The sequence below is a fragment of the Lissotriton vulgaris genome, chromosome 7 (assembly GCF_964263255.1).
Source record: "Lissotriton vulgaris chromosome 7, aLisVul1.2, whole genome shotgun sequence".
Lineage (NCBI taxonomy): Eukaryota > Metazoa > Chordata > Amphibia > Caudata > Salamandridae > Lissotriton > Lissotriton vulgaris.
In genome coordinates, this window is record NC_141695.1 from 133,271,623 (window position 1) to 133,848,338 (window position 576,716).

A 576,716-nucleotide genomic window follows, 5' to 3' on the forward strand; every position below is an offset into this window, starting at 1 on the left:
AATGATGACCTTACACCCCATCTGAGAAGCCTACACTGGCTCCTCGTCAAATGTAAAATGTAAATGTATTTGAGCTTATATAGCGCACAGCTACCCGCAGTGGGTGTCCCGGCGCTTGCTTAGGGAACCCGTCCTGGTATGCCCCTGTGAGATAACCCCGGCAGGGTATCCACAAGGTGAAAGCCAGGCATCCCGCCGCGAGGGGCCGTTGTGGAGATTAAGCAAGCTATTGCCCAGAGTCGCAGAGTGTGAGCCCGTGAGTCGAGAAGGCACTGGAGCGAGAATTATCGAGTCCATGGAATTTTTAGCCCAAGACCCGCCGAGGCGGGGAATTGAACCCTGGTCCAGGGCCGATCTCAGCTCCGGGTCTGCCGCCTCTAACCCCTGAGCCACACTTCTCCACAAGAGGATCACCTTCAAACTCCTCATTGACGCACACAAAGCGCTACACAACACCGGACCTACATACCTCAACGACCGACTCAGCTTCCACACCCCCACCCGTAGCCTCCGCTCTGCCAGCCTCGCCCTCGCCTCAGTTCCTCATATCTGGAAAACCACCGGCGGCGGCAGATACTTCTCCTACCTCGCCGCCAAAACATGGAACGCTCTCCCTACCAGCCTACGACAGACCCAGGACAGACTGGCCTTCAGAAGACTTCTCAAGACCTGGCTCTTCGATCAGTAGCAGCCCCCCCCCACCCCACCAGCGCCTTGAGACCCTCACGGGTATGTAGCGCACTTTAGAAATGCAGTGATTGATTGATTAAAGTGCACCAGGATACCACAATCTCTGTGGGGCCCCCTCACTGTTTCCCTCACTATCACCAATCAAAAGTGCCTCTCATCTCTCCATAGCCCCTCTGTCACATGTATTTCATTTGTTTTATGGCGCTTCTCATACACACATACAGAGACAATGAATAATACATGTGCACATTAGTGTATAGTAAATGTTATAAGACAAATGGAAACACAAGGTGTAGGATTCACATGTCATCCACACTTGTAGGCAGTTTTTAAGAGTACTTCGTCTGGAGAAGAACAAACCCAGGATTCAGAACGTAACACAGTGGTTAGCGATGACTTTACTAATAAGGATTTATTTCTAGCCAAACAAACCCTTTTTAGCAACATTATGATTATGAAAGACTCGGAGAAAATATAACTTTCTAACCTGCACCATGTAGTTTGCCTGTAGCTTTTTGATGACACTTCACAGTCAAGAAGGTTGTGGTATCGTATGACTGCAGGGACAATAGTGTGAGTGCTGTCTGTGCACGAAGATTGGTGCATGAATGAAGGTTGATAAGTGTCTGAGTCCAGGGTGAAAGTGCCTCAGTGCATGGTGATTAATGTGAGAGTGTACAGGGTGAGAGATGTTACACTGTACAAGGAACAAGGTTTGCTAGTATTGGGTGAGCAGTATCTCAATAATATACGTGCAGTGTGAGCGGTTTAAGTTCAGGGATAAAAGGGTGGGTGGTGGGTGGAGGGTGCAAAGAATGTAAGTGCTGGGCGAGAGGTATGCCAATGGTGTGTGAGTGCAGTGTCAGCACTGTGTGAGTGATGGATGAGCAGTATCTGAATGTTAGCACTATGTCAAGGTGACTGTGCAGAGTAAATGGTGGGTGAGTGTGCACAGTGAGCGGTGTCTGAGAGTCGGTGAAAGGTATGCAAGGGTTGTGCAAAGTGAAACAGTGCACTGCAGGGAAGAGAGGCACAGAAAAGACAAATGTTAATGTTAATGTTAATGTTATGGTGATTTGTATAGCGCACGGCTGCCCCAGCCAAGGGGCGTCCCGGCGCTGCGAACAGACAGTTTACAGAGAAGTAGAGGCGCAGAAAATGAACCGTTATTGAAAGAGATGAGTTTTGACAGCCTTTCTGAAGGCTAGGAGATCCTGTATCCCACGGATAGCTTCAGGCAGACTATTCCATAACTTGGCAGCCAGGAAGCTGAAGGATCGGCCACCCACTCTGGCCAGTCTGGTGTGGGGGATGATCGCAAGATGCTGCCCCTAACAAGTACAGAAGTGTGGGGAGGTATAATAATGTATAACTGATTGCCCGGGGGCTGAAGTATTGCAATGAGAAAGGGTGCAATAGAGGGGCGGAGGAGGTGATTTCCAGGTTTAGCAGTGGAATGTGTAAAAGAGAATGGAGTAGGAGCAGGCAAATGTGGCAGCAGGGGGCGAGGAGGGCACAAAATGATAAATATTTAGTGAGAGAAAAAAAAGCAGTAAGGGTGAAAGTGCAATTACTAGTGTGAATAGGCTATAGTTGTGGATACAGTAGATGGGGTGTTTGCACAGAAAAGTGCTGGGTGGACGAAGAAATGAGCCCTATTGAGATGAGGTGGTGCGGTGAAGAAGGTGCCAGCAGTGGCGTAGCCTGCCCTCTGGCCGCCTGTGGCGGTCCCTATGTTTGCCACCCCCAGGTGGGCGAGTGAAGAGCAGGGGGAGAGGGGCAGGCTGCTGCTGACTTTTCTATGTTTGCCTCTGGCATTGAAGAGCAGGGGAGGGAGGGGGTAGTACAGGAAGGGTAGGCAGCAGCAGGCAGGGTTCATGGGCAGTATCCAGGGTGTCAGGTTCAGGCTTGGAGCCGGGCAGACGAGCAGCTGCTGGCCGAGAGGCTCTGAACTTAAGCCGTCAGCCCCAGCCAGGGCTCTGCAGGGATGCCAGCCAGAACTGTGCCACCCTGATATATATGAGAATTCTGGGGAATGATGCTAAAACCAATAACTAGATTTGAGAAATCAGCAAACACATCAAGTTGACACCAGTGTGTTTGTGAGAAAGAAATATAGAACCCACAATTAGATTCGAGAATTAGCAAGTACATCAAGTTGACACTAGTGTGATATAAAATCAGAGAAGTGCAAATCAGAAAATGTGAAAACCACCATAGTCATATGACTAATCTGTGCAGAATTTAACAAACAAAACCAAAACATAATTCAAAGGCATTGTCATTTGCAATGCCAATAGCTCAAACTCGTTTAAATGCGAGACCCGTTGCATTGCAAATGCTTGTTAAATACAGTCACCTAATTTCATGACAGCCCGAAGGCTACGGGATGGGTGACACTGATGTGTCACCAACACCTGTGGGTGCAGAGCAGCTCTTGTACTGCTCAATACTGGTTCTGCGACTGAATTCTAGAAACACAGATCAGATATTTTACAGAATTCAGAAGATACGTGTTAATCAGCAGGACACTTCTAATTAAAAAAAAATCCGAAAGCCACACTCAATTAGTAAAACCACGATTACGGAGGGGTACAACAAGCATAGGGAGGGTGCACCCATCTACTTCTGAAGTGGCACTGCCGCCGCTCACGGGTGCAGTCTCAAAGTTAGTGCCTGGCACAGATAACACCTTCACCGCCTCGTCACACTTCACTGCGCACACTGCAGTCCCTAGGAGAGGAGAGACATGGTCTCCGTTAAACAGAGTCCCCTACAGCACTGTGAGCAGAAAAGTTTAAATCCACGTTAGCCATCAAGTAAGCACAGCTGACCTGAGCCGCCGTTCTAGGATCACAGCTCCCAGCAGTCCTGTGCACTTATACTCAAAGTTCGACCTCACTTATATATATATATATACAAACACTGCTGTGGGAAAAGGTGGGTCCCGTCGCAGGAAAGGTAATAAAAAAAATCAAAATACTACTGACGTCTGGGTAGGGGGTAGCCTGAAATAAGCAGTGCTGGGCATAATGTTAATACAAGAAGTTCACTCACAAGCCCATGAACCGCTAGGAAATACTGTGGCAGTGTTTCAATATTTTAGAAAATATCTCCCATAATGAAGTGCTAAAAGCTGTCTGACCTGCAAAACTGCAGAGGATTTGGGATTTGGGTGCCAGATCTGTTGTGACATCACAGCCTCTCTGCTCTCGAGGTGTGTATGGGACAGTAGGGACCGGTAGAGAACTGGAAAGACATAGCAGCCCCTGCATAAGGGACATGGATGCGGCACACCATCTATCCCTGAAGGAAAGGGATAGGTTGGTCAGGAAAGTGTAGCACTATCTTCTCATCCGTAGTGCACATTGGCGTATGCCGCCCAGTGCCAATGTGAAAACCTATGCTGCATAGTGAAAGGAAAGGCCATGGGCGATTTGTTCCTGAAAAATCTGAATGAGACAAAGAGCCCAGAAAGAGCAAGACTGCAACTCTTCAGACTTGAAAACCAGGAGCTGTTGGAAGAGACAGGCAGAGCAGAGTTGGAGCGGCCTTGAACCAGACACAAATTGTTTGCGACAGGCAGCCTTTCCTCCTGCACGTGGGCTTGCTACCCATCAACGTGTGCCATTGTTGCCAGACAAAACAGAAACAAGCATTGGCCGCGAAAGTGAAAGCGATCACCCAGGAGTGGTGCGTGCGCGAACATTTGACTCATGCTTGTGCTTGTGGCGCGCCCCCGCGAGTTGTATGCCACCACAAGCACGAGTATGTGCTTTGAAAAAGAGCTGCACGACGGCTAAAGGTCTCCTACGCAGTGAGATCTTAAAAGCGCACACATGAATGCATTTCAAATATCTACAGCGTGCAACATAATGTGCGAAAGACTAAAAGATGGAGTAACAACAGTGTGGGAATTTTAGACTGAGTACCCTATGTTCATTGTATCTTCAGTCCTGTGAGACTACGTGTGCAATTATAGTGCAGAGTGAACCACGTCAGTGTGGCATGTAATGTAATGTAATGTAATGATGTCTTGTAAAGCGCCTGAATCACCCCACATGGGGTATCTCCGCGCTGTAGACCGCTGGGGAACCCGTCCTGGCTTTCCCTGTGAGATGGTCCCTACTGGGTGTCTCCAAGGTGAAACCAGGCATCAAGTTCAAGTTCAAGTTCGAAAATTTGTATAGCGCACTACTCACCCAGAGGGTCTCAAGGCGCTTGGGGGAGGGGGGTACTTTACTTATCGAATATCCAAGTTTTTAGTTGCTTTCTGAAGGAGAGGTGGTTCTGTGTAAGGCGGAGGTGGGTGGGGAGGGAATTCCAGGTCTTGGCCGCTAAGTAGGAGAAGGATCTTCCCCCCATGGTGGATCTATTGATATGCGGAATTGCGGCGAGGGCTTGGTTGGAAGACCGTAGTTGGCGGGTGGGGGTGGAGAAGGACAGTCGCGTGTTGAGGCATTCGGGTCCTAGGTTGTAGAGGGCTTTGTGTGCGTGGGTGAGGAGACGGAACGTTATTCTCTTGTTGACGGGGAGCCAGTGGAGGTCTTTCAGGTGACCGGAAATGTGAGCTTGACGGGGGATGTCCAGTATGAGTCTGGCTGAGGCGTTTTGGATGCGTTGGAGTTTTTTCTGTAGTTTGGCTGTGGTTTTGGTGTAAAGGGTGTTTCCGTAATCCAGTCGGCTTGTGACCAGTGCGTGGGTGACCGTCTTTCCTGTTTCGGTGGGGATCCAGCGGAGGATTTTTTTGAGCATGCGTAGGATGTTGAAGCATGATGATGAGACGGCGTTGACTTGTCTGGTCATCGAGAGGGAGGAGTCCAGGATAAAGCCCAGGTTACGTGTGTGGTCCGTAGGTATGGGTGCGGTTCCCAGGTCCGGTGGCCACCATGAGTCGTCCCAGGCAGCGGGGGATGAACCTAAGATGAGGACTTCCGTTTTGTCCGAGTTCAGTTTTAAATGGCTGTTCTTCATCCACTCGCCTACTTCTTTCATTCCTTCGTGTAAGTTGGTTTTGGCGGTGTTTGGGTCTTTGGTTAGGGAGAGGATCAGCTGGGTGTCGTCTGCGTAAGAGATGATGTTGAGGTTGTGTTGGCTTGCGATGGATGCAAGGGGACTCATGTATATGTTGAAGAGGGTGGGACTGAGTGATGATCCTTGTGGTACGCCGCAGATGACTTCGGTGGCCTCTGATCTAAAAGGGGGGAGGCGGACTCTCTGGGTTCTTCCGGCGAGGAACGAGATGATCCAGTCCAATGCTTTTCCTTGTATTCCGACATTGCTAAGGCGTTGTATGAGGGTGCTATGACAGACTGTGTCGAAGGCTGCGGAGAGGTCAAGTAGGATGAGGGCAGCTGTTTCTCTGTTGTCCAGTAGAGTTCGAATGTCGTCTGTTGCTGTGATGAGGGCGGTTTCGGTGCTGCGTTTGGCTCGGAAGCCAGACTGTGAGGGGTCGAGGGATTTGTTGGATTTGAGGAAGGCGGCGAGCTGACTGTTGGCGGCTTTCTCAATGACTTTGGCAGGGAATGGAAGAAGCGAAATGGGACGGTAGTTCTTAAGTTCAGTGGGGTCTGCTGTGGGTTTCTTTAGAAGGGCGCTGAGTTTGGCATGTTTCCAGCTTTCCGGGAAGGTAGCGGAGTTGAAGGAGCAGTTGATGACGTCACGGAGATGGGGTGCGATAATGGAGTCTGCTTTGTTGAAAATGTGGTGGGGGCATGGCTCGGTTGGCGATCCCGAGTGGATGGAGTTCATCAGGCGGATGGTGTCTTCAGTGGTGATTGGGTTCCAGTCGCAAAGGATATTAGAGCGAGGTTTTGGTTCGGAGGTGGGTGGAGTGGACTGGTCTTCGGACTGGTTTCCAAAGCTGTTATGTATGTCGGCGATTTTGTTGTGGAAGAATGAGGCTAGGGAGTCGCAGAGGTCTTGGGAGGGAGTGATGTCGTTGGTGCCGGCGGTGGGGTTGATAAATTCTTTGACGATGTTGAATATTTCTTTGCTGTTTTGGGCGTTGTTGTCAAGGCGATCCTTGAATGCTGATTTCTTGGTGGATCGGATCAGTTGGTGGTGTTTGCAGGTGGCGTTCTTGAAGGTGGTAAGGTTGTCAGTGGTTGGGTTTTTTCTCCAGGCTTTCTCGAGGGTAGGACAGAACTTCTTGGATTTCTTAAGGTCATCGTTAAACCAGGGGGCCTTTTTGCTACCTTGCTTGATTTGATGGTTTTTCAAGGGTGCTAGTTCGTCGGCGCTGTGGGTGATCCATTGTGTGAGGTTGGTGGCTGCTTTGTTTGGGTCGGATGATTTGGCGGGGGGTTTTGGTGAAGCGATGTGAAGAGCTAGTCGGTGGTAATTTTGTTCCGGTTTCTTCGGGAAATAGGTTGTGGGGGGTTGTGGGTCGTGGTCTTTTTGTAGTTGAAATGAACTCAGCTGTGGTCAGTCCAGTGGAGAGCTGTGGTGTGATTGAAGGAGATGTGCTTGCTGGAGGTGAAGATTGGGTCGAACGTGTGTCCGGCATAGTGGGTGGGGTATTGACAAGTTGTTCAAGTCCGAGGTTGCCCAGGTTGTCCAGAAGGGTGGTAGTGTTGCTGTTGTTTTTCTTTTCCAGGAGGAAGTTGAGGTCTCCCAGTGGAATGTAGTCCTCGGAGTGGAGGGCGTGTGGGCTGATGAAGTCGGTGATGTCTTCGTTGAATTGTGTGCGGGGTCCTGGTGGTCTGTAGATGAGGGTGCCTCTGAGTGCGGTCTTGGGGTCTGTGTGGATCTGGAAGTGAAGGTGTTCGACGGTTGCGAGGTAATCGTCGTAACTGGTCGTGATGTGGATGGTGTTCTTATGGACGATGGCGATGCCTCCTCCTGTTTGATTGGTGCGGTCCTTTCGGATGATCTTGTAGCCGTCCGGGATGGCTATGGCGATGTCGGGCGCTGATGAGGCGTTCATCCAGGTTTCTGTAAGGAAGGCGACATCCGGCGATGTAGTGTCGAGTAGGTTCCAGAGTTCAATGGCGTGTCTGTGGACCGAGTGGGTGTTGAGCAGGGTGCACTTTAGGTGGTTAGTGTCGGAGCACTGTTTGGAGTTTGTGGATTTGGTGTGGGTCCTGATGCAGTCGAACTTGCAGGAGTGGCAGGTGAAGGGTCCATGGGTGTGTCCTGGGGCGGCTTGGCAGCAGTTGGGTGGGCGGCCGGGGTTAAGGGCTGAGAGGGTTGCGGCGTTGTACGTTATGCGGGCAGAGTGGAATTTGCGGGGGCCAGGGGGTCTGGCGCTGGGCGCGGTCCAGGCACAGACGGGCGTAGACGGGCTTACCTTTGGCGCACCTTCGGCGCGCATGGGGCGCGACCGCTGCGCGTGGACGCTGCGCGCAGATGCATCTGTCATAAGTGGATAGTGGAGGGGGGGGGCGAGGGAGGGGCAGCTGGGAGGCGGGAGCGGGGTGGAGAGCCGGGCTGGGAGGCACAACAACAACAACAAAATGGCAGCAAGCCAAAAAGCCAAGCAGGACGAGATTGGGGCACAAGCTTATTAATGGCAATGAAATGGGCAGTGGCACCGGCACAATCAGACCCAAATAAGTTAATCAGGCAAAGGCAGCAATGTACAATAGTATCTTAATTAATGCGCTGTTAACAGTATAGCGCTACGAAATAAATCGAATCAGGCACAAATTATTTCTGGACCAATCCGAGCAATGCGCTATTGATTTTAAAGGTCAAAGAGCTGTCTATCACAATGGTGCTACAATACCAGTATCTCAGCAGGGAGCAGCGTGGGGAGCGAATCAGGCACAAATTATTCCTGGAGCAATGCGAGCAATGCGCTATTGATTTTACAGGTCAAAGAGCTGTCTATCACAATGGCGCTACGATACCAGTATCTCAGCAGGGAGCAGCGTGGGGAGCGACCGCTTATGAGGAACTCAGGACGGTCACATCGCTTACTCTGGAGGGTAGAGGCTAAACTTTCAGTGGGAGGGAGGAGCAGCTGGGAGGCGTGAGCGGGGTGGAGAGCCGGGCTGGCAGGCACAACAACAACAACAAAATGGCAGCAAGCCAAAAAGCCAAGCAGGACGAGATTGGGGCACAAGCTTATTAATGGCAATGAAATGGGCAGTGGCACCGGCACAATCAGACACAAATAAGTTAATCTGGCAAAGGCAGCAATGTACAATAGTATCTTAATTAATGCGCTGTTAACAGTATAGCGCTACAAAATAAATTGAATCAGGCACAAATTATTTCTGGACCAATGCGAGCAATGCGCTATTGATTTTAAAGGTCAAAGAGCTGTCTATCACAATGGCGCTACGATACCAGTATCTCAGCAGGGAGCAGCATGGGGAGCGAATCAGGCACAAATTATTTCTGGAGCAATGCGAGCAATGCGCTATTGATTTTACAGGTCAAAGAGCTGTCTATCACAATGGCGCTACAATACCAGTATCTCAGCAGGGAGCAGCGTGGGGAGCGACCGCTTCTGAGGAACTCAGGGCGGTCACAGCGCTTACTCTGGAGGGTAGAGGCTAAACTTTCAGTGGGAGGGAGGAGCAGCTGGGAGGCAGGAGCAGGGTGGAGAGCCGGGCTGGGAGGCACAACAACAACAAAATGGCAGCAAGCCAAAAAGCCAAGCAGGACGAGATTGGGGCACAAGCTTATTAATGGCAATGAAATGGGCAGTGGCACCGGCACAATCAGACACAAATAAGTTAATCAGGCAAAGGCAGCAATGTACTATAGTATCTTAATTAATGCACTGTTAACAGTATAGCGCTACGAAATAAATCGAATCAGGCACAAATTATTTCTGGACCAATGCGAGCAATGCGCTATTGATTTTAAAGGTCAAAGAGCTGTCTATCACAATGGCGCTACGATACCAGTATCTCAGCAGGGAGCAGCATGGGGAGCGAATCAGGCACAAATTATTTCTGGAGCAGTGCGAGCAATGCGCTATTGATTTTACAGGTCAAAGAGCTGTCTATCACAATGGCGCTACAATACCAGTATCTCAGCAGGGAGCAGCGTGGGGAGCGACCGCTTCTGAGGAACTCAGCGTATGTGGGCGGCCATTGTGGAGATGACGCAAGCTAATGACCAGAGTTGCCGAGTGTGATCCCTGGTTAGAGTAGGCACCGAGGCGAGAATTATCGAGTCCGCTGACCCTGGTCCACGACCCTGCCGCGTCGGAAATCGAACCCTGGTCCCGGGCTGTCCTCTGCTTCCGGGTCTGCAGCCGCTAACCAGTGAGCCACACCACTCCTCTCAGCATGTACTCAGTAGTATTCTACAAGCCCCAACGTACAACAGAATGGATTTTAGAAACTACCATTCTGACAGAATTTACATGTTATAACTACTATATGTAGGAAAATAGGAACTGCTTTTAAAGTCACCCCCACTTTTTGCTGGTGTCATTATGTTTTCTTACTAATCTGACTGGGATCCTGCTAACCAGAATCCCAGTCTCTGTGTTTCTTCCCTAAAGTGATTATATGGTAGTAGAACAATCGCACTCCTAGTTGAAATGGAGGGTGGGAAATTGCTTGAGAGGTCTGTAGGTGCTATTTGGTGATCCTTTCGGGGCTGAAGGATCAGTCAGTACGTTATGTAGTGCTATCCCAAACGTGGGTAGCGTCACCAAATGCACTCAATGAAAAAAAGTTCCAAAATGTTGTTATGAGTTTGTGACAATAAAGATTTATTGAAGAAAGTTTTTCCACAATGTCGAATAGGATGTGTCGAGTAGGTCGCGTGTAGTCTGCTCGCAAAGGGTTTCACGAGGTTCTGCTGTGGGTAGCATTGTGGAACTCCGCGTGATATACGCTGTTAAGGACACTGTTATTCTGACATGTGCGACTTTTCAGCTTACACATAGCTGGCCCCAAACACATTTAATCCCCTGATGAAGGGCCTAGGGCCCGAAATGCATTGGGCAATTGAAAATGAATTATGATTTTTGAAACCTGACAAATAAAATGATGTGAATACAACATCAAAAACAAAAAAACTTTCTTCAATAAATCTTTATTGTCACAAACTCATAACAAAATTTTGGAACTTTTTTTCATTGAGTGCATTTGGTGACGCTACCCACGTTTGGGATAGCGCTACATAACGTCTTCTCTAAAGTGGACATGGTGAGTACTTAGGTGCACTCCAGATTGGCTACTGATGTACTACTGTAAGTCCCTAGTATATGACACTAAGGTACCCATTTTTAGAGCTAGAGCTAACAAAGGTCCTAAGCTTTAGGTAGATATGACATATAAGGATAAGCACAGACTTAAGATGAAGACTATGTATCTTTTCCTCCAACGTCCAGCCGGACAAGGGCATTTTTATTTCAAAGATTTGGTGAATATATACAAGATTTGGGAAGTGGAACAAGCCATAATTAACTGAGCACAAGCCTGTACCGAGTCAGAGGAAAAAAGGAGAGACAATACATGGGGGGAAGAAAATAGAGTAGCAGGCAAACAAGGTGGAGAAAAACAGTGGCTTATAGTGCAATGAAATATTACATAAGCTCAAAACCGACAGTAACTGCAACACGTATTACAAGATTGAAAAGGAAGCAGAACTGCACAAAATGTCGTTTGACAGTTTGTGCAGTTCTGCTTCCCTTTTCAAGGGCTTATGTAATATTTCATTGCACTATAAGCCACCGTTTTTCTCCACCTTGTTTGCCTGCTACTCTATTTGTTTCCCCCCATGTATTGTCTCTCCTTTTTTCCTCTGACTCGGTACAGGCTTGTGCCCAGTTAATTGTGGCTTGTTCCACTTCCCAAATCTTGTATATATTCACCAAATCTTTGAAATAAAAATCCCCTTGTCCGGCTGGACGTTGGAGGAAAAGATACATAGTCTTCATCTTAAGTCTGTGCTTATCATTATATGTCATATCTACCTAAAGCTTAGGACCTTTGTTAGCTCTAAAACATACAAATTATCCGAGGTCCCTCGCTACCTTTACGGGTCCCCTTGTTTTGTATACTAATACTAAGGTACCCAGGGCATAGGTACACCAGGAGACTTCCATGGACTAAAGCATGTATTATGCCACCCATGAGAGACCACTCAAATTGTAACTACAGGCCTGCCATTGCAGCCTGTGTAAGCTGGTGCTAGCACCACTTACAATAGATATAAGTTTTCTTATAGCTGATGTCACTGCACTTAAAACCTATGTCACCCCTAAAGCAGATCTTTCAATACTGAAGGCAGGGTGATTGGTTCTAATTGTGATGGTGCCCCTGCATAAACAGGACACCCCTACAGCCTTGTGAGTCCATTGTACCGGGTTGTAAGTGCATCAGCCATTAAGATACATATAGTGGCCATGCGTCATTACACAATGGCTATCTGCAAAGTGGCTTAACGAATCCTGTCATGTTTGATATCAAACATGTTGGAAACATGCTCCCACACCATAAAAGGTGTGGGAGATATGATTCCATGCACTGTAAAGCTCCACCTGGAGGCCCTCAGTGCTCCTGTTACCAGTCTTCTAGACCCTGGACGGCAAACTATGGCTGCTGCCGACCAGAGACAAAATTCTGTTCTCCTCCGGCTCAGCCAAGCTCGAGCAGGGGAAGGCAGAACAATAGGTTTCCTGTCACAGGAAGGTGTGACCACCTCCAAGACATGACTTAGTGTATATTAGTAACTCACCGCAAAGAAACAGGAAGGAAAACAAGCAGGGAAGCAAATAACGCCAAGGCTTTGCAGAGAGCGGGGCTCAGGGTTGAATGCAAGGCTTTCAAGCCTCATTTAATAATATATGAAAGGAAAACCCCCAGTTCTGGCATGTACGCTTAAAATGCGTGCTGCCAGGGTGAGAATAATCATGTAAACGTGATGTACCAGGAAGAATAGGTACACAAGCACAGCACAAGCGCTGTGCAGGCAAAACATTTCTGTGAAGGCAAAACATGAAAAAAGTGCCCCAGAAGAAATGGAGCTTTCAAAGAAGACAAGGACTACCCTACTGTTCCCTGCCAGTTAACATACTATATATAAAAAAACAATAGTGCCTCTGGAAATAAGAAAATAATCCTAGTATTTATAATAATGATGCTAATTCAGCACAGTAGCAATAATATAGGAGAAGATGTACTAATTAAAATAAAACACTTAGAGAGCCCAGTAGGTAAAATGCATTGTAATTTATATTGAAAAGTCCCAAAAATGTGTACTGTGTCCCAAGTGAAAAGTGGAACCTATATACAAAATTGACAGGTTGTGACACACATGAAGGTTTAAAAAAACACAGGAGAGCAAAAAGCTACAATCTAATGAATTTGCAATAATAATTCACTGTCTCCTGTAAAAATGACAGAGGCTGAAAACAATGGTTCGCTATGCAGGTGTGTCGAAGACACTTCAACCTCTTAAGAAATATGAGGTCTAATCAGGACCTATAAATTGTGAGACACCTGAAATCGTGGAGAAGGGGGATCAGTGACCTAGATAAAAACAAGAGTGTGAGATCAGGAGAATGTGGGAAAACTACCCCTGTGATATTAATAAAATTGCATAGCAAACACTCCCAGATTCCAAATCCCCTATAAAAAATGTGGTAATGTGGCTGGGTAGAGCCCTCACGATGGATCAACAAGCAAAAAAATTGGCTGGGATCAGTTTCAGTCTACTTAGAATGATAAGGAAGATATTAGCACTGATGCCAAAGCATCTAAGAAAAACTGTGATTCAAGTTCTCATAGTTTCCTGTTTGGATTACAGTAATTCTCTCTATGTGGTCTTACCAAAGTATGTAATAAAAAGACTTCAGTATTTGCAAAATGCAGCAGCAAGGCTCCTTCTCAAGGTCCCAAGTTATGTCCCAGTAAGAGAGTATTTGAAACAGCTCCACTGGCTGCTGGTTCAAGCAAGGATCAATTTCAAATCCCTTTGCATTACACATAAGGCCAAAAAGAATAAAGGTCCAGCTAAGCTCAGAGGCCTGGAATCTTCTTATGCCCCAGCCAGGATCCTAAGTTCATCTCAACAACACCATCTTAGCACTAGTACAGTCATCCCCCATTAACCCATTAACATGCACAGTTATCCAGGTCAGCACTCATCAGCGTGGGGAAGTCCTTGGGTTGCCATGTGCTTAACAAAATCCTAAACATTAACATAAAGGATCTGTTAGACCTGGCATCATTGGCGTGAATCTCCCTTCCATTTTTACTGATTGCCTCCTCTGTTTTTGATATGTTTTGCTGGTTAGTACAGTGCACCATGTGTCCCCAGGGCTTGTTAATCAAATGCTGCTGGTGCGCTTTCAGGACGGGTTGTGCCACCCACAGAAGCAGCTTGTAAAGTGTGTCTCAGGCTTTCCATTACAAGGCCTGTGTGCAGTCTGTGACTGCCATGTGGACTTGGCCAGTGCACCCATTTGCCAGTCCCTAAACCTTCCCTTTGATTCATATCAGACACCCCTATGGTAGGTCCAAGGGCAGGGTGCATTGTAAGTATAAGGTTAGGAAATGCCCTGTTGTGTGTAGCATGTCCTAATAGTGAATTACAGCCATTTTCCCTTTTCACTATTGCAAGACTACCTGTTTGCATAGGCCAGAATGGGCTGATAGATTATTACATCTTATAATCCTAACTGACTCAGGGAACATTGTAGAAATTCAAATTTAGTATGCCTGAACTCAGAATGATAAAATACATATTTTAGTAAAGTTGATTTTAACATTCCGTGTTTGAAAATACCACTTTTAGAAAGTAGGTATTTTCTTGTCTAACTATCCAGGCCTGCCTCTGCTAGGTTGTGTATTCCTTGTCTGGAGTTTGAGTGACAGGGTGGGGGATTCCAGGAGACAGAATGAGTCAGCCCAGTGGTGAATAGGGAGACCTGCATCTAGATGGGAGGGAGGAGTAGCACCTGGGACCTGAATAGGGCTGGGCCTTCCCTCCACAATGCTGGCTCCACCCCCTGGGGCGCAGCTGATTTCTCTTCCCTGCACTGTGAAAGAAGAGAAGGAATCATATCAACAAAGTGCTCCAGGGATGTGTTTTCCCTCCACAATGCTGGCTCCACTTCCTGTAGGGCATCTGATGTTTCTGCCCTGCACTGTGAAAGGAAAGAAGGAGTCATGTAAACAGAGTGCTCCAGAACTGGTTTGGACTGGGCAAAGGCCCCACTGCCTTCAGAGAACAAAGATAAAAGTAGTATAAATCTTGGGACCCAGACCCAAGGGGCCCGATTCACAGAACTAACTTAAGAAAAAATCCTACACTTACTACTTTTGGTATTCACAGAAGTTAGGATTTTTTCTTGTTTGTCTTAAGACAGACTTAAGACAAACGTAATACAGACTTAAGACAAAATCCTAACTTAAGTCTGTCTTAAGTCTGTCTTAAGACAAAATTAAGACAAAATCCAAACTTCTGTGAATACCAAAAGTAGTAAGTTTAGGATTTTGTCTTAACTTAGTTCTGTGAATCAGGCCCAAGGACTTTAGATCACTTCTGGGAACAAGCCAAACCTTTTGCCAAGGAGAAGAACCAAGGAAGCTGCAGGAGTTTGTACTTCCCCTCTGCCAGTGCGCTGTTTGCAGGGTAGGCCTGCAGTGGTTTATTCATTGTAATGGAAAGGAGAAGGAACTTTTGAAGAACTTTCATCATATTGCAGAATATTTCTCCAAGGGCTTGAAATTGTGCTTGCCTCCTGCTGAAGTCTCAGGGACAAAAGACTTCACTTTTAGATCCCCTCTGAATTTCCTTGCTGGGAATTCCAACTGCAGATGCCTGCCTGTTGCTGGAAGCAGGAAGTGTGACGCAACAAGAAGAAATGTGACGCCGCCGCAGCTGTAGTCGTCGCATCGCCAGACAAGCGTGCCGCCACTGTATCTCCCTTGAAGCGTGTCTTTACCGAAGCTGTCTGCTGTCGCATCACCGGAGAAGCGTGATGCCATTGAGAGGGTCGCCATTGCAATGCCGGAGATGCGTGTCGCAGGGTCTGTCGCGACTCCAAAGTACAGAGTCGTCGCAAGGCTGCCAGGGCTTGAACGCATTGTTGTTGCATCATTACATCAAGGGCGTCATCTTCTCGCATCGCACCAGGATTGTCGCATCACATCAAGGCGCCAGCTTGTGCTTTGCAAGCGGGCCACAGGCCGAGAACCTACGCATCATCCCGCACCTGTAAGGATCACAACGCATCCCCTACTCTGCGCAAGCATTGAGGCGCAACGCATCATCTCCCCCAGGGCACGGACCCAACGCATCTCCCTTTGCAAGCCTTTTGTTTATTTTGCGTTACGCATCCACGTACTTTTGTGAGAACTGTGTCGCATTTATCACCAACTTGAACTAAGCAACTTTTACCATCTTTTAAGCACTGACTATGGATATAAAAAGCACTGACTATGGATAAAACAAACGGTTACTCTGTGAAATGGTCAAGTGTTGACCCATCAGTTACCTCAAGTGAGGTCATAGCTAAGGCTCTCCCCTGGATTTCCACCTGTCTCGAAGAAGACTCCTCCCATGAGTAAATTATTACTAGCTTCGGAGAAATCCTCAATACCATCCAGAAGGTATTAACCCGAAAGCTCAATCCAGGTAATCACTCTGAGCCTCGATGGTTCAACACGGCTTGTCGGAAAGCCCTAACCGCTTTAAAAAAAGAGCTACACAACCCAAATAGAGATAAAGATACTGTAGCTAAATTAAGAACAGAATACAAGCAGGCCCAAACGAGTTGCAAAAAAGATCATAAAAATAAACTGTGGGCCCAATTACATGAGAGCTGCCAGAGTAAGGACAGCATTCAGTTCTGGCAGATTGTTAAATCCCCATTCCTGCTGGAGGCTAGCTCACACCAACACCTGGATGTGGCCGTGACTGCCGACGAGTGGGTGTCTCACTTTTCCAAGATCTTTAGTGATCAACCCCCGGAACACTCTGCACAATCCACCTCAATAACCGACTCCTCAACAAATAGGGTTTATCCAATTGATCTTCATTTTACCCTAGGAGAGGTTATAAGTGCACTTTCTTCCTCTAAAACAGGTAAAGCGCCGGGCCCGGATGGTGCACCGCTCGACATATTTATATGTAACTTGGAACTATGGTCCCCAGTCATCACGCAGCTGATGGCCGCAGTCTTAAACATCGGCCTTCTGGATTCTTGGTCTTCCTCGATACTCCTTCCAATATTTAAGAAGGGTGAAAGAAACAACCCCGCCTGCTACAGACCCATTTCCCTCCTGGACTCATTGGGTAAGGTCGCGGGTCGCCTAATTCTGGAACGTTTACAGGATTGGGCGGCAGAAAAGAACATCATTACTGACCTCCAATATGGATTCCGGGAGGGACTGGGTACTGTCGAACAGGCTCTGAATCTCACCCTTCTTATTGGGAAATATGTGGGAGTAAAACGGGGCAACCTATTCATGGTCTACGTCGACCTTAGTGCGGCGTTTGACTGCGTAATTCACGTCAAGCTGTGGTCCATTCTGGAGGAGTTGGGTGTTGATCCTCCCCTCATCAAATTTTTGCGCGAGCTTTATACAGATGCCTCGGCTCGCGTAAGATATGGTAGGGGTGGAGAGTTAACATCCTCCTTTCCAGTAACTCGTGGAGTACGGCAGGGTTGTGTCCTGGCTCCCTTCCTGTTTAACTTATACACTAACGGTTTGGAAGAAGCCATGCTAGAAGGGAGTCAGGATCTACCGACCATTAATCATCGCCCTATTCCAGCGTTACTTTACGCTGACGATTCTGTACTTTTTGCTAGGACCCTAGTACAGCTCCAGAAACAGCTGGACAAATATTGTACCTACATGTTTTCGCTTGGGCTAAAGGTGAACAAGACCAAGACCTTTGTCATGCACTCCGGGCCCAAGGTAAAAAGTTCCAAACATCTCCGTATCGAGCTCACCAAACTGGAACGTGTGAGGGAATACCCCTATTTGGGTATCTTAATAGACGACCACCTGACATGGAAAAGGGCATTGGTAACCAGAAAATTACTCTTTCAACTAGCTACCTCTGCCCTTGTTTCATTTTCCAGAAAATTGGGTAAACCAACTCCATCAGCGCTCCTTAAGATCTTCCAAGCCAAATGTCAGAGTATCGCCACATATGGAGCTGGGGTATGGGGTTATGCTAATGTTATGGAACTGCAAAAAGTCCAAAATATTTTTACCAAATATCTGCTGGCCCTCCCACAGAGTGCCCCCACCTATGGATGTCACATCGAGCTCGGGATTGACTATTTGGTTGATTACATCAAATGCCAACCTGTACTCCTGTGGCACCGTGTTTGGTCCAAACCACAATGTCATCTTACACGTGCCCTGATCTCTGAATGTTTAGAGATGTCAGCCTGGAAAAACATCCCGTGGCTGGCGTACGTGGTTAATTTCCTGAAAGACCTGGATCTCACTGAGTATATAATCGAGCCATCTTCTATCAGTGGGATAAGCAGAAAATCCTTGAAAAACCTATGTCTCAGTCATTTAAGGGAATTGCGCTTGTCTGGTGAAGTTTCCAAGCAATCTAATGTACATATTCTGATGGTTCAAGTGTCACCAGGCATACAGCCATACCTTACATATTACATAACTAATCACGAAAGGTATTTATTAACCAGGTTTCGATTTAATTTGTTTTTTCGTTTGGTTTCTTTCCCAAAAATGTCAACTTGGACTCATGATCTGGGGAAATGTCCTTGTGATAAAGTATCCTCGCAATCAACCATGCATACAGTATTGTTTTGCCACTATTACACTGAAATACGTAGGCGCTGGGTTTTACCAGTGCTGCGCCAGATGGGGTTGAGGACCTGTCGCCCGGCGTTTTTAGCGCTACAACAGCTTGATACTCAATATGTGGCAAAAAGCTTAGCTATGTTTTTGAAATTAAGCCTATCAACTCGCAAAGCTATAGAACTGATCCCTACTTGAACATTTGTATATCTGTATTTATCAAGTTCTGCGAACCCCAATGTATTTCTTTCTCATTTATTCATTTATTTTAATTTGATCAGTAATAATGTGTTGTAATAACAATAATGCGCCTTATTCATGATGATGTGTTTTAAACAATTTGTGTACTTTTTATGATTATCAAAATGACTAATCGAATAAAAGACTTTTTGATTTGATTACCATCTTTTAAGTCAATCTTAAGTACAGTATTGTGGATTTTTGTCGTTTGTGGTCTTTTGTTAAGTCTATATAAAGAATATATATTTTTTATAAATCTTGTGTTGTGTCCATCTGTAGTGTTTTCACTGTATTACTGTGTATATTCACAAATGCTTCACACACTGCCTCTGAGATAAGCCTGTCTGCTGGTGCCAAGCTACCAAGGGGGTGAGCAGGGGTTACCCCGTAGTGTAATCCCCTTATCCTGACTTAGAAGCAAGGGTCCCTATTTGGACAAAGGTGTAAACTATTGCCAACTTGAGACCCCCAGATCTAACAAATTCTAACTCACAAAGGTAATCTGAGCCAAAAGTCTAACTTTACGACTTTTTTTTTAAAGTTTAGAAAGCTTTATTGAAACATGCAAAAGAGCACGTACAGAATTATAATAATAGTTATAATAAACAGATACAGAGGATGATAAAACATATACATGAGAAACAAAGGTTGAAAGCTTGATATATCATTCATTATCAAGAACAAATACCAATGTTAAGAGCAGAAATAGACAGAAGTGTACCATAATAAATGAGCATTTTTACTTAATTTTAAAAAAAAGATTAGAGAGGGAATGAAAGAAAAGAGAAGAAGGAAGAAAGAAGAGAGAAAAAGAAAGCAGAGAAAGGAAGAAAGGAAGACAAAGGAAGAAGGAAGAGAAAGAGAATCAACAACCATATCAAATATTCTAATAAAACTTTCCATCAACAAACAATATAAAATCGCAATAACAGTTTATTGTCAATAAAATATGATCAGTTGTAAAGGAATAAATGCAGTACTCATGGCGGTTGAAAAACGTATGTAGTATTTTTGGTACGTAATGCTGAGGAGGATAGGTACTTGGTAAGGGGAGACCAAAAGGATTTTTTTCGAATAAGTTGCTGCAAGGTGGTTACAGAGGCTCTATTGAGCCTGTGGTTATGGCATAAAAGATTCCACCAAGCTGAAAAAGAGACCTTGGACGCATCTTTCCAATTGGATGTAATTACTTGAATAGCAATTGCAATGGGCAAATCAACAAATGAGCCCAATTTGCGAGCACCCAGCCAATGTATGGAATTACTGCCCAGAAGTATTGAGTAGATATCAAAAGAGAAATTAGTAGAGCAAATGGAGGCAATTGATTTACATACTTTTGTCCAGAAAAAAGTAGTAGGGCAAAGAAAAAAGGAATGTATATATGCACCAGGGGTATTCTTACAGAACCAGCAGTTAGGAGATAAGTAAGAACTGAATTTGGAAACAGCTAATGGGGTTAAAAATAGTCTCTGATAAAAAATAATAGAGTTTGAGTGGTGCTAGCATTGCATGAAGTGTGGTGGATCTGAGCCCAAATGGAATTCCATGTGTGTAAGATGGTATTCACCTGTTACAACGCATTTTTTACAACGCACTACCACTACAACGCAGGCATTACAACGCATACCATTACAACGCATAGCGCTGGGGGGCGCTCTAGGATAAGAGGTAAGTTTAATTTACTATCCAACACCTTCCCTAGGGTCCACGGGGACTGGAGTTAGAATAGTAAATTATACTTACCACTATCCAGCACCCCAAAGCGCTATGCGTTGTAGTGGTATGCGTTGTGAATACCGCGTTGTAATGGTATGCGGAGTAAAAGTATGCGTTGTAACGTCATACATCCGTATAGATAGAGTATGTTGTAAATCCGTTTCCCATAAAATTTCCATTTTACTTTTGGGACGGGTAGGTAGAGAGAAATGAAGATATTTATGAATGTGAGAAGCCCGGACAGAAGGGGAAGTAGGTAATGGTTCTAATGGAGGGTCATATGAAGAGGAGGAAGACTCAGAAATAAGAGAGAACTGTTGAGTTAAGATCAATCTTAAAGATTCAAACCTAAGGTGAGAGGCAACTAGCGGACCAAACTTAGGTTGAATTTCCTGGAGGGACAAAAAACGCATATTCTGCATAAGATATTTAACGTGAATAATCGCTATGGCAATCCAAACCCTCCAGAAAATGGTACGATTAGAGATTTTAATGGATGTATTGTGTCCGAGAGAGTAATCCAGGAAAGTCTGTGAAGGTGAATGCAATTTTGAAAAAAACGGATATAGGGTTGATACAAGTTGTGAAATGGTAGAGGATTTAAACGAGTGAGAATAATGAGTAAAACTAGCTAGGGTGGAAAAGATAAGTGGGTGAAAAAGGGATTCCTCCAATTTATACCAAACGGATAAAGGTGGGTCATCCAAGGAAGAAAGATAAGGTAAAACTTGACGGATTAAAAAGGAGGAACGGTATTGACGAAAATTAGGAAACTTAACCCCACCCCTATCTTTAGGGGCAGACAAAGCAGACAAAGAGATACGAGCTTTCCGGTTATTAAAAAAAAAATGACTCAAGATGCCATTGAGAGTTTTAAAGAAAGTCGTACTGGTAACATGGACAAAAAAAAATTAATTACTGGAAGCATCATCATCTTAGACATATCTAGTCTACCCCACCTAGACAAAAATAAAGGAGACCATTTCTCTGCCATGCCAGATATCTTTAATAGAACATCCTCCAAATTGAGTTGAACTGTTTTGGCAACTGAAGAAGAATACTTTATCCCCAGACAAGTAATGCAATTGGTATTCCATTTGAAATCTGTCCCTTCGAACATACTTCTTAGACAGTGTTTATTTAATGGAAGGATTTCAGATTTAGAGAAGTTTAATTTATATCCAGACAGGGCAGCATAAGAAGATAAAAGTTCAATAAAAGTGGGTAAAGAGGTGGAAGGGTCAAAAAGATAGCAAAATATCATCTGCGTAACCAGTGATCTTGACTTCAATAGATTTATGTGTAAAGCCCCGAAAAACACAGAAGAATGTCTTAGGGAGTGAAGAAATGTTTCAAAATAAAAAGCAAACGTGATAAAGGACATCCCTGATGAGTGCCACGGTGAAGAGTAAAATAGGGAGATTGAAAACCATTAACAAAAACCGATGTAGTAGGAGAAGAATATAACAACCCGATAAGAGATAATATAACAGGGCCAAAGCCATGCTACTGAAGTGCACGCATCATGAAAAGCCAGTGAATATGGTCAAAGGAGAATAACTTTTAGAAGCAAGATGTATAATATTTAAAAAGGTTCTAGAATTATCCACAATCATTCTACCCTTGACAAACCCTGTTTGTTCATAATCAATCAATTCAGGAATAACTTTATTAATACTAAGATGGAGAACCTTAGCAAAGATCTTAAAGTCTAGATTAATTAAAGAAACAGGGCAATAGTTAGCGCAAGAAGAGGGATCCTTGACCTTCTTGGGAATCAAACAAATCATAGCTTCCAGAAAGGAACCACATGCTTCTCTGTGAGAAATAAAATGTTGGAATACAGATAACAGCTGAGGAAGAAGAGTCTGGGAGAAACATGAGTAAAACTCAGCTGTGAAATCATCTGGACCAGGGGATCTATCTTTTGGTAATTGAGCGAGGGCTGAATTAAGTTCAGACAGCGATAGGTCATTCTCTAATAACGAGCAATCAAGGAAGGAAGAGTGGCGAGGAAGTAACACTTCAAAAAAAGAGTCCAATGCAAAACCAGAGGTTAAAGATTCTGGGGTGTATAGTGTCTTATAAAAATCTTTAAAACAACTAAGTATTTCTTCATCCCTGAAATGATCAACACCACTATCATCAGTCATTTTAACTATTTTAGATCCTTGGGATTTTACTTTCAAGTAGTTTGCAAGTAATTTACCAGCTGTATTGCGGCCAACATAAAATTGAGAGTTAACTTTAAGTAGGGCCCCAGAAGCCTCCTCAGGTGATTTTCTATTAAACAAAGTTTAGCTTGAATTAACGTCTGAACTGTATCTTCATTAGGTGCTTAATGTAGGCTAATAAGGAGGTGGAGTCCTTCATACCTTGTTTCTTTTTGTGTTTGAAAAGCTTTATTAGAATAATAAAAATATAACAATTGACAAAAGGAAAGGTACAAGATAAATGGAGAAGTACAAAGCTTAAAATCCCTAATGTCAAAATGAATAATAACAAAGGCATTTTATTAATTTTAAGGGGAAAGGATAGGGGGGAGAAAAAGAGAAAAGAGGGGAAAAGCAAAGAGAAAGAAAAGGAAAGATGAAAGAGAAGATGAAATAGGTACAATGCAATCAATAAAGGCAATTTGCAGAAGACTGAGTATTGAGTATTATTACAAGGAATTATGGAAGAAGTAAAAATAGGCAATAAACCATATCAAGAAAAGTAAAAGAGAAGTAAAAGAATAAGATATAAACACAGAAAAGACCTTGTTTCTTTTTAACCGCAACATAATCAATAATGAATCCTCTGTCTGTCGCCTTGAAGGCGTTCCAGATAGTGTGGAAATGGATATCGGGGTTAGCGTTCCTAAGGAAGAAATGTGTTAAAAATTCTTTAAAACATTCCAGAAAATTAGGATTCTTAAGTAAGTAATTATTAAAACGCCATCTGCGCGGCTTGGATGGCTCAGAAAGGAGATCTAAATTAATCTACACCGGACATGGTCGGAAATTAGAATAGACCCAATATCATATTGATTAAGTTAGGAAGGAGATGTGGACTCAAAACAATGTAGTCTATTCTAGATTTAGAGTGTTGAGTAGGAGAATAAAAAGTGTATTCTAGTGTGTCCGGATGAAATACCCACCAAGCATCCACCAAACCCTGCAAGCAAATTGCACTCGTGAAAGTTTTTTGCATTATGTTGGGAATGTATCAAGTATTGGACTTTCTATCCGTGAAAGGGTCCATGGCTTGATTGCAGTCACCACCCACCTGTATATTAGCGTCAGGACATGAATGAAGGGTATGTGACATGTTCAGCCAAAATTGTGAATTGACACCAGTAGGACCATATATGTTAAGAAGGGAGATAGGAGAACCATTTATAATTTGAATTTGAATTTGAATTTGAATTTAAAAACATTTGTACAGCGCTCGCATACCCAGTGGTTTCATGGCGCTAGTGGTGATCAGTGGACGACAGCAACTAGGAGGTTAAGTCAGGTAGGCTTGTGCGAAGAGGAAGGTTTTCAGATTTTTCCGGAACAAAAGGTAAGAAGGTGAGGTGCGTAGGGTGACCGGGAGGGAATTCCAAAAAGTTGGAGCCAGGACAGCGAATCTCGCTCCGCCTGCCCTCTGCTTTTTAAAGAGGGGGATGGTAAGAAGGGCCAAATGGGCCAGGCGAAGTTCTCTGCCTGGACTGTATGGTTTAATGAGAGAGCAGATAAACTCGGGAGCAGTGCCCGATCTGGCCTGATACGTGAGGCAGCCGAGTTTAAACAGGGCACGATCTCTCACAGGGAGCCAGTGCAATGTTTTGAGTAATGGAGTGACCCGATGATATCTGGGTAGGCCATGGATCAGGCGGGCCGCCTGGTTCTGCACCAGTTGTAGTCGATGGATCATGTATGCAGGGCCTCCATTATAGACTATGTTTCCATAGTCTATACGGGACAGTACCATGGCCAACATAATAATTTTTAAAGCTGAGGGGGAAAAGAAACGAGAAACTTTCCTAATTACCCTAAGGGAAAAAAAACATGAGGAAACCACGGTACTGACTTGTGGGTGAACAGTGAGTTGGGGATTAAGAAGGATTCCCAGAGTTTTTACTTTGGACATGGGAAGTGGAGGGGCACCAAGGGAGGGGGGCTAGAAGGAAGGGGACCAAGGACTGCAGCCACCTCCGGACAGGACCAGCTCGGTCTTGTCCGGATTAAGTTTGAGGTGGCTGCAGTTCATCCAATCTTGAATGAGGGCCATGATTGTTTGGACGTTCAGGGCAGATGGGGGTGAGTGAGACAGATTGAAGATTAGCTGGAGGTCATCCGCGTAATTGAACACGGTGACCTCCAGTTGCTGTAACATAAAAATAAGGGGAAAAATATAAAGGTTGAACAAAAGAGGGGAAAGTGATGAACCCTGAGGGACCCCGCATTCTACCTTGCGGGAGGCCGCCGCAAAGCCAGCCAAACGGACTGCTTGAGTTCTCCCAGCAAGAAAGGACTCCAGCCAGGAAAAGGCTAAGCCTTCTATGCCTGCCGCCCTGACACGGTTGAGGAGGATGGTATGGTCCACCGTGTCAAAAGCGGCGGATAGATCTAGGAGAATCAAGGCTTGCGGAAGGTTGATGTCGATACCTTCACGCAGCTTGTCCATGACTGAGATGACCACTTTTTCTGTAGAATGCAGGGGACGGAAACCAGCTTGGCAGGGGGAGAGGCAGTGATTAGCCTCAATGTGAGTGCTCAAAGTGGAAGTGATGTGAGTTTCAAGAACTTTTGCAAGGTAAGGGAGGAGTGAAATGGGGCGATAATTAGAGGGGGAGGAGGGATCGGCGTCCAATTTTTTTAAGATTGGGATGACAACCGCCGATTTGTGTGGACTGGGAACATGACCATGGGCGAGTGAGTCGTTAAGAAGGGTCAAAGGGAGAGTAGGGCAGGCTGAGTAAACTTCCCTGAGGGTACAAGCAGGAGCAAAGTCCAGGGGAGAGCCTGATTTGACCCGATGAAGCAGAGGGAGGAGGGTGTCAGTGGTTAGAAGTGGGAAGTTAGTCAGTTTAACGGTAGTGGGGGAAGGAGAAGGGTCAACAAAGGTGGAAGAGGGCAGAGGGATGTTGAGTTTAATTTTAGCAACTTTATCTATGAAAAACTCGTTAAGCGAGTCGCAGAGGGATTGGGACGGGGGGATGGTGGCCGTGGCTCTGGTGGATGAGGCAAGCTCATGGACGGTGGAGAAGATTTCCTTCGCCTGTGACTATAACTTGACTATGACTATAACTTGTGCAGCTGCCAGTTTCAGCTTTTCCCCCCTTACTTCTCATGGGGTCATTGTGATTTGTTCCTATATAGATGTACTAGACAAACCCTATGCCAAATTGGGCTGACTTTCTTTTCCATTCCTCCCTCCACATGTACAGTGCCCGGCTGGGTCCTATGTGAGTAACACCCCTTCCCTTTTTTCACTTTATCACTTTCTGGAGGTGCTTGTTTGTGTCACTCTGACCTGCTATCCTTTGCTTCAGGCACAAGTCATCCGTCTCTCCTACACTGTGGGCTAGAACACACAAGGTCCTCTCTTACATTCTCTTTTCCATTTTTCATAGATGTCCCTACAATCATAGGTCCCGAAGAGACCCCTCATTCAAATAGGGGTCGAAACACCGTCGACACAAGCAAAGCAAACCATTTTGGCCAGCTCCTAATATTTAATAAGGATGCTGTTGTAATCAGTTAATTTTCCATAAATGGTCAACTTTTAAACATGTTGGAAACCGATTGTACATGTCAGTATTTTGTTATCACTGTCTGTTTATGTTCCATGTTCACTGGGGGCACTTAATCAAATTTTTTTGAATGTCCTGTAAAAGTGTATTTAAACCTATACAAATATTTATCATTGAATATTGAATTGTGTATAGTCTTTTCTCCTTTGGACACCGTTGCAAACTATCGACATTGTGATTGTGCATGCAGGTACTACATCCTTTGTTGACATTTTCTCCACAGGAACCGTTGTTTCTGTTAATAAACAATATTGAGAGTAATCAGAAGCCGTCCTAAACATATGTACTGGGAACTGGTCATTATGAGTTAACCAGCTACATAATGGCTTCACTAAAAACAAGCATTGGCAAATGCATTAGGTTTCGCCTATGTGATTAATAATATAATTTTTGGTTGCAAATTTTAGCATTGTGAGCAGTTGTATAATATAAGTTATTGAAACTTCATGAAAGTGATAGGACTTGTTTATTGAAAAATGTAATATATTCAGTAACAGCATTTTTCACACATTATCGATGTGTTGAGCGCTGTGGCTGCCATATCCATCTCAGTGCTAAGGCCATAGGATTTTTTGAGAATGTAATGCCCTTCCGCTTTGGGATTCCAATCTACTGTGTGGCCACCCATGCCCAAAGACAGCAAGCACAGCACCAGAATCAGAAGACATATTTCGAACTGTGCCCACACTGCACAGTGCCAGCAACAATTAGGTTGGCAGAGATTCACAACTTTTGTGGAACGGAACCATAATTCACCGGAAATCTGAAACTGTAAGACTAAAAGACTAGAATTCTTGGTAGAACATTCACACTCACACATGCAGGCCAGACACGGTACTTAACCCTTATGCTAAAATGGCAAAGTGGAAGCAGGGAAGAAAACATGGAGCGAAAGACTGACAGAAAAATCAAGGGAATGTAAGAAAGAAAGTGAGACAGAAAAGAGAAGATGCAGATCGAGCAAGAGAGGGGAAACAAGTTTAGGATTCATAACTTATAGCAATGGATATTACCATGGGAAACCATGCTCTGGGTCTATTAGTAGTGTTACGAGCATCAAATATTGCAGCATAGTCAGCCAAGGTTATGTTACAGTTTACAGACACCCTGGGGAAGTAGGGCGAACACCGAAACCTTCTGTATGGAGAACTAAACAGCTCCAGACATACGGCAATTGAACTTGGAGATTTCAGGGTTCTCTTTTTGAAAGCACAGGATTGATTTCACAGCTCAAATTGGGCTGAGCAAAAACATCCAAGACATAAAAAGAATGCTATCTGGGTATTAATTAAACATGTGTTATTTACTGTTGCAATGCCCACATTTCAAGAGTTTGGACTGTTGTTTATCAAAGGACCCCTTTCTCTCGGTAGCTGCTTTACTCAAGGACAGATTGGGACAGAAAATAGGGCCTTGCACCTTAGTAAAAGAGGGCCGTATTAGTGAATCAGATCGCTAATATGTGACCCATATTTGCAACCCAAGGTAGTTTTGAACTTATACAGAAAAGCTTTTCAAGGTGTAGAAGGGTGCATGCATTTACTCTTGCTACATGCGATTATCGTGGTAGTATCAAGGAAAGCATTTGATAATAGGCCACCGAGCTATAAACAGGCCCACATCAGAGGTGGGTGAGTCAGTGAAAGCTCGAACCAGATGCCTGGCTCTGGCTCAGGTCGAAGTCCTCTTGGCCCCTAGAGCCCAAACGAGCCTGGCCGTTTCCCACTCAAGAAGTCCATAACTTTTGCACTCGCCCTGCCATTTGCTTGCAAACCGTGCTACTGTCCCTCTTCAGGTTTCTGGACAGGCATACAATACACTTGCCACTCACCATCAGCTGAGGCAATACACTACATCAGCGACGGCTCGTGGAGGGAGTTACGGTGGGGCAGGAGGGTGGGGAGGGGGAGGGGCAGGGTGGAGGTTGCTAAAAACCGGCATATGGATAATTGCAGGTAAGTAAACAATTTAATTAATAAAACGAATTTCGTAGCTCGCACTGCATTGCATTTTGCGATGCAAGGCGCACTACGAAATTCGTTTTATTAATTAAATTGTTTACTTACCTGCAATTATCCATATGCCGGTTTTTAGCAACCTCCACCCTGCCCCTCCCCCTCCCCACCCTCCTGCCCCACCGTAACTCCCTCCACGAGCCGTCGCTGCACTACATAGAGATTGAACTGTGTGTTGATGACTTAACTGTATATTTCAGGGTGACACGTAACCCTCTCTCCCGCACCTGCTTTGCAACTTGCACTCCGTCTGTTCACACGTAGGCCTGAAAGATGCCACTCTGCCTGCATGGGCTAATGGAGAGTGGAGCAGGGAAGGAAGGGGTGCTACATCTCAGAAGCACTCACAAGAACAGGAGTGCACAGGGATTCACTGATGAGAGGCACCAGTGACAACAACCTCAGCTCATTAGACACACGCGGAGTCTATCCCAGAATCAGGAGAAAAGAGTAAGTATGGGCGAAATTTGCGAATTCGCGCTCCGCAAATTCACGCGAAATCGAATTCGCAATCCGCAAAATTCGCGAATTTGTGCGAATTTGCGGATTTTTGTTTTTTTGCGTGTTTGCTGGGTTTTTTGCGTGTTCGCTGGGCTTTTTGCGTGTTCGCGGGCCGCTTGCATGGCGAAGTTACCCATGCGGTCGTGTATGGGCACAGCACCCTCTGGTTCACCACTGCCACCCTCTGGTTCATCACTGCCACCCTCTGGTTCAGCACTGCCACCCTCTGGTTCACCCCTACCACACTCTGGTTCACCCCTGCCACCCTCTGGTTCAGCACTGCCACTCTCTAGTTCACCCCTGCCACCTTCTGGTTCAGCACTATCACCCTCTGGTTCCCCACTGCCACCCTCTGGTTCACCACTGCCACCCTCTGGTTCATCACAGCACCTCTGGATCACCACTGCCATCCTCTGGTTACCCACTGTCACCCTCTGGTTCAGCACTGCCACCCTCTGGTTCACGACTGCCACCCTCTGGTTTATCACAGCACCCTCAGGTTCACCCCTGCCACCCTCTGGTACTGCACTGTCACCCTCTGGTTCACCACTGCCACCCTCTGGTTCATCACAGCACCTCTGGTTCACCCCTGCCATCCTCTGGTACAGCACTGTCACTCTCTGGTTCATCACAGCACCCTCTGGTTCACCACTGCCACCCTCTGGTTCATCACAGCACCTCTGGTTCACCACTGCTACCCTCTGGTTAACCACTGTAACCCTCTGGTTCAGCACTGCCACCCTCTGGTTCACCACTGCAACCCTCTAGTTCACCACTGCCACCCTCTGATTCATCACAGCACCCTCTGGTTCACCCCTGCCACACTCTGGTACAGCACTGTCACCCTCTGGTTCACCACTGCCACCCTCTGGTTCACCACTGCCACCCTCTGGTTCATCACAACACCTCTGGTTCACCACTGCCACCCTCTGGTTAACCACTGTCACCCTCTGGTTTAGCACTGCCACCCTCAATCAATCAATCACTGACATTTATAGAGCGCGCTACATACCCGTAGGGTCTCAAGGTGCTGGTGGGGGGGGGGGGTGCCGCTACTGCTCGAACAGCCAGGTCTTCAGCTTCTTCCTGAAGGAGAGGTGGTCTTGGGTCAGGCGCAGGTCGGTCGGGAGGGAGTTCCAGGTCTTGGCGGCCAGGTAGGAGAAGGACCTTCCTCCTGTAGTCGCTCTTCGGATGCGGGGGACGGCGGCGAGAGCGTGGTTGGCTGATCGGAGGTGGCGTTTGGGAGCGTGGAAGTTGATCCGGCTGTTGAGGTAGCGCGGGCCTTGGTCGTGTAGGGCTTTGTGTGCGTGGGTGAGGAGGCGGAAGGTGATTCTTTTGTTGACGGGGAGCCAGTGAAGGTCTCTCAGATGTCGGGTGATGTGGCTGGTTCGTGGGATGTCGAGGATGAGTCTGGCTGAGGCATTCTGGATCCGCTGGAGTCTCTTCTGGAGCTTGGCGGTGGTACCGGTGTAGAGGGCGTTGCCGTAGTCCAGTCGGCTGGTGACGAGGGCCTGGGTGACGGTCTTCCTGGTCTCGGTGGGGATCCACCGGAAGATCTTCCGTAGCATGCGTAGGATGTTGAAGCACGCCGAGGAGACGTTGTTGACCTGCCTGGTCATGGAGAGGGAGGAGTCCAGGATGAAGCCCAGGTTGCGTGCATGGTCTGTCGGTTTGGGTGCGGTGCCCAGGGCGGGAGGCCACCAGGAGTCGTCCCAGGCGGAGGGGGAGGAGCCCAGGATGAGGACCTCCGTCTTGTCCGAGTTCAGTTTCAGGCGGCTGGTCGTCATCCACTCGGCTACCTCTTTCATCCCTTCGTGCAGGTTGGCTCTGGCGGAGGCGGGGTCGTTGGTCAGGGAGAGGATCAGCTGGGTGTCGTCGGCGTAGGAGATTATGCTGAGGTTGTGTTTGCGTACGATGGCCGCGAGGGGGCTCATGTAGACGTTGAAGAGGGTGGGGCTCAGAGATGATCCTTGAGGGACGCCGCAGATGACTTCGGAGGCTTCTGACTTGTACGGTGGTAGGCGGACTCTCTGTGTTCTTCCGTCGAGGAAGGAGATGATCCATTCCAGCGCCTTGTCCTGGATTCCGATGTTGCTGAGGCGCTGTACTAGGGTGCGGTGGCAGACCGTGTCGAATGCCGCGGAGAGGTCTAGGAGGATGAGGGCCGCTGTTTCTCCATTGTCCATCAGGGCTCGGATGTCATTGGTGGCGGCGATGAGGGCGGTCTCGGTGCTGTGATTGGCTCGGAAGCCGGACTGTGAGGGGTCGAGGGATCCGTTCGTCTCGAGGAAGGTAGCCATCTGCTTGTTGACGGTCTTCTCGATGACTTTGGCTGGAAACGGGAGGAGCGAGATGGGGCGGTAGTTCTTGAGTTCGGTAGGGTCCGCTGTTGGTTTCTTGAGTAGAGCGCTGAGTTCGGCGTGTTTCCAGCTCTCAGGGAAGGTGGCGGTGTCGAAGGATGTGTTAATGATGTCTCGCAGGTGGGGAGCGATGACAGCGTCGGCCTTGTTGAAGACGTGGTGAGGGCAGGGGTCGGTCGGTGATCCGGAGTGGATGGAGTTCATCGTGCGGATGGTGTCTTCGGTGCTGATCGGGGTCCAGGCGTGGAGGGTGGTGGTGGGGGGTGATTGTTCGGTCATGGTGTGCGTTGGTTGGTTGTTGAAGCTGTTGTGTATGTCCGCGATCTTGTTGTGGAAGTATGAGGCGAGTGAGTTGCAGAGGTCTTGCGATGGGGTGATGTCGTTGTTTCCTGCGCTGGGGTTGGAAAGCTCTTTCACGATGTTGAAGAGTTCCTTGCAGTTGTGTGCGTTGTTGTCCAGCCGTTCCTTGAATGCTGTTTTCTTGGTGGCGCGGATCAGCTGGTGGTGCTTCCGGGTGGCAAGCTTGAAGGAGGTCCTGTTGTCCGGTGTGGGTTCCCTTCTCCAGACTTTCTCGAGGGCTCGGCAGTTCTTCTTGGAGCTCTTGAGTTCGTCGGTGAACCATGGGGCTTTCTTGCTGCCGGGTCTGCTGGGCGGGGTCCTCAGCGGGGCGAGCTCATCCGCGCAGCTTCTGATCCACTTCGTGAGGTTGTCGGCGGCCTGGCTGGGGTCCTCTGAGCTGGCCGGAGGGTGCTGGCTCAGGGAGGTGGCGAGCTGGTCTGCTGTGACCTTGTTCCAGCTTCTGCGGGCGGTCTGTTGCTGGTGGTGGTGGGTCGTCGTACTCTTGAAGGTGAAGTGGACGCAGCTGTGGTCCGTCCATTGAAGCTCTGTGGCGTGGCTGAAGTCGATGTCTGTGCTGGAAGAGAAGACTGCGTCGAGTGTGTGTCCGGCGAGGTGGGTGGGGGTGCTCACCAGCTGCTTGAGTCCAAGGTTGGCGAGGTTGTCGAGCAGGGTGCTGGTGTTGCGGTCGTTGTTGTTCTCCAGGTGGAAGTTGAGGTCCCCCAGGAGGATGTAGTCAGAGGAGGGGAGGGCAAGCGGGCTGACGAAGTCGGCGATGTCCTCGCTGAATTGTGTGCGTGGTCCAGGGGGTCGGTAGATCAGGGTGCCTCAGAGGGTGGTGTTTGGGTTGGTGTGGATCTGGAAATGCAGGTGTTCGGCGGTGGTCAGGGTGTTGTCGGTGCTGGTCGTGAGACGGATGGTGTTCCTGTGGATGATGGCGATGCCTCCTCCCACCTGGTTGGCGTTGCGGTCCCTCCGGACGATCTTGTAGCCCTCTGGTTCACCACTGCGACTCTCTGGTTCACCACTGCCACCCTCTGGTTCACCCATGTTACCCTCTGGTTAACCACTGTCACCCTCTGTTTTAGCACTGCCACCCTCTGGTTCACCACTGCGACTCTCTGGTTCACCACTGCCACCCTCTGGTTCACCCATGCCAGCCTCTGGTTCACCCCTGCCACCATCTGGTTCATCACTGCCACCCTCTGGTTCACCCCTGCCACCCTCTGGTTAAGCACTGCCACCCTCTGGTTCAGCACTGTCACCCTCTGGTTCACCCCTGCCACCCTCTGGTTCATCACTGTCACCCTCTGGTTCATCACTGCCACCCTCTGGTTCACCACTTCCACCCTCTAACAAGACCTTTTGTGATGCAGCGGCAGCACAAAAGATGCGCCATGGTGCTTGGTATTAACAACTTGAGGCATCTGAGAGATGCGTCACGTTGTAAAGCCCTGCGCCATCAGGAGGCGTTCCGGCGCAGGGGAGGACGTTCCTGCGCCGGAACGCCTCCTAAAAGTGGCTGATTGAAATCTACAAGAATTCACTCAGTCACTTTTAGGCCAATGCTGCGTCAAAACCCTGTGCCTGCTTGAAGCAGGCGCAAGGCTTGATGCAGCATTGTGGAGATAGGGCCCCCCAGAGTATTGCTGGGGCTGCGTCGCAAGCTCGACGCAGCTCCAGCAATGCACTGCTTTTACGGCACAGATGCGTGACGCATCTGTGCCGTTTTTGCCACATGGTGCGCTGCATTGTAATTGCAGCGCACCATGGGTGGCGGAGCTGCGGCGCACAATAACCGGCGCATCCCTGGGGATGTGCCAGTTATTGTAAATCTGCCCCTATACATTTAGCCAATGAGGGAGGACTTGCTGATTAGACAGTAGAAAGTACTTCAGTTGAGTAGAGGTATTGCACAAAAAGGTGGCATCTTCGTGGACAAACACGCAGGGCGGGATTCATTCTGCCCCCTGTTAGACTCATTTTTTGTGCCCTTCTGCCCTCTGTTAGACTCATTTTTCCCTTGTTTTTCTACCCTTCTGCCCACTGTTAGACCCGTTTTTTGTGCCCTTCTGCCCTCTGTTAGACTCATTTTTCCCTTGTTTTTCTGCCCATCTGCCCTCTGTTAGACTCGTTTTTTGTGCCCTTCTGCCCTCTGTTATTCCCTTGTTTTTGTGCCCTTCTGCCCTCTGTTAGCCTCTTTTTTTGTGCCCTTCTGCCCTCTGTTAGACTCGTTTTTGTGCCTTTCTGCCCCATTAGACTAGTTTTTTGTGCGCTTCTGCCCTCTGTTAGACTCGTTTTTCCCTTGTTTTTCTGCCCTTCTGTCCTCTGTTAGACTCGTTTTTCCCTTGTTTTTCTGCCCTTCTGCCTTTTGTTAGACTGCTTTTTGTGCCTTTCTGCCCTCTGCATCACCACATCATTACTCAGCGCTACCCCAGCATCACTCAGCACCACCACATTATCACTCAGCACCACCACATTATCACTCAGCACCACCACAGCACCACTCAGCGCCACCACAGCATCACTCAGCGCCACCACAGCATCACTCATTGCCACCACATTATCACTCAGCACCACCACAGCACCACCACAGCATCACTCAGCACCACCACAGCACCAATCAGCACCACCACAGCACCACTCAGCGCCACCACAGCATCACTCAGCACCACCACAGCACCACTCAGCACCACCACATTATCACTCAGCACCACCACAGCACCACTCAGCGCCACCACAGCATCACTCAGCACCACCACAGCACCACTCAGCACCACCCCAGCATCACTCAGAACCATCCCAGTATCACTCAGCACCACCACAGCACCACTCAGCATCACCACAGCAGCACTCAGCACCACCACAGCACCACTTAGCGCCACCTCAGCATCAATCTGCGCAACCATTCAACAGCAACTGGTTCAAATATGTTCTCTCAATGTTTCAAACTTTATTACAAATGTCACAAAAAGATGTTAATAATTCACTTCTTTTCTTGGTTTTTCGTCACAATAAAATACACTGAACATAATCTTCACAAAAGTTATTTAAAAAAGTTTAAGCTATTGCCATTTTAAATTAAAATCACTTTTATTTAAGTATTAATTATTTAAAAAAAACTAAAAGCCATTGTAATTTGTGATATCAATACAGCTAAGTCACGTAAATACAAAACATGTTGCATTACAAATGCTATAGGTGTCACATTTGCGAAAGTTATAACTATTGGCATTGTAAATGACAAAGCTATTAATTTAGCTATTTTCAAAACCAACACATAAATAAAAAAAATTGTCATTTACAAGACTAATAGCTCAAACTTTCCTAATGCGAGACATATTGCATTGCAAATGCTCGTTTTTATATCTGTCAGTGCTTTCTGTTGAGGTTTAATTTTCGTGACAGGCACCTCATTGCCTACTTGTAACTATTCTCTGACCCTGCTTCAAGGGTCAAAGCAGGGTCAGAGAATAGTTGCAAGTAGGCAACGAGGTGCCAGGAAGCACTTACAGGCTTACAGCATCAGGTGCCCAAGTTGAAGTTAATTTCTTTGTAACCCTTTTGTAAAACGTTACAAAAAATTAGCTTCAACTTTTGCACCTGCTGCTGTAACCCTGTAAGTGCTTGGCTGAAAATTCGTCCCCGCTGATTCACGGATTTTACCGCGATTTCGCGAGATTCGCGGATCGCAAAATCGCGGAAAATCCGCAAATTCCGCGAGCGGAACGAATTTTCAGCCCATGCTTAGAAAAGAGGATGGTGCTCTCGCCGCCTGAGCATCTGTAATAATCTTGCCATTGAAATCAGTGTGTCTAATCCCACAATAAAGTGTGTAGGTTTCCTCTTTGATCTAAGCTGAAAACGATTGCACAATAGTGAACTATTTGAGTTAGATGGAGCAAATGTTGTGCAATTGCCGGTTGGCGCAAACTGTGGTTTAAAATTGCACTGCAGCAGTTTTACACTAATCCAATAAGCTGTTGGCTATCGTCTGAGCCTGAGGAAAGCAGCTGAAAAATGCATTCTTTAGTGACATACCTGTATTGCCCTCATGTATCGGTACTGTACTGTATATAAAATAACCTTCTAATAAAATACTTTGAAATAAAAAAAAAAAATAACTGCCATCACAAACTCTCAGGCACCTGGGGAGTGAGGGAGAAAGAACGGTGCTCTGAAATTGAATGTGGACAGAGTCTGAAATGAAGGCTCATGCTCTTTCTCCATCTCCAAAGAGGGAAGCAGGCTATTCTTAAAGAAAAACACATTTAATCGTCAAAAATGATGAGTTACCCGATTTGTGGGCATGCGAGATCCCAGGATCATGTTAGGACGGCTCATCATGGGTTGTAAGAGCTATAAATGATTTTTTCTCGGCGCCTTTGGCACTCGTTTAGAATTGTTCCATAAACAAGTACTTAAGTGGATGCCTGCTTGTACCCGGGGGGCTTTGAGGCGCGAGGGCAAGCGGGGGTGACGGCCGAAGAGTGCATGCCATGATGAAGGCATTCAAACAAGTCCACGACCCTGATGAGTGGTATTTAGTTGGCTGGGGGGTTGTTGGAACTGTGTTTGGTGTTTTACCCCCGTGTGAGACACGTCCCCCTGCCGAGCAGGCTCCAGCGCTCCGCCGGCATACCAGATAACAAAATCCCTCGGGGTGTAGTGCCCATCCTGCCAAGGATGCCACGAGCCTGTTCACAATAGCTGCTGGTGATCCCATCTAGAGTCTAAAGAGGGAATGCGTTCTCGCTTCAAATGTTCAGAAGAGGAGGAGGAGAGTTTCCAGTTACAGACGCAGGGAGTGAAACGCAGCGTGATAAACAGATGGCCCACTGCAATCAATTAAAACAAGTGCGAGCAGACAAAAACTGTACCTAGGCGCGGCTGCTTCGGGACTACATGGAAGTAACTCTACAATCAACAGCCAGCACAAACCATGCAAACAACAGCAATGCTTCAAGTAAATCAATCACAACCGGAAAAAGAAATAAGAGGAAGTTTCATCCAGCATACAGATTACTTTAGGTTTCGCTGAGACAGCGCATGCAGCGCATGCGCTGCCAAGGCGAAACCTAATAATGGCATTTGGTGTCAAACGTCTAGTGTTAATGAATCAGTACTGACGCCAGTACTAGATTTATTATGACATACACCAAGAGGGCACAGTGTGTTGGCTGACTGGAATCTTTCAGTCTGCCACTACAGACGAGTTTCTGACCCCCTGCAGGTGAAAGCCCAGGTTCTCAGAGGTCAGGAACAATGCCTGCTCTGGAGGAAGGTGAACTCATCAATTAGACAGAAGGTGAACAAAGCGACCACAAGGAGAAGATGAATGTAACGCTGAAACTTTTCAAACACTTACCCCCTGTAACATATCTGGGTTGAATCCATCATCATTCTTTAGCTCACTTCACCACCCTAGTTCAGACCCAGCCATATGCAAATCAGCCTTGACATCGTGGCTAATGGGAGCACTCCAGCCCGAACTACCAAGCCCAGTCTTCCGTAAAAAGGAAACAAGCATCCTGGGACCAGTGGCACTGATAAAATGTGCGTCTCTCTTTCTCTGGGTTCTGTGCATTGATAAATGAGGTACTTCCTGTCTGGTGGCAGCATTATGTGTATTTGATGATGTTTTCAATACATTGAGGCTTTATTAATAACCTCGAACCATTTTACTGTTCCAGGATGTGGTCTGGCAAATTTGGCTATGGCGCATTTAATGCATGCCCTTCCAGTGTCGCTGCTATGTCTGCACACAGGCTGGAAACACACATTGTCTCCTACATCACTCCTAAACAAAGGAGTTAATTTGGCACTTTTCAGTGCACAATTCCGAGGAAAGTTTCAAAACCATGGACAAAATGAAACCCTGACATTCAAAGTAGTTTGCGAGGACAAAAACATACTCAACTTTCTGTTGCAAACTGGAAGGTACTGAGCAGTAGCATGCCCTGTACTGGTAGAACTGGCTATCCAATGAGGGAGCTAAACACCTATTTTTGTTTTAACTCTGTTCAATCCTGTAACTTATAAGTTATCATATTAGTCGTTTTGTGTGTATAAGTTCTTGACATACCTGAGCGCACCTGACACCCAGAAAGACGAACAAAGGCCAGCCACGTTTAAGGGCATTCGTTCGTTCAAAAACCTTTATTTCGGTCACTAGGACCATAAAAGTATACACAAGACAACACAATAATAAACAAATATAAGCAGTTCACACAATTCAGTACATCAGCTCTCAAAATATTTCAGTTACAGGTTTGTGAAATCGTGCAAAGGAATTTTACCAAGTGGAATAGAGTGGGAGATAAGGAGGACATAAAAAATGGGCATAAGTGAAAAGCAATCATTTCAATTGATGTTAGTGTACTCAGCAGATAAGAGAGAGCAGAAATATTTCAATAAATAATGAAAAATACACAGATTACAATAAAATCACGTTCATCATAAAAACATTTATGTAAAAGCACGATTAAAAAAACTGTATCTGTTATCCTAATCTCTTGCTGGTTCAAGTTCAAGTTCAAAAATTTGTATAGCGCACTACTCACCCAGAGGGTCTCAAGGCGCTTGAGGGAAGAGGGGGGGTATTTTATTTATCGAATATCCAAGTTTTAAGTTGCTTTCTGAAGGAGAGGTGGTTCTGTGTAAGGCGGAGGTGGGTGGGGAGAGAATTCCAGGTTTTGGCCGCTAAGTAGGAGAAGGATCTTCCCCCATGGTTGATCTGTTGATGCGTGGAATAACGGTGAGGGCCTGATTGGATGAGCAAAGATGGCAGGTGGGGGTGTAAAAGGACAGGCGCGTGTTGAGGCATTTGGGTCCTAGGTCGTAGAGGGCTTTGTGAGCGTGGGTGAGGAGTCGGAACGTTATCCTCTTGTTGACGGGGAGCCAGTGGAGGTCTTTCATGTGACCGGAAATGTGAGTCTGGCGGGGGATGTCTAGTATGAGCCTGGCTGAGGCGTTTTGGATGCGTTGGAGTTTTTTCTGTAGTTTGGCTGTGGTTCCGGCGTAAAGGGTGTTGCCGTAATCCAGTCGGCTTGTGACTAGTGCGTGGGTGACAGTTTTTCTTGTTTCGGTGGGGATCCAGCTGAATATTTTTTGGAGCATGCGTAGGATGTTGAAGCATGATGAGGAAACGGCGTTGACTTGTCTGGTCATCGAGAGGGAGGAGTCCAGGATGAAGCCCAGGTTGTGTGCATGGTCCGTAGGTATGGGTGCTATTCCCAGGGCCGGTGGCCACCATGAGTCGTCCCAAGCAGAGGGGGATGAGCCTAAGATTAGGACTTCCGTTTTGTCCGAGTTCAGTTTTAGACGGCTGTTCTTCATCCACTCTGCAACATCTTTCATTCCTTCGTGTAAGTTGGTTTTGGCGGTGTTTGGGTCTTTGGTGAGGGAGAGGATCAGCTGGGTGTCATCGGCGTAGGAGATGATGTTGAGGTTGTGTTGGCCCGCGATGGATGCGAGGGGACTCATGAATACGTTGAAGAGGGTGGGACTGAGTGAAGATCCTTGAGGTACACCGCAGATGACTTCGGTGGCTTCTGATCTAAAAGGGGGGAGGCGGACTGTCTGTGTTCTTTCGGCGAGGAACGAGATGATCCAGTCCAATGCTTTTCCTTGTATTCCGACGTTGCTGAGGCGTTGAATGAGGGTGCTATGACAGACTGTGTCGAAGGCTGCGGAGAGGTCAAGTAGGATGAGGGCAACTGTTTCTCCGTTGTCCAGTAGTGTTCGAATGTCGTCTGTTGCTGCGATGAGTGCTGTTTCGGTGCTGTGTTTGGCTCGGAAGCCAGACTGTGAGGGGTCGAGGGATTTGTTGGATTCGAGGTAGGCGGCAAGTTGATTGTTGACGGCTTTCTCAATGACTTTGGCAGGGAATGGGAGGAGCGAGATGGTACGGTAGTTCTTAAGTTCAGTGGGGTCTGCTGTGGGTTTCTTCAGAAGGGCGCTGAGCTCGGCATGTTTCCAGCTTTCCGGGAAGGTAGCGGAGTTGAGGGAGCAGTTGATGATGTCTCGGAGATGGGGTGCGATGATGGAGTTTGCTTTGTTGAAAATGTGGTGGGGACATGGGTCGGTAGGAGATCCTGAGTGGATGGAGTTCATCAGGTGGATGGTGTCTTCAGTGGTGATTGGGTCCCAGGCGCAAAGGTTGATGCAGTGGGGATTTGGTTCGGGGGTGGGTGGAGTGGATTGGTCGCCGGGTTGGTTTTCAAAGCTGTTATGTATGTCGGCGATTTGAACGTTGAAGAAAGAGACTAGGGAGTCGCAGAGGTCTTGGGATGGGGTGATGTCGTTAGTGCCGGCGGTGGGGTTGGTGAATTCTTTGAAGATGTTGAATAGTTCCTTGCTTTTGTGGGCGTTGTTGTCGAGTCGATCCTTGAATGCTGGTCACATTATATTATTGATAAATGCCAATTGGCAATTTGTGATTGTTTTTCCTTTTTGATAAAGCCCCATCTCCTTCGCCATATTGTATTTAAGTAGCGGGAGACAGCAAACACAATGGGTTTGGAGGTATCATATTTTAGAACTCGAAATACCTCCCTCCAGTGCTTAACCCCAGATTCCAGCAGAGATGTACATGGCCAATATCGCCTTGCATCCTGGTAGCCTGGGCAAAAAAAGAAAACATGCAATTCTGTTTCCTCTTGACTATTGCATGCAGGGCACCCATGTTCAGATTGCCCAACCCATTTCTTGGTAAAAGCACGTACGGGTAGGGTACTATGTCTGAACTGCACATACAGTTTCCTTGCTACCTGTGGAAGAATATCATCCATGAAGGTTTCAAGTTTATAGTTGTCCTTCACAATGAGAAACTGAATTGTAAGAGTGCCTAGTTTTGGGTTTAAGTGAGTGGCCTGGAGCTTTTGTGTTCAGTAGATCCTCGCTCTTCTCTCCCGAGCCGAGTGGTCGCTCCCCAGTGTCTTGACGACACCTGGTATCGTTGTGCAGCGCCTCGTTGTCTTTACCTGCAATTTGCCTTGCTTGGCGAATTTGTGCTCTGCTGACATTGAACATTGCCGCTTTTGCTCTGTTTTAAACAGTAATTGCTAGTGTAACTTTGTTTGTGCCTGCGCGTCATCCCCCAGCGCTCCGCTGCCATTTTGATTGTTGTTGTGGTCAGAGTAAACCCGCCCCGCCTCCCAGCTGAGCCGCCCTCCCACAGACTACTTCCAGCGCTCCGCTCCCTCATAACGCTGTGACTCGCTCTTCTCTCCCGAGCCGAGTGGTCGCTCCCCAGTGTCTTGACGACACCTGGTATCGTTGTGCAGCGCCTCGTTGTCTTTACCTGCAATTTGCCTTGCTTGGCGCATTTGTGCTCTGCTGACATTGAACATTGCCGCTTTTGCTCTGTTTTAAACAGTAATTGCTAGTGTAACTTTGTTTGTGCCTGCGCATCATCCCCCAGCGCTCAGCTGCCATTTTGATTGTTGTTGTGGTCAGAGTAAACCCGCCCGCCTCCCAGCTGAGCCGCCCTCCCACAGACTACTTCCAGCGCTCCGCTCCCTCATAACGCTGTGACTCGCTCTTCTCTCCCGAGCCGAGTGGTCGCTCCCCAGTGTCTTGACGACACCTGGTATCGTTGTGCAGCGCCTCGTTGTCTTTACCTGCAATTTGCCTTGCTTGGCGCATTTGTGCTCTGCTGACATTGAACATTGCCGCTTTTGCTCTGTTTTAAACAGTAATTGCTAGTGTAACTTTGTTTGTGCCTGCACGTCATCCCCCAGCGCTCCGCTGCCATTTTGATTGTTGTTGTGGTCAGAGTAAACCCGCCCCGCCTCCCAGCTGAGCCGCCCTCCCACAGACTACTTCCAGCGCTCCGCTCCCTCATAACGCTGTGACTCGCTCTTCTCTCCCGAGCCGAGTGGTCGCTCCCCAGTGTCTTGACGACACCTGGTATCGTTGTGCAGCGCCTCGTTGTCTTTACCTGCAATTTGCCTTGCTTGGCGCATTTGTGCTCTGCTGACATTGAACATTGCCGCTTTTGCTCTGTTTTAAACAGTAATTGCTAGTGTAACTTTGTTTGTGCCTGCGCGTCATCCCCCAGCGCTCCGCTGCCATTTTGATTGTTGTTGTGGTCAGAGTAAACCCGCCCCGCCTCCCAGCTGAGCCGCCCTCGCCCCTCCCCCTCCACCATCCATATATGACAGTTACTCCCGCGCGCAGCGTTCACGCGCAGCGACCGCGCCCCATTCGCGCCGAAGGTGCGCCAAAGGTAAGCCCGTCTACGCCCGTCCGCGCCTGGACCAAGCCCAGCGCCAGACCCCCTGGCCCTCGCATTGCCCAGCCCTCCCGCATTACCTACGATGCCACCACCCTCCTAGCCCTTAACCCCGGCCGTCCCTCCAACTGCGTCCAAGTCGCTCCTGGACTCACCCATGGACCTTTCTCATGCTACTCCTGCAAATTCTTCTGCACCGTCAACCACTCCGCTACGTTCACACCTCAGACTCCCGACACCAACCACCTACAATGCATCTTGCTCAACACCCGATCGGTCCACAGGCACGCCATTGACCTATGGAATCTTCTAGACACCATCTCTCCGGACGTCGCCTTCCTTACTGAAACATGGATGAACGCCTCCTCCGCCCCAGACGTCACCATTGCCATCCCAGAAGATTATAAGATCATACGCAAAGACCGTACCGGCCACACAGGAGGAGGAATCGCTATCGTCCATAAGAAATCCATCCAAATCTCAACCAGCTCGAACGTCAATCTCGCCAACTCTGAACACCTTCACTTCCAGATCCTCATCGACCCCAAGACCACACTTAGAGGCACCCTCCTTTACAGGCCACCAGGACCCCGCTCACAATTTAGCGAGGACATCACAGACTTCATCACTCCACACGCGCTCCCCTCCAAAGATTACATCCTTCTGGGAGACCTCAACTTTCACCTTGAAAAGAACAACGACCGCAACTCCACCACCCTGCTGGACAACCTCGCCAACCTCGGACTTAAACAACTGGTCACTTCCCCCACCCACATCGCAGGTCACACTCTCGACCCTATCTTCACCTCCAGCAATCATGTCTCCTTCAGCCACACTACGAATCTCCTTTGGACTGACCACAGCTGCGTTCACTTTACCTACAACAAGCCCAAACCCAACAACCATCCCCAACCAACTCTGCAAAGAAACTGGAACAAAATCACCATCGACCAGATCTCCTCATCGCTTCTTCTAAACCCCCAGCCCACTCCTCAAACCCCGACCAAGCCGCCACCAACCTCACCCTTTGGCTATCCAACAGCGCCGACATCCTTGCACCACTGAAAAAACGACAAAACAAACTTGGCAGCAAGAAGGCCTCATGGTTCAACGATGATCTTAAGAAATCCAAGAAACTCTGCCGCTCCCTTGAGAAGACCTGGAAAAAAGACCCAACCACCAGCACCAAGGACGCCTTCAAAAACGCCACCCGCATGCACCATCAACTGATCCGAAAGGCCAAGAAAACCGCCTTCAAGGAACGACTAGATAACAACGCCCACAACAGCAAGGAACTTTTCAACATCGTCAAGGAATTTACCAATCCCTCGGCCAACTCTAACGACATCACCCCCTCTCAAGCCCTCTGCGACTCCCTAGCCTCATTCTTCCACAACAAAATTGCAGACATCCACAACAGCTTCGACAACCAACCCGGAGACCAACTCACCCAACCATCTGCCGGACCTTCACCCCCCTCAAACATCCTTAATGACTGGAACACAATCTCCACTGAGGACACCATCCGCCTGATGAACTCCATCCACTCAGGATCCCCCACAGACCCATGCCCTCACCACATCTTCAACAAAGCAGACTCCATCATAGCACCGCACCTCCGAGACGTCATCAACTGCTCCTTCAAATCCGCCACCTTCCCGGAAAGCTGGAAACACGCTGAACTCAGCACCCTTCTGAAAAAACCCACAGCTGACCCCACCGAACTCAAAAACTACCGCCCCATCTCGCTCCTTCCATTCCCGGCCAAAGTCATCGAGAAAGCTGTCAACAACCAGCTCGCCGCCTTCCTCGAAGCCAACAAATCCCTCGACTCCTCACAATCCGGCTTCCGAGCAAAACACAGCACTGAGACCGCCCTCATCGCAGCAACAGACGACATTCGAACTCTACTGGACAATGGAGACACTGTCGCCCTCATCCTCCTCGACCTCTCTGCAGCATTTGACACAGTCTGCCATAGCACCCTTCTACAGCGCCTCAGAAACCTCGGAATCCAAGGAAAAGCACTGGAATGGATCACCTCGTTCCTCACCGGAAGAACCCAGAAAGTCCGCCTCCCACCATTCAAATCAGAGGCCACTGAAGTCATCTGCGGCGTACCACAAGGATCTTCACTCAGCCCCACCCTTTTCAACGTATACATGAGCCCCCTCGCGGCCATCGCCCGCCAACACAACCTCAACATCATCTCCTATGCGGATGACACTCAACTGATCCTATCACTCACCAATGACCCTAGCACCGCCAAAACTAACCTACACGAAGGAATGAAAGAAGTAGCCGAATGGATGAAACACAGCCGTCTGAAACTGAACTCTGACAAAACAGAAGTCCTCATCTTAGGTACCTCCCCCTCCGCATGGGACGACTCTTGGTGGCCAGAAGCCCTTGGAAAAGCACCCATCCCGACAGACCACGCACGGAACCTGGGCGTCATCCTGGATTCCTCACTTTCAATGAACAGACAAGTCAACGCCGACTCCTCATCCTGCTTCAACATTCTTCGCAAGCTCAAAAAAACATTCCGTTGGATCCCCACCGAAATTAGGAAAACGGTCACCCACGCTCTGGTCACGAGCCGACTGGACTATGGAAACACCCTCTACGCCGGGACTACCGCTAAACTCCAGAAAAAACTCCAACGAATCCAAAACGCCTCAGCCAGGCTCATATTAGACATCCCGCATAAAGAACATATCTCTGGTCGCCTGAAAAACCTCCACTGGCTTCCCGTCAATAAGAGGATCACTTTCCGGCTCCTAACCCACGCACACAAAGCACTCTACGAAATCGGACCAGAATGCCTCAACACAAGACTGTCCTTCTACACCCCCTCCCGCCAGCTTCACTCTTCCAACCAAGCCCTTGCCACTGTACCTCGCATCAACAAGACCACCATGGGAGGTAGATCCTTCTCCTACCTGGCAGCTAAAACCTGGAACTCACTTCCCACCTACCTTCGCCTTACCCAGAACCACCTAGCATTCAGAAAGCAACTTAAAACGTGGATATTTGACATGTAATTCCCCACCCCTCCTTAAGCGCCTTGAGACCCTCTGGGTATGTAGTGCGCTATACAAATCCTTTGACTTGACTTGACTTGACTATTATAGCTCGAGGAACCGAAGGACTAATCTCCCCTGCTCTACTTCACAAGGTTGGTTTACCTAGCTTTTTGCATTCATACTTCACCTGTGCAAACCAAGGAACCTATTTCAGTAGCCCAGGATAGGATAATAGCTCATTGGGTTCTGCCTGAAATGTTACTAGTTCGGGGGTCGCCCACAGTCTTTTCCAACAGATTAGAGGTCTTAGGGCGACCTCGTCTTCAATCGGGGAGATGCCAAGATCTAATCGCAAGGGAATTAGCGGGGTACTAGCTTGAAGGCCCACGATTTGTCTAAAGAAACTGTTCACCACTGCAGTTAAAGGAGCAGACAAACAGTGTCCCCAGAGTTCAGCCCCATACAATGCGGCTCCCCTCACTTGCGCCCTATACATCTCAATCGCGGGGCCAATGGGTTTAGTTGGTGATTCCCTTACCATTTTGGCTATACTCCCAGCAATCTGGGCTAACTTGAGCTTGGCTTTGGTTATCTGGGCCACCCACTGCATGTCTTCTGTAAGGGTGACACCCAGATACTCGAAGACAGACACCCTTTCCAAAGCTATCCCATTCAAATGTGGATTGGGCCGTGTTGTCTTAGGCGGATTAACAATCATAAACTTGGTTTTGGCGGTGTTCATTGCCAAACCCCTGGTATTGCAAAATACGGCAAACCTGTCCAATAACCTCTGGATACCCATCAGCGTCTTGGATAACAGGAGGGTATCGTCAACAAGCATCAGACCTGCCGCCTTGGTGTTTGCTAACTTCGGGGCATCATTATCTACGACCTCTGCAAGTAGTGGGATGAGTGCATTGGCAAAGAGGCAAAACAGAGTCGGTGAGAGCACACAGCCCTGTCTCACGCCTATGTCAACTGGGAGCCTGTTGGTTAATTCTCCTCCTCTTCCACATCTTACTTGAGCATAGGTGGCGTTGTGCAGCTTAATGAGCAGATCAAGTAGATAAGAAGGAATCCCTATGTCTTTTAGGACCCCCCAGAATTTAGGTCTGGGCACGAGATCAAAGGCCGTTTTCTGGTCCACAAAATCAAATAGAGGATGCCACCCTTTATTGATACCATCTTCCAAGTAATTAGTTGGAATCTAAATACTTGGTCCACTGTGGAGGTGTTTTTCCTGAATCCAGCTTGATAGGGGCTAATGATGTCATTTTCTTCCAACCAGCCCTGTATCCGTTCCAGTATTACCCGAGCAAACAGTTTTTGCGTGACACTGATCAGACTGATCGGTCTATAGTTTGCAGGGTGTAATGGAGAGCCCTTTTTGAAGATTGGGACTATTTCAGCCCCAGCCCAGGTGTCAGGAATTGGCATACCGTGCATGATGGCACTAAATAGCACTCACACATTAGGGCCCCAGATAGTCAGTACTTCCCGGAACAGGCCCCCGGGGAGTTTGTCCAAACCGGGTGCTTTTCCGGCTGGTAGTTTTTTTAGGCATTCAACCAAACAGATCCCTTACCTGCCTGCTCTCCACTCACCCTGACATTTGTAATTGATATTTTATGTTCCCAAACTGTTCCTCATCTGCTTTACACCACCAGTGACAAAGCGGCAAAGCTATTCATTCCAAGTTAGCAAGCTCAACACAGCACTATACACAAAAAATGCTATCTCTGACATCAGGTGCAAGCGCTTCGAAGTGTGTTCATGACCTCTGGTACTTTTACTCACAGTCTCTGTTTGTTCTCTCATCCTAAGCACTCATTAACATTTTAATGATTATGTTGTTTCTGAGTAACTACCTTTCGTCGTTCTAATTCCTCAATTTTAATTTTCACAATGTTCAGATTGTTATAGCACGCTAGCCAATTTAATGGGCTGCAAACAGTATGTTGACCCTTTTGAGGTTCAAACGTTTGACCTGCACCTGACAAAGGTACAGCAGTGAGATTGTAATTTATCAAATGATATTACAGAATTTTAACAAACTGGGAGGGTGCGCGTCATGCCACAGAAACATGCACAAGTAGTATAAAGGATACCTTTAGTCATCCCTTTAAAAGTGACAGGTCCCAGGCTCCTGAAAATGACGCAGAAATGATGTATGAATTACCTAAATGGGTGCGTGTGAGCCCTCAATGGAATTGAGGTATGTGTGGGGTATATATACCTGCCATTTTTATTTTTACTTTTTATTTACTGATCACTTTTTACCCGTTTTGAGCTCCTCCAGGCTGTTGACAAATAGAACAATAATGAGCAAGGAATATCAAGCATCCGCTCCACTGATGTTTAAAACAAATATCTCTTGCACATCTTACATGCTCTCTGAAGTCTGCTGATCACCGACAAAGTGTAATGAACATGCCACCGGATGGGGTGGGGTTGTTATACTCCCAACAGTAGTTTGTGTTTATGGAGGATCTGAACCCTTGGGACAGCGGAGTCCCCTGGCGCACAGTGGAGTCCCTTTCAATCAATCAATCATATCATTTATAAAGCGCACTCTTCACCCGTGAGGGTCTCAAGTCGCTGGGGTGGGAAAAGCTGCTACTGCTCGAAAAGCCAGGTCTTGAGGCGTTTTCTGAAGGTCAGCAGGTCTTGGGTTTGCCGTAGGTGAATAGGGCGGTTGTTCCAGGTCTTGGCGGCGAGGTGGGAGAATGATCTGCCGCCGGAGGTCGCTCTTCGGAAACGGGGGACTGTGGCGTGGGCAAGGTCGGCAGAGTGGAGCTGGCGGGCGGTGTAGAAGCTGAGTCGTCTGTTGAGGTGTGTTGGTCCGGTGTTGTGGAGTGCCTAGTGTGCGGGGTGAGGAGCTTGAAGGTTATCCTCTTGTTGACTGGGAGCCAGTGAGGTTCCGTGACAATTGTAAGTGGTGTTTCCGACTCGTACGAATATGGTCGAGTCTAGTATCTATGAACCGCAAATGACGAGTTTAGCAAGTGTGCGCAGTTTTCGCTGTGCTAACCTAAACCGTTCGTTTGTTACGTGGGCTTTTTATCTGTACCCACGGGTTCCATCTTAGATACGGCATCCATTTTGTCTCTTGCCCTCAAGTAGTCAGCGAACGGACGCTGTCCGCTTTGCGACCCTGGGACTCCCAAGATATTTGCGGAAGACACATGTCCTTTGAAAGTGTCTTTATGACGAGGGGGTTGCTACTGTAAGGCAGGTGGCGCCGCTTGAGGCTCATCTTGCCGCACGGATTTATTGTCTCAGCCATGCATCTCATTAGGCACGTCCCTTTGATGCCTGTATCTCGTGCTTCCCGACACCTCCCCTTTTACACCCTTTCCGATCTCCCCACTGTCTCCGTCTTCCTCTGCACCTGTCTTCGTTCCTGTTTCGATCTACTTGATTGCTGATTGGAATTTGCTAATGGTGGGAAGATGGGTTTTTACAGTTGGGAACCGCCAAATGTTTCCGCACTTATGTTCCGGACCTTATGTGTTTCAAAGCGACCAAAACGACCCCTCTGGGAGCTAGATGTGGGAACTGAGTTGTAAACCTTTGTGTTCAATGTTAGCCTATGGGTAAGAACTGTATAAAAGGAGCGATCCACATAACCAATTTGAAGCAGTCTCCCCGAACTACACTCGATGTACTTCCTGTGACTTCTGTGTTCCCTGCAGTAAATAAACCTTGACTCTTTGACGCCGAAGGAAGTGTCCCGTGTCTCTGTGACTTGTACGCCGGAACAGGTTACCCACGAAGGTTTCAGGTGTTGTGCCCTGGCACCGCTGGGTCCAAAAGAACCCAGTCCTTCAGTTGGCGCCCAACGTGGGGCTGCATCAGTGGTACCGGTCCAAGCCCGACGATCGTGAGGAACTTCGTGTGAAATCTCCGAGGGAAGGTGCACCCCGCTTCATCGATCCTGTTGTCGAAATAAGTGGCCCGAAGACTTTTCCCGCGAAGATTCCCGCCTCCTAACGGCTGCGACGGACTGCTGCCCTGACTGTAGACCTGTTTTGGCGCCTGGCGTAGACCTTGGTATAGCGAGACGATAGACGGGCCTTCCTGAGGACGCCATTGATCTTTGAGTTAAGTATTTGTGGGTCGCTCCCAGAATCCTTGGTTGTAAACACTTTAGCGAGTGTTTTTGTTGTAGACACTTCAGCGAGTGTCTTTGTTGTAAACACTAGTGGTTTTTGTTGTACACGCTGTGTGAGTGTTTTTGTCGGTGACACTTTGCTAGCGTACTTTGCTGTTGTATTTGTTTGACGACTGCAGCCGCCAAAGACCGAGGGTTTTGTTCTTGCTGGGACTTGGTAAATCCCGTAACCCTTGAAGTTTGTGAAACTCGGCTAGTGTGCAAGATGCCTGGTCGCAGTACTTTGTTCAGTTGTTGTAGACCTTGTGGTGCGGATTCCCTGCTGGAGGACTCGTGTCCGATACCTCCGGTAGGAACTCCTACTTATGACTTATATAGCAAACATGGGCTAGGCCCGATTGCTTTTAACGATTATTGGATAAAATATACAAAGAAAGACGGCGATCTTCGTTGGCCACCTCATGGTAGCTTCGAAGCGTCGATCTTAGATAATTTGGAAATTAAGTTGTTCGAACGTAAATCTAGGCCGGCCATGTTTGATGCCTTTCGGTTGTGGCGCAAAGAAGCCCGACAGAAAGAGATCAGACAGAATAAACGTAGTGAGCGAGATAATGTTGCTACCATTGTGAAGAAAGCTGAGCAGTTTCAGCGTGATAAGGAGGATAAGGATAAGGAAGTGTTTGAGAGGTTGCAACGTATGACCATAGATAAATGTTATCCTGCTTTGCCTACGGAGTCGGATAAGAAGGAAGAGGCAGTTGAGGATCCTTTAATGTCCTATCTTATGAAGTCGCCACCTCCGTACGTACAGGGTACCGCAGCTCCTGTGGTCCCTGCCGTACCTGTTCTTCCACCTGTTATTCCTCCACCTGTTCCTCAACCTGCACCCGCTCTTCCGACTGTTCCTGCTCCTGTGCCTGTTTCTATTCCTACTGCTCCTCCGCTTCCACATACTCCTGCTCACACTACTGCTCCTGTGTTGTTAACCCCTGTCGTTGCTAATGTTTCTACTCCTTCTCTTGTTAGTCCTGTGTCTTACTCTTGTCCCTCTACTCGTAATCGTAATTCTCCCATTGCGGCTAGCTTCTTTCAGTCGCTCGGACCTGTTTTTGGGTCTGCTGGTTCCGATGGTCCTCAGAGACGTAGCCAGCTTCCTGCCAATAGGGAACGCGCTGCGCTATACAATATGGCGATGGGTTGGATGGACAATCCGCAAAGAAATCCACCCCGAGTCGTTCTTGAAACATTTAGTCAATTCAACATACCGACTCAGAGATATGTGTTTGACGAAATGTGTAAACTCCTACATGATCAGATAGCGGCTGTTGCGCCTGACGAGGTGCTGACCGCCCTGTCTAATCTTCGGCTTCAGTTCGCAACTGGACTGATTGTCGATACTAATGTCCGACGAGCTATTGAGCAGTTGCTGTCTTATCGCCTTGCTCCTATTCCTCACGCACTGTTTGTTGAGGATCTTGAACGCCAACAAGCTGAGTCTGGCCAATACCCTATGCGTGAAGTTCCGCCGGTTTGGGTACCTGCTGATAATACTGATGTTAATAACCCAATAGCGGCACATTTCCAGAGAGTATGGATACATCTCCCATGGAAACGATCGGAAGTGCTTCAGGTGAAACAAACTTTGCCTGATCCTCGCAAAAATCCTGCGGGGTATTACAAAGAATTATCGCAGCTTGTGGATGCTACGGTAATGAATCTTGCCGATATTGACATGTTGTTTGGCAATGTCGTACCGCAACCGGTATGGGCCAAGATTCGTCATCAAGATCACACAAATGAATTAGGTGGTGATTGGGCTGCCATTACAGCGGCAGACGCTGGACAAGTGGCTGCTGCTAAACCCGATCAGTTGATTGCACTTCTTCCCCAGCGAATCATTACATTAATGAAAACGCTTATGCCAGCCATGAAGGTAAATTGGGACAAGTTGTCAGCCTGTAAGCAAAAGAAAGATGAGAGTGTTTCAGACTTCTTTACGAGGTTTGAGGAAACATTTGTTGATCATAGTGGACAGGATATGGGTACTGAGGGTGGACAACGGCTGTTTGTGGATAAATTTGTATCGAACTTATTGCCCGATTTGTGCAATAAATTGAAGAATTCAGAAAGTGCGTGGGCCGTTTCTACCTCAGCTCAGATTCTGGCTACGGCACAATATTATGAAAATAGAGAGAAAGAAGAAAATGACCGAGCTGATAAAAAGACAAAAGAGCTGAAAACTAAAGTGTTGTTACAACAAGCATATCCGCCGCGTTCTAATCAGAATGCGTCTCAACAGAATAGATCACAGTCGCAATCGAATCGATCGCAATCGCGTAATGATTCCTCTTTCAACAGATCTTCCCTAGGGTACAACCAATGTGCTTATTGTAGACAGGAGGGACACATTAAATTTGATTGTCCTGCTTTAACTGATCGTAATAGTGGTAATTCGTCTAGAGGAGGCCGTGGTGGTTCACAGAATGCATCACGTGGTAGAGGTCGTGGTGCTCAGAACGACCGCTCTGACAACTCATCAAATTCTAATAACTGTTTCGACCAACGTGGATCATCGCAAGGACGATCTGCGCAGTACAATGTAGACGATTATTACGTCGATCAGGGAACTGACGACAGTAATTACTAGGACAGCCAAAGACAAGGAGAGGGAGTGGTATCAGTTCCGGTCGATCAGAGAGGGCCTTACGTCGCAGTTGCTGCATCGGGCGTCGTTGAGCCTTTTCTGTTGGACACTGGTGCAGCGAAAAGTTCTATCATGCATTCGAAACTCCCTGGCGCACCTTTGTCTGGCTTAACAAATGTATCCGTTGGATTCTCTGGCGCCCCCGTTAGCAATCCAGTTTCGCGCCCTTTGCCCCTTAAAATTGGGCCTCGTGAGCTTGAAGCTCCGTTGATTTTAACCACTGGTTGTGGTGAGAATCTTTTGGGTCTGGATTTGCTTAAACGTTTGTATGCGACTTTGTATTGTTCTCCTGCGGGTGTAAAGCTTACGTTAGGAGAGAGGGTAGTCTCTCCCATGTATTTGTCTCTCGATAAGCTTCCACCGGAATTGGATTCTCTTCCTGCGTCTTTGTGGGCGACGGGTCCAAACGATGTGGGCCTACTTGATATCTCCCCTTATGTTGTTCAGTTGAAATCGAATGTGCGATTGCCACGTATTCCCCAATACCGTATCTCCCTTGATGGTGAACGAGCTTTGTTAGCGATCATCTATGACTTGATCGAGAAAGATGTTATTGAGGAGACTCGGGGAAACGTGTGCAACAGCCCTGTACTGCCCATTCTTAAACGTACTGATCCTACCAAACCGCCTGTTTATCGTTTTGTTATCGATTTGCGGGAGGTAAATAAAATTGTGGTTCCTCAATTTCCTGTTGTGCCTGACATCACGGCGCTACTGACTCTGATTCCAGCTACTGCATCATGGTTTTCGGTGATTGATTTGAAAAATGCCTTTTTCAGCATCCCGATCGCCGAGGAGAGCAGGGACCTTTTCGGTTTCTCTCTTGGTGGACGTAGCTTCCGGTTCAAACGCGCTCCTCAAGGCTACTGTGAAAGTCCGTCGATTTACAGTCAAGCCTTGAAGGGACAACTGGATGCGTTTCGGTTGCCGGTTGGTGCGGCCTTAATTCAATATGTCGACGACTTATTGGTGGCTGCTGATACTCAGGACATTTGCAAAATTGCTACGGTATCGTTGCTGCAACATCTCTGTGAGTTAAATCACAAGGTGTCACCTTCTAAACTCCAATATTGTTGTCAAGAAGTAACCTATCTAGGTCACTTATTGTCAAAGGAGGGAAGGAGATTGACCCCAGAGAGAATTGCAGCGATTGCGCGAATGGCTGTGCCACAAACCCAAAGAGATGTACGTGCCTTTCTAGGTATCACGTCGTACTGTAGGCAGTGGATTCCAAATTTTTCATTGCTAGCGAAACCATTGGTGGCTCTTACGTGCAAGGATGTTTCAACTCCTTTACCATGGACGGAAGAATGTCAGAAAAGTTTTTCTGAATTACGTGATTCATTGTGTTCGGCTCCTGTGTTAGGTACCCCTGACTACAGTAAGCCGTTCACGTTATATGTTCACGAGAGAGAAGGCTGTGCGTTGAGTGTCTTAACGCAACCTTTTGGTGGTAAGCAACGTCCATGTGCATATTTTTCCTCGACCTTAGACCCGGTAGCTAGAGCATTGCCGAGTTGTTTGAGAGCAACTGCGGCAGCTGCGGTCTCCATCCGACAATCAGCAGGATTGGTCATGGATAATATGCTTACGGTGATGGTTCCGCATGCAGTCGATACTCTTTTGAATCGAACGAAAACTCAGCACTTGACGAGTGCAAGGTTGTCTGGGTACGAATTGACGCTCTTGGCAAGCCACATTCAGATAAAACGTTGTAATGTCCTAAATCCGGCAACTTTGTTACCAATTAGTGCAGAGTCAGATGAAGTAGCAGAACATGACTGTTACTTGCGTACAGAAGAGGAAACAAAAGGTCGAGTGGACCTTAAAAACACCCCATTGGAAGACCCTGACGGCACCCTGTATGTGGATGGGTCATGTTTTAAATTGCCGAATGGTGATGTGACTACTGCTTATGCTGTTGTGACGTTGAATACTGTTGTTGAGACTGCGAGATTGAATCAGAATTCTGCCCAAGCTGCAGAGCTGATTGCTCTTACTAGAGCATGTGTATTAGCGAAAGGGAAACGTGTGAATGTGTACACCGATAGCCAGTACGCTTTCGGTGTAGCACATAGCTTTGGACGATTGTGGCGAGAGCGTGGTTTCTTCACGTCACACGGCACGAAAATACAGCATGGCCAGCTTGTGAATGATCTTTTGGATGCATTGACTTTGCCTGCTCAAGTTGCGATTGTTAAGTGTAGTGCGCATCGTAAAGTAACGGATGATGTTGGTCGTGGTAACGCGTTTGCAGATGAGATTGCTAAGGAGACTGCCCGGAACCTTAGCACTCGAATGTATGTGACGAGTTCGGTTAGGTGGCCTACAGAATCGAGTATGTGTGAGAATACTATAGAGAGCGTGAAAGCGATTCAGAATGAGGCCACCGACACGGAAAAGATGAAGTGGAAAGAAAGCACGGGAAAGTTGGATGTGAATGGTTGTTGGATTGATTTGTCGGATCAGAAAAGATGGATGTTGCCTGATGCGTATGTGCTGGCCGTTGTGACAATGGCACATGGGTTAGCACATATCAGCGCGAAAGGCATTTGCAAGTTGTTGTCGCCTGTATGGAAGAATGATGGCATTACAAAGTGTGCTGAACGTCTGGTGAAGAATTGTATGGTGTGTATAATGTACAATCCTGGCAAAGGAACCCCAACCCCCCCTGGCAGTTTTGCTCCTCCTTCGTATCCCTTTGAGGTGATTCAATTGGACTTCATCCATATGGAGCGATGCAATAACTTGAAATATGTTTTGGTTGTGGTTTGCGCATTCTCCCGATGGATCGAGGCCTATCCCCTCAAAGACAATACTGCTTTGTCTACTGCGAAAATCCTACTGAAGGAATACTTTCCTCGGTATGGAATGCCTAGAGTCGTGTGGTCAGATAACGGAAGTGAGTTTGTCGGAAGTGTGATGAAGAATGTGTGTAAGGGCCTTGGAATTAATCAGAAATTCCATAGCGCCAATCATCCCCAGTCAGCTGGATTGGTTGAAGGGTACAATGGTACCCTTAAACTAAAGCTAGCGAAGATTCAGGCTACGACTGGACTTTCGTGGCCTGACGCTTTGCCTCTAGCATTACTGTCAACGAGGGCGACTGTACACTCCCGAATAGGGCTTAGTCCCTATGAAATAGTGTTCGGCCGTCCTGCGAATGTGTGGGGGGTTCCTAGGCCAGGTATATTTGTTGATCTTGAATATCCGATGTTGATTGACTACTTACATGACTTGACTGCTAAACTGAGGTTAATTCATCAACAGGTTTACGACGCCTTGCCGACGCAGACGGAGGGTCCAGGCCACCAGCTCCAGCCCGGTGATTGGGTTGTCACCCGTAACTTCTCACGCAAGAAGAATCTGGACCCCCGTTTTGTTGGACCTCACCAGGTGCTCCTGGCCACGAGGACTGCCGTTCGTCTTGAGGGGCGGAAGAATTGGGTACATGCTACCCATTGTAAACGAGTCCCTATTCCTTTACCGGCAGACCCGTGGGTGAGGAAAGGCATTGCGTCAACAGAAGCAGAGACATTGCCGGCGTTTGTACCTTTTAGCGACGCACAGCTTGTTGGTGAACACTCAGCGCAGCAGAAAGCCACTGTTGGAACATTGTCAGCAAAAGACTCAAGACCAAATCAACAAACTGATCAGCAGGACGCTGCCTCTTCAACGGATCCTTTGTTCGACGAGCAGACACGTCCCGGGAAACATCGATATTCTTTGCGTTCTCACACTAAGGACAAATAAATTTTTCTTGCTTTGCTGAAATTGATAACTGTAATATCCTCGTTTCCCCTGATCAACTTTGAACATTCGTATCGTTGAAACTTGTTTTGTACATACATCAAGCTTCTTCCTTGTATCTTTTTCCTTCCACAGCTGAATTATTGTGCTAAATAAATACATATTGTGTATTGAGGGCCGTAGGGCCGCGCGCGTACTTCCTTCTGGACAGTAGGTCTTGGCGCTAGGTTAAAGGCCGTCGGTTCCTAGGAACTCCTGGGGATTGACTATTGCTGCACAGAACGAAGTGCGTCAAGAAACGTTGCGGACGGTCGTAGGGAAATGGCATTTTCGAAGCTGAACGATTTGGAAGGAGCTCAGGCGTATAGAGTCAAACTGCAGAAACTTAGTCGTACTAAATGTTTTGTATTCCAGTTGTTTGTATTGTTCTTAACTGCTTCTGCATTCTTGGCGGGTGGGGTGTATTACGCTATGTCTTACTTTTTACTTCCTACCCCTACTCCTACTCCTTACCCTAATCTTACTCTTACTGCTACTACTGCTTCTCCCCATTCCTTTCACATTTTACCGGAACACGAACAGGCTAGACGTGTAGAATTCCGCAACAATTCCTTTATCCAGCTCCTCCATCAGCATCAGTTAGTGGTTAACACTACTAATTGTTGGGTGTGTGGGTTGATGCCACATACTACGGGTAAGGGAATTCCATATCTGGTGTTACCGTATAGTTCCCAAGGGTCAGCTCGAGCATACCAAACAATGCTTCGAAGCGCACTAGGTTTCCACCCCTCTCCAGAACGTTCCCCCAAACCGGGTCCTACCTCGTGGCAGTGGGTGGTATCGATGATAATACAGGATTTGGAAGATGAGATCCATGATGCTTTTCTCATCCCTAAGGAAGAGGTACAAGCCTATAGGATCCTGAGTAGAGGGGAATATAGTATGTTCGCTAATGAAAAGCAGCTTAAAAGCTCGTCTCCAATATGGGTCGTACCCCACACTGGTAATCTTTGTCTTGTGGGTCGTGGTTCGCAAGCCTCACTTGGAGTAAGTGCTTGCACTGAAAGTTACGTTCTGTCAATGTCCCCGATCCCTGTGTTTCTGGCTGCCAAGGGTACGTACTTCATCTGTCATGATCGTGCATATACATGGTTGCCCTCAGACTTTATGGGCTCGTGTTTTGTTGCAAATCTGTTGCCTCCGACGTTTACTGTAGATGCCGATTACCATAAGACTAGAGTTGTACGAGGCGTAATTAGCGAAGAGGATACTGCCGGTCAGGAGGCAGGAGACTTTTTCAAGGGTTTCCTCCCGTTTTGGGGACCTATGGTTAATAGTAGGAACCTGAGACATTTGACTCGAGTGGTAGAATCGACAGCTAATGTCACTGCCAGTGCCCTTGGTAATATCACCACAGAACTTCAGGCGGAGAGACTTATGACGTTACAAAACCGTATGGTTTTAGATGTCGTCTTGGCAGATCGCGGTGGGGTATGTAAAGTGATCCATTCGAGCTGTTGCATTTTCATTCCAGATAATGCTCCTACTGTCTATGAAGCCATCTCGAAGTTGCATAAGATCTCCGAATCCATACACGTGGATGTAGGGGATTGGACGTTACTCGGTTGGTTTTGGGGCCTGATGTCGACTTGGGGTTGGAAGATTCTGATGATCATCGGGGTTGTGGTAGTGTTCCTGTTCACGTGTTGCCTTTGTGTGCAGTGTGGTCCTGCCTTATGTGGCCTCTGTGCTACAACGTGTATGAGACAACCACCTGTTACCAAGGGGACTCGGTCGGACAGAGTTATGCTGCAGCGACATCTTGATGGTCTGATGAATATCGAATATGATTCCGACTAGTGCTTGCCTACATGAGGGCAAAAGGAGCGTCTGAGGTTCCGTGACAATTGTAAGTGGTGTTTCCGACTCGTACGAATATGGTCGAGTCTAGTATCTATGAACCGCAAATGACGAGTTTAGCAAGTGTGCGCAGTTTTCGCTGTGCTAACCTAAACCGTTCGTTTGTTACGTGGGCTTTTTATCTGTACCCACGGGTTCCATCTTAGATACGGCATCCATTTTGTCTCTTGCCCTCAAGTAGTCAGCGAACGGACGCTGTCCGCTTTGCGACCCTGGGACTCCCAAGATATTTGCGGAAGACACATGTCCTTTGAAAGTGTCTTTATGACGAGGGGGTTGCTACTGTAAGGCAGGTGGCGCCGCTTGAGGCTCATCTTGCCGCACGGATTTATTGTCTCAGCCATGCATCTCATTAGGCACGTCCCTTTGATGCCTGTATCTCGTGCTTCCCGACACCTCCCCTTTTACACCCTTTCCGATCTCCCCACTGTCTCCGTCTTCCTCTGCACCTGTCTTCGTTCCTGTTTCGATCTACTTGATTGCTGATTGGAATTTGCTAATGGTGGGAAGATGGGTTTTTACAGTTGGGAACCGCCAAATGTTTCCGCACTTATGTTCCGGACCTTATGTGTTTCAAAGCGACCAAAACGACCCCTCTGGGAGCTAGATGTGGGAACTGAGTTGTAAACCTTTGTGTTCAATGTTAGCCTATGGGTAAGAACTGTATAAAAGGAGCGATCCACATAACCAATTTGAAGCAGTCTCCCCGAACTACACTCGATGTACTTCCTGTGACTTCTGTGTTCCCTGCAGTAAATAAACCTTGACTCTTTGACGCCGAAGGAAGTGTCCCGTGTCTCTGTGACTTGTACGCCGGAACAGGTTACCCACGAAGGTTTCAGGTGTTGTGCCCTGGCACCGCTGGGTCCAAAAGAACCCAGTCCTTCAGTAGTGCAGGTCTCTCAGGTGACATCAGTCTTCTTTTCGCACAGAAGACCCTCACTTTATGTCAGGGTGCATCGTGGATGGTAAAGCAGAGGTCTCCTCCCCACCTGACCCCCAAGTTCTCAGAAATGTGAGGACAGCGCGGAGGCGGTCTTGGAGCGCAACCCAGTGCGATGCGCGTGGCGAGATAAGCTTATCTCCCAAGGAGAAAGTGGGCACTTTCTAATGAATTACCCCATGCATGTCAGCATCATTGGAGCGGAGGTGGCTCTCAGCCCCAGGTCTGTCTGAGCAGACAGGGAGGCCCGTGGGGGGATGAGCATCTATGCCTTTGCACCCTGACACAGGAAGCCCACCGTACCCAGGTCTGTCTCAGAGAACAAGATGTAGTGATTAATGAAGTAGGAAACAAGTGAAGGTAAAGTCCTTTTATTTGTAGAAAGGAGAGCGGGGCACATGTACATCGCACATAAGCTTTTACCAACTGAACCCATCAACGGTCCCACCAACCTTCTGACGTCCCCAACATTCCAACTGTGATGTCACCGCAAGATGTTTTCTAGAACCATCTGGACTATGCTCGTAAACACCACACCAGGGAAGCTGTGCAGCCTGCCTGACCCCAGTTCCCTAGTGCTCTGAGCACACACTATGTGCCCTGAAAACGGGAAGCTCCCGTGCTGGTAGACATATGTGGATATCTGGTTGGGGGTGTTACTCTGGGGTAAAACGAAGAGTTCTAGGCATTACGTTTTGGCTTGCATGGGTACACAGTCTTAGATACCGACTGGCTCACTTGTGGTTGTGCTTGGCCATGATTGGCAGATCAGGCACAGGGGCTGTGCCCTGGGGCCCACATGGCTGTGCTCTTCACACATTCATGTGTTGGCCAACTTAAAAACACATAGGGCTGCAAAACGTGCAGGTGGAAAGAGAACCAAGATGGACAGACTGTCCTACAGCATGCACGGCATCTGAAACGACACCTGTAAAGCGCACTTGAGCAGCACTTGTTTATTATTCAACAACTACGGGGACTCATGTATCAACCTCGGAACGATGAAAGGCAGATCGGGCCCACCGGGATTCGCACCTTTGACCATGAGGTCTAACACTTCTGAAGCACAGGTTTTAGTCCACTGTGCCACCGTCCACAAGTACCGACTGTAGTAAGTGGGACTCACCAGTGTCCCACGACCTCCTGATCACCACAGGCTGTGCTAAGCCTCCAGCTCTTTCTTTGCCCTCCGAGTATGAACGGTGCCCGGAGTTGTCCCGGGCTATTACAGTGCAGCCACCTGTTTATCTTTTTGACTGTGCCGGTCCAAGAATCACTCATCACAGAAATGTGTTGTGACAGTCACCATGAACTTACACTGCCCACTGGTATCAGCATGCTTTCCTTATACATAAATGGACCGTCACTTGCCTTTTTTAGCGTTCATGGCATAGAGTCGTTTAAGTGCATGGTGGTGTTTATATATATATTATTGATACAGCGATCTGAAAAGGCAGAAACGGAATATGTTGGTGCTATACAAAATAAACACAGCATATGAAAGGGAGGGTGTGAGGAACAGATAGAGAGCTAAAGAGACAGGGAGGGAACAGAGAGATGCTGAGGGAAAATAACAAATGACAAGAGAGTGTTGTGTGTGAATGTGTGAGGGAGAGAAGGAGAGAAAAAGAAACAAGACAAGATGAGAAAGGAAGAAGGAGAGAGAGACATGGTTAGCGGAAGAGAGAGATATCGACGGAGTGTGACATCGAGGGTGACTGAGAGTTAGAGAGAGAGGACGGCCCATCATCTGAAGCGGTACAGCCACGTGCGTGCAGTGCCTCTTTCCCCGACCCCCTCCCTCCTCCCATAGCTCCAGGAGCGCACTCACTGCTGTCCACACCTTGCACACTCTCCTCCAACTGCACCTCTTTGTGCCTTGTAAGTTCATCTGTAAATCAAAGCATGCCACTCCCTAACCCACCCTCCCCCCGCACCCCTGTAGTGCCCCGGTGCCACCCTGCTGGGTGTCCAGGGTTGACATTAACAGCCTCTGTCACAACCCATCCTGCCTGTGGGAGCTGTCCACGCAGTGTGCGTGAGAAATGAGTGACAGGAGCACTGCTGTGCACCCTGGTCATAAAATGTCACCAGTAGTGTATGTGTGTCCATGTGCATGCAGGGGACGTGCAGACTGAGTTACGTGAGCAGTGCAATGCACCCTGAGCCCTGCTAGTGAAGTATCCCAGGCACACTTGTAAACTGTCATACTTTATTTAGATATATAAAACATATCTTTAAAAGATTCTTCCAGCACATTAATACAATCTTACAACTTAAAAGAGGTTAAGAAAATGAAAAAAAGAATATGAAACAAAATAAAATGTGGCCTGCTTAACAGTGCTTACAGCAACATGTCAATTTAGAAATTAGCACTCCCGACAATGCAGATGGCGTTAAATACATATTATTCTGCACAGTGGTCCAATTTTTCTAGAAGACTATAAGCATGCTGAACGAATTTTGCCAATTTTATGTTTAAAACAGTGTTCTCTGAGGACAGAGCAGCAATAATGGCGTGTCTGCAAGTCCGAACTCCCAGCCTGTTCCATTCCGGCCTGAGTAGGCGTCTGCATTGGAGAATAAAGCAAGGGCATGTACAAAGCACGTGCAAAAATGTTTTGTTTGCTGACCCACGCCCTCTGCACGTTTGATCAACCTTTTTTTGACACCATACAGGGAGATTTTGAAGGAAGCGCCAGTCTCCCAGTCTTAGGGTGATCAGGCATCGCTTTAGGTGATAGGAGAATGTTATTGAAAGGTAATTTGCCGGGATAGTCGTTTATAGCAGTTGATTACTGCCCAAGCATGGCTACGTTTCACAAGGAGAGCTTTGTTCATGATCAGGGATTTCAGTCTTGTAGCTTTTTTAATTGTGTTTTTGAAAGCAGTCTGGCTTGGGTTAAGGGCCCAAAGATCCGCAGCAGACATTTGTTGGATGCAGTCATTTAGGAGGCGGCCAAATGTTCCCCCTGGATTGCTCGTACTGATTTCGTTCCAAACCAAGAGTTCCAGAGTACCAGCTTCTGCCTGTCTTAGTTTGTGGATCAGGTTAAGGTATGAGCCAACATTAGAGGATTCATAGTTAGTTAAGCCCAGCTCTTGTCTGACCTGTGCTGGCGAGGAGGAACTCGGCAGGTGAAGCAATTTCTTATAGAGTTTAGTTGTCAGTTTATTTGAGGAATTATTCATTTTTCCCTTAAAGATCTCTATGCCATACGAAAGTGTGGGCCCGATCTTTGCTCTAAGCACTTCCAGTAAGGGCAAAACCGTGGGGCCTGAGAGTCTCCTCGAGAGCTTAGCCAAGGATATCATTAACGCTGTAGCCTTGGCTGCAATCACAGTGCTCTGTTTGGTGAAACTGCCCCTGGAGTCCAAATGGACCCCTAAGTATTTGTACGATTTGTCGATTGAGATTCTTTCTTTGTTAATTGTCCAGCCTCCACCGCTGTAGCGTTTTTTGCTAAACGGAACAGCCATAGTTTTTTTCATGTTAGTTTCTAACTGGTTGTTACCCGTGTATTGCATTAAGGCGTCCGGGAGTCTCTGTAGCCCCACTCTGGTGAGACTGAACAGTGCCAAGTCGTCGGCATATAAGAGATGGCATAATGCCATGCCTCCTACTTTGGGTGGATGGCTGATTACTTTCTCTAGAGAGCTTGAAAGGTCCGCAATGAATAGATTGAAGAGAAGGGGAGCCAGCACGCATCCCTGTTTGACACCACGAAAGGTCCAGATTTTCCCTTACTTTCCCTTTCTCTCGTAGAGCAACAAGGTCAGAAAGTGACGGATGGTAGAGAGGCCGGGAAGGGGGTGGAACTAATAGGCATAAGGTCAAACAACCACTCATCAGCAGCACTCCCACGTCAGCATTACAGGTAGAGACTGCGGACGCGCCGCTGCTCGTACCCGCCGCATTAGTCCATTGGAGTGAACTTCTTAGAAAAGACGGGACATGCACTCACCTTTAGCCATTTGAAGGCTACCATTTTTAAATGACACATACAAAAGACAATCCAAAGTGTGGGAGGATGCAGAACCCCCAAAGTACAGACAACAGATTGCTTAACAGCACAAACGCTGTTTAGGCTCAACCTGTAAAAAGATCAAAGACGTAAGGCAAATCTTTGTTTGAAGTGTGGTCATGAGGAAATTTGGGTGAAATCATGCAGTAATCAGGCCAGTGAGAGTAAAGGGCCACTTTATTAGGACAAATATGCAAATATGCAGCTCATAAAACATTTTACAATTTCTGAAAAGACTGTCCCTCATTAATACAATAAACAATTCCTAACCCCCACAGTTATACCTCCCCCAACAAGAAACAGCCCCAAAACAATTATTCAAACATTCAGTCTTCACCATCCCCTTTCTTTCATCCACTGACCATCACACATTACTCAACCATCGCTCCCTTGTGTTCCCTCTGCCAAGGACTACTCTACAATGCCCCAGGGGAGTAGCGAAACCTGAAGGCGCCCCCTGCAAAGTACATGCAGGGCCCCCACACTCCGAACCCAGTCTGAAGATCTCATGTCAGGGGCCTGCCAGTGCCAGAGAGGGCCTCCCCCCCACACCACAGGGGCTGTGGGGGCCTTTGTTATACCACTGATGAACAAAGTCTATGTGTCATGGATCCCCTATTGGCTGATTGGACTGCCTTGGTATGACAAACAGTGAATATGAAAGTTAACTAATGATAAATACAAAAAGCATAAGCAAAAAAAAAGGATAAACCAAAACTGCTAGGGTCAATTGTAAATGGAAGCAATAAAGTTGATGATCAAGTACAATCTATTGTATATGTTCCAAAGTAAACAACACTAAAATGCCATGTGAGACAAAGCAGATGGTAAAAGTCTTCAATTATATCTTAATAAAACTGAGGACACCTAAAAAATAGAAAGAAAAGACAGTTTTTAATGGCTAAGATAGAAGTGCCACACAATCATAATGAGGCAACGAGGGGTTGCAGTCTTTAGTAAAGGAGCCCTTAAGGCTGTGTAAGCCAGGAACGACATTTATGTTGAATCAAAGGCTGGATTGACCATAATAATAAGGTGCTAAAGGAAAAAATGTTTTGTGAGGACAAGGCAAATACATGCATCTTACTCACAGCCCGACCTTAAGCCATTAAATAGGAGCAAACTTCAAAAATCTTTGCAACCATTCCAAAGATTGATGGTATTTCAAGAACAGATATTAAAGCAATTAGGTGTGTGGTTAATGCCAAAAACACACAATATGATGGACGGAATGTTGCACAATGGCAAAACATTCACCCCCAGTCACAGATCTGGGTTTAATCCATTGTTATTTTGCTCACCACACCACCCCAGTTCAGACATGGCCATATGCAAATCAGTCTTGACCCTGTGCCTCATGGGAACAGTCCAGCCCGAACTGCCAAGCCATGTCTTCCTTGTACCTGAATCAAGCATCCTAGGACTGGTTTCTGGCTATCAGTCATCTTCAGCCAGGATAGCTTGACTCCAGTTATGTTATGTTATGTTATGTTATGTTATGTTATGTTATGTTAACTGTTTTTGTACCGCGCACAGCTGCCCCAGCAAAGGGGCGTCCTGGCGCCAAGGAAGGTATACACAACATCACAAAATGCAGCAGAATCAGAGATTTTTATTAAAAAGAAAGGTTTTAATGGCCCGTCTGAACTGGAGTAAGTCTTCCAGAGCTCGAATTTCAATAGGAAGAGAGTTCCACAATTTTGCGGCTACTACTCGGAAGGAGCGGCCTCCAATCCTGCTCAGCAAGAAGCGTGGAACAACAGACAGGTTCTGACCCATCGATCTCAAGGATCGAGAAGGAACATAAGGGGTCAGTAGATTCATCAGAATAGGGGGGGGCCGTGCCTTCTAGAATTTTAAAAGCCTGGCAAAGCACCTTAGACTCGATCCTCCGAGCAACAGGCAGCCAATGGAGCGCTTGCAATGCTCTAGAAACTGAACATCGTCTAGGCAGACCTAATACCGCTCTTGCTGCGGCATTCTGTACTCGCTGAAGCCGCATGAGTTCCGCCTGGTTCGTACCTGCTAGCAGAGCACTGGCATAGTCTATCCTCGATAGTACAGAGGCCAGGACCGCAAGCTGTCTAGTGGGGGCATCGAAGAATTTAAGCACAGGTCTGATGCCCCTAATAATGCCAAAACAGGAGGCAGCCACCCTCTTAGTATGGCAGGTGAAACTGAGGGTGGGGTCCAGCCAGACCCCGAGATTTCTTATCTCCATTACAGGAGAAGGGATCATTCCTAACTCGGGAGGCCACCAGTTGTCATTCCACCATCCAGGTTGCTTTCCGACCACCATGACCTCTGTCTTCTTCGTGTTCAATTGGAGACAGTTCTGATTCATCCAATTGGCCACCGCACGTAACCCCTCACAAAAGTTGAGGGCCTCCACAGCTGAATCCCCACTTAATGTGACCGCCAGCTGCGTGTCATCCGCATAGGAAACCATTGTCAGGCCCCAGCGTTTGACTACCGCATCCAGCGGTCTGACATATAGATTAAATAAAGTGGGGCTCAAAAATGATCCCTGTGGGACCCCCAGGGTGAGCGGGTGAGAGGAAGATTTACCGGGTGGGATTGCGACCTGGAAAGATCTGTTGGAGAGGAAGGAGCGGAACCAACACAAAGCCAATCCCCTAACGCCAGCTTCCTCTAACCGCCGCAACAGGATCTCGTGGGACACCGTGTCGAACGCAGCACTCAGATCTAATAACAGAGTGCCGCTGTTCATCCGGTATCCAGCACGGAGCGCAGATGTTCGACCATATACAACAAGGCCGTCTCCGTGCTGTGGCCTGCACGAAATCCATTTTGAGTGGGATCCAAGATGTTAGCTTTGACGAGATGGTCAGCCAGGATCCCATTCACGTGGGCTTCGGTGACTTTGGCAGCCCACGGCAGCAGTGAGATGGGGCGATAGTTCTCAGGTTTTGTTGGATCTAGGGTAGGCTTTTTTAAAATAGGTGTTACTACCGCTTGCTTCCACTTGGTGGGCACAGTCCCTGAAGCCAGTGACAGATTGATAAGAGCTAGCAAGGGTGAGCGACATGTTGCCTGCATGTTTTTAAACTGGGCCGGTTTAAGGGGGTCTGCAGGGGAGCCAGATTTAAATTTTTGGCTCAATAAATCAAAACCCTCCTCAGGAAGGGGGGCCAGCATGTCCAGAATCACATCATTGCCCATCGGACAGCCAACTGAGTCCGAGTAGCGCATGATAGTTGGAAAGGTGCAATAGATTGCTTGCACCTTTTGGATAAAAGTGAGCACGGGACCCACGTCTGGGCATACCCTTCCCACATCAGGTGAACAGCAAAACATACAAGATGATGAATGGAATGTTGCACAATGGCAAAACATTCACCCCCAGTCACAGATCTGGGTTTGATCCATCGTTATTTTGCTCACCACACCACCCCAGTTCAGACATGGCCATATGCAAATCAGTCTTGACCCTGTCCCTCATGGGAACAGTCCAGCCCGAACTGCCAAGCCATGTCTTCCTTGTACCTGAATCAAGCATCCTAGGACCGGTTTCTGGCTATCAGTCATCTTCAGCCAGGATAGCTTGACTCCAGTGGCATAGTGAGCACGGGACCCACGTCTGGGCATACCCTTCACACATCGGGTGAACAGCAAAACACACAAGATGATGGACGGAATGTTGCACAATGGCAAAACATTTACCCCCAGTCACAGATCTGGGTTTAATCCATCGTTATTTTGCTCACCAAGTCACCCTAGTTCAGACATGTCTTGGCAGTTCAGTCTGGACTGTTCACATGAGGCACAGGGTCAAGACTGATTTGCATATGGCCATGTCTGAACTTCGGACCATTCTCTGGCTTATCTTTCATTGCAAAAGTACTGGAAGCGTGGCAGCCTAACATATATCCACAGACCTAGAGCTCAAACTCCCTGGCATACACTGGTGCTGCAAATTCCGTGGGACAGAACCAGACTAAAAAATATAAATGATCTATTCTTCGAGCACAACAAAGTCCAATCTTGCGTGTCAATACTGCAGGGCACCGAGGGAAGTGTGTTCTTAGCTTAACTGTACAAGCCCGGTGAAGCTTTGGGAATTGCTTTAACGGACATCACATACTTCTTAAACGGCCCCACAAGTCAAAGTGTAGCTCTAATTTAGCTCTGCATCCCATATTAAAAGTCTGCAAACCTAGCACAATGGGGCATATTATCAAGAACAGGCAAGAAAATGTTTACGTCTTTATCGGCAGGAAACTGTCGCTAAAACGGCGATAATGGGCTTCATAATATATCCTTGTGAATTCCCATAGCAGCCCAGGTTCTGGTGTTAACCTGGGCTGCTATGGGAATTCACAAGGACATATTAGCAAGCCCATTATCGCTGCTTTAGAGGTAGTTTCCTGCCGATAAAGCAGCAATAATTTTATTGCCTGTTCTTGATAGTATGCCCCCTTGTTTTATAAGCCAGAGCTGTCTGATAACTGTGTATCATCCTCGTGGAGCCACGTTCCCTTTGGTATCAGCACTTGAGAAGGAAGAGCAATGAAAAATCTCTCAGAATGGATGTCTGCAAGCTTTCACTCAGGTTTCATTGCCAGTTTGTCATAGTACGTTGTTGCCCTTCTACTACCTCGGACAGACTCTCACTCACCTGAGTTGTCATAGCAACGAGGTGAATGTAGAATTTTGCATGGCACAATGGGGACAATTTCATATGTTATTTCACATTCTTCTTCTTGTTTTTCTCTCCACCCCTGTATGTGTGTACTATTTCAATTAACAATTCATCTGTACCTCAGATTGGCCACAAGGCAATGTCATTTTTTTTGGTGATTTATGGACATTTAAATTGATATTTAAATCCTCTGCTATTTTACTAGCCGGTCTTCCAAAACCACCAATGCTTGGAAAAAATGAATCTGAGTGAACACAGACTGGCACTAACTAAATTTCACTAAGAATAATTTATATCTGAATATCAAAAAACATAGCCCTGTGCACTTCAAGATGTCAACAGTGATAAGTTCTGTACAACAATAAAGATCCAGGGAGAACAAAGGTAGCATACAACGGAACAAGTGCCGACAACACCCTTTTCAGGTGGAGCTTTGGACACGGAGACCCGTTCCGACCCGTTCCGACTCCTCCAACGTGTTTGGAGTGACAAGGCGGCAGCCCGCCGGTCCAGTGGAAGCCTGGCAGCAAAGGGCCTCCAGGTCGTCCAGTGAGAGGGGATACCCACAAGAGAGGGGTATCCGTAAGAGGGATATCCTGCAATTGAAGATCCTGTTGGAGACAGCCACCAGTTGGAGAAAACACCTCAACCTGAACTATACAGTGGACAGCAACACACCGATGATCCATCATCATTCCATCTACAATTTTCACTGACTGCGGTGTTGGAAGAAAGGAACTGGAAAGTACACTTTCACGGCGCAAGTACAAAAGGAGCACGTCCACAGAGCACCAGAACATCGTGACAAGGAGAAGGAGTGGTCCCGGCTGCAAGGATACCCTCTCCGGCAGATGACCAGCAGCAAAGGGATTATGTGGAAGTCGTCTACATTGAGTTATGTTTTTTGTATTCTCTCCCACAGGTTCGGACTTCATTTTGTTGGACCTTCATTAAAGTTTGGGAGGGATGTAGTATCATGGGATACATCCTAGTGTTTCAGCATGTTGCATCACATTCTGAACACCCACCCACCACAGGCGTCATCAGTCAGATGACCCTGCAAATGAAAGGGGCTGAGCGCACATGCTCATGGCCAGTTAACCAACCATCTACACTGTGTCCGTGTCACCTCATTTAGTTAGTATGAGGGCCTAGGCCCAAACACCACAGGCTGTACCATTTGCCCGAAGCTACCCGGGGGTGAACATTCTGCGGAAGCCACCCCTAGGAGGCCCCATTGGTTGAAATGACATAGTAACCGGCCAATGTAAAATGCCACTTTATCAGGACAGGTATTCAATTCTGCAGCTCATAAAACATTTTACAATTTCTGAAAAGTCTGTGCCTCACTAATGCAATAAAAAATTCCTAACCCTCGCCCACAACAAGAAAGAGTCTCAAAATGATTATTCAAACATTCATTCTTCACCATGCCCTTTCTTTCATCCACTGACCCTCACCCGTGACTCACCCATCGCTCCCCAGATTCCCTCTGCCAAGGACTATGCTGCAATGCCCCCAGCCCTTCTGGCCTGTCACAAGCTCCTCCACTTTTGCAACCAGGAAAAACCCCTGCCAAGGCTTTTTTCCTGTGCCCCCCCACAATTCATCCATCTCTGAAAATTGTTGCCAAAACGGCCAGCTCTTAAAATTAATTTTTTCAGCTGAAAGCCTGGCTGTCGTAAAGAAAAGCCACCATGTACTTTAACACCATCTTTTAGAGCCGAAGCCAACACCAGTCCTTCCCTCAATTGAAGTAAATATAGCTCGCTCCCAACAAATGAAAAATGAAAGGTCTTCATGCCTGAAAGACTGGAAAACCATTTTTGTTTTTTTATGTCATCATGTTCAAATCAACCTATTCCCCTGCCTCTGCAAAAAACACTACATATTTCTATTGACCTTCCTTCTTGCAATGTCAATTACTGTAAAATTCCACTACATCTTGCTAAACTCTGGCAGTACCAAGACTGTCCAAAATCTGAGTACCAGACCTCGATTCTCCAATCAGATCAAGAATGTTAGTTTTTTTACTCTCTTTCTTTTATTTAACCTGTCAATTGCACCAGATCGTTCTCTCCTAAGTGCACAATCAAAACATCTAGGCACACTCTCACAGAAACCAAGCTAGAACACCATGGCAACAGCTGGCCCCATTTCATGCCCCCCTACCCCGCCAATCATTCTTAATTTAGTCTCTACAAAAACCCAACTTCCACCCAAAAGGATGATTTTTCGGCTGGTTTTGCAGCCTAGTTGATGAAGGACATTCCAATGATCCAAATGGTAACCAACACCATCAAAGGTCCTGCCACACAACCTGAAATAAGAAACAAAAGTTAACAATGCATACAAATGAAGCATCTTCCAATTCTCTGATATAGCGAAACCGAAATCAGAACACCATCTGCCTAATTTCTTCACTTCTGTTAAATACAAAACAACCTGATTGCTACAGCTCCAGCAACAGTTCGGAATAAATTAGTACCAAAACTAAAAGAATCTTCTCCATTGTAAAACTTTTCTCATTACTTCAAGTACCTGCGACCCTAGCAGCCTGGAACCATCTCCCTGTGCAACAATGTAAATCTGAACTAGCCACCCCAGGCTGCTCTGAAATTCTGCCACGTGACCACTGGGCACACCACTCTACTCATTTTCTTAAGTAAGATCTTCGACCCTCATTTATAAAAAGTGATGCATCGCTGCGAGATAACAGCGATGCGTCACTTTTCATTGCGCCCTTCTTGCGACACCAATGATGCATCATATTTACAGTATGACGCATCATGTTGCAAGGAGTTACATATACGTAAGTATTTTTGACGTATCTGTAGGCACAAAAATGATGCTTTGCTGGAGTGTGTCACAAAAGTGATGCAACTCCAGCAGTGGGTCATTACACATGGGCAAGTCCCATGTTAAAAGTGTCTGCGTCAGTCTTATGCCTGCCATGAGGCAGGCAAAAGATATTGACGCATTTGCATCATAGAAGGGGAGCAGGGAAATCTTATAGATTTCACTGTGTCACTTCTACGACCCTTTCTTGAATCGGAACGCCAGGGCTGCATACATTATATCTGGCGCAGGTATAATGTGGCGCAGTGGGTTACAAAGTCATGCATATACCCAGATGCGTCACTTTTTAAATATGGCACAACATAGCACATTTTTACCACCACTGGTGCCTCACAAAAAGTGACATACCGGCAGGGCAAAGTGATGCAAGGGCCCATAAATAGGCCCCTTCGTTCACAACCAATTTGATCAGTTTTTGATTGTCCGAGAAAATCTGCACTGTATTGTCTGTTTGTGATATGTTCTCTACTCTCATGCTTCGTTAATTGCGCCCCCATTAACTGATATCGAAAATACACCAAAAAAAACAAGACCAGCATAATCTAAGCAGCAACTCTCGAAATGAAAAAAAAAAGTTATGCTTAAATGGGGTCTGACCATCCATAACACTAATTTCATTGAGATAGGGACTCAGGTCATGCAACCCCTCTGATGTTCTCTAGCCCAACCTTGTAACGTTTGCCTGTCCATCTGGTCAGCTGAGGGCTCATAGCTCCAGAAAAGCTTACTGAAAATTGTTTAAACCCACTAACTTAATAGTAATTGTTGTAGCTCAAATCTTCCTATCAATATTGCTCACAAACAAAACGTAACACATCTCTGTGAAGCAGGAGGCCTTGCTCATCTTGCCACCTACGAACCTACGACTTGCCCCACTAAACAAAATGTTGCCCCAATTGATTTACTGTGGGAAGGCCTAGTGGTAGATGTTTTTCAACTAGTTCAAGCATCCTCAGCACGCTAGCTCCATGCCTCCTATGGTCCTGTGTTTTCCACTAATCTGTTCTGGCCTCAAAACAGTGACCCTCTGCCACTATGAACGAGACAATACATCTACAATGCTATTATCCACACCTGGCACCTGCTTGACTCTAAAAGCAATGTTATACATCAAGTAGCCTAGCATAAATCTCATCAATAACCTCAAGAGATGCTTGTCCTTTACTTTCTGTCCATCGACCAAATCCACCACAGTTCTGTTGTGTACATGAACTATAACTCTTTATGCTCCGATGTCTTTTTCCCCTACCGCTAAGGCCACCAATAAAGGTAAGAATTCCAGGAACCCAATCCTCCTACCTTATGCCAACCACTTAAAAGGGGGCCACTTCTTGTCAGACCACCTACCCTTACAGAACTAACCAAAAACCTGCTGCACCAACTGTATTCAAGAATATCTGAACCATCCTACTAAAAACAGACCCAGAGATCACCTGGTAACACCATTTGAAGCCTCTCCAAAACATCCACCAAAGTTTAAAATCTGCACTCATAACTGCAGAAAACCGAATTCTGTGATTTGGTGACGTAGCTCCTTCCATGACAAAAAGCAATCTGGTAAGATAAATGACCTACTTGCCTTCAACACACAACCTGCAACATGTAGATGATCTAGAAGTTGTAAATTTGCCTCAATAATATAGCTTACATGTTTCATTTGCTTCTTCAAGTGAAGCAACCAGATCCCCTAACTTATTGCCCTGTAGCTTTGCATTAATCTTAAGAAGTATCCAATAAAATACCCCAAAAAACCAAATAAGTACCTGGGCCATCAGCCTTGGCTGGCACTGAAGGCTCCCTAAATCTTTTGCTCTGTCCTGAAAATATTTATTGCTTACCACACTCTTTTGTTTCTCGTCCACAAATAAACCAATAATTTCATCCAAATAATTGATAATCAAGTCATGGCCACTCTTGAATGTGAAGCACCACTGCAAAACAGTACTAAAAGACTAAAATAAATTGCCAGAAATAGAACATCCCAATGGCAGGACTTTATCAACACAAAACTGGTTTATAAATAGAATCCCAGGAGAGAATATCTGTGGAAAAACCACCGCTGTATAAGAGGGTGTAGGGAAGAAAGACACTGTTCCAAATATATCTTCTCTACTATTTCTTCTTTTGTTGAAGTGGAAAAATCCAACCATTTGTTGGCTAAGTCTTTCACTCGAAAATACAATGCTCTTGGCATTTCTTGTGCTCCTTCCTTTATCTGACGTAGACGCATCCGATAAGTTTCATCATCTACACCTAGGGCCTCATTTATGAGGCCGTGCATCACTTTTACGCTACCGGTGCATCACTTTTTGTGACGCACCAGCAGCGTAAAAAATGTGCCTTGTTGCACTATATTTACAAAGTGATGCATCTAGGTAGATGCGTCACTTTGTAAACCCCTGCGCTACATTATACCTATGCCAGGTATAATGTATGCAGGGAGGGCGTTCTGACGCAAGAAAGGGTCAAAGAAGTGATGCAGTGAAATCTATAAGATTTCACTGCGCCACTTCTAGGACACAAATGCGTCAATATCTTACGCCTGCCTCACAGCAGGCGTAAGACTGATGCAGGCCCTTTCACATGGAGCTTGCCCCATGTGAAAGGACACATTGCTGGAGTTGCGTCACTTTTGTGACACTCCAGCAATGCGTCATTTTTGCACCATACAGATACGTCAGAAATACTGACGTATCTGTAACTCCTTGCGCCATGATGTGTCATACTGTAAATTTGACGCATCATTGGTGTCGCAAGGAGGGCGCAGTGAAAAGTGACGCATCGCTGTTTTCACGCAGCGATGCATCACTTTTCATAAATGAGGCCCCTAGTCTTTAAAGGATACTTTTCTTCACCTCTTCATAAGCCATTATACCAAGGGGTTGGCTACTTGGTAGGCTGCCTTAAGTTCCCCGGAGTGTAGTGGTTTGAGATATTGCCCCCTTTTTTCGACAGGCCAAGCGTCTGACATTGCTATCCGATCAAAATTTGTGAAAATAAAAGTCTGGATCTTGTCCAGCAATGTATTTTTGCATTATCACAGAGGGAGTGCTGATGTTTGTGGTCTCTGTTGATTAATTACATCTGCCAACCTTCCTATTGTGCACTCTTGAGTCTGTTTTTGCTTGGTCAGGGTCCTATGTAATTTCCCCCTGTCTTCTTCTGCGACGGCCAGAAAACATTCCATGATTGGTTCCAGTTTCTCCTGGTCATCCGCCAGCCAATACACAATGGCCTCCATCCTGTGATCCCACTTCTGACACCACTTCTGGGAGGGATGGTAGGGAAATAAATCTGGGAGGCTGCATGTGCTTTCTAATGTTGACATTTATTTTAGAAGTCAATACAATAAAAATATAAATCTTGGGCAAAGCATAACAAAATTATTGTTTTGTTTCTGTCATCTGTTCATGATTCGCCAGGGTTCTTCACGCCTTCTTCTTGTCCTTTTCTTCGGTCTCAAGTTCGGTCTCCAAGGCGGGTCATCCCCGGATTACCAGAAAAGAACACAAGGAAAATAGAGGTAAGTTTTAGGATCTGTCCAATTGGTAAAGTAATAAAAGTGACCATCACTACCTTCGGGTGTACAAAGCACTTAAAACCTGTTTTCTTTGGATAGTTATCTTTTATAGCTTCTAACCCTCTGATGGGAGAAGTGAGGAAAATAGGGGAGTTTTATTGCACAAAGGAGTGAAAGAAAACAAATACACACATATGTATATGTATAACTAATTCTGTCTCACTTTGTTCTCTTATTTTCACTCTTTGCTGCACCCTTCTGGAGGCTTGTGGTCCTCTGGCACTGTTCTTCCATTTTCAGCTGCTGAAACTGAACATCCGTCTTCTTCCTCCACCTCTTAGTCCCCTTGACTCCTGACTCCTTCTTATTTCTGGAGTCTTCTGGACTCCGCCTTCCTTTGCCTCCTGCCCCAGGTCCAAGTGTCCGCCCCTCCAGGTCCGGGCTTGTTGCTGATTGTCTTCTATGCACCTGGCTCCGCCTTCGGGGGTGGCTCATCCTCACACGTCTATTCAGCCTGCCTGGCTATGAGTCACTTAGGAAAGGCATGAACACCTCAGCCCCTTTTGTGACTGTCTAAAGTGAATGTACATCCTCCACCTGTCACTCCCAAAAAACTGTGGATACACAAACATGCTGTGGCACACAGGATGGTTAAACAAGAAAATGCCATTTTCTAAAAGTGGTATTTACAAACACACCACTTAAAAACCACCTTAACTACAATGTGTGTTATTAAATTCTGAATTCAGAGAGCCTAAACTCCAAATCTCTATCTTGTTCCAATGGAAAGTTACACTTGTAAAATGTTAACCTATGGAACCGACAGCCTTTCAATAGTGAAAAGCAAAATGCACAGTATTTCACTATCAGGGCATGAAAAACACCCGAGCACATGTCCTACCTTTCACATACACCCCCCACTGCCCATGGGGGTACCTTGGGCCTACCTGAGGGGTGTCTTACATGTATGAAAAGGGAAGGTTAGGGTTTGGCAAGTGGGTGTACCTGCCAGATCAACATAGCAGTTGAAAACTGCACTTGCAGACACTGCAGTGGTAGGTCTAAGACACATTTACAGGGCTACACATGTGGGTGGCACAACCAGTGCCACAGGCCCACACGTGTCATTTGCATTCCTGGTCCTGGAACACACAGTATACTTTGCTGGGGGCCGAACCATACTCCATTCGGACAGCCCGGGAAACACCGAGACGCAGGGTCATGCTCATTTGCGGGACACACCTTGTGTTAATATATACTCTGGATTGTTACATGGGGGAACTCTCACCGGAGCTCTTTGTATTTCACTGTAATCTGAATCGCTTCTCCAGTCAACTCAGAGCCCAACCGGGTTGGAATTATCCCCAGTTTTGGAATTTACCTTCTCATCCATTAGGATCTGTCCCTGAAGAGTCGGAGTGGAATGTACTCTGATGAAACACGTGTCGGCTGGTGTCCATGCAAATAAGCATCAAACCAACAAGAAAAGACGTGGCAACCTTTTGTCTTTCTGTTCTGTGGATTGGCATATTATATGTTGTAATTATGTGTGTGCACAGGTACTTGCTTTCTGCTGTAGATGTTCGGAGTTCCAAACATTACTTAAGGGGTTGTGAGGGTCACCTCTTGCCTGTCAGCACCATATCACTTGATTTTCTGACGGTACATTAGCCAGTTATACTACAGAGCGCGATTACTTCCTTAACACTAAAGAACCCTTTTCTTTGGATAACAGTACTTTGCTGGGGACTTACTAGTAAATCATGGATAACCAATCAGAATCACAATTTAACCAGGGAGCTCTTGCACTATGGCACTGCTCCGTAGGGGCAGGGTGCCCAGAGTACCTAAACCATGAACAAATAAATACAGCACACTGTGCAAAAATACAGGCGATAGGGCAAAAAGACAGGGACAAGCATACCAAGGAAGCTAGGTCCATAAGGGCTTGTGTGTGTCATGGGTAATTTTAGGTTTAGATGATTCTGCACCATTTACTACTTACTTTCATACCTGAAATGCTGTACTGGTTTATATAGTAATTTAAACAGCAGTAGGTTGGATGATGTCACCACTGATGCCAGGAGGGCGATCCCCAAGCAGAGATCTACCCACTAGACACCAGGGAGGGGGGAGTGGCCCCTTGGGCAAGGACTTTGCTCCCCCCCCAAAAAAATTGCCCATATTCAGTCTTTCTGCAGTGGCCCCTTTTTGTTGGCATATGTAATTAGGGTGGGGGCTGCCCAAAACGGGCACGCCAATGACCCCACCCCTGCCACAAATACAACCTTTCTGAGCCCCCTGGGGGCATATGGGGAAGTAGACCCCAAACTGCCCCCCTGGGGAGCAGAAAGCCCACTAGACACCAGGGGCAATATCCATTAGGGTAGGGGCTGCCTAAAACAGGCATGCCAATGCCCCCACCCCCTGCCAAAATTACAGCCTTTTTGCCCCCGGGGGAGGGGGGGCAAAAAGGCCACCAGATGCCAGGGATTTTTTTCTATGGGCAATTTGAATTCGGGTGGGGGCTGCCCAAACGGGGCATGGCAATGCCCCCAACCCACACTAAAATTACAGTCTTTATGCCCCCCTGGGAGACAGATGGGAGCTGTAGCCCCCAATCTGCCCCTCGGGGTAAAACGCCGACTAGAAACCAAGGATTATTTTTTTTATACCTGTAGGGGTAGGGGCTGCCCAAAATGGGCATGACAATATCACTACCCCCGACATGAGAGGCGAGGGTAAGATGGCCGCTGACTGAGCTCACTGCAGGCAGCGAAGGCTCTCCTCTCCTGTACTGAGACCCACGATTATCGTTTGTTAGCTACAGAATCTACGCCGGACCTGCTCCATGTTAAATTTTGCCCAGAATCTGCTTACTCTTGCCGCTGCCCCCAAAGAAGATACGGGCGGCTGGCGTTTGCTACCTCTGAAACGCCAGCATCTGCATAATCAGCGTACCTTTTGTTCTCCGCCTCGCGGGTTATTAGGTGGAGTGCGCTTCCCCTGGCTCTCGCTGATCCTTCGTGGGATAATCGTCTCTGCTCAGTGTTGGTGGCGGTCAAGCATGACTCCAAAAAAAAATAAGGCGCTCAAGGAGCAGCACGCCGGGAATACCGCAAAGGACAGTGCTAAGGTTATTTGAAGAAGTTCAGAGAAGTTACTGATGGCAGAGACAAGGGAGACTCTAGGGAGGCCGCCCAGGAGACCGGAGAAAGGAAAGCGAGGAAAGAGAAGAAAGATCTTCTGGGGGGTCTGATTCTGGCGGAAAAATCGGGCAAACGTGGCGTGGCGCCCCAAAAAAGTAAGGTGAGGAGACCAGGGTGTTTGAAGTTGGAGTGGCTGGTGGAACAAGACTGCGCACAGCCATTGCGGGGAAAGGCACGATGCACCAGCTGACAGTTCTGGAAGCATTTGGGGGCTCCAGCAATACCTCAACATTAACGCCGGTGAGTGATATGAAGGTCATGGGCGAAACAGCTCCCCCCTCTGCTTTAATTATGCCCGTTGGGGCGGAAGAGCCCCTACAGATAGATGGCTCAACGTGTCATATTCAGGAAGCTGATCCTTTTACACCTGAGTTGATGCATCCTGGGACAAGTAGTTCTTGTTTCAAGCTGCCGCCCCAGAAAAGTGGAAAAATTGTCGGGGACTCAGAATTCAGCAGTGAAAGGAACTGTGTGGAAAGAGAGGGGGAAGAAGGTAGCAGTATAAAAGCTGCCTCAAAGAAGGAGGGGGAGAACACGGAGCTTACACACAGCATGGAGATCATGCAGGCGTGCTCTTTATGTGAGATAGAAGGAAGTGTTGTAAATGAATCTCGGACCCTAGTATAAATTTCCCGATTCATGCCCTTATATAGGTATACTTTATCATTTCCTTATATAGGCATAGAAATCATTACCATATTTGGCCTACACCATACAGCTCAAATATGGCATGGATACTTCCACTAAGCTCCAAGAATTAACGTTTTCTTTAAAAAACCCACATTCAGCAGCCCGGGACTTCCCCCTGCTTGAATATTAAGTTCTGCTAGAACTCCCTGCGTTTTCCAAGAAATGAGCCTTTGAGTGACGTTATTAAGTCCAAACATGCGTCAAACTCGGCACCTTCAAAGGATAAATATGCCTTGATTTGCCTAAACAAACACACAGTGGTTTGGAGCAGATCTATCTACTTGCCGGACGCCCTGCAGCAGCAAGTGCCGAAGGAAGCCGACCCTCCAGCAGACACACTGCGAGACTCCGTCATTTCTCCTGCCGAGAAATCCAGGTCCAGTGTTTCCAGGCTACCCTTGTGGGTATCTGGGAAATTGAGTCCTGAGACCGAGATACAAGACCTCCTTAATTCTAGAACAAAGGTACGGATTGATTAGACCTTTTAGAGAATTATTGGAATCAGATTCCTGGCAGAAAACTCCTAGACTTAAACTCCTCCTCTTATACTCCCTCCTTCCCACCAGTCTTAGGTTAGTTACACCGGGGTAGGCGTATTCTAGAAGCACCAGTTGAGTATTTTAGTAATCCTTTTATCACTGTATGTATTTTATGTATTTTATACATTTTATGCACTTTATGGCTTAGAAACCATACCATGATTTTACAGTACTACTTTATAATACTGTTCGTATTATATGCATTGTACTTCATAGTAAGCTTTTCTATTGTAACAGTTCATTTTCAATGCTTGAGAAAAGACTGTTCAATAAATACCTTTTTATTGATAACGCCCGTCTCTCTATTTCTCTTGCACCTCTGGTGAAACTAAGCATGCACGATTTACTGAGTGAAATAGTTATCTATTGTTTCTGCGACTCTAGAGATTTGATTTCATATTCTTGGGAAACAAAGTTGTCATGTTTTATGCGGTTATCAGAAACGAATCCCTTCTTAATTATTCGAGAAAGTTTCTAGTGACCTCTGAGCTAGCTGGCACTCATTATTAAGTCTAATATAGCCAGTAGAGACATAGTAGACCTCAGTCCTACGTCTAAACTACAGGATATATTATTCCAATGCGCAGAGCCTATTGGGAATATAGGAACTACACTACAGAAAAAACAATGATGCAAGTGGATTGACTGTTTGCGCTGTAACAGTAGCAATGAACATAAACACGCTGGAAGTATCCCCTCAGTCATCATCAGGTAAATCGAATATGACTGCACTGGCTCACCTAAATATGGCAGTTGTGGAGCTCTAAGCTGGCAATATGAGCACCATTTCTTGCGGGCAGGCGGATAATGGAAAAATCTCGACTTGGGCAAGTGCTCCCCTGCTCTCCCCAGATGCGGACAAATTCTTTTCATTGAATGAGGAAACATCGCAGGAGAGTATTTCAGGAGAAGAATGCCCAGTCACACAGAAGAGGCATCACAGTCAGTCAGTAACCTCTAGACGGCGGTCCAGGACCAAGGGCAGATCTTCAGACTCTACTAGCAGGCGGCTGGAATGGGACTATTCTGTGTCAACATTGTCTGCCGGTTCTAGCAATGGCCCCGAAGCTGAGGCTGCAGGTGTGGGGGCAGGCGGACCCAACAGGGCGGGTAGCACCCCTCCTATGCCAACATTGAATTTTTTGTATACGACCCTTAAACAAATGCAGGGGGTATGCCAGGCAGGAGAGTAAGAGGTCATAATTGGCAACTCCAAGGTGCCATTAGGAAAAAAAATAAGCTTTGCTCTGATATGGCTGATCGAATTACTCATGTAGAAGAGCAAACAGTTGCGGTTGAGGAAGAGGTTGAGAAGCTACAGGTCTTTAAGACTGCTCAAGAGAAACATTTACGCGACATAGACTGGAAGCTCGAGGATTTTGAGAATCGGCAGCGCCGCTGCAATGTCCGTCTTCTCGGCTTGGAGGAGAATGTGAGGGGGAAAACATCCTGGCTTTTGTGATGAAACTATTGAAGAGCGCTTTTCCAGGTCTGGCCCACTGGAATTGGGAGATAGAAATACAACAATCACATTGCTTCCCAATGGTTAGGAGAATGCAGTCAAAAAACCAAGAGGGGTGTCCTAGAGCTATTTTCATTTTTGTTGGCAATTTTTTGCTAAAGCAGGCAATTATAGACCGTACCAGACCTGCTTCTAAAAAAACTTATGAGGGACATACCTTCTTTGCTTGACCGGATTTTTGCCACACAATTGTCGAGCAGAGATGGAGGTTGCGCCAGATGATTACTCCCTTTCAGGCCGTGGGCTGCAAAGTTTTTTTTGCTCTTTCCTGCTCGGCTTAAGGTCATCCACAGAGGGATGGTCAGGATGTTCTTTTCTGAGATAAAACGCAAGACTTCCTCACAGAAGTTTCCGAATAACGAGGGGGAAGGCCCCCGGGTATTGGAACAGAAATGGGAGCTACAGGAAAGGATTGAACTTTATTATAAATCTAGAAAGTGGTATATAGCTAGTTTTCTGAAGTTTAACCTGGCTATTATGGTATTATGGGGAGTAGGGGCTGGGGCTCAGGTGTAAGATTTTAAAGTTGCTTCAGGGGCTAATTTTGGTTTGGGTATGGTGGTGGCAGGCTTTCTCTTGGGGTGGGTTTATTCTCATTCTTTTTTGGTAGTGAAAGTGGGGGTAAGGAGTCAGAGGATCTGATTTAAGGAATTTTCGGGTATAGGCTTTGTAAGGCGGGGTCATTATGGAAGGGGGGTTGGCGCTGGTGTGGAGCAAACCTCAGTGGTCATACTTAGGTCATGCTTGACCTAATTGCCTGTATGGGAGGTAGGGGTGAGGGTGGGGGTGAGGGGTGGTAAAAGGGAGGTGTCTGGGGGGGTTGGTAAGGGATCAGCACAGCAGGAGATACACCGAGCTGCGAGGTTAGCGGAGGAATGGTATCTATGGATTCAATTTGGTTCTGTCTGGTCATTCAGTGTGTTTCGTTCTATTTGTATGAAGAGAAACGTGCGGGGTGAGAGATTAATTGCAGAGAAGTCAGAACTTTTGTAACAAGAGCTTACGGATCTTGACAGTTAATATATGTGGGCTTAACAACCAGTATAAGAGAAATAAGGTAGTAACTTGGCTGAAAACCCTACGGGTAGATCTCTTGTGTGTTCATGAGACTCATGCAAAGGGTTGCAGAGCTCGCATTATAGAACAACTTGGGTTTAAACTCCTGGCACATACGACAGAGGGCTCTCGAACTAGGGGGGTGGCAATCCTCACTCGGAGGAACGATGTCAGGGTTCTCAGAAAGTCAGTAGATCAATGGGGACGATGGGCCATGATCAAATGCCTGCTAAATATTCAGAAGTTTACACTTTGTTCGGTGTACGGCTCAACACGTGACAATCCGGAGCTCCTAGAACATTTAGATTCTAGCTTAGCGATCTAGCATGCTGCGATAATTATTTGCGGGGATTTTAACATTAACGGATTGGGGGTACAATGGGGTACATCAGGAAGAAAAAGTAAGGTGGGACTCGCCCTTTCTAATTCAGTTTGTAATAACTGTTTGGTAGATGTTTGGGCTTATCTGAAACTTTCTGAAGCGGGCAGCACTTTTTTTTGCTCCGCATGAGGTCGTTTCCCGTTTGGATTATTTTTTTGAGTCCAATGAACTTAATACTAATTTAGGTATCGAGAAGTATCCACATATTTAATCAGATCACAACCCATTACTTTTGACTATTAATTTTTTGAGGATGGAAAAAAGGAATATTGGATGGACTTTTGAACGGAGGCTATTGTTTGATCCTGACTATATTACATACATGAAGGGATGGATCAAGGAATTTTGGGATTTTAATCTGGGGAGCACTAGGGTGGGACTTGCTTATGATGCTTTTAAGGCGGGAGTGAGAGGGGACACACTAAGCTATAGTTTGCGTGGTCAAAAGAAGGAGCGATTGAGGGAGTCGGAATTGAGAGAGGTATTAAACAATCTGGAGGAAGCGCTAGCTACGGCCATTGGTGCTGGTGAAGTGTTAGATTTTTTAAATTACAGTTGGCTTTGAAAAAGGCGGAGGCAGGGGATTACTTTGCTAATAAAGCGGCTGAGAACTATCTATCTAAAAAGAGCATTGCTACAAATTCAATGAGCGGGTGGGACATACTTTGGCAATAAGAGCTAGGCAAAAAGTATCAGCCGGGGAGATCTCTGAAATCTACGATGCTGGAAGGAAAGTTATTACAGATGCCTCAGGAATACGCAAGACTTTTAGGCTTTTCTACCAGCAGCTATATGCTGCGGGCTCAGCTCCAGCGGCAGGCGGTGTTGGTGAATATGTAGATTTAGTACCTATTGAGAAAGTAGACCCTGTAGACAGGGAGGAACTCAAGAGGATGTTTTCTCAAGATGAGATCATGGGTACTCTGCAGGATCTGCCCTCTGGAAAAGCTGTTGGCCGTATTCAGAGCCCGTTGGAGTTTTATAAGATTTTCAAAGATTCCATTGGACCAGATCTCATAGAGGTAATGATGCTAGCTCAAAAGGGTGGGCCTGCTCCTGAATCTTGGGCGTGGCCTGATGTTGTTGTCTTTTTAAGAAAGGACAAACCAGCCAGAGAACCGGGGGTCATACCGTCCAATCACCCTATTGAATAGGGATGTAAAAATCTTCTCTAAAATTCTGGTCACCTAATTAAACGACATCTTAAGGAAGTCTATTCATCCGTGCCAGCATGGGTTCATTATGGGTCGTGGCACAAATGCAACACATACTCCAGGTGATTACTCTTTTTGCTGTGATGGAGATCTCTGGAGACCCTATGGTTGTTTTGTTGTTAGATGCAGATATGGCATTTGATAGGGTCTCCAGCGATTTCCTCTGGAAAGCAATGAGATTGTTTGGGCTTGGGGAGGGGTTTATTAAATCTGTTCAAGTGCTTTATAATAGTAAATATACTCTTTCTTTTAATATACAGAGGGGACGAGGCAGGGATGCTCTTCCTCCCCTCTGTTATTTGCTATATATATGGATCCCCTATTACGTTTACTTGAGGCTAACAATGGAATCTGTCCAGTTGTAAGCCAGGCGCTCGAACCCAAAGTTCTCGTTTATGCAGATGATGTGGCCATCACTACTGTAGATCCACATTTGGTGTTGGAACTGGTTGAGTCAATCACTTTAGAGTATGGTACTTTCTCTGGTTACGCACTCAATAGCTCTAAGACCCAAGTAATAAAGAACCAGTGGGTTAGCTTTAAGGATTCTCATGTGGTTGACTCTGCAGTATATCTCACCATACAGATTACTACAGATTTAGAAAAACTGGTGGATAAAAATAAGGAGCCATTGATTAGGAAGGCGAGGGGGGATTTTGATAGATTGAATAATCTCCACCTGTCCCTCGTTGGAAGATGTTATATCATCAAGATGCTGTTTTTACCAAATATTCTGTATCTTTTCAAGGCAATCCCATTGGAATTTCAAAGATCTTGGTTTGTTAGTTTGGAGGGTTTAGTTAAATGGTTTATTTGGGCACATGGGAAAACTAGGCGGGCACTTAGATTTATGTCTTTATCACGAGAAAATGGGGGATTCTCAGTTCCTGATTTTTGAAGCTATTATTGGGCAGCTGCCTTACAATATATGGGGATACTGGTTGGATCATGTCATGGGGATATGGATGGTGAAGGTCAAAATGATCTTCCGGATGTTTATAAATTACTATTGGGCGAAAATGCTGAGAATATTTTTTTTAATTTACAGAGTCTAGCTACCATAAGAGGACAACATTTAAGACTTTGATAGCTGCTCTTAAGATCTGGGGGGGTTAAAAAAAACATCAGTCTGGGAAGACTTAATCATTATATGGTTATATATAAAAAATCCCACATTCCCAGAAATTTTCTCTGATGAGATAATGGCAGGATGGGCTAGTAAGGGTGTTCTAAAGGTTGGGGATTTAAATGACAACGTAGGGTTTCGCCAATTCAGTGATTTACAGATGGAGTTTGGGTTAGAAAGAGCCAATTTTTTTAAATATCTACAATTGCGTCGTTTTTTCAGTAAAAAAAACTGGGGAGATGAGTGGGTTTGGCAATAATGTAATGATTGACACTATGAAAGGTCGTACTAAGGGGTCTATCAAGCTGATTTATGGAGAATTGATAAGTCTAAAACAAGATGATTTAACTAAACATGTGGCTAAATGGGCTGAGCGAGTGGGTGCTGCTCTCAATACAGTTTCAAAATCTTTAGAGCTGGATCTGTTGGTTTTATGTTCTGCTGGTCTCCAGGCTCAATACTTTACAACTGTCTTTTCCTTATACTATACTCCGGCCAGAATAGCACAGTGGGGTGGGTTATCTGGGACTAAGCATGGGCGGAAAATCCGTTTCGCTCGCGGATTTTGCGGATTTTCGGTAAATTCGCAATCCGCGAGATTCGCGAATCTCCCGCAAAATCCGCAAATCCGCGAGCAGCGGATTTTATGGCTTGCTCGCACTGTTCGCATGAGTTCGGGGCTTCCCAGTACAACTTCGCGCCCCGCGAATAAGCGCAAAATTGCAGAAATACGATCTTCGCAAAACTGAAACTACTTACCAGGTTCAAAAGTTCAGGCTCATCATTAGTAGCCATTTCCTGTAGTGCTTCCTGAGGGGCCCCTCCAGAGTTCAGTTGCCAGTTGCAACTATTATGTGACCCTGCTCTGAACCTCAGAATAGTTACACATATGCCACAAAGGTCCTGAATTACAGCTAAGGGGGACAAGCAGGAGCCAGGCTGGAAGTTCGAATCCATTAATCAGCCCCTAATTCATTATTGTCAGTTGGGGCAGGGCAGGTGTTGTAACTAATTTTGCAACAATGAAAGCACTTAGCAAGTGCAAAAGATCACTAATCAGGAAGCACTAAGGAAGCAGGTGCCAGCTAAAAAAATATTCTGTGACACATTAATCAGCCCCAAATTAATTCAGGTCACTTGAGGCAGGGAAGGTGTGCTTGCTTTGCCACAATAATGTACACTGACTGGACAACCAGAGGGTGCTGTGATGAAACAGAGGGTGGCATGGGTGGGCCAGAGGGTGGCATGAGTAGTCAGAGAGTGGCAGTGGTGACAGAGAGTGGCAGTGATGAAGAAGAGTGTCCCAAACAGGCTGGACACGTAGAAACAACAAGTTCGCGAAACTTGCGACCCGACAGGTAAGTTCGCATTTGCGAAATTGTATAAAACCCTTGCGAACTGGCAGAAACCCACGCGAACACACAAAAAAAAAAATCCGTAAATTCGCGAGAATTCGCGGATTTTGCGAATTGCGAGTTCGCAAATCCGCAAAATTCGCGAACGCGAGATTCGCAAAATTCGCCCATGCTTATCTGGGACTACATGTCCCAAATGTGGTGGGCTGGAAGCAGATCTGGTTCATAAGTTTGCTTCCTGAACTCGCTTACAGGGACTCCTGGAGTCAATCACTGAATATCTAGACTGTTCTCTCGGGGAAAAAATCATATTAACTCCGAAATAAATTTTGTTAGGAATAAGCAGAATGAGTCAGATAGGGATAGCTTATCGTTTTCTTTTTGTATCCATGGCAGTATTAAGGATCAACATTGCCTCTGCCTAGCTAGACCCTCTCCCCCCTACCTTTCAGTAATGGCTGGCTCGGTTGCTCTCTATTTTTACACTGGAGAGAGTGATATATGAAAGGGAGGGCAAGAAGTAGAAGCAGTTAGGTCAACAAATTTGGGCTCCTCTTATAAGGTGGGAGGCATCAGTTTAATTGAAATAAACCCAAGAGGGAAATTATTTTGATGTTGGCATAAACTGATCAAGGCAGCTTAAAAAATGGAAACCCTAAACGAGTCTGGTCTAAACTGGTCAAAAATAATTGAAAAATTAGATTTGTATTTGTATTTGTATCTGGGTTTTATATCGCTCCAACTCACCGACAGGTATCAAAGCGCTTCTGACCAAGTACCGCAACAAGAAACAAGGTGGAAGAGAGTGGAAATGTGCGTTGTATGTAATTTTCTGTATTTACATTGTTGCAATTGTATACCTTGGATCGTCTAAACTCTAGCTGCTGGATCTCTGAATCTGTTCTACTTGCATGTTTTTGCTTTAGTTGTTTCCCTCCATTAAGCCTTGCATTTCTGTTGTTTTGCTTAATTTGGATTTGTGCTGATACCTTGGGAGAAAAAACGGAAAAATCTTAATAAAGAAACTTAAAAAAATAAAAGACAATACCCCCGCCCCGATAAATGTCAGTCTTTCTGCCGCTCCGAGAGGGCAGATGGGGGTAGTGGCCTCTGATCTGCCCCCCGGGGGGCAGAAAGCCCACTAGGCACAAGTGATGATGCTGGCTTTTTTTATGCGTAGGGGTGGGGGCTGCCCAAAATGGGCATACCAGTGCCCCCACCCCCACAAACAATAGCCACAGTTTTTCTGCCCCCCTTGGGGGCTTATCAGGGCAAACCCCCCTCCCCCGATACCCCCCCAGGGTGGCAGAAAGCCCATTAGGCACTGACTTTTTTTGAGACATGTGCCAACCTGTGGTTTTTGGGCCCTAGTACAGCTGGCCCAGAGGGAAACCTAGCAAACCTGTACATTTTTGAAAACTAGACACCAAGAGAAATCCAGGATGGGGTGACTTGTGGGGCTCTCACTAGGTTCTGTTACCCAGAATCCCTTGCAAACCTCGAACTTTGAAAAAAAATCATTTTCCTCACAATTCTGTTGTGGGAAAGTTCTGGAATCTGCGTGACCCACACATTTTCTTCTAAACAGTATTCCCCCAGGTCACCTGATAAAGTTGGTACCTCACTCGAGTGGGTGGATCAAGTACCCATGACAGGCAAGGGCCCAAAACCTAGTGAGACAACATCAAAATTACCTATCACAAATCAACCTGGTTTTCAAGGGGGCTCCCATGAGTTTTTGGCCCTGGGCTCGGTGGCCATCTAGGGAAACCTACCAAACCCACACATTTCTGAAAAGTAGACACCCAGGGGATTCCAGGGGGTATGGCTTGCATGGATCCCCTAACGTTTTCTTACCCAGAATCCCCTGCAAACCTCAAATTTAGCTGAGAAAATCAATTTTTCCACATATTTTTGTGTGGGCAAGTTGTGGCATCACCGGGCTGACACAACTTTCCTAGGCCCAAAATGTACTGAGGCAACATCAAAAAAATTGCCTATCACAAAAGGACCTGGTTTTGCAAGGGGTGTCACCTTGGGTTTTGGCCCCGTGCTCTGGTGCCAGCTAGGGAAACCCACCCAACCCACACATCTCTGAAAACTAGTCTCCTGGGGGAATATAGGAATATAGGAAGGTAGGATCCACCAACTTTTTTAACCCAGAATCCCCTGCAAACCCTCAAATTTAGCTGAAATAAATCACTTTTTCCTCACATTTTTTTGTGGGAAAGTTGTGGCTTCCCTGGGCTGACACAAATTTCCTACCACCAAGCATTCTCCCAGGTCTCCCAATAAAAATGGTACCTCAGTCGTGTGGGAGGCCCAAGTCCCCACAACAGGCAAGTGCCTAAAATGGATTGGGGCAGCATCAAAATTGCCTATCACAAAACGACCTGGTTTTGCAAGGGTTTTAGGCCTGTGCTCAGCGGCCAGATAGGGAATCCTACCAAACCCACACATTTCCGAAAACTAGACACCCGGGGGATTATAGGGAGGTGGGAAAGTAGTGGCATCACCAGGCTGACACAAATGTCCTACCACCCAGTGTTCCCCCAGGTCTCCTGATAAAATGGTACTTACGTGTGTGGAAGGCCCATGTACAAGTGACAGGCAAGGGCCCAAAACGTATTGAGGTGACATCGAAATTACCGATTACAAAACAACCTGGTTTTGCAAGGGGGCTACCAGGGTTTTTGGCCCCGTACTCAGCAGCCAGCTAGGTAAACCTACCAAACCCACACATTTCTGAAAACTAGACATCTAGGGGATTCTATGTAGGTATGGCTTGCGTGGATCCCCTAATGTTCTCTTACCCAGAATCCCTTGCAAACCTCGAATTTAGCTGAAAGAATGACACATTTTTGTGTGGGAAAGTTGTGGCATCACCTACCACCCCGTGTTCCCCCAGGTCTCCTGATAAAAATGTTGCCACACTCGTGTGGGAAGCCCAAGTACCCCCAGCATTGGAGCGTTGGAGGGGTCCTGCTGCAGATATTACACAACTTTGTTTATATAAAGAGAGAAGAGTGTCGGGGCCATATCAGACCCTTGGTGGACGCCCATACTGACACCTATTAAATCAGTAAGCTCCTTGGTCGCCCCAGAGAACTTTGGCAGAGTTTACCACATGAAGTCGAGTTACCAAGGACAGTAACTCATGCGGCACCCCTATATCGGAGAGGCACTGCCACAATTTTTGTCTAGGGACATGGTCAAACGCAGTCTTAACGTCTATGAAGGCCAAATATAAACTTTGCCGGCCTTTGGTCACAGTCTTCCAGCAAAGTAAAAGAAACGGAACACTTGATCATTTGTGCCCATGTTGGTACTAAAACCTGCTTGGAATGTAGATAAAATGTTGCTCTTCTCAGTCCATGGAAATATCTTAGCCAGTAGTGCTCGACTCACAACTTTTTGGAATGAGTCAATAATGCTAATTGGTGTATAGTTACTTGGGGAGGATGTTATTCAAATAAGGATTACCTCAGCGCGCCTTGCCTGTACTGGGGTACAGGGCACCCCCTGCAATGGTATTGGCTAGAATACATGCTGCCCAGTTGTCAATATCATGCAGAAACAAATCTCCAGGAATACCATCTGGCTTGACTTTCCTTTTCAGGCTTGCAACAAACTCCGACTGGCATAGACTAAAATATGTCTTAATGAATTTACATGTGCACTATGTTTGGCAAGAATTGTGCCCAAACTCACTGGGTTGGCATCCACAACAATCTCTGTGTGCAATTTCATATCAAAGAAGGCAATTTCAGTAACATTCTCAAAAGAATGTTTGATAGTCCTGTGACCATTGAAATGAAACATTCTGTTTCTTTAAGTCTCTCAATGGGGCACTCACAGTGGCAAAGTCATGGATGTATCTGGAGCAGTAGCTGGCAATATCAAGAAAAGAATGCAACATTTTTACATTTCGTGGAGGAGAGGTGGATGACAAAGTCTGAACTTTAGCTGGATCTTGAATCATTCTCACATCAGAGAAAATGTGCCCAAAGAACTTAAGCTTCATTTTGTGAAACTCACACTTTTCAGCTGCACCTGCACCAGCAAGTAGGCAGCATACTTGTAAAAGGGCTCCTTCTTTTTCCTTGTGTGTGGCCTCAAACACTAATATTTCATCACTGAGAATGACACCTTGGAAACCATTGGCAGCCAAAGACACTCCAAAACTTAATCTTTTGTATCTGAACAGACCAAGGAGTGAAAAGACTTTGACAACATTCAACTCGGTAATCATATTGGCAATGTGCAAACCTGGATGTCCTTCTCTTTCGATCTCTTTGTTTACTTGATGAATGTCAACACAGATTTACACAGACCCTCCGCTGTCTCACTACTACGATGGGAGGCACCCATGGCATCAGACGAGTAAAGCACTCAATGACATCATGTTTCGTAAAGTCTCAATTTCCTTTTGAACAGCTTATTGTGGATAAAATGCAATTCAATGAAGTTGCTGATCAATGAGATGAATATTGTAGAGATGACTAATGTAGAATGTTAATGGTTGCCTAGCAGCTTAGAATGTTATCTCTTGAGAGATGAAACTGAGCTGTGAAGCAGGCTGTGGATGAGCTGGAGGTTCCTGTACTTACTCTTCAATAAAGACTACAATTATAATATTTCTTGGACTCATCTTTACATTGGCGACGAGGGAAACCTTTCTGCGCATGGGGCAGATGCTGGGTACCTCCACCCTTGGATTTTGGAACAATTTAAATAATTCATCCACCGATTTGTGAGTAATTGATTAAATTCTGCACTCAACTGATTGAATTCTGAACTCAACTTCGAACTAATTTGCATTCAGATTTACTATTTTAATTTATTGGAGATTTTTAAAATAACATCTGGAAGTTCGTGTGAATTACTGCCTGTATTTACAAGCCTTCTGCCATGAAAATGTTAATAATGCTTGTGAAACGCTACCTTATGGAAGTGACAGCGCTGAGAATGGTTCTTCGTGCACTTCTCTAATGCTTTATACCTTCGTGTGCTATAATCTCCGTTTTCTGATGCAAATGGCAATTCTGAAGGATTGATACGATATCTGACAAAGCGCGACGTCAAGTTCTTTGTGTTTGCAAGTTTATTTCCTGGGTCTGACCTGAGAGAGCAAACTGAGACATCGTCGTGATAAAAGGAAAATTTTCACTTACTGCTTTTAAAGAGGAAATCTGCAGAAAACGAAGAAATTGCTTTTAAAGAGGAAATCTGCAGAGAACGAAGAAAACAAAGAAAACGAAGATTTTGATCTTTATAATCTGGTGACTCTGGACTTAACTTTGTCAAGAATTGAAGGTTTTTATTTTAATTTGTTATGTTAGTTTCTTTATTTTAAACTAACTTTTCCTTCCTTTACAGGTGCAATTTGTTTAAAATGTCTGATCAAGCTTTGTCCACTCCACCTGCCTTTTTGCCAACTCCTGGAGAACCAATAATTTCTTGGAAGGAATGAAAAAAGTTGTTTTTTACCTACATTCTTGCCACTGGTGCTGATAAATATGGTCCAGTGCGTAGGCAAGCTATTTTACTACACAATTTGGGGGTGGAAGGTCGTAGATTATATGAAAATCTTCCAGAAGTTTCCCTTGGTAGTGGAGATGGACAAGCTACAAATGTTTATGAAATGAGTTTACAAATGCTTGAAATAAGGTTTACCACAAAAGTACATTTAGTTATTGAAAGATACAAGTTTTTCTGTAGGGTACAAAAAGTTGACGAAGATATAGCGTCATATGTTGGTGCATTAAGAGGGTTGTCACTGACTTGTCAATTTGGCACTTTAACAGACTCACTTATTCGTGATCAGTTAGTTAGATGTACTAATAATAAGAGAGTACGTGAAAAGTTATTGATTAAAGATTCTGGACTAGAAGAAGCTATTCAAATAGCAAAGGGGTTGGAGCATAGTGACATTTGGATTGAAGAAATGGATAAATGTACAAATGCTATTGTAAATAAGGAGGGTGCATTGAAAGTTTCTAGTTCTAAAGATTCTGAAATTCATGCAAATATTGATGAAACCAAAATAACCAAACCTTTGGCTAAAATTCATGATAAACCCAGTACTAAATTTTTTGATCAGAATAGGGAATTTCGCCAAAACAGTGGCTTTATTAATGTGCGACCTATCCAATGTTACCGTTGTGGTGCACCCGGTCATATTGCTTCCAGTGTGAAGTGTATGGCTAGGAACGCAATATGTAGGACATGTGGTATGAGAGGCCATCTTGCTAAGGTTTTTAGAACTAAAATTCCTTCTGTTCATCAAATTGATGATTCTTGTGAAGATGTTTGTGAATTTATCTCCTCTATTGATAATGTCAAGGGTTTTCAATTTAATGTTGGTGTTGAGGTTGAAATTAACAATATTGATTTGTCAGGTATTCCTAGGGAGAGCACTGACAAGCTAGATAAACCTCATTATGTTATCAAGTTTGATACTGTGGGGGTAAACATGTTAATTGATTCTGGAAGTTTATATACCTTGATGTCAAAGGAAATGTACATTAAGTCATGGGGAGTATCTGCTAATATAAATAACTGGGATCCATCAGATATCAGAGCTGTAGGCTATGGGGGAAAGAACATTGACATTTTGGGTTTAAAATGGATGGTAATTGAATTTGATAACAAGAAACTCTATGGTAGAGTGTACCTAACTGAACAAGGTTCAAATTTATTGGGATGGCGTCACCAGAGAGATTTAGGTATAGTTTTAAATCCTAATGCCACTGTTCCAGTTCAGTCTATATGCTTAGTAAATAGTGAGGGTTATGATTCCTTAATTATGGGAAAGTACTCTGATGTCTTTTGTGATGAATTGGGAAAGTTGAGAAATTTTTCTCATAAAATTATTCTCAAAAGTAATGCTACTCCCGTAGTTCACAAAGTTAGATCTGTTCCCCATCTCATGAAAGGTCCTTTACAAGTTGAACTTGATAGGTTACTGAATTTGGGGATAATTGAGCCTATTGAGGCTTCTGAGTGGCTTGCGCCCATTGTCGTCGCGCCCAAGGATGGGGGAAAGAAGATTCGTTTATGTATTGATCTTCGCGATCTAAACAAAAACATTTGGGTTGATCGCCAACCTCTACCAAACATTTCAGAGATGTTGACGGCAATGGGCGGGGGTGTGTTTTTAGCGTCATTGATATGTCGTCAGCATATCACCAGATTGATCTCAATGAAGAATCTAGACATTTGACATCATTTGTAACACCGCTGGGTGCTTTTCGTTACCGTAGGATGCCATTTGGACTAGCTTCGGCCTCAGCGGTGTTCCAAAGGGTCATGGGAAAAGTTCTTCATGGTATAAATGATGTACTTTGCTTCCAAGATGATGTGTTAATTGTCGGCAAAGATTTTGATCATCATGATCAAGTGATGGAAAGTGTCTTGTGTAGAATGAGAGAACATGGGTTGACTATTCAGAAGGAGAAATGTCAGTTAAGGAAGGATGTAGTTAATTACCTTGGCCACGAAATTTCCAAGGAAGGAATCAGACCAAAGAAAAGTATTGTCTCTGCCATTAGAGATGCTCCTGTTCCTTCTACTAAAGATCAGTTGAGGAGTTTTCTCGGTTTAGCGGAGTATTGCTCCAAGTTTGTGAGAAATGTTACTAATATTGTGGAACCATTGCGGATATTAATGAAAAGTGGTGTTGAATTTGTATGGAGTGATGCTTGTGGAAAAGCATTTCAGGATGTTAAAGATGGAATATTGTCTGCACCCAGCCTTGGACACTTTGATGTTAGAGCAAAAACTTTTATCACCACTGATGCGAGCGCTATAGGTATTGGTGCAGTTTTAACGCAAGTATGTAATGGAGAGGAAAGAATTATTGGGTTTGCATCTAGAAGACTACAGGGTGCTGAGAGGTCATATTCAGTGATAGAAAAAGAGGCCTTGGGATGTTGTTGGGGGATTAAACATTTCAAATACTTTGTATGGGGTTTACCATTTAGACTTCGTACTGATCACAAACCTTTAGTTCATTTGTTTAAGGGGGGCAAAGGTTTAGAAGGGAGTGTTACTCCGAGGATATCAAGGTGGATTTTATCAGTTTTAGAGTACAATTTTGAAGTGGAATACATGAAGGGATTGAAGAATATAGTAGCGGATTGCTTGTCGAGAATACCTGTTGTTGTGAGTGATATTGAGTCTGAAGATGATGTTGAGGAAGTGAGATATACTGAAGAACAAGCTTTTGGGTTGGAGCAATGGGATGCTGCAATGTTGGAAGATGAAAGAGTTATGTTTTCTATTTCTAATGGATGGGATGCGCAATTGTGCAATGATTTACGGTTTAAAGGTTACATTAATGTTGCAGAAGAGTTAAGTGTAAGAGAAGGGAAACTGTGGAGGAGAGACAAATTAGTACCACCGAAGAATCTTAGATCTAAAATTCTCATCATGGCACACGAAGGTCATTTGGGTAGAAATATGACTAAGCGACGTGTACGTCAGTCATTCTGGTGGCCTAGTTTAGATAATGAGGTTGAAGCAGTTGTCAAAGATTGTTATGCTTGTGCTGCTAGTGACAAGACCAAAGTTTTACGTCAACCTCCTATTTCTTCTGTGAAGTTTCCTGAGCGTCCTTGGGAAAGGTTGGCTTTAGATTTCATTGGTCCTATTTCCAAGTTGGGAACAAATTGCAAATTCTTAATGGTTTTGGTGGATTATCACTCCAAGTGGTTTGTGGTTGAGACATCTGAGAGTATTACAACTGAAAAAGTAATTAAGTTTCTTGAGAGTCTTCTTGAATGAGGGGATTCCAAAGGTCTTGGTGTCAGACAATGGTCCGCAATTAATTTCTAGGAAAATGGTGGAGTTCCTGTGTGGGAAAGGGATTAAACATGAGAGAGTTGCTTTATTTAGGCCACAAGCCAATGGCTTAGTTGAGAGGATTAATCGCCTGATCTTGGACAATATACAACTTTCTTTGTGCAATGGTTTGTCCTGGTCTGAAGAATTGAAGAAGCTGATGTGGTCTTATATGGGTAACACCACATTCCATGACTGGAGTGTCACCTTTCATTTCTCTTAAAGGAAGGGAGCCAGGTTTGAAAGAAGTACCAGGCTGGTTGAAAGACAGGGAATGTGTATGGGTGAATCTTGATGAGGTTGGAGATCAAGTGCTTAACAAACAAATCATTGCTGCCAAACATTATGATCACTTAAAAGGTGTCAAATTTCCTAACATAAAATCTGGTGATTGGGTTGTAGTGAGACGTGGAGGTTTTATTGTCAAGGGTGATAGAACGTTCTCTAAACCTGTTCAGGTGAAGGAAGTGAAGAAGAATGTGGTGATTCTGTGTGATGGGACTACTTGGAGTTTGGGAAATGTATCTAAGTGTTTTTCTCCTTGTAGTTAAATTGATTTTCACTCATTTTTCTGTTCTGTATAATAGTTTCCTTCAAGTTTTTGTTGTGGGATATATAAGGGGGAAGGTGTGTAGAGATGACTAATATAGAATGTTAATGGTTGCCTAGCAGCTTAGAATGTTATCTTTTGAGAGATGAAACTGAGCTGTGAAGCAGGCTGTGGATGAGCTGGAGGTTCCTGTACTTACTCTTCAATAAAGACTACAATTATAATATTTCTTGGACTCATCTTTACATATATCCTCATTTATGTGCAGCTGAATTTTCATTGTCTTAAGTTTTTCTAATCCATGAAACAATGATGGAAACAGATTCACTATGTGGTGATGAGCATTGACATTGTAATTCACAGAAATTAGTCCCATGTCAGCAGCAGTGCTGAAACTAAGTAAGCAGGCACTCAATGAAGTGCACTGAAGGACATGAATTGGGGCTTGAAATTTTGTCCTTTTATGCTTCATGGTTGCAATAAATGAACCTTGACTTTGCAATGGTGCCAAAGCTGCCCACCTATACACCTTAGTTTCCAATGGTGTAAGGCAGGCACCCAAGACAGTTCATTGTATTTTTCAGCTTGCATGATATGTATCGAGGCACCACTGTCTATGATGGATGGTATATAGCAACCATTAACAATTTGATTTTGGGCTAATGTCCAAATACATTTTGTGACTTCACTTATCTATCCGTTTTCGTTAAACCTACATGTGCACATCTTTCAGTAGTCGGCATTGACATCACACATCCATCTTCTTCATTGTTGCTAGACGGTGAATCACCTCTCGATGAAGAGTTAGATGGCAATCGGCATCATTCGGTTTCTATTTGCCTCAACTGATTTTGCCTTTTACTTTTGGTGGGCCTGACTCGAACGCTTCTGGGCCTTTCTGGCATCCATTTTGTTTTCACAACGTGGCGGACTTGCTCTTTCCTTCGTATTGCAAACTGCTGCACAATGGTTCTCCTTCCTGCAGTCTTTATATATCTGTCCAATGGTGGCAAGTCCAAACCGAAAAACAAATCTTTTTTTTCTTCAGAAACATCATTTTGTGGCCATCTGCCTTGTGTATTTGATTGCTTTTCACACTCAACGCATATTCAATCTGGGCTCTTATGGCCTCCATGTCAGCAGCCTATTTGTGCACACATTCCTTAGCTCTGGCTGCCCTAAGCACATGCTTTTGACTTAACATTTCTCTTAGCATTTGGCATCTGTAGGAGTCTGAAATGCAACCATCTTTGACTTTGAGATAGATGCCTTCTTTATCATTACATTGATTGAATTTACAGTGTTTGATGGGCATTTCAAGTCTTTTAACAAATTCCTCTATAGTTTCAGCAACTCTCTGTGTCTCTTGGCTGAACATGTACCTTTCATAATCAACTTTCTGCATTGGATCAAATTTGAGGTTCAATGCCACATTAGCATCATGGTAAGATGTGCTGTCCACCAGTGCCATTTTCTTTAGCACTTCTTTACTTCTTCTACTGCTATGTTTTAAGACACTTGATGATCCATTAGTCAGTGGATATTTCTAGTGCCTCAATAAAATCATCAAAGGTTTCTTTCCAAGCTGTCCATCGGGCACCAAGATTCTGCTTTTTGGGAGTCTCAAATAAGGATGGTGGCTTTAGGAAAATGACAGCATCATATTGTGTTCTGTTTTTGGCAGCTGCTGCCAGGATTTTGTGCCAGGAGGCCATCTTTGACCTTCAGCGTCTCTTGGCCTGGTGTCACCACTGCGAGCATTAGCCCACTGACTAGTACTTGGGCTACTGGGCTACTGTGCCCAACCAGAGATGGTGAGGCATCAACTTCTTCTTTAGCGGTGAGTAATGCCTTTGCCTTTAGCTCTGGTTCTTCACCATTTTCAACCTTCTATGTGGTACCTGGTTCTTTGAACTTAACTGCCTCCACTCTTGACGTTCTCTTGCATTTGGCTTTCACTGCTCATTGCACTTTCTGCACCTGGTTGCTACTTTATATCTTCTTTGCCTTTACCTGCTTCTAAGCACAGCATTATTTAGCAATGTACTGTCACTGCTTGTTGTGATGTCTGCACCTGGTTGATACTGCATTTTATCTCTTCTTTGCCTTTATCTGCTTCTATTCGAAACATTATTTTGCAATGTACAGTTGCCGCTAGTTGCGCTTTCTGTACCTGGTTGATACTGCCTTCGATGTTATCATACTGTATGAATGATGGCTCAGTGTTAGGTAGTAGGTTTGCACTCCTTATCGCAGTCATATTGAAAATTCTCTCACAGACGATCAATTAAACTTTCTCTGTGACCTTCACTGTATTCTGAAGTCTTGTACTGCCTGAAGTCGCATTTTGACACCACATATGCCAATTGTTGATACTTCACTTCAACACGAGCAATATGTTGGACCTTGGCAAACTCTCCCTGGGAGAGCACTTGTGGCTCTTCTGGATGCGTGGTTTACAGATCCCCTAACTTGTCACCAGTTGTAGCATACTCCCCAGCCCGGTTGCATGTAAAAGAACAATGCCAAGCATAGAGCTCGGTTAAAATGTCTCTCAGTGTATCGTTAACGGAATAATTGTTGCATATGTGTTATGTTATGTTATAAATTTATATAGCGCTCGAATACCACACGCTGTATTGGAGCTAGCGGAACAAGTAGAAGCAAGCTGGAGCACTATTCAATGAACAGCCAGGTCTTAATGGACTTCCTGAACAATGTCAGGGAGGGAAGGTTTCTGATGGTAAGAGAGAGGGAGTTCCAGAGCCTTGTAGCTCCCACCACAAAGTTTCTACCACCCCAGTTTGATTTTGAAAAATCTCTGAGAGAGTATCCATTTTGCCCCTTGTGATCTAAGGCATATGTTTGGAGTGTATCAGTAGAGTGAACATTTCAAGAAGGACCAGTCCTGTGAAGTGCCTTGTATGTGATATACAGGGTCTTAACCTTGTTATGCCAATGCAGACTCTGGACGTGTTTTCCCACGGACTGAAGTTTGGGAATCCCCAGGGGGAGTATTGCAGGCGCATTTTGGATATTCATGAGCCTCCGTACTTGCTTTATGGGTATACCAAGATATAACCTGTTACAATATTCCAGTTTGGAAAGGACTAAGGATGTAACCTCTGTTTTCCTGCCTTCTGTTGGAATCAGAGGTAGGATTTTCTTGATCGCTTTAAGAATGAAGAAACTTAATGATGAAACTGTCTTGACTTTGGCTTAAAACTCCAGTCTCTGATCTATCATCACACCCAGATTTGTTGCTTTGGGGACTGGGATTGGTTCTGTTCCCAGGTCATCTGGCCACTAGATCTAAGACCAGCTGGGGGAATAGTTGCTGGACAGAATCACCTTAGTTTTCCCAGAATTTAGCTTAAGGCAGTGTAAACTCATCCATGAGCTGACTGCTGTCATACTGTCCCTAAATCTTTTTACTGGTGGTTGGGTATTTTTACTGATGGATAGCACAATTTGGGTGTCATCAGCATAGGATGTTAGTGCCATTCCAAAAGATCTTATTACTAATGCCAGTTCAGAAACATATGCATTGAAGAGCGTAGGACTCAAAGAAGAACCCTGTGGAACTCCACATGGGAGTGTTAAGGTCGGGAAGTGAAATTACCCAGGGCAACTGATTGTATCCTACCAGTGCCTTTCCAGAAATGGCAAGAGAATTCAGGTGCTTGACCAGGGTTTTATGGTCTACCGTGTTGAAGGACACCGTCAGGTCAAGCAGGACAAGAGCCGCAGCGCCCCCTGCATCCATTACTGCTCCTATTTCCTCAACGGCCTTTATTAGCGCTGCTTCGGTACTATTCTCTGCCCAAAATCCAAATTGAGACTCATCCAGCAGGTTATGTTCATATAGATATGATGTGAGCTGGTTGTTCATAACCTTTTCTGCCAATTTAGCTGGAACTGGAATACACGAGATAGGCATATAGTTGTCTGGGTCAAGTGCATCCCGGTTGGATTTTTTCAGAATGGGTAGACTCAAGGTCCACTTCCAAACAGAGGGAAAGACACCTTCTGTGAACATAGAGTTAAAAATAGAGGTTAGCCTTAGTCGAAGAATCTCCGGGGCTTGTTTAAATATCATAGGAGGGAGAGGATCATGGGGAGAGGCTGATTTTGTTTTTAAAATATGAGTAATTATCTCATCAATGGTTACTGCTCTGAATTCTGCCACGGTGGGGGTACTCAGGTGTTGCAACCTTAATGAGTATCTGAATTTGCCCCATTGTCGAAGGTGGTGAAGATTGCTCCACTTTGTTTTGAAAGGGCTGTGCAAGTGCGTTACAGAATTCCTGAAAGTGATCATTCACTTTTTTTTCGGGGGTGTAGACAATTTAGTTACCACCCGAAAGAGATCTTTGGAGGAGTTTTCCACCTCCTTAATTTACTTATTGAAATAGGAACCCTTTTCTGACAGGATCAGTTTTTTTATAATCAGCTAATTGGATTTTTTACTTTACGAGTTCATGTTCATCATAGTTAATTCTCTAGAACCTCTCCTGTCTTCTGCACTACTGTTTTTTAAGTCCAAGGGTGGCAGAGAACCAGGGGGCTGATGGACTAGCTTTATTACTTGAGGATTTTTAAGGGGGCTACAATATTGGCAGTTGCTGTGAGCCATTGATTGAAATGAATGGAGGCATGTTCTGAGTCTTGCTGTAATTTTGTTAGTAAACGTGTGAGCTGAAGGTTAAGCTGGTTGTTATCTTCCTGTTTCCAATACGGTAGGATTCAACTGACTGATTGAATTGGCATGGTTGGCCCTTGACTGAGTTATCAAGCTCAAAGATAATGGCTCTACGGTTGGTCCAGCTCAGTGGAAAAATCTCATTGATCTTGAGTGCGCCATAGTTAGTAACAATACTGTCTAAGATATGGCGGGCCTGATGTGTGGGGCCTTTAACCCTTTGGTTTAGCCCAGCAAGTGTTATGGTATCAGGTAAGGAGGTAATGTTTGCGTCCATGACAGCGTCCAGTTGAAAACTGACATCACCCAGAATAGCAAAAAAACGTTTCAAGAAGTGTATTGAGGAAAACAAGAAATTTGAGTTTTTTTTTTCTAGGGGTGGTATAATAACAGTTCCGTGAATGAAAGATGATTGCTATTTTAAAACTGAAAGATAAGGCCTCACAATCTGAGGAGGAAATGGTCTCCAAGGAGCCTGAAAAAGTGTCTTGATAGACAATAGCAAGACCACCCCCTTTTTTGTGCTTCCTAGCTTGTCTAAATACTGTGTAGCCTGAAGGCACTGCAGTACAGAAGTCCAGACCTGATGCCTGATCAGCCCAGATTTTGGTAATAAAGAGCAAATCTAGGCCCTGGGCATTGAGTAACTCAGCGATGTCTAATTTATGTTTGGGCAGAGATAGTGCATTTATAAGTGCTCCTCAGGGGATTACCTTGATCTTGGGGCTGCAATTCATGCGCGGCCAATTGTTAGAATACTGTTTTGCTTGGAGTTGGGCTAAACTTTAACAGAAAACCGCAATTGGTACATTTCAGTGGCCTGTTTGTATGTAATATATCCAAAATAAAGCATGTGCTATTTCCAGTATTTGAAGCTAGAGTGTTATTTAGTATCTGTGGATTATTGCTTGAGTAGCATAGACGGTCAGTTTGGTGGCTAAGGCGACGACCAATATTTCTGGCGCTGGGCGCGGTCCAGGCATGGACGAGCGCAGATGGGCTTGCCTTTGTGGTGCCTTTGGGTTGCCGGCGGTGCGCCCGCTGTGTTCGTCCGCTTTGCGTCCTGCTTAGCATGCCGTTTATATAGGGGGCTAGCAACCACTAGAGCGTCACCCTCCCTACCGGAAGTGGGTGCTGCCAGTGGGGGAGGAGTTGAATTCCTCTGCTCAATCACAGCAAGGACTGCTGCGGCAGACCAAGGGCGCACCCCGGGAGTGAGCAGTGCAAAATGCCGGTACATTTTTAAAGTCAGGCTGTAACTAAAATACTTGAAAAATGGTTCAAAAACTAAAGCTTAAGTAACCCTCACCGTGCTAAAGCAGGCTTCTGGTGTGGTGATGCATAGTGCATCATGAATTTAATTAACCAAACCCAGTCACTTGCATAACTAAATTACAGAGTCCATTAGGCACCATATTTGCCAAGCGCTCTATAAAACCTACGGCACTACAGGTTGACCCATGGGTGTTGTATGGAAATTCCCATTCATCCACCCATGCTTTCTCTGTGAAGGCTATAATGACTTTTAGACATAGATTTGCACCAAAATGCTGCACCTCCTTGAGACTGGTGTAATGATATTTGTATTTCTCTTTGTCCTCTTTGAATGTGTGCTAAAATGTACAGTACATATACATAGATGTAAACACCTTTAAGGGTAGTTTTATGCATGAAGAGATTTCTTCCTGAACAAAAGCTGTCCGGACCATAATGTGTGCATAGTAGAGGTTTCTTCACCTAATGGGGATTAGGTGTCTAGAGTGAGTGAGCTGTCCGGTCCGTGAAGACTTCAGTACAAGGTTAAGGTTGTGCGTAGGGGCTTGGCCACACAATAAGACATGGTTCTCTGGAGGAAGACGCCTCTCCATGAAGCTGTACATCCCAATGGGATTTGGGTCTCTGAAGGGAGTTGCCTCTTCTTGGAGATGTCTATGTAAGGTAAAATCTGTGCGCAGAGGGGGCTTGGGTAGGAGTGGTTGGTAAACTTCTCTCTGCCAGTGGAGTTCGCAGAGTTTTGACACTGTTCTGTTAATAGTTAAGGAATTCTGTGTCAGAACTGCCTTTGTAACTAGTATCAGTTTCTAGTCAGTGTCATTCTTTAACACAGGGCTGCAAAGTGAATTGTTTAGCCCATATAAAAATCATTCTTTGTGGGAGCAGACATGAAGATCCCTGGAGAGAGTCCTATGCAGTACGGATTTATTCTTTGCAGTATGGGCAGAGGTGGCATTGCTACTTGTAACAGTATCTCTGGAAAGTGATCTGCTTGTGGGTAGGGGACTGTCACTTTAAATGCACCCCTTCGGAACTAAGCCGGCCCTGCCTGGAGCTGAAGATATCAGGATGGGGGGCAGGGGTGCCCTGCACCCAAACACGGGAAGGGATGGGGCCTGCATCAGTTGCTGCAGATCATGAGGGGATGGTGTGTCCTTCAGCATATACAGGGGGAGAAGTATAACAGAACACACAGGAGAGCCGGGGAGTGCCCTAGGAGTCATCCCAGACACAAGAGGTGCCCTGCACCAGATGCTGCTGATCAGAGTACCACGGGGAGAGAAGAGCACCCTACCTTAAGACACCTGGGTCACTGAAATGATAGGGATGCCCTGTTAGTAGCTTTGGACCGAGACCCCAAAAGTTCTGCCAGCAACACCACCAGCAGAAGAGGTCTACCTGTAACCTTGCTTGCACTGGGAGAGCAGAGGGATAGCTCCAAGAGACCCTTTGCCAGGAGCTCCAGAGCAGGTAGGCTTGACAGACACCCAGTTTAGTACCATTCTCAATAAATGAAACATTATTTTATTAACATGCAAACTACTCCTATCTATGTATAGGCTGTATGAGGAAGAAGTGGCGCCAATATTTCAAACGAGTCATGGCGGTAGGGGGTGGGTGGAACACTGCAAAATCATGCAGAGGTTTTATGTCACTGCATGGAATTCCTCAGAGTGACGCTACGTGACTTCCGCCCACTGGTAGGCTTGGCCACCTAATGTGACTTGGGTCTCTGGAGGGAGTAGCTGTTTCATAAAGACTTCTGTATAAGGCAAATGTAAAGTTTTCAATAAAAAAAATAATTCTTGAAGTCCAAAGAATTTAAAAGTCTGTTTAACCCGTTCCGTGCTGCAGTCGGCCATTAGACTCAGGGCTACCTTCCCAGGCAAAAACTTTGTTCAAAAATAAAACAACACTGCTAGTGGTAACACGTGGAACCGGTATGCAGACAAAATATCGAATTTTAAATATCGACATACAATAATGTCGGTGTTTAAATATTGAAGGGACATAATATAGAAGGTAAGTTATATCGATAGATTTAATACCGATATTAGTAATATCGATGTTTTAAATATCGATGTTAGTAATATCGATGCTAATAATTTCGATGTTACTAATATCGATTTTTATACTAATTTTACGTATATTATTATGTATTTATTATGTATTTAATTTATATTTGTGTAATTTAATTACATTTTGTATTTTAGTGCTGTAGCGGATTGTGGGTTTATAGGGGAATAGGGTGAGAAGTAATTGAATTATACTAAATTAATTATTAATTATTAGGAATTATAAATTAATTTAAATTAATTGGTAATTATGTTTAATTAATTGGTAATTAATTTTATTAATTGATTAATTGATAATTATGTTCAGTAGCGGGTTGGGGGTTTATAGGGGAATAGGGTGGGAAGTAATTTAAATATACTAAATTAATTATTAATTATTAGGAATTATAAATTAATTTTAATTAATTGGTAATTATTTTTAAGTAATTGGTAATTAATTTTTATTAATTGATTAATTTATAATTATGTTCTGTAGCGGGTTGTGGGTTAATAGGGTGGGAAGTAATCTATACTACTATTATAAAGTGAGAACTGGGAACCTTTGAGGCGGGTAAACTCGGGAACCACAGAGCCAATCCAAACACCCAATACATCATTGGAATTGTCAGGGTAAGCAGATGGACATAGGCTATATATGTCAAAAATATATTTGTTATAAGAGCAAAGTAACTTTTTTGAAGAAAGTAGTCCCTTTGAAGTAGCGCCGGCTAACGACGTGCGTGCTGACATCACGGGTCGGCGGCCAGGAGCGCGGAAGCCGGAAGCAACACCCTGTGAGGGCCGGAGCGATCACGCCATGCTCAGCGGGCCCAGTCGAGAGTTGGCAGAAATGGTCAAATAAAGTAAGAATCTCTTCACATGGAAAAAAATGTTACGCAAATAGCAATGCAGCCCCAGAGAGGAACAGGAAGCGCGCTGCCTTTCCTTCTTCTGTCTTGGTGGGTGTCTATTGATTGGCCTCTGCTATTCCCGATCGCCATGCGTGTCTGTGGGCACGGGGGCGGCGGCGCAGGATGACTCTTCCAATAACTGCAGAGTGAGGCCTGCCATGATGTGATTGATGCTGCCCCGAGGCAAGCTGCGCCATGCATGTCTGTGAGCGCCATCGCCATGCGTGTCTGTGGGCGCGGGGGCGGCAGCGCAGGATGACTCTTCCAATAACTGCAGAGTGAGGCCTGCCATGATGCGATCGATGCTGCCCCGAGGCGAGCTGCAGGCGGTGTTCCAGCGTGCCCACAGCACATGGGCAGAGGAGGTGAAAGCAGGAAGTGAGCCGGCCACTGACTTCTTTAAATAGAAGGGAAAACCACACCGACATACCCAGGGGAGCGCCATGCTGTTGAGTACCTTTCACCGAGCAAAGCCTACCCGGACAACGTCGGGACGGGCTGCTAGTACTAATATAATAAAGAGAGAGCCCAAACCTTTGAGGCGGGTAATCTCAGGAACCACAGCACCAATCACAACACCCAATACAGCGTTGGAAAGGGCAGTTGCAGCAGAGGGACATAGGCTATGCAGACGCCCTCCATATACATTTAAAAGGTAAAAGAACCGTGCCAGCAAAGTAGTCCCTTATGGGCGTGTCTGCGTTGTGCTGTGAGCATGTGCTGGGGGCGTGACAAACGCTGGGGGCGTGTGGTACGTTACGCCCTTCATGCCATGTCTCATATTGTGTGCTGTGGGCATGTGCCGGGGGCGTGGGCTTTTGCGGGGCGCAGGATTACGGAAAAAAAGTGAGCGTTGTGCCCAATATTTCATTGTTTTTTCTTCCCAGGTTCTGTTCATTCCAGCTCCGGGTGTGCTTGCCCCACGCTCCCAGTGACGTGCACCTGCTTTACTGTATGGAGGTCAGGCATGGCGGCATTTCCAAGGGCCGGAAGGAGCGCAAACAGGGGCCATTGTGCAGGAAATGTAATCTCGCCTTAACTTCCGGTGACGCCTAAAGCGCACACTGGAGATTTTCCACTTCACTTCTGTTGTGCACAGGCCTCGCGCCACGCACATCAGGACACAAGGCCCGCCTCCACGGAAATAGCAAGAAAGGGACTATCATTCCCCCGGGAATATGTGATGATATTCCGCAAACCAACATCCCGAATACCATCACTCCGCAATTTTTATAACGCAGGACTATTACTCCGCAAAGACATAATTTCTAAAACTTTTACAATGCATATGACTTTATCACGTATGCCATTATAACGCAAATGCATGTGTGGTAAAGTCATATACATTGTAAAAGTACATTATTAAAACATCAAATATGTTTGAGGAAAAACTACCATCATTATATTCTGCTTTTTGCATCAAATATGTTTGTATATATGTGTATATATATATATATATATATATATATATATATATATATATATATATATATATATATATATATATATATATATATATATATATATATATATATATATATATATATATATATATATATATGATGAACCCTGTTTATATATGAAATGTTTTTTATCAGGCTTTTATCTTCCAGAATGTGACTTTTGGTCCATCTGTACAATTAGCATGTATTATTCTTTTCTTAATGCAGGTAATTTTTATCATAAATCATGCACTTTACTTCCTCTCTTGTAAATACAATATCAAATTGGTATGTTTTGCACTTTAGGACATGCACTGTTTGCACACTTTTTTAGCACTTTAGTCTCTATTCTCTGCACTACGCCCACCACTAAATATGCTAGTGACAAATGTTGAAGAAGGGTTCGCCCAACCCATGATAGACATGGGTACTTGCTGTTGATATACTTTATAGTAACCAAAGTTACTAACGGATTTATCCGGAAATAACATGTATTTATTTATTTTATTTACTTGTGCTAAAAGAAAATGCTTTACTGTGTAAATACTGGTATTCATATTATGTATCCAGTCTGCTTTCCATATGTCACAACACATAGTGTGTTTACCATGGTTTTGATCACATGATGCGTGGGAGGGGCATGCACTTATCATTCTTTCACCAGGCATTATAAAAAGCAAAAAAAGTGACAGACTTATTTATGCATGTGAACAAGGGCTTGCAGCCCGAAACGCGTTATGTATTTCCTGCTTGAAACTTGAAACTGGATTAAATACCTGTCATCCATTCCGTGGTCCGTCTCCTGTTTGTGCGCTTCGCCGATCTGAGGGTTGGAAGTGGCGCGTTGGGAGTTCTGTCGGAATATATATATATATATATATATATATATATATATATATATATATATATATATATATATATATATATATATATACACACACACTTTTTTTATTTAATTAAAATATTTATTCTTTTAATTTGCATTATTTATATTATTTTTATTCATTATTTTATTTTATTACCCTTTACACCCTAAAAACGAATCCCACCCTGCTCCCTTTAAATACCCCTGCACCCCATAATCATAACCCACCCTTACTCCTTAAAAATACCCCAACACCCTTAAACACAATCCCATCTTACCCTATAAATATACCCTGTACCCCAAAACCCAAATCTATCCCTAAACACTAAAAATACCCCTGTACTCCAAAACCCAAACCTAGCTCTGAACCCTAAAAATACCACTGTACCCCAAAACCCAAACCTACCCCTGAACCCTAAAATACCCCTGTACCCCAAAACCCAAACCTAGCCCTGAACCCTTAAAATACCCTGTACCCCAAAACCCAAACCTACCAGTGAACTCTAAAAATACCCCTGTACCCCAAAACCCACACCTAGCCCTGAACCCTAAAAATAACCCTGTACCCCAAAACCCAAACCTACCCCTGAACCCTAAAATACCCCTGTACCCCAAAACCCAAACCTAGCCCTGAACCCTAAAAATACCCCCGTACCCCAAAACCCAAACCTAGCCCTGAACCCTAAAAATACCCCTGTACACCAAAACCCTTACCTATCCCTAAACCCTAAAACTACCCCTGTACCCCATAACCCAAAACTATATCTGAACTCTTAAAATACCCAAACACCCCAAAACATATACCTCAGTACCCCAAAACATAGACCCCTATACCCATACTTACCTTATCCAAAAATTAAAAAAATATATGCTTTTCCCATTCGTTGTAAATGTATGCGTGGTAAAAGCATATAAAATGTAATGCCATGCGTTATAATGGCATTGCGGAGTCATGGTACTTTCGTAATGAAAGTATGCAGAGTTATGGTATGCAGAAAGAAAGTTGCGGAATAATCGGCGTTTACCCTCCCCCGGTATGTACATTGGTGGCATGGCGGCCCACATCTCCAGCAACATACTCATATTTTCTCACCACCAATTTGGAAAATGCACAGGTCTCTCTCATTGATGGCCAGCACCGACATACACATTTAGACACACCTCCCGCCACAAGTTCTAGAATTGCAAACTTTAGAGCTGCGGAGCTACATTCGAATCACGGCATCAGCTCGACATCCTGTGATTCCAGTCAAATCGCTTTGTCTCCGTGTGCCTACCACAAATTAATGTGTTCTTCTGTAATGTAAATTGTGCTCATACCATGTTGTCGAGTTCGCGCTATATAATATTGCAAGGAAAAATAAAGTAGGGAAACTTGAGTTCACACACTACTGAACGCGCACTCTTTAGTGCATCAGCAGTGCACTGTGAATCAGAGCGTTTCACAGGCCTGTCACAGATAAGAAATGCTATCAAAACAAAATCCTACAAAACAATATACTACTGGCCGGCAGCAATTCATACTAGGACAACGTCGGGACGGGCTGCTAGTTTAAATATAATTAAGTAATATTCTTTTTTAATTAATTGTTTTGTTAATGAATTATTAATTGGTAATTAATTATTATTAATTGGGATTTATTATTTATTTTTTGTTAATTATTTATTGCTATTCATGTTTTTAATAATTATGTATTGGTATTTGTAAATGGTTTAAATGTATTTAATAGTTATGTTTTTTATTATTTCAAAATATTAATTTATTTTTAAGTATGTTATTTTTACCCCTACGCTATCCAACACTTTCCTTTCTGTTGCACTCTCTGGAGTTGGAATAGTAATGTTACCCCTACGCTATCCAACACTTTCCCTACTGTTGTACTCTCTGGAGTTAGAATAGTAATTTTATCTGTACGCTATCCAACGCTTTCCCTACTGTTGCACTCTCTGGAGTGGGAATAGATATTTTTACCCCTACGCTATCCAACACTTTCCCTACTGTTGCACTCTCTGGAGTTGGAATAGTAATTTTAACCCTAGGCTATCCAACATTTTACTTATTTTTTAAAATTTGTTTTACATTTTTATTAATTGTTATTTATAATATTATTTTATGGGTATAAATTATTTGTAATTTAATATGTTTTTATTTATTTATAAGTTATTAAAATTATTTTTAGAGTTATTACTAATGAAGTATATACTATGTATTATATCTATATTATTATTTGTTTTTTATTAAATTATTTATTAATTTTAAATAATATAATATACTTTTAACTATGTTTATTACATGTATAAGTATTATTTTGTTTATATTAAAAAAAAAAAATTTAAAAAACGATATTTTTTAAAAAACAATATTTTGGACATTCTATATTTTTTTACCGATATTTTTGTACTTACCTTGTTAGAGATAGTATGTCGATATTTTTGTAATCGATATTTTTGTTACGATATTTTTGTAGGTAGATATTTTTATAATCAATATTTTGTCATAGATCCCGTGGAACAAACTTTACCTCAGGCCATTTAGAATGATAATCCACCATGACAATGGCGAACCTGCAATCATGCGGTAAAAAGTTAAGAGGGCCAGCAATGTCTAAACCAAGCTTTAACTGGAATAAGCGGGCGGGATTACACTTGAGAGATTTCTCACTACACACACATTCTGGGCATTCTCTAACCAACCTATCCACATACCTGTATAAACCTGGCCACCAAAAGAACGATCTGATAAGCCTTTTAATTGAAGACATACCTAGATGACTTTCATGACTCAAATTTAAAATGGCGTAAGGTAAAGAAACAGGAGGAATGCGTTTTCCTTGTCTGTAAATAAAATCTCCTTATACAAAAATCTCATCAGAGACTTTCCAAAATGGGAATAACTCATCTGAAATGTCCTTCTTAGCAGGCCAACCAACACAGGTATAATTAACAATTTGCTGTAAGGTTTTATCTTCTCTCATACTTTTCTTCCACAATTCTTCAGAAATAGCACTAAATTTGTCTGATAATACCTCAGAAATGCTTGCAACTATTTTTTCTTTACATGAATCGTTGTTACCATCACAGGGAAGGCGAGCTAAACAATCTTTCTGGAACATATTCAATGGTAAATGTATATTCTTGTAAACATGACATTAGCCTAGCTATTCTTGCCATGGCGTTAAGACCACCACTTGGAGCTAAAATGGTAACCAAAGGTTTATGATCTATTTTGAGAATAAATCGTGCACCGGAAATATCATTCCTAAAATGCTTCACACCAACACACATGCTAGCAACTTTCTTTCGATGACAGCATAACGTCTCTCTGTCAAACTCAGCATGCGTGAGGCGAAAGCCACATTCCATTCATCCTTTCCAGAACACTGTGACAAAACACATCCAAGTCCATACAGACTGGCATCTACGGTAAGTACGCATTTTTCCCAACACAAAATGGTTTAAGAGATGGTGCAGCCACCATTTCTGCTTTGATATTTTCAAACGCTTTTTGTTGGTTTTCTCCCCACACAAAATCAACATTTTTTCTTGTTAGTTCTCTCAATGGCTCCATTTTTAAAGCAAAATATTTTATGAATTTTCTATATTATTTGTAAAGTCCTGAAAAGGAAAGTAGCTTTTCTTTAGAGTCTGGAAAGGGTGCTCCAAGTATAGCATGTACAAGTGACTTTTTGGGAACAACACCATCATTGGAAAGGTTGTGTCCTAAATACTCAACAGATTCTTGGAAAAATGTACATTTGCTCTTCTTTAGTGTGTGTCCATAATCCTTGAGAATCCTACATACTCTTTCAAGATGTTCCGAATGAGTTGCTTCATCTGGTGAATAGATTAACATGTAATCTTGAAAGCATTTTACACACAATTCCATTTGTTTGAAAAGATGGCACATACATCTCTGAAATACAGACTCTGCAGACGCTAGTCCGAAAGGCATCCTCTTAAACTGGTACAAACCTTGTGGCGTGATAAAAGCAGTCAAGTGGCGAGATTCTTTAGCTAACTCAATTTGATGACAGGCTGACCTGAGGTCCAAGATGGAAAAAACAGTGGCCCCTTCCAACATGCTCACAATCTCATTAAAGTTTGGTAAGGGATGACAATCAATCAAAGTTTTAGCATTAAGCGCACGAAGAACAACACACAGTGTCAATGAGTTATCTGATTTGCGTGCCAAAACGATCGGAGAAACCCATTCTGATGACTCCACCTCTTCAATCACTCCTTCATCCTGCATACCTTTCAAAAGTTTCCCCAATTCATCTCTCACATTAATAGGCACATTTCTAAGTTTTTGTTTGACAGAAGAAGCCCCATTTTTTTTATTTCATCTCATGAGTGAAACACTTAAGTTTCCCTAATGTGTCAGAAAATACTTCAGGACATTTTTTCCCAACGAGAACTGGATCAGCACCATCACTCATGACTCCAACAATATCGCTCCCCTCTATTACCATAACAGGTTATTTATTACGTGGATTAAGAATGAATCCTTGTTTGCACTGATCCCGCCATCCCAAAACATTTACTCCTTTCCTAGCAACATAGATTTTAATAAAAGCTAACCTTCCTTTAAATTCAACTTCTGAAGCAACATATCTTGCAAGATCAATAGTAGAACTTTCAAAACTCTGAGTCACAATATGAGCACTAGACAAATCTTCAATCGACAAAACCTTGCCAAATTTTTCTTCAAGATACCTTTCAGTTATGATGGTCCACAGCGAGCCAGAATCTGCCATAAGATCTAAATCCTCATTCAAAAATGTAACACTACACTTTGGTGAACTTAAATTCTCCTCTAAGGAACACACATCAACAATAGATACAACCATACCTTTTACCATGTCAAGATCGTCATCAGAAAAGTTAACACTACTCATAACTGAAACGTCATTACCTTTGGACCCTGCACTTCTATGAGCATCAACAGTCCTTCTACGATCATCATTGCATGCCATCGCAAAATGTCCAATTCCACCGCATTTAATACATTCTTTTCCTATGGCAGGACAAAACGTACATGACGCTACGTGGTTAGTACTTCCACACCTAAAACACACAATATTTTTCATATCTTTATTATACTATTGAGGAGGCTTGGTAAATACTTTTTTAACAACACATACTTCATTGATGCTTTTGCTACTGTCACCCTTAGCATTTACATCCTCAATTGTCCTCCTCCGTTTACCAGATTTCTTTAAAGCCTGTGTGACGTGGGGGACCCGGACTCGGGCCCCCCTGGCCTGCCTATTCATGTGTCTCCTCTCTTTACGCAGCACACGGACACGTGGAAAACCCCTGACGTCATCGGATGCCGTCCCGTGCTGGACTCAGAGGAACCCTATAGCTTTAAGTGGGCGGATCCGGATCTAGGACACGCCCTCTATACCACGGTAAAACCCGTCCCTGAATCCACACAGGTGTGCGAGACACCCGGAGGTGGAGAAGGAGACTGGTGGCGAGAGAACGGAGCGGAGTGGTATTCGAGTGAGGAGAAGGAGCAGAGGACGGAGGAAGAGTTAAAGCAGGAAGATCGGAGGACGGAGGAGACGGAGCGGGAAGAGCGGAGGATGGAGGAAGCGAGTACAGGAGAGTGGAGGAAGGAGGAACCAAGGGAGGAGACGACGAGGTCGGAGAAGGCAGGAGACCGAGACAGCGACTACCGCAACAAGCTAGGAGGCCAACTGGATAACGCATCGCCCAGCCACACTTCCCGAGAAGTGTGGCTAGAACAGGTACGGTCGCGATTCAGCGGGTGGGCGGGCCGTAAATGGAACAAGCCTCCCTGAGGACACACCCGACTCCCTCTGCACGTACCCCCCCCCTTCACTTGGTTCCGACACTACCCCTGGGTATTGAGTTGCACGTGTGTTATCCTCACCCCCTTTACCCGTGTACAAACACCACTTTAAGACCAGGCTGACTCTGGTTTCTTATTTTTCCTTTGTCGGTACCGGGAGTCCCTTGAGACGGCGGAGAGACGGCCTACAACTCCCAGGAGGCAGTGGGAACGTCGGCCGGGAGCAGGGAGATCCACTACGGAAGAGACAGACAACCCCCTTCCATTCTACAGAGTGCCTGTCCAGAAACGAAGACTGTACAAAACAATAAAACCCTCTTTACCCAGAACACCATTGTCAGCAAACCTTTTTGAGAGCCCTCCCGAAACCCCACAGCCTGTTGCAGTGGAAATGGTGTCATTCAAATTAGGATTCCCTAAAATCCACAACTGTTTTTGAGTTTTCTTACTCCTTACTCCTTACATTCACAATAATTTGATCCCTTATCATTTCATCAGCAAGATTGCCAAAATTGCACGAAATTACAAGGCTCCTGAGGGCAGTTAAAAAATCATCAAATGTTTCACACTCTCTCTGAGCTCTAGTATAGAATTTATACCTATTGGGCACTATACTAGTCGTCGGTTCAAAACGAGTTTCCATTCGCATCAGCGCTTCATCAAAAGTGCCAAAATCTCCACTTGCGACAGGTAAGGTTCTAAATATAGCTTGACCTTCAGAGCAAAGACAATGTAACAAAATACTTTTTTTCCTCTCATTTCCCAATCTTTCCCCATCAATTGCTTTTAAATAGGTCAAAAATTCTGTCTTTCATCTAGACCAGCGGTCTTCAATCTATGGGGCGTGACCCCTGGGGGGGTCGTGGAGTCCTGGGAAGGGGGTCGCAGATTCTGCAGAGTGCAGCTCCTGGCATTGGGCTGATGGAGGGTGCTCACGGCGGAGGCCCAATTCACACCGAGGTGTGAAAAACATCAACGCCTCATTAGCAAGTAATAGGTCTTTTAAAGACCTGTCAAGTACTTGGGTGTAACTGTGTGTGTGTCCCTGAAGCTGTTTCAGCCGGGCTCATATACACGAGCTGGGGGAGCTGGGGGTGGGGGGGGTGGGGCTGGTCGAGTGGCTGTAGTTTAGCCCTTTGAGTTCAAAGGATGTTGCGCACCTGGAGCTGTGGATCCCATGACACGTCCCCCGCCCCCAGCAGGGAGGCACAGAGATGCCCTCCCATGAGCGGGAAAGAAAAAGGACACGCAGAGAGATACTGATCCCCCCCCCCCTATGAGAGAGGCACAGAAAAGGTGGGTGGATGAATGATGGGTGGATGGATGGATGCCAGGCTGAAGGATGGATGGATGTGTGAAAAGGTGGGTGGATGAACGATGAGTGGATGGATGAATGAAAGGGTGGATGGATGAATGATGGATGTATGGATGGAAGGATGAAAGGGTGGATGGATGAAGGATAGATTGGTGAAGGGTAGATGTATGGATGGAAGAATGAAAGGGTGGACGGATGAAGGATGGATGGATGAAAGGGTGGATGGATGAATGATGGATGGATGGATATGTAAAAGATGGGTGGATGAAAGAAGGGAGAATGGATGGATGAAAGGGTGGATGGATGAATGATGGATGTATGGATGGAAGGATGAAAGGGTGGATGGATGAAGGATAGATTGGTGAAGGATAGATGTATGGATGGAAGAATGAAAGGGTGGACGGATGAAGGATGGATGGATGAAAGGGTGGATGGATGATGGATGGATGGATGTGTAAAAAGATGGGTGGATGAATGATGGGTGAATGGATGGATGAAAGTGTGGATGGATAAATGATGGATGTATGGATGTAAGGATGAAAGGGTGGATGGATGAAGGATGGATGTATGGATGGGAGGATGAAAGGGTGGATGGATGAAGGATGGATGTATGCATGGATGGGAGGATGAAAGGGTGGATGGATGTATGAATGGATAAAAGGTGGCATAGATGAATGATGCATGGATGGATGTGTGAAAAGGTGGGGGATGAATGATGGGTGGATGGATGAAAGGGTGGGTGGATGGATGAAAGGGTGGATGGATGGATGAAGGATGGATGTATGGATGGGAGGATGAAAGGGTGGATGGATGAAGGATAAATGTATGGATGGGAGGATGAAAGGGTGGATGGATGAAGGATGGATGTAAGGATCGGAGGATGGAAGGGTGGATGGATGTATGAATGGATAAAAGGTTGCATGGATGAATGATGGATGGATGTGTGAAAAGGTGGGTGGATGAATGATGGGTGGATGGAAGGAAGGGTGGTTGGGTAACGGATGGGTGAATAGATGGATGAAAGGGTGGATGGATGAATGATGGATGTGTGGATGGAAGGATGAAAGGGTGGATGGATGAAGGATAGATTGGTGAAGGATAGATGTATGGATGGAAGAATGAAATGGTGGATGAATGAAATGGTGGATGGATGAAGGATGGATGGATGAAAGGGTGGATGGATGAACGATGGATGGATGGATGTAAAAAGATGGATGGATGAATGATCGATGTATGGATGGAAGGATGAAAGGGTGGGTGGATGAAGGATAGATTGGTGAAGGATAGATGTATGGATGGAAGGAAGGATGAAAGGGTGGACGGATGAAGGATGTATGGATGGATGTGTGAAAAGGTGGGGGGATGAATGATGGGTAGATGGATGGATGAAAGGGTGGGTGGATGGATGTATGGATGAAAAGGTGGATGGATGATGGATGGGAGGATGAAAGAGTGGATGGGTGAAGGACGGATGTATGGATGGGAAGATGAAAGGGTGGATGGATGTATGAATGGATAAAAGGTTGCATGGATGAATGATGGATGGATGTGTGAAAAGGTGTGTGGATGGAAGGAAGGGTGGATGGGTAAAGGATGTATGTATGGATGGAAGGATGAAAGGGTGGATGGATGAAGGATGGATGTATGGATGAAAGGATGAAAGAGTGGATGGATGGATGTGTGAAAGTGTGGGTGGATGAATGATGGAGGGATGTGATGAGGTCTAACAGGCGCATTTATGGTTGTCAAAAGTTGATAAAGAGGAGTATCAGTTTCTAGAAACTTTTGTCGCAAGGGGGTCCTTATGCCTAAAAAGGTTTTACAAGGGGGTCTCGGCATCAAAATTTTGAAGACGTCTGATCTAGACCATGGAATTGGAGGTTCACCTTTAGCTTGTAAAAACTTTGTAGGTGGGTTGAATTGCATGTTGATGATCACAAATAAAAGAACAATACACACTGAATAATAAAATACTAAAATAGAATATGCAATAATAATAACGTGCTATGCATTTAGTATAATGGAGCAGAAAAGAAGAAAATTGGGTTAAATAATATAGATGTATAATAATTAGTCAACAGTAAATACCATACAAGCTGTGTGCATCAGCGATGCGCACAATGATGTAGTGTTCTTATGATGAAATATGATACGAACTTCCTCAGCTGAATGTGCTAGATGGTTGTGTACACAAAAAACGATGTGCCCAGATTCAACAAGCTGCCGTGCACATCGGCGATATAAATAAATATCCAAGTGCTGCCGTGAAAAGTTGAAATAGTGGTTGAGGATCTTCGAAGTTAAATTTGATGCGCTGTCGTGCGCATCAGCGAATTGTTGATGGTCGTTTCCACGGAAACAAAAATGGCCTCCGAGCATGATGACATTGACTCGTAGACCTGATGACGTAAACATGCTGTGTCCCACCGTTGTTTTCCACGTCTTTTCTTTAGCCGGTGTAGGTTGATAGCAACAAAGGTGTCTATGGTTATGCGCGCATCAGGTGAATAGCGCGACTTACAAAGCCACACATGAAGATGATCACGAGCAGGTAACGATCATTCCAGCAATGTTAATCCACAGAAAAAATAATGCCCAATTAGTTTAAAATTAGTACACTGGTCCAGGAATAGTTTAGAAGGTTCAGAAAAAAACGGTGAAGGATGTAATGAACAGATTATGCACTTAGACAGCATGGACTTCCGAATAGTAGAAGTCAAATCCAGAAAATGTTAAAACACTCAAAATTCAATATTAGAGGCAAATAAGCACTCAAAAATCTCAGAATGATGAAGTAAATGAGTAGATCATCCATATAAATGATATTGTCTGTATTTTCAAATGATGAGATCAAGTAAGAGTCCAATCCAAAATTTGATGGAGCAGATTTCCTCTGCAGTCAGGCATTGTTTTATTTTTGTGCTTCAGACAGACTGCATTTAAATTGCCACGCACATTTTGGTGCAAGTTAAAAACATGGCACATAAAAAAATATGAAAGTGAGGCCAATTCAGTCTGACATGCTTTTGCTGAATTAACATGTGTTTTTGCACTGTAGAGAAAAGTGGCCTTTTTAGCTTTGAAGATTAATAGAATGTGTTTCTCTCTTCCCAGCACATCCCATGTAATCTAAATCCACTATTTCTGTCTAAAGAGACTTTGACTTGTTGCATATTTTGATAAATATTTTCAGTTAATAACACCTCTTTTTCTTGTTGTACATTGCACATTTAATTTGCATATTGTACATAATAATAGAAAAGCTGGTTTACACTAGTAGCTTGGCTAGGTAAACATTTATAAGGAGTATTAGTATGAAGTTGGGAAACATAATGTGCTGATTTACATGAAATTAACATTATCTTTTTGTTTATTTTATTTTGGGGCCTACCATTAAATGGCTGCCTGTGAAACCATCAAAAGCTATGGCTTGCTTTGAATGAGAAGGGAGCATGCGCAGACCGTGGCAGCTTTCCTCATGCCAAGAAGTCAAGAACACCTTGAACTGTACATCCTTGTGATTCTGCCAAATGCACCAGTGTTAGTTAAAAGTGTCCATCTGACTGCGCTTTGGCAGGAAGGAAGGAAGACTATTGAAAATGTTCCCTAGCAATTGTTGCAAACTTGTTGTATTTATTATGTATGCTTCATTTGTTAAAAACTGGCATGGTCAGGTTTTTAGAATGCGTCAGGGTGATGAGAACTCATGCCACCATGACTAACCAATCAACATACAGGTTTTCCTGAAATGCAACATTTTGTGTAGTCTGCCAAAATTTTGTGTATAAAAACTGACAGGGGCGGGCTTTCTCAGCTCAGCTGGCTTCTTGCTCATTTTGGCTTAGGCTTCTATGGGTTAGGTACGAGAAACGTCCCGGGAGATTGCTGAGGGTTTGCGTCCGAGGAGAATCAGGGGGAGGTTTCTTGCTTCCACGTCATATCTTGGCCACATTCCTTTGAGGTCCCGTGAAGGGCGGGCTGTCTCCCTCCCTGCTTGCTCTTTAGACACAGACAGATGCAGAAGAACAGCTGATTAAATAGAATTAGATGCTAAACTTCAAGTTATGCTTAGACAAATTAATTAGGTCTGAAAAGATTTTTTTTTGACTTATGCATTTATTTCTCTTAATGGGAGATTTTTTTCAAACTATTTGATTTTTGATTAGCCTTGCAAGACTATTTTTTCTTAGAAACTCTTTAAGAATCTTGAATGACATTTTGCGCCACATTCCTATATGTAATGCTGATTTGCAGACTGTAAAATGTTCTGTATTAATGCTATTTTTCCTGGTTTTCAAATTCTGTAACCTGATTGATATTTTATTAATGAATAAAGGGTCAGAGAAAATTAACTTTTTACTAGAAAATAAAACCCTTTAAACACTCAACAACTCTCTTTATTGGCTTAAAATAATAATTGCATTTTTGACTGTTCATCTTTATTTAAAGTCTCCTGAAGGTATTACATGGTGTGAAGGGCCCAACACCTTTTGAGCGGTAAATTAGAGGTAGCATGAGGGTTTTGCATTGAGAAATTACCAGAAGAAATTACCGCTCCATCAGTTTTTGGTAATCAGAGGATGGTCATTATTGATTAGTTTGGTGATTAATGATTATTGATTTCACCATCAACTACTCAACTAATGGATCATTGACCTTAGAAGGGAAATAAAATAATTACCCAAGTTAGATAAATGTCCAAGTCCTGATTCCTGACTCCAATGCTCAGAACCTGAAGACTGGCAAAGCAGTACTGGAAGGTGATGCAAGAAGTGGTGTGAGTATCAATAGGGTTGTGAAATGTTGTTAATATGCTAGCATGTATGTATTTGTGAAGTGTTGAAAATAGTAAGGATTTTTTTTTTTACTGTTGGTGACATTTTGCTCATTTTGAATTGATGGTGTTATTGAATATATTGGTAATTTCATAGGACATAATTTTTGGTTATTGATTACATGTTTTAACTCTTTATGTTAAGTACGTTTCTTGTTCTATGTTGTCTGGAACACGCAGGTATGCACACCTGTGGAATCCCGGGAAGGAATAGAGGGTGGTAAATGGAAGCCACACTGCACTGAGGTTACTTGTCTGTTGGAATAGCACTGAGAAGCTAGGTAGGGCTGGCAGTGTTAAATTAGGGACTATTTTCTGTGTGAGTGATTGATAGCAAAGAGTTCGCTGGTGAAACTTTGGTCTGATATCACCTAGAAAGGGTCACACCAAAGGAGTAGCAGGTTCTTCTGAGCTTGATTGACAGCAAAAGGGTTCGCTGGTGAAACTTTGGACTAAGATATATCCTGAAGGATAAGTCCAAAGGAGTAGCAGGTTCTTCTGAGCTTGTGTGACAGGTAAGCGGAAGGGATTTACCTGTAGTGTTTGAAGAGTAAACGGAAGGTCTTACTTTGTGAAGGGTAAGCGGAATGTGTTACTCGCAGTGAATATAAATCTATCCTTTATTTAGCACAACAGACAGAGTAGCGAATGTATTTATGTTGTTACTAACAGAGGTATTGATTCAGAGAAATATTGCAGTAAGATTTTGTGGAGGTTCAGTAGTAGGAGTGAAACTGACTAAAATTGAGATTGACAGCTTTGGAGAAAAGAAATTGCATTGAACTATTGCAAAAATGAAATTGTTTGAAGGCTTAAAGAAGCTGTTAGGAGGTAAAGTGAAAAATTCGTTTTTTATTGGTGATGCTCCTGAAGGAACACCTGTGCATTTTATGTCTACCAATTTGGGACAAAATACATGTATGTGGGTTCACCAATGGTGCAAGATTACTGAAAACGAGGGTGTTTTGAGATTTCCAAAAGATGGTACTTTTGAATTGCAAATTATTGACAAATTAAGGGAAGTGTTATGTGAAATAAAGACACAATCTAAAGCTGCACAATGTGAGGCCTTAAGCTTGTGGGAAAAGGTAGCAAGAGAGAAAGCAAGTGAGGATAAAAAGGTAAAGCACCAAATGCAGGAGAAGAGAATTAATGATGATAAGGAGCTTCAAATAAATAATGATTCAGGGGATAAAATAATGGATGCATTGTTAACTGAGTGTCCACCACTTTATGTGGTTCCCATTAAAAATACTGAAAATAGTGCACTAGTAAGCACTACAGTGGCTACTGCTTCTGTTGAGCAGAGAAAAACACAGATTGAGAAAACTGTGCAAACATTTTATATTGACCCATTACCTGTTGATTCAGCACTGACAGTGATACCTCCAGGTGTTACTGCTTCAAATGTGCCTGATCCAGTCCAAGAATTGCTAACTGCAGATGCACAGATAATGCATAGAAAAATTATGACTGTCCCAATTAATATGGTCCCTACTGAAAAGGTTCAAAGAGCTTCAGAAGGAGTGATTATGGCAGGGTTTATTTCAGAAACTCAGAATACACAGATTATTGAACAGAAATTACCCCAAGCACTGAGGGGTGAGGGAAAAAGGGTATTTACAACATCTGCAGCCCAGAATAAAATAAATATATTTGAAAATGGGATTTCTCAAACCTGCTTTGAGGAAACAGCAGTGAGTAAAAAGATTGAAAACATGGGAGAACATATTAACACATGCCCTGAAAAAGAGAAACAGCTTAGTGTTTTAAACTCAGCACTTGAACATGAAGAAAATAACAGTCCATGCTGTTTAAATAATGAAAATGTAAACCAGTGTCAGGAAAAAGAATTAATTTCCCTGAGAAAGGAAATAGTTGCATGTGCATTAACTACCCATAATGGCCTGACAGATTTGGCTCAAAATTATGAATTTGATGTTTCAGGAAGTTTCCCATTTCAGAAAACTTTTAGGGTACATATGGATGATGAAGCAAATGAGAAAATGTGTTCTTCAGAAATGCAACTGCACATTGCAGAAATAAAATATATTTTTAAATGCAATGGGTTTGAGAAATTAGGAGACAAATGGGCAAGAAAACATGAGAAGAAAAGGAAACCACCAGACCTGGCTAGGAAACTGGATAAGGAAAAGAAGCCACCAGATTTAGTTGAGAAAAATAATAAGCAGAATAAGGGAGAAACTTTTGCTTACTCATTGAGAGAAAAGGTGGGAGAAGTGCATGTTCCTATGCCACAGAATAAAAGTGAACTTGCAGCATTTCTGAACACATTCCCACAATTGAGAGACAGAATTATGCTGTGGTACCCAAATGTTGATGGATTTGTTGAAATTTTAAAGGAGCTGTGCATTAATTTGGAAATGTTCTTTTACATTGCCATGCAGAATGAATTGTGGTTTGAATCTAAAGTTGTGCAAAGGCCAAGTGAAGAGACAATGAAAAGGGTTTGCATGAATGCACCATCATTTTCTGTTGTTATGGAGGAAAATAAAGCAGTGATTATTTTCATGAAGGGTGGAGTGCCAGCAAAGGGTGTTGATTGGGTACAGATTAAAAGAACACAGAATGGAAATAAAGGTGTTTTGGTTTGTGCAAATTCAGGTATGGATGTTGTACTGCTGGAAAATGTGTCCTTTTGCCATCTTTATAGCAGATTTGAGCATTGGAAGAAGAAAAATAAATTTAAACATGATGCACAAAAACATGGAGAAATGCAGATGCAAAATATGCCAGCTAAGCAAATGCAAATGTCAAATAAGAAACAGGTACCTATGGCAGGAATTTTCCAAGCAAAGATGGTCCCACAAAATATGGAAAAAGCTCAAATTAATTTAAATAAGGTGTCCAGAGCAAATGTGAATTTTTTCCAGAGACAAAATGAAAACCCAGTCCAACAGGTTGCTGTGTTTGAAAATGAGAGTTTTAACCCTCACAATTCTGAATTTACCAAGTCCATTGTGAAGGCAGTGGAAAGTCCAGATTTAGTTGCAGGAGTTTTAAACAAAGAAATTACAAACCAAGATTTAGAAAAATTTACACCAAAATTAGGCCCATTTGAGGAGGATTGCAAAACTGTTGTCTGTGATTCAGGCCTAGCAGAAAAACTATTGTTTTCCAAATTAAACAGCACAGATTACTGTACATCAGATGTTATTTTTCAGATTCCTGATGAGAATGTACATTTTAAAATGGCCCAACAAGAAACAGCTGTAGCATTATTTTCAGAAAAGACAGTTGAAAAATTACCTTCTGTTTTTGAAAGAATAATAAACACAGAAATAAGAGAGTTCAAAGGGAAGGATGCCAAATTAATAAAATGTGCAGAACATGTCTTATTAAAATTAGAACCAGATGACATGTATTCAGGAACACCATCAGTTGCAGAAATTTTACCAATAAAAGGATTTCTGATGGAATTGATTGGAAGTTTGTATAACTTTCTGATCACAGGCTCACAGAAAATAAATGAAAAGAACAGAATAGTGCAGGAGATTAAAAGCATATTTTTTTCATGTTGTCCCGTGGTACCGAATCCAGCCAATATATTTTTTCACATTCCATGTGCTGAACAATGGCTTACTTTTATTGATTTTTGCAAAGTCCATGTAACAGTGCCAATGCATGAGAATAGTCAGGAGTACTGTCAAAAAGAAGATGAATATCTGGGACACAAAATTGGAAAGGGAGGTAGAAAGGTGTCACCAGAAAGGGTGGAAATAATTTCTAAGAAAAATCCACCTCAAATTCAGAAAGAAGTCAGGACATTTTTGGGAAGGGTTAGGTGCTGTAGAGAGTGGTTACTAAACCTTTCCCTAGTGGCTAAGCCTTTACTGAGGCTGACACATGAGGATGTGTCTGATCCGCTTCCATTGGACAACAATTGCACAAAAGCATTCCTAGAGTTGAAAGAGAAAGAATGTTGCGCCCCAGCACTAGGAATGAAAGTTTATTTAAAAGAAAATACACCAATTTGCAGTGAGAGGGAGGGCTGCACTCTCTCATTGCCTATTCAAAAAGATGACTGTGTTCAAAGGTCTGTGATGTATTGCCCAATGACCTTTGACCCTAACTTCACAGAAATGTTAGCAAATGAATTGGTTTGTGATAAGAATGAATATGAGTGTCTAAATATCATGAAAATATGCATAAAGCCAAAATCAGACTTTAATGATGAATGTCTGAGTCAGCCCAACAATGTTCACTTTGTAGATGGCCCATGTTTGAAAGGTGACACATTAAAAGCAGCACATGCTGTGCTCCTTATACATTATGTTGTCAAAGCTTCATGGCTCTCAGTAGTTGCCCCAGTCCAAAATTCGAAATTGATTGCCCTTACCATAACATGCAGTATATCTGCTCAAATGAGAGTCACTGTTGTCATGGGAGAGAGAAATGCTAATTCAGTTGCACACATTTGTGTTCTGTTAGCATGTACATTCTATGGAATCTTCACAGGTGAATTAAAAGAGGCTCAAGAAAATGTTTTTAGAGCAGCACAACAGGGTTGTATCAGAACTGTTTTTGAGAAAAGTGACAACTGCATAGTGGCAAAAGTGTTATTGCAAAGACTGATGCCTGGGTACAGATTGCCAGTTTCTCTGAAATCAGATTATAATGTGGTCTCAAAGATAATGAGTGCAGAACAACAGATTGGACAAGGAATGGTTTGCAGCTATCTGCCTGAAGTGTCAAGCATAATAAAGCAACACAATGGCAGCACTGAGTTACCTTTTGCAAAAGACGGTGTCTCACCAACACCAAAGTGGCTTGAAAATGCATATGCAAATGCACTTGTGGAAAACACTGAGGAGAACACTAGCCATGGCTGTGTAGGTCAGGTTGATGTACAGTGTGCAGTTTCTCACCAGATTGCAGCTGCTACACAAGATCTGCATAATGGATGGTGCAACGGCTTTGGTCTGAGAGATGAAGTGGTGAATCATCTGAATCTGATCAAAGTGAAAATAAGAGTGAAAGGCATTGATTGAAAAAGTGCCAAGGATTGATGGTGCTCTGTCCGAGTTTCTCAGCACCTAAGTAGTCTAATTTGCATTGAAAAAGGTACAGAATGCCAATGAGCCATTCTGATGGCAAGCTGATGACAAAGAGCAAAGAAATGATGAAACTGTCCTGTTGAATTCCTTTTTTTTTATTTTAGTTACTTATTTTAAAGAAGACTAACTGTTTCAAGAAGCTACTTACAGAACTCTGCACTAAAACATTTGAGCTTGGCTATATATGATCTGATTACAGATAGACTTGTGTTTGCCTTAGAAACAGATGTAAAATTGTTATATGCTCAGCTTTTGCAATTAAAAAAAAAAAAAAGTCACTTTTGAAAATGAAATGTGTGATTAATTATAAATCATTTTATTATGATTTGAATTATCAGAAGGGTGGATTGATGGAGCAGATTTCCTCTGCAGTCAGGCATTGTTTTATTTTTGTGCTTCAGACAGACTGCATTTAAATTGCCACACACATTTTGGTGCAAGTTAAAAACATGGCACATAAAAAAATATGAAAGTGAGGCCAATTCAGTCTGACATGCTTTTGCTGAATTAACATGTGTTTTTGCACTGTAGAGAAAAGTGGCCTTTTTAGCTTTGAAGATTAATAGAATGTGTTTCTCTCTTCCCAGCACATCCCATGTAATCTAAATCCACTATTTCTGTCTAAAGAGACTTTGACTTGTTGCATATTTTGATAAATATTTTCAGTTAATAACACCTCTTTTTCTTGTTGTACATTGCACATTTAATTTGCATATTGTACATAATAATAGAAAAGCTGGTTTACACTAGTAGCTTGGCTAGGTAAACATTTATAAGGAGTATTAGTATGAAGTTGGGAAACATAATGTGCTGATTTACATGAAATTAACATTATCTTTTTGTTTATTTTATTTTGGGGCCTACCATTAAATGGCTGCCTGTGAAACCATCAAAAGCTATGGCTTGCTTTGAATGAGAAGGGAGCATGCGCAGACCGTGGCAGCTTTCCTCATGCCAAGAAGTCAAGAACACCTTGAACTGTACATCCTTGTGATTCTGCCAAATGCACCAGTGTTAGTTAAAAGTGTCCATCTGACTGCGCTTTGGCAGGAAGGAAGGAAGACTATTGAAAATGTTCCCTAGCAATTGTTGCAAACTTGTTGTATTTATTATGTATGCTTCATTTGTTAAAAACTGGCATGGTCAGGTTTTTAGAATGCGTCAGGGTGATGAGAACTCATGCCACCATGACTAACCAATCAACATACAGGTTTTCCTGAAATGCAACATTTTGTGTAGTCTGCCAAAATTTTGTGTATAAAAACTGACAGGGGCGGGCTTTCTCAGCTCAGCTGGCTTCTTGCTCATTTTGGCTTAGGCTTCTATGGGTTAGGTACGAGAAACGTCCCGGGAGATTGCTGAGGGTTTGCGTCCGAGGAGAATCAGGGGGAGGTTTCTTGCTTCCACGTCATATCTTGGCCACATTCCTTTGAGGTCTCGTGAAGGGCGGGCTGTCTCCCTCCCTGCTTGCTCTTTAGACACAGACAGATGCAGAAGAACAGCTGATTAAATAGAATTAGATGCTAAACTTCAAGTTATGCTTAGACAAATTAATTAGGTCTGAAAAGATTTTTTTTTGACTTATGCATTTATTTCTCTTAATGGGAGATTTTTTTCAAACTATTTGATTTTTGATTAGCCTTGCAAGACTATTTTTTCTTAGAAACTCTTTAAGAATCTTGAATGACATTTTGCGCCACATTCCTATATGTAATGCTGATTTGCAGACTGTAAAATGTTCTGTATTAATGCTATTTTTCCTGGTTTTCAAATTCTGTAACCTGATTGATATTTTATTAATGAATAAAGGGTCAGAGAAAATTAACTTTTTACTAGAAAATAAAACCCTTTAAACACTCAACAACTCTCTTTATTGGCTTAAAATAATAATTGCATTTTTGACTGTTCATCTTTATTTAAAGTCTCCTGAAGGTATTACATGGTGTGAAGGGCCCAACACCTTTTGAGCGGTAAATTAGAGGTAGCATGAGGGTTTTGCATTGAGAAATTACCAGAAGAAATTACCGCTCCATCAAGAGTCCAATCCCAAAGAAATATTCCCGCTCCTGTGCTACAGAGAGTAGCAGGTACAGGGTCCCTCGTCGCCATTGTAAAGTTTTCAATAAAAAAAATAATTCTTGAAGGGCAAAGAAGTGAAAAGTCTGTTTAATAAAAGGAGCACAGTACTGCTGTTGCCAAGACCAAAGGAAGAATGTCCAAGCAACAGTTCTAATATGATGTAACAACAACTGTGTGACATGTGCCATAGTTAAAAGTAATGTAGAACACGTTATTCCAGTAGTTCACTGGGACCATCCCCTTGGGAACACTTTTTCTCCTCTTTTCATAGTTAGAAGTACACAGTGTCATTAAAAGGGCAACATACAAGTAAATAGGAAATACTAAAAATACATACAGAGAATGTAACAGCGAAGCTATGCGTTGAATGGTCTTAGCCACCTAATCGGACTTGTTTGTGAGGAAACGAAGGATGTTCTTTGTTGGGGCTTGTCAACCTAATGGACTTATGTGTGGTTAGTGGGAGTGGACCCTCCATAAAAACTTCTGTACAAGTCAAAGACTGTTTGTAGTAGGGATTGGCAAGCTAATAGAGCTTGGTGTACATTGGCAAAGAGTGTGCGTATCAGGGACTTGGCTACCAAATGGGACTGAAGTCTCTGGAAGGACAGCGCTCTGTGTGATGACTTGAGTACAAGGGGGAGGTTGTTTGTAGTAGGGGCTTGGCCACCAAACTGAACATATGTGTGAGGAGGCAATGGGTCTGCCTAGTAGGGGCTTGGCCACCTAAAGGAACTTGGAGCTCTGAAGGCAGTGGCCTCTTCATGAAGACTTCTGTACAAGGCAAAAGCTGTGCATAGAAGGGGCTTGGCCACCTAATTGGACTTGAGTGTGTGGAGGTGAAGGGTGTGCATTATAGGGTCTTGCCCAAATAATGAGACTTTGGTGTGTGGAGGCGTAGGTCATGCATAGTAGGACTTGACCACCTAATTTGACTTGGATGTGCAAAGGCAACGGGTGTGCAGAGGCACAGGGTGTGTGTAGTAAGGTTTAGTCAGGGTCTAGCCTGTCCGCATGAGCCTCTGTGCAGAGCGCAGGCTGTGTGCACTAGGGTTTGATGAGAAACTGGCTTGCCTGCAAAGACCTCTTTACAGGGTGAAAGCTGTGCATAATAGGGTTTGGTGAGGGACTGCCCTGTTTGCAAACACCCCTGTACAAAGTGAAGGGTGTGCATAGTAGAGATGATTGAGGGACTGGCCTATCTGCAAAAACCTCTGTACAGGGCAAAGGTTGTGTGTAGAAAGGATAAGTGAGGGACTGGCCCATCCGGTAAGACCTCTGAACAGGGCAAAGGGTTTTCACAGTAGAGTTTAGTGAGAGACTGGCCTGTCTGCAGAACCTCTGTACAGGGCAAACACTGTATCTACGAGGAGTGGGTGAGAGACTGACCTCTCCGCTGAGGCCTCTCTACAAGGTGAAGACTGTGTGCATTAGGGTTTGATGACAACTGGCTTCTCCTCAAAGACCTCTGTACAAAGTGAAAGCTGACAATAGTAGGGTTTAGTGAGGGCTTGGCCAATCAGCAAAAATCTTTTTTTAGGCGAATAATGTGTGTACTAGTGTTTGGTGAGAAACTGGCTTGTCTGGAAAAACCTCTAAATAGGGTGAAAGTTATGCATAGCAGGATTTGGTGAGGGACTGGCCTATTAGTAAAGACCTCTCTAAAGGGGGAAGACTGTGTGCAGTAGGGTTTGATGAGGGACTGGCCTGTTTGCAAACACCTCTTAACATGGCAACGGCTATGTGCATGAGGGCTGGATAAGTGACTGGCCCTTCCAAAAAGATCTCTGTACAGGGCAACAGGTATTATTACCAGGGTTTGATGAGGGACTGCCCTGCCCACAAAGGCCTCTGTCGAGGCAAATGCTGCAAGTAGTAGAGCTGGGTGAAAGACCGGCCTGTCAGCAAAGACTTCAGCACAGGGTGAGGAGTGTGCGAGGAACGGGCGTTCAGTGACTGTCCTGTGAGCAAAGATCTCTGTAAAAAGATGTGCACAGTAGGGTTGTATGAGAGACTGGCCCATTCACAAAGACTTCTGTAAAGAGAAAAGACTGTGCATATTAGGGGTTGGTGTTAAACTGGCATATCCTCAAAGCCCTATCAGCATGGAAAAGGCTATGTGTAGTAGCATTTGGTGCGGGACTGGCCTGTCGACAAATACCTATCTCCAAGTTGAAAACTAACCTCTGTGCAGTGCAAACTCTGTGTGATGTACGGTTTGGTGAGAGATTGTGCTATTTGTAAATGCCTCTATACATGTAGTAGGATTTGGTAAGGGACTGGTCCATCTGCAAAGACATCTATAAATGACTAAGACTGTGCGTTGTAGCATTTGGAGATCTACTGGCCTGTTCACCAAGACCACTGTACATGGTGAAGGCTGTGTTTAATAGGGATTGATGAAGACTGGGCTGTCTACAAAGACCTCTGTACTCTGCTAAGAGTGTGCATAGCAGGGTTTAGAGAATGACTTGCCTGTTTGCAAAAACCTTTGTACAAGGAAAAAGCTGTGTGCAGAGTGTTTGCTGTGGGACTGACCTGCCTACAATGACCTCAGTACAGCGCGAAGTCTGTGCATGGTAGGGTTCACGGGGTGGTCTGTCTGCAAACACATCTGTATAGGCAAAGAGAATGCATAGTAGGGTTTGGTAGGGTCTGGCATATCCACAAAGACCTCTGAACTGGGTGAAGGGTGCGCATACTAGGGTGTGGTGAGGAATTTACTTGTCCACAAACTTCACTCTACAGAGCAAAGGTTATGCATAGTAGGGTTTGGTGAGATACTTGTCTATCCGCAAAGACCTGTGCAAAGGGCGAAGGCTATGCATAGTAAGGGAGTGTGAGGGACTGCCCTATCACTATGGTGAGGCCCTGGCCTGTTCAAAAAGAACTCTGTAAATGGTGAAGACCGTGCATATTAGGGTCTGGTGAGAGACTGCCTCTCTTCAAGGTCCTAAGTGTGGCCCAAAGGCTTTGCCTGGTAGTGTTTTGTGAGGGACTGGCCTGTCGGCTAATGTATCACTATAGGGCAAAGGGTGTGCAAAGGAGGATTGGGGGAGGAATTGGCCTGTCTGCATAGACCTCCTTGCAGGGTGAAGGCTGTGTGTAGTAGGGTTTGATGAGGGACTGGCCTTTCCCCAAAGGCCTCAGTCCAGGGGGAATGTTGTGCATAATAGGGTTTGATAAGAGACTGGCCTGTCTGCAAAGATGTCTGTATAAGCCAAAGAGTGTACATAGTAGGGGTTGGTGATTCACTGGTTTCTGCAAAGTCCTCTGTACAAGGCAAAGTCTGTGCATAGTAGGGTTTGGCGAGGCACTGGCCTGCTTGCAAAGACCACTGTACAGGACAAAGGCCTACATCACAGGGTTTGATAAGTGAATGGCCTCTGTTCAGGACAAAGGCTTTGCATTGTTCAAGCATGCCCCCCTAATGGGATGTTTGTTTTATTAAGAGATTCTGCAAGTCTCTCGAGTTAGCCAGTGGTGACTTGATGGCTCTCCAGTGAATCCCCCCAATGACTACCTCAGTGATTACCAGAATGTCATGTTGTCCCTATCATGTTGCTTCATATATATAGTTGCTTTCATTTTATTAATACTGTGCAGCACGTTACCTTGCAGCAAAGGGGCACAGATTCACACCAACGGACACTACAGTGCACAATTGAAGTGCTCTGCTGTAGATAGCTTACCACATACAAGTGGCAGGCACATAGGTACATGGGAATCTTGTTATTTGCACGCTGGGATCAAACATGAAGTCCTTCTCAGGCACGTCTTTTCCATTAACTGTTATTCCTTCGTATCAAGCACCAGTGACCTGTAAACAGTACTGACCTACACCAGATTTGCATTGTATTCTGTTCTCAGGCCGCTTTGTTTGGTATGTAGAGCAAATGCCCCAGTCAGAGATGTTTGCTAAACTGATGACTCTAATATATCTGTGAAGCCTCAGTGCATGTGGTGGCCAATGTTTTAAATATATGGCTCTTCACTCTCTCCGCCTCCTGTTGCATCTTACCCCCTCCCATCAGCGCCATCCCAGCCCAGCCAGATGGCCCTCACATCCGATTGCACTGCTTTATCGGCCAGTAAATCAATCAACAAGACCTCAGTCTTCCCTTCCTTGTGGCGTCTGCTACAGCCTAACAGCTGCTCACCCAGACAATCCAATTTGCCATGTATTACATTTCTAATTTGTTTCCATTACTGTCTTCCGATCTCTTCAGCTATCACAGTTGGGATGCAATACTATCTCTGTGGCCCTATGTACCAGCACTCTGATCAAGTGGGAACTTGGCGTGCTGGTATGAATGTGGGCTAGTGATTTAAGTCCCCCGCATTAAGTGCTAGCCCACATTGGCAGCTTTATGAAATGTGTCTGCCATTCACCCACTAGACACATTATATTTTTCACTCATTGCATGTGCTCACTTGTCATACCCGTTTGCATTTCTTTACTTGTTGTTTAAATCTGCTTGCAGTAAATGCCTGCTTGCTCCATGTATACTCCGGTTACATCTAGTTATATACTGCATGTTACTTTGTTGCATATGTTCGATGCTTGCATATGTCCGCTTGTTCCCCCTAGTTACTTGCTGCAAATGTCTGCGTGTTTCTTCTGAATGTTTGTCAGGGTTTGAAGCACACAGCTTTTCCTTTTCTGTTCTGAGACATCTGCAGCACTGTATCATTTAGGTGACTCTGTGACACACGTGTCCGTATCCTGGAGAATCTACTGCATTTGAGCCTGGTGAGCATGGGGCCCAGTCAGCTTGCATCAGTTCTGATGACTCTTTACTGTCACAGCGCCTCGCGCAGGGGTAACATTCTAGTTTCTCTCTGATCCAGAGGTTGACGTTGGCGGATCGAATGATTTCGATAGTGTGAATGCTTCCGCTGAAACGTCATTCAGTAAGTCTCCTGAGCTGTGAACGTGAAGCTGGGCATGCAGCTAAACAAGCCTTCCTGACAGGGTGCCTGCTTGCTTGCCTGCAAGAAAGCAAATATGTGCACAAAGTTATTCTGCAAATGTAAATAGTAATCTGCAAATGTATAGAATGTTTAGGAGCTGGTACTGGCTTTAATTGATTGAATCACATGAAGCTTTCTGATGACAAAGAAATATTGCATTACATACAGTCTGGTTTTACTGAAATCTATGTGTTGGAAAGTGCCATTTTACCTTAAACCTTTTTGCACATTTTGTTGCAGTCTATCGTCAGTTCAAATTTCAGAGCCTGCTTAAAAACTTTCCGGGCCTGGGGATGTCTTATTTCAATTGAGATTGTGTTGAAATCCGAAGGCGAGGGGCTCGCATTAAACAGAGAGCCTTGCACCCTCTTGCTGTGAACTGGAAATGAGAAGTTGTCTGAGGAGCACAAGCACTACTAGAAAAGGTTCTGACAACAACATAATGAGTTTTTCTTCGAAAATATATTAGGGTCCAGATCACTCAGGCAACTGTGTGTTCTGGAACACTAGAATTGGCAGGTTACTTGAACATTATATGCAACTCACCCTTTGCTAATTTGCAATTGCAGCAAAGTCCTGAGACATTCCTGACTTCTCTAGGCTTAATGCAGTGCATAAAACTATGTGTAAGAACAGGGGATGAGTATGGAACGGGAAGCAATCAGACATTAGATGGCTCTCTGCTCTTATGCTAAACTCAACCAAGGCTGAAATAATCTACTTTATATCATCCTTTGCTGATTTTACAATGAGCAATCACGTGTTCCCCTTACCCTCAGGGTTTCTACCTCCACTAAGAAACTCCGCATGCATTTCTGATTCCAACATAAACAAGGTATTCTTTATTCTGCCATCATGGTTGCAGCCTTATTCCAGATGCTGACTATGATGAAAACTCACTCTAACTTTCCATAGCAGTCAATTGCTGATTAGAACACTGGCATGACAACTGCAGAAGTCTTGAAAGCAGCCTCCAGCATTATTCCTTGTACCCACTGAACAAAATCATTGATTTAGTTTCCTAAAACAGACTGGGCCCTATTTACAAGCTGCATTGTGTAATGCCTTTCGTAGTGCTACTATAGTACTAGATTGTAAATCTCCCACTCAACCCCTCCCATTGTTTCTATGGGGAGATACCCACACAGATAAGTTTACTGCTTATTTGTAAATATGGGAGGGTCCAGAGGAATGGTTGGAAAAAGGGTAATACTTACTACTACATGGGAGTGTTTAGTGACGAGTAAGGAGAGGTTAAGGAAGGTTTAGGGAGGGGTTAAGGGACGGACATGCACCCACCCATGAAAAAGTCAGTTCATTGCTATACTCAAACTGCCCTTCGAAAGTTACTACAGCCAAAATGGACCAAAAACAGTAGAAAATTACCCCAGGGCAGTAAGTCCAGCACCCCACATGGCTAACAACTACTACTGCAAAACCATTTCCCCCCCCCAAAAAAATGAAGGGAGAGACTGAAAATAAAACCTGATAGAAAATAATGCTAAACAAAAATAAACTTTTAAGAAATATAAATAATGTAATTTAAAAAACATAAACATGTTTAATAGATTTTTAAGAATATGAACATGAATAGAACATTACATTTAAATAACATAAAATAAATGAAGTTTCATTAGTTACATACATCATGTTTACTAATTATGTATAATGATTATGTTTATCTTAGGTACACAATGTTTTATTTAAAATTCAGCAAAATTAATAGTTTATATTTATATAATTAATTATTGAATAAAAATACTTCATCATGGGGAGATTTCCATATGACAACGTACAGGAAAAATTAAAGAAAAATGGAACTTTGTACATATAGTTTATGTTAAATAATATCGTAAATTGATTGTTTGTATTTAGAACACAGAAGGAAATGGCGCAGCACCATTACCCCCAGGTCCCTCCTGTCCTCGTCCCCTTCATAATAAATATTGAGATTAACCATCTCTCAGATAGAAAAAAGAAAAGCAGGAATGCTGGTACGCCCCTCCCTCTCCCTATAGGGAGTACATAAAGGTACAGTACCCAGAATGCCTCCTGTTCTTTTTTCTGTCTTTTGACAGTTTTTCTGCAAGGATCCAGGAGCCTGCTGGCTCCTGGGGCTTACCTGTTGCTGGGCTTCGGGTAGGGCTGGTCTTCCTGGGTTTCTCCTCCTGCCGGGCTTGGGGAGTTTCCTGCGGCTCTTCCTGGTTGTTTCCTGTTCGTGGGAGCTGGTTTCGATTTTGGAGCTGGAGGTGTCCGGGCCGCGTCTCTGTTCTGCCGGGCTTTTCGGAGACGCGGCTGTGTTGGGATGCTTCCTCCGGTAATGCGGCGGCTCCTGTGTGGCTGGGGCGCTTCCTTCCTGTGTGTGCCTGACTTCCTTTGTTTGGGGCAGGAAGTCGGGCTTCTTGGTGATCGGCTGGCGGCAGTTTCGTGTCAGTGTTGCCGGTCCTTCCAGTAAGTACCACGTAGCATTTTTTTCTTCCCCTTTATAGGCGGATGTTCGTTTTCTGTGTCCCTGCATTCCTTTCTTGCTGTGGCTGAGTGTGAGGTGCTGCTGCTTTGGCTCGTGTTGCCGGGCCTTGTTTTCCTTGTGGTCCTGGGTCCCTCGTTGCCTGGCTTGCTTGCTGGCTTCACTGGGGTGCGACTCCTGGTCTTCCTCTGCCCTGTGTTTCCTGCTGGAGTTGCTCATGGGGAAACATGCTAAGAAGAGCAGGCATGTTGATGAGTCCTCCTCTTCTTCTGCTTCGTCTTCTTCTTCTTCTTCTCCTGCCTGTTCGAGACATCGTTCCAGGGGTGGTGATGCCAGGTTGAAGGCTCTGATTAAGGAGATGTTGCTGGAGATGGGGGGTCCCAGGTCTATGGGGTCCAAGTCAAAATCGAAGTCACGGTCTGGTGGTGCTCCGCCTCCGTCTTCTTCTTCCTCCTCTGGCTCGGAGGATGGAGGGTTGGACAGTGAGTTGGTTAAGGGCAAAATGTTGATAAAGATATGTTGCAGGACTTATTGAGCCATGTGAAGGCGAATATGGGGTTCCCTGCGGATGATGTCCCGGGTACATCTGGGGGTTCCTTGCTTCGCCAGTTCCAGTACGTTGCTCCTGTGGTCATGCCTGTCCATCCTTGTGTGAAGGAGGTTTTGGATCAGGAGTGGAAGGATCCGGATCGTATTCTGCTTCCTCGCTTCATGGCGAAGCTCTATCCACTTCAGGATATGGCGAAGGATTTGCCTGACTCTGTTCCTGTTGATTCTTTTGTGGCGAGTTTGGTGGGGCGCACTTCTTTGGCCGAGGATGCTGTGGTGCGTGATCCTGTGGACAAGAGGGTGGACGCTTCCCTACGTAAGGTGTATTTTGGCTCTCACCTGGCTCTGCGGGCTGGCATCTACGGGACTTATGTGGCTCAGTCTCTGCTTTTGGACTTAAAGACTTTGTATGGTTCCATGGATAATGCCACTGACTGTTCTGATATTCTGGCTCATGTAGAGCGTCAGGTGGAGTTTCTGTCTGACGTTTCTTTTGATGTGGTGCATGCCCCTGCCCTCTCGGGGAGTGCTTGCATTGCTGCTCGTCGGAACCTGGTCCTCAAGGATTGGAAGACGGACTCGGCTCAGAAGTCTGCTGCGCTGCGTTTGCCCTTTCAGGGTTCCATGTTGTTTGGGGCTGAGTTGGAGGGCAGGCTTCATCGGGTTTTCAAGGAAAAGAACCATTCCTCCTCTTTCAAGCAGCCCTCGGCGGCTCCTGCTTTTTCTAAGCCTAAGCCTTTTTTTGGCCCTCATCTCACAGGCAGTGTTCCAGGGGCGTGGTCATTTTCAGCCTGGTCGGGGTCGGGACAAGAGGGCGAAGTCCCCTCCTGCTAAGCTTCATTCTGACTATGTGGGGTTCGAGGTCAGATCCTTGGTAGGTGGTCATCTTCGGTTGTTCCTTCCGGCCTGGATGTCCTCCTGTTCAGACTTGTGGGTCCTGGACGTGATCCGCTTGGGGTACCTGGTGGAGTTTTCCAGCCCGCCTCCGGACTCGGGGGTCTGTCCGACTCCTTGGCCATCCTGCCCATCCAGACGTGCGGAGCTGTCTCTGGGGGTCCAGTCTCTGTTGGACAAGACGGCGGTTCAGTTGGTTTCTCCGGGGGAGCTGGGTCGGGGGTTTTACTCCATCATTTTTCTGGTGCCCAAGGTGATTGGAGGGTTTTGTCTTGTTCTGGATCTAAAAGCCCTGAACAAGTATGTGTTGCGGATTCCATTCAAGATGGAGACACTTCAGAGGGCGATTCCCCTGGTTCTCCAGGGTCATTTCATGTGCTCCCTGGACCTCCAGGATGCCTATTTTCATGTGCCGGTGCATCCTCTTTCTCGTCCTTTCCTTCAGTATTGTCTTCTGGGGGTGCATTACCAGTTCATGGTTCTTCCCTTTGGCCTCAGGTCGGCTCCGAGGGTGGTTACCAAGGTGGTGGCTCCCTTGGTGGCTTTCTTGCACCTCCAGAGGATGATGGTTTATCCTTATCTGGACGATTGGCTCCTGCATGCTCCTTCCGCGGCTCAGTTGTTGGATCAGAGGTTGGTGTGCGCGGCCTTGCGGGACCATAGGTTCCTGTTGAATCTCCCCAAATGCCAGCTTCTGCCGTTCAGGACTTGCAGTTCATAGGGGCGCGTTTCCGCACAGATTTGAATTGGGTCTTCCTGCCATTGGCTCGTGCTGTGACCCTGTGTTCCCTAACACATCGGTTTCTGGTGGGTCGGTCCTTCCAGGTCCGTCTTTGGTTGCGCCTTCTGGGTCTGATGGCGGCCACAGTGTTCACGGTGCCTTGGGCGCGTTTCCATCTTCGTCCTCTGTGGTCCTACCTTCTGGCTCGGTGGGATCCCTTGTCGGGGGACTTGTCCAATTGGGTTCCTGTGTCCCTGTCGATCCTTCCTGCCCTGCGTTGGTGGTCTCTGTCGTCCAATCTGGACAAGGGCTTGCCTCCGCAGGCTCCGCCTCTGGTGGTTCTCACGACGGATGCCAGCGCTCTGGGTTGGGGGGCAACTTTGGGGTCGGAGTGCCTTCAGGGTCGTTGGTCCCTCCAGGAGGGTCGTCAGTCTTCGAACTGGCGGGAGTTGTCTGCTGTGTATCGGGCTGTCCGGGGAGTGGACAATGGGGTGGCAGATGCCCTCAGTAATTTTTTTCCTGCCTCCATGGAGTTGGCCTTGACTCCGGTAGCCTTTCATCAGTTGTGCGGGAGGTTTGGTCTTCCCTTTCTGGACCTCCTTGCTTCCCGGCTCAATGCGCAGCTTCCCCGGTTCTTCTCCCGAATTCCTCAGGAGGGGTCTTGGGCGGTGGATGCCCTGTCTCTTCCTTGGCCTTCCCTCCTGCTTTACGCCTTTCCCCCTCTGGTTCTGATATCTCGCTTTCTGTCCCGGCTGCTGATGAAGGATCGGGAGGTGGTGGTGGTGGTGCCTTTCTGGCCCCGCACGTCTTGGTTTCCCACTCTAATGCTGTTGGCTGTTCAGGGTCTGTGGTTCTTCCCCTTCCCTCCATCTCCATTGCGGTCCTCTCCGATGTTGCCCCTGCGTCGGCTTCAGCTGTCGGTTTGGCGGTTGAGAGGCAGGGGTGGCGGAAAAGGGGCCTCCCGTAACATTTAGCCTTGGCTATTCAGCGGTCTTGGAAACCCTCTACCCTTCAGTCCTATGGTAGACATTGGAGTAGCTTTGAGCGTTGGTGTCTTGGCCTGGCCTTGTCTCCCTTGGTTTGTCCTTTGCCGGATGTTCTTCAGTTCCTTTGGGATGAGTTCGAGAAGCATTTGTCTGTCTCTACTCTCCGGGCTCAGTGGGCTGTTATCAGGGCTTTTCGGGCTCCTTGGGGGAACCTGCCTGATGTTGATGGCTTGGTTTCTCGTTTGTTGCGCATTTTTGCGAATTCACGCCTTGTGGTGCGTCCTTCTTTTCCTCTCTGGGATATTCCCCTGGTTTTGAGAGTTTTGGTTGCTGCTCCCTTTGAGCCTTTGGAGGAGGTTGATGTGAAGTTTGTCACCCTGAAGGTTGTTTTTTTGGTTGCTATCACTTCTGCTCGTCGCCTGGGGGAACTGGGTGCTTTGATGGCTTGGGAGCCTTTTTTGTCCTTCTCTGCTGATGGGGTAGTGCTTCGTCTGGATTCCTCCTTCGTTCCTAAGGTTTCCTCTCAATTTCATCGCTCTCAGGAGCTGGTCCTGCCGGCTTTGGTTTCGGCTCAGGTCGACGGGGACGACCTTCCTTGGTCCTTACTGGATGTTTGCCAGGCCTTGCGGGTCTATGTTGATCAGACCCGTGCCTTTCGGCTTTCTGACTCCCTGTTTGTTTCTTTTGGCGCTGTCTCCAGGGGTTGCCGTGTTTCTTCTTCTTCCATTGGGCGTTGGTTGAAACAGGTTATTGTTCTGGCCTATTCTCTTTCGGGTGCTCCTCCCCCGGCTTGGGTTCAGGGGCATTCTACTCGGGGGATGGCTGCTTCCTGGGCGGAGGTTTGTGGGGTGTCCCTTTCTGAGATTTGTAGGGCCGCCGCTTTGGCTAATACCTTTGTTAGGCATTACCGTATCCAGAATGTTCTGGGTGATGACACTAACTTTGGTTTGGGGGTTCTTCAGGCTGTGTGTTCCTGATTCCCCTCTTTATGTTTTTTGCTGTGCTGTTATTTTCAATAAATTGCTGGGTTTTGCTGTGCTGCTGTGTCCTGATGGTTTGTTGTGTGATGATTGCCGGTTGCCTCTTGGGTATTCTCAATATTCATTATGAAGGGGACGAGGACAGGAGGGACCTGGGGGTAATGTCCTATTACTTACCGGTAATCTTCATTACTCTGGGTCCCGTTGTCCTCGTCCCCTTCATACCTTCCCTCCCTCCCTCCCGGCTTTCCGGCCCTCATCTTGGACTTGGTGGTTCAGGAGGCATGCTGGGTACTGTACCCTTATGTACTCCCTGTAGGGAGAGGGAGGGGGGTACCAGCATTCATGCTTTATTTTTTTCTGTCTGAGAGATGGTTAATCTCAATATTTATTAAGAAGGGGACGAGGACAACGGAACCCGGAGTAATGAAGATTACCAGTAAGTAATAGGACATTACCTTCCCTTTGAATGTCATCTTTCATCAATTTAAATATGTTGTTAATAAAATTAAAAATATATACTAATAATGAATAAAAATGATATATAGAAGTAATCAAAAGTACTTTTGTGATATTTTAGTACACTAATTTTAAAATTCTAAAAAGGTTGTTAACATATTTTATAATTAAATAATAAATATGTTTAATTTTTAGATTGTTTTAATACCACATTGTATTTGTTTATGATTTTAAAAAGTGTAATTGAATGAATGTAACATTGTTTGCTATGAGGTTTTATTTTAAATCCTTAGTACTATTATTTGAGATGGGAGAGTGTGCAGGGTCAGTGGTTTGCCATTTGTGGTCTGAACTTACTACTGTTTATTTTTTGCAGTAGTAACTTAGAATCATATATTTGGTTTTACCCACTGGTTCATAGGGTGGAGATGTGTATGTCTACACTTTTGAATTACTTTATACTTGGATTTTTGTGAATAACCAAAACTAGTAAAGTTCATCAAAAGTGTAAGCATAAACTTACATGTGTGAATGACTCACAAGTGTTAGGTACCTCTGTGAATATCTCCGACATACTCCATTTAACAGCACCAAGTCATATCAAATAAACATACAACAGTATTTCAACTCTTCGTTTTCAAGACATACATGACACCTCAACTCAGTGGCATAACAACAACCCCCAGAGCCTCCGCAGCACCCCTGGTTGAGGGGACCCCCAAGCTCTGTACAGGGTCGGGCCACAGGGTCGGGCCTGAGAGCTTCTGACTGGGTCTGGATCTTGGGGGACCCCCTCCATGTAGGAATTTAGAGATCCAAAGCAACAACGGCGGACCACCTGTGCAGCACCTCTTGCCAATTCCTAAATGTACAGACGCTGTGCAGACTACCCCTATGCCAAACGTTTAGTGGCATCACTGTGTTCCAGATCAAAGAATCATGTAACAAATTGGGGGTTCTCAGCTTTAAGAAGTCCACTGAATCAATGAAAGTAGGAAAATACCTTCTTTATTCAAAAATATTTCTCATGAAAGTCAATTGGTTTTTAAACAATCCAGCCAACGCGTTTCATTCCCATATCGGGAACTTCTTCAGGGCAAGCAAAGTGTCCCAAATATGAGTATAACTACTCTCCGTAGATACCTGGTGAGCGTTGCTCCTGTTTTGTTCAGGTTCATACAGGAGCATACCGGCCATTGAAAAGGGCCACTGATTTCAACAGCCTCACACTGTACCTACTGCTGCTGATGTATACCTACTACTGCTGATATATATATTCTATAAGTGTACACTTTGCTTGCACTGAATAAGTTCCCAATATGGGGATAAAACGAATTGGCTGGATTTCGGCCGTTACCGACCGGTATTTGCTAATGGAGATGTAGGGGCCTTAAAACATACAGAATCGGTATATTTACCGATTCGGTAAATTTACCGATTCTGTAAAATACCGAATCGGTAAATTTACCGAATCGGTAAATACAGATGTAGGTGGCACTGGAAACAGTGCCACAGGCCATTACCGATTCGTTATTTACCATGTAATAATATTACATGGTAAATAACGATTTCCAGTGTACATGCACATCTGTGCATGTACACCTGTGTGTGTCACATGGCACACAAGCCAGTAACAGGGGTGCAGCAGGGTGTCAAAGTGACACCCTGTCCCCCTTGTAAAATCGGTAATTTTACCGATTCGGTAATTACCGAATCGGTATTTGCCATTGAATCCTATGTGCTTCAAGGCCCATAGGAATCAATGGCAAATACAGAATCGGTAATTACCAAATCGGTAATTACCGAATCTTACCGATTCGGTATTTTTACCGAATCTTTTACCTACATAGCAATTACCGAATAGTGAATACCGAATCAGTGAAATTCGGTATTTACCATTCGGTAATTTGCTATTACCTACATCTAGGCCCAAATGCTGAATTGTACTGCAGCCATTTTGTTTTGCGAGCCGACTTATTTACTAAAAGGTTGGTTCACAAAATCCTGATTAATAGTGGATAACAATTAGACCTACCTCATAAATATTAATGAGGTAGGCCACAAATTTAAAAAAAATGTTTAGTAATATTTTTGTAAAGTAGGCAGTGTTAACATATTTATGTAAACATTCAAAAAGGAAAAACTGTGTACAAATGGCTTTCTATCTCTATTTCGGAAGTGGTAAAATATTAATGTTTTGGGACCGGATTTCAGTGTCAAAACCTTAATACATACCATACCGAATCAGTATTTGGCTGGTATGCCCTGATACGCCCCTTCCAAATACTTACTTTTACAGAATACATTCTGTTTTTGCAAACAGGCCTGTGTACGAACAAGTTGGTTCACAAACATGTTGGGCCCGATATACAAAACTAACTTAAGACAAAATCCTAAACTTACTACCATTTTGGTATTCACAGAAGGCACTTACTCATTTTTGTATTCACAGAAGGCACTTACTCATTTTGGTATTCACAGAAGGCACTTACTCATTGATGAGTAATTGCCTTCAGTGAATACCAAAATGAGCAACGTACTCATTTTGAGTAATTTACTCAGTTTGAGTAACTTACTCATTTTGGTATTCACAGAAGGCACTTACTCATTGATGAGTAATTGCCTTCTGTGAATACCAAAATGAGCAACTTACTCATTTTGAGTAACTTACTCATTTTGGTATTCAAAGAAGGCACTTACTCATCAATGAATAAGTGCCTTCTGTGAATACCAAAATGAGTAAGTGCCTTCCGTGAATACCAAAATGGTAGTAAGTTCAGGATTTTGTCATAAGTTAGTTCTGTGAACCGGGCCCCTGGTTCATAATGGGTTGCAATTTGACCTACCTCATGGATAATAATGAGGGAGCTTGCAAATGGGGACACTGTATATTTCACAGCCATCACACGGATCTTGGCATTTAAATAAAGATTATTTTGTTGTGCAACCCCTTTTCCTTAAAGTAAAACAGGATGCATTTTTAAAAAACAATGAAGTACCATTTTTTGAGAGTAGGTAATGTAAAAAAAACTTTGTAAACCTTCACAAAGGGGAAAGGGTCGACTTAGGAATGGCTTGCTTCCTCTTTTGAGGAAGTAGTGAGTACTCTGGGTCCCGTTGTCCTCGTCCCCTTCATACCTTCCCTCCCTCCCTCCCTCCCGGCTTTCCGGCCCTCATCTTGGACTTGGTGGTTCAGGAGGCATGCTGGGTACTGTACCCTTATGTACTCCCTGTAGGGAGAGGGAGGGGGGTACCAGCATTCATGCTTTATTTTTTTCTGTCTGAGAGATGGTTAATCTCAATATTTATTATGAAGGGGACGAGGACAACGGAACCCGGAGTAATGAAGATTACCAGTAAGTAATAGGACATTACCTTCCCTTTGAATGTCATCTTTCATCAATTTAAATATGTTGTTAATAAAATTAAAAATATATACTAATAATTAATAAAAATGATATATAGAAGTAATCAAAAGTACTTTTGTGATATTTCAGTACACTAATTTTAAAATTCTAAAAAGGTTGTTAACATATTTTATAATTAAATAATAAATATGTTTAATTTTTAGATTGTTTTAATACCACATTGTATTTGTTTATGATTTTAAAAAGTGTAATTGAATGAATGTAACATTGTTTGCTATGAGGTTTTATTTTAAATCCTTAGTGCTATTATTTGAGATGGGAGAGTGTGTAGGGTCAGTGGTTTGCCATTTGTGGTCTGAACTTACTACTGTTTATTTTTTGCAGTAGTAACTTAGAATCATATATTTGGTTTTACCCACTGGCTCATAGGGTGGAGATGTGTATGTCTACACTTTTGAATTACTTTATACTTGGATTTTTGTGAATAACCAAAACTAGTAAAGTTCATCAAAAGTGTAAGCATAAACTTACATGTGTGAATGACTCACAAGTGTTAGGTACCTCTGTGAATATCTCCGACATACTCCATTTAACAGCACCAAGTCATATCAAATAAACATACAACAGTATTTAAACTCTTCGTTTTCAAGACATACATGACACCTCAACTCAGTGGCATAACAACAACCCCCAGAGCCTCCGCAGCACCCCTGGTTGAGGGGACCCCCAAGCTCTGTACAGGGTCGGGCCACAGGGTCGGGCCTGAGAGCTTCTGACTGGGTCTGGATCTTGGGGGACCCCCTCCATGTAAGAATTTAGAGATCCAAAGCAACAACGGTGGACCACCTGTGCAGCACCTCTTGCCAATTCCTAAATTTACAGACGCTGTGCAGACTACCCCTATGCCAAACGTTTAGTGGCATCACTGTGCTCCAGATCAAAGAATCATGTAACAAATTGGGGGTTCTCAGCTTTAAGAAGTCCACTGAATCAATGAAAGTAGGAAAATACCTTCTTTATTCAAAAATATTTCTCATGAAAGTCAATTGGTTTTTAAACAATCCAGCCAACGCGTTTCATTCCCATATCGGGAACTTCTTCAGGGCAAGCAAAGTGTCCCACATATGAGTATAACTACTCTCCGTAGATACCTGGTGAGCGTTGCTCCTGTTTTGTTCAGGTTCATACAGGAGCATACCGGCCATTGAAAAGGGCCACTGATTTCAACAGCCTCACACTGTACCTACTGCTGCTGATGTATACCTACTACTGCTGATATATATATTCTATAAGTGTACACTTTGCTTGCACTGAATAAGTTCTCAATATGGGGATAAAACGAATTGGCTGGATTTCGGCCGTTACCGACCGGTATTTGCTAATGGAGATGTAGGGGCCTTAAAACATACAGAATCGGTATATTTACCGATTCGGTAAATTTACCGATTCTGTAAAATACCGAATCGGTAAATTTACTGAATCGGTAAATACAGATGTAGGTGGCACTGGAAACAGTGCCACAGGCCATTAACGATTCGTTATTTATCATGTAATAATATTACATGGTAAATAACGATTTCCAGTGTACATGCACATCTGTGCATGTACACCTGTGTGTGTCACATGGCACACAAGCCAGTAACAGGGGTGCAACAGGGTGTCCAAGTGACACCCTGTCCCCCTTGTAAAATCGGTAATTTTACCGATTCGGTAATTACCGAATTGGTATTTGCCATTGAATCCTATGTGCTTCAAGGCCCATAGGAATCAATGGCAAATACAGAATCGGTAATTACCAAATCGGTAATTACCGAATCTTACCGATTCGGTATTTTTACCGAATCTTTTACCTACATAGCAATTACCGAATAGTGAATACCGAATCAGTGAAATTCGGTATTTACCATTCGGTAATTTGCTATTACCTACATCTAGGCCCAAATGCTGAATTGTACTGCAGCCATTTTGTTTTGCGAGCCGACTTATTTACTAAAAGGTTGGTTCACAAAATCCTGATTAATAGTGGATAACAATTAGACCTACCTCATAAATATTAATGAGGTAGGCCACAAATTAAAAAAAAATGTTTAGTAATATTTTTGTAAAGTAGGCAGTGTTAACATATTTATGTAAACTTTCAAAAAGGAAAAACTGTGTACAAATGGCTTTCTATCTCTATTTCGGAAGTGGTAAAATATTAATGTTTTGGGACCGGATTTCAGTCTCAAAACCTTAATACATACCATACCGAATCAGTATTTGGCTGGTATGCCCTGATACGCCCCTTCTAAATACTTACTTTTACAGAATACATTCTGTTTTTGCAAACAGGCCTGTGTACGAACAAGTTGGTTCACAAACATGTTGGGCCCGATATACAAAACTAACTTAAGACAAAATCCTAAACTTACTACCATTTTGGTATTCACAGAAGGCACTTACTCATTTTTGTATTCACAGAAGGCACTTACTCATTTTGGTATTCACAGAAGGCACTTACTCATTGATGAGTAATTGCCTTCAGTGAATACCAAAATGAGCAACGTACTCATTTTGAGTAATTTACTCAGTTTGAGTAACTTACTCATTTTGGTATTCACAGAAGGCACTTACTCATTGATGAGTAATTGCCTTCTGTGAATACCAAAATGAGCAACTTACTCATTTTGAGTAACTTACTCATTTTGGTATTCACAGAAGGCACTTACTCATCAATGAATAAGTGCCTTCTGTGAATAGCAACATGAGTAAGAGCCTTCTGTGAATACCAAAATGGTAGTAAGTTCAGGATTTTGTCATAAGTTAGTTCTGTGAACCGGGCCCCTGGTTCATAATGGGTTGCAATTTGACCTACCTCATGGATAATAATGAGGGAGCTTGCAAATGGGGACACTGTATATTTCACAGCCATCACACGGATCTTGGCATTTAAATAAAGATTATTTTGTTGTGCAACCCCTTTTCCTTAAAGTAAAACAGGATGCATTTTTAAAAAACAATGAAGTACCATTTTTTGAGAGTAGGTAATGTAAAAAAAACTTTGTAAACCTTCACAAAGGGGAAAGGGTCGACTTATGAATGGCTTGCTACCTCTTTTGAGGAAGTAGTGAAATAGTAATGTTTTGCAACCATATTACGGGTTGTAAAACATTAATACATACCATACCGATTTGGTATTTGGAAAAGATACCCTAAACATTTCCCTTCCAAATACTGATTTGGTATATGGTCACAAACACAAATTGGAATTCAGTAACATGTTACCCAATCACAATTTGTGTTATATATACAAATCTTTTTCGATCGCGAACTTCCTGATTGTCTGAATCAGACCTTTTGTGAAGGTACAAAAATGCTTCATGCATCTGCCAGTTGGATCCTTGTGTATACATTTTTGTTGAACCCTCAAAAAGAGCACACCATCAGCGGGTCCTAATGGTCTGTTTATGGCCCTAATCCTCCTCTTACGTGACCTTCACTAGCTCTGTCACTAGACTTGATATTAGCCTACTAACCTAGCTCTTTGCAGTACTGCCCCTCCTCTTGTTGTCTATAATCTCTTTTAATTGTGGTCATGCTGTGTAAACTGTTGATTAGAATTATGTATACCCATTATTCAGTGCTATTGTCACCATTACTGCTATGGAGAGCAACGCTGGGCCTTGTCCACACTACAAAATACCTACAAAGAACCTCGTAAGGGCAGGGGAAAGTGAAGAAGAAGAAGATAGAGTACAAAAGTCAAAAAAGGCACAGAAGATGCAGAGAGACGTAAAGCAAACAATGAAGTTGGGGATCATCGAGGGTTCCAGAATGTTGTCGGTTCTCATCCAAGTAGAACATGTCTGGAGCCAGACTGGTTGGGAGCATGAAACAGAAGAGATTCTTTGTCTCATGGAGTTGTGAGAACGTAATTCAGCTGTAGGCCTGTGAATACATCTTGTGAGCTTTTTGTATTATGTAATTGGGAAAGGATTCAGATGCAGGAAAGATTAGATGAGTTTCAGTAGGAGGAATCCAGTCATGGCTAGCAGACGGATGTCCTGTTCAATGAGGATGCTGCTGTCTGTGCAGGCCACATTAGTAGTGATGGTTAGCCTCTGATAAGATGTTGTGGTGCTTCCAACATTACAAAAACCTGGATCTGCACAGCCACGAAGAGCAAGATTGGTGAACTGAGAACCTGCAGAGAGAAAATTATATGTTACATTCAGGTGAACAGTCCGAGCGAATCAAAAACCTGTGACATATCCTCTGCATTCCAGATAATTATTCCATCAGCACCCCTTGTGATCCTTGTACCTGAACTTTATGTCTTAACCACACAGATTTTTCTTTCACCATCAATGTGGTACTTCTAGCTCAACCACACAAGATTCTTCCGTGTGCACCCCTTGGAATTCTTGTACTTGAACCACACACACTCGTTCCCTCTTCATCCCTTGTGGTATGTCTGTCCCAACCACACAAGCTTCTTCCATTCGTACACCTTATTATAATTTTACCTGAACCACACAATCCCCAATGAGACCTGTTCTCCTAAACCCAATTGTGTGAGATCAAGACTATGGAAGCAGGTCACCTTAGAAAGTTTTCAATCTTCTTTCTGGGCCCCTGATTAGGATAACCTACTGGATAATAATTCAGCTTGAGCTACATTTAAAGAGTCCCTTTCTTAAACACTGGATACAGTTGCCCCCTATAGATAACATATCTCCAAATCTTACCGATGTAATGCCCTATGGTTCATTGCCAAACCGAGAATTGATAAATCTAACTGTAAAAGAATAGAGCGTAAATGGAGAGTCTATCAAGCTCGAATTAGAAGAGCACATAATCTCTATACTATCAATAAAATTTACCAAGGAGGGAACTTCGCTAAAGAACTATTCAAGGTCCTAAAGAAGCACAGTAAACCACGTGCCTGCACCTCAACCATTGTTACCTCTCAAACACTCCGTGACACCCTAGCTACCCACTTTGAAACTAAAATAGAGAATATCTATTGTGATTTCCACAATAATTCTACTTCTCCAATCTATATGTGTCCTGCTAACTCTTCTTGTAATAACAATCCTGTAGTGTTGGAGAGGTTTGAGAATACTGCACAAACTCAACTACTAGATCTACTAGCAAAAACTAAATCTGGCTCTCCTTCTGACCAGTGTCGCCCTCATATTATAGCTATGTTTTCCACCCTTCTTGCACCCTCAGTTACATATTTATGCAACGTAGCTCTACCATTAGCCGAAGTTCCTCTGGAATTGAAAGCCGCCATTGTTACATCCATCCTAAACAAAACTCATGCTGATCCTATGGATCCAGCAAATAATCATCGTATCTGTTGCCTTCTTTCAACAGGCAAGGTTCTTGAGTCTTATGTTACCTAACAGCTTTCGTCCTATTCAGAGAGTCGTCCTCTGCTGGATTCTTCTAATCAGGTTTTCAACCCTCCCTCACCTCTGAAACCACCCTCCTAGAGGTTGTATACCTGGACAACAACAAGCCAGCTATGCTGGTTCTTCTCGGCCTGTCAGTGGCATTTGATACCATGTCACATTCAATCTTGATTCAATGCCTCTCTGAGATAGGGATCCTGGGCAACCCCTAAACTGATTTTCTTAAGGATAGTCCTCAAAGGATCACTCTTGGCCCTTTTCAATCTAAGACTTTGTTTCTGGGGAAGGGAGTTCCTTAGGGCTTAGTTTTGAGCCCTATGGTTTTTAACATCTGTGTTGCTCCCCTCGTTCAGCTAGTCAAGTCCTGTGGTTTTGAACTGCTCTCTAATGCAGACGATACGCAATTAGTCATCTCCTTTAGGCAGGACACAGAGAATGTTAAACACCGTTTTATGACTTGCATGAGGAAAATTGCTATGTGGATGCCCCTGAACTCTCTTCAGCTAAACATGGACAAAACAGAGATTCTACTGTTTGGCTGAGCACAGCTACCCTGGACAGCTGAATGGTGGCCTGCCGATCTTGGTCCTGCTCCTTCTCCCAGAAAATGGCAAGAAACGTGAGTGTTCTGTTTGATAATAAGTTATCGATGAAGGACCAAGTGACATCCACCTGCGGCATGTGCTTCGGGACAATGTGCCATTTCAGGAGGTTCTTTCAGTGGTTACCACTGACCTTTAGGAAAACCCTTATCCAAGCTCTGATAATCAGTCACCTTGACTATGGAAATACACTTGTTGTAGCATCCAATGAATGTCTTCTATCTAAAATCCAAGTTGTAAAAAATACTAAAGCTCATTTGGTTAACAAACAGCCACCTCGCACATCTTCAGTCTCTCTGTTCAAAGCCTTTCATTGGCTCCCAATAAAGAAAATATTAATATTCAAACTCCTCTGCCTGACGCATAAAGCTTTGTCAGGCAATGGACCCAAACAGCTACAGGACAAACTGGTTCCCTATCTTCCTAAAAGAAATCTGAGATCAAAGAGTCAACTTCTTCATTGTCCCCGGTGTATATGTAGGTCTAAGTATGGTGGACGAGCTTTCTCTTATCTTAGAAATTCCACTGGAACAAGCTTCCCTTGTTCATCAGGGTGTGCGCTTAGTTCTCAGGCTTTAAAAAAACATCTTAAGTCCTGGCTGTTCTAATGGCTGATTCTCTACTTGTCTGTTGGTTCAGTGCTGAGATGCGCCTCCGGGTGACACTATACCAAGTATCAATTAATATAACTTAACATAACCCTTTCCTCTGCATCTCTTGTGGCACTTAAGTCTCAACCACACATATCCCTACTCCAACATCATTGTGGTACATCTATCTCAGTCACATAAGATTCTTCCATCTGCATCCTTAATGATCAATGTATATGAACCATCAATGATCCTTATCTGAATCCTTTGTGGTCCATATATCTGAACATCACAAGGTCCTCCCACCTGAATCCCTTGTGATATTTGTATCTCAACCATACAGAGTCTTCTGTTAGCATCATTTGATCTGGATTTCATCCCTCAGCCTGCATCTATCTTCTTCTTATCTTAGGCGACCAAGTATTCCATTTGCTGACCGTTGGTAGATCTTTCCATCTAAACCTCATTCTTCTATGTGAACACACATGAAATCATTTTTCTAGACTCCCTCTGATATTTAAGGCACATACTATTGGATCATGATCCTTACATCTCTTCTCTCCCGCTTCGGTCACACCTCACCATGGAAATATGGCCCTTTCATCTCCACCTATTCTGATTATTGCAAATGCAAAGGCTCTGGTTCTCCAATTTAAAGCTCTGAGGATCCTTTCAACTTCTCCCACTCTGGTACGATGAGCAGCTACTAACATAGGGGCATATTATCAAGAATGGAGTTAAGATTATCGCCGCTTTAGCGGCAGGAAACTGCCGCTAAAGCGGCGATAATGGGCTTGATAATCTGCCATAGAGAATTCCAATAGAGGCCTATGTTCACACCAGAACATGGGTGTTAGAACTGGGGGTCTCTAGTTGGCAGAGGTAAGTACCTTTGACCAAATAGGGACCCCTACTTCTAGTCAGGGTAAAGGGATACACACTGTAGATAACCCCTGCTCACCCCCTAGGTAGCTTGGCACGAGCAGACAGGCTTACCCCCAAGGCAATGTGTAAGGTAGTTGCACTTAACACACACAATAATTCCAGAATCACCACAAACTGACACCACACAGATAAGTATATCAAAAATATAACTTTATCTAGTTTTAGGCAGTTCACCAAATGTAATGCAGTCACACAAATCACTTGACTCTTCTTTATATTGGCACTTAGTTAGGAAGTTATCTAGGGAAATTATCCCAGTCTCAGTCTTCAGTTTAGCAAAGCAAAACTACACGTAGGCTGTGGAACCTAAAATAATGGTTCAATGTTATTTCTAGCGCTGTGCAAACGAAGCGCTCCTTTCGCACCTGCCCCCCATGGTCTATTTGCAGTAAAAGACCCACACGCGGCCCCTGCTGGTCCCGCTAGCTCTCCGCCCGCTCTCGACAATCCAACGAGTGGCGAGGAGCTTAAATACCTTGACAATGCGGGGACGGCAGGCCGGGATCGGGGAAAGGCACGCAAAGTCCCAGGCGAAGACGCGGGGTTCCTTTGGCATAGACGTTCTCCCGGCACCTTCTACGTCGTCTCCTCACCTCAGTCAATCTGTGCGCAGCTCCTGAGGCGAGCCTCCCGTGACGCCGAGGCCTCTCCCGCCTTTCAGCCACTCACAGCGCGGCTTATCGATGACTCAGCGGCCCGGGGACCAATCCCAGCGCGGCGCCGCTAACCAGGCTTCGGTGGTTACTGAGGGGGGCTCGTCTCAGCGAGCCAATCAGGACGCAGATCCTTTGGTTCCTTCTCCGCGGCCCCGGCGAGGGACAGCGAGATCTCACAGTGAATGTAAGCCCTGGGTAGTGGCAGGGATTAGCGGCCCGGTGATTTTTAAGCCTCTTGGACAGTAACTCCCGAAGGGGGAGCACAACGAGCCTCCGGTCTGCTGCAAGACTGTGCCGATGAGCACACCGATCCTCTTGCACGGCCAGCAGTCTCAAATCACGCACCCAGAAGGGAACAAGCACGATCTTCACAGCGTTTATGTAGTTTCTGGGGAACCTTTTGACCCTGGGTTCCAGGACAGGAGGTCGGCTCTTCTCAGGCCCTTGGAGATTCTTGGAGACACAGCACACAGCAAAGTCTTGAGGTCAAGCAGATAGGTGGTCACAGCAAAGTCCCCTTCTTCTCTCCTTCAGTTGAACAGCAAAACAGGTCAGCCCCAGAGCTCACAGCAAGGGCAGTCTTCCTTAGTTTCCACAGCGGTTCTTCTTCTGGCAGAGGTTCCTCTTGATTGTAGAATCTGAAAATCTGTTGTCAGGGGTCCTTCTCTTATACCCCTAAAAGTCTTTGAAGTCTTTGGGCAAGGGGGCCCTGAGCCCGGTCTAAACCAGTTCTGGGTGTTGCTGGAGTACTTTGTTTTCCTGGCTTCTTCCTTCTTTTCAGAGTGAGGGGCAGAGTCGTCAGCCGCCCAGCAGCAGGTGGAGCCAGCATTGTGGCAGGCAGGCACAGCCCTATTCACTCCCAGGTGCTATCTCCTCCCACCCCTCTAGTTGAAGATGCAGTCATTCAGCCGAAGGCTGACTCAGACAACCTCCTGGGGGCTCCCCAGCCCCTGTCACCCTCAAACCAGACAGTCAATCCACACACTGGTCCAGGCACACAGAAAGGTCAGACAAGAGAACAGCCACTTTCTAAAAGTACTGTTCTCAAACACAAAATTTAAAAACAACCTTTCCTAAAAGATGTGTTATTAAATTTTGAGTTCAGGGATATCAATCACTTATGTCCTATCTTGTTCCTATGGGAAGATAGGCTGGTAGCCATTGGGACCAGCCTCCCCCATGTTGGTCTATAGAGCAAGATAACCTTGCAGCAGTGAACACACAAAATGGCTGCTGTTCACTGCCAGAGCATGTTACCTGCACTAGTACATGCTCTACCTTTCATGTACACTGCACCCTGCCCAAGGGGGTACCTTGAGCCTTCCATAGGGGTGACCAATGTGCACAAAGAGGGAATAGTTAGGCCTAGCCAGTGGGGACACTGACCAGGCGGACATGGCAGTTCACTGACTGCACACAGGCACTGCGGTAGCAGGCCTGAGACACCATTTTAGGGCTACTGATGTGGGTGGCACAATCAGCGCTGCAGGCCCACTAGTAGCATCTGTCATCACCAGCCCTGGCACACCCAGTGGACTTTACTAGGGACTTCGTGGTGATACAAATATGCCAATCAGGTACATCCAATCAATATGATAATTTCCATAGGGAGCACTTACACTCTGGCACTGATCAGCAGTGGCAGAGTGTCCAAAGCATCTAAATCAGTAAAAAAGAAATTCAGCACAGCATGAAAAATACAGGCGGCAGAGGCAAAAAGATAGGGGAAAAACCACGCCACGGGTGTCAGGTCTAACAATGGGCTTCTATGAGAATTCACAAGGGCATATTATCAAGCCCATTATCGCCGCTTTAGCGGCAGTTTCCTGCTGCTAAATCGGCGATAATTTTAACACCCTTTCTTGATAATATGCCCCATGATTCTTCTGTTTGAAGCCCCTCCATCTTTACACCATCTTCCAATCTGAACCATGCTCATTGTAAATTTCTCACTATAGGTATAGGCTGTGCCAAGAAAACAGACTAGACTGATTGTCCCTCAACACTTTTGAAACAGAACTGCTTGAGTCCCCAAAAAGCCTATGAAGTAAAGACCCAGATAAGGACTTCCTATGTTCAATATGAAACTAGAAAATGTAATACCTGGATTATTGCAAAGGCATTTGGAAGAATGTGGCTTGGTGGATGTAATGTCCTAGTTCACTGACATAATATCAAGGACATAAATATAGCCACACACCAATGTTGTGTCAAACATATCATTGACACCAATATAATTTCCCTATACTTATACAGATAAGTACAAAAATATCCCCCAAGTATGTTATTTACACTATATATATATATATATAGTTTTTCAATAGATACACAGTATAAAATATTAAAATGTTAAATATTTTAACTAATATAATGTATATTAAACTCAACATAAGTAACACCATGCTGACCACACGGACATCAGCTGCCGGACCATTCCTGTGAAGGGGGAGCCATCGCGGGTGACACTGCCATCACTGCAACGTGGGGACTGAAAGCCCCAGAAAGTCCTGCGCCTTATCCACGCCTCTTAAGGCGCTTATCACTCCCGCGGCACGGGATACAAAAATCTTTGCTGCTCACAGGGGAGCCTGAACCACACGGGCGAAGCGCTGCATTCCTTGCCCCAACCGGCTATCACCATCAGCTGCCGGACCACTCCTGTGAAAGGGGAGCCATCGCGGGTGACACCGCCATCACTGCAATGTGGGGACTGCAAGCCCCGGGAAGCCCTGCGCCTTATCCACGCCTCTTAAGGCGCTTATCACTCCCGCGGCACGGGATACAAAAATCTTTGCTGCTCACAGGGGAGCCTGAACCACACGGGCGAAGCGCTGCATTCCTTGCCCCAACCGGCTATCACCATCAGCTGCCGGACCACTCCTGTGAAAGGGGAGCCATCGCGGGTGACACCGCCATCACTGCAATGTGGGGACAGCAAGCCCCGGGAAGCCCTGCGCCTTATCCACGCCTCTTAAGGCACTTAGCACTCCTGCGGTGCAGGATACATAAACCTTTGTTGCTCACAGGGGAGCCTGCACCACAGGGGCGAAGCGCTGCTTTCCTTGCACCACCGCGCTATCACCATCAGCTGCCAGACCTCTCCAGGGAAGGGGAAGCCATCGTGGGTGACACTGCCATCACTGCAACCTGGGGACTGCAAGCCTCAGAAAGCCCTGCTCCTTACCCACGCCTCTTAAGGCGCGTAGCACTCCCACGGCACGTGATACAAAAACCTTTGCTGCTCACAGGGGAGCGCTGCTTTCCTTGCACCAACGCGCTATCACCATCAGCTGCCGGACCGCTCCTGTGAAGTGGGAGCCATCGCTGGTGACACCACCATCACTGCAACGTGGGGACTGCAAGCCCCAAAAACCCCGCGCCTTATCCAGGCCTCTTAAGGCGCTTAGCACTCCCGATGCACGGGATACGAAAACCTTTGTTGCTCACAGGGGAGCCTGCACCACATTGGCGAAGCACTGCTTTCCTTGCCCCAACGCGTTATCACCATCAGCTGCCGGACCGCTCCTGTGAAGGGGGAGCCATCGCGGATGACACTGCCATGACTGCAATGTGGGGACTGCAAGCCCCGGGAAGCCCTGCGCCTTATCCATGCCTCTTAAGGCGCTTAGCACTCCCGTGGCGCTGGACGAACCCGGGCAAAGCCCGAGCCAAAGGCAAGCCCATCCTTCACCCGTCAACGACAGGAAGGGGCAGGGCAGGGCCACAACTCTTTGGCCTACCTCGTAACATCTGATTAAGTGGGTAAGATTTTCCGATTTTATTCTACATATTGTATTGGCTAAGTGCTCTACCTACGACCACGTTATTTTTGTATCCCTAGAATTGGTGTTGAGCTTCCTGAACAATACAGGGGAAGGAAAAAACTAGCCGGAGCGGGACCGCCAGCCTATTTGCCAATACAATTGTTTTTTTTTGTTTGACTGTAACACCACATCCCTAGGATACCACTCTAGCCTGGCCTCCCCAAAATGTATATTCTCGCAGAAGTTGGACTCTCTTGTAAAGACTTGGACACTTAAATGTGTAATGTCCGTTTAAAACTAAGCTTTCGGCTTGGGTGGTGGTAGTAGCATTTTCTCGGTTTTAGTATTGCTTAAAGTTTAAAGTACTTGCTGTTGAATTGTGTTAGGCTGCTGCTAATTTGTGGGTTATGTGCTGGAGTTGTACTAGTTTGTAAAATGAGGAAACGTTCATGTCTCCCCAAATCAAAAACCCCCAGTGCACCAATATTCCCTCCAACCTCGATTGATGAAATGCTGCAGAGAGCTATGGAGGTGGTTAATACAGAAATTGAGCTGACAGAAAGGAGATTGCCACTTACATCTGACCTATGTATCCAAATGCCCGATCCACCTGCCTTGCTAATTCCTTCCCAAACTCTTCCAGCAGATTCACCACCGCCACCAGCCTGAGACGTCCCAATTAAGAAAGCTGCCCGAAGGGCCAGGAACACTACTAGTATTCCAAAGAATGAGAAATGAAAGCAAATGTCTGAGGCAGCACCAAAAAGAAAGAAACTGTGTGAGGAAGCGGCAGTCACCATTGAGGAGGGTGAAGGGCAGGAATGAGAGATAATTCTTTATTGTTTGATTATTTAAAATCGTACAATATTTCCAATACAAAAACATAGTTTTTAAAATACAGTGAAAAAAAACAATTATATCCTAAAAAGATTTCTATAAAAAGATATTTTAAAAACAATTTTTCTAAATTATTCTCCCAGTTTTGTAGATGCTATCTTTAGGAACTTTACAAAGGCAGCGTTCATGACTATATCATTTGAATGAAGACAGATTTTTAAAGCCTGCCTACATGTCCTTGTTCCACGCATATTAAAGTGAGGTTTCAGTAGTGCACATCTTTCATTTCGGAGTCCAGGGCAGATACATAGAAGGTGGACAATATTCTCTTCTCCACCGTTACATAGTCTACACCAAGTGTTGCTGTTGGTCTTTTTCCATGGCGGGGCATGACTGAGGCCTGGTGTAATTCCAAATCTTGCTCTTATGAGACATTGTTTGCTTTTTTCATACCAGGGTGTCTCCAGATATTCTTGTACTTTCTTTCTTTTCGTATCCATTTATTACTGACCACGAATGCTTTCTTTTTGCCAAAGTATCTTTGTCCTTTACTAGTGATAGGTGGTTTGCTGTTCAATTTACTATTTTTTTTAATGATCCATTGCTTATCATATTTATCCAGTTTGGCATTAGTGCAAACTCTTCTATTGCCTCATTGAGGTATTTCCATGCAACCGATTTTGTGTTCTTATTTATTCCTTGCCAAAGTAATTGGGATAAATGATTATCATGGTCATTTTTAATCCTATACCAAGTTTTAATAAATTGGCCTTTACTTGCAAATTCTTGATTGTTTAAACCGAACTCCAGTCTAATTTGTGCCAGTGAAGCGTTATTTGGGAGATAGAAAAGCGTTTTATACGTTTTAGAAAGAACTTTGTTTATAGTTTCCGCATTCATTCCCATTAATGCTTCGCTACCATATGATATTGTTGGGAGCAATTTAGCCCCTATAATTTTCAAAAGCGGTTGATGGGTCAGATTTTAAATGCTGCAGTAAGTGAATTAGCTTTTCTTTGTATATCCAGTTTTTGTAATTGAAAATTTCCTTTTTGGTCAAATAGTACACCCAAATACTTGTATACTTCTATTTGTTCCAGTTGGGTGTTTTCCATATACCATTTATTTTTTTATCTTAGTTTTATGTTTCTAGTGACCACCATGATTTTTGTTTTGGTTTCATTTATTATCATTCCTTTTTCTTGAGCATACAAAGCTATTCTGTTAATTAGGCGTTGAAGACCGATTTTAGTATGACTTAAAAGGATGGCGTCATCTGCATACATTAAGTTAGAGATATGTTTGTCCCCTCACTTCGGAGGATGTGCGTTGAGCTCATCCAAGTTCCCTGATAGATCTCCAAGGAATAAAATAAAGAGGAGAGGGGCCAACACACATCCCTGCTTTAGCCCATCTGTTGCTGGAATCTCCTTTGTTAGTGATCGGCCGTCCCCCATTCTTACTCATACCCAAGTTTTACTGTGTAGTAATTGAATCAATTTCAATAGTTCATTTGGAATGTTTTTTTCAAAAAGCTTTTTCCACAATACGTTCCTTTGCACACAATCAAAAGCAGATTTAAAATCTACAAAGCATAGATACAGGGGCTGTTTTAGTCTGAGTGACTTTTCAATTATTAGTGATAGTGCCATGATGATTGTCATTGTTCCAAGCCCCTTAATAAAACCAGTTTGATTGAATGGCAAGATCTTATTTTCTGATGCCCATTCATTTAATTTGATCAGTAAAATTCCAGCAAACAGTTTAGCATCCGTGTCTTGTAGGGTGATGAGTCTATAGTTCTCTGCAAGGGCCCAATTACCTTTCTTGAATATGGGAGAGATTAAAGATCCTCGCCAGGACTCCGGGATGTTACCTGTCTCTATAACTTCTTTAAATACTGTTTCCAAGAAAATCGACCAAAAGTCAGGGTTTTCTTTAAAAAGGGCAAACGGTATCCCATTGGGGCCGGGTGCCCCTTCTTTCTGCTTCCTATTTAATTTTACTAGTTGTTCTTTTGAGATTATAATTTATTCTTGCATTTCGTCGGTGTCTTTTTTTGAGCTATGCTGTATGTTTGTAATGATTTTTATAGCTCCATTACTGTTTAGATGCTTTCCAATATAGGTAACCCACTCTTGCTCAGTTTGAGTTGATGAAACGTCCAATTTATTCGGCCGTACTAATTTATTTATAATTTTCCGAAATTCTCGTGCATTTGCTTGTTTGCTTGCATGAAATAATTTAGTCCACATTTCCTGTTTAGCTTGGTTTTCTCATTCCATATTAGCTTTTTCAGGTGTTGATTTAATGCTTTTAGATTGTTCAACATTTTGTCATTAATAGCTGTGGTGCTAATTTGTCTCCTTATTCTGTTCTGAGCTCTTTTTAACTTAGTTATTGTGTATGGAAGATTCATATATGAGTCCTCTCCTTTTTCTTTCCTTTTTGCCATTATTTTGTTGGGGTTAACCCAGATTTGTGGTTTTACTAGTTTCTTAGTGAATTCCTCCCACTGCTCAACTGCTGTTTCCGTCGTATTTTCAGAAAAGCAGCTCTTTATAATGTTCTCAACTTTTTCATTCATACTATTCTTATTCAGATTGGTCCAAATTAACTTTTTATAATTTATTGTTCCAATGTGCCCCGGCACAGTATGATATGGTTGGTAAATATTGTATCTAATGTTGGTAGTTATTAACTGCTGGCAGTGGTCACTATCTCCAACTTTAACTACCCTATAGGAATTTATGTTTTGAAATATATTCAGTGAGACCATTGCATAATCAATCCTAGTACTCGCATTGTGTGCAACATATGTGAATGCAGGGGGTATATCCTCTTTAAATTGGCCATTAAGGACTCGTAATCCCAACGCTTCTAAATCCTTAATGAATGTTGTACCAATTTGATTTCGTTCCTGTTTTACCATGACGTCTTGGTGATCCTGGTGTGGAATTGACCACTGAAGACTTGTGATTGTGCTACATCATCCCTTAGGAACGGTGTTAGTAAATTAAGGTTAAAATCCCCAGTCATCACATAGTCCACTAATGGGTTTTCTAGCATTTGTTCCAATAGGATGGTGTTAAGGGTTGCACATGTAGATATTCTACTTGTTTTTGTTGGATGGATATATACGTTGATCATAATTAAAAACCTATCTTTTTGGTCTGCATTTTTATATTTCAATCTAACTACAAGAATGTTATTACTATGCGATACTAGTTGCTCATGCTCAGCTTGTATGTCACAGGAGATGAAAGTTGCTAACCCTCCACTCGGACGTCCATATCTATGAATTTTACTTGCATTTTCATAGTATCCTACATAGCCCTCCAAAATAAAAGGATGTTCTTCCCAGGTTTCCTGAAGAAATAAAATGTGACATGGTAAAGGGATAGACTTTATTTGTGCATTGGAAAGCTTTGTCCCTTCTCCATTTATGTTCCATGAACACAATCTCAACCCTGTTACTTTTGATTGTGGGTAACTTTTGATTGTGAAGGGCAGGAACAAAACCAACACAGCCTTCCATCCCCCAGAGCAGGCTTGAATTCCCCTCCTTGGGTATTAGACCTGATTGCTAAATTGAAGAACCATCTAAGAGTGATTGTAAGAGAGGAATTGGCGCCTTTATTCAGCCATTTAGATAAACTGATAGCCATTGGGGAGAATATATCACTTAATTGCAACCTAAATCCCTCCTGTTTAACAGGAAAAAGGATAGACATGGGCTACCTGGCGATACTCTTGTCCTAACATCTCTGGACGGGTTGGGTGGGCAAGCTCAAGCCGGTCCGAGCACAACTCAAGAGACAAGGGACTTGAGTGCCAATAACCACCTGGCAAGCACAAGCCCTGATTTTGATACTGGGACACATACAATACCTCCCCCTATAAGGGATAGGTATAAAATCACTCTCCCTTCACATGGGTCAAATGGGAGCCTTAGTAGGCAGGCACTGATAGATGGGACCAATGTCATGCCTGAAACAGCCAATCTGTCAACTATAAATCAACCCCCTCCCTGTTCCTCTATGTAGTCATAATTGCGGGAATCCCTGTAATTACATCCAACAAGAGGAAAACACAACAGGACCTTAGAAAAAGATGTCTCTTCTGGCTAGCAAAGCACAGACAGTTTGATTATGGTAGGGCAGGGGAAATTATGATAGTTCGTAGAATAGGTTGGGTGGGAATCTGACAAAAACAAGTTCAAGGGGACTGTGTAGTCATTAATTTTAAAAATCTCAATAATGTGACTAACATACTTAGCCAGACTACAAACCCCCAGGATACACCGACAGGAATTAGACTCCACTCTCTGGAGTTCTTCTACATCCAACACCAAATGCCATCAAGTGGTTACATCCCCTCCACTATTCCGAGATGGCAAACAAGACCATTAAGGGAAGAATAATGGAATGCTCCCCCTAGGCCCTTACTATCCGACATCCCAGTTAATAACAGGTATGGAATCCTGGAGGAGGTAGATTGACAAGAGGAGGGTCTGGCGAGGGATAGGATTTCTAAATCGCAGAGGCATAATTCTAGCCTGGAAAAGAGCAGTGGGCGGAGGGCAGCTACAATAGCCACCACTATAGCTACAACACAGATGGCCGGTCCAGAAGGTAGTGGGTTACAAATGATTGGGCCTTCTGATACCCCACTACGTGCCCCGGTGGATAAACTATCTAGAGATGGGCATTCTACACGGCCACTAGATAGCCACCACTCGATTTTAGCAAGGGATATTGATATTTGCAGTACTAGCGTTCCCAAGGCACTTACGGGTAAACAAGGGCATGGCAATAGCTTAAGGATTTTATCCTGGAATTTGGCAGGACTTAAAAATAAATTACCCTGCCCAGTCTGGGGGCTCTTTATGGATAAGCAGGATATCTGTATGTTCCAGGAAACCTGGGCCATTGAGGACTTCCAGAGGTTGGGCTTTGCAACTTTCAATATCTTAGCCACTTCAAGAGGTAGAGGCAGACCCTCAGGGGGCCTGTCTATCTGGATGAGATCACATTTGGGCTGCAAAGCTGATCAACTCCCAACTCCCATCTAGTGACATACAGTGTGTCTTGCTTACCTTCCCTTCAAAGATAAAAATTGCCCTTATTAATATCTACTCCCGACCTGTTCCTACCTGTCAAGAATCTGTCACCATTGACCAACTGGGTCTTTATATGCCTACCATTGAACCCGCGACATGGAAGATTATTGGGGGTGATTTCAATGGGCAATTTGAACCCCTTACTGCTTCAGGTAACACCTCCCCTAGTGATGAAGATCTAGAATAGCTAAATCCCAGATTCAAAATCCATCATGTTGAAGCTTGGTCCCGCTGGCATTGGAGATCAACTCACTTAGGCTAGTACATTCATTCAAGAGCATGCAATGGCCGAACAAAATCAGACACACCAGGGCAGTTAACGTTTAATAGAGTAGGCCAAGCTTCTTTTCTGGACTATATTCTGGTGGAAACCAGATTATGGCAAAAGGTTAATGATTTCTGTGTCATCACGAGGCAGGATAGTGACTATAATGCCCTGATTTCGGTTCTGAAGTCATTGAATTTGGGTCCTACCAACTCCATATTTACTTCTATACCTGCAAATAGTGCGATAAGCTTAACAAACAATAGAAGGAAAGTTAGGTGGGAGAAATTCCAACAGTCACCCCACAAGCTGGCAACAGTTTACCAACTAACAATTCCATCTATGGTAAAAATGTGGGAGGTAATATCTGTAGAGGGTTTGACGCTGGATGTTGGAAAAGTTGCCATAATTCATCAAGAGCTATCATCAAAAGTGGCAGACATATTCTTCCCAATAGTATGCTGTAGGCCAAATATTCAGCTCAAATGTGCCTGGTTCAACTCTAAATGCCATAAAGCCAAGAGACCACTCAGCAGGAGAGGAAAATTAGAAATTGGATAGATGGGACAATCTTAAACTAGCACTATCAAACAAGGACATGAAGTCCTTTTGGGCCATTGTGAGCTTGGGAGACACCCAAGGGAAACCAGCAATTGAGCCAAATATTGCCTTCAAAGTGTGGTAGAAACATCTCCTTACTCTTTACACCAGTCATGGAAATGTAACTGAAGCTCCTTTACCAGGAAAATAACCACAGAGTCTTCTGAAGGGGTGGTGGAGGAGATTACTCTATTGGAAGTGGTGAATGCAATAAATAAGCCCCATAGCAACAAAGCTCCAGGCTTGGATAAATTACCAGGGGAGGAACCAACAATCTCGGGACCATATCTGTGGACCCTATTTAACACCATCTTGAATGGCACGTATCCCCCGATACTTGGCATGGGGCACAAATTATCCCAATCTACAAAAAAAGTTGCCTCCTTCTTCCCACTAACTATAGGCCGATCAATTTGATTGATGTTTCCCAAAAACTCTTTGTGCGGGTTCTTCTTGATCGCCTCCAGGTTTAGATGGAAGAAGAGGAGATACTGAGTCCTAAACTCCTCAACCATTGACCAGATACTCAGACTCCAACTCCTTTCCTGGAAAACGGCAGCAATAGAGGGTGGCAGCCTCTATTTAATATTCGTAGACCTGAAAACTTTGGGATGTACTAAAAGACTTGGGGGTTCAATCAATCAATCAAGGAATTTGTAGAGTGCGCTACTCACCCGTTAGGGTCTCAAGGCGCTGGCGGGGGTCGCTACTGCTCGAACAGCCAGGTCTTGAGTTGCTTCCTGAAGGCGAGATGATCCTGTGTCAGCCGGAGGAGGGTGGTGAGGGAGTTCCATGTCTTGGCTGCCAGGAAGGAGAAGGACCTTCCTCCGGCGGTGGCTTTGCAAATACGTGGGACGGTGGCAAGAGCAAGGCTGGCGGAGCGGAGCTGGCGGGTTGGCGTGTAGAATGTGAGGCGGTTGTTGAGGTACCTGGGGCCCACGTCGTGGAGAGCCTTGTGTGCCTGGGTGAGGAGTCGGAATGTGATTCTCTTGCTAACGGGGAGCCAGTGCAGATTCTTCAGATGGGTAGAGATGTGGCTGTGGAAGGGGATGTCCAGGATGAGTCTTGCCGAGGCGTTCTGAATACTCTGTAGTCTTTTCTGGAGCTTGGCTGTGGTTCCGGCGTAGAGGGTGTTTCCGTAGTCTAGGCGGCTGGTGACAAGGGCCTGGGTGACCATTTTCCTGGTTGCGGTGGGGATCCATCGGAAGATTTTTCGGAGCATGCGCGGGGTGTTGAAACAGGACAATGAGATGGCGTTGACTTGCTTGGTCATCGTGAGGGAGGAGTCCTGGATGAAGCCCAGGTTGCGTGCATGGTCTGTGGGTTTGGGGGCAGTGCCCAAGGCAGGAGGCCACCAGGAGTCGTCCCAGGCAGAGGGGGAAGGTCCGAGGATGAGGACTTCCGTTTTGTCTGAGTTCAGCTTCAGACGGCTGAGCTTCATCCATTCCGCGACGTCCTTCATTCCTTCCTGGAGGCTGGCTCTGGCTGTGGCTGGGCCGTTGGTGAGGGAGAGGATCAGCTGTGTGTCGTCGGTGTAGGAGATGATGTTGAGGTTGTGTTTGGGTGCGATGGCCGTGAGGGGGCTCATGTAGACGTTGAAGAGGGTGGGGCTGAGCGAGGATCCCTGCGGGCCCGTTGTCGAGCATAGACCTGATGTCGTCGGTGGCTGCGATGAGGGCGGTCTCAGTGCTGTGGTTAGCTCGGAAACCGGACTGTGACGGGTCGAGGGATCCGTTTGTCTCTAGGAAGGCGGAGAGTTGTTTGTTGACCGTCTTCTCGATGACTTTGGCAGAAAACGGGAGGAGCGAGATGGGTCGAATGTTCTTGAGGTTCGTGGGGTCTGCCGTTGGTTTTTTCAGGAGGGCGCTGAGTTCGGCATGCTTCCAGCTCTCTGGGAAGGTGGCTGATGCGAAGGAGCTGTTGATGATGTTGCGGAGTTGGCGTGCAATGATGGAGTCGGCTTTGTTAAAGATGTGGTGTGGGCATGGGTCGGTGGGGGAGCCGGAGTGGATGGTGTTCATAGTGCGGGCGGTGTCTTCGGTGCTGACCGGGTTCCAGGTGCAGAGCTTGGCGGTTGGGTGCGCTGGTTGGGTGGTTGGGTGGTTGGTCTGTGCGCCGAAGCTGTTGTGTATGTTGGCGATCTTGCTGTGAAAGAACGAGGCGAGGGAGTCACAGAAGTCTTGCGAGTGTGTGATGTCGTTGTTGCAGGCGCTGGTGTTGGAGAGCTCTTTAACAATGCTGAAGAGTTCCTTGCTGTTGTGGGTGTTGTTGTCCAGGCGTGCAGAATACGGCCGCCAGGCTGGCACTGAATCTTTCCCGTAAATCTTCTGGGAAGCGTGCACTAGCCTCTTTACACTGGCTGCCTGTCCAGGAACGAATTTTGTTTAAAACAATGTGCATGGCTCAGCGCATTGCTCAGGGAAAGGGGCCTATTTATCTGCAAAAGTTGCTGTCCGTGTACCATCCTAAGAGGCTTCTGAGATCGTTAGGGAGTATGCTTTTCCAGGTGCCAGGTATCTATAGAGTGTGGATAGGCGGCCGCTCTTTCAGATACCTGGCTAGTAAACAGTGGAACGCGCTCCCGATTGAACTGCGTATGGAACATGTGAGAGGAGGTTCCGTCAGAAATTGAAAACTCATCTTTTCCCAAAAAACTGAGGACCTTCTTTTACTCTTGACCCCCCCTTAGCTCTTACTGGATAGATATGATTGTTTTTGGGTTTCTGTTTTCCACAGCGCGGGGACACACTGTTCTTAGTGTAACCAGGCGCTTTATAAATGTTATTGTTATTATTATTATTATTATTTAAATACGATTCCCACGCACCAATTGTCTTCACCGTTTCCCGTTTTTAAATTCTCTGTGGCATATGCAGAGGACTTTTTTAACCTAGCGACGTTTTACTAATGTATTAGTCTATTCTCTCCACTTACATCTCCATTCATTTTATTGGTTTTAAGTAATTATCACAACCATTCGTGCAGTAACGACGTTTGAAAATTATTTTCACATAAAATGACTGTAAAGATTTTCAAAATAGTATAACACTTGGCCCTTAGATAACTTAATGTTGTATTTTACCATGGGCACTGGGGTCTTTTGAAAGCAAGCTGTTTAGATTGCAATGCAGAAACATTCTCTCGGTTGTGCACTACATATGAAGAAATTATTTATATTGTACTGTGCTTTTTGATATGTGCTTTTATGGTCTTTGTGACCGAAATAAAGTTGATTGGATTGGAATACTAAAAATAAATATATGCTTGTATAAACATACACTTATAAATACATATGTCTGTGTATATTTGTATATGCATGTAGATAACATACCAATATTATCAAAAATATATAATTTATATTATATTAACTTGTTTGTGTTTTTTCGACTATAAAAAGCATATATTTAATTGGGATGAACATGAATTTCTTAAGAATGAAACCCCCACAGTGCCAAACTTTTACCCTCTTCCCAAAGTACACAATGGCCCACTTAAACCATCGGGTCGCCCCATAGTTTCTACTAAGAATAGTCTATTTGAGAATGTTTCCATATACGTAGATCTCTTTTTAGTTGGGTATGTGAGGGATCTCACATCCTATGTAAGAGACACAAAGGATTTCCTACAAAAAGTAGAGAGCATACATTGGGGAAAAGATCACTGGTTGGATTGTTTAGATGTCAAAAGCCTATACACAAACATAGGACACAGAGACTATCTTAAAGCCTGTGAACATTTCTTAAAGGCCTGGAGCATTCACCTGCTTCAAACATACGCACATGTTGCTCCAGATGATAGAGACCTGTTTAACAGAGAATGTGTTTATGTTTAATGGAGCATACTACAAACAGGTACAAGGACTTCTATGAGCACCTGCTTCACTTCAAGCTACGCTAATTTGGTGGTGGGCTGGTGGGAGAAGCAGGTGCTCTGGAGTGAAATACTGGAACACTGGACAGGCAGGGTAAATATATGGCTAAGGTACATCAATGATGTATTTTTTGTGTGGGAGGGCAATGAAGATGATCTATTGCAGTTTGTGACAAAATTGATTTATAATACTGTAAATCTGAAATTTTCCATGTAAAATAGCCACTGTACAGTAGACTTTTTGGATATTAGATTAACCATTGAGGTCAACAAACTACATACCGACATTTAGAAAGAGCACTGCAGGGAGCTCTTTACTACACTCAACCAGTTGCCATCCCCCTAATTTCAGATGGAGCATTCCATTCAGTGAATTCTTGCGAGCAAAAAGGAACTGCAGCTCTGCAGGCAATTATGAGAAGAACAAACAAGAAATGATGGGTAGATTCAGGGCAAGAGGGTATCCTCACAACATGCTCAAAGTGGGAGCTGAAAGAGCAGATAGCATTGAAAGAAAGGAAGTATTGTTGAAAGCACCTAAAACAAGACAGGAGGAAACAGAGGTCCGAACTAGTTTAGCCACAAGTTACAACACTCAGTCCACTGACTTCAAGAAAATCATTAAAAAAAGAGATGGGATATTTTAACACAAGATCCCACCCTCAAGGCCAAACTGGGACAGAATCCATCCATTACACCCAGAAAATGTATCTCTATTAAAGATATGGTGGTGCATAGCCACATGGAACATCAGAAGTCCAATCGGTTGGAAAAGGCAGGAGGGTTCCACAAGTGTGGGAAGTTTAAAGCCTGCAGCCACAGTGAGAATGTCAGGGAGGTTAAGCTTCAGAGAACTAACACAAAATGTAAAATCAAGAAAAAAATCAGTTGTAGAACTGAGTATGTGGTATATGTCAGCATTTGCCCATGTGGCAAGTGGTACATTGGGTTTACAACCTTCCCTGTGAAGAAAAGAATCCTAGAGCATTGGAGGGCTATATCTAATAAAGACACTTTCACGAAGCAACCAATGGTGACTAGACCACTGCCAAATACGTTGCACTAGATATTATCCCTAAGAAACCAAGAAGGGGGGCAACCGGACACTAGCCTTACGTAGATCAGAATCCAAGTTTATTTTGCAAGCCGGGAGGGTTTTCACCAAAGGCATGAATAATGATGAAGAGCTCCGTGTACATTTGTAAATAGTGTGGGGATCTCCCGTTTTACCTTTCAGGAGCTAGAGTTTCTGATTAACTGTCAGAATGATCTTTGTTGTTAAAAAACTTTTTTATTCAAAATATATGTAATACATATCACCCACACCCTTTCTTCTTCTTTTGTTCCTGGTCTGTATTCCTTAATTCGAAATTTTAACCATGGATACTAGTTTGCAATACATATAAATCCAATATATGGTTACAAGAGAAACCTTGTTGAGATATGTCAATACACATGAATTGGATACAGCCAACAGTGATTAACTGTATTCTTTCTTTTCTTGCAGAATGGCAGTGTTTGATTGCTTGGTCCTGGCACATCAGGTTACAATTAGAGGTGTATGAGCACAGAGATCCGGACTGGTTTAAGAAACAGACGTTATTCTCCTTATTTGAATTCCCATTAATTTTATTAATCAACTTTGACCAACTTTGGATACTATACCAGAATCGTGGAAACAGCCTGGTACTATCTTGTCAGGTTAAATATCAACACACAAATGAATATTGACTATGCTTCACAGTTATTTGTGGCTTTGATGAAGTCTGTTTTCCATGTCATCTGCGTCATGTGGGACGCCCCAAAAAATGTTACAAATACAGAAACTTGCTAAGCTGGTCAAGTGACCTAGACCTGTTGAGGACGAAACACGTTGTTGTGCCCAAATAAATATACATTGAACTTCCCGGATTGGTGTGGCACGTCCTTGCAGTAAGTTGCGAGTTTTGTGTGCAAATATATATATGTTATAGTTAGGAGTTAAACCTTAGAAATTCACTGAAAAAACCATAGGTTTCACACATGTTATAGTTGGCTGGACATTTTACTCATACAAAACCTATGAGATTCCCCTGTTATAGTTAGTTCAGCTACCTATAACTCGCGCGCCCGCAATGCACTGCTGATGATGCCACATATTACGTCACTCATGACATGGTCTGTGAAATCACTCATGACATCACTGATGGCATCTCAAATGACATCATATCTCGGCCCCCGCTTGACGAATCTTCCCGAGACTTTCAGGGAAGGAGCGAAGCGGAGCGGGTCATCTTCTTTGAGAAATTCACGAAGATTCAACAACTGGTGCCAAAGTAATATATATATATCTATATATATATATATATATATATATATAAGAACAAGTAAACCCCATAAACCTTGATAAAACTGTGGTCAACCTCGCAGGAATTGAACTCAGTCAAAAAGAGAAGGAAATACTTAGCCTGGGTCTGACCTATTGCCACAGGAGGGACTTCAACTATGTTAATACCAGACTGGATGTGTTTAAAAGTACAAGGAAACTAAAACTTAAAAAATACTTTTTGGTGAACAAATATGATAAGGAACCTACAATGCCACTAAATGTTAGCCACAAAAAAACCTTCAAGTTTCACAATCTACAGAGACCTTAAAGGAGGAACTAGAAGAACTGTGGCAATCAAATTCACCTAATGAAAATGGCATAACGCAAACACAGCCAAGACAAACTGCCTCACCAGGCTCTACACCAGCCAGCCAACAGAGGAAAGCCCTAACAAATTTCAAAGCTAAGTCCACCTACAATACAGTCATGTTAAAGGACGCAATAGATCTCTTTCATGATCAGGTTACCAGTCAGTTCAAGGATCTGAACACAAAAATACATAGGGGTAGACACAAGTACAATAAGGAAACAGCTGATTACAGAGCCCTAATTGCTAAACTACAGAAAAATCCCAATGTAATTATTCGTGGCTCTGACAAAGGAGGAAATATTGTATTGATGCGTAGAGAAATGTACATAAAGGAAGCCCATTTACAATTAAATGACAGGAACTGTTACACCAGATTCACTACTGTGGAACTCAAGACTATGTACATGAACTGTTACAAGAAACTGTCCAAATGGAAAACAAAAGGCTTAATTACCAGTCAAGAACATAATTTCCTCAGGAATGATTACCCTGTTGTACCTATAATGTTATTTTTGCCTAAGCTCCACAAAAATGCAACAAATCCCCCGGGACGCACAATCATCTCGGCCAGAAACAGCTGTCTGGAGCATATGTCACAATATGTTGACTTTTTCTGCAGGATGTAGTAAAAGGGTTATGTTAGTGACACCAGGGATTTCCTCAAAATTAAGAACATTGAGTGGCAAAGTGACTATCTACTAATCGCTCTGGACGTTTGCTCACTTTCCACCAGCATCATACACTCAGATGGTCTTAATGCCCTTGATTTCTATTTGAAGAAATCCCTGCCAGATATGCCGGAACATAGAAAGATGTTGGTAGATATGGTGAACATATGTCTGAATAACAATGTCTTTATGTTCAACAACTTAATGTATAGGCAATTGCAGGGTGTCACCATGGGGGCCAGTTTCTCCCCCAGCTATGCGTGCTTGCACATGGGCTGGTGGGAGGAGCTGGTCCTCATGGTTGAACACTTGGAAACTATGCAGTCACGAATAGTAACATGGTTACGCTTTATAGATGACCTATTTGTGATTTGGAATGGGGATATGACATCTGCAGAAACTTTTGTGTCAGATCTGAATAGAAATGATTTAAATCTCCAATTCACAGCTACTCTTAGTAAAACATCCATTACATTTTTAGACACTGAGGTTTTTATTGAACAGGGCAGGATAGAAACCAGATTGCTCCGCAAAACCACAGCAGGAAACTCTACCCTGCATGCCAAGAGTTCCCATATCAAACATCTGGTTAACAGTATCCCATACGGGGAGATGTTGCGTTTAAAAAGAATACACAGCAGGGAGATGGATTTGAAGGATGCCCAAAGAGATAGTAAATTGAAATTCTTAGAAAGAGGCTACTCCCATAAGATTATAGATGCTGCTATCCACAAAACAGAGAATAAGAACAGATCTGAATTACTGACTGAAAACACACAGGTACCACTAGATAGTGGGAGTATTGCCACCAAACCACCAGAATTCAGATTTATTTTGCAATATAACGCTCAACACAAACAGATAGAAACCATCATTAACACGAATTGGCCACTTGTCTTAAGTGATCCAGTGATAGGGAGGGATCTCCCCAAAAGGCCTTCCATTACATACAGTAGGGGGCAGTCTATGAAAGACGAACTGGTTAAAACCAGTCCGGAAGTCTTGGAATCATCAGTTTGGTACCAAACACATGCAGGATTTTACAATTGCAAGGTATGCAAAGCCTGACAACAAGCAGTACATAAAACTTGCTACCACTCGCCATTTGATTGCAGGGAACACAAGATTAACAAATTGTTGACCTGTAAGACGGAATATGCCGTCTATGTCCTGGTTTGCCCTTGTGAGTTGCTCTATGTAGGAAGCACAAAGCTTCTGGTACATAAGAGAATTCTGCAGCACCTTAGAGCAATAAACAACCAGGACAACACTTACCCTGTTGCAAGGCATTTTAAAGTCAAACACAATTCCAAGAGCAGCGGACTTAAATACTTTGTAATAGACTGTGTACAAGCCAGTAGACGGGGTGGCAATAGAGAGGACAAATTGCGCCGCCTCGAAACCCAATATATACTTGAGCTTAACACCAAGCACCCCACAGGCCTTAACATCACGGAAGACCTTTACACTTGTTTGTAATACAAATGATTGATGTCTTATTGCTATTTTGCACAGGTTTTATAGGATTAGCAAATTATTAAACATGTATATGTGTTTTAGAATGTTATTTATATAAATTATAAATTACTTGTTTTATATTCTAACTATCTGCATACCCTCCTATGTGCAGCTTACAAGCCTCCTGCCGTGCACGAGCTGAATGCTCATTGGCTGACAACTGTCAAAATCAGGAAGTGTTGGCAACCATCTTGTACCTCAGTAAACGAGGCACAAGAAAACAAAAACAAACGCCACAAAATGCGGAAAGGGGGCAGGGTAGACACACCCTGGCCCCCTAGGCCTGCTCAGGGGGTCCCACAAGGACCCCAGGGACAAAAATAGGATCCACGAATTCTAGCAAAATAAAAAAATAAAAATGTACGCGGTCTCCCGCGGAAAATATATAAATGTGCCTCGGGGGGCAAATCCCGGAGCATTATTGAAAAAAAAGTGTGGGGGGGCCCCAATCCCCCCCACACTACCCCGGGGACTGGCCACCCCCGGGGCTTATCCAAAATGGGTGGGGTGCTCTCAGGCCCCCCCAGCCATGGGGACTGCCACCCCTGGGGCTTTAAAATGTTAACAGGGGGGCTCTGAGGCCCCACCACCCCCCGGGCTCGATTTTAATGTATGCGGGGGGGTCACGGGGCCCCACGCAGCCATGGGGACCGCCACCCCCTGGGCTATTTTGAAATGGGAGGGGGCTCTCAGGCCCCCCACCCCCGGGGACCGCCACCCCGGAGCAAGAATTAAATGTATGCAGGGGGTTCACAGGGCACCCCGCAGCCGCAGGGACTGCCACCCCTTGGATCTCCCCAAAAGGCCTTCCATTACATACAGTAGGGGGCAGTCTATGAAAGACGAATTGGTTAAAACCAGTCCGGAAGTCTTGGAATCATCAGTTTGGTACCAAACACATGCAGGATTTTACAATTGCAAGGTATGCAAAGCCTGCCAACAAGCAGTCCATAAAACTTGTTACCACTCGCCATTTGATTGCAGGGAACACAAGATTAACAAATTGTTAACCTGTAGGACGGAATATGCCATCTATGTCCTGGTTTGCCCTTGTGAGTTGCTCTATGTAGGAAGCACAAAGCTTCCGGTACATAAGAGAATTCTGCAGCACCTTAGAGCAATAAACAACCAGGACAACACTTACCCTGTTGCAAGGCATTTTAAAGTCAAACACAATTCCAAGAGCAGCGGACTTAAATACTTTGTAATAGACTGTGTACAAGCCAGCAGACGGGGTGGCAATAGAGAGGACAAATTGCGCCGCCTCAAAACCCAATATATACTTGAGCTTAACACCAAGCACCCCACAGGCCTTAACATCACGGAAGACCTTTACACTTGTTTGTAATACAAATGATTGATGTCTTATTGCTATTTTGCACAGGTTTTATAGGATTAGCAAATAATTTAACATGTATATGTGTTTTAGAATGTTATTGATATAAATTATAAATTAATTGTTTTATATTCTAACTATCCGCATACCCTCCTATGTGCAGCTTACAAGCCTCCTGCCGTGCACGAGCTGAATGCTCATTAAAAATTAACGCGGTCTCCCGCGGAAAATATATAAATTTGCCTCCGGGGGGCAAATCCCGGAGCATTATTGAAAAAAAAGTGTGGGTGGGTCCCAATCCCCCCCACACTACCCCGGGGACTGGCCACCCCCGGGGCTTATCCAAAATGGGTGGGGTGCTCTCAGGCCCCCCCAGCCCTGGGGACTGCCACCCCTGGGGCTTTAAAATGTTAACAGGGGGGCTCTGAGGCCCCGCCACCCCCCGGGCTCGATTTTAATGTATGCGGGGGGCTCAAGGGGGCCCCACGCAGCCATGGGGACTGCCACCCCCTGGGCTATTTTGAAATGGGAGGGGGCTCTCAGGCCCCCCACCCCCGGGGGCCACCACCCCGGAGCAAGAATTAAATGTATGCAGGGGGTTCACAGGGCCCCCCGCAGCCGCAGGGACTGCCACCCCTGGGGCTTTAAACAAATAGGTGGGGGGCTCTGAGGTCCCCCTAGCCCTGGGGACTGCCACCCCCAGGGCTTCTCAAAAATGTCAGAGGGGGGCCGTGCGCCCCCCCTTCTGGAGCCCTTGATGGCCCTGGGGACTGCCAGCCACCAGGGCTGGCTCCTGCAGTGTCCCGGGGTGCCCACCCCGGGACACTGCTGTTTGCAATGGCAGGGCGGGAGCATCGCGGCTCCCACCCTGCCATTGCAAACTGCTTTGCTTCATTGAAGCGAGAGCAGGGAAACCTACTCTCGCTTCAATGAAGCAAAGCAGATTGCTTTTCCATCTGGCGAGCAGCATGTTAGGTGCTCCCCATGTGGAAAAGCAATGCCGCCTCCCGCAGGACGTGGGGAGCCAGCTGGTACCGTGGGGGGATTGGGGACCTCTCCACGGTCCCCAACGCATAGAGCCAGTCCCGGGGGATGAATCGTGGGGCTACAAGTGGCCCAGGAGGGGGGCTCTGCGGCCCTCCTCCCCCATAAAAAAATAAAAGAATGGCCGGCCACGGGGATGGGGTCCTTAAGTGGCCTGAGGAGCGGGGCTATGCAGCCAACCTCCATAAAAATATTTGTAAAATGTGGGCATGCCCCGGGGATGGGGTCCCCGGGGCCTGGAATTGGCCCGGGAGGGGTGCCAAGCAGCCCCCTTCCCGTAAATATTTTTTTTTAATTTTAATTTGGGGGTGAAGCCCTGGGGGATGGGGTCCCCAGGGCCCCCAAAAAGAAAAAGGTAGGGGGGCTACAGAGCCCCTTCACAAAATATATTTAAAAAAATTAAACAGGATCGGGCCCGATGGCACGCCCCCATATTGCACCACTCTGCAAACGCTTCCTGTGGTGCGTTTGCAGAGGGGGAACAAATTCCCCTTGAATAGTGGGCGTCCATGGGGGCCTACTAGCCCACCAGGTACCTCCAGTTCAACTGTTTACAGGAGATGCACCAGTGCTGGATCCAGGATACACCCGTGAGTAAGAAAAAGTAATGACAGGTAGTTCAAAGCCTGGAGTACCATTGACCCCCTTGAATTTCAATCTTCCTTACTCACATCTCAGCCTGACTTTCCCCCAAGTGACCTTGATGCAGCAGCTAATTTCTACACTCAATGGATTAATAATGCGGTTAACAAGACGGTACCCATTAAATGCAGGTCTAGTAACCATAGCATGGTTTCTGCGCCTTGGTTCACTGAGGCCCTTAGGTGAGCAAAACAAAAATGCCGACATCTAGAACGTCGCTAGCGTCTACACTATGATCCTTCCCATAAATCTTTTTACAAACAATCCCTTGGTGATTACAAGTGCCTTCTAAAAACAGCCAAAAGTAATTTCTTCTGCAACCAAATTGAATCAGCAAAAAACTCTCCCAAACAGCTCTTCCAAGTAGTATCCAAACTCTTGGGATATGGATCAACCGCTCCAATCACCGCCACTCAATCACTCTGTGACTCATTAGCTGCATACCTCCAAGAGAAAGTCTGCACCATTTACAATAACTTTGCTCTAAGTAACTCTTCAGTTGACACCACTAATTCCAATATCTCTACAGCTTCCCCGGCTTCTTCAAACTCCACTATCATTCATACTCCTCATTCCCCTTCCACTATCATTCACACTCCTCCAACCTTCGATGAATTCAACCAAGTCTCCCCTGACTTCATCACTCCCCTCATCTCCTCTATGAAATCTGGCTCCTCTGAAGATCGATGCCCCCCGCCACGTTGAAAATCAACCCTGTTCAGATAGGACACAATCTAGCTAACATACTAAATTCCATATTCAAAACTGGTATATACCCGTCCATCTGGAAAAAGACAGTCATTAAGCCTCTTATCAAAAAAGCCAACCTCGACCTTTCTGACACAGCCAGTTATAGATCTATTGCTTCTCTGCCTTTACCAGCAAAAATTGCAGACAAAGGTATGAACATCCAACTGGCTCATTACATCGAGCAACACCAGCTATTAGATGATACCCAGTTTGGCTTCAGAAAGGGACACAGCACAGAAACCGCCCTCATTAAGGCTTCTGATGAGATCAAAAAATCTTGGATGCTGGAGGAGCCGCAATTCTCGTCCTGCTGGATCTCTCAGCAGCATTTGACATGGTCGACCATGCAACTCTGATCAACCGTATCGCTGCACTAGGTGTCAGTCATAGGGCCAAAGATCTTCTCGCATCATTCCAGGCTAATCAATCACAATCAGTCACGCTTTGCACTTTCACCCCCCCCCCCCATTCACTTTACCTTGCGGGATACCCCAGGGGTCTTCGCTAAGCCCGACCCTGTTTAATATGTTTGTGTCGAACTTGGCGAGGGTCATCAAAACCTATAACATGGGTATTCCTCATACGCTGACGAAACCCAATTAGTTTTAGCAATACAAAACGATAGTGCTAGGGTTGCTGCCAACTTTCAGAAGGGAATGCTTGCTATAAGCTCATGGATGGTGGACAACTCCCTTAGACTGAATTCCAGCAAGACAGAAGTGATGATTTTCGGCAATCTCACACCCGCCCGGTCCTCTCAATGGTGGCCAGCATGCATAGGGACCCCCCTGCCCCAGTCCAAAAAGTAAGAAACCTCGGGGTCATTTTTGACACTAAACTGTCATTTATGCAGCATGCCAATTCTGAAGTCTCCTCAGCCTTCCACACCATTAAAATCATAAAAAAAACTTCCCATACCTCCCATTCTCAGCCGCTAAAACCTTGATTAGCACTCTCATCATGTCCAAAGTGGATTATTGCAATAGTTTATTTGTCAACGCATGAGGAAGAGTTCTCAACACATTTTAGCTGATACAGAATGCAGCAGCCAGGCGTCTGAATTGCACTCCCAAATTTAGACTGATCTCCAAAGTCAGAAACAGAACTAAGTTTAAGGCATTATGTCTTGCTTATAAAGCCATTCACTCCACCGGACCTGATTTCCTTAAACAATCCCTTTGCCCCTATAATCCTCCTAGACAATTACTATCCTCCACTGCCAATCTCCTGACTGTTCCTCGCACAAAGAAAGTGTCCTGGGGCGACAGATCTTTCCTCTGTGCCATTACCAAACTCTGGAACAAGCTCCCCCTCCACATCAAGACTAGTCATACATTGCTCACCTTCAGGAAACAGATAAAGACTTGGCTTTTTAATCTATAAATCCAGTGTAACTACCTATCTTGCCGTCAGTCCTTAGCACAGAGACACCCTTGGGTATTTGTGCGCTCTACAAAATGCATAAATAAATAAATAAATGCATTTCCTTCCATAGGGTAACATCGAGTGGTTTCACTTGGAAATTCTTCTAAGGGTGGAGTTTTGGAACTTTAAAATATTTACCTAAAATCAGCCAAACAACGAATTCCGATTTACTCATCTGTTATCAGGGGAGAGCTCAGTGCTGCATCTTTGAGCCCAGTACTGATCCTGAAAATTAATTCCAACCATACTTACCAGTAACTTGAATTACCTTCTGTAGGCTATCATTGACTGGTTTCACTTGGCAATTCTTCTAAGTGTGGAGTTTTTGAACTTAATAAAATTCCTATAAAATCAGCAGAACAACGAATTCCGATTTACTCACCTGTTATCAGGAGTGACGTCAGTGCTGCTTCTTTGAGCCCAGTACTGATCCCGAAAAGTAATTCTAATCATACTTACCAGTAACTTGTATTTCCTTCCATAGGAATCCATTGTCTGGTTTTCACCAGAAAAGTGTCTGTCTATTTTCACTAACTAAAAATATTCCTTTAAAATTGCCTGTATAACTTAAACGCATTCTATCAACTGTTTACAGGAGATGCACTCGTGCTGGATCCAGGAGCCACCACTGAGTAAGAAAAAGTAATGTTAACACTACTTACCTGCTAAGTGAATTTCCTCCCATAGGATAACATTGTTGAATCTATGTGAAAAAGTTTCAAAGTGTCAGCTTTTAAAATACAATATTATTCCTTAAAAATCACTACTGTAACCAAAACGCTTTTACTCAACTGTTTACAGGAGTGAATCTAGGATCCAGTCCTGTGGTTAGAAAAGTAATCCAAAAAGTAACTAATTGCATTTAACTAGAAATTCACATTGACCTCAATGTTGCATTGTGTCTGAAATTGTGTTGCGTATTACAAAAACTGTAACTACTGTAACTACTGTACTTAGAAGACTATTGCCTAGTTTCAAAGTATTTAACCTAAAGTAATTCATTCTGAGAAAGTATATTTTGTAATGTAATGTATAATGTAATTATAATGTAATTTAAAACATAACATTTCTAAAAATAAATAGTTTAAAATAATTTAGTAAATCAGTACCAAAAATAAATATAAGAATTAATACATTTAAAAATTGTCATTTACAAAACCTTTGAAATTCAGTGAAAAAAACATAGGTTTCTGATATGTTAAAGTTAGGAATTAGCATTTAAAAATCCTTTGAAATTCACTGAAAAAATCATAGGTTTCAGACATTTTATAGTAAGGAATAAGCATTTAAAAAAACCTTTGAAATTCACTGAAAAAAACATAGGTTTTAGGGGTGTTATAGTTAGTTGGACATTTCACTCGTACAAAACCATTGAAATTCCAACGTTATAGCTAGTTGTACTAACTATAACTCGCGCGCCCGCAATCCACTGCTGATGATGTCACATATTACATCATTCATGACATGGTCAGTGACATCAATGATTACATCACTGATGACATCTGAAATACTCATATGCCTAAATCCCATCCTTCTAAGGAAGCAACTGGTTTTAAATTTGACAATTGATGCACTGTACCTACGAAGGAGATAAGCAAATACTCACCATTTAGGACTACCAGTCCCAACATGCCATCAGGCTAATGAGGCCACGCCCACTAATGGTGACAATACTAAATAAAGGATTTTAAATGGTGAGCGCTCAGTGTATCATTGTCAGCCCAAGAAGAAGAGGCGGGAAGCCTCGAAACACGTCAGCTTTATGGTGAAAAATCTGGGGAATTATAGGCGAGTTGCAGCGAGGCTTGTCACTGAAGAGAATGCCGTTGTGCGCCCTCCCGATGCTGTGGGGCACTTTGGGATATATATATATATATATATATATATATATTACCACTCGATACCGGTAATCCAGGGCTCTAGCAGTGCGGCGGTCCCTTCCAAAAAAACAGCGTTTTTTGTAAATATGGCAGCAAACTTCCTGTAAACCATCCAGGTTCAGAAAGGGTCTGGACACTCCGGGATGATTCAAATAGATTTATTTAGCAACATCGGTTACAAAAGCCGACGCGTTTTGCCGTTAGGCTTGGTCACGGTGAAGTTCACACTTGATACTCCCCTTTACATACACCCAGTGATAACAATAAACATAGGACTGGTAAAGTAAAGCAATCCGAGATTCATCGCCATCTTGTAGTGGCTCAAATGTTGCGATATTGTATCCCAAAGTTCAGTTTTAAAGTTCCAGTGTTGCCCAAGTGGGCGTAGTACAAGTTCGAGTTCTCAACTGTTATGATTGTGTTCGAAATCCTGCCCCAGTGGGCATATGATAGGGAATCGAAAAGAAATGTGTTCAATTCTATTTTCATCCTTTTTCATAGATAATACACAATCTTGCCAGACGGTTGCCATCAATTCATAGCCATCAAAGAAACAGCACAGTCCTAATGAAAAAATGTGAAAGAAAAAGTGCTCACAAACAATTGCAAAAGAGTTACAAGTTCTAGACTATATATACAATTAAAAACAACACACCCAGGCTGATATTAACTTACAACAACCAGCATCGCTAAATCCGATCAATAATTAATCGAAATTGGGCGATAGTGCAGACAGATGCAGTCATAACACCAGAAATGCCTCAAAAACCTACAATAACTTTTCGGAGAGGCATTTCGATGAGAAATGAAATAGCCAAAAGCGTCCCTGACCTTAGTACCAAAAAGAAGAGCACTCTTTGGCTACCGGACAAACAAGGTTTTTTCAAGTGCTCATCCTGTCGGGCTTGTAAATTTGGCATAACCACCCAAAAATATACCACACCCTTTAGCCCGAGGGAATTCAAAATTCAGGGATGCTATGACTGCAAAACTGAATATGCAGTTTACATTCTGACGTGTACTTGTGGGGTCCGATATGTGGGCATCAGAATTCTGCAGCATTTGCGTGCTATCGTAAATAACGATAGCACGTATCCTGTCGCAAGACACTTTAAGGCAGTCCACCAAAACAACTTAGCGGATCTAAAATATTTTGTCATCGGAGCAGTGAATGACAATCCGCGTGGTGGGAATAGAGAAAAGCGCCTTAGACAGCTGGAATCGAAATTCATTATTGAATTAGATAGTAGACAGCCGAACGGTCTAAATAATACGGAGGACCTTCACCATTTCCTTTAATGAACTCTTGTACTTGGTTAGGATGTCCCTGATAAGGTACCTTCAAACTTTTGTTTCCTGTTTCTGAAGTCCAACAATCATACTGTGGCCCCAGTGTCTTTTCCATTGATCTCAATTTTGGTTTTAGTCTTTCACATTATAAGCATAAATTATTTTTATCTTATAATTTTTAAAAAAATACAAAACTTGATTAAAATGAAGTTTTTTTCCTTAAAAAAGCGAGCACCTATATCATGGTATGGGGAAAATATCACTGTAAATCTTAAGCACTTTAGTTGAAGACGTACTCTCATGCTGCTATAAACACATCGTTTGCACTTAATTTGTATTTTTGCACATAGCTCTATTTTGCACTACTCTATCTTGATCAGTTCAAGATCAATGAGCTCAGGTCCTTTTATAATTTTGGAATTCATTCCGATAGATATGTATAGCGATTATTGAAGTACCAATATTTTTACAGTATACTTCTATTTTTATATTGTATGTAACAGGCATATTTATTTATATATATATATTTTTATAAAGGAGAGATATATATATTTTTGTATGTTACGGGTACATTCATGAATATCGATGAAAGCATATATAAAAGTGACCAAAGATGTAAGGTATGATATGCTCTGTGCTGACACATTAACATGCTTGTGCATTGCGTTGTATTTTTTCATCAATGAACCGGCATTCATGCAGTTATATTATCTTCTTTTAAAAAAACGTATATATATATTCACTGAAAAAATCATACGTTTCACACCAGTTATAGTTAGGAATTAGCATTTTAAAAACCTATTAAATTCACTGAAAAAACCATAGGTTTGACACCAGTTATAGTTAGCTGGAAATTTTACTGACATAAAACCATTGAAATTCCCACGTTATAGTTAGTTGGACTCGCTATAACTTGCGAGCCTGCAATGCACTGCTGATGACGTCACATATTACATCACTCATGACATGGTCAGTGGCATCACTCATGACATCACTAATGACACCATCCAGTGAATGTGTGTCTTTCTGAAAAATAAATATGTTTTATATATGTATTTGTAAAGGTTGATGGAAGAATACATTTTTAAATAAGTGTCTAAATGGATGTTTTTATAAAAAATTGATTGGTTAACTGGCTTATTAAGTGTACCTTAGTGAATACATATATTAGCGAGTAATGTTTAAATATTTAAATATATGTATCAGTGTTTTACTTTGTGTATAAGTGGCTGCATGGGTTGGTGAGTAGCTACATGTGTGTGTATATGGGAGACAAGGGAGATGATCCCAAACATCCTAACCCAGTTTGGTGATTTTAAAATAGTTTGCTAATTTTGCGGGACTACAATTTGCTATGGAGAGCAAAGTATTAAACTCATCAACCGTGCTGGAGACAACCACAACTGTAAAAAGAAACCTTAATTTTTTCCTGGGATTTTTTGCTCCAGTTGAGCCGTTTACAATTCCCTGTTTTTTGTTTGTTCCCATAAAAATTACAAAAAAAATATAAAATTGTTCATAAAAGCCAAAAAAAGTAAATAATGTTCCAAAAAACATTAAAAAAATATAAAAAACAGAATAAAAAAACAGTTCTTTTTAGAACTACCTCCAATTTATAAAAAAATGCTACATTTTAAAAAAACTCTATCATTTTTTTTTCCCCATGGTACGCTCCCCGGTGTGCGTACCGGGCGCTCCCCCGCGCAATCATTTATGGCCCCCACAACAAACCTAGGGGGTCAGGGGGGGGTCTACCCTGCCCCCTTTTGGTCATTTCCCCCTTTGTTTTTGCCACCTCTTGTGTCTCGATACTACCGAGACACAAGATGGCAGCCGCTCCGGACTGTTTGGAATGTTGACAGACACCCGAGAGCCAATCAGCTTTCCGCTCTCAAACTCGCGTAGTGCGCTAGAGCGCGCCCCGGTGCGCGTACCGGGGCGCGCTTATAAATATATATACTTTTATGAACCTAAATTACTCAAAATCCACTGGAGCACATATCTTGAGACATAGCAAAGACACATCGGGATACCAGTCCCTACAATTTTGCCAAGTTTGGTGGAAATCCATTCAGCCGTTCGGGCTAAAAGTGAGTCCAACCGCCGTATGGAAATTAACATGGGGAAAACACATTTTGGGACCCCCCTTTTATCTCGGCCCCCGCTTGACGATTCCCCCCCCAAACTTTCAGGGAAGGAGCGGAGCGCAGCGAGGCAAATTTAAGGAAAATTACAGGCAGATCCCTAAATCGGCGCTAAAGTTATTCCCAATAGAATGTTGCACGGATTTCCTATGGAAAACAATCCTAACTATAACTACCCACTGGCGACCGCCAGTAGGTAATATATGGAGCCAATGTCTAAATATGTTGATTTCTTTTTGCAGAATTTTGTTGTTAGTTTACCTTCCTACATCAAGGACACTGGGCACTTTCTGTCTAAACTTAAAGAGGTGGAGTGGAGAGAGGGATATAGTTTGGTGGCCCTTGATATCAGCTCCCTCTATACCAGTATTAAACATACAGATGGTCTTAACGCTGTACAGTATTACCTTAACCAACGCAACCTGATGTATAAGAACCATAATGAAATGTTGATTTCTATGATTAGGTTGTGTCTAATGAATAACTACTTCTTATTTAATAAGGAGATTTACCAGCAGTTGAGAGGAGTTGCTATGGGGGCATGCTTCTCTCCCACCTATGCATGCCTCCATGTTGGGTGGTGGGAGGAGCATGTCCTCAGGCATCTCCCAGATTTCGTCAATAATATCGTCCATTATTGGAGATTTATTGACGACATCTGTATGATTTGGAGAGGGGATGAGGAATCTGCCACTGACTTTGTTAAAATCATCAACAACAATAACTTGAATCTTTCATTTACTAGCCAGGTCAGTAAGACTAATATCCAGTTTTTGGATGTTGACATATACATCCTGAACAACACCTTAGCCACCAGACTCCACCGAAAAAATACGGCAGGTAATTCAATTCTGCACGCCTCTAGTGCGCACCCCAAACACCTCATAAAAAGTATCCCTTATGGGGAATTTATACGGATGCGCAGAATTTGTAGTTTGGAGTCTGATCTGAATACCTGCCAGGAAGAGGCAATCCAGAGGTTTTTAAAACGTGGTTATCTGATGGATGATCTTCTAACGGCTAGAGACAAAGCCAACAGTGTCAGTATTGATGATGTTGGAGGAGAGGACTCTGAGAATGTGAACGAAGAGGTAGAGAGCCCCCCCCAAACATGACATTAACACGGCCAGTTTAATTACCACCTTCAATACTGAGGAGAGAAACATAAGGGGCATCCTCAAGAAGCATTGGCCCATTCTCCACACAGACATTAACCTGTCACCACTACTGCCCATTGAACCCTCCATTATATTCAGGAGAGGACCCTCGATGAGAGATTGCCTAGTAAGAACCAGCCCAGAAGTAAGCGATAATAAGGTTAAGATCTCTAACAAAAAGGGTTTCTATAAATGTATTTCATGCAGAGCGTGCAAGTTCGGGGTAAACACGGTGGAATTTCAATCTCCATTCAATCCTATGCCTACACCCATCAAAGACCTGTATGCATGCCGCACAGATCACGCTGTATATGTTTTGGAGTGTACGTGCAAACTTAAATATGTGGGAAGCACCAAGTTACAGGTGTTTAACCGCATATTGCAACATCTAAGGGCAATAGTGAACTCTGATTCCAATTATCCTGTTGCCCGGCATTTCGAACTTGTACATGCCAAAAACTTGAACCATCTAACCTACTTTGTCATTGACTCCGTCCCCAAAAACATCCGAGGGGGGGATCGGGAAAAAATTCTCAGACAATTAGAGAGCAAGTACATTGTTCTCTTAAACACCAGAATGCCCAATGGGCTCAACAGGGGGGAAGATTTACAAGTTTTTCTATAAATATATCATTAGCTAATCCCTATGGAGTAATCTTGAATTGTGTGGCCTATGTAGACACCTTTTTCCCACTAAACTGTGTGAACTCTGTTCTTTGAATGTTCTCCTATTTTTCAGTCATGTATAGCACAGTTAATATAAGCTCATAGCTACCTATAATGTAAAATCAGTTGCAATCTATTTTGCCTTCAGGCAATGGTCTTGGTTTCTTATACCACATTTAGTCACTATGGCTATAGTGAACCTTTAGCATCAGCAGCCATGCCTGATTGTTTTTAACTGTGGTGGGTTTCTAATACACTGGCGCAGGTACATTGAGTTACATAACATCTTTTGCTATGATTTGTTGCTTTCATAGCATACATGTACTTACTGCAAGAACTTTATGCACTTTGGGCACTTGAGCACTTATTTTGATAACATCGATGGAGGTCATGTATAATGTTTTTTGGACATGTCATAAAATTTTTGCACATATGTTTGGACTTGTATGAAATGATAATTGAATTCTAATTTTCTCATTTGGCATTATTGTATATACCTTGAAATTAATTTCATGTGATATTGCACTAGCACTTTATTCAGTTTCTTAATTTATCTCAATATCGTAATGTCCATTGAGTTTGTGTATTTTGTACATATGTGTAAAATAGTATTTTTTCCATGTCCTTGCCCCTTAATCCGCTGTTATCGTTTCTACCTCTATGTTTAACACAGTATTTAAACACCCCCATTGGTATTTTGAGGCCATGTGATCAAGGCCGTTTTGTGACGGCCGAAACGCGTCATGCCGATGGCGAGGGAAAAATAAAGCCACATTTTTGAAAATCTACCTTTGGTGTTTTTGAGATCTGTTCCGCGGTGGTGCGAGGAGACGCATTGCAGGACTCTTGTTTCGATATATATATATATATATATATATATATGCAACAACAGCAATTTTTCACCACAAACCACCAGCAACGCAGCTGAGCAGAAAAACCACGTGAGTCCCAATCTTCATTTGGCAATGTTTAATAGAAAGGCAAGTTCATCAAATCTGACGCGTTTCGGACGTCCGCCCTTGGTCACAGATCGTCAGGCAAGTAAAGGAACATCCCTTTTAAAGGGTCCATTGCACAAATTCAATTGACAATTTTTTTCTTTTTGCAACACCATGTGATTTAAAGCATTAAAACTGAGAACACACCACATATACTCGACATAGCTAGTCTGTTTTCCAAACCATAATTATTTTATATATATATTTATAAAGTTGGATAAAAGGAGGTATTAATGCATTATTTACATTATGTTGCCCAAGATTTTTTATAAAATTGTAAATTTTAGCGTTATTTTAGAGTTAAATATCAAACAACTGTTGTTGATGCCCATTTGTAGTGGCACATGATACCCGCATAAATGCACTTGTATATTAGATTGCTGAAAGAGAACATAATATAACCAATGATCATATGTCACTGAAAAGTGCAATGCGCGTAGAAAAAGTGCAAATGCATGTGTGCAAATAACGCCACCTAATCTGTGCAAACATAGCATATAAATAAATATAAATACTTATAAATGCTTTAAAATCATCTAGGTTTTCCAGTTCATAAAACCTGATGTTAGACATATGAACACAATAATATTATTTATATTTTGGTCTATTACAATCATTTAATTGGCTGCATAAATGCACCGAAAATGTGCCCATAACAATTGATCATAGTTGTTTGCCATGTATTCATTTGTGTAAATTTAAGTAAGGCAACAAGTTGCAACCACCCTTTTATAAATCACTCTTCATACATGATTCAAAACAAAGGAAACAGATTAAAGCATTAGTCTTAATGTCTATGTTCCAAAAATAAGATAGGAAAATAATGTGAATTCAATAACCAACAAAGAAAAAAATCCATTGTGCATGTGATAATAAAGAAAAGGGATAATCTACAGTATGTGTAATAAAATTCATAATGAAATTTTGAAAGGATAAGGCATAAAAAGCAAACAGTATTAGCCCATGAATGAAATACTAAACAGAGACTGGTTATAAGAAAACATGTAAATCTTCCGTTGTGTTCAATCCATTGGGAAATCTGCTGTCTAACTCGATGATAAATTGTGACTCTAGTCTTCTGAGCACTTTTTCCCTATCGCCACCCCGTCTAGATTTGGGGACAGAAGCAATAACATAATACTCCAAGCATTGCAAGTCGTTGTTATGTATCGCTTTAAAATGTCTGGCAACGGGATATGTGCCATCGTTATTCACGATGGCCCGTAAATGCTGGAGTATTCTGGCATGCACCTGTAGCTTAGTGCTGCCCACATATCTGAGGCCACAGGTGCATGTCAGAATGTAGACAGCAAAATCCGTTTTGCAATTGAAAATGCCCTTGATGTTTTTGGCAATAGGACTGAGCGGTGTCAAATACTGGGAAGTATTTTTCCAAATATACATGCTCTGCAAGTTGAGCAACGCTTAAATCCCGGCCGGCATTTCAACCAGTCATCTTGTTTTGCTAACTCAGGAAATTCGTGAGTGATTTGAGTTTTAAAGGGGGGTCCCCTCCGATAAGTCACCACAGGGTTGTCTGGAAGCCTGGGGGCCAGAACCAAATCTGTTTTTAAGACAGGCCAGCGCTGTTTCATGATGGACTTAATTTGTCTGGCCTGTTTACTGTACCCGGTAATAAGTCTGGGAGTTTGTTCCTCCCTTGAATCAGTTGGTACATTTGATTCATTGTTAATAAACAAGGATTCTCGGGATCTAGCATTGGTTTTCTGGATGGCAGTTTTTAAGACTGACTCTTTATATCCCCTGCATCTAAATCTATCTAATGCTTCATTTGTACAGACATGTAGATCAGACTCACTGATACAAATTCGTTTTAACCTGAGTAGCTCCCCAAATGGAATATTGTCAATAGTGTGTCTTGGATGTGAACTGCTGGCATGTAGAATGTTATTGCCAGCAGTTTTCTTTCTATGTACTTTGGTGACAAGACGGCCGTCTTTAATGTATAATTTGACATCTAAGAATTCAGCTTCATGGGTACTAACATTTGAAGTGAATCTCATATTCTCTTGATTGTTGTTAATGCAGGCAAGGAAATGATTGACACTTTCCAAATTCCCCCTCCAGAGAATAAAGACATCGTCTATAAATCTTATCCACTGTATGACATGTTTGTGGTACATTGCACCATGGCACCATATATATATATATTTCTGTGAAACAGTAGGGAAAGCAATGCACTCAAGAGGGGTAGCATTTACTATTCCCACTTCAGTCTTTACAACAGTAGTAAAAGCATTGGACTCCGGAGGGGGTACATTTACTAGTCCCACTTCAGTCTGTTCAACAGGAGTGAAAGTGTTGGACTCATGAGGGGTACAATTTACTATTTCCACTCACATCTGTGCAACAGTAGGGAAAGCGTTGGAGTCCGGAGGGGTACAATTTATTATTCACACTCCAGTCTGACCAACAGTAGAGAAAACGCTGGACTCCGGAAGGGTACAATTTACTATTCCCACTCCAGTCTGTGCAACAGTAGGGAAAGTGTTGGTCTCCAGAGGGAAAACATTTACTATCACCACTCAAGTCTGTGCAAAAATAGAAAAAGTAGTTCAGTTCAAACACATAACATATTTTCATAATTATATTAATTAAGAAAAAATATCAAACTCTTAATATAAAATAATATATATTAATTACCTATGGCAGTTGGTAGTTATAGATAGAACCTAATTTCCATAGGAAAAACATTTTTTGAATTGCCTATAACTTTAGCATTGTTTGACCAATCTTCATGAAATACAAAAAAAAGTAGGTTTTGTGTGTCATGGAAAGTTTGGGGGTTATCCGTGCTGTGGGGACTGAGAAAAAGGGGCTCAAAATAAGGGTGCATTTGTAATGTTATTTACCATTGAAATGCAATGTTGAACCTAAAGCTCGAACTGTTTGGTGGAATTACACCAAATTTGGCGAAAAGGTAGCTGTTGTTACGCAGATTGTGCTTTTTGTTATTTGATGCAAATCCGTTCACTAGTTTTTAAGAATTTAAGGCTGAGAATTATAGTGATATCTCAGGCCACATATATTTCGTGGTGATTCTGTGATGGTCACGCATATTGTGCGACAATTTTGTGGCCATTCACGAATGCGCACATTAGCTGGACTTCTCTGTTTGGCTGGACGCAGCCTGAACAGAAAGTTGTGGCTGCCATTTTATCGATCGGGAATGGTTGCTGGGACCGAAAATTTCTGTGAAAGCCAACATGAGGGTTTTGGGGCGAAGGTATTGTGACCCCATGTTTAAGGAATGGAGGAGTTAGTGGTGCAAGTTATGTGTCAAAAATAGATTTTTTTAATTGCATGCAATATTTTTAACAACACAGTGACCACCAGTGCAGCCCCTCCATGTACTGTCACGGGGACATCCTGAATATTGTGACAACACTTTGAATATTGATGAAAATATAAAATATACATATATATTTGCACACACTCACTGATCAATGTCACAGACTCATGGACACACTCACAAACTCACTCAGACATGTATACACCTATTCACATACCACTCACACATCCATTCACATAGCCACTCAAATACTCATATATCCACTCACATCTCCATTCAGGGTCTCATGCACCTACTTACAGACTCACTCAGAGAGTGACACACCCATGTTCCGATCTACTTAGAGACCCACTCATAAACTCATGCACACAGTGTCTTACCCACTAAGAAATTCTTACACCCACTCACAGACCCACCTGGGCACACATGCACCCACTCACAGACCCACTCAAATACTCATGCACTCACATACAGACTGAGTCAGAGAGTAATGTGCCCATGTACAGACCTACTCAGACAGTCATACACCAACATACAGACCCACTCATGTATGTTATCAAAGACCAAGTTAGATACTCACACCCCCACTGACAGGCCCACTGAGAAAGTCATACACCCACTCAGAGATCCACTCATACACACACCCATACTGTCACTCAAACACTGTCACATACCCTCTCAGAGACTTATACACTCAGTCACTCAATCATACACTCAGAGACTCAACACCCGCTCATAAACTCACTCAGATACACACATACTCACTTACTCACCCACTCAAAGACTCATGTATCCATTCACAGACCCACCCAGACACGTGCCCTTCCAGTTACAGACCCACTCAGATACTCATACATTCAACCATTCACTCAACCACTCAGATACTTATGCTCTCCCTCACAGACCCATTGAGACACTCATACACCTACTCACAGATCTACTCAGAAACTCACTCACCCATACAGCCACTCACACATCCACTCACAGAACCACTCAGAGACTTTTGCACCCAGTTAGTTATACACTCAGAGACTCATGCACCAACTCAAAGTCTCAGTCAGAGACGCATGCACTTACTCACTGACCCACACAGATACTCATGCACCCACTCACTCACCCACTCAGACCCCCACTTAGAGCCTCAAGTATCCACTCACAGATCCAGTCAGACTGTCATGTACTTACTTAGAAATGCATAAAAACTCAGAAAGATTTCCAAGAATTAAAAAAGAAGCCAATCAGCAGAGAAGCATTTGTTTTCTTTGAACCAGAACTTTTTTCAGAAAGATTACCATTCTAAAAACACTGTGCACATTGTCAAGTTGTTGTAGTGCCAAAAGGGCAGGTCTACATTGACGAACCCCCAAAGCATTTTAACACGGAGACTATACTCAATCTACTGGAATAAGAATAATCTACAGAAAAACGTGACGTGGATCGTAGTTTGGTTAAAGATGTTATCACAGGGGCACAACTGGAGGTCTTGAGACCAGTTATTCAGTTTAGGAAAGGTGACTAATCTATGAAAAAACCCCAGTCGGAATAGGGTTAGTAGGAACCGGTCATATTTACTCAGGACAAAGGTGAGGAAGGGTTGAATATTAAAAGTAATTAAAACCAGTTGATTGTGTAGGACAGAAGGTTTTACAATTTCAGATGATAGTCTGGCAGTGTCTAGCAATGACAAGCCCTTTACTTTTAAATTCTTCCTAGTTATTTCCCTGATGACACTACGATTAGTAAAGTACTCTAGGTAATCAAGATGTTGTAAGAGTTTACGAACATAGCTTATCCGTGGAATCCTTAAGGCCCCATCCAATTTCATAACATCTGAAATGATGTCTCTATTTAATTTTGTCTCTTCTTTTGTCCAGAGTCTGTGCCATAGCAGCACAGGCTCAAGCTTTATATAAGGAGAGGCCCACTCCGCATGACAGATACATGCAGAAGTGCCATTCGGGACAGTTAAAATATATTTTAAAAAAGAGTTTTCTACTCTTTGGATGGGTAACAGGTCAACTGGTCCCCAAACCCCAGTCCCATAAACTGCTGCAGAGACACATTTTGCTTTATATATCTTGATAAGCTCCTGAGGTGGTCTTTTTCCTGTTTTTTTGGAAAAAAGGGCTAAGGGCAGATGTAGTATGCAGTAATGCTAATTTTTTCACGGACACTGCCTGTGACCCGGATTCATTGTGGGCAAAGAGAATACCCAAATATGAAAATTTGTTAGTTACCCCAATCTTTTGTCCTGTCACAAACATGTCTTTAGGCTTTTTGATGCCAGTACTGCAGCGCATAATAAAGGTCTTCGAAGAATTAACTCTTAGGCCTAGCTCATTCAAAAAATGTATACAACTATCCAGTACCCTCTGAAGTCCTCCTTAAGTGTGGGACATCAACACCACGCCATCTGCATACATAAGGGCGGGAATAGGTTGTCCAGCCACGTGGGGGAAGTCATGGTTATCTTTTAGGAGGGCCACCCCCAAACCGTTTATATACAAATTAAAAAGAAATGGAGCTAGGATGCAGCCTTGCCTGATTCCACTTTTGATCGGGAAGGGAGCCGAGCGTTCACCCTGCAGACCGCAGAGCACTCGTGCATTGGCATTACAATAAAAACAGTTAAGAAAATAAATAATCTGAGAATCAACCCCCTTCCCTACTAAAATTGACCACACTAACAAATGCGGCTTTCAGGTCAACAAAGGCTAAAAATAAGTTCCCCACCTAGGCCCTGGTATGTTTGCCTACTAAGGTGTTGTGTTATATCTAGGACCCCGATCAATATTGTGACCTTATGCCCCTATACGGCTATAATCAATAAATATCCCTATAATGGCATAAACGATCAGAGCCATATTTCAGTAACTCGTCTCTGCAGCTCATTAAAGTATATGACACAGCAGAAGCCACTTCCTTAGATTCCTAGATAACACTCCGAGTCCTTTCAACAGATAAAACCCCCAGCAACCTGGGAAATCCCCATTTGCTTTGTTTTGATTAGTAATAGAACTCTAACGAGCACTGTAAGAACGACCAGTTCTTAGTGACATCTTTATTGACGTCTTATGTCCAAAAACTTACGTCAAACAAGGCACCTTTCAGGTATAAATAATACCAACGCTGCCTTAAGCAAACGCGATGGTGGTGGTGAATACAGGAGCAGAACAGCTGTCCCTTGCAGAGCCCAGCAGATGCGATAAGCCCACGGACGCTGCCCCTCCTCCTCCTTGACGCGCTGAGAGAGACGCTGTCTTTTCTCCTGCCGAGAAAATCCAGCTCTGGCGTTTCCAGCCTACCCTTGCGGGTAACTGGAATATCGAGTCCTGAGAGGAGTAAGCAGACCTCCAACATTCTATTCCAGAGGTACGGTGCTGACAAAAACCCTTAGAAAGAATTCTTGAAGCAAACCCTTAGCAAAACCAACTTAACTTAAACTGCTACTTACTTACGCCCTCCCACGTATTAGGCTTAGGTCAGGTACACCGGGGTAGGCGTAGTTAAAAACACCAGTTGAGGACGTTAGCCAAATGTATATATGAATGTATATATTTTACTCATTTTAACTATCATATGGCTAGGAAACCATATCAATGCTTTTACAGTATTATTTTGTAATACTACTTTTACTGTACGCACTTTTTATAATAACAAGTCTTGCAATTGTGGCAATTCATTTCTCTTGCATGAGAAGAAAGACTGTTCAATAAATAATACCTTTTATTGAAAACGCCCGTCTCTCTATTCTCTGCATCCTGGTGAAAGTAATTCCTGCACAACTGACTGAGTAAAATAGCGGTCTATTGTTTCACACAACTCTAGAGATTGACTCTTATTCTGAGGAGCAAAGTTGTCATGTTTATGCGGTTTTAGGAAAACTGAATCCCTTCTTGTCTGAGCCAGGGAAGCTGATCACCTCCTATTCAGTCAAGAAAATTTCCAGTGACCTCTGAGCTAGCTGGTACAAACCCAATTAAGTCTAACATAGTCAGTAGAGAACTAGAAGACCGCACTTCTACATCTACACTGCTGATTATGTTATTCCAATGCGCAGGGCCTATAGGGAAAATAGGAACTACACTACAAAGGGAGACAGATTCAGACCCTGCTCAACAGTCCCTACACTGGCTGGAAAGCCATATTGGTGGTCCGACAGGAAAGAGTTCTCCTCTGCTCAGTCCTGAAGGAGTTCCAATATTATTCTACCCACTACTTTAGTTATGGCATTCAGTAATGAGATGGGCCTGTAACAAGCTGGGTCTTGTCTGTCCCCCTTTTTAAAAATGAGGACACTGGTTGATTCCACCCAAGAGGGTTGGAAGACTGAACTGAAACTAGCATTTAAAGCCTGTTTCATAAGGGGTCCCCATAAATTGTATTTGACTTAAACAAGTCTACTGGCACCCTGTCTGGTCCAGGAGCCTTACCGCCCTTACTAACAGACAGGGCCTGCTCTACCTCATCCAAGGTAAATGATAGTACGTTAGCGTGGGAGAGGAAATTCTAATTGGAAACATCCAGAGTGGGACAGTCCATCGTAGGAAGGTTTCTCACGCTCTGATATACTTTCGAGAAATGCATAATCCATTGCTCCTCAGTTATTGCTTTTTCAAGTGATGGGTCATCCTCTCTGGACGAGAAAGGGGCCCTAATGACTTTCCAAAAAGCTGCGCTATCGTTGAGCACTGAGGCAGAAAGTAGTGCATCCCACTCCTCCTTTTTTTATAATGGCTTTCCTGTCCCTGATAGCTTGCTTATAGGCACCTCTAGCCGCCTTTACATCAGTCTTATTTCTCGGTGTTTTATGTAACTCCTTTTTAAGGTGAGAATAGGCTTGGGTGAACCTGGAGTCAAACCAGCCATTATTGGTGCTTTTATGTTTAGTGAGAGACTCTCTGACTGCATTACAAATAACCTGAAATTAAGCCAAAATATCTTCTGGCGTGGCTATTTCACTCAGGCATGTCTCCAATGCTAGTTTACTTTTACCCACCACTGTTTTGAAAAGTGCATCCTGGTCCACTGTAGTACAACGCAGGGAGTACCCATTGGTACTTTCTATAATCACATTTCCTAGGAGATGGTTATTCTTCCTCGATCTTGAAGTTATATTAAGCGGTAGTGAGACTGCCAGGCATATAGGGAAGTGATCACTGAGGGAATTATCGGACACATAAAAAGAATACTGGGAGTGTACGTGGCTATTGGAAACTAAAACATAATCAATAGTGGAGCAAAGACCCGCTGCCATTAAAGGTCCAGGACATGGAAACAGCATTAGCAAATCCCAAGTCAAGGGAAAAATTTAGCTCATTCAATTTTCCCCCCAAGACTGAGTGTCGAAAATGTAGACGTACACACCCCATCATCATTTAGCGCTTCACATACGTTGTCCCCAACATTCATACATAAAGTGCAATTAAAATATCCGGCCAAAACAACATTGAGTCTTTACTTCTACCACCATTTTTCAGCATTTTATCATGTTTTGAATCACAGTTCTTACTTTGTCAGGAGCAATATTATTATAAAAATGAATGACAGGGATGGAGTGTGTGGAGTCTAGGTCCAGTTAAACTAGTTGATAATGGTTGTCATGTACAAGTGAAGTTATCTTTTTAGAATTTATGTTGCTCAATATATATATATATATATATACAAAGACCACCCTTAGCCCTACCTTTCAGACTACTAACTGCTGGGGTACGATAAGTCCTGAATCCATTCAGATGGACGGCTTTCTTAGTCCAAGTTTCCTGAAAGCACAGGATCTCGAAATGGCTAATAAGTTCTCCCCACAAATAATTATTTAGCTTGGTGGAGATGCCAGCGATGTTCCAAGAGAGACGGCTGCAATTGCCAGATTTACTACTCTCAGAATAATTAACTGTAGCAGTTAGATTCTGTAATATTTTATTAGATGGTAAAGAAAGATTTAGGGAGTCCGGGGGCTCATCCGGTGTAGTAGTCTTCACCTCTGTCGCTCTTTGGACCACTTTACTATCACATATATTGGTGCAGCTGAGAGAGAGGCCGTCTAATCCCACTCCACAAACGCGGGAATTCGGCCCATCACTGTACCCTTCCACTGCAAAATTTGGGAATGCCCGAGTTCTCATGTCCATTCAGTCTATGTCCTCTATTGAGGGCAAATCTTCGAAGTGATTAGACACTGGCATCGAGAATCTGGGCTCCCCAAAACCCATAGGATTACCTCCCATGAGAGTAGGGCATTGGGATTTAGGAGCATTCTGTGGTTTATAAAAGTAACCTAATGGTAGGATGTGTATATCACTAGGGTTAAATGGCCCACTATTGCCCCTCTCCAGGATTGTGCGCACCAAAAGAGGTGAGCTAAAGGTTAACACAACACAATCCCCTCAAAATGACTTACTTGAGGGGCCAACCCATCCTATTCTTCGTGGCCATTTCAAATACAGAGAAGACAGATTACTCTAAACCAGTTCTTTGACTCAAAAAATTAAGTGACTTATTCCTTAAAGCTGCCCAATGTTCAAAGGTTTTGTGAGGTAATGGAGGGATCATTTGCCAGGACCACTGTATAGGGGGTAGCTTCTGGGCGTAAATTTAAATTACATGAAGGGCGTTGAGGGGATTCAGGATACTCACTAGAAGGTAAACCTCTCTCTCTATCCTTATGCATATCAGGCGTCCTGAGAGTCGGTGCTCCACTCACTGTATCAGAAGAGTTTCTAGAATGTTCTGCAGAAGTTCCTTTTTGACTGGAAGACTGCCTACTGTGAGCTGAAATATTTACTGCACTTGGGTCTTTATATTTGATGTTGTTCCTGCCCTGTGGTTGTTCGTTGTGATACCACTAGTATGGCCCGGCCCTGTGTCAACCTCTCTATTATTTAAGACACAGGAGAATGAGTTAAGACTGTGAGGTGGAGCGGCTGAGTATATATGTCTAGCAAATTCCTCCACCACGGCTAGCCTATCTTCTACGGTAGTTATTTTTAACTGGATGGGTTTCAACACTGTTCTCATAATAATTTCGAGTCTGCCCCAGAAAGTCCCATCTTGCAGACTGTCAGCAGGATTATTTAACTCATTGGAGTTGATTCCATTTGGCTGTCCCTAATTAAGTTCTCTAGAGCTGGTAGAGGTTTTCGCTGTCTTCCCATTTGATCTTAGGCTGGGTTTACTCTGCTTCTGAGTATTCTTGCTCTTCCTTTTTTTAAGAGAGGGTTTTACAGTAGGGGCAATCCTAGGCTTAGCTTTTTGCCCTCTGATAGTAATTGTAGGCCTAGCAGGACTGTGCTTTAACTCAGAAGATGATGACACAATATCCTCAGAAGGATCTACTGTGGCGTATGATTTTGAACCAGACCGACCTGGAGATACCTCATTATCAATCATCACACTGGGTTTAGTGAGTACAAGAGTCATGGAGAGTCTAGTAGGAGGGGGTACAGGCTCAAATTGACATCCTCCGCTCTGTGATTTTAATTTAATTTATAAGTACTGATTCGGACCTCTGAAGGAAAGTGTCCAGTGTACTTGCACCACCCTGGACTTTGTTTAGTCTTTGCTTACTCATTATGGTAGAATCCATATGCGAGTGATGTTCTAATACCAGCACAGCTGAACAAGTTGAAAATTACAGGAATCGGCTTCAAACACAAGAACTTAGAGGAGGGGGCCATCCCGGCCTCCTCCGGGTTCTGACGGGCTTTGATGGGCCTGCCCTTGGTCTGGGCTTCGTCCCGCGCGCGTCCCACACCGCGGGGGAGACTCAATGAATTATGCGCGATGGACACGCCTCCCCCTCACTTGCAGCAGCGGTGCAGGTAGAGTTGTACCCTGGGAGTTGCAGTCCTCTCCCAGGGTAATGGCGAGGCACTGGGGTGAAGAAGACGTCTCCCTGGGATCCTCGTCCCACCAGGGAGTCCTGAAGGCAGCAGGCAGCCCGAGGCAAAGCAGCACACACCAGCCGCCCGCAAAGCAAAGAAAAAAGTCAGTCAATTGTGGCTTTGTCTACTTTGCTATATCCATCCACAATTTCACAACCAGATTCGAAAAGCTCTTCAAAATCAGAGCTGAAAAATTGCAAATACTTCCAGTACCTACTTTTTCGGAAAAGAAGGGTTCACTCGTGACCCCCTTCCCAGTCAAGCAGCAGACTCAACCCAGGCACACAAGGCGAATTTCCTGGCCAACCAATGTAAGCACTGTATATTCCAAAAAACTGATGTCTGGTTATCCTGTGTATCTCATTGTATTGTATTGTATTGTAATTACATTTATAAGGCGCTCAGCTACCTGCATGGGGTCTCCCGACGCCGCTTGAAATAGCACTAAGGTGAATCCAACAATATTCATTGAGGGAAGAGCCAGGTTTTAAGGTCTCTGCGAAATTTGATCAAGGATGGCTCGAGTTTCAGTGCGACTGGGAGAAAATTTCACAGCCTAGGAGCCAAACAAGAGAAGGAGCGTCCGTCCATTCTCATCAGTTTGAAACGTGGAATCAGAGTTCCCTTGAGATGAGGATCTCAGAAGGCGAGATGGAGAGTATTGTTGGACGAGAGACTGGAGGTAGGCCGGAGCTAACCCCTGCTTGAGCTTATGCATGAAGCAGAGGGCCTTAAAATTGACTCGGCTTTCAATGCAAAGCCAGTGTAAATCTTTAAGAAAAGGGGAGATGGAAGATCTCCACAGGACCTTACATAATAGTCGTGCAGCCAAGTTTTGGACAAGCTGGAGTTTCCTCTGAATCGCTGCGGTAACTCCAAGGTAAAGCACATTGCCGTAGTCCAGGGGAGAGGTGACCAAAGCCTGGACTACAGTGTGCCTTGTCGAGTCCGGGAGCATCCAGAGGATTTTTCGAAGCCACCCTAAGATGGAACAACAGGTGGACGCCACCTTGACCACTTGGTGCCGCATGGAGAACGAGTCGTCCAGGACAAAACCAAGATTTTGTACCTGCGTAACAGGAAGGGGTGGAGGGCCCATTTCTGGCGGCCAATGGTGGGGGCTCCAAAGATGCTTATGCTTGCCCAGAATAACCACCTCCGTCTTGTCTCCATTCAATTTTAGGAGATTTGTCTGCATCCACTCCACCACTCGACTGAGCCATTCTCATAATTATGATAGGCCTGTTAAGTGCCATTACTAGCCCCATCAGAATTAAGGGGTCACTTGTGATGAGGGTCTTTGTCTCTAAGCATTGCTACTTGCCTGGTGCACATGTCCGCTGTTAGACCTGGCACCATTTGCGTGGGTCTCCCTTCCATTTTTGCTGTGGCCTCATGTGTTTTTGCTGATGTTAGATGCTTTGGACACTGTGCCACTGCTGTCCAGTGCCACAGTGTGACTGCTCCCTACTGTAAATTGATGTATTGATTAGTGGCTCCATGATTGGATGTTTGGTTTACTTGTCAGACCCTAGTACAGTGCACTGAGTGTGCCCAGGGCGCGTAAATCCAAATGCTGCTAGTGGGCTTGCAGCACTGGTTGTGCCGCCCACAGAAGCAGCCTTGTAAAAAGTGTCTAAGGTCTGCCATTGCAGAGCCTGCGTGCAGTCTGGTACTGTCATGATGACTAGGAAAGTGCAACCACTTGCCAGTCCCTAAAACCTTACCTTGACTTCATATCAGACACCCCTATGGTAGGCCCAAAGGCACGGTGCATTGTAAGTATAAGGTAGGACCAGGCCTGATGTGTGTGGCATGTCCTTATAGTGAATTACAGCCATTTTCATTTTTCACTATTGCAAGGCTACCTGTCCTCCATAGGCCAGAATGGGCTGTTAGAATTATTACAGTTTATAATCCTAGCAGACTCATGGAACACGGTGGAAATTCGAGTTTAGTATGCCTGGACTCAGAATAATAAATTACATCTTTTAGTGAAGGTTATTTTGATATTCTTTGTTTGCAAAAACCACTTTTTGAAAGTAGTTAATTGCTTGCCTAACCATTTAAGCCTGCCTCTGCTAGGTTGTGTGTTCCTTTGTCTGGGTTTGTGAGTGACAGGGCTGGGGAATTCTAGGAGACAGGCTGGGGCAGCCCAGTGGTTAACAGAGAGATCTGCATCTAGATGGGAGGAAGGAGTTGCACATGGGTCCTGAATAGGGCTGGGCCTTTCCCCTACAATGCCGGCTCCACCCCCTGTGGTGCGTCTGATGTCTCTGCCCTATACACTGAAAGAAGAGAAGGAAGACTGTCAACAAAGTCCTCCAGGACTGTACTTGCCTTCCACAATGCTGGCTCCACCTCCTGTGGGGCATCTGATGTGCCTGCCCTGCGCTGTGAAAGGAAAGGAGAAGTCTGGTAAACAGAGTGCTTCAGAACTCATTTGGACTAGGCACAGGCCCCTCTTCCCTCAGAGAACAAAGGATTTTGGGGTATAAATATTGGGACTCTGATCCCATGAAATTAGATCACTTCTGGACTTACAAGACAAAACCTCTGCTGAGGAGAAGGAACCTGAAGAAACTGAGAAGAGACTATTCCCAAGCTGGAGTGCTGCTCGGGGGATTGGCCTTCAGTGGTTGCCTGACTGCCAAAGGGAGGAGAAAGAACTTTGTGAAATTTCTTTCAACTTCTGCAAAGATCTCCAAGGGCTTGGAAGAGAGCTTGCTCCCTGACCGAAGTCCCAGGACCAGTGGACTTCACCAGCATTTATGAATTGCTGCTGGAAACAAGTGGCTACAGAGGCAGGGAGCTGTGACGACTCTCACGACCAGCCCGGTGTCCTGTAGGTACCACATCAAGAAACGTCCACCTCGAACAACGCAAGCTCTGCGCTCACTGACTCCGTCCTGATGCCATCACCGAGCCGTAGACTGCACCGCGACTGGTAGACACCGCGATGTGTAACGTCCCGCTACGCCAATTCGTACTGGTCTGACCGTCGCGGTCACTGCTGCTGACTTCGAGTCCTGTGACCACACCGGAGTTGGGCACCGCCTCGCACGCTTCGCGATGCACCACCCGGCTCGCACCGCTGTCCGGACTGATCGTCACCGCACCACAAGCTGCAAGCACCGCACCGAAGCACCGTCCCACCCTGCAACACACGCCTTCGATCCACTGACTCTGTCAACGCTCCGCTGCCTGCACCACATCGAGGTACAACGCGTCCTGCATCGCTTCCTTTCTGCACCACGACGAACACCGGAACCGGCCCGCACATCTGTGCCGGCCGCCCCAAGTAAAAGGTACTGTGACTGAGTCTGTCGAAACTTGAGTGGGCCAGTACCGACGCGGTCCGCTGGATGTGTTAGACTCTGTTATTTTGAATAACGCTGTAGCCCGTCCAGGCTACCGACTAGCACAGAACATTGATTTAAGCCTTTTTGAACAAGAACTCTTGAAACCTAATAGTACTGTGGACTCTTTTTGTCATTTATTGGTCTTGTGGTAACTCTATAAAAAATATACTTATTTTTGATATAAAACCTTGTGTGGTGTCCATTTGTAGTGTTGTCACTGGGTTACTGTATGTGGTCACAAATGCTTAACTTACACCGCCTCTGAAATAAGTCTTGACTGCTCGCGCCACGCTACCTAGAGGGTGAGCAGTGGCTATTTTAGGAGTGTAATCCCCCTTACTCTGACTAGAGGAGAGGGTCCCTATTTGTCACAAGTACCTACCTGTGCCAACTAGAGACCCCCAATTCTAACATCTGCCAGTTCCCCTAACAATACTCCCTAATCCTAAAGTCTTTGATAGGGTCCCAAACAATACCATGTGAGCGGGTGCAAGTCCAGACACCAGGCCAAAAGGCAAAATAAGGTCAACTAATTGTGGTTACGGATTACTGTAAAAGGGTGAAAAATTTGTTCCATGAGTTAGTGCTGAAACTCTTCACACTACCTCTTCCTAATCACTAACTATGGAGAGTTAATGCAGAAGAATCTATAGATCTAACCCATAGTGATCTGTAGGAAGCTCTTATCCAAAATTGTTGAGTAGTCAATTTGGCCATAATAAAGGATGGCAGGGATTCAGCCTTCTTTCTCAGCCTTTTTACCCGCTTTTGTGCCCTTTTCCCCTTGATGTATTTGCTGCCTGTTTTCGATTCCATGCTCTCACCTACTGTCCTGCTACTTCCATAGTTATCACCATCCCTTCCCACAGCGCCCAAATCACTTTGCCCCTCCTTACTTATTGATGTTTGGTTGCACTGTGGATACGTACATTGGATTTGCCACTGGCTTGCTGAAGGTGCTGAGGAAATATAAATTTTTTGTCAAGTTATGTTCCCTATCGTGTACCCCACCGTCTCCATGTACGAGTTTAAAGTGCATGTAACTTCCCTCCTGTGCCAGCTATGAAGACGCAAATACATTTGCGTCCAACGTTAACATGTCCTCTTTCAGACCCACCTTGAATGGGTTGAATAGTCCGTTCCTAAGTATGCCGTGCCAACGTCTTTTTGTGGTGTACTTTACACGTTTTTCAGCTCCGGCAAAGTAGGCCCGGAATTCTGCCATCGAGCCTCTTTCCTGCCTTCTGACTCTGAAAGCCCAGGCTGCCCAGGCTGCCCCCGTACCTGTGAACTCTGCCTTACTTTCAGCGCGGCCCACCGCGCTTAGCTCAGCCTTCTGCCTGCCAAGAAAGAATTCAACCTTCGAGTTATCTGTTTCCCTCTCCGAAGATGCATTCCTGCCTACTAGTTTAAGTAAACATTCCCCCAGCTGCAGAGCAAAAGGGCCTGGCCTTACTGTCTCTGTGCAAGTAATTCATAGCCTCTGTTACCACGCTACCATGGAAGGCCCATGCCCCCACGCTTCTCATGCAGACACTTAGGCGCTTATACACGCACTCACAGTCAGTATAGAATAGCTTCTGCCCCAGAGACCTTTCCGTCCAGATAGCTCAGTTCCTAAACATCAGATATGATAGAAGCACAAGTTGATCTGACATGCCAGACTTCTGTCTCTTTCCGCTAGTTGAAATGTCAAGTCCCCTGCACCCTTCGGCTTCACGTCAGTCACACGTCATGCAGCTGCGCGCGCATCCAGGCCTCAGATTTCTGCTGACATTGCAAGATTCTGCTCTTGTTGCCACCCACTTATGACACCTACCTGTGACGTTTCTAGCACACACCTCTATGTTCACGCCTAGTTCACGCCTTCTAATTACGTATCATGACCACGTGTGTGTTTTATCTTGTTTCTCTCAGCTGTTACGCCTACTATATTGGTTTCCTATAATGTAACTCAAGTATATAAGCTATGTATTGTCAATAAAATATTGCTCTATCCCTTCTTACACCCCTGTGGTGGTAAGAACCAGATATCCAGGTCATGACCATTCCTTTTTAAGGAATAAAACCCCTAAGAACTCTAACACCACGGACTCTGCGTCTTTCTTTCCGATTGAGTTATTATTGATTAAGTACTTACCTGCATAGAAATTAAGACCATAAATCATATATTTACCACATTATTTTGGCGCCCGAACAGGGACCCCTCCCCCACCTCACGCGCCGGTTGGTGCGTTGCAAACTCTGTCCCCTGCCATCAGTTAGACGGAAACTACGCGTACCAGCAGGATTTCCTGCATCTCCCTCTGGCCCACGGAGGTGACGAAGACTGCAATTAGCACCCAGACGAGGCGGTGAGGAGCGTGGAGGATCCCGACCAGAGCCTAGCCGAAAGAAGCAAGGTCCGAGGTGTCAAGAGGCCCACCAGTTTTCCGAAGTATCCACGTGTCGAGTCGAGTCCAGTCCAGTCCAGTCCAGTCGAGTTTTCCGAGGCCTTCTGTTTTCCGTGCTTCCCGGTGAGTACCATTGCTGGGACGTATCTAGACGGGTTTGGGTACACAAGTCCGGTCTGCACTGTTTTAGACAGTGTATCTGTACTGTTTAACAGTATATCCGATGATTCAAGTTCTTGCACTGTTCTCAGCAGTGTATCTGTGCTGTTTAGCAGTACATCCGGTATAGGGGGTAGTAATAAGTGTTTTTAAATGTCTTTTTCCATGTGATTAATGTCGTTGTATGAGTGACTGTTTTATGTACATTATTGTGTTTTTGTGTAACTAGCTGTATTCAGTATTAAGTAGCAAGGATTGAGCATTCAGTATTAAGTAAACAAGATGCCGTTTTTCAACAAGTTAAAGCAGATAGGAACTAGGAAAGGGATGCTAGAAGAAGAAATTCCTATCCCCCCTAGGGACACTCCTGGAAATTTCATGTACCATAAACATGGCATAGACGCCATACTATATCTAGATTTATGGGCCGATTATACTAAGCATCTAGATGAGAGACACAGATGGCCCGTTACCGGAACATGGGATGCCGAGTGCATCTTGAAGGTAGAAGAAGCACTATGGAAAAAGAAAGCCAGACAATCTCAGAAAGACGCCATAGAATTTTGGCGTAAGGAATCGCATAAACGTGCTGAAAAAGCACTCCGTAGAGAAGACAGACTTAAAGAATCAGAAAAAGCTCAAGAAAACGAGTTAGTTACTGAGGGGATCCGAGTAAAATCAGAGCAAATAGACCGCGCACGAAACAATCTCGTAAATGGTATGTATCTCGTGGCCGAGGGTTCGTCAGAGGACACCTCAGAAATACCGAAAAATCTGCCGCCACCATTAATTCCAACTAAAGTAACTCACAGGACCACTAAAGACATATTCCTGAATTCCTATCTAGAGGATGTAGCTCCCGCTTACACCAATCTGCCTGTCCGCGTCCCGCCTACCGACGGTGACGGGGGTGGTAACCCGCCCCGAGATCGTATCCCGCCAGTACCACAGCAAGGTTCTCCCGTCCGACAGGTTCCCCCTGTTCCACCACCTCCACCACTTCCCGCACCTAAAATTAATATACCGAAACCGCTTCTACCTGATCCTACTAAAAGACAAATTCAAGTGCCGATACAGACTCCACAAAGAGATAACGCTCAAGCTTCAGCCTCAGGAGGTGCGTCCGGGGGTCCCCAGACCCCGCCGCCAACACGTAGATTACACTTGCAGAAGCCCTTTATGCTCCACTCACCCCGCCTCGACCCACTCAAAGAACCGCTTCAAGTTTGCAGATACGACCCAGTACCCGGTAAAGATGATAGGATGTTTATAGCATCACTACGCTTACGACAAGCTACCGATTACCTACTGTACTTCCCAGGAATGAAAGAGTACCTAGATAGAATATACAATTTTGTCCGGACTGGGGAAGACCCTGACAGTATTAAGGAAGCCATGGCACATCAGAAAGTTGACACTCAAGCGTATCTACTACGTTTTCTCATAAATTGCTTAATAAGAGAACGAGACAGGCCTGAGACAGACCAGGATGAATTAGATGGACTCAACAAGTGGGGTCAAAATATATCTGAAGGAAAACATGATAAAGGGGGTTGCATAGCCAGTATGTACAAGAAAATAAGAAAAGAAGTAATAGAGATACACAAAAAAGAAAAAGAAAAAGAGAATGCCTCCTCCGGGGAGGAGGAAGAACCTGAAGAACCAGAAAAGACTACAGATACGATAGCGTATGTAGGTAAGGGGACTTACCTTAGGAAAGGCATCCATCCAGAAAGCAAGAGAGTTTTTCTCTCTGGCATAACAAAACCGAATTCTCCTGAACATCAGTTCCAGGAGACTGATAAAAGGCTTCGAGAACGAATGGGGTACCATGTACTAAATTCTATGGATGAACAAGAACTAGCCCGGTCAGCTGTACTATGGGCTGACAACCCGAATATATACAATGATGACACCGTAGCACAGACATTTCTGCACCTTTCCCCAGACGAGCAAAAGTTAGCAGGTGTATACATGATTCAACACCTCCTCACGCTATTCAGATATCAACACGCTGACCCAGGTCCCTTACACGATACATTAGAAGCACTACTCATGGATAGATGGAGAGGTTTAAGTACCCAATTAATTCAAATAATTCTAGAACAACGACATAGACATAACACTTTCCTGGGTTCACAATATGTTCCTGCTCCGCCCCCAGAAAGAAAAATGTATCATATGGAGCGCCTGCATGGCATTGAAAGCCAGAACCCCTTACGAGAAGTACATCCAGTCATGGGTGCCGATCATAATCTGAAACGTGTGTATGTACACACGCCTCTGACCAAGTTAGAACTATTGGAAATGAAGAAACTAGTACCCTGTCATGATAAAGACCCTGCAGGTTTTCATAGAGAACTTAAGGATATGTTACTGATGGGGGATTACACATATGAAGATATCATGAAAATGTTAAAGGTACTGCTGCCCACGGGAATCTACGAGAAACTTAAGGAAAAAGAATGGGAAGTGGGAGACAAAAAGATTGTATGGGCAGAAATAGAAGAAGAGGAGGGAAAACGTACCCCAGGGCTAGGCCTTGGGGAGAAAACTAAAGCATTACCAGGCTTGATAGTACAGGTTCTCCCAAGATTACTGACAACTAGAAAGGAAGATTGGGACGCAATCTCGTCCTGTAAACAGAAACACGATGAAGATACTAGTGACTTCTATTCAAGATTCGAGAAATGTTTCATTATTAATAGTGGCCTTAAACCAAGTAGTGAGTCATACCCGCATCTTTTTGTATCAAAATTAGTCGAGAATTCCCTGCCATTAGTTAAGAACCGCGTGTATAAAGTTGAAAGTACTTGGCAGGCAAATACGCCATCCCAGATGTTACAGATGTTACAATATCATCAGAACAGAATTAGAGAAGAACAGGATCAGGAACAGAAACGCATGAAAGACACGAAAATGAAAATGTTAGTGGCCCAATCGGTTCCAGCCGACGGCCAGAGAAAGGGTACGACCCAGACAGGCCATTCCGCAGCTCCCGTTAAAGGGACATGCAACTATTGCAAGCAGCCAGGTCACTACGTACATGAATGCCCAGTTCTGAAACATAATATAGCGACAGGTAAAACTAAAGAAAGACCGCATCCGCCTAGACAAGACCATAACCAGCATCAGTCTTCACAGAATATACAGCCCATGCAGAATACACAGCCTACGCATGCTCCATCACATACAGCACAGACAGTAGCGATACCTCAGAGACAATCACAGCCACAGCCCATTGCCGCGACTCAGCAAGTATCGCAACAGATGTACCAGTATGCCCAATCTGATTATCCCGATTATCAACGATACACATGAAACAGCCTAGAGAGGGAGGGTGGCTTGCCTCTTATTGAAATTCCTGTAGATCAAGAGGGTCCTTATGTACACAGTCAAGTATTGGGAAAAGACAGAAAGTTTTTAATTGACACAGGGGCAAGTCGCACCACAATCAGCCATGATGAAGTCCCAGGGGCACCCCCCTCAGGCTCACAGAATGTTTCCCTTGGTTTTTCAGGACAGCCTATTGTAAATGAGGTATCGAAACCAGTCCCCCTGGCTGTGGGTCCATGATCACGTGTTACAGACCTGTTACTCACGAAATCATGTCCAGAAAATCTGTTAGGAATAAAAACATTGAAAGCCCTAGGAGCTGTTATATGTTGCTCCCCGGAAGGAGTTAGACTTTTCTTGAGAGACTTTAAGGGTCATTATGTGTTACGTGAGTTTGATGTCAGATTGAAAAATTTACCAGATCACTTGTGGGCAAAAGGCCCAACTGATGTAGGTCGTATGCACATTACACCATATCGTGTTACACTCAAACCAGGTGTAGTTTTACCCAGAATCAGACAATACAAGTTACCACCCGATGCTGTAGTGGCTTTACTGGAAATCATTGAAGAGCTCATTGCCCAAGGAGTGGTCGTAGAAACCGACTCCAATATCTGTAATTCACCCATCATTCCGATCCTTAAACGTACTGATCCCAATGCACCGCCAGTATATCGGCTGGTGATTGATTTAAGAGAATTGAATAAATGCATTATTCCACAGTACCCTGTGGTTCCCGACATCTCATCCTTATTGACGGCTATTGATTCAGAAGCAACGTTCTTTACTGTAATTGACCTCAAGAACGCCTTCTTCAGTGTACCTATTGATCCAGAGAGCCAATATCTCTTCGGATTCAGTTTAAATGGACGAAGTTTCAAATTTTCACGCGCACCTCAAGGATTCACAGAAAGCCCCAGCATCTATAGCCAAGCACTGAAAAGACAACTTGATTGTATCATTATGCCAGTTAACACCGCTTTACTGCAATACGTCAATGATCTGCTGATCACCGCACGAAGTGAGCCCGAATGTGAACAAGCATCACTGACAGTTTTACATTTTTTGGCCGACAAAGGACACAAGGTGTCTCCTTCGAAGCTACAATTCTGTGTTCAGCAAGTTGTGTACTTGGGTCACTTGCTGTCCAAAGTGGGGAGACAGCTCACTCCCGATCGCATCCAGTTAATTGTAAATATGCCACAACCCCAGACACAAAAGGAAGTGCGGGCCTTTATAGGCCTCACCTCGTACTGCAGACAGTGGATTCCCCAGTATGCATTCTTAGCTAAACCACTCATCCAGTTAACAACACAGGAGGCAGCGACTTCGACTGTCCTCCCTTGGACTCAGGAACATACACAGGCTTTTGAAGAATTAAAGAAAGCTTTATGCCAAGCACCAGTTCTAGCGACACCATGTTACAGCAAACCTTTTACACTTTTTGTTACAGAACGTGAGGGTACAGCATTGTCTGTCCTCACTCAAGATCAAGCAGGTTCACATAAGCCTTGCGCTTACTTTTCAAGTACATTGGATTCAGTAGCTCAGGCACTCCCTGCGTGCTTGAAGTCAGTAGCAGCAACAGCGCTAGCAATCAGACAGATCGACTCAATTGTTTTAGGACATCCATTAACAGTTCAAGTTCCACATTCTGTAGAGGTTCTTTTAAACAGAACCCAGACTCAGCACTTGACTATAGCACGACTGACAGATTATGAATTGACACTATTCCAGCCACACATAGAAATCAGACGCTGTAGCATTCTGAACCCCGCAACATTGTTACCTACAATTATGACAGATCCAACCCCGCATGATTGCATAGAGATCATTAATACAGTAACAAAACCTCGACGAGACCTAACAGATGTTCCACTGGAAAATCCAGACCTGACACTTTATGTGGACGGTTCATGCATGAGAACAAGTACAGGAGAATTAGTGGCCGCGTATGCAGTGACCACTGAAACTGAAGTTAAAGAAACACATCGTATTGACACACTGTCTGCTCAAGCGGCGGAGCTCATCGCTCTGACCCGAGCTTGTATTCTAGCCAAGAACAGAAATGTTAACATATACACTGATTCCCGCTATGCGTTCGGAGTCGTACACGACTTCGGAATGTTATGGCAAGAAAGAGGTTTCTTGACCTCTCATGGTGCCAAGATCCAACACGGTCCCCTCATTCAAGCACTATTAGAAGCAATACATTTGCCCTCGGGCATATCAGTCATGAAGTGTAAAGCACATACTAAGGTTACAGATTCTGTTTCCCAGGGTAACGACCTGGCAGACCAGACAGCAAAACATACAGCATTGACTCACACCCAGACTACTGATGTGACAAAGACAATAGTACCAACTCAGTGTATGTCAGTCAGGGATCCCACCCTAGACGTAATCGATATTCAGACACATGCCACTCCAGATGAAATAAAGAAATGGACTGAAGTAGGAGGGATCCAGACAGATCAAGGATGGGTCACAAAGGGAAAATCTACATGGTTCCTCCCCGACTCAATGGTCCAAATCATGATAAATACAGCACATAGTCCTGCACATCTAGGAGAGAAAGCTATGTTAGACAGTTTACAGAATCTCTGGTACAACAAACACTTACGAGCAGCAGCAAAACAGAAAGTGCGTACTTGCATGATCTGTTGTCAGTTCAATCCAGGTAAAAGCGTTCCTGTGGAGCAAGGTGGATTTCATCCTCCCGATCACCCTTTTTGAAGTCCTCCAGATGGATTATATCCAGATGGACCGTTGTCGAGGATTCAAATATGTCCTCGTAGTTGTTTGTGCACTTTCTCGCTGGACCGAAGCATACCCAGTCTCAGATTACACTGCCCCGACCACTGCCAGGCAGCTGGTTCGAGAATTCTTCCCACGATACGGCTTGCCTCGTGTCGTGTACTCAGATAATGGACAGCCGTTCTCATCCGAACTCATGAAGCATGTCTCCCTTCTGCTAGGATATCAGTGGAGATTCCATTGTGTCCGACATCCCGAAGCAGCAGGCCTTGTAGAAAGGCATAATCAGACATTAAAAACCCGTCTTGCAAAAGTTTGTAAAGAGAAAGGGATCGACTGGATAGTCGCCCTTCCAGTTGCTTTATTCTATATGAGAATGGTTGCCCATTTGAGATCAGGATTATCCCCGTACGAAGTGGTCTTTGGCAGACCACCGAATATGTGGGGGACGCCCATGCCTAAGAAAATTACTGATGTCGATTGTAATATGCTGACAGATTACCTTGCCTCCTTGATGTCTGCACTCCAATCATGTCGTTCACAGGTTGCCGCAGCCTTCCCTGACAACACTGATGTAAAGCCGCACGATGTCCGACCAGGTGACACCGTCTTAATAAGGAACTTTGACAGGAAAAGTCCACTGGAGCCCCGCTGGAAAGAGCCGAAGACCGTCCTGCTCACTACGAGGACAGCAATCAAAGTGGAAGGCAGAAAGGGGTGGATACATACGAGTCATATTAAAAAATGCAACGAACTGAAACCAGACCCTGACTCGTCCACCCCCACCAAAGACTGTATTAAACCTAGTGACTTTAAAGTACCCGAACGAGAGAAAACTCCCCAAGAGGAGTATAAATTGAAACTTCGATCTAGCAAGTCAGACAGTTTAATTGTTTAAGTCCTCCCCTAGGTGAATCGGTTAAATAGTTTCTGACATGTATCCCCTTGATCGAGATAGAGAGAGAGAGAGAGAATTCAAGAAACGTGCATATTGCAAATCACTCCGCAGCCACTGTATAGTGACTTTATTAATCATGTTTTTTCTAAGTCTTCTGATTATTGTGGCGAGTATATTGCTTCCTATATATTACCCTATCTTCAAGCGTGAACAATCTGCTTACAATGTTTCTGCTGAACATTCTTTTAGTACATTACCCCCTCACGAATTGTCTTACAGACTTGCGCTGCGCAACAACACATTCATTAGCATGTTACATCACTCCCATCAGACGAGCAATGCTACAAACTGTTGGATATGTGGCCGACTCCCTCCCCATCAGAAATACAAGGGAGTTCTGCCTCTCTTCCCGTACCCGTTCACTCACAATGGCTCCTGTGGTGCATGGAGTAGATTGATTAATTCTTTAGATTCTGATATTGCTGTTACCCGCGAAGGGGGCTGGGTTTGGGGAAACCTGAATTCAGTTCTGTTCGACGTCTGTTACCCTGATAAAAGTGGACGATCCGTTAGAATAGGAACTGATCTAGAAAACGAAGTATATGGATTAGGTAATTACACAGTTAATTTCATGATCCTTACTATTGAGTCCGAAGCTGCACCCATTCTCCCCGCTATGTCAGTATTACCAGTCACTGGTCATCTTTGTGTTAGAAAGAAAGGTTCAGTACACTTAGGTCATAGTAAATGTACTACTGTGGTCGAATTCACTGATGAGGGTAGGTCCTCATTCCGAGCTACGCGTCATTCCTACTTTGTTTGCGGCCATACCGCATACATACGTTTACCTCCAGATTGGGATGGTACCTGTTACATTGCTTTTCTTCTGCCCCCTGTTTTCCTAGCTCCTCCTGATTATCATAGAAATACAAATCTAGTAAAAGATAGATTCCGAAGAGACCTCCCGATTGTCGACTATACTGAAACGGCATGGGAGCAATACACAGATTTTAATAAAGGATTCTTTTTCTTCACAGGCCCCGTCCAAAACAGTAAATTAATACGTAGATTAACTAGAACACTTGAAGCAGTAGTACATGAAACTGCCTCCGCCCTAGGAAACTTAACAGAGGAGCAGTCTGCTATGCGGATTGTTGTCCTTCAAAATCGTCTCGTTATTGACGTCATCTTGGCAGATAGAGGTGGAGCTTGTAAGGTCATCGGGTCAAGTTGCTGTGTTTTCATTCCAGAAAACGCGCCATCTGTATACAAAGCTATTACACGTCTTCATAAGATTGCAAGTTTAATACATCAGAATCCAGGCACTTGGACTTGGTCCGGATGGTTCTGGACAACGTTGACCGCTTGGGGATGGAAGATCCTATCCTTCCTAGGCATTGGCCTTGTCATAGTATTCAGTTGCTGCATGTGCCTACAGTGTGGGCCGGCGATATGTGGACTGTGCGCCACATCGTGCATTGAACATTCCAGTTTTCTCTCAAACAGACAACGGAAGAGAGACGAGCAAATGATGTTACAAGAACAGACTGATCGATTCATGATGATCGAGATATCATGAAGGGTCCGTAGGGAACAAGGAGGGAATGAGGAAATATAAATTTTTGGTCAAGTTATGTTCCCTATCGTGTACCCCACCGTCTCCGGTACGAGTTTAAAGTGCATGTAACTTCCCTCCTGTGCCAGCTATGAAGACGCAAATACATTTGCGTCCAACGTTAACATGTCCTCTTTCAGACCCACCTTGAATGGGTTGAATAGTCCGTTCCTAAGTATGCCGTGCCAACGTCTTTTTGTGGTGTACTTTACACGTTTTTCAGCTCCGGCAAAGTAGGCCCGGAATTCTGCCATCGAGCCTCTTTCCTGCCTTCTGACTCTGAAAGCCCAGGCTGCCCAGGCTGCCCAGGCTGCCCCCGTACCTGTGAACTCTGCCTTACTTTCAGCGCGGCCCACCGCGCTTAGCTCAGCCTGCTGCCTGCCAAGAATGAATTCAACCTTTGAGTTATCTGTTTCCCTCTCCGAAGATGCATTCCTGCCTACTAGTTTAAGTAAACATTCCCCCAGCTGCAGAGCAAAAGGGCCTGGCCTTACTGTCTGGCCTTACTGTCTCTGTGCAAGTAATTCATAGCCTCTGTTACCACGCTACCATGGAAGGCCCATGCCCCCACGCTTCTCATGCAGACACTTAGGCGCTTATACACGCACTCACAGTCAGTATAGAATAGCTTCTGCCCCAGAGACCTTTCCGTCCAGATAGCTCAGTTCCTAAACATCAGATATCAGATATGATAGAAGCACAAGTTGATCTGACATGCCAGACTTCTGTCTCTTTCCGCTAGTTGAAATGTCAAGTCCCCTGCACCCTTCGGCTTCACGTCAGTCACACGTCATGCAGCTGCGCGCGCATCCAGGCCTCAGATTTCTGCTGACATTGCAAGATTCTGCTCTTGTTGCCACCCACTTATGACACCTACCTGTGACGTTTCTAGCACACACCTCTATGTTCACGCCTAGTTCACGCCTTCTAATTACGTATCATGACCACGTGTGTGTTTTATCTTGTTTCTCTCAGCTGTTACGCCTACTATATTGGTTTCCTATAATGTAACTCAAGTATATAAGCTATGTATTGTCAATAAAATATTGCTCTATCCCTTCTTACACCCCTGTGGTGGTAAGAACCAGATATCCAGGTCATGACCATTCCTTTTTAAGGAATAAAACCCCTAAGAACTCTAACACCACGGACTCTGCGTCTTTCTTTCCGATTGAGTTATTATTGATTAAGTACTTACCTGCATAGAAATTAAGACGGTAAATCATATATTTACCACAGTGCACCAAATGCAAGCTTGTCTGCACCCGTACACATCCAGCACCAGGACTCCTGGTCCCCCACCTACCTACGTACCCTCAGATACTTGTCTGCTCCACCACTCCAAGCCCTGAAACTCTGACTCTGACTCCTATCACCATTGGTGCTGGGCCGCCCTGACCAACACTGAAGGTGTGTTCTTCTACTTTTCATGCCACATCCCCTGCACACCCCATAACCTACCAACACATGCAGCCACACACCCCACATCACCCCAACACAGCTCTCAGCCCACCCTGTTGTGCCACCGCCTCAAAACCGTCTCATAGTCAGACACATTCTCAAACTCTGGGACTTTCTGCTTGGCCTCTAGCTGGAGGATCTACTGTTCCTAACCGAAACCTGGCTCACCTCCTCATCTTCCCCTGATATCGCTATGGCAATCTCCTCGCCCAGATACAAGAACATAAGACAGGACAGAACCTGCTGACTGAAAGGTGATCTAGCCATCAACTTTAAAGAAAACATCCACTGTTCTGTTTTGTCCACAAACCCTAACGACCATCTGGAACACCTGGCCTTGAAACTTCCCATCTCCAAGAATACTACTATAGGGGGTCCCCCTCATCTACCAGCTTTCTGGCCCACAATCTAACTTTGGTAACTCTATCTCAGACTTCGCCCTTCTGGTGCTCAACTCCACTATCTTCATCTTCCTCAGAGACCTCAACTGCCCCCTGAACTACCTCAGTGACCCTAACACCAATACCCTCCTGTAGGAGCTTACCACACTCTGACAAAGACAACAAATTAAGGACCCCACCCACCCACGCCACTGCCCATCTCCTTGGCCCTATCTTGTCCAACACCGACAACATAATTTTGGGCAATCCTACCAACCACCCCCTCATCTGCTTAAATCTGTACTACCCCCATTGGCACTGAACAGCACATCCTAACACTACTCTCAAAAACTCAAGTAGCATTCCAGAAGAAACATAGGCCACACAGCTCCAAGTCCGCAAACTGCAACACAACAAACTCTCATGAACCATCACATCCTTTCCTGACACCTTAACCCCACTTAGAAACCAATAATGCCACCACAATCAGGCCACAAGTGAGCTGGTACACAAAATTACGTATTTGTGATGGGGACCAGTCTATGCCTTAACAGGAAAAATCCCCTACAAGTCAGCCTCAGGTTCTACCACCAGTAAATCAGATCAACCAAGCAATCAACACTGATTGAATGCATTAAAAGCATTAGAAACCAGGGCAAAGAAATCGTCACCATTGTAAGGGATTTTGCTTCACCAACTGCCATCTACACAACTGTCACTCCATCTTAGGACCTCTGTACCCAGCTCTTCCACTCTTTTTTTCACAAGATCAGCAACATCTACAACAATTTTGAACCTCAGCCAGAAACATTCAACACCACAGACCTGTCCAGCGAAACAATTCCCGAGGACACCACCATAACCTCCAGGTCCATCATCAACAGGGGTAGAAACTTGAGCGACCATGTGATCCATTCTTTCTGGAGCACCGATGGATCCCTGACTCACTCAATTTTCACCTATTCTTCAAAACGCAATCAGTACAGCTACCTTCCCGAAACACATGAAAAGATGTAAACATACGCCCACTTCTTAAGAAATCCTCAGGAAACCCAAAGATGCTGGCTAACCAGGGATGGGCTCTTGATAGCCTACCCTGCAAACGTTCCGGAGAAATTCAGTAACAAAGGAGTGGCCGACCACCTGAACAACAACCAGTTCCCCAACCCCACCCAATCAGGAATCAGGCCAAACCACAGCACCAAGCATGCCGTCATTGCTGCCACAGACAATGTCTGACTGATTAAGGATAGAAAGGACACTGCAGCTTTCATCCTGCTAGATTTATTGTCCACCTTTGACACTGTCTCCCATTCTATCTACATTCAATGCCTCCATGAAACTGGCATACAAGGGCTCACTCTCCTTTGGATCTGCTCCTTCCACACCAGACACACCAGACAAACCTAGACGTTTAACCTAGCCCCCTAAACCTCATCAGCGGAGAACCCCAAGGATCATCTCTCAGCCCAATGCTGTTCAATGCCTACATCGCACTGCCCTCCAATATCATCTGATACCACGACTACTCCTATGCCGGAGGCACCAAGGTCACCCTTTCCGAATCTGTGGAAATCTCCAACACTCAAGCATGTTTGTATTCACCAGTTCGATGAAGACCAACTATCTGAAACTCAATAAAGACAAAACAGAAGTATTACCCTTCGGTAAGAACACTTCCCTATTGAACTCTACCTGGTGGCCAGCAGATCTCAAGCCAACACGCTGCTGAGCCAGTCCAGCCAAGAATGTAGATATAGTGCTGGACAACTAACTCTTGAAGGCCACCACGTCAAAGTGGTGACCGTTTCTTGTTTCTACACCCTAAAGATCCTCAAATAAATCTTCAAATGGCTTCTAAACAGCATACACAGAATCGTTGCCCAGGCCTTTATCACCAGCATCTTCGACATTGGCATCGCACTTTGTGTCTGCATCCCCGTCCGTCTGATTAGAGACTTCAGGTCATACAAACCCCAGTGGACAGACTCACACTCAGGCTCCTACGCTGCACACACATCCCCTTGCAAATCAGTGAGCTCCACGGGGTAACCCTCCACAAAGGAGCACTCTTCAAAGTCCTCATTCACACACACAAAGACTTGCACAATCTAGGTCCCTCTTACCTCCACAAGTGCATCAAATGCCACAATCGAACTGGAAACCTCCACACGACCAACCTTATGCTCACACACACACAAAGAGCCAGAACCGGTGGATCCTCTTTCTAGTACCTCTTGCTAAGGCCTGGATTGACCTCACCCCTGCACATCAGACTGCCTCCTCTGTCCTATAGTTCCACAACAACTTAAGACACAGAAGACATGGCTTTTTATCGAGACCTCAGACACGGCTAGCACAGTTCCCTCCTCATCAAGCACCTGGATATTCTCTGGGTAACAAGCATGCTCCAAGAAAAGTTATATGATAAGATACACAGCCGCAGGTGGTATGGCTACTGACAGGCTGCCCCGCAAGGAAATACCGCAACTAGAACTTACAATCCTAAACATTTTACATTGAACTATAATGGGGTCAGCAGTTGGTTAAAACTACCGCAGGGACTATTTGGCAAATGTTGGCCCTCCTGGATTGCAGGAAACCTGGTTGAAGGAAGATAATGCCCTAAAGAGATTTAAACCGTCACTAAACGTGCACTTTGCTTCCCAAGAGGCTGAAAGAAAGGTGGTTCTGCTAAAGGGTATTGTCCGGAGGAACCGGAGGTTTGTCGGGTCGTTTGTCTCTCCGGAAGAGCTCTGCTCTGATACTCATTCTTTGACAATAGAGAAAGGAAACACTGAGGGAGCCCTGCCAGATTCCAGCCAGTGACCGCACGCACCCAGCAGCGAAGGCTGACGTCACTGCGCTCCGTCGCGAGCCTCCTGCAATAAACAGCAAGGAAAGGAACACGCCTGTCAGTTTCAAAGCATTCAGGGCGTCTTCAGCAGAAGGGCTGAGTTTAGTCTATGCAACTCTGCAGGCAAGGCTGCCTCGGTCTATAAGGCGTGCATACTAACAACAAATAAAAAACTTTACATTGAAAGGCAACGACGACGGAATCCTCAGGTCTTCAGAGTAGCGGCCTCGGGCAGCCACAGTCTCTGTGGTTAATGATCGATAGGGATCTATTTAGATCTGTTTGACTGCAGCGGTTGGCACCGGCTTTCGACAGCTGGCAGCCTGGCACCAATGCAATGTGCTGAATCAGCTGAAAAGGGGAGAGGTCGAGCTGTGGAGAAGCACAAGATGCTCCAATGTAATTCTAGTTCTCGCCTCCTGCTCTGCGCTTCCACTCTTAAGTACAGTACAGGCAAACTATCTGCTTAAGTTGTTTTATTTTTACGTGCAAGCACAGATAACATTTCATGACATCTTAAATCTAGACCAAAAGGTTTCAGAGTGCTTTACACGAGCACCAGTTACGTTACAGACGGGCACATTCATTTATTTCTAGGCACGGGGAGATTAAGTGATATGCTCAGAATCACAGGATGTTGAGCGTCACTGCCGAGACTCGAACCCAGTTCCCAGGTCCACGTCTCTATCCTTTAGGCCACATCCTCTCCCCTAATAATCAATGATAATTTATTATTATAAACAATAATAAACTAAAAACTGTTTGCAGGTCACCAAAGAAGAGGCAAACAATGTGTAACTACTAAGTATCCAGTTGTATGTCTGTTTTCTGATGTGAAGATGATTGTTTCTGCTTGGGAACTGGAGGCGAGGGAATTCCACAACTTGGTGCTGCTATCAAGAAGGACGTGTGGAACTGCTAAAATTGTCTGAGAAGAGGAGGTGAGTGCATAGGTGAGATCAGGGCTTTAGGTGGGCTGGGTCCCAATGGTGCTGAGCAACGGCAGTTTTTAAAAGGGGGCCTCGAAACGGGTCCTTAATGGGCGCTGTTTTATGACCTAGCACAGGCATTTCATTCTGAGATCGAGCCTGGGCAGTGCATGCACTGCTGCGAGGCATGCAGTAATGGACTATATACTAAAATCCCCGCCCACACTCCGCGCACATTTGTAATTGGCTTGTGTCATTGTCCTTCATAAACGCTGGCTTCTGAGTCGTTATTAGGCTTGTTAGTTCCTCATTTGTACCGCCTTGTCTGCATTTATTACCTCCCATTCTGACTGGACCTTTTACATGTTACCCGGTCTGCTTTATCTTGACTTTGAGGGACTATTTTATTTAATGATTTCATGATTTGCTCCTATTTCACCCACTACCTCTCAGCAAGACGCCTGCTTTTATTTAAATTTCTTACTAATGACAGTCACTTTAATTATAGTGGGCGCATATTGTATTTATTTATTTTATCTGCACTCTCCGCATTAAGTATAGCGGCCCACATTTATTTATTTATGTATTTATTTTGTTTACATGGCCAGCGCTTTCACATTCATAGAGGCCGTGCCCCTTTCTTTACACAAACCATGTCTGAAGAAAGGTACGCAGCCGACATTAAAGTGAAAGTGCGGCATGGGTGCTTTTACCCCAAAAAATCTGTTTGTCAACTTGCCAAACTGATGCTTTTTTTGTCTAAGCCCCCATGCTGAGGTTTCACTTTAATGTCGGACACGTCCCTTTCTTTAGACGAGGCTTGTCTAGGGAAAGAATGTGAAAGTGCTGCATGGGCGCTGCTAAAAAAAGAAATATTTGCATTGCAATAGGTCTTGCATTTACGAGAGTTTAAGCTATTGCATAAACTCTCATAAATGCCAGACCTATTGCATTGCAAATGCTTGTTTTGCGGACTGCAGTGGGAGCAAGCATATTGATGTGCGCATGCTCAGTTTGCTCACTTCTCACCAGTTCACTTTAGCACTCAGCCCACTAATACCCAGTGGCCACTTTCATTGTGAAGTGGCTCACTCCCAGGGCCCAGCCCATGGCAAGCACTCCTCTGCTCTGTAACTAGGTCTGTGCTTCACAAGTCCACTTACACACATGTGAACTAATGGCACTATACCGCCGCCGAAGTCTCAGGATTGTGTAATGTGCAGACATGCTGGAAGCGGGATTACACATCGCAGATACTATCACATTCCCCACATATTTGTAAGACATCTGTGGGCCTTGCACTATATACTACACTTACAAAGTTTGTTTGACAAATCAGCCTATCGGCAATACACCTGGTTACTAATTCAAACGTTCACGTAGATGAGAACAGAGAGGAATGCCTTGCTAAAACATATCAGTCATTTCCAGGAATACAGGAACATGTAGCATTTTGCTGAGCTTACAGAATGCTACAATATCGTCCAAGAAGGAGTCAAAATAAGCATGCAAGCTAACTCTACACACTAGCATACCCTTACCGAAGTTGAATACTACATTTAGTGGTTAACCTGTCTTTTTATAGCATTTGAAGCCTATTTTATGCCAATTTTAGTATTCAATAGTGTTCTTTTTGGGAAGGCTAGTGCATGAAGACTACTGATATGTGAGTGGTACTTCTTGAATACTAACAGAATACTAAGCACATACTTATTTGTAATCGCATAGTCTTCATTTACAATGCAGAACATTTAGTGAATACAAACAATTTGAATACTACTGGACTTTATCCAGACTACTATTAACATTCTAGTCAAGCTGCATGCTGTATGGTAGATTGGTGCCATATTTATTATACTATTTTTATGCCTTATGTATTATACTATTGTGGTGTTTGTGTAGTGTAGGGTATTGTTTTAGTGTAGTGCTGGGGTATCGTGCACGGTAGTGATTTAGTGTAGGGACTGGACTTGGGGTTGTGGGAGGGTCGTGCTGGGGGTAGTGTTTTAGCATTTAGGGTAGGGTTGTAGTGTTTGTGTAGTGTAGGGTAGTGTTTAGGTTTTAGGGTAGTGCTCGAGGGTCGTGCAGGGTAGTGTTTGAATGTGGGGACCGGACTGGAGGTCTGGGGAGGGTTGTGCTGGGGGTAGTGCTTTAGGGTAGTGGAGTGGGGTTTGTGTAGTCTAGGGTAGTGTTTTAGGGTTTAGGGTAGTGCTGGGGGGTCGTGCAGGGTAGTGTGTAAATGTGGGGACAGGACTGGAGTTCGGGGGGGTCGTGCTGGGGGTAGTGTTTTAGGGCGTAGGGTAGTGTGGTATTTGTGTAGTGTAGGGTAGTGTTTTAGAGTTTATGGTAGTGCTGGGGGGGTCGTGCAGGAAAGTGTTTGAGTATGGGACCAGACTGGGGGTCGGGGGAGGGTCGTGCTGGGGGTAATTTTTAGGGTAGTGTTGCTGTTTTTGTTTAGTGTAGTGCATTGTAGTGTTATAGGGTTTAGGGTAGTGCTGGGGGGTCATGCAGGGTAGTGTTTGAGTGTAGGGACCGGACTGGGGGTCAGGGGAGAGTAGTGCTTGGGGTAGTGTTTTAGGGTTTAGGGTACTGTGGTATTTGTGTAGTGTTTTAGGGTTTTAGGTAGTGCTGCGGGGGTCGTGCAGGGTAGTGTTCGAGTGCAGTCATATACCTTTATATCCCTGCTGTCGGATGTCCCAAGGCAGGATTTCCAGCTGCAGGAAAGGGGATGTATGTGGCTTGTCAAGAGGTTATTGAATCTCTGTTGTTATTCAGACTGACAATTCCCTTCAGTAGGATGTCCCTCTGTACTTACAGCTGCATGGAATAGGGAGAGGATAATGCAAAACTATCCAGCTGAAGTTTAGAGTTTGCATGCTCCTCGTTGTATGCTGTCAAATTGGGTGTTAAGTGACATGATAATCAGCTCTGGGTACATTTGTCATCAGACCTCAATAACATGTTATACATTACTTTAAGATACATATGTTTTGAAATAAAACGAACATGCATGTTTAACCCGTTGGCTGCTGCCGTCAGCCATTGGCCGACGGCAGCACTACCTCGCTGGTGCTGCCGTCGGCTAATGGCCGACGCGACCGGGCCCATTTTTTAAAACGGCCGCACTGCCACAAAAAAGCAGAAGCAGCCAACGGCTTAATACAGTCCTGCAAAACACTGCTGCATCCGACGGTTTTCTATGGGAAATACATAACTCATGCTGGAATTATTCCTGCCGCGCCTCGCAGTCTGCGAGAAAGTGCGACTCCCTGTTATCACGAAGAGAGGCGGGAATGTTATAGGCCTGCATGTGTGGTAGTCCCAACACGCGGGGCTTTAAGTGGGATGAAAAAACTGGGGGGTCTCTCAAGGGGTTCTGGTCAATGTAATTAAGGGCGTGGCTTAAAAACACATAAGCTAAAAATGTGTGCTTAGTGTGCTGCCCTAATGGTATTCTGCTGTTTCTGTCATTGCATCTAGATATATCATACAACAAGTAACATACCTACAACAAGTCAGGACTATTGGCTTTGTCAATGGTTGTTAGTTGCATAAGATAAATAAGCAGCAACTGTGGCTTGTATATAATATTGAAAAAGGTTCCACATAAAGCCCTGGAGACACCACAACAATGTTGCTGCACCAGAGTTCTGAAAAGAGAAGAGAAATACAGAGAGAACATGACTATAAAATAATTTCCCTTGTCCTATAATGCTCGAGAAAAACGGACCGTTTTTACCAGGGCTCAAAACAGAGCCTGATAGAGACCCATTTTGAGGCCTCCTTAATAAAAACTGCCGGGGCTCAGACCCGGCCCACTTAAAGCCCTGCCAACATGTCAAGCTTGACCCCTCAACCCCTGTCTGCAGAAACCATGTGTTAAAAATTGTTTCACAAACCAGGGTCGCTGGAGAATCGAGCAAAAGGACTGCAAAGCCGGTACTCTTTGACAAGTGAGCGGCAGTGCACTGCTTATAACCTGGGTTTAATTTCTGCCAGCATAGTTTTCCCATTACTTTCATCAACTTAGCAGTGCTCATTCCTTCCACCTAGCGGGACGGGGCGTAAGGAAACGCACTGCAGACTCAGCAGAAATGTTTTGCTCTGAAAGTTGTACCAACAGGTAGTTCAAAATAATCCACCATTTTAGCGCGCCCACATGTGTATTTCGTTTAATGGACATCATGTCTTGCTGAATTAATTGGTAAAACGATTTACAAGTGGCTGAGTTACTAGTTTCAAAATGAACAGTCAATTAATAAACGTTTCGATTTCCATAAAAAATATTAAAACGTATTATCAACATAAACGCCTTTAAACGTTATTATTTCAGTTGTACATTTTCATGATTTGTGTTTAAGTATTTACCAGGCGTGAAAGCAAACTGCATTGGCAAGCAGGGTGGTGAGAGTTTGTAAACCCCTGCAATGCGTAACGCATTGTTGCTGCCATGCACTGGGCAAACATGGCCTCCCCTCTATCCCAGCCGAGGAGACTTTGGCCACACAGAACTTTTTCGACTGGCGGTCTATGTGCTCTATCTTACATAAGCAACACTGCACGCCAATAATTACGGCGGGGGCAGGCCGCCCTCTCAGCAGCAGTTGTTACAGGCTCACAGCCATGACACTCACGTTCGGAGGAAGAGGAAGTGAGCACTGAGGCAGAAGCGGCGGGGGATTCAAACTCCGAGTCAGGGAGACCTCGCTGTGGCATGCAGCACTGCTGTCGTTCGCAGCGCTGCTAATTACGTGCGTTGCCAGCCCAGAGACCAGCGGGGGCTCGCCAAGAGTGACACCATACCCCAACTGAAATTTCACTGCCACCGGCTCTCCACCTCGCAGCTCTCCTCCTTCTCCCTCTGACCAGAAACCATCATGGCGTGTCTCGGGGCGAGTCTCTCGTCGACGCTGCGAGACGTGTCTCAACTCTTTCAGGTTTTAGAATAACTTCCTTCATGTTATGAATTAACCCAAGGAGCGAGGACTAGCACCGATTTCATCACAAGACCGGAGGCTGACATTATGCATACAACTTTAATGCAGATCCCAGCAGCCGCATCACAATAGAAAGTTCCAAATAGAACAAAGGCAACAGCTAAAAGACATGAGCCAACAACACACAGCCTCTTTTAAATGCGGCTCCCAAGCAGATAAGTCTATCTTATACTCTTCTTATTATCTGTGTTTTATCGTTTTTTTAAGGATTTTAGATATTACTTATGGTATTTTGGGGTTTCCTCGACTTTAGTATGAGTGTGTATTTATGGTGTGGCAGTTTCCTTCCCCCATAATCCCACACACCCCTTTCACTACCGATTTCCAATGTATGGAGATTCCCTCATTGCAACCCCTCCCCCCCTGCACGCTTGTGTGCTGTTTGCCTGAATGACTTTGGATTTAGTCTTTGTCATTCACGTTTCCTTCGAATCGTAAATTTATCAATCCTCGTTTCTTCCCACTGTGTCTGTGCTTAGCATGTCTTTTCCCTGGCGATACACATCGTTCTTTAATTTAAGGTAAGTATCCTTATTTTCTTACTTTCCTTCCTTTGGTTGTTCGGCTTTTCCCTCGCGCTCAGCAGCGCGAGACTGTGGCGCATTTAAGGAATGACCCTAAGCAACAGCGACGCCGGGTCGTCGGGTTGCTAGGGGCACTTCCTTTTTTCGCACGCTTTGACGAAGCTTGTATGGGCGTTTCTATAGCAACCCTTCTTCCTTGCACGCGCTTGTCTTCACCGGCAAGCGGCGGTTGGCATTTTACGAGCGTATAAGCTTTTTCTTTGGTAAAACCCTCGAAATTAGAGCATTTTGAGGTTGAATCCTCAGAAATAAGACCTATTTCAATCCTGATTATAAAGTTAACCTACATTACTTCATTATAGGAAACTTCTCACTTATTGGCTGTACTTTTTATTGAACAATGTCCAGCTCTGGCTCTGAGGAGGCTTCTGCTCCTTCTCAGGATGTTACCACTGATAAATTAAAAAAATTACTCCAATCAGAGATGAGATCGTGTCTAAAAGAGGGACTTTCTACTGTAATGAGTTCTAAACGTCCTATTCAACAAGATGACACAGTCTCTGGTAAAAGACTAAGAAAGAACAATAATATTAGTTTGAGCATGGGAGGTCTTAGCACCTCATCTATTGGTAGAGGTCCTAGTACCTCAAGGAGTGAGGGAGGTCTTCGCACCTCAATTGGCTTGGGTGCCCTTGGCGGCACAAAGAATAATTTTTTGGGATGGTCTAGAAAATACGAATTCATCCAGTAAAGATGTGATATGTAACCCTTTAGGTGAGGAGATGCTTTCTCCTCAAAACTTAAAACATCCACGAAGCTCTGAGTGGTACCCTCAAGAACATGTTTCTAAGTTTGTTAAAAAATGGATTAGATATCCCTTGGAGAGGGAAACTCGTAACATCTTGAGAGCAGAATTTTCTAGACCCTCTGTTGGTGATAAGACCTGTTACACCCCAAATCTTGATCCTGACTTGATCAACTTTCTTTTTAAATTGGGACGTGACCCCAGGAAGGGTATGGAGAAATCCTTTAAAACTTGTCAGGATTGTCTTCTCGACGTCCTTGGCCCTCTCACGAGAATCCTTGACTCTGCTGAGGAGTCCCATTTGGAGGGGACTCACCTGGATACTGAGCTGATAAGAGGATGGAGCCAAAGGGCTATTATTCTTTTGGGAAATGCCAATACAAGCATTAACGCTGAAAGGCGTAGAGTGGTTCTCACTCGTATTAACCCTAAACTCGCCGATCTTGCTGATAAGGAGCCTACTAATAATCAGAAAGGGCTCCTCTTTGGCGAAGATTTAATTAAATCCATCGGCAAGTATGTTTCGACATTTACTGCCTTAGACAGAGCGCAACAAAACATGCGCAAGGTTTTCAATACTGGAAACGGTCTTTTTGGAAGAGCCGGAAGACGAGGCCAACCTTCCGGCCGTTTTTCTCAGAGGCCCAATTTTAGATCACGTGGAGGTGGCAGAGGCTACCCACAATACCAATAATATCAACAATATCAATATACGAATCCGCAATTCTACCCTCAAAGGGGCAGAGGACAGCGTGGCAGAGGATTCAGAAGACGTGGGTCAAATACCCAGACCAACCCCTCAGGTGAGTGTTTCCCCTCTACCTTCCCTTTCTTTCCCCTCAAAGGTGGGCGGTAGACGGTAGTATTTCCTAAAAAATTTGGAATCCATTACTCAGGATACTTGGGTTCTAAACACTGTAAAGGGTTTTACGATAGATTTCGATCAGGAACCTATTCAGCTTTCTCTTCCAAAATGTATTCCCATGTCCCAGGTACAACAAGCCATAATAGAAGAAGAAATCTCTTCAATGATTCAAAAAGGTGCAATTTTGGAGGTCCCTATGGATCTCATAGGTTTTGTGAGCAACCTTTTTTTGGTCAAAAAGAAAGACAAGGGTTGGAGGCCGGTTATAAACCTTCGTCAAGTAAACAGATTCATTTCCTACAGGCATTTCAAAATGGAAGGTATTCACCTCCTGAGAGATCTGCTCCTAGAAGGGGACTGGTTGGCCAAACTGGACCTCAAGGACGCCTATTTTACTATCCCCATGGCCAAGGTTCATCAACGTTTTCTCCAATTTCTTTGGAAGGGTCGATTGTACCAATTTCAAGCTCTACCATTTGGTCTCTCTTCCGCACCATGGTGCTTCACAAAAGTGATGAGAGCCGTTGTTTCCCACCTAAGATCAAGGGATGTCCGTCTAATTATCTACCTAGACGATATTCTAATTATGGCACAAGAAAAGTCACACTTAATTCGAGACCTGGATTTTACGATGAAACTCATAGAAAGTCTAGGTTTCATCATAAACAAGGAGAAGTCTCACTTGACTCCCTCAAAATCCTTAGAGTTTCTGGGCTTCACGGTTGATACCGACCGTTGTCTCCTCCTTCTTCCTTCGAAGAAAATCTCGAAAATAAAGATGCAAATAAAACATGCTCTGAGCAGACAGTCTCTCTCCCTCAGGGACTTAGCTAGGTTACTAGGTCTCCTCTTATCTTCAATTCAAGCGATTTTTCCAGGACCACTCAATTATCGGGCTCTTCAGAGGGTCAATGCGAGAGCTCTGAGGTCAGGCCTTTGGTACGGAGATCAGATTTCTCTGGACTCAGACTCTCGTTCAGAATTGATTTGGTGGCTAAACAATCTGGAGGCTTGGAATGGCAAGGCCATTTTTGGCTCTTCCCCGGAATTTGTACTGGAATCGGACGCCAGCCTTCACAGCTGGGATGCTTGCCTCTCGAATATAAACACTGGAGGACTTTGGTCTCAGGAGGAATCTCTCCGCCACATAAACTATCTGGAGCTGACGGCCGGACTTTATGCTCTTATGAGCTTCAAAGATTCACTTCAAGGAAGGTCTGTCCTTTTGAAAATAGACAACATGTCGGCAGTGGCTTATATCAATCGTCTAGGAGGCATGAGGTCTGCGGACCTCTCGGATCTAGCGAAAAAACTTTGGATGTTTTGCCTGGAGCACAAGATTGCTCTAAAAGCAGAATACCTTCCGGGCGCTGCCAACTCATCCGCGGATTGGAACTCCAGGTTCCTTGTGGATTTCAGCGATTGGAAGCTGAACCCTCTTGTCTTCAGGACCTTGAATCACATTTGGGGCCCTCTAGAGGTGGATCTTTTTGCAAGCAGACTCGCCTCCCAACCTCCAGATTATTTCAGCTGGATGCCCGACCCGGGTGCTCGGGCATTCAACTCCTTCCTCCAGTCCTGGAGGGAAGTCCGGGGATATGCCTTTCCCCCCTTTGCGATGGTTCAGAGAGTGCTTCAGAAGGTGAGACAAGAACAATGTCTCCTAACTTGATAACTCCCTTCTGGCCCTCCCAAGCCTGGTTTCCAACTGCTCTGGAACTAACTTAAGCAGTATTCCTTTTTTAATCCCATCTCTGGAAAATTTTCTCACAGATTCAGACGGTCGAATTCATCCCCTTATTCTCAATCAGACTTTATCCCTTCTTGCCTGGAAGGTGTCAGGAGATCGAACGAAATCTCAGGACTTTCGGACACGGCTTCAATTCTCCTCAAGGAGTCTTGGGCACCAGGCACACATTACAGATACAATAGAATCTGGAAACTCTGGGTTCGTTGGTGCCTGGAAAGGGACCTGGATCCCTTGGAGGCTCCTATCGTTGACGTGACTAATTTTCTAGTCGAACAATTTGAAAGGGGATTAGTTATAGATCCATTAATTGCTTTAGATCGGCAATTTCTGCGGGACATACCCTCGTTAATGGTAAAACCATTGAAAAAATGTTATCTGTAGGCTTATGAAGAGTATTCGTCTCAAAAAACCCCTAGACCCAAGTAAGACATACTTTGGGTTGTTAATTTGATTCTTCCTCTCTTTAGTAATTGGCCTTCTAATTCTCTCCTCAACAGGAAGTATTTTTCTATTAAACTGGCTACTCTTTTATGCCTAGTTTCTTGCAGAAGATCCTCAGATATCCGTTCTCTGTATATTTCCTATCGTTCTTACATTGTTTTTGGCGTTAAATTTGATATTCATAGTCGTACTAAAACCATGTCTGACTCAATCTTTTACCCACGATTCGATCTACATCCTAAACTCTGTGTTGTTGAGTGCATGATAGAATATGACCTTAGAATGTCTGGACTCCGTCCAGTTGGTGTTAATCAATTGCTTATCTCTTTTGTTAAACCTCATAAGGGTATTAGTTCCCCTTCTATTGCTAGATGGATTAAAATCGCTATGAAGCTAGCCGGAGTTGATTTGTCATTATTTCAGGCTCATTCCCTAAGAGGCGCTATGGCTAGCAAATCTCTTTGGTCTGGAGGTAAGTTGGATGATATTTTGAAAGCTGCTGATTGTTCAATGCAGGTACCTTCGCTCATCATTATTGTAAACCCATCCAACACATGTCTGATGCTGTTTTAGGAAGCTTCCAACATGCATAATGTAGCCTCCGGTCTTGTGATGAAATTGTGATTCTCATATTTACATAACTAGAGAAAATGGATTTCATTAAAGACTCGGAGGCTGACATTATCCCTCCCTCCCTCCTCCCCTGGAGGCATTCCAATTAATATTGCTACTTTGTATAATTTATTGTAATGCAATGTTTACTTTGATTTATGACCTTTGAATTAGATTTTTTCTCATGACACGTCTCTTGAGATTTTTTATTTTTTTTGGTTTAATTCCTTTGTCTTTTTTCAGATAATGCCTGATCTGACTGTGCCTTTTTCAAGCCTACGTCCTGCCTGACTTCTTCTTTTTCGACCTTCTCCAGTCAAGTTTCAAGTTATGCGGTTTTCCGAAGATTGATTCTTCTCCACTTCAACATTAGAACTTTGATTTTTATCTTCTTTGATGTCTTCATTTAAAAGAGGCTGTGTGTTGTTGGCTCATGTCTTTTAGCTGTTGCCTTTGTTCTACTTGGAACTTTCTATTGTGATGCGGCTGCTGGGATCTGCATTAAAGTTGTATGCATAATGTCAGCCTCGGAGTCTTTAATGAAATCCAGATTCTCTAGTCATGTAAATATGAGAATCGTAATTCCTGCTCATGTGGACTAGTGTTTCCAACTTCCCGTTGTTTTTTGGCAGACTGCGAATATTTATTTTCATGTGGGTGGGGTTTCTTCCTGTTCCGCCTACCACAGTGAAAGGTTTTCAGCAGACTTGGCTGAGCAATTGTCCCGTGATCACTCTCAAAGTGGCAGAGCGAGTTTCCTTCAGTCTCTGGCGCCGCTGTATTTCTAGTCATCAGTTAACGTACGTAGTTGAAAAAGAAAACAACCGCATTAACAGTTGTTGAATTGAGTAAGTTTGTTCACCCATGTTAATGACTTTGTTTCTTTAGCGTCATGAACATGTCATAATGTCAGAACATTCTAATATTCCACCAACACAACAACGGTCTTCCGTGCTTTTAGCAGTTGCGTTAGAACGATTTTTGGAGTAGAGGTGCTGATAGCAATTTTAATCACTGAAGTAATATGGTTTGTGAAAAATGCACAAGTTTAGGAAAGAAGCCACACCCATTCAACATAGAGCGTGGTAAGGGTGTATTGTGTGTCCAGTGGGGCATTGTAGAGCACGCTGTCGCAAATATGAGTAAACCATGGTGTTTTTGAGGATTGTCATTTAAAAAATGCACTTTTTCCATTGAAATAATATTTGTACTGACACGACGTTTTACTGATAAAACCTAAATGGCACACACGTTATAATGCGATGAGATCATGTTTCACCAAATATTTATAATTTGTGCATCATCAATAAAGTGTGTTTTCCTTTAATCCTATTAAATCTTAGTTTTCGTCACACTTCAGAGTTACATTTGTATTTTTTCTAACTGCTGATATGGCTTGAAATATTTGCTACAATATTTACAGGTATTTAATTGTTATTTTTAAAAATACTAACTGACATCATTTAGCCTTTCTTTTCATTCCCTGCTTCCCAGCAAGATTGTCAGTTTGCCTTACAAAATCCTCTCTTTACATTCGGAGAAAGAAAAGTAAACTCCACACTGCACGTTAAAAGAACAAGTACCAATTTTCCAAAATAAAGCCTGACATTTGACCATCTTTGAAAGCGTAGCAAATGTGACCAGTTAAAAACAAAATGTAAAAGCATTTTATTGCTCACTTACTTTCTGAATTCCAGCATGTTTATTTTGGGTCTATTGCATCACCCCTACTTCCACTACTCAAATTACTTAATATTTATACTATAATAATCCTTCATGGGTTCGGGAGTGGCGTGCTATTTACCAGAAAAGCGCTTCAACGCCCATCAGGGGTAACAAGTGCTATATGAATGCAAATCTTTCTTCCCCTTTTATCCCTCTGCTATTTTTCTCACTCCAAGTAACTGACTTATATCCACCACTGAAATTACTTCATATTTCACCATATTAATTCACCACTAATCCTTTATAGGCTTCCTGAATAGCGTGCGTCAACAAGCACTATATAAATACAAACCTTTGTCCTCTATCATTCCAAATAACTGACTAACCTATCTACCACTTAAAATGTACTTGCATGTTTCACTATACTAATTCAGCACTAATCCTCTGTGGGTCCCGTAGTTAGCGTCCTACTTGCCGAAAAGCGCTTTGACGCCTCGTCAGGGGTAGTAAGCGCTATATAAATGCAATTACAATACAATACAGCAACTCAAGTGTCGACTCGGATAGCCGCTGCGCAAGAAGAGGCATCGGTTTTCATCGCGTGCGGTGGAGCAAACTAAACTGCGGCCAAGCGGTGGTGGGACTGCAAATTCACAAATTCGTTTTTTTGTGCCAGCGCGATCAGCTGCCTTCAGGTCGGAGTTCCTGTGCATGTTGATGCTGGGGGCTGCCGGGGGTAGGCGAAGGGTTGGGCAGGCCTTCTCTAACTCTGTCTATTGTCTTTCAGCCATGGGACCCTGTGAGAGCTGGACTTCGGTTGCCACTGGCACAGAGCTTCTTACAAACAGCAGCAGCTTCTTTCTACGGTAACTCCTTGTCCTGCAGCCGCTATCCCTCTTCCATACTGGATCCTGAGTTCTCATTCCTAAAACATGCTTTAAAACTGGGCAGAATGAAAGTGACACTCAGGCCCCTGCTGAGGAAAAATCAGGTTCAGATACTAACCTAATTAGTAATTTTTGGCCTTACTGTTTTACAAAAAAGTGTAACTGAAATGTGATTTTTAGAATTTAGAACTATTCTTGCCAATTTCATATTTTTCGTATAAATGGTTCGAGGAGTTTGTGTGTATTTATAAGAAAGGTGGATTTGCAGTGCTTTAAATGGGCGGTACTCGCCGGTGACACTCCTGAATGTTTTGTTCTCGGGTACCAGAGCTGGACTAAAGAGAGTACCGGTACTCGTGGGGCAACACGGCCAGCTTCGTGTGATGGCACTGGGTCCTCTACAGCCTGTACAGTCAATCACACTTAGTCACACTTAGTAGCGTGATGGTTCTTGCTGACAGCATTCATGCATATCAAAAGCTAACAGATTATTTCACTGTGACTATTCTCAACTTGTCTGTAAACTACCCCTGGACGACCGCCTCCACTCCTGCGCGGTGACCCTCTCCCCCCCCTCTCCCACCTGCGCAGCGCCCCCCCTGCATGGTGGCCGCCTCTCCCCCCCCCCTGCGCGGCAGCCCCCGCCCCCCAATATATTGCCGTAGTAGTATTCAGTTAGTATTCAGATAATGCTCACAAAGAATACCACTAGTCTTCAAACAGTGGTCACAATCAATGAGACTAGCCTTCATGTTGCTCTTGAAATAGCACAAGAGCTGCAAATAAACCCTAACAGAATACTACTAAGCTTCAAATACTATTCCTCTAGAATACTACGAGTCTTCTTTTAGCAATTAATTGAAGTGTTCATTATGTATTTGAAGGGTAGTTGAGTAGAACTAGTATTCCCTCATTAGCATATTTCGGCTTGTGGGCATACTACTTAGACTTCATGCTTACTAAATGAATACTATATTTAAATAGTAAATGAATACCGCTTTAACCACTGGAATCACACTAAATGAAGATCTTCCATTTTGGTGAGGGTAGTTCAAAACACATCGAGGTATAAAAACAAGCATAGGCAAAGCCAATAGTTCCCGCTAATGCTAGAGCTATTGGATTTGTCAATGTGTGTTAGCCATGATTTAGACCACGACACAAATTGGATAGGCCTCACCCCTTTAAGAGATTCGCCATGCCCCTTTTTTAGAGCATTCCCGCTTTATTTTTCCACGTACAGCCCTGGGTCACCAGGCAGCAGGAGTGAAATCTACAGCTCAGTCCAGTAGCGCTAGTGGAACAAACTGCCTTGGGAACTATAGTCAGGACTGTAAACTTCATTCTGGAGCAGTTGAGAAGCCGGAGAAGGGACCTCAAACTAATGTAGGGTCTTGACAGTGACCCGGGCAGTGGTTTCTAAACCAATTGGAGGCAGTGAAGTTGCTTTTCCGACAGAGCAAAGAGATGACTGTTGTCAATATAAGGAAGGATTCTTTTCAGATTATAGAGGTGGTAGAAACAGGAAGTGGCTACTTTGGAAATCTGTGGAGCGAGGCTCAGCTCGGGATCGGTGAGGACACCGATATCAGATTTACCTTGCCTAGGGCAGGTGGAGATGCCATTGGCCAGTTGTTTGATGAGAGTGTTCTACAAGGATGTGTGTGTTTGACAAACTTAAATTGAGGAAATTGACAAACATCCACCAACGATCAACAGGAAGAAATGTCCTCATTGTTTCTGGAATTACTAGCAGAAGGCTGTGGGAGCCTGAGAATGAGCTGTCTTCTGCAAACCTATAGAAAATACACTCATGCGCGCAAGTATAATGCAGTAACTCAAAGTGAGGTCATCACATGCCGGTATTGGGCTTCCTCCTTGATTTATACTTTGTGTAGTGGTCGGACGGAGCGTAATCTGAATGTCAATTAAGAAGTCCAATGCTTATTTACATATTTATAGTATGATTTTTGTATGAAACATGAGGCTGGTAGTTTTTAGCAAATGTCTTGATTACCAGGGAACACTTTGGGTAACATTCTAACATACATTGGTACCAGCAGTCACTGGTGAATTCAAGTGGCAAACCTATTCTTCCCAAACTTTTTTTAGCACTATATATGTGGCAATAATCGCAGTGGCCTATATTACAGCATTTAGAAAACACGAATAAACGTGGTAACTTTTGTTATCAGTTTTATGTTTAATTTATGCTGATTTAACCAAGTCTATCTTACATGGCGTTACTCATGGCGAAATATTTAAACATAATGTTGTACTAGCACATGTTCCTTTTTTGCATGAAATGAGTCATGAATGAAGTAATGTTTACTTACGATGACCAACTGATTGGTTCTGTTTTTGGTGTTAGACCTGGCACCATTGGTGTGGGTCTCCCTTCCATTTTTTTGCTGTTGCCTGCCATGTTTTTGCTATGTTTTTGCTGGTCTAGATGCTTTGGGCACTTTGCCACTGCTATTCAGTGCCAAAGTGCAAGTGCTCCCTATTGTAAATTGTTGTACTGGATTAGTGACTCCATGATTAGCTATTTGATTTACTTGTCAGACTGTAGTACAATGCACCATGTGTGCCCAGGGCCTGTAAATCAAATGCTGCTGGTGGGCTTGATGCACTGATTGTGGCACCTACAGAAGCAGCTTGTAAAATGTGGCTCAGGCCTGCCATTGCAGAGCCTGTGTGCAGTCTGGGACTGCCATGTCGACTTGGCAAGTACACCCACTTGCCAGTCCCTAAACCTTTCCTTTTACAACATATGAGTCACCCATAAGGTAGGCCCAGGGTACCCCATGGGCAGGGTGCATTGTATGTAAAAGGTAGGACATGCCCTGATGTGTGTGGCATGTCCTGATAGTGAATTACAACCAATGTTGTTTTTCACTAATGCAGGGCTACCTGTTCCCGTAGGCCAGAATGGGCAGTTTGATTATAATATCTTATAATCCTAACAGACTCCGACAACTAGGTAGAAATTCGAGTTTAGTATGCCTGAAATCAGAATGTTAAAATACATCTTTTAGTGGGGGTGACTTTTACATTCTGTGTTTGAAAATACCACTTTTAGAAAGTAGGTAGTTTCTTGCCTAACCATCCAGCGAGTGAGTGACAGGGGGCTTGAGAGGGCTTTGTCTCCAGCAGTCTGATGGGTCAGGGCTGGGCTGATTAGGACCTGCATTGAATAGAGAGTGGGGGCGAAGATTTTCTTTCACTGACCTGAGCCCTCATGAAATAGACAGAAGGGGAGGAGATTTCCTTTCAGCTACCTGGGCCAGGTCTGCCTTCAACAATGCTGTCTCCACTTTCTGCCAGGAATCTGCACAGAACTGGTTTTGGCTGGGCACAGGCACCTTCTGCCTTCAGGAGACAAAAGATTTACTGGTATAAATATTGGGACCCAGACCCCAGAACTTAAGATCACTTCTGGGAATCAAGACAAACCTTTGCCAAGGAGAAGAACCAAGAAACCTGAAGGAGGAGTCTGCCCCTATGCTGTTTGCTATTTCTAGGCTTGGCCTGTGTTGGTTACTTTATTTGCCAAGGAAAGGAGAAAAGGACTTTCGTAAACTTTTCATAATCTTGAAGATGGGGATTGATGTTTGCTTGCCCCTGCCTGAAGTCTCAGGGATACAAGACGTCACACCAGCTCCCCCTTGTTGAACAGGCCGCGTGAAAGGCCCGCTCCCTCCCCGCATGATAAGGCCCGGACACTGGATCTCCATGTATCCCCGGAAAGAACCATCCCGGCAACTCACCGAAGAAGCCCGCAACCCGTCCCCAACGGGACGCCTGCTCCCGAACACCCCAGTATCGGCTGGCCTGGGCCTCCGTCAGCACCATTGCCCGGGCCCAGCCGCCATCTTTGGACACTGCATCACGAGGCCGCGTGGCCGCGGCTCGACCCCAACCCTGGGCCTGGCCAGGCCCCGACATCGAGGCACACCATCCACCCAGGAGGTGAAGAGACCACTTGGCAGGTCAATGGGAGAAAAGAGTATCGATGGCTCTCCCCCGTCAGGTGCCGATCGCCCCCGGCCTCCCGGGCCGCTGGCTCCACCCCCCTGCTGGGTGTCTGGACTCCCTCATCCCGGACCTCCCGACCTCCAAGCGCGAGGGTCCGGACATCAAAGGAGACCAGACCTATAACTGGGGCAGCTCCAGAGCAGGAAGGCAGTTGTATCCTGGAGTCGAGAGACACCTTGAAGAACTCATCCTTGACGGACTGCTGGCGCTGCTGCAGCCCTGCCTTGTGAACCATTATCCTAGCCTGCTGGCGCTGCCGCGGCCCTCCTCGTCGTAAAGCATTCATCCTGGCCTGCTGGCGCTGCCGCGGCCCTCCTTGCCGAGAAATATCATCCTAGCCTGCTGGCGCTGCCGCGGCCCTCCTTGCCGAGAACTATCATCCTAGCCTGCTGGCGCTGCCACGGCCCTCCTAGCCGAGAACTATCATCCTAGCCTGCTGGCGCTGCCGCGGCCCTCCTTGCCGAGAACGATCATCCTAGCCTGCTGGCGCTGCCGCGGCCCGACCTTGCAGACCCCTAAGCTCGAGGATTGTGAGCTCCTTCTTGCCGTCCCTGTACCGGACTGGTACCAAGACCGTCCCACTACCCCTCTCCCTACAGAGACTAGAATTGAGAGGACCCTCGTGTCCGGACCCCCCCTGTATCGCTGATAACCTTGCCTCAAGAATCTTATATAAAGAGTGTATACTTCATCCCGGTGTGGTGTCCATCTGTGGGGGGGGGAAGTTACTTGTCTGTACGATCGCCGGAGACGGCCCTCACTGGAGGCCTCTCCCCCTGTACTCGGCCGACCCTCTGGGTCTCCGTCTAACATTGGTGGCCAGCGGCGCGATCCGAACCAACGCGTAATCGTACAGAGAGTAACTCACCCCACGACTCAACCACAATGACAACAAAAGAGAGCGGAACCACAGAAAAATTCCAGATGGAGAAACTAGAAGAGTACAACCACAGAGAACGAAAACAATTCTGCATAGAACTAGGCATTGCTACCACAGGACTGAGCACGAAAGAAGACTTCAAAAAGGCCCTGGAATCTTGGGCAGAGACGGGTACGGCCGTACCCCAAAACCAAAGCCGCGAGGCACCGGAAACGAGCACCACTCCGACGGAATAAAGAAGATCGGGTCTCTCCCCAGAGGAGATCCAAGAACGGGAAAAAAGCAGGCTCCATGAATTGGAACTGGCTCAAATTCGTTTAGATGGAGAACTGAAATTGGCAGAACAAAAAATAACGTTGGAACACTTGTGGCTCCGAGAGGAGCGGGAAGAGAAACAAAGACAGAGAGAGTTAGAAGAGAAAAAGCTAGCCTACGAACATGAGTGCAACCTAAAAGAAATGGAGCTTCGGAAACAGAACAAAGATCTCGGGGTTCCCGAGCGCCCGAACACTCCTGCCACTACAGACCCTAAAGTCCACATCCCCAAGGATGTCGTCAGAGAGTATTACCGGAACGATGATATCCAGCAATGGTTCAAAGCCTATGAGGTAGCTATGACCTCCCACCGGATTCCCTGGAGCGACTGGGGAGCCGGGTTATGGGGGAGGTTCGTCAACAAAGGGCGAGACGCCCTGCTGCAACTCCCGGACCATCAGATGACATCCTACGACCACATGAAAGCCGCCCTCCTCACTCGATACGGACTCACGCCCGAGATGTACCGCCAGAGGTTCCGCGACTGCAAACGGATCCCGGGTACGACTTGGGTGGAGTACGTGAACTTCTTCAGCCGAGCCTTTGAGGGGTGGATCAAGGGCAGCAAGGTGACCACTTACGAGCAACTCTTTGACCTTATTGAGTGGGAGCACCTTTCTAACAATTGCTTTGTCGAGCTCAGGCAGCACCTCCTCGACAGTAAACTGACTGAACCTCGGCAACTCGCCGCCGAAGCTGACTGATGGGAAAGCACCCGAGTTGCCCGAAGCGGGCCCAGCGAACCGAACAGAACCACCCAAGGACCCCATCGCCCCCGAGGGGGAGGAGGAGGCCAGGGTCGGGGCAGAGACGCCGTCCCGGTGGCTCCCGCCAGCAACACCCCGCCCCCGGCCGGCAGGGGAAACCCCTCGATGCATCCAGGTTTCCGAGCCAACGTTACTTGCCACCGATGCCAGCGACCTGGCCACTACGCCAATGATCCTAATTGCCCGAAGAACCAGAACCCTATGCCGCGCCAGGTCGCTGCCGCCGCCCTGGGGGAAGAGCAAACCCCAGAAGACCCTGAGGAGTACGAGGCCGACCAGCCCGAGTGGGAACCAGCCGCCATGTCCCTGGTCTGCCTAGGGGAAAGAGACATGATCCCGCGGGCCCCCCTACCCGCAAACACGCAGAAATACAGCCAGTGGGTCAACATTAATGGGCGCTGGGCTGAAGCCCTACGCGACACCGGGGCCAGTGTGACCGCAGTCCGCTGTCATCTGGTGACCCCGGACCAGATCTTGCCAAACATCCTTTGCCCCGTCCGGTCAGCCGACAACTCAGAAAGCCTGTGTCGGATGGCCTGCGTCCCCTTCGAGTGGGGAGGAGTGTCCGGAATGCTGAAAGTAATGGTCCGCGATGATGCACCCATGGTCTGCCTCCTGGGGAACGACCTCGAAAGTTCCCCCTGGGCAGCCGTCGAAAGAAGAGAGCACCTGGGAATGTTGGGCCTCCCTGAATGGGCCTGCGTAACGACCCGGTCCATGGCTGCCCGCGCCATCCCCAGTCCCGAAGAACCCGAATGGCCAGAGCCTCCTCCCCTGATCGTCCCAGAGGGAGCCACCCTAAGAGCAAGTCCTCCAGAACCAAACGAAGAAGGGCCCGATCGGCTCCAGGACCTTCCCGAACTGGCCCAGTGGCGTCAAGAGGGTTGTCCCACCCAGGAACAATTCCGACAGGAGCAGAGAACATGTCCCTCCCTCGAGGGACTCCGGCAACAAGCCCTCGCCCAGAGCACAGGAGACACCTCCGGGGCCCACTGGATTTATTGGGACAATGACCTGCTCTACAGTGAGCAAAGAATTGCTGAGCTGGGGGCCAGTCGGGTGCTGGTGGTACTCCTCCGCTTCAGAGACTTCCTTTTGGACTTGGCACACGATGTCCCCCTCGCTGGGCACCTGGGGCAAGACAAAACGTACGACCGTCTGGTAACCCACTTCTACTGGCCCAAAATGCGAAATGATGTCTCCAACCACTGCCGGGCCAGCCCCACCTGCCAGGCCAGCAGGAAGAGCGGCCGAAAGATCAAAGCACCCTTGCAACCCTTTCCAGTCGTCACCACCCCGTTCGAAAGGGGTAGGAATAGACATTGTGGGGCCCCTGGACCCCCGAACGGCACAGGGGCACCGGTTCATCCTGGTCCTGGTGGACCACGCCACCCGCTATCCCGAGGCCATTCCTCTTCGGACCGTGACAGCGCCCGTGGTAGGCCGAGCCCTGATGGGGATCTTCTCTCGAGTGGGCTTCCCCCGGGAAGTCGTCAGTGACAGGGGCACGAACTTTATCTCGAAGTACATGAGGTCTCTCTGGCAACAGTGCGGGGTCACCTACAAATTCACGACCCCTTATCACCTGCAAGGAAATGGACTGGTCGAGCGGTTTAACCGCACTCTCAAGGGAATGATCATGGGCCTAGGAGAACGCCTACGTCGCCAATGGGACGTGCTGCTCCCGTGCCTCCTATTCGCCTCTCGAGAAGTCCCCCAGAAATCTCTAGGCTTCAGCCCCTTTGAGCTCCTGTACGGACACCCCGTCCGGGGTCCCCTCAGCCTGGTCAAGGAAGGATGGGAGAGGGCCCCCCAGAAGACTCCTCCAGATGTATATAAGTACCTCCTGACCCTCCGCAACCAGACCCGGCGATTCAGGGAGCTAGCCAAAGCCAACCTGGAAGCCAGCCAGGAGGACATGAAGAAATGGTATGATCAGCATGCCTCCTCCATCGAGTTCGAACCGGGACAACAAGTCTGGGTGATGTCTCCGGTCAAACCCTGTGCCCTACAGGACAAATGGACAGGACCCTTCAAGGTGATAGAGCGCAAGGGCCCCGTCACCTACCTAATCGACATGGAGTCCTCCCGGAACCCCCTACGAGTCCTCCACGCCAACAGACTCAAACCCCACTTCGTACGCTCGGAACTCAGCCTACTGATGGCGACAGATAGTGGGGCGGAAGAAGACTCCGAGCCCCTCCCTGACCTACTGAGGACCCGTGAACAGGATGGCTCAGTGGAAGGGGTCAGACTCTCTGATGCGTTGTCCCCGGAGCAACGCCAAGACTGTCGAGCTCTCCTGCTACAATTTGCAAACCTGTTCTCCCTCACCCCCGGGGTCACCCCCTGGTGCCTTCACGACGTGGACACCGGGGATAGCCCCCCTATTCGACACAGGGCGTACCGGGTGCCAGATCGGGTGCGCGCCTGCATCCAGAACGAAGTCACCAAAATGCTAGCTCTGGGAGTGATCGAGCCATCTGACAGCCCCTGGGCCAGCCCAGTAGTACTGGTCCCCAAGGCTGCCGCCCCGGGCGTTGCCCCCGAGCTCCGGTTCTGTGTGGACTATCGGGGCCTGAACGCCGTTACCAGAACTGATGCTCACCCTATCCCCCGGGCAGATGAGCTAGTTGACCGCATGGGGGCCGCCCGCTACCTGAGCATCTTCGATCTAACAGCGGGCTACTGGCAAATCGGCCTCACCCCCAGGGCCCAAGAACGATCCGCTTTCTCTACCCCGGATGGCCACTACCACTTCAAAGTGATGCCATTCGGCATGAAAAACGCTCCAGCTACCTTCCAACGACTCGTGAACCAGGTCCTGGCGGGCTTCGAAGAATTCAGCGCCGCCTACCTGGACGATATTGCTGTGTACAGTCGCCACTGGGCAGACCACCTCCACCACCTCCGAGATGTCCTGCACGCCCTCCAGCAGGCCGGCCTCACCATCAAAGCCAGCAAATGCCAGATTGGCCAGGGGTCCGTGACCTACCTCGGACACCAAGTGGGGAGCGGTCTGGTGGCCCCCCTTCAGATCAAGATCGCTGCCATCCAGTCCTGGCAACCACCTGTCACCCAAACTGAGGTCCGAGCCTTCCTGGGGCTCACCGGATACTACCGGCGGTTTGTAAAGGACTATGGCAGCATTGTGGGGCCCCTCACTGAACTCACTTCCAAGAAAAACCCCAAAACAGTCAAATGGACTCCGGACTGTCTAGCGGCCTTCAAGAAGTTGAAGACCGCCATGTGCACCACCCCGTGCTCCAGGCCGCCGACTACAGCCGGGAATTCATAGTCCAGACGGACACCTCAGATCATGGGGTTGGGGCAGTCCTCTCTCAACTCAACGCCGAAGGAGTCGATCAGCCAGTGGCCTTCATCAGCCGACGCCTGCTGGCCCGAGAACAGTGCTGGAGCACCATCGAGCGGGAGGCCTTCGCAGTGGTATGGGCCCAAACGAAACTCCGGCCCTACCTCTTCGGTACCCATTTCAGGGTACAGACAGACCACCGACCCCTGCAGTGGCTGATGCAAATGCGGGGGGAGAACCCAAAACTGTTGCGATGGTCCATCTCCTTGCAGGGGATGGACTTCACTGTGGAGCATCGTCCTGGCCAGGACCACGCCAACGCGGACGGCCTGTCATGCTTTTTCCGCCTCGGCGAGGAGAGTACCCAAGAGGATGGGTGACTCTCCCTGCCTTCAGCTGGGGGGGATGCATGTTGGACAGGCCGCGTGAAAGGCCCGCTCCCTCCCCGCATGATAAGGCCCGGACACCGGCTCTCCATGTATCCCCGGAAAGAACCATCCCGGCAACCCACCGAAGAAGCCCGCAACCCGTCCCCAACGGGACGCCTGCTCCCGACCACCCCAGTATCGGCTGGCCTGGGCCTCCGTCAGCACCATTGCCCGGGCCCAGCCGCCATCTTTGGACACTGCATCACGAGGCCGCGTGGCCGCGGCTCGACCCCAACCCTGGGCCTGGCCAGGCCCCGACATCGAGGCACCACCATCCACCCAGGAGGTGAAGAGACCACTTGGCAGGTCAATGGGAGAAAGGAGTATCGATGGCTCTCCCCCGCCAGGTGCCGATCGCCCCCGGCCTCCCGGGCCGCTGGCTCCACCCCCCTGCTGGGTGTCTGGACTCCCTCATCCCGGACCTCCCGACCTCCAAGCGCGAGGGTCCGGACATCAAAGGAGACCAGACCTATAACTGGGGCAGCTCCAGAGCAGGAAGGCAGTTGTATCCTGGAGTCGAGAGACACCTTGAAGAACTCATCCTTGACGGACTGCTGGCGCTGCCGCAGCCCTGCCTTGTGAACCATCATCCTAGCCTGCTGGCGCTGCCGCGGCCCTCCTCGTCGTAAAGCATTCATCCTGGCCTGCTGGCGCTGCCGCGGCCCTCCTTGCCGAGAAATATCATCCTAGCCTGCTGGCGCTGCCGCAGCCCTCCTTGCCGAGAACTATCATCCTAGCCTGCTGGCGCTGCCGCGGCCCTCCTTGCCGAGAACTATCATCCTAGCCTGCTGGCGCTGCCGCGGCCCTCCTTGCCGAGAACTATCATCCTAGCCTACTGGCGCTGCCGCGGCCCTCCTTGCCGAGAACGATCATCCTAGCCTGCTGGCGCTGCCGCGGCCCGACCTTGCAGACCCCTAAGCTCGAGGATTGTGAGCTCCTTCTTGCCGTCCCTGTACCGGACCGGTACCAAGACTGTCCCGCTACCCCTCTCCCTACAGAGACTAGAATTGAGAGGACCCTCGTGTCCTGACCCCCCCTGTATCGCTGATAACCTTGCCTCAAGAACCTTATATAAAGAGTGTATACTTCATCCCGGTGTGGTGTCCATCTGTAGGGGGGGGGGGAAGTTACTTGTCTGTACGATCGCCGGAGACTGCCCTCACTGGAGGCCTCTCCCCCTGTACTCAGCCGACCCTCTGGGTCTCCGTCTAACACCCCTGAACTCCCTTGATGGGAATTCTACCTGTAGAGAGGTGCCTACTGTTGTTTAGGCCCTCTGAGAAGACTGCCTGTTGCTGGGAAAGCGATGCAACGAGGAGTAGCGTGTCACCACCGCAGCAGTTTGGCCTCACATCGCCGAAGAAGCGTGCCACAGCTGCATGCTGGTGCATCACCGACGAAGCGTGTCGCATCACCGGAAAGTTAGAAAATACCACATGAGTATGACCCATAAACCTCTTGAGATCTGGGTAATCATACAATAAAAGACAACAATATCCCAAAAGATAACAATAGGGGAGTCAGTTATACCAGTATATAAAATACATTACGAGGAAGGAGACAGTGGGAGACTCATGTAAGAATTTTCAAAATTGAACATGGCATCATATATTTGGAAAAGGTTTAGATATGGTTCAGTTGTAATAGCACTGTTAGCATGAAATGCATAGGCAGCCCAACTTGGACTTGGTGCACAATTGTGCTCATGACACATATACGTGGCGATGCAAGTGACAAGGTAAGAACAGCGGAACGGCGCGTGGTGACAAGTGAGATAATAATATATACAAGTGACTGTATGGTTCAGCACAAATTGATTCACAAATGTTCCGTAGGAATAGATGGGAGGAATTTGGGTAGAACCACACAAAGTAGAGGCGCCTTCAATTGCGCTGTGGGGTCGACGAGGTTTTGATCCTAGGAACATAAGGTTCATCATCAGTACGGGGCTGCTGTATTAGGAAGTGCTGTACAAGGGGTAAAGGAAGACGTGTCAAGGTGTGGACGGGAAAGCTGGAAGGAGCGCATGGTGAGAACAATGTAGGCGCAAGGGGGCCTGCTGCTGAGTCAGGCTTACAATGGTACTTGGGGTTGCGTACCAGGCCTAAAAAACCGGAGGCAGCGATGTGGTGGTCTGGTAGAGGCCCTGGATGTACTCGGTCCCTCGTTTGTGTCAGAATATTCAATGGAGGTGTTGGATGAATCAGAGAAGGTGATCTGTTGGTTATTCTGAAATCTACCCCAATTGCGGATCCGGGGTGGGATTTATGGAGTATTGTAGAATTCGTCACATAGGAATGAATAAATTTTCTCGGTATTGTAGAATCCGATCTCCTTCTGGATCTTGGTGACTTTTTTATTGAGTTCAAAGGTGTTGAAGGTGGCTATGGTGGTATTGATTTTGTCCAAAAGATTCTTTGCATCTGTAAAAGCGGTGTCTGCCAAGATAAGGTTCTCAAGTTCTGCTATTTCCTCCAATTCTTTACGGCTATGTTTGATAGCAGTATCAATCCCCAACACCATTTAGTGGCGCAAACAAGTGGTAGCTAGATGACTGAAGCCTGTGCGGAATTTGGGGCCCTGGGTAAATATGGCAGGGGTATTGCGTATTTTTAGTCCTAGGGGGGTGATGTCAGATTTGAGATATTCAGTCAACATTCGAGCATTGAGGTTTGGTCGGATCTGTTTCTTTTTGAGATTGTCTAGTTTATCTAACAAGCCACTGGAGGTTCTGGTGGCTGGGGTAGGCAGTAGAAACAGGGGCGCCCGAAAGGAGTGCAGGGCGGCTAAATATTTTTTGGATGTAATCTTCAGAGTACGTGGGAGTCTCCCTTGACATTCTTAATTGCTAATAAATGGCAAAAAGACAGTCTAAATGAATTCGTCTGAAAGTAAGGGTCACACAGGAACCTACTCTCGCAGCTCGGCAGCTGCTCACGATCTTAGAAAAAATCACAAGAGTATGACCCATAAACCTCTTGAGATCTGGGTAAATATACAATAAAAGACAACAATATCTCAAAAGGTAACAATAGGGGAGTCAGTTATACCAGTATGTAAAATAAATTATGAGGAAGGAGACAGCGGGAGACTCACATAATGTTTTTCAAAATTGAGTCTCTCGCTGTCTCCTTCCTCATAATGTATTTCCCCTTACTTTCAGAATAATTCATTTGCCATTTATTAAAACATAAAGGCTGCCTTAGAAAGAAAAAAGTCAGATAGAGGGATTAAAAGTTATACAGGAAACACAGCCACTTCGTGGGAAAGTGCTGGGAAATGTGTTTTTATTATGCTTTAGGATATTAAAAAAGAATGGAAATACAAGTCTGAGTCTCTTGCTTGTGCTTGATCAGGATATCAATGAACACAATTGGACAGAAATTGGTCTTGGCGAATGTCATAAATTTTGCATTTGGAATATTTTCTAGAGATGAAAAACCTTGAGAAGTGGAAGCCCGTAAGGAATAGCTGAAAAGCCTGTACAAACTTGGATATAGTGCCGGAGAGATGTAGACTTGACTTTCTATGAAAAAATAATGAGCAGAAATACCCCTAAAATGAAGCAGAGGTAGTGACTAAAAATGATAAATCAAACTCTATACAAGTTCTTCTACCACTAATGTTTTGAGCCAAAGTCAACTAGAGAAATAGTTTTAGATCTGAATACCCCTACTAGCAAAGGTCATGGCATGGAAAAGGATAATTCATTAGGGAAGGACATATAAGAGGTGAATATTTCAGAAAACGTACGTATATGTGATCTAAGTTCTGCATCCTAGGTATTTTCATTACATTCAGAAACAGAACATATCACAATTCCATTATCTGGCCACTAGGGTTCACTCATGTATCCCCTGTGAGCTTCTGTCTTCATCCCTCTCAATGGCAGTACACTCAACACTCTTACGTTCCATTGCTGGGTTTTCCTTTACCTTCCTGGTGCCTGGTAAACTTTGCCCCAATCTTGTCCTGGTGGTGATAATCTGTTTGACATCATGAATCTTGAGTCCTACAGAGACACTGATGCATTCAAATTTGTTTCCTTGACTTGTTTCACTCTCAGCTCCATTTCCTTCTCAATTTCTGATTTCCCTATTTTCCTCTTTGTTGCCTGCCGGCTTCCATAGACTTATCTAAGCACAAGACCTATGTGGTCTTTGTTATGAGTTCATATGTTTATGTTTGAAGCGGACACGAGCGCTCACACACTTGTGTTAGCTCCAACATCTTTCCACACGGCATCGTATTATTTAAAATGGTACCGCATGGGATGCGAGTCTTGTGTGTTGATTTGAATGGGAAATAGGGTAGTTAATGGGGGAAAAGTAGAAGTTATGATTATTCGGTTATTGTACTTGAGACTTGCTTGTCCTAAATAAACGATTCGTCAGTGTACCTGCTCTCCTTCATTTTTCTTTGCTGGATTTGTGCAAGAAAGGCTTTACAACACTGGCGACGATCGGGAACTACTCCACGTTTGCAGTCATTACGGGAAAAAAAAGTTAATTATTACAAGATTGGATGATTCTCGTTAACCGCAAGTCATTGGCAGCTCCACAGCCGGATTTCAAACACGGATTGGTGTGTTGAGTAAAAGTCGATAGCATGATTGGCCGGTTAATAATTTTGGTACCTCCTCTTCCAGAAATGTCAGAATCCTATTGGCGTTGTGTGCGTGTTTCTTTGCCAAAGGCACACGCCAGTTCGAGAGATCTTGCAGATCATTGGCTATTAATGTATCCGGTCCTTGTTTCCTACTTGGAAACACATAATGTTATAATACCCGGTTTGGATACGATCGGTTAAGTATCTAAAGAACGATCTACCGGAGGGACTTTGAGGTATTTGTGAGTATTTACAAAACCAATATTAAATAACTATTGGTTCTTGGGGGCATTTCAGCAAGTAGAATAAAAAATAAGGAATTACAAGTTATACTTTTACATTTTGTGCATTTTGTCTGTGACACACACACATTTAAAGAAGTGTGTCATAGTATTGTTTATAAAATCTTCATCATCATCTGTGACACACACACACACACACACACTGTCAATAATTATTATAACAATTACATTTTTTTTTTAAAAAGAAGTAATTTCAACAAAGTCTTACTACGTCGGGCATTCAAGCTCCAACATCCTTCCTTAATTTACCTGGTGAGCCTCAAATAGAATGGGGCATTTGGGAAGCAATGTTTCTTGCTAATGTAGATGTTTTAGAAGGAGAAGAATGTGAGTCTGAAAGGAAATTGGCTTTATTGAAATATTGTTTGGGTGGCATTGCTTTGAAAAAAAACAAGAACTTACCTCCTTTGACCAATATTTCAGATTTGAATGTTTATCAAATTGCTTCCAAACATTTGGCTATTCGTTATGGAAAGAAGATAAATATGGTCATGTAAAGATTTAAATTCTATTCAAGGAAACAAAAATCTGATGAATCCATTGATAACTATGTATCAGCTTTAGGGGCTTTAGTAATCGCGTGTGATTTTGAACATATTAACTATCACCAAGTTTTGAGAGATCAGATTCTGATGTGCACAAATAATAAAAAAATACAACAGAGGCTGTGGACATCGTCTGATATGTCTCTTAATGCAGCTATTATAATAGCAAAATCTATAGAACATTCTGAATTTTTTTTGGATGAAATCAGGTCATGCAATAAATCAGACATACATCTTGTCACCAAGGAAATTGATAAACAAAAGGAAGTTGCTAAAAACAAAAAGTATTTTAGTCATAAAAATGATGGATATCAGAAAAATGAAAACAAGAATAGATGGCACAGACCAAACACAAGTTGGAACACTATTTATTGTTTCAGATGTGGTAGTAGCTACCACCTTGGGAACTCAGGATATTGTCCTGCTTTAGAGAAAATATGTGCTAGATGTAACAAAAAAGGACACTTTCCTAGATTTTGTAGGTCAGCTCCGAGAAGAGTTAATGTCATTCAAGAGCAAGAGGATTCACCGGATTGTGATTATGATGTAAACACCATACTCTGTGTAACCAAAGTTGAGCACACATAAAAATTTCCTTCATGCAATGTAATTATTAATGGTGTTTCTACAAAGGTTTTAGTAGATTCATGTTCATGGTACACTATTTTATCTCATGATTTAGTCCATTCTAACTGGCCTAACATAGCACTTATACAACCTGATATTTCTCCAAGTGGATACACAGGTCATAAGTTAAAACTTGTTGGGTATTTTGTAGCTACTTCAAATTTTAAGGAATGCAATACTAAAGGGAAAGTATATGTTACCAATGCTGGGCAAGAACTTTTAGGTTGGCCAAATCAAGAGAAACTAGGCATAAAATTGGATCCTAATGCTGATCCTCCTGTGTGTTCTGTTGACACAATTATCTCAAAACCAAGTTTAACTGAATCTAATGATTCCTCTTTTGTTTCTAAACTAAAAAATGATTTCCCTACCCAATTCTGTAACGAGTTGGGTGAATATAAATGTTTCAAACATCACATAAAAGTGAATCCGAATGCAATACCTGTATGTCATAAGGTTAGAAATGTACCTTTGTCGTACAGGAACAAATTAAAAGTAATGTTGGATGATGTGTGTGCTAAGGGAATTATTGAAGCAATAGAATCATCTCCTTGGGTTTCTCCGGTTGTGATCTCTATTAAATCTGGAGGTGACCTTCGGTTGTGCATTGATTAACGCAGTCTCAACAATGCTATATGTGTGGATTCACACTCATTACCTAATTTACATGAAATGGTGTCCACTCTAGGTGATGCACAAGTGTTCTCTTGTTTGGACTTGGTTAGCGCCTTTCATCAAGTGTTACTCCATGAAGAATCAAGAGATCTCACTGCATTTATAACACCAGAAGGACTGTATTATTTTTGTAGACTGCCCCTTGGCTTAGCCAGTGCAGCTGCTGTTTTTCAGAGGTTGATTGATGAAAGAAACACTACAGGGTCTCATGAAGCCATAGTGTTCCAAGATGACATCTTAATTTTTGGGAAAAGTGATGAGGAGCATGACTACAACTTGATGAAAGTGCTTCAAGCCTTAGCGGATAAGGGTCTAACACTACGTGCAGAAAAGTGCAAATTCAGAAAAAGAGAAGTAGAGTATTTGGGACACTGCATTAGTGGGAATGGAATTAAACCTAAATTATCACATCTGGAGAACATCAGTAAAGCTCCTATACCAGAGAACAAAGAACAACTGGTTGCATTTCAAGGTTTAGTAAAGTTTTATGCAAAATGTTTTCCAAATTATGCTACCGTAATTGAACCAATTAGGAAACTGCTAAAAAAGAATATGAACTATATTTGGACTGAACCATGACAACAACTTTTTCCACCGTCAAGGAAATGGTTATCAAAGCACCTGGCCTCAAACCTTTTGTTATTGGCAAACATTGTATTGTCATAGTTGATGCAAGCAATTGCGGATTGGGTGCTGTGTTAATTCAAGAAGAGTGGGGTAAAGAAGGGATTGTGGCATACGCTTCGAGAACATTGAGAGAAACTGAGCGCCACTATTCTGTAAATGAAAGGGAGATATTAGCGTGTGTGTGGGGTGCTGAACACTTTAGGGCATTTTATTTGGAAACTAATGTTTACAATCAAATCTGACCATAAACCTTTAGTACACATATTATTACCTGGTGGCAGACGCACACTGTCATCTAGAAAAGCTAGACTATCCTCAAGACTGCAGCATTTTAGATATTTCCCAGAATATGTTCTGGGTAAGAGTAATGTTCATGCAGATTACATGTCAAGGCTACCTCTTCCGTGTAAAGATTCAGATTGTGTTGACAAGGATGAATGTGAAGTAGCTCATGTTGTAGCTGATGTTAATTTGCTTTCTGATGATAATTCTTTTGTCCAAGAGCAGTTGTGGAATGATGAAAGGGAGAAGGATCAGGAACTTAAAGAAGTGAGGACGTTTATATCAAATGGTTGGCCAGAAGAGAAAGAACTTATAGGAAGCTTGATTAGCTATCATAAGATTCGTGATGAGTTAGACATTGAGAATGGTATCATTTTGAGGGGAGATAAATGTATTCCATCTTTTGGTCTTAGGAAGATGTTTGTTGATTTAGCACATGAAGGACATTTTGACATTTCTACTACTAGAAGACGATTGAAAGAGAATTTTTGGTGGCCAGGGATAGATTTGTTTGTTGAACATACAGTGAGATTCTGTAAACTGTGTGCTAATAGTGACAAGTCAGCTAAATCGTTATCTACTGTTCCACAACCTGTTGATTTGCCTGCTGCTCCGTGGGGCAAGCTTAGTATTGATATAATTGGTCCATTTAGTATTTTACCATGTCAGCATTCCTTTGGCATTGTACTCATAGATTATTATTCTAAGAAGCCGGAAATTAAAATGGTTAGAGAAGTTACTTCTGATGCCATTTTACAGTTTTCAGATGGTGTGTTTTGTAGGGAAGGTATTCCTCAGGAGATAGTTACTGACAATGGACCACATTTTGTTAGCAAGACCATGGAAGATTACTTAAAGATATGCGGTATAATCCATAAAAAGATTGCAGTCTTTCATCCAGAAGCCAATGGTCAAATTGAGAGATTTAATAGAGTTGTCAAGGAAGCTATTCAGTTAGCTGTTAAAGGTGGGTTGAATTGGGACAAAGCATTACAATCTACGTTACTTTCTTATAGAACAACTCCCAATGCAGTAACTTCATTGAGTCCCTTTGAATTGTTGAGAGGTCGTAAACCAAGTAAAAAATTAGTTCCTTGGTGGTTAAAGAACAAGAATGGATCACAAGCGGATTCAGCTGAAATAGATTTCAAGGAAATCTGTCGTAAAGCTGACTCATATAAAATGAAAATGAAAGATAATCTATTGAGAAATAAGAATGTAAGGAATACAGGTAGGAGACCTTGTGAGATTGAAGAAGGGTTGTTTTGTCCGTAGGGTTATCTAATTGGTCTGATCCTTTGTAATTGGTAGAAGTGTTTCAAAATGCAGTGCGTGTGGAAGATGGAAGTGTTTGGAATCTCAATATGGTTTCAATTTACAAAGGCAAGCAGGATTTTTGTGATGATAATTATTTCTCAAATGTATTTTTGGATGTCAATGTAGACAATGCAAGTAATTCAAATACTGACTTATCTAAATGTGGACACAATGTCTCTGCTACAAGAGAATGTTCTATTACTGATCAAAGTGATTCTGTTCAAAACTGTGGTACCAGAACTTCAAGAACTCGTAAGTTGCCTGTAAAGTTTAAAGATTTCGTTCTATCCTAAAAAGGTGTGTTATGTGCTCATATGTTTACGTTTGAAGCGGACACGAGCGCTCCCGCACTCGTGTCAGCTCCAAAATCTTTTCACGCGGCATCGTATTATTTAAAATAGTACTGCGTGGGATGTGCGTCTTGTGTGTTGATTTGAATGGGAAATAGAGTAGTTAATGGGGGAGAAGTAGATGTTGTGATTATTCGGTTATTGTACTTGAGACTCGCTTGTCCTAAATAAAGGACTCTTCAGTGTACCTGCTCTCCTTCGTATTTCTTTGCTGGATTTGTGCAAGAAAGGCTTTACAACAGCTTTCCCTTAATTTAGGCCTCCCTAATTCCATGAACCTAGTTGACGATGCACACCTGGCTCACTCTCTGTCCCTGTGCCTCCAAAAATATCTACCCTTGCAGCTCAGTCCCTAGCAGCCTGCAACAGTCTTTTCTGCTGAAGTTCCACTTTTGTCTTGCTGCTCTGAATTCAGACTTGTTCCTTGATTGCCTTTTAACTTGGTTTCCTTTTATTTTCTTTCTATTTCCTGATTGATTATTGTGCCTGCCATGGATCTTTTCCTTGTTGCTACTCTCTCTGTATCTCATTACCTGTGATTCTTGTTCTGTCTACACACTCACTCCCCTGCCCTTGTTGGTGTGAAGTTACTCTTTAGTTTATTGTCCTTACTTTTCCTTCCTTGTTTAAGTCCTGCTACGCTTGTTTGTAGTTTCCTTTTCTTGTCCTCCAAAGTTGCTATTTTCACAGACTTTGAGTTCAGTCCTGTCCTTGAATCTGACCCTGAGCCCAGTTTCTGTTTTTAGTGCTCCTTACTCTATTCCCTTTTGTCCAAACCTGCTCCAGACCATAGATTCTGTCTTGTCCTTTCCCTTCCCAACTATCAGGTTTCCCGTCCTTTGTACACTAAACTCTTCCTCCAGAATTACCATATCCTTGCTGAGGTGAGACTCTTTAATTGTTAGTTTAGTGCCCATCTACACCAAGTTCCTGAAATAACGTGGCCATCTGTGCCGGAACTGAGGACACATTGTAATACAAAAATAATATTTGTAAAAACATAAATATAGGTTTTAAAATAAAAGAGATGCCTGTTTAAAGGATATATATATACATAACACCCCAGCTAAAGCAGTGCACCACCCCTGCTGCTATCTGTGGGTTTCAGCCGGTAGAAGAACCCTCCTCTTTTTCAAGAGTGCAGACACCCATTATGAGACAGTTTAATATTCCTTTGATGCTTCATTGTTCCCTTAATTCATAGCAGACTTATGTGTGCCTTTCAACCCTGGCACAACTCTCTTTTGAGATGAACTGACTAGATAAATATGAACAGAATATATCACTTTACAAACACAGTTAAAGGGATGTTGTGATTACAATGCAAGAACAAAAAACACTGAAATGTACCACTTACAAGCCAAATGCCCCTCTCTAATGTGCACTCCTGTAGTATACAGGTAATACTGTGCAGAAGACATTGTGATGCAAAAGGGTTAACTAGCTTAGGCGGTGTTGATGAGTGAAAATGCATGAAAAAAAACCCTTGCATCAGGCTGCGCTAGCAGGGAATCCCGTGACACTTGTTTTGCTATTTCTACTACGTAGGATATCTTAAATGTTATCAAGGATATGACTTTTGATCCGTCTGAAGAAATATTGGTCACCATAGACATTGAGTCCTTGTATTCCTGCATTCTGCAGGATGCCACGCTGGTGGCAGCAGCGCGTGCCATGAGGATGCAGGAATGGTTTTATGATGCACCTCAAACTTTTGTACTACAGTGCATTGAACTGGCCTTAACTAGAAACTTCTTTAGTTATTAGGACAAGATGTTCCTGCAGATCACAGGGACCTCCCTGGGGGCTACTATGGCGCCCAGCCTGGCCTGCATACATGTAGGCCAGTTTGAAGAGCACGTCGTCTATCCCTCCACCAATCTCTTCAAAGACCATGTGCGTCTTTGGAGGAGATATATAGACGACGTGCTCAGCATCTGGACTGGAGAGGAATCCAGACTATTGGAATTCCTAAATTGGCTTAATGTGCAAGATCAAAGCCTTCGCTTCACGTGGTCCCACAGTCGGGAATCAGCAGTGTATCTGGATTTGGACATTATAGACAGTGAGGGTGGCCTGATGATGTTTTTTTGGTGTTTGTGAAGTTGTTTAAAGCAATACATCCATTGGCAATGCTCATTGTTTCCTGCGATATACAATCACTAGAGCGTTTCAGTTGCTGATTCATCGAGCTTATACTTGGGAACCCAATTAATGGATGTATGTGCACTCGGTATGAGGTTATACGCGAGTAGATACCTCTATTGATTGCATCACTATGCCAATGAACACTAAACAACAACATCTGGGTTCAGGTGCAGGCGTCTCAAAAATTTGTTTTAAGAATGGTAATAGGAATAGATTTTAATTTCACCCAGCTGAACAGAATATGAAGTTATGTAACTCCAGTGTTACATTAAAAACTGTTCGATCTTAACATGCTTAATTTTTTCTTGAAACCTCTAATATATCACGGTTTTGTAAATGGGAATAAATTTATGATTTTATTTTCCACCCAGCAATTTCTTGCTTGATTTCACAGCGTTGCATTGTGCTCTATGAATAAAGATCGATCCCAAGTTGCTTAATAAAGTTTTACTTGAAATCTTGAATACACAGCGAGATCCCGCGAGTTTTTGTAACTAAGGCGCGAGTTGGCCATAGAGTGGACTTAGTCTAGCCTGCTCTAAAATGGCACCCAGTTGTTCTCGCGAGACCTCGCGCGTCAAACGAGAAGTCGATGAAGTCAGCACGCCAAGTTTAAATAGAGGAAGGCTGTTGCCGAGATGGCACACGGGCTGAAGAAAAGCTGAGGGTCATTTCCCCTATCGGTAAGGAGTATGGGATCTGAGACCGGGTTTGGGAAAGGCATTATTTTGACATATAGGAGCGTGGGCTAAGAAGTTTAGCCACGAGAGAAATGAAAGGGGTTTAAAAGAAACTAAACTTTCGCAGTGAAAGAGGAGAGATATCGGTTATTTTATAATCTGCAGCAAAGGGAAGTGATCGCTTAGAATGCTTAAAAGAGGCGAGATAAAACATGTATGTAAATTGAGTATGCTCTATCCCTTGCAGTGAAAATTATTGAAGGGAAAGAAAAGTGACTCACATCTGGAGTCTTTCAAAGAAAACCCACGAGGGTTCCATCCTCTCGACTGGTATGAGGCAAGGTGAACGATTGAGGGTAAATACCGTGTAATTTTGTGCGTTTGGGATCACTTATACCTAAAGCCTTTACCTAAAGGCTTTTTTATAAGGCAGGTTGACAGTTATGTGTTTTTTACATGTTTATAACAGTTGTGAAGACTACGTATGTCCAATGCGGTGCCCTGAAGAAATTGCCTAAATTTGAATGGCAATGAAACATGTCGGCAAGTAGAGTATGGTTGGATAAGTAGCAGCCATACTCACTTTTTTAGAGCCCACAACAAACACGAAAGAGACAGAATAAAAGTAAAGATCCATGTTGTTTGTGGTTTATATGTTGTTTTGACACTATCTGTGTTGTTCGTGGTTCATTTACACTGCACATTTTCACAAACACGCTTTTTGTTTGTTATTGGACACATTTCTTCTTTCAAGCTTGATGGTGCCAATGGTGAGATCAGGGCAATCCTGGTGAGTACCTGCCAGGTTCCCGTTGGTGGTGTGCCCGTGAGGCGCCATCTTGCTCACACACACTTTTTTCTGTTTGTCTGAGTTTGGCACATAGGTGTGTGTTATACGTTGTCTCACAACTGTTGTTTTACATAAAGGGATTGGGCAATTTTTAAATATGGCACAATATGGAGGTACCTCCTACCTCATTAATTAAAATAGAGGAGTTACTTGCAAAAGTTTTGCAACGTAAGGTACAACATAAGTAATTCATAGGTGCCACTGTGGTCTAGGTCATTTGTGTGAAAGTTGCTATTTCTACTAGACACAATGAAATGTACTGCCAAGGTGACTAATTTATGGTACCCGGCCGCGATGCTTGTTTTTGACATTCCATAGACACAGCTATCTGTGAAGAAGCTCTGATTATAATTTACTGGGGAGGCCAGGTGGAACCTGAGAGACCTACCACTGAGGATGTACTGGCCCCAAGAGGACCTGGGAGGATGATTGAGAATATCAGATAGAGCAAAGTTGTAAATACCAATACCAGGGCTAGAACATGCGAGAAGGGAACAACAGAATACTGCGCAAGCCAATTATAGTGTATAAAACAGGAAGCGGAAAACTGGTTGAAGCTCACAGATCGAGGCTTAAAGAGCTGCCATCAGCCCGAAGCCACTGCCCCATCCACTTGTGCCGTTCCCAGTGTTGGAGAGGTTGGAGCAGGCTTCCAGGCACTGTGACAGTTAAGTTCCAAAGGAAATGAAGGACCTAACTCTATTGCTTTATACTGACTTGTTAGTTTCTTATTAGTGTGCCTTTAATAAGCTGCATTGCAATTGATTTAAGACTGTGTATGATATCATCACTGTGCTATCATTTAACTGTACGTTGTAGATACATATATCAGATGTGACCATTTTACTATTGTTAGCTGAAAGGTTGTGTATGTTTCACCATCACTGCACCAGCATTGTACTGTCTACTATTGTTAGTTGATAGGTTATATTCCCCTGTGTTACAGAAATACTCTTTGCACCATTATATTATAAATGCACATGCAACTGTTTTTCTGAGGTATGTCGCCATTAGTAGTATTGCATTATGCAGTAAACTTATATATAGTTCTGTGATTGTTTGCTATCCCTAAGCTATTAAGTTAAGCACCAGAGGTGAAATGCTAGACTTTCCTGTGCTGGTCACAGTTCCAAATTTACTTTTGTGCTTTGACCCACTGCATTGTGAAAGATCTCAGCTTGCTTCTTTCTTGCTCCATTATTGTAGCCATGTTGCTTTATAAATACATATAACCATTCTGCCAATGTGCAACTATTATTGCTTTTACATGTATCCAGGTTCATGCTTTATTAAAGATAAATTGTATCCGCTATTTGTGTGTGTTGCTCCTTACTGAATGTCCTTCTTGATTTGGTCTTGAGTAGCGTTGCTTGGGTTTGTAGACAGCAGCCAGTCCAACACAGCTCCTTATGACCTCACTTCCATCTCAAACTAAAACTTCAATGACCACACCGGTGACATCTCAGAGAACGAAAGAATTGGTCATTTCATATTGCCCAGTAAAGACTCAAACTGGCACAACATACTAGTGGGCTTTCAAAGGAGTATTGGGGGTCCTTTCATAAGCCAACCAGCCCTACTATAGAGATCTATAAGCCTAAAGCTTTGGGGGACTGTATGTATGGGGCTGAGCTATAGGGCCACAAGCCAGTTGGTGCTATTACACACACAAAGAATAGTATCCTTAGGCATTTGTTGAATCTTTCCCCCAGTACTCGGTTTTTTCCTCTCAGATTGGATCTGGGGATTAGGCCTCAGGCCTCTCCTTTATTGAAAAATATTGTGGGCTTCTTCCAAATTAATCTCTTATAGAACAGCCCTTGAGGAGAGCCTAGAGTTGATGGGAGCTGGTAGTGTGCCACTGCTCTATCAAATCAGGGAAACCCTAAGATGCACTGGTAGCACTAGCCTGTGGTAAAAATCTCTTTGAGGCTTGTCCCACTGTTCCTAAAGTGGAACTCGCCAAATGCTACAAAGATCACAGGTTGACCTCCCTCCTCACACATTCTTTTCCTGTATCCTTGACCCTTAGATTTATAGGTCAAAAGAAAACCTATAAATTGAAATCCAACCTGCATTAGCAAAGAGGCTCTATGTGCAGTTCAGGCATTGAACCCTACCTTTGTATACATTTACCAACCAATGGAGTTCTGGGGGGCATGACCTGGAGCAGAACTTTCCATCCTTTGACATAGTTGTGGAAACGGAGGCCCATGTTCTTTTCTTTTGTCCAGCTTATAAGTAAGCCAGGTCCAAATGTGTAGGAATCTAGGAACAGCGCATCGTGTTTTGGCACTTAGAATTCTGAAATTGGATACACAGCAACTTGTTGTCATTTCTGCCTCCAGATATTTATTTTCAATTTGGTGCACAAGAAAAAACGTTTATGGGATGGCATCCACTCAGCTTAAATGGTTCAATCCAAATAGCTGCTGAGTTTGTTAAAATGTTAGTCTGTATCCTGTGCCAATGCTCTTATGCTTTAGTCTTAGTGGCTGAACTGATTGCACTGTTCTGTTCTTGAATCATGATGAATGAGATGTGTTTTTAATTTTTTAATTTTATTTTTTAACCATTTTTATCGCACTCAACCGTTTTTAAAATATTTATGTCTTGTAAATTTTCAGTCTTTTAAATGTACTTTTATGGTTCTCCGAAACCAAAAAAAGTGAATAAAGTTGAAATTGACATCTCAAATTATGTCATTATTGATGCCACAGATATTAACTTCCGCAGCATTTGTGCAGTTATATTGTGCGTTGTTTATCCTGTGCATGAGCCCTCATGTGGACATAACACTCTGGGCACAGTATTTACTTAGACCATGGGCTAGTGTGCACCTCACCCACTCAGCACAACCACCACCTGCAAGCAAGTCCTCCTCCAATGACGCCCACAGGTAATCATAATGAAGAAAAGCTGCAGACTGCTTTAGCTGTATGGGGAACTTCATTTTAGCCACACTTTAACAAGTGTATACATTGCACACACAGAGTGAGCTTTGGGTGAGCTCCCTTTGGTCATTGGCTGTCAGGCGGTTGTGAAGGTTTGCTATAGGTTTGATGGGCTGTCATTAACCCATGGCATTTTATGAAACGTTATTGTTGTGATTAATCTCAATGGGCATGGGTTGCTAGGGGAAACAACCTTTACTCTGCATTTTATTACACCGCAATACAATTACAACGCGGTTGTTACAACAACGGAGTTGTAACCACGCAGTGCCATTGCAACACAAGTTGTTACAACGACTTGCGCTAGATGGCGCTGTAGACTACGGAATAGTATGATTTACTATTTCAACACCTTTCCTAGTGTTGCACACACTGGAGTTGGAATAGTAAATCATACTATTCCTAAGTTCAACGCGCCATCTAGCGCAAGTTGTTGTAACAACTGCATTGGGATTGTAATGCGGTGTAAAAATCACGTTGTAAAAGTATATATTCGTTGCTATGTTGTGGGAATTCTATTCTAGAGTGGAGCTATAGGAGTTGGTGTGAGAAACAAAGGAGATGGTTAGGACTGCGATTGTTGGTGACACACTTTTATAAATTAAAAAAAACTCAAGGCTAGGACAAAGTGATGAGCAAGGTAATGCAACACTAAAGTCAGATTTACCAACCCACGCAAGATGCTTCCTAGGATAAATTTGCCCCAGGGAGGCTTTCCATGGGTGGAGCATGAGTGTTCCCACTCATCCCCCCAGGGGATTCATAATGAAGATAAATGACTTTATTTATCCTCATTATTTTCTCTTTCTATGCATGCTATATTCTGCAGCGTACAAAGAGAAAAAAGCCTTTACAGGATTGTTTTTGAGCAATGCACCATGACGCAAGAGTGTCTGCATTAGCGTTTAGCAGGCAACAGTGTTTCAGAGCAAGAAGAGGACAGGAACGCGCCATATAATGTCAAGTATGGAGCATTCCTACCATCTCCCTCTCATGCAGTGCAGCAAGGTGTCTTGCCACAGTGCGTTGCATGAAATATTGATAAATCTGCCCATAACTTTTTACATCATGAACAAGTATCCTGTTCTTCTGAGTGTATCTGAAACGTATCAGTTACATTGTTCGATACTGTTCCCATTAATTGGTTTTGGTGAAGAGACTTCAACTCCGCTAAGTTGTCCATGCCTTTGTGGCTTGCTTCCTTTCCCTCTCCGTCAATATGATTTTAATTAATATTACGTAGATTTTTTAACCAGGATCTCTATGTATCTTTCTGCTTCGCTCCTTGGGCTGCGCGATATGATGAATAAATCATCAATATAACGCGCCCACAGGGTGATTCTGTCCATCCATTGTTCGTTTTGCCCCGCCCAGGCCACGTGCTTCTCCCACCCGCCGACGAGGGAGAAGCACGTGGATGTGAATGTCTTGAATTTAAAGTTCACAAGCTGCATAAGTGCGAAGTAAGTAGTGTATCTAGACCTGAGAGTGTATATAGAAAATGAGAGGATTGAAACATCATTGCATCGTAAGGTTACAGCTGGAAACACGATTCTCCACGCTGATAGCAGTCACCCTCAAATAGTAGTGAAAAATATTCCAGTGGGAGAATTCTTGAGAATGAAGCGTAATTGCTCAACACCCACAGAGTGCAGTAAGGCAATAACCTTAGCTAAAGAAAGGTTCAGGAAAAGAGGATACTGTAGGGGCTTCTTGGAAAAAGCAGAAAAAAGATGTAATGAAACATGTAGAGACACCCTACTAAGAGACAAAGTCAAGAAGGAAGACAATAATGTCAGATTAATAAGCAATTTTACTGAGAAATCTTCAGAGGTATACCAGATTCTTAGAATAAACTGGAAAGTGCTTAAATCCGACAGTGTAGTGGGAGGAAAGCTACCTGATAATCCTCTAATCACATACAGGAGTGGAAATTCCTTAAAGGACCAATTGGTTGATAGCCATTATGATTCAAAAAGAAAAAGGTCCAAGAATGTGATTGGATTCTTCCCCTGCATGAAATGTAAGGCATGCAAGCATAGCAGTATGATCAAAACCTATGCAGGACCTGGAATTCAGAAGAGCTTGCCTATTAACAAATTGCTGAATTGTAATTCGGAATATACAGTTTACTGTCTAACATGTCCCTGTGGAAAACAATATGTGGGGAGCTCAATCCACCCTGCCAAAAAAAGAATATTAGAACATCAAAGAGCGATCACTAATAAAGATCAAGTGTATCCGGTGGCTCGCCACTTCGAGAAAGAACATGGCAGTAACTGTAATCTCTTAACCTTCTTCTGCTTGGAAGAATTGGTCAAATCAGAACGAGGAGGTGACAACATCAAGAAGCTCCGCACGCTAGAGTCCAAGTACATTATAAAGATACAGACAAAGGCCCCTATGGGTCTTAATAATGAAGAAGAAATGTGGGTTCATGTAGGTCGCTAGGAACTGTGTAAACTTCTAGTGACCTTGCCTGTATTCGAAGCCCCTCAGTTAACATCTATCTCATATGAAAAGTGCAACACTGCTGATAAACTGATGTTTCCAAAAGCTCATTCAGGGCATTATTGAAAAAACAGTGGAACAGTTTTGTTTTTTGTACAGAAAAAAGCGTCACTAAAATTTTTTTCTCTATGATACAAAATTGATCAAATATATTGAGCAATACTCATTAATGATGGGGCCTCATATTGTATACGATCATCTGTGCTTTGGTATCTTGCAATGCATATAAGTACATAAACAGATTAGATCAGACGATAAGAATAAGAGGGTAAGAACACCTCTAAGATGGCCGCCGCTTTTAAATACATTGTTAGTCCACTGTTTATGTTCATGTTTTCACTTGTAAATAATGCACAAGACATCTTCTATGTTGATTAACATGGTAATTGTTTGTTTATTTAAACTTGCATGAGTAAAGTTATGAGTTGACTCTGACGAAGGCGGAAACGCTGAAACGCGTTTGTCAAACTGGCTGCAGAAGCGCAAAATAAATAATTTGAAACTGCTTGAAAACCCTGATGGATGGGTTTTTTGCGTGCACTCGAGTAAATTGGTTTGCTAGAACTACAAACCAGGGTTGGGAGTGTAACTGCGCGTCTCACCACGCGCCGAGGAAGCACCCGTAACAAGTGGAGCAAAGACTGGTGAAAGTGTGTTAAGGAATATATATATATATATATACTCCACTCTGTGATGTTGCTGCAGCAGCTAACGCCAGCGTTAGCCAACACAGACACAAACTTGATTCTTGGTGCAAAGTTTTTTAACGTTTCAGCTCTGAGGAGCCTTGATCCTATATATATATGTATGGCAGTCGCCAGTATGTAGATAAAGTTAGGACCGAGTTTCCATAGAAAGAAATGTTTTTGTTTTGCTTATAATTGTGGCATCATTTGATGAATCTTCATGAAAGTTTCCAAACTAATTATTCGTTCATATAAGCTCCTATGTTGAAAGTTTAGGGGTGATTCATCAAGAGGGGGATGAAAAAAAGGGGGGTCCTAAAACGTGTTTTCTCCATGCAATTTTCATAGAAAACTTTAGACAAGGCTACAGGTCGAACGGGTGAACGGAATTACCCCATATTTGGCAGGGAGAAGGGTCTTGGTCTGGAAAGCATGCTTTTGTTTATTTGGTGTAAATCCGTTTAGTAGTTTTGGAGAAATATCGAAATTTACAGATATCAATATTTGGGAATTCTGCCATCTGATTGGCTGAGGCGTTACGAGCACGAGCTTGCTGCTTATTGGCTGTGAGCTGTTGCAACTAGGAAGTGTTGGCAGCCATTTTGTGATTCTGTTGAAAGGAGTAAGGAGAAAAAAGGGCGAAAAGAATAGGAAACAGGAGGATAGGAGAACTGTAATCTCTGTGGGGGAGACATAAGAAAATGAGGGAATGGCATACCCAGCATGACTCCATACGTCTATGACGTGACAAAGGACGTGGCAGCCTGCACTCGTCGCATATGCAACACGCAGCGGGCGCGAACCCATACATACATGACGTAATGCATGGCTTGGTACTGCATACCCTTCGCATACCAAAGTAGCAGCTGGCGCGACCTCATACGTATATGATGTTACGTGGGACATGGTGCCACAAACCCATCGAATACGAAATGCGCATCATTTACGAGTTTACCAATATGGAGGATAGGATTCGCGTGCTGATGGAACTTGGTACACTACCAGTACGGGACTCCAGTTTTCTCAACAACAAAAAAAATGATATACAAATATTTTTTTTGAAAATATAAAACATTACATCATTTTTAAAGGTAAAAAGAGGATAATAGAGTTCCAAAATATTTAAAACATATAGGTTTTATAAATATTAAAATATGAAATTAACATTTAAAAACATTTATAGATGTTATAGTTAGGAATTAGCATTTAAAAAACCTTTGAAATTCACTAAAAAAACTTTAGTTTTCACGGACATTATAGTTAGTTGGACATTTGTCTCATAGAAAACCAGAGAAATTCGCCCATTATAGTTAGTTGAGCTAACTATAACTCACACAACCGCCATGCACTGCTGATGACGTCACATATTACATCACTCATGACATAGTCACTGACATCACTGACATCACTGATGACATCACTGATGCCATCTCAAATTACATCAGATGACATCATCCACGTGATAATCTAATACACATAGTGAGGTCCTAATATGAACTTTGATACACCCACTCTAAAATACAGACTACTATTTTTGAAAGCATACACATAACAGTGCCAGATACTACATACCAGCAACTATTTCCTAGGTCTACACACACATGCAGTCACTTATACATGCAGTTACTCATCAATACAGTACTATAATATGCACGCATACACCTATGCATATAGTACATACATACCCCCCACACTGCATTAGGGACCGCCACCTCCCTGGGGCTCTAATTTGATTTCCAGTACCTCTGGTAAGTGCAACAGAGTTGTGTTGCAGAGAGGTGTAAATAGGGGCGTGGTGTTGGACCACCTCTCTGCAACGCAGCCCTGTTACATTTACTGGAGGTACCTGATGGGCTTGTTGGCCCCCAAGGACCTTCAGGATTCAAGGGGACGTAATCCCCCAACTTACAACGTGCCAGGAGGTGCGTTTGCACAGTGGGGCAGGGAGAGGGCAGGCCTGATATAAGAAGTTAGCACTCCTGCTACGTGGGACTTACTGGTGGTAGTAAAAGGGGTAGTTGGCCCCCAAGGTTGACGTGGGGGCTAACTACTCCTCCTGTTACCTCCGGTAAATCCCGCACAGTGGGATTGCTAAGAGGTGTTTGAAGGCCATGCTCACCTTTCTCCACCACTCTGCAAATGCGAATGCTGTGTTATAGTTAGAAATTAGCATTTAAAAAAACATTGAAATTCACTTATAAATTATAGTTAGAAATTAGCATTTAAAAAATCTTAGATATTCACTGAAAAAAACATAGGTTTCAGAGACGTTATAGTTAGTTGAACATTTCACTCGTACATAAAGAGAGAAATTCCGCCTTTATAGTTAGTTCAGCTAACTATAACTCGTGCCCCCCAATGTACTGCTGATGACGTCACATATTACATCATTCATGACATGGTCAGTGACATCACTGATTATATCACTGATGACATCTCAAATGACATCACTGATGACATCACTGCTGACATCATCCATGTGAAAAGGTGATGCACCTTCTCATACTCTAATATAACCTTTGATACACCCACTGTAAAATACAGACTGCCATTTTTGAAACCATCATCACACCAATATCAGGTACTAAATATGCACTTACTGATTCCTAGGTCTACACACACATCCACCCATTCACCCACACAATCACTCATACATGTAGTCACTCTTCAATACAACACTATCATATGCACTCATACACCTATACAGACCCTCACACACCGCTACTCATCCATGGAGTTACTCACACACCTAGTCAGTCTAGCAACAAATCAATCATACTCCCATTTACTCACCTATACAGTTATACACACACCACTTCACTTATTCATACAGATACTAATGTATACTTACTCTCGTATATAATCACTGATACAAGTACACACTCATCTATACAGTCACACTCACAATCACTGACTCTCACATATTGTCATGTATATACTCTAACTCTCACATACACTGCCTTTTACATATGTAGTTAGGGTGGGTGGAATTTGCGTAGTCACGCTACGCAAAGTTTCACGAAATGGCAAAAAATCTCCGCAAGCACGGGAATTCCGTCAGCTTGCAGAATACATTTTTGTGACAGGAGCATCGTGCCAGAATGAATCCTGACAGCATATATTTATATCCAAAAAGATGCCACAGTTTTGTGTAATACCTCTACTCAACTGGAGTACTACTGGCTAATCAGTAAGTGCTACCTCATTGGGTAAATGTATAGTGCCTTTCCTACAATACAGCTGCGGGCCAGAAGAGTTTTCTCCAGTGACGATGTGTGCCTATAACTTTGCCACTGCGCCAAAAGGCGCTGGCGTCCCTTGAGTGAGCTGTCCATCATAGTGGGTAAAGACATTGCTTAAAGCTAGTGTATGTGGGGCAAGGCCAAACAGGCGGGGCTTCTATACGAGTTCACATGCCTCTTGTTTCTAAAATTTCAGAGACCGATCAGAGCAGCAGATAAGGAGAAAGAACCTCCTGGTCGCATGAACTACACAGGGATTTTGCTCGAGAAAGTCAGGTATGCAAAGGCCTCAATCAAGGATCACAGCTAAATTTTAACTGTAGATGTGGAAAGAAAGCACACCTGCCCAGCCTCGACCGTGCACACAAACTTTTTAGGCTGAATAATGCGTTCCTGAATTTGAGCTTAAACTCAGGCACCTGCTTCATTTATATCTGTAAGTGCTTCTTGTGGAGGTTTAATTTTTGTGACAGGAGCATCATGCCAGAATTAATCCGGCACTGCATATTTATCCAAGAAGATGCCACTGTGTTGTGCAATACCTCTCTATTCACCTTGCTCACGAATTCCGCTACGCCGTGGATCGCGGAATTTCGGCAATTCCGCATTCCACGCAGAATGCGGAATTGCTGAAATTTGGCAAATTCCATGAGTGGAATGGAATTTGCCTCCCACCTTTAGTAGTTACTTGGACATGTACCATGTACTTGGACATGTAATTAATTGGACATGTACCACTGAGACATCCATTCACTCACCAACACACCCATACACACACTCATCTACCCATACAGCTGTTTCCACATGCACTCTTGAACCCATACACCCAGTGAATCAACCACTCACACATCTATGCACAGAGTCACACACCTCTCACCCACCCACACTCTCAGTCTCCCATACAAATACTTAGGCGACCAATAAATAACCCATGTAGACACTCATGTAGCTACTGACCAACCCATGCAGCAGCTTATACAACAACAGACAGACTGATACAGATATTCACACAGTTAAGTCACTAACCCATGCATTCATTAAGACACATTTAATCACTCACTTATACAGTCAGTCACGCACCTACTAAATCCTCCATCCAGACACTTATATACTCACTCATTCTTCAATACACCTTGGCATGTATATAAAACATATTTAAACTTTAAACAAATACACAGTCACTGGATGATGTCAGCAGTGATATCATTTGAGATGTCATCATCTCGGGCACGCCATGCATGTTACAAATCTGATAATAACCTGAACTAACTATAACGGTGGTATATATATATATATATATATATATATATATATATAGATATATATATATATGCTGCAAGGACTCGTCTCAGTTTCTTGAACGAAACCGACAGCCAGAACACGCAAAAAGACGAGGTAGACCCAATTCGGTGCTTCTTTTTTTATTTTGCTTTAAAGTGCAAAATAAATTATATAATATATATATATATATTATATATATATTATATATATATATTATATATATATATATACCACCGTTATAGTTAGTTCAGCTAACTATAACTCGCGCCCCCGCAATGCACTGCTAATGATGTCACATATTATTATTATTATTATCAGATTTGTAACACGCATGGCGTGCCCTGCCGTTATAGTTAGTTCAGCCCACTATAACTCGCGCCCCCGCAATGCACTGCTTATGATGTCACATATTATTATTTTTATTATCAGATTTGTACCACGCAATTTCTTTTTTGTTGAACAGTTCTAGTGGGAACCATCTTCTCCCCTCCTTACTGGTACATTGATATGTGCTGGTGCACTGTTTCGAAAGCCATACAAATAATCTGTATTACCAGCATGACTTCTGATATTAATGATCAGCCATATTAACCAGCAGTTTACTTTCATTTCCAAGTCTGGGGTAGAACCCAGTTTGGTAAATGCCAAAAATTGTAATATATCAAGCTGAGTTGCCACCATTCCTTCAATTATCTTATTCAAGATTGCACGCTGAGCTCTGGTTGAAAACTGAAACAAAAAGAAGAACATGTATATGCTGTATATGGTATATAAGTTGGGGCACACCTTCATCAAAAACAGGGGCATCATTTACAAAGCCAACATGACCAGAAAAACTGACAATCTTGCAGACAAGCTCACCATCTCTGGTGGTTCTTTGCAAACCTGCATACAAGACACTATCAAACTTCAGACAAAGAAGTAGGAAAAAGAAAAAAAACTAGCATCAAGTCTGTTTCCTATATGCACTGAGGAGCTGGAACAATATCTCTGTATCTATAAGCAGTGCTTAATTTGTAAAAGAATGAGTTCCGGTTTCACCGGCCAGTGCTACTAAATGTGGGCATGTCAACTTTCAAAGCTGCTAGTCTTCATGCTACCTGATGCCTTTATAATTCAGTATCAGACATTCCTTGCCCCTTTATCGCACTCTTGTAGGTTCATGCTTTCTCCCCTTGTGACTGCTTGCCTGTTTCTCTTCCTCCTTTTTCCACCTTCCTTTGTTTTTGTCTCTATTGCTCTCAGTAAATGTCTGATGAGGAAAAATAATGGCTGGACCCCAGAAAAGAGCGTTGGTGGTCCCCTTCGGCAACCACCTGTTCACATTAAGCACTCTTTATAAGGATTACCCCAACACTGCCACAGTTGGGGAAGAGTTAAAGACTCAAATCTATAAAGAAATCTATATCACAAAGCAGAAACCAACCAATCACCAGCTACCTCTCCAATCAATTGTTGACTTATACTTGCCATTGACCATGTAAGGCACTATGCTCTATTTTGTCTGGGTTTCGACTATACAAATAACACATGAATACATATATAAATGCCTACTGGCGGTCACCAGTAGGTAGATATAGTTAGAAATGTAGTTTCCATAGGAAACATTTTTTTTGACTTGGCTATAACTTTGGTGTACTTTTTGACCAATCTGCATGACATTTTTCCCAAAAAGTGTCATGGTGGGTATTATTGATTGGGAAAGTTTCTGAGGGATCTCTGTTGTAGGGACCAAAATTTGGGCTGCGAAATAAGGTTTTGTTTGTAAAATTAATTCCCATAGGAACCTTTACCTACAGCCTTTAATTCTGAATGAGCTTACACCAAATTTGGGAGTGAGGTAAATGTTTTGCTTATTTGATGTCAATCCGTTCAGTTATTTTTGAGTAATTTAAGCCAAAAAAGATAGTGATATCTCTGACCATGAAGCCTTTGCGAACAAAGACAAGCTTGTCCAGTGAAATGCACTGCTCTGATTGGCTGCCAACACTTCAATCAGGAAGTGTTGGCAGCCATTCTGGGACTTGGCTTAAAGCCGAGTCCCAGAAAAAAGTAAAATAATAAAGAAAAGGGTGCAAGGTAGGAATATCCTGAACAGCTAGATATATTGGGCCGGTCCCACAGGAACCCCAACATGTTTTAAAATCATTTTCATAAATTTTGCCCAAGATTCACGACAATTTTTTTAAAAAAATGTGCGGTTTCCCGCATGTCTTTTGTTAAAACTACCGGGTTGGCCAAATCCCTGGGGCATGAAGGAGGGGGGCTTATGGGCCCTTGTCTTGGGATTTTTAGAAACCATGGGGACCTCCACCTCCTCTGGGCTGTAACAATAAATATGCAGGGGGCCCGCTCTGACCCCCACAGCCAATGGGACAAACACCTCCACGGGGCTCACTGTATTTATTTTACAAAATGCGGGGGAGGCCCTATGGCATGCATGGGCCTGCGCGCCCCCTTTGCTGTCCCGGGAACCGTCACCTCCCTAGGGCATACTGTATTTTTTTTTAACATGTGGTGGAGGCCCTTTGGCCTCCCCCGCTGCCCCGAGGATCACCACCTCCCAGGGGTTATCTACAAGATGGGAGGCCTTGCATGTCCCTAGGGACTGCTACACCCAAGAGACAGCTTCAGCAATGTTCCGGGGTGCCCACTCCCGGGACATCTGCTTCATGGAAGCGAGAGAAATGAAAATGCTCTTGCTTCCATGAAGCTGAGCAGTATCGCTTTGGGCACAGGGAGCTGCATGTTTTTCAGGTCCCTCTGCCCAAAAGCAATGCTGTCTCCGGCAGTAAGTGGGGAGCCGGCAGGGACTGCAAGGTCTTGAGGCTCCCTTCGCAGTCCCCAACGACCTGACATTCTCAGGGGGATGAGGTCCCTGGGGCATTATCGACCCTGGGAGGGAGGACAAAGATGGCCCCAGGGGATGGGGTCCCTTGGGCTGAAATAGGCCTTGGGAGGGGGGACATGTGGCCCCTTCCATTTTTTGAAAAGGTATATTAATAAAGGCCTGCCCCAGGGGATGTGGTCTCCAGAGCCAGAATAGGTCTTAGGTGGGGGGCCATGTGGCCCCCATTGCATTTAAAAAAATAAAAGAAAAAAAAGATCAGGCCCTTGGAGATGGGGTCCGCGGGGCCCAAAATGGTCCAGGGAAAGGGGGCTGCGTTCCGAAAAAATATGCTGCAACTCACTCCCCCTTCCTCCACTACTCTGTAAATGCACCTCCTGGTGTTGTTCTGGTTGGGCGATGAAGTCCCCTTGACAGCTGAGGGTTCTTAGGAGCCAAGAAGACCTCCTGTTACCTTCAGTAAGCCCCGCAGAGCCGGATAGCTAAGAGATGGTCAGAGGCCATGGCCCTTTTTTCACCACTCTGCAAAAACACCACTCAGGGCATAGCCATTAGGGAGATGAGATCTCCTTGCCTCCTGATGGCCCTAGGACAAAAGTGGACTTCTTCCACCAAGCAACAGTGTGCTCAGAGGCCCGTTTGCAGAGTGGTGAACAAAGGGGGCATGGCCTCTGACCACCTCTCAGCAACCCAGATGCGTGGGCCTTACTGGAGGTACCAGGAGGGCTAGTTGCCCCCCAAGGACCATCAAAAGTCAAGGGGACTATATACCCCAAATAGTAGTGCGCCAGGAGGCAGGTTTGCACAGTGGAAGAGAAAGAGGGAGTGCAAACCAAAACACCTCTCAGCAAACTCACTTTGTTGTGCTTGCTGAAGGTAACTGGTGGAGTACTTGTCAACCAAGGACCCTCAAGAGTCAAGGGGACTTCATCCCCCAACCAGTCATTCATCAGGAGGCACATTTGCATAATGGTAGAGAAAGGGGGTATGGCCACAAACATCCTCTCAGCAAACCCACTGTGTGCGACTTGCTGGAGGCAACAGGGGGGGTGGTTGTCCCCCAGAGACCCTCAATAGCCAAGGGGACTTCATCCACGTACTAGTAGTGCACAATGAGGCACGTTATCAGAGTGGTGGAGAAAGGGTGTATGGCCTTCTACGATTACTCAGCAATCCCGCTGTGTGGGACTTAGTGGAGGTAACAGGAGTGGAAGTTGGGGCCCTAGGATATCCTTTGGGGATCAACTACCCCTCCAGTTACCTCCAATAAATCCCACACAGTGGGACTAGTAACAAGGGTTCGGAGGATATGCCCCCTTTCTCCACTACTCTGCAAACTCGGCTTGTGGTGCACTACTGATTGTGGATAAAGCCCACTTTAGTTCTGAGGGACCTTGGGGTCCAAGAAGCCCTTCTGGTACTTCTGTAAGTCGAACACAGTGGGATTCCTAAGAGCTGGTTATAGGCCTTGCACCCTTTCTTTACAACTCTGCAAACGCGGTTACTAGTTAGAAACCATAGAAATTCACTGAAAAAAACAAAGGTTACAAGGAAGTTATAGATAGGAATTAGCATTTAAAAAACGTAAAAATTCACACAAAAACAAAGGTGTTGGAAATTACCCTTTTTGCAGGGTTTTCCCCAAACTTTTTGCTTCTTCCTTCCTTATTTTTACTGACCCGTGGTTGTAGGCAATAGGACTCTGGGAGCTTTACCACTGCTGATCAGTGCTACAGTGCATCTGCTCTCTGTGTAAATTGTTATTGTAATTGGTTATCCCTGATTGGCATATTTGTATCACCAAGAGGTCCCTAGTAAAGTGCACTGAGTACAACTGCTACTAGTGGGCCTGCAGCACTGATTGTTCCCCCCACATGAGTAGCCCTAAAATGGTGTCCCAAGCCTGCCACCTGTGTGCAGTCTGTGAACTGCCATGTCCTCCTGGTCAGTGTCCCCACTGACCAGGCCTAACCCTTCCCTTTCTGTACACATTGGTCACCCCTATGGAAGGCCTAAGGTGACCCCTTGGGCAGGGTGCGGTATATGTGAAAGGTAGAGCATGTAATAGTGCATGTGACATGCTCTGGTAGTGAGTTACAGCCATTTTTGTTTTTCACTATTGTAAGGCTATCTTGCCCATAGGCCTTCATGGGGAATGCTGACTACAGTGGTTACCTGCATATCTTCCCATAGGAGGAAGATAGGACATACAAGTCTGGTATCCCTGAACTCAGAATTTAATAACACATCTTTTAGGAAAGGTGGTTTTTAAATCCTGTGTTTGAGAACAGCACTTTTAGAAAGTGGCTGTTCTCTTGTCTGACCTTTCTGTGTGCCTTGCCTGTTTGTGAATTGACTTTCTGGTTTCTGAGTGGCAAGGGCTGGGTGGCTCCCAGAGGCTCAGTGGGCCATCCCTGGGCTGAATGTCTCCATCTGCATCTAGAGTGGGGGTAGGGGGAAGCACCTGGGCCTGAATAGGGCTGTGCCTGCCTTCCACAATGCTGGCTCTACCTCCTGCTGGGCAGCTGACGACCCTGCCCCTCTCTCTGAAAGGAAAGGAGAGGCCAGGAAAACAAAGATCATAAGGAACACCCAGAACTGGTTCAGACCGGGCTCAGAGCACTCCTGCACAAAGGGAACAAAGAATTTTACTGGTATAAGTGCAGGACCCCAGACTACAGAAAATTATATCATCCTGGAATCAAGAAGGAACCTCTGCCAAGGAGAAAGATGGAAGACTGAAGAAGGAAGACTGTCCTGCTGTTGCTTTGCTAGACTGACCTGCAGTTGCTTTGGTGCCAAGGAGAGGGTAAGGACTTTGCTTTGTGCTGTATCCTCTTGCTTGAAGGAATCTCCAAGTGCCTGAAGAAGTGCTGGCTCCCTGTTAAGAAGTCACAGGAACAAAAGGACTGAACCCCCAGCTTCCTTGAACTCTGCTGAGAGAGTTCTGTCCTTCCTAGAGTGCTTGGGCCAGTTGTGGTGCCTCTGGAAGTTGTACCTCTGTTGGGGAGCTGGAAAACAAGATTTTAAAGACGTTCTGCAAGTTTTATCGCATCGTTCACTTGGAGTGCATCCCCGTCAGTGCCAGGAAGTGAAGGCCGAGATCGTTGCAGCGCCTGTTGCCACTGCCAGAGTCGTCGCATCCTTCGCTTGCAGGACGCACCAGACCGTTGCGGGAAGATTACCATCGCTGCGAGTATCGTCGCAGAGCCTGTCGTCACTGGGTGAGATTGTCGCACCGCTTGCTTGCAGACCGCATCACGTTGCTGCGAGAGTCGTCGCAGAGCCATCGCATCAAGGGGCTGCAAGAGAAGAAGATTGACGCGGAGCCACGCATCGTCACCGCACCGGAGATCGTCGCTGCCCCGAAGATGGTAGAATCATACCTTTTGCGAGCCGCTTTCACCGAAACCTGCGCACCTGAATCCACTCAAGGTATCGCATCCCTCTCCATACAGACCGGACTCACAGCAATATGCCCGCTACGTCCAGCGGGGTTGTCGCATCTCCTCCCCAGGGTCTCAGGAGTGACGCATCACTTGCTTTTCAACGCTGCAGCTTTCACTTGGAACTTTTGTTGCATCTAAAGGTACTGTTGGCTAAAACATGACGCACCTGTGGATTATTTTAATGCAACCTTAGGAACTCATATGAAACCATATTCTTTAACTGTGTATGTTGGACTTTTGTCACTTTGGACTTGTGTAGTTTAGATTAAATACATTTATTTTTCTAAACTATTGTGGAGACAGTTTGTGGTGTTTTCACTGTGTTACTGTAAGTGTTGGTACAAATACTTTGCACATTGCTTTTGATAAGCCTGACTGCTCGTGCCAAGCTACCAAGGGGATGAGCAGGGGTTATCTAAAAAGTGTATCCTTTTTACCCTAACTAGAAGCAAGTGTCCCTATTTGGACAGTGGTACCTACCTCTGCCAACTAGATACCCCCAGTTCTAACATAAGGTTACATGGATGTTATAGTTAGGAAATGGAATTTAAAAAACCTTACAAATTCACTGAAAAAAACAAAGGTTACAGGGACGTTACGGTCAGATTTCACTTGTACAAAACAGTGAAATTCAGCAGTTATAGTTACCTGAGCTAACTATAACTTGTGTCCTTGCAATACACTCATATATTACATCACTCATGACATGGTAAGTGACATCACTGATGGCATCTCAAATGACATTAATGATGACTTCATCCATAGAACCACTCACACACCTACTCACACCCCCATACAACCTTTTGTATTGCCACTCACACACCCATACAATGACTGACATACCCATTCACAGGCCAGTACTCACACACAGTTACTTACACACCCACTCCCTCACTCACTCACTCGTACAGGCATTCACATAACCATTCACTCACCCATACAGTCATTCATGCAACCAGTTACTCACATATACAGCCAGCCACATAACCACACACTGACCTATAGAGCTACTCACACATCCACTTATTTAGCTACATCATCACACACCCATGCATTCACCTAATCAGCCACTCAACAAAGCCAATAACTCACCGATGGAAGCACTATGACACTCACTCACACAACCACTTACATACCTGTTGATACATCCATTCAAGCACTCACACATTCCTGTGCTCACCCATACAGCCATTCACAGATGCTCACTGTCCAATAAAGTCACTCACAGATGAAGTCAATAAACTAAACACCTACTCAAACAGCCACTTACTCACCCATACAGCTACCTACACAAGTCAATTACTCATACAGCCATTCAGAGAAACACTCATCCACCCATATATTCACTGCACACCAACTTATACACTGATAGAGCCACTTACACCATACATCTACTGGCATACCTACTCACTCACCAATACAGCCACTCACACAGTATCTCACTCACCGCCACTGCTAGTTACAAAACCACTTATACAGCCACTCACACACCCATACGCAGATTAATACATACAGTCAAACATCCATTCCCATGATATATATTAAAAGTAGTTTAATATACACCTAGCACCCTACTTTAAGTTTTATAGTACATTAGGATATATGTTTAACAATCATAAACTCCTACAAAATACTTACACTCACTGCATGGTATCATCAGCGATGTCATCATAGATGTCATTTAATATGTCATCAGTGATGTCACTGACCATGGTAGTCAGTGATGTAATATGTGTGGTCATAAGCAGTGCATTGCAGGGGAGTAACTTATAGTTAGATCAGGTAACTATAACTGCCAAATTTCACTGTTTTGTTTACAAGTGAAATCTGACAAAAACCATAACGCCTATGTAGCCTTTGTTTTTTACAGTGAATGGACTCTGGGCTAACCCGAGAGACATTCAAACAATGAAGCATCTTAAAAATAAGTTATTGATGCATCGTGTCAACTGAGTTTAGGTCAAAAAACTGGTGCATCAGGCCTCACCGAAGGTCATTGTAACAGCATAAAAGATGCACTTTGTCTCCACTCCAGTGCAGTTTACGGTATCTGTAGTATCACAGGAACTGGAAGTTACATCAAGGCACGATTTGCAGGTCACACCATTCAAAGTATCATTAGATGGAGGTACTGAAACAAAATTAAAAGATCTAGTTTCATAGCAGGGAACATTTAAGCCTCTTAGTGCTACACCAATAAGAAAAGCAATGATCGAAATCAATTTTTGCAATGTCTTGGTAAATACCCAGAGTCTAATTGGGTTACAATTTAACAAATTGAAGCACTACCCAAGTGCATAATAGGCACTAAATGAACATACGCCTAACACAAACTAATGTAATATTGCACATACACAATTACGTTCAATAGTGGTGTAAGGGAAAGTGGTTAGCAAGGGGGAAATATTATGTCCTGTGTGTAGACATTAAAAAGTACATATGGTAACACACATTAACTCATCATTTTATAGGCCTGGGCTTAGTTTGCGGAGTTTTGCTACGCAGAACTCTGCATAGTTACAAAAATGTCTGCGAAGTTCCATGAGTGGCGGAATGCAGTGTGAACTGCAGTTTGTGCTGGTATTCCTGCCGCTTGGATCGAAATTCTACCGAGTGGCAGCTCGCACTCGCAAACTTACCGTTTGCGATCGCGAGCGGTATAAAACTCTACAGAGCTTGCGGAGTGCAGAAAACTCCACAAACTCCGCAAACGGAGCAAAGTTCACTGCCCAGGCCTGATCATTTACCCATGAGAAATGTATTACATGGTGCACATGTCTGACATCGGCATTACCGATGTGGCCCTTCGCGTGGTTAGGTCCATTTTGGACAACCGCTCTCAACAGGTGTAGATGCCCACTTTTTCCTCGTCCTCCAGTCTAGTTGCCACTGGGGTATCACAGGGGTCAACGCTGAGCCCCCTGCTCTTCGACATATATCTTACCCCTTTGATCTACCTGGCAAAGAAGCTGGGTGCCAAAATTATGGCTTATGCCGATGACACCCAGCTTCTCTTCACCTGGAAGGGCGATGATCTCCAAACTGATGTGGCCCAGCATTGTCTGTCTTCTGTATTTTCTTGGTTGGCTCAGGCAAGCCTCAAATGCAATGAGGACACATCTGATATTTTCCTTTATGGCCAATTCCCTCCCGCTTTCAGAGAATCTCTCTGGCCCGCAGGGTTCCCTTGCCCCAATGACAATTGTTGGGGTGCCAAGAACCTGGGAATCTGGTTTGGAGCTGATCTCAGTTTCCACAAACAGATTAAGCGTCTTTCAGGGACGTGCTTCGGCACGCTCAAAGCCCTAAGGAGGTCCTTTCCCCTGCTCCCCCGCTCTGCCAGGGAGACTGTGGTCAGGGCACTTATCCTGTCACGCCTGGACTATGCTAATGCCCTGCACATCAGCATCCCTGGGTACCTCCTGGGGAAGTTGCAGGTTATCCAGAACGCAGCTGTCAGGCTCCTGTTTAACATCTCTAGGAGAACAAGTGTTCGCAAGCAGCTCAACAACCTGCACTGGCTTCCGGTGGCTCAGCGAGTGCGTTTTAAAACTCCAACTCTGACTCGCAAGGCTCTCCATGGTCCATACCCAGCCTATATGAGCTCTAAGTTTGCGTTTTACTTTCCCAGCCGCTCTCTCCACTCTGCCTCCCAAAGACGGTTGGTAATTCCCAGGTTTCAACGCTCCCGACTTGGGGGACAATCTTTTGTGGTCAAGGCCACCACCATGTGGAATGCTCTGCCTGATCTTATTCGACACACTAAAGAATTAGCCACCTTCAAAAAACTTCTCAAAACTTATCTGTTCAAGCAATCTGTGTAAACTTTCTGTCCTTACTGTCACTGACCTCACTCCATGCCAGGATACTCCTGAGTAGCAGTGCGCGCTACAAATCTCTTAATAACATAACATAACATGTCACTTGTGTATATGTTTTTAAGTACTTCAATATGTCTACAATAAAGTATCCTGTACATATTTATATTGAGGAGCAGCGTAGAGCGGTACATTATGCACAGGGGGAGAAGGTGCTGGTGAGGAAAGATTGCATGCTGCAAGAGGCAATTTTTAAAGGAGGCCTTGCCCCCCTACCAAGTAGAATCACATCTTAGGTATGACGCAGACCTTTGTTAGACACACTCTCTTACTTTTTTCCTTATAAATTAAGTTTGTCCATATTTTATTTTCATTTTACTGAAACAAAATTTTTTTGATGCACACATTCTGTAATACTTCTAGCAGCAACAATTCCTACCTCCGAACTGAAATCTGATAGTGGGGCAACAACAGCCGTGTATGCTTTTTGCAAACGGCTTTTCTGAAGTGTCGACACTCTCAGTTGTTGTTTGGTCCTGTATTTTGGAATCAGGAATGTAGATTGTCTTCTGGCACTGTCTGTATTTTGTTATGACGAATGTTTCATTCCTGGACATAGGAAGAATGTTTGCTGTGGTAACAATGGCGACTCTGCACATATTTACCCATCCCACCTTTTAACAACACTTATCAGTAGTTTATTGGCCGTTGGATCTGGACCTTTTTTAGCTAATTTGTACTTTGTAGTTGTTGTACTCTCCTATGAATGCGAGCAGGCCATTCTAATAATTTGAACTCTTCCTGGATTTAAAATGTATCTTCAGTTTCAATTTTAGATTATTATAAGGTATCTACATAATGGATATCCTTTCATAATCTACTAGGGTCATTTTTAGGATTCGCATAGGGCAACGCATGCGCTGCCTCTCCGAGGCATTAAGCAATTAGTATATTGGGTGAAACTCAAGGTAATTTATACTGCTGCTTGCCATTGGTTTAACTCTGGCATTGCTCTTCTTATCTGGCATTTCATTTGCTGCTGTTCCGATACTCACTTCCGTTTATTCAGGAAGAAGCACAGCCTAACTTCAGTTTTCTTCCGCTTTTGTGTGTTCATCTGTAGTTGGTGAGCACTATATTCTTTTATGGTTTCCTCCTCTTCCTACTCTGGCTTCACCATGGACCCGCCTGTGACCCCCACGGAAGCCGGTAGGGAGCAGCTCGCCATGTCTGCGCACTCCCGCTTTAGCTTTAAACAGTTTAAGCTAACATACGGGTGACGCGATTACTTCAAAAGCAAAGATATGAAAGTATTTTCTTTACTTTTAGGGAATCGGGACACCCGCGCTTTAGCTTACAATGTTCATAGCTAAAGTGCGAGTGCGGCGATTGTAGCAAAAGTCAACAAATAGAAAAAAAGACATGGCTGACATTTTTTTATTTGCCTACGTTTGTTACAATTGCCGCACTGGCGCTTTAGCTATTAACATTATAACTACAGCACAGGTGCCGCGATTGCCTAAAAGTGAAGAAAATACTTCAATTTCTTTGCTTTTGTTAGCTACTAGCATCACAGCCAGGGGGGAACCCAAGTGAGAAAAAGCCATACTGACGCCGCCAGGTAACGTCATATCCTTCTGCCAAAGGCTGGGAGTTTGGTATGGAAGAAACAGTAAGCAGCGCAAGGGGCTGGTTACCGTGGTTAACGAGCTCTGCAATCATGGTGCTTGCAGAACTGTCTTCCGCTCGTCCTGGGCCGTGAAAAATCACCCGCATGGCTGGCTGCATTCAACCCTTGCCAGGCATCACGTCACGGAGTCAGTGACAGACCGCGTTTGCAGCGGTCGCTCAGGACAGACTTCTGTCACTGGACAGCAGACTCACCGAGGACAGGCTATATGTCTCCTGAAAGCCGGAGCCTTCTTGGCATCATGTTTTCCGTTCCAGCGATCATGAAGGCCACAGCCAGGAGGCATCGCGCAATAAACAGACCACGCAGTGTCAGCGTAAAAGGCCATTTTATTAGACCAGAACTGCGAATCTGTACATAACAGTAACATCAACAATAACAGTAACAGCAAACCCCCACTCACACCTTCCCCCTCATTCGTTTCATTCACTCCGCTTCATCACCAAGCCCTAGAGGCTCCAACCACCTTTCTTCTTGCCCCTCAATCACCGTCATCCAGCCCCCAGTCGTTGCGTCATTCCATTCACGCTTCTATCCGTCCTATGCAAACTCCCCCCCCAAGGGATGGGTGTGCTCGCTCTTGACCCCCTTGTCCCTTCAAATCCTGCCTACAGCAGCTCTGGCCTAAACTGGCAACGCTATGGACCGACCCAAACAAACCACCTCCAGTTGCCGGGTGGGTGGGTGGCCGTTTGATCTCCCTCCCGATGGTGCCAGGCACAGAAAGAGGAAGTTCCCTTCCTCCCCCGCGCTTAAATACCCACCCCCTAACTCCTCCCCTTCCCCTACCTGGCCTATCCCCTGCGCGAAAGACCCCGGGGGAAGACTATTCTGCGACTCTGCTTCCCCCGGGGCCCGGCATCGCGCAATAAACAGACCACGCAGTGTCAGCGTAAAAGGCCATTTTATTAGACCAGAACTGCGAATCTGTACATAACAGTAACATCAACAATAACAGTAACAGCAAACCCCCACTCACACTTCCCCCCTCATTCGTTTCATTCACTCCGCTTCATCACCAAGCCCTAGAGGCTCCAACCACCTTGCTTCTTGCCCCTCAATCACCGTCATCCAGCCCCCAGTCGTTGCGTCATTCCATTCACGCTTCTATCCGTCCTATGCAAACTCCTCCCCCAAGGGATGGGTGTGCCCGCTCTTGACCCCCTTGTCCCTTCAAATCCTGCCAACCAGTGAACCCCCTGTAGGGCGGTTCACTGCCCCACCCCCTCACAGGGCCACCCCTCCGACACCAACACCCCATTCACTCCCTGCGACACCAGATAGCCTCGTTCCACAACTTGCTCACCACATCCCGCATCTCCATCATGTAGAACGCATTGCCTAGCTGAGACAAGTGCACCCCGCCATCCCTAAAAACTCCTCCAGTCGAATCCCGGCATGTGCAATGACCTTAATGTCCCTGTTCGCACAGTAGAGTCTCATCGCCCTATTGAGTTTCCTCCGAGCCTTCTCAATGGCTCCATGTTTCACAGCCCCTCTCCACACTTTTCTGGGGACCAGCTCCGTCCAGGCAATGCAGGTCCCTGCAAGCCTCGATTTCAAAATCTCCAAGTCCCTTTGCATGAGTTGTAACAATGCCAATCCAGACAGTTGCACCAGGTCATTTTCCCCCAGGTGAATGATCAATAAATCCGGGCATCCCCTCTGTGGGACCATCTTCGCGAGTCAGGGCAGTGGTGCCTCCATCGCATACCACTCCTTCCCCACCATTTCACCTCGTGCAATTGTCCCTTCAGTCCCAGGTTACGGCCGTAAACCTGCTGCTCCACATATTTGGATGCCCAATGCACGAAGGAGTGCCCAACAATCCACGTCACCGTCCTACCGCCCGGTCCACCCACGCAACCTACGAAGAAAAAGATGTAAGAACAAGCAAAAAACTGTGTAAAACAACCAACCACATGCCTGGGACCAACCTACTTCCTCACATACCTCTCACAACATCGCGACTTCCAACGCCCAATCTTCTTAATCCTGTCCCAGGACCAACCCAGCCGGGCCGCCGCAGTCGCAGCCCCAATGCGAAAAGAGTGAGTGCCGAAACCAGCCCCATCCATGCCCAAACGCCTCAAAGCCATACACAACACCGCCAACAACTGGCCAGCCGTCACTCTCGCACCAGACACATGGCAAAAAATCTCCCCACAGCGCACCCCACCCGTCCCCAGGAAAGTCCGCCACTCCAAAACTTGGCAAACCGCCCGCCAGACTCATTCAACCACACCCACTTGCCTCTGCCCATTTGATCCGTTTTGGAGCAACTCAGCCAAATACCCAAACGCCCCGCATCCATACAAACCTCCTCAAACAACCTACCCGCCCCCGTCTCGTACCCAACAGCTCAGACACCCGGAAAGCCCCAAAAAACATCCACACCATGCACAAACGAAAAAGACCCACCTCAACCGGGTCATAACAGCATTCCGGCAACACCCCAACCAGCCGAACCAACAAGTCAAACGTCACTGCCTCTCGCAGCCGACCCTCCCCAGCTCCCCGTTCCCGACCCCAACCCCACAACATGCGAGCCAAAACCACATCCTTGGTCGGGTCAAAACCCAGGAACAAAACACAGTAGAAAGATATCCCTGCTAACTTCCCAGAGATCGTAGCCGCAGTAAACCCTCGGTCCATGCAAGCCAACACGTAACCCCGCAGCCCTTTCACCACAGTCGACTCCCCGCTCACGACACCATCCACCGTCCAGCCCATGAAAGCACTAAATTCAGACCATGCCAAACGATAAGTCCTCCTCGTGGTCGGAGCCAGCGAACCCTCCACCAGACCAATCATCCTCACTCCCCCAAGGCCCAGATGCCGGCCGGCAGCTCGGTCTTGCACGTATCTGCTCCCGGTGCCAGGTGTCGATACCGCTGCCACTGCGAACGAGACAAAACATCCGCAATGTCATTATTCACCCCAGGGACATGTTTAGCCCGAAACACCACATTCAGATGCAGGCACGCCAACATGAACCTACGCAACAGCCGCAGCACTCGCAGGTCCCTCGCCCTCTGATGATTCACCAGCTCCACCACCGTCATATTGTCGACGTGGAAGAGCACAGACCTATTCCGAAATTCCTCCCCCACACCACCAGTGCCACGAGCAAAGGGAAGAACTCCAAAAAGGCAATGCTCCTGCCCTGCTTGATCCAGGAGGCCGGCCAGCTCTCCGCACACCACCTGCCATCCCAGAAAACACCAAACCCCGCTGACCCAGCCGCGTCAGAGTAAATTTGGCATTGCCAGACCGCCCTTTCCTCGTCAAAGTCCAAGGACACACCATTGAAATCCTGCAAGAAGGTGATCCATGTCCTCAAGTCCGTCCTCACCCCCAAGGAAATCCTCACTCTGTGATGCGGAAGCACTGCCCCCGACATGGCCATGCCGAGCCGCCTGCAGAACGTCCGTCCTGCCCGCACCACCCTGCACGCAAAGTTAAGGAAACCCAGAAGCTTCTGCACCGCCCTCAAAGGGATCCGCCGTTCCCCCACAGCCCACTCCAGACATGCAAGAATCTCCTTCACCTTGGTCGCAGACAGGCGCGCCAACCACTGCACCGAGTCCAGTTCAATCCCCAGGAACGTGAGGCAACAGCTGGGACCAGCCGTCTTCTCGGGCGCCAAAGGCACCCCAAACTGCAAGGCCAAAGCCTGGAACCGCGACAGGGCCCTGCCGCAATCCCCGGTCTCCGACCGCCCCATGAAGAGGAAATCGTCCAAGTAGTGGGTGACTTCACGGCACCCACTGACCCGCACCATGACCCACTGCAGAAAAGTGCTGAAAAGCTCAAACAGAGCACATGAGATGGCACACCCCATGGGCAAAACTTTGTCCACGTAGATGGCCCCCCCCAAACTGCATACCCAAACGCGAAAAATCCGCCGGGTGAATAGGCAGGAGACAGAAAGCCGACTTGATGTCACACTTCGCCAATTCCGCACCCGGCCCACAAACCCTCACCAGGCGGATCGCATCGTCCACCGACGCATACAGCACTCTCGAGTCCTCCTCCGCAATAAAGTCATTCACCGATTGACCCTCCGGCCACGACAAATGGTGAATCATTCTGAACTCCCCTTCCTCCTTCTTCAGCACCACCCCCACGGGGAAATGATCAGGTCCGACAATGGCCAGTCAGTAAACGGGCCAGCCACCCTTCCTTCCGCCACTTCCTTCTCCAACTTTGCAGACACCACCCCCGGCAATTCTTTTGCAGAACTCAAATTCTCAGCCCAACGACACTCCCTGGGACCCTAAAGCCCTCCGTGAACCCCCAGAAGAGCTGCGCCGCGGCCTCGCGATCAGGATAGCACGCGAGCCACGGGGCCATCACCTCCACCCTAACCGGAGTAGGCGCCCTTCGGTCCAGGCTGGCCCCGCCCCCTCGCGTTTCTCCACTGCTCAGAGGGGGTGGTGAGCGTGAGGCACTGCGTAAGGGCATGCTTCCCGCCACACTTCGAGCACTCATGTTTGAACTTATAGGGGTACCTGGAGCAGTACCCCCGATTGTAGCTCCAGCATGCCCCCGTGGAATAACCCCCCTGCTTGGACTGCTGTCCCGAGACAATGGTGCTGGGCACTGTTCCACCCCCCGCCCCGCCTTGGGCGGGACGCGGCGGAAAAGACCGATACACCACCGGCAAGCCACTGGCTGTATGGGTGGACGCCGTCGGGTGCGAAGACGCCATCCACTGCATCCAAAGCTCCTGGTCCACCTCCTCCCAACTCTTCTCCGGCTTCGCGCTAACCCTGGCCCAAAACTCCTCATCGTAGCTTAACCAAGCAAACCCCCCAAACTGCATCTGGGCCTTGCGAATGATGTCCATGTACTTAAACAGCGCAATTGCCCGGTCCAGATACTTCTGGCAATAAACACTGGCAAAGATCAGGAAAGCAGACGTCCAATTCTCCATAGTCACCGGCACTCTAGGGCACCTCGTCAGCTCCCACTCCTCCTCCTTAGACCCCTCCTTGGCCTGTACCTCCCGATGAAGTAACTTAAAAACATCCACAAACTCATGTTTCCAGATTCGTTCCTTGAGTTTCTCCGATAGATGAGACCCAAGAGGCATCGCCAGCCCATATACGGCAGCTTTTTAGGCACCTTCACCCCCTTCTCCTCTTTACCATCACCTTTGTCTGTCTGCACCCACAAAGTGACCGACTTACCATCCACCTGCTTACCCTCCTCAGGTGGACCGCCCGATGGCTTCTCCCCCTCCCGCACAGAACCGTCCCCCACACCCACCGACCGGCAGGTCCGCTTCCGGCCTTCCCCCCCCCCCCCCGTGGAGCGTCATCCCAAGCTGCCCACCAGGCGCTCTCACCTGTGAGTGCCGGCGTCTGCTCCCGGGGCCTTCCTCTGGACTCCGTCCCCCGGACCGCCACCGATCCGGCCTTCGTCTTCGCCACAGTCTTGACCTGTAACACACCAAGGTCGTCGTCTCCCGCTGCGCCGCCTATGCCTTCCAGGTCATTCCGCACCTCCCCGTCTTCCAGCTCCTCACTCTCAGCACTATAATCCAACTCAAGCACCGGTTCCAGATCCACACCCACACAGTCCACCTCCTTCACCGCACGCTTCACACCCTTCTGCACACTCCCTCGTCCACGCATTCCAGAACCGCCACGTGCCGTAGTTGCCGATCCCTCGGTGGAGGGACAGCCGCCGCGGACTGCCCTACTGCTTCCGGCCTGCGTCTTGGAGCCATCTTGCGCCCCGCCAGGCCCCCCCGGGCTCTGCCGACAACCGCCGGCTTGGATCCCCTCCCACCCCTCAGGTCGCTCGAACCTGAGCGGGCCCTGGCACCATCGGGCCTCAGAGCCGTCCCGGCCGTCCCTACTCCTGCCATACCCCCCGAGGGAGGGATGGCCTGCCCTGCCTTCCTAGCCCTTGCCCTCCTAGCCTCCTCCTCCTGCTTCTCCGCCTCCCGTTCCTCCTCAGAGGTCGGGGTGGGAGGGCCCTCAATCTCATGGCCCCACACCGCACCCACCCTGGCATGAGTCGCCTCGGCCCACCTGACCTCCTGAATCTGCTCCAAGATCCGCTCTCCCCGGGCCCTGTCCTCCCAGGAAGCCGCACCCCAGATCTGAGGGGGGGGCGGGCAGTAGCCAAAAAATTCACCCCCCGGGGGAAGAAACCCACCTGCTGAAAACCATGAACCCAGCCAGGCCCGCCAATGGGGATCAGAGCGGGGGTCCCGCTCCGGCCCGCCAAATCCCCGGACGCCACCGGCCGCACAACGGCCGGGGTGCCCGCCCTGGAACCCATGGACAAGTCAATGGGGGCCTCCTCCTCCAGCTCCCCTGGCTCCCGCAAGGCATCCCCAGGCCCATCCCCCCCAAAAGCATCACTTGCAAGGTGCCCGGCGGGCCCAGGGGCCCCACCCCCACCCAGAGGCCCCACCTGTACCAAAGCAGGCCCAACAGGGACGACCGCCTGCCCCTCCCCCTGTGAGGCGCCGGCCGGCACCAGCAGAGGCCCTTGGGGCGGAAGCGCGGGGGGCGCGGCCCTCACGGCCGCCCCCGAGGCCCCAGGCAAAAACTCAAGCGGAGGGAAGGCCCGCGCAGAAAGGCTCCTGCGCTTCCCGCCCCTCGCCGGATCTTTAGGAACACCGCCCCCCCTCCTGCCGTCAAACCCCCCCGCAGAGTCCTGCTCGTCATCCTGGCAGGCCACCACCGCCGCCTTAACCCCGGCAGAGGCAGCGCGCGTGCCCCTGGTGGCCCCCACCCAGGCCTGATCCAAAACCCCCGGCTGAATAAGGTCTTCCCAGTCGGCCCTCGCAAGCAACAGCAAGGCCTCACGGACCTGCTCCGCAGACACTCCAGACATCTTGCCAAAAACTACCCACAAAGTGAAAAACGAGAAAACCCAGCTGCCGTGAAACAGCTCCGAACGATATCCAACCACAACTAGCACTACGCCTCTCAGAAACTAGTCCTAACTACCTCCTTTTGATCTCCCTCCCGATGGTGCCAGGCACAGAAAGAGGAAGTTCCCTTCCTCCCCCGCGCTTAAATACCTACCCCCTAACTCCTCCCCTTCCCCTACCTGGCCTATCCCCTGCGCGAAAGACCCCGGAGATAGACTAGTCTGCGACTCTGCTTCCCCCGGGGCCCGGCAGGCTGGCAACACGTGGGCTGGTAGTTAGGTGAGAAAAATAAAATCCGGACAATTCATTTCAGCAGAGCGGCAACATGTGAATGTGGTGCCGGTGCTGTGCATGTCCTTTCAGAGCAAGGCTCCTGCCCGACTATAACTGTTGTGGCATCATTGGCTGGCAACAAACAGTCACTCTGCTGAGGAGAAAGTGCACACGGAGTGAGCGTCATCAGGAGGAAGTTTTTCACGCCCGCCTCACTAGCCCCCACCCAGGTGAGCATTTCACAGCCAACGGGGCATGGGGCCTAATGATATGTTCCACCTCACTTTTTCCTATATTTGTCTCAAAGTCCAACATTTTAAGAGACGTCTGTATTGGACATGCCTGAATTTTATGTTTAAAAAGACACACCTGTTTAAGAATGAGCATGCTACTCTTAGGCTAGTGATCTGGATATTGTGTGCCAATAATGTACCACTCGAATATCACCTGCATGCAAACATGTGATTTTGGAACGTCTTAAGAGGGACATCTGGAAGCAGGAAGAGAGAGAATCTTATCTGCCTTCCGTCCTGCTTTGAAGAAAAGAAGGCCTCTTTTCAACGTGGTTTTGCCTGTCACTCGCTCTTTCCTGTTGCACCAAATTGTGTAATCCTGGGCAAATACTTTATTTCACCGGGCTTCTTCTATTCATTATCACATATGAAAGCACATTCAAACTTGTGATATCTGTATTGTGTGCTGTGGAAACATTTCAAATAAACTGTACTACGGTGAATCGCATTTGGCTGAGCAGATGTGTTGCAGTGTAAGACCAATGCTGGCAGGTGTTAAATATTCCCAGTTGCTAAATTAAAAAGGCCAGGTCTTGAGCTTAGGCAAGCATGTTATATTATTGTGAAGAAGAGTTGTGCTGGCAGGATGTTGTTTTTATCTGCAGTCTGCCTGTGTATCGAGTCCTGTCAGCCCCCACCTTCTCAGGCGCCTGACTAGTTATGAAACCCAGGGGCCCTGGCTGCCCGTCCTAGATGAGAGCGGTGCAGCCACCTACAACCTACTACTTATCTCTCAGCACTGTGTGCAGCTCACTTGCCAACCTGATGAACAACTTTGGCGAAGACGCTCTCTGGGCTTCTGGTGGCACAAAAGGTGAGAGTCCAGCAGAGTACAGAAGAATGAGAGCTATATTATCCTTGAGGGAATATTCATGTCTTTCAGAGTGTGCATAAGGGGGTCAAAGACATCACATGGCTTGGGGCCATATGTATCAAAGGCGTTTGCGAATGGGAATTTGCAAAATGACATGTATGAAGGAAAATCCAATGCAAAATAAGGAATTGCAAAATTTGCGATATCTTATTTTGCGATTGCATTTAAGGAATAGCAAATTTTGCGATCCCTTAAATGCAATGTAAGAAGGCAAAAACATTGGCTAAATGGCCTTAAGGAATCGCAAATTACCACCAACTTCTAGTTGGTGGTAAGTTGCGAATTCCTTGAAAAATGCCAATTTTTGCATTTTTCAAAGTGCCATGTGACGCACATACATGCCCGTAGGGCATGTATGTGCACCAGATGTGCACCTATGCTTATTTCAGGGGTGCAACAGGGAGTCCTTTGGACACCCCTGCACCCTTGAAATTATTCTTAATTTGGGATTAGCAAATTGCGAATTCGCAAATTGAGAAAAAAATTCCCATTCCTTCGTATGGGCTTCCTGGCCCACAGAAATGAATGGGAAAGTATTCCTTAATTGCGAATTCGCAATTTGCGAATTCGCAATGAAGGAATATCAAGAAATCGCTAAAAAAAATTGTTTTTCATGATACATACCATTTTGAGATTCTGAAATAGCGATTTCTTAAAAATCGCTATTACAGAATCGCAAATTGGTTCCTTGATACATATGGCCCTAAGAGAGAAAAATGTGCTACAAATATTTTGGTCTTTCCTCTTCAGGTAACCATATATAAAACTAACCATGATACACTTTAAATGAATCAATCAATCAATCAGTGACACTTATATAGCGCGCTACCTACCCGTAGGGTCTCAAGGCGCTGGGGGGGGGGGGGGGTGCCGCTACTGCTCGAACAGCCAGGTCTTCAGCTTCCTCCTGAAGGAGAGGTGGTCCTGGGTCAGGCGCAGGTCGGTCGGGAGGGAGTTCCAGGTCTTGGCGGCCAGGTAGGAGAAGGACCTTCCTCCTGTAGTTGCTCTTCGGATGCGGGGGACGGCGGCGAGGGCGTGGTTGGCAGATCAGAGGTGGCGTTTGGGAGCGTAGAAGTTGATCCGGCTGTTGAGGTAGCTCGGGCCTTGGTCGTGTAGGGCTTTGTGTGCGTGGGTGAGGAGGCGGAAGGTGATTCTTTTGTTGACGGGGAGCCAGTGGAGGTCTCTCAGATGTCCGGTGATGTGGCTGGTTCGTGGGATGTCGAGGATGAGTCTGGCTGAGGCGTTCTGGATCCGCTGGAGTCTCTTTTGGAGCTTGGCGGTGGTACCGGCGTAGAGGGCGTTGCCGTAGTCCAGTCGGCTGGTGACGAGGGCCTGGGTGACCGTCTTCCTGGTCTCGGTGGGGATCCACCAGAAGATCTTCCGTAGCATGCGTAGGATGTTGAAGCACGCCGAGGACACGTTGTTGACTTGCCTGGTCATGGAGAGGGAGGAGTCCAGGATGAAGCCCAGGTTGCGTGCATGGTCTGTCGGTTTGGGTGCGGTGCCCAGGGCGGGAGGCCACCAGGAGTCGTCCCAGGCGGAGGGTGAAGAGCCCAGGATGAGGACCTCCGTCTTGTCAGAGTTCAATTTCAGGCGGCTGGTCGTCATCCATTCGGCTACCTCTTTCATCCCTTCGTGCAGGTTGGCTCTGGCGGAGGTGGGGTCGTTGGTCAGGGAGAGGATCAGCTGGGTGTCGTCGGCGTAGGAGATTATGCCGAGGTTGTGTTTGCGTACGATGGCCGCGAGGGGGCTCATGTAGACGTTGAAGAGGGTGGGGCTCAGCGATGAACCTTGAGGGACGCCGCAGATGACTTCGGAGGCCTCTGACTTGTATGGTGGTAGGCGGACTCTCTGTGTTCTTCCGTCGAGGAAGGAGATGATCCATTCCAGCGCCTTGTCCTGGATCCCGATGTTGCTGAGGCGCTGTACTAGGGTGCGGTGGCAGACCGTGTCGAATGCCGCGGAGAGGTCTAGGAGGATGAGGGCCGCTGTTTCTCCATTGTCCATCAGGGCTCGGATGTCATCGGTGGCGGCGATGAGGGCGGTCTCGGTGCTGTGATTGGCTCGGAAGCCGGACTGTGAGGGGTCGAGGGATCCGTTCGTCTCTAGGAAGGCGGCCATCTGCTTGTTGACGGTCTTCTCGATGACTTTGGCTGGAAACGGGAGGAGCGAGATGGGGCGGTAGTTTTTGAATTCGGTGGGGTCCGCTGTTGGTTTCTTGAGGAGAGCGCTGAGTTCGGCGTGTTTCCAGCTCTCAGGGAAGGTGGCGGTGTCGAAGGATGTGTTGATGATGTCTCGCAGGTGGGGTGCGATGACAGCGTCGGCCTTGTTGAAGACGTGGTGAGGGCAGGGGTCGGTCGGTGATCCGGAGTGGATTGAGTTCATCGTGCGGATGGTGTCTTCGGTGCTGATCGGGGTCCAGGCGTGGAGGGTGGTGGTGGGGGGTGGTTGTTCGGTCATGGTGTGCGTTGGTTGGTTGGTGAAGCTGTTGTGTATGTCCGCGATCTTGTTGTGGAAGTATGAAGCGAGGGAGTTGCAGAGGTCTTGCGATGGGGTGATGTCGTTGTTTCCTGCGCTGGGGTTGGAAAGCTCTTTCACGATGTTGAAGAGTTCCTTGCAGTTGTGTGCGTTGTTGTCCAACCGGTCCTTGAATGCTGTTTTCTTGGCGGCGCGGATCAGCTGGTGGTGTTTCCGGGTGGCAAGCTTGAAGGAGGTCCTGTTGTCCGGTGTAGGTTCCCTTCTCCAGACTTTCTCGAGGGCTCGGCAGTTCTTCTTGGAGCTCTTGAGTTCGTCGGTGAACCATGGGGCTTTCTTGCTGCCGGGTCTGCTGGGCGGGGTTCTCAGCGGGCGAGCTCGTCCGTGCAGATGCTGATCCACTTCGTGAGGTTGTCGGCGGCATGGCTGGGGTTCGCCGAGCTGGCAGGAGGGTGCTGGCTCAGGGAGGTGGCGAGCTGGTCTGCTGTGATCTTGTTCCAGCTTCTGCGGGCGGCCTGTTGCTGGTGGTGGTGGGTCGTCGTTCTCTTGAAGGTGAAGTGGACGCAGCTGTGGTCCGTCCATTGAAGCTCTGTGGTGTGGCTGAAGTCGATGTCTGTGCTGGAAGAGAAGACTGCATCGAGTGTGTGTCCGGCGAGGTGGGTGGGGGTGGACACCAGCTGCTCATAGATAATGCAATTTATATACTTTTACCATATGAAACCTCAACTGATTAATTCAATCACTGGAGGTTGTGTGTGTAACTAGAGAAACATATTTGAGCCCTGTTTGGTGCTGTGGGCATTACTGACTTCTGTATTCTAACTAGCAATTTAGGCACTGTGTGAATATGCAATATTCATCTTAAAAAGCAGCTGTAGCTTAGTGACTTATTATTTCAAGGATTTTTCAACAGTCTCCGCATTTTTCTAGAGCTTCTCATTGCTCACAAGTGTGTAATTTCTGGTGTTAATGTCTTTGTGTGCACCCAGACACCCAACTAGTCCCACGCCGCCGTCATCACCATCCTTTAAGGGGATTCGTCCTGAAATCCCACTCACTCCTTCCCAGCCTAACCCGTCTTTTGATATACGTTCTTGCCAATAAACTATCCTGTTCCCTCGGCCTCGCTAATACTTTTCATTTTATGCTGGCTGAAATAACTTCTAAAACTAGCTTCCGCTGCACTTTGTGACATTCTCACATACGTCACTTAACAGCTTGAGCTACTAAATACAAAAGTCTGAATTTCCGCAGCCCTGAGGTTTACAGAGAGGCTGCGCATTGTGGATGGGTAGGAAACAGCAGGGCTTCGAAGTCTGAGTAAGCAGTTGCTTGTGGTTTGTGCCGTCCTGCTGCTTGAGATAATTACCTAATGCCCTAGCTCTGCTGACGTTAAACATTGATATATTTATGCAAAATAATTGTTGTGTTTTTTGTATCAGTGCATAGGAGACACTCTGCAGTCCACGGCACGATATCCTGTATCATCTCAACTCTATTCAGCCAGCAGCCACTCACATGTCATGAGTCATATTTCGCCAGTGCACCTTCCAGCAATACTGGTTGTGCATTTTTGTAGGCATGCCACAGTTTTCTGAGGGCTCTTGTTCCGTCTTCCGTCCCCGAACACCCTCCCGCTTTGCACTGTTGACGCGTCTGGCTTTCCTTGCAGAGTGACTGGATGGTCCTTTCCCATCCGGTGGGTAATGTCCACTATATCTCTTTTTCTTCTGTAGGCCCTCTGGGTCAGCCTCGCTGACCCCATCAGCAGTGAAGGTATATTATTTATGTCTTGATGTACCTGCGACTGATATGACAGGTCGTCTTGTGGAGTGATTGGGTATTTAGAGACATTGGTGTGAGATACGTTACTCTTGATGGAAAGAATGACCTTCAGTTCTGGGGTGTGTTCAGGTTGTTGACGCCATGGCCGTCGTCGGGACCATGACTCAGTCGACTCGAGGGATCGAACAGACGTGCTTTCAAAATCGGAAGAGTCTTTTGTCGATTTCTTTTGATAACGTTCCTTTGAGTGTGTCTTGAATGGAGGATTTCTGAAACAAGTATGTCGTGACGAGCTGCTCCTAGAGTCGAAGTTCTCTTTGGGATATTTCTCCGGGTATCTTTCTCGAAGTGACTTAGGTGTCATCTTACTGGAGAGGTTGTTTGATAACCACATGTTTATTTCTTGTGTTTGATCCCTGGGTATTTTGTCTCTGCATCTCTTGTGTGATGATAATGGCCTCCTCTCAGTTTCTTCATTGTCTCGGATGTCGTGGTTGCATTTGTCTTCCTCTTTCCGGTGTCTGAGTGGATCAGTCCGTCTTACTCAGTTTGCTTCTTCTTCCCGCTTGTTCTGTGCACTGACATCTGTGTTACGGGTGTGATTGTGTACCAATTTCCAGTGTTGACGTGACTGGTCTAGTCTTCTAAAGTTTGCCTTTCTTGCACATTTGTTGGGAAGGCTGTCATCTGGTCCTTTGGTGCGATCTGTCCCACTTGACACCTCATCTGCTTCACAGTCGTTTGCACCATATGTTGAATGACTCTTTGAGGTTGAATAACTCCTTGAGGTTGTATCAGTGAAGCTGTCGCAATCCTGGATCATCTCAGTCTTTTGTGTTGTTGACTCAGAGTATTTCATGTCACTTTGCCTCTCCCATTGTCTTGATTCTGGTCTGCCTTCACCCTCCCTGTTTCTGGTTTTGTTTGTTTCTTGGGCTTTATTCGAAGACATGAGAGATGTCTCTTTCCTGGTATCTTTGTGTCTTGCACTTAGGTACAATTCTTTTGATATTTCTCTTGCCTTTACCCGCTCTCCAGCTTCGGCCTTCCTGATGATTTCCTTTAACGGCCAATGTCCTCGAAGGATCTTGCGCTTTGTATTAGAACTTGAACAGCCTTCGATTACCCGGAGTCGAACTGCGTCCTCATTTGTAAATGTGTTGAAGTGGCAGCATTGTACCAGACTTTGCAACCGGGTGATGAAGTTTGGCAATGATTCTCTTGGTTCCTGCCGTGCTGTGTTGAAGGCGATGCATTCATGATCCACATCTTCCTTTGTGTTGAAATGGGCGTGTAGCGTCTCTTGGAGTCTTTCATAGGTCTCTGTGTCCTTTTCAGAAAATGTTCTGATTAAGCGTCAGCCCTCATGACCCACCAGCTGGAGCAGTAGTATCAGACATTTTCCATCTCTTTGCTCACTGGTGGCGTCCAGAAAATCGTCCAGTGAATCCAGCCACCGGTTCCATTTAGGACCCAAACTCTGAATGTCAGTCTGTGTCACTGGGGGTGGCACTTCAATGTAGGGATTGGATCGTTGTGTTGCTTTTCCCACCGCCATGAGGGAGGAAGATTTTGATCTGCTACGGTCACAGGACTGTTTCCTTTGCTTCCCGTCTTCTTTGCTGACCCTCTTCGGCCGTGATCCTTGGTCTAGTCATTTCCTTTGAGGTTGGTAAGATCCGCAGCTTCCTCGGTATGCTTCTGGATCATTTATTTTCTCACCTTCTTTATTTTAATTATTTCTCTTTGCGTAGCGTTGAAGGTTCACTTTGGTACTTGCCTTTGCTCATGCTTGTTGTGTTCCAGACCTGCATTTGCTTGTGTTTGTCGCATTCGAGATTTGCACTGTCTTGCGCTTGTTATGTTTCCTTATTGCTTGCTTGTCGTTATTTACCGTTGTCTTCATTTATGTCTTGTATTTGCTTGTTCTTGTTTTCTTGCACCCCTTACATTTGCTTGTTCTCATTTGTGTTGACTCTTGTATTCGCTTGTGCTTGTTTGCTATCTTCGTTGCACTCGCCAGTGCTTGTTTGTTGTCTTCGTCGCACGCACCAGTGCTTGTTTACTTTGTTCGTTGCACTCACCAGTGCTTGTTTATTATCTTCGTTGCACTCGCCAGTGCTCGTTTGTTGTCTTCGTTGCACTCGCTAGTGCTTGTTTGTTATGTTTATTGCACTTGCCAGTGCTTGTTTACTATATTTATTGCACTCGCCAGTGCTTGCTTGTTGGCCCTGTTGCACTCGCCAGTGCTTGTTTGCACTTTCAGGTCTTCTGCCTGACTTCAAAATGGCCGCCGATGGTCCCTCGCAGGGGATTGGACACTGCTGCCTGACTCCAAGATGGCGCCGGGAATCTCGTTTTCGACGGGATTTCGGCCGTTTTTCTCCGTTTCTTTCACCGGAGTCACTTTATTGCTCGACGCTTCACTCACCGCTTGCTGGTTTTAGCTACGATCCACCGCTGGATTCACCGCTGCAGGTAGGCAGCTTTTCTTGACTTTTGCCGCCGGGGTTGGCTCCCGGTGGGCACTTTGGGCAGCACGCTCAAGCCCCCACACGCGGGCGAGCTCCGCTTCTTCTGCCGCCGGGGTGGGCTCCCGGTGGGCGCTTTTGTGCAGCACGCTCCAACCCTCTACACGATGGGCGAGCTCCGGGCGACCTGCACCGAGTTAGCCGTTCTCACTGAGCACGGGTGCCAGTTCGAATACCCTTGTCGCCAGTTGTAGTGTCTTGCTGAATACATATACACGCAAACACAGGGTGTTAGGTCACAGATTCTTTATTCATGTCCTTCCTCGTCGTGGTCTAACGGCTAACTGCCGTCCCTAGCCCCAGCTCCTCCCTTTTCGCCCGCCCTCGTCCACCCTCGGGCTGGTCCTAGTGCCCTACAGCTGTGGTCACTTGTGGACATCATAAAACCTTCTCTCCTTCTCCCTCTCTTGCTCTTCCTCACAGTGCCTCCATGGCTATCAGGCTATTTGCTAGCAACAGAACAAAGCATGCAAGTAAAAAAAACAAAAGTAAAAAATGTTGTCAATTTCCAAACCAAGAGACAAAGCCAAGAGCTCTAACTTTAACAAATGCGAGACCTATTGCATTGCAAATGCTTGTTTATATTTGGGGGACCCCATTCTCTTAGTCACTTGACTGCAAAACTCCTTAGGACGTTACTCAGATTTTGCCGGACAGGAGATTCCATTTAAACATTGCATCCGTCCCATCTGCCCAACTCCCACATGTCCCCCTGAATTTGGAGTTGGGGGGAGTGTCATATTTCCATTAGCAGAGCCTATGCTGTGACCTACGATGCACCGGACATTGCGTCATCAGCCTAAGTAGTTTCAGCATCCTTCTTTCCTGTTCTGGAATGTCAGGGAAAACATGGCCATCCTAAAATCAAAAAAATTACACCCATGCGCTGGCAGGAAAATGCGTATCAGGCCAGTTCTTTTCTGCAATAATTCTTGCTTTGGACCAAAAACTTCGCTGCCCGGGCATATTTAAATTGGCACCTGAAGACACTTTTATTAATATACAAAAATAAATCATATGTGCAGAATTAACCTGCATCTTAAACTGAAATAACACAACATTTAAATAGCAAAAATACAGTAAACAGACATACTTATTAATGTAGGCTTTACAACCTTCTGCCTTGTAGCGGACTAACAAATGAGGTGAATAAAACGCAAAACGACATGCAGAAAATGCTTAAAAGGCCGACCCCAGCTTAACGTTGTCTTTTGGAAGAAATATTCCTTGAAACGGTGTAAATTGTTTCAGTTGACTTGAAAAGGAATGCTGTAGTTATGAAATCTTTAGATTTGTGAAATAATGAAAATACAGATATGACCCTGAATTCAGCATACTTTTCTTATTGATAATCTGTTGAAAATGTGTTCCTTAGGCATATTTTGTTGGTTCATACAGAAAATTAGCTTAACCTAAACTTTGTTTTACTTGCTGAGAAAGGAGAAAACAAAATGTATAAGAAAATGTATTGCTCACTTTATGACCTTTTCTTTCAACATTTTGTGTTTCAAATGAATACATTTCCTGCTTAATAATTTATTTATGGCTAATGTAATGCTTTCATGCAGAATATTGTTTAGTTAATATGCATTTTGATTTATGAGAAGGTTAACAAATGTATTGAAATCATGGGAAAGTAGAATCGCACTAGAAATGTCCCATGCAAAGTTAGATTTATTAATAGAAGTTGCAAACTTGGAGGTAAGGCCTGCATGGAGGACTGAAGGTAGGTGTGTGAGAACCAGAGGGTAGTATTTGCTACCAAGAGAATACTGAATTTGCATTGGCTAAAGAGGAAATAACAAGGCATCATGTATTGCTAAAATGATCTATGCTGTCTTATAAAAGTGTGTTACTAGTGCAGCTTCAGAACCCTTTTGCCACTCTATCAAACCCATACTCTGCTTTAACTCTTGCTGATTTCCACTTGCTACCACCAATGCTTATTGGCCTGATGCTCCTGACTCTTTTGAGCCTCTCTTTATGGAACGTTCTGCAATTATGATTATCGATTTTGAGCTTCATGCTCCATTCTCACTCTTCCCTCTTACTTTTGAACTCTTCATGTGTTCTGACTGACGCATTTGTTGCCTCATTCTTAGAATAGGGATTCTTTCCTTTATTATCAATTATGTATTCTTATTGATATATGACTATTTAATAACGTATCTGTAATTACTAAACTTTTAATTAGAAATTAAAACCCTACAAAACTTCTTCCAATGCTCATATTGACTGAACTTGGAAATAGTACTGTAATTGTGATTTATGAAGTTGTAGCTCCTTCCATCTCAGATAATGGTGGCAAAGGTCTGGCACAAGGGAAGCCGGGGAGATGGCTACCAGGGAAAAGAGAAAAATCCCTCACAAAGGCACCCCTAGAGCAAAGTGTCTGGGCCTTTACAGGAGCTGCCATGATGGAAGCTCTGCTAAAGACATGAGATATTGCCTGCCTGGTGGGGCTCTCTCAGTATGGAGGTCAGTCTCCCACCACACTGGTGGAGTACATTCCTCCACACATGCCAACATTTTGTAAGAGGAAAGTGGGAGATATGAAAATAAAATAATCAGGCAGATGTACTTCCCCCATTGGCTTCTATTAAAGAAGAGGCATGTTCAGGCAGGAGACAGCCAAAATAAAGCGATTTTTTTGCTTCAACAATCGGGAATCTCCCACTTGAATCAGGTCTATTGGCATGATTGATCCCTCTGCTACCCTGACTAATTTAGCCTTGCAGGGAAAGTAGCTCAGAGGTAACTGTATCTCCTCTCATTTTTTCAGATCCACACTGTGATTTTTGTCCACAGTAGGTTTCACTCCCTGATCCACTACTTTGTTAGTTTGGAGACGGTTCACTAAAAAAATGTGTCTCCCTTAGGTTATGGTGTATCTAGGCCCTCCCATTTAGATTTTCGACTTCAAATTTACATTAAATAGTTGTCATAATTGTAATCACATTAAGAAGTTAATGCCCCCCCCCCCATCTCCAAGGTTTGTTATTTCCTGTTTTGAGGTTTTATTTACAAAATGCGAGCTCCATGCAATCCTGGTGCCAACACAAAACGATTACCTAATCATCTTGTGTTAAGGGTTGCCTCAGACACAGGTACTCAGAGGGCAACACACTAAAGATGGCCCAGTGACCTAGATACCCACCACTGAAATGTGTGATATTCTCATGGCTGGCAACATTGTCTCAGCCGTTCATCCTTTCAAAGTTGGTAAATTAAGTGTCATTAAAATCTAGAAATATTAATACCTGTCAGGTACATTGCTAGAAAATGCAACTCTACAAAAACACATTGTAAAAAACATTGCCAAATCCAGGCGTTCTTAAAAAATGGATGACTGTTCATTGTGTTAAGATGTACTAGCAAGGCCCATCACACAAGAAGTGTTCAGGCAGGGGAAATATCATTTCTCTTTCTGTGCCTTTAAGAGCGTCAGAAGGCTGGCATAGGATGTGAGCCTACATGCAACTAGCACAACTAAAAGGTATGCTTTTAATAAACCATAAGGCCTGGTATGTCAGGTTAAAATCATGTTATTGGATGAAAACAGAATCTCTAAATTTAAAGAGGCATATCAGAGCTAAGATGGAATTGTTGATGTGCACAAAAGGCCAGCTGTGAGTAAATATCCTTTCTCCTGGTTTAATAATTACACAAATGCACAGGCTCCTGCAGTTCTTCATCGTCTATCTATCTAGATAGCTATTTATCTATCTTTCTGTCTGTCTATGAAGTCTGAGTTGTATTTGCTTATCTTTTTCAATATAGAACAATTCTATAATAAATGTTTAATACTGTTTTTTAATTCATATACTACATTTATTTGGTATTGTGTTTGGGTGTTATTAGTGTATGTTGTATTTTCATTATTTTACATTAGATGAATGTGAGTATGTCAGAGGGCAGACGAAGACCGGGCCAAGAGTGGCCCATCTTTGCCCGTCCGCGGCTGAACGAGGCTGGGCTGGACCACTTGGTTCTGTGATGTGCGATTATTTGAACATAGCTCCTACAAGGTACTGTATCTACTTGTTTTTTTTAACCCCATATTTCATACTTCATCTTCATCTTCCTCATCCTTGGCTGTACTGGTCGCCTTGCAGCCCTTAAGGTATCTTAAATAAGTGGCAGGATTACCAATTTGGCTCTGTGAGTCATCTGTAAGGACAAATGTTAGACTGCTGAGACAATTTTAGAGTTTATGGGCTGCAGCAGTAGCATATCACTTGGTTGCCCGTGAGAATGGGTAAGAGAACGTTTACTGTGGGCACACTTGAGGGAACTACAGCTACAACATTGAATTATTTTTTAACCAGGGCAACTAACGTCCTGTCTAAGAAATTGCTTTTGCTGAGAGGAGACTATCAATGAAATTTATGAATTCGCCTGATGATCCTTTATTTGTTGCTGACCCTCTGTTATTGGTAGATACAGCAGGCGTACCATTGCTTACAAATCCAATTGCTAAATTGATCGACAATACACTGGATGATGTTTTCCTATTAGCACCACAAGTAAAAAAAAGAAGAGGGGTAAAGCGAAAAAAGTTGATCAGCCACCCAGGAAGATTACAGGTCAACTAGAGACCAGTGTTGATTTGCGCTATACAAAAACATGTTAACATAACATAACATAACTAACGACTGAACAGTTGTACCGGGCTGTGAATAAACACATTCCTAAACTTGAATCTGTGTTACAATCACTCCTGACCCCTATCATATCACGGCTCACAGGGATAGAATCCACACCAAAGAAAATCATGCAGTTCGTCAGTACCCCATTAAGAATTCTGAGGCTGTAGTGGCGGTGGGAGAAGCAGGGATTGGTCACGCAGCCACACCTGTATCTGCTGTACCCTCTAGTGAGGGCTGCAAACCCATAGGGTGCAGCGATACCTCACAGACAGGTCAAAGAGACAAAAAACCTGCTCAGGGGGCACCTGAATCCCGCAGGGGTCTGGGTCCACTGAAAATTGTAGGAACAACAGGGAGGGGGTTGTGTGAGTTCAGCATCTCAGTGGTACCCTGTTGACCAAAGGACAGATCCCCATACTGTGCCTTCATTCAGAGGGCCTATTGGTGAAGGGTCCAACTCATCGGGTCCACCTCAAATGACCCTGGGGGAAGGGTTTATTTGAATTTTCCCCCTGAATCTGCTCCTCTGGTGGCTGTCATGACAGGTGTCCTCTTATTAATCAGGGTAAAATGGAGTCCATAATAGACCTGCTGCATAAGGTTACCCACTGGTGTGACAACACAATAGTAAATGGACACTAAATATCTCCTCATATCATCATGGGCAGAATAGTAGGCTGGGAAACGGAAACGGAAGGCGACTGCATCGTCGTTAACCTTAGACACCCCAATCACGTGACAGCTATGTTCGACAGACACTACATAAAATAGTTCAAATCTTCTAATGGGGTTGTCCTGCTTCAAGGGTATGTCTAACCCTGCGAGTTTGCACATTAATAGGGCTTTCTCCCCATCAAGGATATCACAGCATCTGCTTTTTAGTTCAATTATTCCTTTGACCAACATATATGCCCCACCGAAGGACCGAGACACTATAAATTGCCAACTGAGATCTCCAGGGGGTGGGCAAACCATAGGGTCTCTTGTTTTGCCAGTTGAATTGCCTAGGCCATTGCTCTAGACCGACTTTACCTCCCTCAGTCCTCACTTCAATAAAATAATGACCTGGAACATTGCGGGCTTGAGGGCTAAGTGAGATGACGATCAGTGGTTAGCAACAATAAGGTTGTGCCATGTTGTTGCCCTGCAGGAAACATGATACATTTTATTCTTTTGTTTTGTATGGCTTTAGCCCTTTTATAAAAACAGCTTCTCCCTCTACAGCTGGTCATGCTATGGGCTGCCTGCTAACCCTGATATCGCTTAAAATTGCTTGCACCATCAAGATGGTGACTTGCCACTCTCCCCATTTGCTAACAGTGGAATTAATATTCAGTAAGCATCTTAGCTTGTTAGTGATTAATTTCTATAATTCTTTCACTAGAACTAGTGATATTGAACACATTGTTCCCCTAGAGGGCTTTTTAGAGCATTATGGGGAGGTAGAATGCCCATAATGTGAGGTTATCATTCTGGGGGGCTTTAATGTACACCTCTGTCAACATAACTGCACTTGAGTTAAGGGACCTTAGGACGCCTCACCACCTTCAGCTCATTTTGAGGTAGAGAGTCTTCTTGCAGCTAATAACATTTACTGCCTTAAAAAACTGGGACAGCAGATTCTGTACTAACATTTACTGGCAGGGGCCATTTCTCTACCATTGATTTCATCTTGGTAGCTGCCCCTTTGCTCCCTGATGTGCTCACTTTATACTCCTGTTGGACTAGCTTTAGAGATCATAATCTTCTAACAATGGAATTGGGAAGTGCTCAGATCCTTCATGGTGTGGAGGAAAAGAGCATAGCAAATGGGTAACTAAAAACAATAGATCAGGCACATAGAACTTAATGGGAGAAGATAATACCAGATTTGTTTTAGATACGCTGTATGTAAAAGGACAGGAAGACATTGTACTATGTCTTGATAATTGTACTCACGATAGTGTGGTTTTAGATGCTTATAGCAACCTAGTTAAGTGGATATCAGACAACATAGAGGCCAGCAGCAGAGTCGGAGTTATTCAGGGGGAACGCTGGTTTGATCCCTTATGATCCTAATCACATAAATCCCTTATGTCTGAACTGAAACAAAACCTAGGGATGTGGGGAAGGTTAGACTTGTATGAGAGCCTAAAAATTAGCATTTAAACAAAGGAAAGGAGAGATACAGGATCAGACATTGGACGATTTAGGCCAGGCTAGTTTGTTATCCAATAGCTGCAAATTTGGGAAGTTATTAATAGACCTTTTTTTGTAGATCAACACTTGTTGAGATTGGGCTGCACCACCCCTAGTGATAAATGGGTCCAACATTTTGAAGAGATCTATAGAGGGGTGGTTACAGAAGCAAATGATACCCCTTGGGTTCCGAATACAGACACGCCACCTGTGATCTTCAGGATAGACGAGGTCCAAAAAGCTATTATGGACACAGCCAAGCAGAGAGCACCAGGTCCCGACGGGGTCCCATCGGATCTTTATAAAGCTTTCCCTGCGGGGTGGTCCAAGATCTTGACTCTGGTTTTTAGTGCAGCAACCGTGAATGGCCTACCCCCCTCATGGTCTACTGCGGTTATCGAACCAATCTTAAGGAAGGGAGCAAGGGACAATCCAATCTGCTATCACCTGATCTCCCTACTTGATTTGGTACTACAATTATGGGTAAGATCCTTTTGGACCACCTAACACTATGGCTTGAAGATTCAACTAGTATCTCAGAATTGTGATGCAGCTTCAGGAAAGGGAGAGTAACCTTGGCTCAATTTAACAATTTGCTTCTAGTGATCTGTAAATACACAACTGCCAAAAGAGGAAATCTGCATAAGGCCTTTATGGACCTCACGTCTGCATTTGACCGTGTTACTAGTTCTCAACTATGGCTTTTGCTATTATAAATGGGCAAGGATGCCAATTTGGTAGCTTTCTTGCATTGGTCCCACATAAATCTGAGAGCCTCTCGTAGATAAAATGAAAATGGCTCACTCTCAGCATCCTGGGAGAACAAGGGAGGGGAGGGCAGGGATGCGTTTTAGCCCCAGTTTTGTTTACGCTATACATCAACAAACTTGGGGAAGTTCTGACAGCTGCCAATAAAGACATTCCCAGAGCAGGCTCTGAACTTGTCCCAGCTCTGCTGTATGCAGATGATGCAGTGTTACTTGCCAGAATGACTTTGGGGCTGCAAAGTCTTGTAAATACTTTTATAGATTTTATGGTCTCACTGACCTTTCTATTACTTATAATGACGACGGGAAGAACAAAGCTCTCCAAATGCATGCTTTTGTGTAGGGGAGATGATCTGACTAAAGTTTCTGCATTCCTTTACTTAGGTGTCCTGTTTAATGAAAGGAAGTCTCAGGTGGCTCGGAGGGCACTCAAAATAAAACACCCTGGCCAGAGAAGCTGGAGCCACCATGGATCCTGCCAGGAGACTGGAAGCCAAACCTTTACCCACCCTACTGAAGGTTTACAATAAGAAATGTAGTAGTGAAGTAGTGTGGCTCACTGGTTAGAGGCGGCAGACCCGAGAGCAGAGGACGGCCCGGGACCAGGGTTCGATTCCCGACGAGGCAGGTTTCTGGACCAGGGTCAGCAGACTCGATAATTCTCTCGCCTCGGTGCCCACTCTGATCAGCGATCACACTCGGCAACTCTGGGCACTAGCTTGCCTCATCTTCACTAAAGGCCCCACCAGACCGCCGGGGATGCCTGGTCTCACCCTGGAGATACCCATTAAGGGACCATCTCTCAGGGAAGCCAGGAAGGGTTTCGCAGCGGTCGAAGCGCGGAGGTACCCCTCCGGGAGTGATTCCAGCGCTATATAGGCACACAATTAATTAATTAATTAATGTATTCCCATGACCACGTATGGGTTTATAAAGATATTAGTGAACTGCAGGCCATTGAGAATAAACACCTCCACAGACTCCTAGCAGTACCTCCTTGTACCCCAACTTTTATGGTGCATGAGGAACTTAGGCAGTGTTATATTTATGATACTATTGCTATGGCCGCAGTAATGCTTTGATTGAAAATCTGGTCCAACCCTACTCTTAAGCTGAACCACCTTATCCTAGAGGACTGTATGAAGCTTGAGTGGCACTTGATATTCCATGGCTCGGTTACATTTCAGAGCAGTTAAAGATCCTAGGTTGTTCCGAGCTGTTCTTGAATCATAGGCTAATGCGCTCTGAGCTGAGAGATGTAAAATCATTGTTATTTGCAAGAAGGATGGCAGAAAGGGAAAAAGGGAACTCACCAAACCTACAGTAAAGCAATATGTAATAATGAGCCCAGGGACCCTGGTGGCAACCCTATTGGATGTACATTAACCCGTTCCTGCTCCCGTCGGCCATTGGCTGACGGGAGCACTACCTCGCAGGTGCTGCCATCGGCCAACGGCCGACGGACCCCCGCCCACTCAATAGAAGGCCCACACTGCAGCGGAAAAACCGCCGCGGTTAGGTGTTAAGAGTCAGTATCATCATTCTTTTTTAACAGGTTTAGATTGAATTTTATCCACTGGGGTCCATTTGTCTCTAGGGGCTTTTCCAAGACGGGTGCTTTAATGCCTTGTTCTTGTGGTCATTTTCCAGAACAGGACCTCTTACACTTTTTTTTTTTCTGTGATTTTTATTGCAACCTACAGGAAAAAAAATATTCTTCCACCAATAAGGCATTGTAAATTTGCACATGTAAAACCAGCCCTGATATATTTGCAAATGCTATCCACCCCTCTGATTTGTTTTGAAGTTGCACTCAGGTGCTTTAAGACAAAGGAAAAAACTGCCTGTAGCTTAAGTGTGTTAGTTTTTGGTTCTGTTCCCTTATGTCTTTTATTGGCTTTTAAGCACTGTGTTGTTTTAGTAGTTTTATTGCATTATACTAGTGGCTTTATACATATGTACTGCTCCATTTTGCACTTTACAGGGTGGCTTAATTTTTTAGTCGTGGTGTTTTCCGAGTTATACACCTTTCAATTGTCTGATACAGCTATATGAATTATTAGTCTGTGTTTATAATATGTTGTACTGATCAGTTTTGGCATCCCATTGGTAACTGTGTGTTTGATCTGCTTTTATGCGTTGGTCGAATAAAGTTTCTTTGATATGACTTGACTGTAAGTAGGAAGATTTTTTAAATTGTTTGAATGATTGCCTGATAAAAATCTACAAATGTTCTTGGGAATTACAAGTTGTTAGTTTAATTTTTATTCTTGTTTAATAGTTCATAATATGTTGCACAGTGCTGATCAGCAAACAGTGCATACGTTAGGGGAATGTTACTATTTGACATATGTTTATGTGAATGTCAGAGAGCAAGATTTAAAAGTGCATCATCCATGTATGGCATTGGATAAATCTAAGTACCTTAGTTTGTGTTGCATACAATATTCCCTCTAATTCTTTTCTACTGTGTGTCGGCAGTGTAATGTCTCCGTGTGCTGCAGCCATTGCTATGTGCGCCAAGAACTGGGCCACACATATGGGTGCAACAACAAATATCAGGGCACACATCACACCAAACTTTTGCTTAAAAATGAAAATATGGTGTATTCCACACATACAGGGCCACATGATGGGTCTTAAGGCAGGTTTGCAATTTACATACACACACCATGATATGAATTGGTTACACAGGCAAGTACCCTTCAGCTTTAGAAAAGCACAGGAGTCTAAATGTGTTACCAATATAAGACTTCACTAAAGATTCCCAACAAGAGCTCTGTTTATATAGTAGGGAAATGCTGGGACCCTATACAAGATCGCATCCTTGGGGTACATGCAGAGAGGCACATTTTATGCCCCCCTGTCTGCAGGGCATGGACTTAGCGGTCTGCCGGAATTTGCTTTGGCATTTCCATATCGGTACCGCCGTGGGACAGCCTGCACTTTGAGATCTGCATGGTGCACATTCTTTGTAGCAGGTATATTAACCTCGACTCTACATTGAAAGATGCATTAGTGAAAAGTCTGAGAGTCATCTTGACATATTTATTATTGCATGAAAACTGTTGGGAGGCAAGGAACATCACAGAAGGTGCTATTAAAACAATAATATACCTGCGTTCACCCCCAAACACCTCCCAAAGTCAGCAGCCGGTACAGTGGCAACGGTCACACTGCCCTAGAGCCGGTCCTGGCCCGCGGCTAAGCCCTAATAACCAAAGAAATGCAGTAAGTCTGCCAGGGACATCATAAGGATTTTGGGGGCCCTGGGCCAAACCTATTTAGGGGGCCCCTGTTCAGAACAGGCTTGAAGTTATGATTACACTTCAGCTATTTCATGCCCGCTTAGACCAGGTCACTGACAGTATACAGTCGCAATTTTGAGTTTCTAAATGTGTTTACATCTAATGTTCAGGGATAGTGATGTGTGTTATCAATATTGTAACTCATCAGCAGTTCACTAATATTATTGCAGATATCTGTGATGCACACACATTTCTCTGCAGAATGGTATAGTAGACTCTCACACATCACCCACAAAAAAAAGAAATTGAGGGATAATGGGATTCAAAACAATTGGTTTAGTAATTATTCAAGGTCATCACAGCAAGACTATCAGGAGGCTCCCCGGAAAGGCTGGGGCCCTGGGCCAGAGCTTCTTTGGCTATGCCTTACATTGTCTCTGAAGTCTAAGCCCTGCCAAGAAGTACCACGCATCAGGCTTTAGACTAATGCATTTCAGCAGGGTGGTACGCATCACTGCACTGAAATGCAAAGTCACGCATAATTGCGGGTCCTCAGGAGCGCTAATAATTATGCACTAATATTGACTGATTCATTTTCACTTACTAACTTTAACTCCTGTGCTTAGTTTAACCGACTGACCTTAACTCCTGTGCGCTTATTTCAGTTTCCTGCTGACTGCTCCGTCAAAGCGAAACAAAGCTGAGTCAGAATCGTAACTTTCACTAGATGTGGGTGGGGCTAGGCAGTGGGAATGCGTTCACTTTAGTGCAGGAAGCGGGGGTAAAGCCATAATGTCTGATGGCTGGAGTAGGTACGTCGACGCCCTGACCAAACGGTGTAGAAGCAACCTGGTGGTAAGTTCTGAGTGACTGAGGGGGAATTACTGGGAATGATACGGGATCATGTTCATGCGCGCTGGGCAAGTATGACTTGATGTAATGGTGGAGCCGCCTATCGCCGTGGAGTCAAGTGTGCGACAGACGGGTTGAATATGTGACTGCTAGCCATGCGCCTCCTTCACCTGTTTCATGCCGCGTCTACTAGGCCTCTTGTGGATTAGAATATGTTCTTTCTACGAGAAGGCAAGTTGGCATATATTTGACAGAGCCGAGCCGGACATCCTGGTTAGGTTTTTGGTGTCCACATTGAGAAACATACTGGCCGTTTACACTGTTTTCTTGACAGGCCAACGTTTGTCCCCATGCAGCTGCTACTGAGCCATAGAAGCATGATCAGGCCAGCTTTTGCCAATGGAGTTGTTACGGTGAAGCGGCCCATACCAATTGCTGCTCCTTGAGAGTCGCCTCACAAAATAATTAGTGCCTCGGTAAGGCCTTTCTCTCACTGCTTCAAAATGTACTTTCAATTATTAATAGCACCAGTGTGCCACCCCCTGGTGCCGGTCCAATTATTATCAGCACCAGCGCGTTAAGTCAGCAGAGCTGTCTGTCTGGTCAGTGCCAGTGGTGTGTATTTCTGTCTGATAGTCTGTGGCTGCAGGGCTGTATTGGTTACATCATTATTTTAACAGTACGATCAGGTTAGCTTGGTTAGTGTCCTACCAATTTTGAGGGATTGTTCAGGGGCTCAACTAGACCCTAACTTCAGGGGGGCTGACACTCCAAGCCAGGGCTGGCCATAGCACTGGTTGCACATGGTGCACAGTCTTCGTAGGTGCCCACTCCCCCATTCCCTCCTTCTCCATGACTTTCCTCGTTACCACTCACCAACAATGCACCTTATCTCTCTATAGCACCTTTCTGAAAAACATTTCATTTTTTATAGCGCTAGTCATAGGTTACTGACACTCAGTTCTGTGATCTGCATGGTACACGTTCTTTGTAGCAGGCACATTAATCCTCTGCGCTGTGTGGGTAGCAGGAGTGCCCTTGTCAGTGCATGATGAGCAATGCGACAGTGTAAGAGTAGGGTAAGAGGAGTGACTGTAGGGTGAGTGAGGTGACCATAGGAATTTGGGTGCGGATGTAAGTCTGGAGTGGGACCAATGAATGCATCGTTAGTGAAGGGCTTGTTTGAGTGAGATTGCAGATTGAGCACTAAGGGGGACAGGTGAGTGAAGTGTCACATGAGTGCAGGTTGAGTAGTGTGCTCGTGTGGCTGCAGGATGAGGTACAGGGTGAACAGCACAAGTGCTTTGTGAGTGCAGAGTGATCACTGTGAGTGCAGGGTGAGCGGGTGAATCGTGTGAGTGCATGATCAGTGTGAGTGCAGGGTGAGCGTGAAATTGAAGGGCGAGAATGAGTAGTGAGTTGTCTGAACACATGGTGCATTCCCAGACACTCGAAGTAACTCAGCATGTTATTGACAGTGGCATAGGGTTTCAGATACAAGTTCAACTATTGGGAGGGTGGAGGAAATAAATAATGTGCTGCTCCTGCAACAAACTTCCAGTCTTATGATTAGGGTTGCCAGGACATTATTTTGATGTCCAGAGTGTACAGAAAAAAACAGTCACCTAAAGCCATGTGTTTAACACTTATGTGTACCGCAATATAAATAGAAAGCACTTTTACTTGTGTTCTAGGGCTCCCTGAACGATCCATGACTGATTTAAAGGGATCACAGACAGAAAAGCCAACCATATTTAGTGTCAAGACGAGGTCTTTGCAGCCTCTTAACACATGGCTGGCATTTTTCTTTTGGCAACCCTACCTTATATTCCCTTTAATGAAATGGATTCTCACACTACTGCAAAGGAATAGGCTGAGTGGAGCCCAGGTGGTAGTGGAACCAAAAAAAAATGCAAGCCCCGGTAACCAGTTTAGAAATGTATGAAGGTGTGCTGCTTGGACGGGGAGAGTGCGGCTGAGGCAGCGGTGAGGAGTGCAGCCTTGACCCCTCCCTCTGCCCATCAATGAATTAGAGGGTCCTTGCGAGCTGCTCCATGAGCTGCACAGCACGGCTGTCGAGGGGGGCCGAGGCGCGGAGGTGAAGCGAAGCGTGGTGTACAAGAGAGGCTGGCTCTCCCACTGAGAGAGTTTCCCATCACAGGTACCCCTACCCGTCTTCTCCCTTCCTCTACCCTCCCTTCTCATGTACCTGTCCCACCCAATACTCCTACTCATGAGGCACATTAACATCACAATTAGAGTGGTGCTTTTAGTCCAGAGATTTCCTCATATGTTCTCATCCCAACCTCTCCATAAGAAACTAACACAGCTGCTACCCTGTTGTATGTTACATTTCAAATCCCTTCCCTCTCGATACCGCCACATACAATACTGATTCCTCTCAGAGATACCTGCACTTGAAGCTTTCACCCTATCAGACCAGAAAGCCTAAATTGCAGGACTGCACTTCCTATTCCATGCACAGGACCTCCCCCTTTCCCCTGTAGCTACTGTTCAGCCACCGCCAGCTCCCCACCCCCTCTATCCATGACTGTGTTGGAACTGTCTACCAGGCTCCCCTCCCCCTGGCGCCTCCAACCCCTTGAATTCATGTGTCTTCTGTCATAAGCAGAACTGGAACTGGAAGCAGAACCAGCGAGTCATCTACCAGTGCTTCGTGTGGAGCGCTCCCCCAGACCAGGAAACGCAGTCTTGCATTTGTCACATGCATGGTGCCCACTTGAACAGACTTTACTCTTGCCTCTACTGTGTCTTTTTTGGCTGTTTTACAAAGATATCCAAGAGCATGCAAAAGCAACATGACATAACTTAGTCATTGAACTTTTGTATGGGGTATATACTGCTTTATGTGTCAAGATTACATTTGCCACAAAGCCATGGAACAAATTGCCAAAGAAGAACAATGGGAAGCTTTAAAACTACAAGCTTTCACCCCATCAATTGTTTCTCCCTACCAGTATACAATGACAGGAGTTGGAAAGAAATATTCAACATGAGAGTCAACAAAATGAGAATTAGAATTGCTGCAACATAATCCCAAGAGAAGAAAAATAAGCACAAACTGCACCGTAGGTCTTCGAGGGCTGATCAACCTTGGAAATACATGTTTTATGAACTGTATCGTTCAAGCAGTTACTCACACTCCACTACTGCAAGACTTTTTCCTTTCAGTCAGGCACACATGTGAAATGCAAAGCCCAAGCTCATGTCTTGTTTGTGAAATGTCTAGACTCTTTCAGGAATTTTACTCTGGGCATCGATCTCCTCACATTCCCTACAGGTTATTGCATCTGGTGTGTACGCATGCACAGCATTTAGAAAGGTACAAGCAACAGGATGCACACAAATTCCTCATTGCTGCATTAGATGTGCTACAAGGACACTGCAAAGGTAATGGTTGCGCTGGAGCTGAACACCCCAGGAGTGATGGAGTTGACAATAATGGGAAAAGGGCCAACAATCCCAACCACTGTAACTGCATCATAGACCAAATCTTTACAGGTGGACTGCCGTTTGACGTCCCGCGTCAAGTCTGGTCCCTGAGCCCGGGGAGCGATGGCAGAGTGGTGAACGGGGAAAGCCATGTAACAGGAGCTACTACACTTACAGGCTGCTTGAGAAGGATTTAGGAAGCAGCGCCAAAATCAAATGTAGCGGTTGCCACAGTTACCAGGAATCTACCAAACAGCTTGCTATGAAGAAATTATCGATTGTAGCCTGTTTTCATCTCAACACTCAGCCAAAATGAGGCAAATAATCAATCACTACATACCTCTCTTTTCCTCAGTAATTGGACATGACACCGTTTATGGCCTCCAGTGAAGAGAGCAGAATGAATGGCCAGTATCAACAGCCAACAGATAGTCTAAACAACAATGTTAAGTATTCCTTTTTTGCAGTAGTTAATCACCACAGCACCTTGGAGAGTGGGCACTATCCAAGCTTTATCTGGCAGCACAAGGACCAGTGGTTCAAATGTGATGATGCCATTATTACTAAGGCTAGCATTAAAGATGTAATAGACAGTGAATAGTTTTTATTATTCTATCAAAAACAGTTCTTGGAAAATTAGTAGCCTTAATCAGCAGTCTGTCAGGATAAAAAGCAAAGTAAAACACCTTCTGAATTTACACACATGCCTACCGGAAATGAATTACAAACATTGAAAATGTAAAACCCAACTGCCACTGAGCTGCATCAGAACCTTCCACGTACCCAATAGGAACCTCCGCTCTGCCGACCTCGCCCTGGCAGAGGTCCCTCGCATCCGCAGACACAGAGCAGACGGGAGAGCTTTCTCCTACATTGCAGCAAAGACCTGGAACGAGCTCCCTGTGAACACCAGACGCTCTCCGACCCTGCACACGTTCAGGAAGGACCTCAAGACCTGGCTCTTCGACTGATCTGATCTGGAGCTGCCCTCCCCCACCCCCTACCAGCGCCTTGAGATCCTCATGGGTGAGTAGTGTGCTCTATAAGCCCCGATTGATTGATTGATTGATTGAACCTACTTGACATTGACTCTGAACTAGAGTCAGTTTGGACTTGATCAGCTGCACAGCAGTACCAGGTGCACAGGAATAGGAAGGAGGCTACAAGCGGTCAAACGTGAATGGGGAGCAAATGACATGGGCGGGCGCTCTAGGGGAGCTGAGTGACTCTGGAACTAGGACTTGTCTGATGTTTCCCAGGGGAAAATGTGGAGTGGGATAAGGAGCTCTTCATTTCCTTCAAGCATCTTCTTCATTGGTGCGTCACTCTCCAGCTGACCAATAGTATAACAGTGGCAATAAACATAAACAAAATCCAAGCCCATTTTTTATGCACATCGGTTGAAAAAACAGTTAGGGGAGAAAACAAAGGTGTTACAAAAGACAATAAAAGAATTGGAAAGCATATTTTCACTTGTGAATTTTAGTTATGAAATAAATACAGTATGAAACTGTGAAAAAAAATGTGTGTAAATATGCAAATGGTCTTTAAAGACCTTAGAAAAACGCAGGCGTGTCAGAGATGAGACTCCAGACACTGCCCAGCCGAGCCCACAACACTATCTGCCCCTCTCTATTCACAAATGAAATGCAGCAAGTCAACAAGCACAAAGTGCTTGTCGACTTTCTGCCTTTGATTTGTTCATAGGGCACAGCTGCAGGTCAGATTGTGTGCCTTTGTTAAATTAATCATGTTAATTGGAGCGCATGACGGGCGCTGCGATTAACATGATAAGTTACAAAAAGTGGCACAATCTGACCGGTTTTGCACCACACGCATTTTAACCCCTTGAGTCAAGGTGGATGTGTGTGTCCTAAACCCGCCCACTTATTAATTTGCCTGCACATCGGGGTAATTCACGCAGCGCGCAAAGGGTTAAAAACGGCGGCGCTAAGGTCCTCAGTTGCCTGTGGCCGCTTTACACTTTTAAATGCGCACTACGGGATACATAGGTACATGCGCACCAAGGCGCACACCTTAGAGGGAACAGTGGTGGCATATATAATTTTTATCCTGCTGTATTAATTGCAGTCATACAGGAGGAGACGTTCATTATGTGCAGTGTTATGTGTCTGAAATGTGCATGTCTTGGTATCTTCTAGGAGCAGCATGGGTTTGTGCTGTGTCTTTTCTGGTGAGTGCTATTAATTGGTTTCAGTTGGGTATTAGTGTTTGTTGTCCTTTTATGTGCACAGGAACTTAGGTTAGTACTTTTGTTTATAATTTCTGTGACTTCCTGAGAGTTAGTGCTTGCTTCTCTGAGATAGTTGTAGACATTTAGTTGGTGGTTCTGTTTCCTAACATTAATAACAATATACTTTTTTGTGGTGACCTCCTAAAAAAGTATTCACATAATATTTGGTACATTTTCAATTTATATTTTCACTGCTTATGCTTTCCATGTGGTATGTCACTGTTACCACGCATCTTTTACCACGCATACCATTACCACGCATACTTTTACAACGCAGGATCGTTTACAACGCATACCTTTACAACGCATTACACTACAACGCAGATACTATTACAACGCATACCATTACAACGTAAGTATAAGTATAGGAAAGTTTATCTTTTTTTAAAAACATTTATTAGGGGTATTGGGTTATGGGGTACAGGGGTATTTTTAGGGTTCAGGGCTGGGTTTCGGTTATGGAGTACAGGGTTATTTTTAGGTTTCAGGGTTGGGTTTGGGTTTTGGGGTACAGGGGTATTTTTAGGTTTCAGGGCTGGGTTTGGGTTTTGGGGTGCAGGGGTATTTTTAGGTTTCAGGACTTGGTTTGGGTTTTGGGGTACAGGGGTATTTTTAGGTTTCAGGGCTGGGTTTGTGTTTTGGGGTACAGGGGTATTTTTAGGTTTAAGGGTTGGGTTTAGGTTTTGGGGTACAGCGGTATTTTTAGGTTTCAGAGTTGGGTTTGGGTTTTGGGGTACAGGGGTATTTTTAGGTTTCAGGGTTGGGTTTGGGTTTTGGGGTACAGGGGTATTTTTAGGGTTCAGGGCCAGGTTTGGGTTTTGGGCTACAGGGGTATTTTTAGGGTTCAGGGCTGGGTTTGGGTTTTGGGGTACAGGGGTATTTTTAGGCTTCAGGGCTGGGTTTGGGTTTTGGGGTACAGGGGTATTTTTAGGGTTCAGGGCTAGGTTTGGGTTTTTGGAGTACCCCGGTATTTTTGGGGTCAGGGCTGGGTTTGGGTTTTGGGGTACAGGGGTATTTTTAGGGTTCAGGGCTGGGTTTGGGTTTTGGGGTACAGGGGTATTTTTAGGGTTCAGGGCTGGGTTTGGGTTTTGGGGTACAGGGGTATTTTTAACATATATATTTACAAATTAAAAAATATAAATTAATATAATTAATTAAAATATTTATTAATAAAATATTTAATAATTAATTAAAATATATAATAAGTATTATTTACATTATATATTAATATTATATACCTACCTATACTTACGTTGTAATGGTATGCGTTGTAATAGTATCTGCGTTGTAGTGTAATGCGTTGTAAAGGTATTCGTTGTAAAAGGTCCTGCGTTGTAAAAAAAGCGTGGTAATGGTAAGCGTGCTAAAAGTATGCGTGCTAACATCATATATCCTTTCCATGTGTATCCCATGTCAGATAACCTTTCCGGGCTGTGATGAATATGTCTCTTTCTGCCATTTTATATTACAATGGTAGAGGTATGAAAATATTACTTTGTGTCAAGAATGTTATTGTACTTATTACCAACATATAAAAATGAATTTGATTTTTTTTTACGTTTAATTCTTAAATGTTTCTGTGCACTTAATGTACTTTTTCTTGTTTTCAGTTTCTGTTGAATTCAATTGAGATGCAGGTCAGGTGGGGCCTATTTCCCTATTGGATTGAACGTGTTTCTGTTTTGTTTTGTGTTTGGTTTGTTGTTACTTTGAATTTTAAGTTTGAATTTTACGCTTTTAGTGTTGGTGTTTGGTGTGTGTTTTATTACAATTACTCACTTTTAAGGTGTCTTTGTTGAGGTTCATATTTATAAAGTTGCAGCTGTTGGGTCAGCAGGATAGTGTTCTTCTTTCAAGTGTTAGCTAAGGTTTGTGAATATAAATGAAAATATAGGCATTAGCTATTTATATTAATTAAAATGTAATGCAATAGTTTGTTAGTTTATACTGCTTAAAGGTTTGTAATTAGGTTTCTGATGTGTCACTCCTGAGAATTCCATTACAAATCTGGTAGAGTGTTATTCTCTTTGAAGTTGTAGCATTTTTGCTGCAAAATGTATGTTATGTTATGTTATGTTACTTTATTTCTTTTATAGCGCACGGCTACTCCGGGGAGCATCCCGGCGCTTTAGCAAAGAATAACAGCATAAAAACGGCAATCACACAACAGAAAAGAAGAGAATGAAAAGGGTCTATTTCATAAAAAGCCATGTAGCTGTTTTTGTGCATTTTATACTGGTACAATATTTACCTAAAGATTTGCATTGGGTATTTTGTTTTATATTGAATTGTACAAAGTGTTTTAATGATCGTGCACCCTCTGATTTGATACATTTGAGGGTTTGTGACCACTAAAACACTTTTGTAAAAGTACGAAACTCATTTAACAATTCAGAAAAGGTCTTCCTGAATTCTTTAATTCGTTTAAGACAGCTAAAGAAATCACTATTTGAAAGGGCGTTTTAAAAGAGATTCCTTATAGTATGTATTAATGTTTTGCATCTAAAATCTAGTCTCAAAATGCTAATATTTTGCCACCAAGATAAAGGAGGTAGTAACGCATCGGCAAAGGGGAAGAGCGCCACAAGGCACCCCATCTCCTTTGTTAATGGGGAAAAACGGATTTTAAGAGTAGGCAGGGCACAGACCACTGCATCATCTTAAAGAAAAAGTTTAAATATTTTCATTTTCTTTCATTAAACTTATCCTGTTTTCCATTCAGGAAATTGGGCTACAGTTATAAAAACAACAATCTTTATTTATAAGCAATTATAGACATGGTGGTCTGTTGTCCCTAACTAGCTATGATGCATGTGATTGTAGCCAATCAGTGTAGTGAATATGTATGAGGAAGGTTGAATTGTGAACCACTACATTTCTGTATTGTTTTAAAACATCTTTTAATACTTATGCCAGTTCACACCACAATAGGAATGTGTTCAGTAAAGGTTGCTGTGCATATTGTAACTCCTCTCACATATGCATTCTTCGTACATGACATATGTACTGTTCAAGGTTTCTGTTTAAGTATTATACTTATGCATATTTTGAGATATGTTTACATCTAAATGTTTTGATGTGTAATTTTATTATTAAGTAATATTCTTTATTTCATGCGAGAGCATTTGTTAATATTTTCTAAGGTTTGTAATTGGTTAAGTTTGTTTTAATTAATTTGTACTGGTTTTTTGAGTAGATATGTTTAGATTGAGTATAATTTATTTGAAAACTATATGTTTATTTTGTGATCTTATGTGTTGTTGTGGGTAATTATAAATGAGGCAAAAAACTAATCAGTTTAGGTGATATTTTTGTTAGTCAATATTGTTTTTGATATTTTATTTATTTTGTAGATATTTAGTGGTTGGATGATATTTGGTTTATAAATATTGTTGTTATCAATATTTCCTATTTTAGACATTGTTGTCGGCCATATTGATGTTTTTAATTCATCATGGCTGCATGCTAATCTAGCATTTGTGCAGAAGCCCTTGCCTGTCCTTTGTAATGCAAGGCACAGAACCTGTTTTGTGTCCTGAAGAAGCGCACCAAGTACAACCTCATAGTAGGCATTGGATTTCTGTCCCTTTTCTGGGTGCATCACATCAAGTGCGAATGTGTGTGTGCAGCTTATGTGTAGCATATATATGGTGGTAGGACTCTGTGTGTGGAATGAGTCTGAATATTGGGACTAGGGAGATTCATTTTCAATGCACCTGGGATGGCATGACACAGGATGGAGGATGAGATCAGACCAGCTTACCTAGACCGTGGAAGTGTATTGCCTGCACTCCTCTGGAAGTGATGGAGGGTAGAGACAGGGCTACCCTGGGAAATTCAATGAGGATATTGCTGATAAAATGCATGTGGATACGTTCTCCCTAAGTTGTCTTCACATCCTGCCTGCAAATGTGCATCAATGTGGAATCCAAACAAGTCCATTTGTCCATTTGTCCATTTTTAAGATCTCCTTGGCCAAGGCAGGCTCCTCCGGGTCAACTGTGGCAGCTCCAGTATCAACCAGTTTTTTGGCATCGACTCAACAAAGCAGCCTGGAGGAGTGGCTTCTAAGGAGTCTAAGGAGTCTGTTTTCCCAGCTGTTTTCCCGGATGCCTTTTCTCCTTCGGATTATTCGTGAATAGGGGCTTTATCCCTGGAAACAACGCTTGAGAGGGCAAAGGAGAAGCGACAGCCTGCAGGAACTCAGGAAACACAGGTTTGTCTACCTCCTCAAGTGAAAGAAGCCTCAGAGATCTCGGAGGGCCCGGAGGCAGCCATAAGCGGAGTCATTAAGAGAGCCAAGAAACGCGGGGCATTGCCGCTGGTTCTGTGAGAGCTAGAGGGGACGAACAAGTCAAAAAGCTGCCGGTTGAGCAGCAAGACTTGGAACGCTCACCAAACAAAGCAATTTTCAGTGACTGCACCACGTTTCAAACATACCAGGTTAAAGGCAGGAGTATAAAGCCTGGGAGGACTAAGAGTAAACCAGAAGATAGTAAGACAGGATTACCCCTTCTTTAAGGTCGTACTTCAGAGTACAACCTTAGGATTTGAACATTACAATAAAGGGGGAAGATTTTAGAGGAGGACCCCCTGACTATCTGCCAGATAACCCTCTACTAAATGATAATATGGAGGCTGTTGGCCCTGTACCTATTCAGGCGGAGATGTCAATCACAGATGCTGAAAACATATCTGAGATTGTGACTGATAAAATAATAGAGCTGGTTCACCAAACTTATGCTGGAGCTGCTAGTCAAGAAAGCAGAGGGGCAGATAAAGGTCTTAAGTCTCAAGAATCGGTTGGGACTTCAGGAGGCTCATTGGAAACTCTTTTCACAACATTAACAGAGGACATAAAGAAAGGATTTTCCATATCGGCTGCCAACCAAGGTGAGATAAGAAATTCCTGTGAGTCCCTAGAAAGGAAGGTTGACCGTCTAAACTCTAGAACTGAGTCCCTAGAGAAATCTGTGGAAGAGCTGAAAGTTAATTTCGGGACAGCAGATGCTCTGATCCAGACATTAAAAATGGGGGAAGTTGCTCTCCGTGACAGAATGGAGATGTTGGAGAACAACTCCCGTAGGAACAACCTTCCCCTTATGAATATTCCAGTAGGAAGTGAAGGGTCTGATCTTAAAACATATATCATTTCATTACTTAAAGAAACTTTGTCGCTCGAATGAATCAGATGAAAACTTAGGAATTGATATACAGAGAATTCATAAAGAGCCTTTCGCAGGAACCCAAATAGAGCAAAGTCAAGAAAAATTCCTATTAATTTTCTCACCTATTCGCTGAAGGAGTACATTCTCAATTTGGCTTTAAAGACAAAACTCTAAGTGCCAGAGACTTCTCTATTGAAATTCAGTCAGATCTTGCCAGAGTCACCCTTGAAAGGCAGTGGGAGCTAGGCATAAATATGGACTATTTCAAGAAAGAAGGTGCAGTTGTGCAGTGGAAGTTCCCTGCCTTCCTGAAAGTTATACATAACAATAAAATGCATAACATAAGATCGGTTCAGGAGGCAGACCAGCTGCTTGGCACTGTTAGTAAAGATGTCCCTTAGGAGTAGCTCTTTATTATTTGGGTTTAGCTTAGTTTAGAAGAAGATAAGGCTTATTTGTGCTGTAATATTGAATCTTATCACCAAGCTCTCCTTCCTTCTATTTTGCCCAAATTAAAGTAAGAAATATGTAGGGAGGATAACATGAGACTCACTTATTCACTGACTTTTTAGTATTCACTAGGGGCCCGATGTAGGTAGGCCGTTACCAATCGGTAACGGCCGAAAATACCGATTTTGGGCCCTTACCGGTCGGTATACTGCCATCGAGATGTAGGGCAAAGAAAAAAGTCCAAATCGGACCAAAAACCGAATCGGAATGAGTACCGAATCGGAAATAATCCGATACGTACATACCGAAAATCGGATATGTAACGAATCGGTAACACACCGAATCGGATTAAAATACCGATTCGGTCCATGTACGGAATCGGTAGTGACACCGAATCAGACAAAAACCGAATCGGTCCATGTACCGAATCGGTAGTGACACCGATTCGGACATAAACCGAATCGGTTCATGTACTGAATCGGTAGTGACACCGATTCGGACAAAAACCGAATCGGTCCATGTACCGATTCGGTAGTGACACCGATTCGGACATAAACCGAATCGGTCCATGTACCGATTCGGTAGTGACACCGAATCGGACATAAGCCGAATCGGATAACCTACCAAATCGGTAGAATCACCGATCGGGAAAGTCCCCGAATCGGACAGATGGGGAGATGTAGGGAAGCACAGAAACACCGATTTCGGCTCAAATTCGGTGTTATTCACTCGGTATTTACCATGGATTACAATCAGGTGGTAACCAACTCCAACACATAAAAACACACCCAAAATGCATTGCAACTTGCAGGATGGCAGCTTTTTATGTCATTGCGAGGCGGCTACGGCTACAGCAGGAAGGACAGAGGGAATGGCAAAGAGAGGAACAGGTCTACAGACAGAGGATCACCCTGTTCATGCTCACAGAGGCAGAGATCCTACAGAGGTACAGGCTGGACTCAGACACCATTCTGGAGCTCATCAGGGACCTCAAACCACTGTTGGACCACCCCACCCCAAGGGCACACGCCATCCCAGCACATGTCCAGGTGCTATGCAGCTTACACCTGCTTGCGTCTGGCAGCTATCAAAGTGGATTTGCGGCGGTAGGAGGGGTGACCCAGAGCAGCCTGTCAAGGTTCTTCCACACATTCCTTGACGCCATGATACACAGGATGGACCAATACATCTCTTTCCCTGCAACCGACGCAGAACTGCTACAAACTAAAGCTGACTTCTACCAGATGGCACAATTTCCCCAAATCATTGGCTGCATAGATGGCACGCACATTCCGATTTGCCCCCCAGCTGACACAGAATACATATACCGCAATCGGAAGTCTATGCACACCATCAACGTGCAGGTGATCTGCAATGCGAAGTGCACCATCAGAGACCTGGTAGCAAAATTCCCAGGGAGTACCCACGACTCCTACATTTTTCAACAGAGCGGCATCTATGCACGGCTGATGGCTGGCGAATTTGGTGAAGGATACCTCCTAGGTGAGACACACCATCAGACCCCCATAACACAAAGTAGCTAGGTGTGATACATGTATGCATGTGAGTAATGTTACCCCTTTTCCTTCCAGGCGACAGTGCATATGCCCTCCGCTCTTTCATACTCACCCCCTACCTCAACCCCTCCACACCCAGCCAAAGGAGGTATAACCGGGCCCACAAAAGCACAAGGAATGTAGTTGAACGGACCTTTGGCATCTGGAAAAGTCGATTCAGATGCCTGCACAAGAGTGGAGGTGCAAGGCAGTATACCCCCATCACCTGCTGCAAGATCATAGTTGTCTGTGCAATGTTGCACAACCTTGCGGTGAAGAAGGGCACTGAGGTGGAGTTGTCTGACTACGAGGACCATGACGACGACGATGCTGTGCCACTAACACAGCCTGCTGGGGTGTCTACGCCAAGTGATGGCAGATACAGACGTGAGGAGATTACAGAAAACTATTTCTGAGTGAGTACAGATGCACAGACAGGTAAATGGTTGTGGGGAAAAGCAAATTTTAATAATGTTGCAACACCGTTACTGCACTGATGTGCAACAAAATAATATGTAATAGTAAAGAAAACAAATGTCCAAGGTCCGGTTTGCCTCACCCGCCCTGGCAAGCCTACTTCTTGGAGCGCTTGGCAGCCCCACTGGGGTGTGCCTCACCCCCTTCCGCATGTCCTGCGGCTTCTGCGGAGCGCCTGGTGCTCCTGCGCGGCTCTGACGCAGCGCTGGCCGGGCTGCTGCGGCTGCTGCTGTCCCCAGCATCCCCCAGGTCCAGGGCTGGATTGGCGGCAGTGTTGGAGATTATCATTGCCTCCATGGCTGTAGTGATGCGGGCCATTCCCCTGGTGACCTCGGCGGTGTTTTGAGTGAGACTTGCCTCCATATTGGCACCACGCTGACACAGTTGCGCGGTCACAGCAGCAAGGCGGCTAATGGAGCGGTTTTGCACGCGGGCATCCCGCCTGCGCGAATGCTCATGCTCCTCAAGTCTTCCGCACAACTGTGTTATGGCTGTGGTCAGCCTGCCAAGACCTGCAGCTACCTCCTTGTTAGTGTCTACAAATGCCTTGAAACCTTTCACCATCTCGCCCATCTGCAGGTTGTGCTGGCGGAGCTGGCGCTGGCAGGCCATGATGGACTTTGCCTGCTGCCGTTGGATTGTTACCATGCTGCCTTCAAGGCCCTGGAAGACACTGCCCTCCGGTGCCGGCGCTGCAGTGCTTGAAATGGCACGCCTCCGGGTACTGCTGCTGCCGCCCTGCTGTGTGGGCTGGGGTGCCACTGGTGTGGGTGTGGTGGTGGGCGGGGCCTGACCCGCTGCTCCCTGGATAGGGTTGACTGGAGCCACAGCCATACTCGTGGCAGGAGGTGGTGCAGGTGCAGGGTGGGCCCTTGTCGGAGAGTTCTCAGGGGAGAACAGCAAGGGGGGTGTGCCTGGCATTTGTGGGGAGTGTAGGAATGTATAGTCGATTACCAGTTCTCCCTCATTACCCTGGTCAATGCTGCTGTCCTTGTCCTCCTCCTCGGCAGCCTGACTCGTGCTAGGCCCTGCTACCGCACTGGTAGTTGGTGCTGGTGCTGGTGCCTCAGAAGGTAGTGGTCCTCCGCCTGATGGTGCCCCTAGGTATAAAGAAGCATTTGTTAATTGAGTGCCGATGTATTACAGTCACTACAATTAAAGCATTGCACATGTCCTTGCATCTCCTTTGAATGTGTTCCACTCTTTTCTATCTTGTGGTTCTGCACTGCCATATTTTGCTAACTTCTGCTGACTACATATACCATGATGCTTTTCTCTTGTATGTTGGTTACAGTACTGGGCTGGGGTTTGCCTGTGCATTGTGTCTAAAGGGGAGGTGTCTGGTAGGGTGGGTCATGATGCGCATGCTTCTTACCTGTAGCTGTAGCTCTGGCTGGGCTGTCCAGGGTCCCGATCCCTGTCACACACTCCCTCTCGATGGTGCTGGACACCAGTTCCTCCAGCTCAGTGAGGGGTGGCGCCGGGTTCCTGCCCCCACCTGTCAGTCCTGCTTGCCTCTGAATCTCAGCCATCTTTCGTTTGGTCAGGCTGCGAATGTCATGGAAGCGTTTTTTGAGGTGATCAAGGGACCTGGGGGTGACACCTACTGCGTTGACCTTTTCTGCAATCTCACTCCAGAGCCTCCTCTTCGTGCTGTCCGGCACAGTGAGGGACAGCCTCCCGAAGAGCTGCCTGTGCACCCTCACCACCTCCTCCACCAACACCTGCAGCTCCATGCTACTGAACTTTGGCTTTCTCTTCTGGCCAGCCTTCTGGCTCTCACTGGTGTTTGCCATCTTGCTCTCCACAGTTCTCTGCCTCCTGCTCCCACTGCTGCTCACTGTGAGTGTTCAGCTCAGGCTGGTTCTCCAGAATGTTCTTAATGAGCTGCACCTGCCTGGGTTGCCACTCCCTGCTTGGGTGGGGGAGGGGGGATCCACCTCATTGGCTGTATCGGATTTTGCCGATTCGGATTTTACCGAATCGGATTTTACCGAATCGGATTCTACCGATTCGGATTTTACCGAATCGGATCGTTCAATGCATTCCTATGGGCTTTTTGGCCATGGGGGTGTATTCCGACCTCCGAATCGGTAATTGCCGATTCGGATTTTGCCGATTCGGTAATTTCGGATTTGGTGGTAGCCGATTCGGTAATTTTCGATTCGGTGGTAGCCGATTCGGTACTTTCCGAATCGGTCCGTGCCGAATCGGTGCGTATCGAATCACACTACCGATGCCGACCGAATCGGTATTTTTTCGGTGTTTTTTTCCTACATCTCGTTTTCCGATTTCTGAATACCGATTCGGCCCGCCTCGGTATTTTTAAATCGGAAAAACCCATTTACCTACATCGGGCCCTTAGTTATTACCTTCTTTTTTACCTCAGTATAGGCTTAATTCTGTTTGGTTAGAGTATCACACATAGAATGGGATGGGGTAGCTCCGGGGTGCAATACCTGATCAACACCGGTCCAGATTAATAGGGGTAGGGTTCTCCGGGGGGGGGGGAGAGGGGTGGGTGAGGTTTGGGGGAGCACAGGAGGATAAAACATATAAATACCTCATTCATTCCAAGTATTTTAGATTTAGTCCAGATAGCTGTAGCAATATTTTGAGAGGCTTGGCACTGGTTCTTTCCTGGTTTAGTGCAGGTCCGGAAGCTCAGATTTAAACCACCATGAAAATACTCCAGATATTGTCCTGGATTGTCAATGGTATGCGGTTGAGGGCATGAAGTGCCAGAATTTTGCAATATCCTAAGGATTCTCCAGGTCAGGTCATCGTCATCCAGGAGACACACCTTCTTAAGGGGGAGGTTAAGGACATTTTCAAAACCAGAAATGGCTGGACACTTATTTGTACCAACCAGACGGCTAATATCAGAGGGGTCTTGATTCTTTTTAAAAAGCAAGCCAATACCCAGATTTTACAGCACCTGGAAGACCCATGTGGCAGATGGGTAATGGACATCCTTCTTACTTTGATTGACTATTATGGCCCTAATCAAGATGACCCTTCTTCTCTTAAAACAATCTTCTCACACCTTCTAGATTTTCCAGAACCAGTGATTGTGGCAGGAGATTATAATATTGTTCTTAACCCCCAAACTTAACAAATCTCCAAATAGCAGATCTGCCACTCCCTCAAAATCTAACGTATTTCTACAGACTATGATGACCCAAACGGGTCTATTCGATATATGAACGGAAAGGTCAGGTCAGCAATTGGGAGTATCATATAGAAATGTTAAATACCAACACCAGTCAAGAATTGATTATATCTTGGTTAGTCATGGCCTGAAAGGCAAGGTTTAAGATATAGGGCCAGGTGTAGGTAAATGAGAAACACTGATTTCTTAATAGCAAATTTTACAGACTCGCTATTAAGAAATCGGTATTTCCTATGTAGATAAAAATTCAGTAAAATTGTCCTTATTACCAAATCAGTAACTGAGATTTGGTAATAAGGAGTACCTACCCATTCATTTCAATGGGCTTGAATGCTCATAGGAATGAATGTGAAGATATTCAGTATTAGCGATTCGGTATTACCAATTCAGTAATACCAGGTGGTATTTCAAGGGTGCCAGGGACACCCTGTTGCACCCCTGAAATGTGCATGTGTGCACATGTGGCGCACATACATGCCCTAAGGGCATGGATGTGTGCCACATGGCACTTAAAAAAAGCAAAAAAGTGTTTTTTTAAGGAAAATTGGTAATTACCACCAACTTGAAGTTGGTGGTAATTACCTATTTCTTAAGGCTCAAAAGCACTCCTTAATGTGCTTCCCACATTGCATTTAACCACATCGCTGCTTGAGAGATTCGTCTGCTGTGCTGCACAGCAATAAAAACGGGTGTGGTCATGACGAGCTCAGCTCGTCATGAGCACAGGAGCACTGCACTGCATGACGAGCTGAGCTCGTCATGAGCATGGAAGGGGTTAAGGAATCGGTATTACCGATTTCTTAAATGCACGAGTAATAAGGAATCGGTATTAAGGAATTGGTATATACCGATTCCTTATTTACCGATTCCTTACCTTACCGAATGTTGGCGTTACTGACTGGTATTTAGCCACCTACATCTGGACCCTAATCTATTTGTCGTCCCGCATATCAGACCATTCCGGAATATTATTAGACCTTGACTGGAAACAGGCCCAGCAGACTAGAGATTGGTCTTTTGACCGAACATGGCTCCGGGAGGATTCTATCCTGAGAGACCAAATATTTGTGGGGATTAATTTAGGTCTTGGATTCCCTTAACGCTTTTTTAAGGGGTATCATTACTAGCAGGGTGAGTTACAGGAATCAAAAAATATAGGGGAGAGGTTGTATGTCTGGTGGCAGAAATGATGGTAGTGGAGGCAAAAGTGAATAGTCAGACTGGTTTTGGGATGAATCAAGAAGATCTGGATAAACGCAATAGATTAAAGGAGCAGCTGGAGGACGTGCTTCAAACTAGGCTTATGCGTAGATGGGAAGCAAGCAAGATCGCCCATTTTGAGGATGGGGAAGGGGCAGGAAAACTACTAGCACGGAAAGCAAAAGCAGACCGGCTCTGTAACCAGATCAAGGAAATTACCGCCTCAGATGGGGCCGTTGCTCTCTCCTCTGATGAAGAAATTGGTGAGGCCTTTTTTTAATGTTTCCAGGATATATACAAAGAAGTCTGTGTAGAAGACAGGCCTAAAGTCAAGGAATGGTTGGATAGGACCGCACTGTCATCTTTGAGCCCTAAACAGAAGGAAGAGTTAGAACAAGATATCCCTCAAGAGGAAGGGAAGAAGGTCTTGGCTGCCTGCAAGAGAGGCAAAGCTGCTGGCCCTGATGGGCTTCCAGCGGAGTCTTTGGGGATCTTTAGGAGTGGTAATAATCCAGGTTCTAACTCAATTATTTAACAAGATTTTAGCAGAGGGAGTAAGCCCCCCGGGTCTTGGAACCATGCTACAGTTGTCTTGATCTTAAAACCTGGTAAAAATCCAGCTAACTGTGGGTCATATCAACCCATCTTGCTTCTAAATATGGATTATAGAATCTTTGCCTCTATTCTGGCATCCAGGTTGGTGTTGGCAGCGGACGACATTTTTCATTCAGATAAAAATAGGTTTGTGAAAGGAAGACATCTACCAGACCTTACACGTGATCTAGCTGGAGCAATAGATATTGCTTCCACCTACTCACTCTCGCTTGCAAACTTGAATCTGAATGCCACCAAGGCTTTTGACATAGTAAACTGGGTTTACCTGTCAGAAGCCATAGAAAGATTTCATTTGGGTAAAATGTTTAGTCGCACCATTCAGCAGTTATATCAAGCACCGTCAGCTAGGCTGTTGGTCAATGGTAATCTGACTAAACTACTTAAGATCACTAGGGGTACCAGGCAGGGCTGCCCTCTTTCCTCTCTCCTTTTTAATATGTATATAGAGCCCTTTGCTCAAAGGCTCAGAGATGACCTTAGTATTGTATCTTTTAGACATGGGGAGTGAGAGAGGAATGGGCCCTATATGCAGATGATATTCTGGTCTTATCTGCAGATCTGGAAACAGCATTCCCGGCAGTCATCAGAATGGCACAAGAATTCAAGCAGGTCTCAGGATATGAGGTGAATGCCGGGAAGACTGAGATCATGACTTGGAATCTTGAAAAGAGCCAACACCAGGTTAGCCCTAACATGAGATATCTGGGCATTAGAATCGTCCAGGACATAGCTAAGATTGCAAAAGTAAATCTAGTGCGAGTCTCAAGGGAGTGTCAAAAACAGATAAAAGCTTGGGCCAATCTCCCTTTAACTATTCTTGGAGGGTTAATCTAGTTAAAATAATGGCACCACCCAAGATAACCTTTCTTTTTAATTCAATCCCCCTACACTTTGACAAACTAGCCATTGATAAATTTCAGCAGGCTATAAACGCTTTTATTTGGGCATACATAACCACCAGAACAGCCTGGAAAAAGTTAAGGCGTAGGAGAGAGAAAGGGGGTCTCGCGTTACCAGGCCTACAGTATTATGCTTGGGCCTTTCAATTCTCATATTCCTGGGATGCTGTTAAAAATGCCTGTTGGTAGAGGGGGAGGAAGTATGTTTCTAGCCATATTAAGAGGGTCTAGCCTACCAGAGGAGGGCTTTTTGTTTAAATTTGGAGAGCCAAATTGTTTTTTAAAGGTTAAACTCAAAGTCCTTTAGGTCATGGCTTGAGCATGGGCTGGACTAAAACATCTGGTGGGCCTCAATTACTTTTCAAGCTTAGCACCACTCTGCAGGGTCGCCGGAATGTCTGCAGAAAGGACTTGCTTTACCACTAAGAGAAGCAGGTCTGAAATGATGGGGCGATCTAGTCTATGAGGACACACTCATTTCATAGTAACAATAGAGGAAGAGAGTGGGAGTGGGCCTTTCAAAGTGTAAGTATCTCCAGTTGCAGAGTTGGGTTCAAACTCAGAAAAGACAGAAAAACCCTATAGGCAATAGCAGTAGTCTTGAACAACAGCTAGCGGTTAGGCCAGTGGGAAAGAAGGAGGTTTCCTACTGGTACTGGGCAATAGGAGGGGAAGTTGATGGAGATTTTAAACTCGCAAATGAAGTATGGAGTGAACATCTTCCAAATGTACAGTGTGAGCAAACGTGGCAAGCCTGCTTGGCTGAAGAAAAATCATCTATTTACTGTACATAGGGCCTATCTTTCTCCCCTAAGATTGTCTGAGTTTTTGAACGGGGATACAGTTAGTTGTAGGAAATGTGGTCTAGTTGAAGACTCAGACACACATAGGTTCAAAGAGTGTCCCTTCATTGTTCTATTTTGGGAAGAAGTACGGAAGACATTGGAGAGTATTTTGAGAGCCCCACCTCACATGGATTTAGCCTTGATTATTTTTGCAGTACTAAACAAGTTACTGGTCCAGGAAGTTCTCCAGTATTTTACGCTGTGTTGCTACCTAAGAGGCAACTATGTTAGCATTGGATAGAAACTATTCCTCCTATTCACTCTGAATGGTTTGCATTAATGTGCGAGACATCTAGGATAGACCTGTCTGGAACTTTCAGCAGAAAAAGGTCAGCGTTCTGGGACCTGTTGCTAAAGTGGGTTAGGGCATGAATGAAAGGGAAGCTTGCTCTTGTTTTATCTATGTTCTCATGAAGACCGTGTCCTATGATTATGCCTCTTTGCGCTCTCCGGACTATGTTGGGCTCCCTCTGTTGTTTGCCAACGAATATGTCCATCAGGTCCTTGAGCATCTAGTCGGAGAGAAACCTCTCCCCTTTCAAGGGGAAATAACATTCACGTCTGCTAATGTATCTTACAGGCTGAAGGCATCATGAGATCCTAAAATAACGCTGACTCAGTTCAGATCGTTGAGTAATGGTAAGGACAGGGTAAAATATGAGGTGAATGAGGACAAAAAAAGATCTCCTTGACCAAGAAAGGGAGTGGTCAACAAAGTTCTCAAGCAGTTGCAGTGTAACCATGGATGTTGTCATCATGACAACCAGTCATCCAGGGGTGAGAAAGCATTGCCTGAACTCTGCACAATGTACCGGAGATGCTTAAGGTCTTCCTTTCACATAGAAACCTGCCTGTCTGCTCAGAGAGGGAAATACAGCTCCCAGCCCTGCAGGAGGCTAAACTGACCAGGAGGAGAAGCCAGCTGGATTCCCAGTATGAGCAACACGCAGAAGTTGCCCTTTGCAGCAAAGTCAGAGCTTACCCATGACATGAGGTGTCTTCGAGCCTCCCATTGCCAGCCCACTACAGGCTATGAACAGAAATAAATCCAAGAAATCATCCTGTGCTGCCAGGCGATCCTTTGAGTCCTGAAGGGTTGGTGCTGGTGCTGTTTTTGAAACCCTCGCAAAGCAGCCATTGCTACCAACATCGAAGGTGACCCAGGCCTGGCAGCCAAATCTTATTGAAGTGCCCACACTTGTGAACCTAGCTTGTAAATTGTAACTTCCTGTCCAAGGTACCCTTAGGACCTCGGCCTGCATTTGCAGTTGCCAGAATAAACTAAGCAGGTCTGCTGAGCTGCTCTTCTTATGTGCCTCTGGTCCCAAGCAAAACTGCAGCTGCATATCAGGGGTGCCCAGAAACACGACAGACATCCACACAACAGGCATCCACTCATGATGATCTCCTCCTTAAATGTAGAACCCATAAAGATGTACCTATATCTTCTCTTAATGATGATCGACTTTATAGATTTAGAGCCCAAAAAGGTGTGCCCACCCTTATTATTAGGAATCACTGACAAAATATCGACTATCACAATATCAAGGCGCAACAATATAGTGACAAAAATATCGAAGTCAAGAATATCGACATCCTATCTACATCATGGTAAGTACAAAAATGTCAGAAAAAAATATTGATGTCTAAAATGTTAAAAAAATTATTTTAAATAAAGTAAATAATACATATAATGATAAGAAACATAATTAAAAATATTTTAAAATGTTTAAAATCATAACTAATACATATAATGTTAAAATAAATCAAACATATACATATAAAATATAGCATCGTTAACAGTTGCTCGGAGCTTAGAGACGCACTCGAACTGAAGCTTTGACAAAGTCTTTATTCTCTGAAATAGCAAATGCAAAATGATAGCTGATACAGCCTGACGCATTTCGGATTTTTTTTTCCTTAATCATAGGCACAGAACAAAGCTCCACAATCCTGCCACCACACCAGATTTTAATTGTTTTTCTCTCCAATGGGATACTACTACGCTGGTCCCCCGTTGTTCAGTGCGACTTGTAGTGTGGTCGCAATCTCTTCCCAAATGGGCACTGTGTTGCCTCACACTGCACCACCCTAGGATCCCAAACGAGCCATAGGAGCGGAATTATGCCAGATCCGGTATGTGGAACTGTTGCTCTATGGATTTTTAACAGTGATGAATTTTGAGGCTCATTGAAGGGCTTTGGATATTTTACAGCTTAGATCAATCATGCGGTTGAGCTGGACATTGCAGATTTTGAAATATGGTTCCACGCCATGGATCCAGCCTTGCAATTTCAGATTTACAAATGCAGAAACTGAAGTATTTCTCAGAGGAAACAAATGTGAAACTTCCTTTGCCCTTTCCAGTGGCGGTGCATCCATCGGGGGCATTGGGGCGTTTCCCCACTAGCCATGTGGACAACGGTCATGTTGATGCTGCTCATACACGCTTATTTCATTAAAAAAATATTTCTGAGAGCGCACTCAATTGTGACTCGCCTGGAAAGAGGTCTTCCGGGAAAAGCCCGACTGAACCGGGGTCATCGCGCTGCGGAAGGACTGTGGGGCGGGGCTGCGGCATTGAGTGACAGCGCAGCAGAATAGAGATTTAGCCAGCAGCAGTGAGTGTGTGCATGTCAATTTTAGGCCTAGTAATTTTTAGTACTGGCCTGCGCATGCGCACACGCAGTACTGCTTCTGTCCTCCCTAAATTGTAACTTGGAGACTGGCAGGGACCCGGGTCTCATTATGGGCAGGAATAACCCTGTTCTTAGCCAATCCTGGCACAGTAGCGCTGCTAATGCTGCGCCAGGATTGACTGGAGTCACCGCGCTGACTGCAGATGGAGAGGCGGCCTCCCCAGTAACTCCTGCGATCTGTTGTCACCTGCGCACCGACTGCTTGCCGGCCACTGGGCTAGGTGAGGGGCAGCTCGACTACCATGACGACACGCCAGGCCAGGCCAGGGAGGGCTCGCGCTGCATGTGCACCTGTGGACAGTGGTCCCCTCAGTGTCAGTCACTGCTGTAACTACTGCAGTTCACCCAATATGTCACCGGAAGGGTCCGCACCTCATGGCCCCCCCATGTTCTTTTTGCCGCTGGGCTCAAATTCACGCTGCTGCCATATCCATTCTCGCCGCGGACTAGGACCGTGATCGGACCATCTGAGGTGCAACTAGTCTGTGAGGGGTCGTTCGAACCCAGCTGTCATTGGGACATGCAAGGTAATAATGTGTGTTCTGTTTTTCAAAGAAGCACACTGTAATGTGTTCAAATTAAAATGTTCAGTTCAGCTCAAGGGCATTTCTGCTTTTCAAGAAAAGTGTTTTATGTAGCAATCACAGGCTAAGGCACAGTTACTTCACAAACTCTCTTTTGAGTGTGAGCTTGAAAAAAGAAGTGAAAATCTAGTACGACCAAAAAATGTTGAGTTGAAACGTGACCTTAACTTGGGAATCTGGCACTATCACATTTAGACAGTGGGGTGCTTAGGGGTAAGTTGCGTGTGCTAATGACCACTGGTGAAGAAGAAAAACAAATACGATTTTTTTTGACAACTTCGGGGAAGGGCAGTCCATTGCAGATCATCGGTAATGGTAAATGAACTGTTTAGGGCTATGTTGCACCTTAAAACGATGGGGTTAATAACTTAATAATACTTTGCTATTGGTGGCGAAAATCAGTGCTAACAAGAACCCCGACCTGGCCCAAATTAAGTAATAAACACCTCGCACTGACCCGGCGCTGTTCTACGTGATATCTATATCTCCCACCCTGCACCACCCCTCTACACGTGGGTAGGCCCAACACTTCGTGGCGCCACCCCAGGGGATAGCCAGCCTTGCCCACCCCCAAAGGTGATGCACTGCAAGACCGGCTCTAGTCTGTCGTCTGGAGCTCTCCGGCACCACCAAGGTTCTCCTGGCTTAGCGACAGTCACTGCTTAGCGATAAACAGACCGGAGGACTGCCTGCACTGGGGGGGGCAGCTGCCAGCTGGCAACCTAGCGCTGGGGCAGCAAGTGGTGCTTTGACCTTCTGTGCCACACATTGGGCATAGCGTCCGTGAGGACCGTCCTTGACCTGGATGCACATCGTCATCCCGACTCCGGCCTGCAAAGCCCGGCGCAGTGGAGGAAGAATTAACCCAGCCTCCCCAGGCAGTAACTCCTGGGCTGCGCACCAACTGCTTGCCGGCCACTGCAGCTCGACTCCCATGATGCCAGGCCAGGCCAGATAGGGCTGGTGCACACCTGTGGCCCCCTCACTCACTGCACCCAATATGTTACGGGAAGGGTCCCCGCCTCATGGCCCCCCTTGTCAGTCACCCCTGCCATGCCCTTAACTATAAACCCCTCGTGCCGACCCGGCGCAGTTCTACATATTGTCCGCCCCGCACCCCTCTACACGTGGGCATGCCCAACTCTTGGTGCCAGGGGATAGCCTTGCCCAAACCCAGCAGGTGATGAGCGTACACTGGGAGAGAGACCGGCTCTGCCGTCGTCAGCTCCGGCAGAGTCTGGCACTAGGAAAGAAACCCTACTCAGTAGTTATTAGTGCATTCTCTGGGAAGGTGTGGCAGTTGATCTTGTTGTCATGTAACCCTAGCACTAGTGTGGCCTTATCATAGATGTGCATTCAGGAGCTGACCGAGTGTTGACTTTTAACACGTTTGGAGAAGGTGAATTAAGTGTGCAGTGGCATCCTTTCTGTTGTACTTATTGTGAGGTTACATTACAATAAGAAATTGGAAGATGCAGTTGCTGTCTTACAGGCAGCATGTGTCAGCCTGAGAGTGTGCAAGTTAAATTTCCATTGACTGAATAGTGTATCAAACAGCATTTCTTCACTAAGATATGCGATTTACGAATAATATAAATATACTCACTGATTGTTAGGGGCCAGTACTAGGTGTCATTGAGCCGAGCGAAGGAACAGAAAAGGATCACAGGAATAAAGTTTCATTTCGAGATGTTTACTTATATTTCTTTATTTTCCCAGTGTTAGACCTGTCAGCCCTAGGGTGGTCTTTCCCTATTTTTTTTCGCCCTTGCCTCATTTTTCCCACCTTCTTATTGTTGGCCTTAGGTCTCCGGGCACCTTCCCATTGCTAATCAATGCTAAGATGCAGGGGCTCTCCTCCCCCAACATGGCTGCCACTGACCCCTGCTACTGCAGAGTGGTCTTTTTAGACGCACTCTAGTAGCCAGGAGCTGGCTGGAACCCCTAAACATTGTAGCAATGCCAGCCTGCCTGCCTGCCCATAGCTAGAGTGAGGGAGCTCCTGGAACCTTCCAGAATAGGGGAGTGGTCACCAACTGCCAACTGCCACTATAAAAGAAAAGGGAGGGAAACTTTCTAGTCAGTTGGGGCATCGCTGACCTGGGAGACCCTACGCAGGAGACTTAGGCGATAGGGCCTAGTCAGGAACCTATACCACTGGGGGGGACAGGGTTTAGGCGCTGCCCACCAAGCTGAGTAAGGAACACTGAACTAGCCCACTGATCTGGCCCGGCGGGAGGGTAACCCTGGGACCCCCTGAAGTGACCTGCTGAAGAAGCTGAAGAAGCTTGACCAGCCTTCAACTCAACCCCCCCCTTCTCTTCAAGTATTCAAGTAATTCAACCCAAGGGTGCCAGAACCAACAAGCGCCAAGAAGAAACTCCCCTGCACTAATCAGGACTTCTGGGGATCAGCCAGGTACTGGGCTGTGCCAATTCTGCCACTCTGTCTGCCCTGTGGCCCCAGTGCTGTCCTGCCTCATCTCCCCTGCTGAAACTGAACTGTGCTGCTCCTTAGCGCTCCCCTGCTATGTCCTGAGAAGCGCTGTGAGCCGAGAGACTGTTGCTGCCTGAAGCGCTGTCTCTACCGAACGATGTGCCCCCACGAACTGCGGTGCCCTTACAAGTGCTAGCCCCTGAACTGCCTAATTTGGTTGTAGCGCTAACAGGCCATCAAGCATTGTAATTGCACCTCAAGCACTCTCGTGTGTGCCTTCAGAGAAGCGCTGTAATTGCGCCTCAAGCGCTCACCTGCCGAAACCTGTGAGGACTTCCAAACGCTCCTTGGACCCGCGAGGCGTTGTGCAATTTGAGCGCTGTGGGCTCCCTCGCAGCGCCGCCCCCTCAACGGTGCTGTCCTCAACATATCACCGCTGCAGCCCGGCCCCAGAGTGACGAGTCTCCACGGCGGCCTCCGGAGCCTGAGGTAGGCCGCCGTGAACTCCAGTCGGCCGTGCTAGGCCTGCAGCCACCCCCACCATCACCACGTGATGGGGGCCCCCGCCCTCGTCATTGGCCAGGCCCCGCCCTCGCCACTGATTGGCCCTGGCCCCGAGAAGTGCTTGGAGGCCCGGGACCGGAAAAGAATCCGCGCGGAGGCTCAGGAGGAGCCCCCCCACCAGCCGTCACCAGCCCCGAAGGGACGTCCCATCCACCGAAGGCCCAGACATCGCCGGGGAAGGCGCTGAAGTGAGCACGCGGCCCGGGTATAATCAGCACTGGAGATCTCTGCAAGGGCTCCCCCAGGAGCCAAAGCACCAGGTAACCCCTGGGAGAAGAGGGCGGGGGTCTGGAGAAGAGCGGGCCTCCCATGAACTGAGAGGAAGCCCTGTGACCGCCCCTCTCCTGGGGAAACTGTTGTTAGGCCCCGTTGGCCCGAGTTGTACGTAGAAGGTCCTCTGGACTGGGCGAGAGACCGAAGGGTACAGCCGGCCTACTCTGCTGCCCTCTCGCATAGGGGCTTGTGTTTAAGGAGCCGGGTGTTGCAGAACTGGGCCCTGTTGTAGTTGCCCCCCGTAAGGAGACTGTTGGGGAACTGATTTTGTCAGAGCCTGTTGCCTAAGTCCCAAGAGATCGTGGTACTTGTAGCCAGGCCGGAATGATGAAATGTTTGACCTATTCTTCCTGAAGTGTTTCACCTAACAACAGGCTCATCCTTACTTAATGAATTGGGGGTTCGTCTTCCCTTCTTCCCTGATGAGATGTTGATTCATACCTAATAGAATGTTATGCAGATGCTCACTGGAAGATTTTACCAATGCTAAATTAAATGCTATAATCGTGTCTAATGCAGTATTTCCCGAAAGGCCTACAGTTATTTACTATTTATTATTTAATTATTTATGTATCTATGACTGTGTAATGAAAAATATGCTCTTTTAAGGATGTTAATGAGTGATTACTACTGTGATTTTTGATTGCCCTGATCTTGATCTTAGATAAAACCTATTAATTTGAATCAAACATTCTGGTGTAGTCTCAGTCTTTGCGTGCATTTATTGTCTCGGTGGATGTGTGTGCTGTGTAGTCACTTAACACCTAAGCTTCAGGTGCCTACCCGCTTGAGCCAGGCTACCCCTGGGGAACTCTTGATTCCAGTTCCTACACCCAGTAACAGCTTTTTTCAGACACAAAGCAAGAGACAGGAGAGGGGGAGTCAAAGTATGGGAGGGGTGGATAAAGATGGGGAGAGACTGAGAGAGGAAAAGATAAAGACTTTAACATCCAGTGTCAATGTGACACCAAGACAGACACTGAAAGAAAGAGGAAGACATAAGACAGGGACTCTGAGACAGCCAAACTGAGGCAGAAAATACAAAGGCACTCAGAGCAGTAAGACATGCAAAGAGAGGAAGAGAGAAAGTGGAATGGCAGATAGGGAGGGAGGCAGAGAAAGGGAGAGACAGGTTAAATACAAAGATGCGGAGAGACATAATTCGGGAATAAATTGGGAAAGACACAGTTTGACAGAGAGAAAGATTTTGTGACAGCAAGAAAAAAGAGAAAACAGGAGAAAAGAAGGCGAGAAAGCCAGAGAACATGAGAAATGAATGGGGAGTGTGAAAGAGACAGAAGAAAAGATGGAGAGAAAGAAGAGAAATATAAAATGAGGAGCGAATAGGGAAATAAGGAAAGAGAGAGAGACAGCACAAGACAATTACAGACAACTGAAAAAAGGGAGAGAGAGAAACTTGAAGCAAAAAACAGAGGACGATGAAGAGACAAGGAGGGAGAGGCAGGGAAGGCAGGGAGGCTTCAAAAAATGAGGGAAAAAGTGAAATAAGGAGCGAAAAAGGAAACTAAACACATTTCATATTTGTAGAATGTGGGCCTTTCCACATATGCCTTTAGATTTGTCGCAGATGACAGTGAAGTTTTTTGATTCTTTGTCTCTGTAGTGCTTGTTAGATTTTTTGGCCTAGGCATAACTTTTTTCTTCCCTGAGTTGGTGTGCCTTAACCCTAGATTTTGAGGCACTCCTTTCTGAGCACTGCAGCACTGCCGCTCCAAGCCTTCCTCCAGGACTAATATTGCGGCTAAAACCCACCTGTCTACATATATGATTTTGGGCCGGCGGCCCCCTTCTGATCGTGTGGTCAACTGTGGACATCCACAAATGACTGCCCCTGCACACCCCAACTTAAAGGACCCGCTGCTGCTGTTTCTTCTAGAACTGCCTTTTCTAGAACCAACACACAGTGCACTAATGGCTTATCTGGTGTCCCTATACAGCACTACTTGTAAGACTGCGCCTCTTGTTTCACACCTTGACGTTGCACATTGTCCTTATTTTTACAGTATTGTTGTTGCTAACTGAGCACTGTTCAATCCCCCCACCTTTCCATTCCCCTTTGGGGAAGCCAGATGACAACATAAGGCAGGTGGGAAGGCATGGGAGAGCAAACTGAAAACAGGGGGAAAGCAATTCTGAGGTGTTGCCCAATAAGGAATGAAAAGATAAATTTTGCCACAAACGTTTGGTCCTTGTTTTTTCAGTGGAAAAGCCTTAATGTAGGATTCAAAGTGAAGGCAGGGTGAAGAAGCATTCTTAAGCATGAAGGACGCCTTAGAAGAGCCCCAGTCACAAGCTAAGGGATTCAGGCACCTTGGGCTCCCACTGGTTAATTGCTGACAAGAAGAGCCAAAGCTAGGCAGCATAGATCCCAGCCCATATCAAGTTCCTAAAGGTGCTGTTGCACCAAGGATAGTGTTAATGTTTTTCCTATAGAGAGATCAGAGTTTTGTCTAATGGAAGTTTTGACTCATGGAAAGGTAGCACAGAAGGTTAATGTACCTGCTGCAAAGAACATGTACCTGATGCATATCACAAAATGCACATGATGTAAATAGGTCAGTGAGTCAATGCATTTGTCAGAGAGATAATTTTGTTACTTGCAGTTTGTAAGTAAAAATCCAAACATACAACAGTGAGCTATTAACTTTCATCTAAGAGCTGCATGAAAACTGCAAGGTAAAATGGTAGCGTTATGCCCCCCTCCCCCCAGTTTTTATTTGATTACCCGTTCCTAATGTCTCGAAAATAAATTGTCCTATTTTTATTTTAAGCACCTGGTAAAGCCTGACAACCTGAACCTTTACCTAACTTTTTGGGGGAAAAAAACAAGAGGCCCCAACCTCCTTTGCTGCTCTTTCATCCAGGCTAGGACCCAGCAAACAACTGTGTTCAAGGTAAGGAAACTGCTGATATTTTTTTTAGATTGGAGTTAGGGCTATGTTTGTGGTCACTCTACATGGTGGTTGGGGTGGGTGCGCATTCTGAACATTCTACCCTCAGTGGATGGAATTTACTAATACTGAGCCTTAACCCTGTGCTTGGGGCAATAACTGTTGTTAAAGGCACTATTTATTCCTTGCCCTGTTCAAGGCCCTCAAACAGTGTGTTTCAGTGCCTTCAGCAACCACTATGGCACACAGAGGAAGCAGACAGTAAGGTTGTATTTTTAGCAGTCCTGTTGTCCAAAGGGGAGCTTTTGGAAATATATTGTGGTAATGCACAAGATATATGTATTTGTACTGAAATTTGATATTATTGCACCAAATCTTATACACTGTACTTTGACTTTTGACAGGCTTCTTTAATATTGGTAAGGACAGCATCGGCATGATGAATACGATACAACAATTAATTACACAGTCATTCCATGCACGGCCACTAGAAGATAAACTACAGATAAAGAGATTAGGACCTGATCCGTCTGACCTCCAACTGCAACAAGTAACCCACGACAGAGGAAAATCTTACAATCGTACATTCTCAAACACTGGGTACACAATAGCTGATTGGCTTACAGGGTGCCCTTCAAAAAACAGAATGTTTTGCTGCCCCAGCTTGCTGTTTAATGGTGACTTTCCTTGGACAAGAGAAGGAGTGAAAGACTTTAAGCATCTGTCTGAAAAAATAAAAAAGCATGCACACACAAGAAAGCATATGGAAAACGTGACGAGACTGGGAATGTTGGGAGACGCACCAATTGAGCAGCACATAAGCGATGCATATCGCCAAACAATACAAAAACACAATTAAACAATTGATAGGAATAGGCACATACTATCAAAAATAATTGATTGCATTAGTTTCTGTGGTGCTTTTGAACTGGCATTGCGATGCCATGATGAATCAGAAGGTTCCACAAATTCTGGAATATTTTTAGGTCTTGTGGATTTAGTAGCAAGCATAGACAAGGAAATGGAAGCACATTTAGCAGGTGCTACAGTCTTTAAGGGCAACTCTAAAACGAACTCCTTGAGTGTATGCTAGAAATTATGAGAAGCCATATTGTCCAAGAGTTGCAAAACACAGTCTTTGTGGCTATTCAGGCTGATGACACCACTGATGTGGCCACACAAACACAGTCTGTATTAGTATTTCAGTACCTGGACAATGGCTATATTAATGTGGAGAGGTTCTATGGTTTCACTCATTTAAGAGACTCCAGTGAAGAAACCATTACTGCAGCTATACTGCGTCAACTGAACTTAATTTTTCCAGAGGCGCATCAAAAAGAAAAACTTATTGCACAAAGCTATGATGGTGCATCTGTAATGAGTGGAAACCACAGGGAAGTACAGAAAAGAATTAGAGATGTGTACCCGTATGCTCATTATGTGCACTGTTACGCCCATCAACTTAATCTTATAATGCAACAAGCAGTTTCAGAGATCTCCGAGACACAAATTTTCTTCCAGGATGTAGGAGGCATGGCAGCATTCTTCTCACGTTCCCTAAAAAGAATGGAGGCACTTCAGGTGATTGTGGACAAAAGGGTTCCAAGGGAAGCCTCAACTTGTTGGAACGATAACATACGTACATTCCAACTAATATTTCAGTATGGGGAGGACCTTGTGAAATGTTTTGAAACCATTGAAGCCAATGAAACCTTTGATTTCAAAAGTCACAGTGAAGCCCGTGGCTTTGCTAGAACACTAAAAGATAGAGAGTTTCAGTTCTTTCTGTTTTTATTTGAAAAGATAATGTCAGCTGTGGAGATTTTATACAATCAGTTACAAGGACGAGACATAGATACTGTCTCTGTGAAAAGATATACCACAAACTTTGTCGGAAGCATAAACAGAGTGAGAGATGAGGTTTAAAATTTAGACAGCCAACTGCCAGCGGCTTCAACTTTTTCAAACCACAGTAAAAACATCACCACTCTGGTCTGAAGTGCAAAAGAGATATGTGACATTGTAACTGTGCATGCACAAGAGCGTTTGGCTTTCACAAAACATTTGGGGAGTGCTGCATTATTGGAAAGGAAATACTTTGCAAAATATGATGAATCCTTCCCTGAGCATGCTCTGCATGAGGCTGTGGAAGCTTATCCGATGCTCAACGAAGAGGACCTGAAAACTGAGTTGACTGTAATGTACTCAATGCCTGTGTACCGGAAGGCCACAGATGCCAGGTCTTTGCTGTCTTTAATTCATGAACTTAATATGGAAAAGACATTTACAGAGATAGTGGCTTTACTAAAAATTGTCATTATCACTCCTACGATAACCTCAGAGGCAGAACGATCTTTTTCCGCCTTAAAGAGGATTAAGGAACACCATGCTTCAGGAAAGAGTCAATGCGTTGGCAATGCTCTCTATAGAGAGAAAGCTTGTTCAAAATATAGCTGACTTTAACATTCAAGTAATTGAAAAATTTGCTGCGCTTAAAGGCAGACGTGCTGAATTTGGATACAAAAAGTAAACATGTTTAATGGTGCTAGCTTGCGACCTGTTTAGTTCTTTGTTTAATAAAAAACATCTGTGCATTATATATCAAAGTCTGTTATGAAGCTCTGTGGTTATACTGAATAAGCAGCTACCTATGTTATATGACATCTCTTTAATAATGTAATAACTGCATTTTCACAATTGCTTTATTAACCTTCCTGCTTTCTCAAATGGGCTTGAAAATGCACCATTTTTCTACCATTTTTTCAAAATTTGCTCGGGGGGAGAACCCCCCCCCCCCCCCAAAAAAAACCCTCTTAGGGTGTTCGGGTTCGCTCGCTACGCTCTCTTGCTAAGGTGAAGTATGACAAAAATGTTACGCCCCACCTCTTGCAAATGTCACCGTCCACCACTGGCCCTTTCTCTCATTTGCAAGGAGGTCATGCTTTATCAAGCTTCTAATAGGTCTATGCTCACCTTTGCATTTTATTTCAAAGGTGCCCTAGCTGCCATGATTTACCCAGCATTCAGATTACTTTTAAATGGAAGTTAATTCCTTCTGAACAACCAAGGTTTTTGTGGAATGAAACCAGGTGTAGCCTATGTGATGACGGTTTCCAGGGTCGTGACCTGCTGTAATAATGTGCCATTTCCACCCACTCTTACAGTCAGAGAGGTAGCAGTATGGTCTTCCATACCTATTTTTAATGTGAACTTTGATAAGTTGAGCAGCTGAGAGCTGCATTATTACTGAGGGAGGTTCCTTTAACATCTAATAGATAGATATTGGATCTTAAAGTTGCAAAGTCTTCCTCTTGAATACAATCACTACTATTCACTAACTTCCCTCGACATTTTGGAGAACTTTTGCACCTCATACTTATATCATCTAATGCTGTGGGAGTGGTACATTTTTGGGTCTGGCTTTGTTAACACATTCCAGACTGTTTCCAGAGTGATTCCATCTTCCATACATTCCCTGGTTTCCAGAATATTTGGAGGTATACCTCTGGTACTTTTCCTATTTGTTGGGGCTTTGGTCCTATTTTTTCTGCTCTGTAATGGATGTTCCACCTCCCTGTCAAATGGTGATTGAACTAACACGCTGCTGTGTCGTGAAAGTAAGATGACACATTTTGATGCGTCTGTGCTTCAAGGACAAAATGACAACTGGTATTTTTCCTTACGACCTGTGTAGTTACATTGCATACAGCCTGTGTTCCGCTGTCTACTGCACACTTGCAAGTGTGCTCTGGATATATGCCTTGGGATACAACTGGTTCAATCTACGGATATGGCTCTGCAGATGTGTCCTCTTAGGATTCATTTTCACAGCTATGCTATGCGATTGCTGTTGCAGCAGAATACATACTATGAGCCTGCTTTGGATGCTTCCTTTCCTTGATGTGTGGATCCAGGCTCCTCCTCTGTGGCTAGACTACTGGCTGGCACACCATCAGCAGCTGCTGATTGGGTTAGATACAACCATGTTTGTTCTTTGGAATTTGTGGTCAAGGCCCCAACTGATACTTTGTCTGATAAACTGGTTCCATCATGATTCCTAATAACTCTCTGACATATACAAAACTCCTGGAGTTTTATTTATTTTATTTCTGATTTTTTCATTTTTGAAATTGCTTTGATACATTTATAAATTGTATGTCTTTTAGATTGCCATTTCTTAATGCAGTTTGACTCTCATTTTGCTTCATTAATAAAGTGCATTATTATAGTATTTTTATAGTTTTGAACTTATACATACATTAAGTTACATTTTAGGATATGCCTTCAAGGTTAGTTTGAAGTATTAGTCTCCCTCTGGCCAGGGAGCGGGTGTTGTGGAGTTCAAGAGAGCCCATAGCCAAAAGCGTCCATCCTGACTTGCATGTTTAAAAGTAACATCTTTTTAGACAGTGAATTTTAACAGTTTTGCAAGTACATGATAACATACTCATCAAGTGTTCTGTTCACAGGCACATTTCTTCGTAAGCATTTTATCACAACACTATACATTCTCTTCAAAGATAAAGTACAATTAACATGCTGCTCTTACATTTTGTTGTCTGTTAGGAGAGAGCTCTGAATTGGAAAGATATACAATAACACCTCAGACGCAGTGCAATTGGAACCGGTTGTTATGTAAAATGCTTCTGGGCGTAGCCCTCCAGCGGAACCCTTCAATGGATTATCCTGGACATTTGTCCATGACTGATTTCCAGCAAAGGAAGGCAGTCTGTTCTATACCAGATGGTCTTCCAGATACATTACACACAGGTAATGGGGAGTTAGGCTCGTTCCAAACGATACGGCAGAAGACATTCACACTATATTCTTTATAGTATTGGTAGTGTCAGGTAGGAGTATCATTAGGCATATATTCATATAATCACTGCAATATTTATAATGGTTGGATTACATCATATTTTTCACCATGCTTGTAATGCTGGTAACAATGCTTTGTTTCCTTCTGCTGTTAATTGCAGCTCATGTATTTTACACAGAAATCCAATTGTTTTAATAAATGTTTGAATGCCAATCCATGTATTTCTTGTGTCTCCCTTTGGGCATGCCTAAGTAAACCAATGAAAGGGTATATCTGCTCCCATGAGGGATACAAGGAGCCACCCTCGACTGGATCCAATCCTTCCTCTCTGGCAGAACCCAGAGGATCAGACTCCCTCCCTTCCTCTCTGAACCCAGTGACATCAACTGCGGAGTACCCCAAGGATCGTCACTCAGCCCAATGCTCTTCAACATCCACATGGCCCCTCTTGCCGCCATTGTCAAACAGCTTGGGCTCAGCATTGTATCCTATACTGACGTCACCCAGCTCATCTTCTCGCTCACGAAGAACCCCAAAGACACCAGACTCTGATTCTGCGAAGGAATGAATGACGTTGCAGCTTGGATGAAAGACAGTTGCTTGAAGCTCAACTCAGAGAAGACCGAGGTCCTCATCCTTGCACCTTTGCTTGTGACAACACCTGGTGGCCCTCCACCCTCGGGAAACTACCCACCCCTACAGACCACGCACACAACCTCTGCATCATCCTCGACTCCTCCCTCTCTATGAACCGCCAGATCAACGCCGTTGCTTCCACCAGTTTCGACTGCCTGCGCATCCTCTGCAAAACCTTCAAATGGATCCCCCTCGATTGCAGAAGGACCGTCGCCCACACGCTCATCACCAGCAGACTGGACTACATCAACGCCCTATATGCTGGAATCAACCGAACTCTTCTACACAAACTCCAAACTATCCAGAAGGCTGCAGTCAAAATCGTCCTGGGAACACCACATCACAAGCACATGACCCAACACCTACAAGACCTCCTCTGGCACCCCAATCGAGAAGAGGGTCACCTTCAAGCTCCTCATCCACATCTACAAATCCCTCAACAATATCGGACCCAAATACCTCAACAAGAGAGTCTCCTTCCACATAACCAAAAGGAACCTCCTCTCTACCGACCTCGCCCTGGCAGAGGTCCCTCGCATCCGCAGCCACAGAGCAGGCGGGAGAACTTTCTCCTACATCGCAGCCAAGACCTGGAATGACCTGCAGACCAGGTGTTGGCAGGCATGGTCTGCTATAGACCTTCGGGGGTAGTCAGAGGACAATTTCAGCAAAGATTGATTGATGTATTTAATAATATTGCACTTACCCACACGCGACTATTGATATTAGGAGATTTCAATCTATGGACTAATCGGAAAATGGATGCAGGTTATAACAATAGTCTTCAATCGTGTGCTAATTTGAACTTGCGGCAATGGGTTACTGCAGTGGTTCCCAAACTTTTTTGACCCGTGGCTCCCTTGACCTAATTGGCAGTTGGCCGTGGCTCCCCACAATTTTTTTTACCGGTGGGAGGGAGGGGGGATCACCGGGGCGCGGCACACACTTTGGGAACCACTGGTCTATATCATCCCATATATACAAAGGCAACTGCTCTAATGATGTACTGAAGGATACGTCCTGGCAATCAACTGGCATGCCACTATGTTTATCATGTTTTGAGGTAATGTTCTAATTGAAGCTTTTTTTAATGGGCAGGTCCTGTCTGATACTGGCTACCTGCAATTCTTTGCTTTAGTAGGGAGATTTCTGGCACTTCTCAGCACCTTTGCAACAATAGCATTTCATGATTTCCATGCACTGGTACATATCAGAAATGTCAGGAAATCATTTCTGCACATTTTGTACAAGAATAAGTGACTATTTGATTTTATGTTTTAGCACTTCCGTCCTTCTGTGACTCGTTTCACTTTCCAAAATATGTTAGCTTTCGGAACTTTAAATACATCTGCACACCATGCCTGAGCTTCTCTGATATTAAAATATAGACCAGTGTTCCCTCTAATTATTTTTGTCTCTGTGTGGCAGTGACCTGTTTGTGTGCACACATTTCTTGTTTGTATGCGCAGCTGAGTGATATTAGCAAAATTGTCTAACAAGGATTGACAATGTCTGCACACTGCACTTATACAAGTATACCCCTCATCCTGCACACACAATACAGCTAAAAACGAACACTCAGGCACATACTCACCCTGCACTCATACAGCACACTCCTCATCCTAGACTTCTGAAGACTCATCGCTTACCCTGCACTCACACAGACACATTGCTCCCCCTACATTCAGGCACTTTGCTTACCCAATAATCAGATACACTTATAAACGCACATAAATTCTGCATTCAAGCACAGTATTCACTGTACACACACTGACATACTGCTTATTTCACGCTTACACAGACACGAGTCACAATACATTCACACAGACAAACCAATCAGTCTACACTCTGCAAGCAATCTTTTCACCTTGATCTCCCTATGCATATCACTCACTCTGCCCTCACATTACTCACTGCACTCATTTAGGCAAACAACTCATTGTATAGTCATAAAGCCACACCCAAACACTGAACTCACAATACACACTATTCAACCTGCACTCAAAACATGCTTTGCTCACCCTGCACAGAATGAACACTTCCTCATTCTCACACAGGCACACTGCTGACCCTACATTCACACAATTCACCTTGCACTTATCCAATCACTTCACTATGCACTTCTGAGGACTCTCACTCCTTCCAGCGTGTACTATGCCCATTACTAACCCTGCTCTCACTGTAAATTCACAAAGTTGCATCCCTCCCCCTACACTGAAACTGGTACACTGCTCATCTTCCCCTCAAAATGCACACTGCTCAGTTGTACCAGATAGCTTAAAAATATAAGTAGGGAAATGTGTTTCCTAGAGGTGGAGAACAGCATGTATGAGAGGCAGATTATTTTATGGCAGTCATTTTCAACCAGCCTCATTTTTTTCCAGCTTGGTATTTCTCTACATCCCTAATTGAAGGTTGAACATGACACTATTTTCTTGGAACGGCCGAGGCTTTTTTTTAGCAGCAACATCTTTTAAATACGAGCATCAAGTAAAAGCTTATGCTTTTATTATAAAAATGGTAGTACCCACACAAAAATGATTGCAACGTGTTTTAATCTTGTCTGCTATTGCCGTCTCAAAAACAGTTTGTCACTTGATTTTCTTCAGAGAATGGCGATGGTGGGGCAGGGGAGTCGCACTCGCACCTTCAGGAGAAAAACATCACACTTACTAATTAGCAGGCCATCGAAATCGCTTCTCCTGTCAGCAGGAGATTCCTTTGTTTTGTGCGCTCCTTAAGGCCCCCCTGCGCGGTGATTATTACACTGTGGCGGCTGCCCAGGTTAGAGGGAACATAGACTATGGCCTAATCAAGACACTCGGGGTGCACCGTCCACACTTCACAGGGGAAGGGATGTAACATTTCTTAGGCTGCAGTTTCCACATCCTGTGCGGCGGCGCCCCTGGCTTCTCATCACGGCGCACCGGGGCGCCGCGGCGCACACTTTGGGAACCACTGGGTTACTGAACCAACCCGTGATGGAGGGCATGTTTTGGATCTGGTCTTTTCTGGGGAAGACTCGATCATTATGGACTACATTTTGCCGGTGGGTTGTTCGGACCACCACCTGGTTCAATTCAGAGTGAATCACACCAGGTTGAACAGGACTGCTCCCAAGAGAGAAAGAAGCTTGCTCGGGCGGGATTGGAAGGGACTAGTGAGGAGAGAAAATAAGTCCCCCATCTCTTATGTAGAGAGCTCTTTTGATCCGAGTAAACAGAAGGATGAGAACTATACAGCCCTTTGCGGATGTATAAACAAAAAAGCTAGATCAGATTGCTCCTATCAAAAATATTAGGTTGTTGGGAAGACCATCTGCACCATGGTACAATGAAAATTTAAGGAACCATAAGCTGGCCTGTAAACATGCAGAGAGACAATGAAGGAAGCTATATGCAGAGGATAAAATAGCTATCTGGAAGGGGAAATTAGCCATTTATAAAAAAGCAGTTGTTACGACCAAAGCAGAATATTTCTCCGACATGATTTCAAAGTCAAACAACAGTACTAAAAGTATCTTCAGAATAGTAAAAAACATTGTCAGCCCTGAATGTGTAAAAAACTAAATCTTGTATTCACAGGAGTTATGTGACAGTTTGGCTTCCTTCTTCCGGGAGAAGATTAGCAAGATTGTCGAAGGGCTGAAGGCAGAGGACTCATCAAGTACTATAAAACAGGAGGGCAGACAAATATCAAAGGTGATTGGGGTCAGGGACAGGGGGGCGATGCCATTAAAGCAGGACGCTATCCTGTACCACTTTCTTTTTGCCCTCAGAGGAGGAATTTATCAGGGTAGCGTCAGGAGTTTCCTCTGGCTCACCCCTGGACCTCCTCCCTCATATAATATGGAGGGAACTTGGCCCTGAATTCTTTCTAGTTCTTCGCCAGTTGTGCGACCAATCCTTTGGCAGCGGGTTAGTTCCATCTTGCTGGAAGTAGGCGATAGTAACCCTCCTTTTTAAAAAACCAACTGCAGAACCTAAATGCCTAAAAAACTACAGGCCCATCTCTCTTCTCCCATACGAAGTGAAGATCGTGGAGTGCCAGGTAAGCAGGTTGCTTTCCCAATTCCTGGAGGCTAACAACAAGTTGGAGAATGAGCAATTTGGGTTCCACCCAAGTCATGGAACAGAAACTGTTCCTGATAACAGTCTTGGATGATCTCCGAATGCATGCGGACAGGGGACAATCGGCTATTCTAATCTTGCTAGACCTGCCTGCCGCCTTCGATATGGTGAATCATGTGATCCTCCTAGCTAGGCTGGAAGAAATGGGGGTGGTAGGGGTGGCCTTGAGATGGGTTTAGTCATATCTGGCCGACAGACAGCAGGAAGTGGCCCTCGACCCTTTCTAATCGGACTTTGTTGTCATCAATCTTAGAGTACTTTAGGGGTCCTCAATCAGCCCTATTCTATATAATGCCTATATGCGGCCGCTGATAGGCATCATCAAGTCAGTTAATATTAGGTTGGTGAATTACGCTAATGACACCCAGCTGATTTTGTCTTTGAAAAGGGACCATGATGGTGCTCTGGAAAATTTCCATTCCTGTATGCGGGAAATGGTAAACTGGTTGAGAGACAACTCCCTGCAACTTAATAATGATAAAACTGAGATTCTGCACTTTGGAGTGGGTAGAGTGCAGCCAGTTCTCCCTACCAACTTCTGGCCTATCCCCACAGAGGTGCCTCCGCTACCCGTGGGGACTGTGCGAAATATGGGGGTAAGCTTTAACGATAAGCTGAACCTAGAATCCCATGTCAACGAGCTGGTGGGGAACTGCTTTACTCTTATTAGAGAACTGCAGAAGGTGCTGCCAGTACTAACAACTCAGGCCAGAGCCTTAGTGCTCAGGAGTGTCATCATGAGCCGCCTGAATTATTGCAAAGCCTTGCTACTGGAGTCCCCAAAATATCTGGTTGAGAGACTCCTGAGAATTCAGGCGGCAGTAGCAAAACTTGCACATTTGAGACCACGTCGGTCATCTTCATCTCAGGCCTTGGCAGAGTTGCACTGGCTCCCGGTGGCTCAAAGGGTATAGTTTAAGTCCCTCTGTATCGTGTTCAAGGCTATACATGGAATTGGACTCAAACCTATACAGAAGAGGTTTGGATGGTATGCCCCTATACGTAGCCTCCGCTCCTCATCAGCCAATCTTGTGATCATGCCCAAAACTAAGAGAGTAACTTGGGGGGTAGACCGTTTGAGTGGCAGCTTCCCACCTCTGGAACAGCTTCCTCCTTGAATGGAGATAAATGCAGGACTTGATGCTGTTCTGTAAAAAAATTAAGACCTGTCTTTTTCCCAGAGTATAATCTCCTCAGTAGGATCTATAGCAGCTCTAGGCAGTAACTTAGGTGTCACAGCGCCAGGATGCCCGTAGGGTTACAGTACGCTTTATAAATGTTCATACATACATACATACAATGAGCTCCATGTGAACATCAGACGCTCCCCAACCCTGCACATGTTCAGGAAGGACCTCAAGACCTATTTCTTTGACTGATCTGGAGCTGCCCCCTTCATCCCCCCAGCGCCTTGAAACCCTCACGGGTGAGTAGCATGCTTTATAAGCCCCTGATTGATTGATGACTTACTGGGGGAAATTACAGGGGTCATGGTCTGAGGTAGCAAACACAATCCGGGACCCTGTCAGGTTTGGAGGTCCAGACGGGGCACTGTGAGCTAGCCAGCAATTTGGCCAACATATTCTGATTATATGAGTAGACTCAATTCGCATATCTTGATGCATATGTTGTCCAAATGCACAGTCCTACTTAATTTGTAGGAACAATACAATGGTGTGGGCTGGCAAAGGACCCAATGAGGTTCCACCAGCTTGGGATCATATGATTATAATTCTCCATGCACATTTCTTTCTGCACAGATTGGTAGGAGTATGCTTAAGGATCTATAGGGGGCACTTTGCGCAGTTGTCAAATATTCATCCAGTTCACCCATAAAGGCTGCCAGACCATAGGTGTCTCACGGCAGGTAAAGTAGAAGTAAAGTAGCCTAAAAGCAGTATCAGATAAAGGCCGCATTTCTTGGCAGAAGGCCACTACTGGTCAAAACCTCTTGTGCCTCAAATAATCTTATCCCTCTAAATAATAATTTAATGGATCATACTAAAATGTTCAAGGAAGGAGCTGAGTTGAATCAACTTTTTTCTTTCATTTTGGAAACCTTTGTGAAAAATGTATTAAACATCAAAAATGTTTTCAGGATATTACATCTATCTTTTAATATGCTTTTCTCTTGCTGTTGAGAATTCTCAAATGAATCTCTAGAATAATATATGCATCTGGGAAGGGTATGTTAAACCACTGTTGTGATTAGTAGCATAGACATTAGTTTTTTCTCTTTTTGTTTAGCTTACATTATACAAGCTGTGAAGAGTCGTCATAATTACCTGTTGGCATCATAGGGGTGCAGTCATCAGTGTTGCAGCAGGTTTTAATCATATTTACGGTCATTGATGGGTTGCTAAGACTCAAGGTCTTGTTACAGTCACTGGATTTCCCACATGATCTTACAAGCCAAGTAGACCGTTTATTACCTAGAAGAAGGAGAAATGATATTAATAAGAAGATAGTAGAATTAAGCATGGATATCAGTTGTGTAAATTTAGGGCAGAAATTTCACTGGATTATCAATGAAGTTCCTATCACATTGGTCAATAAAAAAGACTCTTCACATCAGAAGCTCTAAATGTATTAATTATTCAACTACAGCAGAAAATGTTTTTGACATATTTAAAGATTTACAGATATCGATATTTGAGAATTGTGAGATCTGATTGGCTAAGCCTCCCCGAGCATGAGCTTGCCTCTGATTGGCCGCCGACACTTCAAACAAAGAAATGTTGGCAGCCATCTTGTGCCTCAGACTGAGGGAGAGGAAAAAAGGTGACAGAAACATTACAAAACAAAAGAATGGGGCAGAGTAGGCACATCCTGACCCTCCTAGCCCGCTCAGGGGGTCCCACAGGGACCCACAAGTCCAGAAAAAGCATTTTTGTTGTACATTTTCAGCCGGGTCGCGCTGGGTGCACAAACCCCGTCGAATATGAAATAAAAACTAAGTGCAGGCTCCCATGCTTTGTTTTTTAAAGCCCCCGGGTGGGTCAGGTCCCAGGGGCAATCCTCAATTCCGTAGCGAGGGCCCCTGCAGCCCAGGGGACCACCACCTTCCCAAGGCTTTATACCTGAGCATGTCATGAGTGATGTAATATATGATGTCATCAGCAGTGCATTGTGGGGGCGTGAGTTATTGTTAGCTCTCTTAACTATAACGGCTACATTTCTCTGGTTTTATAAGAGTGAAATGTCCACCTAACTATAACTATAACGTCACTGAAACCTATGGTTTTTTCATTTAATTTCTAAGGTTTTTTAAATGCAAATTTCTAACTATAACTTCCTTTAAACCTATGTTTTTTTCAGTTAATATATATATACATATATATCCAAGATCAACAAGGCAGGCTAAGAGGAAATAAGTGAGAGAACTCTTCTTTAACTGTGATTAACCTTTCTTCCGACAACTTGGCTCCCATGAACAATCTGTGTTACAATTTGGCTTGACTTTCTGCCCGAGTGCGAACCCTGGACTTTTGGAGAACACAAACTTATGTATTTCTTTTTATACTTTTTATACTTAATTTGAAATTGACAACTTCTTTCTTCAGTATTCCAAAAACAGACATAATACTGTCCGTTCTGCAATTGTCCTGGACCGTGATACTGTTTTTGATGATTTGTGCCATGGTGATATCAGTGGTTTGTCTGGTTTATTGGATTTGGCGGGCGGGATAGCCAATTGGACTATTGAAAAGTATTTTTGGAGTCTCTTAATTTGGACCTTGACAGGGAACTCACCTCCCCCTTTAAACCTGAATCTACTTCCAATCCTAATACCCCACATGTCTCCATTGACACCGTCCAAGAGGTCATCATTCGTGATCTCATAGAAATCTGGCTAAACACCAAGAATAATTTTACCTTGAATCTTAATGGAGAGCAGAGAAATGCACTTGAAACTCTTTGTGGAGACCATCATGATGTCATTAAACATTCTGACAAAGGAGGTACTGTTTTTGAGGGGTGCTCATAAATATTGCAATGAGACATATAGACAAAATTTTATCTAATGCCAACCTTTTACCGCCCAAAATCGGCCCAAATAGATTATGTTTAATGCAGTACTCAGATGATATGGTTTTATTAGACCATACAAAAACAGGCATGCAAAGACTACTAGACGCTCTAAACATTTATAACAACTACAATGAATTACGAGCGAATGCAGAAAAAACAAAAGTAGTCATATTTGGGAAATACACTAAAAAACTCAGACAACAATGGAGACTGGGTAATCTAAAAATAGCAACAGCGACCTATTATAACTACCTGGGGATGTGGCTGATGAGCAATGGGAAACCCACAGCCCACATCGCCTCAGTCGAAACAAAAATTAAAGCAGTAACATTTGCGCTGTGTAAACTGAACTCTAAGCTACACAGCCCGACGACCAAGGCAATGAGAAAGGTCTTAAATGCCAAATTACTACCGGCAATTACGTATGGCCAGATAGCATTCCCAGAAATTGTTATAAACACTATGGAACACGCTAATTGCCGCGCATATAAGCAAATCTTTCAGATTCTTGACCACGCTCGCAACGCTTTGGTGCGACTGGAATTTGGGCTGAACAAACAGAGTTATGAGCACTGGGCCTCAATGGTGCGGTTTCATTGAGGGGTCTGCGTAGCCCCCCGCATACAATGAAGACAATTTTAAAGACAATTTTCATTAAATGGATCAATCCGTGGCATGACGGCCTACATACCGCCTGTAATGAACTGAACCTTGACATGTCCAAATTGTAGGATTTTACTCACCAGCCCAGCACCCTAAAGTCCATACTGAAAAAGCAAGTCAAGTTACTATCAAAGGCAGGGGACTTGAAGGAACTATACTCTTCCAGCAGCAATATTGGGATACTTTCAAGTTCCTATGAAGCCCATTTACAACAACCATACCTTAATACGGCATTAAATAAGGCGATTTTTTATGGTTTATGGTGAGACTGATGGCCTTGCCGATCAAAGACATTAATAGGCGCTGGAAAACCTTGGAAGCAATAACAACCTGCTGGCTTTGCCACCAATATGAAGAATCCTTGGCTCATCTGGTTTGCACATGCCCTTGCTTGTTGCATGCACAACGTACTTTATTAAAGCCCTTGTTTTTAAAACATGGGGTGCGAACCTGTACCGAGGCCATGAAACTGCTATTTAATCTGGAGATTCCAGTGGAATTGGCAAGGTTTGCATATAAAGCCAAAGAAGTTTTAGGTAAAAAAAGCATCATGCACCTTTGTAATTGAAATTATTAGGCCTGAAGAATGTATGTTTTATAGAGGATTGTACAACTTTCACCTCATTGAAATGAAAACTCCTATGTATATTTAGCATTTAGCCTATTTATGCCACCATCGGATCTATGTATTTTATAATGACATCAAAACTCTTAATTGAAAATTTGGTTTGAGTATCCCAAAGAAACGTTTGAACGTATACATGCTTCTTTTACCCTAAACCCTCCCCTGCAAGACTGGCAAAGCCTGCATATAAGGGGAAGGAATCCATAGGATTGAACTGATTTACTGTTTACACCTGTACTTCACTGATTTTATCTGTTTTTTAATTGCTCCGCTCGGAAAAAAATGATATTTGATAGTTTTAGTAAGATATAACATATTACAACTTCCTCGGTACGAACTAATTGAAATGAAGTACGTCAGATTTCTTTTGACATTTTTTAACAATTTTTATTAATTGACACAATGAACATTGACTGACTGACTGACATATAGACAGTTGATAATACCAGAAATTACGAGAGAGCCACCATCGCGGATTATTACTTAGCAGTGAGCAAACACCACACTCTCTTATCATCATGGAGTGACAGAGGGTTACTCAACATGGATGAATATCAGTTTCTTTCTTTGAAGAAACCTGTGGCTTGCTGTTTTTACATGTTATCCATAGTGCACAAAGATAAAGAGAATCTATCAGGAAGGCTGATTATTTTTGCCGATAGACATATGTAGATATATATATTTATGCATGTGTCATCCCTGAACTTTTTGCCTCCATCCAATATTCTCTCTGACATGTTTATGTAGGTTTAATGACTGCGGGCACTTTACCACTGCTGATCAATGCTAAAGTGGATTCCATGATTGGCTTATTTGGTTTACTGTCACACCCCAGTAAAGTGCACCAGGAGTGCCAGGGCTTGTAAATAAAAATGCTGCTGGAGGGCCTGCAGCACTGGTTGTGCCACCCACAGAAGCGGCCTAGTAAAATGTTTCTAAGGCCTGCCATTGAAGAACCTGCGTGCAGTCTAGTATTGTCATGCTGGCTGGGCAAGTGCAAACACTTACCAGCCCCTAAAACTCCTCTTTACTTCATGTGAGTCACCCCTATGGTAGGCCCCAGGGCAGGGTGCATTGTAAGCATAAGGTAGGACAAGCCCTGATGTGTGTGGCCTGCCCTAATAGTGAATTACAGCCATTTTAGTTTTTCACTATTGGAAAGCTGCCTGTTCTCATAGGCCAGAATGGGCTGCTGGAATTATTACACTCTATAATCCCAGTTGGCTGAGGGAACATGGTAGAAAGTCAAGTTTAGTATGCCTGAACTCAGAATATTAAAATACATCTTTTAGTAAAGTTTATTTTAATATCCAGTGTTTGCAAATACCCCTTTGAGAAAGATGGTATTTGCTTACCTAACCATTTCAGACCACCTCTGCTCTGATGTGTATCTGCTGTCTGGTTTCTGTGTGTGACAGGGCTGGGGAATTCCAGGAGACATGCTGAGGCTGACAGGTGGTGAATAGAGAGATTACACCAGGATGGGTGGTGGGAGTGCCCCTTGACTCTGAATAGGGCTGTGTTCTGCCACCTCAATGCTGCCTCCGCCCCCTGGGGAGCGTCTGATGTCTCTGCCCTGCACCTTGTAAAGAGAGAAGAGAAGACTGTCAACAGAGTACTCTTGGACTGTACTTGTCACCACATTGCTGGCTCCACCTCCTGCAGAGCGTCTGATGTCCCTGCCCTGCTCACTGAAAGAAAAGCCGGAGCTGCCCAGGAACTGGACTGGATTAGGCAAAGGCCCCCCTGGCCTGAAAGAACAAAGGATTTTGTGTATAAAAGTAGGAGCCCTGCTGCTAAGAAATCAGATCCTGTTTGTGCCAAGAAGAAACTCTGCCAGAAGAGAAGGACCTGGAAAAGCTTCATGGAGGACTACTGTCTCAGACCTGGGAGACTGGCCTGTGGTGGGTGCCTTGCTGCAAGAAGGAAAGGAAAAGACTGAAAAAGACTTTTAAATCTACTTGTGCATTTCTAAAGAAACGATCTCTAAGGGCTTGGAAGCGAGCTTGCCCCCTGAACTGAGCCCCAGGACCATTGGGCTCTTATCCTGCCTTCGCTGTTTGCTGCTGGCCTGCTGCCTTCCCCCTCGCTGGAGCCGTGATCCCCTGTGCGCCTCGCCACCCCCGTGACGCTTGTGCCTGGCCACCCCTGCCTCGTGTGAGCCTCACTCGACTTCGAGCCACTCGCCGTACGTCCCACCTGGCCGCCTGCACTTCGACACCTTGCCCCCTTCAGGTCGCACGGAGCACATCTTGCCCCTCCGGCTGGAAGCGGACATCAGTGCTGCCTAAAGCCCCGGATGGCCTGTATGTACGAGACATACCAGGCCACCCCGCTCCGCACTCCTGAGGGCTGCGCCGCACGCTGAAAGCCTCCCGTACATGCCGTACTGGTGGCCCCATGCCGCGCCTGCCCGCACTTGAACGTAGCTCCCCCCGCAGACCCGAAAGTATGGCTTGTACGCCGTGAACGCTTCAGCACACCAGATCGCCTGCCATGCTCCTCGAGGCCCCCCGCTCTACGTCTCGCACGGAGACATTCCAGAGCCAGGGCCCGCCTCAGAGAGGAGCCACCCGCACCGCATCAGTGCACCTACGTTTTGGACGCCGCCTGCAAGCCGGACTCTCCAGCCTCAGAAAGGTACAGTCGTCCGACGCGCACTACGGTGTGTACACCCGGGCCAGGAGCCCACAACGCGTTGATAACTATCTTTTTGAGTGGTAACTACAGTGAGAGTCGGACAAGTGTGCGCACAGCGAACGAACGCTAAGAACTTCGCATTTCGCACCAAAAAAGCTTATTTAATTACTAAAGAAGTACTGTGGCCTGATATAAAACTTTTTTTGGTCTTGTATTTAAGCCTGCTTAAGATTTATATAAAGAAAAGCTATTTTTGATATACAAAACGCCTGGTGTCCATTTGTGGTATATTCATGGGTTACCGTATGTGATCATGAATGCTTAACTACTAACGCCCTGAAGTTTAGCCTTGTCTGCTCGTGCCACTCTACCTAGAGGGTGAGCGGGTTTTTTTTAGGAATAAGTCCCTTGCCATGACTAGAGGAGAGGGTCCCTGTTTGTCACAAGTATTCACCTGTGCCAATCAGAGACCCACAAATCTAACATTGGAGGCAGCGGTGAGGATTTTGAATTTGCATTGATGATTTATGTACAGTAATTCTTGATCACCACGTAGTGAGTTCAGACCAAGAACTCAGCCACAGACTTATTGATTTTTGTTTTGCTGAGAGAGCTCCATTTTTAAAGAAGTCATGCCTGGTTCACTAAATGGAGGAAGGGCAGCCTCTCTGTAATCTCTGCCATTGAAGGAATTGACTGGGAAGTGGAGAGATTGAAGAGCTACTCCTTAGACCAGCTGAAGGGCGTCTGCCTCAAGTTTAGAGTTTCCCAATCTGGATGTAAAAACAAGACCCAATACCAAAAGGCGCTGAGGGCCTGAGTTGAGTCAAGGGTATCTGAGAATGGTGTGGAAGTTGAACCAGCGGGAAGCGTCATTGATTTTGGCAGAGTCCTGTCGCCAGAGGAGTTGGAAGAAAGGAAGGAAACCAGGGCACATGAAGTGGAGATGGCAAAACTTAATGGACAGCTGGCAATGGAAAGCCAAAGGCTGGCTAAGGAAGAAAAGAAAATGCAGTTTGAGCATGACTTGATAATGAGGACACGTGATTTGGAGCTCGAGGGGCTCGAGGCCATGAGGGTTTCAGCCCAGCAACAAGAAATGTGTGTAGCTCAGAGATTGAGCTTTGCTGAGTTGGAGGTGGAGTCCAGCTCAGATGGTGGCAGCAACATCATTCAGTTATCTAGTGCTGGGAGAGTAGTACACACACCCAGAGATGTGGCACCTGACTTGGAGGGGGTTAACATACACCAGGAGGTTCAATGACATGAGGTAGCTCCAGTAGTGTACAGTGTCCCTGAAGGGAATAGGGGAACTGGCGTAGGGTAGGGGTTCATGGTCCTAGTAGTGGGAGGGACACTCTACTGACTCTAAATGAGAGGTGCAGGGAGAGGGGATCCCCCAAAGTTGAAATCCTGGAATGTGAGTATGGAGACGGCCCAGAAGAGTGTGGGTTGTGGGACAGAGACAGTCAGATACTGTCTTGCCAATCACACGATGAGTGGTGTGGAGTACGTGTGTGAGGCACTGGATGGTGAGGTGAAAGATAGTTTGGTTGACCCTTGTAGGAGGCTGTGTGATCCAATTCTGGGAGAGCATATTTTAAGTCCCTGTTTTCCAGAGCTATGCCAACACCTGTTTGAGTGTGAGTTCTCTGACCCCATGGAGCTCACATTGGAGGCTGACCTTTTGGTGGATTCCAGAGGGTCTGAAGAAGCATTGGGGAGTGATTCCAAAAAGAGTGGCTCAGGTAACTTCCGGTCCTGTGTGATGGAAGGGGTTCAGTGTAGCCCAGCTAGGTCTCAGTGTAGTGGGAGGGGTGTAGGGGCTCACGTCCTGTCTCGGAGGAGGAGGAGTGAGTGTGGGATCTGTCCCAAGGTACCCAAAAGCCAGTCTCATGGCCTGGATGATTTCTTAAGGGCACATCAAGTCGGGGCCTTGGCTGTACTTGCAGGCCATTTGAGGTGGATCTCCCAGTATCTAGAGAACGTGGAGACTCTGTAAGCAGAGCTTCAGTAGTTCTGGTATCTGGCAGTACCGCTCCAGTTGGGAGGGTGCAGAGGTCCAGATGGAGGGGTGAGAGGGGGAAAGAGTCCCCAGTGGAAGAACCAGTGGGTCAGAGGCCAGCCAGAAGGGCTGCATTCCCCGGGGAATGACCATGGTGACACCACTTCTGTCATCTGTCAGATGGACAGGGGACGGGAGATCTGCACCAGGCAGACTGTCACACAACACAGGAGATATGTGTTACCCTCAGGTGGTGCATGAGTGCTCTCAAAGAAGTCCTGGTGCACCAGGCAAGGGTTCAACTGCAGGGTTGGGTCCCTGAGTTGGGAAGCCAGGTGCAGGGATTGCCTGACCTGGAGGGAGGGACATCTGTAATCAGTGTCCCTACCAGTCTGTCTTTTTGATGTACCACTCCAGGTGGGAGGGTACAGCCATCTGCAATGGGGTGCCGAGGGAGGGAGCCTTCGCCTCTGACCCTGGTACATCTTGAGGGTTTAGACCCTAGGTTAGAGGGCCAGGTGCAGGGTGTCCCCCCTGACCTGGTACCCCAGTTGCAGGATAGCACCCCTGAACTGGTGGGTGAATTGTGTAGGTCACCTGCCACAGGTGCCCTGACAATTCTGGAAGGGGGTACCACTCCAGGTGGGATGGTACAGAGCCACAAGGAGGAGGACCGGGTGTTGGAGCGCCCACCCCAGTCGTTGGTCCAGCCGCCGGGTACAGGCCTGGGGCTGGTGGGTCATTGCCATGATGTCAGACTTGACAGGAGGGAGAGTGGACAAAGGGTGCCAAGAACCTGGGGCTACTACCCCCCACCCTCTAATGCCACAGAGGTTTGAGAGCCCTGAGAGGCATCCTGACTACTGTCAGTGGCCACTATGACTTGTTGTCTGTCTGTTGGGACACACCTGCGAGCAATTTAAGGTTAGAGGCAGTACAGGTGGTGTCCACAGATGTAGAGAAGGGTTCCCCATGGGTTGGCTTGGTGGACCATGAGAGTATGAACAGATCAATCAACCAATCAGTCAAATTTGTTTGTTTGTTTGTTACAACTTTATTTCGGCTATTTTAGCCATAAAAGCAAGAAAAAGAAATAAAACTTTTTACAGAAAATATCCACAGTACTTTTTACAAGCAATTATCCACATAAACAGGCTGCGAAGAGGTGGAGGGTAACAGGTGTACAATTTATCCATATTTACAATTACCGCCATAAAACCGACAATCTCATTGCATAAATAAGATAACATTTTAGTTTAAAAGCCAGAATAAAAACATTTAAATACATTGCTTAAAAAAGGAGACAAAAATATACAATATACAGATGTGCAAAATCGCAGACACTGGAATCAGATTAGTTGCACTATAGCTTAAGGCCAAGCTTCTTTCTAATCAGATAGACATTAAATAGAAACCTAATTATGCAAACCACTACCAATTATGAGGTGTTAGACTTAAATATACGTTCAGCTTCTTTGTAGGATCTAACACCCACATTTTTACATAAGGATCTGATCCAACGAACCCTAGGAGTCTTGTAGGCTGGGCAGAAGAAAAGTAAGTGAACATCATCCTCTTTTGCCTTTTGGGAACAAAGGGTGCAAAGATCGGTGTCCTTATTGCTCCCCCACCTGGAGGTATTTGTGTTCGTCTGTAGGACCCCATATCTAAATTGCAAATATAAAGATTTCGCTAGTGGTGGTCCTATCTCGTTCATAAAAGGTTCGAAGGAGACAATATCCTTCACGGTCAGGAACTTCTGGGTCAAAGAGCCGGCTGATGAACTATGTAGTATTTCATTAGTGATGTACGACCAAAAGGTGGACTTCAGAAGCTTTTTACAAAGAGGTGTCATGCTCAGGGGCTCTTCCCAAAAATTGGAAAGCCCTAGCCTACTGCACCAAGATGAAATATGTTTTAACCATGCTATGTTCTTATACTCATCAATCTGCATGATTTCTATTAAACCGCTTCTATAGTTAATCAACTCCGGAGTGGTCCACAACCTTACCCAATAAAGTTGCCGCCTTAAAATGGCTTGATAGTCTGTGCGTTTAATATCAATATCCAAAAACACTGGAACTAGGGGAGTTCTAGTCGGTATTTTAAGTAACCTATGTATGAAGTTGTTTTCATCCCGTTCAAAGTTTCTTTTGCTGGAGGACCCCCAGAGCTCAGCACCGTAAAGTGACGCTGATTGGGCCTTTGCTTTAAATACTTCTAATGCTGGTGTGATGGCCTTAGAGTAACTCCCACCATGTACTTTTAGGATCGGCATCAAATTTTGTTTAAAAGATAATCTCCTTTTTTCTAACTGCGTCTTCCAAGAAAGGTTGCTGTCCAGCATTATGCCTAAATAGTTAAAAATCCCCACATATTCTAGTTTTTGGTTGTTTAGAGCCAAGTTTTTCTTAAATGATTTTTGTGGGTTTATGGACATGTATTTGGTTTTGGATGAGTAGATTTCTAATCCCTTTTCCATACAATAACTATAAAATGAGTTCACCAAATTTTGGAGTCCCTTCGGGGTTTGTGAAATGAGGATTGTATCATCGGCAAAGAGTAATGCCGTAATCGCTTCATCACTCAATTTCGGAGAGTCATGGCTACAATCCCCCAGATATGTAGGTATATCATTGACATACAGTGAGAAGAGCGAAGGCCTTTGTGACCTCGCCTCCTTTCCCCTAGAGCACTTTGGCGTAGTTCCCAGAATGAAGTCTAATTAACTCTACTAGAAGTTCGCCCGGGACCCCCATATTTCTTAATGTGTCCCACAAGAGGGTGCGAGGGACGAGGTCGAAGGCGGCCCTCAGATCCATGAAAGCAACGTACAAGCTGCCCTTCCTATTATTGATGTATTTCCAGCAAATACATGTGAACCTGAATACTTGGTCTACAGTGCTGATTTTTGTTCTGAACCCTGCCTGGTATTTGGACAATATATCTGAGTCTCCTCCATACATCCTAAAAGTCTGTTTAAAATATGTCTGGCGAAAATTCTCTGTAAAAGGTCAATTAAACTAATTGGGCGGTAGGTGGCTGGGTCATGACGATCCCCTTTTTTAAAAATTGTTACAATTTATGCCCCTTTCCAAGTCTCGGGGATTGGTGTGCCTGCCACTATGGAATTGCATAAAAAGTTAATGTAAGGCCCCCAGACTTCCATATTGTGTATTAATAGATCACCAGGGATCTTATCAGGTCCTGGGGCTTTACCTGCTTTAATAGCCTTTAGTGCCTGGGTGGTTTGCTCTAAACTAAAATGTAGAGAAGCTATACTGGAGGCTAAATCGACCTCTTGTTCATCTGTGCACGAACCCACTTCATTTTGTGAATATAGTTTGACGAAGTGGACGCACCATGTTTTTTCGTCCAAATAGAGGACCTTAGCTGATGCACCGGTCTTATTCCCCTTTGTTATTAAGCTCCAAAAGGTGCTATGATCTCTCTTTTTGGCTGCGGTTAGAAGATCCTCCCAGATAGCCTCATCCCACGCTTTTTTCGTCTGTGTTAGAAATTTATTATACACATGTCTGCTATCTCTTATATCCTGTGAGTTCTTGGATTTAACTGCCTGAATTAGGTGAGACTTAGCTGAGCGGCATTCTTTATTATACCAGGGATTACCTAGTCCAGGGTGGCTACTGTTTGAGTATTTGTCCCTATCATAGATTTTACTCAGAAGGGGTGTTAAAGCATCTATCAAATGATAGTGCATATCTAGTACACCTTAAGAGCTTAATATGGGATTCTGGCAGGATGCAACGGTGTCTGAAAAGGTGTTATAAATATTTACCATTGTTGCTTCTTTGGCCAAAATATAGGGCCAATTTAGGGCACGTCTGTTATTTGTTACCTGGGGTTCGCAGTCAGTGCTATTTGCTTCAGCATCAACAGTTAGTTTGGTTATAAAAGGCTGGGGATCTAAACATAATTGGAGTGGCAGGTGATCACTCTCTGTCCTAAAGTCTACTTTAAAATTAGTAATTAGAAACCATAGACTTAGGGAGATAAATATGAAGTCTATATGTGTCTTGGAGTTACCTTTGCTGAATGTTGGTGCTGCTGGTCTATCTGACTGGAAACTGCCATTACATGCCCTTAAGTCATGTCCCACGGTTAGCTGTAGAATCTGAATTGCTGCTACGGTACTTTTGACTGTCCCAGTACTATCTAGAGCAGGGATGTCATTTGCCCTGTCCTGTTCATACAATAAATTGTCAAGGCCCAGTACAGGCTCAAATTTGCAGTTAAAATCCCCGCCTATAACCACTTGTGTGTTAAGTCCTAGTGTATCAAGGTAAGAGTCCAATTGCTCTATCACCTTGGATTCCTTGTTTAGGGGATTTGGCCTGTTGTATACATTTATTAAGAATGCAGTTTCTTTATCTTTTGTCACCATTTTAATGCCCAGAAGATCTTGAGATGGAATGAAGAGGGGAGTAACTTCAATTTCCAAAGTGATTCTTATCCAAATCACTAAGCCCCCAGACGCTCTTCCTCTTACTGAAGGGATAGCTTCACGGTAAAAAGTTTTATAACCAAGCCTGTGTGGGATCTCTAAGGTCCAGGTCTCCTGCAGGAGAATTACATCATAATCATCAGTATAGGTGCACCAAACAGTATCCCGGAGATTCCTGGTTAAACCTGCTATATTCCAGGACATAAGTTTAACAACCGGGCTACCATGAGGAGATATTAAAGGTGGAATCACTTGACTAACTTGAACATCTGTACCCCCTACTGCAGTGAATACATCCCCGGTACTTCCTTTAGGGACTTTACTAATGCTAATGTCTTGTGGAGAAGTGTGGCTCAATGGTTAGAGCGGGCAGACCTCGATGCAGATCTCTGGCCAGGGACCAGGGTTCAATTCCTGCCCCGGCGGGTCTCGGGCTCATTAATTCCTCTGACCGGATATTCTTGCCTCAGTGCCTATTCTGATCATGGGTCCCACGCTGCAACTCTGGGCAATAGCTTGCTTAGTCTCCACAATGGCCCCCACAACACGAGGGATGCCTGGTCTGCACCATGGGCGTGACCAGGAGTGGGCACTTCACATGGAAAGCCAGGAAGGGTTCCCTTAAGGTATTTGTACAAGCGCCGGGAAACCCAAAGCAGGTAGCTGTGCGCTATACAAGTACAAATACAACAACAACATTACAACACAACATATTTACTTCTATCTCAGTACTGCTGTCACGGGATAGAAGTAATGAACCATCACTAGAGTCCTTGGAGCTCTGTCCTAGTTTATTTGGCACTTGTTTAGTGGTAGAAGTCTCATCTACCTTGCCCCCCTCGGACTCTATGTTATTTTCCCGGGGAATAATATTTAAACTAGGATTAGGTAGTCAGTCTACCTCATCTAGGTTGGTAAAACCGTCAAATCTATTCTCCAGGGGGACAGTAAGAGACTGCTGTCTTAGGATCCCATCATGCTTTAGCTTGTAGAAGTACCCCAGAGGGAGTGCACTAATAAGCGTGTTTCGACCCTCGGGATCTTCCATACATTGCAGGGCCCTCCTAGCTTATTGGGGGCGCCTAAAATTGATAACCACGCAATCTCCTTTTATATCTTTTGGTGAAGACCCCAGCCATCCAACCCTATGGACCATCAGTATGTCATGGGTAACGCCCGGATAAAACCGCTTAAATTTTACCAACCAGTCAGCAACCTTATTGCTGAGGTTTTGCCAAGATTCTTGTTGATCCCTTTTTAAAGAGGGTACCCCTGTAAGAACTGTTACGTATGGTGAAGATGGCGGGGGTAAGTGTAGAACATCAGTATTTGGCATCAAATCAGTTCCTTTTGGACTAAATACTTTAGTCATACCAGATGGTTTACTTGGGCTTCCCTGGGCTGTCGATCTAGCTATTCCTCCGGAATCAGCACATACTCTGATGTGTCTGGAGTCCTTTCCACCCTCAGTCGGGCAGGCCTTTTGGGGGGGATTTATAGCTGCCGCCAAGTCCTCTACTGCCCTTCCTGTAGGGATGGATTCAGGAGGGAAATTACTCTCTCTTCTGCTAGTAGTTTGTTCCGCATTCCCTTGTTTTACACACAAGTGTTCTATTCTAGCGGTGAACTATGTCAAACTAGCTATCAAGTATTTCTCGAGGCCCTCCACTTTCTCCTTTAACATTGCTTCAAGGGAGTCCTTCAGTGTCTAATTTCCCAAACTGTCTCTCCAACCCTATGTCCCTAGAAGTGCTCCCACTGTCTGTTTGTGTGCTAATGTTCTTTGCCTACCCATCACTTGTGTATTACCCGCCTTTGGTCTAGCTCCCCCGACTTCCTTACTATTCTTTTTATTCTTAACTGTAGGGATTACCATATTTTTCGTCGGGCCCAGATCTTGTCCCTTATTTGATGTGGCTAGTCTATGTGAGTGAAGTCTCTCGCCCAGTGTCGGGCTCAATTTAGATATATCTTCCTTAGGAGAAGTAACCACAGAGATCCTTGGGGTATTGGACAAACATGATGTATTGGGAGAAACTTCTATGGGGCTGGGTAGAGGTATGCTTCCAGTAGCCAAAGGAGGTAATAGTGAAACGGGGGGCTGTCCACTAGAATTGACATAATTTGTAGCCACAACAGATATATCCACGTCGGGTCCTCTGCCAAAACCTTGACCAATACCCTGCTTGTTGATAAGGGCTACAGGATAGAGGTGTATTTCAGGTGATTTAGCATTACTAATTGTGCCCAATGAGGACCTCTTCTGCACTTCAGCTATACCTAGCGATAGTCTCTTCTCCGTCAAGGCTATCTCCCTTTGCAAGACCGATTCGGCTCTGATCAAAAAAGCATCCATTGTACCCGCTGCTCCCTGCCCCACTCTCAGTAAATTCTTACGGTTTGATGCCATGGAAAATAGCAGGGATATGGAAAATATTAAAAATGAAGTTCAAATATCAGAGTCTTACTTGAAAGGGGAGCGGCCCAGCCCGGCCTCCTCTGGCCTCGGATGGCCGCAGATCGCCCCGCCCTTGTCCCGGGTTTCTCCTGGGCGAGCCCGCGCCCGCGCGCGTCCCGCTGCGCGTTGGTCCTGTGAGGATTTTAAAGGTCCCAGGGGGTGTTGCTTTTCGGCTAGCAGCTCACACGAGACTGCACTGCCTGCTGGATGTTGTAGGTAGGCAGCGCGCAGTCCGCGGGTGGTTCAAGGCACAGGTGGTCAGTATCAGCAGTAGTCCCCCAGCTCTCCCTCCGCAGGCAATGGGCGACGATTTCCCCCTCTTTCGGCATGGGAGTATCAGCCGGCTCCAAAGTGAAGGTCAAGGCACTCCTCCAAGATCTGGTAAGTTGTGTTGCGCGTCCCGCTGCGTGTTGGTCCTGTGAGGATTTTAAAGGTCCCAGGGGGCGTTGCTTTTCGGCCAGCAGCTCACGCGAGACCGCGCTGCCTGCTGGATGTTGTAGGCAGGCAGCGCATGGTCCGCGGGTGGTTCAAGGCACAGGTGGTCAGTATCAGCAGTAGTCCCCCAGCAAACCCTCCGCAGGCAATGGGCGACGATTTCCCCCTCTTTCGGCACGGGAGTATCGACTGGCTCCAAAGTGAAAGTCAAGGCACTCCTCCAAGATCTGGTCAGTTGTGTTGCGCGTCCCGCTGCGCGTTGGTCCTGTGAGGATTTTAAAGGTCCCAGGGGGTGTTGCTTTTCGGCCAGCAGCTCACGCGAGACCGCACTGCCTGCTTGATGTTGAAGGCAGGCAGCGCGCGGTCCGTGGGTGGTTCAAGGCACAGGTGGTCAGTATCAGCAGTAGTCCCCCAGCTCTCCCTCCGCAGGCAATGGGTGACGATTTCCCCCTCTTTCGGCACGGGAGTATCGGCAGGCTCCAAAGTGAAGGTCAAGGTACTCTTCCAAGATCTGGTCAGTTGTATTGCGCGTCCCGCTGCGCGTTGGTCCTGTGAGGATTTTAAAGGTCCCAGGGCGTGTTGCTTTTCGGCCAGCAGCTCACGTGAGACCGCGCTGCCTGCTGGATGTTGTAGGAAGGCAGCGCGCGGTCCGCGGGTGGTTCAAGGCACAGGTGGTCAGTATCAGCAGTAGTCCCCCAGCTCTCCCTCCGCAGGCAATGGGCGACGATTTCCCCCTCTTTTGGCACAGGAGTATCGGCAGGCTCCAAAGTAAAGGTCAAGGCACTCCTCCAAGATCTGGTCAGTTGTGTTGCGCGTCCCCGTCAGTCAAATTTATATAGCGCGCTACTCACCCGTTAGGGTCTCAAGGCGCTGGGAGGGGAGGGATCCGCTACTGCTCGAATAGCCAGGTCTTGAGTTGTTTCCTGAATGAGAGATGGTCCTGGGTCAGCCGAGGGTGGATGGGGAGGGAGTTCCATGTTTTGGCCGCCAGGTAGGAGAAGGATCTTCCTCCGGCGGTGGATCTGCGAATTCGTGGGACGGTGGCGAGGGCGAGGCTGGTCGAGCGGAGCTGGCAGGTGGGTGTGTAGAATGTGAGGCGGTTGTTTAGGTACTTGGGGGCCCTGTCGTGGAGAGCCTTGTGTGCATGGGTGAGGAGTCTGAACGTGATTCTCTTGCTGACGCGGAGCCAGTGCAGGTCTCTCAGGTGGGCAGAGACGTGGTTGTGGCGGGGGATGTCCAGGATGAGTAGTGCGGAGGCGTTCTGTATACGCTGGAGTCTTTTCTGTAGTTTGGCTGTTGTTCCCGTGTAGAGGGTGTTCCTGTAGTCCAGTCGGCTGTTGACGAGGGCCTGGCGATGTCGGGGGCTGAGGAGGCGTTCATCCAGGTTTCTGTGTGGAAGGCGACGTCTGGTGATGTTGTGTTGAGGAGGTTCCAGAGTTCGACGGCGTGCCTGTGGAAGGAGCGGGTGTTGAGAAGGGTGCACTTGAGGTGATTGTTGCTGGTGCTTGGTCATGCGGGTGCGGTGCAGGTCCGGAGGCAGGAGAATTTGCAGGCTTGGCAGGTGAAGGGTCCATGGGTGCTTTTTGGGGTGGCTAGCTAGCAGGTGGGGTTCCGGCCGGGGTTGAGTGCAATAAGGGTGGCAGCATCGTAAGTCTGTCGTGTGAGCTGGCTTTTTCGGTTGCCAGGGGTCATGGCGCTGGGTGCGGTCCAGCCACGGACGGGAGCAGACAGGCTTGCCTTTGGCGCTTCCGCACGGCTTCCTCCATAAGAGGACAAGTGGGAGGGAGAAGCAGCTGGAAGGCGGGAGCGGGTGGCCAATGGGTGAGGGAAGGGGATACAAAAAGGAAAAATGGGCGGGGGAGCAGCAGCGGGGAGCGTGGGGCGGGGGGTCAAGGGGAAGTCAGAAACCACAGAATACGATGACAAAAAATACAGGGACAGGAACAGCACAAATAGAAATACAATGTCAACAATACCAGTCCCAGGGGCAGGGGCACACCAGCGGCGGGCTCCAGGCAGCAGGAGGGGGTCACGGAGGCACAGGGGGAGCCGTGCGGCGTGTGGGGTGACCAGAGGTCAGGTCACAGCCACTGCCGCGCGGTTTCTGCCATAAGAGGACAAGTGGGAGGGAGGAGCAGCTGGGAGGCGGGACCGGGGCAGCCAATGGGCGAGGGAAGGGGATACACAAAGGAAAAATGGGCGGGGGAGCAGCGGCGGGGAGAGTGGAGCAGGGGGTCAAGGGGAAGTCAGAAACCACAGAATACGATGACAAAAAATACGGCGACAGGAACAGCACAAATAGAAATACAATGTCAACAATACCAGTCCCAGGGGCAGTGGCACACCAGCGGCGGGCTCCTGGCAGCAGGAGGGGGTCACAGAGGCACAGGGGGAGCTCAGCGGAGTGTGGGGTGACCAGAGGTCAGGTCAAAGACACTGCCGCGCGGTTTCCTCCATAAGAAGACAAGTGGGAGGGAGGAACAGCTGGGAGGCGGGAGCGGGGCGGCCAATGGGCGAGGGAAGGGGATACAAAAAGGAAAAATGGGCGGGGGAGTAGCGGCGGGGAGAGTGGGGCGGGGGGGTCAAGGGGAAGTCAGAAACCTGTGGTAAATTTAAATTACCTATACTTAATTTATGCGGTAAAGTTCAATAAGAATAACTCAGTAAAAATAAGAGGCAGAGTCCGTGGCATCTGAGTTTTGTAAGGGTTTTATTCCTTAAAAAGGAATTGGTTCGAACCAGGTATCATGTTCCATCACCACAAGGGTTCAGGAAGGGAATCGTGGACATGTACAATGTTTTATTAACAGAACATCATATATATAGTCAATGCATTACAGTAGTGATAGATGCAGAAGGCGTAACAGCTGAGAGAAACGAGATAAGAACACATGTACGTAATGAAGAGGCGTAACAGAAGGCGTGCTCAAGGGCGTACACGAAGGTGTGTGCTAGAAACGTCATAGGGAAGAGTTACAGGTGGGTGGATCCATAGGAGAATCCTGCAGAGTCAGCAGAAATACATGGCAGAGATGCGCGCGCAGCAGCATGACGTGTAATTGACGTGGAACTGGAGGGTGAAGGGGACTTGACATTTAGCCCTACATGAGGAGACAGAAGTCTGGGGTGTCAGAACAACCTAATCCCAAATCATATCTAATATCTTGTGTTTGAGAAACTGTATTATCTAGAAGGAAAGGTCTCTCGGGCAGAGGCTATTCTATACTAACTGCTAGTGCGTGTATAAGCGCCTACGTGTCTACGTGTAAAGAAAGGGGCCATGGGCCTACCATGGTAACGGGAGCTATGAATTACTTGCATGGAGACAGTGAGGCCGGGCCCTTTGCTCTGCAGCTGGGAAGGATGTTTTCCTAAACTACTAGACAGGAATGTATTTTCGAGGAGCGGAGCAGATAACTTGAAGGCTGAATACAGTCTTGGCAGGCAGGCAGGCCGAACCAGGCACCGCTCGCCGCACAGGGAGTAAGGCAGAGGTCATGGATCCAGCAGACTGTAGTTTTCAGAAACAGAAGGCAGAGAAAGGCTTGATGGCAGAAATCAGGGCCTAACTCGCCAGAGCCAGGGAAAACGTGAAAAGTGCACCATGTAAAGACGTTGGCAAGGCACACTTAGGAACGGAATATTCGACCCATTCATGGTGGATCTGAAAGAGGACATGTTAACGTTGGACGCAAATGTATTTGCGTCTTCATAGCTGGTTGTGGAGGGAACATACATGTACTTGAAGCACGTACATGGAGCCGTTGGGGTCTACGATAGGGGACACAATTGACCATAAAAATTCATATTACCTCATTCCCTCCTTGTCCCCTACGGACCCTTCATGATATATCAATTCTCATTAATCTATCAATCTGTTCATGTAACATCATTTGCTCTTCTTTCTTCTTACGGTGTTTTGAATGTGTATTTGAATAAGGAATACATGATGTGGCGCACAAGCTGCAAATCGCTGGCCCACATTGTAGACATAGACAGCAACTGAATACTATGAGAAGGGCAATACCTAGGAAGGATAGGACCTTCCATCCCCAGGCTGACAACACGCTCCAGAACCAACCGGACCAAGTCCAGGTGCCTGGATTCTGGTGTATCTGACTTGCAATTTTGTGAAGACGGGTTATGGCTCTGTATACTGATGGCGCGTTTTCTGGAATGAAAACACAGCAGCTCGATCCGATGACTCTACAAGCTCCACCCCTAGCGGCCAGGATGACGTCAAGGACAAGACGATTTTGAAGAACAACAATCCGCATAGCAGACTGCTCCTCTGTTAAGTTACCTAGGGCGGAAGTAGTTTCATTCACTACAGCTTCGAGGGTTCTGGTTAATTTTCGTATCAGTTTACTATTAAAGACAGCACCTAAGTAGGGAAAGAAACCTTTATTGAAGTCTGTATATTGCTCCCATGCCGTTTCAGTGTAGTCGACTATCGGGAGATCTCTCTTGGGTCTGACGTGTACTAGATGGGAGTCCCTATGATAATCAGGAGGGGCTAGGAAAACAGGTGGCAGAAGGAATGCAATGTAACAGGTGCTATCCCAATCTAGAGGTAAGCGTGTATATGCGGTATGACCACAAATGAAGTAGGAATGACGGGAAGCCTTGAATGTAGACTTGCCTTTATCACTGAATTCAATCACAGTAGTACATTTACTATGACTCAGGTGTACTGAACCATTCTTTCTGACACATAATTCACCTTTGACTGGTAGTACGGACATAGCGGGCAAGACTGGTTCGGTTTCGGATTCAACATTCAGAATCATGAGGTTAAGTGTAAAGTTACCTAATCCATATACTTCATTTTCTAGATCAGTCCCTGTCCTTTTGGGAAGACCCTCCTTGTCAGGGAAACATACTCTATGCAAAACGGTGTTCAGATTTCCCCATACCCAGTTGCCCTGGTAAACTACGGAATCAGAATCTAAGGAATTAATCAAACTAAACCATGCACCACAGGAACCATTGTGTGTGAACGGGTACGGAAAGAGGGGCAGAACTCCCTTGTATTTCTGATAGGGAGGGAGTCGGCCACATATCCAACAATTGGTAGCATTGCTGGTCTGATGGGAATGATGTAACATACTAATGAATGTATTGTTGCGCAGCGCAAGTCGGTAAGACAACTCATGCGGGGGTAGTTTACTGAAAGAGTGCTCGGCAGTGACATTGAAGGAAGAATGTGCATGCTTGAAAATAGGATAGTATATATGTAACAGTATACTTGCAGCAATAATCATAAGACTCAGAAAAAACATAATCAATAGTGTCACTATACAGTGACTACGAAGTGATTTACAATATTCACGTTTCTTGAGCTGTTTCTGTCTATCTCTCTCTCTGTTGGGGTCTAGGGGATACATGTCAGAAACTCGTCTAACCGATTCACCTAGGGGAGGACTTAAACAATTAAACTGTCTGACTTGCTAGACCTCAATTTTAATTTATATTCTTGAGAAGAAGTTTTCTCGAGCAGGGGGAGTTTTGAGTCAGTCTGTGGAGGAGGGCAGGGCTGGGAGTCTAGATCTGGTGGTAGTCCATGGTATTTTTTGATATGACTCGAGTGAAGCCAGCCCTTGCGGCCCTCCACTTTTATCGCTGTCCTTGTGGTCAAAAGTACGAGCTTCGGTGCTTGCCAACGGGGCTCCAGCGGACTCCTCCTGTCGAAATTCCTCACGAAGACGAGATCCCCCGGAACAACTTCATGTGGCTTCACCTCGGTGTTGTCGGGAAAGGCTGCAGCAACCTGTGAACGACATGATTGTAGTGCAGACATCAAGGAAGCAAGGTAATCTGTCAGCATGTTACAATCAACATCGGTAATTTTGCGAGGCAGAGGCGTCCCCCACATATTCGGTGGCCTACCAAAGACCACCTCGTACGGGGATAGCCCTGTTCTTGAGTGTGCGACCATTCTCATAAAAAAGAGTGCAACTGGCAAAGCTACTATCCAGTCGACACCTTTCTCTCTACAGATTTTGGCAAGACGAATTTTCAGAGTCTGATTATGACGTTCCACGAGACCTGCTGCCTCGGGATGTCGGACACAGTGGAATTTCCATTGGTAGCCGAGCAGGAGAGATACCTGCTTCATGAGCTCGGACGAGAATGGCTGACCGTTATCTGAGTATACGATGCGGGGCAAACCATATCTGGGGAAGAATTCACGTACCAGCTGCTTGGCAGTGGTCGGGGCAGTGTAATCTGGGACTGGATATGCTTCTGTCCAACGGGAGAGTGCACATACAACTACGAGGACATATTTGAATCCTCAACAGCGTTCCATCTGGATATAATCCATCTGGAGGACTTCAAAAGGGTGATCGGGAGGATGAAATCCACCTTGCTCTACGGGAATGCTTTTACCTGGGTTGAACTGACAACAAATCATGCAAGTACGCACTTTCTGTTTGGCTGCTGCTCATAAATGTTTATTGAACCAAAGGTTTTCAATACTGTCTAACATGGCTTTTTCTCCTAAATGTGCAGGACTGTGTACTGTATTAATGATAACTTGAACCATAGAGTCAGGGAGAAACCATGTGGATTTTCCCTTCGTCATCCATCCCTGTTCTGTCTGGATCCCTCCTAGTTCAATCCATTTCTTGATTTCGTCTGGTGTAGCATGTGTCTGTATGTCAATTACATCTAGGGCGGGATCCTTAACTGTCATGCAATGTGTCAATGTCGGGACTATTGACTTTGTCAGATCAGTTGCGTGAGTCTGAGTTTGAGCTGTATGCTTGGCTGTTCGGTCTGCCAGGTCGTTACCCTGGGAAATTGTATCTGTGACTTTCGTATGTGCCTTGCACTTCATGATGGATATCGCTGTAGGCAAATGTATTGCATCTAACAGAGTTTGAATGAGGGGACCGTGCTGAATTTTGGCACCGTGAGAAGTCAAAAAACCTCTCTCTCTCCAAAGCACACCGAAGTCGTGTACAACTCCGAATGCATAACGTGAATCTGTGTATATGTTAACTCTCTTGTTCTTTGCTTGAATACAGGCTTGTGTTAGAGCGATGAGCTCTGCTGCTTGGGCTGACAGGGTATCAATACAATTCGTTTCTATGACTTCAGTTTCTGTCGTGACTGCATAGGCGGCCACTAATTCTCCTGTACTTGTTCTCATACATGAACCATCCACATAAAGTGTCAGGTCTGGATCTGGTAATGCGGTGTCTGTCAAGTCTTGTCTGGGTTTTGTCGTGATGGTAATAACTTCAATACAATCATGTGCCAATGGGTCTGTCTCACTTAATGGCAAAAGTGTAGCAGAGTTCAATGTGTTGCAACGTCTGATTTCTATGTGTGGCTGAAACAATGTCAATTCATAACCTGTCAGTCGTGCTATCGTCAAGTGCTGAGTCTGTGTTCGGTTTAAAAGAACTTCCACGGAATGTGGAACTTGTACTGTCAATTGGTGTCCTAACACTATGGAATCGCTTTGTCTGATTGCTAGAGCTGTTGCTGCTACAGATTTCAAGCACGCAGGCAGAGCCTGGGCTACTGGATCCAATGTACTAGAAAAATAAGCACACGGTTTGTGTGAACCTGCTTGATCCTGAGTGAGTACTGACAATGCAGTACCTTCACGTTCTGTGACGAAAAGTGTAAAAGGCTTGCTGTAACATGGTGTCGCTAAAACAGGTGCTTGACATAAGGCTTTCTTTAAGTCGTCAAAAGCTTGTGTATGTTCCTGAGTCCATGGGAGGACAGTCGAAGACGCTGCCTCCTGGGTTGTCAACTGTATGAGTGGTTTCGCTAGAAATGCATACTGAGGGATCCATTGTCTACAGTAAGAAGTGAGGCCTATAAAGGCCCGTACCTCCTTTTGTGTCTTGGGTTGTGACATGTTTACAATTAACTGGATGCGGTCAGGTGTTAGCTGTCTCCCCCCTTTGGACAGCAAGTGCCCAAGGTAAACCACTTGCTGAACACAGAATTGAAGCTTCGAAGGGGATACCTTGTGTCCCTTGTCAGCCAGGAAATGCAAAACCGTCAGTGATGCTTGTTCACATTCGGGTTCACTTCGGGCGGTGATCAATAGATCATCGACATACTGAAGTAGGGCAGTGTTATCAGGCATGTGAATACTGTCAAGTTGTCTCTTCAGTGCTTGGCTATAGATGCTGGGGCTTTCTGTGAATCCTTGAGGTGCGCGTGCAAATTTGAAGCTTCGACCATTTAAACAGAATCCGAAAAGGTATTGGCTTTCCGGATCAATTGGGACACTAAAGAAGGCGTTCTTCAGATCAATTACAGTAAAGAACGTTGCTTCGGAATCAATGGCAGTCAATAGAGATGAGATGTCTGGGACCACAGGATACTGTAGTACGATGCATTTATTCAATTCGCGCAAATCGATAACTAATCGATAAACTGGGGGTGCATTTGGATCAGTACGTTTAAGAATTGGAATGATAGGGGAATTACAAAGATTCGAGTCGGTTTCTACAACCACTCCTTGTGCAATGAGCTCGTCAATGATTTTCAGTAAAGCCGCTACAGCATCCGGGGGTAACTTGTATTGTCGGATTCGTGGTAGTACTACTCCTAGCCTGAGTGTGACTCGATATGGTGTAATGTGCATACAACCTACATCAGTGGGGCCTTGTGCCCATAAATGCGCAGGAACATTCTGTAATCTGGGATCAATATCTCTCAACACATAGTGACCCTTAAAGTCACGTAAGAACAATCTTACTCCTTCCGGAGAACAGCAAATAACAGCTCCTAGAGCTTTCAGTGTCTTGATACCTAACAAGTTTTCTGGACAAGATTTCGTTAATAACAAATCAGTAGTGCGAGACAACGGACCAACCAAAAGAGGTACTGGTTTTGATACTTCATTTACAATAGGCTTTCCTGAAAATCCAAGGGAAACATTCTGTGAGCCTGAGAGGGGTGCCCCTGGAACCTCGTCATGACTTATCGTTGTCCTGCTTGCCCCTGTATCAATCAAAAACTTTCTATCTTTCCCTAATACTTGGCTATGTACGTAAGGACCCTCTTGATCTACAGGAACCTCAATAGGAGGCAAGCCAACTTCCCTCTCTAGGCTGTTTCATGTGTATCGCTGATAATCGGGATAATCTGTTTGTGCATACTGGTACATCTGTTGCGTTGCATGTTGTGTTGCGGCAATGGGCTGTGGCTGTGGTACTGCTACGGTCTGTTGTGAAGCCTGCATAGGCTGGATATTCTGTGGTACTTGTTGTTGGACCTGGTCCTGTCTAGGAGGACGCGGCCTTTCTTTAGTTTTACCTGTAGCTATATTGTGTTTCAAAACTGCACAATCGTTTATATAGTGACCTGGCTGTTTACAATAGTTGCATGTCCCTTTAACAGGAGCTGCTGAATTGTTGGACTGTGTCATGCCCTTTTTCTGACCGTCAGCTGGAACTGACTGAGCAACTAACATTTTCATTTTCGTGTCTTTCATACGTCTTTGTTCGTGATCATGTTCTTCTCTAATTCTGTTCTGGTGGTACTGTAACATTTGTAACATTTGTGAAGGGGTATTAGCTTGCCATGTGCTCTCGACTTTCAGTACCCTGTTCTTAACCTGGGGCAGGGAATTTTCGACTAACTTAGATACAAAAAGGTGTGGATATGACTCACTACTTGCTTTCAGGCCACTATTAATAATAAAACATTTCTCAAATCGGGAATAAAAATCACTAGTGTCTTCATCGGGTTTCTGCTTGCAGGCTGAGATTGCATCCCAGTCCTCCTTTTTAGTTGCTAACAAACGTGGCAAAACCTGTACTAACAATCCTGGTAATGCTTTAGTTTTGTCCCCAAGCCCTAGGCCTGGGGTTCGAGTATTTTCTTCATTCTCTAATGCAGCCCAATCAATCTTTTGCTCTCCCACCTCCCATTCTTTTTCTTTGAGTTTCTCGTAAATGCCGGCAGGCAGTAATACTTTCAATATTTTCATGATGTCAGGATAGGTATAATCACCCATGAGTAACATGTCTTTAATTTCACGGTGGAAACCTGCTGGGTCTTTGTCATGGCTAGGCACTAGTTTCTTCATTTCTAATAGTTCCATTTTAGTTATGGGTGTGTATACAAACACACGTCTAAAGGTATTATCATCATTCCTGACTGGATGCACTTCTCGTAAGGGATTCTGTCTGTCTATGTAATACATTTTTTTTTCTACGGGTGGAGCTGGAACAAACTGTGTATTCAGAAAGGCACTAAACCTGTGTCGATGTTCTAGGATTACTTTAATTAAGTCGGTACCTAGACCTCTCCATCTATTCGAGAGTAGCTCTATTAAAATATCAGGTAGGGGACCTGGATCAGAATGTTGGCCTTTGAACAACGTAATGAGATGCTGAATCATGTACATTCCAGCTAATTTCTGTTCATCAGGGGAAAGGTTCAAAAAGGTCTGCGCTAATGCGTCATCACTATATTTATCAGAATTGTCAGCCCATTGTACTGCTGACCTGGCCAATTCTTGTTCATCCATGGAATTGAGTACATGGTACCCCATTCGTTCTTGAAGTATTTTATCGGTAGCCTGAAACATATGTTCAGGAGATTTCGGATTTGATATAGCAGAGAAAAAAACTCTTTTGCTTTCTGGACGTATTCTTTTCTTAAGGTATTTTCCCTTACCTACATATGCTATTGTCCCTTTATCTGACTGTTGCGAAGTTTCTGCTACATCCTCTGTTTCCTCCTCCTCTTGCGAGGAAGTTGGATCGTCTAATTCAAGATCTTCGTCAGGTGCTCGCTGGGCATGTATGTCTATTATTTCTTTACGGAGCTTTCTAACCATATGATTTACTTGGTTTTCCTTATCATGTTTACCCTCCGACATATTCTGGCTCCATCTAATCAGTCTATCCATCTCACTTTGCGGAAAACCTGCCTGATCGTGTTCTCTTATTAAGCAATTAACCAAAAATCGCATTATCAAACCTTTAGTCTCAACTTTCTGACGTGACATGGCTTCAGCAACAGACTCCGGCCCTTCTCCTGTTCTAATAAAATCATACAATTTGTCTAGATGTTCTGGCATTCCTGGTAGTAACATTAAATAGTCTGTAACGCGTCTCAAACGTAGGGACGCTAGTAACATGGGGCCTGACGTACCAGGCACTGGGTCATATCTGCAGTCTGTAAGCTCTCTTCTAAGTAGTTCGGCCGGAACGCCTTTCGGTGTCCGTGCCTTTGCTAAATCTCTCATCGTAATTCGGTGTATCTGTGGGGGTGTTTGATAACCTCCCGTAGCACCTCCTGAACCGGAGGCTTGAGCATAACCTGACTGTACTTGCTGTAGCTGGGTTGGGTCCTGGGCCACGCCAGTCCCAAAAGGATTTGATGGATGAAGTTGTTAAATACCGGGGGGAACAATGGGAGCAGGTGCGGGTAGCGGACCTGCAGGAATCTGCAGTTGCGGACCTGGGAGCTGATGCTGTGGGGGTAGGGAGATGTCAGCAGGAGCAGGTGGTACGGGTACATGAGCAGGTGCAGAAGTGTATGAGGGAGCTACATCGTCTAGATAGGAAGAAAGGAAAATATCTGCAGAGTTCTTGTGACGTAATTTAGTCGGAACCAATGGAGGGGGCAGATCCTTCGGTATTTCCGGAGTGGCCTTAGGTAAACCCTCGGCCAGAAGAGGATACATACCGTTCATGAGAGTGTTTCGTTGTCGGTCTACTTGTTCTGTTTTAACTCGTATCCCCTCCTCAACTAATACGTTTTCTCGGGCTTTGTCTGAATCTTCTCTATGTTTTTCTGCTTTTCTGAATTCTTTCTCTGTACGTCTGTGTGATTCTTTACGCCATAATTCAATGGCATCTTTCCGTGACTGTCTGGCTTTCTTTTTCCTTAATGCTTCTTCTACTCTTATGATGCACTCGGCATCCCATGTCCCAGTAGCGGGCCATCTCTGATTCTCTGCTAGATCTTTGGTGTAATCCACCCACAAGTCGAGATATAATACAGCATCTAAGCCGTGTTTGTGGTACATAAAATACCCTTGAGTGTCCCTGGGTGGAATGGTAACAGCTTCCTCTAGTATCCCTTTTCTAGTTCCGATCTGTCTTAGTTTAGAGAACAGCGGCATGTTGAGCCGTGATACTTGATACCTAATACTTACTCGTACTTGGACACAACTAATACAATAAACACAATAATGAAGATCGAACAATCACTCATACCACGACATTAAAACACATTTAAACATTCTGGAAACGAACAACAATAACTAGAATAAAACTAGCTAACTGCATACTGGATATACTGCTAAACAGTACAGATACACCGCTAAACAGTGCAGACCGGGTCTGTGTACCCAAACCCGTCTTGACCGGGCACAAATTAATGCACTCGTCTAGATGCGTCCCCAGCAACGGTACTCACCGGGAAGCACGGAAACGGAAGGCCTCGGAAACTCAACACTGGACTGGACCTCGACTGGACTTGACTAGACTCGTGACGTAGGTACTTCGGAAACTTCGGAACTGGTGGGCCTCTGAATACCTCGGACCTTGCGCTCTCAGCTAGGCTCTGGTCGGGATCCTCCGCACTCCTCACCGCCTCGTCTGGGTGTCGATCGCAGCCTCAGTCACCTCCGTTGGCCTGAGGGAGATGCAGGAAATCCTGCGGGTACGCGTAGTTGTCCGTCCGGCTGTGGCAGTGGACCGGGCCTGCAACGCACCGCCGGCGCGTAAGGTGGGGGAGGGGTCCCTATTCGGGCGCCAATTATGTGGTAAATTTAAATTACCTATACTTAATTTATGTGGTAAAGTTCAATAAGAATAACTCAGTAAAAATAAGAGGCAGAGTCCGTGGCATCTGAGTTTTGTAAGGGTTTTATTCCTTAAAAAGGAATTGGTTCGAACCAGGTATCATGTTCCATCACCACAAGGGTTCAGGAAGGGAATCGTGGACATGTACAATGTTTTATTAACAGAACATCATATATATAGTCAATGCATTACAGTAGTGATAGATGCAGAAGGCGTAACAGCTGAGAGAAACGAGATAAGAACACATGTACGTAATGAAGAGGCGTAACAGAAGGCGTGCTCAAGGGCGTACACGAAGGTGTGTGCTAGAAACGTCATAGGGAAGAGTCACTGGTGGGTGGATCCATAGGAGAATCCTGCAGAGTCAGCAGAAATACATGGCAGAGATGCGCGCGCAGCAGCATGACGTGTAATTGACGTGGAACTGGAGGGTGAAGGGGACTTGACATTTAGCCCTACATGAGGAGACAGAAGTCTGGGGTGTCAGAACAACCTAATTTATTTATTTATTTATTTATTTCTGAATTTGTAAAGCGCATGGTTACACTTTCAGTGTGTCCCCGCGCTGTCAGAAGAGCCATCTACTCCGTCAGTCAAACAAGACGGGCTAATCTTTAGGAAAGAGGAATGTTTTGAGCTTTCTACGGAAGATGAGCTCCGATGTTTCCACTCTTAAGCTCAGGGGGAGAGAGTTCCATTTATGTGCCGCCAAAGTACGAAAGGATCTTCCTCCCATTCTGGCTTTCTTGTGTCTGGGGACAGCGAGGAGGCCTGCTCCTAACGAGCGGAGTTGTCGAGTGGGCGTATAGGGGCAAAGAAGGTTCCGAAGGAAGGCCGGGCCCTTGCCATGTACGATCCTGTGACCAATACAAAGGACTTTGAAATCAATTCTTTCATTGATCGGAAGCCAATGTAGAGTTTGTAGGGATTTTTTTGAGGGGGCTCTTCTGGGCAGCCGGAGGACCAGGCGGGCGGCAGCATTCTGAATTGTCTGCAGTCGCCGCCGGCTAGTGGCATTGGCCCCCAGATACAGGGCATTGCCGTAGTCCAGTCTTGATGTGACAAGGGCGTGGACCAGGGTCTTCCTAGATGATTCAGGGAGCAGGTCGATGGTTTTGCGGAGTTTCCGTAGAATCGAGAAGCACGTACCGGCTACCCGTCTAGTATGGTAGTCGTAGTCCAACTTTGAGTCCACCCATACTCCCAGATTCTTGACCTGATCACTAGGGGTAGGAAGGGGCCCCAGGGTCTGCGGCCACCAGGCAGATGACCAGACTGAGGGGGGTTTTCCAACAATCAGCACCTCAGTCTTGTCACCGTTAAGACGGAGGCAATTCTTCGCCATCCATCCCGCCATCTCCTGGAGGCATGCTGAGAAGTTAGCGGCGGCTTGTTCAGCAGGTTGGGTCAGAGCGACCACCAACTGTGTGTCGTCTGTGTATGTCACTACTTCTACCCCATATCGTTCCGCAGTAGTAGCCACGGGGGTGACATATAAATTAAAAAGGGTTGGACTGAGGCTTGAGCCCTGCGGCACTCCTTGACCGAGGTCAAAGGTGTCGGAGCGTGCTCCTCCTTGCTCTACCGAGAAGCTACGGTTGGTGAGAAAAGATTCCAGCCATAACCAGGCCATGCCTGTCACCCCTCCTTTCTTCAGACACTGTAGCAGCGTATGATGTGCTACAGTGTCGAAGGCTGCACTGAGGTCCAGGAGCACTAGTGCTGCCACATGTCCCGCATCTACGTGCTTCCTCAGTGCCTCAGTCGAAAAAAGGAGGGCTGATTCTGTGGAGTGGCGAGCTCGGAAGCCCGATTGATTGGTATGCAGGAGGCCTCTGGACTCTATGTGCGCGGATAGTTGTTGGTTAACCAGCTTTTCCGCCAGTTTAGAGAAGAAGGGTAGAAGCGAAATGGGGCGTAAATTGCTAAGCTGGGACGCACAGATGTTGGGTTTTTTCTTCAGAGGCAGTACGACTGCCTGTTTCCACCGGTGAGGGACCTTGCCAGTGTTAAAAGAGGTAGATAGTATGTGGCCAACATAAGGTGCCAGATGACTCATGGCGCTGGCCAGGAATTTGGCAGGGGCAGGATCGTGCGGGGAGCCTGATTTAATGCCTTTAGCAATGGCTATCAGGAGGTCCTCCGACGGAACCTGGTATACTGTGAGGCAGTCTTCGATCTTTGCCTCCCAAGTTGCTTCTTCTTGAGGAGGAAGAAGGTTAGAGCCAGTTCTGGCATCATCCGGGAAACTGTTGTAAATGTCGCGTACTTTTTTGTGGAAAAATTCCGCGATGGCGTTACATGATTGTGCTGATGTGTCGGCCTGCTCTAAAGCGGGGGGAGGTGTAGTAATCTCTTTATAAATCCTGAAGAGTTCCTTGGATGAGCAGTTAGCACTATCTATTCGATCCGCATAGAAGGTCGCTTTGGCTTTCCTAATTTGGAGGTGGTAATCTTTTATGCTAGCTCTGTATACATCTCTTGCCTCTAGTGAGTAGTTCTTTCTCCAGGCGCGTTCAAGCCTCTTACAGGCTGCCTTGGTTTCTCTAAGAGTTGTGCTGAACCAAGGTGCAGTTTTAGTTTGTCGCTCCGGGCCCTTATTGGCCCAAGGGGCAGTGATGTCCAGGGCTTTAGTGATGTGTCCGTCCAGGGCTACGCAAGCTCTGTCAACGTCCACTCCTAAGTCTGCGGGGGAGCCGTTTAGTAGGAAGTGATGTTCGAAAGAGTCCATGGAAAACCTGGCCCATTTCCTTTGTAGTTTATTGGCGCAATAGTGAGTTTTTTTATGATGAGTCATGACTAGGAAGTGAAAAGGGACTAGGAAGTGATCTGTCCACAGCAAAGGAATGGGAATATCCTGTTTCAGATCCTCCAAATTATTAAAAATGGGGTCAAGAAGGTGCCCCTGACGATGAGTCGGGAGGTGGGAGGCAGTTACTAATTGTAGGGTTTGCAGCTCTTGGCACAATTCTTGAGCAGCTGAGTTGTTAAGGTCTTCAATGTGGAGATTAAGGTCCCCTAATACAAGGAACTTCCTGTATCTCATAGCCAATGGGGTGACGTTCTGGATAAGACTTTCCGTGAAGTTTCTGCTAATCCCAAATCATATCTAATATCTTGTGTTTGAGGAACTGTATTATCTAGAAGGAAAGGTCTCTCGGGCAGAGGCTATTCTATACTAACTGCTAGTGTGTGTATAAGTGCCTATGTGTCTACGTGTAAAGAAAGGGGCCATGGGCCTACCATGGTAACGGGAGCTATGAATTACTTGCATGGAGACAGTGAGGCCGGGCCCTTTGCTCTGCAGCTGGGAAGGATGTTTTCCTAAACTACTAGACAGGAATGTATTTTCGAGGAGCGGAGCAGATAACTTGAAGGCTGAATACAGTCTTGGCAGGCAGGCAGGCCGAACCAGGCACCGCTCGCCGCACAGGGAGTAAGGCAGAGGTCATGGATCCAGCAGACTGTAGTTTTCAGAAACAGAAGGCAGAGAAAGGCTTGATGGCAGAAATCAGGGCCTAACTCGCCAGAGCCAGGGAAAACGTGAAAAGTGCACCATGTAAAGACGTTGGCAAGGCACACTTAGGAACGGAATATTCGACCCATTCATGGTGGATCTGAAAGAGGACATGTTAACGTTGGACGCAAATGTATTTGCGTCTTCATAGCTGGTTGTGGAGGGAACATACATGTACTTGAAGCACGTACATGGAGCCGTTGGGGTCTACGATAGGGGACACAATTGACCATAAAAATTCATATTACCTCAAACCACAGAATACGATGATAAAAAATACGGCGACAGGAACAGCACAAATAGAAATACAATGTCGACAATACCAGTCCCAGGGGCAGGGGCACACCAGCGGCGGGCTTCAGGCAGCAGGAGGGGGTCACGGAGGCACAGGGGGAGCTCTGCGGCGTGTGGGGTGGCCAGAGGTCAGGTTACAGGCACTGCTGCGCGGTTTCCTCCATAAGAAGACAAGTGGGAGGGAGGAGCAGCTGGGAGGCGGGAGAGGGGCGACCAATGAGTGAGGGAAGGGGATACAAAAAGGAAAAATGGGAGGGGGAGTAGCGGCGGGGAGCGTGGGTCGGGGGGGTCAAGGGGAAGTCAGAACCCACAGAATACAATGACAAAAAATACGGCGACAGGAACGCACAAATAGAAATACAATGCCAACAATACCAATACAATGCCAACAATAACAGAGGATTTGAAATGGGTTCAGCTTGACGTAGAACTGGAATATGCCCCTGCTGTTGCAGGCCATGTCAATGTTCTATTGCCCTAAGCAGGGAAGCCCATCACGGTAGAGATTGGTCTACCCTGCGTTTTGGCTGGAAGGAGGTTGTGTTGGACTTGGCCCTTTCTGCAGGGTCATCCCTGAACTGTTTGCCTCCCTCCAATATTCTCTCTGACCTGTTTTTGTTTGTTTAATGACTTTGGGTACTTTACCACTGCTGATCAGTGCTAAAGTGCATATGCTCTCCCTGTGTAAAATGTATACATTGATTGGATTCCATGATTGACTTATTTGGTTTACTGTCAGACCCCAGTAAAGTGCACCAGGAGTGCCAGGGCTTGTAAATACAAATGCTGCTGGTGGGCCTGCAGCACTGGTTGTGCCACCCATAGAAGCGGCCTAGTAAAATGTTTCTAAGGCCTGCCATTGCAGAACCTGCATGCAGTCTAGTATTGTCATGCTGGCTGGGCAAGTGCAAACACTTACCATCCCCTAAAACACCCCTTTACTTCATGTGAGTCACCCATATGGTATGCCCAAGGGCAGGGTGCATTGTAAGCATAAGGTAGGAGAAGCCCTGATGTGCGTGGCATATCCTAATAGTGAATTACAGCCATTTTAGTTTTTCACTATTTGAAAGCTACCTGTTCTCATAGGCCAGAATGAGCTGCTGGAATTATTACACTCTATAATCCCAGCAGGCTCAGGGAACATGGTAGAAAGTCAAGTTTAGTATGCCTGAACTCAGAGTAATAAAATACATATTTTAGTAAGTTGATTTTAATATCCTGTGTTTGCAAATACCACTTTTAGAAAGATGGTATTTGCTTGCCTAACCATTTCAGCTTACCTCTGCTCTGATGTGTATCTGCTGTCCGGTTTCTGTGTGTGACAGGGCTGGGGAATTCCAGGAGACAGGCTGGGGCTGACAGGTGGTGAATAGAGAGATTACACCAGGATGGGGGTGGGAGTGCCCCTTGACTCTGAATAGGGCTGTGCTCTGCCACCTCAATGCTGGTCCACCCCCTGGGGAGCGTCTGATGTCTCTGCCCTGCACCTTGTAAAGAGAGAAGGGAAGACTGTCAACAGAGTACTCCTGGTCTATACTTGTCACCACAATGCTGGCTCCACCTCCTGCGGAGCGTCTGATGTCCCTGTCCTGCTCACTGAAAGAAAATTCAGAACTGCCCAATACAAAGTGCTCAGGAACTGGACTGGATTAGGCAAAGGCCCCCCTGGACTGAAAGAACAAAGGATTTTGTGTGCAAAAGTAGGAGCCCTGCTCCTAAGAAATCAGATTCTGTTTGCGCCAAGAAGAAACTCTGCCCAAAGAGAAGGGCCTGGAAAAGCTACATATAAGGACTACTGTCTCTGACCTGGGAAACTGGCCTGTGGTGGGTGCCTTGCTGCAAGAAGGAGAGGAAAAGTCTGAGAAAGACTTTTAAATCTACTTTGGCATTTCTAAAGAAACAATCTCCAAGGGCTTGGAAGTGAGCTTACCCCCTGAACTGAGCCCCAGGACCATTGCCTTCACTGTCTGCTGCTGGCCAGCTGCCTTCCCCCTCGCTGGAGCCATGATCTGTATTTAATTTTTTTTATGGGAAGGGGGCCGTGTGGCCCCCTTCCCGTGGTCAATTCCGGACACCAAGATCCCCACCCCCGGGCCATGGCTAAGGATTTTTATTATTTTATGGAAGAGGGCTGCATAGCCCCCCTACTGAAGCCACTTCAAAGCCCCAGGGACCCCATTCCCCGGGGACCGCCTTTTTAAAAAAAATTATTACGGCCGTCACCGTTGGGGACCGTGCAAGGTTCTTCAATTCCCCCACTGTCCCACCGGCTCCCCGCCTCCTGTGGGAGCCGGTGTCCTATTGACATCCGAAGTCCATCTGTGTATGTACCGCCTAGGAGTTGCCTTCACTTTGCGCATGCACGTTTGTGATCGCGCATGCGTGTTAATAATATGGATGCGCGTAATACGTCCCCCCGTCTGGCTATGTACCCCTAACGTATTTAATTTTATTTGGGCATGCTCAATTACAACATGCCCAATCACAGCTCTCTCACCCAGTTTTATCATTCTCAACCAATCATCCTTCTGCAAAGCATTTGTAACCTGCCAACCTTCTCAAACTTTTCCTATTCCGCAGTCACAGCCATTGATAGTGTTCGTATCCACTCCTTCTTAGGTGAGCACTTTTTTTAAAGTATAATTAAATTAATTATTCTGAATGATCTTTAAGTACCACGTAAATGCAAATTTTTGTTCCATTTGGCAATGTTGTTTTTAAACACGCTTTCCTACTTTTTTATATCGTTAAAGTTGACTTCATAACTTTTGTTTCTGAGCAAATCACTTAATCCTGCCGTCTTCAATTTTGTAAGTAGTGCGCCATGTGCTGCTTCCTCCTCATGCAATGCACATGTAATCAATTGACCAATGTTGAATTTTAGCACGCTCTTCATGTTATTTTAATAATGTTAAACTTAATCTGCTATCCTTAGTTCTGTGCAATTCACCTAATCCTGCCACGTTTCTTTAAGTTGCCAAGCACCAAGTGGCCGTTCCCGCAACAGTGTGCTACGTGCTGTTCAACTTAATGCGATGCAGTTTTTGTCATGTTAGTAATGCGTCAGTTGCCTCATGCATTGCAAAAGTAATGTTTTCACAATATTGTATTTTAGCACGGTTACCAGCTCTTATAACTCCAATATCTTGCCTTGGTAGGCGATGTTTCTGGACAAATCACTTAATCCTGCCGTCTTTAAATTTTGAAAGTATTGGGCCTGTGTGCTACTTCCTCCCCATGCAATGCACATGTAATAAATAGGCCAATGTTGTATTTTAGCATGCTCGCCGAGTTTTTTAATAACCTTAAACTTGATTTGTCCCCAGTTCTATCTCATTATACAGATAGCTCAACCATGAGATGTACTGGTTGCCAAAAGCTGTTTATTCCTGCCCATGCAGTATACCAGATGATGGTCAATCACTCGACTTACCAGAATGTCTGTTTTAATTGCACATGTTCTATTACTTTTCTATATAGTGCATGCCTTTACTTAATTTTATGCATCCAACATTTATATGCCCATCTCTGCATTACTCTTTGAGTGTCAATGAGTTACCACTTGTGACACTCTCGAAGGGCCTGCAGGCAATAGGTAATGAAATAGATTATTATGCCACTTGGCAAAAGCATATGCGAGTAATCATACTTCACCTCCTGCGCTCGGGCCATCGGTTTTTGATACTGTATTGACATTGTCATACTTGTATTGACCATGAGTTGGTAATTACTTGTTAAATGTTAATTGAGCGGGAAATGTTTATTTTACTTTGATTTAAACATGTCTTTGGTTATGTGTTGATGCACCTAATAATGCATGCGAACATCGAACATGCACTAGGACATATGCTAATATCGTATAGTAATAAGTCCAAGATGGCCAATTGTTTTCTAAGGCCATCGATTCATAGGCAACTGGAGTCCTATGTCTACTCCAATGTTTATTTATGCACGTAATTGTGGTTACGTCCGCGTTTGATCAAGCCATTTGTTTGGCGAAATGCGTAACGTTGTGAGGAAATAAATCATCTGCTAGTTATTAATGGTCTGTGTCTTTACTTTGGATTTTCGGAAAGGAATATATATATATTTATATATTCACTGAAAAATCCATAGGTTTCAGACATGGTATAGTTAGGAATTAGGTGAAAATAACAAGGACCCCCTGGGTAGTAAAGATCTATAGACTCCTAGGGCAGGGTAGCAACAGGTGCGAGAAAAAATCCTAGGACATCTAATAATATGAGTGAACAATCAGGTCTTGGTCTGACCTGATTGTTCACTCATATTCTTAGATGTCCTAGGATTTTTTCTCACACCTATAGTTAGGAATTAGCATTTAAAAAACCTTAGAAATTCCCCCATTATAGTTAGTTGTACTAACTATAACTCGCCTGCCCGCAATCCAATGCTGATGATGTCACATATTACATCATTCATGACCTGGTCAGTGACATCACTGATGACTTCCCTGATGACATCTCAAATGACATCATTGATTACATAACTAATGACATCATCCAGTGAATGTGGTTTGGTACGATATTTAAATATGTATTATATAATTAGCTATCTGCATTGAAGCATGAATGGATGTATAAGTGTCTGGATGGAGCATTTAGTAGCACTATGAGTGACTGTCAGAGTGAATAATTTAAAATGTCTCATTAAATATATGGGATATTGAATATACTGTAAATATCTGTTTCACTGTATCTCTTGTTGTGTAAACTACTACATAAGTTGGTTTCTATCTCAAAGTCTATATTACTATTAATTAGTTAAGTGAGTATCTGTACGGGATAGTGAATGTATGTGTGGTTGGATGGGAGGTGTGTGACTGTCCAAAAATGTGTAAATAGTTTATTTAGTAGTTATATGAGTTTAATACTGCACGTGGAAACACTTGTTTGGGTGAGTGAATCTGTTTATGGGTGTGTAATGAGTACATTTATTTCTCAGTAATACATATCCAACAAAGTTGAAAAATAAAAGGGCAGTGTATGTGACACTTGTTTATAAATAAGTATACATAAGACTCAGTGATGGTATGCGTGACTCTACAGAAAACTGTATACCTGTAATAGTGATTTTATAACACACTAAGTATAAGTTACTATCTTTATGAATAAATACACTAATTTTTCATGTGTGTAGCTTAGTGTGTAGGATGACTGCAAAAGTGAGAATGTGTGCTGGTGTGTAATGTTGATGTAGTTGTATAAGTATATTTGATAATATTCTATTAATCTTTGTTAGCATGTATGAGTGAATCTACAGGTAAGTGTTTAGATGTGTGTGTAGATGTAGGACTCACTTAGTGGGATTTTACAAACTTGTATTGGTGTGTTAATGGTTTCAAAAATGCTAGTATTTATAATGAGTGTCAAAAGATTTTGCTACTGTATGATGAGATGTATCAGATTTTCACATGGATGATGTCATCAGTGATGTCACTGACCATGTCATGAATGATGTAATATGTGACATCATCAGTAGTGGATTGCGGGTGCCCCAGTTATAGTTAGTACAACTAACTATAACAAGGGAATTTCAATGGTTTTGCACGAGTGAAATGTCTAGCTAACTAACCCCTAAAATCTATGGTTTTTTCAGTGAATTTCTAAGGTTTTTTAAATGATACTTCCTAACTATAACCTGCTTGAAACCTATGACTTTTTCAGTGAATTTCAAATGTTTTTTAAATGACAATTTCTACTTATTATGTTGACCACTTCCCCATATTTTCAACAACAAACTAAATCTGCAATACTACCTAAAAAAATCAGGCAATAGTTCCACTTACCAGTAACAAATTAACATCAACATTTAACTACTGTAAGAACGTTGAACATGTACTATGTGAATTACATCTAACTCACACCCATCTTTAAAGAGCAATATGTGATAGAGTTTCTAATAATACACTTCCCACACCCAACAAAATCATAATACTCAGCGCCACGACCACCACAATCACCTCCACGGACCCCTCCCCCCTACTACCTCAGAGGAGGCAGCGCAAAACAGGACAACAAACCTTTCAAAATAATATATCCCATCAACAGTACACTACCTTAATCTACAGAGATGTGGCAATCAATTATGTATAAGGAAAGAACTCAAACATCAACAATAATGTTCACAACCCTAAGACTACAGGTGAAATACTATACACAATTCACCATACAAATCAAAAACTTTTCAGTGTTTACATATACCATTGATACCTGTAGTGTACTGAATACTGGACGCAAACATATTATCTCAGACACTAGGGAATATTTTGCTCATTTAGCTGTGTTCACCCCCCCTTTGAAACAGAAGCAGAGTGGGCTAGTCCAATGTAAACAACGTCAACGTATGACTATAAATAATTAGACTACGCCTTCGGCGTGTTTCACTTCTGCAAAGACAAGAGACTCAGCCGCAGCGAAGAATCTCACCCAGCCACATGGCTGCCGCCATGAGCACGTGCCTCCTCGATACTGACCAATTCCGAACTCAATGCCACAGCACCGCAGACTTATGTCTGTATCGACTTCTGCCTTCAATCTTCATTGCAGAAAGCAGGGTTCACAACTTAAATTCAGTTTTGCATCTCTACTACGGACAGCATTGAATCCAGCCTTGCTTTATTTAAGGTAGAGATAATTGGATTCTATGTCTTCGATTTTATAAAAGAATGTGACAAAAAGCATTCATCTATAATTGTGCTGACTACAGCCTTCAATCTACACTGCAGACAGCAGGGTTCCAAACTCGAATTCACTTAGCATCAACACTACAGACAGCATTGAATCCAGCCTTGTTTTATTTAATCAGTATGTACTACGTAGCCAGGTCTTATGTACCAAAAAGAATTTATTTGATTTTTATCTATTTTTTCAGATTTTTCAAAAACGCATGGGCAAACCAAAGACTGTCACGTTAGTGAATGCAAGAATACAATATTTACATTTATACATATATACCACTATACATAATTTACAAAGTGAACGAAACACAGTACTGAAAACAGTTATGAATGACACACCAAAAAAGCAATGACGACCAGTCCATGGAGATGTAAAACCAAGGGAGCCTGCATTCAAACAAGGCAAGTATGTTAGAGCTAAGTATGCGCGTGGACCTAGGAAAAGAAATAATATACAACCTGGGACCCTAACGGTGCAACCCAATAAAAACATTGAACCACAGTGTTGTCAGGCAGGCAGGTGTACCAATCCATTGCCCCCGCCTGTCCCTTGGTTTTACATCTCCATGGACTGGTCGTACCCCTGTTTTTTGTATTAACGTTCTAATTGTACATAAATGTAACTAATGTTCTAATATTGAATCACGTCATTGCTTTTTTGGTGTGTCATTCATAACTGTTTTCAGTACTGTGTTTCGTTCACTTTGTAAATTATGTATAGTGGTATATATGTATAAATGTAAATATTGTATTCTTGCATTCACTAACGTGACAGTCTTTGGTTTGCCCATGCGTTTTTGAAAAATCTGAAAAAATAGATAAAAATCAAATAAATTCATTTTGGTACATAAGACCTGGCTACGTAGTACATACTGACTGCGTGACCGGAATTCATGATATAAACTGTTCCTATCCAGCCACCTTGTTCTGTTTACTGTATTGTTGAGATCCGGGCTGGTTAGAAGTAGGATCCAAAACCTTTCTTGTTTCACAGTTTGTTTTATTTAAGGCAGAGACAATTGTACTATGTCCTCAGATACTGTTAACTGTGACAAAAATTATATTCATCGATCTTTGTGACGACTACTGCCTTCAATCTACAGTGCGTACAACAGGGTTCTCAACTTGAATTCAGCTTTGCATCAACACTACGGACAGCATTGAATCAGCCTTGCTTTATTTGAAGCAGAGACATTTGTACTGTGTCCTAAGATTGTGTTACCTGTGACAAAATAGCATTCATCGATCTTTGTGTCGACTACTGCCTTAAATCTACACTGCGTACAAACGGGTCCACAACTTGAATTCAGCTTTGCATCAACACTATGGAAAGCTTTGAATCCAGCCTCGCTTTATTTAAGGCAGAGACAATTGTACTGTGTCCTCAGATTCTATTAACTGACAAAATAGCATTCATCAATCTTTCTGTCGACTAATACCTTGAATCTACACTGCGTACAACAGGGGTCACAACTTTAATTCAGCTTTGCATGAGCACTACGGACAGCATTGAATCCGGCATTGCTTTATTTAAGGCAGAGACAATTGTACTGCGTCCTCAGATTCTGTTAACTGTGAAAAATAGCATTAATCGATCTTTCTGTCGACTACTGCCTTAAATTTACTCTGCGTACAACAGGGTTCACAACTTGAATTCAGCTTTCCATCTAAACTACAGACAGCATTCAGGATATCCTTGATTTATGTAAGGCAAAGATTATTTTGTTAAAGGATGCCACAAGAAACATTCCTTAATGACTGCAGTGAGGTCTATTTTCAAATGTACAGTGCGACCAAAAGAGTTTATGGCTTGATACCAGTGGCGCTTAAGCATGATAGACAACATACAATTTGGTCTGGATTTATTTAAGGCATAAAAAACTAAAGTGTTGTCAGATTTTGTTAAAGTATGTAACAAAAAAAAGCATTCCTCGATGTACTCTGCGGACAGCAGGGTTCACAACTTGAAATTACCTTTGCATATATACTACGGATAATAAGGAATTCAACCTTGATTAATTTAGTTGGACTGCAGCGTCTAATCAGGAGGACTCAAACATACTCGAAAGAGAATGGGATCGTCATAAACGAGACTAAAACAAAGATCATGGTAGTGACCAAAAACAACAAGAGAAGATACAAAAGTAAATGGATTATGGATACAAAGGAGCTGGAGCAAGTAGAGGTATATAAATACCTGGGTGTGCTATTTGATGCGAAGGGTAGCTATCAACTGCAAAAAAGTGAGACTCAAAGAAAAGCGAACTCACTAACTGCGGCATTTAGAATTGTGCAAAAGTCACTTCTCAGCCTAACATATGGTCCTCTGCTTAATGTGATTGCCGCAAAACTCCTTCCGACCGTAACATATGGCAGTGAGGTGATAATGGGCAAGGATAGCGAAACCCTGAACAAGATCATAACCAGAGCCTACCGAGCCGTATTCCATTTACCAGCAAATGCGTCCCCCGCCCAAGTAAGGTTGGAGTTCGGACTGACCAACCAGCAACATGCAAGACAAGGCCACTTTATAAAAGTATGGAACCAAATAAAAAATGACCATCAAAATTAAATATCGCAACTCTTATGGAGAGAAATAAACAAGGACACAAATTCTACTGCGTGGATCTACCTAAGGGCGGCAATAAAGGAATTTGCGATCACGCCAATATGGGAAAACAATATAATCAAGTCATCGTTCAAGAAAATAATTAATAAAACTGCAAACCATCTATCCATCTTAAACGATAAAGCTATCCTCACCAAAAGAAAACACGCATGGACTATAATTAATGGATACAAAAAGAAGGAAATCCAACAATACCTGGTAACACCATGGACAGAAAAAAATAAACAGGTCCTCCTCAAAGCCAGATTTGGAACCCTGCCAGGCCTATGTCACCTTTCCTCATGGGAGAGACCGACAACCCAAAATAAATGTAGACTGTGTAACAACGGTAAGAAAGATATGCTTCATCTTCTCTGTATCTGCCCTACGCTTTTACAGGAGAGGAAATCGTTACTTAAGTTTCCCTTCAAAGTACGTGGCATAAGGACATGTAGACAGGCCTTGATCAATTGCATGAACTCGAACAACATTATTTTAAACGCTATCTTTTTGAAATTTTTAATGATAGTCAAAAGTAAATTAGATGTAATGCCTATTGTAGATATTTAATTACTTACAAAATGACATTCTTAGTGTTTTTTATTCGAGAATGCAGTTTTTAGTCGTTGTCTGAGATGTGTAATATTGTAAGATTTTAAATAATCATCACAATAAACTATTTACTTACTTACTTACTTACCTTGATCAATTTGATTCAGAGACAATTGTTTTGTATGTGTTTAGATTTTTTCAGGTAGATTGACTATTTTACATGACGCATTACAGTAGACAAGAGACATTATAACACTGCGACCCCCCTGAACCACGAATCCTCACAGGGTACCCACACGCTGAGTTCTTTCGGTACCGCTAACTCAATGCACCACAAGTCATTTCCCCGTAGCCTTATTAAAGCAGAATTCACTAGGCAAAAAACATTGCTCCCAGTACAGACCCCTGCATTACGCATTATTGCAGAGTACGTACAAGCTCAGCGACAAAGATACTACTAAGTCAGTGCAACATAAATCATCGGAAAGAAGACTGAACACTTTTATTACCGCAATGAGGCATACTATCACTTTTAAGTGGAATTCATGCAGAATCCAATCGACAAAAGACATTACTCCAATTACTGCGCCCCTCTCCCTCCCAGACCATGCATCATCACAGAATATTTACACGCTAAACACCAAAGATACAACTAACTCAGTGCACCAAAAATGAATATCACATGGCCTTACTAAGGCACCATTCACAACACAAAAAATATTGCTATCAGTACGGCCTATCCGGACCACTCATCATCGCAGGCTCCACAGAACCTTCTTTTTTTAGATACCACTAACTCAGTGTAAACCAAACTAAGTATAACACCTATCAAACCCTACACAATATCCCTTTATTATGCTTCCTTGAAAAACATATTTTATATCACTTACAGATTTAGTTTAATAATAAAATACATGCTGCATACATGTTCTATCTTCCACTTCAATCATAATTGAAGATGATGCACTCCACCCAAAGATGTACACTGCGGACAGCAGAATTTACAACTTGAATTCACCTTTGCATCTACACTATAGACAGTAGGAAATTCAATCTTGATTTATTTAATGCAGAGAGAATTATACTGTATGTATACAGAATTTGTTAAAATAAGTGAAAAAAGCATTGTTCTATAACTGTACTGACTAGGGTTCACAACTTGAATGTACCTTTTCATCTACACTACAGACAGCATTAAATTCAGCCTCGATTATTTAAAGCAGAGAAAAAAATAGTGCTGTTGCACTGCTAGTATGCGCAAGCACCTTCAATCATTGAATTCTGTGAACTATGATAACAATGGGTTTGTTATTAGAAGATATATCAGTTTTCAAAATACTATAACTGATGCTCAGGTCACACTTAGAATTAAGGAGTTTGTTGACTCATGAAGGGTTCAGAATTTGACTCTTCAGTAGTGCATTTCACAAATAATTTCTTTTTCTTGTACTCTTTTGCAAGGATCCTTGTCCCCCTCAGAATTATTTCTCGTTGTTTTAGTCTACATGGTCTTATGAACGGCCCTAGGTGCATCTTTCAAAGCAGACTTAGGAGTCACTTCACAAACAAGTTGTGTACCTTCTGATTGTGAAATATTAATGAAGGCATTCCTAAAAGCACCCTTAAGGAATCTTTTAGATAGTTCTAATTGTTTTTTGCAATGGCATTCACCGCTTTTAAAGGAGAATCTCCAATTACCCACAGACATACTTGCAAATTAGTATAATTGGCATGCAGTATAATTTGATTGCTCATAAGTTCTTCATGCAAGTTACCCAATTTTGCAAAAGAGGGCTAGTTTCCTTACTTCAGCATTATAATCTATTGTTTCTGTCAACCCTTGTTTGCGTTAAAAGTAGCTATACCTGTCAATAGGGACATAGACAGTAGGTTTAACTAATTGTATTTTCTAATACATTTTTGAATATGTCCGTTTCATCGTCCTTCGTGAACTTTTTCGCATTTAACCATAAATCCTTAACCCTTAAGACCCAGTGGTGTGTAGCCAATTTTTTTTTCATTAGGGGAGAAATGTCTTCCACTGTGACATCCTCAATGGTGGAAATGTAGTTTAAAAAGTACTCTTTCCACTCAGGCTATTTGATAGGCGGATCTCCTGATATAGTAAGTAAAGCCTTAGGGGAGTAATACCAAAGGTTTGAGTACACAAGCCAGTAGTATAGATGAAAATGTAAGTGGTAAGATTTAATATTCAAACAGTATTTTGAAAGTATTGAATAGGAAAAACATCACCTCACAGTTAGTTCCGAAATCCTTCGTCTATCCAACTGCAGTGAAATAGAACTGAATTGCTGCCAAAGTAACCTGCTCCAAAATGGCTGCCATGTGGATCTTGTAGCGTGACCTTTACAGCATGTACCTACAAGTAGGTGAGAGCCTCCAGTAAGCAGCATCTCGCACTTGAACATGTGCCAGAGGTGGCTTGCATACTTTACACAGTGGCATACAAAATGTGACCCCCAGGGACTCCAGACCTTCGGGACGTGGTAGAGGACTGTGTACTAACTGCCTAACTGATAAATGTGCTGGATGCGCAGCAGCGGCTATCGAGGCTGCAATCTGCACCACGGCTGAGAGCATTGCGTCAATAATTGCTAATATGCTAACGCCCTTTACCTAGGAGCCCCACTTTCCACAACCAAAATACTACAGACAGTTTAAAATTGTGCAACCTGGTTGCTCCTAAATTTCCCGAAATGGCTCTCAGCCAAACCTGCTCTGACCTCCCTGCACTGGCTTCCAATCCAGGAGAGGATTCTGTTTAAAGCTCTGTGCTTTGTACATAAACCACTGTCTGGAAAAGGATTCCAGATGATTTAAGCAATGATTCATCCCTACCAGCCCAAAAGAGCCTTAAGATCAGAGGGTAAACACCTGATGACAATTCCAAAAATAAACGAATGAGAAGTGGAGGTCGCCTGTTCTCGTATAATGTTGCCAAAAGTAGGAATCACATTCCTCTCCATATTCGTTCTCAATTAAACCACAAGAACTTTCGTAAACAGCTAAAAACCTTCCTCTTCCCCTGATATGTTCTGAATCGGGTATTTGCGCAACTATCAGCGCTGGGATGCCTTCGGGTAACCAGGCGCTATACAAGGGTTTCCTCATTCATTTAATTCAGTGCTGAACTGGCAGGAGTACATGGCAGTGACAATGCGGCTTCTACACACTGGTAAATCCACTTGTCACCAACTGTGAAGTAGGAGCCACAGACTATAGTTGAACAATTAATGTATTGCAAAACAGCAAGCTACATTCACACGAGTTTGCAACCTAAAATAAAGGCTCTAATAACTGAAACTCCTTTCTCTTTCACCAACCTTCTAGAACCCCCAGGCATGTTGTCCTCTTGTGCAAACTCGAGGACATACCACACCAGTGGCTTGGTGACCCACCTTCCTTTGCTGTGTCTGGTGCACAACCCATACATGGACCCCTTGGTTGGTATGCTGGATCGCAAAGAGGACAGAAGCAAAGTGAAAGCCATGTGAAAGAAAGGAGGGACCTAATGACAGTGATGTGAGTGAGGAGCAGGGCAGCCATCGGACCTGACACAGGACAACATGAGGCATCTAAACTTACTCTCCTCAATAAAGAAGGCAGAACAACACAATTTGTTGTAGTAAATGTTCTCTGTCTGTGCCTTGTAGAACAACAGTGTCCTAAAGCTAATTAAGCTGACTGATACATTGTGGATGCTGCAGGTAACCTGAAAGGTAGATACTGGGGCACTTGGAGGAAAATATGCAAATGTTAAGTATAGGAACAGTGGTTCCTTCTGCTTGGAGATTGTGGGAAATCGCAGAGCAGTACATGGGCCTGAATATGTACTATTTAAACCTAGGCTCTAGTGAAGTCTTCACAATGAGATGCCTGGAAGGTGGCATAGCATCATATGCATGGCAAGTCTAGACGGCACAGTAGCACAATGGGAAGTGCTGATCTGGGAATAGGTTTCTAACACAGTTGAGCACCAACTTGTTCTGCAGTGATAATGACTGGCGGAATTAGAAGAAAAGACCAAACAATGATCTGTATGCTTTCCTAGTCACATGGAACAAATGGGACTCCTGGTGAGGGACAAAGGAGGGAGCGGAATCCTGCCTGTGATCCACAAGTGATAATATAAAGTAGCAAAGAAGCAGGGAGGTAGGCGAGTGACTAGCGAATTCAATCAATCACTGGTTTATTAAGTGTGCTACTCACCCGTGCGGGTCTTAAGGGTCTGAGTGGGGGAGTGTTCGCAGCACTGTTAGCCAAAGAGCCAGGTCTTGAGGGCCTTACTGAAGGTGTTCAGGGAGGGGGCGAGTCTGATGTCTGCCGGGAGCTTGTTCCAGTTTTGACCGCAATGTGAGAAGAGGATCGTCCACCTGCTCTGGCTCTGCAGATACGTGGGGTTTCAACAAGTTCAATGTTGGAAGATCGCAGGTTCCTTTTGGGTACATTGAAGTTGATTCTGTCATTAAGGTATTTGGGTCCGGTGTTGTACAGGCATTTGTAGGCGTGGGTGAGGATCTTGAAGGTGACTCTCTTCTCCTCTGGGTTGTGAAAGAAGAAATCCACTTGCAGCTTTGAAGAAAGGTATATCTATTAGTGGACCAGCAAGTGCAGTAGCACCAGGGCCTACAACTCTGAAAGGTCTCAACCTGCCCTTTACCGGCATCCGTTAAATTGTAGGTCACTCGCTCGAGTGATTTAAATACTGAATTGCCCCGAGCCAGGGACTAAGCTTAGAGTGGGAGGATCAAGTGGAGGGATTATGGAGGAAAGTTACTAAAGGAACGGAGAAAATGAGAAGAGAGAAAAAGAAAAGAAAAGCAATGAAAGGGTGAGAGAAAGTAGGGAAAAAGGTTAAAGAAAGGGAGAAATAGATAACGACGAAGAAAAGGTAATCGCGGAGAGAAAGGTGCCAGATATAAGGATTTCATGGAATGAAGAGGAGGAGCAGGACAAAGGGAACAGGAACATTAAGGAGGGTTTGGGGAGCATGTCAGGAAGCAGAAGAGAGAATAAGGGAGAATGAGGGGCAGAAAGAAAAGGGAAAAAAATGAGGAAGAGGAATAAAGGAAAGGTTTTAACAGGAGTGAGGAGAGAAAAAAGCAGAGAAAGTAAGAAAGTAGATGAGGACGAGCAAGACACGCTGTGAAGAGAGAAGAAGGGCTAGGCAGGAGAGGTTGAAAGGATCAAGCTGAAAGAGAGTTGGAGATTGGAGAGAAGACCAGTAGAATGGAGTACTTGGTGATATGTAACTATGATAGTGGAGAGGTGTGGTGCAAGGACCAGGGAAGCTGACTTCGGAGCACAGGGTTCACAGTTCGATCCCTGGCTCTGACAGCAGCTCAGCTCAGCACCATGTGACTCTGGGCAATAGCTCACTTAATTTCCATGACGGCCGCCAGCGCCTTGAGACCCGTAAAGGTGAGTAGTTTGCCCTTTACAAATACGGATTTACATTTACATTTTACCATTAGTGCAGCAGGTGGGCTGGCACCCAGGTTCAAGGGTGTAAGGTACTCACAGCACCCAAGTGATGGCTGACTTTCATTACCAACCCGGGTTGGAAGGGGCTCTAATTCCTTTCTTGCATTAGGGTCCTTTGGCATGTGCTACATGCCTGGACGTTAGGTCTGAAGAACAACCTAAGTGAAGATGGAGGTGTATGTTCTCAGAGAACATGTGTACTACCCGGAAGAGATAATCGACCATAAGTTTATAAAGGAGGAATAACTACTTAAAAAGGTGAAGACTCTAGAAGAGCAGAAAGTTATTCTCCCAGGAAAAAGGAAGAGCTAGAGAATCGCTACTAAATACCAGAATACCAGGTGCATCGTGGGAGCTGAGTGAAATGTCAAAGCTTTAGTTCACAAAATACGCTCCTCATTCTGGAAAATTCTTCTCCAACTGACCTTGATATTATTTACATGGTGACCTCATTTCGCTTGAAAGGAATCCTTTTCCTAGCCATTCTGAATCTAGCGAAAGAATGAACTTCATTCTAGAAGGGTAGAATAAATCACCTTTTCTAAAACGTATCCACAATAACTCTTCAAAAATTAAAACCTTTCCACTTGCTTACTGATTTCTTATGGTAAAACAAGGTACTATATGGATGGGGCTCCCCTTCCAGCTTCTGTTCCCCTGTAAAGAACCAGGAGTTTGGGTGAAGTAAATGGCAGAGGTGAGGAAAAGCCTGCATTTGGGTGAAGAAAATGTGACCTGAGAACAAGGGCAGGAGCATGAAGTGTTCCACTGCTGCGGAACAGTGGTAGAGGGCACTTGAAAGAGCGGTCACATCAAGCCAAGTGATAAAGCAATAGAGGAGAAGGAGACAGCAGTCATACAAAGCTCCCATGAGTCAACAGACAACAGTACAGTTCAATCTGGCACAGAGCAGGAGAACCACTGTAAGACACGGAGTGAAACCTGTGTATGGGGCTTAGCTGCCCAAAGAGGACTTAACCGAGGCAGGGTGGAGTTTAGAGGAAGGAGGGTCCTGTTTCCTTTAATGATTGAGCTGTTAGAATAGGATGGATGAAATGAATGGGGCGCACCAGAGCACAAGTCCTAAAAAAAGAAATGGGGGGATGCTCCAAGTTAGGTGGTATCACCGGAAGTGATGTCACAAAATGTAGTCCCCTCCAATTAACAAAGGTTACAAGGCGATGGGGGCAGGTTCAAAGGGCAAAGCAGAATGTTTAAGTTGGAATTTGTCACCGTTATGACACTCAAAGGAGCGGGGAAATTAAAGCTGCGCTTGTTTGGTGCATATTTATTGCCCACAGTGAATTTGCCAGTCTCTGTCTGAAATGCGTGAATACATACTGACCGTTTCTAATATACGGCCACGAGCGCCCGTCTGTCATACTGAACGGCTCCATCAACGTGAAACAACTTAAAGAGCTCTGTTTGCCCTCTCTTGACAATAGGAGTTGAGGTTTGGTGAGTGCTGAGCACAGGTGCAGATTCTGGTACCGGCTGTATCTTTTGGGCAGAGGGAACGCGGCCACCTGGTAAAAGCCGGGTCAAATAGGTGGGAGGACTCTGTCCACCCCCGTGGTACACTGACTTGAGCCCTGGGTCACACAGATATTACTTGGTATATGACCAGTCTCCATGTTGTGGAGAAGGAGAGCTTTACTCATCTATTGATCAAACGATGTGGAAATGCTGGGTGGGTTTGGTTGGGTTTGGTTTGATTGATTGTGTTCACGAAGAAAGAGGGTTGGTATATATTTAAGTGTTCCTTGCACAACAACAGTGATGTGTCCTTGCTGTGTTTGTGGTCAGCAGTTTGACACACTATGTGAATGAGTAGGACAATATATACATTATTGTGCTGGTACACTCTTAGAAAAGGCTGTGATTAAGATAGTCTCCTGTTTAGGGAAATTAACACATCAGTGAATAGTTTTAGTATGTATAATAAAGAAGTATCCTTAACAGTACAGTAAAGGAACATAAGATATGGCGTCACGCCCGTCCGCATGTGACGGCATTACGCTGGAGAGTGTTTGCGTGCCTTGCCACTTACCAATGCTGGTCTCAGTGAACGTCGTTACGCATGCGTCAACTGTGCGATGACAGGTTTGGAGAGACTCGCCACAAGTGACTCCAATACTCGAGACACAGTTCTGGCAGGAGAGGACATGTCCTGAAAAAAATGTTCAAGAAAGAGCTTTTAGTGTAACTTTTTTGTGTATGGATATGACTTCAGTTTCCTTCTTTCTAATTTACCGTTTAGATTTCTATCCAGCTCCTGTCAGTACAAATACAGCTTGAATGTGGGTCACCCTCAGTTTGAGTCTCATCTATCATTCTGTCAATATCTTCATTACTTAGAACAGAATATAGCTGTAAGTAGTGTCCAGCCCTTCTCTAGTTGGTTTGGGGTAGGTGCTATCCTTCTTCCATCGTTCTGTTATTGATTCAATTATTTTTAGGCTGCTGGTTATTTGTATATCGCCTCTGTCATCACTGATTTTGTCTCAAAGCGTACTGTAGAGCCACCAGCCAAAACCCATTTGCACAAAGCTGTGTCTCTTAAGAGGATACATTTCACACAAGTCAGACCTCTCAAGTGTTGAAAGTTTATAGAAGTGAGAGCCCATTAGCATATTTGATGATAGCACAAGATGTTACATCAGGGAAATGTAAAAAAAAAGAAAGAAAAACAAACCAATAAGTACACATAAATGTGCAATTAATGAAGTATCACTACAACTGCACTAAACTAGCCACACTGTATGGAACAGTAGTGTGGCGCAAACTGCATCTGGATGACAGAGCCCTTGGTGAGTCAATTGGTCTATCCAATAATTACCTGATCGGCATGTGGCTAAGAATAAATTCTGAAGCAGAGGTGAGGGCTTAGTTCATTCAGGTGACCATGTCACAGCATTTCTAATGCCTCCCTTTCCGATTTAGGGCATTTCACAGGACATATTGGGGTTGCATAGATTCCATACACTGAACAGGTAGCTCACGGGGAAGAGGCCTTCCCCATCTTCTCCCTCAGGAAGGACACCCCAGCCCCCCATAGCATACATATTGAATGTGTCCACGAAGGTACCTAAACATGCAAGAAGGAGAAAATCAACAACCAATAAATTGCCACAGTAGATGGATACTTGTATCAATTACCTATGACATTAAGACCGATTCCCATGAAAAGCTGAGCCATCAAGCCATAGTGGGCCTTCCCTGAAAGAAAGCATGGACATGTCCTCAGAGGAAAATAATAATGCATTAATGGTGGGTTGGGAGCTAAGAGTAGACACAAATCATTTGAGTGGACCAGCCCTCTAGTATACTATATTTTTCTCGACGGACCACAAATTAATATTGTGATACCTTTGCTTTTTTTAAAAACTGTATTTGGGCGATTTTGCCTTTTAAAATACCAGCAACTTTTAAAACACCAGCAACTCACCCGTACTCCTACCTGCACCCTTTAACACCCGGCTCCCCGCGCCTCCCCGGTCCACCACGGGATTTCTCCCGATTGTTGTGGAGGGAGGAGCGGAGCTCCGAGCACTTCCGGGCTAGAGGGGAGGAGGGAGCGGACCTCACCGCCAGCACTCTACAAAGGCTGCCACTCCGCACTCGCATAGCAGAGGCACGCAAAGACAGAGCAGCGACTGCTCTCACCGGTACCCTGCCACTTTTTTAAAAAAAATGGTGTGATACCTTTGCTTTTTAAAAAAACTGTATTTGGGCGATTTTGGCTTTTAATATACCAGCAAATTTTAAAACACCTGCAACTCACCCGCACTCCTACCTGCACCCTTTAACACCTGGCTCCCCGCACCTCCCCGGTTCACCACGGGATTTCTCCCGATTGTTGTGGAGGGAGGAGCGGAGCTCCGAGAACTTCCGGGCTAGTGGGGAGGAGGGGGCGGACCTCACCGGCAACACCTCATTTAACCGGATGCACCGAAGGCAAGCCCGTGTGCGCCCGTCCGCGGCCGGCCGGGCTAGAGGCCACCCCCCCTGTCCGGTCGCCCATCCATGTTAGGAAATACAGCCCCCAACTCCTACTCAAATTGAAAAGAGATGTACCCCCATCATGTCATTTTTTCTGGGACCCATCAGAACAACATACCACCTGCAGTCTGTGTGGGTTTCAATTTTTGCCTGCCCTATCAAACTAAACAAGACAATACTCCATGTGCCTGCTTAACTGCAGGTCCCTTCTTAAGCACGCTCTTGAAATAAATCTCTTTACTAATAGAGGATTTAAAACCTGACATCCTCTTCCTCACAGAGACTTGGCTACACGACCAATCAGAACCAGACCTTGTCCAAACCCTCCCCCAAGGATACCAAATTTTGAGCAATGACCGCAAAACAGGAAGGGGGGTGGATTGGCAATAATCCACAAAACTTTTTACGAAATAGGTAACCTTCCCACCCCTGTCCCAGACAGTGGAAGTCTACCCCTCACGATAAAATTCAGTCCCACAAACACGTTTTCAGGAATACTTATATACCACCCCCCCCTGGATCACAAGGGCAATTCCTCCCAGCCCTCGCACCGATCATAGCAAACCTTGCCTACAGCCCTGGGAACTTCACTCTCCTAGGAGATCTTAACACTCACTTTGACGACCCAAACAATCCTAACGCCAGAGAAATAACCTCTAGTTTAGATGCCCTCGAACTCCAACGAGTGCTCTTACCCATCCATCAAAAGGGCCATATTCTTGACCCTATTTTCAGTAACTGCCCCAACCTACAAATTGGAAGGCCCTCTTCCCTCCCCTGGACAGACCACTTTCTTATCCCCCTCACGAGGACCGCCCCCAACTCCCACCTATCCAAATCCATAACAGCCCAAAAATCCTGAAACTGGTTAAAACTCCCCCAACCAGAATGGTTGGAGAGGCTTGAATCTACTAAACCGCCCATAACCTCCAGCCCCACAGAGGGGAATGAGAACTATAACACCTGGCTCACTAAATCCCTTGATCTGGTGCTCCCACTCAAAAACATTAACCCCAAACGCGGAAACACGACTGCCCCATGGTATACCACCGAACTACGGGAAACAAATCGTAACTGTAAAAAGCTGGAGAGAAAATGGCGCCTGGACAATTCATACACGAAAAAATTGGCCTACAGAGTGGTAATCAAAACCCACAAAGCTTGCATCAAACTAGCACAGGCAACGTACTTTGAGGAAAAAATTAATAAGGCAGCCTCTCAACCCAAGGAAATCTACCGGATAGCGAAATCCCTCCTCCAACTACTAGAGACTCCAAAGGAGTATGACAATGTCCGTGCCCACTGTGACAACCTAGCAGAATTCTTTCTCCGCAAAATCAAAATAATTAACTCTTCTTTCTCCCACCGCGTCCCTCTGACAAGCTACTCTCGGGATCCCGCGCCACTTCCCCCAGCCACACTCGAGCACTTCCCTCCTCTGGACCTCATCAACTTAGAGGCAATTATGCAGCAGGTAAAATCAGGCTCACCAAAAGACCAGGCACCCCCGCGCATCCTCCTCCCGATCCTCCATCACATCTCACCCACTATTCTGGACCTGCCCAATACCTCCCTACACACTGGCACTGTCCCACCCCCCTAGAAACAAACTATGGTTAAGGCCCTCTTAAAAAAACTGCTTTAGATCAGAACCACCCCTCCAACTACCGACCCATCCCCCTATTACCCTGGCTCAGCAAACTCCTTGAAAAACACATCAACTCAGTTGTGAAAAACTTTCTGGAGTCAAATACTAGACTCGATCCATCTCAGATGGGCTTTTGACCCCTTCATGGGACCGAAACGGCCCTGGTTGCGGTAATGGAGGAGGCAAGAAGGATCTTGGACAACGGAGGCTCGACGGCCATCATTCTCCTTGACCTTAGTGCCGCCTTCGACACCGTAAACCACAACATCTTACTCCACCGACTGAACGGGGTGGGTATCTCGGGAATGGCAATCACCTGGCTTAGGTTCTTTCTTTCTGATCGCTCCTTCCAGGTATTCGAGAAAGAACACATCTCCCCCGCCAACCCCTGAACCGTGGGGTGCCACAGGGCTCCTCCCTAAGCCCCACCCTTTTTAATGTTTACATGTGCCCACTGGCTGAGGTCGTCCGCCTCTTTGGAGTAAAAATTGTCACCTATGCAGACGACACACAGCTGGTAGTGGCTCTAGACCCCCCTTTTAATTCACACCATGGCCTATATAAATGCATGGAAGAAATCACCTCATGGATGACATCCTCCTGTTTGAAATTAAATGGGGAAAAATCAGAGCTTATGCTCCTTGGAAACACCATGGATAAGACCATAGATCCAATCTGGCCCCCCTGTCTGGGCCCTCCCCCTCTACCCAAAGAGGTAATCAAAAGCCTCGGCATTTGGATGGATAAGTCACTCAATTTTAATCATCAGGCTGCCAAACTATCTGCCATCTGCTTTGGGCTCTTGACACTACTGCGCAAAATCCTCCCTCTTCTCCCTTTTCACTCCAGACGGAATATGGTGAAATGCCTTATTCTATCCAGTTTGGACTGTGGAAACACCCTATACCTCGGGGCTCCACAGTCCACCCTGAACAAACTACAAATTATCCAGAACTGCGCAGCCTGGCCCCTTCTCCAAATTCCTTGTCGAACCTCAGTTAAAGCCCGAAGGACCTCCACTGGCTCCCAGTAAAAGCAAGGATTGAATTCAAGGCTGTGTGCATTGTCCACCGATCCTACTGGGGAACGGGTCCCGCCATCAACAGTACCCTTATAACCACCTACCACCCTAACAGACACCTTAGATCGGGGCCTTCTTACCTCACCATAGTACCCCGAGTTAAGAAAGTCAGGTGCGGAGGCTGTTCACTTTCTTATAACATCCCCAAGATCTGAAACACGCTCCCCCTCACACTCAGTTAAGTGCCCAGACTATTGACCTTCCGTAGACACCTGAAAACCTGGCTCTTTAACAAACCTGAGTAACTCTTTACGGCTCTGTCTCTGCTCCGACCTTCTGCAGCGCTGGGACGCCTTAGGGTAGCCATCTCGCTATATAAATCGTCTTTTCATTTCATTTCATTTCATTTCATTTCATTTCATTCACTAAAAGAGGTTACTTCTACACATATTGTTTTAGTATTTACAAGTATGATATGTCTTATTTTGAAATCATTTTATAACTATGATGTTTTTATGATGGTTCTATTGATTACTTTTTAAAGTATGATGAGAGGTTTTTTTTTAATAAAGTTACTACACCACCCTCAATCCCAACACAGCAAGTCATCACCCATTATGAAACCTAACCCAACCCCACTTCAGCACATGTTCCCCAAAGTCGAGACCCCTCTTTGTTCAACCACCAAAATACGCCTACACCCAAGACCCTACTCTTCTCCCAAGAGTTGGAAGGACTTCTAACCTCTCTCCGAAGAAGACAATTCCAGTGTGATTGCTAACTCCAAACCCTCCAACCACTATGCAGACCCCCTACCCACTTCCCTGGCTAAAAACCTCAACCTCACCCTAACCCCACTGTGGACAAAGATCATCAACAGCTCCCTAAAAAAGGGATTGATGCCCGACTGCCTCAAACAAGGCCAAATCACCCCATTCTAAAAAAACAGATGCTGACCCAGATGATCTCAAAAACTTTAGGCCCATCACAACCTTCCTTTCCTAGCTAAAATCCTGGAGAAATGTGTTCTCACCCAACTGAACCAACACCTGAAATCAAACAACCTACTTGACTCTCACCAATCCTGTTTCAGGAAGGGAGGCAGCACAGAAACCACTATACTGAGCATAACCAATGACATTCACAACTCCCTCGACTCTAACAGATGCTGCCTACTTGTCCCCCTCGACCTATCCGCTGCTTTTGACACAGTAGATCATAAGCTACTTTTAGACGACCTACAAAAGTGCATTGGAGCAGATGGCAATGTCTTAAAATGGTTCGCCTCATTTCTATATAACCAATCCCAATTCATACAAATCTAAAACTCAATGTCTGACACCTCACCTACAACTAAAGGTGTCCCTCAAGGCTCAGTCCTTTCCCACACACTATACAACATTTACATGGAACCCCTAACTACCATTCTAAAACAAGCAAATATCGCCTATCATCTCTATGCTAACGACAGCCAGCTGTACCTCAAGATATCCTCCCTCAATGACATCCGCGCACTGCTGCCCTGAGGCGTTGTGGCGCTGTAGACCGCTTGGGAACCCGTCCTGGCTATCCCTGTGAGATGGCCCCTACTGGGTATCTCCAGGGTGAAACCAGGCATCCCCGGTGAATGTGGGGGGCCGTTGTAGAGATGAGGCAAGCTAATGCCCAGAGTTGCCGAGTGTGATCCCTGGTTAGAGTAGGCACCGAGGCGAGAATTATTGAGTCCGCTGACCCTGGTCCATGACCCTGCCGCGTTGGGAATTGTACCCTGGTCCCGGGCCGTTCTCTGCTTCCGGGTCTACCACCTCTAACCAGTGAGCCACACCACTCCACTAATTGCATATCTACTCCAATATAACCTTCCATGTCAATGTCGGAACCAGCAAAAGCTTTGAAAATAATATCAGATTTTTTGAGATCATGCAAGGTAACAATATCTTTGAATACCTCACAAAAATACTCTTTGGTAACTACAGTTCAAGGTGACCCTGAATTTGCCATAAGTTTAAGAGATACTCCCAAAACTTGTACATAATTCTTCCTCTACTGGTGTTGTTAGAACTTGTGTTACTAGTGAAAACATTCTTACACATATTGGAAAAATGTCCACGTCTACCAATTTGTTTACATTCTGTTCCTAAAGCAGGACATCTTGGGAAAGAAGCAGCATGACTAGTGTTACCACACCTAAAACAGTGAAAATCCTTATCAGACTTCTTAACATTATGTTGAGAAATAGGAACATTCTGATATGAAATTGAAGCATTTGAAGATTTAAAGTTTGACTCAGATTTGACAGCACTTACATCATCAGATTTTTCATTAGACTTACTATCAAGAGTTTTCATCAATTTGTCTGATGGTTCCATTGCTTTAGCAGTAATAATAACATCTTTGAGATCTGGATCTTCCATGATCCACAGTTGCTCTTGGATTTTCTTGCTTTTAGTATGGACAATAATTTGGTCCCTAATCATTTCGTCAGTAATAGGACCAAAGTTACAATTGTTTGAAAGATAGTGTAACACTGTAAGAAAATCATCAAAAGATTCGGATTCTTAGCTCTAGTATACAATTTGTATCTGTTCAAAGCTATGCTATATGTAGGTTTGAATCTAGCTTCGAGCCGTATCATGGCATCTTCAAATACATTTCTATCAGCACCACCATCAAATTGAGGAAGTGTCCTAAAGACAACCTGTCCTTCAGAACCTAAAGAGTGCAACAATATGTTCTTTTTTCTCTCTGCAGAAAATCTATCTCCATCAATAGCATTTAAAAACGTTAAAAATTCATCCTTCCATCTATTCCATGGTATGGGGGGTTCCCCTTTAACTTGAAGAGGGAAACGCCAATTTGACTGCTGCTGACCAGGGACCCTCGCGGACTATCCCTGCAACGTTCCTGCTGCTGGGCTGACCCTTTGTTACACACCTCGCGGAACCCGCTGCGCGGGTCCCGCTTCGCCCGTACTCCAGGACAGGGCTGCCTCGCTGAGGAGAAGAGCTTTGGCGGCGCACTGTGTGCCTCATAGAGGGAAGGAGAGAGCACTCTGCCCGGGCTGCGAGCACCAGGTGAGGGACAGGGACTCCATTTCCCAGGAGTCCCTGTGTAGCCATCCCCTGCACCTGGACGCTCTCCCGGGTAGCCCCGCCCCCAACCGCCGGAGTAAAGCTGTTGCTTGCTGGACCAAGCTGGGAAACGCCAATTTGACTGCTGCTGACCAGGGACCCTCCCGGACTATCCCTGCAACGTTCCTGCTGCTGGGCTGACCCTTTGTTACACACCTCGCGGAACCCGCTGCGCGGGTCCCGCTTTGCCCGTACTCCAGGACAGGGCTGCCTCGCTGAGGAGAAGAGCTTTGGCGGCGCACTGTGTGCCTCATAGAGGGAAGGAGAGAGCACTCTGCCCGGGCTGCGAGCACCAGGTGAGGGACAGGGACTCCATTTCCCAGGAGTCCCTGTGTAGCCATCCCCTGCACCTGGACGCTCTCCCGGGTAGCCCCGCCCCCAACCGCCGGAGTAAAGCTGTTGCTTGCTGGACCAAGCTGGGAAACGCCAATTTGACTGCTGCTGACCAGGGACCCTCGCGGACTATCCCTGCAACGTTCCTGCTGCTGGGCTGACCCTTTGTTACACACCTCGCGGAACCCGCTGCGCGGGTCCCGCTTCGCCCGTACTCCAGGACAGGGCTGCCTCGCTGAGGAGAAGAGCTTTGGCGGCGCACTGTGTGCCTCATAGAGGGAAGGAGAGAGCACTCTGCCCGGGCTGCGAGCACCAGGTGAGGGACAGGGACTCCATTTCCCAGGAGTCCCTGTGTAGCCATCCCCTGCACCTGGACGCTCTCCCGGGTAGCCCCGCCCCCAACCGCCGGAGTAAAGCTGTTGCTTGCTGGACCAAGCTGGGAAACGCCAATTTGACTGCTGCTGACCAGGGACCCTCACGGACTATCCCTGCAACGTTCCTGCTGCTGGGCTGACCCTTTGTTACACACCTCGCGGAACCCGCTGCGCGGGTCCCGCTTCGCCCGTACTCCAGGACAGGGCTGCCTCGCTGAGGAGAAGAGCTTTGGCGGCGCACTGTGTGCCTCATAGAGGGAAGGAGAGAGCACTCTGCCCGGGCTGCGAGCACCAGGTGAGGGACAGGGACTCCATTTCCCAGGAGTCCCTGTGTAGCCATCCCCTGCACCTGGACGCTCTCCCGGGTAGCCCCGCCCCCAACCGCCGGAGTAAAGCTGTTGCTTGCTGGACCAAGCTGGGAAACGCCAATTTGACTGCTGCTGACCAGGGACCCTCGCGGACTATCCCTGCAACGTTCCTGCTGCTGGGCTGACCCTTTGTTACACACCGCGCGGAACCCGCTGCGCGGGTCCCGCTTTGGCGTACTCCAGGACAGGGCTGCCTCGCTGAGGAGAAGAGCTTTGGCGGCGCACTGTGTGCCTCATAGAGGGAAGGAGAGAGCACTCTGCCCGGGCTGCGAGCACCAGGTGAGGGACAGGGACTCCATTTCCCAGGAGTCCCTGTGTAGCCATCCCCTGCACCTGGACGCTCTCCCGGGTAGCCCCGCCCCCAACCACCGGAGTAAAGCTGTTGCTTGCTGGACCAAGCTGGGAAACGCCAATTTGACTGCTGCTGACCAGGGACCCTCTCGGACTATCCCTGCAACGTTCCTGCTGCTGGGCTGACCCTTTGTTACACACCTCGCGGAACCCGCTGCGCGGGTCCCGCTTCACCCGTACTCCAGGACAGGGCTGCCTCGCTGAGGAGAAGAGCTTTGGCGGCGCACTGTGTGCCTCATAGAGGGAAGGAGAGAGCACTCTGCCCGGGCTGCGAGCACCAGGTGAGGGACAGGGACTCCATTTCCCAGGAGTCCCTGTGTAGCCATCCCCTGCACCTGGACGCTCTCCCGGGTAGCCCTGCCCCTAACCGCCTCATCTCCTCATAAGCAACTGCTGACACCCGCTACGCGGGACGCCCGGGGATAAGCCCGGGACAAGGGCGGGACCGTCTGTGGCCGTCCGGGGACGTCCGAGGACGGACCGGGCCACCCCCCTAAAAACGTTACTCTTGTACTTGGACTACACTGGTCCCAGACTGTAAGGTAGGCTCTTACCCATGGCTGCTAATACCGAGAACCCCAGCATGGTGGGGTCCAGTAAAAAAACATTGGATAATTATTTCCCTAGGGTTTCTGTGGACCTGGACAAGGATGATTCACTACTTGAACGTAGGATTGAACGTCGTCGCTCCATTGAGTCCCTGAAAAACAGACCATGTACTGATCTGGCATCCCCATCCACTATCTCGGTCATTGTTAGTGACACACCCTATGAAGACCCATTATCGCTGGATAAATTTCCTTTACTCCTCAGAAGTACTCCACCGCCCACGGGCTCCTTATTGGTTGTGTCTCCACCTATTGTTTTGTTCTCGTCTGACCTCAATTCCTCTCTTAATGTAGATACTGCTCCAAAACCTCCCCCCAAAGAGCTGCCCAAAAGGACAGGCAGACCCCTTACCACGTCCTTAGCCCACGGTCCACCGCCATCTAAAAAGAGGAGGGGGCTAGGAGCTCCTCAACGAGGCAAGCTTAGCCATACCGAGTTTGGTAAGCCGTCAAAACCTAAGACCACTGGCGGTACTACATCTAAAACTCTGGTAACAACTGATACTACGCCCATAGCAGTATCAGTTCCAGACCCACAACCTACTCAACCCACTAACACCCAAGGGAGGGAATTGGAGGCTGTCCCTACCCCAAGTCCAGTAACCATTCCCTCCACTAATATTGAGCTGAACACTGTTGAGCAGTTGCTCAGGTCCTTCATGCTGCCCATTCTGGACATTCTAAAAAGGGTGGAGCACCGATTAGGTAATCTGGAGGCATTGTATGCTGATAACACAAGTGTGTGTATTATCTCGCCAAGGCCTACCATTGCCTCCACAATTACACCCCAGATTCCAACTGTCTATGCTCCCAACCCGCCGGCTCCAAACGGCTGTAACAGTGGCAATAATGGAGCAACTAAACCCCCTGTTAGCATTAAACAGAGCTCTGTAGTCTCGACCAAGAATACTGCTAAGGCTAATACTGTAATCAGTAAGCCTGTGAATAATAACCAGCAGAAAAACTTGGTGCCACTGCAGGCCCAGGCTCCTGTCCAAACAGCATCAAATTCTACGGCCCAGGTTGCAAGAGTTCCCCAGAAGAGCGATGTTAATTCTACCACTAAGACCCTGCAACTGGGTAGGGGGAGGCCTGCAAAGCCGACCAACGATAAACAATATGGTCCCAATGTCGAATTACCCCCAGAGTCGCTACCTTTTATAGTTGTACTCACAGGTGTCCCCCCATTAGAAGCAGGCAGAAAGGAGGGCCATGCCCAACTTAAGAATAAGATCTTACATTGGCTAGGACAAAACAGACCTCTCCCGTATTACATCGACGGGGAGATAATTCATGTTAGACGCCTGCCTTGGCTGGGCACTAGGGAAAAAAATATTGAGGGAGACATCGTTGTTATTAACTTCAGGAACCCAGAAGCAGTTAGGACCATACTAACAGGACCCCCTAGGAATTTGAACACTGCTATAGTCCCATACGACCTAACATATTTCTATCCAAGGTCGTATATGACCCCGGTCCTCTACACCGGGGGGTTAACTGACCCCAAAGATATCAGGAATATCCATATGCCTCCCACTAACAGCTATATGTGTCATCTCCAAAGGCCTTTGCCCACCAGGAATAACACAGAGTGGAATATAGTTCCTGCTAGCGGCCGTAGCCTACCTTTTGTGGGGCTAGAGCATCTGCAGGGGTCTAGAAATATGGAGCACTTGATTCCCTTTACCCCATTGGAAACCTTGAACAGATATGGCGCACTCTCTGGTCTTGACGGTTGCGATTGACTCCCCGATACGGCTGCCCCCCAACCAAAAGATTTAGGAGTAGTTGGAGGGGGGCTAATAGAGGAGGTCCCCCAGAACAGGACAAGGTTTCCAATCACACCTCTCCATTGTGCCAGTTCCCCTTTAAGTATAAATGAGGTTAATTGCACCACAACCAATCATGAATTCATTATGGTGCAGCCGAGGCCTGAAGTGGGTGACCAAACTGTAGAAAACATTATATCCCCGAACCTGTTAATTGACCAGTTGTCCCGTAGTGACAAAAATCTATTGTTGATATCATGGAATGTGGCGGGCTTGGGGGCTAAGCTAGATAATACGGAGTGGTGTGACTATGTGGACAACCATGGTATCTGCATATTCCAAGAGACATGGGCCAGGGCTGTCCACCATAGAATGGGTTTTGCTACCTACGCTGAACTCGCAACCAAGGGTCCTAGAGGCAGACCATCTGGTGGATTAACAACTTGGGTGGGTGTCCATCTTGGGTTCTCGGTTAAAAGGATCAATACTAATACTTGTGACATACTATGTATCCTACTTACCCGCCCTAGTACACCCAAATTAGCGATTATTAACATCTACCTACGCCCTGTCGTGGGGAGTGTGGTCTCCCGTACTCTAGAGTGCTTAACTGCTTTATTAAACTCCCTCCCAAGCGATACCAAGGTGATAATGGGGGGGGACCTTAATTGTCACTATGAACCACTTGGGGGGTCCCCCTAATAACAACTGATGAGGATGATGCCTGCCGGATCCCGCACCCAAATGTTTACCAAACTAAATCTTGGTCACCTATGGCCATGCAACTCACATCATTGACATACACACATTCACTTAGAGCTTGCAATGGTCGCTTCCCGGGGGATAGCCCAGGAAGGAGTACTTATAGTGGAATGGGCCATTCATCAATAATAGACTATCTCATGGTTAGTATGTCTTTATGGCACATGATTCGATACTTTCATGTGCCTGATCGCTCAGAAAGTGACCACAACCCTTTGGTAGCAGAGTTAGAGTTGCCACTTCCCGATGGGGAGTATCAAGTTGATGATATCCCCTCCAGTAATATTAGGATCCTACAGGGTGGCAAGAGAATCCGTTGGGCCTCCATTAAATCATCAGTAGATAATTTGGCATCACTGTACAATAGTGTCACTGCCCAACTAGAGCGATTAAAAATATTGCTTGAAAGTGCCCTCACCCTTGACAAAGATGCCCAACTCTTAAACATACATAATGATTTAATGCTTATCCTAGCGGCAAGCTTCTATAAATCGGTAAAGCAGACTAACCGACAGGTATGTACCACAAATCCCTGGTACAACCAGTCTTGTAGGAGGGCGAAGACTACTCTAATCTCTGCCCTAAGACAAGGCCATAGAGCTACCATTGTGGTAGCAAGGAAAGCCTATAAGAATCGCCTTTCCCATGCAAAATCCGAATGGGAAACTGAGAAGTGGCAGGCAATTAAACAGGCCCTAATAACGAAAGATGCCCGAACATTTTGGAACCTGGTCCATACTGGGAAACCAGAAGGCACGGCAAAAATCGATCCTAACATCGCTGAGGAAGCCTGGCGAGCATTCTTTGGTAAACTCTACTCTAGCCCTGCTCCTCATCATAAGGTACCACTCATTATATCTTCGAGTTTGGACCTTGGATGTCTTCCACCACCCTTTACCATGTCGGAAGTCACAATTGCAGTCCAAGCATTAAAATGTAACAAAGCCGCAGGGCTGGACAAGATCCCCGGTGATCTTTTTAGAGAAGAGCCGAAGATCTGGGTCCCCTACCTGACCGTCATATTTAATGCTATTCTAGACGGTCAAGAGATTCAAAATACTTGGTTGGGGGCCGAAATAATCCCGATTTATAAAAAGGGATCACCGTTGGATCCATCAAATTATAGGCCAATCAGTCTTATCGATGTCACCCAAAAAATCTACGCCAAACTACTTTTGCAGCGCTTGCAAGATTGGATTAGTGAGAACAACATCCTCTCCCATCTGCAAGCAGGGTTCCGTGCCAAAACATCCACCATCGACCAACTACTACGGCTTCAGGTATTATACTGGAAGCATGTGGTCATGGAAGGGGGTAGTCTCTACCTGACATTTGTGGACCTCAAATCCGCATTTGACATGGTGGACAGGAACCAACTATGGAGTATATTAACAACAATGGGCATCCCACCCTACTTATGTCACCAATTTAAAAGACTCCATGAAGGAACCTATGCAAAGGTACGTTATGGCAAATATGGCCAGCTGACGAGAGCTTTCCCTATTGAGAAGGGAGTTAGGCAGGGATGCGTACTTGCCCCTACCTTATTTTCCCTTTTTTTAAATGGCCTTGTTGATGATCTAAATAGTGTGCATAATATTGACGCTCCTAATCTAGCTGGTGGTAAATTCCCTGCACTTATGTTTGCGGATGACACCCTGCTCCTCTCGAAAACACCTATGGGGATGCAGCGGGTGTTAGACCAATTCACCAAATTCTGTAGGAACAGGAATTTGGTGATTAATATAGACAAAACTAAGTATATGGTGTTCAATGCCAACACAATAAATTGCCCACGCCCGTTAATGGATGGACGACCTCTGGAAAGGGTAAATAATTTCACTTACCTAGGTCTGACCTTAAACGATAAAATGAGTTGGGCTACTCAAATGACCAAGGCTAATTTAGCCCTTTCTCAGTCCACGGGTGGGATCCTCAAGGTGCAGAAGTCCTGTGTCCATAAAGTAGTCAGTGTTCCACTGGAAATATATAAAGTCCAAACCAGATCAGCTACCCTCTACGGAGCTGAACTCTGGGGCCACTGTCCAGCGAGTGAGATTAGTACAACAGAGAATAACTTTATTAGGCATCTCCTCTCCTTACCAAAAAACACTCCTCTTGTTCCTCTAAGGCTGGATTTAAATTTGAGACCCATTGCAGAAGCTATTGCTTCACGCCCGCTCCTTTATTGGCGCAGACTGTGGAGCGTCCCGGAGCTTGCGTGTTATAGAGAGGAATTGAAGACTGTGATGGCACGCCCGAGTGTAGGGAGGATAAAGTGGTTATCCTTTATAAGGGAGCAGGCGTCCAGGATCGGCATGGAGAACCTCTGGTCCAACCCGGAGGACACATGCAAATCTATCTCTAAGAAAACCCTGGCTGAGTCTATAAAATATTACAACTTAGAAGAGGTCCTTCGTTCAGCCAGGTCTTCTAGTCTCACCGACACCTTTTTGGATTTTAAAAATGCCTACAGTTTTGAGAAGGAATTAGACAGCATAGAACCTGTTTTAGCAAAAAAACTGTATCTACAGTTTAGATATGGCACACTACCCCTCCATTCTTATACTAATAAATGGAAAGCGGGTCCAGTTCACCCTTGCCCAGGCTGCAACGATCCAAATGAATCCCTAATCCATGTGATATTGTTTTGTCCTGCTTATTCTGCTAGCAGGAAAAAATGGATTTTACAGCTATGTAAGAACCTAGGAGTCAGGAACCATGTAGAGTTTTTTAGAATTTTAAAATCCGATACTAATACACTAATAGTTACTGCTATTTCTAAATTCTTGTTTTCAATGTGGCTAATTAGACGGAGATTGACTCAGTAGTATTAAGCTACTCTAACTCAGCAAGATCATGCTTCTACTGCGTTCTGAAATATTTAATCAATGCACTTTCTTGCTGTAGTGTTTTTTTTTTTCCCATCACCCTAAAAACCACATACTAACTGCTTTTATTCAAAATGAGAATTAATTGTGTATTATTTTACTATTGTAAATGTATTTTTCATTATCTGATGTACTTTTATGGTTCTTAAACAAACCGAAATAAAGTTAATTTGATTGATTAACTTGAAGAAATTTGGACGGTGGATCAAACTGCATATTTGTATATATTGTATATACACAGTGATAAAAAAATTGTTCTTTTATCGTTTAAATGTTATTTTAATGCATAAATAGAACACTGTAACTTGCCACAAATAAGGGGCACAGTACAGCATTGTAACATCCTCAAAAGCCATACAAAGGTACTGTTACATGGAACCTAGAACAAAGCCAACCATGGTAACAGAATACATGCCACGTTTTGAGGAGAAACAAGAAATGAGCAAAGCATTAAAGAAACAGTAACATATTATCATATTATGAACATAAGTATGTGAAATATGCAACAGACACAAGACTTAACATGAGCTCCCACATAAGCTCCACAGCAAAAGAAGCCCTCTATGCCTAAAACTCCTCAACAAAATCAAACCTTTCATACCCCCAATGACATAAAAATCGCAACCCAAGCTCAAGTTCTATCAAGTGGAAATGCCACACTAACTGGGACAGCCAAAACATGCATTGCCCCCATGAGAACCACCCTAAATGCAGCTGCAAGAATGGTCACAGGTTCCAAGAAACACAACCACATCACCCCTGCATTGCAAGACCTAAAGTGGATACCTATCGAAGCACGCTGCTGTTTCAAAACAGCCTGTCTCACCCATAAAGCCCTACACACAGGCAAACCGGACTACTTCGCAGCCAAACTCACTAAAGCTGGACAGTCAAGAAACCTAAGAAGCTCCAACTCGCTCCTCTTAATCCCCCCCAAGAGAAATAAACAAAAACCCCTCTCCCACTCTTTCTCAGGGAATGCCCCTAAAATCTAGAACACTCTCCCGATTCATATCAGGACTAACCCCCTCCTTCACCAATTTCAAGAGACAACTAAAGAATTTCTCCTCAAGCGTCATCTCTATGCCTCTGGTCAATAACCTCAAACATTGTAACCTCAAGTATTCTAGAGTTAATTCATTGTACTCTACTGTTTATGCTTCTATAAATGTATGCTGTTTAAAAGCGTGATATAAAACAACAAAAATAAAAAATTAAAACTACTACTATTATAAGATCGCTTAAGGGCAGATTCACGGAAATAATCTGGGACTAAAGCCTAAACTTACTACTTTTGGTATTCACAAAAGACATTTAGTAGTAGTAAAGTTAGGATTTTTTTCTTAAGTTAGGATTTTTCTTAAGTTAAACTTAAGTTTGTCTTAAGTTTTGGTCTTAAGACAAAATCCTAACCTAAGACAAAATCCTAACTTAAGACAAAATCCTAACTTTACTACTACTTCTGTGAATACCAAAAGAGGTAAGTTTAGGATTTTGTCTCAGATTAGTTATGTGAATTAGTCCCTTAAAGTTTAATGTACAAGCCTTTTGTGTGCAAATGAACAACATGGCTACACACATTTCCAGAACAGAGAGTTTAAAGTGAGAGCAGTTATATCATGGACAACACATGGTTCTATTGATATTTTTACAGTTTGAATCAAAGGTATGTTAAATTAGTTTTATTTCTAAAAAGCAAACGCAGAATCAAATATACATTTTATTAGTTGCATATTTTCTGCACTGCTGGACCTGGTAATGGAAATGGCACAGTAGAATGAAATAAAAATGCTGATAATGTTTCTAAGAGGTACTTAATTCTTAATTCCTGACCCTGAAAATAAAGTTGAGAATTACATTTTTCATTAATTGATGTAATTTAAATGTTGTCCAACTTATAGGGTTCCATACTACCATTGCAATTTATAAGTCAAAACACACTACCCTTTTAAAATGTTCTTGTTTTCTTTATTTTGTCATTATTGCCAATTATTATTTTAGATATGCTTGTTTTACTAATTTAATATTTCATCTCTCACCTAGAGGTGATATCTTGTCAATCAATCAATCAAATAAACTTTATTCGGTTTTATGTACAGAAAGCCATAAAAGTTCCAATAACATTCAAATTTCAATAAGAACGTAATACAATAAAATTACATATAAAAACAACCATAGCCCCTGAAGGCAAGGAGGGACACAATGAAATACCCTGCTTAAAAAAGCTAACAGGGAAGTATGCTATGTAAAAAATGTGACACACACACAGTAAATACATTTACACTGAGCTTACTCCATTAAACTAAACAACACAAGCCTCTACACCACATGTACTCCACAGATGGGTCACTAGGTGTCCAGACAGGTCCTGTTCGCACCTTGAATTTCAAGAAACCCACGATAAAAAAGATACAATCGGCTTTCAGCAATTGAAGGAACAGAAGTGCAAGGTGTGCCTGGTTAAAGCTCAGATTCTTTAATAATGGGACTAAAAAGTATCTCTAACGTACCTCATACAAAATTGCAGCAAATCATAAAGTGTAGCAAATCCTATGGAGACACTCCGTCTCAGTCCCAGGGTGCTAACACTTGGCCTCCACTGCACCCTTTAGGAATAGCAAGTAGGAGGTGAAAAAGATCCAGACAAAATCTGGACAATAAAAAAATGCTATTTTCAGCCCATATGTGGGTGTGGCCTGGTATCTCATTGATTGAGAGAGCCTATACTTTCATATGTGGTCTTTCACCTTATTGTTGGTCTTTTTGCCCCTTGGATTTTCTTTCGTATGCATAGCTGTGTCTTGAACCCTCATGTATGAGGGGATTTGATGTTATAAGAAGGCTGTCTATTTGTCTGATGCCACTGCAGGATTGCCTATAGTCCTTCCTTGATGTTGACTATCTTGATGTCATCTGAAGCAATTATACGTCCACTTGTGGTTTTAAATTCGGGCGCCGATTTGGCATAATCCTGACGCCTGTTGTTGCGGAAACTTCCAAGTGCATCGTATTGCCTACTGGACTACATCCATTACGGATATCTACTAATTCCTCTGGTGAGTTGGGCGATTTTACATGGGTCGGGAAAGCGGCGTTTTGGTGGCCTCCTCGTAACATTCTAAGTTCTAAGTTCTATGGCCCTGCGGTGGCGATTAAGTAGTCGGGACCCTACTATAGCTCCTCGCCCTTTCCAGGTAGCTCTTTGTTGGACCCATGGGGCTGATACTTTTTTAAAATGGTGTTTATATATTTGTCATTATGCTTTTTCTGCTGTGCGTCACTTTATTTGCACGTGACAATATTTATCCTGTCCTTTTTTGTTTGCCCCGCCGGGCTGCGTTTATCAAACCCTGTTATAGAAACCCGTTGAAATTCAGGTTTTGGCCCTGTGTGGTTTGGCTTCCTTTTATGTAAATTCCTGTGAACGTGTCTGACTATATTCAGGCCCGCTTATTTTAACTATTCTGATGCAGCTGGGTTCACAAGCGCATTGATGCTCTCCTTTGTTGTTTTATATTTGCCTGCATCCCATTGCCTGAGGCATCCTCTGACCCTTGTATAACTTACCTTTGGAATTAGCATGTTTTCTTAGCGTTTATTGCTGAGCACGTATCAAGTTGTGTCCAATTCCCCTTTAGAAATTCAAAACTCTACTGTGAGCAAAGCTGACACGTGGAAGGTGTTTCCAGGCCAACCAGTTTATTTCACTTCCATCTCTCATGCACAAGGTTGCAGGAAAGGATCTACTATGGGCGCTACCTAGAAAAACAGCTTTGAAACCCCACGGTAGGTACCCCATCCTCAAAATTTTCTCAGGGGTCCAACAAGGTCATTGAGTGCCTTTATGTCATCTTGGAAAGTAGTCCTTCTTATATAATTACTTATGTTCTCTACACATCACTGTTGAAGTCTCCAGTTGTGGGGCCCTTTATTTATCTGGTCCCCTGAAGGTAGTCTACCCTCTTGAAATTTGGCTTGCCTCCATTCAAAATTGGTATGGACTACTAGAAGGCTAATAATTATCTTTAAGTTTGTTTAAATCACTGTGGGTGTGGATTAGAACTGCACATATTATCTCTGTTTTCAATCACTATTCTACCACTGTTTGGGGTACCTCTTGTGTCTTTTTATTTAAGTCTTAACTTTCTTCCTTTGCTAGGTCTTTATCTATTGTTGTTTCTGTCTGACACAGGTATTTTCTGAATATCTTTCATCCTTTATTCTTTCTTCACACTTTCCCTGTCTTACATTGCAGTTTGAATCTGCAACTCTATTTTTCTTGATGTAAACCTATTTTTGTGTTTTAGTGCTAATTTTGCAGTTTATCCTAGGTTGTTGCTATGTTTTTTGGATATTAGAAAACTATTGTTCTTTTACCCCCTGAACAGCAATGTTTTTTAATTAATTGATTGGTTAATTAGTAGTGGTTGTTTCTGAACTATGTATTCTCTCTACAGATATTTTGTCCCACTGTGAATTGTACATCTCCGCCCTGATGAAGGTTTAGCTCCGACCAAGGGCCAAACACCGAAACGTGCGTCGGCGTTTTCTCATCTAGGGATAACTTGACTGATCTCTTTTCCATCCCCCGATGATTTGTCTCCATCTACTACATTTAGATTAGCCCATGGCTGTTATGTACTTGCAGATATGTTGTTTGTGTGTGGTATGAACTGTATGTAATTCTGGTATGTATGACGATATGAGAGTTTTGGATGATATTGGTATGTGGGATTGTATTGATTAGTTATTTGGTTTAAAAAAAACTTTATGTGGTCTGATAATTATGTATTGAAAAAACCTATTCTATGTAATAAAATCTTTATATATTTGCTATCATGCTCTGATATGATTATTTGAATTGTTTTTTTTCTGTTTCTGGGGTTTCTGAATTTATCAAAAGACCTCTATGTTAGGCCTATGATTTAATCTGCTTGGCAGGTATTTTCTCTACTTTGTATTTTGTATTTTCCCCGCCTACCTGCCTGTCCCCCTTCTATTTAGGAAAGGCGGCTGACAGATCCAGGAGGATGAGGGCCACTGTTTCTCTGTTGTCCAGCAGGACCTTGATGTCATCGGTGGCTGCAAAACCCAGACTGGGAAAGGTCCAGCATGTTGTTCTCCTTGAGGTAGCGGGTCAGTTGTTTGCTGATGGTCTTCTCAATGACCTCCACTAGGAACAGGAGCAGAGATACAGGTAATTTGAGGAATAACTAGCAGGGTATCAGATGGCATTGGGAACAGTGTGATTGGGTGACTGTATGGGACGACTCCTTGTAAATTCATCTTTCCTTGTAAACATTTTTCACCTTATAATATGAACTTTAAAGAGCTGAACACATCAAGAGATGCACACATATCTACCAAGGGGCTTATTTACAAGCACAGTGAGCCGTCGGAACGTCACTTAGGCAAACCCATATCTATGAGGCCATTGAAAGGCATCCAGCATGGCTTTCCATGGTCTCGTTTATATGGTGTACAGCACGCAGCGAATGTCACTGCGGTGCCTCACACTGCATCGGGGAGGTGTGCCATGGGCGATGAGCTGGATGTTCCCACTCAATGCCCATGGTTTTTTAAACATTCCCAGATTGACAACATAGCATAAATCTTCGAATGCAACCCTATTTCAATGCAGGCACCCGTGCAATATGACGGTAGGGTGTCTGTGTTGCCTAAACAGCGCAAAGTAAAGGACAGGGATGCATTGTATGGCCGTAAATATGATGCATCCCTGCACTTTCCTGATGGCCAGGTGCTGCAAGCTGACTTGCAGCGCAGCTGTGAGAAGTGGGTCTGTTTTATGATGTCCACTAATTAAAGTGGGCACCTTGCACTGGTCCAAACATCCCTTATGGTGATTTAAGAGGTCAAAGGAACCTTAGAAAGCTATCCAAGTGGTTGCTGTGGAGAGCAGCCTTCAGGCTTAGTCTTGAAGGAATTTTAAGCAGCTTGTTTTTCCAGAATGCAACCTTAATGTATTGGTAAAGTGAAAGGAGAACCACACATGTATTTATTATTATAACACACCGTAAATACCTTACAGTATCTGCTACAAGCAGTTAAACATAAAGCACACAATACTGTAGCAAAGAAATAATCGTAAGTAGCACTAATACACAGTGGGCTCCAGGGGAAGACCAAACCACCTAAGAAAAAAGTGGTAAAAGAACCACACCTCGAGTCAAGACAGTATCTAGAGTATGTAGAATCGCTGGGACCCCAAGGAACCACCAAAGGTGAGTAAGTAGGGAACCCATTGAGGACGGGTGCAATATGAGAACATGGCCGCGTGCTATGTGTAATCAATGGGAGAGTCACAGTTGCAATTTTACAGTTTAAGGACTCTTCTCAGTGGATTACGAAGAAACCCTTTAGAACATAGAAGATTGGAGAGCCACCCCACCTGTGGATACTGAAGTACCAGAATTACCTATTCCAGGGAAGCCAGGTGCATAGGGTCATAGTGGGGTCGGAAACCACTGTCCATCTCAATGGAAGTCTTCAAAGAAATGCTACTGCTGGAAAGAAGAAAAGTGTCAGGTGGAACCAACAGGTAGATTCTTGAGGAAAGGAACCTTAAAGCAGAGGGGACAGAGTCTGGGTCACTCAGGGGTGACCAGGGGCTCAGGAGATGAATGCCTGCTGATGTTGAGTGCTCCAGTTGTGAAGATGGAGAACTTGACTCTACAGCTATAGGGACCAGGAGAGGTTGAGGATGACCAGAAGCCAGAAATGAGCTGTACCACGAAGGATGTCGAGTGCTGAGGGGTTGGTGTCTGGCGGAAGCACCAACAATCCTTGGAAGTGGTAACCCATGAAGAAGGTCAAAGAAGGTTACGGTCTGGCTCAGCAGGGACCAGGGGACTCGCCACAGCAAGGGGAGTCAGGGCAGGCCTGGAGCACCCAGGGGAGCCCAAGAAAAACAGTGTTGTCCCTCAAATGGACCCAATGGCTGAAGGCACAGGAGTCTTGAGGGGACCTCTAGCAGTTTCACAAAGTAACACCTTGCAGGGCACAGAGTTCGAGGAGGCCAAAGTTCTTTGTACAAAATGTGTGCAGAGGATAGGGCTATAGATAACCCAAAGCACTTAGTTGTGGAACACCAACAAGCATATGCACTTGTAATTGTACGCGGTACACAGGATTTGGGTTATGCGGTCCCCGCGAGGGATACTGGCCTCAAACGTAGTGAGAGGGCAACTTGATCTCAAGGAACATCGGAACCCACCTCCTGTGTTGCTGGAGCCTTCAGAGTCTGCAGAAGCTCAGGATCAGCAGACAGGTCAGTTGCGTTATGGTGCCTGCGAATGCAGGTGAGTGACTCTTTCACCCCAAGAGAGATAACTTCAGTTGTATTTGATACTCCACAGGTCCTGTATGGTGCACGGGCACAGACGATTCTTTGGACAGAGAGGGAGAAGAAGTTGGGCCCAGTCACAGTCCAGAGTGTCCAGAAGGTCAAAGGTTAATCGTTTTTTGTTCAGAATCTTGTCCACGTCGAATCTAGGGTCCTCTAGCCAGGTAATCTCTTTTGTGCCCACGGGAGAGGGTTGGACAGATTCAAGGGACCTCCCAGGGGAGGGTCAGGACAGAGGAGAGGATACTTCCCTGTACTTTGTCCAGTTATGCACCAGAGCAGGGGCCAACGGCTCCCAGGACTGGTTTGAACTGGACTATGTTTTTTTGAAAAGGAAAGTGCACACCGGGTTTCGTGTATTATTAGTTTGAGAGTAATTTAGACATGTGTATTAGCAGTAAGAAATTCATCACCCATATAGTTTTGATAGATGTCGTTTATTTTATTTGGTTTTAGAGTATTTTAGGTTTCTTTTTTTTCCTTATCTTTTTTGCTCATATATATTCTTTTTTGTTTATCAAATACATTAACATATACAAAACATACAAAACATTTGTCATATAAATAGTTGCTTATTTTAAAATAACCACACGATCATTGTAAGAGACTTAATGTGAATGCAGAAATTATTCCTTCAACGCGTTTCGGCTGTCAGGAAATCTGCCTTGTTCTGTACTATAGTTAGCGTGGCTTAATATTGAAGGCAACCGGCTTCCACTCTGTACGTGTTGTTTACTTTTATGCGAAGGCCAATAGTCCAATTCTGTGTATCTTATCTATTGCTTATGAAAAGCAGGATATCTTTGGCTATCAGTCTTGTATGCAGCGCTGCCGAGTTGATTTCTTAGTGTATCCTTAATTTAGCGGCGGTGGTTAAAATCTCCTTCAGGTTGTCCAAAGATTTCACCATCATTTTTGTCTCATTCTATTTCACGGATTTACTTGCCAGTTTTGGGTAATTTTAAGCCTAGTGCTCTATTGCGGAGTCTTCTGTGCGCTGCCGCGTATTTTAGTGGAAAATTAACTACTCCGGATGCTCTGGCTCTGGGTGCTTCTCGCTCGCTGATCTATTTTTGAAACTGATATGCGTGCATGTCGCCCTTAATGTGCGTCGTCCTCGTGGTCTCTCGACTGTCACTCTAAACTGGACTATGGACAGGGACTCCAAATGTGTTCCTCATGCAGACTTTCAGGCACTTTGGAAGTGTACCCACCCAGTCTCAATACACTAAATCCTGTCTAGGAGGTGGTTACACATTCCTGTGACAGGATGCCTATTGTGCTGCCTTCCTCTGCTCGAGCTTGGCTCAGCAGCAGGAGGGCAGAAATGTGTCTTTGTTCCACAGCATACATTTGGTGCTGTCCGGGTCGAGAAGGCTGGTACGGGGAATACCAGGGACCCCACGAAGCTTGCTTCTGAAGTGTGGAATCATACCTCCCACACTGGTTACTGGTATTCCAAGGTGTTTCATACTAAACACAACATGGTTTATTGCAGCCATTTTCGAGTTAGCATTTTACACGAGCATATAATGCACCTCTACCCATATGTCTGGATGCATCACCGACAACCAGGGAGAATGGTCGCCGAAGGCTGCAGGTATGCTCTGCTCATTCAGGGGCATCCTCTCACATAAAACCCAGCACCTTGCCCTCAGGATGTGTTCATAAGTGTAGTGACCCATAGATATAGTAATCCTATTCCTAAAGTAAGTGGTGCATGCACCATTTTACACAGGCTGCAATGGCAGCCATGTAGTTCCATGTTGCCTGGCCTCTCATGGGTAGCATAATACATGCTTCAGCCCATGGAAGGCCTCCGGGGTACCTATGCCCTGGGTACTGTTGTCTGTCGATTTAGATACCGAATATAGGTTTCCCGATTTATACCCATTATATAGGCACAATTCGCATTGCCCATATTTAGGCATAGAAATCCGACCCTTATTTATGCGTTATCCTTGCTAACCAAATACAGGTATGGCCATCTACATCCATCCATCCACGTCACAACCAGTTCTTGGAAAACCAGATTCTTAAGCCTTTAGGACTTCCCCTTGCTTGGATTATTGATTTCTCCAATAACTCATTTATTATGCATGAACATCTATTCCTTAGGGATTCATTCAACACGTTTCTCTGCCCGACTTTTACGCCAATACTGACATTCCTAAACCCCTTCAAGGTATAAATATCTTCACTTACCAAGACAAACCACGGTTCGGCTGCATACTTGGATGGCACGGCTTGCCACGGCAAGTTCGGAAGGAAGTCGAATCCCCGCCTGACGTACTGACCAGACGGTGTCATCCTCCTCGCAGAGAATCCAGCTCCAGTGTTTCTGACTCCCATTGTGGGGTGTTAGAGATTGAGACCGGGAAAGAGATTCCAACCTCTCTCATTCTAAGGTATGGAGTGGACTAGAACCTAGAGAGACTTTTGGCAAATCTTGGCAACACCAATCTAAACTATAGCCCAACTAGACTATGGACAAACAGCAGCTACTTCTTACCTCGTACTACACTTAGGTTAGATACACTGGGGTAGCACTAGCTAGAAGCACCAGATTAGTATTCACATTTTTTGCCTATGTTATTTATGTATTTATTTTTATGAATATATGCTATAGCTACAAACCATGCTATTTTATCTTACAGCTAACGCTGTACGTATTACACTTCGCATTCTGTCTTACAACTGCAGCAGTTCATATCTTTTGCACGAGAAATAAGACTGTTCAATAAATCCTTTTTATTGAAATGCCTGTCTATCTATTTCTGTGTAAACTCTGTATAAACAAAGCATGCAAGATTGACTGAGTGAAACGTATCTATTGCTTCCGCGATTCTGAGACTGTTCCCATTCTAAAGGAAACAAAGTTGTCATGTTTATGTGGTTGTCAGAAACTATTCACTTCTTGTTTATTTGAGAAGGTTCTGGTGACCTCTGAGTTAGTTGGCACACACAAGTAATTAAGTTTAATGTACTCGATAGGATACATACTGACCTCAGTCCTATGTCAAAACTATAGTGTATATTATTCCAATGCGCAGAGCCTGTCGGGGAAATAGGAACTACACTACATTGCACCCAACGGTTTAGTAAGGAACTAATTTAACGGTAGATACTGAAGTAACTCAGTCGTGCTTTTCTCAGAGACCCCTTCTCCTAAGACGTCTTGAGTGGGTAGGGATAATATCGGCCATAGCTGAGTAGCACGAAAATCCTATGTATTGGTGTTAGAATCGGGGGTCTCTGGTGGGCACAGGTATGCACTTGTGGCAAACAGGGACCCTCTCCTCTAGTCAAGGTAAGAGAACTACTCCTTTAGAAATAACCCTTGCTCACCCTCTAGGTAGTGTGGGGTGAGCAGACAAGGCTAATCTTCAGGGTGATAGTTAGTTAAGCATTTATGATCACATACAGGAAACCTACTGACCCACCACAGACGGACACCAGTCATAGGATTGTATCAAAAATAAGTATACTTTATGTAAAAATACTTCATATGCAGAATTATCACAAGACCATATAACGTTTAGCGATTGGAGGCCACCAGATTTAAATAGGCGATTGTTCTTAAGTGTTCTTGGTTAGCAAGGTACGATGACAGGGAAAACAAGCGTTGCGGACCCTGGATCCGATGCGAACTCGGGATAGAGTTCACGTGTACCTTGCGATAAGTGTCTGAGGTGTTTCAGGCGCGGCTACTGGTGAGGGCGGACCCGGGACGAGGCCAACGGTTCTCCAAAGGATCTATCAGGCTCGGGGCCCCCTCGAGGTGCGAGGCAGGTGAGCGGGACAGTTTGAAGGGTTGTGGCGATCCGGGGTCTGATGCAGCTCACGGGGCGAGGTGCCGTTCCGGCCTGCGGGCGTAGTACTTCTTAGCACACCAGGTCGTACCTGTGGATCTGTGTGGGGCGTCGCGTTCTCAGGCAGACGGGCGCAGCACCGGGCCTTCGGTACCACAGTATGGTAGGCCTTTCTTGAAGTGCGGCACAGCCTTGGTATGCAGGAGGGCAAGCGAGACAGTCGGGTACGTTACGACGTACGGACCGTCCGAGGCTATCAGATGCGCTCCGTGCAGATTCCGGCGGGAGAAGATGAGAGGTGCACAGCGTTCTCCGTAGCAGGCGAGGTGACAGGAGAGCGGGCAGCCCGGCTCCGAAGCGGAGAGCGACTCAAGCTTGCGGCGGGGCGACCAGGCACCGAGCTGTCACGACCTTGGAGGGTGAAGGCACCTGAGTCACAACTCCGGCGAGGGAATAAGAACTAAAGGCCCAACAGCAAACGGGCACAGGCAGAAAAGAACCCAATGGTCCTGGGGTTCCGTTTAGGGGGCAAGCTCGAGATCAATCCCTTGGAGATAGTTTCAGGCACAAGTCTTCAAAGTCCTTTCTGGTCTTTTCCTCTCCGTCCTCAGGAAGGCACCACTGCAGGTTACCTTTCCTCAGCTTCTCTTAGTCCTTCTAGTCAGGCAGAGGTTTGCTGTGGTCAAAACTGGATCTAATTTCTTAGGAGCAGGGCTCCTACCTTTATACTTGGTTTCTTTTGTCTTGACAGGCCAGGGGGCCTGAGCCTGGTTCAACCCGGTTTTGGAGTACTCTGTTGACAGGAAGCTGCCATCTTCTTTCAGGGTGTAGGGCAGGGACATCAGACACTCCGCAGGAGTTGGAGCCAGTATTGTGGTGGTGGAGCACAACCCCATTCAGAGTCAAGGACTACTCCGCCCACCCATCCTGGTGTAAGTGCCCCATTAACCACCTGGTAACCCCGACTGTCCCTGGGAATTCCCCAGCCCTGTCACTCACACAAACCCAGACCACAGATACACATCCTGGCAGAGGCGGGCTGAAATAGTCAGGCGAGCAAATGCTAACTTTTTAAAAGTAGCATTTGCAAAAACAGGATATTAAAATAAACCTTGATAAAGGAAGTATTTTATTATTCTGAGTTCAGGCATACCAAACTTGACATGCCACCATGTTCCCTGAGCAGGCCGGGACTATCGCGTGTAATAGTTCCAGCAGCTCACCTTGGCCAAAGAGAACAGGCAACCCTTCAATAGTGAAGAACAAAAAAGGGTGGTAATTCACTACTAGGACATGCCACACACATCAGGGCTTGTCCTACCTTACGCTTACAATGCACAGGGCCCGTAGGCCAACCCTAGGGGTGACTGATATGAAGGTTAGGGAAGGTTTAGGGACTGGCAAGTGTGTGCACTTGCGCAGTCAGCGTGACAGTACCAGACTGTATGCAGAATCTGCAATGGCGGACCCGAGACATCTTTTACGAGGCCGCTTCGGTGGGTGGCGCAGCCAGCACTGAAGGCCCACTAGCGGCATTTGCATATACAAGCCTCAGCACTCCTTGTGCACATTACTGGGGACTGACAGTAAACCAAATAAGCCAATCTTGGAAATCAATTACGGATACACTTTATATTGGGAGCACTTGCACTGCGGCACGGATTGGCCGTGGCGCAGTGCCCTGAGCATTGAACACCAGCAAAAACAGCTGAGGCACATCAGCAAAAAGTGGAAGGGAGACTCACGCCAAGGTGCCAGGTCTAATAATTGGCTTTTTGGTTTGTTCAATGTTGAAGGATACAGTGTTCCAAAATATTGTGCACCTTATCTTTGTTCCCTTGAAACTTGCTCTGCAACTTTCATTAAACAATGTCTTATGACGAGACAAACACCGGAACCGGTGTAGCTATACCCTACGATGTTGCAGCAGCCTTTGATTATACAGGATTTAATGAAACCGATGAAAATGCTATAATCATCGCTTCAAATTTAAGGAGAACCATCACTCTAAAACTTATAAAACATGGCCTAACACCAAGAGGTGGTAAGCAGTTTTTCTAATAGAGACACATGACTCTCACTAGACAGAGGTATTCTACTCATGGATAGTATTCCCTGAATCACATCCAATAACTAAAATGTTTCACTTCTACATAGAAGATGATCCACCTGAGGAATATATTTCTTTCGAGGATATTGAAATTTCAGTCACATACCGGGAGCATGATCTCTAGTTTAAAGGCACCCTAAAACATTCAAATCACATTACCAGGCTCTGTCCAGTAGGTAAACCAGGAGCAACACGGCCGATTTTAGCCAGTTATACACCTCATCCTGACGTTGAAGCAATGTCAGACAGAGAAGTGTGGCTCACCGGTTAGGGAGAAGTGTGGCTCATCGGTTAGAGGCGGCAGACCCAGAAGCAGAGGTCGGCCTGGGACCAGGGTTCAATTCCCGATACGGCAGGGTACGGAACCAATGTCAGCAGGCTCGATAAATCTCGCCTCTGTGCCTCTCTAATCATGCATCCCACGCTGCAACTCTGGGCACTAGCTTGCTTAATCTCCACAACGGCCCCCTCGTTGCTGGGGATGCCTGGCTTCACCTTGGGGATGCCCAATAGGGACCATCTCACAGGGAAAGCCAGGACGGGTTCCCCAGCGGTACACAAGCCCAAGAAACCCCAGGGTGAACGTGCGCTCTACAAATTCATACTAACATAACATAACATAGAATCAGATACAAAAATTAATAGAATTACACAATTAAACGACACCTGTCTGGAGGTCCTGAGAAGGACTCTATAAACACAATCCTACCTCTTCTAATAAGAAGTGGGAAAAATAATAAACAACATTCAGAAGAGAAACATTCTCAAACCCAAGGTAGGTCTCCACAAAAGGAGCCCTCTGAAAGGAGGTATAACCTCAGGAATAGGGACAATTTGAGAAAACCTGACAGGTATCACGATACAGATACACGTTTCTCTCGAAACTTTCAGATATCGTCACAGACATCTGAAAGAAGAGGACAGCCAGATCGAAAAGAAGAACGTGTGAAGTCCAAAGACGATTAACACGGTCAGAAAAACAAACCAAAACCTCAATTCTCCAAGAAGAAGGTAGCATGTCTGAAGATCATACATGCCAAGGATTCTGAGAACACAACTCAAGAATGGAGAATGGACTCAAACAATGCTGGACAGTGCAGCAGAAGAAACAATAGCTCGCCAGAACCTGAAAGGACTTCTGGAGACAGTGGACTTGAATGAGGACATTCAAGTTCTGAGAAAGTGGCATCATTCTTGCATGGTATGCCCCACTTTTTTCTGAAATGCTGATGTGCTTTGACTGAGTGTGCCCTGGGGTCCTGCCAATCAGGTGCCCATGGCCTGTGTTCCTTCCCTAAAACTGTATTGAAGCTAAAACCCAATTGGCACCATAGGCCACATGTCAGCCCCTGGTAAATGGTACCCTGGGTACCCAGGGCATTGTGACCAGAGAAGACCCCTAAGGGCTGAAGCACTTATTGTGCCACCCTTAGGGGCCCTGAACCCTCACACACACACACTCTGCCATTGTAGTTTAAGTATTCTGGTGTAGAACTAATCAAAGAGTCGACATAGCACACATCCCTGTGTGCTATGCCCAGAAACCCACTGCCCTTGCATACATCAGTTACCCCTATAGCTGGGTACCCTATGCCAGCGGTGTAGGCACAGGTGCATGCGCTCTGTGCCCCTACAGTACCCAGGGCCATTCCTGGGCACTGTAAGTGCAGTGATGTCATTTAAGAGTATATGATGCTGGGAGGTTGCCATTACGAACTCCACAGCACCATAATGGCTACACTTAAGCCTGACAAGTTTGATACCTAACCTCTCAGCACATTAAACTTACACTGATGCTAGTGAGGGATTTAATGTAAAATACACTACAGAGGGCATCTTAGAGATGCCCCCTGAAACCTAACCACGTCTTGTCTGAGAGGCTGCCTAGACATGTTGCTGGACCCCTTGGTGGAGAACCCCCTGCTCTTCTGTGCCTGCAACAATGCACATCCTGGGTGACGTGTTAGGTCTCCTCCACCAGGATGGGCAGGGGGAAGCTTCGAAGCCAAGCCAACTTTGTGAGCTTCTCCAGGCCACTTGCTGTACTCAGCAACTGTCCCCAATCAGTTCTGACCCCCACTCTGGCGGGAAGACTGGTGGGAAACCATTAACCTTATTTACTTATGATGACGATTCGCAGGTCGTCTTCTCCCTCTCACAATCTGATCAGGCCTCCACCTCCCTCCTTCAGTCTGGACTTGGGGAAGTAGCTAGGTGGATGAACTCTAACTTCCTCAAACTGAACAAAGGGAAGACTGAAGTTTTGGTCCCTGGGCAAAAACAAGATCTCTGGACCTCTAGGCACTGGACTTCCGAGTTAGGCCCGCTCCCATCTCCTACCGATCATGTGCGTAACCTGGGTGTGACCATAGACAATGGTATGACAATGCAAAGTCAGGCCAACAAAGTCTCTTCAACCTGTTTTACCATCTTACGTTGGCTGAAGAAACTTTGGATGCTGCCAACCGACACCAGGAGGTCTGTGGTGAACGCCTTGGTTACCTCCCGGCTGGACTATGGCAAAATACTCTACATGGGGGTGACCAAGGCGGTCACTAGACACCTCCAGCTAGTGCAGAATGCTGCGGCACGCCTGCTTAGCGGCTGCCGTAATACTGATCATATAACGGGATCCCTTCATGACCTGCACTGGCTGAGGGTGGAGAGCCGAGTGAAATTTAAGGCACTCAGCTACATGCATAAAATCAGGTCGAGTCACGCCCCCAGCTATCTCCAATCCCTTGTCAATGTCTACCTCCCTTCTCGTTCACTTCGCTCCTCCTCTCAAATGCTTTTTACTGTGCCCAAGTTCAGACTGTCCAGAATGGGCGGCAGGTCTTTTGCCTTCTTGGGGCCCAAGCTATGGAACTCCCTTCCTTTAGATATTTGCTCGGAGGTCTGCTATGCTCGTTTCCGTAAAGCCGTCAAGACCTGGCTTTTTAACCAGTAACTGTTTCTCTCTTGTGCCTATTGCTTGCTGCTATTTTCTAGCGCCGGGAAACCCTTTCGGGTAGCTGTCGCGCTTTTTAAGCTCAATAAATAAATAAAAATAAAAATAAAAGCATACCTCAGAAAGGGGGTGTGAGGCGAGGTGAAGCACAACTCTGGGCTACTGCCATCTTGAGGATGGGGAGCCCTACCCACTCACAGCTAGGCTCCTGCCGCCTCCCACAGGAGAGGAGCAGGTTAGGGGCTGTACCCACCCCAGGACAAGGGCCTATTGGTCCGTGCCCTCACCCTACCTGTAACGCCCCTAAATTTAGTATTTAGGGCACCCTGATCCTCCGTCCCCGAGCCTGCAGCCATTGATCCCTTTTCAAGATCTCCATTGTAATAACATTGAGCGCCCAACGGCTCAAAAGCACCCTGCAACCAGCTGCCTGAGTGCCCGTGGCAGTGCAACCTTTGTCCTATCCTACTTTCCCATTTGCCCTAAGCAAGTGACCAGGAGCCCAGCTCCTACAGCCCTGTGGCCTGCTAGCCAGAAGCCACCAACTGAAGGCCCCTGCCTCTCGATTCCTCTCATTGGATAACATTGGGCCTAACTACCTCTGCACCCGGCTGCCCCAGGGCCGCTGAGGGTATAACAACTGTGCCTACCTGACCCTGGGAGACCCCTGAGTCTATGCCCAGAACCTTCACTCTGCCAGTCGAGTGCTTACCTAAAAGCCTATAACTCACTTTTCTTCCATAGGCTAACATTGACTGGTTTCACTTAGAAATTCTTCTAAGTGTGGAGTTTTGGAACTTTAAAATATTCATCTAAAATCAGCCGAACAACGAATTCCGATTTACTCACCTGTTATCAGGAGAGACCTCAGTGCTCAGCACAAACCCTGAAAAGTAATTTTTACCATATTTACCAGTAACCTGAATTTTCTTCCATAGGAAACCATTGACTGTTTTTGTGTGAAATTTCTTCTAAGTGTCGATTTGTGCAAACTACAAATATTCTTTAAAAATCGTATTAACTACCAAAACTTAATTACTTACCTGTCTTAGATAGATGTCCTAGTGCTGAACCTAGGAGCCCAGTACTAGATTACAAAAGTAACGTGAACATACTTTACCTGCAAATTGAATTCCCTTCCATAGGATAACATTAGTAATTTGATTACAAGAACGGAGGCTACCATTATGCATACAACTTTTAATGCAGACCCAAGCAGCCACATACATCATAAAGCAAAGGTTCCACATTAGAACATTGGAACACATATAAAAGGCGTGAGCACCAAGCAACCAGCCTCTTTTAAATGCGGCTCCAAGCAGATAACTTCCTCTCTTTTATTCCTCTCACTGATTGTTCTTGATGCCTTTTGATAACATATGTGGTTAAACTATTACTTGTTTATTGATATAATGCCTTCTTTTATTGTAACCATTCACTTGTTTTAACAGCGTTTTTCATGCTTTCTGCTTCTTGGTCATTGCCCACCATACCTGTTGGTTTCACCCCTCCCCCCTCTCCTGACTCGGTTCCCCGAACTCCAATTTATGGAAGTCGGCACCCGTCCTTTCGTCCCGCTTTGCTGGATGTTTGTTTGTCTTTAAAACCTCCTCGCGCTGCCTTCTCTCTGAGCTCTTTTACCTCCCACTTCGCTGTGACATCCGCATAGCCGAGACATCGTTTCTCGGCTTGACCAATCTTGCCTGATTCTGCGGGTAACACTGCTCCTATGTCACGGGGGCTTCCCTTCCCGAAACGGGACTCCCCCTCACAGGAAGATGCCGATTAGAGGAAATACCTTTGGCAACACACACGCAGCGCTGTTTTGTTTCTGAGTGCCTTTCCGACAATCAGCTGATCGCGCTCGAGACATCGAGCAGTTTGCCGAGGCGGTCATCTGTTTTTTGTTCTCTAAGACCGTTTTCGGGGCTAAAATAGTATTTACTTAGTTTTCATGGCATTTAATCCTTCATTAATTATATTGGTCCCATTTTATCATCTTTACATGGAATCTAGACCATAGCTTTTTGCTCATTTTCCCATCTCCTCTCCCCTTGAGCTCCTAAACGCTTTCCTCCCTGCACTTAACCCATAAAAAAAATGGGGATATAACAAAATGTAACAAAAATATATATATATATACAGAAAAGGAAAATAAATTCACAAGGAAATGAGATCTTGCATGTTTTCAACACTGTCCAGGCTTATGGCGTCAAAGAGATCATTTCCCTCTGAAGGGGATGATACTACAGAAATTCAACATAACCGTATAAATGATGACGAATTGGTTGAAATAAGGGGTAGAAAACCTAAAAATACAAATAACATTGATTATACCCCTAAGAGCACTATAACAGGTCATAGTAGCTCATCCGAGAATACCTTACATGTAAATCTGAATATGTCGTATACAAACTCAAATGCACCTGCAACCTGGAGTACATCGGAAGTACCAAACTTCCGGTGCACCAACGGATTTTGCAGCACATCCGTGCAATTGTCAACAGCGACAACAACTATCCCGTCGCTAGACACTTTCGAGCTGTACATGATAAGAAATTGAGGGATCTCGAATACACAGTTCTATGCTCGGCACCTCAACCCGGACGGGGAGGTGACAGAATGAAACTTCTTCGGCAGAAAGAATCTCATTTGATTCTTGCCTTAGATACTAAGGCACCGAATGGTTTGAACCTTACCGAAGATTTGAGCAATTTCTTGTGAACTGTGCTGTGATTGTTGATGACTTTATTTCCCTTGATTAATTTTTTCTGATGTGATGTAGATTATCACTGAGTGGTTGGCCGGCTGGTCAGCCTTTACATGTACATACTTTGGTTTGGTGTTCTTCTCTATGAAATTGAATTGTGCTTATTTTGTTAGATATGACACCAATTTGCAAAGTTTTTTGGCATCTGATTATTGTTTGTTCTATCTAGTATACTTTTCTCAGCTGTGGCTTTACATACTCTTTCTTTTCCCCTTTTTTCTTCACTTTATTATGACTTTTTTCTTGCTTTCTCTGATCAGTCTTTTTGGTTGATATTGGTTTATTTCTTTGTGAGATTCAATATTATACATCTACTTTGCTGAGGTTCAATACACATGATTACTTACTTTTCTCATATACAATGTTTGAAATATTTTGCACAGGGCATTTACTTAGCTGCTTTATAAAAGCTAGGTTTTGGCAATGTTATTTTGGCACTATGTCATCAGTTTCTTTTCCATGTTCATTTGAACAGCATTGCTTTAGGAGGTTAATGTCCGGCACTTGGCGTCAATGTGTTTGTAAATAATCCCTCTTTTTTTCAAATGCCCTCGTGTGCATATTATCTCATTACTCATTACTATTTTCTTGAAAAGCATGTACATTTCTGTGACCATGTATACTCAGCACTTGTTTTATATGTTTCTTGTTACATTGTTTCTACACTTCGTTACTTTGTAGTCCATCTATTGTGTTTATTATTCTGAGAAGGCGTGTATCATTGGTTGTTTTCATTTTGCCCTTTGTTTATGTTTATTATTTAAGCACTTCTCTGTTTCTGGCGTGCTGTGTGAACAAGCTCTCTCGCAGAGCGAAACGCGTCATCCTACATTAAACGTCTTCCCTGTTCTCCATTGTTGGATGTATTTTTTCTGGAGGCTATATTGGATTGCTGGGCGCGAGGTGTTTGAGGTCCTGACCTCTGGCTCCGATACCATCACGGAACCTGGACTGATTTTCTCATATATATATATATATATATATATATATATATATATATATATATATATATATATATATATATATATATATATATATATATATATATATATATATATATATACATACATATATATATATATACATATATATACATATATATATTATTATAAGAAGGTTATATAATCTTTACATACCTTATATAGTCTTTACTTACCTCTTCTTGCCTTAGCTATCCCTTATATTTCTCATAATGTCTGATATAGACTCGGATGAAGTACCCCTACCCATAGAGGATGACGCATGATTCACAAGGAAATGAGATCTTGCATGTTTTCAACACTGTCCAGGCTTATGGCGTCAAAGAGATCATTTCCCTCTGAAGGGGATGATACTACAGAAATTCAACATAACCTTATAAATGATGACGAATTGGTTGAAATAAGGGGTAGAAAACCTAAAAATACAAATAACATTGATTATACCCCTAAGAGCACTATAACAGGTCATAGTAGCTCAACTTTCATGGGAGGTCCTTGCACCTCAAACGCTTCAGGTTTCCTTGGCAACACAGCATTTAAAGGTGTCCTTAGTGGCACAAAATATATAGGTGTCCCCCGTGGTGCAAACTATCCAAATGCTCAAGATGACGATCTCAAATTCATTCATGATGACGACGGTCATGATGATGATTTCTCTGAATTCCCTGATGAATACATCCTTGACCTAGATGAAGATAAACAGGATTTTGATTTCCAAACCTTTGAGGAAAATATCCCTTCCTCTTCAAAAGATAGCATCTTAACCCTCCAGACGAGGAGATGTTCTCTCCCCTTAACATTAAACATCCCCGGAGCTCAGAATGGGTCCCCCATGATCATATTAGCACATTTATTGCAAAATGACTGAGAAATCCTCTGGAGAGAGACACCCGCAGTCTCCTAAGCGCAGAACGTTCGAGACCCTCAATCGAGGGCAAGATCAGCCATACCCCAAACCTTGACCCCAAAATCATAAAATACCTTTTCAAACTTGGTAGAGATCCTAGAAAGGGAATGGAGAGGTCCCTTAAAATTTGCCAGGACCGTCTCCTTGATGTACTAGGGCCTTTGGCTAAAATCATTGAAGCTGCCGAATATAGCTATATCAATGGCTCTCCATTAAACACAGATATAATCTGCAGATGGAGCCAAAGGGCCTTAGTTTTATTAGGCAACGCCAATGCCGGTCTCAACTCCGAAAGGAGAAGGGTTGTTCTTACCAAGATAAGCCCACAATTGAGTGACCTAGCTGACAAGGAATCCTCGCTCAACCACAAGGGTTTACTTTTTGGTGAAGACCTAATTAAGACCCTAAGTTAATGCGTATCCACCTTCACAGTGCTAGATAAAGCCAATCAAAATATGTAAAGGGTCTTCAACTCCAATAACCTTTTTGGCAGGGCCGAAAGAAGGGGCCAATCTTCCAGCTGCAACAACCGCAGGCACTATTCGAGGTTACAAGGGTTACAGCTGAAGAGGCTATCAATCTTCCAATCAACCCCAATTCTACCCCCCAAGAGGAAGAGGCTTCCGCTCAAGAGGCTTCAGAGCAAGAGGAGCAACTAACGACACCAACTATCAGAGTGAGTACTTCAATTCCTTATACCTCCCCCTTTTTCTTCCCCAAAAGTGAGAGGCAGGCAAAAATTATTTATTCAGAACTGGAGACCAATTACTCAAGACCCTTGGGTTCTAAATATTGTAAACAGGCTTACTATAGATTTTACATACACTCCTATCCAAAATTCACTTCCCAGGGAAATTCCCCTTACATTAGCTCAAGAGAAGATAATAGAAGTCCCTATGTACCTGCTGAGACTTGTAAGTCACTCTTCCTTGTAGAGAAAAAGGACAAGGGATGGAGACCCACCATAAATCTGAGCGAACTCAAAAAATACCTTGTTTACAGACACTTCAAGATGGAGGGCATCCATCTTCTGTGAGACCTATTGTTAGAAGGGGACTTGTTGGTCAAAATAGATCTGAAAGATGCTTACTTTACCTTTCCTATTGCCAAGGAACATCAACCCCTCCTCCAGTTTATTTGAAAAAAACATCTTTTTCAATTCCAAGCTCTTCCCTTTGGCCTTACATCAGCCACTTGGTGTTTCACCAAGATATTGAGGGCAGTCGCCTCGTCTCTAAGAGAAAAGGGTATCCATATGATCATATACCTAGACGATATCCTTATCCTGTCTCAGGATCACTCTCAAATCCTTCAGGACCTCAAGACTGTAGTAGACCTTTTGGAGAACCTAGGATTTATTGTAAACAAGTAGACGTCAATACTATTTCCCTCGAGGACTATGGAATTCCTGGGTTTCACTGTAGACACCATGAATTACCTTCTTCTTCCTCCAAAGAAGATTTCCAAAATCAGGAAAGAAATAAAACATGTCCTGAAACATCAAAATATATCCCTAGGGAAATTAGCCAGGCTCCTGGGTCTCCTCTCTACAAGCTATCTTTCCGGGCCCCCAAAATTATCAAGCCCTTCAAAGTATAAAAGCGAGGGCCCTGAGATCAGGCCAATATGGCCTCCTAGTTTCCTCAAACCAGGAGGCCATATTGGAACTGACGTGGTGGTTAGACAACTTGGACGCATGGAATGGCAGAGCAATCTTTGGTTCAGCTCCAGACTTTGTTTTAGAATCAGATGTGAGCCTTCATGGCTGGGGTGCCTGTCTCCTGATCAAAACACTGGGGGAATTTGGTCTCAAGAAGAATCTTCTCACCATATACATTTCCTAGAACTAACAGCAGATCTTTATGCACTAATGAGTTTCAAACACTCTCTTCAGGACAGATCTGTCATATTAAAAATGGACAACATGTCCGCTGTTGCTTACATTAATCGCCTGGGAGATACCAAATCAGTAGACCTCTCGAACTTAACCAAGAAACTCTGGATGTTCTGCCTAGAACACAAGATTTCTGTAAGGGCGGAATACCTTCCGGGAATTTCCAACCTTTGTGCAGATTGTAGCCCAAGGTTCCTCTTGGATGACAGCGACTGGAAGCTCAACTGAACTGTTTTCAATTCCCTCAACAATTTTTGGGGTCCTTTCCAAACAGATCTCTTTGCGAGCAGACTGACATTCCAAATGGAGGATTATTACAGCTGGATGCCCGACCCGGGTGCTCTAGAGGTTAACGCCTTTCTCCAATCCTGGGAAGGGATCAACGCTTATGCTTTTCCCCCCTTTGCAATGACCCAGAGAGTCCATCAAAAAGTGAGAGAGCATCACTCTTCAATCGTCCTAATAACTCCCTTTTTTAATTTATTTTTTTACTTATAAAGCGCAACACTCGTCCCAAGGGATATCAAGGCGCTGGAATACAAAGCCTGGCTGCTGAGAGGGGGTGCAAGTAATTATTAATATTTAGGGAACAGGTGAGTTTTTAGTTTTTTTCGGAACATCAGGTAGCTAGGAGTGAGCCGTAGGTCCAAGGAGGATCTCATTCCATTTCCTAGCCGCCAGATATGAGAAGGAGCGCCCTCCAGGCATCACCTTCTTAATACGCTTAGTTCTGGCTAATGCTTGGTGTAAAGACCGGAGGCTCCTTGTGGGGAAATAAAACTCAATTTTCTCCTGGAGGATCTTCGGGCCGCTTAAATACAAGGCTTGGTGTCCATGACTGAGCAGTTTAAATACTGCTCTTTGATGCATGGGTAGCCAATGGAGACTTTTCATGCACATAGATGCAGAGCTGAATTTGTTTTTTTGCAGACCAGTTTGGCTGTGGCATTTTGAAGTACCTGCAGCCACGTGAAAAGGTACTCATTCATGCCCATGAATAGGGCGTTTCCGTAATCGAGCTGACTTATGAGCAGTGCTTGTGTAACTGTTCTTCTACTGTCCAATGGAACCCAGGGGAAGAGTCTGGATAGCAGTTTCAGTGTCGCGAAACCTTTACTGCGAAGGGCCCGCACGTGGTCCTTTATGGAAAGAGCATCATTGATACGAATGCCCAGGTTTCTTACACATTGCTTAGGGATAGGAGCAGCTCCAAGTGTTTGTGGCCACCAGGTGGCATCCCAAATTAGCTTGGCCGCTCAGAAGAGCAGAATCTCTGATTTCCCTGCTTTTAGTTTCAGGCAGTGCTCAATCATCCACTGTGCCATCTCCGATAGACAGTGGTGGAGTTTTATTTTTGACATTTCCGGTCTTTCCCTCAGGGCTACCATCAACTGTGAGTCGTCTGCATAGGAGCAGATTGCAATTCCCCACTTCCTACAGATTTTGGCCAAGGATGATACGTAGGCATTAAATAAGGTGGGGCTCAGCGATGCTCCCTGCAGGACACCACAGTTGATGGCGCTCGGTCTGGATTGGAACTGTCCTAGTTGAACTATTTGTATTCAGTTACTAAGGAAGAAACTGAACCATTTCAGGGCTTTAGAATGAATTCCTTTTTCATGAAGGGTTTCCAGAAGCTTATTGTGGGAGACAGTGTCGAACGCTGCCGACAGGTCTAAAAGTATCAGTGCTACAGCTCCTCCCTGGTCCATACATGCTCTGATGTTATCCAACACTGCCAGCAGCGTGGCCTCTGTGTTATTGTTGGCCCTGAAGCCACTTTGTGATCGGTTCGGTACATTATTCGTTTCTAGGTAGTACGAGCGTTGTCGGTTTACCATTTTCTCTATGACCTTGGAGAGGTACGGCAGTTGGGAAATTGGGCGGTAGTTTTCTGGATTAAGGATGTCTGAGCCTGCTTTTTTTAGCAACAGAATTACTATTGCCTGTTTCCAGGTATCGGAGAAGGTGTCATGAGGGAGTGGTTAAGAAGTTGAGTAATGTATGGGAGAGGGTCGGTGCAATCTGGGCAAAAATGAAATAGGGACACGGGTCACGGGGGGGATCCTGACTTTACTTCACCCATTGTTTTTAAGACTTCTGCCTCTGTGAAGGGCGTGAAATCACTTAAAGCTGGTGATGCTTCCGAAAATAGGGTTTGGCATTTCTGACAAGTTATATCCACTTCTATAGTGGGGATAAAAGTACAATAGATTTTACTGATCTTGTCTAAAAAGAACTTACAGATTTTCTCGCAAACTTCTGCTGAGGGGGGTAAGGTTTGGGACATGCTAGCTGGTTTGCTTAGTTCTTTATTGGATAACTCCTTTGCTGAATTGCGGTTATTGTTACTACGTTGTGCATAATAGGTTTTCTTTGCACTCCTCATGGCATGATTATAAGTTCTGAGTTCAGACTTATACTGTAGCTTGTCAGTATCCAGTTTGGATAGTCTCCATTGATGTTCAATATTCTGACTTTTCCTTTTTAATACCTTGAGTTGGGGTGTATACCACTTCTCCATTAGGGATCTGAGTGGTCGCTTAGGTTTTTGTCTGGGAGCAATTAATCCAGAGTCAACCAGATTTCTGTCTCAAGATTGGTTGCCCCAGTGTTAGCTGGAGTGTTGGTCACAAACTGGGTGTCAGGTGGTGCCAGTGAGCTTGAAACAATGTCTCAGTGACTAGTTTCCAGGCTCTATATGTTGTTGATTGGAGCTTACAGATTTTGGTTCGTTTACCGGTAGTCCCAATGAAAATACTATAAGCGAGTGGTCCGTCCATAATATTGGTTGCACCTCTTGGATAAGTGTGGCCTCAATGTTCGAGAATAGTAGGTCATGGGTGTGTCCTGCTATGTGAGTAGGCCCCATAATCCATTGCCTGAGTTCAAGAATTTGCATGTCGCTCTGAAGTTGGGAAGCAGCTGAAATGTCAGATTTCTCATAGTAAATGTTAAAGTCCCCAACAACTATATAATTATTGTGCTTCAGGCAAACAGGGAGGAGATGGGTGAGTAGTCTAGCTCCAAGCTCAGCTTGGCAACCTGGGGGATTATAGATTACTGCTCCGGCTAGTATAATAATGCCGGCGTCAAGTATTTGGAACAGAAGAATTTCATGCTCAGCCTATTGTACCACTTGCACCGGTTGGCATGTCTGGTGGTCTTTAAATATTATCGCAACGCCCCCTCCATTCCGGCCCTGCCTATCATGTTTGATGATTTTATATGTGGCTGGTAGAGCGTTTGCAATGTCTGATGATTGTTTCCGTCCAACCACGTTTCCGTGATGAAGACAAGATCTGGATTCTTCTCGCTAATGATGTCCCAGATATCAGGGGAATGTTTCGGTATTGATCTTGCATTAAAGTACAAGCAGAACAAATTATGTAGATCAGATAGAGTCTGCCTGTTTCTCTGGGTTTGCTTCAGACTGCACCACTTACAGTAAAAGCAGGAGAACGGACTGTACGTGAGGCCTGGGTGGGCTCTTATGCATTGCGTGTGGACCATGCCCAAGTTACAGGAGAGAGTGAGTAGTTTATCTCTCGTATATCTGCGGATGGTCCCTGAGGTTATGGTGACTTGAACAAATGGGTAAGACACGCACCACGTAGTAATCTTGAATTGTCCCTTTGTCGCGTGCAGTGGGGCTTCGCTTTCTGTTCAATCAAACATTTCAAAATCATCTATAGAGCACATCTTTTTAGGGTTTGTCCCCCGTTGCACAGCGTAAATGGACCCTTAGTAGGGTATATATAGAAAGTACACCAATACGATTGTCAATTAAGTTCTTTACTTCATTTAGTTTTTGATGTCCAAATTATCAATCATTTGTACAATCCGATTCAATTCTTCATCTCATCAATCTGAGTTTCCCAAAGCATTTCAACATAGATCCCTATGCTTTCCATGCCTTTCAAAACACTTCATCAGGGGAAATCTCTGTAACAAAAATTATTTGGTCTGTTTATGGTGGTCCGTCCTCTGTAGTGTATTTCAATCAACATGTATCAACGTTACATCATTCAAACAAATCATTGACAGTGATAATGAGTGAAAATAATAATGATAAGTGATTCTGCATCTTACGGCAAAATTAGCATTGTTGAAACAGCGGTTCTTTCAAAACATGCTCTATCAAACGATGTTCTTGTGTAGAAAAGCAGTTGGTTACGCATGTTTACTGGTATATAGACATCCTCCCCACCATTAAGTGTGAATGTTGTGTTGTAATCTAGTAACACGTTCGAGTCATCTTAATGTGTGTACTTTCCGTTAACAGTTTACAATCGGAAACAAAAATGTAATTAAATTGAAGTTGCACAATGTTTACAGCTGTTAGGCATTGCTGTGCGGTCTGAATGTCATTTGGATGTGCGTAAAAAACAATCTCAACATTCGTGATGTAAAGTCCTGTATCGGCTAACTATAGATTATCTCGTAAATGCCCCAAGGGTCAACATTGAGAAAACGTACTTACTCAGAGTAGTATCAGTCAACCTGCATCATCACTCAACGTGGTTACCGCAAGGTTGTGTGTAGCTTTGTTAAATAAAGCTAGAAATCCGCGTTCAACAGCGGAATATTAGACATAAAAGAGAGACTCGCTACGGGTTACACTGGGGACCATCTTGTAGTGGGTAAATGTATGAAATCCATGTAACGCTGATGGTAAACTATATACAAACTCCTAGTAATCATATGTGTGGTGTATAAAAAACTCTCTAAGGACTAGAATACTATCAGTGTGTTGGCTGTTGTATGCTGCAAAAAATATAACGTGAGGATATTAGTAAACATGTGTGTGGTATACAATCATGGTTGATAATAGTGATCAAAATGATATGTTCTACAATGTTCACAGGTAACATAAAAATTCCATCCTGTCGTTCAAGCCAGTGGGCTGCATCGTGCATAAATAACGAGTCCAAAAGTTCTCTCTTTGTAACAATTTGTTCTTCATGATTACTCCTTCAGTATTTACCACATTTTCCAACTCCATAAATTGCAACTGGGCTACATTGCGTCTCTTTTCCACAAAGTGCGCTGCTACTGTGGAATTCATATTCGATGTCCTGATGTTACTCTTGTGCTCAAGAACTCTTGTTTTTATTTTCTGTTCTGTATGGCCCACATAGCATGAGCCACATGGGCACATGAGTAAATAGATAACATTTGAAGTATTGCATGTGGCATTCACTTTTAGTTTGATGGTAGTTCCTTTCATGGGATGATGTAGAATGTTCCCTTTCATGACATTATTGCAGTTGCTGCAATTATGGCACGGTTGCGTGCCTTGAAATTTCTCATTTGCAGTTCTGATGTTCTGTGGTTTTTTTAACAGTTCCTTGAGGTTCGGACCTCAGGTATATGCAAAGATTGGCGGTTGTTCAAACAAACCCTACTCAATAGTTGCCAATGCTTTAAAATGATGTTCCTATACTTGTTACTCAGTGTAGAGTATTTGGAAACCACTGTCATTCTTTTGTTGTCACTTTTTTCTTTAGATGAGAGTAATTCTTCCCTTTTAAAGCTTGCAACCTTGGTTTTGGCTTTCACCAGAACATGTTCTGGATATCCTCGATCGCTAAATCTGTTAAACATTGTCTCTGTGTGTTTCATGCAATCTGTGGGATCCGATATAATCCTTTTTAATCTCATCAGTTGAGATAGGGGTAGATTATTTTTCAAACTCGGTTTGTGGAAACTTGTATAGTGCAAAGTGCTATTGCGGTCAGTCTGCTTCTGATGTAAAGTTGTCATAAATTTGTTATTCTCTAATTTGATTTGTACATCCAAATAGTTGATACAATGTTGATCATATGTCCACGTGAGTTGAATACGATCATTGATCTCATTCAATGATTTCAGGAACGTCAATAATTTGGTCACTGGTCCAGCCCATGCGATGAATATGTCGTCTATGTACTCTAAAATACTCTTCCATGTTCAATCCAGTTTTGTTGTTCCAGCATTTTGTGTTGCTCAAAATGGTATATGAAAAGATTTGCATACACTGGGGCAGCTTAGTTGCCCATTGAAGTCCAGCTGAGTTGTGGTAGCATGAGTCTTTTCAAGTGATATAGCTCTGAGACAAGGTGAATGCTAACAGTTCCATCAAAAACCATTGTAGTTGAGGTTCAATTTCCGATTTTAAGAGAGCCTCCTCAATGGCTTCAATTCCCAATTCTCACTACTCTGCACTCACTACTCTGCACTCACTACTCTGCACACTCACTCTGCACACTCACTCTGCACTCACTATTCTGCACTCACTACTCTGCACTCACTACTCTGCACTCACTACTCTGCACTCTGCACTCACTACTCTGCACTCTGCACACTCACTCTGCACTCTGCACACTCACTCTGCACTCACACTCTGCACTCTGCACTCACTACCCTGCACTCTGCACTCACACTCTGCACTCACAACTCTGCACTCTGCACTCACACTCTGCACACTCACTCTGCACACACTAATTCACACTCTGCACTCTGCGCACTCTGAACTGTGCGCACTCTGCACTCTGCACTCACACTATAATAATCCTTATGTCCTGTAACCAAGGGTCTGTGTGTTTAAAACACTCCAGCACTGCCAGTTACCAGCGGTTCAGTGCCCCTTTGGATGCCGCACAACAAAGTGAAGACAGTGTGCTCCGAGGGCAGGGGCTTGTCCCGGCTGAGAAGGGAGGGGGCATTGAAACTACAAAGATTTGTTGATCCTGTACAAATCCGGGCTGACGTTCTTTACAGAGCCTAAAACAAATCAAGAGCAGTTTAGCGTTTACCTGTGTGCCGTTGTACACCCAATTCAATAGTTACGCATAAATGAAAAAAAGCAGCATTGAAAGCGATCACTCACTACTCTGCACTCACTACTCTGCACTCACTACTCTGCACTCACTACTCTGCACTCTGCACACTCACTCTGCACTCACACTCTGCCTCTGCACTCACTACTCTGCACTCTGCACACTCACTCTGCACTCACACTCTGCACTCACAACTCTGCACTCTGCACTCACACTTTGCACACTCACTCTGCACTCACTAATTCACACTCTGCACTCTGCGCACTCTGGACTCTGCGCACTCTGCACTCTGCACTCTGCGCACTCTGCACTCACACTCCGCACTCACACTCTGCTCGCTCACTCTGCACTCACTACTTCACACTCTGCACTCTGCGCACTCTGAACTGTGTGTACTCTGCACTCTGCACTCACACTATAATAATCCTTATGTCCTGTAAACAAGGGTCTGTGTGTTTAATACACTTCAGCACTGCCAGTTACCAGCGGTTCAGTGCCCCTTTGGACGCCGCACAAAAAAGTGAACACAGTGTGCTCCGAGGGCAGGGGCTTGTCCCGGCTGAGAAGGGAGGGGGCATTGAAACTACAAAGATTTGTTCATCCTGTACAAATCCGGGCTGACGTTCTTTACAGAGCCTAAAATGAATCAAGAGCAGCTTAGCATGTACCTGTGTGTCATTGTACACCCAATTCAATAGTTACGCATAAATGAAAAAAGCAGCATTGAAAGCGATCACTTTCGCGATCGCTATTGTTAAAAAATGCACGGTGAAGGAGCACACAGCAAAGACTGGGGTACGCGCGCCCGGCATCTGGCTTCAATTACCACGGCCCCTGACAGCTGGTAATTGATAAAATATAGCCTTCTGCTGCGCGTCTCCGCACGGAATATGCAGGAAGCGGAGCAACTCCACAGCCTATGGCCTATTGCGTACTGGCTTGTAAAAACACAGCCAAGCGAGGGACAATTGCCATGCAGCTGCCATTAATAAGGAACACAATTCACGTGCTTCTCTGGACTTCGTAGGTTAGATTTTCGAAGTCCTCTCAAAAGGACTCTGAAGCCAATCCCACTTCGTGGGATGTAGGCCGAGCCCTAAAAACTACATCACACTGGCACGGTGCAGTGCTGTAAATGTTTGTATGGTCTGAATAAAGCTATGTTCTTATCAGATTTGTGTACTTTTTTTATTTCCTTTTGTGAATTTGCAAACTGTTGTGGAGAAATGCAATGTATGTGTACATGTAGCAACACGTGACCACGTGACAGAGACATATATAGATCAGGCAGGCAACACCCATTGGAATCAAAGGGCTTCAACCCCCGCCCCCATCGTGTGTGGCAGCCCGGGCTCAGACAACTCCCGGACACGCACACATATCACAAACAAAGGTTACTCCACGCAGGTAAGTATTACTCCTGTTCTTTATTAATGGAGGCTGCAGTCAGGTTAAGGCGGAGAACTGATCACCCTTCGTCTTTCCGCCAAACGCGGATCGGGTTTATAACCCTTAATTTTTGGCGTGATGCTCAAACAGCAGGACAACATTGTATGATGAATGTAAACTCTTCCAGACCCACCCAGTGGGTGTGGCCGGCACTGACCGCCCCTGCAGCCTTCTGGCTGGTGTAGCTACACATGTGCAGTATTCCTCAAGTGAGTTTGTCTTGGAGTGAACCAGTCAAAGTTCAATAAAACACATACATATACACACACATACACACTCCTATATAGCCATGCCCTTCTCTGTAGGTCACACATTTCTGTTACACATACCACTGTTTTCTGTTTGTGCTTCAAAGAGATGAAGCAAACATATGCCGATTCGCCCACCAAAAACGTTGTGCACCTCAATTCCGAGGTACAGTACCCAAGAACAGACATGGCCCTGTGATGTGCGGGCCTTGACTTCACGTGAGTGCCTGCATGCCGCCATCCTCCATCCCTGCACTCCTGGCACTCAGGCTGGCTTCAGAGCCGACAGCTCAGGACAGTCGCAGGAATCAGCCTTCAAGGATCATGTTTCCAGGTCCTATACTGTCGCCCTGCATACATCAAACTCACCCCAGTACTTGGTAAAACGGTGAGCAGTTTCACAAGAGCCACATGCAGATATTGCGCACTACATACAACTTGTATATCTAAGGATCCACACATTCCCCCTAGCACTTCGAATCTCCCTGTGCAGCCCTTGGACTGAATTTCCAGGCTTCATAACCAGACTGGGGTCACTCCCTGACATGCTACGGACAGTGGAGTGCTAACACGTCACGGCACATTGTCAGGTCTGCTGCAGATGAGCAGCCGGAGACGGCCCACACTGCACTGCTTCTACTCGAATACAGCAATAATCAATTCTGCTCCAGGCTCTGACATTTACAACGCCCCGTGGGAAGCGGCGAAGAGTAGAATCCTTATTATAACATGTGTGCACACCTGGTTCAAATGTGTTCACGGTGTTGGCAGAGGTAAAGCAGCTCAATTGGTTAGGCGCCAACAGCACAGGCCCTGTGTAACTTGCAGGACACGCTTCAAACCCTAACATAACCAGCTCAACCTTCTGCCTCACAGAGGGATGAAGTGAGCGTCGTTCTACTGGGCAGACCTGGGGCCGAGCGTGAGGGTCGCCAGGGGCGCTCACGTCGCCAGGGGTGTGCACACATGCACAGCAGTGCGCAGCCCCTGCCTGAGAGGACGAGGATCCCCCGCAGTGTGGACCGGCCAGAGGCCCGATGCAGGCTGCAGTTGCAGCGACCTCATGGATGGCGGACGCTTCGGATCTGCAGGGTGCTCCAAGAGTCAAGGGATCTCATCCATTTCTGCATTCTTATGCGAGAAGCCCCCGCGGTGGCAGCAGACGTCAGGAGTGGCGGCTGAGGCCGCTGATGCGGTAAGTGGGGCTTAATTGTGGGGGGTAGGCGGCGGCATGTATGTGTGTGTGTGCGGGGGCGGCGGCGGCGGTGTGTGTGTGTGTGTGTGTGCGCGTCTGCGTGTGTGGCTCTGGGTGTGTGTGTGTAAGTGTGTGTGTGTGGCTCTGGGTGTGTGTGTGTGGCTCTGGGTGTGTGTGTGTGTAGCTCTGGGTGTGTCTGTGTGGCTCTGGGTGTGTGTGTGTGTGTTGCTCTGGGTGTGTGTGTGTGTGTCTCTGGGTGTGAGTGTGTGTGTGGCTGGCTCTGGGTGTGTGTGGCTGGCTCTAGGTGTGTGTGTGTGGCTCTGGGTTTGTGTGTGTGTGTGGTAGTAATTGCTGTCTGCTGAGCTCGTCCGTAGGGTACAATAGGTCTCACATTTGCGAGAGATTAAGCTATTGGCAATGTAAATGACAATGCCAGTTATTTATCTGTTTTCAAAACCAACACATAAATACAGATTTTGTCATTTACAATGCCAATAGCTCTAACTTTTCCAAAGGCGAAACCGTTGCATTGTAAATGCTTGTTACAGTTGACCTCATGGTAAGATAACACAAGCAGATACATTTAAGCTGGCAAGCACTGCAGTTCGAACCACCAGCCCCAGCATCCAAAGTTAACAAGTAAGGAAAATGTAAGACTAGCTGGGAAGAGATAAGGTCGGCCACTAGGGAGGGGGCGGGAGGGACAAATGGAAAGAGAGGGAGAGAGGAAGTGTTGTGATCTGGGCTGAACACAAACAAATAAGGCAGGGCCATAAAATCAGCAGGGCCTGCAGCCCGAGCCCCGGCGGAGGAGAGGGAAGGAATGCCCAAGGCAGTAGTGAGAACACGCTTCTGTATGCATTTAAGATATCCAAATAGTTTCTGTATTCATTCAACAAATCCAAAACAGATCTCCTCTATGCGCATTGAAGAATATAGAACGTGAATGCGGTTCTTGTAAAACTTGTTTAACCAAAGGCATCCACTGTATTAGGAGCTGCATGCACAAACCTTCCGGGCTGGGAGCAGCCTGTTAACATCAATGATAGTTGACAGGGTAAGTCTCGCACATGTGATTGGTTACGGGCAGGGGCCACGGATACATCACATCACCATTGAAAACTGGTTAGTAATGCATTAAGCTCCTGGGAAGCATTTTGCCACAAGTACGCAGCATTAGATTAAGTAGTGAAAAACACATTTTGCATGAGGTACAATTTGTATTAAGGGAGAGCTGCATGTGGATGGGAGGTGCACTGTCAGGTGTGCAGCTCTTGAACAAGTCAGCTCATGATCCACACACACGTAAAAGTAATACTTTGGAAAGCCACAGGAGTTGGAATTGCCTACATTTAAACACGCAGCTTTAACTGGCAACATAAAAGAAGAAATAGACCTGGTCTTCAGCGCCAACGTGCAAAAGTGATTCACTACACAGAAAAAAAGTGATGTAAAACAGCACAGCTCGGTGGCTCGCCTATGTTCAAAGATTTACAAAGATGTGCAGTTGCAGAAACAAGTACCTTCATGGCACTAGTCATGATGTGAGGGGTGTGTGTTAACACCCAGTGAGTTAAACACTAATCTCTGGCATCTGCTGTGGTTTTCAGGTTACTCCTTTCAATTCCGGCAAGGCCAGCTCAACATTCTGCAGTCTGTACTCTGAGTGTCACTACAGTGGGCAATACTAACAGCTGCCATTTGCAGCACTTAGGAATGAACAACTCCCTGTCAGGCGGCCAATTCCCCTCAGTTTGGAAGCAGGCTAGGCTTGTCCCTTTATTGAAGAAACCTGGTGCCGACCCTTCACTTTTTTGTAATTACCGACCTATTTCACTTCTGCCAAAGCCTGCCAAGATTTTGGAGAAAGTGGTACAAAAACAAATGGCACTTTACCTAGAGTCGAACCAGTTGCTACACGATTCTCAGTCCGGCTTTAGGACCGGATATAGCACTGAGACTGCGCTGATTGAGGTCTCTGAAATCATCAGGGAATCAGTGGATAGGGGCGAGGAGGCCATGTTGGTCCTCCTCGACCTATCCGCTGCTTTTGATACTGTCTCCCACAAAATACTTATCACCCGCCTACAACAGCTGGGGATTGGTGGGACAGTGCTTGCCTGGATCACTTCTTTTCTTACCAGTCGCCTCCAAAGGGTCACCATGCACCCTTTTGAATCTGAGGACAAACCCCTCTTGTGCGGAGTTCCCCAGGGCTCCGCCCTAAGCCCTCTATTGTTTAACGCTTATGTGGCCCCCCTAGCCAAGGTAATTGAGTCTTGGGGTGTCAGGGTGGTCTCGTATGCTGATGATACTCAGCTTATCTTCTCCTTTCGAGACCATTCTGACTCCCTTTTCGCAAACTTTAGGAATTGCCTTGGCAACATCTGCTCCTGGATGTCTACCAATCATCTTGCCCTGAACACCGATAAAACGGAGGTCCTTTTCTTCAGCAAAAAATCCCCCCCCCCATCTATCTTATGGTGGCCTACTATCTTGAACCCTCCCCCTACGCCAGTACAGGCAGCTCGTAATTTGGGTTACACTTTTGATAATGCCCTGTCTGGTAAGGCTCAAGTTAATAAAGTGGTCGGAGCTTGCTTTTCCAAACTACGCATGATAAAGAAAATCCTCCCTTTTCTCCCTCAATCAGCACGTAAAACTGTGGTCCATGCTCTCATTACCTCCCACTTGGACTACGCCAACAGTCTTTACTCAGGTGCCCCACTTTTCCTTGTTGATCGCCTGCAAATTGTGCAAAATGCAGCCGCTCGGCTCATTGGCAATATTCCTGCCCGCACCTCAGTCAGAGCCTTTCGAGAAAAACTTCATTGGCTTCCTATTTTACGACGCATTGAATTCAAGATTTTGACTTTGACATTCCGGGCTATCCATGGTACTGGCCCGTCATATCTGAAAAAGCGTCTTAAAATCTCGGTATCAGCCAAACATCTCAGATCTAACAACCTGCGCCTGTTGATAGTGCCCAGATTTAAGCTCTCTCGGACTGGCGGCAGATCTTTTACCATCACTGCCGCCAAGCTCTGGAACAGCCTCCCTCTTGACCTCAGGTTCTGCGAAGCTGAGCCTGTTTTTCGCCGTAAACTCAAGACTTGGCTGTTCACTAAGCAGTAGGACCTGGCTGGGTCAGAACCCTATATGAGATCTGTCTCTGTTTTCTTGCCCTGGGGTCAATTCAGTAATCCTAGCGCCGGGACACTTCCTTCGGAGGTAGCTGTGCGCTCTACAAGTTTCAAAATAAATAAATAAATAATAAATATATTAAAAAGATTTTCATCTGCAGAGCCATAGTTGGACTTCGACATCTCAAACAAACTGCCGAACAAAATCACTGCACAACAACAGCAGTGAGAGGTGCCTTCTGGGATGTGTACATCATGTATGTTGGGTAAACTTAATCGCACGAGGTCTGAGAAGGCAATGAGACATGGACGTAAAGGAGGGAGGGAATAGGGGAGACCATAAGGGATCAGATGTGTGAGAGAGAGAGAGAGAGAGAGAGAGAGAGAGAGAGAGAGAGAGAGAGAGAGAGAGCACACGAACAGCCTGAAGTGAGGGAAAGGTGGAGCGTGTGGTTTCCGGCATGGTTCGCATGGGGGTGAGGCATTTGGCAAAACCCTAAAAACTGTGATAACACTGCAAATTCTACCCAGATCAATACACTTGGGGAAAATGAGTAAGTTAACTTTGGAATAAAGTTTCCCACATGGACAGATTACTCACATTCCTCGAGAAGTACATTAACTTTGGAATAAAGTTTCCCACATGGACAGATTACTCACGTTCCTCGAGAATGTTTTTCCCCTCACTGTTTCTATAGGTAAAGGTGGCTGTCCGCAGTAAAATATTGCTTCAATATGATGTCATATGTAATAAACTGTTGTCACTTTGCATGACTATTCCTTGAAGCGTGTGCCATGAAGGTAGGTGGAGCGCACAGGATCCCTCCCCCACTGGCACACACCCAGTGAGAGAAATTAAACAAAAGCAAAATGTAGCACAGGGGGTGCACTTAGAATGCACCAAGGCACGTATTAGAGCTCAGGTGAGAAGAGTTTTAGGAAGCCTATGAGGATATGCCTACGAATGAGATAACCCTTTAAAGTTAACATGAGCAGCTACGTGAAGTGGGCGCCGTGCTGAGCATCCCCCCAAAGCTTAAATAAAGAAAAAGGAAAATCATGCAAAGGCAGTGCATGAATTACAAGAACATTGAATGCATACATTAAAAGAACATTGCGTCCATGAAGGGTGTGCTGCGAGGGAAGTGCTCGATTACAGTGTGAAGCCGGGGGTGGGGGAGCGGATCCCTTTGAAGCACGGCCTCGCGGCCGTGAAAGTGAAACAGCTGAGGCCGAGCCCACGCTGGGGGTGATGGCTTTGATGTGGACGTGCTTTCTGCTTCAGTAATCCACACGAACTGTCCGAAATCCGCTGGTTTCAGAGCTTGGTTTGCCCACAATACTCTCGTCTATTTATTCCTTGCGGAATATAATAGTCAAGACCTAAAAAGGGGACGGACTAGAGGCACCCAGACAGATTACAGCAGGTCTCGAAGAGACAGCTGCGTTGTCTAGCTCGACCTAAAAATGAAATCGGCGGTCTTTCACTATCAGGATATGATCCATACATCAGTGCATGTTCTACCTTTCACAAACTGCACCCTGCCCTCAGGGGTACCTTGGGCCTATCTTAGGGGTGACTAACATGTAAGAAAGGGGAAGGTTAGGGCCTGGTAAGTGGGTGCACTTGTCAGGTCGACATGGTAATACCAAGCTGCACATAGACACTGCAGTGGCAGATCTTAGTTACATTTAGAGGCTGCTTATGTGGGTGGCACAATCAGGGCTGCAGGCCCACAGCAGCATTTGATTTACAGGCCTTGGGTACACACAGTGCACTGTATTTAGTACTGACTAGTAAATTAAGTATGCCTATGATGGAATCACCAATCCATACGAACAATTTACAGGGAGCACTTTCACTTTGGCACTGAACAGCAGAAGCAACGTGCCCAAAGCAAATAGACCAGCAAAAATGAAGTGAATGAATGAATGAACTCCGATTTATAGAGTGCACATAGCTGCCCTGAGGCGTCCAAGCGCTAAGCATACCATCTGAGTCCAACACACAGCAAAAAAAACAAGAGGCAAAGGCAAAAATAAAGGGGAAACCCACACCAATGATGCCAGGTCTAACAATCAGAGCATAGTGACTTGTGCATTATTTGTCTAAACACCTTGGAGTCACCACTGTAGTGACTTTCAACACATAATGGGCTACATGAGAAACATTTTCATAGCACTTGGTCTTTAACTAATCCAAATTAACTTATTAGGCACAGTGGACCCCCCTCCAGGACTCTACTCCTTATCAAAGCCACATGGACTTATTGTTGTGACTCATAACTCTGTCTAAACACTTTGGAGTCCCTGTAGTAACTTTTGGTCTTTTGTCTAAACACTTTAATTCAATGTAGTAGCTTTTGTTGCTTTGTTGAAGTCTCTCTTACTAACTGTAGTATTCACTTTTGATCCTAGGCCTAAGCATTTTGGAGTCATTATAGGGACTCTACACTCTACATCGAGGCTTACTGTAGTTGCTATTAACTCTACCTCGAACTTTTTGTATTCACCGTAGTCACTCTTTGTCTAACCCTTTTGCACTCACTGTAGTGCCTCTTGACTCTACTTTTTAGCCCCATGGACTCACTGCTGTCGCTCTTGGCACTTTGTCTAACCCTGTCACACTCACTGTAGTCATGTTTGACTCTGGATCTAAGCCTCTCTCGTCATTATAGATTCCACATCTAAGTCTATATTAGTTACTCTTCACTCTACATCTACATCTCTTGCACACAGTGTAGCCACTCTTTGTGCAAGACTTTTGTACCCCTATAGTCAGTCTTGGCTACACATCTCAAAGTAGTCGCAGTTGGCGATTTGGTGATCCCTCTTGTACTCACTTTAGTCACCCATGACTGTAAATCTAAGACTCTTGCTGTCACTGTAGTAATACCTGACCCTCCTTCTAAAACTCATGCACTCAGTGTGGTCAGTCTAGCAAACCAGCAGTCAGTGTTTATTGCCCTAAGACCACCTCGACCTGTGTGAGGTACTGGATATTTTGAGGAAACAAAGCAGAGTTTATATGGCAACTTAATAATAGAAAACCAACTTCAGCCACAAGAGCAGTGAGGATACAGGCTACAGAGTGAGGATTCCTTCCATTCAACCATGAGAGCAGGCAGGGTACAGGCTACAGAGTGAGTGATCCCTACCTTTAGCCAGGAGAGCAGAGAGAATAAAAGCTAAAGAGTGAGGAATCCTTCCATTATCCCATGAGAGCAGGGAGGATACAGGCTACAAAGTGAGTGATCCTTACCTTCAGCCAGGAGAGCAGAGAGGATACAGGCTGAAGAGTGAGTGATCCGTCCGTTCAGCCATGAGACCAGGGAGGATACAGGCTACAGAGTGAGTGATTCTTCCATCCAGTAATTAGAGCAGTGAGGATACAGGCTAAAGAGTGAGAGATCCTTACATTCAGCCAGAAAAGCAGAGAGGATGCAGGATATAGAGTGAGAGATCCTTCGATCCAGTAATAAGAGCATAGAGGATACAGGCTACAGAGTGAATGCTCCTTCCATCCAGTAATAAGAGCAGTGAGGATACAGGCTACTGAGTGAGTGATACATACATTCAGCCAGGAGAGCAGAGATAACACAGGCTACAGAGTGAGTGATACATACATTCAGCCAGGAAAGCAGTGAGGATGGAGGATACAAAGTGAGTGAACCTTCCATCCAGTAATCAGAGCATTGAGGATACAGGCTACAGAGTGAGTAATCCTTACATTCAGCCAGGACAGCAGAGAGGATACAGGCTACCGAGTGAGGGATCCCTACCTTCACCCATGAGAGCAGGGAGGATACAGACTACAGAGTGAGTGATCCCTACCTTCAGCCAGGAGACCAGGGAGGATACAGGCTACAGAGTGGGTGAAACTTCCATCCAGTAATCAGAGTAGTAAGCATACGGCTACAGAGTTAGTGATTATTACATTCAGCCAAGAAAGCAGGGAGGATGCAGGATACAAAGTGAGTGATCATTCCATCCTGTATTCAGAGCAGTGAGGATACAGGCCACAGAGAGAGTGATCCTTCCATCCAGTATTCAGAGCAGTGAGGATACAGGTTACAGAGGGAGTGATAATAATAATCCACATTTGTGAAGCGCGAACACACACACGTAAGGGTCTCTAGGCACTGAGGGCCGTCTTGAGGATTAAGCAAGCTATTGCCCAGAGTTACATGGTGCTGGGCTAGCCTGTCGCCGGAGCCGGGGATCGAACCGTGATCTGCAGATTCCAGCGACAGTCACCCTGGCCGCGGCGCCACAACTCTGCCCTGTGATCCTTACATCCAGGAACCATAGCAATGAGGATACAGGCTACAGAGTGAGTGATCATCCAGGAGAGCAGTGAGGATAAACACTACAGAGTGAGTGATACATACATTCAGCCAGGAGAGCAGAGATGGCACAGGCTACAGAGTGAGTGATACATACATTCAGCCAGGAAAGCAGAGAGGATGCAGGATACAAAGTGAGTGATCCTCCCATCCAGTATTCAGAGCAGTGAGGATACAGGCTACAGAGTGAATGATCCCTACCTTCACCTATGAGAGCAGGGAGGATACGGGCTACACAGTGAGTGATCCCTATCTTCAGCCGGGGGAGCAGGGAGGATACAGGCTACAGAGTGAATGATCCTTGCATCCAGTAATCAGAGCAGTGGGGCTACAGGATAAAGAGTGAGTGATCCTTACATTCAGACAGGAAAGCAGAGAGGATGCAGGATACAAAGTGAGGCATCCTTTCATCCAGTAATCACAGCAGTGAGGATAAAGGCTACAGAGTGAGTGATCCTTACATTCAGCCAGGAGAGCAGTGAGGATACAGGCTACTGAGTGAGTGATATATACATTCAGCCAGGAGAGCAGAGGTGACACAGGCTACAGGGTGAGTGATCCTTCCATCCAGTAATCAGAGCAGTGAGGATACAGTATACGGAGTGAGTGATCCTCACATTCAGCCAGGAAAGCAGAGAGGATGCAGGATACAAAGTGAGGCATCCTTCCATTCAGTAATCAGAGCAGTGAGGATACAGGCTACAGAGTGAGTGCTCATTACATTCAACCAGGATAGCAGTGAGGATAAAGGCTACAGAGTGATTGATCCATCCATTCACCCAGGAGTGCAGTGAGGATACTGGCGACAGAGTGAGTAATCCTTACATTCAGCCAGGAGAGCAAAAAGGACACAGGCTACAGAGTGAGTGTTTCCTACCTTCACCCATGAGAGCAGGGAGGATACAGGCTACAGAGTGAGTGATTTTGGAAGATTAAGCAAGCTATTGCCTAGAGTCACATGGTGCTGGGCTAACCTGCCGCCGAAGCCGGGGTTTGAACCGTGTTCCGCAGATTCCAGCGACAGTCACCCTGGCCGCGGCACCACAACTCTCCCCTGTGATCCTTACATCCAGTAATCAGAGCAGTGAGGATACAGGCTACAGACTGAGTGATCATTACATTCATCCAGGAGAGCAGTGAGGATAAACACTACAGAGTGAGTGATACGTACATTCAGCCAGGAGAGCAGAGATGACACAGGCTACAGAGTGAGTGATACATAGATTCAGCCAGGAAAGCAGAGAGGATGCAGGATACATAGTTAGTGATTCTCCCATCCAGTATTCAGAGCAGTGAGGATACAGTCTACAGACTGAATGATCCCTACCTTCACCTATGAGAGCAGGGAGGATACAGGCTACAGAGTGAATGATCCTTGCATCCAGTAATCAGAGCAGTGGGGCTACAGGATAAAGAGTGAGTGATCCTTATATTCAGACAGGAAAGCAGAGAGAATGCAGGCTACAGAGTTAGTGATCCTTCCATCCAGTAATCAGAGCAGTGGGCATACAGGCTACAGAGTGAGAAATCCTTCCATTCAGCCAGGAGAGCAGAGAGGATCCAGGCTGAAGAGTGAGTGAGCCGTCCAGTCAGCCAGTAAACCAGGGAGGATACAGGCTACAGAGTGAGTAATTCTTCCATCCAGTAATCAGAGCAGTGAAGATACAGGCTACAGCATGAGAGATCCTTACATTCAGCCAGAAAAGCAGGGAGGATGCAGGATACAAAAGTTAGGCATCCTTCCATCCAGTAATCAGAGCCGTGAGGATAAAGGCTACAGAGTGAGTGATCCTTACATTCAGTCAGGAGAGTAGTGAGGATACAGTCTACTGAGTGAGTGATACATACATTCAGCCAGGAGAGCAGAGATGATACAGGCTACAGGGTGAGTGATCCTACCATCCAGTAATCAGAGCAGTGAGGATACAGGCTACAGAGTGAGTGTTCATTACATTCAACCAGGATAGCAGTGAGGATAAAGGCTACAGAGTGGTTGATCCATCCATTCACACAGGAGTGCAGTGAGGATACTGGGGGCAGAGTGAGTAATCCTTACATTCAGCCAGGAGAGCAAAGAGGACACAGGCTACAGAGTGAGTGTTCCCTACCTTCACCCATGAGAGCAGGGAGGATACAGGCTACAGAGTGAGTGATCCCTCCCTTCAACCAGGAGAGCAGGTGGGATGCAGGCTACAGAGTGACTGATACTTCCATCCAGTAATCAGAGCAGTGAGGATACAGGCTACAAACTTAATGAATATTACATTCAACCAGGAGAGCAGTGAGGATAAAGGCTACAGAGTGAGTGATACATACATTCAGCCAAGAGAGCATAGACGATGCAGGATACAGAGTGAGAGATCCTTTGAACCAGTAATAAGAGCAGAGAGGATGCAGGCTTCTGAGTAATGATCCTTCGATCCAGTAATAAGAGCAGAGAGGATGCAGGCTACAGAGGGAATGATCCTTCATCCAGTAATCAGAGCAGTGAGGATACAGGCTACAGAGTGAGTGATCCTTATATTCAGCCAGGAGAGCAGAGAGGATGCAGGATACAGAGTGAGAGATCCTTCGATCCAATAATAAGAGCAGAGAGGATACAGGCTACAGAGTGAATGATCCTTCGATCCAGTAATCAGAGCAGTGAGGATACAGACTACAGAGTGAGTGATCCTTATATTCAGCCAGGAGAGGTGAGAGGATGCAGGATACAGAGTGAGAGATCCTTTGATCCAATAATAAGAGCAGAGAGGATACAGGCTACAGAGTGAATGATCCTTCGATCCAGTAATAAGAGCAGAGAGGATGCAGGTTACAGAGTGAATGATCCTTCATCTAGTAATTAGAGCAGTGAGGATACAGGCTACAGAGTGAGTGATAGATCCAAGTCCTGTGCACACGTTTTAGGGTGATGGTTTTAGTGTGAAAACCAATATTAAAGAACTTTTCTTGCAGAAATTATGAAGGTCGAAATCAGGAGTATCTTAACGAAGATTTTTTATATCAATCCAGATCAATCGAAAAAGAAAAACCAGCCGACACGTGTTTCGTCACAAAGTGGTACAATTGTGACTCTTCAGGGCTGTAACGTAGCAAAACTGTGGCGTGAGAGTCGCAATACCAGTGATAATTCCAACCCGGTAACGACACAGGTTTAACAAATTGAAGGACAAGCGGGAAGGGTACAGGTAGTCCTTCACCGGTGTCTCAGCCGTAACCTGAACCACGAGCGACCGGACGTGTAAGTCCGTGTGAAGAGAGATCTATTCTCCTCGGTTATGGCGAATGGTATTCGCGTCTAAATTCCCAGGGTATGCAGGCTACAGAGTGAGTGATCCTTCCATTCACCCATGAGAACAGGGAGGATACAGGCTACACAATGAGTGATCCTTATATTCAGCCAAGAAAGCAGAGAGGATGCAGGTTACAGAGTGAGTGACATTCCATCCAGTAATTAGAGCAGAGGGCAAACAGGCTACAGAATGAGGAATCCTCCCATTCAGCCAGGAAATTAGAGAGGATGCAGGCTACAGAGTGAGTGATCAGTCCATTCTGTCAGGTCGACTCCACGGGATCCAGTCGCCACAATAATGGTTCCACCTCCAAATGTCACCAACACCCTGAATGTGTATACACAGGGTGTTCGAGTCATTAGGCGAGGGAGAAAAATAACAAACTAAAATAAAAAACAAAGGAAAGGAAAAGGCTAGGGTCAGCAGGGAAGGGATACCTGTAACAGAAAACAAGACATGTATCATATAAGTGCCTAATGTCACACAGTTCTACTCTAATGAATTCTCGCTAATTATACTTAAGTATATATACCTGCATGATAAGAAAAACCAAGCCTTTGATAGTAAACCAACACAGCCCTTCAGTCACAGCCTGTAAGAATATCCACAGACTGTTAGAAGGACTCAATGTATACATGGGGGTCCAAGAATTACGGAACTAAAGTATATATGATCCAGACAACGTACGAGGGAAACGGCAGTGTGTAGGAAGCAAGAACTACAACACTCCGCTCCCTTTTTCTTCAGAGGAACCACAATAAAGACTCAAAAGGGAATCAAGTTTTAACAACAGTAAAACGTAGTTGCGACCACCACTGAATTCTGTTCATGTGCACCAAACGTAAAACAAGAACAAGGTTCTAGGAACTTGTAGTTAGCATCACTACAACGCCCCCGCTTGTATTGATTCCCACCAAAGCCAGGAGAGTAACGGTGACACGTAGTTAACCTCACTACAGTGCCCCGCTACCAATACAGTCAGGATAGAACTAAAGGGTACGGTAACACGTGGTTTCGACCGCCACCGCGTTCCGCAACACCTACAACCAAGAAGCCTCTAGGAAGTAGACACTAACTTCCTGATTACATGTGCTTGAGAGTATAAGCGGAGGCAGAATGCTGGCCGCAAGGGGCGGCGGTAGATGCGGCACAACAATACCTGCAGAACTGTTCAAACCAGAAACGTGGTGAATGACGACTGAGACCTCACGGAGGGAGATCCACACAGCAGAACACCGGAGAACGTGCTCCGTAGCACTCCAATAGGCGGCTTCAGGAAATAAGGCACTAGCGTGCAGAGCGTCCGCTCTCACGCCGAAGACGAACAGGACACAGAATAACGCGCAACCGGAAGCGCATCAATCCCCCAGATGTACTTCCTGAGTGGAGCCTCAAGGCTCATGGGAAATGTAGTTTCTAGAGTGGCAGGCGCGATAGACCGTGTATTCTGACAGTACATCCCCCCTCCCTAGCGCCTCCTAGGACCAGGCCTCAAGGGGAATCTACGATGGTAGGCACGGACAGCACCCGGGGCATGAATGTTTCCAATGGGTTCCCAGGAATCGTCCTCCAATGAGTAGCCCTTCCAGGACACCAGGTACCACAGTACGCCCCTGCGCCATTTAGAGTCCTTAATACTCCGAACCTCATATTCATTTCCGAGTACCGGAGGCGGGGCCCTCCTCCTAGCCGATAGAGCTGGCTTCAAAAGATTGCAATGGAATACCGGATGTATACGCAACGAACCAGGCAGTTTCAACTTAAATGCCACTGGATTGATTCTCTTCATGATGGTATATGGCCCAATGTAACGGGGATGGAAAACACTACGCAACTTAAACCTAATGTTGCGAGTCGACATCCAGACCCTATCACCAACTTGGAACGTGGGGCCCTCCACCCGGTGTTTATCCTCCCATTTCTTGTACACAGCTTTCGCCCTCTCCAAATGCACCCGTACCTTCTTATGTAGGGCTTGGACCTTCCGCATCCGTCCCAAAACCGTGGGCTGTCGAGACACCTCCTCCGGGATGTGCACGGGAAGGATTCGTGCGTCAAACCCGTAAGTAGCAAGAAAAGGCGAAACCCCCACAGAACTATGCCAGGCGTTGTTGTACTCTAATTCAGCCATCCACAACAGGGAAACCCACGAGTCCTGAGCATCATCAGCAAAACATCTAAGGTATTTTTTCAGTGTCTGATTTAACCGCTCAGTCTGCCCGTCTGTCTGCGGGTGAAAGCTGGTGGAGAGCGAGGATTGGATGTGCAACGCCTGGCACCATGCTTTCCAGAACCTTGCTACAAACTGCGGGCCTCTGTCAGATACGATAACCTCTGGGACACCATGCAACCTTATAACATGGGTAAGCAGTAATTGAGCCGTCTGCCCAGCTGTTGGCAAATTGACACAAGGTATAAAGTGTCCCAATTTAGTGAGGCTGTCGACGACCACCAACACTGCTGAATTACCCTGATCCAGCGGCAGTCCTGTGACAAAGTCTAGGCTGATGTTTTGCCACGGTTTTCTCGGTGAAGGCAAGGGCATCAACAGTCCTTTCTTCTTTCCCGGGAAGGTTTTAGCCCTAGCACATACCTCACACTGACATATCCAAATAGGGATGTCGGTGTTTTCAGACTCCCACCAGAAATGTCTTTTCATCATGTGAGCAGTCTTTTTTACCCCTTGATGTCCTGCCAAAGGAGAATCATGGCACCACATAAAAGCCTTTTTCCGCAGTTCTGGAGTAGGGAGAAACAATCTATTGTCCTGAAAGGGCAAACCATTCACCAGGTTGCGATTGGCACCCTTAGTAACCCAAAGGACCCAGGCGTTATGATCCTTTGCTTTGCGTACAATGTCCAAAAAGGTGTTGGCCTGTATAGCACAGATCACTTTGTCAGGACTTACTATGGCCATTTTTGCTTCCTCGCTTCCATGGTCTTCCAACTGATCTCTGCGGGATAAGGAATCCGCTTTCAAGTTTTCTGCCCCTGGTCTAAAGGTGATGGTGAAATCGTATTCTGCGAAAAAGAGCATCCACCTCATCTGTCTTTGCGTTAAGTGTTTAGCTGTCTTCATATATTGAAGATTTCGGTGGTCTGTATAGACAGTAACTGGGTGTCTGGCCCCCCAAAGGTACTGCCGCCATTCTTGGAAGGCTCTTTTGATCGCTAACAACTCCTTCTCAGCGATGGTGTAATTCTGTTCGGGCAGGCTTAGTTTCCTGGACAGATATGCCACCGGATGTAGCTGCCCGGTGTCCTTATCTCTCTGAGAAAGCACAGCTCCAATGGCTTCGTCGGAAGCATCCGCTTCTACGACATAAGGATGTTCTGGTCTAGGATGAGCGAGTATCGGTGCGGTAGTGAAGGCTTCTTTTAAGTACTTGAAGGCCTCAGCGGCTTCAGAAGACCACCTAAAGCTTACTCCTTTCCTAAGTAGTTTAGTCAAAGGGACTGCCACTTGAGAAAACCGCAAAATAAACCGGCGGTAATAGTTCGCAAATCCCAAGAACCTTTGCACGTCTTTTACACATGTGGGAGTGGACCACTCAATTACGTTCTGTATCTTTCTATCAGACATCTGCAGCCCCTCATGACTCAACAGGACCCCTAAGAATTCAACCTTGTCCACACCAAATTCACATTTACTTAATTTGCAAAATAACCTGTGTTCTCTTAATTTTTGTAGTACTTCGGTTACATGCCGTGTATGCTCTGTGGGGTCTTCTGAATAAATCAGAATGTCATCGATGTATACCACCGCACTGACATCCACCACTTCCTTCAAGACGTCGTTCAAAAAGAACTGAAATGCCGCTGGAGCGTTGCACAGCCCGAACGGCATTACAGTGTATTCATACAAGCCGTATCTCGTTTTGAACGCGGTTTTCCATTCATCCCTTTCTCGGACGCGGACCAGGTGGTACGCCCCTCGAAGATCTAATCTGGTAAACACCTTGGCGTACCGTACCTGGTCCAACAAAACAGAGATAAGGGGCAGTGGATATCGGTTTCTGATGGTGTTCTTATTCAGCATCCGCTAATCCACACACGCCCTTAAATCCCCGTTCACTTTTTTGATGAAAAACAGGGGGGATGCAGCAGGAGACCTGGATGGGCGAATAAAGCCTATATCGACATAATGATCCAAATACTCCTTTAGATGAGTCGTTTCAGGGTCAGAAAGCGCGTAAACCCTACAGGATGGTATTGTGGCTCCCTCCACCAAATTAATTCTACAATCATACAACCTATGCGGGGGGAGCTGCTCGGCCTTACTCTCACTAAAGACGTCCCTATAGGACTGATATTCCACCGGTAAACACACATCTTTTTCAGCAGCAGTAGCCACTATCAATGGAATAACTGCTGGAGAAAAACAAGCGTCCCCCCATCGTTCCATGTGGGATTTACATTCCTCAGACAAGAACTGAATCGATTTCTCTTTCCAGTCGATGGAGGGATTGTGATGGCTGAGCCAGGGCATTCCAAGAATCACCTCGTATTGAGGGGCTTCAATGATATTTAGTACCAGCTCTTCCCTATGTCTGCCTTCCTTTACATCAACAGTGAGTGTTACTCTCTCCGTTTGTTCTGTTATGAGTCCGGATATTAATGGTTTCCCATCAACAGCCAAGACTTCCTCAGGGGTGTCCCTGGGTACCCGATCTAATGACAAAGAAGTTACAAGACCACTATTAATGAAATTCCCAGTAGCCCCTGAATCGATCATCACAGTTACAACATATACCTGCAGTTGACACTCTAGTCTCATGGGCATTAAGATATGGGATTCAGATTCATGCAGGGTTAACACAGTTAATGAAGGGGCCTTCCAGGGTTGTGTTTCCTTCAAGATCCCTTCCTCCCCTCCGCAGGTATCCTCTTTAGCGCTGCCAGCAGTGATGGCTACTCTTTTGTTTCGAGACCATATACCGGAATTTCTGGGTTTGGAAGGACAGTCCCTTACGTAATGCCCTTTTTTGCCACAATACAGGCAGAGGCCGGCCACCCTACGACTTTCTTTTTATTCTCTGGTTAAAGGGGAACGGACCGCCCCGATTTCCATGGGTTCGGAGGTCGCGTCTGGAGAAGGCAAGGTCCTTCGTGGAAACCAATCTGGTCTGGAAGGGCCCTTCTCCCATCTTCTCCTGTCCCCTCCTCTATCTGTCATTCTACCATCCAGTCTCAGGGTCAGGTTTACCATATCAACACAAGTAACCGGTTGGGGGTCTATTTGAGCGATGACATCTTTAAGGCCATCCCTTAAGCCCTGATAATATAGGGACATTCTTTTTTCCTCTGGCCACGAGGTTTCAGCCACCAATCGGTTGAATTTCGTAAGGTACGTTATCAAGTCAGATCTGCCTTGTCTTAATTCGAGAAGCTCTCGGTCTGCACTAAAAGTGGTGGCTCTTCGATCGAACACCTTCTCGAATTCGGTTCGAAAAGCCGACCAATCCGAGAGAATGGGGTTGTCTCTCTTTACCAATGGTACTGCCCAATTGGCTGCATCCCCTACCAAATATGATATCGCAAATGCCACTCTAGAATGGTTGTTAGGGAACGACGCAGGCTTACACGAGAAGTGTAACATAACTTGAGTCAAAAACACCTGAGTTTTAGCAGGATCCCCCGAATATCTCTCCGGACTAGCCAGAGGGATGGGGGGAAACCGTCACTTGTATCTGTGGATTGGATGATGAAAAGGGGTTTCTTGATAACCTATCCACCTTTTCTTTTAACGCAGTGGCTTCCGCCTTCGAGGAGGCCAGCTCCTGTTGGACCAAAAGCAGAGCCTGCATAACATCATCCATGGTGGCCATTTTGCAACAACTGGACCAGGCAGAGCAACGTTCGTGGGCGCGTTATTCTGTCAGGTCGACTCCACGGGATCCAGTCGCCGCAATAATGGTTCCACCTCCAAATGTCACCAACACCCTGAATGTGTATACACAGGGTGTTCGAGTCATTAGGCGAGGGAGAAAAATAACAAACTAAAATAAAAAACAAAGGAAAGGAAAAGGCTAGGGTCAGCAGGGAAGGGATACCTGTAACAGAAAACAAGACATGTATCATATAAGTGCCTAATGTCACACAGTTCTACTCTCATGAATTCTCGCTAATTATACTTAAGTATATATACCTGCATGATAAGAAAAACCAAGCCTTTGATAGTAAACCAACACAGCCCTTCAGTCACAGCCTGTAAGAATATCCACAGACTGTTAGAAGGACTCAATGTATACATGGGGGTCCAAGAATTCCGGAACTAAAGTATATATGATCCAGACAACGTACGAGGGAAACGGCAGTGTGTAGGAAGCAAGAACTACAACACTCCGCTCCCTTTTTCTTCAGAGGAACCACAATAAAGACTCAAAAGGGAATCAAGTTTTAACAACAGTAAAACGTAGTTGCGACCACCACTGAATTCTGTTCATGTGCACCAAACGTAAAACAAGAACAAGGTTCTAGGAACGTGTAGTTAGCATCACTACAACGCCCCCGCTTGTATTGATTCCCACCAAAGCCAGGAGAGTAACGGTGACACGTAGTTAACCTCACTACAGTGCCCCGCTACCAATACAGTCAGGATAGAACTAAAGGGTACGGTAACACGTGGTTTCGACCGCCACCGCGTTCCGCAACACCTACAACCAAGAAGCCTCTAGGAAGTAGACACTAACTTCCTGATTACATGTGCTTGAGAGTATAAGCGGAGGCAGAATGCTGGCCGCAAGGGGCGGCGGTAGATGCGGCACAACAATACCTGCGGAACTGTTCAAACCAGAAACGTGGTGAATGACGACTGAGACCTCACGGAGGGAGATCCACACAGCAGAACACCGGAGAACCTGCTCCGTAGCACTCCAATAGGCGGCTTCAGGAAACAAGGCACTAGCGTGCAGAGCGTCCGCTCTCACGCCGAAGACGAACAGGACACAGAATAACGCGCAACCGGAAGCGCATCAATCCCCCAGATGCACTTCCTGAGTGGAGCCTCAAGGCTCATGGGAAATGTAGTTTCTAGCGTGGCAGGCGCGATAGACCGTGTATTCTGACACATTCACCCAGGAGAGCAGTGAGGATACAGGCGAAAGAGTGAGTAATCCTTACATTCGGCCAGGAGAGCAGAGAGGATACAGGCTACAGAGTGAGTGATCCGTCCATTTGACCAGGAGAGCAGAGAGGATACAGGCTACAGAGTGAGTGATCATTACATTCAGCCAGGAGAGCAGTGAGGATAAAGGCTACCGAGTGACTGGTACTTACATTCAGCCAGGAGAGCAGAGATGACACAGGCTACATAGTGAGTGGCACATACATTCAGCCAGGAAAGCAGAGAGGATGCATGATACAAAGTGAGTGTTCCTTCCATCCAGTAATCAGAGCAGCGAGGATACAGACTACAGAGTGAATGATCCTTATATTCAGCCAGGAGAGCAGAGAGGATGCAGGATACAGAGAGAGAGATCCTTCGATCCAGTAATAAGAGGAGAGAGGATACAGGCTACAGAGTGAATGATCCTTTGATCCAGTAATAAGAGCAGAGAGGATACAGGCTACAGAGTGAATGCCCCTTCCATCCAGTAATAAGAGCAGTGAGGATACAGGCTACAGAGTGAGAGATCCTTATATTCAGACAGGAAAGCATTGAGGATGCAGGATAAAAAGTGAGTGATCCTTCCATCCAATACTCAGTGCAGTGAGGATACAGGCTACAGAGTGAGTGATCCTTACATTCAGCCAGGAGAGCGGAGAGGATGCAGGATACAGAGTGAGATATCCTTCGATCCAGTAATAAGAGCAGAGAGGATGCAGGCTACTGAGTGAATGATCCTTCGATCCAGTAATAAGAGCAGAGAGGATGCAGGCTACAGAGTGAATAATCCTTCATCTAGTAATCAGAGCAGTGAGGATACAGGCTACAGAGTGAGTGATAGAACCAAGTCCTGTGCACGCGTTTTAGGATGATGGTTTTAGTGTGAAAACCAATATTAAAGAACTTTTCTTGCAGAAATTATAAAGGTCAACATCAGGAATATCTTAATTTGATTTTTTAATCAATCCAGATCAATACAGAAAGAAAAAACAGCCGACACGTGTTTCGTCACAACGTGGTACAATTGTGACTCTTCAGGGCTGTAACGTAGCAAAACTGTGGCGTGAGAGTCGCAATACCAGTGATAATTCCAACCCGGTAACAACACAGGTTTAACGAATGAAAGGACAAGCGGGAAGGGTACAGGTAGTCCTTCCCCGGTGTCTCAGCAGTTAACTGAACCACGAGCGGCCGCATTGTAAGTCCGTGTGAAGAGAGATCCATGCTCCTCGGTTACGGCGGATGGTAGTCGCTTGTCAATTCCCAGGGTACGCAGGCTACAGAGTGAGTGATCTTTCCATTCACCCATGAGAGCAGGGAGGATGCAGACTACAAAGTGAGTGATCCTTACATTCAGCAAAGAAAGCACAGAGGATGCACGTTACAGAGTGAGTGATCCTTCCATCCAGTAATCAGAGCATTGGTCATACAGGCTACAGAGTGAGGAATTCTTCCATTCAGCCAGGAAATTAGAGAGGATGCAGGCTATAGAGTGATTGATCCATCCATTCACCCAGGAGAGCAGTAAGGATACATGAGACAGAGGGAGTAATCCTTACATTCAACCAGGAGAGTAGAGGATACAGGCTACAGAGTGAGTGATCCGTCCATTTGCCCAGGAGAGCAGTAAGAATACAGGCTACAGAGTGAGTGATCCTTCCATCCAGTTATCAGAGCAGTGAGGATACAGGCTACAGAGTGAGTGATACATACATTCCACCAGGAAGACAGAGAGGATGCAGGATAGAAAGTGAGTGATCCTTCCATCCAGTAATCAGAGCAGTGAGGATACAGGCTACAGAGTAAGTGATCCTTACATTCAGCTACGAGAGCAGAAAGGAAGCAGGATACAGAGTGAGAGATCCTTCGATCCAGTAATAAGACCAGAGAGGATACAGGCTTCAGAGTGAGTGATCCTACCATCTGGTAATCAGAGCAGTGTGGATACAGGCTACAGTGTTGATTATCCTTCCATCCAGTAATAAGAGTGGTGAGGATACATGCTACAGAGTGAGTGATCCTTATATTCAGACAGGAAAGCAGAGAGGATGCAGGATACAAATTGAGTGATCCTTCCATCCAGTAGTCAGAGCTGTGAGGATACCGGCTATGGAGTGAGTGATCCTACCATCTAGTAATCAGAGCTGTTAGGATACAGACTACAGAGTGAGTGACCCTTATTTTCAGCTAGGAAAGCAAAGAGTATGCAGGATACAAAGTGAGTGATCCTTCCATCCAGTAATAAGAGCAGTGAGGATACAGGCTAGAAGGTAAGTGATCATTACATTCAGCCAAGAAAGCAGAGACGACACAGGCTACAGAATGAGTGATCCTACCATCTAGTAATCGGAGCAGTGAGGATACAGGCGACAGAGTGAGTGATCCTTACATTCAGCCAGGAGAGCAGAGAGGAACCGGATACAGGGTGAGAGATCCTTTGAACCAGTAATAATAGCAGAGAGGATAAAGGCTACAGAGTGAATGATCCTTCATCCAGTAATCAGAGCAGTGAGGATACAGGCTACCGAGTGAGTGATCATTATATTAAGACCAGGAGAGCAGTGAGGATAACGGCTACAGAGAGAGGGATACATACATTCAGCCAGGAGAGCAGAGATGACACAGGATAAAGAGTGATTAATCCTACCATCTAATAATCAGAGCAGTGAGGATAAAGTCTACAGAGTGAGTGATCCTTAAATTCAGCCAGGAGAGCAGAGAGTATGCAGGCTACAGAGTGAATGATCCTTCGATCAAGTAATAAGAGCAGAGAAGATGCATGCTACAGAGTGAATGATCCTTCATCCAGTAAGCAGAGAAGTAAGGATACAGGCTACAGAGTGAGTGATAGAACCAAGTCCTGTGCACATGTTTTAGAATGATGGTTTTAGTTTGAAAACCAATATTAAAGCACTTTTCTTGCAGAAATGATGAAGGTGGACATTTTTATTTTAATGGAGATTTTTTATATCAATCCTGATCAATACAGAAAGAAAAACCAGCCGACACGTGTTTCGTCACAACGTGGTACAATTGTGACTCGTCAGTGCTGTAACGTAGCAAAACTGTAGTGAGAGAGTCTCAATACCAGTGATAATTACAACCCGGTAACGACACAGGTTTAACCAATGAAAAGACAAGTGGGAAGGGTACAGGTAGTCCTTCCCCGGTTTCTCAGCGTTAAACTGAACCATAAGCGACCGGATGTTTAAGTCCGTGTGAAGAGAGATCTATGCTCCTCGGTTACGGCGGATGGTATTCGCGTCTCAATTCCCAGGGTATGCAGGCTACAGATTGAGTGATCCTTCCATTCACCCATGAGAGGAGGGAGGATACAGGTTACAAAATGAGAGACCCTTACATTCAGGCAAGAAAGCAGAGAGGATGCAGGCTACAGAGTGAGTGATCCTTCCATTCAGTATTCAGAGCAGTGGGCATACAGGCTACAGAGTGAGGAATCCTTCCATTCAGCCAGGAAATCAGAGAGGATGCAGGCTACAGAGTGAGTGATCCATCCATTCACCCAGGAGAGCAGTGAGGATACAGGCAACAGCAGGGCCGGCCCAAGGCATGTGCAAACTGTGCACCTGCACAGGGCCGCCAAACCCCAGGGGCCGCCACGACGAGGATCGGATCAGAAGGATCACTGGCGGCCCCCTGGCAGGATTTGGCGGCCCCAGGGCAATGTGTGAGCATTGTTGTTTTCACTGCCTCTGTTTCACTTGCCGGCCCCATCAGCACCGAGACAAACACTTCTCAGATATACTTTCATAAAATAAAGATCCCTCTCACAGCCTCACAGAAAGATCTATTTAAATCGAGGTATACAGTTTACAAGCAGCAGTCACAAAAGAACACTGTTATTAGTTTAATTACTCGTGTAGATAATTCATCTAGCATTCAGACAGTGGATGTGAAGCTCTTACATTCAGGGATTGGAAAATTCAAAACCTGCCTTCAGTCATCTTTTAAGGACTTGTGTTACCTTCACACATGTCACTTTTTCCTCCTGTAATGCACCGTGTGCAACCTCATGTATTTTGTTTGTTCACAATTGTCACTTTTGCCAATTGTAACTTAACGTTTGCTTTTGTAATTTGTTCACTTGTAATTTTCTCCTCATGTTTCACTACAAGGGCCAACAACAATTAAAAGAATGATTTGAGCGGAAAGCTAGGGCTTATGGCAAGTATAACAATGTGTGTGAATTATATGAGTGCACAAACCATAGATTGCTTAAAAACAACAAGAAAATGGCGCCTTGTTAGAACACCGCTGCTGGCATAGTTCCTTCGCCAAAACACATAACATTTCAGAGCCAACTGGATTAGGTCTTTTTTTTGGGGGGGGGAAGGCAGAGCAGATTTTTTGTAAGGACGAAAGGCTTCCTATCTTGGATCTCACTGGACGTGCTCCTTGTTGTTTTTGAAGCCCGCTGGGGTATTGGTAGAGTGCCCTCTCACCAGTCTAAGGGAGACAGGCGGCTAGCTGGTGGCAGCTATGCTAGTGAGTGGAACAGGGGGGCTTATTTACAAGCCCCTTGCGCGACCAGTGCGTCACTTTTAATATGGGAAAAAGTGGCGCACCGGCGGCGCAAGGGGCTTGTAAATAAAATAAGCCCCAGGGTTTTTACTGGTATCCTTGGTCCATGCGGTAAGTCGTGAGGGGGTGACACCATGAGTTACCCGCACGGGGTGACACCAACCCTAGTGACGCCACTGTATATAGGCATAGAAATCATAACCATATTTAGACTTTGCTCCGCCCCGTCCGGACCCCCTCTTCCGGGGCCCCCACCTACGCTCCCTGCACAGGGCCACCATGAGCCTAGAGCCGGCCCTGGCAACAGAGTGAGTAATCCTTACATTCAACCAGGAGAGCAGAGAGGATAGAGGCTACGGAGTGAGTGATCCGTCCATTCGCCCAGGAGAGGAGTGAGGATACAGGCCACAGAGTGAGTGATCCTTCCATCCAGTAATCAGCGCCGTGAGGATACAGGCTACAGAGTGAGTAATCATTACATTCAGCCTGAAGAGCAGTGAGGATAAAGGCTACAGAGCGAGTGATACATACATTCATCCAGGAGAGCAGAGATGATTCAGGCTACAGAGTGAGTGATACATACATTCAGCCAGGAAAGCATAGAGGATGCAGGATACAAAGTGAGTGATCCTTATTTTCAGCCAGGAAAGCAGAGAGGATGCAGGATAAAAAGTGAGTGGTCCTTCCATCTAGTAATCTGAGCAGTGAGGATACAGACTATGGCGTGAGTGATCCTTACATTAAGCCAGGAGAGCAGAGAGGTTGCAGGATACAAAGTGATTGATCCTACCATCTAGTAATCAGAGCAGTGAGGATACAGTTTACAGAGTGAGTGACACTTACATTCAGCCAGGAGAGCAGAGATGACACAGGCTACAGAGTGAGTGATCCTACCATATAGTAATCAGAACAGTGAGGATAAAGGCTACAGAGTGAGTGATCCTTACATTCAGCCAGGAGAGTAGAGAGGATACAGGCTTCCGAGTGAAGGATCCTTCGATCCAGTAATAAGAGCAGAGAGGATGCAGGCTACAGAGTGAATGATCCTTCATCCAGTAATCAAAGCAGTGAGGATACAGAGTGAGTGGCTATTACATTCAGCCAGGAAATCAGAGAGGACACAGGATACAAAGTGAGTGATCCTGCCATCCAGTAATCAGAGCAGTGAGGATGCAGGCTACAGAGTGAGTGATCATTATATTCAGCCAGGAGAGCAGAGATGACACAGGCTACAGAGTGAGTGATACATACGTGCAGCCAGGAGAGTAGTGATGACACAAGATACAGAGTGAGTGATCCTACCATCTAGTAATCAGAGCAGCGAGGATACAGGCTACAGAGTGAGTGATCATTCCATCCAATAATAAGAGCAGTGAGTATACAGGCTAAAGAGTGAGCGATGCTTACATTCAGCCAGGAAAGCAGAGAGGATGCAGGATACAAAGTGAGTGATCCTATCATCTAGTAATCAGAACAATGAGGATCGGCCTGGTTCTAGCGGGTGAGCCGGGTGGGCCAGGCCCACCCAAACATGAGCCTGTCCCTCCCAAACAGGAGCCTTGGCCCTCAGCAGTGAGGGCTTGCAGGCAGGCGTGCAACGCACAGGTCATGTGTGTCAGCCCGGGCCGAGACAGCTTCCCGGGCGCACACAGACAAACAGTTTTAGAGATTATAGCAGTCTCGCACCCGAGTGCTTCACAGGTCTTTAAAGACTATTTACATGTTAATGAGGCTTTGCTTATTTTTTCACCCTTTCATCTCTGCATGGCGAAAGGTGACAAATCCTCTCTTTGACACTGGTAACCTTTGCCTACTGTCCTGGTGCGTTGATAGTTCATTTTCTATGCAGCGCAAGAGAAAAGAAGTTTGCTTATTCCTAGTCACCTTTCCTAACTAATGGAGTAGGTAATACAATGTGTTACTACATTTTTTTCTTTTTAAAATCTGCACAGGCCTAGCAGGACACATACTTTGTGTGTGCTTCATTTAAACAGTGTTCATCAATATCATGGCCAATGCAGGACAACAATAAGACAATACAAAATGCCCAGATAATGTTGGTGATTAATGATCCTGCTGGAGACCAATCATTTGTCTGTTAGTAGTTTTTAAATGCAGATGAACTGTATTTTATGTGGGAAGCTCAGTGGGTTATGCCTTTGCAACAGAGATCCTTGTGTTATTTGCAGTTCAGAAGTTACAATCCTAACATAGGCCAGTGACCAATGAACTGTTACCAAAGAGCTGCATACAAACATGAATGGTAGAGTTAGAACTTTGCTTTTTTGTTTGTTATGTGATATAGTTAGAACTTCCCCAGTCTTTCGTTATTCTAATGTTACTAAAATGAGTATGTTTAGGCAGATATATATTTTTTATCAGTAAAGCTGACCCCATGGAATACTCTTTAAATCCTAAGGTTGTGTTTCCCCAGACCAAACCCTCTTAAAATATACTGCCCACCAGTATGGATGACATGTGATTCCTACACCGTGTAATCCTCACTGACTTATGTGACATTCCCTGTTGACTGATTTACATACTTGTGTGATTCATTGTCTCTGTATAATGTGTGCGTGGTGTAAAGTACTGACACACACTACACTGATATGACTAGCGCTATACAACAAATGAAATGCATGTGAGAGAGAGGCTACGTAAAGATGAGGGGCGCTGGTGGGGGGTGGTAGTGAGGGAATCCGAGGAGGAGGTAGTGGGAGGGGCTATGGAGCGATGAGGGGCACAGTTGGAAGGTGGCAGTGAGGGAATCCGAGGAAGAGGTCATGGGGTGGAGCAGGAGCTAGGGAGAGATGAGGGGCACTGATGGAGGGTGGTAGTGAGGGAGTCTGAGGAGGATGTCATGAGGGGGAGAGGCTACAGAGAAAGGGGGCACTGGTAGAGGGTGGCATTGAGGGAATCAGAGGAGGAGGTCAATGGGAGGGTCAATGGAGAGATTAGGGGCACTGGTAGAGGGTGGTAGTGAGGGAGTCCGATGAGGGGTTCAATAGGGGGGCTACTGAGAGATGAGGGGCACTGTTGGAGGGTGACGTGGTAGTGAGGGAGACTGAGGGGGAGGTCATGAGGGGGAGGGGCTACAAAGAGGTGAGGGGCACTGGTAGAGGTTGGCAGTGAGAGAATCTGAGGAGGAGGTCATAAGGGGGAGGGGCTATGGGGAGATGAGGGGCACTTGTGGCATGTGGCAGTGAGAGAATCCGAGGAAGAGGTCAATAGGTGGGCTATGGAGGGATGAGGGGCACTGTTGGAAAGTGGTAAGAAAGGTATTTACGGAGAAAGAGGTTATTGGTGCGGCCCCAATGCTGAGCCGGCCCTGTCATGGCCTTTCTGTTTTTGTATATTTAATTAGCAGTCGGGTCATAAGGGCTACAGTGGCACATACTTTAAAGTGTGTGCTAATTATATTTACTGCTATATTCAATGTTTTACATTTGAAGGTGATTTTACTAATGTTTTTACCGGGAAAAATGAAAGTGGAGCCCGATGGTGCCTGATATGGGGCTGGGGCCCAAGGTCACCGTGAGATAAGGTGCACTGGAGAGGAGTAGTGGATAATCAAGCCTGTCGGGAGTGTGTTGCAGAGGCCGGGGTCAGGTGTAGGTAGTAATGAAGAGGGATTCTCGCTGAAGGCTCGCACAGAGAGGGCCTGAGGAGTGTCACTTGCCTGATACTCCCACCTCAGAAACCTCCTCTTCGCATCAAAGGAACATTACATGGAAAAAAACACTTTTTCAGAGTGATAACAATAAAAAGAGATTTGCAGAAGAGTGCGTTTTACTGGGCCTTGTAAGACTAAGAAGAGACAAAGGAGGGCCCTGAAGCAGACCTGCCTAGACATATATGCAACAAATCGAGCCCGCAGTGGCCCACCCAAGTGCGCCCTTGGCCCACCCGAAAAAAGATTCCTGGAGCCGGGCCTAGTGAGGATACAGGCTAGAGAGAGAGTGACCCTTACCTTCAGCCAGGAGGACAGAGAGGACGTAGGAGAGAGCGAGAGACCGCTTCATGGTCCAGCGAGAGCGATGGCTTCTGTGCCGTGCGCACGCCAGGCCGCCTGCCTCGGGCTCATGGTTCAGGCCTCGAGGCACGGTTCAGTGAAGGGCAGGGGCTGCGCACAGGTGCTGCTCACAGGTGCTGCGCACAGGTGTTCCGGATAAAGGAACTCACACAAACCGAGGTGCGCCTACAATATCCGAAATCGGTTGCTATCAGATTTAACCACAAGTATTTATTTCCTTAGTTCAGAGCAGCTCCCTTTGCAGAAACGATTCAAATACGGTAAGAAAAAGAACAATGGCGGGAGCGTCCTCTAAACCTGTAGTATCGGAAAGAAACACCCTGTTTTTTGTGCTTTTTGCGAAGCAGGTGCTGACAAAAGCCACTTCTCTTCGGGCTCTTGTTTGCTTTTGGCGGCTTTGAGGAAGTTTTCTCGGAAACACCGTGCAGGCGGAGCAGAGACGCTGGAAAGCGCTGCTGAGGGTATATAGGAAAAGTGAAGCCTCACAGAGGCTTCTAGGGCTGGGGCTCGGTCAGTTACAGCTCAGCTTTTTCATTTGCCTCAGGAGCGGTTTTTGTGTGAGTGTACCTGGGTTTTCAGATGTACCTGAGTTTTGCGCATATTTCCCAACAATCTTTGACCTCGGGGGATGTCTTATTACCACATTTGTCACTGCACTAATTGCTGTTCCACCTGTTTGTGACACTGCCCTCCTGCTGACTTCGAACTCAGGGTGAATCTGTACCTTAATATGCTGTTGCACCTAACATGGATTTTATACACAAATATGATTTTTCACACGGTCTTATTATGGCCACCAAAAAAAGAAGACCTTCATATGAGGTCAGGCACCAAGATGCATGTATCAACACCTCCTTGCCTCCTGCCAACCCCTGCCTACCCAAAACTACCCTGGAATACCTTCAACACACGCCTTGACAACCAGCAGTGACAAGTATCACACTTACCAACCCCATAGTCTCAGACTGGGGTCTAATAAATGTGACGCTTCTTTGCTTTTTTAACAAGGAACTTTTTCAGTGTCTCTAAACTTTAACACCCTTCATAATGACAAAAATGTACCATATCGTGTTGCCTTATCAAGGAATGTGAGCTGCACATCACCCTGTATGTAAATCAGAAAGTCGGAATGTTGTACCAACATTGTTTGATACCCCTTGCACCTGGTGTACATCAGAGCAAAGCCGCACTTCTTGTGGAGTTATAATCTTTAATTAGCCAGAGAAATATATTGGAATAGGAATATCATACCAAAAATATCAAAAAATGACATGCCATGGAGTTAAGTCCGCATTTATACAATACATATATATGTATGTATACATTACAGAAGCGGACTATACATGTGTATATGTATGATTAAACTGGTATTTTTTCTCACTTTAGGCTGTGCAAGTGAAAACCAAGTATCTATCTGTCTATCTATCGATCTGTCTATATATCGATCTGTCTGTCTGTCTATCTATCTATCTATCTATCTATCTATCTATCTATCTATCTATCTATCTATCTATCTATCCCTGTCTCCCTGTATGTGTGTGTGTGTGCGGATATATATATATATATATATATATATATATATATATATATATATATATATATATATATATATATATATTCGGGTATGAATTGCTGCCGGCCAGTAGTATATTGTTTTGTAGGATTTCGTTTTGATAGCATTTCTTATCTGTGACAGGCCTGTGAAACGCTCCGATTCACAGTGCACTGCTGATGCACTTAAGAGTGCGCGCTCAGTAGTGTGGAACTCGAGTTTCCCTACTTTATTTTTCCTTGCACTATTATATAGCGGGAACTCGACAACATGGCATGAGCACATTTTACATTACAGAAGAACACATTCATTTGTGGTAGTCACGGGGAGACAAAGCGATTTGCCTGGAATCACAGGATGTTGAGCTGATGCCGAGATTCGAACGTAGCTCCCCAGCTCTAAAGTTCGCAATTCTGGAACTTGTGGCGGGAGGTGTGTCTAAAAGTGTATGTCGGTGCGGGCCATCAATGAGAGAGACCTGTGCATTTTTCAAATGGGTGGTGAAAAAATATGAGTATTTTGCTGGAGATCTGGGCCGTTGTGCCACCAATGTACTTACCGGGGGAGGGTAAACACCCATTAGTCCGCAACTTTCTTTCCGCATACCATCACTCCGCATTCTTTCATTACGAAAGTACCATGACTCCGCAATGCCATTATAACGCATGGCATTACATTTTATATGCTTTTACCACGCATACATTTACAACGAAATTAGTTGTAAATGCATGAATGGTAAAAGCATGTTTTTTTAATGTTTGGATAAGGTAAGTATGGGTATAAGGGTATATGTTTTGGGGAAATGAGGTATATGTTTTGGGGTGTTCTGGTATTTTAAGGGTTCAGATATAGCTTTGGGTTATGGGGTACCGGGGTAGTTTTAGGGTTTAGGGATAGGTATGGGCTTTGGGGTACAGGGGTATTTGTAGGGTTCAGGGCTAGGTTTGGGTTTTGGGTTATAGGGTTATTTTTAGGGTTCAGGGGTAGGTTTGGGCTTTGGGGTACAGGTGTATTTTAAGGGTTCAGGGCTAGGTTTGGGTTTTGTGGTACAGGGGTATTTTTAGGTTTCAGGGCTCAGTTTGGGTTTTGGGGTACAGGGGTATTTTTAGGGTTTAGGGCTAGGTTTGGGTTTTGGGGTACAAGGGTATTTTTAGTGTTCAGAGGTAGGTTTGGGTTTTGGGGTACAGGGGTATTTTTTGGGTTTAGGGATAGGTTTGGGTTTTGGGGTACAGGGTATATTTTTAGGGTTAAGATGGGTTAGTGTTTAAGGGTGTTGGGGTATTTCAAGGCGTAAGGGTGGGTTATGGTTATGGGGTGCAGAGGTATTTAAAGGGAGAAGGGTGGGATTCGTTTTTAGGGTGTAAAGGGTAATATAATAAAATAATAAATAAAAATAATATAAATAATACAATTTAAAAGAATAAATGTTTTAATTAAATTAAAAAAATGTGTATATATATGCATATGTATAGAACCATACATACTAACGTAAGCAGGTATAAATACCATACTTACATTATGTAAATTATAAGAATTTATTCTTCTAATTCAGGCGGCACTAAGTCCTAGAATAATAATCAATCTATAATGTCCCTAACATGTCGCTTATTGATTTGAAATAGGGAACTGACATTGGTTGGAATTCAACCAAAAACTACCCCTCCCATAATGCATCCTAATTGCAAACTGGGTAGCAGGGTATAAATACTGGAAAGTAAAAACGGACTTGTTACTACCGTGATCAAGAACAGTCATCTGTTTGAACCGCGTAGGTGAGGAAGTTTTACTTGAGATGGATTAAACAAGCTTGAAAACATCCGAGAAGAGTGCGGTGTCTTTTTGAAATTGCTCGGAATATTTACGAGTCTAGTCCTTGACTCGTCACCTGCACCAGCTGGCCGGCCGCTCCTCCTCCAGATAGGGACGTTTGCTTTGAAATATATATATATATATATATATTTCAACTTGTTGGTTTGATTATATATATATATATATATATATATATATATATAATCAAACCAACAAGTTGCCTCCAAGGATGAAGCTACTCCCAGCGTGTAAACTCCGTTTAATTCAAGAATTGCACCAGCCAGGCAAAAGCACACAAATGTCAGCCAAACGTGTTTCGGGCGGGAATCGCCCTTGATCACTGGCAAGGAAACAGCAGCAGAGCAGTCCTGTGGGCACAATTAAATATCCCGCCCATGTGGGCATGTGCCTAAGGGAATTGTGGTTCTTGACGTCCACTCTTTAAATAAAACCATAAATGGGCGCTGTTATTCTCCAAAATGTTAATCTTACCCAAGCGGGTATGTGCCCTGCAGCCCGGCTTGCACACAAGGTCACCCTCTTTGAAATGGACACGATGTCCCTCACGTGCTTCTCGGTATCCTGCACGGTATCCTGCCCAATCCCATAAATCAATCAATGACAGCACCTATAGCTCAATCGGTAATGGCAGAAAATGTTTGTGTGCTTCAAAGGAAAGGTTGTGGAATAGGAAAACACAGGAAGAGAATAGCGAAGGCCAAAAGATAAGATACGGCACAAGAAGAATACTAAAGGCTAACAGATAGTTGATATAGAGATTAGGTAGTCCAGACAAGGATTAGTTTAGGCCGGCTGGTGTCTGAGATGGGTTTTAAGATGAGGACGGAGGGGGTTTTTGACACGTTGCAGTCCAAGGGGCAGAGACACTTCGTGAATCAAACAGCCTGTGTAAAGGCAACACAAAATGGCGGTGACTGTAAAATGGAGTCGAAATAAAGAACCTCAGACCCTCCTTTTGCCATTACACAGTCAAATCCTAATTCATTGCTAGGTGAGCATTTTCCATTTTAAACATTTCATTAAGGGCATAAGCAGGAATACAAAGAGAACAGGGCATTGGGTCATAATTAACATACAGACAGTAGGAGAAAGTAATGACCACTATTACAAACAAAATTATCATTTTTCACAACCCTAAGCAAAAGCGAATCCTAAAATCATCCAGTAAACATTTTCATAGTTCCTATGCCTTTAAGTAACTATTATATACTCAGGTAAAACAGTGGCGATCCTTATCAATGCTCTCAGATGAAAAGGGATACTCTTCCACAGAGAATGGACTTTATTCTGCTTTTACTAAACAGAATACTACTCTAAAACAATGCCAGCAAAACAATAGGAATCAGTCTCCTAACACCCATTTTATGCAATCGCATGGAAACCGCTTGTGCAAGCACAACTATGCCCAGAGTCCGTTGAAAGCCTCTCTGGTAGGCTTCTATCGTCCATCAAATCTGCTTCCATTTTCGCATTGGGCCTCTTGATTCAGGCCTTCCATGAAAATAGTGCCTCTCAATATTCGTTGGAGTGCCCTCCTGGCAAACACTCACAGCTCACTCGAAAGTCTCAATGTCTCAAAGCAGTGCACCAGTGTCTCTCCTCTGCGGCAGACACTACAGATATTGTGCTCTTCATTGGTCATGGCAAAAAACACAGTTGATGGACAGAATGCAGAACAATGTCTTACATTCACCCCAGTACAAAGATCTGGGCCTAAATCCATTGTTTTTTTGCACTCCACACCACCCTAGGTCAGACACTGGCTATATGCAAATCAGCCTTGACCCTGTGCCTCATGGGAACAGTCTAGCCCGAACTACCAAGCCATGTCTTTCCTAGACCGGAATCAAGCATCCAAGGACCGGTTTCTGGCTATCAGCCTTCTTCAGCCTGGATAGCTTGACTCCAGTGATGTGGAGAGCCTGGGACTCACGTCTGTGCATACCAAGCCCACTCTAGGTGAAAATTGCAAAAAACACAGTTGATGGACAGAATGCAGAAAAACTTCTTACATTCACCCCAGTACAAAGATCTGGGCCTAAATCCATCGTTTTTTTTGCACTCCACACCACCCTAGGTCAGACACTGGTGGAGTGCAAAAAAACGATGGGGTCAGGGTGTTTCTACACTGCCCGCTTTGCGTGTTTTGCGTGCTTTTTTACTGCTTTCTTGTGACTCAGTCTACCGAGGGACAAGATGGCTGCCAAAACTTTCTGATTTGGAGTGTTGACAGGCAGTTGCCAGCCAATTGGCATGCAGCTCGTGCAGGTCCGCTTACGTACGCGTATGTACGCAGCCCCGTACGCAGACCCGTACGTGTACTATCCGCGTACGGTGCGCGCCTATAGATTTACTTATGATTTTACTTATGATTTTCTCAGGGACTACTGAACGGATTTACACCATTTAACAAAAAGCGAACCAAACTCTACCTTTTTGTCAAATTTGGTGTCATTCCGTTCAGCCGTCGGGCTGCAGCCCTGGCTAAAGGTCCTATGGAAAATTGCATAGGGAAAACACGTTTTGAGACCCCCTTATTTCTCGGCCCCTGCTTCACAAATCACCTCCAATCTTTCAGGGAAGGAGTGGAGCAGAGCAGGCCATTTTCTTGGAAAAATTCGCGAACATTCGTCTACCGTCGCCAAAGTCATTCCAAATAGAATGTTGGGGATTTCCTATAGAAGCTAGGTCCAAACTATAACTACCTATTGGCAACCGCCAGTAGATAATATATATATATATTTTATATAAGACGGAGAGAGAGGAAGCTGCAGGAAACCTGTTTGTTTTTAAAACAAGTGACAAAAGTAAAGAGAAAGCACAAGAAAAAACAATACCGGAAACCCTTGGTAATTTGTTTTCCACCTTGGAGAAAACCTACGAAAAAGAAATCCGTAAATGGTGGGAGGCACCAAGTCTTCAAAAATACTTAGAAGTTGGGCGGGTCCCAAGAGGACTTAGAATATTTATCGTTCCTTCCTATGAAAGCCCGAATAAGGAACTCCTTCAAGAATGGTCGGAGATTATGACGGGGACCACACACCAAATGTTAAAGATACTCATCAAGCACGCCTGGAGAGATAGGGTGAAATTGCAAGAGGAAATTAAAGAAATTGAGATCAAAATCAGTGAAAACAAGGATACGAAAAAAGGTGAAGATTTGCGGAAATCTATGAAACAACGCCTTATCGATTACGAAAACGTAATTAAAACGAGGAAACAAGCAAAATTCATTAGGGACGAAAAGGATTATGCAAACGGACGCATACTAACATTTGCAAAATTTTATGATGCCCCGCGTAAAAACCAGCAATCGATGAGAACGAAACAATCTGCGGTCTCCCAGCACAGCACAGAAGAATCCGAAGTATCGGAAGACGAACGGACGGATCAAAACAGACAAGCCGGTGCGGCAGCAACAGGCGGAGAAAAAAACGACTCCGAAGGAGAACAGTTATCTATATCCTCTAATTTTTTCGAGGAGTACGAACTAATAAGGGGTATGAGACAAAGACCGGCCGCACGAACCCACCCCCCAGAAGCCACAAAAGTAAAACAAGGAGGGGCAGGAAAAGCCGCAACGGGTCGTTCCACCCCAATTATGACTCGCAGAAGACGTGGGGAAAGGTGGAACTAACTAAAATGGGAATGACCAACGACAGTAAAGAAAAAACTATAATCAATCTGTCGGATAGAATACTATCAGAGAAAGAGCAGAATATTTTACAGCTGGGACTGACTTTTTGCCCCACACCGGCCTTCAATTACACACAAACATGGATTGATATTTTTAAATTCGTAAGGAAGGTCAAGCTAATGAAAATTCACGAACTTCACCCTAAAGACAATACCCCTGCAATAAGAGAAGAAGAGACAGGTTTGGGTATCTTACCAGGAAGAGACTTGGAAGCTATATCGATGGCACGAGGACTATTGGAGGAATCGGATTCCCAGATGGACCCATCACTATCACCGACACAAATCTTGGAAGAAGGTGGAATTACACAGCAAGGCTGTAAGAGTAATATGACTATCAAATCTAAATATATTCCGAAAAGCAGTCATGATGCAATAGATACCTTCCAAGAGGTTGTGATTGGAGAAATGAAAAATCTACAGTAAAAGAAATTCAATGATGCAAAAAGAAACTTCAATAAAGAGGAGTGGGATATCATCAAAAGCCTGAGAGAGGATGAGGACATAGTAATCAAGCCGAGTGATAAAGGGGGGAATGTAGTAATTCTGAAAAAACAACAATATGAAGACGAGGCACTCTCACAGTTGAAAAAACTTGATCACTACACCCCCATTAAAAGAGAAAAATATCTGGAGAGCATCATGAAGTTCCATACCCTAATCTGTGAATGTAAAGATAAGGGTATAATGGATGTAAAGGATTGGGTGAATTTGAAGTGTGAACATCCTCAAATAGCGACATTCTATCACCTGCCCAAAGTCCATGAGAGTAAGATCTGGCCTCCAGGGCGTTCCATCGTGTCAGCTAAGGACAGTCTTTTGGAAAAAACCTCGATTTATATAGACAACTTTATTGCACCATTGGTGAAAGATCTAAGCTCTTACCTAAGGGACACAAAATACTTTTTACGAACAAAACAAGGAGTGATTCGGGAAGAGGACTTAATATTCATAACATTGGACATTGCAAGCCTCTATACCTCTATAAGATATGAAGACGGCCTGAAGGCCATGAGATTCTTCCTGGACAGAAGGGCTCTAAAATATAGGACACACAACCAAATGTTAATTGACCTTACGGATTTTTGTTTAAAAAATAACATTTTCCTGTTTTCAGGTCAACTGTATCTACAACTCCAGGGGACCGCGATAGGCATGTGCTTCGCCCCAGCTACGCAAATTTATTCGTGAGCTGGTGGGAGGAGCACGTGCCTGGGCGGAGCCTAATGAGAACTGGGTGGAGAAGATAGTACTCTGGACCTGCTATATAGATGATCTTTTCATCGTATGGCAGGGGACACAGATCGAAGCTGAGGAATATATTGGGATCCTCAATGAGAATCAACAAAATCTAAACTTTACCAGCCATATTAGCAAGGAAGAGGTTTTCTATCTTGATCTCAGAGTGTACATACAGAATTCAGACAGCTCTTTATAGAAAACCAACGACAGGAAACACTATCCTGCATGCAGGTAGCTGTCATCCACGCAATGTGGTCAACAACATTCCGTATGGAGAGTTTCTACAGATTAAGAGGAACTGCTCCACAGAAGAGGAATACATTAGAGCAAGGACAGAATCCAGAAAGAGGTTTGAAGAGAGGGGCTATTGCAAAGGTGTTCTAAATGAAGCTGAGCACAGAAGTGATGCCAGATCTAGAGATGATTTGCTCATTGATAAAGCCAAAAACAAAGATGCAAAAGTAAGAGTAATTACTAATTTCAATGACAAATCACACCAGATGTTTCAAATCCTGAAGAGGAATTGGAACATATTAAAATCAGATGGTGTAGTAGGAAGTTTGCTATCCGAGTATCCATTAATTACCTATCGGAAAAGCAATTCTCTCAGAAATCACCTAGTAAATAGCCATCACGAATCAAAGAGGAGAAAAAAGACGCCTGCTGTGGGATTTTATCCTTGCATGAAATGCAAGGCATGTAAAAACTCACAGAGAGTGAAGGAATATGAGGTACCAGGGAAATCACATAAGATGATAATTTCGAAACTGCTAAACTGCAATTCGGAATTTACTGTATACTGCCTGCTGTGCCCGTGCGGCAAAAAATATGTGGGCAGCACCACCAAGCAAACTAAACTCAGAATTCTTGAACACATGAGAGCCATAAATACAAAAGATCAGAGTTATCCGGTGGCTCGTCATTCTGAAAAAATGCACAAAGGCAATAGCAATCTGTTGAGCTTTTTTGTGTTGGACCAGCTGGTATAAACAGAAAGAGGAGGTGATTGGGTCAAGAAATTGAGAACCCTAGAGTCCAAATATATCATAATGCTCCAAACAAAAAATCCTGTAGGACTAAATAACGAAGAAGAGATGTGGGTGCACATTGGATGAATGAGATGCTTTCCGAATAATTTAACATGGCAGGAGGGAACTATCAGTCACCGTATGTTTTGTGAAAGAAAGGAATTTTTACCCCTACCCTTCCTTCCCTCCCTTCCCTCCTTTTCCCCAAAAATTTTAAACTTGGTTTGAAACTGACCTGCAGCAAAACCAAATCTCCGGTCTAGAGATGTCACGTAATGTATGGAAAATGAAACAGCCCATTCAGGGCAGTATCATTCAAATATACGTGACAAACCAGGCATATATATAGGCCGATCATAAGTACATCTATAATGTTGATTTATGAAATGGATCTGATGAAATTAATAGCCCATTCAGGGCTTGATTGAAGGTAGAAATACCGATTTACAAGTATGATATAATACTTTGTATCAATAACAATTGAATATGTGCGAAAAACACTGTGATTTATACTTTCAGAATACATGAATGCTGATGTACATAGACATTACAAGATGGCCGCCACATAACAATGAATGAAATTGATATGCCTTCTTTTATGTTGTTGTTTTTAATCATGTGACATGATGTCATGGTGAAGCTTTATTTAAATGAAAAGAATGTCTCAGTCAGTCAACCCTGACGAAGGCGGCAACGCCGAAACGCGTTTGTTGACTTGACATGTTTGTGAAGAACGCTTTTGAATAAATGTGGCTATGGGACTACAAAGAACGACCTGAGTGTCCTTAATTGAGCAGCGGTTCTAAAGAATTTGAACTGTGTGTTTTCAATATATATATATGTATAAGCCCAGAAACCATTTCTTTCAAGAAATGTGAAGCGCACTCCAGAGGTAAGGCGGAAAGGTTTTATTTTCAGCCCACAAACACTTCGTGCAACAGACGTGTTTCGGACGCCAAGTCCTTCCTCAGTGTTTACACCTTCAACCGTCTAGCGGCAGCATATAAAGTTTACAAAGTAACAAACTGAAAAAACGGACTATCATTTGTAGCATAGCGGCCGCTCCTGAGTTGCAGCTCCTCGCTGCTCTGCTCCTCACCGCCTGTCTGCCACCGCTCCTCCCCCGTGCCATGTCCGCCTCTCCACTGGTCGTACCGCCGCTGGCCTGTCCGCTGCTCCTCACGTGACCGCTCCTCCCCCGCGCCATGTCCGCCGCTCCTCTGAGGCTGCTCTGACGCCGCTCCTCGACGAGAGCACGCACGTCGCGGCCGACACTACTTTGGGGAGACTACTTTTTTTTTAATAGATTTTTTAAATAAGGTTGATTATTAAACTTTATATAGCCTATAACCATCTACACACCCTGACGATTTCTACGGTGTATCGGGTGTGTAGATTGGCGCAGTGGTTCTGGAGTTTACCCGCCTCAAAGCCTGAAAGTTTCTCCTTTATTTAATCCCCAAAGTACATAAATTGCTTTCCGCGACAACTGGGAGACCGATTATTTCTGCGATTAATAGCGTTGGTGAACATATCCCCCAATACATTGATTACTACTTCCTAGCTATGTGAAAGACACTAAGCTAAATACTATCAAATGGGAAGAAGGCTGGTGTTTACTTACATTAGACATCGAGTCGTTATACACCAGCTTCAACTATGAAGCAGGATTAACAGCTGTCAAACATTTCTTGGACAAAAGACCAGGTGAATACTATGGCCCTAACAAAATGTTATGTGAATTGACTGCCTGGTGTTTAAATAACAATGTCTTCATGTTTGGCAAAGAGACCTGGAAGCAAGAGAGTGGCGTGGCTATGGGATCCTGTTTCCCCCCCAGCTACGCATGCTTGCATGTTGGCTGGTGGGAGGAACAGGTCCTAAGTAAAACACCAAATATACATCATGCACGTAATTGGTTAAGGTTTATAGATGATGTTTTTTGTTTATGGGATGGAGATGAGGGTAGTGCACAAGAATTTGTAAATACCTTGAACAATAATTCCAGCAACCTAAACTTTACATCCAATATAAGTAAAGTGATAGTAGACTTTCTGGATGTACAAGTGTCAGTCAACAACCACACTTTAGAAACAACCCTATTCAGGAAAGCCACAGTGGGCAATAGCATACTGCACGCTAGTAGCGGGCATCCACGACATCTCATTGAGAGCATTCGTTTGGTGAGCTATTAAGACTCAAACGTATATGCAGCTCACCGCATGAATTTGAGAAGTGATCCAAAGAAATGGTAGGGAGACTTAAAGAGAGAGGGTATAGCAAATCAGTCCTTTCTAGGTCATTGAGTAAGGCAAATGAAAGCCCCGGAGAATTTCTGCTAGCCCCAAAAGAAACAATTAACAACAGGAAGGAAGAGAGTTCCCGACTCATTACTGCGTTCAGTAAGCAAGAGAGAAAAATAAAGTCAATTGTTAAAAAGAATTGGCCTATTGTGCTTACGGATGGATTTCTTGGAAGTAGATTGCCAAAGACACATACCATCACATCTAGAAAACCTAGATCAATGAGGAGCCAATTGGTGAAAATGAGTCCTGAACTTGGCATGGCTAGCACAAGGCTCAAACCAAAATCACGCTTCCACAAATGCTCATCATGCCGAGTCTGCATTAATACGACCCATTATAATACTCCTTTCTCTGATACAAGTGTGGCGATCAAAGGAAACTATGGCGGCAGAACTGAGTATGTGGTGTATGTTCTGACGTGTACCTGTGGTTTGCGGTATGCTGGCAGTACCAAGCTGTAGGTGCATGTCAGAATTTTACAGCATCTCAGAGCGATCGTGAATAACGACAATGCCTATCCGGTCGCTAGGCATTTCAAGTCTGAATACAATAATGAGCTCAAATGCCTCACACATTATGACATCAATGCAGTACCCCCCCTGAGAAGCGGAGGGAATAGAGAAAAGCTCCTATGAAAATTAGAGACACGCATGATTCTGGAGCTGGATATAAAAAGTCCTAATGGGTTGAATACTACTTTTTCTGTTGTTTTTTTTTATACGTTTTTTTTTTTTACTGGAAATCTTTTTTTTATTTTAAATATTTTTATTTGCATCAAGGGGAACCAAAAGAAAACAAAAAAAAGAAGAAAAATATACTGTTATTAAGACATTATAAACCCCCAGATTCTGTCGACTTCCCGTTTTGTCTGCAAGTCCCTTGTAGCAGCAAGAGCAAGCTCCATATTATGTATTTCCTTAACCAGGCTCCACCACTCCATAACCGTTGGTGGTTTTTTTAAATCCAAGCCCTAGCAATAACCAGCCTTGCACATGTAACTAAAATGTTCAACAAGTCACAAAATACCCTATTACCCCCAAATATACCCACCAACACATCCATTGATGAAAATGTAATAGGATGAGCAAGTCTATCCGAAACAACCTTAGTTATTCGATCCCATAATTCAATAAGATGTGGGCAGGAGAAGAACATGTGAACAATTTCAGCACCACTTAGATCACATTTTGGGCATTTCGTACGATCACTGAAATTATTATTTGTTGCCCATTTCAGAATTCTCTCAGGGGTATGATACAGTTGACATACGGTTTTAAACAGCTGTAATTTAAGACTGGAAGATTGAACTGACACATTTAGGCTATTAAGAGATGAAGTAATCAAATCTGATGGTACATTCATTGCCAGCTTTCTACTCCATTTCTCAGTTAATTTTGTAATGCCGTTAGTATTGTAGCCAGAAAAGATCTTATACCCTATACTAATCAGGGCTTTATCTGCTTCTCTATAAATGCAATTCCAGACCTCAGAATCTGATACAGTAGTAAGCTCTAATTTCCTCACTAGGTAATCTCTGATCTGATAGCATTTAAACCGAGCTACTTCCGGTAGATTATAGCACATCTTCAGTCGTTCGTATACCATGAATCCCTTGTGGTCATATAAATCACCCAATAATTTAATACTGGAGTCTATCAGTAAGCGACAAGCTGAGTCATGAAAAATTGCGGGTAGACCCGGATTACCCGACAAGGGTGTTTTATAGTGAAGAAGAGAAACCTTACTCTTAACCAGAATGGAGCACCAGATATTAACTGTGTCTCGTACCGTCTTGAATTGTACCCGTTTAAAGTAATTGGGGTCATTTAGCCTATAAAAAACATATTAGCATCCCGTCCTAATAAAAATCTATGAAAATATAAGCATTTATCGGGGATAAGCAGGCTACGGAAACGAATCAAAAAGGCCAACCAATAATAAAGTTTAAAATCTGGGAGAGCCAGTCCTCCTTGATTAAAATGAAGTTTAAGTGAGGACACAGCCCGCCGGGCTTTCTTATATCCCCATATAAAGCTACTTATAATACCCTCTAATCTGAGAAAATAAGAATTGTTTACCCGTAAGGGATTCAATCGAAAAAGATATAAGTATTTTGGTAATATTTTCATTTTGACCAGGTTATTCGGCCAAAAAGCGGTAGTTTATGCCATTTCTTAAATAGCATAGCAGTCTCTTTTAATAATGGTTCATAATTTAATGCCACAATTAGATCAATATCCGAGGAGATTTTAACCCCCAAATAAGTTGCTACAGAACAAATTCCTAAAACCGGGGCTGGCGGTTGATGGTTCATAATGATCTGAGTTTGGTGGTGTTGAGTCGATAGCCTGAGACTAAGCCATATTTCGCCACATCTACTATAATACCCTTCATAGCTTGAGGCACATTGGAAGAAAAAACTGCAACATCATCTGCGTACACAGTAATATCAAGCGCATTTGAGCCGTTTAAGAAAGGGCAGATTAAAGCCTGGCGCTGAAGTGCAATCAAAAAAGGTTCCTTCCATACCCGAAGCAAATAACAGGGGTGACAAAAGAAACCCCTGCCTTGTCCCTCTCCTAATTGAGAAAGCAGAGGAGAATGTTCCCATATAGCATACCTTGCCCATAGGATTATCATACAACAATTGGATCCATCTCAAGAATTGGTCTTTGATGCCAAACGCCTGCAACGCAGCCCATAAAAAGCCCCACCCCACTCGGTCGAATGCCTTCTCTGCATCTAATAAAATCATACCGAGTGGGGTAGACTGGGTCCGAGCAGCATCGAAAGCAGAGATAGCCATATTAATATGTGCTGTAGTATCTTGTTTTGGGATAAACCCATGTTGCTGGGTGGAAACAAGCTGAGACATTAATGGCGCCAACCTAGCTGGCAATATTTTTGCAAAAATGTTAGCGTCACTATTAATGAGCGAGATTGGTCTATAAGAGCCTATAAGAGCCTCTCTCCTGAGGTGGTTTTACCATTTAAAAAAAAACATAATAATTTGGGTTAGGTTCCAAGACTTTGGTGCTTGCTCCCCGTTGCCAATGGCATGCATGGATCACATTGATTAGTTGTGGTATCAAGTCCTCCAAACAGTATTTAAATAATTCCAAAGGAATAGAATCCTCACCTACAGGGTTGAATACTACTGAAGATATGTATAAATATTTATTTTATACTAAGTGAGTTTCATCTACATTAGAACAAATTGAATGGCAATGAGACTGTATATCTACAACAAACGTACTTTACATGGTTCATCTTTAAAGATTAAGTGAAATAGGATATGTGTACACAAATTTTTTGCTACTGTTTAGACAATATGATCGAATTACAGTATGTAAGCTGAAATTAGTATGTAAGCTGATCAAATTAATTATTCCCACACTTTTTACCATTATTATTTGCACAGTAGGATATTTTTATAGAAGTGTTAGTGAGGTGTGTATATACAATATTTATTTAAGTATATATATATGTGTATTTTGTAGGCTTTTAGGAGCACTTTAGCACTTTATAAAAAAAAAACTTTTTTAGCATTAAGAGGCGCTCAAATTCAGCCCGCAGAATTGAGTTGGTAACAATTTTATTGGGTAATACTTTGTAATGCATTAATACAGATAAAAAGATTGTTAGTAAATTTTATCATGTTCTTAGAGGAATATGCAACAGGATTTTACTCCTACGTGTTTGTAGGGTTATTGGTGACCAAAATTTGCAGAACTTGCACATATTGCGATATTTTGCACAATTAGTTTATTGATATATGAAATAATTATTTATTTGGGTCATATGAAGCATTCCACTGTGTAATATTGTGCAGATGAAGACATGTATTTATAATTATTTATATATATTTATTTTGATCTGCTGCTTTTGCACTTTGAAGCATTTATGCTGTATACAAAACTACAACAAAAAATCACAACATAAAGTTATAATTACAAAGTAAATTACCATGTCAACTTCTGAAAACTCTCCAAAATGTATGTATAAAGTTGTGGAGTAGCAGAGTGTTTCTTCTATGTCTATAGGTGGAGGCCATGTGATTCACAAAAGGGGTTGGACACCAAGCTACTGTAAATCAATGGCAGACACTGTATTTTCTGTGTGATCAAGGGCACAGCGTGCTCGAAACGCGTCGCAGAGGGGAGTGTTAAATAAACATCTACCTACCAGACCTGTATGGGTCCGTCTCTCTCTTTTTTCGCCTGGAGTGAAACTTGGAGAGTATGCTTGTTGGGATGTGTGTGTATATATATATATATATATATATATATATATATATATATATATATATATATATATGAGGGGATGATGAAGCATGACACCTTGTTGTGTGTGAGGCCAGTCCTTCACTTTTGTAAGATGTCCACACTCACAATTTAATCCTTGCGCACCTTGGTCACTATACTAGGAGCGGCCCATTTTGTGTTCAACTTTTGATTTGGAGGCTGCCTGCTCCTAGCGCCTCGTGCCTCTAGTTCCCTCCCCCAGGATTCTCCCAGGGATAGTGTGGTTAAACAAACTGGCGTTTCCCCACACTTTAGGTTCTGCAACTGAATACAAAATATCTATCTATCTATCTATCTATCTATCTATCTATCTATCTATCTATCTATCTATCTATCTATCTATCTATCTATCTATCTATCTATCTATCTATCTATCTATCTATCTATCTATCCCTGTCTGTCTATATATAGCTCCTTTAACCCCTGTGACCACACACAAGGTGAGGATATTGAGCAATTACTGGGGATTGATACCAGCCTAGTCAGTAAGGCACATTTCAGAGCCACATCCAAATACATTCCTCAAACTCCCAAAGACAACATCGATGTTTTACGCGAGACTGTGACCCTTGATATCTTAAAGCTCACACTTAAAACACCCAAGAGAAGAAACATCACTAAAGATCAGTGGAAAGCCATCACCGTGTTACAAAAAGATGAGGACATCGTAATTAAGCCCTCAGATGAGGGTGGGAATGTTGCAATCCGGAGTAGAAAAAAATACATCCATGAAGTTAATAGACAGCTGAACAACAGAACATGTTACAAGAGGGTGGATAAATCTTATTTGACTAATGTGCAACACAGGTATTGTGACATGTTGAATATTTGGTTTGAGCACAAACTTATCAAGTGGGATGAGAAACATTTTTTGCAGAATGATGCACCAACTACTCCTACCTTCTATCTCCTACCCAGGTGCATGAAAAACCCCGGGGCGCCACATTGTGTCTTTAAAGAACAGCCTATTCGAGAACACATCCATCTATATAGACCATTTTCTTTTCCTATATGTAAAAGATCTGAACTCATACGTAAGGGATGCAAAGGATTTTTTTTTTTAAATCCAAAACTTACATTGGGGAGAAAAACAATGGATGGTGTGTCTCGACATAGAGAGCTTGTACAGGGGCATCCAACATTCTGTTGGGTTGAGGGAATGTCAGGACTTTCCTAAGACTAGGAACATACGCATCCTGTGTCACACACGCATGCTCCTACAAATGATCGAACTATGCCTCACTGAGAATATATTCATGTTGAATGGTATGTGGTTCAAACAAATACAAGGGACTTTCATGGGCACCTGATGTGTTCCACAGCTATGCCAACCTAACAGTGGGCTGGTGGGAGAAGCAGGTGCTCTTGAATGATGGCATTGAACCCTGGACAAAAAAATTACGCTACATAGATGATATTTGCTTTGTGTGGGAAGGTGATGAATATGACCTTTTGAACTTTGTAGCTGAGCTGAACAACAATTGCAATGTCTCAAATTTACCATGCAGCATAGCCAAAAAACTATTGTCCTCCATGACCTGAGATTGACATTGGAGGGAGGGAACTTCTCCACTGACCTCCATAGAAAAGAAACAGCAGGGAACTCCATATTTCATGCGGCAAGATGTCATCCACCTAACTGTAGATAGAGTATCCTATATGGAGAACTACTCTGAGCGAAACGCAACTGTAGCTCTGAGAATTCATACAAAAGAACTAAGAAAGATATGGTAGGAAGATTCAGGAAAAGGGGATAATCTACCAAGATGCTACATAAGGGAATAACCAAAGCAGACAGTCTGAAAAGTACAGAGGCACTTTACCAATAGCCCACAAAGATGAAAGAAACTGACTTGAACTGCACACCCATAAGGTACATCACAATATTTAACACACAGGCTTTATGTCTTAAACAGATCCTGAGGAATAGGTGGGATATCCTCACAGAGGCACACTTCTGAAATCTAAACTCGAGGTCACTGTCAGGGACTGTCCGGGACTATGTGTGGAACACAGTCAGGGACTTGGGCAAGGACTGGGAACTGGGTAGAAAAAACGTACACAGAAAGAGGAGTACAGCACTGCCCAGGATCATACAAGAAGTCAGAGGAGAAAAGAGATCCAAAGGGGAAGCCTGCACAAAGGAACAAGATGGCTAAGACTCAGAAAGGAAGGGCACTCATGAGGCAATTTAGCATTCAGAAAAATTATACCCAGGAAGAATGTGCAAGACATATATATGAAACAACATTAACAATAAAGGGGAGTGTGGGGTAAAGCACTCAGGAGCTCCACATGGTAAGACTGAAGCTCAGTAAGTTTCTCACCCACAATTGCTGTTACAGATACTGACTGGAAATACCCACATGGAGAATATGCATGCAAGGGCAGGGTCTGCGGAGCGTATACCTATGGTGATGTTATACATGTAACTCAAAGACAATACACACAGTGAACAAGAAACACCAATTAGGTAGTCAGCTGAGCCCATGGATCCTGGCGATCAAACAGGAACACGCAAGGCAGTAACAGCAAGGGGGTAGAACTAAACAAGCACAATAGACAAGGAGCTAGCAAGGAGGAGTGCTTAACAGGAAAGGAAGGAAAGCGCGTGGCACACTTGGGAGATAGCAGGTAACAAACATACAAGGTAACAGAAGCAAGACAGCAGAATAGAAATACAACAAGCTAGAACTGGAACAAAGGAAATAGGAAGAAAGGCAGAGACTGGAAAAGGATACACAGAAGGGGAGGCTACATGTGTATAATAGAATAGTGCAGGCTAAGGAATCAAGAAAACAAAATAGCATAGAAGGCAGCGCTGAGGCAGGAACAAGAATTAAGCTAAGGCTCAAGAGTCAAGGTAACACTGCAGGGAGTGCTGGTTCAGGAACAGGGAATTACTAAAGCTTCAAGGAGTCAAGGTAGCACTGCAGGCAGTGCTAGTTCAGGAACAGGGAAAATACTTGAGCTCATGAGTCAAGGTAGCACTGCAGGCAGTACTGGTTCAAGGAATCAGGAAAGAGCTACAGCTCAGGAAACAAGGAGAAAGCGGTGCAAATCTGGAACAAGAATTAGCTGGAGCCCAGGAACAGGAACAAAGAATAACTATAGCTCAGGAACTCAGGAAACAAGAGCACTGCAGGTAGTGCTAATTCAGGTATAAGGAATAGCTATAGCTCAGGAACTACGGAAACAAGGTAGCACTGCAAGCAGTGCTAATTCAGGAGAAGGGAAATTGCTGCAGTTCAGAAACAAATATTAAGGCTCATGGGTCAAGGCAGCACTGCTGGCAGTGTTTATTCAGGAACAAGGAAAACAGCAGCAGGTCAGGAACAAGGCATAATCAAATCTCAGAAAACACTGGAAACAAGAATAGCAAAAGCACAGGGAGCACTGGAAACAAGGATCGGTCTCACCGGTAAACAGCTACAAGGACGAACCTTGACTTGAAGGGAGCTGGGGCTTAAAAGAGCTCACAGTAATCATATGCATCCGGTGTGGGCAGGCTAGCAGCAACCAGCCACAGGTGAGCTGAATTCCTCCATCCAGGCTTGGCCTGCAGGGGTAGAGACAGAGCAGTGAGCAGGGAATTCTGGGTAATGGAGTTTCAGGCATGAGTAGGCTGGCTTCAAATATAAGCAGGCTGGCTTTCACAAAACCCGGCACGGATTGGGAATGGATGTCAGATCCCAATAAGTGTCTAAATGGGACGAGAATTGCCACATTCCATAATATAGATGGGCGCATGGCCCAGAAGACCTTGAACAAGACACCAGGTACCCTAAAAGAAGAGCGCAGGTGTCACCCTGATTGGGGTGCTAATGGGGTAGTGTGTGGTGCACTGTTGAAATGGGTTCTTTACCTAATGCTCTTGCCTAATGGGTACACTGCTACAAGTGTTTTGTGGTGCACTACTGATGTTGGTTCTGAATATCACAAGGGGGCACTGTGGATAATGATGTTCTGCATATCTAAAGTGGGCATGATGTATTTATGATGGATGCCCTGCTGCAAGTGTTTACTTTGGTGCACTGTTGCTGATGCATATGCATAAAGTGTTGTGCAAAGGGCAATCCTACCAATCGTTATTGGTTATCTCCAACTGGAATAGTCATGACAGTGGCCTGATTGGCATATTGGTGTATATAATACCTGTGAAATCATGACAAGAGCCTGGTGGCACAGTGTATATATGTGATGGTGTTTCTAATGTGTTTTTTTGGATAATACAATGGATAATACAAAGGCTATTTTTATGTACCTTGTGTAGAGTTTCTTTTGTGGTTTACCTAGTGTGTCGCTGCTGTGTGACTATGTTGCGCAAACACTTTACACCTCGCCTCTGGGATAAGCCTCACTGCTCTGCCAAGTTACTAAGGGGGTGAGCAGGGGTTATCTTGCCCTGACTAGAGTGGTGGGTTCTGCCTGGCTTAGGTGCATACCCTAGCCAACCAGAAACCCCATTTCTAGCAAGGAGTTTTTCACTACCCAGACATATAAAACTCAAAAGTGCATGTCGAACTTTTTACATACTAGGCACCCATGTCCAATGGGCTGATAAGGGCCTACCCTAGGGTACACTTAGATGTATTAAAAAGGAAGGTTTAGGCCTGACAAAAGATGTATTTTATTAAGTGAGAGGCACAATAAGTGCTGCAGGTCCACTAGTAGCATTTAATTTACAAGCTCTGGTATAATCTAGTATTACTTTACTAGGGACATACAAGTAAATTAAATATGCCAATTAGGTGTAGGCCAATTTTTCCGTGTTTAAATGTGGAACAGTTCTTGTGCTTAGACAAAGGGGGAATCAGTATTGGCAGGATGGGCCATCTCTGTCAGGATGTCAGCTGTCACCTACCACACTTGCACTTCTGAGAGTCTGCCTCAGCACACTCACAGAAAGGTTTCACACTAGTCTATTGTGATTCCAGAAAATCTGGGCCAGGACAGGGTGGAAGGAAATTCCTGGCACCTCTGTAGGGTAGGACTCCAGAATATTCTTATATATATAAAGAGTTGCTCACACCTGTCGTGGATGGCATCATCTGCTTGATACCCTGCTCAGCACTCCAGGTGCCATTGACTCAGTGTACCGCAACCCATGGACCGTTACTGATTGAGTTTTGTGCTGTGGAGAGGTTATGCAGAGGAGAGGTTATGCAGCAATGTCACCTCAGGCAGTGTGAATGACCTGGGACGATGATGAGGAAGATGATGCAGGTGTAACACCCCCCACTGCAGCTGCATCAAGTATATCCTAGACAATTTGTACATATGAGCACACTCATCTCTAGTGCCCCAACCTCAGTGCACTGCAACTCACGGACACTTCTGTTTGCATATTGGCTGATCTCTGTACTTGCTCTGGCTACTCCATTTTGCTCAGCAGATATCTCTGCTATGCTGGTGTTTTCAGTTTCCATTTTAATGGTGTTCACTGTTCAAGTTATTGCCAGCACCAACCACTCCGAGCGGGCTGGCTTACAATCACCCAACAAACATCCAGCACAGGCGTCACTGTACATGTGGCGCTGCCAATAAAGGGCCCGGGCGCACGTGCCCATAGCCAGTTCCACATACTATTTGCGTGTGTCTGTGTGGTCATGACATATGCATGAAGGCCCTGGGCCCAACGACATTACATTGTGCTGTGTACAGCGGACGCAGACATGTCACCGCACGCAGTGGGTTAGAGCTTGGACATGTAGCGTTGTCATCACCCACTCAATGCGTAGGAGTAGTGGGCTGGACCATTGTACGCAGGGCCAGCGTGGTGTTTGACTGATAATTGCGGGGCTCTGGGCGTGGTTCAGTACACGAAATGTGCAAATGCATGTGTCTCTGTCACAGTGTGGGTCTCCTTTGTGGTGTGTTGTTGGTCCGTAAAGGGAAATAGACACCCACGTATGTGATTTAGTTCGTCTTCCATGTGGTTAGACCTCACCCGCACCTGTTCAGCCACCTCCTTTTGGCATTCTGACACCTGGCATTGGAATGCCATGTGTGTTTCGGTAAAATTTTGGGAGCCAGCCGTGCTGGCGGGTGCTTCCTGCTCTGTGCTCTGTTGCAGGGGCCGGGTTCTCCTCCATGTAGCTTGGCTGCCCTGGTCCTGGTGGTAGGTAGCAGGGGATGTCCAGGGGCTGTTGTAGGGCATCAGAGTCGAAGGTGTGGTGGTCCTCTCCAGCATCACTGATGAGTAGTCCGCTCTGCTCTGCTCTGCTGATGGTGTTTTTTGTCTCTCTGCAATGTGAAGGGGAGATGCATGTTAACATTGTGTTGACATGTATGTTTGCGCCTTGTTCTTGTTTACATGCAGACTGTATGACAATGTACATTGTGACTGTTTGGGAGGTGCTGGATTTTGGTGAGGGACAGTGGACATTTGGACTACATTTCCATCTCACAGTTTCCAGCTCAGTCAGATGTAGATGGCCTGTTTCTGTGCATGTGCTGAGCCAGTTGTGTCCTCTGTTCTGCAGTGTCGGGGTTGCACATTGTACCACATTGTTGTTAATGTGGCTGTGCTGTTATTGCTGTGTATGTGTGCTGCAGTGTGCCACCATGATCAGGGACATGATCCAGGGTCATTGTGGGTGTGCAGTGTGCTACATATCCTTGTGCATGTCTGCCATTGGCCCATCTCCCCCATCCCCCCAGTCCCTGGTCGTTACTCACCCTGTTGATGTTGTCTCAGGTTCTCTCGAGCTGTGTCCGGACTCCCGACTCCTGGCACAAGCTCCACACTGATGACTGTGGCCTCCGATTCCTCCAGCTTCTCCTATGGCGCTGGACACCCACCTCCTGTCGCTGCCTTCCTGTTGGCAGCGTCTTTGTGCTTGGTTTATATTTTCACATCATGCCTGCGCCTCTTTGCCTCCTCCATTGACCTCCTCGATACTCCAACTGCATTCAAGGTAGTCTAATTAAAGTTCAGTTGATGGTAGTGTTCTATCACCTCTGTGACCCTGATCTGTTTTTCCTGCGGACTGCACCCAGTCTTCCTCTCCCTCTTTTCCATGGCCTTCCCTGACGCCGTTGTTTCTTGCTGGTGATCTTTGGGGCTTGCGGGGATGCGTTGACCTCTGCACAGGATCCGAGTGCATGCATGTTGCTACGCACTTTGGATTGTTTTTGGTGTGTTCTTTTTGTTGGTTTTATAGTGCATTTTCCCCCCAGACAAGTGGGATTTGCAGGCCTGATGCTGGTTTTCGCTGCTTTTTGTATCACAATTGACCTCATCGCAAGTTTTTTTGCGTTCGTATTTGCCATTTTTGCGGCATCGCGTTTACTTTATCGTGTACATTTGACGCGTTGTCGGGGGCCTAATGCATGGTGCCTCAGTGTTGCGAATACTTAGTTAATACAGCGTTTTTTTCCTGTGAAAGACTTTTTGCGATGGTTATCACACATTCTTGAAAATATCCCCCCATGTCTTCGGTTCTACTGATTGGAATTTTGTCATTTTAGGGTCAAATCATTTATTACATTTGACTCTATATTTCTAAATTGGTGTGGAATTTTTCTTGTGTTTTATTATAATTTTATTGCTGTTTATGTGCTTCATAAATACTTTACACATTACTTCAAAGTTAATACTGACTGTTTTTGTGCTAAGCTACCAGAAGGTTAAGCACAGGATGACAAGGATTGTGGTTGTTGCTTGAGTATGGTTTTGCCCCACCATCCAACAACCCAATTTTGTCACAGAACTGAAATTGAAAACACTGTTGGAAGTAAAGTGTATGTTCAAGCAATATGCATCATTTATACCATATGTTTATCTTCAACTAGCCCAATTAAGAATTTGGTAAGAATTTAAAACCTTCTGACATGTGATCGAAATGCTAAATCCTCCATTGGAGAATCCAATCTGCCCTTTTCACTATTGAAATGTGTAGTGGTGTGGACAGAAAAAAATGATACATTCTCCCCTATTTAAACCACTGCCCTGACAGTCTCTATAGATTACACTAACGTGTTTGTCATAATACTTTCCATGACATAATTCATCTGACCTGTTACTGGAACAAGTTACAGAATATGTATTTATGGACATTGAGCTCTTTCATCCCATTGTCTTGTGATCTAAATTCTGATTGGAATGTGAAGTTAAGCAAGATCTGTGGTATTCAATGGTATTGCATGTTCACACAAGATCAGGATCTCTCTTAGAATGTGATTGGCTTTGTTGGGTGCTATCAGGGCCTGCATAGACAGGTCACAACAAACCAGGAGTGCTAGTCAACAGGATAATTGTCTGCATGGAGCGCACAGGCAGGTGCTCCTACCTGACTCCTACCCCGACTTCCATCAACATTCCTACTACGACTCTGCAAGCCAGTGGTTCAGCATGGATCATCTCGCTTACAGTCTGGCATCCCCTCGCAGCTAACAAATAAATCTTTGGTTGCTTTTTCATGTGTTCTGTTTGTGACATTTCTTCCCTGTCCATACCCCATGAGATGCCTTACTCTCTGCTGGCTAGCGTCATTGCAGTGTGACCTTACCTGTTGGTATAGACCTGGGAAATTGAGTGCATTTGGATACTAACTTCTGTTTGCACAAACCTTTTTACGAGCCCATCTCCACTATACGCCTGCACGCGCCTGGACTAATACAAGGAGCATATACAAATTATCTCACTTCTTGACAACCCGAAACACCAGAGTTTGATGAATAATTTGAGCAGAATATTGCTTTCTGTGGTGGGCAAGAAATTGATAATGTTTTAAAATGTTGAACACTAGATGAAAATACTAGCAAATCTATGATTGTGAATCTTGAAGATCTTTTGTGATTTGCCAGAATATCTGCCAGTGTTCACACTCATCTAGCAATCCAGTGGTTGTTTTTAGCTTGCGGATGGATCAGACTTCAGGTAGGATATTTACCTTTATTATTTATTATTTTAACTTTTTGTTTCTTGTTTGTCTGATATCTTTATCTACTCCCTGGCATCTCAATCTTAATTCCTTCCCCTGCCTCTAAGTGACCTTTGCTTTTCTGATAGCTCAGTGGTAGGGCTATGAGTGTTTTCCAAGAAACCTCTGAAGAGATTTCCCTAAAACACAACAATTGATTTGTAAGTGATCAACAGGAATGTTCAACAGGGTTTCTGGATGAGAAGTCCCCTTAGTAACTCATTCAAGCTTTGCCATCAGCAATATATATTTCAAACATGAGGGCATTAATGAACTCTATGGAAATCAGTGATATAGTAGTTTTATGCTTTTTAATTAAGAAGCAGTTGAAAACCTCATGCTAGAGGTGAGATCTGACTCTGCTTTGAACCTATTTCTCCCCCAAATGTTGTATCTTCTTTGAACAGGACCGCATATCCTGTCATGTGGAAACAGGCCCTAATCTTGCCTCCTGCTAAAAAAGCGTAGCAGGCTGCATCCATTCTGTCCAATTAGCACCCGATCTTTTTGTTGCCGTATATATCCAAGGTATTAGAAAAACTAGTCAATGCCAGGGCTAAGGCACTTTGTGGAAAGTAACAACCGGTTAGATTCCACCACAACAGGCTTTAGAGCTAATAATAGCACAGAGTTTACTCTGTTGGCAGTACTAGACAGTATCAGGCCAGAGGTGGATCATGGGAAGGTTGCGGCCCAGATCCTTTTATACTTGTCTGGAGCTTTCAACACAGTTTCACACAATCATTTGATGCGGAGTCTGCATGAAATCTTTGCAGTGGTGAGGATCCTTTTTTTAAAAAATGTATTTATTTATTTAGTTAATGGGATTTTATATAGAGCAAACTTTACCCGATGTTGTCAGAGCGCTATACATAAGAACCAGTTGCAAAACATAAGGACTTAGGATTACATGCATTACATAAAAGATACAAACAGAAACAATTGCAAATGTACAAGATGTAAAGTCACACAAGGAAGAGATACAAACAGAAAGAAAAATTGCAAATGTACAAATAGTAAAGTAATTCAAGGAAGAGATACACATGGATATACTCTAACTGTGTTGAGGTTCAGACTCTACTAACCGACCTTAGCACACTGGGGCTTAAAAAGATAAATCAGGGGCCCACACACTCGGCAGGCCACACACTGGATTTAGTGTTGTCCAATTCAACTGCCATAAAATGTATGCCTCCCACCCAAGTGGAATGGACAGACCATTATATCATTGGATTTTATACTCGTACCAACTATAAACCAAAGGCCACACAGAGGGTAATGGCAGACATCAGGAGGCCCTGGCACAAATTAACACCAGAGGGTTTTAAGGAGAAATACATTGAACCGAGTTGGGATGAATGTGGGGGCAATGTTACTACCGCACTGTGTAAGCTTGATGAAGCGGTGACAGTGGCTATAAACCATGTTGTACCTTTGAGAACATTTAAACCCCGACCTGCTCCCAAACAAGAAGTTTGGTTTACGGATGACCTCAGACAGTTAAAACTAACTACGAGAAAGTTAGAAAAACTATGGAGGGTCACACGCAAGGCTGAGGATAAGGAGAACCATAGGATTTCTCTAAAAAGCTATCATAAAGCCATTCGGGCTGCACGAAAACATCATATAGCAGCCCAATTATCAGCAGCAGGTAAAAATGCAAAAGTTTTGTATCAAGTCCTACAAACATTTACTAAGCCTGCTGCTTGTGAGACCGTGGAGATAGCATCCCAGGAACTTTGCGACAATATCTCTCAGTTCTTCACTAGAAAGATTGAGGGCATATATGATAAAATATTAGCCTCCAAGAACAATAGTAATAACATGGACACAGCTGACAGCATGGCTCAGTTACCCACTGGAGTACAAATGAACTGCGTCAGTAAGCTTGCAGAATTCCCTCCCATATCAACGGAGGAGGCAATTGCCTTAACTACCCAAATAAAGAGCGGGTGCCCCTCAGATATCATCCCGGCATGCATCATGCCATTATTGGCCAATGATCTGGGTGCTGGAATTCGACATGTAGTTAACCTGTCCCTGAGTACAGGGGAAGTTCCCCCGGATTGGAAGCGTGCACTGGTGAGACCACTGAGGAAAAACAACACCATCCCTTGGACTGAATTGACAAACTGACAAAATCTCACTCCTCCCTTTATTAGGGAAGCTTACTGAGAAGTTTGTTAATCGGCACCTGTCAAATTATATCGAAAGTGCTGGAGGGCTAGATCCCTTCCAGTCTGGGTTTAGGCCGAGGCACAGCACCGAGACCGCCTTGCTGTCCGTAGCTGACGATCTTCATATGCTACAGGATAGAGGTTTTTCCGTTATCCTGGTGCTTTTAGATCTGTCAGCGGCGTTTGACACTGTGTCATATGACATCATGACCTCCAGACTAATTGACATCGGGCTGGAAGGCAAGGCGCTGGCCTGGCTAAGGAGTTTTTTCACAAAGCGTACCCAAAGTGTCATCTTGGGTTCGTATCGGTCGAAGGAGGTGGAGATCTCAAAGGGGGTGCCACAGGGCTCCTGTTTGAGCCCCACGTTATTTAACATCTACGTGGCCCCCCTGGCTAACATCATGAGATCCCACGGGGTCATCCCGGTATCGTATGCGGACGATACTCAACTCTTCTTTCCGTTTAAAACGCTGACACCTGAAGTGCAAAACTCCTTTGCCCGAGGGAGGAAAGAGGTGGCCCACTGGATGGCATCAAACTTCCTGCAGTGCAACGTTTCCAAAACGGAGGTGATGCTCTTTGGGAAGCTAAACGCCTGTGGACTCCTGACTGGTGGCCTCAAGATCTGGGCCCAGTCCCTGAGCCCAAACAGGTTGTGAAAGATCTTGGAGTAAAACTGGATCAGGAGCTCGCCTTGAAAAGACATGGAAACTGTCGTGTAGTTGTGGGTGCAGCTATACAGGAAACACAGGACGCAGGAATGGTTAGTAAATCTCTTTATTCTTTGTTGCTCGCAGCGTGAGTCAGCACGTCTGTCCTCGTCCTCGGTCGGCTATTGTCTGTCCACTTCCTGTCCCCTACCGGATGTCCTGTCCAGTGACCTGGTCACTGCCCTGTGACCCACAGGGTCCTAGTGCCCTGCGTCTGTGGTCAGCCCTACGTCTGTGGTCACTACATCTCCCCCCTTGTCACAAACAAATGTCTTTGTCACGTGCACAAACTCTTGGTACATTATCCACATAGATCGAGAGAGATAGAGAGAGAGAGAGAGAGAGAGAGGTAGAGAGAGGTAGAGATAGAGAGAGAGAGAGAGAGAGAGAGAGAGAGAGAGAGAGAGAGAGAGAGATATGATCTCTACATTTCTTCTACCAGTCTTCTGGGCTTCTTGCATACTCTTCTTGGTCTTTGTTCTCCATTGAGTTCTTGTCCTCCGTTTTCTGTTTTCAATGAAATTGTCTCTCTGCTAGTTCCTTGCTCTCTTTCTTCCACCTTTGGAGATGTTGTCACTGGTTCTTCCTCGTCCACTTTGAGTTCCTTGAAATGGGAACTGTTTCTTGTTACTCTGTGATGTTCAGATGCTGTAGTCACCATTGATCCTTTCACGTTGGTTACAACTAGCGGATCCTTTGAGAACGAACTATCTGACTTCCGTAGTTGTTTTTGTCTCACGACCACCAGGTCGCCTTCATTCAGCTGGTGATCAGATGCATTTCTCCTTTTGTCAGCATATTCTTTCATTTTTTTCTTTGCTTGATGATCCCTTTCTGCGATGTCGCTTCTAATCGTGCTTTCTTTTATATCTATTTGAGGCAGTCTAGTCTTGCTAGATCTTCCCAGCACCAGTTCCGCTGGGCATCTACCAGTGGAGCTGTGGGGGGTGTTTCTATAATCTCTCAGCACTTGACAAAGTGCTTGTCCAATTGATATCTGTGTCAATTTTGCTCGCTGGATTGCTTTCTTGATCGTCCCCATGAATCGTTCTGCCATTCCATTGGCCTGTGGCCACAGGGGAGTTATTTTCCGATGCTTGACTCCCAGGTATTCCATGAATCTACGAAATTCCTCTCCAGAGAATGGAGGGCCATTGTCTGTTTTTAATGTTTGTGGTGAGCCCCAGGCAGCAAATATGTCATCTAGCGCTGGGAGTGTGGCACTTGCTGAAGTCGACAATACTTCTCTTACTATTGGAAATCTTGAAAATTCGTCGATGATCACTAGCAGGTACTTTCCAGTTTCCAATGGTCCATAGAAATCTGCTGCCAACTCAGTCCATACTGCAGGTGGCAGTTCTGACATTTTCAATGGTGCTGGCTTGGCAGGTGGTTCTGTTACTTGACAGATATGACACTGTGATACTTCCTTTTCCACCATGTTGTCCAGTCCTGGGAACCATACTTTTTCTCGCAACATTTTCTTAGTCGCTACGATGCCTCGATGTGATTCATGGGCTAGTTCAACTGTTTTCTTCCTCAGGCAATGCGGTATTACAATTCTTGAGCCTCTCATCAGAATTCCATTTTGCGTTTCAGACAGCTCCTCGCTTATTTTTTTGAAAGCTAGCAGTTCTTCTTTGCTGACCCCTTCTCCTACAGCGCTGTTATTGTTGATATGTCTCCATCTCTGCTGCCGAACTACCGTTCTGATTGCGTTCCTTGTCGGATCTCTTTTTGTTTCTTGCTCTAATTCAGCGCTTGTTGTTGATGTCGGAGTGTTCTGTTTTAGAACAAAGTTTAGATATTCTTCTGCCATCGTGGTGCCACCTTTTTTATGGGGAAGCGCGTGTCGTGACATATAATCCGCTGGGTTTTGGTCTTTCCCGGGCTTGTGGACAATCTTGAAATTGTAGTCCATTAGTCTGATCCCCCATCTTTCAATTCTTGGTGGTATTTTGGCGTTCGGGTTTCCGTAGATGGACACAAGTGCTTGGTGGTCTGTTACTATGGTGAATGGCTTTCCATATATGAACATGTGATAGTGCTCACATGCCCATACTACTGCCAAACTCTCCTTTTCTGGTTGAGAGTACGCCCTCTCAATGTCCGACAAGCTCTTGCTTCCGTATGCTACTATCTGCCGAGGTGAGTCTTTTCCAGGCTTGTGTTGGGCCAATATTGCGCCAAGACCTACTGGACTGGCGTCCACTGTCAATTCGGTGCATAGGCTTGGGTCAAAGTATGCCAGGTGGTCTACTGCCATTACTGACGCCCTTATTTCTTCAAACGCCTTGCGGCATTCTGTGGTCCATTCGAATGTTTGACCCTGTTTCGTTAATTCTCGCAGTGGGGTGCTCACCGTCGCGAAGTCCTTTATGTATCGCGCACAATAGCTGGCAAGGCCGAGGAATGAGCGCACCTCGGCGACATCTTTTGGTTCTTTTGCCTTATCGAGGGTGTCTACTTTGCTGCGATCTGGCCTCATCCCTTTCTTCGAAAAGATGTGTCCGAAGAATACTAGTTCTTCTCTTCCCAATTCGCATTTCTTCTCGTTTACTGTCAGGCCCACATCTACCAGCTGGGAACATACTTCCCTCAGTGCTTTATCATGATCTTCATCTGATTTGCCAAATACCAAGATATCATCACTGTAGTTCAGACTATTTTTGATTGGTCTAATGATTTGCCTGATTGTTTCCTGGAAAATCTCTGCTGCTGACGATATTCCAAAGCTTAATCGTTTGTAGCGAAATAGGCCTAGATGTGTTGAGAAGGTCGTTATGTACCTTGATTGCTGGTCCAGCTCCAGTTGGTGGAATCCCTTGCATAGGTCTAGCTTGGAGAATTTTTTCATTCCCGTCCGGCAGCTTATCATGTCATCTAGGTGCCGCCCCGGATGTCGTTCTCGTTCAATAGCTGTGTTGGGTATCCTCATGTCCACACAGATCCTAATCTGTGCAGTGTCCTTTTTTGGCACAGCCACTATTGGGGACACCCATGGCGTTGGCCCTTCGGCTGGCTCAATGATGTCCTGCTCCAGTAGTGCCTTTATTTCTTCCTCTACCTGTGGTTGTAAATGGATCGGTACTCTTCGGTGATGCTGGGCGACTGGCCTGACTGATTCATTTATGTGTAGAGTTATTTGCCGTCCTTTCAGCTTTCCAAGTCCTTTCGTTAATTTCGGGTATTCATGTAATATGCTCTCCTTGTCCGACACATGGTACATCATCTTTAGTAGGCCCATTATTTTCGCTGTTACATTGCTTAGTAGACATGGTGCGGGGATGTCTCCTTGTAGCACATGTATTTCTTCAGTGACGGTCTTGCCCTTGTGTGTCATGGTGTCCGTGAATTTTCCCATGTTTGTTACTGGATTTTGTGCACCCCAGGTAAATACTCTTACATTTGATGGTTGGAGGGGTGGTTTTCTCTTCATTTTGTCATATTCTGTGGCGCACATAATGTTACATGTTGCTCCACTGTCCAGCACAAATTCCGTTTGGTGGGGTCCTACGTCAATGGTCACCCAGTCCGTCTTCTTTATTGATTTTCTATCCACCAATCTGATGTGTTCTTCCTCATATCCTTCGTCTGTGGACATGAGGTATAGTCGTTCCACCTTCCCTGCTATTTCTTCTTCTTCTTCCTCTCCGGACTCCAATGACGAGCTCCTGGTGGTTGCTTCCATGTGCCGTACGTGTCTGTTTGTTGTTGTTCTTGGTCTCCCTGGCCTTCCCCGTTCATTTTTGAATTGCATTCCTTGGCACATGGTGGCAAAATGGTTGCTTCTGTTACATTTTCTGCATGTTTGACCGAAGGCTGGGCATGTTCCTCGGTGTGGAAACTCCAGACCGCATCTGTAGCATTGGGACCCTTGTTTCTTTGTCACTTGTTCTTTGGATCCTCTCTTCCAGTTCCCAGTTCTGCTTGTGTCCGTCATTCTGTGTACTTGCTCTTCTCTTCGGTCCATCTGTCTTGCATGTGCCATTGCCCTTGCTTCTGCTCTTGCTAGATCTAGAATCTTTTCTAGAGTGATCGGTTCCTTTAGTAATCTTGTGCGAAACTCTGTGTCACGACAGCCTTCTATCAGCCTTAGGCGAATGGCCTGTTCGTTGTCATACTTTTCGAATTCGCAATGAGCCACTAGCTTCCTCAGTCGTGTTGCAAAATCGTCCATAGATTCTTCCGGCTGTTGAAATGCTATGTTAAAGCTGTATCTCTCGAAGTCGACGTTTCTTTGAGGGTCGAACTTTGTTGTTAGACACTTTATTAGTTTGTCGTATGTTTCTGTTTCGCTCTTTGGGAGTGTTATCAGGAGGTCATCCACTTCATCCCCCACTAGGTTTAGGAATAGTCCTAGTTTCTTTCCTTCTACTACATCTGTCGCCTCCATGTATCGCTCAAACTTCACAATCCACTTTTCCCATCTTATTCCCACTTGTGGCTCTGATACGCTGAAGGGCATTGGTCTGCGATATTGTGCGCTCTGCTTTGTTTCAGGCATTTTGCTTTCTTTTCTTTTGTCACCTCTGTCTTTCTTTTATTTCTGATCTTTATGTCACTTTCTTATTTCTTCTTTTCTTGTTTTATTTCTTATTCTTAGTTATTCTTTGTTGTAGGCAATCTTTCTTTGTTTTCTCCCAGTGGCGTAACAAAACATGAGGGGGCCCCCCTGCAAACTACATGGAGGGGGCCCCCCTCCCATTCTCCGTGCCAGTCTAGAGCTCTCTGGCCAGCGACCCGCCATACTGCAGGGGATGCGGGGCGATTGTTATGCCACTGTCACCAATACAGCCGTTATAAGTAACACTTACCTTGCATCCTTCTCCTCTCTGCCTTGCACCCTTCTCCCCCGCCGCCTTGCACCCTTCTCTACCCTGCATCCTTCTCCCCTCTGCCTTGCACCCATCACCCCCTTGCCTTGCACCCTTCTCCCCTTTGCCTTGCACCCTTCTCCCCTTTGCCTTGCACCCTTCTCCTCTCTGCCTTGCACCCTTCTCACCTCTGCCTTGCACCCTTCTCACCTCTGCCTTGCACCCTTCTCACCTCTGCCTTGCACCCTTCTCCCCCTCCGCCTTGCACCCTTCTCTACCTTGCACCCTTCTCCTCTCTTCCTTGCACCCTTCTCCCCTCTGCCTTTCACCCTTCTCCCATCTGCCATGCACCCTTCTCCCCCTCCGCCTTGCACCCTTCTCTACCTTGCACCCTTCTCCTCTCTACCTTGCACCCTTCTCCTCTCTGCCTTGCACCCTTCTCCCTTCTGCCTTGCACCCTTCTCCCCTCTGCCTTGCACCCTTCTCCCCTCTGCCTTGTACCCTTCTCGCCTCTGCCTTGCACCCTTCTCCCCTCCACCTTGCACCCTTCTCCCCTCCGCCTTGCACCCTTCTCCCCTCTGCCTTGCACCCTTCTCCCCTCCGCCTTGCACCCTTCTCCACTCTGCCTTGCACCCTTCTTCCCTCTACCTTGCACCCTTCTCCCCCTCCGCCTTGCACCCTTCTCTACCTTCCACCCTTCTCCTCTCTTCCTTGCACCCTTCTCCTCTTTGCCTTGCACCCTTCTCCTCTTTGCCTTGCACCCTTCTCTTCTCTGCCTTGCACACTTCTCCCCTCTGCCTTGCACCCTTCTCCCCTCTGCCTTGCACCCTTCTCCCCTCTACCTTTCACCCTTCTCCCCTCTGCCTTTCTCCCTTCTCCCCTTTGCCTTTCACCCTTATCCCATCTGCCATGCACCCTTCTCCCCCTCTGCCTTGCACCCTTCTCTACCTTGCACCCTTCTCCCCTCCACCTTGCACCCATCTCCCCTCCGCCTTGCACCCTTCTCCCCTCCACCTTGCACCCTTCTCCTATCTGCCTTGCACCCTTCTCCCCTCCGCCTTGCACCCTTCTCCTCTCTACCTTGCACCCTTCTCCCCCTCCGCCTTGCACCCTTCTCTACCTTGCACCCTTCTCCTCTCTTCCTTGCACCCTTCTCCTCTTTGCCTTGCACCCTTCTCCTCTTTGCCTTGCACCCTTCTCTTCTCTGCCTTGCACCCTTCTCCTCTTTGCCTTGCACCCTTCTCCTCTTTGCCTTGCACCCTTCTCCTCTTTGCCTTGTACCCTTCTCCCCTCCGCCTTGCACCCTTCTCCTATCTGCCTTGCACCCTTCTCCCCTCCGCCTTGCACCCTTCTCCCCACCGCCTTGCACCCTTCTCCTCTCTACCTTGCACCCTTCTCCGCCTTGCACCCTTCTCTACCTTGCACCCTTCTCCTCTCTTCCTTGCACCCTTCTCCTCTTTGCCTTGCACCCTTCTTCTCTTTGCCTTGCACCCTTCTCTTCTCTGCCTTGCACCCTTCTCCTCTTTGCCTTGCACCCTTCTCCTCTCTGCCTTGCACCCTTCTCTTCTCCGCCTTGCACCCTTCTCCTATCTGCCTTGCACCCTTCTCCCCTCCGCCTTGCACCCTTCTCCTCTCTACCTTGTACCCTTCTCCCCCTCCGCCTTGCACCCTTCTCTACCTTGCACCCTTCTCCTCTCTTCCTTGCACCCTTCTCCTCTTTGCCTTGCACCCTTCTCCTCTTTGCCTTGCACCCTTCTCTTCTCAGCCTTGCACCCTTCTCCTCTTTGCCTTGCACCCTTCTCCTCTTTGCCTTGCACCCTTCTCCTCTTTGCCTTGCACCCTTCTCCCCTCCGCCTTGCACCCTTCTCCTATCTGCCTTGCACCCTTCTCCTCTCTGCCTTGCACCCTTCTCCTCTCCGCCTTGCACCCTTCTCCCCTCCGCCTTGCACCCTTCTCCTCTCTACCTTGCACCCTTCTCCGCCTTGCACCCTTCTCTACCTTGATCCCTTCTCCTCTCTTCCTTGCACCCTTCTCCTCTTTGCCTTGCACCCTTCTCCTCTGTGCCTTGCACCCTTCTCTTCTCTGCCTTGCACCCTTCTCCTCTTTGCCTTGCACCCTTCTCCTCTCTGCCTTGCACCCTTCTCCTCTCTGCCTTGCACCCTTCTCCCCTCTGCCTTGCACCCTTCTCCCCTCTGCCTTGCACCCTTCTCCCCTCTGCCTTGCACCCTTCTCTACCATGCATCCTTCTCCCCCTCTGCCTTGCACCCTTCTCCCCCTCTGCCTTGCACCCTTCTCGGCCCCCCATTTCCCTCTCCCTGCGGACGCCCATGATGTGTTCTAACAAGCGTGCTTACCTGAGGGCACCATTTTGCTGCCTCGTCCCTTCTCATGTGAGCTTTGCCCTGGAGAATACTCTGTCTGGGGGCCCCCACTCCCACCCTTGTCAGGGTCCCGAGCACTGCTCTGTGCTGTCTCTTGCTCTTGCTCTCTGAGGCCCCCACCCCATCCTTGTCCCTGTCTCTTCTCTTCTCTTGTAGGTGGGCCCCCCACCCCATCCTTGTCCCTGTCTCTTCTTGTCCCAGTCTCTTCTCTTGAGCCCCCACCCCATCCTTGTCCCTGTCTCTTCTCTTCTCTTGTGGGGTGGGCCCCCCACCCTCTCTTCTCTTCTCTTGTGGGGTGGGCCCCCCACCCCATCCTTGTCACTGTCTCTTCTGTTCTCTTGTGGGTGGTCCCCCCACCCCATCCTTGTCCCTGTCTCTTCTCGGATGGGGGCCTGTCCCTGTCTCTTCTCTTCTCTTGTGGGGTGGGGCCCACACCCCATCCTTGTCCCTGTCTCTTCTCTTCTCTTGTGGGGTGGGCCCCCCACCCTCTCTTCTCTTCTCTTGTGGGGTGGGCCCCCCACCCCATCCTTGTCCCTGTCTCTTCTGTTCTCTTGTGGGTGGGCCCCCCACCCCATCCTTGTCACTGTCTCTTCTCGGATGGGGGCCTGTCCCTTTCTCTTCTCTTCTCTTGTGGGGTGGGCCCCCACCCCATCCTTGTCCCTGTCTCTTCTCGATGGGGGCCTGTCCCTGTCTCTTCTCTTCTCTTGTGGGGTGGGCCCCCCACCCCATCCTTGTCCCTGTCTCTTCTCTTCTCTTGTGGGGTGGGCCCCCCACCCCGTCCTTGTCCCTGTCTCTTCTCTTGCTCTTGCTCTCTGAGGCCCCCACCCCATCCTTGTCCCTGTCTCTTCTCTTCTCTTGTGGGGTGGGCCCCCCACCCCATCCTTGTCCCTGTCTCTTCTCGGATGGGGGCCTGTCCCTTTCTCTTCTCTTCTCTTGTGGGGTGGGCCCCCCACCCCATCCTTGTCCCTGTCTCTTCTCGGATGGGGCCTGTCCCTGTCTCTTCTCTTCTCTTGTGGGGTTGGCCCCCCACCCCATCCTTGTCCCTGTCTCTTCTCTTCTCTTGTGGGGTGGGCCCCCACCCCGTCCTTGTCCCTGTCTCTTCTCTTGCTCTTGCTCTCTGAGGCCCCCACCCCATCCTTGTCCCTGTCTCTTCTCTTCTCTTGTGGGGTGGGCCCCCCACCCCATCCTTGTCCCTGTCTCTTCTCGGATGGGGGCCTGTTCCTTTCTCTTCTCTTCTTTTCTCTTGTGGGGTGGGCCCCCCACCCCATCCTTGTCCCTGTCTCTTCTCGGATGGGGGCCTGTCCCTGTCTCTTCTCTTCTCTTGTGGGGTGGGCCCCCCACCCCATCCTTGTCCCTGTCTCTTCTCTTTTCTTGTGGGGTGCGCTTTGTTGAGAGGAGAGAGTGGGGGCCGGGCTCTGTGCTGCCTCAGAGGAGCAGTGGAGACTGCTGTCTCTGGTGCCCCCATCCTCTTTCCGGGACTGCCTCTGGCTTTGACTGAAGAGAAACAATGTATATTGATACTTTGTTTCTCTTCAGTCAGAGGGAGGGGGCGAAGGGCTCCGAGCAGGCTGCACCTGCTTCAGATGCAGAGGGAGAGAGGCTTGCTTCAGCGCAGACCTCTCTCACAGCTCTCAGAAGAGCTGAGGGGGCCGGGGACCCCTGGGGGCCCCTTCATTAACTGTAGAGAGTGAGGCCCCCCCGCACTGCGGGGTCTGCGGGGGCGTTTGTTACGCCCCTGTTTTCTCCCCTTTATTCTTCACTTTTCTTTCTTTTTCTGCTATTTCCTTTCTTGCCTGCCCTTGCAATGGCTGCCCTTCTTTTCCACTTGTTGTTAGTCCTTTTGTCTCATTTAAAATGGCCGCCCCTTGTTCTGGCGAGATTTCGCGCTCGAAATCTCACCTTTCCTGACTTAAAAATGGCCGCCGCGTTATTGCTGTGCTCCCATTGGCTTAATCTGCCTGAACCAAAGATGGCCGCCGGGATTTGCCGTTTCTCGCGAGACTTCGCGCTTAAATGCGCGAGCGCGATCGCCTCACAACTTTGCTCGGCACTAGCGCTGCTCCGCTGATCCTGGACGCTCCTTACCGCGCTTTTCCGCTGTTTGTAGGACGCTGATCGGGGTGGGCTCCCGTGTAGCTCCTAGCGTCTCCTTGTTGCTCCCACGGTAATTCTCCACACACAACGATTTTTCCATGCACGTCGTGACGATCGTTATCCCACTCTCGTCGCCTGATGTCGTGTAGTTGTGGGTGCAGCTATACAGGAAACACAGGACGCAGGAATGGTTAGTAACTCTCTTTATTCTTTGTTGCTCGCAGCGTGAGTCAGCACGTCTGTCCTCGTCCTCGGTCGGCTATTGTCTGTCCACTTCCTGTCCCCTACCGGATGTCCTGTCCAGTGACCTGGTCACTGCCCTGTGACCCACAGGGTCCTAGTGCCCTGCGTCTGTGGTCAGCCCTACGTCTGTGGTCACTACAGAAACCAAGTGGTTGGCTCCTGTTTCCATGTTATTGGGCTTCTCAGGAAAGTGTTCCCCCTGCTCCCTGATACCACCAGAAGAACTTTGGTACAGTCGCTCGTGTTGAGTAGACTAGATTATTGCAATGGATTGCTGCTAGCCGCCAACGAGGGGATTATTGCAAGATTACAGGTTGTGCAAAACACCGCTGCACGCCTTGTTCTTAATGTCCCTGCTCGTACTCCATCCAAACCCCTGTTAACCAAACTTCACTGGCTCTCAGTGAAACAGAGGGTGATGTTTAAAACATGCTGTGTCATTCACAAGTGTCTCACAGGGAAAGGCCCCGACTACCTGGCTAGAAAGTTTAATCTATATGTCCCCTCCAGATCTCTTAGATCAGGAGATCAAGAATTGCTATGTGTCCCCAGGTTTAAGAAGACAAGACAAGGGGGAAGGGCCTTGTCGGTGGCGGGCCCGAAGTTGTGGAATGCTCTCCCCATGGAAATCAGACTATGCAGAGAACACCTTCCTTTCAGGAAAAAATTAAAAACTTTTCTCTTTCAGTACTAGGCCATCTATCTAGGGAGGAATGTTATATGATTGGGTCTCCTTTGCTCACAGATGATGCCAGAGGCGCGGAAATACTCCTTCGGGAGTCGATTCCTAGCGCGGTATAAGTTTGCAAATAAATAAATAAGAGTCAGATAGGAATGGTAGAGAGTACAAAGGTATACTGCATATACTAGTGATTAGAGTGATTAGAGTTATCTCTATATACATAGGAAAGGGATACAAATGGTTATGCTCTAAGAGTCACATAGGAATGGTAGAGAGTACAAAGGTCTACTGCATATACTAGTGATTAGAGTTATCTCTATATACATAGGGAAGGGATACAAATGGATATACTCTAAGAGTCACATAGGAATGGTAGAGAGTACAAAGGTCTACTGCATATACTAGTGATTAGAGTTATCTCTATATACATATATACATATAGTAGATCTTGTCAGGTCAAGCCCCCCCCCCCCAAAAAAAAAAACAAGTGGGGTCGGAGGGGGGATGCAGCCACAGCGCCAAGGGATGGTGTGAGGGATACAAGGGTATCGAGAAAGGGCAAATCAGAAAAGGGAAGAAACATTTGAGGATCGTCAAGGGGGAAACGATGGGAAAAGGGTTAAAGGACGAGGGAATAGACAAGATGGCGGGTCAGGGTCCAGATAAGCGGCCGAGAGCTGCAGCAAAATGGCGGCCAAGACAAAAGAAAAAGTAAAGAAGTCCAGGAGAGTCCGTGGCATAGTTTCTTTCATTCGAATGTGGCTGCAGGGCTGCTGCCTCCATCTGGTGTTTTCACCGCCCCACTGTTTTGTTTTGGGGAGGGGTGTGTGTGCCCCGAGGGCCGCTCTGCACGAGCCCTCTCTGCTGGCTGTGAATTGCGGGGGCTGCTGCAGACGTGGGGCGGCCGGGGAGCACAGCCAGGGCTCACCTTTCTCAGCAAGGGCTGCATGGTGATCCTGCAGGTCCGGGAGAACCATAAATCCCTGGTGTGGCAAGGAGCCTCCGGCGCTGCTCTGGCCCCTTGGGGCGCGGGGAGCCCGGGCTCTGCTTCAGCCGCTGTTGCTGGCTGGAGGGTTGGACGCCAGGCTGACGGGCTTTCCGCTCCCCACATTTCAGCCTTCTAAGGGCTGGGCGGGCGCCTCGGACACATCGATCCCCGTCCCCGCACTGCTCCGTCTAGGCTCCTAGATAATGATCGGGCGCTGCGTGTGGAACAATTGAAGGATATAATCCCAATCGGTCCAGCTGCTCCTCCACCCCCCTCTTTCAGGTCAAACTATTGTATGTCCAAGTGTGGGGTACCTCAGGGCTCTTCACTCAACCCCTCCTTGCTCAATAGTTATGTGTCTGAATAAGCGTCATCGTCAAGGCATGGTGCTTTGAGATTCTCTCATACCCTGATGACACTCGGCTTGTCATTTTTATAAGGGAGAAATAGGAAGAGATGCAGGACAATCTAATTGGCTGCCACTCTGAGGTAACCACTTGGATGCAGTCCCATTACCTGAAGATTAATGCAGAAAAAAACTAAAATATTGCTCCAGATGCTGTATAAGCTTTTCCATTGTAATCCAGTGGACTGGTGAAGGACAATATCTCAGGCCTTGATTAAAAGCTGTCTGGAATATGGAATGCCTTATATCGTGCAAGGCCAATTTCTTATTTACCCGATTATAATCAACCAAGAACACAGCTGCTAGATTGATTTGTAAGAGCACAAGAAACAGCTCTGCCTGTTTGAAAACACTGCATTGACTCGCTGTACATAACAAGGCCACATTTAACCTACTATGTCATGTCCACAGAGCACTCCAAGGAGTTGGGACTATCATTCTACAAAATCGGGTCATCTTTTACAAGGCCACAAGGGCTCTTCGATCCGCTAATTTAGCAATGGGGAGAGTCCGGTAAGAGCCAAGTGTATCAGAAAAGCAAGAATAGGTGGAAGCTCTTTCAGCCATTTGGCAGCAATGCCTTGTAACTCTGTGCCTCTTAACCTTCGTCTCATCACTGATATTCCTATGTTTTTCGAAAGAGGCTGAAGACTTGGCTATTCCCCCAGTAATGGTCTGGCAGATGTCAGGCGTTCTTTGATCCTAGCGCAAAGATATCCCTTTGGGATGATGGGGGTACTTTATAAATACTGTAAATAAATAAAGAAACACAAGAGACTGGTGTTGAAGGAACGGACAGCGTCAGCAATCTGCCAGGGACGTGTTTCTGAACGGCTGGTGTGCCTGGAGCAAATTGACTCACTTGTCTAACTAGTGCCTCTGGGTGGCCTGTAGGGTTGAGCAAGAGTCTTTCTCATTCCAGACAGAAGTGACTCTCACTTTCTTGGGAGTAACTCTTTAATACAACTGTGAGCCTTGTGGAGACACCCTACTCTTAAGAAAGTTTTCAATTCCATGGTCTTACCCCGTAAAGCTCTTGGACAAGTAGTATTGGCCGTGGACTCACCCTTCCTAGATTTAAGCGAGATGTCAAGTAATTAGAATGTTGTGGGACAGTGGGTCGGGTAAGTAAGGGAGTGGTGGCTATGTTTTCGAAATTCCGTTTCTATGTCAGAAATTCTCCCAAAAAAATAAGATGAAAGAAAGTATAAATGACCACTCCAATGATTAGAATTGACACTACTCTGGAGAGTCCTTTAAGTGATTGCAGAAGCATCAAACAAATGTTGATCAAACTATTCTAGGTAATTGCTTGAACTATGTCCTTGCTGTTATTAAAATGGAAATTCAAATGAGCAACAATAGAGAAACAGATAGTTTACAGCTGAATGGCCTTTTAAAAGGATAAAAACTATCATTATTGTTGGGAAAGGTGAAGAGGAGGCCACACTAAAGGCTAGTCCTAGTGAACTGTAACTGGTCATCAATCTGTGCTTTCGGGTGCTTTTACAGTAGTTTCTTTAACGTTTTTCATCGCGGCCCTCGTGAAATCTCTAGCGGGCACTTTGCCTCTTTGGGCGCAGCTCTTCATGTGTCTTATGCTTTTCCTTCCTCCTATTTTTCAGTCTTTTCATGAAACTATAAACCCGCAGTCCAAATTGCCAGGAGTTTGGATCTGGGTTTTGTGTTGATATGAAGGATAATTTGGATGAAGGCCAGAGTGTGGGTTCAACAAGAGTCATATTTCTTGATTGATTGATTGATTGATTGATTGATTGATTGATATCCTGCTTGGATGACTTCTCTCCTTGCAGCACTACTAACAAGGTCCAACTGAGTTATTAAAAAATACCTATTAGTAGTTACCGTTTCCCTTATCACCTGCCGTCCAGGCTTTAGTCTAGGAGGCAAGGGACCACAGGAACCATGGATCCCGGGCTCAAGAAGTTTTCAGTCGGGAGGTAATTGCCGGCACTAATGTTTCCCTCAGCCACTGGTTGGCTTGGTGACCAGAGGCTTGGTCTTACAGCTCACAGCCATAAAACGGCAATTACAGTTCTTATCTTTCCCTCACCAGAAAGCAGCTGCAAGTTCTGTCTCACGTGCTCTGGCAGCTAGTTTAACATGTAGCTTGCGTGCCTTAAACAGCAACAGGAAGAGCAAATAGGGGCAATGCAGCTGTCAAGCTCCTGTTGGGGACTTGACTCTGCAAAAGTCAAAGAAAGCACTTGTAGGTAGACACAAAGCAAAAATACAATACGAAATAAAGTACTCACAGTGGCTATTCTTTATATAGCCGCAATATTATTTCAGTCGACAATATTTTACATGGCATCAGTGGCACAGATTGAGGTGTTAAGTATAGATGGGAGACTTGACGGATAAGTGTGGATAAGTTGCATTAGTGAATTATTCTTATTGGCAGTGACAAAAACAGATCTATTAACCAACAGGACATAAAGACAGGCTCTACGTATTGACATTATAGAGGAAAGGATGCTTATGGTGTTTTTCTAGCTGTGCAGATATTTCTTTCAGTGCAATTGTAAAGTCCAGAAGAGGGTGAAAGGCACCAGTTTCTGGGCAAAGCAGATGTGGGTACCAGAAAAGGGTTAGGATGTAGCATGCGCCTCCGTGCTTGATCGTATGCCATTCTGCTTGGTGGCCGTATGCTGAAGTGGGTGGGTGTCTTGGTAAGTTCCATGGAGTCCGGGTCACAAAGGTTAGCAACTTGTCTGGTGGTTTAGTTGACAGTAAGGGCCTGTGTTTGACTTTTTTATTTATTTATTTTTTTTTAGTATATTTATAGAGCGCAAACCTGTCACCCAGAGGGCATCCTGGAGCTTGAACTTGAACGACAGCACTATTCACTTACACAGCATTTTTAGGAAATAAGTGCGTTTTAAGAGCTTTCCGGAACGGAAGATAGTTGCTGTGGCTTCTCAAGGAGAGAGGCAGGGAGTTCCAATGTTTGGCCGCTGCCACACTGAATGAGCGGCCACCCATCCTGACTCTCTGAAACCTCGGGACTACCAACAGATACACAGAAGAAGATCGGAGAAGTCGCGGGGCAGAGTACCAAGAGAACATATTCTGCAGAGGTATCGGGCCCAAACGAAGGACAGCTTTGAACACTAAACAAGCAGCTTTGTACAGCACTCTCAGATGTACTGGGAGCCAGTGTAACTCTCTCAAAGCTAGGGTAGAAGAGCTAGACCTAGGCCGTGAGAGAGCCAACTTGGCGGCCATGTTCTGCACTCGTTGTAACTTCCCCACTAGATTTTTTGGGGCCTCCAGAAGTAGTGCGTTACAATAATCTAAGCGACTTAGTATAGTACCGCGAACTACTTCCGGCCTGGCATGGGCGGGGAGAAGGGGCAGAACTTTACGCAACATGCGTAACAGCATCATGCACGTAGACGTGGTTTTATTGACGTGCAAGTCAAGCTGTAAATTTGGGCCGATGATCACCCCCAAGTTACGGGCAGATGACGCAGCCGAGACTGGCTCGGGGAAGGAGGCAGGCCAAAAGTTTTCTGGGAGTGCCCGCGAGATCCGATCTGTGGAACAGTAGAGGACCTCAGTCTTAGCGCTGTTAAATTGTAGGGAGTTGGCCCGTAGCCAGTCCGCTGTGGCTGCCATGCAGCGATGGAATGTCTCCAGCGAGACTGCCTTAATGCCCTCCAAGGAAAAGACCAGCTGGGTGTCATCGGCATAATTAAAAGCCGAGACACCAAAAGATTTTATAAGCTGGACCAGGGGGCGGAGGTACAGATTGAAAAGTATTGGGCTGATGGCCGAGCCCTGTGGCACCCCCTGCCCTACTTTCCTTGGCTCAGAATAGAAAGGAGGAAGCAAGACCAGCTGTTGCCGACTGTCAAGATAGGATATGAGCCAATCTCTTGCGTCCTCTGTGACTCCACACTCTTCAAGTCTCCTGATGAGGGTTCGATGGCAAACCGTATCGAACACGGCCGACATGTCGAGCAGCACTAAAAAGGCTGTCCGACCACTGTTGACACGCGAGCAAAGGTTGTTCAATACGGTTACAAGCGCGGACTCCGTCCCGTGCCCGGGGCGGAAGCCAAACTGTGCCTCATCGAACCAACCGATGTTTTCCAGGAAACCTGAGAGCGAGCGGGTCACCCATTTTTCCATGATTTTAATAGGAAAGGGGAGCAAGGAAATTGGCCGATAGTTGGACAGACAAGTCGGGTCCAGCGTTGGCTTCTTAAGCAGAGGTGACACTACTGCTAACTTCCAACACTCGGGGACGGATGCCAACTCCAGAGACTGAAGGCAGATGGAATGCAATGGTTGAAAAAGTTCCGCCTGAAAAGCCTTCCAAAATTTGGGAGGCAGTGGGTCACGCGGAGAACCAGAAGACACTGTGTTAGCCAAACTGCAGAATTCCTCAAAGGAGGGACGAGGAAAGGATTTTAGTTGGGGTCGACTGGAAAGAGAAACCGGAGCTCCCAAACTAACAGCTGGAGTATTCAACTGGGGTCGACTGGGTGAGCCGTCCGGAGCTCCCAGACCAGGGCCAAAGGCATCTGTCTGGGGTCAACTGGGCAGGTCAACCGGAGCTCCCAGGACAGGGACTGCATGGTCACAGTTTCAGATTCTGGTGGGCCCACATAGCCTTTCATCCTTATGTGGTTGATAAAACAGGTACCGTTGAGTTGAGTAGCAATAAACATCTGCTATTTAGCTCTAAGATACCCTTCTGTGTGCACATACCCTTTACCCATACCTTTTATGTTTTGTTGTCCAGTGATGTAACAGTCTCTGGAAAGACATGCTAGTGGACTGTTGCAGTAGTCTGGTCTGTTGAATATAGTTGTGTTAAGAAGTGGTTTGGCTGCCTTGATAGGAAGCAGCTACTGTGAATACATATAAAGGAGCAATTACTAAGGCTAAAGCTGAATACTATGAGCAATCTATCTTACAGGCACCCAACAGGGTTAAAGCCATATTCAACATAGTGAAGGATTTATCCAAACCTGAATGTTTGAAAAGCAAGATTGTACCTACTCAAATACTTTGTGATGACCTTGCAGTGTTCTTCGAGGAGAAAATGAACAAAATCATTGATGGCCTTGATCCTAATAAAGGAACAGAGTTGGACAATAGAAATGGATCATAATATTAGCGACATAACGGATGCAGAAAGAGGGAGTAGATAAAGCCAAACAGGCAATACTGGATCAGTTTACTATCCCCACTGAGGAAGGGTTCAGCAAAATAGCATTAAGTGTCTCCTCAGGATCCCCACTGGACCCACTTTCGCATAGCCTATAGAAAGAATTATTATATATATTTAGCATATATCTGCGCCCGCTTATCTCTAGTGAATTATGCGGATGATACACAGCTTGTCTTTTCATTAGAAGGGTCTCAAGCAGAATCAATGTGAAGATTTCATGAGTGTATGTTAAGAACAACAAAATGGCTCAGGGATAATTCACTACAAATTCATAGAGATAAAACTGAAATTGTACACTGCACAGTGAGAAAATGTTCCCGCCCACTCCCAGATGACTTCTGGCCTACACTGACAGACAACCCACTGACCCCATCTAAGTCTACTCGTAATCTGGGGGTAGTAATTGATAGTAGTCTACAGCTAGACTTACAAGTAAACAGAACAGTTGTTACCTGTGTATCCTTGATCAGAGCGGTAGGAAAATACTTTTGCTATTGCCATCTTCTGCTAAGCCATAGGTGGTAAGAAGTGTCATCTTGAGCAGGCTGGATTATTGCAATGCCTTGCTAATTGGAGCACCAATATCTCTGATTAAAAAGCTGCAGAGAATTCAGAAAATTGCAGCCAAGCTGGCATTAAAAAGACAGAGCAGGACCTCGGCATCTGTAGCTTTGAAGGATTTACGTTGGCTACCAATTCTGCAGCGAGTGCAATTCAAAGTACTATGTATTGTTCACAGGGCACTACATGAAGTTGGACCTAAACCACTGCAGAGCAAATTCACTTGGTATACTCCAACTAGAGACCTTTGTTCATCAACTACAGCCAGATTTAAAAATACACGGTTGGGAGCAGATCATTTGGCTATGTAGCCTCAAGTCTGTGGAATAAACTACCAGTTGACCTCAGACAAACTGAGAATTTGCTGAATTTTAGAAAGAAGCTGAAAACATAGCTCTTTCCTAAGGACTAGACCAGCCCAGTTACTGTTTCAGCCCTTTCAGCCCATAAGGTTGCAGTCAAGTTTTGCGTCTGAAGGGTAATCGGAGCACCAGGATACCCGTTGTGTGATAGTGCACTATATAAGTCCACAATCCAAAGCAATACAGTACTGTGCTGTCATGGCAGTGTTTGTAATGAAGACTGACTTCCATCTTGATAGATGGGTTGAAGGGGACACAGAGCTTTCTAGCCCATGGTCCGAATTTTAGTGAGTTAATGAGAAAGAGGGATGGATGCAGTATTGGAGGGAAAGTGTAGGGGAATGTGAAAGGGTTGTAATGCATGTGTAGGTGGGTGGTGGTAGGACAGTAAGTAGTGCAGTGAGGAGGCTCCTCAGGGTGAGGATGGAGGGAGATTATAAAGGTCTAGAAATATATATTGGATAAAGTACCCCCTGTCATACATTAAAAGGATATTCCAAGTCACAGAGGAGTTCCATGACCATATAGAAGAACGAGGTTGAAGGCTGAGTCCCTTCGTAAGTTTATGGAACTCCAAGGTAAATTTCAAAATCCTTATCATGTATGAGAGGTGTTACTTTAACCCTTATAATACATGGTCACACCATCACCTTTCCCACAAACAACTTAAGTCCTTGGTCTGTAGCACTTTCATATAAAAGACAGCACATATTTGCAGACATGAAGAATAAACATAGAATATCTACTGCAAAATTAAGCACAACAAAAAAGCTGTGCAATATTTATTGTAAGAAGATAATATAATCAGTTTAATAAAAGTCCGTTTTTAAAAAAAAGGCACAGAATCTTGGAATGAGTATAAGGTCAGGAATTACTGTGCAGATGTGTTGTTTGAAATGCATATTGGTCAGGGAGGACTATCGAGATCAGGGCGTGTTGCTTGTGTCAGGTTAACAAAAACACTACGGTGAGGTAGGACCCAGGGGAATATTTAGAGACCTAACTCAGGACACGTCCCCCACAACATATGAAAACAACCAAATGGTGCCAGAGGGTCTATCAGAAAAAAGAGGACTTACAATGTATGAAGTACAAACTAAGAACAAGGAACACCTAAAGCTGACCTATGAATAGTGGTGTATACTGACAACCTAAATAGATGGTCAGAATCACCCATCAGTCACCACTCTGTACCACCCTTCATCATTTGGGATATTTTCAACACCATCCAGGTAGGTGTGTGCTGCTCAGAAGTAAAAGAGACCTAGATGTGATAAGGAATCTTAACTTAGCAGACAATGGTATGGTGGGCCACTTATCTGGGCTTGTAAGTGGAAAAAGGTGTGTGACTGGAAATGTGCAGTGCTAAAAATATGTGAGAAAAGAAAAGGTGATAGTGTGTGTAACCTAAAATTGGATGAGGGAGCACAGAACAGACTTTATTCAGGTGGTGCTCACTCCGCCAATATTAAAAAATTGTTAAGGACAGTTGAAGAAAATATACTGTCTAGAAGTGGAACTGGGTCGACATGTTTCAGCAAACAGGGGACACCATTGTCCTTGCTTTCATCAGGACCTTATTAACAATTGAGTGCTACTGCATACATAAAATTAAATAATAAGTGACAACTAAAATATGTGCAACAGACAAGTACAGAGATCACCTGCGAAATCCAAGTGACACGTCTCGTCAAAGACTCACAGCTTGTGTTGTTCACTAGAAGGTCAAAACATACAAGGGTTACATGTAACAAGTGTTGGCTTCATACAAAAACCTCATGAGGAGTCAAGTCTCATAAATATAGACCTTAGACTATGTACAGCTAAAACGCTGACTTATAACACTCAGGACAGTAGTGTGATAGGTATATCTTATTAGGATATATAATTTATATGCCATAACAGATAGGGTCACATCTTACCAAAACTTGTAAGTAGTGAAGGCCTCACCCCACCTGGCAGTGGCTCAGGGTTAAGAGTGAATCACCGCTCTAAAAAAAGAAAAAAGAAAACTTAATTCCTAAAGTGCACAGAGAACGCTATAACTTAGATCCCTTCTACACACTTCGAAACATGAAATGTGAAGTTCTGCTTATCAGCAACAAGTTGCGAGATATTTAAGTTAGGTAAGAGTTCAAGCATATTGCATAGGTTATCCACTAAACCACTTTGATCCATGTCAGCTGTTAATACATCAAGTATAAATATCAGGGACCTTAAGGGCGTGGGTGAAAAGGCGATATAAAACATGCTCGTAGTCTCCCAGTGTAACAAGCGGTACTCGCGGTTAAGAGCGTACCGCGAAACAGAGCATGCTTAAAAAAGTGCTGATTGCGGGCTCGCGTTAAAGATGCCTGATATTACGCGCAAGGTAGAGAAGGACAACATACCTCTCCGTCGGTACTTCCTCGTTGGCATCTGAACCAACTGGGGAGGCGCCGGGCCATAGTTAGCGTGCTCAATAAGAGCTCAACACCGATTGGCCGTCATTACCACGTGGTTAGATGTACGAGCCGCGTGATTAGCTCAGCGGCGAATTCAGTGTTAGCATATGCGCTATTGGTTCTGAGGCCGTTTCCCTGGAAACCATGCTTATTTCCAACAACAAAGGGACAGACTTGAAAACACGGGCAAATAAAAAAGTGATACAGTGAAACAACACTGATCACAAACAGTCGAACAAATAATAAACTCAAGGTTTATTAATACAGTAGGAACCATTATTTAGTATAGAACATGATGTGGGCAAAAAACGGAAAGCACTTATTTATTACAAGTGCATGTCATAGAGCCGTTCTGTCCCCCCCCTTTTTTTTTGGGACAGTGTGTATTAATAAGGTCTTAGTAGGTGTACACAAAGAACTCTCTGTATCATATTAAGAGGATAACACATTAAGCAGAAGGCTCTGAAAAGGGGAATGGGGGGGCTTTATAACACCCTCTGTTCATCGTATAGATGAACAAACAACTACAAACTTAGGGGTCCAAATGAGGATTCAATCGTAATCCTCTGCTCATCAACGCCCTATCAATAGTACAAGGGTACGAACACAATAATAATACTAACAAACCAGATCACAAGATGTGAAGAACCAGTAACGTGAGTCACCCCTGGTGTAGGATTCCCATCAACAGTCTTGTAATGATCAATATTATCATTTGGAAGTTCTTATCGGGTATTGTGTCTCTAGATCATTGAGACCGGCATACCCCGATAACCAGATGCGGGGTAGCGACCCACAATCACTTGGTACTGCCACATAGTGTTGATGTGATGGGAAGTGCAGTGTAAGCAAAACAAAGGTAAGTGGTGATCTTAAAAAAGGATAGGGAACTCAACCCAGAAAACTTTAATAATTGTTGGCCCCTTCCTTAATAAAAACCAGAACAGTATAATATCGTCATCGCAGTCCAAACAAATAGCTGCGAGGAGACCAACATGTTTCAGCCACTAAGGGATAACGCCTTCGGCTTTCGTCAGGGTCTCTGTTCTCAAGTGATACTACTGCATAGATTGTGAATAAAGTGTGAAAAATAAGAAAAAAACACACAAGTGAAAACCAGTAAAGGATATAATGTTCCTTCGACTGTGTCACATCCCCTCTTCGGAACCTGGTTGAGTATTTACTGTTTAGGGAGGACAAACATACAGGAAAATCACAATCCGCTACACTGGTCTGCAGAAAACATATTAAATTGTTTCACAAAGAATGTAAATGCTTGCTTACTCACCCAGAGTGTCCGGGGAGTGGACCTCACCTCTTCCTGGACCTGGCTCAGGATATATGAGACCCCGCTCTACAATAACAAAACCAACTGCGTAAAAAACAAAGACCAGAAGCCCAGACAAGATACTGCTCTGGCGATGTATAAATCTACGTAGTCCACGGTGTTCTGTACATGGAGCTAATTAACACCCATCAACAGGTTCACACACAACCTCTATCCACCTCCCTGTCCACTATAGGCTAAACAGAACCTGCTCACTGCGCAGCTTCTTATATGCCACATATGTCTGGCACAATGCAACCCTCTAGTGATAGGCTAGCAACACAGGTAATCATACCTGTCCGTCGGTATCTCCGGCTGTGACTGAGTCAGGGGGAGGCACAGTCACCTGTGAGTTCTGGCTACTTGACTTCTGGCTAAGCATCACACAGCCATCCGCTATCTGCGGGGGCGTGGCCGGCCCGATCGCCATAACCCCAATGATCACTAACATACCTGAACATTAGTATCCACCTGCTGCTTGACTGCTTCGTAATACACGATGGTGGTATAGGGAGCTGGTAATGCCCCACTCTTGGCAATGCCCTGTCTCCCAAACAATCCCGGCCACGCGCGCGTATTCTCGCGTGTCTTCCCGGTCTCGAACTACCGAATGACGTCACGTCATTCATAATTGTAGTTCTGTCTGCGGAAAGTCCTTCCGTATTGCTGGTGGAGCGAAGCAAGGCGCGATCACATGCCACACACCCCGCTCATAACAGACTGATTATACTCCCGCTCACTCGAGGAGTAGAGACATGCAAACTCGGCCGTTTTTGCAAGTGCCGACTTTCTAACTCATCCATGGCCGCCTGCAAAGCCCGTACTTCGGTGTTAGCGGTAAAGAACTACAAGATGACGTCAAGTCATTAGTAAATGTACTTTGTAAGGTTTTATAAGTATTTTGTGGCCGAACAGTCTAACACACAAACAACGCTGGAAAAGGATATAGCCGGTAAAGAGCATCAGACCCCAAACAAAATATGTATGAAAGAGTCGATGAGTAGTGGAATATGCTCAAAAGAAGAATCATGTTATGTACAAAGACAGATCCTAATGACCCAGGTCACCGGTCTGCCCAACGCACAACCCTGAATAAATACATGGGTGGAATGAACAGGTGCTCAGGACAAAGCGAACCACGGAATGTCATCGTTCAGCCCTTGTCTGTCTGTCCCCAATTTGAACACCCATTTTTGTTCCCGAATGAAAAGATATCTGGACACATCACTCACATGTGGTGGAATGTATGGTTTTTCAAGAACATGCCATTTAAAATCTGTCTCGGCATGATTGCATGTGATAAAGTGCTTGGTAAGTTTGGAGATGTCTTTCTTACAGCGGAAAGTGCTTTTGTGTTCCTGCATCCTCACACGCACCTTTCTCGTGGTCATACCCACGTATCTTTCATTACACGTGCAGGTAATCAGATAAATCAAGTGCGTGCTGTTGCAGTTTGTGAACTGCCGCAGCTCCCAAGGCTTATCCGTCCCAATGTCCACGCTCATGATCTTAGTTGTTAAAGGGCAAATGGAACAGCCCCCGCAGGGGTGGTGCCCTACCACCGGCGGGAGATCCCATAGTGTGCCTAGCTCTCTCCTAGGTGTGGCTTTGGGTCGTGTGTGTACCAAACGGTCCCTCAAATTAGTTGAGCGTTTAAAGGCAAAAAGCGGAAATGGAATTTTCTCTTTGCCACTGTTCAAAATTCTCCAGTGCTTTCTAATCACTTTTTGAACATAGTTCGATTTAGTGTTGAACGTGCTCACTAGAGTCAGACGATCCAGTGGTGGTTTGTCTGTGCGTGGTTCCAACAACGCTTCACGATGATTATTGGCTGCTCTTTTAAATGAGCGTTGGACCAATTTCTTAGGGTAGTGTCTCTCTCGCAACTGTTTTGAAAGCTCTTCTGCATGGCGTTTGAAAGTTTCTGGGGTAGAGCAGTTCCGATGGACTCGAAGGAACTGTCCAAAGGGCAGATTATCCCTCAGAGACTTGGGATGTTGGCTTTCATAAAGGAGCAGTGAGTTCCTTGCCATTGGCTTTTTATACAGTTCACTCTCCAAACCCCTCGAGGTGCTGTAGATTGAGAGATCCAAGAAGGGGAGTCTATCTTTGCTCATTTCTATCGTGAACCGGAGGTAGTTGTTCTTACTGTTAAGCCATTGATGGAACTGTATGACTGATTCACTTGTCCCTCTCCACACCATCAGAATGTCATCAATATATCTTTTCCACCAAATAATGTGTGGAAAAAACGGGTTGGTGGGATGCAGTACTGTGGACTGCTCAAATTGATGGACATATAGATTCGCCAACGAAGGGGCAAAAATACTGCCCATGCTGGTCCCAGAGACTTGGTGGTAAATCTGGTCCTCAAACATAAAGAAGTTTTCTTTCATGGCTATGGTAGCCAAAGCCATAATAAACGGTACTGGAGTGATCGAGTCCAATTCCGATTCCCCCAGGATGGACCTGATGGTATCCAGGGTCGCATCCTGGGGAATGGAAGTATACAGGGACTCAACGTCCAGAGAGACAAGATAGTCTGTCTCTCGGTCAAATACAATCTCGGGGATCACTCGTAGGACATCCGCAGTGTCTTTAAGAAAAGTGGGCATCTTGCTGACCAGAGGTTTAAGAAAGTAGTCAGCAAACGCTGAGAGCGGTTCCAATAGCGAGCCCTGGCCTGAAATTATAGGCCTACCTGGAGGCGGTCTCTGTGGCTTGTGCACCTTAGGTAAGGTGTAAAAATAAGGCATGATGGGATGCTTGGCCTGCAGGAATGATGCCTCCGCGGGGGTGATCCAGCCTTCTGCTAAGGCTTCCTCAACCAAGATTTTGATCTCACTTGTCAGTCTAGGAGTGGGGTCAGTAGTCAAAGGATGATAAGCATCGGTGTTGCTCAACTGACGGAGACACTCTGCTCTATAGGTGTCGACATCTTGGACCACAATGGAGCCCCCTTTATCGGCGGGCTTCACAATTATGGTGCCGTCTTGAGTCAATGTTTTCAGACCCTGTCTCTCGCCAGTAGTGAGATTATTATACCGTGGTCTCGTACTGTACTGTATGAGATCTAAATCATTCTTCACGGCTAGTTCGAATGTAAGGACTTGAGATGGTATGGCATGTGAGGGAGGTGAAAAAGTAGATTTATTCCTCAAGCCTGTGTTAGTATCCTGCTCTTCCTCTGATTCCTCAGAGTTTTTGTTCTTGAAGAAGTAATGGAGCCTCAGTTTGCGGAAAAACTGTGCTAATTCTATTTGTAAAACAAATGGATCACCCTCATCAGTAGTCACAAAGCCTAAGCCCTTATTTAGCACAGCTTCCTCTGTGTCTGATAAAGATCTAGAACTGAGATTGACCACCAAACTCTGTTTGGGTTCAATTATTATTCTTGAGCTGTCCTTCTCGTATGGCTCCGAGTTCCTGCATGGGGGCCTGTTGTGTCCTCCCATTGGACCTGAGGTTGTCCCTGTGCCGGTCTTCTTTTGCCCCGTGACCGTCTGGGGCCACGCGCTAAAAAAGGCTGGCTACTAAAGTTTTGGAAGCCTGGAAAAGGGCCCATCGGTGGCGCGAAATTACCTGGATAGCCCCAGGGTCCTGGAGGCCACCACGATTGTCCGGGCATATTGTACTGGCCCCTGAAGTTCTGCGATCTTCCTCCTCTGCCACGGTTGTTCCCGGCATAGGCAGGTTGATTGCTGCCCTCTGAATCACTTCCTGTCTCTGAACTTGATCCTGAGTAGTTGGAACCATACGCTCTCCCTTTCCTATTGAAATCAGGAGCTTTATAGTTGTCGCTAGTGTAGGGATACACAGTTTCCAAATTAAACTTGGCCAGGTCTTTCTTAAACTTCTCAAGTTTGGTCTGAAGTATCGAATCAGCAAATTCTTTATTGGCTTTATCTGATTCGTCTTTGTTCTTTTTAAATGTGGCACTGATGTTGGCCTTGATTTTACCTTCCAGTACCTGTATCTCTACTAAAATGGCGTCTGATACCCGTTTGGCTGTGCTGATGATAAGAATTAGCCAATCTCGGGTACAGCGCCAAGCGATCATTGACCAGTCCTTCAGGAATGATTTGTCACTTAAAAATAAGCGTGGAGCATTGGTTACTATAAGCCTGTTCATCGTATAGATGACACATAAGGAAGTGCACTTCAGAATAAAGGGGCCATCTGAAGGATAACCTCATTCAAACACTAGAAATGAAGGTGTGGGCACCTCACAAAGTGGACCAGGGTATCTCGTCATTGAGTCCATTGTGGTGTGTGTCCAGCTTAAGGACCCATCTCTGTTCCTTCAAGAGGAGAAATTTGGCTACATCCGCAACATGTGAAGGAATGAAAGGCTGCTCAAGTACAGTCCATTGGAAAGAAGTAGAGGGATGATTAGCTTCCAAAAAGTATGTAGTGAGCTTGGTTGCCTGTCTTTTACATCGGATTGTGCTCTTATGTTCTGAAATCCTGATGCGTATTTTACGAGTGGTCATGCCCACATATCTATATCCACAAGGACATGTGATAAGATAAACTAGTCGTTCACTATTGCAATTGGTGAATCTCTTCAGTTGCCAGGGCCTCGATGTTCCTATATCGATTTCTGTCATCTTCTTAGTCTGAGGGCAGGCTTGACATCCCCCACAAGGGTGATGCCCTGTGACTGGCGGAAGATCCCAAAGTGACCCCAAAGCCCTGGGTTGTTCTTCCAGGGGTCTTGTATGCACCAGTCTGTCTTTCAGGTTTGGGCCTCTTTTGAAGGAGAAGAGAGGAGGTGGAAGAGACAAACAACCAGAGTTCAAGATTGGCCAGTGTTTTTTGACAAGTTTCTGTATGCTATTAGAAAGAGTCCCAAAAGTATGGACAAAGGTAAGTCTTTCTAGAGGGGCTTTAGGTAACGAAGGTTCTAGTAAGGCTGATCGATTGTTGTTTCTAGCACGTTTCATGGACTGTCGTACTAGTTTAGGTGGATATTTGCACGAGATAAGTTGGTTGGCCAGAGTGCTCGAGTGTTCTTTAAAACCTGCAGGAGTAGAACAATTTCTTTGGACCCGCAGAAATTGCCCGAACGGTAGGTTTTCCCTTAGAGATCTAGGGTGGTGGCTGTCAAACATCAGGAGCGAGTTCCTTGAGGCAGGTTTTCTATATAGTTCCGATTGTAAACCTTCGGGTTTGGCCGTAATCAGCAAGTCAAGGAACGCAAGACTTTTACCTTCTATCTCTATGGTGAATTTGAGGAAGGAATTTCTAGTGTTGAGCCACTCCAGGAACTCCAGACAGCTCTCACTGGGACCACGCCACACCACCAGAACGTCATCGATATAGCTCTTCCAGGTCTTCAGATTATCGATGTAAGGGTTCTGATCACTAAAGATATGTTGTTGCTCGAATGAATGTACATACAAATTCGCTAGACTGGGAGCGTAAACGCTCCCCATGCTAGTGCCAGACACCTGCAGGTAGATGTTATCCTCAAAGCGGAAAAAGTTCCTTTTCATTGCTAAGGTAGCACAGGCCATGATGAAATGAACCGGTGTTATGCTGTTCAATTCTTTAGAGTCCAGAAGCGAATGGATTACCTCTAAGGTCTCGTCCTGTGGGATGGAGGTATAGAGTGCCTCAACATCAAAGGAGACAAGTAGGTCTGTATCGGTATCAAATTCTATGTCTGGCAAAAGGCGTAGCACATTGGTGGTATCCTTTAGATAGGTTGGCATTTCTTGCACCATCGGTCGCAAGAAATAGTCCACAAACGTGGACAACGGTTCCAGGATCTATCCTATGCCCGAGATGATGGGGCGGCCAGGGGGTGGTCTCTGTTCTTTGTGGACCTTGGGTAAGGCATAGAAATAGGGCATCTTCGGTGTTCGGTGTACAAAAAGGATGCTTCAGATGGAGTAATCCAACCCTCAGATGAGGCCTCTTCAGTCATTGTCCTGATTGTTAATTTCAGTTCTTCAGTCGGATCCTGTTCAAGAAGAAGATATGCATCTTCATTGCTTAGTTGACGCAAGCACTCTTCTTCTTTCCAATGGACTGTACTTGAGCAGCCTTTCATTCCTTCACATGTTGCGGATGTAGCCAAATTTCTCCTCTTGAAGGAGCAGAGATGGGTCCTTAAGCTGGACACACACCACAATGGACTCAATGACGAGATACCCTGGTCCACTTTGTGAGGTGCCCACACCTTCATTTCTAGTGTTTGAATGAGGTTATCCTTCAGGTGGCCCCTTTTTTCTGAAGTGCACTTCCTCATGTGTCATCTATACGATGAACAGAGGGTGTTATAGAGCCCCCCCCTCCCCCTTTTCAGAGCCTTCTGCTTAATGTGTTATCCTCTTAATATGATACAGAGAGTTCTTTGTGTACACCTACTAAGACCTTATTAATACACACTGTCCAAAAAAAAAGGGGGGGGAACAGAACGGCTCTATGACATGCACTTGTAATAAATAAGTGCTTTCCGTTTTTTGCCCACATCATGTTCTATACTAAATAATGGTTCCTACTGTATTAATAAACCTTGAGTTTATTATTTGTTCGACTGATTGTGATCAGTGTTGTTTCACTGTATCACTTTTTTATTTGCCCGTGTTTTCAAGTCTGTCCCTTTGTTGTTGGAAATAAGCATGGTTTCCAGGGAAACTGCCTCAGAACCAATAACGCATATGCTAACACTGAATTCGCCGCTGAGCCAATCACGCGGCTCGTACATCTAACCACGTGGTAATGACGGCCGATCGGTGTTGAGCTCTTATTGAGCACGCTAACTATGGCCCGGCGCCTCCCCAGTTGGTTCAGATGCCAACGAGGAAGTACCGACGGAGAGGTATGTTATCCTTCTCTCCCTTGCGCGTAATATCAGGCATCTTTAACGCGAGCCCGCAATCAGCACTTTTTTAAGCATGCTCTGTTTCGCGGTACGCTCTTAACCGCGAGTACCGTTTGTTACACTGGGAGACTACGAGCATGTTTTATATCGCCTTTTCACCCACGCCCTTAAGGTCCCTGATATTTATACTTGATGTATTAACAGCTGACATGGATCAAAGTGGTTTAGTGGATAACCTATGCAATATGCTTGAACTCTTACCTAACTTAAATATCTCGCAACTTGTTGCTGATAAGCAGAACTTCACATTTCATGTTTCGAAGTGTGTAGAAGGGATCTAAGTTATAGCGTTCTCTGTGCACTTTAGGAATTAAGTTTTCTTTTTTCTTTTTTTATAGCGGTGCTTCACTCTTAACCCTGAGCCACTGCCAGGTGGGGTGAGGCCTTCACTACTTACAAGTTTTGGTAAGATGTGACCCTATCTATTATGGCATATAAATTATATATCCTAATAAGATATAACTATCACACTACTGTCCTGAGTGTTATAAGTCAGCGTTTTAGCTGTACATAGTCTAAGGTCTATATTTATGAGACTTGACTCCTCATGAGGTTTTTGTATGAAGCCAACATTTGTTACATGTAACCCTTGTATGTTTTGTTCTTCTAGTGAAAAACACAAGCTGTGAGTCTTTGACGAGACGTGTCACTTGGATTTCGCAGGTGATCTCTGTACTTGTCTGTTGCACATATTTTAGTTGTCACTTATTATTTAATTTTATGTATGCAGTAGCACTCAATTGTTAATAAGGTCCTGATGAAAGCAAGGACAATGGGGTCCCCTGTTTGCTGAAACATGTCGACCCAGTTCCACTTCTAGACAGTATATTCTCTTCAACTGTCCTTAACAATTTTTTAATATTGGCGGAGTGAGCACCACCTGAATAAAGTCTGTTCTGTGCTCCCTCATCCAATTTTAGGTTACACACACTATTACCTTTTCTTTTCTCACATATTTTTAGCACTGCACATTTCCAGTCACACACCTTTTCCCACTTACAAGCCCAGATAAGTGGCCCACCATACCATTGTCTGCTAAGTTAAGATTCCTTATTACATCTAGGCCTCATTTACTTCTGAACAGCCCACACCTACCTGGATGGTGTTGAAAATATCCCAAATGATGAAGGGCGGTACAGAGTGGTGACTGATGGGTGATTCTGACCATCTATTTAGCTTGTGTCAGGTTGACATCTTGAAAAGTGATGATAGGAGTAAAGTGATCAAGTACAGGACCGAAGCTTCCAAGTGTCCTAAAAGCATTGTGCTGGCTCAAGGGGTTCCCCAGGGCTCTATTCTTAGCCCTACTCTTTTTCACCTATATATGGCCCCTCTGGCAGACATTATTGTGAAATACGGCATTAGTGTAGTGTCCTATGCGGATGACACGTAACTGGTGCTGTCACTATCTCAATCCCAAGAAGAGGCAGCCACCAATTTCTCCACCTGTTTACAGGAGCTGGCTTTCTGGATGTCAAATAACTGTTGACAGTTAAATGGCAGTAAGACGGTGGTTCTAATCGTGGGTAAGGCTCCCTAAAAATGGGAATCGATGTGGTGGCCGCAGACCCTGAGCACCACCCCCACCCCCAGTAACGAGGTTAAGAACTTGGGGATGTGGTTGGATTCTAAGCTCTCATTCGATCACCACACCAGGACAGTGGCCTGGAAGTGCTTTGGAATAATGAAAGGACTTCAGAAGATCTTAGATGTGCTCCCCATATCCACCAGAAAAACTCTAGTCTATGCATTGGTGACGTCCCGCCTGGACTTCAGGAGGTCTCTATACCTAGGAGCCAGTGGTAAGTGTGTACAGAAACTGCCATGCATTCAGAACATGGTGGCCCTCGATGCCCTACACTGCCTCCCGGTGAGGGAGAGAATCCTCTTTAAAGCCCTATGTGTCACCGCATTCTGCAGGGAAACCGACCTAGCTATCTACATAGTCTAATGTCCCCCTACGCTCCTACCCAGGGCCTGCGGTACTGGGACAGATTAAGGTCCCAGTATTCAAAAGAGTGCGAATGGGTGGTTGATCCTTCTGTTACCTAGCCGCTAAATACTGGATGGCCCTCCCTCTCGTTCTTCAGACAGAACCATCAGAAAGGCTCTGCAGGAAAAAACTAAAGACCTGGCTCTTCCACATATAGGTTTTCCGCTTAGTTTTCTAAGATTTACTGCTTCAGACAGGGGGGCTGGCTGCAGCACAGGGACACACTAGTGAGTGTAACCATGTGGTTTATAAGCTTACTTATTATTTTTATTATTTACACCAAGGATAGTTCAAGAGCCAATCATAGCAATTTTAAGTAAAAGGTAAATAATGTAATAGGAAAAATAGAAATAAATTGAAGGAAAATAGATGCAGAGCTCAATTGTGATGGCAAAAAGAAAAATCATCTGCTGTGTGAGATGAAGGCCTTCTGGACTCTAGGACTTCACCATGTCTAAGAGGCGGAGCTGGATGATGTCATTGTTCCCCTATGCCCTGAGAGGGAGAGGGAAAAAGAAGGGACAGAGATAAGGGACCATGTTGATAGGGTAGTTCATCTGATCCATGCTTATACACAAGATCAAGTAGCTGTAGCAGATATAGGTCACCAGGTCCTCTGTCTCCCATTGGTTGCCTCATGGAATCCTGTTGCAAAAGGAGAAGCAGATGGGATCTGCTGCTCCTGTGGCATTTTCCAATGTTTTTGTGGATTCAGGAATGGTGGCAAAGGGGAGAGGTGGGAACAAAGAGGCAAGGTTAACATGACTAGTCAAGCTTGAAAGAAAATAGGGCATGGAAGGTCACATAACCAGCAGCTGATGGCGAGGGGGAGTAATATAATGGCAGAGGTTGAATTTTCTCAGGTCTTTCATATACTGGTTGTCCTCTTGTGTTTTGCTGTAGTGGAGCAGGTGGTAGCTGCTGCTTCTAGAGTTGTTCAGAGCTTTTTAGACAGGGGCAGGTGGGCTATTCTTCTTGTCAAATTTTTCAGGACTCTTGAAGACGCAAAGGGTAGCTGGAGGCTTGAAAGGTGGGAAGCAGAAGAGACAGGCTCACTTGGGAGCAGTCATATGGCCAAGAGTGGTTTGTGATCAGTGCCTGCAATGAGGGACACAATCAGCAATGGCTGCACTTTATGTCGTTCATGGAGGGTTGCTGGCGAGGGGCAGGAGCTGGGAGGCTCTGCTGCTCCTCAGGGTTGTTCTTGACTTTTCTGGACACATGAGCAGGAGAGGCAAGAGCAATAGAATGAAACCACGTCTGCTAGTTGTGTACAGAGGCCAGGTCAGAGACACAAGGCAGTGCTGCATTGACAGAGAAGGGCAAGTAGCATGGTCCCCAGTGATTAATCCTGTTTAGGAGGTTTCAAATTGCAATAGATTTTTTTTAAAAGAGACTGATGTTTTTGCCATGGCAAATGACATTTCCTAACAGTCTGGTAATGAAATTAATCATATTAAGCCAGTAAACCTATAGCTATAAATGTCATAAAAGATAATCTCAAAATGTGAGCTATGCTTTTTCTTTGGCTGTACAACAATATCCTGAAGTATGCAACTATAGCCAGGTTTGGAGGGGCATCATCATTATCCCATATTTAAATAGAATGAATTAATGAATTTATTGTATAGTTAATAAAAACCATTACAAAAATAAAAATGCATTAGTCTAAAATTGGTAGTATACATGCCTGTTTTATAAAAAACATTAATAACTATTTATATTCATAAAATATCAGATGTAAGAATATTACTGAACTACATTTTACAATTTCCTATTCTTTCTATACAAAATATCTCTTATTTCAGGAGCTCAATATCAAATTACATCGATCCATTTGCTAGTGTAAAACGGATCGCACAGCTCTTCCTACTCAAGATCAAAGTTGATATTTAAATATGATATTTTGAGTTACCAGTGGTACTGTAGATTAACTATATTACTTGACATGGAGGACAGGCTTTCTGGCTAGATCGTCACTGACCAAAATGGACAACTGGGCTAGTTCTCTCTCAACCAGTTTATGGCATAGATGCTCTGTTTAGCTAACATCCTACATGTAACATTTCTACCCACTAAAGAAGTAACCATAAAGGAACTGTTTTGTTTGCCTGATCTGCTCACTATAGCACCTCATTTGACTGGGTTAACTGATAGCGACTCTGGGTCTCATTTTAATTGTTGGTTGTTAATATAAATAGCAGGTTTATTTAATATTGCATTTAAATATCACACTGAGTCCTGAACCCAAGGTAAGAGTAAAATTTACCACAAAGTCTGGTGTGCAGCCAGATGTTTGCAGAAGTATTGGTTGAAAACAATGCTGTTTAAGAAGTCGTACGTATACTTTAAGTTTTACATGCCCTGGTAGTGAGGCCTACTTGTCTCATAGGAGTTACCGTATTATAGTTAATAAGCTGCAACTTCCAAATGGGAACAGGTGACCAGTTCCTTTTGGTGTATTTGGAATTGTAATGAAAACTCCTCTCTTATGGTAAAGCCAGATTTTCAATGACAATTTAGAAAATGCCACTTTTAGGAAGTTGTCATTTTCCTGCCTTATCCATTTAGTGCCTGCATCCTGTCTCTGGGTCACATGACTGGGTGTAGCTAACAGTTGGACTTTGTGCATTCCTACTGGACAGCCACCCACAATAGACGTCTTACATGTGCCTAGATGGGCCATCACTGGTAGGATGGGAGGACAGAGCTGGGCACCGTCCTACTTATGATTGAATAGTCTATGTCCTGCCTCCACACTTAGGGCTGCATACCCCTTGTAGTTATTCTTGAGCCAGGACAGTGGCAAACCTGTGCACTTCAAATGGAATCCTCACGAAGCTTCTCCCACTTTAAAGGATGCACCTGGTATAAATGTTAGACCTCAGGTACAAACTCTTCAGTACACTTCCAGACCTGTAGAGACTCTTCCAGGATGAAGGACTGCTGTGCTGTGAAAGGACAGCCACTCTGCTGGACTGCTGCTTTGCTGGACTGGTGCCCAGCCGCCCCTGGCTGAGTCAGACAGATTGGACCTACACCTAAAGCCGGGACTCCCAGAGTGACTCCAAGGACTAGTCTGTCGGCCTCCTGCTCAGTGCCACAGGGACATAACAGATTCTCACCCACCTGAACAAGCTCCCATATCCACCTGGAGTAAACCCCTGGTCCCCAGGTGGTGCCCTGAAGATCCTGAACCCGTGGTATGACCTCAGTGGAGCTGAAGTTAAGTTTATTGGCTGTTCACAACTATGCCAAAACCTTGCTCTTATCTCTGCCCACCAATGTGAAGTTCCATCAACCCGACTCTTCGTGCAACACCATCAACTGCTCACAGAGCGCCCTACTAAAAACTTTGTGACGATAACAGGATCTTCGCGCTACAAGTACTCATGATCTCCTTCAGGTCCCTCGAATTTGCCTCATCCGCACGGGGGGTCGAGCCTTCCCATATCTTGCGCCAAGATATTGGAATGAGCTCCCTCCCACTTTACGCAAAATCCCAAGCTACAGCATCTTTAGGAAACAGCTGAAAGCGTTTCTCTTCTAACAAAGAAATCCAAATTATACCGGCCTACTTCAGTCTCTCAGGACAATTTCCTAGTTAGCGCCAAGATGCCCCAGGGTGATTTGAGCGCTTTACAAATATCTAACATAACAATGACGGCCATTTGCCATGCCAAGCCTACTCTTTGTGCTACATCAACAGCCATCCACAACACTTCCCCGCTCCTCGCGGTCCCCTCCAATGCATATAGGACTCTTAGCGCTGGACTTAGAAGGTTCAGAAAAGGGGGTGGTGATGGACAGAGTATCTGAATTAAACAGAACACTCATACCCAGTCAACAGATCAGGGCTTGGTCCATCACCGACTTAGAAGGTAGCATTTTCAGTGGGACTAACTTAGTCCCTTATCTGAACCACACTCAATTGCAGTAGGCCTGAACTTGTGACTTTCTCCTGGTCTTGCACCACCACAATAGTCATAAGTGGCGCTTTGGGCTTTTTGCCATTTTCACTTATTTGCACATCTCTTGTTCTACTGATTGGATTTTTATTGTTTTGGCCTTGATTTATTTATTACATTTTGCTCTATTGGTTATAATTGGGGTGGGATTTTTCTCGTGTTGTGTTTATATTGTATTACTGGTTGAAGTGCTGCATAAATACTTTACACATTGCCTCTAAATTAAGCCTGACTGGCTGTGCCAAGCTACCAAAGGATTGTGCACAGGTTAAATTGGGGTTTTCTTGTGCCTTAACCTGACAAGGATTATGATTGTTGCTTGAGTAGGGTTTCACACCCTTCAACTAGCAACCCACTTTCTCATAGTAAGCCACTAATTTATGTGTGCTTACGTGTATGACTAATAGTCTGATTTAGAAAATTGTCATAAGGGTGCTCTCTCACAGCCTACTCCAGCCCCATCATTGACATACTCCTCCAATGGTGTGATGGAGAACAGGCCACTGAGGTTAGTCATCCAACCATCCACCTAATTTAGTCTCAGCTGCAACCTCAGGTTTTGGGGACCCAAGAGACCACAGGACAGAGTGCACAAACTCTGAAATCCAGCAACACACCATTAATGGGGCAAACACTTGCTCCTGGCTGTTGTTTTGTTTGAAGCAGCAAAGTAGCTCAGTAAGTTGAGTGCCAGCTGCATAGATTCCTCTGGAGGTCAATGGTTCAAATCATGTAAGGCAAATGTACTAAATGGCTCAGTGAGCTAAAGAACTCCAGTGATATGATGTAATTTCCTCCCATTTCACAAATTCTATTCCTGCAAATGCTGACTCGGTCTTCCATCCTCACTCTGCAATAAATTGAGTACTATCAAACCAGCTAATAACAACACCACTTGTTTACCTCACAGGAGTGTGATATAAAAGGCTATATAAAAAGCATGTTATCATTATCACTTTTATCCTTCTGGTTGTATGCTCATAAAAATGATTGTTTGGCAATAAAACATAATGAGAGCATTCTTCTCATGGTGTGTGATAAACAACTAGGAACCATATTGCATGTCTTTCCTCCCTTACCCAACATTGTGGCAACCAACCACCAAAAGGGGTGTTGATATGTGCATGTAACATTGTGATCTGTGCACATATGAGTTGCTGGGACACCTCTCCTGGACAAGCTAAAGTTTAAGTTCAGTGAAGGACAAGCTTCAACCATTTGGGTGCAAGCTTTATGAGGGAGAAGACAAAAGAAAAGACTGTGAAACAAAAAGTTGCTTTGCTTGCAATTTGGAAAATACATTTTAATATACAACACATTTTTAGGTCTTGCTTCACAGCACAACTGTGGCCAGATCTATGTGATCAACAGAAAAATGATTTAAGAACTACAGAGAGAGGGGCTTTGTGTCCTCCCACATGCAGATTTCCTTCAGTACAGCATTTGGCTGGGCAGCAGCTGTGTGCTTTTACTGAAATAAAGAGCTTCTGATGCACTAGTAGCCTTACGGCTAGAGCGGTTGACCTCGAAGCTGGGGAACCAGGTTCGAGTCTCGGCAACCACACTCAACATCCTGTGATTCTGGGCAAATCACTTAATCTCCCTGTGCCTAACAAAAGTGAATTTGTCCTCAAGTAACGAAAGTGGTGCTCATGTAAAGCGCTCTGATACCCGATGTCTCAGGTCTAGCTCGCGCCATATAAAACTCTACAAAAAAAACTTCTTGACTTGCTGGAAAGCGTATGCAGGGGTGTAGCTTAGTCAGTGTGATTCAGGGGTGGAGGAGGGGCTGAATCTCAAATGTCCTAACTAAAATAGCAGTGGGCCACAGGGTGAATGTGTGAGGTGGCCAAGGTTCTGGATGAACTGTTCCCGTAAGGAACATGGTCAATACTGATTTGTATTAGGTGTAACCCTGGGAGTTGAGGTACGCAAAACTCTGCAAAGTGGAAAAAACTCCACCACGCTACGCAGTGCTCGGCAAGCAGTGGAGTGCGATCGAAAAATGCTGTTTGCAGTGATTTTCAGTGCTGGATGCTTGTTCGCACTGTACAATCATTCTGAATGGCACCATGCATAGCTCAAGCGGGTGCTCCTTTCTTTTCTGCAGCTCAGATAGATTTTTACTCGAACATCAGCTTTCGCAAAGCGAACGGGCAGTTTCTCAACGCAAGCATACATGGCCACTCGCAATGAGAACCCTGACCCCCCAAAGTTGGGAAATCTCACTGGGAGGTTTATTTTCCGTGCTCGCCAACTTGATGTGAAAGATCGCAAATGAGGAAAAATGTCGCCGGGAGGCGGATTTTCCCCGCTCAACAACTTGACGTTAAGGAATGCGAGTGAAGAAAAAAATTCCACTCTGCTACGCAAAGCAGAGTTTTTCAGAACTCCGTGAGCTCCGCATAACGCGGAGTGCTGAAAACTCTGCAAACTTCACGAGTGGGGCTCACTGCCCAGTCTTAAGTAGGTGGGTCTCTGGGGATGGTTTAGAGTTTGGGGTGCAGGTACTCTGTTATAATGGTGATGGAGTATTCTGCCTGCTAAACTCGAGATCCATCCATCCGATTTTCAGTCGGACGGACCTCAAGTTTAATGCCATCGAAAAAATCTACTCAGTCAGTGTAAAACTAACTTTGATGGCCCAATGGAGTGGGTGTCATCAGAAGTAAGCTATCCGAACATCCACCCTATTTAGAGGTGTTTTTTTACTGTCTGTATGAAAATGAACACTAAAAAAGAAAAATGACAGCCCACACCATGGAATCAAAACCAGTGTGGGGTAATTTGTTATTGTTTTAGTTTTCAAAAACAAACCTCTGCCTTGTGAGAATTTTCTTGAAAAATAGAAAACTTTGGAAAAGTTTGACAGCCTGCATCATGATTGATGGAGCCATCCGTTTAAGATTTCCTATATTTACCAGAAAACCCGTGATAGAGGTCCCTGACAATGTCTGTGGGGCTGGCGGACATCTCTAAATTTAGTGGCAGTAGTAAAAGAAGTACCGTCCTCCTTTACTGTGTCTGCTACATCCTCAATCAGGCCTTCTGTCTATAGTGGCACAGGGGGCGAAAAACAATGGTTTTGAATGCTTCCTCAAGGGTTTGCTAGTGCTTAGACTATTTTCAAGCACCTGTCCCATCACCCTTTAGGTATTTGATTGACAGTAGTAGGCCTGGAAACACGGCACTGGCATAGCTTTCTGCTACTGTCAATGATTGTGAATTCTAAAAAGTAGTACATGTTCATCCATTCAAGGAGTACTTCTGTGAGTGCAGACAATCTGCTGCTTCTTTGGTAAATGGGTCACTATAAGGCATATTTAAAAAGAAGGGCGTAACACAGTGCAGCGAGCCAAGTTGCCGTGCTGCGTTGCATCACCTGACGAAAGTAGAACTGTGCCGTATCTTCACAGAAATGGCACAGTTCTGCTCTCTCTGAGCAGCCGTACAGTTTGGCCTGCATAGCGCTAAGACAGGCATGTTTGCACCATGGCGCAAAGTTGCCTACGTTATGGTCACAATAGTTTTGGTGCAGGGAGGGGTACCTTCCTGCACAAAAAAATATCTTTGCAGGTTTTTTCTGTTTGAATATGTGCTGTGAAGAAATTAATAGCGAAGAAATATAAAGATATATCTCCTTATTGCGCAAGCATCAGGCAGGTGCACCATTTTAGAGTTTTCATTGGGACAGTATCAAAAATGTGACGCAACCTCAACTCAAAATCTTTACAAATCTGGCCCTAAATATACTTATGTTCCTGATTCAAAAAAATGAGCAAGTTAAGACACAGAGATAGGAGACATGACTCAGCCAAGCCAAGCCAAACATATATTTATTTTGAGGGGGGTGGGAGTCAGACCCCAAACACCCACCTCTGAAGCTAGGCTCCGGAGCGAATGCTCATTGCAGCAGAAGTGAGCTGGCTATAGTGAGGGTGTTTTGTGGGAGGGCGGATGTGTAATACAGTACCCCAAGTTTGATTATTGCAACAAACCAATGTAACAGAGAAAACAATGCTTGGGTTAGTGCAAAGAGGTCTAACATGCATTTAATGCAAAAATAGCTTACAAGCATTACGAAACATTGGCATAGCCAATAGGTGTCTGCAATCCCAGAGCTTTAGGCGTTGTCAATGATAATGTCTTTTAGCTCTGTGTTATGGAGTGGAGTGGATGCATGTGGTGTAGAGTGGAATTATGTGGTTTGTAGTTGAGTTGTTTGTTGTGGAATTGGGTGACGTGGAATTGTGTGGTGGTGAGTGGAGACATGTGTAGAGGAATTATGTGGTATTGTTTGAATTGGAATCAATTGACCACTGATTATGTGGTTTTGAGTGGAGTGGAATTAAGTGAAGTGTGATTGTGAGTTCTGAAGTTGAATTATGTGGAGTGGTATTGTATGCTGTGGAGTAGCATGCAGTGGAGTAGAATTATGCGGTGTGGTGTTGGATTTTGGTGGATGGAATTCTGTGGTGCAGTCAACTGAAGTGTTATAACTGCCCAGAGAGGTGCCCTTACCCTCCCAAAAGACTCTCTTTGCTAAATCCTAAGGGTACATCCGGCCTACTGTTCTAACTAATGTACTGCTGAGGAAACTCTTTTGTTTAAAGTCGTTTAAGAGAAACTACCCCCAGGGTATCTCTTCAAATAGTGTCGAAGATCGTCCTGGCAGACACATAACACTTCACAAAATGCATGTGTACAAGACTCCAAGGCATAATATCTTTAATTTCAAATGGACAAAAAGTTCAAATACAAACTCAGACTGTTGGGATCTTGTGACATCAATATGCCCATCACGGAGACGGAGTGTGCGTAAAAACAAACGCTTGGGCAGAGCGCCGAGCTGTGCTGGAGCGTGCACCTGCCTGATAACTCTCACGCGCTGTTTATCTCCCCGAAAGCTGATTTGTCAGGGAGGTTATAAATAGGAAGCAGCTCTGCCCGCTGGCACGAGCCGGGCAGCAGCTGTGTGTGGAGGCGGGAGCCCGGGCTCTGGCTGCACCCGGACACTCTGCCACAGGCTTGAGATACGCAGCTCACGCTGCCTTGCAGAGGGTGGGGTCTGGGGGCTAAAGTGTTTTAAGAGATAAAGGGGCAGGGACTGGTCAGAAGTCGGTTCAGCTCTGGGTGCTGGCCACGGGCTCTTCAGCAAAGCTTTGGGCACCGGCTCTGATTCTTAAACAAATGACGCACTGGTTTCCATCAAACCATCAAGTTTGACTGTTTTTATTTCAAGATAATGTCTCAGCACTGGAGCACTTTTTCAATATGAACATGGAGTTGAACACACAGCATTGCGAGTCGAGCTAAATTGTACAGTTTCATTTGAGGCTGAATCACAATAAACAACCCATTTGTAAGTGCCGCCTTTAGCAGCAGTAGTAACCTAGAAGAAGGTAGTGTTAAAAGAGGAGATTGTTCTTCTTGTTGGTAAATTTGAGCACAATGTCAGCAAGCGTTGTTTGGCCGACATGACAAGGATTCAGCAGTTTTCACTTAATTAACTTTGTAGAGCGGCGAACATTATGTTGAAATCCTCTTACATTTGAGTCTGGGATTTAAGGTTCTGTAAAAATGTATCTAGGTGACTGTCATAGATGTCTGTTTCACCCCAGTGTTTTTAATCTATAAGAAACGAAACTACGAATCCCAGAATGCAACTGTGCTGTTGGTTAAACAGCAAATATTGATTGAAGGTGCCACTGACTCCTTTTCTGAAATGTATCTCATTACATGGCCATAACGACATAGTTCCACTCATGGTAAAGTATCCTCAGTGCCACTCGTAAGACATTTGAATGTCACACACAAGCAGCCTGAATACTTGCCATGTATGTGAGGCAGAAGTATAGGGGAGACAGAAACCCGTGCACCCAAACAATGAGCAGCCACAGATGCTCTAACAGTCAAAGGGAGAGTGCAAATTCGGCGCGCTGCTCCGTGCATAATCTTGTCTCGGGCAACAGAAGTGAAAACGAGTGAAGATAAAAGCAAAGAAGCAAGGAAGTAATACAGAGTGCAAGGGAGTGTGCGTGTTAAGAAAGTTATACATGTAAATGACAACAAAGCAGCCATGTAATGTGCAAAGCGAAGCCTGAAACCAAAACAAGAAATCTGAAAAATGTTGTATCACAGATGCCGCACGAAGTACATCTGATTTGGGGGGTGGGGGGGGGGGGGGGGGTGGGGGGCAATGAGAGAAGGAAAACTTTAACCCTCAGGGAATCCTCAAAAAGAACACAAGATCAAGGAATCCCGGTCTTTGAATGCACAGCAATTGTGACGAGATAAGAGCAAGAGTCATAGGCCTGTTCTCAAAAACAGAGCTTGGAGCGAGTGAAAACATGAGCGCTCCTGCTCGTATGCGGATGACGAGCTGAGCTCGTCATGTAACGCGGTAATTTGAAAAAAGCTGCACACAGCGGGAAAAGCCGCCACAGCGATGCGGTTAAACATAGAAAAATACTCCTTTCTCGGAGCTGAGGCGACAGGGAGATTAGGTGATGCTCTTTCATAGGGGTCGGTCGTGCAGTGGGCAGCAATGCCTCATGAGCCGGTGTGCTTTCCTCCAGAAGCCAGAAGGAGGTCATGAGGAGGAGGCAGAAGAGGAAGACAATAAAGATGGCAATTGTCTTTGATTTGTGCAAATTGTCAGTCTTTGGATTTCTATAGTGGGTATTTCCTGTTGCTTCCATCATCTTCTTATCTGGCGCTTCCATCATCTTCTTATCTGGCGCTTCCATCATCTTCAAGGGGCTCGGTAGCGGGCAGAACCACAGACTTCGTTTAGCTTCTCTCCCGGTAACCCTTGGTTGCGTTTAGGTCACCGTTCTGAGATTCAACTTAGTCCGTGGCCTACTTAGCCGAAGCTCCCTCCTTTCGACGCAGGAAATACCCTTCTCTGGTTGGCACAGTGGGGTCAGAGAATTTTGCAAGTTCAAGTGCCTCAGTATCGGGATAACAGTTCAATGTTGGTCGATCTTTGTTCAGGAGCTCTTCTTGGGTGTTGACGTTGTCTGTCGTGGCCAGGGCCGAGGAGATCTTCCTGCAGTGGTGTGCGTGCAGCCAGTGCCGCTTCCCCTCCACTCGAAGCGCTGTCCGGGTGGTGATAAGCACTTGCCAGGGGCCCGTCCACCGGGGTTCCAGACTCTTGGTCCGTTGGAAATTTCGTATTAGAACGAAATCTCCCGGTTGGATGTCGTGGCCGGGGCCCCTGGAAGCATCGGGGATGGCCTGCTGCACCTGTTGATGAATGACAGACAACGTTTTAGTTAACTTGCACAAATAATCAGACAGTAGGACGTCCGGGACGTCATGAATGGAGGTTGGCTTGGGAGCAGTCCAGAGGTTCATCGGTCGCCCGAATACAACCTCGTAGGGGGTCAAATGGTGCTTGGTGGGAGTAGAGCGCATCGATAGCAAGGTCAAAGGGAGAGCGTCTGGCCATTTAAGTCCGGTGGTTGCCACTATTTTTGACAATTTCAACTTCAGTGTGGCATTATGGCGTTCCACCAGGCCGGCGGATTGGGGGTGGAAGACGGCGTGAAATCTCTGTTTCACCCCCAATCCCTTTAGGATTAGTTGGATAACCTCAGCTATGAAGTGGGGGCCATTGTCGCTCCATAAAATTCGACAAAGGCCATAGCGAGGAAAGAATTCTTTCAGTAGTACTTTGGCAGTAGTCATGGCAGTGTTGTCACGGGTTGGATAGGCCTCTACCCATTTTCTGAAGGCACATACGATGACTAGCACATACTTCAAGCTTTGGCATCTCTCTAGTTGGATGTAGTCCATCTGAAGGACTTCAAAGGGGTGATTGGGGGTCCCAAACCCTCCCCGGGGTACCACAGTTCCTTTCCCGGGGTTGTGTTGCAGACAGATAAGGCACTGTTGGACTAGGCGTCTGGCTGAGTAGGGGATTTTGTCGTTGTGCCAGACTTTGGAAATGAGTTCGATCATGGGTGCAGATCCTATGTGTGCGGGGGAATGAGCCATTGTCAGTATGGGGATCAGGTATGAGTCAGGTAGCAACCATTTGTTTGCATCTTTTGTTCGCCAGCAGCCCTCATCATCCTTCAAACCCACCCCGGCCCACTTATTCAGTTCGTGAGGGGTGCTGGCCGACTGGATGTCTCTGATCATTTCCCTAGTGTCAGTCCATTTCTCTGCTTGTGACCTGGTCACATACATGCGTGTCACCGTCCTATTCTCAGCTGTGGTTCGTGCAGTGATGTCGGCCAGTGCATTCCCTTGTCCGACTAAGTCTGTCACCCTTTTGTGTGCCTGACATTTGATCACCGCTAATCATTTGGGGAGGAGAACTGCTTCAATCAGGGCGGAGACTAGATCTCCGTGGAGGATAGGGGTGCCGTGGGACGTCAGGAATCCCCTCTCCCTCCACAGGAGCCCAAAATGGTGAACCACCCCGAAGGCATACTGGCTGTCTGTATATACGTTCGCGGTGGTCCCTGTGGCTATGATGCATGCTCGTGTGAGGGCTATCAGCTCCGCTGCCTGGGCAGACCGTTGTGTGATGCAGGCTGTCTCAACTACTGTTCGGGCTGTCGTTACTGCATAGGCAGCTGAAGTGGTCCCATCTGGGAGTTTGATGCATGAGCCGTCTACCCATAGCTCTCCATCGGGGTCAGTGAAAGCAGTGTCTCGGAGGTCAACTCTACTCCTAGTTTGTTCGTCCGTGAGGGTCACACAGTCGTGTATGGGAGGAACGTCGGGGTCGTTTTCAGGCAGGGGCAGTAATGTGGCAGGGTTCAAAGTCGTGCATCTCTTTAGTGTGATGTGGGGTGCAAGTAGCGTCAGTTCGTACCCTGTCAGTCGTGCGCTAGTCAAATGTTGAGTCTTGGTTTGGTTCAGAAGGGTGTCGACAGCATGGGGTACTAACACGGTCAGAGAGTTTGAAAGTACGATTCCTTCGCTCTGACGGATAGAGACGGCAGCGGCAGCTACCGCTCGAAGGCAGGCAGGCAAAGCTCTGGCTACAGGATCAAGAGTGGCGGAGAAGTAGGCACAAGGGCGCTGCTTAGGACCAATTGATTGAGTTAGGACAGACAATGCACACCCCTCCCTTTCGTGGGTGAAGAGGGAGAAGGGTTTGGAGTAATCCGGGGTTCCTAGGACGGGTGCTGAACAGAGTGCATCTCGTAATTCCTTAAAGGATGCTTGACACTCAGGGGTCCAAGGGAGCGGGAAGGAGGCATCTTTGGTCAATAGGGCAAGTAGGGGTTTTACAATGAGGCTGAAATTAGGTAACCATTGTCTGCAAAAAGAGGTTAGGCCAACCAAAGAGCGGACTTGCTTTTGTGTCTTTGGGACGGGGGTGTCTAGGATGGTTTGGATTCGGTCGGGTGTGAGTTTCCTCCCTTCTTTGGACAGGAGATGGCCTAGGTATGTCACTTGTGGCTGGCAGAACTGTAATTTCTTTTTGGAAACTTTATGGCCATTCTCTGCAAGAAAGTGTAGGAGTTGGACAGTGGCTGTGATTGCAAGTGGGGTGGTGTCGGTCGCCAAAAGGATATCATCGACATATTGAATCAACACCACTCCATCTGGTAGCTGGAAAGCATCCAGCTGTCTTTTGAGGGCCTGGCTGTAAATGCTGGGGCTTTCAGTGTACCCCTGGGGAGCTCTACAAAATCGGTACGAGCGGGATTTTAAAGTGAAGCCGAAGAGATAACGGCTGTCTGGATGGATGGGGATAGAGAAAAACGCATTCTTAAGGTCGATAACAGTGAAGGTGGTGGCAGTGGACGGGATGAGGGTCAGGATGGTGGTGATATCTGAGACTACGGGGTATTGGGGTACAACCACTTTGTTAATTTCTCGCAGGTCGATGATGAAGCGGTATGCTTTCTCATCTCCTTCGCCTTGCTTCTTAACAATAGGTAGGATTGGGCTGTTGCAGACATTGCTAACTACTTCTTCGACCACTCCTGCATCCACCAGAGACCGAATGATCGCTATCAGTGCCTTCTCGCCCTCGGGCGATATCCGATATTGTGGGAGTTTCGGGAGCATAGCGTCCTGTCTTACAGTTATATGAATAGGGTCAATCATCATTCGTCCCACATCGGAGTCATTTTTGGCCCATAGGTACGGAGGCAGGGTATCAAGCAAGGACAGGTCAGCATCAGTTATGGAGCACATGTGTCGTGAGGGGCAGGATTTGGGTATGTCTGGGTTGTCGTACAGGATGACTCGGATTCCATCTGGGGAGCACCTAATGGTAGCTCGAAAATGTTTCAGTAAGTCAATGCCCATAATGGCGTCAGGGGAGTTGGAGGAGAGCAGAAATGTTGTGTCAGCGGTGTTGCTTTCTAGGTCAAAGGTGATAGGCACGGACAGGGGGTTAGTGGAGGGCGTCCCATCGAAACCTATCGATGTAATGTGTGAGCCAGACAAGGGTGCCCTTGGAATCAGTCGTTTCGATAACACACTACGTGTCGCCCCAGTGTCTACCAAAAATGGAGACTCTGTACCCAGGACCTTAGCAGTGACATAAGGACCTTGCTGGTCAACACAGAGCTCGACTGGATCCCTCCCTTGCCCCTGGCAGTCCTATGCAAAATCGGGGGTATTCTCACCGTCGGAAAGTTGATACTGGTTCTGTCGGGGGCGGTCAAATGTGTTCGATCTCCCTGATCTGTCATTGTTGGTGTCGTTCGTGTGCCCTCGTCCTTGTCCTCTATTTCTCGGACCACCCGCCACATCTCTGGGGTCCCTATTTCTGTTCATCTCTAGCAGAACCGGACACTGGGATTTCCAATAGCCAAATCCTTTGCAGAAGGCGCATTGGTCATTGTTAATGTCTCTACGTCCAGTGTGGGGTGTTGGGGTATTATCTTTAGGAGGTGAATTTCTGGGGGCGGTCGATTGGTAGTTCCCCCTTTGGTGTTCCCGTCCTACTGCTATACCTTGTATCTGGGCTATCATTACCCTTTCTTTTAAATCTTTCTTCTTTTTCTCGGACGCCCTATCATTCTCATTCTTTTGGTGCTCGTAATACTGAGCCATCTGAAGGATAGCTGCGGGTTTGGAGGCCCCCCAACTACTCTCACTCGTCTGCAGTTTTTGGGAGACCTCTTGTGATAGGCCCTTTACATAATTTTGTACAAACGGGTGCTGTCCGGTTGCGGTGGTCATGTCTTGGCCACTGTAGTCGGAGAACACTGTCTCGAATCGGGAGAAGTATTCTGACACATCTTCCTGGGGTTTCTGTCGACAGGCCGTGACTATCGACCAATCTACCTTTTTCTCTGGGATCAGTGTCTTTAACTTCTGAACTAATTTGTCTGGGAGTTCTAATATGTCCTTTACTGGTTTCCTTCCAGGCTCTCGCTGTCTATCTAGTTTACTGAGTTGGTCCCAGGTATGTCCAAACAGATCCGTGTGGTCAGTCTTCCGGATTTGCTTTCACACGTCAGCTGGTAGGCATAACCCGAAAAACAAGTCAATGTCCGCTAAAGTCATTATTGTCGAACCCAAGGCTGTGCCTAATTCGGTATAGAATGCTGTCGGGTTCTTTCTTAAATCGGGCAGAGTTTGTTTAAAGGTTAGGATATCTTGTCGGTCCCATGGTTGGTAAACCCAATTGTACACAACCCTCCCTTTTGCATCTGCGTGATTAATATCATCGCTTGTTCCCAGACCGCGTGGCGGAATCCAATATGGAGCCCCTTCTCTGATGGGCATCATAGTGTTGGCTACTTCTACTGAGGTCGTTTCAGGGACTGTAACCTTGGTTTCTGGTTTTTGCTCCGTAAGGTGGCGGAAGACCTCAAGCGTCTGCATGAAGAGCTCTGTCGCCTCACATTCAGTCCCATCTCCGACATCAATCTTCCTATACAGTGTGGTCAGTTTAGCGGGGCCCTTACTTTGATACCTATCTTCATATGCGTTCAGGGTGTGGTAGCTGAATCGCAAAATGAAATGCCGTCTGTGGCTATCGGCATGCGAGTTATACATGTTCATTGTGTACTCTTCGCTCTCCCTTCGTTCCACTAGTGTCTTTGCTATTTTGTCAATCCCATCCCGTTCATCTTTGCTCAATCTGTTTGATCTGGCTGGTGGGTGCTCGCTAGCCTCGGGGGCATCTGTTGGTGCTGCTAATGTGGCTGGTGCAGAGGCCGTGAGGGCTGGTGCACTAGCGCTAAGGCCGTTCTCGCTCGTACTCAGGGCCTGCAGGTGTTGTTGGCTGGGAGCGTATGGAGGGGGCATGTAGATGATTGGGGGACCTAGCAGTAACTCATCGTTCGCCCGCTGTTTGGAGGGCAATTCAGGGTAGAGCGCAGAGGGGGTCCTAACAGGACATTGACCTGTCGACCCTGATTCTTGGTTTTGTGCAGCTTCTTTTCTTTCTTTTTTTTCTTCTTCTAGTTGCTTGGCGGCTAGGTGGGCTGCCTTTCGTAATTCTTTCCCTATTTTTGCTTCTTCTCTTTTCTGTCGTTGTTCCGTTTCTTTGCGCCACATGCCAATACTATCGAACATAGTGGGCGTGGTCTTATTTTTCTGGAGCGCTATTTCCAATGTTTTTATTTTATTTTCATCAAAGGAACCTATCAGTGGCCACTGACTTTCAGGGTTCTTCTTTGTATATTTATGCCATAGCTTAGTATAAGCTATAGCGACTAGTCCATGCTTAGTGAACATGTCCTTATTAGGGGTGCCCTCCAGTGGAGCTGGATGGTTCATCTCTAATAAGCGGTCCGGGCTGTACAGGCTACCAATCAGTGGGGAGAAGATAGGCATGATGGGTTACAACGGGGACAAAGGTCTGCACTACCTATCTTATCACGGCGGACAAAGACTAGACAGAATATTTCTATTCTACGTTGTTTGTAGGCCTTGAATACCTCAAAAGAACCAATACCGAACACTTAATGTACGGTCAATCAAACAATCAATGGGGAGAATAAGTGGGTACGACGTGTTAAAGTTTCGCGTTACCCACTCTTTCTCTACCTGCAAAGAGAGACCTTGTTCTTCCCTGTTTGCAGACAAAGAATCTCCAGACAACAATCCACGAATGACAGTTCGGGAAAACAGTGGGGGAGGAAGATAGGCACGACGGATTACAATGGGGACAAAAGTCTGCGTTACCTATCCTTCACTGTTTGTAAAGAGAGAGCCTGTTGTTTTCTCCGTTTGCAGACGGTGAATCTCCAGAGGGATCAACAAAGCGTAATACTAGTATTATCCAAACCAAACAATCATTTCTCAATTTGTCGTGTTTACACGACCTTACCCGGACCGCATGGGCGGTTTCCTGTCTTCCGAATCCAGCGCCCGATCGTCCTCTCTTCTTCGTGATGTTCGTGGCACTCCTGATGGTTCCCAGTCAGGACCGTAGATCACTCGAGAGAGGTCTGTTCGGAACTAGTGAAGGTCGGATGATCGGCTGTCAGACGAGGGTCTATCGGACACGAGCTCTCCCGATCGTTGCAGTCGTTCACTCTGTCGTTGGGACCTCTCCCACTGGATCCACGTGTCACTGATGGGCCCCACGCTTTGGGACGCCAATTGTGGAAAAAAGTAGGGCTATAACCTTTTTCAAGATTTGCCCGGCGCTAACCGCCTTTGTACCATTCAAATTACCAAGCAATGAGGCAGGCGCCGGAGACCAGAAGGCAGGAAACAGAAGTTTTATTCCGACGGAGCAGAACACATCAGATCAGACAACAAGGTATCGTCTCGAGGTGCTCTAACAGCCTCTCGGAGGCCTGGCCTCTTATACACTGGTTTATGGCATGTGACCTTTCTTTATTACAATCAGAACATTGTGAAGTAAGGAAAAAGACATCCCCGTAATCCTTGTGTCAATCCCACCCCCATATACCTCCACAATAGAGGTCCTCAACCTGCTGATAAGAGGAGGGGGTCATCACGCAGCTGAGTATTCCGCCGAGTCTTAGGATGTGTGCGCCTGATCATATCCCGGGGGGTGGGGAGGCCTTGATCAATAGAGGGTCCTTTGAAGAAGAGTGACTTCATACAATAAGGGGCAGTAAATGATATCTCCCGGCTTAGGCGATGGCCTCGGACCTGTGTGGACAGCTGGACACGGGGGAAGGGGTCATCAAAGGAGTGGTATTCATGCCGCGTGGACAATCGAGCGCGGAGGGAAGGTTTATCAACAGAGGGGCATTCATGGGAGGAGAGGAGATACTGGTCAGGCGCAGGCGTGACTCCCAAGGACAGGGTCATGCAGAAGGGTTATGCTCATGAGAGGGAGGGAGGGGGAGCCAGGGTGCGCGGAGGATGCTTGCTGGGTCAGAGGGACGCGCTGGCGATCGATCGTGGACAGGGAGACCATGATACCTAAAATGGTCGTGCACGTCGTACGTGGGTGACAAGCTGGCGCAGATGATGTTTAGCTCGCAAACTAAAATTCCACACTGTTTGGTATTTGTGTTTTTTCTGGGTTATTATTCCTTGTTTTTAAATCGCCCCTGCACTTGCACCATAATAGGTCTTGCACCACTGCTTGAGCGGGTCCGGTTCCTGGGGTGGGGTTCGTTTTGTTTTTAGCCGCCATCTTGGAGCGGGGTGGAGTTGTGTTCAGGCGCTATTACCGGCGAGCGCTCTAGTGAGCAGGAGCTACTGAGGGACACCTATTTAAAGCTCCCCGCCCAGCGCAGCGGTATCGCGCAGCAGACGCGCCTTCGCTTAGCCTGAGTGGTGCCAGAGTCCTGCCCGTCTGCGCCCGTCCGCGTTCGGAAGCGTTTGGCAGGGCAGGACTCCTGTCCCTGGTTTGTTGTGGTTGCATTGTTCTATTATTCTAGGGACGCTCTAGTGGACATCAGACAGCGTATCCCGAGTTGCGATGTGCCCCGAGTGAGTCCGATGTGGGGCCCCCACCGGTGTGCTTGTGGTAGGTGGTCGCTGGTCTCCCCCACCCCTATCGCTAGTAACGTCGAGGATTCTGCTCCAGGTCCTAAACGTACCCGGCACGATTTCAGTGTCTGGAATCTGAATGTTAGGTCGCTGGTCAAACACTATCAGGACATCTCTGACCTGATTGGAAAGGAGTCACCCGATGTTTTTTGTTTGACTGAGACATGGCTACAGGAGACTGACACGGCTATTCTTAATTCGGCCTTCCCCTCTGAGTACTCGGTCTATACTCTCAACCGTTCCTCTAGGGGTGGGGGAATTGCGCTTGTTGTTAAAACCCGTTATCCGTGTGATTGGAGAGGACAAAAAATTGCTGGCTGTGAAAGTGCCTCGTTTAAGATCTCCATCACCCCCCATTTCTCCTTTTCGGGCATATTGATTTATCGCCCCCCAGGCAGCGATGTGGCATTCAGGGAGGCCCTCCCAGACGCTATTAGCACGCTGGCGGTAGGTTGTGCTAATTTCTCCATTCTTGGGGATTTGAATCTCCACTTCGACAACCTGTCAGCGCCTGCCGTGAGTAGCTCTGTGGCGGATCTTGAGCCCTTCAATTGTTCCAACTGGTCACGTCGCCAACCCATGTGGGTGGACATATTCTGGACCCCTTTTTTTCGAATCTCGCAGAGGCCAGTGTCTCTGCCCCTTCCCCCCTGGCTTGGACTGACCATTTCCTGGTATGTATTCAGTGTCCTCTGGTTGAGCCCCCCCTTAAACCTACTGTGCGGGCGGTTCCCAGACGACATTGGAACAAACTCAAGCTTGAGGACTTCCATCGTCTTTTGGCGGCTGACCCGCTGGGCTCTTTAGACTCTGTGGAAACGGGCTATGACCATTCCGAATGGGTCACCAAGGCTCTGGATTCCCTTATCCCGATGGCTCTGAGTAAATGTGGTCCAAGGGACCCTAGTCCTTGGTATGATGGTGCTCTGCGTGCGCTTAAAAGCACTTGTAGACGTGCAGAGAGAGAATGGCGGAAAACTTACAATAGCAGTAAAAAAGTCTTGTATCTGGCCACCGTCAAACACTATCATCGCGCTGTGTGCAGAGCCCGCGCAGCATTCTATGCTCTGGAACAGTACCAACCCTTCAAAAACTATTTTTAAGGCTCTTAAAGACCTGGTGGCAAAAAAGGTGTCGGTGAACGAATACTGTTCTACTGCACATTGTGAAACCTTGGCGGCCTTTTTTCTCGAAAAGGTCCAAGCCATCTACAGAGCCTTTCCTTCGACCATGCCGTTGGCTGGAGGACCCTGCAATCCTCTACCGCAGGTTGTGCTTCATTCCCTTCCCAGTCTCACACCGGTGAGCTTTATGAAACTGGCTCAACAGGTTAAGTCTGGGTCCCCAGCAGATCCATTAAGGCCAGCTTTGTTTAGAGACCTGGCTGCCCTCGATCTCTCGCCGGTCTGTTCTTCGATCAACACCTCGTTGGCATCTGGGTTGGTCCCCGCAAAGTGGAAACAGGCAGTGGTTATGCCTATTCTGAAGAAGCCGTCACTGGACGCCAGTAAACCTGAGAATTATCGTCCGATATCTCTTCTCCCCTGGCCGGCAAAAGTCGCGGAGGCGCATGTAAACATTGCCCTTTCAGAACATCTCTTATGGGCTAACATCTTAGACGCTACACAGAACGGATTTCGAGCTGGGCACAGCACGGAGACAGCCCTCCTCTTTATGGTGGAACATCTGCGCTCCGTGCTGGACACGGGTCAAACTGCGGCGCTCGTCCTATTAGATCTTAGCTCCGCCTTTGACACCGTTTTGCACAAAATCCTTCTACAGCGCCTGGAGGAAGCCGGCGATGTCGGTCCTGCGCTCCAGTGGTTCCGCTCCTTTCTTGCCGACCGATCTTTTTGCGTGGCCGTTCACCCCATCAGTCCAAATTCTATTCTCTGGATCTTGGGGTCCCTCAGGGATCCTCGCTGAGCCCCACGTTATTCAATCTTTATGTGCGACGGCTGGCTGAGGTCGTCAAATGGTGGGGTATGACTATGGTGTCATATGCTGACGATACTCAGCTGGCGGTCACGCTCAGCGGGGACTCAGGAGTGGATGCCCCTAGATTCCAGAATGGACTTAGGGTGGTCACCAGCTGGATGACTTCCAACTGTCTCCAGCTGAACTCTAAAAAGACGGAAATTATGATCTTCCGCAAGCAAGCGGAGCTCTGGGGTGATGTGTGGTGGCCTTCAGAGTTAGGTCCTACCCCAACTCCGGTTTCAGAGATTAAAAATCTCGGGGTGTGGCTAGACCCTACCCTCAGTTTTGTCTGCCACACAAAGCATACCGCGGCCTGCTGCTTTGGTATCTTGCGCGGCCTAAGACCTGTATTAAAATTCTATGATGCATCAACCAGGCAGCTTGTGGTTCAGGCAACGGTGATCTCTCGGCTTGACTATGCCAGTTCCCTTTTGGTAGGGTTGAATCAGGCCGAAATCACCCGACTCCAGTGCGTACAAAATGCGTCCGCCAGAGCAGTTGTTGGGCTACCCAGGTTTTTCTCTGCTGCCAACTCCCTGCTCTCTCTTCATTGGCTGCCGATTAAGCAGCGGATCCAATTCAAAGTACTCTGTGTGGCCCATAAGATCCTCAAGGGTTCTCCCAGCCAGATCCTTCTGAATCCTCTGTCTCCTTATGCCCCGGTCCGTTCTCTACGGTCATCGGACCTCGGATTGGCAGTAGTCCCTCGGTTCAAGCGTAGTCGTGCTGGCGGCCTCTCATTCCGAGTTCACGCCGCAGCCTTGTGGAACTCCCTTCCTTTGGAGATACGTACCCTTGGTGATCTGTACGCTTTTCGCAGAGCTGTCAAGACCTTCTTGTTTCCCTAATTTTGCTCTCTGCTCTGTACCCTCTTTCAAGTTGTGTTGTGTTGTACCTTGTTGGGCGCCGGGAAGCTCCTTTGCTGGAGCAGCTGTGCGCGTAATAAATGACCATAACATAACATAACATAACGTCAGGTGTAATGTACGCAAAAAGGACGTATTGACGCAAGAAAGGGTCGTAGAGGTGACGCAGTGAAATCTATGAGATATCACTGCGTCACTTTTATGATGCTGCTGCATTACAAATATTACGCCTGTTTCACAGCAGGCGTGTAGGCCCTGTGACATGGGGCCTGGCCCCATGTGAAAGAATGCATTGCTGGAGTTGCTTCATTTTTGAGACACACTCCAGCAATGCATCACTTTTGCGCTTACAGATACGTCTGAAATACTGACGTATCTGTAAGAACTTCCGACATAATATGTCATAAATTTAATATGACGCATGAGTAGAAGACTGAAGGCCTCATTTATGAAGCCATGCGTCACTTTAACGCCACCGGAGCGTCACTTTTTGTGACGCACCAGTGCTGTAAATAATGCACCTTATTCAGTCATATTTACAAAGTGACGCATCTAGGTAGATGTGTCACTTTGTTAGCCCCTGCGCCACATTATACCTACGTCAGGTGTAATGTATGCAAAAGGGACGTATTGACGCAAGAAAGGGTCGTAGAGGTGACGCAGTGAAATCTATGAGATATCACTGCGTCACTTTTATGACGCTGTTGCTTCCAAATATTACGCCTGTTTCACAGCAGGCGTGCAGGCCCTTTCACATGGGGCCTGGCCCCATGTGAAAGGATGCATTGCTGGAGTTGCTTCATTTTTGAGACACACTCCAGCAATGCATCACTTTTGCGCTTACAGATACGTCGGAAATACTGACGTATCTATAAGAACTTCCAACATAATACGTCATAAATTTAATATGACGCATGAGTAGAAGACTGAAGGCCTCATTTATAAGGCCATGCGTCACTTTAACGCCACCGTAGCGTCACTTTTTGTGAAGCACCAGTGCTGTAAAAAATACACCTTATTCAGTCATATTTACAAAGTGACGCATCTAGGTAGATGGGTCATTTTGTAAGCCCCTGTGCCACATTATTCCTACGTCAGGTGTAATGTATGCAAAAGGGACGTATTGACGCAAGAAAGGGTCGTAGAGGTGACGCAGTGAATAAACTGGGTTTTCCCCATGCTTCGCTCCCCGGTCCGCTTCCCGGTGCGCCTACCGGGCGCTTCCCCACGCACAAATCGTTTTTTTTTTTGTTGCCCCGCGGGACCCTATTATAGCCCCCACATCAAACCTGGAGGGTTAGGGGGGGCCTACCCTGCCCCCTTATAGTCATTTCTCCCTTTTTTTTGCCACTTCTAGTGTCTCGATTCTACCGAGACACAAGATGGCGGCCGCTCCGGACTGTTTCGAATGTTTACAGACACCCGTGAACCAATCAACTTTCCGTGCGCAAGTCGCGTTGCACGCCCGGTGCGCGTACCGGGGCCGCCTATAGATATATATATTTTTTTGAATCTAAATTACTCAAAATCCACTGGAGCACATATCTTGAGACATAGCAAAAGCACATCGGGCTACCAGTCCCTACAATTTGGCCAAGTTTGGAGGAAATCCATTCAGCCGTTCGGGCTAAAAGTGAGTTTGACCGCCCTATAGAAATTAACATGGGGAAAACACGTTTTGGGACCCCCCTTTTATCTCGGCCCCCGCTTGACGAATCCCCCGCAAACTTTTCATGGAAGGACCAGAGCTCCGCGAGGCAAATTTGAGGAAATTTTCAGGCAGATTCGTCACCCGGCGCCAAAGTTATTCCAAATAGAATTTTGAGATTTTGCATTGAAAAAAATTCTAAATATAACTACCTACTGGCGACCGCCAGTAGGTAATATATATATATATATATACACAAAAGTAACATTCCTAGATGTTGAGGTTTATATAGAACATGGCAATTTGGAGACAAGAATACACAGAAAGCCAACAGCTGTAAACTCCATCTTACACGCAACCAGCCATCACCCAAAACACCTAGTAGAAAGCATTCCATATGGTGAAATGTTACGAATCAAACGCATATGTAGCACACCAGAAGAACTATCTAAAGCACAAGAGTCAAGCAAGAACAGATTTTTAGAACAAGGGTATTCAAAAACATGCATTGAAAATGCAATAACAAAAAGTAACGAGGTAGACAGAAGTTCACTTCTAGAAACAGCCCTAGCAAAGACAAACACGAAAGTATCAAAAACAGAGATACCACAAGATGACGAATTCAGAATGATTGTAAGCTACAACAAACAAAATAAAGAAATCGGTCGAATTATTCGAAAAAATTGGCCATTGGTAAAGAATGACCCAATACTAGGTCCACATTTACCAAACAAGCCAATGGTCACTCATAGAAGAGCACCAAATATGAGAGACAGATTAGTAGTGAACAATCCAATAGAAATCCCCAAAAAGAACTGGTTTAACCAGAGACAAGGATTCTATAAATGTCAAACGTGTAAAGCTTGCTTAAATGGAGTGAACAAAAAGAGTTTTACACTAGCATTTGGGAAAGGTGACCAACAAATCAAACACATGCTAACGTGTAAAACGGAATACGTGGTCTATATCCTCGAGTGTCCCTGCAATTTAAGATATGTGGGAAGCACAAAATTGCAGGGACATAAAAGAATATTGCAACATATACGTGCAATTAAAAACAAAGAACCGAGTTACCCAGTTGCCCGTCATTTTAATGAAAAACACCAGGGAGATGTTAAATTACTTAAATACTACCTCATTGACACAATACCCCCAAGCAAGAGAGGGGGGGATCGGGATGAAAAATTAAGAAGATTAGAAACCAGCTACATATTAAAGCTAGATTCTAAACAACCGTATGGGCTTAACATAACGGAAGATCTGTACACAAGCCTATAAGAACAGTCAAAAAATATGTAATAATAACATTGTTAAAATGGAGTATATGAAAACAAACAGAACAAAAAGATATACCCATAAACAACTCCCCTGGTAAACTCAAATGAAATTTAGTGTATCACGATAAATATAGCCTTAACATAAAACAAGAAATAGAAAATAAAAAGTTTTTATTAGTAACTGTTTTTTAACAAAACAATTCATAGACATAAAAAATTATGAATTGTATGTTGCAACACTTTTTAGGGAGTTTTCTTTTTCTGCTTTTTGTCATTAGGGTTTACACAACAACACTTTTTCTTTTTTCATAAAACCATCCTTATCAGAGGCTTCTGAATAGGATTTTTTTAAATCACATTATAATCTGTCCTGAGTATATAAGCGGCTCCAATAAATCAATCTCAAAGATACTACATATATGTAACATGAAACTATGAATAAGCATTATTTTGCACATGCGTTCTTGCACGTCCTGTATAAAAAGGGATAGAGCTGTAAAGAAAATGAGTTTTTTTAACAAATGTATATATATTTATTTATTTATATATTTATAATACTCTCTATAAATCTGCTCTAGGGTATTTATACCGTGATCAAATGCACTTTATTGCAAAATTTGCACAGGAACACATGTAAATATGACTTGAATATGTATATATTACTATGTGAATGTATCTTATGGTATTTAGACCGACATGAAATGCCGCGCAAAAATGCGTCATGGAGCCTACAAATGTTATAACAACTAATGTACAGATTTGTTATTATTAGAGCACTGTCACTTTAAAATTGCATCACCAAAAAAAGAGAAAAAAATGCAAATGTTGGTATATAAGAAACCAGGTGACCATTTACTGTGTCATGTGATCAAGGTACGTCAGTACCGAAACGCGTAATGGCCGACTGAGTAACAGCTCAATAAACCGACAATTTTTCCACTTACTTGGGTCTGTGCTCTATGTGTCTCTTCGGGAGAAGAGAGCGCCTGCGTCCCGCTTGCGAAGTGGAGTGGCAGAAATATATATATATATATACATGCACCAAAGCCGTCTTGAGAATTACAGAGAGACAGCAATCACGGACGCAGGTTCTGTTGCAGAAAACCTTGATTTATTTCAAAAGGTCAGAATGGCAAAAGTAACACTCTTATATATATATATATATATATCAACACAGGTTTCCACGAACAGTCAAACGGACTCAATCCAGCCGTAGCACCGCCAAGAAACAGGAGACCCAGATTTCCGTGAGTAATTGTTTATTCTGCAACGGACAGCATAACGTTTCGGCCTACCAGAGGCCTTGGTATATATATATATATATATATATATTCACTGAAAAAACCATAGGTTTTAGGCCATATATAGTTAGGGGTTAGCATTTACAAAACCTTAATTTACTCGCACAAAACCATAGAAATTCGCATATATAGTTAGATGCAATAACTATATATTGCGCACCCGCAATCCACTGCTGATGATGTCACATATTACATCATTAATGACATGGTCAGTGACATCACTGATGACATCACTGATGACATCTCAAATGACATCACTGATGACATCTCAAATGACAACATCCAGTGACTGTATGTTTCTGAAAAGTCAAAATATGTCTTACATATTGAAGAATGAGTGGATGTATAAGTGTCTGGATGAAGGATTTAGTAGGTGTATGACTGACTGTATGAGAGAGTGATTAAATGTGTCTCACTGAGTGCATGGGTTAGTGACTAAACTGTCTTAATTTGTGCATCATTATATCTGTTGTTCTATGAAGTGCTGCATGTGTTAATCCGTAGCTATATGAGTAACTATATGGGTTATTGATTGGTTGCCTAAGTATTTCTATGGGAGAGTAAGTGTGTGTGTGGGGGTGGCTGGGAGGTGTGTGACTGTGTATACATGTGTGAACAGTTGATTCACTCGATCTATGGGTTCAAAACTGCATGTTGAAACAGCTGTATGGGTGGTTGACTGTGTACGAGTGTATTGGTGAGTGAATGGATATCTCAGTGCTACATGTAAAAGTAAGTCAATATGTAAACCACAGTACATGTGAGAGTTCACATATATAAATTACTGTGTATAAGAGCCAGTGAATGTGTGAGTGGCTGAATGGATCATTGAGAACTTGTATCAGGAATTGTATAAGAGAGTAAATATGTGTTAGTATATGTTTGAATAAGTAAGGTGTGTATAACTGTATAGTATATGAAATGGAGGTGTGATTGATTCAGTGCATGACTGACTAGGTGTGTGAGTAACTCCATGGATGAGTGACAGTCTGTGAGTGTCTGTTTACTCTGAGTGTATCTAAGGTTATATTAGAGTCTGAAGAGGTTGATCATATTATCACATGATTGATGTCATCAGTGATGTTGTCAGTGATGTCATCAGTGATGTCACTGACCATGTCATTAATGATGTAATATGTGACATCATCAGCAGTGGATTGCGGGTGCGCGATATATAGTTATTGCAACTAACTATATATGCGAATTTCTATGGTTTTGTGCGAGTAAATTAAGGTTTTGTAAATGCTAACCCCTAACTATATATGGCCTAAAACCTATCTTTTTTTCAGTGAATTTAAATGGTTTTTTAATAGCAAATATCAAAAGCTGTCAAATGTGAAGTACGTGATAGGTACAAACATTTTCGTATTTATGCACGCTGATGTACTTTGAACGCTGCCCCCCCCCCCTTTCCTCTTAGCAGTACTCTCTCTTTGCAGATAGGGAAGGGTAGTTAACGCAGGCCTTTGCCTCCGTTCTAATCCGTCGTGTCTGCTTCTCTCTCCATTTGATTGATTGTTATCCAAGCATTTACTGTTTTAGAATTGGTTCTCTTTGGTTCATTCTCTATTTACAAACAAGCACAGAGTCGCAATACTCTGTTTAGTCTTTGCAGATAGTGAAAAATCGTTTTAAAAAACAAAAGGAATCGAGCAAAATCAGTAGGCCACTAATGGGATCTCTTTTTGACCTAGCTAAAATAGAAACATTAAAAACAACCCCTCATGAGAAATACGAAACTAGTGAGATGAACTGAGCTCCACACGATGATGGCTGCAAGACAGCTCGGCTCCGCCACCCATCCCACCCAAAATAACGACAAACGCTATGCAAATATTATAAATATATACAACACACCAGCAAAGTAACAAGGTAAAACATTTTATTGAATAACTATTTACATAACTATTTTATACTTTTAGTTGCCCGATCCGGCTAGCTCAATCGATCGAGCATGAGACTCATGCACACTGATCTCCTTTGCCTCAGTCAAACATCAATAGTAAAATTGAGTGTTCGTTCATGGTTTTGGTCCCTGAGTTGCTTCACTGTCACTGCCTTGCACAAATGGCATAAGTCCTGGATGTTGGGTGCCATAGTTCAGAGTTCTGAGCAGCGCTTGTAACACTGTCTAAAGCTTATTTGCACCTGCTGCAGCTTCACTATTCTCAAAGTAAGTGGGGGCCGTTTGTGGACCTGACTGCATTTGAAAACAATGTGATACGGTACCTCCCTAAACCGCTTGACGGAGGCCCCCGAGGGGTGGTGTCATGGCACGGACTCGGAGAAGACGCTTGGCTCCGACCCCCTCCCCAAGTCTTATAGCCCTGGTGTAGCCTAAGATCGCACCCGACATAGGCGGCCGGCTCCCGGGGTCAAGCTGTCTTTGACGTTTTGTAGCCTTTCGAATTCTATCCTTAGACGGCATTGTCTAATTCCCAAATAATCTGCAGTTGAATCTGTGGTGAAATATAATAAAAAATGTTATTAACCACTATTACCAAACAGTAAATCAATAACAGTAAGAACTAGATTCGACAATGCTATAAAAATAAAAAATAAAAGTATGCACAAGGGTGCAGGGGGTATCACTTTGACACCCTCTGACACCCTCAAAACAGGCACAGGTGCCATGTGGCAAGCAAACCAGCCCTAAGGGCAGGTCTGCCTTTCACATGACATAGGTGTGCGAGCACACATGTGCATGCACACCGGAATCGGTATTTTACCATGAAGTTTGATTTCATGCTAAAATACCGATTTGTTAAGGTCTTTGGGACTCAGAAGACTCCCCCCTACATAACAAATTAACAGAATCGGTAAAATTACCGATTCGGTATTTTACCGAACAAATAATTTTTCCGATTCTATAAATGTAGATTTACCTACACGTGGCCTTGGATTTAAACCCCTACATACCGATTTGCCATTTAACGATCGGAAACGGCCGAAAACGGCCGTAACCGGTCGGTAAATGGCCTGAAACGACCACCTACATCTGGCCCTAAGTGTGCATGCATTTGATTCCAAACAAAGTTTTAAAACATTTTATGTAAAACAATAATACACCTAGTGCCAGATGTAGGTAAATCACATTTACCGATTTTGAAATACCGAATATTACCGAATTTTACCGATTCGGTATTTCAAAATCGGTAAATGGGATGTAAGTACCAACATCTGATTTATTACCGATTCTTTAAAAATTCGGTATTTACCGATTCGGTAAATACCGAATCGATATTTGCTATTGAATCCTATGGGCCTTGAAGCCCATAGGATTCAATACCGATTCAAATACCGATTCAGTATTTACCGAATCGGTAAATACCGAATTTGTCAAGGGTGCAGGGGGTATCACTTTGACACCATCTAGCACCCCCAAAACGGGCATGTGTGCAATGTGGCACACAGACATGCCCTAAGGACACGTCTGTCTGTCACATGGCATATGTGTACATGCACAGATGTGCATGTACACAGGAATCGATATTTTACCATGAATTTGTATTCCATGGTAAAATACTGATTCTGAAAGCCATGTGCCACTGGAAAATTGGCTACCCACATTTCAATCTTGCATTTTCGGTAAAATTACCGAATCAATAAAATTACCGATTCGATAAAATTACAGAAAAAGCAACATTTAAGGGCAAATTAATTAATTTTACACATGGGGGCGTATTACAAGGGCCTTACACTACAAGGAAAATGACTTCAAATGACCAGACACACATGGGGACGTATTTACAAGGCCCTTGAACCCGGGGGAAGTGACTTGAAATTGCTAAGCACACATAGGAGAGTATCTACAATGCCCGTGCAACACTTATGCATAATTTTTTACATGTACACCATAACATTAACAACACAATTACATCATATATCTGTTCTGCAAAAGCGTCACATCATTTTACCATCAAAAACAATTTCACCTTTTGGTGACTCTTCCATTCTGAACATTGTCCCACAATCCGTTTGAACTGAAACGATTACACAAATAAAACATTTGTGACTTTTAAATTTCCGGAGAAGTATAATTCACCAATACCTTAAGAAACATGGAAGTGGTGAAAAAATCCAAGCTTGACGTTACGGCAGCCACGAGGTAGCTAGGCTCCGCCACCCCCCACTGCTCCAAGCATGTCTGTCCCACCGCCCGCCACGCCCATTAACGGTAACATGAAATAGATACAAATCAGCAGATACCTACCCCCATTCCGGAAACTCCTGAAGTGCAACAGGGCCACGGTTACGCCCATCCGGAAGATGAGGCCTCGACATGTGCAGGGCAGCCGTGGGGTGGATGGCCTGAAATGTACTGGTCTCCCGATTCCCTTCTTCTGCCGCCTTGCAGGCCACGGGGGGGATGTCTTGCCTCTGCCTCCGACCCCCCCCCTCTTATCGCCTGGTCCGGACATCACGAATATCAACGCCAGGTGTCGGCGTGGGGTGCGCTGGGAGGGAGAGGCGGCGCGAACGAGCCTCTTCCACCCCCACAGGTGGGGGCCCCTCAGCTGCACCCCCAACGCTCCACTCACCCAACAAAAGGGTTGTCACATAAGGTGGACCAGGAGAGGAGCAGAGGCCGACGGTATCTTCTTCTTTTTTCAATAATGGCTGGGACCACACTGGGGGGGGGATGTCTTGCACATGCCACCGACCCCCCCCCTCTCCCCTCGTATCTCCTGGTCTGGCCCCGGCTTGATATGAGCTCCCCGTTCGGTCCTGAAGCGGTGCCCTGCAGGCCACGGGGGGGGGGTGTCTTGCCTCTGCCTCCGACCCCCCCCCCCTCTTATCGCCTGGTCCGGACATCACGGATATCAACGCCAGGTGTCGGCGTGGGGTGCGCTGGGAGGGAGAGGCGGCGCGAAGGAGCCTCTCCCACCCCCACAGGTGGGGGACCCTCAGCTGCACCCCCAACGCTCCACTCACCCAACAAAAGGGTTCCTCCACTCTTGCGATGCAGCGGTGCTGCACTCACCCGACAAAAGGTCTCGTCCACTATTGCGAGGCAATGATGCTCCGCTCACCCAGCGGGGGTCTCGTCCACTGTTGCGGTGCAACGACGCTTCTAGTTTCCTGCATCCAGAAACGTTCTCCTCAACTTTGAAGATTCTATAAGAGCCACGGGGGCCCCGGCTGGGGAATGACTGCCATGATCACCCATGGAACGACCACGACGTAGCCGCGGAACGTCGGCGCGCTCATGCCGGCGCCGGCCTCAGTCTTGAAATCACCAAAATCCTGCAAGACTACCAACTTGATCAGTTCCGGTGGGACACCAGTATGACCCGGTAGGAGAGATTGTTTCCTCCCACCCCACTTACGCTGATGGTTCATTTCACCAGTCCCCTCTGCTACCCTTCAACAAAAACTTTTGGACTGCCAAAAGAGGTCCCGGTCCAACCACGAGTTGGTGAAGACATTTTGACTATACTTAAACCTTCCTGACCTCACCCAAAATGGCGCCGCTACAAATGAAACTCTCAACTCCTTGTTGTGCCCCGATTGCTCAGCCTTGATATCATGAGATATGTATGCAGTTTTTAGCACATGAATTGATATGGGATAAGACTGATTATATGTTCGGACAATGAATTCATCCAGGATGGGTATTGATTATACTTTCGAACAATGAATTGACATGGGACGGGTACTGATTACACTTTCGAACAATGAATTGATATTACCTTCTAATGCCTCATTGATTACTGTATTTATTATTGAAGGTTCGAATTGTCGACACTTTTGGTACTTGCTCACAATGAATTATCGATATGATTTTGTTGCACTTGACGCACTTTTTACTATGAAATCAACGACCACTTACTCTGTTATGTTTTCCACAAATAAATACCCCCCCCCCCATTTTCAGTTCCAGCCTGCTCCGTGGCCGGCCCACGGGGTTATAAACCCGTATTTGGGTACCAACATTTTTATTAAAGGTTTTTGAAAAAGCAAACGTAGTTGTAACGCATAGATTGGTAAGTTTCGAAGAAATGGCCACTGTTTCCGAGTTTTTTTTTTTTTTTTTTAAAAGCAGGTGAAATGAAGCAGCTCAATTAGTTAAGGGTTAAAAAGTATAGTACGCAGAAACAATGAAAATATGAATGGTCCAGGTTTGTTGTGTGTTTTTCATTTTTCTACAGCATAAAGCAATCAATAAAGATCCTGGTATTTAGCCTCTACTTTATATGCTACCTGTATCAGGAAAGTTGTTTTAAATGCCCCTAAGCCACCCCGAACGAATGTAACCTGGCCCCCCTAGTACGAACGAAAACGACCCCGTACCACTGTAGGTTATCTCTCTTCCTCAAAAATGACAAAAATTACTTTCTAGAATGTTTTGGACATTGATGATTTTCATATGATCTATTTATTAAAGTAATACTCATCTCTCCGCATGAAATTAATTTTCCACATGCTACACAAGTCAATCTCATCTGCCTAAAGTTCTTTTACAGATTTGGGACCGTTTCCCTTGCCTCTGACTCACTTATTGCTAAGTCATTGGTGGATGTTTTTGCCGGTCGGGGATTATCCACCAAATCTCGAAGTTGTGCTTTAGAATAATTAAGAGAGTGCCACCTCTCCATGTGCCGATGCATGGTATGATTACCATAGCTATATTTTCTTTCGGTCCCTCTCGAGAGTTTTTTTTTTTACAGATGAGGCAGGTAACGAACCTGGCATTAACTTTCTTTTCATGAGAAGGAAAAGAAAAAAATTGCCAGATAAAATTCACTTTCACATGGGACGTTCTTGGCATTTCTTTCAGAAACTTTTACATCACTGTGTCATTTCTTTGTCTATCCTGGTTAAAGCAATGTCATGTAAGTAGTTGTTTAAAAAGTTTTTTTTAACGTGTTTACTTTGTTGGAGCGTTGTATATATTTATAAGTTATTAAAGTGTTATAATCCTACAACTTTGTTGGAGTGCTATATATTTTTAATGTGACACATAATTGTGAAGACTTTGATGTACAAAAAGGCATCCCTGGAATCTTCCGCTTCAGGCTCGGACCCACACACCCTCACAGTGAGAATCCCCTCCCCAAGCACAATACAGGATGGTTATCATATATTAGGAACGCGTGTGGTGTAACGGATCTCATCGGGTGGGGGCCTTGATCTACTGTAACTCCTTTGAAGAGGGGTGATTCTTTACAGCTGGGGCCATAAACTACATCTGCAGGGCTAGGTGATAGCCTGGGACCAGCCTGGACAATCGGACACAGAGGAAGAGGAGTGTCAGAGGGTGCGTTAGTGAATAGGGTGAAAGGGAGGTGTCGGTCGGGCACAGAGTGTGATTCTCAGGGAAGAGCAGCGCAAATGGGGGGAGGTTTATGGCCCATGCATGAGAGAGAGAGCGGGGGTGACCAGGGCGTGGGGGAGATGCTTGCAAGGGTGGGGAGCCATGCTGAGGATCGGCGGCGTTCAGAGAGTGGGTCTGGTCAAGGCATCTAAAATGGCTGCCGTGCACGACAAAAGTGTGGCATTGCAAAAAAGGCAAGATGGCGCAGACAATGTTTATCAATAAGGATTCATTTATAACAATTATTTTTAACAAAATATTTACTCGCAGTGACAAAATGGCAGTCAACAGCTCCTGATTTCCATCGAATCGAACGTTAACAGAAGTCAAGCGGCAAAAAAAAGAAAAACGCTCACGCACAGCCGCTGGAAGACATGTATCAACATATATGAGCCTCCTCAGCCACCCTCAGAAAACATAAGGGGTCAGGATACGTCTCCCGTACCTCCTTATACCTAGTAATTTAATTAAATCGAAACACAAAATGGCGAATTCACGTTTCGCTACTAGTTTGCGACCCGGTTCGCGAACCGAGAAGCGTTTCTACCGCGAAAAATCAAATTTTTATTATTTGCCCCACGGGACCCTTTAATAACCCCAACATCATTCCTAGGGGGTCAAGAAGGATATACCTTGCCCCCTTTCATTAAATTCCCCCTTCGTTTTTCTCCTCCTCTTGTCTCTCGATCCTACCGAGAGACAAGTTTGCGGCCGCAACGGACTGTTTAGAATGTTGACAGACACCGGAGAGCCAATCAGCTTCGCTACGCAAAGCTCCATTACGCGAAAAGTACGCGATCTGGTGCGCTATCTAGGACGCTGTCACAGATATATCTGTTTTTTTAAACGTTCATTTCTCAAAATCCACTGGAGCACATATATTGAGACCCAGCAAAGGCACATCGGGCTAACAGTCCCTATAATTTTGATAAAGTTTCGTGTAAATCCATTCAGCCGTTCGAGCTAAAAGTGAGGCCAAAGGCCCTATGGAAAAATGAATGGGAAAAACGCGTTTTGGGACCCCCTTTTTTCTCGGCCCCCCCTTGACGGAACACCCCCAGATTTTCAGGGGCTGCTCAGAAACAAAATGTGCCATTTTCCTGAAACTTTCAGCCGATTCCGTCCACAAACGCCAAAGTTATTAGACATAGAATTTTCAAAAGTCCCATAGAGAAAAAATCCTAACTATATATACCTACTGGCGACCGCCAGTAGGTAATATATATATATATATATATATATATATATATATATATATATATATATATATATATATATATATATATATATATATATACGCAAATTCGCCAATGACTGAAGCAGCCGCTTCAGCCCAACAATCGAGGTGATTTATTGCCAGCAAGCCTGCCGCCGCCATTACGCGTTTCGCCTTTACAAAGCTTGATCACATGGCCATATATATATATATATATATATAGATACACGGAGTCAGCGCCTTCTTTGATGATCAAGACTGGTATGGTGGAAATAATATATATATATATATATATATATATATATATATATATATATATATATATATATATATATATATATATATATCCGCAAAAGGAATCCCAGTAGCATTCTCCGGGAAAACAAAGACTCGCACTCCAGGATCCGTGTACGGTATGAAATTGTATTTATTGGCGATTCGTTTCGACCAGGCGCTCTTTCTCGTTAGCCCAATATATATATATATATCCTTGTTTCAAGGACAATAATCCAGCACTCCAATGAGGTTCTCTTCACTCGAACTTTGTTAGTAAGGTGATGGCATGCACACGTTTTGGCTGCTACATACAGCCTTGTTCACGATGCAGTTCGCCATTCAGTTAAATATTAAATACTTTCCAGTGTGACATGAACATTGACAAAGGACAAAGCCAATGCACATCAAAGCCAATGATTGTGTTAATTTGGGCGCCATTTTGGAATATGTTAGATAGCATTGTTCATATTACATTTCACATGCAAGTGCACATTATATTTCAATGGTTCCATTGTAAAAATTCTTTTCGCCAGTCCAAAATGATTGTTTGAAGTGCAAAAATGAATTGTATAGGCACATCATGGTTAAGACACAGTATGTGATAGTATGAAATGAAATCAAAACGTGGTTTGATTATGTTTTACTCACTCACAGTTAGTGTTTAATTTTTGCACTTTTACACTGTTTTCTTTTTATTGGCTGCGTATATATAGGCATTTATATTTGTCGTATATACTTATGAATGATAGTTTTACCATTGAATTGGGCATAGATTAATAACGAGTATTACATTGAAAAAAATATTTTTTTTGAAAGAATATAATCATAATCATGTTAAGGTTGCAAACTGCACTTGCAGTGGATCAGAATCCAAAATTGTAAAGTAATGCCCATTTACGATCAAATCATGTATCAGAAACGTGAGAAAAGATTTTTTCCATGTCTATGTAACAGCTAAGGTAAACAAAAAACGTCATCAGACTGCTCCGACCATCGAGTGGTGCTTGTGTATATAAACTGTCTGTTTTAAATGCAAAGGTGTTGTGACCAAGGCGGTTTTATCCGTCGAAACGCGTTAAGCCATACGCACAGGGTGAATAAATCCCTTTTTGTGAAGCCCACGGAGTCAGTGCCTTTTCTCTTACCTGGACGAGCAAGGTTTGGATTGTATACATAGGGGCGTGCCGGAGCCTCTTACGCTGACCCTCCTCGCTTTGGTGCTCTTCCTTCCCTGGCAAATTCAATTGGACGTTCTTCAGGATTGAGGAAAACGAAGCGCCCCCCCGAGCCTACAAACTGCAACAACCGACGCTGATAGATTGCCAAGGCGTGTGCGGCCTCATCTCTTGTGTATACCGGACGGTGTCCGAGGAATGAGGTAAGCCCGCGTGTGCGGTGATCGGCGTGGGGAGTTCAAACGTGGTGGCAGATGGGAGAGGTAGTCTGCAGTGCTGTTTAGCGGAAAGCGGCAGTGGGTTTCAACAAAGGAGTAATAAATATTCCCTAATTAACACAAACGATGGCTGAGGAGTGGGTGCGTGAACGCATGGAGGCGGCATTGGGCATTTTTTGTGAAACAAGTAGTGCTGAGAGTCCCACTACATCGGGACAAAATGCGGATCAACCATCTGAGGGGACCACCATCAAAACATTGTTAAAAGACTATGAACGATTCAGGAAACAAGAAATTTCCAAATGGTGGGAAGGTACATCATTGCTCAAATACTTGGAGGTAGGTCGGGTGCCCAGAGGATTGAGGATATTGGTGGCACCGACTTATGAAAATCCAGACCCAGCTATGCTGCAGGAATGGGCAGACAACAACGCCCAGTCTTCTAGGAACATGTTACAAATATTAGTGAAATATGCCGCCACGGACCGAGAAAAAATTCTGGCGCAATTGGAAGTTGTAAGCAAAGAACTGGAGAGTCATGCGAACCAGGTAGAAATTAATAAAGCTATGGTGGATATCAAAGTAAGAGTGGAGAAATATGAGCAAACCATTAAAGAACGCAAGGCAGTCAAATTTCAAAGAGACCGCAATGATTATTTAAAAGGAAGAATCTACACTTTCGCCCGAAAGTTCGACAGTATCAGAAGGCAAAAATTACCGACTACTATGGGCAACCCACAAGAAGGATCTGTTCCCAGCGAATCAGAGGTGAGCTCGGGAGCAGAGTCAGACCCAGGCACCGAAGGCATGAGTGGTGGAGCACAAAATGTGCCAACTCCCGCAGATGAATTTGTTTTTTTACGGGAAGATCGCCTGAGGAGTCTCAGGTCATGGCAACCACATTCAGAATACAACAAGAAAAACAGAAATCCAGGGCCAGACAGCACAATAACAGAAGATGGGGCAAACAAAAAACAACAAACAACAAAGAAACAGTCCTACAGGGCGAACAGGAGACAATAAACACAGATACTGAATATAACAACACAGTGATTAATCTATCGGATATGGCACTCTCTAATAATGAAGAACTAATTTTGACAAGAGGTTTGTCGTATTGCAAAAGAACTAACTTTGATTATATCCAAACCCAAATAGACTTGCATCAGTTCGTGAGAAAACTGAAACTGCGCAAACATTACATCAACACCAAAGATAAGAATACGAATCGGGAGAAACAATTAACATCAGACAATGAACAAACAAACTGGACGGTGGCAGACATGGATTTTATCCAGGAGATGGCTGAACTGGACAAAGACGGAGGAAGTCAAGAGTATCTGTGGAATACAGAAATGGCAGCACAGTATGCCGGTATTAAAATCTTTGAATCCGTCAAGACATCTTTTAGACCAAAATCAACTTTTTGTCCACTAATGCCTAAAGACAATCTAGACATCTTTTCAGATAAGGTGATCAAAGATCTGAAGCAGTTCTCCCTAGAGAGCAGCAATGAGTTTCTAAAATCATGGAGTAATGAGAGAACTGAATACCAAAGTGTTATGAACAAAATCAAGGCAAGAAAAGACATCATGGTACGAATGTCAGATAAGGGTGGGAATGTAGTGTTATGGCCCCAAGAGATGTACAACAAAGAAGCCTCTCTGCAATTATCTGATAGGGAGTGCTATGTGCGAATTAGTACCACCAACGTAACAAGCATACAAGAAAGGTATCACCAATGTTTGTACACTTGGAAGTCTGCAGGACTAATTTCAAAGCAAGAATTTGAATTCCTAAAAAACAACTATCCGATGACATCACACCTGTACCTCATTTCCAAAATTCATAAAGATGAACGGTGCCCCCGGGGAGGCCCATAATATCGGCAATTGGGGGGCTCTTCGAAAACACAAGCAAGTTCATCGATTTTTTTCTGCAACCCTTTGTACGCAATTTGCCTTCGTACATAAAAGACAGTGGTCACTTTTTGAAAACAATCTACGACACTGACTGGCACTCCGACCTGGTCCTGGTAACATTAGATGTACAAAGTTTGTACACAAGTATTCGGCACCATGATGGACTGCATGCAATCAAACATTATCTTGACACTAGGGACATAACACTGCATCAGCACACCGCCATGTTATTGCAAATGGTGGAGTGGTGTCTCGAGAATAACATCTTTATGTTCAACAAGCTTCTCTATCGTCAGATTCAGGGGATTGCCAAGGGATCTTGCTTCACCCCCAGCTATGCTAATTTGCATATGGGCTGGTGGGAGGAGCAAGTACTCATGGTAGAACACGGCACAGAAATGTCTAATAATGTGTTAAAATACAATTGTTACATTGACAACATTTTTTTGCTGTGGAAAGGCAGTGAAGAGAGTGCTAGATCATTTGCTGAGAAATTAAATGAGAATTCTGTAAATCTAAAGTTCACTTGTAACACCAGCAAAACTCTATTGTTTTCTTGGACTTAGAGCTTTTTATCTCTGAGAACAAGATTCAAACAAGAACTTATAGAAAACCCACTTCCGGCAATACCATCTTACATGCTGGAAGTTCTCACCCACACAGCCTGATTTCCAGCATCCCCTACGCTGAGTGTCTCAGAATGAAACGGAATTGCAGTACGCAAGAAGGTTTTGAAACATCTAAAAACCAGTTATTTAAAAGATTGCGTACAAGAGGCTACTCAGACAAAATGTTAAAAACAGCAGAGGATAAATGCCTGACAAAAAGTAGAGAGAGCTTGCTGTTTGAGAATAAATCTAGAGTAACATCCATAGATAAAAATGAGACACCTAGAATCATCACTGGGTACAATGACTACCATACTCAAGTACGAAAAATCTTGTACAGGCATTGGCCCATAGTACGTAGTGATCCTGCTTTAGGAACAATATGTACCAAGTTGCCGCAGATTACGTATAGAAGGGCAAAATCGATGAAACAGGAATTGGTAACCAACATTCCGAGCCAACCAAAAAACACCAATTGGCTCTCCAATAAAAAAGGATTTTCTAAGTGTACAAAATGTAAAGCTTGTCAATATGGAGTCAATGTCAGGAAAGTACACCTTCCTCTAAGGAGAACACCATTAGAGTTGAGGGGGGCTTACAATCGCAAAACAGATTATGCAATTTATGTACTTCAGTGTACCTGCAATAAACGTTATGTTGGTAGCACATTACATCCTGTCCATGTAAGAATTTTACAGCATTTGAGGGCAGTGACCAATGACGATCAAAGCTACCCGGTGGCTCGGCACATTAACGCCTTTCATAAGGGGAGAACAGAGGATTTGCAATACTTTGTCATCGATAGTATTAGCAAAAATGTCAGAGGAGGCAATAGGCTCTTGGCACTTAGGAGGCTGGAGTCAAGATATATAATTCTCCTCGACACTAAGACTCCAAATGGATTAAACTCTGACGAAGCTTTGAGTATACACCTGTAACATCACATCCTTTCAGTAAATAACCAGTGACCTGCAATTCATAAATAAGAATAGATTAGCTCCATGCTAATTTCACGTATCCCACTCCTCTGAACTTTAACAGTGAGGATACTAATGTAATATCAAAGTATCTACACGTGTTTAATTTTAAAAAATAGGAGGCACTTTTTATTTATTTTCACTCAGTTAGGAGCACACTAAGTAATAAAAATTAGAAAATCACGAGCATTGCAAAAAAACAATTTAGTACTGAATGGCCTTAAACCATTATAAACTGTGGAGTTTATATGTAAGCATAAAATTACCAGAATGCCCACTAGGGCTCAATTACATTGTAAAAATTATTTTCGCCAGTCCAAAATGATTGTTTTAAGTGCAAAAATGAATTGTATAGGCACATCATGGTTAAGGCACAGTATGTGATAGTATGAAATTAAATCAAAACGTGGTTTGATTATGTTTTACTCACTCACAGTTAGTGTTTAATTTTTGCACTTTTACTGTTTTCTTTTTATTGGCTGCGTATATATAGGCATTTATATTTGTCATATATACTTATGAATGATTGTTTTACCATTGAATTGGGCATAGATTAATAGCGAGTTTGCGACGTATTACATTGAAAAAATATTTTTTTTGAAAGAATATAATCATAATCATGTTAAGGTTGCAAACTGCACTTGCAGTGGATCAGAATCCAAAATTGTAAAGTAATGCCCATTTACGATCAAATCATGTATCAGAAACGTGAGAAAAGATTTTTTCCATGTCTATGTAACAGCTAAGGTAAACAAAAAACGTCATCAGACTGCTCCGACCATCGAGTGGTGCTTGTGTATATAAACTGTCTGTTTTAAATGCAAAGGTGTTGTGACCAAGGCGGAACGCGTTAAGCCATACGTACAGGGTGAATAAATCCCTTTTTGTGAAGCCCACGGAGTCAGTGCCTTTTCTCTTACCTGGACGAGCAAGGTTTGGATTGTGTATATATATATATATATATATTACCTACTGGCGGTCGCCAGTAGGTATATTTAGTTAGGATTTTTTTTCCATGGAACTTTTGAAAATTCTATGTCTAATAACTTTGGCGTTTGTGGACGGAATCAGCTGAAATTGTCAGGAAAATGGCACATTTTGTTTCTGAGCAGCCCCTGAAAATTTGGTGGGGGTTCGTCAAGGGGGGGGGGCGAGAAAAAAGGGGGGTCCCAAAACGCGTTTTTCCCATTCATTTTTCCATAGGGCGTTTGGCCTCACTTTTAGCTCGAACGGCTGAATGGATTTACACAAAACTTGGCAAAATTGTAGGGACTGTTAGCCCGATGTGCCTTTGCTGGGTCTCAATATATGTGCTCCAGTGGATTTCGAGAAATTAACGTTTAAAAAAACAGATATATCTGTGACAGCGTCCCGGATAGCGCTCTAGATCGCGTACTTTTCGCGTAACGGAGCTGATTGGCTCTCTGGCGTCTGTCAACATTCTAAACAGTCCGGTGCGGCCGCCATCTTGTTTCTCGGTAGGATCGAGAGACAAGAGGAGGAGAAAAACAAAGGGGGAATTTAATGAAAGGGGGCAAGGTAGACCCCTCTTGACCCCCTAGGAATGATGTTGGGGTGGGGCAAATAAAAAATATTTAAATTTTCGCGGTAGAAGCGCTTCTCGGTTCGCGAACCGGGTCGCAAACTGGTAGCGAAATGGGAATTCGCCATTTTGTGTTTCGATTTAATTAAATTACAAGATGGAGGAAAAACAATGTGAGAAATGGGTATAAGGGGGTACGGGAGACGTATCCTGACCCCCTATGTTTTCTGAGGGTGGTTGAGGAGGCTCATATATGATGATACTTGTCTTCCAGCGGCTGCGCGTGAGCGTTTTTTTTTTTTGTTGCTGCGTGACGTCTGTTGACGTTCGATTCGAAGGAAATCAGGAAGTGTTGACCGCCATTTTGACACTGCGAGTAAATATAATGTTAAAAATAATTGTTATAAATTAATCCATATTGATAAACATTGTGTGCGCCATCTTGCTTTTTTTCCAATGCCACACTTTTGTCGTGCACGGCAGCCATTTTAGATGCTTTCACCAGACCCACTCTCTGCACGCTGCCGAACCTCAGCATGGCTCCCCACCCTTGCAAGCATCTCCCCCACGCACTGGTCACCCCCGCTCTCTGTCTTATGCATGGGCCATAAACCTCCCCCCATTTGCGCTGCTCTTTCCTGAGAATCACACCCTGTGCCCGTCCGACACCTCCCTTTCACCCTATTCACTACCGCACCCTCTGACACTCCTCTTCCTCTGTGTCAGATTGTCCAGGCCGGTCCCAGGCTATCACCTAGCCCTGCGGATGTAGTTTATGGCCCCAACTGTAAAGAATCACCCCTCTTCAAAGGAGTTACAGTAGATCAAGGCCCCCACCCGATGAGATCCGTCACACTATACGTGTTCCTACAATCTGATAACCATCCTGTATTGTGATTGGGGAGGGGATTCTCACTGTGAGGGTGTGTGGGACCGAGCCTGAAAAGATTCCAGGGATGCCTTTTTGTACATCAAAGTCTTCACAATTATGTGTCACATTAAAAATATATAGCACTCCAACAAAGTAGTAGGATTATAACACTTTAATAACTTATAAATATATACATCGCAACAAAAACAGTAAACACCTTAAAACATTTTTTATTAAAACAGAAGGAACAATGGTCAGTATACGCAAAGATTTAGCTAATCTGCTAAAGGGGGGAGTCGCCATTTCTTACAATCAATAATGAAAAATCGACATCAATAGGGTTGTCCGTATTCCCGATGCAGCACTATAGTGCAACATACACAGCACCTGGGGTGTCAAGAGTGAACAGGTCCTAGCTGCTTTACCAATGACTGACAAATGCTATATTAAACACTTACTATGTATAATACTTGCGTTCACAATAGTTTTACTTTACAAAACAGAACAAAAGATGTCCCCTGTAAGTAAACCCATATTAGCTGTTTCAGTTATTGAACATCCTAAGGTTTTATGACATGGGGAACAGTAGTGATATCCTGGGCAGGTGATGGAACTGGGTTTGTTAATGGAAAAACATCTACAGAGAAAACTATTGGTAAATTATACTTCTCCGGAAATTTAAAACTCACAAATGTTTCATTTGTGTAATCGTTTCAAAAACATGTACAGTAAAAAACTAAATACGCTCCACTGTTTTAGAAAATCTTTACAGTTTGCTACATCACCCTTTAAAGTTACAACTACGAAAACCTACTTACTTAAGCTGTTGAATTCGGCTTCAAATGTAAAGCATAAGTTCAAGCTAGCATATCATATTTTTAAAAGGTTAAACATAATTGATATGCAAATTTAAATACTACCCTTTCTTAATGGTGACACCTTATCTGTCCTATATCCCACAATTTCCATGAGCAAAGCAAAAGAAATTCTGAGGCCCTGAAGAAATAAGGCTTACTGTGGGGTTCAACTCAATCTGGTGTTTGGGCGCTTTCATGTTTTGGGGTGATATTCTGTGACAGGGTGCAGGCACCAGAAGAATTTTAGCCTAGTTCATCACATTGGAGAATGAGGGTCTGGGCAAATATCTAATCTGGTGAAGAACCATCCCTTTGTTAAACCCCATGGTGACCAACTATAGTTTATTCTCTATTTCGTTTCCTTGCCATAACAAAATAAAAGTCTTGGGTTATTTATGGAAGGGAAGACTTTTTGTTTCTTCCAATTTTTTAAAAAAAACAAAAGGTTTAAGGAAAGGCAATCCTTAATGTGCATGTTTTCCACAGAAATTTGCCTTTGAAAACTAGAGGCAATAAATAAGGCTGAAATCTGTATTTTGTTTTTGGATACAAATGTTATTTGTGTCTGTGTATTCATTTTTATGCATGACTTTATATGGAATGGTTAAAATAACTTGTGATGCAACTTAACAGGAAAGATCACAAACATTCCAATGAGTGCTATGTCCCATGTTTTACATAAATTAGTGTTTACCTAGAGTGGTGCTGTGTAGGACACTCTGAATGGAAATTAACCAGAACTATAACCATCTACTTCCAATAATATAACTTTAATGCCCAAATTACGCAATTACTCAATTTTCGATGATTAATCAAATGGCCTTTTTTCTGCTTCACTAGACATCCTTCATAGCCAATGACTGCATATTTTCCATTATTGAAAAAACTAAAGTGACAACTTCCTCATCCTTAATTTGTCTTTCTTTGTTCCTTAAGATGTCATCTGTGTCAACCTCTTTTAAGAATGCAGATGCGTTAGGGATTTCCTTGTGTTTCTTAATAGCATTGGTGTCTGCACACTTCTTTGTCAATTCTGTGAACTTGACAGCTGCTTCATAGACAGACGATATCTTTGGGGGGGGGGGGGAAGGCGGCGTGAATGGGCCTCCCCAGGTGGAGGCTCGTCTGCTGTAGTGGGGCGCCCCTTTACCGTTTCAGTTGCCATTCCGCCCGCTTTTGCTACACTGTGCCTCTTCCGCCATTCAGCTGTTTACCCCCCGCTCTTGCAGCTACAGCGTCTCGCTCACCATGTAGTTGAGTTGCTTCCACTCTTGTGGTGCAGCGATAGGCGGCTGCCACAGGACTCTTAAAATGGCGGCCGGCTCTTCGGATTTGGGCGTGGTCCACTAAAATGGCCCTGGGACACCTTGGAACTCGGACGCTTGTCTGCTAGGGCTTGGGCCCCATTCTCGAAAGCGTCCCCTTAGCCTTGAAGATTCTACAAAAGTCTTGGGGGCCCCCGACTCCCGCAGGCTTCCGGTGGGGAGCGGCTGCCATGATTGCTTGCGGAATGGCCACGACGGAGCTACGAGATGGTGGTGCTCTCATGCTGACGCCAGCTTCAGTCTGAAACATCCAGAAACACTGTAGACTATCAATTCGATGAGTTCCGGTGGAGCCCCAACGTGACCCGGTAGGGAAGAACTTGCCCTCCCCTTTTTTGAGTGATGGTTCTTGTTGCCTGTCCCCTCTGTTGTCATCTAACGGAAGCTTTTTTGATTGCCGAGTGAGAAAAAAAAAGGTGGGTCTTTCATCGTTTGGGAAAAAAAAATGTTTTAATCCAATGAAAAGTGTTATTTTTAGGTCATATTATCAAGCCTTCCATCATTAGGAAACCAAAAGTAAAATGAACCAATGAAAAGTTTTATAAACAAGTCACATGACCTGTTATGCGTCTTTGGGTTATAAAAAGCATACAAAACTCATTGGCCCATGAGGCGGCGTCAGTAGCGGACCGATGTGCGAATAGGCCGAAGGCAGCACAACGCGCCGAGATCCGGATGGCACCGAGGTGGTATCCAGCAAGTTGCCACACTGGTGTGGCCATCCTACAATGCTGCGCCAAAAGACGGCGTGTCTCCCACTCAAAACATATAAAATGGCGAAAGACGGCGTGTCTTCCACTCAAAACACATAAAATGGCGAAAGACGGCGTTTCTCCCACTCAAAACACATAAAATGAAGTCTAGACTAAAAGGCAATGATTATATTTTCTACTCTTGCTATAGTTGTTCATGCACTAAGGGTGCTGTAGAAAAAAATAGAAAAATGTACCCGATTCAGCACTATAGTGCAACATACACAGCACCTGGGGTGTCAAGAGTGAACAGGTCCTAGCTGCTTAACCAATGACTGACAAATGCTATATTAAACACTTACTATGTATAATACTTGTGTTCACAATAGTTTTACTTTACAAAACAGAACAAAATATTGTTTATTAGCATAGTGATTGGAGCAGTTCTATACATATTCGGGCATAGCAATAATCAGAATGTCACATTCACATGTCTGCTCAGTGTTTACAGGTAGCTAGTATCATTGATTTTTCATTTTCGTCCGGACCATGGTGACCAACTATAGTTTATTCTCTATTTTGTTACCTTGCCATAACAAAAAAAAAGTCTTGGGTTATTTATGGAAGGGAAGATTTTTAGTTTCTTCCAATTTTTTTTTAAAACAAAGGTTTAAGGGAATGCAACCCTTAATGTGCATGTTTTCCACAGAAATTTGCCTTTGAAAACTAGCGGCAATAAATAAGGCCGAAATCTGCATACACAGCACCTGGGGTGTCAAGAGTGAACAGGTCCTAGCTGCTTAACCAATGACTGACAAATGCTATATTAAACACTTACTATGTATAATACTTGCGTTCACAATAGTTTTACTTTACAAAACAGAACAAAAGATTGTTTATTAGCATAGTGATTGGAGCAGCTATATACATATTCGGGCATAGCAATAATCAGAATGTCACATTCACATGTCTGCTCAGTGTTTACAGGTACTTAGTATCGTTGATTTTTGATTTTCGTCCGGACCATGGTGACCAACTACAGTTTATTCTCTATTTCGTTACCTTGCCATAACAAAAAAAAAGTCTTGGGTTATTTATAGAAGGGAAGATTTTTTGTTTCTTCCAATTTTTTTTAAAAACAAAGGTTTAAGGGAATGCAACCCTTAATGTGCATGTTTTCCACAGAAATTTGCCTTTGAAAACTAGAGGCAATAAATAAGGCCGAAATCTGCATACACAGCACCTGGGGTGTCAAGAGTGAACAGGTCCTACCTGCTTAACCAATGACTGACAAATGCTATATTGAACACTTACTATGTATAATACTTGCGTTCACAATAGTTTTACTTTACAAAACAGAACAAAAGATTGTTTATTAGCATAGTGATTGGAGCAGTTATATACATATTCGGGCATAGCAATAATCAGAATGTCACATTCACATGTCTGCTCAGTGTTTACAGGTACTTAGTATCATTGATTTTTCATTTTCGTCCGGACCATGGTGACCCAACTATAGTTTATTCTTTATTTCGTTACCTTGCCATAACAAAAAAAAAGTCTTGGGTTATTTATGGAAGGGAAGATTTTTTGTTTCTTCCAATTTAAAAAAAAAACAAAGGTTTAAGGAAAGGCAATCCTTAATGTGCATGTTTTCCACAGAAATTTGCCTTTGAAAACTAGAGGCAATAAATAAGGCCAAAATATGTATTTTGTTTTTGGATACACATGTTATTTGTGTCTGTGTATTCATTTTTATGCATGACTTTATATGGAATGGTTAAAATAACTTATGATGCATCTTAACAGGAAAGATCACAAACATTCCAATGAGTGCTATGTCCCAGGTTTTACATAAAGTAGTGTTTACCTAGAGTGGTGCTGTGTAGGACACTCTGACACATTACATCAACACCAAAGATAAGAATACGAATCGGGAGAAACAATTAACATCAGACAATGAACAAACAAACTGGACGGTGGCAGACATGGATTTTATCCAGGAGATGGCTGAACTGGACAAAGACGGAGGAAGTCAAGAGTATCTGTGGAATACAGAAATGGCAGCACAGTATGCCGGTATTAAAATCTTTGAATCCGTCAAGACATCTTTTAGACCAAAATCAACTTTTTGTCCACTAATGCCTAAAGACAATCTAGACATCTTTTCAGATAAGGTGATCAAAGATCTGAAGCAGTTCTCCCTAGAGAGCAGCAATGAGTTTCTAAAATCATGGAGTAATGAGAGAACTGAATACCAAAGTGTTATGAACAAAATCAAGGCAAGAAAAGACATCATGGTACGAATGTCAGATAAGGGTGGGAATGTAGTGTTATGGCCCCAAGAGATGTACAACAAAGAAGCCTCTCTGCAATTATCTGATAGGGAGTGCTATGTGCGAATTAGTACCACCAACGTAACAAGCATACAAGAAAGGTATCACCAATGTTTGTACACTTGGAAGTCTGCAGGACTAATTTCAAAGCAAGAATTTGAATTCCTAAAAAACAACTATCCGATGACATCACACCTGTACCTCATTTCCAAAATTCATAAAGATGAACGGTGCCCCCGGGGAGGCCCATAATATCGGCAATTGGGGGGCTCTTCGAAAACACAAGCAAGTTCATCGATTTTTTTCTGCAACCCTTTGTACGCAATTTGCCTTCGTACATAAAAGACAGTGGTCACTTTTTGAAAACAATCTACGACACTGACTGGCACTCCGACCTGGTCCTGGTAACATTAGATGTACAAAGTTTGTACACAAGTATTCGGCACCATGATGGACTGCATGCAATCAAACATTATCTTGACACTAGGGACATAACACTGCATCAGCACACCGCCATGTTATTGCAAATGGTGGAGTGGTGTCTCGAGAATAACATCTTTATGTTCAACAAGCTTCTCTATCGTCAGATTCAGGGGATTGCCAAGGGATCTTGCTTCACCCCCAGCTATGCTAATTTGCATATGGGCTGGTGGGAGGAGCAAGTACTCATGGTAGAACACGGCACAGAAATGTCTAATAATGTGTTAAAATACAATTGTTACATTGACAACATTTTTTTGCTGTGGAAAGGCAGTGAAGAGAGTGCTAGATCATTTGCTGAGAAATTAAATGAGAATTCTGTAAATCTAAAGTTCACTTGTAACACCAGCAAAACTCTATTGTTTTCTTGGACTTAGAGCTTTTTATCTCTGAGAACAAGATTCAAACAAGAACTTATAGAAAACCCACTTCCGGCAATACCATCTTACATGCTGGAAGTTTTCACCCACACAGCCTGATTTCCAGCATCCCCTACGCTGAGTGTCTCAGAATGAAACGGAATTGCAGTACGCAAGAAGGTTTTGAAACATCTAAAAACCAGTTATTTAAAAGATTGCGTACAAGAGGCTACTCAGACAAAATGTTAAAAACAGCAGAGGATAAATGCCTGACAAAAAGTAGAGAGAGCTTGCTGTTTGAGAATAAATCTAGAGTAACATCCATAGATAAAAATGAGACACCTAGAATCATCACTGGGTACAATGACTACCATACTCAAGTACGAAAAATCTTGTACAGGCATTGGCCCATAGTACGTAGTGATCCTGCTTTAGGAACAATATGTACCAAGTTGCCGCAGATTACGTATAGAAGGGCAAAATCGATGAAACAGGAATTGGTAACCAACATTCCGAGCCAACCAAAAAACACCAATTGGCTCTCCAATAAAAAAGGATTTTCTAAGTGTACAAAATGTAAAGCTTGTCAATATGGAGTCAATGTCAGGAAAGTACACCTTCCTCTAAGGAGAACACCATTAGAGTTGAGGGGGGCTTACAATCGCAAAACAGATTATGCAATTTATGTACTTCAGTGTACCTGCAATAAACGTTATGTTGGTAGCACATTACATCCTGTCCATGTAAGAATTTTACAGCATTTGAGGGCAGTGACCAATGACGATCAAAGCTACCCGGTGGCTCGGCACATTAACGCCTTTCATAAGGGGAGAACAGAGGATTTGCAATACTTTGTCATCGATAGTATTAGCAAAAATGTCAGAGGAGGCAATAGGCTCTTGGCACTTAGGAGGCTGGAGTCAAGATATATAATTCTCCTCGACACTAAGACTCCAAATGGATTAAACTCTGACGAAGCTTTGAGTATACACCTGTAACATCACATCCTTTCAGTAAATAACCAGTGACCTGCAATTCATAAATAAGAATAGATTAGCTCCATGCTAATTTCACGTATCCCACTCCTCTGAACTTTAACAGTGAGGATACTAATGTAATATCAAAGTATCTACACGTGTTTAATTTTAAAAAATAGGAGGCACTTTTTATTTATTTTCACTCAGTTAGGAGCACACTAAGTAATAAAAATTAGAAAATCACGAGCATTGCAAAAAAACAATTTAGTACTGAATGGCCTTAAACCATTATAAACTGTGGGGTTTATATGTAAGCATAAAATTACCAGAATGCCCACTAGGGCTCAATTACATTGTAAAAATTATTTTCGCCAGTCCAAAATGATTGTTTTAAGTGCAAAAATGAATTGTATAGGCACATCATGGTTAAGGCACAGTATGTGATAGTATGAAATTAAATCAAAACGTGGTTTGATTATGTTTTACTCACTCACAGTTAGTGTTTAATTTTTGCACTTTTACTGTTTTCTTTTTATTGGCTGCGTATATATAGGCATTTATATTTGTCATATATACTTATGAATGATTGTTTTACCATTGAATTGGGCATAGATTAATAGCGAGTTTGCGACGTATTACATTGAAAAAATATTTTTTTTGAAAGAATATAATCATAATCATGTTAAGGTTGCAAACTGCACTTGCAGTGGATCAGAATCCAAAATTGTAAAGTAATGCCCATTTACGATCAAATCATGTATCAGAAACGTGAGAAAAGATTTTTTCCATGTCTATGTAACAGCTAAGGTAAACAAAAAACGTCATCAGACTGCTCCGACCATCGAGTGGTGCTTGTGTATATAAACTGTCTGTTTTAAATGCAAAGGTGTTGTGACCAAGGCGGTTTTATCCGTCGAAACGCGTTAAGCCATACGTACAGGGTGAATAAATCCCTTTTTGTGAAGCCCACGGAGTCAGTGCCTTTTCTCTTACCTGGACGAGCAAGGTTTGGATTGTGTATATATATATATATATATATTACCTACTGGCGGTCGCCAGTAGGTATATATAGTTAGGATTTTTTTTCCATGGAACTTTTGAAAATTCTATGTCTAATAACTTTGGCGTTTGTGGACGGAATCGGCTGAAATTGTCAGGAAAATGGCACATTTTGTTTCTGAGCAGCCCCTGAAAATTTGGTGGGGGTTCGTCAAGGGGGGGGCGAGAAAAAAGGGGGGTCCCAAAACGCGTTTTTCCCATTCATTTTTCCATAGGGCGTTTGGCCTCACTTTTAGCTCGAACGGCTGAATGGATTTACACAAAACTTGGCAAAATTGTAGGGACTGTTAGCCCGATGTGCCTTTGCTGGGTCTCAATATATGTGCTCCAGTGGATTTCGAGAAATTAACGTTTAAAAAAACAGATATATCTGTGACAGCGTCCCGGATAGCGCTCTAGATCGCGTACTTTTCGCGTAACGGAGCTGATTGGCTCTCTGGCGTCTGTCAACATTCTAAACAGTCCGGTGCGGCCGCCATCTTGTTTCTCGGTAGGATCGAGAGACAAGAGGAGGAGAAAAACAAAGGGGGAATTTAATGAAAGGGGGCAAGGTAGACCCCTCTTGACCCCCTAGGAATGATGTTGGGGTGGGGCAAATAAAAAAAATTTAAATTTTCGCGGTAGAAGCGCTTCTCGGTTCGCGAACCGGGTCGCAAACTGGTAGCGAAATGGGAATTCGCCATTTTGTGTTTCGATTTAATTAAATTACAAGATGGAGGAAAAACAATGTGAGAAATGGGTATAAGGGGGTACGGGAGACGTATCCTGACCCCCTATGTTTTCTGAGGGTGGTTGAGGAGGCTCATATATGATGATACTTGTCTTCCAGCGGCTGCGCGTGAGCGTTTTTTTTTTTTTTGTTGCTGCGTGACGTCTGTTGACGTTCGATTCGAAGGAAATCAGGAAGTGTTGACCGCCATTTTGACACTGCGAGTAAATATAATGTTAAAAATAATTGTTATAAATTAATCCATATTGATAAACATTGTGTGCGCCATCTTGCTTTTTTTCCAATGCCACACTTTTGTCGTGCACGGCAGCCATTTTAGATGCTTTCACCAGACCCACTCTCTGCACGCTGCCGAACCTCAGCATGGCTCCCCACCCTTGCAAGCATCTCCCCCACGCACTGGTCACCCCCGCTCTCTGTCTTATGCATGGGCCATAAACCTCCCCCCATTTGCGCTGCTCTTTCCTGAGAATCACACCCTGTGCCCGTCCGACACCTCCCTTTCACCCTATTCACTACCGCACCCTCTGACACTCCTCTTCCTCTGTGTCAGATTGTCCAGGCCGGTCCCAGGCTATCACCTAGCCCTGCGGATGTAGTTTATGGCCCCAACTGTAAAGAATCACCCCTCTTCAAAGGAGTTACAGTAGATCAAGGCCCCCACCCGATGAGATCCGTCACACTATACGTGTTCCTACAATCTGATAACCATCCTGTATTGTGATTGGGGAGGGGATTCTCACTGTGAGGGTGTGTGGGACCGAGCCTGAAAAGATTCCAGGGATGCCTTTTTGTACATCAAAGTCTTCACAATTATGTGTCACATTAAAAATATATAGCACTCCAACAAAGTAGTAGGATTATAACACTTTAATAACTTATAAATATATACATCGCAACAAAAACAGTAAACACCTTAAAACATTTTTTATTAAAACAGAAGGAACAATGGTCAGTATACGCAAAGATTTAGCTAATCTGCTAAAGGGGGGAGTCGCCATTTCTTTACAATCAATAATGAAAAATCGACATCAATAGGGTTGTCCGTATTCCCGATGCAGCACTATAGTGCAACATACACAGCACCTGGGGTGTCAAGAGTGAACAGGTCCTAGCTGCTTTACCAATGACTGACAAATGCTATATTAAACACTTACTATGTATAATACTTGCGTTCACAATAGTTTTACTTTACAAAACAGAACAAAAGATGTCCCCTGTAAGTAAACCCATATTAGCTGTTTCAGTTATTGAACATCCTAAGGTTTTATGACATGGGGAACAGTAGTGATATCCTGGGCAGGTGATGGAACTGGGTTTGTTAATGGAAAAACATCTACAGAGAAAACTATTGGTAAATTATACTTCTCCGGAAATTTAAAACTCACAAATGTTTCATTTGTGTAATCGTTTCAAAAACATGTACAGTAAAAAACTAAATACGCTCCACTGTTTTAGAAAATCTTTACAGTTTGCTACATCACCCTTTAAAGTTACAACTACGAAAACCTACTTACTTAAGCTGTTGAATTCGGCTTCAAATGTAAAGCATAAGTTCAAGCTAGCATATCATATTTTTAAAAGGTTAAACATAATTGATATGCAAATTTAAATACTACCCTTTCTTAATGGTGACACCTTATCTGTCCTATATCCCACAATTTCCATGAGCAAAGCAAAAGAAATTCTGAGGCCCTGAAGAAATAAGGCTTACTGTGGGGTTCAACTCAATCTGGTGTTTGGGCGCTTTCATGTTTTGGGGTGATATTCTGTGACAGGGTGCAGGCACCAGAAGAATTTTAGCCTAGTTCATCACATTGGAGAATGAGGGTCTGGGCAAATATCTAATCTGGTGAAGAACCATCCCTTTGTTAAACCCCATGGTGACCAACTATAGTTTATTCTCTATTTCGTTTCCTTGCCATAACAAAATAAAAGTCTTGGGTTATTTATGGAAGGGAAGACTTTTTGTTTCTTCCAATTTTTTTAAAAAAACAAAAGGTTTAAGGAAAGGCAATCCTTAATGTGCATGTTTTCCACAGAAATTTGCCTTTGAAAACTAGAGGCAATAAATAAGGCTGAAATCTGTATTTTGTTTTTGGATACAAATGTTATTTGTGTCTGTGTATTCATTTTTATGCATGACTTTATATGGAATGGTTAAAATAACTTATGATGCAACTTAACAGGAAAGATCACAAACATTCCAATGAGTGCTATGTCCCATGTTTTACATAAATTAGTGTTTACCTAGAGTGGTGCTGTGTAGGACACTCTGAATGGAAATTAACCAGAACTATAACCATCTACTTCCAATAATATAACTTTAATGCCCAAATTACGCAATTACTCAATTTTCGATGATTAATCAAATGGCCTTTTTTCTGCTTCACTAGACATCCTTCATAGCCAATGACTGCATATTTTCCATTATTGAAAAAACTAAAGTGACAACTTCCTCATCCTTAATTTGTCTTTCTTTGTTCCTTAAGATGTCATCTGTGTCAACCTCTTTTAAGAATGCAGATGCGTTAGGGATTTCCTTGTGTTTCTTAATAGCATTGGTGTCTGCACACTTCTTTGTCAATTCTGTGAACTTGACAGCTGCTTCATAGACAGACGATATCTTTGGGGGGGGGGGGAAGGCGGCGTGAATGGGCCTCCCCAGGTGGAGGCTCGTCTGCTGTAGTGGGGCGCCCCTTTACCGTTTCAGTTGCCATTCCGCCCGCTTTTGCTACACTGTGCCTCTTCCGCCATTCAGCTGTTTACCCCCCGCTCTTGCAGCTACAGCGTCTCGCTCACCATGTAGTTGAGTTGCTTCCACTCTTGTGGTGCAGCGATAGGCGGCTGCCACAGGACTCTTAAAATGGCGGCCGGCTCTTCGGATTTGGGCGTGGTCCACTAAAATGGCCCTGGGACACCTTGGAACTCGGACGCTTGTCTGCTAGGGCTTGGGCCCCATTCTCGAAAGCGTCCCCTTAGCCTTGAAGATTCTACAAAAGTCTTGGGGGCCCCCGACTCCCGCAGGCTTCCGGTGGGGAGCGGCTGCCATGATTGCTTGCGGAATGGCCACGACGGAGCTACGAGATGGTGGTGCTCTCATGCTGACGCCAGCTTCAGTCTGAAACATCCAGAAACACTGTAGACTATCAATTCGATGAGTTCCGGTGGAGCCCCAACGTGACCCGGTAGGGAAGAACTTGCCCTCCCCTTTTTTGAGTGATGGTTCTTGTTGCCTGTCCCCTCTGTTGTCATCTAACGGAAGCTTTTTTGATTGCCGAGTGAGAAAAAAAAAGGTGGGTCTTTCATCGTTTGGGAAAAAAAAATGTTTTAATCCAATGAAAAGTGTTATTTTTAGGTCATATTATCAAGCCTTCCATCATTAGGAAACCAAAAGTAAAATGAACCAATGAAAAGTTTTATAAACAAGTCACATGACCTGTTATGCGTCTTTGGGTTATAAAAAGCATACAAAACTCGTTGGCCCATGAGGCGGCGTCAGTAGCGGACCGATGTGCGAATAGGCCGAAGGCAGCACAACGCGCCGAGATCCGGATGGCACCGAGGTGGTATCCAGCAAGTTGCCACACTGGTGTGGCCATCCTACAATGCTGCGCCAAAAGATGGCGTGTCTCCCACTCAAAACATATAAAATGGCGAAAGACGGCGTGTCTTCCACTCAAAACACATAAAATGGCGAAAGACGGCGTTTCTCCCACTCAAAACACATAAAATGAAGTCTAGACTAAAAGGCAATGATTATATTTTCTACTCTTGCTATAGTTGTTCATGCACTAAGGGTGCTGTAGAAAAAAATAGAAAAATGTACCCGATTCAGCACTATAGTGCAACATACACAGCACCTGGGGTGTCAAGAGTGAACAGGTCCTAGCTGCTTAACCAATGACTGACAAATGCTATATTAAACACTTACTATGTATAATACTTGTGTTCACAATAGTTTTACTTTACAAAACAGAACAAAATATTGTTTATTAGCATAGTGATTGGAGCAGTTCTATACATATTCGGGCATAGCAATAATCAGAATGTCACATTCACATGTCTGCTCAGTGTTTACAGGTAGCTAGTATCATTGATTTTTCATTTTCGTCCGGACCATGGTGACCAACTATAGTTTATTCTCTATTTTGTTACCTTGCCATAACAAAAAAAAAGTCTTGGGTTATTTATGGAAGGGAGATTTTTAGTTTCTTCCAATTTTTTTTAAAACAAAGGTTTAAGGGAATGCAACCCTTAATGTGCATGTTTTCCACAGAAATTTGCCTTTGAAAACTAGCGGCAATAAATAAGGCCGAAATCTGCATACACAGCACCTGGGGTGTCAAGAGTGAACAGGTCCTAGCTGCTTAACCAATGACTGACAAATGCTATATTAAACACTTACTATGTATAATACTTGCGTTCACAATAGTTTTACTTTACAAAACAGAACAAAAGATTGTTTATTAGCATAGTGATTGGAGCAGCTATATACATATTCGGGCATAGCAATAATCAGAATGTCACATTCACATGTCTGCTCAGTGTTTACAGGTACTTAGTATCGTTGATTTTTGATTTTCGTCCGGACCATGGTGACCAACTACAGTTTATTCTCTATTTCGTTACCTTGCCATAACAAAAAAAAAGTCTTGGGTTATTTATAGAAGGGAAGATTTTTTGTTTCTTCCAATTTTTTTTAAAAACAAAGGTTTAAGGGAATGCAACCCTTAATGTGCATGTTTTCCACAGAAATTTGCCTTTGAAAACTAGAGGCAATAAATAAGGCCGAAATCTGCATACACAGCACCTGGGGTGTCAAGAGTGAACAGGTCCTACCTGCTTAACCAATGACTGACAAATGCTATATTGAACACTTACTATGTATAATACTTGCGTTCACAATAGTTTTACTTTACAAAACAGAACAAAAGATTGTTTATTAGCATAGTGATTGGAGCAGTTATATACATATTCGGGCATAGCAATAATCAGAATGTCACATTCACATGTCTGCTCAGTGTTTACAGGTACTTAGTATCATTGATTTTTCATTTTCGTCCGGACCATGGTGACCCAACTATAGTTTATTCTTTATTTCGTTACCTTGCCATAACAAAAAAAAAGTCTTGGGTTATTTATGGAAGGGAAGATTTTTTGTTTCTTCCAATTTAAAAAAAAAAACAAAGGTTTAAGGAAAGGCAATCCTTAATGTGCATGTTTTCCACAGAAATTTGCCTTTGAAAACTAGAGGCAATAAATAAGGCCAAAATATGTATTTTGTTTTTGGATACACATGTTATTTGTGTCTGTGTATTCATTTTTATGCATGACTTTATATGGAATGGTTAAAATAACTTATGATGCATCTTAACAGGAAAGATCACAAACATTCCAATGAGTGCTATGTCCCATGTTTTACATAAAGTAGTGTTTACCTAGAGTGGTGCTGTGTAGGACACTCTGACACATTACATCAACACCAAAGATAAGAATACGAATCGGGAGAAACAATTAACATCAGACAATGAACAAACAAACTGGACGGTGGCAGACATGGATTTTATCCAGGAGATGGCTGAACTGGACAAAGACGGAGGAAGTCAAGAACTATAACCATCTACTTCCAATAATATAACTTTTATGCCGAAATTACGCAAAGATTTAGCTAATCTACTAAAGGGGGGAGTCGCCATTTCTTTTCAAAATTTATTCACCCATCCGTAGCCTCTCTAATCTCCTTTACAATGTGTTTGTTGCTATCGCTAGCTGATGAAAAAACTAAAGTGACAACTTCCTCATCCTTAATTTGTCTTTCTTTGTTCCTTAAGATGTCATCTGTGTCAACCTCTTCCAAGAATCATCAGCGTGCATAAATACGAAAATGTTTTTACTTACCACGTACTTGACATTTTACAGCTTTTCATATTTGCTATTAAAAAACCAATGAAATTCACTGAAAAACCATAGGTTATAGACCATATGTAGTTAGGGATTAGCATTTACAAAACCAAGAAAATTCACTGAAAAAACCATTGGTTATAGACCATATATAGTTAGGGATTAGCATTTACAAAACCATAATTTACTCGCACAAAACCATAGAAATTCGCATATATAGGTAGTTGCAATAACTATATATCGCGCACCCGCAATCCACTGCTGATGATGTCACATATTACATCATTCATGACATGGTCAGTGATATCACTGATGACATCACCGATGACATCTCAAATGACATCACTGATGACATCTCAAATGACATCACTGATGACATCACTGATGACATCTCAAATGACATCACTGATGAAATCACTGATAACATCTCATTTGACATTACTGAACACATCACTGATGATATCATTCATGTGATAATACGATGAACCTCTTCAGAATCTAATATAACCTTAGATACGTGTAAACAGACACTCACAGACTGTCACTCATCCATGGAGTTACTCACACACCTAGTCAGTCATACAAAGAATTAATCACACCTCCATTTCCTCAACTACACAGTTATACACACCTTACTTAATCAAAAATATACTAACACATATTTACTCTCTTATACAATCACTGATACAAGTTCACAATGATCCATACAGCCACTCACACATTCACTGGCTCTTATGCACAGTTATTTATATATGTCAACTCTTACATGTACTGTGTTTTACATATGTACTTACTTTGACATGTAGCACTGAGAAATCCAATCACTCACCAATACACTCATGCAGACAGTCAACCGCCCATACAGCTGTTTCCACATGCACTTTTGAACCCATACATCTAGTGAATCAACTTCTCACACATCTATGC

At 44.9% G+C, this 576,716-nt stretch overlaps 2 protein-coding genes and 1 pseudogene across 2 annotated transcripts; 1 reads left to right on the forward strand and 2 right to left on the reverse strand.

The window, feature by feature from the left end:
* Positions 1-143,362: 143,362 nt before the first annotated feature.
* LOC147701002 (phospholipase A2 inhibitor and Ly6/PLAUR domain-containing protein-like) lies at positions 143,363-386,934 on the reverse strand. Its single transcript, XM_086929289.1, has 5 exons — positions 386,910-386,934; positions 386,639-386,770; positions 337,587-337,733; positions 265,816-265,959; positions 143,363-143,553 (listed from the first exon to the last, which is right to left on the reverse strand). Exons 1-5 carry the CDS (start codon positions 386,932-386,934, stop codon positions 143,363-143,365), a joined length of 639 nt encoding a protein of 212 aa, XP_086785415.1.
* LOC147701003 (ubiquitin carboxyl-terminal hydrolase 22-A-like) lies at positions 286,119-299,809 on the forward strand (annotated as a pseudogene).
* LOC147701004 (uncharacterized) lies at positions 309,614-311,313 on the reverse strand. The gene is made up of 2 exons (XM_086928561.1): positions 310,893-311,313; positions 309,614-310,617 (listed from the first exon to the last, which is right to left on the reverse strand). Exons 1-2 carry the CDS (start codon positions 311,311-311,313, stop codon positions 309,614-309,616), a joined length of 1,425 nt encoding a protein of 474 aa, XP_086784687.1.
* Positions 386,935-576,716: the final 189,782 nt, after the last annotated feature.

Excerpts from the sequence above, each read along its gene's own strand:
- LOC147701004 (XM_086928561.1), bottom strand. The coding sequence starts at position 311,313 with ATGGCAAACACCAGTGAGAGCCAGAAGGCTGGCCAGAAGAGAAAGCCA. Across the intron at positions 310,618-310,892 it reads AGCCAGAGCTACAGCTACAG|GGGCACCATCAGGCGGAGGA; the intron begins GTAAGAAGCATG and ends CTTTATACCTAG.
- LOC147701002 (XM_086929289.1), bottom strand. The coding sequence starts at position 386,934 with ATGATAGATGAGACTCAAACTGAGG. Across the intron at positions 386,771-386,909 it reads AGATGAGACTCAAACTGAGG|GACATGTCCTCTCCTGCCAG; the intron begins GTGACCCACATT and ends CATTTTTTTCAG. Across the intron at positions 265,960-337,586 it reads CACCCCTATGATGCCAACAG|TACCTCCATCTAATGATACT; the intron begins GTAATTATGACG and ends ATTTTGTTTCAG.